The following is a 432,819-nucleotide window of genomic DNA, read 5'->3' as shown; positions in this document are numbered from 1 at the left end:
ATGTCAAACCCGCCGGACGTGTACTTTCGTGCCTTCCCCACGCCAGGCACAATAACCACCAAAAAAAGTTACATAATGGCACTGGGAATAGTTTTCCAGCCTTGGGATATGGAGCCAATATCTCAAGATCCTGCTTCAACCTGCAATCTTAGTCCGGAAAGGAAGCAGACAGGAGGAGAAAATGTATTTATTTTGCCGTATTTAAGTTCGCACGGGCTGGAAAAAGCTCTCAACTACAGGAAGACTCCCCTGTGTTGCCATAGATAATCACTGCGATTTTAACCACATAAAGCAAGCCCTGGGTAAGCCAGAGCCAGTCCACCCTCGCTACTGGGGGTGTCTTAAAGCACCGGCCCGTGAGATGCCCGGCTCCAGCTGCCAGGGGGAAAGGAAGCCCCTGCACAAGGACAGGGGCCGCGGGCAGCACGAAGCTGCAGCAGACGCTCTGCCATCACAGCACAGCGCGGGGTTGTGCACCACGGCCACAGGCAGCACCAGAGGCCTCGGAGCAGCGAGCTCACAGCCCAGGAGCAGCCCCTATTCAAAAGCTGTGAAATCTCCCTGATGCCCAGGAGTCAGACATCCTCTAAAACACACTATGTACATCGCTGCAAATGAAGCTGCCATGCGATTTGTTTTCCAAAACAACATCTCACTCTACTCTGCTGTGGAAGAAATGGAGTCCTTATCCCTCTTCAATATTCATCGGGTGCAGAGCTACATTAACAGCTAAGTTTTAATTTCATGAGCATTCTGACATTTACAAAGAACAGATTCCAGCCCTGGTTTCACACTAGTTTTTGGATTTGTTTTTTTTTTTTTTTTTTTTTTTTTTTTCTATTATCACTGTTATTACTAGTATTAGTATCACTGCAGAAGTGATTTAAAGGTCCTGGACATGTTATTAAAATAGTTCTACTTCTCTGTTCAGCATCAGGATGAATTCTGTTATTTTATAAACAAGAATAATCTTTTTTGAAAGGGACTTTGAAGTACTGCCTACTCCTCTCTTCATTCTGAAATAGAAGTACTTTTGCTAGGAAAATTCCAGGTAAGAACAAGTCCAAATACCTGAAGCAGAGGCCAAAAGATTTACTATACAATGCTGAACACTACCCAGATCTGCTCATAAAATCTGAAAACAATAAAAGGCCAATAGCAGCCCAATCTGCAAAATTCTCAGGGAAGGCAGGGAGAGAGAGACCTCATGGAAGCCTTCAGCATTAGTCCCCACGATTATTTTCAGGTGATCATTTCCTGAAGCACAGGCACCTGAGGCTTGTGATTTTACCTAAAGGGCTGCTTTAGCTGCAATTTTGGAAAATGCATTTGTGTTTACTGAGATAGTCCAGCAGTTCACCCATGCATGGTTGTACATCAAGCCTCTTTTCCATAGCATTCACTAAACAGAAACTCAAAAGAGTCTTAGGCGTAGATTAAATGCTTTCAAAAATCAATTCTAGGCTGGCATATAAGTTAACCAGTCTGACCTTGTGATTTACAGAGCAAACACTTCTTTAGGAAACAAAGTGTAGGAATATTTTATGTTTCAGTAATTATTTGAGACAGTTCCACATATAAAAATGAGAAATCCTGGCAATATTTAAGGAAGTTTATCCATGGATAATTCCATAAAATAGGGCTCATTCAGAGGTTTGGGACACTGTAATATTAAAATAGGTTAACAAAAGACAATATCCAGTATGCAGCCCAGTGAAACTCTAACAATCACTTTGAATTTCAGGTAGCATTGCGAAGAAGAGAAAAACACATAACCTGGTTCCTACCTGATTACTCCAAATGTTTAACTCTGGAAGCTTAATGTCAAGAAGTACAGTGCTCAGGAAAGCAGTAGCATGACACGCAGTTATTCTGCTGGCTAAAGAGGATCCTCCAAACTACCTTGGGAACGATGCAAAATAGTTATAAAACATACTTCTTCGGCTGCATATTCCTGAGGATGGAGTGCATATTTAATGCCCAAGTACTAATGTGCCTTGCAACGGCATTTTTTCATTCTTACTAGTGTCAACAGCAGTGTAACCCCAGAGCTTTCAAATAAACGTTTGCATTAGTTTGATCATATAAGTGTGCTACCCAGTAATTAAATCCAGTTTGTATTTTTAAAGTGCACACCGAGCAATACCCTGCGCAGAGCTAAAGCGCATCGTATTTGTATCCACCGCCTCTCAGTTCTGGGAAATCCATAAATTCATTTGTCAAAGGTAAAAATACTTACACCAAATTCCTGCTAAATCTTTTGAAATGGTTTGTTCAAACTCTTGACATAGCGTTTTGCTCTAAACAAATTTCTAGACAACCCTGTGATTTTCCATCTCTGAAAATATACTGTTTCCCCTCCATGAAACTAGAACAGAGGGTCTGAGAGAAAGGAAATTATTAAGCATTCTAGTGGGTTTTTTCCAACAAAAACTAAGATAGAGGTCAATGAATAAGTATGTGCAGGCTGGAACTTAAATCCTCTGGGGTGACTGTAGGCTAATTAATAATTAATGCCAGAGACATGGTGTTTGAAATGCAGATGTGATAACTGGAGGCCTGGCAAAGCTGTTCAGAGGAAGCAGATTTGGATGCTATAGGGAATAGGCACTCCCTTGCCGGCTGGCTCTGAAAGCAGACCTGGGTGCAAAGCAGGGCCTATGGTTTAGATTATATTCCCCTCAGCTGTTAATTACCTGAACCTACTTTGAAGTTTTTCTCTTTTTATCCTCTGCATGAAAAGAGATTGGTTCAGCCAAGGGACTTGAAAAAATGATCAAATACATGGAGTAGAGGAGGGGAATAGAACTTCAGATATAAAAAAGATAAGGAAGAAAAACACTCAGGGAAACACACAAGAACATATTAGGAAGTGTGCGAGTGCGGCTCGCTGTTTCGGGCGAGTTGTGCTGCTCTGAGTTATTTCAGCCATTAAGTAAACCCCTGCGCATTTTACGAACAGATTTGTTAAAAGGAACCTCTCGCTATATGTATATAGTTTACATTAATTATTTGATGAAAGGACCGTAGGTGATTTTCTATGCTATTTTTAATTCAATAAAGTCATTTAAACCTCCTTCTGTTTGGGGCTATTTAATGAGGTGTGCAACATTAACAGAATCACCAATGAGCTGTTCCTCCAAGTATTCAGATTTACGCAGAAATCGCTCGCTCCCCGAACGGAGAGGGACCCCGGGCCGCGGGGACCCCTCGCTGCCACCGGGGGGACCCGGGGGGAATCCGGGACACCCTCTGCGGAGGGGGAGCGGCCCCGGGCAGAGCCCCCCCGCCTGCCCCCGGCTCCTCGGGCACCGAGGCGGCCCGAGGGGCCCCGGCCGGTCCCCCCCGAGGGCTCCGGGCTCGGTGCGGGCCGGGGCAGCCGTGCGGGGCCGGGGCGCTCCCGTTTCCGAGCGGCTGCCCCCGCTCCTTGGGGCCGGTCGTTTCAAAGGCTTCCCCGAGCAAACTTCCCAGCAACTTCACTTAAAACCTTTCGAAAAGAAACGGGGAGGGGGGATTTGGGGGAAATACTGCCTTTTTTTTTTTTCTTTTTTTTTTTTTTTCCCTGAAGTACAGGAGGAGGACGTCGTGATCCCGGGGCTGGCTGTGCTTAGCGATGAACCCGGAGGAGCGGCCGCACCTCGGGCTGGCCCCGCGCACACACCTGCACGGCGGCCCCGCTCCTTCGTGGCACCGGGTCGCGGTGTCGCCGTGCCCACCTGCAGCTCAACCAAGCTCCGGGCAGAGCTGGCGGCTCGGCACGGCTCGGCACGGCTCGGCACGGCTTGGCACGGCTCGGCCCGGGGGCGCAGAGGCGCTCCCACCTTGCCCCAGGAGGACCCGGGGACCCCCCGCCCCTGATGGGAGGCGGCGGGGCAGGCGGGAGGGGGCTTTTAATGAAATCATAACATTAAAAGAGTTTTATATTAAATCCTGTTAATTTTCGAGGTGAAGGCTGTGAAGTGAATGCGAGGAAGCATTAAAAGGGAATTGAATTTGCATTCCTTATGCTACAGGCACATGTTTACATGACCTTTAAAACAGAATTAAAGCTGTATCATCAGCAGCTGTAGGCAATTCACATTACTAAGGCAATCAAATCAGAAGGCTAAACTAACTATAAAACATAAATTAAACCGATAGAGAATCATCCTAATTCACTAGGTTTACTTGCAATTTACTTAGCCACTACTAGTAATTTCTAGGCACTTGGCAGCAGAAGCCGAGCACGTGAAGGTGCCACTCGGGGAGGCCGGCAGCAAACAGCCGCGGAGCTGCGGGATCAGGGGCCGGACCCCCGCCCCCGGTGGCTCCCGGTGCAGCCTCCCCCGGTGGCTCTGCCTCCTCCCGGTGCAGCCTCCCCGGCGAGGCCGCGTTTCCAGGGCTGCACGAAGGGCCTAGAGCCGGTTGCTCCCCGTGGTTTCCGCACCCCCAGCGTGAGCGGGATGGCTCAGACCTCCCCGCAGCACCTCCCCGCTGAAAGGCGAAATAACCCCAAATCCGAGGGGCTCGGCGCGGCGCCGCTCCCCTCCGCCCTCCCGCCCCGTCCCCAGGGGATGCCCTCAGCCGCCCGCAGCGCAGAGAAACCAAAATCTTAATGATTTCAGAAAAAGTTTGCGGGGAGCGCATCCCCGGCCCCGCTGCCCCGTTGCGGGTAGCGGAGGTCACCGGGCAGCCTCCGCCCGCCCCGGGGAGGCCGGGCCCCGCCGCTTTGATTTATTTGTGTTTATTCCTGCCGGGCAGGCAGAGCCGGGGGGGCTGCGGCTCCCCTCTGATGGCTGTTCTCCCACGCGTGTCTCGGCCCGTCCCGGGCACTGCCCCGGTTTAGGGCCCGCACAGCCCCGCTGCCCACCCACCCCCCCCCCGCGCCCCCTGCCCGCGGGAAGGCGAGGGGCGGAAACGGGGGAAGGGGGCGGCGAAGCCTCCAGCGCCTTTAAGCAGGCTGCTCCTGGAAGAATAAATAAATAAATAAATAAATAAATAATAAAAAGAGGTGCCAGGAGATGCCAGGCGAAGCGGGGAGAGGAGGGCGGCTGGGGGAAGCCGCCCCCCCCCCTCCGCGGGGCCGAGGCAGGGCACAGCCTGGGGATGGGGCTCGACCCCTGGGGGCCGGGGGGCGGCAGGGGGCGGCGGCAGGGCCCGCAGGGCCGGGGGGAGGCCGGGCAGAGCCTTTGTGTGCCCTGCGCGCAGCCGGGCGCAAGTTGCGCCTCCCGCAGCCGGCCGGCACCGGGGTGCGCCAGGCATTCACCTGCCCCGGCCCCGTGCCGGTGTCCGAGCAGAGGCTGAGCTGCCTCGTGTCCCTCAGCGCTTTCTCGTCCCCCGAGAGCTGTTCCCGAAGGAAGAAGCATCCCTCAGCAGCCCAGCCTGGCCTGAAAGTTCGGCTTTTGTAACGGCTTCGATTTGTAACAGCGCGAGTGAAGCAGGGAGCAAAGTTTCCGCCAACCCAAAACCATTTCATCTGCGGGAAAACAAAGAATTAGCGGCACCACGGGCGTCTTTCTGAACGTGACCCTAGGAAGGACGAGGCACCTCGGAGTGCAAGGGACCTGCAGGTCCCTCTGCAGGACCACGGGCATCACCGAGCAATTCGCACGCTGACTGATAAAGCTGGAAAAAAACGTACAGTTTAAAAAAAAAAAAAAAAAATCATAGGCACGTTGAAATTATTCAGCAAACTAACAAACAGCAAGGCAGGTATTTGTCAGCCTAGGCACAGAGCGATTTGTCTTCGGTGTCTCGTTAGCCACCAGAGGTTAAGCAGCACGCCATTCGGCGCGGTTTCAAACCCAGTCCCCTTCCTTTAGATGTGTCTGAGCAGGATCCCGCACGCTCGGGACCTGTGTTTGGATTATTCCCGAGCCCCGCGCGTGGGGCGGCTCCGCGGGGAAGGTCCCAGCGCACAGGGGGGCGCCCCAGGGTGCTGCGCGGACCCAGCACCCCTGAGGTGCCCCGAGAGCCGCCGAGCCGCTCCGCGCCCTGCTCTGCAGCCACCCCCGACGTTTCACCGCCTGGATTTAAGGCACGGCAAGACGGACCGGTCCCACGGTTAAATAATAATCTTTTTTTTTTTTTTTTTTTTTTTTTTAAGTGCGCTTTGGAGAGACTTCCCGGAATATTTTTTGCTCTCGGCAGCAAACCAACCAAATGTTCGCTCCGGTACCTGCCACGCATCCGCCGAGCTACAGAGAGAGCAGTGACCTGCCCGTGACGTGGTAGCGCACAAACGAACGACATCTTTTTCTCCCCAGCAAGTACATTTTTCAGACATTAACAGCGTGGAAAAAAAAAAAATAATAATAATATAATACTCATAAATGGCGAATCGAGCAGAGCAGCGAGGAGGTGCACACAACGATTTGGAAACCGCAGCAGTTAGAACACGAATGCAATTTACCTTGCGATTTTCTCTGCCCGTGCCTGGCTTTATTGTCCCTGCCTAGCCCAGCTCCGGCGCAGGACCGGCCCCGCCGCAGCCCCGCTCGCTCCGTGCCGGGCTTAGCGCTACCGGGCTCTGCGCGCCGGGGGCTGCGGTCGTTCTGACATTGGGACTCTTTTAATTTGCAATCTGTCAGTCCATCTCCTGGCTGCGGCTCTGAGATGGCAGTGTGCTGGGGCTCTCCCTCTCCCTGCACGGCATTTACTCACGTTCGAGAACAGCCAACAGAGACCCAAAAAAAAAAAAAAAAAAAAAAAAAAAAAAAAAAAAAAGAACTAATTGAGCTTGTGTCGGCATTGGCTAATTTCTGCTAATACTCTGTAAATTCCTCTTTTCCTCCTAACCTTCCCCCACGCAGGCTAGGCTTTCACAAAGCATCTCCGGAGATCCAGGAGCCTGTTTCCCAGCTCTGCTTGCTGAGCGATGCGGGGCTGGGTTTCAGCGTTAGTATCAGCGCCTCGGCGTACACAATGCAAACCTTAACTCCTGGCTCCAGAAACGGTTAAATTGCCCTTTCCCAGCCCCCACCCCCGTTATGATTGACTCTGTTTTTAAATTTGCACTTGTTCCCACCAAGCGCAATCTAACTCGTCCTGTCTCCGAAGTGAACTTGTGTTGAAGGTGAAGTTTTCAATATAGAGGTCATGACACCGAGGCACAGCTTACCGCTCCGAGCTTCATGCCGTATTAAACACAATCAAAACGAACCCCTTTCTGGCCAGTTTTTTTTCTTTTTTTTTTTTTTTTTTTTTTTTTCTTCCCTCCCGCAGACGAACAATGAGAAAACTCTCCAAAATATAATGCCCCCAGCCCCGATGAAACCGTTCCCGGCGCTTCTCGGCTCGCTCCCCCCGAGCTCCCTACCCCGAGACAGGCACCTACGGAGCCGGCTGGGACCAGGCACCCCCGGGCCGGGGCTCGTAACGGGGCTGGGTGCGGGGGGCACCGGGGACCCCCCCCCTCCCCGCCTTCCTTCCCCCTCCGCAGCCGGGGCCGGCGCTGCCGCCGCCCCGCGGGCTGCGCTCGGAGGTGCCGCCGCCGCCAGCCCGGTGCCCACCACGGGGAAAAAGGGGACGGGGAAAAAAAAAAAAAAAAGGAGAAGGAAGGGGAAAAAAGGGGAAGAGGGAAAGGGGGGAGGCTGCGCCCGGCCCCCGGCTGCCCCGAGCCGCTCGCGGTGCCTCCGCCGGGCGAGGGGACTCGACACAATTACAGCTCCTCCACTTCAAAGCCGGGTTTTCTCTATAGCGACTTCTAGCTGCCCCAAGACGGTAGGCTGCCTTCAGCTATTGTGTGATCTTTTTTCGTGCCAAAGATTTAGCAGAAAAAGTAGGTAGGAAGGCAAGGCGCCCGCCGGGGAAACGTGGGTCCCCCGAGCGCGAAGGCACCCGGAGCCAAAGGGCTGCGGAGCACGGTCCGGACCCCGAAACTTTTTTTACTTTAATGGGTTTCAGTCTATGAAAAATAAGTTACAAATTCTTGCAACAGTAGCTTTGCATGTACTTATTTTTCTCCCATGTCCAGACGGGGTCGTCTATTGAATAAGGCTCTTTTATTCTGCATGGGGCAGGGGATTTGTGGCCATGGTCCCCCTTTTATTCCTCTCTCTATGGAAACCCAGATCATGGGGAGAAATATGCGAGGCTGAATAAAGAAAAGCAGCAGAAAGGACCGCTTGAGAGCGGCATCTGTTACACTTGGGAAGTTAGACTGACAGGAAAGAGCTAAAGAAACCCTCTCCAGCAGATTAGTTAGAACAGCAAGAAGATTTAACTATATGCAGATAAAAACACTTTAAAATACGGCGGGCTCGCCCACGGGCGAGGTGCGAGCCCCTCGGCCGGGAGCGGAGCGCTGCCTTGCCCCGGTACAGGGAGCCCTGCGGCTCCGTGCCCTGCCAGGCACCGCCGGGACCGAGCGGCGGCTCTGCGCAGCTCTTTCCACGGGCAACGGGATTTGAAAAATTGTTTCGCAAGTTCAAGTGCAAATTAATTTTAAATAATTTAGTTACGTTTTTATACAGCCTGGATTTTTTTTCTTTCCTTTCCTTTCTTTCCTTTTTTTTTTTTTTTTTTTTTTTTTTTCCTCCGCGGGCTCCGGTGATATTTATTTTGCGAAGCTCGTGCGGGCGGAGAGAGGGCGGGGGGGGGGGGGAGGGATGGAAAAAAAAAAAAAAAATATAAGAGATGAGCAGAAAGCCGCGGAGCGCCCATAGAGCCCCGTGGGTGCCCTCCCCGGTGTGCCCAGCGCCTCCGGCGGGCCGGGCTCGGCCGGGCTGGGCTCGGAGCCCCTCTCGCAGGGCCATTTGTCACCCCTGACCTCCCGGCTGACCCCTCCCGCAGCTCGCCGAGCGCCTCCCGGCTACCTGCAAACTTTTCTCCGAGCCGCCCCGGGCCCGCCGAGGGGACGCGGCCGGCAGCGGGCGGCCCGGGAGCGGCGGCGGAGACCCCCCCCCCGACCCCGGACCCCCTCCCCCGAGTCCCGGAGCCCACCCCCGGGCCCGGAGCCCCCCCCCCCCGGCCCCGGAGCTGCCCCGGCCGCGGCGTGCCCGAGCCCCGGGGCTCGCTGCCCGCTGCGGGGCCGGGAGCGGCGGTGCCCGGCTGCGGAGGAAACGGAGGAGCGCTCACCTTGGGTCTAGCTATTTTCTTGACTTTTTTTTTTTTTTTTTTTTTTTTTTTTTCTTCAGATCTGTCTTCCCAGAGAAACTAATGCCTTAATGACTTTCGGCTAGCTGCAAGCCTTCTTTTATTTCTGCTAAATATATGAAAATGTATGCAAATTTAAATCAAGCTTAACCTAGGAGCTCTTGCAATATATTTAATGGAATTTCAAACCAATAAGGGAACTCCGATGCAGCCCTCTGCAAGTGCAAACACAATTACGCAGCCAGGCTACCTCCGCAATTATGCAGGGAGAGGGCAGCCGCTAACTTCGGAGCCGGCCCGAGGTGCGGGGCTGGGGGGTGGGGGGGGTGCAGCGGGGCTCGGTGCCCCCCGGCGGCCCCGGGGTTGGGCAGGGGGCGCGGAGTTTCCCGGCCGCAGCGCCGGGGCAGCGCCTTTTGGGGCGATTTGGGGCTTTTTTCGTTGTTTGCGCTCCCCGGGAGCGCACGGCCCGGGGAGGGGGGCGCGGGGAGGCCCGGGGGCAGCGCGGGGCGGGCACGGAGCGGGCACGGGGCGGGCACCGGAGGGGTTGGGAGGGGGGTGGGGGGGGTACGGGGGGCACGGGGCCGGGCTTCTCCGGGGTGGTCCCGCCGTGCTGCCGCCGCTTAACCTGTGCGCCGCGCTGCCGGGCGCTAATGGCTCCGCATTTAAGCCGTGCCCCGCGCCCACCCCCCCTCCGCCCGGCTCCCCCCTTCCACCCTCCCCCCCCCCTTCCAGCCCGCCCGCGGGGCGCAGCGCGGAAGGAGTTAAGCGGCGGGGCCGCGCCGCGGCCGCCCCCCGCAGCACGGCGGAGTGATTCACTTCCTGGCCGCGGCCCGCGCGGCTCCCCCTTCGCCCCGCCCCTCGGCGCCTCGCCCCGCCCCTTCAGCGCCCCCATTGGCCCGCGCCGCGCGGGCCCGGCGGCGGCGCGCCCCCATTGGGCGGCGCGGCCGCCAGTCGCGGCGCGGCCGCTGCCCGGGCCGCCGTGCCGGTGGATGTCAAAGGCTGCGGCGGCGGCGGCGGCTCAGTATAACTCGTGGGGCTGCGCGGCGGCCATGGCCACAGCCGCCTCCAACCCCTACAGCCTGCTGGGCGCCGGCGCGCTCGGCCCCGCCGACGGCGCGGGCATGCAGCAGGGCGGCGCGTTCCGCGGCCCGCAGAAGCTGCTGCAGGGCGAGTACCTGCAGGGCGTCCCCGGCGGCGGCGGCGGCGGCGGCGGCGGCGGCGGCGGGGGGCACCCGCTGGGGCACCACTGGGTGACGGGCCTGGGAGACGCCGGGGCCTGGCCCGCCGCCGCGCTGGCCGGCGGCCCCCTGGAGCAGCCCGACGTGAAGCCGGGCCGCGAGGACCTGCAGCTGGGCGCCGTGGCGCACCACCGCTCGCCCCACGTCGCGCACCACTCGCCCCACGCCACGCACCCCGGCGCCTGGGGGGCCAGCCCCGCGCACAGCGCCGCGCTGGCCCCCGCCGCGCAGCCCCTGGGCGCCTACCCGCAGGCCGGCTTCGCGGTGGGCGGCATGCTGGAGCACGGCGGCCTCACCCCGCCGCCCGCCGCCGCCGCCGCCGCCGCCGCTGCGGCCGCCGCCGCCGCCGCCGCCGCAGCCGCCGCCGCGCAGGGCTTGCACCCGGGGCTGCGCGACGGCGGCGAGCACGGCGAGCTGGGCGGGCACCACTGCCAGGACCACTCGGACGAGGAGACGCCGACGTCGGACGAGCTGGAGCAGTTCGCCAAGCAGTTCAAGCAGCGCCGCATCAAGCTGGGCTTCACCCAGGCCGACGTGGGGCTGGCGCTGGGGACGCTGTACGGCAACGTCTTCTCGCAGACCACCATCTGCCGCTTCGAGGCCCTGCAGCTCAGCTTCAAGAACATGTGCAAGCTGAAGCCGCTGCTGAACAAGTGGCTGGAGGAGGCCGACTCCTCCACCGGCAGCCCCACCAGCATCGACAAGATCGCGGCGCAGGGCAGGAAGAGGAAGAAGCGCACCTCCATCGAGGTGAGTGTCAAGGGCGTGCTGGAGACGCACTTCCTCAAGTGCCCCAAGCCGGCCGCCCAGGAGATCTCCTCGCTGGCCGACAGCCTGCAGCTGGAGAAGGAGGTGGTGCGGGTCTGGTTCTGCAACCGGCGGCAGAAGGAGAAGCGCATGACGCCGCCGGGCGAGCAGCAGCAGCAGCAGCAGCAGCAGCACGACGTCTACTCGCACGGCGTCAAAACGGACACGGCCTGCCACGACCTCTGACCGGGGCTTAGCCGGGCGGCGGCCCCGCGGGCTCGGACCTGTGCACGCCGGGGGGAGCCGGCAGCGGCCCCCGCTGCCCTGCGGCCCCCCTCCTGCTCCCCCTGCCTTCCCCCCACCCCTCCTGCCCTCCTCGCCCCGTCCCTCCCCTCCTCGCCCCCCGCGGGCCGGAGCCGCGGCGGGGACCCGCGGACAAGGCTCGCTCTCGGTCCCCGCCGGGACGAAGGGGAACACGGGACGAAGGGGGAAAAATAAATAAATAATAATTAAAAACAAACAAACAAAACAAACAAACAAAAAAAACCAACGAACTGCAAACGGAAAGGAAAAGAACGCGAAAACCGGAGGAAAAAAAAAAAAAAAAAAAAGCGAAAACCCGACGACGAAAAAAGGAAAGACAGATGTGTGCCTATGAATAACCTTCCAGCGCCTTGGTTATATCAGCTGTATTTCAGGTGAATCTGTTTTACAATAGACTAGTTTTGCATTTTTAAAGACTTCTATAGCGTTTTTAAATGTCTGAGGTGTTTTACTACAAACTGTACACAATATTTGTGACCTAATTTCTATCGGATCGAGCAGCCCAACCTTCCTCCCTTCCCCGCGCGCTGCCAATGTCACCGGGCGGGGACGGGACGGGGCAGGGCGGCCGCGGCCCTTCCTCCCCCCCCGTGCCCGTGCCCGGGCCCCCCCCCGGCAGCCGGGGGCTCCTCTCGGCGCCCCGGGGGCAAGGACATCGCCTCCGCGCCCGCGGAGCCCCTCGGAGCCCCGAGACGGGGCTCGTTGGGTGCAGCTCTTCCTTCCCTGCCTTCCCGAGGACCTCCAGACGGGCGGGTCGCCATCCCGCCTCCCTCCCCCCCCCCCCTTTTCTCCCAGGGAACAAAACAAAACAAAACAAAACAAAATTAAACCAAACAAAACGATGCTAACGGTAATTTCCGAGGGAGCCGAAATTAAAGCAGCACAAACAAAATCGCGGCATTGGCCGGTCCTTTTCTCTCCGAAGATGAGCTGGGCTTTTTTGAGCGGCGCCAGGCTGAGAGGTCTGTAGTAAAACACCTTCGTAATTCTGCGCTTCGGCTTCGGAAATCAGTTTCTCTGTATTTTGTTTCGGTAGTGGAGAGGAATGAGGTGTCTCATCGATTTCGGGGGGGAGGAGGGAGGGAGGGAGGGAGGGGGACAGAAACCGCCCGCATTCGGTTCACGCTGAGCTTGTTTCCGCGTCACAGGGAGCTGCTGGATTTGCTGGAGAGCTTTCAGAAATATACCTAGAAAGAGAGAACAGGGAGAAAAACGAACGAACAAAGCAAAAGTCGACGCTAACGACCTAACCCGTTTTTTTTTTCGGCACAGGGAAGCGCGGAGCTGTACCCGTCCCCCGTCCCCCCCTCCCCCGTCCTTTCTCCCCCCTATCCCGGGTGCGCAGCGCTCCGCGCCACGGGCACGGCCGGGCCGGGCCCCGCGCAGCGGCTCCGCGGGGCTGCGCTGCGCTGCGCGGGGCCTGCGCGCCTCGCCCGGCCGGGGGCTGCCGGGCCGGGCCGGGCCCCCCTCCCTCACATAGCCCCCATTCCCCTTCCCCGGCTGTCAGATTTTTCCTTTCGACATTTATATTTTTCAAGTATTTTTCAGTAAGCGCTATAAAAAAAAAAAAAAAAAGAAAGAAAAAAAAGGAAAAAATGAAAGAAAGAAAAAAAAAAAAAACAACTCGACACTGAGGACCTGCCTATTTCTGCCAACTTTATAACTGTACAGTTTTGTATATTAAACGTTTTTTGGAAGTTATTAATTTAAAGAAAGATCATTTAGTTTATTCATTTAGTAACTGATGTATAATAAACGCTATTTTCATTAAAGGTTGCTTTTTTCAACTATTTTATCCAAAATTGCCTATTGCAGTTGCCAACAATTATTTATTTTCAATAAATTCCGCATTATGTTTAAAAAAAAAAAAAAAAAGAAAAAAAACGTTTCAGAAAGAAAAAAAAAATAATAAGTGGGTGTCGGAAAAAAATCACGGAACACTAAAAAAAATCACGGAGTCGCTGTAACGTTTGGTGGTCGACCAGTTTCAGTCAAGGGGTTTATATCGACGCAATATTTTATTGTTGTAAAACAAGAAATTAAGGAAAAAAAAAAAAAAAAGAAAAAAGAAAGAAAAAAAAAAAGGTTTAAATAAACATTTTTACAAAAGCCGATCGGACAGCTTCGTGCCGCCTTGTTTGAGCGCCGGGGGGCGGCGGGGGTCGCTCCGGCCTCGCCCTCCCCCCCCCCCCGGATCCCCCTGCCCCTCCCCGCACCTGCCGGGGCCGGGGGACCCCCCTGGGGACCCCCCCCCCGCTCCTCGCCATCCCTCGGCGGGGCTCGGGGGGGGACTTTTGCCTTTTGTTCCTCTCCCCCCCGCCGCCGGGGGCGGGTTACGGCGGGGCCGCGGCTGCTGCGCCCCCGGCCCCCCCCGGGCGGCCCGGAGGAACAATGAGCGGCACGGCCCGGCCGGGGCAGGGCGCACAATGCCCGGGGGGGCCGCCCCCGGCACAGCTCCCCCCGAGGAGGGGCAGCGGGGCCCCGAACAATGGGGCCGCGCTTTGGGGTTCGGCCCCGAGCAGCGGGGCCGGGCGAGCGCCGCAGCCGGCACCGCTGGGGGGGCTCGGGGGGCGGTGGGGCCGCGGGCAGCCCCCGGAGGTTGTGGCTGCTCCAAGCCGGCCCCGGTGCTGCCGGAGGGCACCTTTTGGCCGTGCTGCGCTCCGCTCCGCGAGGGGATGCTGCTGCTGCTCGCCCCTGCCTGGGACGCCAAGCTGCAGCTAGGGCAAAAAGGGTTAAAACGGGAGGAGAAGGAAATAGCAGCCCCCCAGCACCCCGTTCCTCAGCCGGCTCCAGAAACAAAACAAACGAGCCCCGAGCAGCGGGTGCCGCACCGCCAGCTCAGCGCCACCGGCTGCAAGCGCCACGGAGAGGAGGAAAATCTCCCCTAAAACACGGCCGCAGCGCCTACACGGCTCTGGGCATCCAGGGTCCTCAGAGGTAAAGCCCTTACAGCCAGCGTGGGCTCGGACAGCCAGCATTTCTCTGAAATTAGCCGATTTCAGAGCCGTTTGGTCGGTCTGTAAATACAACTACAGCAAGCTCGGGTTTTTTTTTTTGGTGATATTTTTCAACAAATTGCATCAAGAGACAAAAGAGACGCGAGGAACGAAGAAATAAAGTTTATCAGCAGAAGAAGTGCTCCAAAGACCACTCGAAAGCCAGAAAAATCGGGAAGGAGAACGGCATTGAAACGAAGAAAAGGAAATTCTCCCTTCATTATTCCCCCGCACTTCAGTATTCCTGCGAGCAAAAGGAAACTCTTTTGTGCCACCTAATGTTAAGTACAGATCACTGTTGTCTTCGCTGCCCACCGCACGCCATGTGCGCGGGAGGCCTGGGGGTGCTGCCCTCGCACAGCACCCAAGGCACAGCACCCAAGGCACAGCACCCAAGGCACAGCACCCAAGGCACCAGGAGCAGAAGAAGCCTTGGCTTCGCTCTCAAGGACCAGGAATTCTTCTGAATTCAGGAAATTATTCAAAATAAATAAATAAAGCGAGAGGGGGCAGAAGGAAGCCCAGGGGAATAATCATGAGAAGGACGGATTCCAAATTAGGTCTTAGTTATGATAGAGCAAATCCAGAACGAGCCCATCCAGGCTTTGGGAAGCTGCCCACCACCGCTGGAGCCCAGCTCTGGCTGGGAAGCCCTGGGCTTACAGCAGCTCCTCGGCCAGCTCCCCTCCAGGCCCTTGGTCGTGGCGTGCCCCTGGCACAGCCCTGGCACGGCCAGGATTTATGGCACGTGCCTGCAGCCATCCACACTAATGGAGATCCTGATTCTGTATTGAGACACCTCACACTCTCCTGCATGAAGAAAGGGCTGGAGGAATGCATTTCTCTGGTAGCAATGACTCTTGTGATTTCGGTGGTGGGTGTTAAGCATCTTTAACAAATTTTGAGGCTGAATCTCCTTTGCCTTTTAAGTTACTCCAACAGAAGAGAACCAGAGGCTTCCTTCGTATTTAATTTTCAAAAATTCTCAAGCTCTCCTCCCCTTTAGAGAAGACCAGGATGATACAAGGGTGTTCACCTGAAGGCAAAACTACTAAAAGCAAGCTCACCTCGTAGCAGTCTTTAACACCATGCATGCAGCTTAGGGACCAGTAAATCCATACCTAGACTGCACTTGACCAAGAGGCTTTCAAAATCCTTCAAAAGAAAGTAGTTGGAGTTTTTCCTTCTTTGTTTTTAAGCAGTAATTTTATAGCTTCAGGCAGAGCAGACCACAACAGCTGGCCACACTGGGTCCTGTACGGGCATGCCAAAACACGGCTGGTTTTTAGGGCGGCCCCACACCCAGATGGGGGTACAGTTCAAACCCGAATCCTTCCCCAGCAGCCGGGCAGCAACCCAACTCCAAGACCCCGTCCTAGAAAACAAGATCCTAGGCAGGTGAGCGATCCAGCCGAGTACCCCTGAAAGCAGAGGTCAGGCCCACGTTTGCACTTGCTTTCCCCTTTTCCTAAACCTGTCCTGTAACCAATAGACCAGAAAGGCTCCACAGCAATTACATATTTAGGATATGTGATAGCTGCAGTTAAGATCTTTATGACTGATTGCAGGATGAAATTTACTTCAAATGTGCAAGAGCCCATTTTTAAACCACAGTCTTTCAGCTGGTTTCCATTATATATATTCTGAAGAATCAAAAGCAATTACAATGTACAAAGAATAAATGGTAAATAATTTCCAAATCGGAACCATTATTAAAGCAATAAGCATCTATTTTTGTTAACACTGTAAGATACGGAGAGGGCCAAACTAAATAACTTTTGGTTTAATATGATGAAAAGGAAGCAAGACTTCTACTCCAACAGCGGATTCAAATGGGTTTTGGGGTGAGTTTTGAAGATTTTGGAAAGCAGGGCAAGCTACCCTCTTACATGGTGGTGATGTGAATGGTACCTTGATTTAGACGTGCCTGTAGCTGTGACCTGCAGGTGATGTTGCCGGCTGCTGGCCGTGGGTAGGACCAGGTCCTCAGTTACAGCGGTAACCCAGCGCTAAATCCTGGGAGAGCACGGGGGGAAGACAGCATCACTGATAAGAGCCTGCCAACAAGAAGTTAAAAAGCTAATGGTAAATATCATATCTGCCAGTTCACATTTGACTGTATTATCGATTGCTGGGTTCTGGCTCCGCAGCCTCGCGCTCTCCCTGATCAATTTGATGCCAGAAAGTGGCGGCACGGAGCAGCATTGAAACGGCACTGAGAAGTCTGCTTCTGCAAAAGGATTTTTAAAAACATGAATATTTCTAGCAGTGATTGTTCGAAGGCAGGCAGCAGCCTCTCTCGCCACTGTTGGTTACTATTAAAGGACCAAAAACGTGACTCCATTCTTTTGCCCCTGGATTTTTCTTTTTAAACGATGCCAGTCCTTGACTCTGCACCTCGAGTACAAATAATATTTACCCAGCGTAGAAGCGCCATTTTTGTGCTGAAGCTCTTTTCCTTCTTGGCAGAGGCATGAAGTTTTGTTTTGCATATTCATCTGCCGGCTTTGGGAAGACGAATAAATAAATAAATACAAATCAGCCTGCGGATCTGATTAACCATAAAGTGCAGTGGGGCGGATGGCAATGCCTGAACTCTTCCTGCCGTGTCAGCTGGAGTGCACGCGGAGGTAACACGAGCCGTGGGGCAGGCCTCCCCATTCAGGGCTTGTAGCTCTGTCCAGATTATGGGATTAGCCTCTGTTACATATATCTACAGTTAGGAACTTGTGATCTAGTTAAACCAGATTGAAAGCCTCCCAGCAGGTGCTGGGAGTCAGGCTCCGCAGCACAAATTCAGTGCAATTGCTGTGGCAAACCTGGGGCTTTCGTGGCACGGGGCTTCTGCAAGGCTCCATGCTGGGCTGGGGGGGGGGAAGGAGTAAAGTCAAAATCCCGACAAAAAACACACTTGCAGGTGGGGAAAGTTAGCCACTAGCTTTTTTTCTGGCTCCCGAAAATGGAGCTGCTATCACAGAATTACAAATGCCGTTGAAACGTTAGTTTGTTATACTTTGCTGCTCCTGGCTTCGCACACATTGTACGAACACAGCCGGTCTTTCAGAGCTAAGAAATGCTAATTCAGTGCTAGAATTTCCAGCTTGCAGAAACTGTCCTGTAAATGTCATGGGGGATTACTAAACCTACAGGAAGATTATAGCTCTGCATATGTTTAGACTCTATTGATTTAAAACTTTATTACCTTTGATATGGCATCTCAGGAAGGAAACAACCCAGCAGTGGGAGTTCAGTCCGAATGCAGATTTTGCAGGGGCGAATCCTGCTGTACAGATCTGCTTTTCACCAGCACCGCGGGTACTCCTGCAGCAACCCAACAAGGACACAGGACCAACACGGCACCTCGCAAATACGAACCCAGCTCCCAAACCCTGCCCTGCTCAGGCATCCAAACTTTCTCATAGCCACAGCAGAGAGAGAACACTACGTACCCCAAATTATACAGCCATGGTAACTTTTTAATTGAAAAAGTAGTGGCATAAGTTATACTACTACATAGCGTCCATACGATGGTAAGGCTATAGAACAGCCTAAGTAAATCTGTCTGTAACGGGATCTGGTGAGAAGTGAATACACACGCTCATGTGACTGCAAATGGTTTCTCACAGAAACATGCAAGTGCACAGAAAGCAATTTAAGCCCAACTCTGCAAAAGAGAGCGCCTGTTGCAGTCATCCTAAAGGCAGACTAAAAACTAAAGGCTGTGTTGCCTGCTATGTCGTAGCCGCTCACTGTGCCGCCCACAAATGTCAGATCGTTTCCAGTAACACCATGTCTGAAGTCACAATCTTGCCGTGGGACCAGCCGGGAAGCGGGGCGAGGAGGGCAGGCACCAGCCCGGCCAGACGGGAGATGGGTTCAGGAGGTGCTCGCCTCCAGCCACGCTACGCCGATTGTCCTCGGAACAGATTTACGGCAGGCCATTTCTCCCTCTTGCCCCAGCCCAAGCCCCAGAAACGCGGTATCAGGGTTGTAACGCCTCATATATCCTAAGGAAGATAATAGTAAACTGCGCCGCTCTGACCTTTCCGGGGTTTCTGCTGCTTGATTCACTCGCCATGGCCATCCCTCGTGCTCGCAGCAGTAACCTGTGGGGATGCAGTGCAGCGGGGGCCAATCAGACCGCCGAATATTGAAAAGGTTAAAGTCTGTGTTTATGAGTCTATTAAATGTTTATAGTCTTTCACAGGCTATACTGGGCATTAAAATTATGATATCTCATTCTCATAACAAACACTGTAACGAGAACAGAAAATGGCAAAGCATGAAGCCATTCTCAAGGCAAAATTTGTAACGAGACCACAACAACAGCACGGTGTTAATTCTCTCCTTTGAAGCAGCCAGAAAGGAAGAGATGACACCACCAACGTGACACAGATGATGCCACCAACGTGACACAGACGACGCCACCACCGACAAATGGTCCTGCACAACATCCCAGTGACCCGCCTCACCCAGCATCTACATCTACATCTCCAGCACGGCCCCGCAGCGCATGCTCCAGCAGAAACCCAATCAGAGACTTCAAGTTTCCTTCTGCTCTCAGAGTTTTTAAGCTAAAATGTGGAAGAAAAAAATAAAAATAAAAACCAACCTTTTTGGAGACTCCTGACACAGAGGAGGGAAACCACTCCTGTCCCCACAGCCAGCTCAGACCACTGCAGGAAATTCATTTCGCTTCTACACAACAGCAGAGTTTACAAGCCAATTAAACACTACACGTGTGGTTGTTTTTTTTTGTTTGTTTGTTTTGTTTTTTCTTTTCTTTGTATCTGTTCTAAATATATCACACCTTAATTTCACTCTGTGTGATAAGGTCCCGGGTCCTTGGTTGCACCAAGAGTGCTGGATCGGTGCTCCTTGGTGACTGCAGACTTCCCAGTGATGGACGGTTTCTGGAAAGGTGATGGAAACGTGGAAAAAGTGCAGTCAGAATGGGAGTGAGCTAGCAGTGAACAAATTCAAGTCTGAAATAACCAAAGCTGGGAGGAAAGGAACCACACCAAACTGCAGAGCGAGCAGTGGGGGACTGTGGACGCGTAGAAGAGCAGCAGAGTAAAGGGCAAAAGAGACCAACAGGGGGTTGTCAAATGAAAAGACAGTTGGCCAATAAGTTACACAAAGACATTTTTAGGATGGTCCCCAAAAGGGAAAGCAGTATTCTGCTTAACTAACCCTTCAGAAACTGCACAGTGTGCCTGGTGACTGAGAAAACAAATGAAGAACACCTACTGCTAATCCTCAGTCAAATAGGCTTACCAACGTTTGGATGTGTTACAGAACAAATAACAACCACCCCAGTGGTGCCCTGAACCCACATATAGGATGAAGGGGAAGGGGTTTACCCACCAAGCTGTGGGTCTTGAAAAACTCCAAGTAGTGGTATTGTTTAAGGCAACCATCAATATGAACCCAATCATGCTAGTTTATACCAGCTCTCCGTGTATCGAAACCATACATAGACAAAATCATACAAATGCAAGCGTCCTTTCCTCTAGAATTCAACTTTTTACTTGCTGGGCATCATGCTTAGTAAATCTCTTGCTAATGTTCAGCTTTCACAGTGGTGATCCTGCTGAATTCTTTAAGGACAGGAATATTGTGGTCAATGAACTTGCAAGAAAAGTTTGAGTGCATTAAGAAATGGTAAAACCTTGAAAAACAGTATTTCACTGAACGGGAACCAACCCCGACACCTCTTCCCTAAAGATGAAGCACACAGAACAGTAGGGTCATGATGCCTAAGGACCTGGAGATCCTAGCAGCCTCTTAAGGTCTCATCCCACACCCTGTAAAACTTCTGTCACCGTGAATTGCTGTATTTGCACATAAACTCTCCTGGGAAAAGAATAAAAACAATGTCTTTTTTTGCCAGTTGTAAATGATGAAGATATCATCCAGGAAGCAAAATACTGAAAAAAATATCTCGTGCTCTCCTGAGCTCCTCAAAGCATGAACTTCCCTGAAGTAGTTTCTGTTCAAAAGCAGCCATGAAAATAAAACATGCAAAATCAGTAAATGGATTATGTCCTAGTACTACCTCAAAGAGATTGCTCAGGAAAATTGAACTATTTTTCCATTTTAAAATCACTTTTGATCTCATAATTGGTAATGAAAACAACGGGTCATTTAAGTAGCAGTTATTACAAGTACACGAAAGGAGTAGAAACAAGACATCAAATATAATGAGGCCATTGCTATTTGTTCTCCGTTCTGCTGGAGCACTAACGCTTTTTTATTTGTTTTATAATAGAGTATTAAAAAACTACGCACATAAAGTATTCTATACGGCAGGGGATTAAAAAAATAGTGTCGGCACAACAGCAGGGTTAGCATTACTTACACAGAAATGCCTGATTTAAAGCTAAGCCCTCTGCCAGCCCCAGCAAGGACTGAGGTATCGAGATGCAGGAGCAGAGGGCACGGAACGAGGCGGCTGTGCGAGGAAAGGCGCGTGCCGAAACGGGCCATCGCAAGCCTTACGTCACGAGTGCTTTATGAAAACCAGACGTCCTGAGAAAGTCAGTCCCCCAAGACTTCACAGCCGTGTAAACCCGGTCGCAGGAATTCAACGTTATTTCTTGGCCCGCACCCGGCGTTTGCCTACTGTGTTGAAATGTCATGAAATTTCCAATTAGGGCCAGGTTCCCCGGTGCAGCAGCTCCATGGGTGGCAGCCCAGCCCCGTGATGACAAGCCCCGATTGCCCTTTGGGGCAGCAGAAATGCCTCGGGCTCTGCCAAACCCAGCGAGGAGGAAGAGGGGACCGAGAGGGAGGAAAACAGGAGCACCACAGCCTGCAAGACGGGAGATTTCCCAGAGGCAGCCTCCCCACAAGAAATAAAAGTAAGAAAAACCTTTAATTGGGGCAGGGGATGTTGCGGGAGGGTGGTGAGAATTTTAAAAGGGAAAATAAAATCCCAAAGTCGGAGTTTGTCCAAATGGTTTGTTGAAAACAAGCAAAATTACCACTCCTTCCTATGCTCAAAGGAGAGTATTTGTGCTCAGTTGTATAGAACAAATATTTTTTTCTGAAAACATGTTTTAGGGTCTCTGAGCTCCTTCCACAGAGAAATGCAGGCTGACCATTAATTTTTGCCATCCTTTTTGAGGCTGAAAGCATTAACGTAACGCGTTCCCATAGCAAATCTGCAAATATACTGGCATGAATCAAAGCAATAAAGAGAATACAGCGGGGTCCTAAAACGAAGAGCTGCCGAACTGAGCAGACAAGCTTATGATTAGACAAAAATTGTACTTTCTTAACGGTGCTTAACATCTATGCAATGCATCTGAGCAATATATTGTGCAAACATCTGGTGTTCCAGTGGCAAGATGGATCACGTGGATGTGTGATCAAATATTCCGAGTCTCAGAGCTCTTCCGTCGGAGACGCATGGTCACACAGCAAACGCGCATATTTCTCTTGCTCTCGCTGCTGATCTATTGATTTTGAACTGCTCTGATTCCCCCTGTGTCTGCCTGTAGATGCAGAAGAGATGAAGCAACTGGGAAATCAGCAAAGCAGCAAGCTGAGCAGTACAAATTGGTAAAAATTATTTAATACTGGGAAGCTGATCTACTCACCCCCTGGTAATACTGTCAATTAAGTGTATGAAATTAATATTAATTATCAATAATGAATTGTTTGCAAGTGTAATAATGAATAGAGAAAATAAGAAGAAACACAGCACATTTACGATGCAAAACTGTTGGCTGTCTGTGAATATATCCTCTGAAATCTGTTTTGGTTCCATTAAGAAGTACATTCATAATTATATTTTCTTAGTATTTGAGTTGCAAATCAGCCTAGGCAGATTAGTGAGTGCCATAACACAAACGTATACACTGAAATTCTGTCTGATCCACAAAGTTATATTCATTAAATAAAAAAAAAAAAATCAGAAAAAAACCCACAGGGATGCTCAGCAAGAGCAGTCATCTTTGGTAAAGAAGAAACCAGCAGCACTTGGAAAATATTTTAACAAGAGAAGCACACACTGGAATATCACTCCCAGCCCATGCTGATGTGCTGATGCCTATCAACAGATCGCAATAACTTTCTTCTTAAATCAGGGGAAAAAAAAAATAAAATCTAAAATGAAAAGGTAACCACATCTACAAGAACAGAAATCTTAATCTCTGATACATAATTTACAATTAGATTTTTTTTTTCCTTTTTTTTTTTTTTTTTAATCCTTTCCTAATTTAATTTCTGCACCCAAATTTGGGGACTTGAAGGTTTCTAGTACAAATTACTGGAGTTCTGCTCTGGGACCATGGGAAGCAGAGTGAGGGTTGGGGATTGCACCTTTTAAGCCCTCAGGCTCTTATTTGTGTAACGCCACGAGGGGCATTACAAGCCAGAGAGTAAAAGCGAGTTCCTGCCTGAAACATGAGTTCCCCAGCCCTTTGAGAGGATAAGCACACGGCAAACCTTGGCTTTATCAGTCTCCTCTGTCCCATGTACCGCAATTTCTGTGTTTCTCCAACAGCCTGCAGGAAATGCATTCCCCTTGGCATCATGTCTGCTAGAGGGAACTTTCTCCCTCGCCACTAAAGCTAGTTATATCATCAGATCAGATAGTGTATCCCATGCTTTTGTTTTGTTTAGATTCAACCTTTTAAAGAAACTATTACAGAGCATCAAAAGGCGAGCAAGTATTAAAACCAAAGGACATAATTTGTACCCCAAAAATAGGGATGCAAAATGGTTCGGAATGCAGCTGTTTGTAGGGAAGCAGCATGTGCTGGTTCGCACTGAAGCCACTTTGGGAAGCAGAAGCCTCAGACAGAACTCAGTTTGCACATGGAAAGCTGCCACCATCCTTTGAAATTGAGGAAAATAATTCTAAATAGCATAGGTCCTTGGACATTATTATTATTTTTTAATTAACTGATTGTAGTTTTATTTCTAAGCCCAAGCCTTCTGCAGCTCACATCACTCCTCAAGGGGGAGGAAAGTAGATATTCAGCTGGTGTAAATGGTGTAAACTGGAACTTACAGGAACTGGGACCATTTATGCTTAATGAAGGTCTGTTCCAGAGCACTGCTCCAGATCATCTGAATCCCTTCTCTTTCAGTAGAGGGGCTGTCTGAATGTCATTCACGTTGCCCTTTATTTTTATCCATTAGACAAACAAAATGAATGATCACATTTATGCTGCGGACAGAAAGCAGACCCCACAGGCTATATGTTGTGAAAAGAACTCTTTCTACAGAGCAAGATAATGCTTGAAAAGGTGAATGAAAAGATTTCAGTAAGGAGGAAAATGTCCCTGTAAGACCCTTCCTAATTCTGAGCTCTTCAGTAACGTCAGCCTCGCTAATCCATACCTAGCTGTGAGTTCGAATGAAAAATTCATTAACTTTGTGTCCTTTAATTTATTAGGTGTAGCAACACTCCTCATCAGTGGAAGGGCTGAAAGGAGGAGACAATCAGTGCTCTTTTATGCTTTTTTTGCAGATCTATGGGCTCACAAAGGGAAAGGACCCGTTTGTGAGAAATTACACTCGCCTAATTAGAATAGCTGCTGTTCGCTTCTCGCAGGCGTGCCGAAGCCATCCAAAGGAAAATGTAAAATCTGCCAGCACAGACCTGAATCGGCCATGGCTAAAACCATGCCAGGACCAGACAACAGCGGCGGCACCACGGTGACCATTTCACTCCGCGGTGCTACATGGAAAGGGAACACATTAGGCGCATAGAAAACAAAGTCTTTTATAGAGAAAATTAAAACTGAAATCTGGACTGGCTACGCCGCAGCAGGACTGGATGCTGGTTTGCTTCCACAATGCCAAAAACTGCTCAATGCCTCTTATACTCACACTATGGCCTTCTATAGAGTTTTTCACAGTAACTGCACAGGAAAGCTGAGTTTGGGTGGAGGAAGCAAGAGCAGGAAAGGCGAAGGATTTTTTCTCTCTGAGTGCTGCCTCGCTCCAGGGACTCAGGGCTCGCATCCTGGCCCCTCTGCTCAGGAACCTGGGGACAACAGACCGCTCCCACCTCTTTCATGGGGCTGGTGTTTCAGTTTTATTCACAGCAACACAATATTTTGTCCTTACATGACCCTCCCCAGTGTCCCTTTCCCTCCCTCTTTGGAAAAGGATAAATAATTATCCTTATTTTGTGCCAGGAAACACAGATAGCGAGTGGGGTGACATGGACTGCAGCCAGGGCAGCGCCAGAAGCAGCGCCCTGCCTCCAGCCTGCCAGAACCAGGACCCATTAACATTAATGCTTAATTAGTGTTTACATTTTCAAAGCAAAATGTAAACACGTATCTGCACCAGCCAATACCAGCTGTGACGGGATAGCGATGTTATCCAAAAGCAATTTCCTCTCCTTTCAAAGGGGGCATCTCCAGTAGGTAGGACCACAAAGCAGGATCTGAATCGCGACATCTCGTATTGTGCGTTCACAAAGCACAGCAGCAGGGTCGTATCACCAGCTACAAAGTATGACCAGCAACTACTTAGACTGACAAATAAAGGCTAAGTAATGTAGTAGGGGAAAAAAAAATACACAAAACAAAATCTCCAAAACCCTTTCAAGGATCCTGCAGCAGTCATATATGATTTCAATTATGGAAATATAAACTGTCTTGATAGCCATATGGATATACTTTTGAAGAAACAAATTATTAATACCAGAATTAATTGTTCTTTGGAACACCAGAAAACTCTGAACAGCTGTAAAAAATGTTCACAATGAAATCTGAGTCTCATTGAGGTTAATCTGGGTTTGAATTTCTTTACAGATATTAAAATGGAGTTCAGCTGAGCTAGAAATCCATGAAATCAGATTGTTTCTCATGCCTCTATCTTGCTCACAAAAGCAATACAGATTCTCTGGCTTTCAGCCCTCCACCCTCAAAACTCCTGCCCTCTTTACCAAAATGCCCAGGACTTCCCCCTTTTGCCACTGGTACCTCCTGGAGGCTGGCTGCCAACACGCCTCGCTCCTTGTGGTCCAAGTTCTCCCACTCCAGGGATCATGTAGATAAGCAGCTGAACGAGAAAGTCACACAGCCAAGGATTTTCTGCTGCAATTACTGAAAAAATAAATCTGCAAATATTCTCTGTCACTGATATTTCTGAAACCTCTGTCACGTGGGTGCTCGTATAGCAACTGTTCACGGCTTTGTGAGGGATGGATGTGATAGATAGGGAAAGGCTACCTTATATCCATCTTTCACCAAGTGCTTTTGTTGCTGTTTTGTTTGTTTTTAAATATTGAAAATTAGGGAAAGTTTAACATCACCAAAAGATGGAGGGGAAAAAAAACAAAAAACAAAAAACAAAAAACTCTCCCTTCTCCCAAGGACACTCCTGGAGGGAAACATTAGGGGCTGCAGGAGAGCAAATTTCTTGAGCAGCAGAGCTGAAGCAAGGCAATTCTTCTGGAGGGGGAGCTGCACGGTCACCTATACCTCACCAACCATGTGCCATGAGGAAAACCAAACGTACATGTTGATTTTGCCCCATGAACTGAGTCCCTCTGTGTGTGTGTGTAAAATCAGGATTGAGAACCAGGAGGGCCAATGCAGACAAAAAGATAGTCAGCAGTTAATTACTTACATATGGCCATCAGCGCTCACCTACAACATCCATACAGTGATAGGCTACATATATAAGGTGCAGTTTCTTCAAGGAGGGAGACTTAAAAATATCTGACATGGCATCATCTCTGAGGTCGAAGACAGCTATCCCATAGTGTTACCTAAATGGTGCATAACCTAAAACTGTAAAAACTAATCTGGTTGCTTGACAAGAACAAGAGATCATTCAGGCTCAAGTGAGCAGCACAGGAAGAAAACTGGCAAGAGACTATAAGCTATACTAAGAAAAGTAAATAACACAGTAATATCTTTATTCCTTCTTATTGTATGGTGGAATTCAAATTTTGGTACTGTGACAAGGAAACATCTGAAAGCAAAGGCACTGGGGAATACATACGTTGTCACCTCGGCTTACACAGTCAGCTATAGCGACTTTTCTTCAAATGCAGCGATAAAAATCTCTACTATGGAGGAATTTCCCATGCAGTTAAGAACATATTCACGACTCAAATCTATGCCCAGTCTTTCTTTGACTTCTTCCACAGCCTAAACCCTGCTGACCTCTTGGGGCAAGGAGTTCCACATGTTACGTGGCACATACATAATTATGTGTTAGCTTCAGAAAATGTCTTGCGATGCCTTCACATTCATCGCCTTTCACTTTCCCTGAGTTTCATCATTGTTAAACAAGAGACTAATTAAATAAAATCATTTTAGAAATTCTTACCAGTCATAAGCCTCCTTGGAAGTGAAACGATGGAGCTCAGTTATAGAAGATTTGCCTCCCAAAGACAAGAAACTGGCCACAGGGTCCCCACACCAGTCTGTATCCCCGAAAGCAGGACACTTGAGAGCGAAGGTGTAGAACTGTCTCCTCAGCCAGCGAGGTCACCCTTATCACCAGCTCATGTACCAGTATGTGCCATGGCTCCTGGTAAAGCATAAGTCATGGGACTCACTACGCAAATACCCTATGTATGATTTTCAACAGCACTTGCATTCTTCTCCAAAAAGCTTGTATTGGAATCCAGTTGTGTGATTGTACCCCAAGCGAGGGGACAATGTCTGACACGGAGCACGTTGCGTTCTGTCACTGACGTGTGGGAATAACCAGGCTGGCTAAAAAACACAAAGAAAGGATTTGCAAAGGTTTCCTCGGTGAAACACAAAAGAGGTAACAGCTTAGGAGAACGAGACGACACACAAATACAGTCATCTTCCGCCCGTGAGGAAAGCTTCTGAAAACCTACATAGCCGTAGCAAAGCTTTTTGGAGGTTTATTGCTCCTTGCAGATCTCACCAGATTACTGTGGGTCCGATGTCAGTCTTGCTTCCCTATAGAATTTAATCTTGTGGATGGCTTTCTCAAATATCATTTATTCTGCAGTGTCCCACAGCCCTGAGGCTGGGTGATAAGTGCGTTGCACAAAGCAGGTCTCACCCAGAGAGGCAGCACCCGCGCTGCTGTGAGGTGACACCACGGAAGCCGCTCAGTAACGTGGATGTTGTCCCTGCCAGGGACTCCGTGCTTTGGGCGTAACAGCTTCCAGTTACCGGGGGGTGGTGCCATCTGAAGCACTTATCTGCATGCCACATCGAGCTCCAGAGGCAGGTTGTACATTTGTGAGGGCACGAAGGTTGAAAATTATTTATTAAGAAACATAACTTTGCAAAGGCTTAGCTAGACACCTTTGATGTTTCTGAAGAGCACCGCCTAAGCTCATTTTTGGAATAAAGTAGCTAGCTCAATGATATCTTCATTTCTTGAAGACAGTTGTTCAGTCTCTTTTCTATACTGTATGTTCCACATTAAGTCATTATCTATGCTGTTCACTCCATTAATTCTGCTAGTTTTATTAGCAAAGTTCTGCTGCCTGGTCCTGTAGCAGTGACAAGCATTTCTAAAAGCTAATCTGACAGATAATGACTCCATTAAGTGTTGAATACTAATTGGTTTACATCAGGGGCCTGAAATTAATTGATGTAAATAAATTAGCACCTGAGCATGCATCACCCCAGCTTTGGATTTTCCTAAATACCAATGATTTTTAAAGCTTGTATCTTCAGCAAAACGCAACGGAATATAAACAGACAGGATGAGTAATTAAAATGTGGCAACAAAATAAGACTATCAAGATGAGCTTAACAAAGATTGTTTACCTATTGATGGAAAGGGTAGTGCCTGCCTGTACAGTCTGTTTACACTGCTCTGACTTGTACAAAAGATACTTTTCTGACAGCTTCCAAGAGATATAATTATCATTACTATTAATAACAGTGAAACTGACCCCACACCATTGCTAAGATTTAGGAAAGTTAGGTGAAGCACAGTGAATGCATGCTATTAATCACAACAAACACCTCCCACCCTTGAAAGTCAAGCCTTCGATTATTAATTCAGGGAATTAATAAAAGTTATTTTGTTTTAAAAGGATAAAAACTCATTATAGTGGAGATTTGTCACTGGAATGACACAAATAATGAGTAATTTCTAATGCTTCACTGTGCAGAGGCATCGGGGAGCAAGAATGTGTGCTAAGGGCATTTCTAGAGCAGCCAATAGGTTAAAAGACACCAACAAATACGCTCCGCTTTTATAGAGAGATTTACTACATTTATTTTCACCTCTATAAGGAAAATAAAATCCAATATGAAGCAATAAAAACCCGAGAAAATACGCATGTCTTGGGAACGCAGATGCGGTTTGGAGCAGGAAAGTGCATTAAGCTGAGGGTGACACCCGGGCAGTGCCGGGCACCGCGCGGGCACACGGCTCCGCCACCCCGGGGGGCTCTCCCCTGTGGTGCCGTCGTGGTGGGGAGCAGGGGGAGAGCCACTGAGGCTGATCGAGAGACACCCATTAACTTCGGCTTTGGATCAACTTTCTAATTACTCACACAGATTTCAGATTGGATACGCAGATTACTTTACATGCACCAAAGAGCACTTTGTTTCGACGGCTATCACCACTGCAAAAATATTAGCTGACTTCAAGTTCGCTTGTAAAGGATACAGTCAGAGCTTCTGGGGGCTGCCATCATCTTCCTAAGGGAATTAGCATACATGAGATTATCAGGAAGAAATCTGCTGAGAAAATTTGTGAGGAACCTGAAGAGAGATCTCTTCAGATATCCAAAAGGCTTTTCTATGATAAGCCACGGCATCCCCACTCCTGCACCTCCACCCCAGCCCCGCCACCCGCCCTCTCCCAAACCAGGAAACCCTCTGGGCAGAGTTTCACCAAGACATTAGGATGTTATCAAGTGCTATCTCACCTGTGCTAAGTGAAGCAGGGGGTGGCTGGCAGGCACGTGTGCTTGGGAAGGTCAAGCCAGAAGCGTTTGTGTCCCTGCGATGTGGCGTCACCATCAGAGCAGCACCGGGGATGTGGCTGGGGCTGGCATCCACTGCACAGCAGCCTACAGGCAAAAGGTTTGTAACAGGTTCCTCGCATGCTGACAGAGCCAGAATGCAAGGAGCAAGGGAAAAAAGATCTCTGGAGAGCAGCTGTAACAGAACCAGCCCTTCTCGACTGTGACACCCCTCAAGATTCCTTGTTTCAGAGCTATTAACCACTTTGAGTAATAAAGGTAAAAAATGAGAATGTTAATAACTGCAAAGAAATATAGGAATGAGTATCGCCTTTGCCACTTACAATAATACAACTAAAATATAGCTGCAAGTGATTAAGCAGCTTTTAAAAGTTGCCTGAAGCTAAATAATAAGTCAGAAACATTTAGTAATATCATGTTTTCTGGCACATGCCTCCTTTAGAAGTGTTCACCCGAGAGTGGTGGAAAGCTGCGCAAAGCATTATGCCTCCTGGACAGCACCAGACTCCTGTAAGCATCCAGATACTGGGCCCAAACCATTCCTTCAATTTACACTATTTACATAAACAATGAGCTTTTCCCCACATAATGAAGCAGCAAAGCCCTCTGGGTCTGAGGTGATTCCTTGGGCTGGGGAGAGGACAGCCTTGTGCAGGTGTGGGGATGCGCAATGGGGCCCATCCTCTTCTCAGAGCATCGCCAGAGCAGCCCTAACCTGTCCCAGGCAGATTCTGATTCAGCCACCACCGGAGCAGCGCTGGAAACTAGCCAGGAACCAAACAGTGACAATTAATTACAGAAATAAAACCTGCATGGCTTTCTCCTATTATCAGCATTTAAGCGCAACGGACAACAGAGCTTAAAGCGAGCCGTGTTCTAGAAGTCACCGTACATATGCTTAATGAGAATTCAAAAGACATAATGAATTAGGATTGCCCTGTTGGGCTCTGAGTATTTCTTCATTAAATTCTAATGAAGCAGGAAGAGCGTTACGTTTGCTCACTTGGTGTATTTTTCCCCTTTTTTGGTTATGTTTAGATGCTTTTAGTTGGTCCTCATCATCTTCCTGACAAAGATGCATGCTGAAAGAACATTTTGTTATGAATGGAAGAAATATGAATACTTAAAGACAGAAAAGTCAGCAGCAAAACTCTGTGCAATAATAGCTGAAGAATTTTTGCTGTACCATACAGAACCCATATTGACGGCAATTTGTTTTTGTCTTCAGAAATTATGGGATGAGATGAAATGTTGTCTAGCAATAAGATTATGGCAAATGATGATGTCATCTCACTCGATTACCATTTTTATGAAAGAAAGGACTAACTCCTGAAAAGAGAGCCAGCACACAGCAGAAGCCTTTTTCCCATCCCTCAATGAGAGGGCTTTGCAGGGACAATTCCAAATGGCTTGTTACAGAACCGATGGCAAGTGTGGTAGCACTGCCAAAAACAGCACAGGAGAAACAGTCCACCTTTCCCTACAGTCAGTAAAACCAATTTTCCCTATTGTTCTGTGCACATAAGCAATCACAAAGTAAGAAACACATTGTAGGTGGCTGGAGCAAAGGGTTTCCATCCATGAGGAAGGTGATTACGGGCTGCAGCTGCACAGGGCAGTGATGGGTCACTGTTTGTTGATGCCTTTAAACATTTGGAGTGTTCCTAAATGTCCTGTCTCCCTTAACAAAGGGCTTCAGAAGTGTTTTGCCAGAGATACAACACTAAAAAATAAAAATAAAAAAGGAGAAAGGAAAAAAAAAAAAAAAAAAAGGAAAGAAAAGAAAAAGAAAATCACTGATAAAATTTTCACTGCTGAGCACAGCTGGTGGATACCTTCCAGTCTTATACTAGCAGTCCTGCTGCTTATTTTCCTCGCTGGATGATAATGATAAAACATTAAAAGCACCAGCTCCTTCAAGAACTGCTTCAGGCGAGACTGTGGCGCCGCCCGAAGAGCAGCACAGGGCTTGGCCACGCAGAGCCCGCAGCAGGCAGCTCCACCTGAACCCCGCCGTCACCGAGCACCTCCCTGTTTGGTGCTCTTCCAAAGGAATTCAAGCAGCAGAGAGGAACAGATGCTCCTGCAGCTTTGGGAACTGTTATCTCTGCATCCCGAGTCACTGAGGACTCTAAGTGTGTGGTTATTATGAAGAGTAAGCAAGTGCAAAAAAAATCTGTGCCGCCGTTATGTTAAGAAATTATTTCAGGAAGGCAATACGAGGTAGGAGGGTTCGAAGGAAAGTGTGAAAGCAGCTGCAGTAAAACCACAACTTCTCCACATTTCTTCCAGAATTATAGCGCACTGGAAATCAACTGGGGGCAGCCGGCCAGGCAGCTGCGGGCCACCTCTGTGCCACCTGCAGCTGGGTTGGCAGCAGCTGCCCGCGCAGCCCCTGGCACCCCAGCACACCTCCCTTCATCACTGCCTCCCACACCGAAATAAAGGGGATTAGAACACTTTGTGTCCTCATTGGCTGCTGGCAAGGCAATTAGGCTGCTATGGCAATTTTATGGTGCTTATAAAATTCATTAGCAGCCAATTAATTAATTTTTGTCATTATTATTATTATCTTTTCTCTTAATGTCTTTTCTGCTCAGGTCTGTCTTTTTTTTTTGTCCTTTTGCTTTACCTTTTTTATTTGCTCCCTAACAGACACAGCCCCAACTTTGCACTCCAACCTGGCCGGGGAGAAACTGCTTTTAGGGTTCAGTTTTGCTACTCACAATGAGTGTGAAGCAGCAACTGCCAAAAAAGCAGAGTGGATCCAGAGAGCAGAGGTAGCCTAAGCAGAGCTGGCACAGCCATACCAGGGGAAGCATCACCTCCAGCATCAGAGCCAGGCACGTTGATTTGTGCCAGCAAGAGGAAAGCCCTCCTGGAGATGCTCACCTTCTGCAGAATGGGCCAAGCATACCCAAGGTCCTCCAAAACAGGTTTTTGAGCATCTTTCAGGCGTGATTTATCTCCAGCTGACCATTCTTGGCAACATACACTTGTCCAATTTCTGGAAGGAAAAACAAACTTTTTAAACAAAGCCTCTCTTGCATGTTCTAGGTCAAAGGACAAGTTCTTGTTTTTCTCAGATACCTGTGATGCTTCAAAGCAGTGCTTTTTTTTTTTTTTTTTTTTTTTTTTTTTTTTTTTAACTGACAAAACAGATAAAAACCTGTGAAGTGGAATCTTCCCAAAGAGGTGATTTTTGGAGAATTGTCGTCATTGAGAGGTTAGGAACCAGACCACTTGTTCTTTGTGGACACTGGCCAGCTTTTTTCCTTTTGTTTGCATGTTTGTATTTAAACTCCACATTGGGAATAATCTCTGAGAGACAGTTTCATAATATTTTACATTAATTTAAGACCAAAGTGTATTTTATTTGTACACTCGCCAGCATTTTGAAGTCTCCCTCCCAGGCTCCTGTCCTCTTTTCAAACATCTCCCGAGACTCCTTTGATGCTCCTAGCATGAGAGATCCCACACCCCACAACGCAAGAGATTGTCTGAATTGGAAACTTTCCCAGAACAAGTTTGCTGGTTAAAGGGCTCTGGTTGTGATGAAATATAGCTGAGTCCACAGGGCCTTACCTTCGGTGCTTTCAGGCCGTTGTCTCAGACAGTGTTAACCAGTGTCATGCCAGATGTGGTCCTCTCTCCTGCACAGAGGCCGGAGGACTTGCTCATGTCCAAGAGAGGCTGGAGAACTTTGCTCGTGTCCCACACCAGCTTTGATGTTACCCAGGGTTGCACAGCCCCGGTGCAGCATCGCCACCTGCAGCACGGCCGCCAGCACTGCAGCAATAAAATAATAATCACGTTAATAATGCTTGTTAAATCTGGTCACTGCGGACGTGTGGACGACGCACAAGCTCCGCATCAGCTGTATGTAACGATATTTAGGTTGGGTTTAGAGCTTTATGCCTCACTGCTTGCTCAAACTTTCATCGAGCCCCAAGGTTTGGTTTAGGTTTTGCCTTTCAATACTCCAGGCAGGCCAGTTGTCACTGCACAGTACCACTTGCTATAAATTCAGGCCACATCCCTCAGCACAGAAATCCAGTGAGCTTATAATGCATTTATTTTATTTTATTTTATTTTTTTGCTGTGCCCCCAAGCTGTGCAGAGCCCTGGAGAAACCCAATGGGATTTCCCCCAGGCTGCAGGAACCTCCAGCCTAACTCTCCTGCATGCACTTCCTACCAATCAAACCAAATATAAATTAGTTTTGGAAGTGCATCCCCAGGAGCTGAGGTTACATCTCACCTGTGCTGCAGCCATTGCATCACTGAAGCCAAGGAACGCAAAGTGGCCTCATATCGTGGCAGGGCAAAGCGTGAAACCAATCATTAAAATGGGCTAGGTGGAAAAAAAAAATGGTTCTATGGTGCCTTTTTCTCAGTAAGGAAACTTTATGAATCCTTCTCTGTTCTCTGCCAAACGCTGCTGCTGAGTCTCCTAGGGATGAGAACAGTGACACGAACAGCAACGCGTCCAGGAGGGGAAGGTGTCTGCGCAGGAGGGCAAGTGCTACCTTTAACTCAATATCGCTGTTGGTAACATCTGATAAATCGCTGTTATGTGTCATTTTAAGGGTGAGTTAAGGGGCCACGAGGCTGTTAAGGCATAAAGCACATAACTGTTGCTGCTTAATAACAAAGTCATCCTTTCGGCTGAAGTCATTTTAATATAGTGCGTTGTTAACTCAGAAAATCATTTGTCTTCGCAAGTGATGACCTTTCTTTTCTATTAAGTCTTCATTGTTTCTAACTTTCTTCAGGATTAAAGCTCCATCGGATTTAAATAGAAAAAAATTGCCCAAAGGTTATTGCCTTCACATTTGGCTGCTTTAGGTGACTGATAACATTTTAACCTATTGCTGCACACTCATTAGAACTTTATTGCCCTCCATTAGTTGAGAAATAAAATTTTTTAGGAACCCAAACCGAGCCCTGACTTATGTTAACTCTCCCCTGTACCAGCACAGTCGATTGGCAGTCGAATGCACCGGGAAGTTCATGGAAGGAAAAATCTGCCTGGTGGTCAGCAGCGCACCCACGGGACGGCTCCAGCATCCTGCACCCACCCCAGTCCTGGCCTGCTTCACCTTCAGGGAATGGCACAGCCACGATTGCCTTCATCCTTCATTTTGTGATACTGAACTGCACCAAAGGTGGTAATACAATAAGCCTTCGCTGTTATAGCGGAAAAATTAAATTTGCCGTTATTATGCCTTCACACAAATCCTCGTGGAAGAGTTAGCTTTTATTTGCATTAAGCAACTATATTTCATATTGCACTGCTTAATGCCAATGTCTTTAGAGGTCATCAAACCCAACAGTTAAAAAAAATTAATCTGAGAATTTACAGCAGTTAAATACAGCTAAATAATTAATGATGAGGAAATTGAACTTCCCGTTGAGATTGGATTAGGAGCCAATGTGGGACACCACTGCTGTAGAGCCCGTTTCCCCGGGGAACCTCCCAGCAAAAATCAGCTGCCTTATTGCTTTCCATATCACTAATAAAATATGAAAGCAGAGAATACAATAAGATTTTCATATCATATTAATGACCTTCAGAATGCAATCAGACTAGCAGCTCTCACTGAGCAATTTGCTAACATAATATAAAATCGTTAATATGATATGAAGGTCACTCAGACAGTATAAAAATTAGTGTAATGACAGCAACTAACCTAGGCCTTTCAGCAGCAAGAACAATTAACTTGCAACTTCAGTTCTGCAACTCATACCTTGTATGCACGTGGCAGGCACGATACCAGCGGGAAGCAACAGGGTCTTTGGGCTTCGAGAACTTCACCTCCGCGGGCTTTTAACCTGGCTGGCTCCGACCCAGGGCTCACAAGGCACCTCGCTCCTGTCCTCAGCCAGCTCAGAGCCAGGGCATAAAGACAGAATGAAAGAGGAGGAGGAGGGAGCAAATACAAGAGTTGAGATTGGCTTTGGCTCCCGTTTCTCCTTCTGCAAAACTGGAAAAATACTTCTAATAAGTCCTGTGACACGGACCAGGTGCCTCAAGCTCCTGGGAGGGACAGCGCTGCAGCAATGTAAGAGAGCTTTTGAAAGGAGGAGATGGACACCTCTCACTGGGGAAAGCTTTGATATAAGGGCGTTTATGGGAAATAAGAGAACAACGGTGTTTTTAATAGAACCACGTACTTAAAAACATTTCAAAATTATGTTAATAATTTTCCTCCTGAATAAACCGGTGTGTTTAGACTCCTTTTTTATTAGCCTAAACATAAGAACTTCCAACAAAAAGAGTTCTGAAGAACTTTAAACTTTTATAGCACTACTCTGAAGTAGGCTAACTTTGTTTTTCACCATGTACACACTGCTGAAGTATCACAGAGAGCAACGAGCCCCTAAAATCATTCTTATGAAGTCCTCTGAAGAAGTAAATCCAGTCAGAACAGAAACTCTGCGCTGATTCACTGTATAACCTTCACAAGCAGGAACTTCAGGCATCTTTCTGAAATGTTAGCATTAACATCCAGACATTCACTGCCACCACCAGCAAAACAGAGCCAGCCGTACCCTGCAAGACCAGCTGCAGAAGGTCAGACCGAGGTCCTACTGAGCCCTAGAACATCCTCAGGGGCCTGGGGAGGAACACAGGGCTGGGACAACCACACAGGGCTTCTCCCACATAGGGCTCCTCTTCCAGACCCTCCAAAACTCCTCTCTTCCCTGGAGCCCTCCTAAATTTCAGCATATGCAACAGCCTACGATAAAGCCTCCAGCAGTTTAACTACTTGTTTCATGAGAAGCCATCTCTTTCCATTAGTTTTGTAGAAGGTGGCTTCATTTAATGTTCCTCACAATACTGATTCTACAAGATTTGATTAGGGACTTTGTCAAAAATATTTGGAAAAAATTAACTACAGCACTTCAGAGTTACTATTTCCTAAATTAGAGTTTTGTGCAATTATACCATAACGAAGTAATGGTGATGACCTGATTGAAATCCCAGTGGTCAACGCAAAAGTTTCTGTGAATCTCTTCTGAACACATCAAATCAGAACTTTATTTCCACCAACAGAGCTTTTACACAGGTACTTTAGTATTTTGACACACAAATACAGTGGGAAGCCATTCTTCAGCTGCACAGCATGGAAGAGGGGTATCTCTTCTTGGAGACTCATTTTATGTTCTGAGTCAAAGCCCTTTTATATTTATTTTATACACGAATTGATTGGTATTTAATTAACCTACACTTTATGCCATAGTCAATCTTTAATTAAATGAATCCTTAAGCATAGAATTTAAAGCGTTACCAGAATGGCTTTAAGTGCAGAATGCGTTTTTATGTTTTCCTCATAAACAAGAAACCAGAAAAGCAGCAAATAGCTGTTCAAAAGCGTGAATCTCCCCAGTCAAGTGCAATATTTGTTGCAGGGAGACACCCACCTAAAGAAGGAGACATCTGAATGTTTCCCTTTGGAAATGTAGATTTATGGAGGGTGAACCTGAAGCAGAAGTAATGCTTTGAAGGAGGGAGACCCTTTAGCTCCCATGAGCTCTGAACTTCACAGTCTTGTGTAGCCTTTGAGAAAGGAACTTCAGTAAGTAAATAAATAAGTAGTTATTACCCAAAACTTTAAATAAATAATTAAGTAGATGTTACCAAAGTTTTCCTACAAACTAGTTATTAATTCTAATATCTTCAGTAGCTAAATACTGTCCAAAAGGTTGAGATGCTGATGGGCTCACGTGCATTTGCACGCTGGCTTCCCACCTCCAATACAAATGCCTATTTGTATTAACGAGACTTTCCCATGGACAAAGTAACACTCTTCCTCCCCAAAACAACAACTACATATCAATGAACACCTCAGCAACTATTACCAGTGGCCGTTTTCACATTTGTAACCTGCTGGCTACCTGTTGATAAGGGAGGGTGCCAGGCTGCCGCAGGGCTATGCATGTGGCCAAACCAGAGGGCAGGCAGTTCTGGAGGAGCCCCCACGCTTGTTCAGGTCCCTGGCCCCAGCAGTCCTCATAGCTGCTTCCCCAGCCTACACATTATGCTCCACACGTTGCAGCCGGAGCATCCCACCACCCGGGCAGGACAGGGCATGAGTTGTCCAAGGAGTAAAATGAAGGAGGTGATCCAGAAAATTCAGTCTACGTGGGAAAGCAACAGCAATCAGTTTTAATCAATTTTGAACAAGTGATCAAATGAATGATGTACAGATTTGGGCAAGCAAAGAGGGACACAAACAGGATAAAAACTACAGGAAAAGCCATTATTTAAATCTGTGTTGTTAACAAAATTTACAGTTACTCAGAAGGAGTCAGTCTCCAAATCTCGTTTGCTTTTCAGCATGAATATTGCTCATTGCACTGTACAATAAAAATAAATGAGCTAATCTGCTCCGTGATGCAGTGACGGGGTCCAAGGTTTCAAGGATTATCCTTTAAATATTTCTTCCCTTACCGTTTGTGTTTTCTGAATATAATCACCTCTTGCAATAAATTACGTCTAAAGAGAAATGTTTGTAGCTATATCAGAGGCCAGATATGAACACCTGATTTAGGAGGTTTGACATTAAAAGAAAGGCTGCCAGTAAGTACATAGATATGTGTATTTTTTGTGTCTGACCTGCATCAGTTGGGCTTAGCCTGTCTGAAGGTGATGCTGTGAACACTTGGGTGGCAAGCTGGGGGTGGGAGGAAGGGGCAGGAGGGAGCTGGGAGGTTTCGGGTGCATCTAGCTGCTCCCATGTCCTTTCATTCAATGAGTCACAATGCTGCCATCAGAGAATTGTTATTTTATTTATTTTATTTTTTTAAGAACTTTAAAAAACACCCAGCAACAAGAGACCTATTACAGTGTCATAACCACTGACGTATCAGTCTTGCTAACTACACTTACATACACTCAAACCACTTCAAAATGATGCCATCAAATGATCAAATTTTCATCCTTTCAGTCCTCTGCCCCATCTGGGGCATAAAACAATACACCACCTCTAACGCAAATACCTCATTCAACCTGAAGTTCTCGCACCTCTGAGACAAGGGTGCAATAAGAACAAGCAATGCCTACACTCCAGGTACCACACAGCAGAGCAATGTGGCTGCTGCCACAGGGCTGCCTTCCACTTTCCTGGCTCTCCTGCTATCCCAGCTGCCTAAAACCCAGAAAAGTTACACGTGATGTCGTTAAATCAATGCTTTATCATGTAATGATGCAATAATGCTGCACATGCCAATTGCACAGCCCTTGGTTTCAAGTCTGCTCACAGGAATGAATTTTGTTGACCGAAGAACAGCACCTATACAATGGAGATCCCTGAAAAGTAAGTCACAGAAGGGCAAAACCTTCCTCACTCGATTTGCTAGGAGTGCTTATAGATCAAAGTTTTCATTTAGGAAATTAAAACTTGATTTTTCTAACAGGAATGAAAGAAAATAGGTATGTTCACATGCTGTGCCTAGTCTTCCAGTAAATTAACTCCAATAGAAAATAAACAATTTATATTTGCATACAGCAGTATTATATTTCCCCAGTAAAGGGAGGAGATGGAGACATGAAAGGCCAAGACAATGCTAATGGGCTTTGGTCAGGTCCAAAAAACACTTATAATACGCTGTTATCTCACAGAAAGAGATGTGTGAGAGTTTTGGAAGACATTCGATAGCTTTTTGTCCATCTGAGGCTGCGTGCCTGTCTGCTAGGTCCTTCCTACTGTTCTGTTAACAAACTGAATCAGAGAATCCTAGAATGGCTTGGGTTGGAAGGGACCTTAAAGGCCAAAAAAAACCCCACAACATAACTCTTCTGAGCCCAAGAGCCAAGTTACAGTCCAATTCTTTTTTTTTTTTTTTTTTTTTTTTCCCCAGATATTATGAGGAGGTTTATGAATGGGACCCAGACAATGAGAACCTGGATGAAGCAGCAAAGGAAGAAGCAGATAGAAGCACAAAGAAGGAACCAGACTGCTTAGACACAGGCAGCAAGTCACCTCCCACAGCTGAGGGAGATTCTTCTGAAGGGCTAACCACGCAGCAGGGAACCACAGGAAAAAAATCATGTAATACATTAAATCTCTAAAATACTATAGTCTTGATTTAAAAAATATATTAATCTTAGAAATAGGAAGAATCCTGACTTTCTCAGAGACCAGAATAACTGTTGCAAAGCTCTGTGAACACAATATAGGTTTGGACCATGTAAGACAAAATATGTTGTGCATACACATTTCCTACAATAATCTGTATAAAATGCCACCTCCTTTCCCCATTTTATTTTATTTTACAATTACCCAATACAATACAAATCCCAGCATCTTCTCCCCCTGGGCTGCAGTTACCTTGGGGGTAAACTGACTCAAAACAACACAAATAAGAACCTTCTGAATTTATTTTGGCAGCAATGCTGAAATTTTATATAAACTTGGCATTTTTCCACTTTAGCTTTGTTAATAACCTGCTTTTTATTACCATTCTAATAGTTCAGAAAATAATGTAATAAGGAAATACAACTTGAAGCATGGAAGCAGAGAAATTAATGTAAATAAGGTGAAGCCATTCCAAATTTCCCTGTCTCAGTTTTCTCCCCTTCCCCACTCTGAAGCAACCACACCCAACCAAACACCTCTCTCAGCTGAATTACCGGGAAAACCTATGGTGAAGAAAAAATGTCAGAGGAGATGACAGAAGAGATACACTACAGAAAGTAGAGCTTAGGGATATGGTTTAGTGGAGGGCTGTTAGCGTTAGGTTGGAGGTTGGACTCGATGACCTTGAGGTCTCTTCCAACCTAGAAAATTCTGTGATTCTGTGATTCTGTGAAAGGGCCATTGATCAGTTCTGTTTTGCTCTATGTTTCTAATCCTTGGAGCAGTCATTTTTGCTTCAATTTTGCAACTGAACTTCCAAGAGTGAGAGCACAGCCACATGTGTCTGAGGGCTAGCCCAGTGGCCATCTCAGGACAGACTCAGCCCTCAGAGCAGCCCCTCTGCTATCGGATAAGTTCCTTCTCTATTTCCCTGGAGCTTTCAAATCCATTTTAAATGCTGCATTGAAATTTCTCTAATAAATAACATCAATAATATGTCTCTCAAATTGAGATGTATGCTATAAAATGGCAGTCAAGATGCAACTGTAAAAGAAACAGATGTTTCCTCTTCTCAAACTGTGACTCTTTTCTAGATCTAGATTCAATTTTTGGTGAGTTGCCACCAAAGTCACTGATCAAGACCAGCCTTCTCTTTGCGAAACCTCCACCTCCGAAGATGTCGTATAAGCCATCAAGCAGACTTTGTCCCCTTTCCATTAACAAACAGGTAAGCAGCTGATGTAGACCCGGTGTGCTATGCAGAAGAACAATAATTTCATTTGCTTGTTTTGTTTTCCTCTAAAGCCGATCATGACGTGCTTTCATCAGAAAGCAAATCAACGTAAGGACTTTAAGTAAAAGGTACGGAAAGTTTTAAAATTACCAATCAAGCTCCACCATGGAGACGGTAGTTTCTTCAGAACAGTCATCCTCATTCACAACACTCAAATTAGCATTGAAAACAGTCTGGAAAATTGCAATATCCTAAGAAACACCAAAGATGTAGTTTCAAGTATGCAACATAGTACTAAGACTTTGACATAATGTATTTCAATGCAAATATATAGAGAAAGCTATCCTCTTTTCCTGCAACAACAACAAACACATTTTCATAAACAGCAATGTCTTAACCAACCAAAAATTCTGATTGTTTAAAAAAAAAAAAAAAAAAAAAAAGAGAGAGAGAGAGAGAAACAAGAGAAACAGGTGGACAAAATTGTACTGGAAATTCTTGTAAAGTTGCTCGTTAAAGGTCACTGGAGGTAGAAAAGGAGGCATTCTGGGGAAAGGGGACAGCATCGGTGCCTGCCCGCAGACCCATTACCTGCTGCACAGGCTCCACGCTGTTCAAGGATGGTCACTGCTGCCGTGTCTGAAGCACAAACTCCCCCTGCTGTAGAAATTCCCTCCCTAGCAGCAGGCAATGGAGGTTTTGATCCATGAGTCTCGTTAGGCTCATCGTCATCGCAGACTTGTTTAGAGTCTGTGCTTTTGCAGTTGTGGTAAACATTTTGCAACTGTCAAATACCTGATGGCTAATGGTGAAAAGAGATGTATTAAATTGTCTTGAGGCACATACCTCAGCAGTCACCGTGCTCTTTAAATGAAAATAGTGTACTGGGAGCCTCCTGGATGCCATTGTGGTCCCATAATACACATGCATTCCTAGATATACTTTGCAATTTTCTTTGTATAACAGAAGGAAAATAATCGCTTGAATTTTAAACCCATGACAGCCTAGGTCTCAGTACTTTATTATATTCCTAATAGACTTCTATTTTCTGAAATTGAAGATCATTACAACTGATGAAAAAGGAAACCAGGGTGCGAAAACGGGAGTCCTGAAAACTCGCAACAAGAGGGAGTCTGCACCAAAACATTCAGTGCGTTGGTCGGACGCTCCTTTCTCCTGCACCCACCCCAGAGCTGCTCTTCACAAGTGAACAAACACAACTCACCACGTGTGATATGCTCACGGGCAGCAACAGCCAGGAGAAGGACGGTAACTTTAGCACGCTTTGTTTTATTGCTGCTTTCCCCCAGAACCACCACCCACTGGGAAATTCTGAGGAGACACCACCTAATTCCAACAGTGTCTGAATAAAACAAACAACCCGCCTCTGTGAATGATTTTTTTTTTTGGTGCTATGATGTGAAGTGTTAACCACATGCAGCTTTGTACATGGTACATACAATTTGCATACAACAGCAAACACTGGGCAGATAACCTGCAGGTAATCCCCTCCAGCTTGATGTTTGTTGGGAGGGATCGATGTTACCCACGTGGATTCGAGCTGCTTGACTACCAGAAGCCTCTACTTGTGCTCCCTGTGTGGACAACACTGGAGGAAGTGTAGCTGCCTGTGCCATGGACGAGCAGATCTGACCACAAGTCAGGCACAAAACTTTGATCGAAAACCCCACTCTGTTCACGTCACATCCTATTTTAAAACAACATGAAGACGGCACAGCTCATTTTCCTCTGAATGCTGCCTTACGTAGAGGTAGAGAGTAACCACATGGGCTTTGTGTCATTATTTGCCAACTTGCTAATATCAATGTGATTATTTAGGAGACGTTAACATCATGGATGTATGAATGAAACACGAGAAAATGATATTCTACCCTACAAATCCCAACAAGGCAATTTCTAAGCAGGCCCAGTCATTTCTGAAAAAAATCACATTATCTCGCACAGAAAAGAACCTTCTATATATGACAGCACGTCTCCTGCATTTTCATACTGATTTTCCTAAAAAGCCATTTCTCAGACATCCCATGGGCAACTGTTCAACGCTTTCCCTGGCTGCAGCCTCGCATACAAATTGCCTTGGTCCCAGCGCAGGGGATGCCCGAGCAGAGCTGCTTGGCATGCCTGGCAGCAGTGGGACCGCAGCACCACGCCAGGCCTAGCACACCAAAGCCCATCTCCCCTTCATTCATTTCTTTCAATGCAACACGAATATGAATTAATTGGTAGAAATTGAAAGCCTGGCATTAAGTCACAACGAAGCAAAGTGGTTATCTTCTCACGTTCTCCGTATTGATGTCAAACGAATAAACAAACTTTGCAAGTTAATCTTGCCAAATTAAATATTCCACTTGTTAGCGAAATACTGCATTATAGAACTTATTTTAATGCAGTTTTGTCTCTAAATACGTTTGACTCCCCCCAACATGCCCAGGAGCCCCGTGCTGCCTTCCTTATGATGTCACCTCCTGCAGCAAGGATGTCACAGACACCTGCGTGCGGGCAGTGCTGCAGGAGGGACCCCCACAAGGACAGTAAGTACCTGCGAGCACTCGGGGAGTGGGGGGCAGCTTGTGACACAGGGCTTTGAGATGGAGTTCCACTTTAGGGAAAAAAAAGGGAGAAAAAAAGGGGTTTGGGGCAAAACAGTAATTATGAAGTATTGCAAATGTCTAGGTGGAATCTCATGCGCCAGAAACATCCACTGCTCGCTGATGTTAGCACATGGTTCAGTGTATGGTAACACCCAAGTTAAAAATTAAAATGGTGAATATTTTCCTTATATGATCCCCAAAACTGAGCTAACACTACTTACTTCCAAGAGATCTATGCGTACCAGCAGATCTGTCCTACAATCTGGCCTCACTGTAGCTCCACATTAAGTTTTTTTTTTTCTGAGGAAAGCATCTCAAGTGCAACCATTTCTTTTCAAAGCGTTGACAAACATTTCTATGGTTCCTGACTTACAGTGGTGGAAGGTCACAGCTCAGCTCTCACCACTCACTCACTTTTCCATAGACGAAAGGTCTCACTGAGCAGCAGCTCAGTCTGGAGACAATGATCCATGAAGAGACTCATGGCTTTCCTAGAAAATAAAATCTGTCTAAATCATTTAAGCGGGATAACGCTTTCCTCCTTCGTGGAAAACAAGTGTCTTTCATGGCCTGTCTTATCTTTGTTATGAAAAAAAAAAATGCCTTTCATTCAAGCTGCAGCACAATGATCTCGTCCTACCAGCACTAGACATTCCCCCTCACTGAGCCCATGTTTCCTAGCATTGGGTCTCCAGCATGAATAATTGCTGTGCAGGGCCTGGCAATGGGCAGAGCACACATTTTCCTGCCATCTCTACAAGAACGACCAATTGCCCCTGGCTGGCTCAGCTCCTTCCCTGGCAGGGCTGGGCTGTCCACGTCTCCACGTGGCTGCCGGAGGAGGCTGCAGGGAGCTGCAGCATCGCTTTGACCCAACACAAGGCACAGGTGAAACCAAGGCCAGAATTCCTCTGGCTGTGGGTGGTGGAAACCATGCTGGGATTAAGTTAGCGGAGATGTGCGATCGGTAGCGCACAACACTACAGCAAGTCTTGCTGCCAGGGCTCTTCTGTCGATCAGTGGTGAAGCTCTGACAAAGGAAGTGTCTGGCTGGGCTTTTGCCACCTCTGTATGCTGGCAAAAAACTCAGTGAACATGACTGGACTCGGTGGCTGTCACTCTGTGGCTGCATCCATCCATCTCCACTTCAGTCCCCAAAATTATCTCCTGTGTTCCCCAAGGCTGGTTACAAAAAGAGGTCATTTTTGGCACAGCTAAGTAAAGGGAGGAGGAAAGCAGCTGCTTAAAGGTAAAAAAAATATAATTTAAAAAAAATATTTAAACAACAACAACTTTAAGTCAGCTTTAACAGATTATGCTCATTGACATACTTAACGTAATACAACCCAATATCAATGTTCACACTTCTAAAATGGAAGGTAATGTACCAACAAAGATGGGCATGCAGGATCCTTGGTATTTTTACATTTGAAAGAGATTTTCACCTGTAAAACAGTGAACCGCATGCCATCATGGCAAGTTTCAGGACAGCATTTTTTTGTGGACAGACTGCAGCACAACAAAAACTTCCTGGCTGCCTAAAACAAACCTCCCTGATCAGCAGCTGTCTCTGCCCATGTTCTCAGTCTCTGCAATATACTGTTATTTGCTTTGTTTTCATGATATTTAGGATTAAGTTATTACATTTCCAGATATTTCCCCACAGACATTTTCTTAAACAGCTTACGTTGAAATAGTAATAATCCCTTGGATGGTCCAGCTGATTGTTCACCTTATTTCTTTTCACTAGGGTAGGTCTGTAAATTAGATCTCTCTTCTCCAAAGTTTTCTTGGATGAATGGTTTCATTAATAAGAAAAGAAACAGAAATCGATTCAAGCATTCTAAAGGCTCTGAAGCAAAATAATTTCAAAGTAAAAAGAATTTAGGAAATTTCAAAACCCAGAGAATAAAAGGACTTTTTAAACTAGGATTTATAGAAAACAGGTAAAGTATGGGAAAAAATACAGCAGATTATAGAAATTTGCCAAGAAATGCAAGACTTCGCAGTTAGATATACTGAAATATATTTTTGCACTGCATTTTCTACTGTTTCTTTCCTGATGATACCTTTTTCTTCTCCTCTCAGCTTTATCTTCCAGGACATTAAAAAATTTTGTTTGATCTTCTAAATTAAATTTCCCTTTGCTAGTGTCATCCGAGTACTAAATTGCATGCAGCTTTTCATCTTCGCATCCCGAATAATAATTATCTCCCCCCGATGCTCACACCTTTGGAAAACTGTTAGCAGGGATACCTTCGTCAGACCTCTAGCCTTGTTGAGCATCTACGTTTATTGTTCTCAAAGTATTTTCTCTTCTGCTGAGAAGGAATAGCGCCTGTACCATGTAAAACCAATGCCCCCTTAACAAGGTAATGCCTTGTAGGAGAGATGCTGGGTTTGTATATGTACACGTGTGTATTTCTGCTCACTCAAGAAAGGGAACATTCGGAAGGAGTTTGTTTCATCGACCCCACTGATTATCAGGATATTCCTATAACAAGATCTGCAAGCAAACACTTTTGCTGAATGTACCACAAAGCGTCACTGGCAGCAAATCATCCTATTCTTAGCTCCATATAATTTGTAAGGACATTTGAAGGCATGTACTAGGGCATAAATCATTTACAGTACACAATTGATTCATGTGAAGTTTAAGTTAGTTCACTCTGAACTCAAAACAATTACCACTGTGGTGATTTTATAAAATGTCTCTTCCCTTGGGAAGAAAGCATCTAAATCAAGCTTGGTTTCAAGCCACAAAAATTAATGATAGGTATTCTCATCTCAACGTGCAGGAAGCCATACACATAAATCCCCACGTCAAGATGAGGTTCATATAATTTTAAGCATTCCACAAGCCCCACATTCAAACGTAAACTAGGAAACTTAAACTAGGAAAACCTCTCCATTCTAATCTTTTCACTTTTAAATGAAACAAACTAAATGGTCAGAAGAATATGTGCATACAAAATAATTTGTCTTTGAAGTAGCCCAGGAAAAATTTAGTTATGTCAAGTCTAGATTGGGTAAACTGTGGTCCTAAGAGCTGCCATGCACCCAGCTGGCTGGGATTCAGAACAAGGTTGTGCCTACTTCTGTATTGCTTTCTTCTGCCTCTTCTAAAGGATATGCCCAATGAATTTGGGGCTGAGAGAAGAAAATAGCAGAGAAAGCAGTGACGCCAGCCCCGACGCAGGGCAGAGGAGCGTCCCAGCAGCAGCGTGACCCCAAGGTGAGGCAGGATGGACGCGGGCACCCACTCACCTGTCCACAGTCCTGCAGGAGGTGGGGGTCTTCCCCCATGCTGCAGCTTTCTCCAGACTGGTGCAAAGAACTGTTGCGTGATGCTCCTCAAAGCACAACTGCGCTCTGTCGGGGCTATACCCTGGGTGTTTCTATCACAGATTAAATGAAATATGGCTTGGAGTGGAAGCGTGTGACAGCCTTTATTTAACCAAAAATGCAATTTTAATCCGACAACGTGTTTAAGTGTTTACTTTTATTTAAAATACCATACAAGCATTACTGTCATTAGCAGTGTATGACTTGCCACTTATTTAGATAGAGCATATTAGAAAAATTCAGTGAGAACGCCATTTTATCTCATTGATTTTAAAAGCAGCAAGGAACGTTTCATCGCCCCAAAATGCCTAGGCCTGATCATCACGTGTACAAGGTAAAGCTTTTTCTCTCCATGCTCCCCTCTCTCCTGTTTGAATTTCAGATACCAAGATGTCCAAGCCAATGCAACAGCCACGGATGAATTTTCCCCTGAAGTTTTCCAAACCGTGCCGACCAGGGTCAAAGCCCAGATCGAAGCCATCAGACTTACACGTGAGTATGCTCGAGGCTCGCATCTGACAATGTGCGGGGCCTGCAGGGACTGGAGCAGGTCCCTGCATCCACAGGAGGGATGGGGGGCAATGTGAGCAGCGTGGGGTGGTCAGTAACGTGCCAAATTTCCATCTTCCAGCACCAGAAGAACACAACAAGGCCTCCGGCTGGCCGAGCAGCCCCTGCCACAACAGTCGCCCCCTCCCAGCCCCGGGGGCAGCCCACAGGCTCCAGCTGCAAACCCAAGCCTTTGGTGGCGAACGCATGGCAGCCGGGGCCATCGAGCCCACCAGCAGCCCGGCCCAATGCTGGTTGGCAGCAGCCTCTGCTCTTCATCTTCGAGCAAAAAAAGGCACCCGTCGCTGCGGCTGCAGCCAGGACCTCTCCTGCACCAGCCTCAGCAGCTGCTTGGAGTCCTGCAGAGCCAAATCCTGCATTTTCTTTAGAAATAAAAACAACGCCGCAGTGGGGCCAGCCGGCATCCCCCCCCAGGCAGCAAAGCCCACAGTGGGGGCATGTTCAGCAGCGTGCAAGCCGCTCCCCTCAGCTGCTCTCACCCTGCAATGAAGCCAAGGGGCCTCCAGTCACCTGCCAGCCCCCTGCAGCAGTCCCCGAGGACAGCCCGGGGACAGTGAGGGCCAGCATCTCCCCTCCCTGCCTGGAGATCATCTCGCTGAAGAAAGGCTTCACCGTCAAGGCCTTCCCCGCCTTCAGCCAAAGTCGCTCGCCCCCAGGCACTGCCAGCCCCCACAAGACCTTCCCAGGGGCTGCTGCATCGAACAGGGCTGAGGCAGCGGCTGTCACCACAGGCATCCGAGCATCAAGATCTGCACCCTTGGTAAGGTTGAAGGGAAAAAAGCAGAATCTGGGTTGCCTTGTGGTGGCCCTCATCCATCGTGGTGGTAGCCGAGCGGGAGGGTTGCACATCACACGCCCCCCAGGGATCTCCAAATGCCATGAAATCATGGACACATACCTACCCAAGTGTTAACATCCTTAGAAAAGACTGACATCTCTTTTCTTTCACAGCCTGGAGCCAGGTGGGTCCGCAAATTCCTGTAAAGAGAAACCTGCCCCCTTCAGCACCCAGATCCTGTGAGGACACCACAGCTTGAAGCACACAGCAGCTCTTCCTGGCCAGTTCACCATTTAAGAGTGCTTTGATTTTTATTTTTTAAAGCTGTGTGCAAGACATTAGTGACATACTGCTTGTTAACATGCAAAGGCTAAAATGTCTGGGTATCACCTAGCTAAATCAATTCATACCTATAGTTAAATGACACCAATACTGGCAGTGCCTCCTTCCTGCATAAACCCACTCCAAAAGCAGCCTTCCTGTAGACTTTGCTTTTCACTCAGCTTGCCCAACATCGGAGCTGTACAGATAATAGAACAGTTCCCAACAGCAGCCATAAAACACACTCAAAAGCTAGTTACGTATCAAGCTAATAGAATTAGGAAGTAATTTAACACTGAAATTTCGCTGCTAACAAAGGTCACGTTCAACCAGTGAGCATTTTACAAGCGTTTCTAAAGCAACAGTTGTGAAAAGTGAGCATTCTCCTAAAAGCAGCTGCGGCAACTCTTGTGATGGTATGATCAGCAGCAACAGCCCTTAGTAGCAACAAAATATCTTTAAAATCCCTTACCATTAAGCTACGAATATGTGCAAAGCCCTGTAAGGCGAACCACCTTCCAGGCCCCACCACCTGGTTGGGACTCATTGCCGTGGCCCAAAAGCTGAGCCGCTCATCCTTCGGTAAGCTAATCAAAACTTCCATTGATCTACTCTGTTTTCTTTCTCTTCACTTTCCAATAATTTAGGGCAATTTTTTTTTTTTTTTTAATTAAATACAAAGGACTTTCCACGTTTCAGAAAATTAATCACTTTTGGCATTTATTAGTTATTCATTTCTGTTTAAAGCATGTTTTATAATTCATTAAACTACCTCAAAAATTAAATTCTTAACAGCCCAAGGCCCAAAATATGTTTAAGTAAGAAAATTAAGCACAGTAATAAATAGAGAAGAATTCTGAAATATTAATTTGGCCTGTAGCATTTCAAATGTTTATTTGTGGTAATTAATTTGAAACCAAGTTTACATTGCCTCTTCTCAGTAGTTTGCTAGGAACTTTCGGTTATGTTACTAATTTCCTCAGATTTGCCCTTCTGGTAGTTCGTTCCATCACTGACAACCATTCCCAATGCATTTAAATGAATTCTTTCAGCTGTTTCCAAATTTGATCATTTTCCATGAGACGCAGAAAATTAAGCAGACAGCCGAAGGATGCGTTCCCAGCTCGGTACAGGGGGAGTTCGTTACCTGAGGCCGATTATTAACGCTATGCGATGGTTCTGTGCCCCTCACTGACCTGCGAGGAAAGCACTTGTTTTACTGGGGCACAACTGGCACACAGAGGCAGCCTCTGCTACAAATAAATGTAAATTCAGGTATAAGAAATGACGTGAATCTGAGGGAAACCTCACCCAGAGGATTACTACAGCTTCCCCCTACGCTGGCCCTTCCAGGACATGGTGGTGCAGGTCAATGCCAGCCTGTCGCCATTCAGCAAACCAGCCAGCATGCTTCCTTAACTCTTAAAAAGCTCTTAAATAATTTTTATTCCTGAGGAGTGGTCTTATTCCCTCAAGTGTTGTCTTGTTGTCAGCAAGATTTAGTAAGAACTTTTCTACAGTAGAATCTACCCTGATGCTGAATCCTGCAGAGTCACGGAATATTCAAATTGCAGTAAATTCCCTAATCAAAATAGGAAACTAAAAAAAATTCCCTAATCAAAATATCAAAATAGAAAAATAATCAAAAAAGTTGTGTTACAGGCACCTAAGTACGCTTCTAAGCCAGTTCTGCCAAAGCAGAACCCAAAAGCTTTGAACAGTTCACTAAACGAAGCGATTTGACCTCTATTTTGTGGATTTTTATATTTTTGCTCCTCTGGATCAGAAGTGGGAGCTTCTGATATAAAATAAACCCTCGTGGGGCCGCCACCCCCCCCCGCTCCGTGCCCCCAGCCCAGGCCGTGCCGCGCGGGGCTGCCGCCATCTCCCGGCCGCCACAGCCCCGGCTCTGGGTACGGGGCGCCCCTGGTACTGGGGCACCGCCGTGAGGTGCTTAAGTCGCAAAAGCATGTTACACGTGAGGGAAGGCGAACTACGGTCCTCCTCTTCACTCACCTGTGTTTCTAGGTGCAGGGATCAAGGTGGTTCACCTGTGGTTCAAGGGCAGGGATCCCTGAACCCAGCCTAGGCCCTCCCTGGCCTCGCTGCCCATCGCTGTCACCTCCAGCACAGCACCACACTGTGCCGTCAGCAATGGCAGCTTGATTCAGTGGCTGCCTGAGGAAAGTTGCTCAGCTAAAGCACGCACCTATTTTAAGGTGAACATAAAAATGCTCACAAAACACATTTTTTAACATTTTCTATCCTGTTAAAACACAAAAGAAAGAAGTGGGAAGGTACCTCATAAAGCTTCAGAGATGAATCACAGGCAAAACTGAGCTCTTCTGCAGCCAAGATTTGCAAGAAAGCACAGCAATACAGAACATATGCTATTTAGTCTTGTTCCTAAATCTCCTCACTGGCACCTGAGGTTTTTTTGTTTGTTTGTTTTTTAAATCCTTACCTTGCCTCTTTTCCCAGCAGCAGTCAGTCTCAACCATACAAAGAATGCACTACTTGAGAGCTTGGGGTTGTTGGTAGTTTTTTGGAAGTTTTTAGTCCAATTTCGCCACTACCAACACCAAACGCAGCAAGCCACCCTCCTCTGCAAACCTGTTTCTTGCTACCTCCCCTACGGCTTCCACCACCCCTCCAGGCACCACCAGTGGCTTCAGCCCTCCACCAGCCCCCATAGCAGCTTTGGCAGCCCCTGGGGCACGGCCACCCTCTGGCACACTTCTGGCTGCCCGGGGAAAGGCAACAACCCCCTGCCACAAAGCACTTCGTCCTCATTTAGCTCCTGCTTCCCCCTTCCTACTTCAATTATCGACTTACTAATGAAAACATCACAAAATCTGGAGCACTTTGCGTTTGCCAGACTGCTCAGCAGTTATCTCAGGGCTCCTTCCCCAGCAGGCGATGCCAAGGGCCAGGCATCCTGCCCCCAGAAAGGCCTAAAGGAGCCTTTAAAAAGTGCAGGAGCTGGGAGATGGATTTACTTCAGGCAATTTTAGAAAAATCCTTTATCTGTATTTGGACCAATATGGTAACTGAAAAACAAGACTGCTGCACTAGTTACCAAATACCTTATTTTAAAACCACATATTGCACTTCAGTGCAATTACATTGACTTATCTCATACTCATTCTGTGATGGGATTAGCTACATAGCGAAGTGTGCTGCCACCTAGTAGTGATGTATCAACACTTGGCTTTGTAGTAATAGCTCAGATATAGGACAAAAGATTTCTATCAGCTGAAGCAATATATCTTAATTTCAAAACCAAACCAGTGTAGTAGAAAGAGCTTTTCACTACAACTTTTTATGACCTCACATGGCAAACACTGATGCAGATAGTTAACCATTTGTGCAGGTCACTGCTGTTAATGCGATTACTCTCATTTGCAATGTAAGTGCCTTTATTTCAAAGGACCAGACCTTTGCAGAAAAATTATTTCTTCTTGTATACATGAAGTCAAAGCTGAATACCTGAAAAATGTACAGAAGGTAGATTATCCCGCCCTAAAGTAATACATCAATCCTATCAGTGAATGTATGGTTTATTGAAAGTGGGGCATGAAACACTTTACTGTGAATATAAATTTATAAACAGCTCTTGATGTATGTGTTGTTTTTGGCAAGGCTTACCAAATAATGCAATTCACAGTACATTTAATTTAGGAATGTTTGCTCATTGATCTTTATATCAATTATTTTTTTTTTTAAAAAAAGAGTTGAACTTCCAAATCATAAATGACCTATTTTTGTCAATTATAAAATATTATGAATTTGCAACCTTTTTATTCTAGTACTCAAGGAACTGCCAGCTATTTAAAACTGTACCTTTATCATTATTCACAAAGTTTAACAAAAATAAATACAATTTTGAGGTTGTCTTTGGCATGTCGTATTCAAGGCAATAGTATCTTTTAGCAGCACAGTGCAAAGAAAGACAACATACCATACAATGCACTACTAGATTCAGCCTTACAAGGAGAAGAGAACGTAGTACAATGCAAACTTTAATGTCAATATATACAGAGCTTTAAAGAAAACATTTTTTAAAATTAAATGAAATAAATACAATATGATACAAAATCCACAATATGCTTAGAGAAAGAAATGACAGTTACAATATCTGATAACGGGGACCTTTTGTATAGTTTCATCTTTGAAGTACCTCAGAGAGCATGTGATTCATTGCACGCTGTTTTCAATTAATGCCCTTTTGTATATTGAGATTTATAGCCAGTCACGTGCCAGAATAGTTTTAGCTCTAATCAGAGTATCAGTGCAAGATGCCAAAGTGCTTGGGATATTATGACACTGCAATTACTTAGCAAATGCTGCTCATAAGCCTAATGCAAAACATACAAAATAGGAACACTTTGTCCTGCAAAGGAGATCCGCCTTGAGCATGTTTTCAGTCCTCACGCATATACACGCAAAAACAACAACCCCACAAACCCAGATCCAATGTTATTCAAACTCATTATAGGTAATAGGCTATCTCCCAAATCTTAATTATTAAGAGACATAATCAAAGATCATTTATCATTTAAAGCTTTCAAAGTAAAATTGCTTTCTTTATATAAGAAAATCTCAAGAAAGCCTGTCACCGATTAACGGGGAGGAGCAAGGGGGCAGGTGAGCAACTTCTATTTACATAAGATACCGTAATACTCAAATCAACTTTATACCTATACACTAGGGTGTTGGTTTTTGTTTTGCTTTGGATTTGTATTGTTCTATTCAAGTGAAAATACAAGCTTATCCACAAAATAATTTGGGGGAGTAAACGTTTAAGAAAATACACTGAAGTAGGGACAAAATTTATTCAGAGGGTACTTAACTAAAGAGAAGTTAATGCAGAAGGATGGTACATGGTGTATAACAGGGTATGCATGTTACCAATAGGTATACCAATACATACTCAAGAAAAAAAAAAAAAAAAAAAAACAAGTGAACTTTCAATGAGCAGCTTGAAAAAAACCTGTAGAGCTGTGATAGCATTACATAAGGACCCTATTATGGCTTAGGAAGCCTTCTGAAATCTGCTCCTCCCTTCCCTCCCACAAACATTAGGAAAGTTTCAACTCTGGTAGGATTTAAAAACTTAAGTGCTACAGAAGTACATAAAACCCCATAATTGCATTGATGCATGAGCCTTATTTCATTTATATGAATCAGGATAATTACTATATTACTATGTAATTCATTTAACTCAATCCTTATAAGCTCTCCTAACTTTTTAATTGCAACATTTGACAGCAGAGAGAACACTAGATGCAGCCATCTGTCACTGCAAATGACCAGTGTATACTGCAAGTAACTTCCAATTGTTGCTTTGCTAGATGTAATTTTAACTACTGGACATATTAATTTCTTCAATACATATATTAAGATTAGCTTTGGAAAATGAATTAAAACACGGAAGACAATTCAAGCTCAGTATGACTGACTTGGGTAAGGATTTGGATGCCTTCTCTGAATGCTAGCAGAACATTTAAAACCATGGAACATGGGCCTCAACTAGAAGTATGCTTAGACCACCTACACCTTAGGCTCTTTACAGGGTCAAGAAGAATTTACTAGTTTCAAGCATAATGGGAAAAATACACAACAACAGCATTTAGACAAGCCACAGAACAGCAGCTTAAGTGAATCTACCCACGCTAATGTTTGCTGGTATGGGCACTCTTCATTATGCACCACTGGCAGATGTTGATGCCACTGTGTAGCTTTTGAATAAAATACAGGAATACAATAGAGTTCTCTGGTTTTCAGCGAAAGAAAAACTGAAGATAGTAATTGCAATACCCAGCTAATGAAAAAGAAGCAGATACGTCAAGTACGGGCTCCAGCTACAGTTCAGGTCTGTAGGTATCTAATCCTTTCAGTGAGAACCATATCAGACTGCTAGTGAGAGCTAGCACTCACTTATAACTGCCATTATCAAAATAAGAGTAGATGTCATTTTGCTGGCAGTAACAGAGATCACACCCAAAATATCTGAGCAGTGAAGAAGAAAATGTTTGTATTATAGTATGATCATAACTAGTCTTGAACTGTGCAGAGAGGATATGAAAATGAAACATTACGCTAACCTTTCACTCCAACCAAGAGCATGTTCAAGTGTTCTTCCATTTCAAACACTGAACTGATAATGCATCATCTGTTCATGAGTATTAATAATTGATTGAACAAAATCTGAGCTTGAAAAAAATATGAGGTTACAACAGAAGTATCAAAGATAATCATTAAATACCATATTAGAAGTAAATGTGTAAGAACTCTTTTGTATCCCCGTATATCCAAAACGTTTCAAAACAGATATGCTGAAATATTCATAGCAAGTTAAGTTCTTTCCCTCGAGTGATTTAAGGATTAAAAATCGGCATACCAGAATACGCTGGTCTTGTCAGATATCAGAAAGATGTTTGTCCATATGTTTTCCTTGTGATAAGACAACTTGTTAATGTTGCAGTCACTGAAACCTTGCCTTTGCCCCGGGAGTACCATTTGCACTAAAGGCTAGTAATGATATAAAAACACACCAGGAATAAACTTATGTTTAAAATTCTTTGCTAAGAATCAGAATATCCATCTTGTTTGCGCATATTTCTTCTTACCACCTTTCTTTTGACAAGAACTTGAGTATCTTCAGCTGCTTACAACTGTATTTGTGCAAAATGCTTTTAAGGTGCTTATAATGTGGTGCTTCTAAGCAAGCTAAAAGAAAATACCAATATAAACACTGTTAAATGATTCATGAATAAAGCCATTAAAGACCAGCTGCTACCTTACGGGAAAGCTGAAGACAATTCAAATTTGACATTTTAGTTCTGTTCCATTCCTTGCATTACCCTCTACCAACGCAGTTTTTCCTAGTGCATTACAACCCACGTTACACCTTGACCTTGGTCAAGGTAGCTTATTTTTTTACATCTATTCTACCCCTCTCTACTCAGTGAATTCAAATTCTTCTGGTAGTTATTTATACGTTGACGAACAAAATTACAGACTGTAAATAAGAGGTTTACACACATACTTCTGGGCCAAGGTCTCTGATAATAAAAAGGATGAACCAACTGCGTAAGACGCAGATTTGGTACTAAACAATAAGCTTTCCAGGAAGCAGTCGTGTTCTTTGATAGCTTTCAAGCATTTCAAACAGGCACCTCAAAATCAGGCACAAATTGCCCCAGTATGCTTCCAACATCTATCAAACACTCAAGAAATTTAGTATGGGGTATGTTCTGCATGATACAAATAGCACACCTATGTTTGCTATATTCATTGAGTCTCAAATTTACATATATTCATACCTAACTATTTGGCCAGATAATTTCCATCTTCCCCCACCACAACAGAAGAAAGCAGCTCATCTAACAGTACTTTCAGTGACACCAAGTACTTCACAGGTATAAGCAAAAACCAGCCAGCACCCTCTGCATTTTAAGATCTGAGTTACTATTGCCATTCTTGGCAGTTAGGCCAGAATTCTTCGGAAAGTTTTTTCTTCCTTTTCTTTCTGTCTCAAAATGCAGAGTTCTGCCATCGTAGATGTCTTGTAATTTGCCAAAGCTATCAGGAACAGGAAATTCAATGACAGCAAATCAGTCAACTACAATTTTTGGTCACTTGCATTCCCCAACTGTTCACAGTCTAACTGTTGGTCACTAATATACTTACCTAATGTTTAAAATGCGTACCATCCTACTATGTCAATACAATTGTACAGTAATGCCTACAACTTGTGAAAATATTTTACTTTAAGCTTATTATCTCTGAATGTATTAGTTCCCAGTCTATGAGCAGATGCAAGTCAGCACTGGTTTTGAGTCAGAAAACTCAAAGGTGATTCTGGCCCTGAGATTTGTTTCCTGTCTATCACAGCACGTAGAAAGAGCTGAAGTCCTAACACCAAGACAGAGAGAACAAGTGAGTGCCGGCAACGGGATATTGTCAGTAACTTGCCCATAACTATGAAATTTCTTGGTCAAAATTCCCTTATCTGGGCACACTGCAAGGCTTATTTATTTTCCCAAGCTACCCCTACAGTTAGGCAAATAGAATTTTGCATTTATGTTCTGTAGTATTTGTACATGCGGCTAGAGATTCAGATAAAAGCAATGTTCTATAAAAATCAAATAAATAAAATTAAAATCCACATGCCAAGTTTGTTATAACAAAGTGTCAGTTTGTCTCATACACCAAACATACTTAATATTGGATATACATGTATTCAGTGGAAACATCTGCCAAGGAAACAGTAATACAGCCACTGTACAAATGGATAGACAATATAATTTTTTTTTTTTTTAAACAAAACTGGATTGCATGATGTTGTCTTAAAATAACAATGTTATTTCAATCCTTAATTTTGACTGTTTATACACATACGTACTTTCTCCAGCTCAGTGCAGGACACAGTACCATTCATGGTAATAATTTGAAGTGTTCATTTTCCTGTAAGAGGCCATTAGTTAACCAGCATTTCTTTCAGGTCACAAGTGATCAAGTTGATTTTACAGGTAAAGTGCAGGACCTTACACATTGCTTTTGTTTATATTTTCCACATAAAATTATCAGTTACTGGCACCATGCAAACACAGACCTGCCAAATTAGCATTAATGCATTTAATATTGGCACAATACATTAGTCAGTTTTTCATAAAAGTAATGAAAAAGTGAATTAAGTTGAATCAGTTAAGTGTCCAATTACAAAATTAAGAATTTGTCCTTCACAACAGGATTTAAATATGTGAAGAAATTAAAAAACCTTACACTGACACTTTTTTATGTACAACTTGGTCATTGACAACGGTCCCCTAAACCATTTTAAAATGAACCCAGCAAAACTATACAGAATGCGAAATAATATTTGCAACAGATCTCTTAAAGGACAGTGTAGAGAAATTCATTATGGTGTGTACCTGATGTTAAATTAATTTAACAGATACAGCCTGTAAAACAACACAGTATGAACCTGTGGATTTTTTTTTTTCTTTTTTAAAAAAGGACTTTTACAGAATTCAAGTAGTGTAGCAGGAAACCATAGATGCCTTTTGATCACAGGTCAGGCAAAGTAGAGCCACTTATTGGATTTTCCCCTTGCTTCTGTTTGCTAAGGTGTCCCAGTGGATCTATAAGTCTGTAGATGTTAGCTTTTTCATGCTCCGTCGTTGAGCTAAACTCGAGGCTGCAACAGGCTCTAACACTGGCTGAAATGTCTTGTGATTCAGTGCAGAATATGTAGCAGCCATGGCTCCCTAGAGAACAATGAATCATATAAAAGATTGTAAGTCTTTTTAAAAAAAAAATAAATAAAATAAAACAACTCAATATTAAATTCTTACAGAATTCTATAAAAATTGGGCTTACAGTAGGTCACATTTTATGAAGTTTGTTTCAAAAGAAAAAGATTTATTACTGAATCCTTCAGATTTCTAAGCATGGGTGTATGACATCTTTTTCTTTACCGTGTAGTTCTTCTACATACCTTAGATGTAGCAGTAACCTCTTAATGTGGGTCAGAATCAGGATCTTCCAAGCAATATTAGCATCGATTTATCAAATATAGCCACTTAAGTGGCTATTCAGGTCCTGACTTATGAACACAACATAATTAAGACTAGCTTTCACAGGTCTTTGCTTTTTAATTCTACAAAATTGATGGAGTCTTAAAAGCTGTTTGCATATATTAGAATTTGCTTGTGTATCACAGGTCAGAATCATAGATAAAAAACAAACAGATAAAAGTACAAAAATTGTAGCTAGATTGCTAATTTGTTGTTGTTGTCAGGAGACTGTAATAGAGTTAGAAACAAATCTCCAAAGGTTTCATAGAATCATAGACTAATAGACTATCCTGAGTCAGAAGGTACCCACAAGGATCATCGAATCCAACTCATGGCTCCACACACACACACAAAAAAAAAAATAATCAAAACATCTGAGAGTGCTGTGCACATGCTTCTTGAGCTCGCCAAAACCACTTCCCTGGGGAGCCTGTTTTAATGCCTGAATTTCTTGAATAAGCATGCTAGGGCACCTGTGGAAGTCTCAAATAACTGTCTGAGCTGGTTCGTGTATGGCCAAAGCTACCTTAAGCTTTGAAAGCACAAAAGGAACAAAAAGAGAAGTCGAAAAAAAAAAGTTAACTGATTATTTGTCTGCTTATATAACTTAAGTGAGGATGTACATACTAGCAAAGAGAAAAGAAAGCTAAGCACAAAAATCAGTATGCCTGTAGCTCCAGAGGTGACCCAAACCATTGCACATCCATCAGCTCAAGCAATATTCAGGTTTACCTTTACTAGATGTGGTGCATCTTGCCTGTTTAGTTGATAATGAGGCAACTGGTCCCTACACGCTATCCATGAATGTTTTAATACTTGCTCTGCTGTATACCTCTGATGCGGATCTACATGAAGCATATGTGATAACAAGTCCTAGATAAGAAACAACAAACACATACCATTCAGTTAAAATAACCTTAATACAGACTATAAGGCATTAATTATGGCAGTTTTTTAAAAAGGATCTTATATGGCAGGGATAAACAATGCAAACACACAAAGCAGCAGATAAATTGGATCATTTTGTGCCTTGACACTGTAGAAGTCTGAAAACAATGTGGTGTACTATAATCAGTTTAACAGAGCAGGCCTTTATTGTAAAGAAACTTACTGTTGCTTCCATGTTTCATATTTCATTTTGTTTATAACATGTCTAGAAGACCAAAAATAGTATTAAAATCTAACAGAAAGTGCTTATGGAAGAATATTATTGGCAAATACCTTTCCTCGTTCCTACTAGGCACTTGGGGTCTGCAGCATATTACATATGCTGCAGCATAATATATATTATTATATATATATATATATATATACACACACACATATTCGTTATATACTACCAAAGATTTTTTCCTTCAAGATATATAAAGAGTAAAACCAAACAAGAATGAACATTTGTTTTTGGCTGTTTAGAAGCATTAGTAACAAGCTAGGAATTGTAGTGCTGGTCAAAAGATGAGCTGGATGGGAAGTACACAGAAAGACAGGAATAGCTTGAAAGAAAACAAAATATGAACAAGCTGACAGAATGTTCCCTTTGTTTTAGGTACAAAATGTTAAATGTTCTTGACTATGCAGAATTGAATTACTTGTGCTAAGACAGAATCAGCCAACAAGTATTCTGAATCACTCCTATTGGGATGAACAAATAACAGTCCCAAAGGATTAGGTAAAAAAAAAAAAAAAATTAATACTAACACCAAGATTTATGAAAGGTAAAAATAGTGACTAAGATACCTACAGAGTAGGCCAACACGAAACCCTGAAAATGCATACAGCAATTGATATGTGGTGCATGACAGCATCTTTAAACAAAGGAGCATAATCAAGCTGACAGACTATTTGCAAAAATATCAAGATATATATCAAATAATTAGTTTAATTGCTGAAAGTAGTAACAAAAATACAAAAACCTGACAACTTCAGTGTCAAACAAGTCAAAAGAGTGAGCCTATACTACAGGAAAAAAACATTAATACAAAAACTAGTCAGCTACTATAACTAATGTAACAAGACATCCTTCCACTTAAGTAATACCACATTCATCTGGTTTTGGTCCAATATAAACAATGAATTAAATGATTAGGAAAGCTTATACAGGAACCCATCCTACCTAAAATGGGTATCAATGACCTGGGTGAAGCAACAGAGCACACCTGTCATGTTTGCAATGAGAACTGAACAAGAAGTACAGATTAAGAAGAAAGTAAACTGAGGGAGATGATTGCATTCTTTCAGCCAGCACAGCCAAAGAAATGGAGACAGAGGACAAAATAAAACAAGAGGTGTTACAGCTTTAAATCAGAAGAAGCTTCTTCCTCATTAAGGTAGTCAAGAGAAGGCTGCCTGGGCAGGTTGTATAGTCTTCACCCTTGGAGGTTTTTAAAATCAGACTGAATAAAACCCTGAGCTACCTATTCTGATCATGAGCTGACACTGTTTTGAGCAGGATGTTGGTGACCTTTATTGCAATAAACTGCAGACAAGACTAGCTAACTTGTGTGTTAGATTAGTCTGTTTCATGGCACTGAAGAGATGTTTGTTCGAATTCTACAAAATACCAGGAAAAAACACAACACACATTTATACCTTTGCTGCATCTGAAACAGTGTCCCAGTTGCCTCCACTTAAGGAGAATTTTCCACTGCCTATTCGTACCAGGATCTCCTCAGGAGTATCATTAGGACCATTTGCAAATGGAGTGTAACTATTGAAAGGGAAAAAAAATGTTAAAGAAGTTGTTAAAACCTCATAAATCATTCTGACAAGTACTGACAGTAACACACTCTATACTATCAAATAAAGCATACATTAATTAGCATTTCATCTTTGAAACTATTATTTTCTTTTTCCCCATAATTGTTACTCAATTGTTACTCAAATAGAATAAATAGTAATACAGATTAACAAGATGTTTTAAGTAAGTATCTTAATAATACATTCTAACTAGTGCAGACTTTCAAATCAAGTGAAAATGATTCATAAACAAAAATTATGTTAGACAGCCAGAGCAATTAGGTAATCCAAACCTAGAACAGTACCCCAACAGAACGGTCTAATGAAGCTGGAGTAATATAGAGTTTGGGGTATGTACATACATTTTCACAAAGAATGAGCAATATGTGAATACATCTACAATTTGTGGGAAAAGCTGCAAGACAAATCAATCAAGATTTGTTATTATTTATTTTTAAGTGAGTTTGGGAGGCTTAAACCACAAGATTATTGGTTTGGGAGGCTTTTAATAGTTTACTGGCTTTCCTGTAAATTCAGATTATTTTCCTTACAAATCCAACTGTGAAGAACAAAATAACTCACCTGGCAAGTCTGAAACCCCTATCTTAATGACTTTTTAGTCATTCACTTAGACATTCAAAAGTACACCTTTTAACAGGATCAGAAGTAGTACAATGTTTTGGCATCTCCCATGGTCATAGACCAGTACCAAGTTAGTTTTAATTAAAAAAAAATTAAAATCTCAATCAAATTAATTAACTCATAACACCCATCAGATATCAAATCAGTACTACACGTTAATGTGTTGTATCTTAGTACTTTGAAAGCTTTACATAGAAGTCAATCAACATCAAAGGTTTAGGAAGTATCCCAACCAGTTTAGTTGTAGTATTTCAGATGATGAGCTTAAGGGGAACAAAATGGAAAGCTAGAAAACCAAGTTGGACCAATCTTCTCCCTTACTTGTTACCTGCTGTGTCTTTTGTTCAGAAAACGTTTCTTACACACGCAGGCAGTGTAATGCCCAAGATCTGCATAACTGCATATAAATAATACAGAAAACTGAGTTTTGATGACAAAACTGTAGTGGCGATAGTTATTTTACAGGGAGAAGTACTGTATGATCAAGGTTTCCAAAAGACAGTATTTATAGATAAAAATGGAAAAAAATACTTAACCTGTCAGTACAGAAATTGATAAACGCTATTAATTTTTGAAGTACTTTCTAGTCCTTAATGAAAGCTTAGATGAAAGTTTAGAAGTTTAGAAAACTGGAGAGATTACAAGCCAGCTCATTCTGTAAAAGGGCCATGAATCAAGGCTGCGGAAAGAGATACAAGAGGATGGACTGCAAGGGTGGGGGGGAGAACAAGGGGCAGAAGAAAAAAAAGAAAACCAACACATGGTTTTAAGGATTAAGAGCTTTCCCCTAAGCTAGGGAGAGTCTTTAGCATCCTCTAGTCGTGTACTAGGGAAGAGAGAGAAGACCCGAAACTACCTGCAAGATAAGCCTTGTTTATGTTCAAATTTATAAACTCACAGCTTCCTGTTCCTCTTCAGAGTCTTTGTTATTCTGCATTCAAACCAGTGAGGTAATATCTTACAATTTTAATAGAAGCATGGATTTGTGCAGCATGCTGTAACTTTAGGTAAACAAAATAAGCTAATATTTCTCACCCTGCCAACATTGTGTAGAGAAGAACACCCAAGCTCCATATGTCACAAGCAGCATCATAACCTTGTCGCATGAGAACCTTTAAAAAAAAAAAAAGAAGTTGGAGACTTTTCATATATAAAAAAAAAAAAAAAGAAAAAAGCCACCCCCCAACCCCAAACCACTACACACACAGGCTGAGGAAGGATAAGCCAGTCCCAATATAGTTTCAGTTTCTTATAGTTTCTTGTTCAATATACAGGTTACAGTAACTATTGACAATATTTCTTGTTTCTTTCTTGTTCCCAGAAAGATCCTCAACATGCATCTATCTTATTTTTGAGGGTAGACTCTACTATTTTTAAAAAGCCTTATAATAAACACATATACACTAGTATTCATAGACACATCTAAGGAAAACTAGCAGGGTAGGTTTTTGTTTTGTTTTTAAAACTACTGAAAGGATTAAGTATTTGATACATCAAAACCAGTGTAGACAAAATGCATGGCAGCTTAAGATACCTCTGGTGCCACGAAATTTGCAGTGTAGCACGGAGTCAGAAGTAGTCCATTTTCTCCTCGAAGTTGTTTCGCAAATCCAAAATCACAAATCCTGATAGAATCAGCATTATTTGAATCATCCGTATATAAAATATTACTAGGTTTAAGGTCTCGATGCACTACCTTTAAAAAAGGACATTTTAAAATCTATTATTTCAAAGATGTAAAATTTGCATGTATGTATGTTTGTACAATTCATAACAAACAATAGGTATAGTAAGCCAGAGACTAACACTTCCATGCACTTATCTAACTTTCAAGTAACAAAAAATGTATTTCAGTAACCACATAAAAAAGCATACTGGCTCATAATGCAACTGGAACTAACATAACCAGCTCACAAACAAGCATAGAACAAGTATCTACCATTTCATAAGTAAAAGTGAAGTTAGAAGGACTTGCAGAATAATTACATGGGTCACTTATATCGTCTTTTATGAAAAATACTCAAATCTTCCTTTCTGCTGTTAAAAAAAAAAGCCACTCAAAGCACGTAACCAATAGCATTTGTTAACTCTAAGAGCTGTGAATAAAACAAATCACTCACTCCTTGGCAGTGCAGGTAATCCACAGTCTTAGTTATAGTGTACAAGACAGCACTAGCCTCTCGTTCCGAGAAGAACTTCTGTCTGAGAATTCGATCAAGCAGCTCTCCTCCTTTCATCAGCTCAGTGACAAGGTATATGAATCTACCATCATCATACACCTGAAGAAGTTTAACAAGCACACATATATACAGACATACATATTCATCCAGATCATCCATAATTATAGAACCTGAAAAATCTGAAAATTACAGACTAGATTGTTCACCCATTCACGTATATGAACATAAAGTGCAAACAGCAGGGGCTGTCAAATTTAATTCTGCAATTCAAGAGCCTTAAAGCATGAAGCCTAAAGAAAGCTTGTGTCATTCTGTGAGATGTTGAGATAATAGATTATTAAATCATGACTCAGAATGACATTTCTTCAGTCTAGGAACTTCTGTTTGTAAGAGGAGACTAGCTCTATCACTCCCTTATTCCTCTTCCCCTCCAGAGGATTTTAAGCTGCTGATACTTTGCACATACATGACACATGCAACTGCTTTTTCAGATTCAGATCACCAACACATTAACTGATTATTTGAAAAAGTCATATTTCTTCTAATTTAACATGTACATCATTTCTCACTTCAAGTTCATTAAGCAATCTTTATAAAATATTAGTACCAGGACACTTAATACTCTATACTTTACTATATATACTGCTGTCGATATATTTTGACATGCAAAGGAAATGTAAACCCCAATAAACTCCCCACGTCTATATTTATATATAAATATGTATTGACTCGTGTGTAATAAGAGGTAGCAGAGAGAGGTACATACATCCTTTAAAGTAATAATATTTGGATGCTGTCCATAACGCATGAGAATCTCAATTTCTTCTGAGGGATCCCTCTTACTTTTATCAATGATCTGCAAAATACAGTAACATGAAAACAAATTTTGCAACAGTTTCAAAAATGTCAAGAGTTCATTACTTCTTATTAATTGTGACTAATTCATCTTCCAGCTTCACATCCCTGTTTACTCAGTTCTTGTTCTATCCTTCCTACGGGTTAAATCTATCATTAACGCAGCCTAACCTGCTCCAGTGGACAATGGAATTCACTCAACAGCCTGAAGCACCACTTCCCTGCAGGCCAGTCCCAACCTACTGGGCTCTCATATTTATTTTACTTCAGGTGTGTTCATCATCATACAGTATTTTAAGGCTTCAAAACTGTAGTTTTGAAAATTAGTTCTTCAATGCCACAAGTTTACCCACAGAAACACGAACTACAGAAGCCAATATGCAATTTCAGTGAAAGAAGAAAACACTGTTTTCATTTCTCACTGCATATCAACAGCTACAGTAACCGTAGAATTCAAGCCTTTAAACATCTGCTATGCAATAAGTCAAAAGTAAATTTATTAAAAGTACCTTTACAGCAAACTCCATATTTGTAGCTATGTGTATACACCGCTTGCAGACAGAGTAGGAACCAACACCAATATCTTCCTTCAGTTCATATACATCAGTAAACTGCACACTGTTTCCATGAAGTTGCTTTAAAAAACAAACACATACAAGCTGTCATCTAAAACAACGAGAACCTATGCACTATTTCCAGCAGCAAAAGATTTTTTCCTGCTTGCCCATGATCTCTTTTGAATCCTCTCTCCAGAAAGGCAGCATCCTGCTTCCCTGCGCCCCCAGTTCTGGAGTTAAATACCCCGTGGATTGATTTAAATAATGTGTATTTTATAATAGCCTCCACAAAAAAAAAAAAAAGAACAAACTGCAAACACTACATACTGGTTAATCTTTGGAGTTTGAAAAATGGTTTACCGAATAAATAACTTTTACCTGTACTATTGGCAGTATATTGGTGAGTGGTGATATTTTATGATCTTCTACAGTAGTAGTTGCAACAAAACTAAATCCTTTGAAGAGCTGATGTGCATTGGCACTAGGTGGGACTCCTGGAGAATCTAGTTGAACACACATTTCATTAGCATGACTAAAGCTTAGCAGAGCTATTTTTTGAACATTCAGTACAGGTATGTTAGAAGAAACATTTTGAGGGAAGAGACAAAAGTAGCACTAGACATTGAATTAAGACTTCTATCCAGTGATCTGTCTTACAGTATTTCAGCGTCACACAACATAAGTAGTACTTCTATGTTTCACCTAAAACTGCAGAAATTAGTGTACAAATACATGTTTTTAGAAAGAAATTTACTGAAGCACAACACTATTTATGCAAAATAAATATCATAACCTTATGTTCAAGGACTGCCTAAGAGTGCCCATACATTTTGCTACCTCAGCAGTATATATGCAGATAAGGCAGAAATGAAGCAATACAAAAATATTCAATTAGTTAAAAAAAAAAAATAAATCAGAAAACCAAAAAACATTAAGCCAAATTTACCTCAGATTCTATTATGTGCACTTTTGAATTCACTGTTTGAAATTTCAAAATAAGCACAGCTTGATAATTCTGTATAGTCTATCAAAACCACAGACACTCTCCAAACAAATATGACAAGTGGTTTTAAAAGTTGGATGCAATAGTAGAGAAAAAAAATCACATAAGAAAATCTGAAGTGAATACACTAATCAATGAAAAACAGCACTTACTTTCTTCCAAAGTTCAGTTACTTAGATTATTGCACTAGGAAAATTTCTAAGAGACATGTTAAAAGTTAATTTTAAAGGCTTCTTGAAACTAGTTGAGATGTCTTTGAAAATAATTTAATAGTATAGGTCCTCAGTGCAGTGAGTGTGTTGCCCTGAACTTCTCAGGAGTTACTTGATACACATAAGAGAACCCAAATATTTGAGACTCACATTCAAACAAACTCCATTAGGTATTGACAATAAAAGAAAAGGGAAGCCTGGATAGATTTAAGACAAAATTAACAGGTATTCTCCTTATAGCAGAACAGGACTTGCCCTCTACCTTCCTTGTCATTACATCTAGGGAAACCATAATTAAAAGAAAAGAACAAGGTTGGTTGTACATTAATAATAAATGCTACAGTTACTTTATTAAGAAGGTATTGGGTTTACATATTTTATCTTTCACTACATATAAAATTCAAATCTGACCAGTTCCAGTCTTCTATTTCAGTCCACAAATACCAAATTAAAAAAAACATTTTACCCCTATAGTGCCATAAGCCTCACCAGCTAATAAGTGAAAGATGCACAATTACCTTTTGGTGTTTTTGCTGTGAATTCTGGATCAAAACAAAAGGTATCTTCTGGTTTTCCAGAAGCAGGTTTAAATGGGGGTTGAATTTCTCTTCTGAACAGTTTCTGAAGTAGAAGAACAAAGTTCATTTAATTAAGAGTGAATGAAGCTTCCATCATGTAATTTTGCCAAGCTAGAGGGTAAGGAACTCAAATGTCATTGTATTAAAAACAGTTTTCTGAAAAACTGCATAGTATACAGCAATTAGAGAGACTCAATTACATATGCAAAAACAGAGTTATATTTATTTCAAACGCTAAGTGAAATGGTACCAAGCAAGTCAAACACACAGCTCTTGCTCTTTTGAAATCTCCTCACCTACCAGATTTGTCCTTTTTAAGCTAGGGTAGCAGACTGCCATTTATCACCAGTTCATCTTGGGCTTATTCAGAGAACAGCTACCGTGCATCTTCTATCAGTCACCTCAGATCTGGTTCACTGCTATTTTGGACAGTGGTTACCACCCAGAAATACCCACTCCAAAGGGAAGGTATGCAATATAGTCTTTGCCTATGTCTGGGACCCAGAATAAAAATAACTCTCACAAGCAAAGGTTTCCCTCTTGGCAAGGAACTGCCAGTTCCCCAAACTACTCCAGGTTTTTCCTGACCTACTAAACTAAGTCAGAAGGAGGGAAGGAAAAGTAGAACAAAGGCTTCTCATTTTCTTCTCCTTTACTCGATATGCTTTAGAAAAACACTTTGCCAACTGTTATCAAAACAGCAATATAAGTCACATTTACAATGACGAGTCTCATTTTATGGAAAATTTCATGTCAAATTATGTCAAAGTCCCACACAAATTTCAGGAAGTTGAGAACATTTTTTTTTTTTTTTGGCATTTTTCTTGTCCTGTCAGACCTCGTACATGTAATAAAAAACAAAAAACACACAAAACCCCAAACCAAGAACACACAAGCAAGAGAGACCTGATTTCATCCCCAAAGAAAATGAAATAAAATACTGAAGCGTTCATTAGTACCACCATAGCTAAATAAAAATAAATAATAAAAAATAATTTTTTATAAATAATTTAAAAATAAATAAAGAACCAGTTAAGAACAGCAGTAACTAGCATTGCGTGTAGTAACATCAGCATAGCAACATCATTCCTTGAGTCTATCCTTCTCTAGGCATTACAGCAAAGGCATGTTTGCAGGGTAGATATATTTGATATAGAGCGCCTCATTTTTGCAAATGTTTCTGGGCAACACATCTCAAAAGGCCCCACATCAACATGCTTGTTAAAAATTAAGAAAGCAGCCATGGACTTGTACAGACTTCTGATCACCTCAAAGCATGAGAGTCAACACTTCAGCTGTTCATGGAATATGACTGATAAGAGAGGAATGCGCTACAGCTAACTACAGTTAAGTCAAAGAGAACTGTAGTCACAGCGAGGCTTTGTGACCTGCATGGAAGTTATGAGACATGCTTGTACAGGATGGACACCTACTCGAGAGAATGATTCTTGCACATCGGGAGTGCCAGCATGCTCTCCAACTACAGATGATGTAACTGACAATTTAAGCTTTAGAATGCTGCAACTCTAATTATTAAACAATTAAGTGTCCAATTTATAATTGATTACTCTTTACACCATAAATACAGTTCCAGATGCCAAGTAAGGTTGCAGTAGAGGCCAGAATCTAAGTCAGCAGTAGTGTAGTGTTTATTGCACCCTATTCAGAGGCAAATACCTATATGCTACAAGGTAGGCAAAAATAAGGAGTTTTATTCAGATCCTTTCCTACTTACATTCCAGTCAACAGTAGAAAAAAAAGGATGTCTCTTGATTTCTTCAACTCCATCTGAACCAGCTCCTGAACAAAGAAAACACTGAATTTTAAAACATTTTGAGGGCAAAGTCTTTGAACAAAACTGCAATACTGTGTGTTGCTTTTTTTTCCTTAATTTGTATATGCATGGTTATATGAGGCATATAAAATATTTGATTGAGTACATTTGCCTACCTGATGAGACATACAAGAATAAAAGAAGACCATAAATACAGTGTCAATACTCCTTTACTCTGACACTGTCACAGCTTTGTTCTCGCTGCTAATAGTAACTGGTTCAAGAAAGTAACCATCCATTAGCCAAACCCAGAAAGTCACGACCCACGCTAACATGAAACGGTATCAAAAGTCAAGTCTTACCAACCATCAACACTGGAGCTTGAAGAGTCTCCAGCAACTGCTTTCTTTAAATAAGAAATTCAGCCCACCTACTTTTATTTCAATGATCCAAAGAAGTGAACCCACCTAATCTATTTGATGGGTTCCTTTTAAATAACATTCTCAGAAGACTTTGAGCTTCAGGGCTGAGAAACTGAGGCATTCCAAGTTTTGCCCTAAATGAAAACAGAAAATGAGTAAGAGAAAGAAGAATTTTAGAAGAAATTTTAGTAAGCTAAGAAATTTAGCTTACTAAAAAAAGTGTACATAAGCATCACCGCATAATTTGGTGTATTAAGGACCTACTCTAAAGTCTTGTCTGGTGTATACATTTAACTCATTAGCTTTAAAGTTCCACATTCTACGTGAGTGGTTTTCAAAAGCAAATAAAAAACCCACACCACACAAAAGCCTCACTCCCTTCATGACCCCAAAACAAACTTCATGCTAAAACATAGTAAAGCAATTATCTCAAGAACACACAAGTATTTCAAAAATATCTTCATGTCACAAGTAAGTTAACACCAAAACGTCTACCAGAAGCAAGGCCCAAAGAGACTCACCAAATGCAGAATTATTTCCAACTTGCTATTATCCCCTAAAGTGATTGCTAACGTTTAACAGTTAGTATCTCTATAAATTCAAACTGCCATTTGTTAAGAAAGCTTTCTCTCTCATCCCTTCCTCGAATATCACCCCCTCAAAAGGCCCAAGGCTCTGCATGTGGTCCAAAGGAAAGTCTTTGTTAACTAAGCACAAATAAAGATGAGAGCATGTTTGCCTAACAACTTGCTTCAGAAGTCACCAGTTCACCCAGTTTGTCCTGTTGGACAGCTTGTGCTGCAACTGAGGTAATGTAATATGAAAATGTGAGCACGTAACTGCAGTCTCCATATATATGTTCATAAAGCAACACCTGATTAACTACTGCTTACAAAATAAGGTATGCTCTAACAGTAGCAAGAGTATATAACAACATGAATGGCAAGTAATGCTGTTCCAATTCACTGTAATGTTGTTATCTTTATTATACACCTGCAATGAAGATGCAAGTTTATCCCTATGATTTCAATTCCTGCAGATACTTAACAGAATTTCCATAGTCTGGGATCTAAACTGTATTTATTGTACATGTGCACAGAGGCAGTGCAATGGGGTGGCTTTTTTGTTTCTCTTCTAGTTTTAATGCTCTCAAGCACAAGGATTTGAAACAAGCTGTTAAACACATTTAAATTACGTTTTCTGATATTCTAAAGAGTAAGAAAAAATACTTACTTCAGTATCATATTCATAGTTTCATTGCGATCTTTACCTTGAAACGGTAGTGTACCAGTAAGCATTTCAAACTGAAAAGAACAAATGTTAATCTAAATCAACACTTTTCCCCCAGTTGCTCGAAGTGTTAAGTACTGTACTGTTTCCTATTGCTACATTAGGCAAACTGACTTGACTTTTAAGAGAGATTATCAAAAAAGTTCACAAATCTAACATTTTGTTTTTAATTGTTAGTTCACATTATAACAGTGGCAGTTGTGATGATGATTAGGAACATTTCACAGCCATGAGCTACTTTAGAGTAATAAAATCCCCTCCATGCCTTAATTTTAGGCTTTGCTGTACTATGAAGGGAGCAATAAGAGTAAGTTCTAAAACTGTATTTTACTTTTAATGCCACTATGTATATTTGTTTGATTCTCTAATGCATTACAGCAAAAGCATAAGTGCTAGCATTACTGACTCATTACCCTACTCCACTCCAGCAGTATTCAAACTTACTCTTACAAAAGCAATTGATTTTCCATTAAAACAAATCTTCATTTTTTTTTTGTCAATTATTTTTTGGAAAATAACTATACAAACTGAAGTTTCACACTATGACAACGACTATTCAAAACAACTAAACTGACCAGGTGCATGATTTTTCAGGTTCCTAGTAAGTACTCCTTACCTAAGCAGGTAAAAAGTAAAATTTTATTCAAACTACTTGTTATTTCAGTAGCACTTTGGTCATCAAATTCTACCCCCCGCCCCCCTCACCCAAGCATTGTTAATTAAATCTGGACAAGCCTATTCTAGACACATTATTTCACATTCACTTTAGACATATGCAGCATATCGTGACCTTTAAGCGAGGTAAGCAGCGAAGCATACAGTACCATAAGAACACCAAAGGACCACCAGTCAGCACTCTGGTTGTGCCCTCGCCTGTTTACTACTTCAGGTGCCATGTATTCTACAGTACCACAGAAAGAATAGGCCTTCTTCTCTTGATCTACTGATTCTTTGCTGAGTCCAAAGTCTACAACAACAGCATTACAAGAATATAGCCAGTAAAGAACTTCAGGAAAAAACAACACTGTATATGGCATTTCAAAATGAAAGCGTTGACAGCTTTTGTTTGCTTCTGTTCAGGAACATTATGTTGTTATCCTAATGCTTCATGAAACAAGAAGCTGCAGATATCTAGAGAGGCATCAAACATTTAACTTACTGTATGCCACCAAAGCCATTCTATAAGCTACAGATTAGCCATCAATAATACTACTCAAAATATTAATACTTCAATGTTTGAAGTGTTACATATTCCGAGCCTTAAGATAAGCAAAAGATCTTTTTCTGCTTGCTACCTGCTTTATCCATACAAAAGACTGCATGCAATTAAATGAGTTTCAAAGATCGTAGTCTGCATGCTCTGCTATTACTGAATGATGAATTAAAGTCAGACTAAAAATAATGTTGTTATATAAGACAATATAGTTCTGCAATGTGAATCACAAGTTCAGTAAAGAAGTCTTTAAATGCCAGAATACTTTTTTCCTTCCTTGTCTATTCAATGGCCTTGCTGAAACAAGTCCTTGATAAGACTTTCAACATTCCCTTTTATGAGAGGGGAAATGACTGCTAATCAACAATACCCTCAGTCTTCCCACTTTCAGAAGGAAGCGAAAGACTGAATTGGATTTAAGTGTACTGTTCAGAAGTTTTTAAAGCAGTGCACTTTATAAACAATTTCCAACATCATTCAACTCTCAAAGAGTTTAAACAATTTTTTTTCCCCACTCAGAATCTAATAGCAATATAAATTCGTTACCTATTTGGATCTATAGATAAGTTTCACCTTAAATGTAATTTCTTAGAAGACATATTTCAGTTGTTCCCTATAAACCATTTCCCTGCAATTTCATCTGCCTTTAAGAGTGATAATCCTGAAATACAATAATAATTTAGAAGAGGTCTTATTTTGCACTAAGAGCTTTCTATACCAAGAGAACCTCTGTTCCTTTTATATTCCCCTTATAAAAAAAGATGCAGGCTTAAACTTGCTGGCTGAGACTAACAACTTCTTGATCTTCAGCTAAAAGGCATTTCACAGTAAATCTTGACATAGCTTAGAAATTTTCTAAACTTTAGTTATTAAAACACTACCATTGGAACTGAAGTTCATTTAAAGTAAATCATATTCAATGGCTGTTTTTGTATTATCATCTATATTTCTTCTATTTTAACCACAGTAATTAGGTTCCGCATTTTACAGTGATATTACTGCTAATACTGGAACCTGATCAATACAAAGATCAGCCAAAGCGAAAAATAACCTCTGTGGAAAATGCATCAGGATATGGTAAAAGAAATCATCTGATACAGTCTCCTGTAATCTAAAAATGCTTCAACAGAAGTACTTAGTGGTACATAAAGAATTATTATAAATGGAAGTAATATTGCTCAGTTTTTATATGAATCAGAAAGAAATTCTCTAAGCAGCTAAGTACTGGCCTCACGCTACAACTATCACTATATGCGTCTTAGGTTTGTATCTATAAGCTTATACAGAGATATACACAGAAAGTGCTGTACTAATAAATATTACCTACCTGTTAACTTGATATGTCCTGCTTCATCAAGCAAAATGCTGAAAATTAAAATTCACATTCACCGATACACATAAACAGGAATGTTTGCATATAACATTTAAAATATAGTAGTTAATTTTGATCTCCGACTTCCATCATTAAATTAACAAACCAGTATTGCATTTTAGTCACAAATGCATTTTTATAAGATTATGTAAATAAACAATGTAAAAAATTAAAAATATTTTTACATCACTACAGTAGAAAATGCAAAGCAACAAGCAAAATACACGTAATAGTGGTAAAATACATTTTACTTTACTTTTCTGGCTTCAGGTCCCTGTATACAATTCCCAAGCTGTGAAGGTGATCCAAAGCAAGGGCCAGTTCTGCGAGGTAGAATTTCACATCTTCCTCTGTAAACATAACCTAATAAGAACTGTATAGATTTACCTTCTGATCTTGTCTTCAGTTTTTAAAACTGCAAACTAAAAAAAAATACTCCTGTCTGCCTTAATTTCAAAATAAGTTTTAAAAGTACACCATGAACTGGTAATTCATGAATTTACCTAACAGAAATGATACAATAATACATGCTAATTATCATGATAGTAAACATCAAGTAAAAGAACAATCTGCAACACTTAAGAACATCTGCAGTTACCAGAAGGCACTAACTTTTAAGATAATGAATTTAATTGTTGTGTTTGGTGTTACTGACCACCAGCATTTTCAGTTGCAATCCAACGTAAACTGCTGTCCACTGCATCACAAAATTTGACATATCAACAGCTATTTGTGTCACTCATTGTGCATCTCTGACCTCACATTATCGATATTTAGAAAAAATAGCAGAAGTATGCTAAATAAAATACTTTGTAAAAATAACTGCGATGAGAAAATTAGCAGTGAGTTAAACCAGGAACCTACTCTGTTCTTCTTAGGAAAAGAAATTTTAAAAAGCCTAAAATCCCTAGCAAGACACTGAAGAACCAAGCAACCTACACAGCATTTTATACAGATGCTTTCCCATCCTAAATACTCAACAGGTTGCTTCTAATTTTCCTATAAAGACTATCTACTTTGGCTCTTGCCGTGTTCTACAAATTACTGGATAAACTAGTAATCTTCAAATGTAAAGCCTCAAAAATTTAATTCCAAAACTCAACTCTTCCCTATTTGTTGAAAATACCAGGAATAAGAAGCACCCTCTCAACTGCACAGTAAACACATTTTAAAATTTTATACTACCATATTGGGGCTTCCTGATTTAGTAATACACTGATCAGTACTTGGTATTGCACACAAAATATGTAATTTGTTGTACCAGTACCAGAAATATTGCCAAATTTCACCATGTCAGTTATCAATAGGCAATGCACAATAAAGCTGTTACACGATAGAAACAGCACATGGAAGTTTCCCCTTAATTTTGTAAGGGCAAAGCTGATACAATCTTCCACCTCCATTCACAAGGGAAAAACATCACTATTCCTTGGGATAACCGAAATGCACATCTCAAAATACAGAAATGCTAAATGGTAACCTACAGCCTTGCAGTAACAATTTCACTTACAAGCTACTGTGTGTCAAATTAAACACAGTGCAAGTGAATTTCATTCAATTATACCGCAGAAGACTTCAATGAGTACCCATTTCATTTCCATAGCCGAAACTCTCATACCCGCATTAGAACTTAAACACTAGCAAGAGTGTTTTAATAACCTCATACTAAACCCTACTAACTTAAATAATCCTCGTGTATGCAAAGTATGAAGTACAATGGGTAATTTACACTCAGGTTATCCACTGTCTTTGTATTACCAGGAACTTTTGAAAGCATCTTTTCCTCCTATTAGGAATTTAAAAGGCCCATTTTTTTCCTATATATAGATATGGTAAATGTTTAAATGCCATCATAGAAGGTAAATGAAGTTCCAAAAATAACCACAACACACATGTGGAAACTTTAGAATAATCTCACAATTGTTAATTCTTTATTCTCAAGGAAAGTACATACTTCTTTCAGCTAGCTATTATTATTACACATAGACTTGCATCCCTTAATTTAAGGATTTTGCATAGTCAGTAATCTCAGCTGTGTTGGTGCAAAAAGAATGGTTCAGTTATACCAGAATTTCCCCTATAATCAGACAGCCCATGTGAGAGCAGAGTGACCTCATTCCTACCTAGTGTGTTCCAATAGCCCTTTACAAGCCTGCCCATTCTTTTAACAGTTTTTAGCCCCTGGTTTTACAACTCAAGTTTAATTAATTTTGATCTCAATTCTTAGAGATGATCACTGTTCTACCAAGGTAAGCTTTCTTAAAAATGAGAGAAAAAACCTTTTCAATTCTTTCTTCGCTTTTACCTGCTCCTGAAGTAAAACTAGATTGAACAAATCAGCTAGATTCTTTCTTAAATCAGAAAACTGGGTTATCTTTTCCTAAGCATTAGCAATAAACATTCACATTTGTGAAAGCACTGGAAAGCTCTCTAACTGAAGTCGTTGTGAAATCTGCCGTTAAAAATTTAGAGCTTTATGGAAGGTTTGCAAAAAGAAAATAAAATCTTAAGGATGGTCATGATATTTGCCATCAAATATTTATTATATTAAATTTAAGAAAAAACAAGGCCAGGCTGCATCATATTCCCTCCTCTGAAATTCTCTCCCAAGAAAACAGAAATGAAAAATTGTAGTTCCAGTTACACACTAAAATTAGATGGCAGAGGGGTGTCTTAAAAATGCTCATTCAGTTTGTGAGATTAAACATTAGGATTTATATTATAGCATTATCCAAGTTTGCAATGCAGCAAAAACCTCTTACAGATACAGGTTTCCAAGAGCACCTAAGCTAACTGTGAGCATAAGAACTATACATCTGCTTTAGTTTTGATGAATTTTAATTTACTTCAGTTGGGTTTCCAAGCAACAAAACATTTTTAGACAAAAGGACTGGCCTTTGTAGATAACAGAGAAAAGCTCAGGCTACTAACCAGTACACACTTAAGGTTACAGTTCATTATTCTACAATATGCAAGGAAAACCCAACTAAGTTCTTAAAAACTTCTCAAAGAATCACAGTGGAAATAGCTATAAAAAAAGAAACCTATACTGTCAAAGAAAACCTGCCAAATACTGAGTTGAGATAAAATTTTAGGTACTTACCTCTTTGGATAATCGTGTGAATACATCTCCTCCCCTGAGAAAATCCAATATTAAATATAGCTTCCCTTCAGTCTGAAAGGCTTTAAAAAAAAATCAATAGTTGTGCATGACAAAGATGATCTACAAAACAGATCTAAATGCTTTTACAACAGGGAGATGTTAGAGAAATGCAATATTTATGTTTTAGAACTGACATAGTTCAGCAGCCAATACGAAATGTACATGAGTTACTAATTTTAATGAATGATTACTTGCTTGCTTCTTCACAGAAGACAATCTTAGTCATAAAAGATCATTAAAATACTGTTCTTTTATTTCTCCTTTGCCAAACAGAGAAACTCCAAGTACATTAGCGACTGTGTTTCATTTTCACTCAATGAAAATTAAAAGACCCTGCAGAACTTCTATGAATTTTCCAGGAAATCTTTACTTTCAAAAGAACCCAATCTAAAAAAGAAATATGTTGTCCTGGTTTCAGCTGGGATACTTAATTTTCTTTCTAGTAGCTGGCATGGTGCTGTGTTTTCGATTTAGGATGAGAAAAATGCTGATAACACACCCATGTTTTAATTGTTGCAGAGCAGTGTTAATGCTGAATCAAGGACTTCTCAGCCTCTCATACTGCCTGCCAGCACAAGCAACTGGGAGGGGACAGAGCCAGGGCAGCTGACCCACACTGGCCAAAGGGATACCCCATAGCTCATGTCCTAATGCTGAACAACAAAACTGGGGGAAGTTGGCCAGGGGTGGGCTGCAGTTGCCTGGGGACTGATTGAGCTGAAGGGCTATTTAAAAAGTGTGACCAGCTTAACGTGTTACAGCTTAACAGTCCATCATCAGAAGGAAACCCTCATCTGAATTTAATCTGAATAAAATTGTATATATGCATGAGAAATATCAGATTTGCAATTACACACCATGTGCGTTTGCATGCTAAAGGCAAAATTCCATAGGCAACAACTGACACATCAAGCTACTACATCCACATGAAGAGAATCAGTATGAAAAGGAGTAGCAAGGAAGCCTAACACCAAGTCTAAAATACAATTATAAAAGAAAGAGGTATGCACATTTAAACTCCTCAGGCAATTCTGCAGAGGCTACTTTAGAAATGCTGCTAGATTTCTTTTACTTAAGGTTCTTTCTGAAGGTCCTTGAGCATCATCATGGCAGAACAATTCTTCCAGCCAGACCACATGCTTTCATGTAGCCAGACCATATGATTTCACGTATGAAACATCCCATGTTTCATATATTGGGACATGAGCAATATTGAGCAGGTCTTGTTTTCTTGTCCTTCTTACCAGTTAACTATATGCCATCATATTTTATCATACTTAAAAAGAAAACTGCGTTTTAAAGCACACCACTTCACTACCAAGAACAGCAATGTTTCAAGCAAAGAAAAGCTGTACCAACAAAAAAGTACCAACCATAGTGCAGTTTGACGATAAATGGATGATTTACTTCTACTAATATATCTCTCTCCATTTTTGTACGAACTCTATCCCGAACTGGTGAAAAAAAAAAGAATACTAGTATCAAAATATATTATAATATAAAAGGAACAAATTAGAATATGGGAAATTTTTAGTGTCCAAGGCAGTACTTTTACCTTTTTAGCAGTAAAAATTAGAAGAGGTTACAATATTTTGTAAGTCTTCCACAAAACACATTTTCAGACAGCAAAACTGTATTTTGTTTCTTGCCTCAACTTTTTTCTTTAACTAGAATTAACTATTTCACTGAATATAAACGTTCTGACTGTTAAGATCACTTTTTCCCTCCTCAACGCTCCCCATTTGTACAGAGTCAATTGCCTTCATTAAGGCATCTTCTGAAAGCCAGAACTAAGTTAGCTTTCTGTCACACCTATAACAAGAATGACTGACTTGAGTTTTAGCCACAGTAAAGTTCTAACTTAAAAGGCAAAATGAAAATTGTTTATTAAATTAATCTGCTCTGGTAGAATAAAAATAAACAGAAACAAATAATGCAATTTTAAACTCTGAAAAAGTAAATTTTACTACATAATTAAAGCTATCTGGCCAGATTTGATATCACTGAGAAAGTTTTAAGATGAAAATTATTCTCAAAAGAAATATTTAGACAACAACATTTAAGAGAGGTGCACTGAAAATCTATTTTCTGAAGTTTAAATAAAAAGATACACATACCTTTTAAAGAAGCTTTTTTCAATACTTTCATTGCATAAAGTTGCCCAGCATCAGGACCAATTATTTTCCGTACGAGGAAGACCTAGTAAGAAAAATGCCACCTTTAAAATTACTGCTAAAAATAAACAACTACCACAAAGTATTTGGAAACTTCACACTAGTTTCAGACACCTTTAGGTATTCTTTCCTAAGCATGTGCATCTTTTTTAAAAAGGACAGAATTCCCTTAATCAGATCAAAGGTATATACACTACCACATTCCCTTAAGTAGCCAGATAGAGTATACATTCTTTCCTATAGCCAACACCGTAAGTATTCATCAAATACATGTAGAGTGCTCTTATACCATGTGGGTTTTGCTTTACTTTCTTGAAGAACGACAGTAGCAGGACTGCCTGGTCTGCCACCTCTTACGCTAAGAGATTTTTGAGGTTTAAGACCTAACTCTCAAATATATAAGAGGCTATACTAATGAATTCTGTAAGGGTGGCAAGACGAAAGCTATGGAACACCACCATTTGTGATGAAAGTACACCTTCCCTCTGGAACAGCAACTCCAACAGGTTTTTCTGCTCTTTCCTTTCCAGAGTTTTAGAGATAGGTGGTAACTTGACATTAAGAAACGCTTAAATAGAATGATGCAGCATGAATACACATATCTCCATTGATTAATATTCTAACTACTAGGTCTTTCAGTGCATAGAATTGTTTAGTATGTGCTTCTGTTTCTAATAATGGCTGTTATAAGAACAACATTTTTTTTTTATGAGGGTTTTGTTTTAACTACAGTTTTTACATTCAAGAGCTACCTGAAATTGCATCTGGTCTTCCTTGTACTCACACTTTCCTTAATATTAGGTATATTTACACATAATTCTTTAGACGTGATTAAATATCTAGAACTAATTAAAAAAGTGAACCAGTAAGCTTTTTCATTCTAGAATCAGAAATTCATACTCTGCCAATGATGGGGCTGGGAGAGGGGTGGCTTTTGTTGTAAGCTCTGATCAGAAGTCGTGGTGTTTCCTGGTTAACAGGCTTTTATTGTTAAAGCTGTGACCAGCGGCTGACCTATTGTATCGCTCCCCTGTTATGTGATGTTGTTGCTCAAATAGGGAGGGCAGTAATTCAAACATGAGCAAATGAGAAGACATCTGTAGGTTAATATACTCACAATCTATTATACAAATAAAGCCTTAATAAGCACGTACTAATGCTTTAATGCTGAATAAATGCATGTATCAGCTACAAAAACAAACTACTAAGGACCTAAACAACCGCCATGGTGAAAACTCCTTTAGCACCCTCTACTTAAATTTGCAGCCAAATTCTCCACAACTCGACACCCTGTGGAGATGCAGTGGTTGGTTGTTCAGCTGTAAAGCATGCATTCAGACAGACACCTGCTCCACAAAGTGACTCACCTCAGCAAGGAGCAGCTTCAACAGACTGGGTGCTGAAGCCTTAGACCATTAGCAAAGGCTGAACTGAAAAGCTCAACAGCAGACATAAGGTTTAACCTTTTATTTCTGTGAAGTAGTGTTAAACCCTGCACAGATGCAGCAGTACTATACTGGGCCAGAGGAAACAAGCCCTGTGTTTGCTAAACCCAAAGGAAAAGGCCTGGGAGGTACAGAACTAGAGAGAGAAAACAAGGCTCATGAAGGCAACAGCTACTGATCTTCATTGTTTGTTTTCTCTTTTGAACAGCAAGCAGCAAACATTAGATAAAACCATCCCTGTTCAGAGATGTAACAGTTACCATCTGGTTCTTAAAGCTGGTTCTTGAACCAAGTTCTGCCAGGCTTTACAAGCTCTGCAACAGACGTCTTGCCAAGCTGGTGGGATTCTGAGCAACAGTGCTCCTATGGCTACCAGAAGCCTGAGCACTGTAAAGTGAGAAACAAACTGAGGCAGGGTGAAGATGTCCATACCAGGTGCGCTGAACCCCAAGACAGGGTGAGACAAAGTTTGAGGAATAAATGCATGGAGCATCTGAAGTCTCTATAGAGAAGCAGCACACAGGGAGTTGGCAGCCAACTTCACCAGATAAGGAAAAGTTTCTCAATCTAATGTCTAAATTATTTTTCCCTTCTCATTCAACTCTATACAGAGGTTTGTTCCTGCCACAAAACAGGAAAAGAAAAAAAAAATCAGCAAAAGAACAGGAAATTGGAAAAATATGTATAGGCGATTGCAAAGAAAAAAGGTACAAGTGTTGCAAAAATCTAGTTTAACAAACTAACTTAAAAAAATAAGTTGTCTACATATACACTAGGATTACTGTTTTAATAAATGTGTTTCAAATTAGTGCCTGAAACATTTTTAATTTCCTTTCTGCAATGTGACTGCAAGGGGCACATTACAAAAAATTACCACAACGTTGCCACAGTTCTTCTATAACCTATTTAAATAATTTTTCACTTAGTGTCTGGAGCTGTAGATCACCTGACAAATACAGCAAAATAAAAATTAAACATTTCCGAGGCTATTTACTTTATTGTTACTTCAGCTCAAGTTCTAAATTACCACAATCATAACTCTGTATCTCCATCAATAAAGCTTTCACATTTGGGAAAGCGGGGAGGCAGGGGCTGTGGAAGAATCAAACATTCACACTTGATCAAGTAGCATCATTAAAAGATGAACCATCATCTCCTCTGTTAATGTCTACCAGTATTTATTACACCACTGGCACCCCCAAGCATCAACCTAAACAGCAGAGGACGCACAAGTACTGAACAGAGAAATTCATTCCACTTCCTCACCAGACACTGCACAAAAGAGTCTTAAGGCAGCTGAAGACACCACGATTATATTTCAAATAGCCATGGCACTGAACAAACAGAACATGCCAGAGCTGTTGCATAAAAACCACACTTAATTCTACAACCCAAGTGGTAAAATCCTTTGCTGTTGGTGCCATTGTTTCCACAAAGCTGCAGATACCAGTTGAGATGAACCACAAACATGCCTCCCTGCTCAAAGCAAGGGGGAACTTTCCATAGCAGACCTCCTGCAGAGCTGCTACAGACTCACCCTCTTGCCTAGAGACTGATGCTGTTGCCTATCTGGGTCTGATACGATTTGGAGTCCTGCTATAAATAGTGTTCTCTTTGCACCAGCGCAAGACTGGAAAAAGGTTGCATCTGTCAATATCTTCTCAAATGTTCCTAGTGACTCAGCTATGGCACTTTCTTGCCCCAAAAACATACTTGAGCTAACCCTTCCCAGGCTGAATGCCTGGATAGGTCTAGAAAAAGATGTTGCTTTTCCAGTAACTGTCAATTCCTCCTAAAAAGGTAAAGCCAGAAAGGCTGTTATAGCAAAGTAAATAAATACAAATAAAAAATAAACAGTAAAATAGGGTAACTTCCTCCAAAACAGGGCAGTGCACATAAGCACATCTATTTGTACTCTGAATTATTGGCTTTATACCTAACTTGATTTCTGAAATGTCCTGGTAGTATTACAATGGAAGTAAAACATTAACATGTATTCCTATTAGTGTTAACATCAGTAAGACAAAGCAGGTTGAAAGCGGCCCTCGGATGAAAACAAGATGTGCTGTCTTACCTTTCCAAACGATCCCTGACCAAGAACCTTAAGTAGTTCAAACTGTGCTGGATCTGCTTTCTCGCATCCTTCTTTCACATGATGGGTAATGGGAATTTCTTTCACACTTCCTTCATCCTATTATTTCAAAGCAAACAAAATACAACAGTGAACAGTCCAGAATTAATCAACTCTTATTAGATTTGCATATAAATGCCTTTTAAAAAAAATTAAGTTTTAATGAGGCCTAAAAGAAAGCTATTCAAATGGAAAGTTTCCCATCCATACTTTCTGAAACAAATGCATGTTTTCAAACTCTAAGCTGAAGTCAAATTCTCACCCAATTGAATAATGCTTATTTTCTTTAGTCATGAATATTACAACTGAAACAAACATGAATTTTCTTACATGAAAGGAATTAATATACAGATTTTTAAACCAAGTCTGAGGTGATCTTTCTATGCTTTACCTTTGGTTTAGTTGCCTTTAGTTTTCCCAGTGATTGCTCTTCTCATCTTTCCCTTTCCTGAAATAGCCTTAATGAAAGCTAAATTGAATTTCATCATTTTAGATAATTACTGCTTTTCACAGCAGCAAATAATAAATATGGTCATCCACTACTGTCGCTAAAGGAACATGCGTTGTTTGAAGAGCATAAATAATACATGAGTCATCCTAATCACTCTGAGAATTCTTTCATCCAACAGAAGAAATGCAGCTCTGAGGTGCAAGGCTCAGGGAAACTCTCCTGTGTGGAGTCCTCCTTCAGAAAGCTGAGGGCAATTCTGAGGCAGGGAGAGATCTAGTTGCCTTTTTCCTGTTGGTCTAATCGTTTGTTGGGGACAGTTAGAACAGATGATCTTGGAGGTCGTTTCCAACCTTAATGATTCTATGATTAGCAAAGTAGGGCACAACAGCTAAATTGTGAAAAAACAACCATTCATGATGAAAACACATCAGATTACGTATTGCATGCCTATAAAACTTATGGTGTAAGAGAAACTTCTGTGAGGCAAAACAACCAAGGTGTCAAAATAAGCACTCTTGAAACTATGAACTGCATGCTAAGGCCTGCAACAGCAACCTGAGCTTGCCCATAGCAGAGGAACCGTACCCCTTCGCCCTGTCAAGAACACCAATGAATTTCTTGTGCTCAGCAAATAAAACCCAATGACAACAGAAAATCCCACCCAATTTGCAGTACTTTGTGGTCTTTAGGGTATCCAAATTATTAACTGTTCTCCTATCTTCTCGTCAGTTCTTCACCTCAAACTTTTCTTAGTGAAGACGGACCAGGAAAAATAAAAACAAAATCCTGCAGTGCATTCCTCTCCTTCAACAAGGAGTCTGACAGATAAAGACATCAGACAGACCACTTGATGAAATGGTTAGGTTTAACAGAAAACATCTTACTACAGTCATGGTCAGGGTGACTATACAAAGTCTCGCAGCCTAAGAGCCAGCATAGAAGTTTACAGTCAGCTTTATCAGACTTGATAGACACACTTCTAAATGCAATTCTCTAGCTCACATTACACAGAAGATCAGGAAGAAATCCGATCATCCAGATGTGGACGTACTTACTACACTAATGAAAAAATAACAGGCAACCATCACACTGCATTAACTGTCTATGCTTTAATTGCCTTTTGTTCATCCAGCAATGGAAGGAGCTCCAGCATCTCCATGTATTTACAGACTGTAGTGCAGCTGTTACTATGAGAGTCTCCCCTACATCTCCTATTTCATATTCTGGAAAAGGGCTGTTTGTTCTGCCTGCTTCCCATGCAAAGGTAGGTATTAACACAAGTCACTGCTGGATAACAAAGTCAATTCTTCAATTCACGCTATAGGCTACTTACTTCCCCTCTTTCTTCACAAAATCAGTTGACATACACTAATGATACAGCATATATGCATCCCAACTTCATTTCATCCATCCATCTTGCTGACTCTGTATATATGTATTTACATGAAAGATGCACTTTTTTTTTTTTGTAACACATGCTTCCCATGCTTGGAATTTAAGGCAGGTAAGAAGACCAGCATTTCAAGTCATCTGATGACAGAAAGCAGCAGTTCCTCTCCTTATATGCCATGGGGAAGAAGAATCTTAACTGCTCATTCTTTCTATGAAGTATGTAAATGCTGTATTTAGAAGCATTTTTACCTCAACATCTTAATTTGTGTTGCTTAACACCATGAACCTTTGCATGAGAAAAGATGTTTAGGAGTTCATCTGCTCTTCTATTTATCACCCACCTTGAGTCATTAGCCTGTGACATCACATTTGGTTGCTGCGGAGACAGTATTTCTAAATGTGACTGAGGAGAAAAATGTTTTCCATGCAAATAAAGAATAACTTCAGATGCATTAAATGAGTTAATTTTATAAGTAGCTTCGCCTTTACAAAAGATGTCTATATAATTTCAGCTACTTAACTATCATTAAAGCCCTAGAAATTGGTATGGCTGAAGTATAAAAAGATCTCTGCATCATCAGCAATGAATGAGCGGGTAAAAAGTTGCATGGATATGTAAGCCAGTTTCATTTTCCTTTCTAGTTTGGCCTCCATGAACTGCAAATTTGGTTATCTGATTTTACGTTCTGCTTTTGAGCAGCAAATCTACTGCAGGGTTCAGGTACCAGCTCTCAGTAATCCACCTTGCAAATGAGGTAACTCTTCCCAGCAGGTTAAACAGAAGGCAAAGCACTGAAAGAAACGCCACAATCAGTTATGGCTTTTTGCCATCTAACTTAGTTACAGCTTGAGTGGTATGTTGCTCCAAGCACCCAACAAACAAGCTCTGCAACATCCTTCTGGTTCGAGTACAGTGAAAGACCGAGGCACAACCCATTGCTCATCTTTCCTTGCTACCTGGAAGAGGATGACCAGGCTGAAGGTTTATTTACTTACTCCACACCAGGAAACAGACAACTATCACATCACATAAACTCACAAGAGTTTAGTCTCTAAATCACTTAATCAAAAGTTATTATTTCAATACAAAGCAGTAAGATCTACTCAATACCCTCTTCCACGATACTGTTGAAAAATACAGAGGTGTGCGCTGAAGAATGATAGCCAGTTTTTACCAAAGTCAGGCATTTCACCACAAAGTTAGCCTTTAGTTTATTGCAAGATTTAGCCAGCAAACAGAACACCGATCTTCAGAATTTCCTAAAAATGCAAGTTACCAAGGCACTGGACAAGTATTAAGTATCTTCTAGATGAATGTAAGCAACTATATGACAAGAAATAAGCTATCACCTCTGCTTTTGTAGAGAGAGAAACATTAAGCACACAAAATATAAGAGGTTTGAGGTTGACCTGAGCTAGAGAGATCTGTAAATGCTCTCTCCAGCACAGAGAATCTGTTCTCCTTAAAGCACTGCCTCATGTTGCAAACTTTCCCAAACAAGCCACTTCAGGCCCCTATCCAGGGGCCATTTTTCAAAGGCATCTTTGAGACAGAGCCTCTTCAGATCTGGTCAAATAAAGTGACAGGTTCGAAACTTAAATAGCAGGCAATGCCTTTTTTTTTTCCCCTTCATAAGGAAGTAAGGCTAATGAGTGTCTGAAGTGAACGTTTATCAGAGACTTACATGGTAGGAATATGGTTCTCCTTCTTCCATAGGCTCATCTGCCATTTTAAGGCCATTTAGCTGAAGAGGGGAAAGATGGAAAACGCATTAGACAAAACATTAAGACAATAATTTTGAAAAAGCAGAGTTCATAATTCAACCAATTTACATTGGAGCAAATAAATAGCACACTCTTACATGGGAATGCCACAACACACCCCACTTCATCCAACAGTATAAAGAAGATATCAACCCCATAGTCACAGTAAGAGAAGAGTTGGATTTATAGATGAAGTTCAATCTCTCCTTAAATAACAAATGATTCAATGCTGTTTAACAGATAAAAAAAAAAAAAAAGAATCAGAAAGGGCATGCTTTGTCCCAACATGCAAAACATTAATTATAAACTGGAAATACCTGATAAAATGGGTGAAGGCAATTACGGATTTTGCTAGTGATAATTGCTAATTTGTTTATACGTTAATTGCTCAGCATCACTACCTTCACGTGGCACGGATCCCACACAAGAACATACTAAATAAGATACGGAAACTCACAACTACATTTTCCCTGAAAACAGAAGCTAAAGCAAGCAAGTTCTCAGACTGGGTAACGACTTTCTTTCCTTGTACTTCCCTATTTACCTAAAATACGTGCTTAAGACACCGAAATACGGTACGGTTACCGGTACATGAATCGGTAAAACACAGGATTACAAAGACTTTCGAAATGCCTTACAGACCATGCCCCTATTTAAGGAGGGAAAACCAGACAAACTAGTAGGGCTGCAGGGACAGGTTTATGCCATCGTGGTTGCGTCATCTAAGCAAACCCTCAACCACTTGCACTGCTTCTTCTAGAAGGACTCTTGATTTCAAGTACACCATTTAAGAGCTGAGTCCTAAACGAATGATTTTCCTAACATAGCTCTCCAACTCCTGTATCAAGATGCTAGCGCTTATTTTTGGACTACATTCTCATCACTGACGAAAGTAACCGGAGGAACTAGTATGAGGCTTCGGTTACTTTCGCTCTTCTCTCACTTTCTATTTATTTTAACCACAGTCAGCACACACACTGTTCGCATTAACTGCAAGTCTGGATGAGCACGTAACAGAAGACCCATCCATCTAAACAAGAGCTGGCATATTTAGCACTTCCTTGTCATGCACACACATCATGCACTGCCACCTTAATCCCTCAAGGCCAAAATTCACTAACCTATTACCCTGGATTCAGAAACCTCACATGCACTACCGAAGCCAATGTACTACTTTTGCTGCACAACTTATTTCCTTTTCTGCATATTTTTTTTTCCAAGTTAGATAAGTGGGGAGGGACGCCCACTATACTTAGTATTGTACAAAATTAATTGAATACATCAAGGCACAATGCCAAAATTCACACCAGATATGAACTCCAGCCTCCTCCACCTGATCTCTTTTCACAACTTTGTAAGATTGCGTTCAAGCCTGAGCCAATGTGAAGCCCGCCAAAGCTGTCCAAAAACTAGTAAAGAAAAGGGTTCCCCCTCTAGGTGTTCAGAAATAAGATACAATTCTCCACTCGTGGACTTAAACTTGAAATTAATTTATTGTACATTTAGCCTTTTCTTTCTTTAAATGCTGTCAACATTTTCAAAGATTAGTTATTTGAATTTAAACTCTGGAGCCAACATCACTAGCCAAAAGAACTGCAGATACACCAAAACCAGCTCAACTCCAGACAATCAGATAAAGAACGCTATCATGGCTTAAATCAGTTTTTGAACAAAAAAATCAGTGTGCTATCTGATTTCTGCAGTTTCTGAGCACGCCATGCAAGCATACTTTCAGCTTTCTGGCAAATCAAATATACTAAGTTATGGGATATTTATGGCAGGTAATCAAATGTCATCTTAATTAACAATTTCCTATCATACACTTTCCCCCCCATTGTTGCTTGTTTTTTTCCTGTCCAGTCTCTCTACAATTACAAAAACTGGGATGTCTGCCAGTTGTTAGTCCAAAGAATTTTATGTTCAAGCACATAAATCTACTTTTATTGCCTGACAGACACAGACAGTTACACTTCTGGCTTATTTGTTTGCAAACCCTGGTCAGCAAGTCTGTTTAAGAAAGTAACACACCTGTCAGATCACAACCCAAAGGCTAGCAATTTTAAAAAATAAATATATAAAAATGTTAACTATTCAGTTAAAAAAGAATCAATGACAAAAAGCAAATCACTACTCTTCTGCCCAGTTACTTATATTGGCCAAGTTTCACTAACTAAAAGTTTCCACTCTCTCCCCTATACTATCAAATAAAAAAAAAAAACAACACCCTCAATTACCAGCTTTACGGGAAAAAGTACAAATTTCTGTTTCTGCAGCCAACTAGGACCTCCTTTAGTGATTTAATTATGAATATTTATACACAAACATATAAAGAACAGAACTGCTTTAATTTCTAAGTTATTACTTAGTGAATATTCACGAATCCAGAAAGTGAATTTATTACTGAGAATTAGAGAACACCTGCCTATAGCTAACAGGTGAAAGGAAACAAGTACCATTATTCTGAAGGAGACTTTCATCCTGGAATCATTCTGCTGTTCTGCACTTCTGCACTAAACTTTTATAATTAACTGAACATTTTCAATATTAACTTTCATTACGACACAAACTAAACTCAGACATTGAGGCAATGCTTTCCAAATAATTTTCAAAATTCAAGTGAGTATTCCGCACTGTTGATCGGTATAAAAGTTAACAGAAAACAATGCATAAAAAAAGATGAGAACAAAGTTGAGATCAGACAACCTGGAGTGTAAGAAACTTACTTTTCCAGAGGTGCAGGCTAAAAGTCCCACTCCTGCAATGGCAAGCTCTCTCTGAGGTAACACGGTGCAATCTGCCTTCTAATTTAAATAGCTGCAATGGGTCCCATGACTAGCTGGGCCTATACCATACTACCTTGGGAGAATATCTAAACAGCTTCTGTGGGCTAGTAAAAGGCTTAACTACTATTGCGCATGCTTTTCCTCAGATAATTACAGCAGAGCAGAGGAATCCCAGAATGACCAGAGATTAGAACCATCTAAATACAGGTATTTCTTCACATATTGATGATGTTTTAACTGTTTACACGGTAAATGCATTACAGTTTGATGGTCTATAGGTTTGACAAAAAAACAAACAAACAAACAAACAAAAAAAAAAAACAGACAAATGGTCAGTAAATGTGCCTCACTACAAGGAAAAACAGTAGAGAAAGTCAAGTGGGTTCGCTCTGTCCTGTTTTTAAACATCTTCATTTCAGCATTCAAACAGAGGTAAAAAGGAGGAAGAAAGCAGACCCAGGAATTTTATTAACAGAAGTAAGAATGTGTTACTCATCATGTATAACCTAGCCTGGCTTCAGACAGGTTCAGCTTTATGTATGGATCAACAGCAGTGTCTGCACCTCCCAGGTTTCTCCCTCACTGCCCTGATTTGCTGATACCGCAGCTACAGCCAGACCAACCCCTCTCGGTTCTCCCAAGCGAGCACAAGACAAACCAGTTTGCTTCCTATTTACAGAAGTATTTCTTCAAAAACCTATTTCAAAATGTTAAGAGCATGAGCTTACGTTAGGAGCCCCTTATTCCAAAGACTTTGAAAAATAACTTTGTGGGAAAAAAAGTGTGTTAAGATGCCCACGTTTGTTCCTCTTTTATTTCAAATCACATCTGCAGACAGTTTGCATCATTAATTTAATTAACCACACATTGGCCTACTGAATCGTGTTTCCTGAGACTGGACTAAGAAACTTTGGTTTTCTGTGCACACCTCAACAGGCAGAGATTTGATTTTAAAACAACGTCTAAAAGTCTCTGTGTCAGCTCCAGGCCCCACAGGTGCACAGGGCCCGGGCACTGCAGGACCTCCTGCCCAGCCCCTCGCTGCTCAGACCCCGCTGCTGAGCTCAGCTCCTCTCATGAGACCAGGCCAGGAAATTCCCTCACACCTACTTTAAATGGATCAGATAGGAGAGGGAGATAGAGACATCCACCTTTAGAAGAGTTCCTAAGGCCCTCATCAATTTCTAGGGAAAGTTACGAACTTGTTTTCCTGTGGCAAAGAAAATATACACTCAAATAGGCTAACAGACCTTCAGTAGCACTTAATTAGTGATTAAGCAAACATTTTGATCCTTTCCATTATCAGATGGAGAGCTACACATCTCCCATCAGTTACAGACAAGCCACAAACGTGGCCGTGAACACCGGGATCCATGAGGACCGAAGGTGCTGCCTGCCAGGGAGAGGCATGAAGCTCCACAACGAACGCACGTAAAGCAGCCTCAGAGTCCTCTTTTGTGACAGATAAGGCTGAAAACTGATGAAAACAATGTACTTCATCTTATTCCTAATGTAATAAAGAACTACATCCACACACATGTTGAACTTCTGTACATCAGGAGGTAAGAAACGACACACTTCTTCTAGAGTCACTGGGCAGTTTCTCCAAAGCAGCGAGATGAGCTGCCTCAGCAGAGCCCTGGCTCTTCCAGAGACTCAGAACTCCACAACTATCTTCAAAAGTGATATATCAAAACAGTTACTCTATTGCAGCACCTTCCAGTGCATAAAGACATCCATTTTTTTTCCATCTAAGAGAATTAATGTGCTTACTCCCCCATTTCATCCCCCCTTTTTAAGGCACCTTGTTCTTGTCTTTATGAAAAGTGAACATGGCTGCAATGGAAGAGGGCCCTCAATTCGCAAGTTCTGTGCAACTAGTACTTGTTTTTTTCTTGGCATAGCACTGCCTAATTGTGGAAATTTTCAGAGATGCACAGAACTAGGTAGCTGAGTCATCCACGTCACTGCCAGTAATTACTCACAAAGGAGTTATGCAACTCCTAACACTGACAAAATTCAGTGGCCTTTGACGGACCAGGATCATAACATGCTTGAAAGGATGGACCCAAATCAAAGATGTATTTACTTAAATTGGTGTGGACAGACTATGTACAACAACAGCAACGCTCCACTTAGGAGCACGTCTTTTTGAAGGCTGCAACTTTCAACACAGCTCAGCTTTCTAGCTGAATACTTCCATTTCCAGTCACTTTGCTGTTCCAGCCTTATCCTCCGTGTCACTTACAGCCAGTTAAGCAATCAGTTTCTGAAGTACTTATTTAACAAATAAATGAGTATGAAGTTGCATTTATGCAATTCACACTATTAATATTGTGAACAGCATACACTTGCTAAGGCAAGTGCAGTTCTTACTTTAAACGCGTGCAATACCACTTCTATTAAGTGAGCAGAAAACCCCAGAAGTCCTGTATTCTGCCCATTTCTGAGTATTTTGGCATTTTGTTAGCTTGGTGAATAAAGTGTTAACAAGTATTCTGTTTCTTTGTAGATTGCAGTCATTTTACTGATCTGCTACATTTGTTTATAATCAATACCTCTATTGTATCTATTTTTGACAATGAAACTACTTTTTAATCCTGTATTTCAAAGGAAAGAAGTTCACTGATATCTGAAGCTTAAACTGCATGACACTAAACCTTTTACATATGCTTAAGGAATTCCCATAGCCACAGAACTGTTTCAGAAGTGACACTGTCATAGGAACACAAGAATAGACAAAAAAACTTCGTGGCGCACAGTTCAAAATCAAATCCTCAGCACTTCAAAAGCAGCCCAACATGAAAAAGCACAAAATAATTCAATTCTAAACTTCCTCCAGAAGTTCATGTTGTTTTTATGCCTTCAAGCATGAAAGTTTGTTTCCTACCTTCAAGATTGCATTCTTCCTTTGCCAACTGCTTTAGTTCATCAAGTCGACACAAGTGCTACTTCACTGGAAATGCACTTATTTCTAATAATGTAATTCTAAATTTAGCCAACAAGCAGATTCCTCAGAGAGAATTGTTTCGCCAATTTTTCCTCCTGTGGTACAACTAATGGACAAGAGCTCTAGTAAGTGCAAATAATTTAGTCTTTAAAACAGAAGACCATCTCTTAGTCGACCATAGTTCCTGCAAGCGCAAGGTCACCTAGACCTATCAGATCGTAAACACAGGATTACATTAAGTATTATAAGCAATAATTCATTCTATAAATGTTAAGTGAAGAATCTAAACTAAACCACCCCCCTAGATCCCCTAAACCAACTGAATGTAAAATTCCCAATGAATACTACATCTCTCCTAACTCCACTTAGATGAAGTGTTACGACAATAGTATTTGCTAATGCAATTTGGGAACTTCACAGGCAACCTGAAGGAACTGTTTTTGGTATAAATGAAGTTTTAAAGGCTGCTAACCAAATGTAACAAGGACATAACAAATGTGATGTCTCATTTTAATCAGAGCACAACTGAAACAGGTTTATGCAGACACCATTAGGTAAGCAATTCCTGTAGGGGCTTGAGGAAAGCGCAATTTGAAGAGCAACTGTTGCTAACAGGGCTGTTCTGGACATCCATCCATTGCCCCACACCACCTTGGCTGGGTAAGCAGGACTGCGAAGCCAGGCTCCTACAGGAACGCATTGCCAAGCTCCCGGCTCTTCACAAACACCCACGGAGGCGTTGAAGATAACTCGGACGTCACCACAGTCAGCAGAACCACCTGTCTGAGCTTTGCAGTGCTGGAGCTATCACAGGTCCTCCTGCCAATCCTGCTGTCAATACAGTATTTATGGCAGAGACCGTACACGGGAGCAGCATGAACACAAGACACTGAAAGTAGCACGAGCCATTTGCAGAGGGGTGTTTGCCCAGCCAAAAAATACTGTGAGCTGTGCAGCAACCACAAAGTTTTACATTTCAACTGCAACACTTTAACTGTGTGTTTTAAACCCTACCATATCACAATACTCTTCAAGAATAGCTCAGTGGTGTCAAGAACATTCTCAGACATTCAGTAAGCCTCATACCTTAAGTACAGCGTGCTATTTTTACAAACCATAATAGCAACAAATAGGCTTTAATACTTCTGCTGACTTTTTAATCCTTACCTTTAGCTTCACTAACGTAATTAGGATTTCTCTATTATTAAGGTACATGAACTGCGTTAAGTATTAGACCATTAAGATACTTAAAGTGTAGCAGGCACGGTGTAGAAATGCATGTCCAGTAATTACAGGGCTTGGATGTGGCACTCTGTAGACCCAGCAGCAGAGAATAAAAATAAATACAGAGTTTGAAATCCCAGGGATTTATTCCTATTGTGAACTACTGTATGTTTCCTTTACGTGTACGCATCGACGTTATCAGGAGTAAACTTCACCAAGATCCTTCGCTGGCGATTATTTCCATTCATCCCCAAACGTGCAGGTAGGCCAACTGGGCGCACTTTGTACACGGAGACGAATCTGCTGCAGCCTTCTCCGCTCCCGATAAGCGAACCCCACCGCATCCCAGCAAGCGAGTCCGACCAGTTCCCAGCAGCTTTATTTCGATAACATCTCCTGCGCGTCTAAACGCACCGAGGTGCAGCCTCCCCCTTTTTGTCACACCTACCGGCACCGGCTTGCGATTCAGCCGGGGAAAAGTTTCGGTGCTCCTGCGGAGCTACAACCCGGCACCGCAGCACCAGCAGCCGCCTGCTCGGCACCGCCTTAGGGGCAGAGGCAGGCACCGAGCGGTGCCCCGGAGCCTTCACCCCGGTGCCCCCCGGGGCGTGCAGCGAGGAACCGGCTCCCGGTGCCTGCCGCCTGCCCGAGCTCCCGGCGGCACGGAGGCGATTTCGCACAAGTTCCCGCAACTTTGCCGGGGCGGCTCAAGAGCTCGGGGGCCGCATTTTCACCCCGGGACCACGCAGCCCCAACACTCCCCCCCCCTCCCCAGGCACCGTGCTGCGAGCACCCCCCCCCCACCCCCAGCTTCGCCCCCGCCGCCGGGGCCGCGAGGAAGTGGCGTCGGCCGCGGGCGCCGGAGGAAGCCGCGGGGCCGGGCTCTGCCCCGGCGCGGGGGGCGCGGCCGCCTGCCCTGCTCTGCTCTGCCCTACCCGAGGGGACCGGGGAGCGAGGAGGGGGCTCCCCGGGAGGCACCCTCCGTGGGCAGGCGGCTCCCGGTGTCCGGCGGGCAGGTGCCCTTGTAACGGGGGAGCCCCCGCGGCGCCGCCCCGCCCCGCACTGACCTCGCCGCCGCTCACGTACAGCTCCATTTTGTGGCGGGGCTCCGGCTCCTCCGCGTCCTCCAGCGGAGCGAACGGCACCATGGCCCGGCTCCGCGCCGCGCCGCCGCCGCCGCTCTGCTCCCTACCGGGGGAGCCGCCGCCGCCGCCACCGGCTGCTGCTGCTGGGGCTGCTGCTGCTGGTGGTGGTGGTGGTGGTAGTGGTAATGGTGGTGGTGGTGGCGGTGCCGCTGCGCATTCCGCGGGGGCCGGGAGGCGGCGGAGCCCCCTGCCGCCGCCCACGCAGCGCAGCGCGGCGGGGCTCGGGCTCGGGCTCACGGCTGCGGCTGCTGCCGGCCGGCGGGGGCGGCTCCGCGCTGCGCTCCCCCGCGCACACCCCCCAACATGGCGGCCGCCGGGGGCAGGGCCTGCGCCGCACGGGGGTGACGTCAGGGCGGGACGGAGAATCCCTGACACGGGGAGGGGAGAGGAGAGGAGGGAGGGGAGGTGACCGGGGAGGGGGGGTGTTCGTCTGCAGGGCGCCGTGGGCAGCGCATTGGGGGCTGTGTGAGGCTGGGGGAGGAAGGGTGAAATCCTGGGAGAGCGGCAGGAGGGTGTTTAAGGGATAATCAATAAATTAATAAAAAAATAAGCGCAAAGCTGCCGTCGCCTCAACGCAGCGAGGCTGCCCCCCGGCTGAGGGAGCCGCCGTCCCGCCTCATGGTGGGGGGCGGGCAGCACCTGAGGGGGCTGTGTGAGGCTGGGGGAGAAGGAGCGAAGGCCTCGGAGAGCAGGAGGGCATTTAAAAATAAATCAATAAATCAGTAAATCAATAAATCAAGCAATAAATCAATAAGCACAAAGGTGCCGTCACCTCAGCGAGGCTGCCCCCAGCTGAGGGAGCCGCCGTCCCCTCAGCCCGCCCGCACGACCCGGGGCGCCGTGAGCTCCCCTCACGAACGCCGCCGGAGCCTCCTGGGGCTCTGCTACCCGGTGAGGAGACTGAGGGAGAAAAGTTTTCCCTGCGTCTATTTTTTACTTTTTTTTTTTTTTTGCAAGTCGGGGGTGGCAGGATACGAAGGGGAGGCGGCTGCAAAGCAGGGAGCCGAGCAGCAGGACGAGCCGGGCCCGGGGGAGCCGCGCCGCCTCTCCCTGGTTACCGACCCGCGAGTGGGCGGCCGCCTTTGTTTCCAGGCATGGGCTTGGAGAGAAACGCCGCGGCATTTCCGAACCTGAGGGGGGAAATACAAGGCCAGGGATGAGAAAATAATGTTTTCCCAGCACTGTTTGATGCTGGGAGCTGGAAAACATTCGACGGTGCTACCGAAAATACGTAATTTTAAGGACAGAAAACTGCCTCACTGACACCGAGTATTTATTTAAGCGCCGCACGATCTGTCGGTGAGCCCTGCCCCTTAGATAAAGCTGGAAAAGGAAGTCTCAAACTGTTCTAAATTGCCAAATAATTTTGATGAAATTAGTATGATCGAGGGAGCAAAATGGTATGCTCCGTAGTCCAGAATGCTTTCCCCTTGCTGGTTTTTTAACTCAGAAGTCAGTCATCGGACAAACAGGTAGAAGAAGCCTGGCTGCTGCCATCCTTGGTTAAATTTGGGCAACCTGTTCCACAGCGCTCACCGGTACCGTCCCCTGCCACCCAGCCTGCTGAAGAGTTGCCTATTGTGGATGTGTCATTGCAGCAAGAGCCAGCTGGCATGTCAGCATTTCCATTGCAAACCTATTTTTAAAGGTCTGTAACTCAACCGTGGAAGACAAATGCTTTGGACTGAAACGGAGACTGTGTACCAGGAATGTTCTCCTTCAGAAAATAAAAAGTATACGAGAAAACACAGGACCAGAGTTACCACTTCTTAATATTGAGAGAGAATTTACATTCCAAATATAGAACTATTTAGGATAGGTCACTTGTAAACATTGTTTTTGTTGTAGTAGGATAATGTGTACCCAGAGCTCTTAGAGCAAACACGCAGCGGCAGAGCAGGTGACAAGCTCCAGCTTCGTGAGCCTCTGGTTCACACTCTGCCACCTACCCCAGTGCCTCTGCTCCTTAGTGTTACTGGTGTGTGTCCACAAGCAGCCAAAGGGGCAAAGCTTTTTATTTATTTATTTATATATTCTTTGAGATTAAATATTCATGTACTTGATCAGTGCCATGGAACAGATCTTAATTTACATACAAAGGAAATCAACTGAGAAGTGACTTTTTGAAAGTGCTTGAGTGCTCAGCAAGAACTAGTGTTTAAAACTTGTGTTGCAGATGGCTCTCTGCATCTGACTTTTTTTTAATGCTATTGAGGCTTTTCTTTAGTGTCTCAAACACTACGAGGATACAAATGATGGCCCTGCATCCCCAAAGTCCTAACACTATAATATTTGAGAAGTTCAGACTAAAGCAATGATTGAAGAAGTTGGCATTGTTACTCGTTTCTTGTCAAAGATTACAAGAGTGAAATTGTGATACAGGTAGATATAATAATGACTGATTCAGAAAAGTAATTTCAGAATTTCTTTTACTCTAGGTTTCACAACCAAAGAAACAAAAGATATTCATTTAAAAAGGCAGCAATATGTCACTGAAATTCAAAACTTGGCAAGATCCAAAAAGAAATGGGCTTTTATAGAGAAAGAAAACATCAACAATATCATAGCAAGTCAATAAGTTAGGAAGACCAAGGTCTTATGTCTTGGGTTTCAAACGAATATTTCAATTATATATATATAAATGTTTTTTATACCTGTTTTTCAGAGTATCTCATCTCACCCGTGTCCATGACTGTATGGATATCAGATCTCCTTTGGTGTGCAGTTTTCAGGTGAGGATATCAGATCTCATTTGGTGCGCAGTTCTCAGCTGAATATTTCTTGCATTCCAGAAGCTTAATTTGTTCAGCAAGTTCTGCTCATTATGTTCCACAGCATGTTGTTGTATGATCAGCATGACATTATAACCTTTTTTCCTTCTGCCAGGTACATTTATTAGATGAAGGTTTCAAAGTAACCAGTTTCTAAATATTTATTGATTTTAAAATTAATTCTATGACAAGGCAAAGTTGCTGAGAATACTCTTTTACCTACCCTAGTAGAAAAGGAATTATAATAATAATAAACAGGATCTGCAGCCCAAATTCAGCCTGTTCAGTGTCAGTAACATGAGCTCTAATCATTCAGTTGTCCTTTTTGTAGACTTCACAACTGTGGCCAACTCACAGCATCCATGCGTAGCTTGCTCATTCAGTTTCTCTGAAAGTATCAGTCATACACTTGAGAATATGAAGAACAGATTATTTATGAGATAAAAATATCTCTGCAAATTTTCTGTGGATGATTCCTAGCAGTACTAGGAATATGCCTTCTCAGAGAAGCATATTATAAAGCTGCATTCCCTCCTAAGTTTTCTGTCAATCTGTGTCAACCTTGTCCCTAAACAGGATTATTTCAGAAGGATCCCACAACCTTTGCACTCATTCATCCAGCGAGTTTTCCAACAAAGGAAAAGGAAGAATACTATGATCAGGCCAGTTTCTTCTGTTCCCCTCCTCCCGCCAGTTAGTGATACTGGAATCCGAACCATGCTAACCACGGCAAGTACAGCGCAGCTCCACCCTGGAAAGCAAAGCAGAAAAAGCAGTGTGGATATAGGAATACGTGAAGAGTATCTCATTCAGCAAGATCTCAGGAAGGAAACATATAAAAAGAAAAGTTTGAGCAAACTGCCCAAGTCAAGACTGAAGATTTATTTTGAATTTACTACAATGGTAAAGCCCCTGAAAGGGAAAAAATGCAAATTTAGTTCCTGTAGATTCCGTTCAAGGCAGGATGTGAGCTCTAGTATCGATTGTGGAGGTGGTCTAGGGGAGGATACAGTTAATTTCTTAGGGCAAGTTTATTCAAATTCTGAATTATTTCACCTTTAATCTTTTGTACGATACAATTCAACAACACTTGCACTGTCTGAGCAGTACAACTCTTTCCTATTGTGTGGCTGAATTTACGTGGGTACAAAGCATGCTTCTATTAGCAAGACTCGTTCTCATTCAAAAAGGAAAAAGAACTGTCCTGATGCACAGAAAATGTTTGGTTTTGTGCTTGTGTCTACATCAGAACTGTTCCAGAGCAGGAACTGATGTACACAAGGGTCAGGCAGTCAGGAGGGTGGGCTCTCACACTGATGTAAGACAGCACAGTGTTTTCATTCTCAGTCCAGGGTCACAGCTGTAGCTAGTAAGCTGTGCAGATACTTTACACACAGCACAAATCGATCTGGTCTTAATAAAGCAAATTTTACAGCAAGATTTTTGCAATTCTACAAACTAATATAAAAATAATAATCCAACTAAATAGAAATGGTTAAGTTATAGAAGAGTATCCTGAGAAAATCTTCAATCGATACTGAGTTAGTCTTAACATGAAATAGCGATGTGAGAGTCTGTATCCCATCCTGATTATACTGATATTTAAAAAATGTGAATAAAGGCAAACTCATGTATGCATTTAGAGAACTGTGGTATAAAATACATTATAAACAGCTTCATGTTGTTAAACAGTTCATTATGTAGTATGCCCCATCCTACTAAGGCAAGAGAAGTCAATTATGTGAAGAAACAGCAAGAAACGCTTTTGCATTCATTTATGATCATATGAAGGACAAGTGAAGAGGCCCTTATTGAATTCCTTCTTCAGCGTTATGATTATATTTTTCCATCTACATCTTTTGTACTTTTGTAGCAAGTTTTTAAAAAGCTTGTTTACGGATAAAAAAGCAGACCAATTTAAGAGATGATGCTCATAGGTCAATGCCTTGATAAAGATCCTTGATACTTGCTATTTCACTCTCACCATCAAAGCATCACTCTTTTCTCAGGCTATTACAGAATAGTAGCCAGCTAGCCCCAGAGGACAAATTTAGCAACAAGTTTTGCCACTTTCATCCGAAATGAGCTAAAGAAAGATCTCAGACAAGCAGAACACACAATGAATTTAATCTCTGCTGATCACGTTGCATCAAGAAAAGGGAGTAAAAATTATATAGGCACAGTGAGTGAAGCTCCTGCTAGATATTTTTATGCTTATCTCATTATTTTTTTTTTTCCACTTAAAACTTTGGACTTGTTCTTCATTTCAAAATGCATTTTGAATTCAAATATCCTACAACATAATATTTTTGCGGAACTGGATGAATGCTCCAGACCAGCCAACTTACACATCTCAGAAGTTGTATGCTATCAAACCAAAAACTGCTTACAGTGAAGTTAAAGACCCAGCGTCCTGTGTCTGGCCAAGAAAGTGGATCCCAGACAGAAAATACAAACAGGGTAAGCAGTACATAACCATACTTTTCCAGAATTTGTTTTCAGCCTCCAGCCATTCAGGTTTCCTGAGCCCTGGGTGGTGTCTTGTACTGAATAGTCTTGATGGATATTTCTTCCATGAATCTGCCCAAACACCCTTGAATCTCTAAATTTTTCAGCAGAGATAATATCTCACAAGTTCCACAACTACACCTTATTTCAGAGGCTCACTTTTAGCCTACCCCTTAGTTTTATCCAATGTTCCCCAGCTGCACTTTGTAATAGGGATTAAGCAGCCTTTCCACATCAGTTGTGATTGTGTGTGTGTGGTGTATTTCCCACCTGCACCATCCTGTCGTCCTCTTCTCTGTTTCCCAGGCTGAGATTCCTGGGCTGTTTAGTCAGTTGTGAATGAAGGGTGGAGAAATTCTAGTTTCTCTTTACATATTTTCACTAGCAATGTGGAAGTGAATATTAAATAGCTACCAATAGCGTGCATGAATTACAAAAGGAAAGGTAAGTAATGAGCAGTCATTAGCTATCGAAGTCCTTTGGGGAATGACAGGTGACTCAAAGCAAATTACAGGCTTACCACGAGAACTGGGTGGACAAGCAGCAATCTGGTAAGGAGGGAGTTTGTTTTGCATCCACAGGGGCCATTGCAGAGATGGAGACTGAGGCTTTGTGTACAGTTTTGGAATCTGAGCTTGGAAAAGCACAGCAGTGAACCACAGAAATACTCCAGCCTCCACCTAAAGTTTGCAGTGGAAAACCCAAAGGCCCAGCTTTATCAAACCTGGTTATAAGTGCTCATCAAACGAGAATTTCTTTGGTAGTCTAGTTCTGTTTCCAAAAGCTACAGAAGAAAAACAAAGCAACTATATTTCACATATAAACACCTCAGCTGAGCCGAGCCAAACACAGGTCAAAAAAGAATTTAAATACTACAATCAGTTACCACCGCAGTCTGAACACACCAAGAAATAGCAAATTTACCATAAGCAACTGATTTATTTTTTTTTTAAACTGAATCTCACATACAAATCTCATTTGCATTTTCCAAAACTTACTTCATTATTTTTCTTCAAACCTGTTTAATCCTTGAAACTGAAATGAAATCAGAGAAATCTGGCTAGAATTTGCTGTGAATTTTGCCTCAGAGCACAGAACAAACCACCATGATGTTCCAACATGCAAATGTATCAACAATGATGAATACTTAAGGAATTGATTGCATCTAAAATCATCATGATCTCAGTCTCCAGGGAAGTTTTTGTGACAGCAGGGGTGTTACTTTTGAAATGATACAGAGCCAAAGCTGTTGCCAGTCCCTAACTTTAGCTAGGAGCCCACATATCATGCCTCAAACTAGTATCCTAATCATCTCAGGTGAAAAATCTTCCCATTTTGGAAGATTATAATTAACTTCCTACTGAGCCATGCTTAGAAGAATGTCTCAACCTGCAAGATTAAATAGGGACTTAGTATCTGTCAGCAATCATTCAGCGGTAGCTGTTTGTGTCTTGCAGCATAAAGATACTGATTTAACATATTATATTTAGAAAATGTTTTCTCCTTATTGTGGAACAAAAGGACTTGACTGCATGAGTAATAGATGTATTACTGGGAATACAGAGTAGGTCGCTGAATACCACTTCTGCCATATTAGTTTATGCCTCCAGATAATTGCTGTAACAGCAGGACTTTCAGAATCCCCACTCATGGAGAAAGAGAAATCACCATGCCTTCCCAACCCACTGATATTCTCCGAATTTCTGTGGGTCAACATAACTCGGACTGATAGCTATTTTTTCTCTGCTGTTATCAAGGTTATTTCCAAGCCATCTTGACTTTGCTTCTGTTCCAATTAGGGCATGACTTGACTCATCAGTTCTTTATTTGGAACACACATCACATTTCTTCACTTCATCACTTTTCCTCCCAGTGAGGTCACTTGTTTGTGGCCATTCAATACTTCATTCAAGTACCAATTTCTCAATTTAATTCATTTTCATACAATCCTGTGCAGAGTCTTTCTTAAAGCCACAGTTCAGCCAAGTAGCTATTATGCAGAAGGATAACTTTGGGTTTAGCAGGATATAAACATATGGAAAAAGCTGAGGCCATTCTGAAATATGTTTCAGAACCAGTATCTGAAGCCCAAATTCTTTTTCCATTAAAAATGGTGCAAATTTTCATAATAATTTCAATGGGAACATGATCATTCTCTAAGTAATTGCTATCAGGAATTTAATTTAAACCTCATTTGACTGACATTTCTTGTTTGCAAGATAGCTATTTTAGGAACAATGTCTTGCTAGTATATCTCTCTTCATCTTAGTCATGACTGATAACAGAATAATCATCTCAACTACTTTCCTTTTCTTTTCCTGCATAATGGCTTCGCTGCATTTTCACATACCAAACACACAAGAATAGAAACAATTAGACAAATAACAGTATTATATGCAGATAAGCAGGTAAGTGAAGAGAAAGAACTTGCTTGAAACTATCCTGGCCTGGGTAACAGGCTGAGAACCCTTTGTAGTCACACATGGTTTGTTTAAAAGACTAAGGGTACATGCAAGGTTGTCTCTGAAGCGTGCCTGTAACTCACATTACTCTAAACTGACGTGACATCCACGTATTAAATACAGAATTTCTGTGTACCATAACTCCTCCCTGCTCTTTCCTTGTCTCTCTGATGTACCATGTTGTTCTGCAAGAGTTAACTGTTCGGTCCTGCCAATGCTATCTGATAACAGGACACCATCAGCAAAGTCAGAACTATTTATCCCAGTCACATTGAGCTTTCCCAGGACAAATCTGAAGCAGCTATCACAATTGTAATTTATTTTTAAACAGTATATTTCATACAGGGAAATGCCACAAAAGGCTTCACCGTTCATTTCATTATCTTGTTTCTTCTACTGCTTTAATAAAAGACAGTGGTCATAGGGCAGCTGAATGCCAAGTTAAAAAAGAACATTACTTGTGACTGTTTCCAGTTCTTTGTAATATTTTCTCATTTGCCATAAATCTATGAGGACAAGAGATTACAGAGAGTTTTCAGCGAGTTGACTTTGACACTGAAAGAGCTGCTTCTCCTTTTAATGATGAGCTGTCACAGGCATCGATCAGCAGCCATGGCAGAACAGATGAAAGCAGTAAAAAATGACAGACAAACAGACTTCTTAACGATAAGGAAAAAATACAGTCCAAACCATCTGAGAGACAGATTCTCGTTGGCTTTAATGGGAGGACTGTTTCCTTTTTTTTTTTTTTTTTTTTAGTAAGCCTTGTGTATTGGCTTCAGTGAGAAATGGGAGCACTTAACAAAGGAAGCATCTAATAGAATGAGGTCAGACTTTTAAAGAATGGCTATTACCCAACAAAGCAGAACATCAGCAGGTCACTACAGAGTAAACAATAAATAACTTTCTATTAACAGGAAGAATAATGCGAGGAGGAGGTACCCTGAAAATCCTAATGAAGCTACAAAAGATCAGCTCTGGCCTGCCTTAAGTTCACAGCATTTCACCAGCTAGTGGTGCTTCAATGAGAACAAGCAAATTAGAATTAAGCCCTGTGGCTGATATGACAAGGCTAAAAAAAAACAGCAGAAAGGAGCTGGATGTAGAGCCTTGCTGCCGAAGCACTGCTGTTACCCAGACAGTCTTAAAGGGAAAGGGGAAAAGGCAAAGGCTGCCTCAAAATTAAATTCTGTAGCAATGATCTGGCAACGTTATTTCTCTTTAAATTTCAGTAACTTCATAAACAGGCTTGCTCCTCTTCTAGCAGTGCAGGCGATATGTGATTACATTACTTTCTTGCAACAGTAAAACCCCTGGTTTAAGTCTCTGCTGCACCCCAGGGAAGTGCTCTGGGGCTGGTTTTGCACCTTCTCCTCTTTTGAGCTACATGGGTAGCTTGGCCGATCCTGACACCATCTCATAAACGGATGGATGCTTAAAACCCTAGAGTTTAGAAACATGAGTGTATCTTATAGCTGGGGAAATAAAATTGTATTTTTATTAAATGCTGGGCTTTTAAACTTGTAATTCTGAACATCAACATTTATCTAATAAAAGAAGAGCTGCTGGTATTTTTTCCTGTGACCAACACAACCTAGCACCAACGTTGGAAGGGCAGCGAAGGCAATGGAGCAGGACTCTTAGAAAGAGGAGGAACTGATTTCTTAATCCAAAAACTTAAAAAAAAAAAAAAAAAAGACACTTTTAAAATATGTTAACTGTAATATAAAGGAAAAAAAAAAAAGGAAAGAAAGAAAGAAAGAATGCTGGGTTTGTGTGGGAAGGAAGCATATTTAAATCTGCAATGAATGATGTACCTTGTAATTATAGGAACCATTGAAAGAGATAGTCAGAATTAAAATACTTTAAATATCCAGATTGAAATATTAATTTTAAAAAAATTATGTATGTATAAATGCACACAAACAGAGGTAGATGACAAAGGGCTGAAGTTCAAATCAACTCAGGGAATGAAATCGGCCCCGTTAAGTGAAAGCTGAAGTTGCTGAGCTCAGCAGGAAGGGCTTTAGGAAGGATGTGGCTGGGGCAGCAGTTCTGAAACTTGGGGTTTAATGGTAAATTAGGGTCTGTAGAGTACTGTAACTGCCTCCCAGCGATTCTTTTCTACAGCACATGAACTCTGAGAACTCTTAAAAATTAAACCAAAACACCCTTCTAAATTTTGAATTACCAAACAATGGGTGATTAAGCATAATTATTAAGCTTGCAGCAACAGAAGTAACATATTTCTTCTGTTATGACAAAGTTCTCACTGCTTAATGTGCTTTTATAAGACAGTTATAAAGTGTCTCATGGTATTACAGACATTTTACGTCCAGCTATCAATATTGCTTACTTAGCTCACGGGATGGTACATATTTTCACTCCGAGATTATTGTATCTGTTTTACCAGCTACAGATAAACCCATGTGCCCATTTAACACTGAGAAATGGCATTTTTCAAGCAAGGCGTATGCTTATCTGAGCGCAGAACCAGCACAAGGCACCTGCAGAGGCATTACAAAGTTAGATAGGCTTTCAGTGGGACAAACGTGCTGGATTCTCTTTCTGTAGAGGAGAATATTTTGCCATAAAGTTTTTTTTCATAAAAGACTTTTCTTTCATAAAGCATCACGCTGAGTGCTCAGAATTTCCTTCCGACTCCCCTCGAGTCACGCTGACAGAGCTGCATAACCCACAGATCGACACAGAAAGCCCAGGGGAAATGAAAATTGTCCTTCCTTGTTTGTTCAACTGTTTGTTGAACATTAATCCAGCACTCCTGGCTTTTTCCAAAGTTGTTCTGAGACTCTGGGAATGCTTGTTTTAATGCTATTGACACGTCAAAGCGACACCTACATCTCATTATACTCTATACAGCTGGAAAAAAGAGAGATCACCTGCAAAACGCCTTGGCTGCTGAACCAGCATTTTACCAAACACTGCCTCCAAAGAGGGTGATTCACTCGCACAGGTTGGTGGTTCAGTCTGAACAGCACCTGCCAAAACTGCTGCCAATGCATTTCACTTCAGAATCGTTTAGATATTTGCGAGGAGCAAGGGCTTCTCCATGGCATCAGCTTCTCCATGGCTTGGACACCTCCACCTCTCTCCTTTTCCCATCAGTGACACGAGGGACACCGGGCCAAATCCTGCCTGAGCAGCCCGCCGTGTTCACCACCTCAGTGGAGAGGTTTGAGAGACTTCATTTCGCTATCAAATCCTTCTCTCTTTGGGAAGGGTTAATTTGGAGAACATTGCAGCTTCTTGCTCTGCGTGTGGGTGAGTGTGGGGGTTTCTGTTTTGTTTTTGAGCAGGAAATCATATTTTGAGCTTTTACTGAGGGCCTTAACCCCCCAAACGGCAAGCATGTTGATTGGCCCTAATGCAGTCCCAAGCTCTTCTGTGTTTTTTTCTCCATCCCACTCTCTATGTAAATCATCTTTCTTCTGCTTTGTCTCCGTAGCCTGCAATCCCTCTCAATTTTTGTTTTAATTTCTTATCGAGTGTGCTGAAAATTATTAAGCACATTGAGTGCTACCGAGTCAGCTGTTTTGCCTCCAGACTGTCCATCTTTCAGCTGGCATCGATTTCACAGAGAGCTGCTAAAACCTTTTTGCATGGCCCTCCAGATTTCCTGAGAGATTCAAAGTCTTTAGGGACCTCGAGAGCTCCAGTCTGACACGTGGGTTATCATAATCCTGGGGTGATGTATCCAGAAAGCTCTCAGAAATAGCATCTGGGCAAGGGCTGCTTCAGCCAGGCTGTCCCTCTGCTGCAGTCAGCATCGCTCCCGACCAGCACCACACAACACTGCTCCACAGCTCCCAGCTGGTTCTTGCAAGAGCCCCTCAGAAGCTAAAATTCTGCCTTTTACTACAAATTTAAACACACATTTACAAGCTCTGATTATATTTGAATGACTAATACCTTGAAGGAGTCACCAAAGAGGCGTAAATTAGAGTTATCAGGTCAGATCTTGGACAGAGGCAGTTGGTACAACCCTGTTTATTTCCCAGCATGAGGTGAATCAGTTCAAGATCTCTTTCCTTGAACTAAGACATACTTTTAGAAAAAACACTCATCATTTTGAAATCGTTAGGATATGGAAAACAATATGTAACCCAACATCAGTACCATGTAAGTGTACAAACAGCCTGTAAAACTCCTCCTGGTCAGGAGTTTTACTAACTGATCTAATTTCTTCTTTTAATTACTATATTACTTTTAATACAAATGATTACTTTGTGCACACATTTTATTTTTACATGTAACACAATTCTAAAAGGTTTTATTTTTTTTTCCCCTTACTGAGCCCCAAATCAACTGTTATTATGCCCCCACTGATACACCTACAGGCCATGTCATCAAAGCAGCATGTACACAAACAGCACCAGGACTCGTACCGAGGATGCTGCACCTTCCTGGTGTGTGCCAGGCTGAATTTGTGCAGTCCTGGGTGACACGCTTATGTTCGGACGACTTCTCCAACCATATTTCTAATTTACAGTGTGAATTTCACTTCAGCATCAGAACTGACTTGTCCATGTTTTCAGCAGTGCATTGGAGCATTTTGGTGTTACTCAATAGTTTTTCTTACTCCATCTCAACAAGAAGTGCTGGTAAGGGACAGGCATCAGGTAATGGTTGTGCCACTTAGCCCTTAAATGCTGACTGCTGCCTCTTTTGAAGGCAGCAGTGAAGATGATGCCCCCTGATTCCCTGTGCACATCTCCCCCAGTTTCTTCCCTTGCCCCGCTGCCGTAGCCCTTTGGTGCCACCCCAGAAATGCAGATGGGAGAGGGAACAGCAGCAATGCCCAAGGTCAGCTCTGACTGAACCCCAGCAAGGAGGCTCCTGCAGTTTGGTTCCAAGTTCCTGCCACTCTTTCTTTCTCCTCCAAGGCCTGTACGTGTGTACTGCCATCTGGTACATCTGCAGCCTTTCTCCATTTACAATGAACACAAAAAAAAGTTTCGCCTCCTTCGTGGTGCTCCATCTTTGCTGTCAGTAAGCTGCTCTTCCTTCCACAGGTCCACTCGTGTACTCAAACCATTCCTTAGACCACATTTGCATTTCTCATGCAGTTGTCCTTTTTTTACAGGCTTCTCTTTCTCATTATGTATTTACACCGATGTCCATCGGTGAAATCTGGTTTTGTTACCCGCAGTTCCCAGCTGGTTTGGCTGTTTGCTTATGGGTCCTGCATGGTCTCCTGCCAGTGCTTACACCCAAGAGACAGATACAATGAGAATTTGGGTGATCTTGGAACCAGGCTTTAAATTCAAACCTAAATGACAATGGTCACAAGCCTTTGTTTTATCTCCATTCTTAATACACTTTACAACTTGTCTTTGCCTCAGAACAAGGGAGGAAAACTGCATTGCCTAAGCTTTGCTCATGCCAGATCTCAGGATTTCGACAAAGGCAGCTCCTGTTTGAGAATCACAAAGCCAGGAGGACAGGAAATCTCCCTTCCTCCAAACTTAACCTTGCTCCTGCACCAGCAGAGCCAGCTTGAGGAGTAACTGCATCCCCAAGACCAACAGCTACCACATCTAAACTGTGTTTGGCACCACATTTACGGAGGTGGGAGGCCATCCCATCACTGTTAGCAGCCCCTAGGAGAGCCGTGGTGGCCAGGCAGTGACAGGTGGGGAAGACGACAAAGGACCACAATGTTTCACCCAGAAACAGCAAATAATACGGATCTTGCCGAGCTGGTCACTGCCCCTGCGTTTTTAAGAAAAATCTGAAATTAATCTTTCGTAACTGCATGCGGTCAGGATGTTAATTTGAGCTCTACCCAAGAACCAGAGTGCAGGAGATAAAGCAGCAACTCGAAGGCTGTGCTGAGATGTTGACGGAGCCGTGACTCACAGAGGTGCCACCCACCGAACCTCCAGCAGCCTCCTTGGATGAGAAGCAGCAGCTACACACGCTTCCCTTCCCCTGTATCCAGCTTCAATTCACACAGAGACCTATGAGTCTGTATATATATATACACACACACACACACACACATTATACATCGACATTTAAATATAATATACTGCCAGAGTTATGATTTTTTAAATATCTGAAGGATGTGGTATCTTGGAAACCAATTGCTTCGAGCTGCCCAAATCAATTACAGAGTGAATCAACACATCGCCTCGGCGTGGGAGAAGCCAGCAGCCGGTGCTGCCGCCGGCCCCATCCCGGGGGCTGTGGGGCTCTGGCAGCCCCCGGTGCCCCCATTCCCCTGGTGCTGCGCCCAGGGCAGCAGCCACGGGGGCTGCGGGCACAGATCCAGCAGCTGCAGCAAGTTTTTGGGTGTCATCCTCGGTGGCTTCTCCAGCAGGAAGGTGTAAGGGCCTCACGGCGGGAGCAGACCACGTACACAGCCTACAAAGGTGGCTTTAACTCTTCATTGTGAGTGCCTGCACAAATTTGGATTCTTTCATTTCATTTTCAATCATTGTCTGTGCTTGATAGCTGAGCAATCAAACAAAAACAAACAAAAAGAGTGAGCAACATTTCCTTTTTATTTTCTTCTTCTTTTTTTATTTTTTTTCCCTACATATGCCATTTACACAAATAAACACTCTGAAAATTAAGTGGTGTGTTCATCCTGTTTCCCTATGAGGAAACAGACCATAGCAGGCGTGAGTGAGCTCATGGCCCACTGATGGCAGCCAGAAATGACATTTGGATATTTCTGGTGTGGCTGTGACGTGTGAGGTGCGACGCAGGAGCGGACCCATCCATTTCTTGTGGCTCTCAGCTCAGCAAGGAGGCAAAAGCCGTGCTCCGAAGGGGCTTGCCCTGTGCACAGTGACGGTCACCAGCACTTATTCTGATTCCCCAGGTTCTCAGAATTTAGCGTAAAGGAGCGCACTGAGCTGGTTATTGCAAATAAACTGGTCAGTGCTTGCTTTGGGAAGAGCGAGCAGGGGAGATCGCAGGGCTCCACTTCCCTGAGGGGTTACAAATCAGGGCCCTGTGCCAGGGGTCCGTGCACCCAGGGAGGGGAGAAAGAAAGGAGGAGGCTTGCCAGGGCTCGGGGCAGGTTAGCGGCGCACACAGGCTGCTTAAATTTATATTCAAACCCTGCTGCTTGCTCGTCCAAATTTCATGTGAGCAGTGAATACCATGATCTACAGATAAGAGCTGACCAAGTGCGTTCATTTTGTTCCTCTCAGATCACTTTCGCTGCTTTGGCCAGCTCTGTGAAAATGCTGAAATCTTAAATAATGGTCCAAAAATGGGCTTATGTAGCTAGGGGAGTGTGGGTTGCTGAGAGAAGAGATTGCTGAGCTAAATATTTGGCAGAATTAAGAAAAGCAGGAAAGACATGTGGGCATAAAGAAATAATTCAATATTAAATTTCTGGCAGGATTCATAAAATCTGTTTATAGTTGAGATCACAGTGAGCCACTTACTTACTATTATTGGAAAGAAGGCCCAGCATCGGAGGGATTTTGCTTGCAATGGTTTCGCAGATATTAAAGAACAAAAGTATTAAGAGAACATTTAAATACAGGCAAATTCCCCGGCGGTCTCTGCGGTGAGAAGCTGCTCACGGGTGCCGTGGCCGTTCGGGATGTGCCCTCCTGGTGTTGTTTGCTGCTCTCGTGCTGCAGGCTCAGGTCGTCTTTGACCAGGGGGGTATTGCTGGCTGGGGTTTTTAATTCCCTTTTAAGTGCCTCCATATGGTTTTGTTCTTGATCTCCACCTCCGCCAGCTTTTTCTTAAGTCTTTCATGATTTCCCACTTTGCTCAGTCTCTTTTCATCCCCTGTGAAGTAGGGAATAGCAAAAGGGGGATAGGGGAGCGCCTCTGCTCTCTGCGTGCTGTGTGGCACGTCTGGGCGATCTGCTGGGGATTTATTTAAGCAACAGAGGAGAAACAAGGAGGCAGCAGCCTGGGCAGGAGGATCACCTGCTGCTGGATTCACATGGATCCCACCGATGAAATCCCGGGGGTGATGCTGTGCTCTGGGATGGGGTTTCCACACAGCACCACTCGCCCTGAAACCCTGCTTCCCTTCAGGAAGAGGCAGATGACACAGCTGGCCTCCTGCCCGAATACTAACAGTGCATTTTTGTTCCCAAGGCCTCCCAGGCCAAGCGACGGGGCTGGTTCAAGCAAGTGCCAGTACAGGATCCTCCCCTCTCCCCCATCCCTGCTCTGTGAGGCCAGCTGGACCCAAAACCCTGCTGAAGAAAGAGACCAGGAACAGACCTTTAGCTGAAATTTCACACAAAACAGAGAAAACAGCTGCAGAAAGATAGGGACTAGGGAAAACTTTACTTTCAAAAATAAAATAAAATAAGATTTTCTCTGTTAGAAAAAAAAAATTGCAGTTCAAAATTATTCCAGATTTTCGGTGCAAGGGAAAAAAAATCTAAAAATTCAGATAAAATCACAGATAAGGTCAGGATATTTTCAGTTCTCTTTGGCAGGAATAACAGCCTCCCTTTCTTCCTTGCCTCTTCCCCACTAAAATGAAACAAACAACAGCAAATAAACAACCAGAAAACACTTTCTGATTATTATTTTTTTTTTCCCTTATCTGCTGCCTGTGTGCAAGGCCAGGGAAGAGCTGCTGGGGAATATTTTGGACGTGGCTGAAGCTGCTGCACAAGAAGAACAAACAATTGTGTACAAGCCCTTGTACGCTCTGCTTGGCCACATCAGAAAGAGCAAACCCAGCACTGCCCACACCCACGTGAGTATTTTGGTTTTCCAAGCATCACCTCCTTCCAGAGCAGCTCCCTGGGCACCCTACGCCTGCCTCTTTCCTGGTGAAAACCCATCCCTCTGCTGGATGCCAGCTTTTGTGGAAGTTTTCCAGACCTTTTTCTTGAACAGTACCTGCACTTTACACACTCAACTCCTCAGTACTCCTCAGATGACTGCAGCCAATATTTTATCTTCTTTCTGATAGCATTTCTTTTACAGGCGTTTGTTGCAGAAACACACTGTTCTGACAGGGAAGACTACAAACTAGCTGGAAGGCTCAGCATCACATTGCAAGTCCCTGGATGCTTTCTGGGAAGAGTTTCCTTCAGGCTGGGACAGAGCCAGGAAATTTGGTTTACCTGATACACACACGTTTGTTCTTAATGTGCTCAGCAAAAATACTGGTATCGAGACTTTAGATATTATCCTGAACGTCCTATGTAGTTACTACTTCTGTACTGCACTGGATTTCAAAACGTTGAAGTAGGACTGAGCTACACGCATGCAGTGCTGAGCAGAATGGCCACGGACAAACAGGGGGCAGAGCTAAGGCTGCACATTCAGCCTGGTCTCGGTCTCCTGATTTTTAAATGCTTCATTCCTCAGTTTAATACTGCATTTATTTTTCATTTACATTTTTAAGAGTTACTCGTGAAAAATACAGTTAGGACAGCTCAAGGCATTTTTTTCCCCAATTACTAGTTCTTCGCCACCAGGTGGCAATGCAGCCACAGCCATCGCACCTTTTCTTCCCCCCCAGACATTCAATTTCAATCACCTGCAAATCTGTTACTAAAGCTTTTGTGTCTGACATATTTGCTTCATCTCCATTTGTTGCTTTTCTCTCTCAAACTTTTTAAATCTCCTCCTCTGCATCCCTGCAGCCCCGTAACTGCGCTCCGGCTGCCACCAGGAGCACCAGGCTGTGATGCTCGTGACCTCCACAGCTTTTCTTGGGGGGGGGAAAGAACTGGAGCTGTGTGGCTGCCCGAGGCTGTGTGGGGACGTGGAGAGAGGAGAAATAATGACTGAAATACTTTTTCCCGAATGTCTAGAGCAGAACAAGTTAGTCCTTCTAAAGCATGACTTAGCCCCTCTGTGCTACTGACAGGGGCTTTTTTGCAGTTTTCAATGTAAAGTTTTATCCTTGCAAAGGCCAGCTTTGGTTGAACTCAGTTGATGTCAGAGGACTGAGAATTTTACTTACAAAGCCTCTGTAAATGAGCAGGGATCAGGCTCACACCTGCAGCTGCAGAGAGGTGAGCGTGTGCCCACCCAGCACAGTGCCCGCGTGTGCACGCAGCCACACTGCCACCTGGCAGCACTTCTGAACAGGAGCCCTCTCAAATAAAACTGTGATCAGCCTTGTCCCAAGTAGTGCCAGCAGAAACACCTCCTGGAGGGGTTGTGGGCTCGTGCCACGCGTGGAAGCCAGCTCCCAGGCACCGGAGCCCTTTTCCACAGCATTTCCTGCAGCTGGTTTTCTCTCTTGCTGGTCCTGGTCTTGAACTCATTTAAGTTCTTCCCCTTAGTCCTGTTGCTTGCAGCGCAGCACCACGTCAGCTCTCCAGGACTGCTGTAGTGTTTTATTATATTCATCACCCACACTTGCTCAGACAGCCAACAGCAATTGGCACCTCCAACTTTTGGCAGGTTTCTAGCACCGAGTCAAACCAATTATTTAGGTTCCCAGCTGAAGACAGAGGCAAGTGCATTTAGCTCCTGAGATGAAGTGCTAAGAGCTGGTATCATGATTAGCAGCAACTTAGAGCTGACATTTAGCTTCAAAATAAATAATTTAAAAAACGCTTTAAAACATTAATGGCTCACCTGAATTAGTGTGATTTTATTTATTTTTTTCTTTTATATGTTAATAACTAAGGCTGTAGCTCCCTACTAATTAATCTATAAACTGATAGTGGTTAACTAAATGGTTCACCACCCAACATTAACCCACAGGAAGGGCTGTACCTTTCCAGGCCCTACACACGGACATCCGGACTGAGTAAGGAATGAGGTTCCACAAACGCAACGTCCACTTTTATACACGTGAGTTTTTACAAGACAATAGGAAATATAGAAACTGAGAACTTCGTGTAGGAAAAGGAGTTAGTTAACCTTTATTTCATTTCTCCATAGTCCCAAACTTGACAGACGTAGAAAAATATCCTTGAGTCTAGTAGACAAATTTACCAATGCTAAATAGCCCTTTGCTCTGACCATTTGGGCCATCCTAGATACATTTGTACAAGCATTACTTCATTTTTTTTTTTCAGTGAAAGGTTTTGCTAAACTATAAACAATAAGCTACAGAGAAAAAGCTTGTTCTATCAAAGCATGCATATGAAGATATCTACCAAAACTTTACCAAAAAAAAAAAAAAAAAGAAAGAAAAAAGCATCTTGACACACACCTGGAGGATAAAACATAAAACAATTTAGAATAATTTTAGGAAAAAATAATAAAAATAAATCAAAGCAAATTCTGTAAACCAGCTGTGGATAAGTTTAAATATCTATGGCACAACTTTTCACAAAAAAAAATAAAAAATTAAAAAAAAAATAAGGCAAAGACCAACATTTTATATAAAAATAGCTGAGCAGGCTTCTAAAGAAGGAAATAAGCATTTCTTATGATGACTCTGTTAATACAGAATTATAAATACCCTTATATATACAGAACAAAAAATATATATAAATGAATGGAATATTTCACTAGGCATCCATCTCTCAAATAAGCCAAGATCATCCGTCCTGGACTATAGTGGAGGTACTTCAGTTTAGGATTTATAGTAGTTTCTTTGCTACACATACTGATACAAATAATAAAAACGCAATATAAATACTGATCTTTCACAGAGAGTCATTAATACACTCAGGTTACAAGGCTTGACAGATTGGCCCAGAAGGAAATCGTACTAGTTTTAAGCTGGTCAGTTATGTTATGCTTTGTAAGCTGATGAAAACATCCATGATACAGGATAACATTTAAACTCTGAGAAGACGTCAAACTAATACCTTTAGGGAAATTAAAACAGAACCTATCATAGCAGAAGATTCATTACCTCTTCATAAATACAGCAGTTTGTTTATATGCCAAGAGCACTTAGAAATACCATTATTAGGGGCATTTTAATGCATTTCCAAGCCTAAAGTTACCGGTTTTGCGGAGCTGAACTCTAATCAATATTTGTAGGGATGTATTTTACTCTTTTTTAACTTTTCAGAACTATGTAATCAATATAGTAAAACTTACAAAAATGAGAGCATATCAAGTATATTTTAGATGAATTACATTAGTATTTTAAGTATCTTTGTAGGTGCTAATAGGTCGATCGTGTTCATTCTATCTGTGCACATTATAATTATGCACACCTATATTCATATACACTCTCAGTAATTCCAAAAATTATAGAAATTACTTCCCATTAGAGAGCAAGATTTTCCGCAACATGATTTAGTGGAGTCTGACTCTATAAACTGTACTTCACAAAATCAGAGATAAAGTAGAAGCTCATATTATCCAAGGTGTTGAAATTTTTCTATTCTTATATATATATTTTAATAAAATCCCCAAGACCTTCATTGCTGCCATTCAGCTGAAATGCTTCCTTGTCTCATTCCCTCCCCAAAGCCACAGCTTGAAGAGGCTTGTTTGTTCTGTCCACCTCCCCCCATGTATTTTGTAGAGATAGATGGGATGGGGAAAATTATGGGGACTTTGTTACAAAACATGATCTACATTTACATATAAGCCTTAGCTTGCTACTGACTCATTTTAACTTAACACTTGCTTACAAGCAAATCAAAATAGTTTCTACAAGACCTTTACACATGTTGGTATGAAAAAAAAAAAAAAAAAAAAAAAAAAGATAATAGCTGGCACTAAAAGAGAACATTCTTATGAAATATTTTATCTCAGAAAATGTAAAATCTTATTCCTTCTCATTACATTGCTGAGATGTGTTATTTGACTGATCTCTCTGATAAATTAATCTACGACGTATTAAGAAACATTACGACAATCATTTAGTACCAGAGTATTTCTAAGTATAATATCCATTTCTTACAACAGCTATACCAAAAATTGTACAGCTACAAAAATTGACTGTATCATCCTTGAACTTTTATATAAATATTTACTACTGTTAACATATGCTAATCTTTTTTTCCCCAGTATCACATTTTTATTACTTCCCTGTCCATAGACTGTTTAAGACAAGTACATAAAATATACTAAAATTACAAAAAAAAAAAAAAAAAGGACATATCACACAACTAAAAAACAAGCACAAAATTGAAGAATGTGTGTTGGAAATAATTTATTGCCTATAAAAACTTTTTTTTAATTCACATTTTCTGTGTGGTTTTAAAGGTGGTGTTATGTTTCAGAGGTAGTGTGTGTAAAATGCAATACAGAGTTTGAAAAGGTTTACTTAGTTCCGTCATACAGTAAAATGTTCACCAGAACCCAAGCACTGACCTGAAACCATTTTCCTTACAGAAACATTCTTAAGCATCATTTATTGAAGAGGATTGCTTATTTGTCTAAAAACAATAACAAACAACCACCACGAGCCCAAGTTTCTGCCTCTGCTCTGTGTTGTCTTCTGACCAAAATGTCAGTCACTATCTTAGAGAGACAAATACTCTTTAGTCAAGAGTAAAAACCCTATTCTGCCGCAGAAAGCATTTTATAGTACCTTTTTTTCTTATTTTTTGCTCATAACTTTCCACATTTGGCCAATGTACTAACATATTAATTGGTCAGATAAATCAAACGCTGTAAACCAGCTCCTGTTTTCTCTAATAACTAGCTGGAGCTTTCTTACCACCCTCTAACTTTGGCCAGGCACCTCACAACTGATAACTTAAAGTGTTATGATTATTTTGGGGCAGAAAAGGCAGAGTCCTGAAATGCAAGTTGAGAGCTAGGCAGCTGCTAGCTCCTCCAACACGGAAAGCAGCCTTGTAATTCACGGGCTGACCTGAAGGATCTGGGCAGCAGGACTGGAGGTAGTAAATTACACTTTTGGTTGCAATATTACAAATTACTAATTCTTCACGTTTCAGATATTCTGTGTGCTATTCCATTTATGCATATTATTTTCTTATCTTATTCTATCAGTATCCTGAGACCAACAGTCAGCTACGACTATAGTACCTATGGAAAAGTTAGTGCTGTGCATTATCTTCTTTTTAATGTTACTAATACGGTAGTGCAATAGAGACCCCGAATCGGATAGCTGATGAATTTTAAGCAGGAATTTCCACAATAAAGGTGTGCATGATATGATCGATTTGTCCTATCATTTCAGCTCTATAACCACAACTGTACATATTACTGTCCCCGTTTGGTTCATAGACCTGACAAACTGCTTCCCAAATTTAGAAAATGAGAAACTCAGAGGACTGCAAAGCCCATGATCTGCTTGTCGTTTTCAGACTTTTTATTGCCTTAGCGAAAAAGAAATACTTGGAAAGATTAAAGTGCAGTGCTGCTTCAAGAGCCAAGTACTCAAGAAAATTGACACTTGTATGGTACATCTGTTCACGTACTTTTAAATCTGCCAAAATTAACCTATTAGAATATTTACTATTACTCCTGTTAGACCTATACACTTGACAGAAGCAACATCTGCAGGGAAATGAAAAGAGGCATAGCTTCAGGAAGCAGCTTTCTTAGGAATAAGTAAGCTTGCTAGCAAAGAAGTGCACTGCTCCTTAAGAAAGAGAGCGCCCTGGTTCTGTTGTCACGAGTCTGTTCTGAACTACCTTTTCCCACTTTGGTTTCTTCAGAAAGGTTGGCCATTCATATTCCAACAGACGCATTAGGAATAAACAACGCCTGCCAAGTCATCTTCCATGGACAAATGAGAGCCTTAGCAGCAAGACAACGAAAACATCAACACACAGCACTGCGGCTGCAGCAGTGATTCAACTTACAGATCCAAAGCAGGGAAACAGCAAGGGGGACTTCTTTCATCACGACACAACGCAACATTAGCTTTCTCTGTCATGGGAAGTCTGTGCTAATGCTGAACCAGCACTTAGTGTGTGCTTTTGTGCTCATCCTACGAGCAAATAAAAACAAACCAAAATCCTAAATATGTCATGGGCCCAGAGAGCCCTCACTATCATTTTCCATCACCTGAAGAACTCTCAGAATGGAAACGAATAACCTGATGACTCCACAGCAGAACCTGATGCTTCTCAGCACAACTGCTACGACAAAACTGGACAGGAATATGCATGGCAACAATTGCCAAATTCCATCATCCTGTTCTAAGGTCCAGCTGAACTGATACAAGTTACCAGGATCTGGACGTAATCTGCAAATTTGAGGGGCACATTAAGTCTGTCAGGGACACAAACAAACCAAAAAAAAAAAAACAAATCACAAAGCCATAAAGCATGCGTGGTGCTAGTCTGATCTGCAGTACTCCGGGATGTGCTTTCCGTAACCCTGAAGGATCGCTGAGCTCTGTGTTAGCCTCAGAAGCGAGCGTCTTGCTTTTCAGCCACTGAACTGCAAAACTACTGTTGCTGCAACATTTTAAATAACCAGCAAGGGTAATATAGCAGTAAGCTTTTTGTTTTACCTATGACAGGAAATACATACTGAGATTGGAAAAGGAGCACAGAACAGCTGTGCAGTATGATCTTGTCCAGTATTTCGTTACATAGGAACATAATTCATACCTCTTCCTCCTGAACAGCCTGTGTATTGCCACATGTTTGTGACTACTTCACTGTGTTTTGTCTCGTCACCCTACAGAAAAAAAGGACCAAAGAACAACTTGTCCAAAGGGATGACACGGGTGGTGACTGCAGCTTGTACTTTAGCTGCACATCCTAAAGACGATTCCCACTCCCTTGAGAAAAGGGGCTTGTGTAATTGCTTGAATCTGACAGTAGTTCATTCAGAATTAATTCCTTCAGTTTATTTGGCACATCAAATAAAAGCAAGACAGGGCAAATACCAGTTATTAGCAAGGAAAATTTTCTTGTATAAAGGTGGATAACTTAACTGACCACAAAATCGAGACTCTCAGTAAGAGTTTCCTGCCCTTTGTCATGGGAATTTAAGCAAAAGCAGCAGGAAAACAGAGTCCAAATAGTGGCAGATCTCAGTACTATTTTTTCATTATTTCAGCAAAGCTCACAGGAAACAAGAGGCTTTATTGTCAGTGGCACAAATTTCCTATCTCAAGAGAACAGTAATAGAGAGCATTGTTAACTCAGTATAAAAAAACCCTTTGTAAAAGATTTTTTCCACAGTGAGCAGAATCACAGTTGAGCTCTATCTCACATTTGAAGGGTAGCATTGTGGTCTTTGCTCACGAACCTTAATTAATTTTAGATTGGTGGTCATTTCAGCAGGGATGTAAAATATGGTTCCTCCTTCGAGCAAGGATATGAGGATGTTTCTGCCAGCCAGGATGGGATATTTCAGCTCAGGTAGTGAGAGGGTGAACAACGTGCCCCTTACACACTGCTTACGCAGAGTGCCTTCTCTCCCTCATGGGCTACTGCTTTGAGTTTTATTATCTCAACTCAAGTACAGGCCCAACAGCATCCTTTTTTGGGGTTACTCTGTATAATAGATGGCAAGAGGTCTTTTGAGGACCAAATACTAACTGAATTGTATAGTAATCAGAACTGTGAAACCTTTTCTGTTTTTTTTTTTTTTTTCCTCTAAAAACCTTTTAAAACTGCTACTATCCTTTATGCAACTGGCATTTAACAGTACAAACTCCCCATGTCCAAGGACAACATGGAAACAGAACAAAAGAAAAGAAAAAAAACAGATCTCACTACAGATACTAAGAAGAGAAAATCTGCCAAAGTAATTAGGGAGGACCAGGATCAGACTGAAAACAAAATGAAGCCGGTGAGTTGATCCCAGTATTAAATAAAAAAACTGTTTTTGTCCCCACTCCCACCCAGCCAACACTCTTGAATTTTCTGAGCTACACCTAGGACCTACCACTGAAATTAATGGGGTTACTTACTGTACTGCATGAATAGGGATTCATCAGACTAAATTATTACTTGATGTAAGGTATGTTTCAAAAATGCTTGCTGAGGAATATTCAGATTAGAAATTATAGAGCATTAATAATAGGAGCATGCACCTACATGCCCTGCTAAGTTTATCTGAATGTGTCTGCACATCCACTTGCAGATGAGTGAAGGGATTCAATGTGGATGACAGCTGGGAAAGGAAGAATTCATTTCAGTCACTGCCTGCAATCAAGCTCACATTTTAGAAATGGCAACGGTAACATGGCACTTGCCAAAAAATTCATCAGACAGGGACATTTCTTAAACAGGTCACATGAAGATCTGCAATGCTCAGTTCCAAATACTTAAATGCCTTTCAGGACACAATGACAGCTGTGGATTTAAGACACTCTCTTGAAAAACTGAGTAAAGTTTGTTGAAAAATAAGTAAACGATACTTAAAAACAATGAACATTACCATTCAGACCTGGACAAAGAAAATCTGTAAGTACATTCATAAACCCCAAGCAGTAGTGTAAACATATCTAAACCCATTGCTATTGTGGCAATATCAGAAAGTCACATTCCACAGCTCTCAGGTTTCCCACAATCTAATTTGTTACAACACGTATGGACTGCTTCTGTACATTAATAATTTATTGATGATAATTCAAATTATTCAGTTAGGCTTTCAAAGTGTTTTCAGCTATTTTGGTCAGAAAATAGAAGATTCAATAATCTGAAGTCATGTAATGAAGAACACTTTAGTTTAATTTCAGATTTTCAAAGGGTTCAAGCACAACTCAAAAAAAAAAAATCATTATTTTATTTGGATTCCCAATTTTTAGTCCGCCTACCTGAGTAAAAATGGAGAAAAATATAAAACTGGGACTGGTGAGCAACTCTGAAAAATTAGCTGTCTGTATAGTAGGATAGTTGTTTTCCATTCTTGGATCCCTGCTCAAAAGGACTTTGCTACAGAGCAAGTGTTATTCTGGAAAGTCAGAAGTTATCCTAATCAAGGCCAAACTGCTAAAAGTGAAACATTTCCTCACACGGTTCTTTCGTTTAGCACAAACAACACTTGAAATTTCTTGACACTGCAAAGTGCAGCCATTACGTACTACAGGCATCCTTCAGGCAGGTCTACTTCACCTTGGGCTTTCTGGTTTGGACTGAAGAACAGTGGATAGCAAAATGCTGTTCTCTTGAAACCTACATGTTACACGGGGTTTCTTTTTGTCAGTTAAAAATAATTGAAAAAAATAATCACAAACTGTCTGAGGCATTTTTCTCCGATAAAGACGACAAGCTGAATGAGGTATCATCAGGCTCTGGGGACGTGTGATTGAAATCCATTTCTTCTAATTCAGGAGGTAAGTCTGAGAGCAGTGCCTACAATTTAAGAAATATTACAATGCAGTATTAGGTATCTGTTTTATATCAGCAATTAAATATCTTTCAAACATATAGTGAAGAAGCTGTTGAGCTTTTTGGTCAGCGTTCATATTGGATGGGTTAAAAACAAACAAACAACCCCCCGCAAGGTCAGTACTGACAGATGTTGAAAAGAAGAACATTGTCCAAGATGAGCGTCTTAGAACAACAATCCCATAAGTTACTTCAGTTGTTCTCGAAACAAGTCAAAATATTTTTTCCCCCAAACTGGACAAAACCACATGATTTATATTCATTTATTTTATTCAGATATTTTGGACATGCAAAAGCCTTAATGTATCTACAATCATGCTATACTGTGAGCACACAAGGGATAGAAATGGTGTGTACAAGATCTTTACTGTTACATTATTTATCTCAAAAGACTTCAAGTTCACTTTTCTTTATATTCAGTTCACATTGGTTTATGAAAGAATTATAAAAACAACTAGAAGACAAATTTATTTTGGAGGTATTCTAAGTTTCTTTCTTGTCACTTATAGTTACTATTTTTACACCTGAAAAATTGCAGACTGTAGAGATGAAGAGAAAAAAAAAGACAACAAAATCCCTTTAAAAAAAGGAAAAAAGAAAAGTGAACATTAGTCATACAGGACATGATCCAACCAAATATAACAAGAAGTGCTATGTATGAAACACAGTGCAGTAAAACTGAAGAAGTCTGGCTTTTTTTTTCCTAGATCCATTTCCCAACAGATGAATCAAATTTGCTCAGTGTATGCTGTTGCACTGGTTGTCCCTTTGTAAAAGTAATACTTTCCCCATGTCATTGTTTGTGTAGATTGTGAGATGTTTCTTTTATATGTTCAACTTTTCTTTGTCTACAAGATGTTCAGCACAATGCTGCCCTAATCGTAATTGGAGCCTCTGGGCACGGAGGAATAAAACCAAGGAAATGACGGAACACAAAATGACAAATACCTCCTATTATTAAAATCTACTTTAAGACTCACCTGCTGCTGTTCTTTATCATCTGATTTAATAGCAAGTATCAAACTCCGAGTAAATGTCTGTAATTCAAAATACTTCTGTTTGTGATTCTCCAGCTCATTTTCAATGAATCTGACTTCTTCATTCTGTGGGGGAAAATTACATAAAGTTCTGGAAATAATAAACACTGAATAAATAAGTACTGCATCATTTTAATGACACCTAAACATATTTGTATTGAATTATTTTTAGTGGAAATAGGTAAAACTGCATGTTATGATTCCTGCAAAAATCAGTACTAAGTGACAAAATGGCACATGCCATTTCCCTTCTCACTACCCTCCAAAAGAGATGTGTGATGGCAAATCACATTACAAGCAGCCAAGGCATTTCAGAATTACTGCATTCATCACTAGCATTTTCTAATGCAGCCCAATTTTGTATCATGAAGCAGCAGCTTACCAACCTCCCCAGGAACTCTCAGGTTACAGAATGAATAGCAACATATGTACAAAAATGGGGTAATATTAGTAATCTCTATATAGTGTGGATGAAAAGACATTTTTCCCAACCTTCATATAAATAACGTCACTGTACATGCAAATCACTTCTTTTATACCGAAATAACAAACATCTTGATTAAAAATTCACATTTGATACGTACTTCAGTTTGTTACAAGTGTCTCTTTTCCTTCAAACTTATCAACTGATTGGTATGTAAGATTCAAATGCTAAATCTATCTGTTGATCAGAGTAAAGCTAAAATTAATTTTCTCCCTTTCAATACGGAAAGGAAGTAGGAAAAAAAAAAGCAGTCCTTTATTAGGCAGCCACATGACTAATTAGGTTGGCAGTGCTGCATATAAAATGTTCCTTGATGGCTGGTTTTGATGGCAGTAAATAGTTACATAAACAGATTCTAATACTCAACTTACAAGAGTTAGCATTTTGCTTTTATTAAAGTATTTTTGTCATAATACAGAACGATGCTCTGATAGTCCTGCTGCCATTTGCTAGACTGGCTGTAGTTCAACTTTAGGTGGTGAGAAAAGGTGAAAGTAGGTGATGAATGGGAAGCATGTAACAAGCCTTCAAATGTAGTTATTGTTTGTTGGATTTCGTACTGAAAATTCAGGTGTCATCAATCAAATCATTGCTCACCATAATGTTTCGGGTCATAACAGCTCTGAGAGTAAGGGATAAATATTTGGGCTATGATTTTAAGGCTTTCAAAAGGAAATCAGCTTAATGTCTTCCTTTTAGATAGAAACTTTTCTATTTTCTAGATAGAAACAAGTAGCAATAGATTTTGGCCAGCCAAAGATGGGATTCAGATTTATGCGCGAAACACGTCGCCACAAAGACTAATCACCAATGTCAAACACCAAAACAACAAGCAGGATTCTGTAGGGCATGCTGTCACAACAAGCCTTTCAGCCTGGTGACAGGTGACATTATGAAAAGGTCATTCCCTATCCATATTCATTCTGCATTGCCCTTACCAGGAAAATCATGCTTGAGGGAGTAATTTTTGTTCTGAACAGATGATCTATTCATTATCTTGGTAACCAATTATCATTAGTAGAGCATACCTGTACCTAATGGAAAAATTTAGCTAGATGCATAAAAACCCGCTCACTACACAGTACAGAACTGTGGCGACTCGTCTGAGAGCAGTAACACACACACACAACCTTTACCATTTGGCAGAAGACAGCAGCTGTCAGGTATCCAACTGATTTTCCTCCAACCCACAACTACCGCTTACAGACATGTCCCACACTACATTGTTAGGATGACTGATTTCTCTGTTCCCTCCATTTTATTAGAGGATTCCAGCTGTTATGTCCCTTTCCAGAGCTGGCAGCAACATGCTGCATTTAAAATCATGCCATAGCACTCCAAAGAACAATTCTGGCACAGGAAGACGAAGTTTTGTTTTAGACGCTAAGGAAATTGCTGCTTTGTTTTGGGACACGTGGCAGGAGCTGCAGATGGTACAGCTCTGGTAGCAGAGCTGTTCTGCACAAGCAGAATTTTTCCTGCCTCCCTCTGCACTAAAATTAGGGTAAGCTCCCTGTAAATGGGACAAGGAGACATGATTGTGGGGATGATGTGTGGTGCCATGGCTTCCTGACAGGGGAGCTGCAGGCTCTCACAAACCTCTGCAGAATTCCTCGCAGACCTGTCAGCACCTCCTGTGAAGGCCTAACCTGCTTAACATCTCACAGCCCGAATTACTCACCTTATAATCCAGAAGAGAACTCATTTGATCCACTTCAGAATTACTTATCATATCGCTTTCTTCATCATCTATAATTTCTATTTTCTGAAACAGAAGTAGAGGGTTCATTCCAAATATGCAACATATAAATCAGGCAAGCAACCTGCATCTCGAACTGACGGGACAGGACGAGGGGAAGAGGACCCGTTTGCTCATGAACAGTTCTGGATTGTGAAGCACCCATTAGGTGGCAATCATGCACCTCAGCCACAAGAAGAATCCGAGCTGAAACTGTGCTGAGAGCTGTGTGCAGAGGAGGCACTACGTGCCACCACGCTTTTGGCATTAAATCGCATACCGGCTCACTATGGCCTGTGTTTTATTCCATAAGCCGTTTGTTGAAGACTTCCTAGAGAGCAAAAACTATCAAAGATTATTCCTCTGAAGCAAAAGAGACATTACAGCAAGTGACAGGCAAGGCCTAGCTGACCTGCTTCTTGCCAAGGAAATAGAAGAGGTGCCCTTTTGGCCTACTTTGGTCACAGGCAAGTCAAACGCCCTGAAAAGTGTAAGGCATTGATCCAGAAGACAGTTCCAAATGCATAAACGTGGACATTTTCCCTTAATTCACAACAATTCTTGTGATAGTTTTATGTTGGGTTTTCTAAAGATATCTAAACTCAAATGTTAAAGGCCAACTTTATGTTATTTAAAATATAGAAATGCAACATAACTGTATCTGAAGTTTTAAGACATTCTCTCACTTCTACACATCACGCTTTTTCTCCCCAAAAGAAAGACTTCTTGCGTGAGAAAATTAAAAAGTTATTTCCATAGGAGTAAACACAACAATTATGTTTTTAGTGCACCTGTAAGATTTTCATTTTTATTCATATCTAAATTAGATCTCAAACAGATGGAACAAATTTGAATTAAATAGCAACAAGAGAGTAGCATTTTTAACCAAGAGCTCAGAAGGATCACTGCTCAGATAAAACTACAAATTTCACTGGATCAGAGGGGAAGCAATGGCAGTGTAAGAAGAAGGGATTTGGCTGTTTTGTTGTTTTCACTATTGTTCACTGTTTTGGTAGCTGTATGCTTATAATAGAGACTGCATGTAATAGGTTAAAGTAAGTTTATTACATTATTTAGTATGCTGCATAATACAATGTGGGTGAGGGCCCACACTGACACAATACCCTCTGATCATTAGTTCTTGAGGTATTATTTTAGAGATCTCGTCACTACAGCACAGATGTGTTTCTTCCATCTACCTACAGACCTGTCACTGGAAATTTCCTTCTCATCGCCCGTCAGAAATCCATAAAGAGAGGTTATCGCTCTCACTAGCAGATCCCACCAAGCTCACCAGCATGTGTTGAAGGAAATGAGGGAAAAACACTTTTTCTGTCCCTCAGCGTCTGACAACCCAGCTGAAGTGACAGCATTTCAAAGGCTTAATGTCACAAAGATCTGCTGCTGTATCATGCACTGAGTAACACTGTGATTTCAATATTTTTGGTTTTAGACTCAGCCTGAAGAAAAAGTTCCTAAATAAATGCCAAACAGTCACACTATCTTATAATTATACACTTTAAGATAGCAGGGGAAAGAATGGATTAGAATTTCAAATAAGAAATCTCTTAGCAATTCCAATTTCAATAGCAAACATTTAAAAAAAAAATTACTGTGTTTTCAAAATAGAGTATGAAAAAATTAGTCATCTTTTTTGCCCCTCTTATTGTGACAGATTATGTAATGCTGGAGTTTAGGTAGACTGGAGAACTGAATCTCTTGGACATCACCTTTGCAAACCTTTACCTTTGTCATTTTACATTCTGCATCTCCATGGCAAACGCAGCAGCCTGAGTGATTATATCTAAGGTCACAGCAGGCTGCTAAGGTAAACAGAAAGGAAAAAGGCTCCTGCTTCTATTCAGGTAAGCCACAGAAAATACAGCTGTGGCTTTTCAGTTTATCCAAAAGATGATCTTATAGTAACAGAAAATTAAACATTCTCCTTTACACGTATATATACATCCTATATATATATAAGCACATATGGAGGAAAGAGAAAGGAAAGAGAATCTCCTGTTCATTTCCCCATTTCAAGTTTTGTGTGATTAAAGTAAAACAAATGTTTTAGTCACTTTCTGAGCTAGTGTTGCCTCTGACTGCAATAAGAGTGTTACTGGGAACTGGAACCATCCCCTGTTCATTCTCTAGGTAACTTTTTAAGATAAAAAATACCCTACCACTTGGGGTCTTCTCTCCTCTTCCTCCTCTCCTTTCTTCTAATTTGAGAGAAGGCAGGCTAAACAAAGGGACATATTGCATTATTTGCCATGACTCCTCCCTCTGTCTTTCCTTCCTAGTCTCACTGCAGTCAATTAAAAACAGCAAGAACAACTGTGTTTGAATTAAGGTGAATGCAAGTGAGAAAACAACAATCATCTAAATAATGCCCTATCGAGATTATGGGAACAAAGAGTACATAGCACCCTGGTTTATCTCTCAGATGCAAGGTTAGGTATAGAGAGGAAGCAATAGCAATATCTGACTTTCTCAAAGCTACAGAAAAACATTTTCAATTTTTATTTTTATTTCATTCTTACTGTTTTACTATACTATATACTTACAGAACACTACTCAAGCATTGTGCTTTGCACTCCAGAAAAAGAACACCAGTCTGTTATAATACAGAAACATCTGTAGTATTCAATTTCTACTGAACGTGCAAAATTCTCTTCTAGTACTTTAAGTACAATTTCTTTTTGCACACAAGCAATAAGGAAGGATTCTCAGCACACCCAAATGAAGTTTTCACCTACTGAAAAACATTGGTGTTGGACAGCAACCTCAAAATTAGTGGAAAAGGAAAGGTATACGTACCACATTATCAGTAGATACTGGATTCTGATCATCTTCTTTGTGATGAATTTCTTCATTTTGAAGACCTTCATTTGCCTCTTCTGCAGAAATAAATCATTTTTCAGATTTCATTCAATTTAATGCTTAAGAAACATTAGTAGTCTTTACCACTAAATATGTCACATCTGCTAGATACAAAAAAAAAAAGTCATTATCAGTATCTACTCAAAAAAATACTGTATATCCCATTAAACAAGACATCCTATCATAAGTTTTTCAGGCTAGTCATGTCAATCTCTGATTGAAAAGACAGAAAGAGTACCAGTTACTCTCTTGCAACCTTCCAAACTGTTCTTAGCTTTAGGTTCACATTGGAATATTCAAAGTTGAAGTGTTTCACATCAGAGGTGCCCAGAACTTTAAAAAAAAATAAATTAATACATGAAAAATCCAGCATGCCCTGTGATGACAGGGTACATGTCAGAATCCCACCTCCTTCTTGCAGGCACTGACTACTTTTGTACAGAAAACCCATCATGCAGATTATTTCATTCTTGTATGGCAAACTGTTAGGTCCTAATAAATCTAAGCTTGTTTCTTATATGTAAGAGCAAGGTTCACACTTGAAAACAGCAAACCTTAACCTTCAGTCCCAGCCACAAGCTGAGATGATTCTATCAGCCCTGACTATGGCCAACAGGAGAAGTGAGAGAGAAGCATATTTGTTCCTACAATTAAGTATGTTTCTCAGATTTACTTCAATTCCTCTACATTTAATGTGCAGTCCAGAAGAAAGTGGTTCACAGAAACAGCAAATCGGGAAATAAACCAAAACACAGAAGTCAGAGTGCTCTGCTAAGAACCTTAAATGCCACCATTAACAGGAAGACTACTCAGGGGAAACGCACTGCAGAGCTGGCATTATAGGGCCAGTGGCCCAGCTAGCAGGGAGAGGCGGCGTGGAGGGCACCAACAATGCAACCAGAAGTTGTTTCAGCTAAATTTGATCTGCCACTGCTGTAACTTCAGAGCAAAACTGCTGCTAGAAACAAAAGCAAGTGGTGGCAAATGGGAGAAGCGTGAAGCAGGAGCCACACGCAGCCTCATCGCCAGCCTTGCAGGGGCTGCAGCAGCCCTAGCACCAGCAGCTCCGTCACCCTGCCTCACCCCTCACTCCATCTGGCTATCGAATCCAGCTCCCTACAGCACTTTAAAGTCTTTAAAAATTCATCCTCAGCTAATACAAACCGGCAGAGCTGTAATGGCCTCCACAGAGCTGTGTTCATTTACACAAACTATGGATTCAATTAACGTACCTTTAAAAAAGGCAAGGCATTATGAGAATCTTAGTGCTTAATTTTGCCTCCGAGTACAGCCTTTTTTTGTTGTTCTTCTTCTTCTCTTTTAATATTTACACACTACTCTTTAAAAGCTAATGCCACCAACACTTCTGCTCTAATTAGGCAACTAAAAATATCCTTTCTTTGAGAGTTGGGGGGGTTGTTTGTTTGTTTTGTTGTTTAATTAGGACCAAAAGTTATATTACAATCAATCACGCATCTGTGGCTGAATAGCATACAGGATTATTGCTGTAAGTATTTTCCAGGAAGTTCAAAACAAACTGAACTGCAGTAGGGAAACCTACTGGTTTCAGCTGCAGGAGCAAACAAACAATTCTTGTGGTAGAATTAAAGCAGGATTTCTGGATGCTATGGAAATCCTATCGGTTTCTTACACTTCTTTACGTCTTGTAGCCATCTATTTATTCATAGTCTTACAGCTCTGCCCTGTTTTAAGAAAGTCTTTCGATAAATTCGGCGTTATTTTTCACTTTAAGCTGCAAAATGCTCAGATTCTTCCCCCATTACCATTTTCTTCCAAACAGATCTGACTACATCAGCTCCTTCTACACCTCAGGCAAATCAAGGACTCAGATTCTGCATCTCACTTGGCGTTCAATCATTTGACCCATTTCTTTATCATATTATTCTCTTTACAGTGCAATATGACAAAGCTATCACGAATTCATTCCCAGCAGTTCTCCATTTTCTAGTTCTTTCCTTTAAATTGTTCAGCCAAAATGACAAGATCAAGTCTGGCGTATTAAGCTGAAATAGCATGCGCTCGATCAGACTTTCTTTCAGTTTAGAGAGCAAAGGCTTTATTGATCTCTTCTAATCAGAAGCACTGGGAGCAATTAGTTGAGCTTGTGAAGCTACTGAAACGTGCCGAGCAGCAGTTCATCCGCCCTAGGCCCAGAGCACAAGTGTACAGGAGGGGAAGGGAGAGGTTTATTCAACGTGGTCATGCGGTTCTGTGAGGTGGGGTAAAAAGGGAATTAAGTTCAAGACACTTATCAGTCGAGATCATGGAGTTTACTGTGAAGAAACACGCACCCTGCCTGTGCAGTTCTAAGGCTGCCTGAACGTCCCCTGCTACCGACTTTGATCTTTTCTGCAGGTTTGTGTTTGCTTGTCAGAGCCCATGCACACACCTCAGACAGCTTAATGACGCCTTCTGCCACGCTCTGACATAGTCTGAAGCTCCTTCAGTTCAACACCAAGTTTGAGGCAATGTATTTTCTGAGCATATCTCATCAGCAAGAGTTTATTATGGGAACTGTAATTACATAGTTCTGGTCACCTCAGAGCTCGCAGGTTCACACACATCAGTGCTTGTTAAGACAAGAACTGCTGATGTGGCTCACGCTAACACGAACGGATATTCAAGCTGGCAGAGTAGAACTGGCAAGTTAGCAGAGAGCATTTTTCTTAGAAACCAGCTCCTTAAGGAAGTGAGAGCTACATGTTTGTACTGTCTGTTCATCTCTCAGTTGCTCCAGCAAATTGCGAACTTGGTAATTAACTTCTGATGAATCTGGCAGAAACACAGGTCTTTTGAAAAAAGGTTTCTGCAAGCTTTGAGATAAAAATATCAACAAAACTCATACAGAAGTAAAAGAAGAGACCAAACGATACCCTTCGCATAGCCAAGGTACATAACTTGCAACTGTTAGACACTTGCAGACATATTTGAATGCGTACAACAGAGAATCCAAAGCATGCACACTGCATAAAATTAAAAATATATGCACAGTAGGAACTGCATTGTCAAATACCTTGTGAGCTTCCTTCAGATAAGCAGATTGATACTTCATCATTCCTATCATTATCATCCCCCACTTCAGTAGCAGTTTCCTCTCCTGGATTAAGTGCTGATTTAGAAACAAATTCAGATTGATCAGAGAAATCAGCAGGACCTCCTCTAGGGGGTGGGACCTCAATCCCCATTAAACGGTATTTCCGTCTTCGATTCCCAATCCACGTCTTGCAAGAGAAATAAACATGAATGATATCAGAAACTATAACAAAAGCAACAGGCCCACAACCAAGTGAAATTAGCACATCTGCACTCTAAGACCAAGAGCATAGCCAGCAATCCAAGGGAGGTGATTATTCCCCAAGTATTTGACCTTCATGAGGCTGCTTCCCGGAGTACTGCGTTCAGTTTTAGTCCTCCAGGGCAAGGGAAAAGGGAAAGTTGTGCAGAGCAAGAGGAAGAGAGGCAACAGCTGCAGGTCACACAAGGAAAATTCTGATTGGAATTAAGAAAAAAGAAAAAGTTTTACAGTGAGGGTAGTTCAGCACCGGAACACTTTGCCCACAGTTTTGGAATCGCCAACTTTGCAAGGACTCAACATCTTACTGGACAAGGTCCTGAAAAACCTGACCTCGCTCTGAAGTCAGTCGTGCTCTGAATAAAGAGTAGGATTAGGTGACCTTGTAAGGTCCATCCCTACCTAAATCACTGTATGAATTTAACATGTGATCTTTGATTCAGGCTCTCCCACTCTGCAGCTTCCAGTGGGACTAAAGCACCCAGTGACCCAAATGGTCCATCTATTCTAGGATTTCCTACAGCACAGAAGAAATTATCCAAGGTGGTAGCTCTACATCACTCCACTTTGGCAGAAGTAAGCCCAAAGCAGTATTATCTTTCACTTCTCTTTAATTGGAAGATGAGTCTTTAAGAAAATTTGCTTGCAGTAAGGGATAACAGTAGTGGGAGATGAAACAGGGCCAGGACCAGGGAACTTGGAAACCCCCATTCATGATCAGATAGGTATGGATGCTCTAAGTTCATTTTACATCAATAAATCTGACTTGCTTTCTCTGATAAATTCTAAAGAAAAATTATGCTAAAACTATTAAAGACTCAAAATAGAGTTTAGCATGATGCAGTAAGAATTGTCCGTACCTCTACCATTTAACTCCCTTCCTTTTGTTGCATTACTCAGGCTTTTGGTATCTCATCCAATTTCAACTCTACTTATCAGCTCCTGTTCCCAGACACTTTACTCCAAAGTCAATTCCTCACTGGCATCCAAAAGTCCTCTCACAGCCAGGAATCAACTTCTTTGCTTATTTTAACCTCTAGTCTTCTTGACCTGGCTCTCCTCACCTTCTACAGTGTCTGTGAGACGCCCGGAGCAGTGCTGACAGCACTACAGGCACCTTCCACATCGTCCCAGGGCCTGGCCACCTGCTGCTCCAGGACTGCCAACAGGGAGATTTGGCCTTGTAAGCTGTGTCTGTGCAGAGTCTGCTCCGTTACTGCGTGGTCATTAGTAGGTTTTGAGGAATACTTAGTGCTGGAACTTCTGGGTTACTAAAAACCAAACATACCTCCAGGAAGCATGCACAATTGCTATTTCCGAATAATTAAAAATTAAGCTGAATCTCTTTAGCTAAAAAATGACATGCTTAGGACTGGTTTTGATAAATCATTTTTGCTTTCCCAGCTCTAAATTTCCTCAATGATGAATGCAAAATAGGTACACAAAAAGCTAATTCTCATTATATCCCTAAAATATTACCTCCTTAAAAACTTCAAACATCTGAAAAATATATGTAATTAAACTGACTACACCTACCTAGAGCAGCCCATAATGAACTCAGCAGCAACTTCCCCTGCTTCATCTGAACAGATGAGCAGCAAAAATTGGGGAAGAAAGGGCAGAGTCCCAGCAGAAGAAGCCAGCAAATGCCCTGTGCATCTGTGAGTGATCAAATGCAGTGGAACTATGCATGGTGGCAAACTTTACCTTTCCAGTAATACTGATGTGTTCATAGTACTGGCAATCTTTAAAGCAAGCACAGGGTCATAAGGATCAATCATTTGTACTTCTGGAAAAGCAACATTTATCTGGACAAAAATAATGAATTTCCATTGAAAAAGCTATTGAAAGGGAAAAGGGGGGAAGTGCATTCAATTGAATTGAATCAAGCTTCAATATGTATATAAAACTATTGTACATAGTTATATAAATATAAAATGTGTAATATAAATTACATAAATGTATAAGAAGTATGTTTCTAATACATACCTTATATATATACTTGATTTGTTTATATATATATATTTATATTTATTACTATTTTACTTTTATTTTGTTATGTCACAAATGGAGAAACGGTTGCTAGTTGTACACTACCTACCCAGAATGTAAGGTACAGTAAAATACACCCAAAGGCAACAAGGCCTGTACCTTTACTGAAAATGGAGAGGTTTTTCCAGAAGAGTCTCTTAGTGCAACTCTTCTTAGCTGAGCAAGGAGTACAGAGCACAGACTTTAGGGCTCACTCAGGCCTCGCAATACATCACCGCTGCGTCCTGACTACGAGAAAGCAAGCACACTGCACTCTAATCTCCAGACATTCGTGTTTCCTCCTGAAGAAAACCCAGGCTGGCACATAAAGAAAGAGGCATAATACGTTGTGCCTACATAGAGCCCAAGACAAATTTAGGAGAGATTCCTCAGCACGTTATGGAAATTTCCTATCCACATCTGGGACACAGAGTGCCTTAGAGGACCGACAGGAGGAAGCACTGAAGATCACACATTCCCCATAGCACAAATTCAGCCCTTTGAAACAAACAAAAAAAAAGCGTAGCACGATGCAGGACCAACCTAAATCTCACTCTAACTTTTCCAGTCTGTTATACAGAGGAACCACAGGCAGAGGGAGGTCAGATACTGGCAACAACAATCAGCTACTATGAAGAAAATAAATCTTTTTCTTTGTTTATTCATTCATTCGTGTGCACAGCATAGAGTTTTATGGAGTTCATCTGAGCCTGGTACATCTGCCCTGAAGACAAAAGCATTGGAAGATGTGCACAAAACTTTGCCAGTAAGGATGTTCTTAAGGAAACGAAGTAATGGAAGCTAAGCAAGGGTGTCAACTCTCCTGTCCTATGAGTAAGGTACTGGAGAGCCGGGAGTCCATTTTGAGATGTTTTCAGTGGAAACACGTTCACCTTTCAAAAAACAAACTGAAGAGCCCGAAAAATATGCAGAAGCTTTGTTCTCTAGAGATAAAAAAATAATACTTCTAAACCTCCAAAAAATGCAATTTAATTTTTTCTTAATGCAGATTTGCTTAGGAAAACAAGCAAGTAAATAAGCAGATCAGTGTTCAATACTGAAACCAACTCTGGTCCCAGTTTGATATATCAATCCAACAGAGATGGCCACAAGGGAGGAGTTTCAAATAAGGGCTCCTACCTCATCTTTTGCTTTGGTAGGTGATTCGGAGTAGCATTTGACCTTTTATGTATGAAAGTTTTGTGTTCTATTAAATAAAATTACCATGCATTTTCCTTATATTCCTCCTATATTTCGGAGTAGTTTGATAGTTGTCATCCTGTCTTTCTCAAATAATGGCTCCTATCTCCTCTTCTGCTTTGATGTCAAAATTTTAAGGGAGAGGTGGAAAAAGAAGACAAAGGCTGAAAGGACTAGTCACAGTCGTCATGACCATTATGATGGGAAGGGAAGACTAATGACATTTTTGTACCAACTGCAAAGGCAGTCAGACTATTTTCTGAAGAATGGAAGCTCTGAGTGAGTAAGACAGTCACAGATTCAGAGCGGTGATGTCTGGTAATTGTGAATACAGTGGCAACAACTGACTCTTTAACAAACTTCCCCGCCTCTGGAGCAGATGATGTGGAGTGATTCTCAGAAAGCAGGTCACCTACACTAAGCCTGTAAATCCTAAAACAACCCTTTGTTCTTTTATATATGTTTATTTTTCCCTATAAGCATTAATGGAAAAATATTTTCTCTATATTTTTAGAGAGGCTTCTTTGAATCTTAATCACAATATAAATGATAATGCTTTTAATTCTTCTAGGATATCCCCAAAAACATTTATCACATTTACTCAAAATCTCACTTGAATCTAAAGAGAATGTCAAATGGTTCGTAGTGCTCCTCCCGCTGCTGATCGATAAGACTCTTACCTGAGGGCTTTTTTCTATATATAGACTGCAAAAAGAACAAGAGAGCACTTCCCAACATGGTCATTCATTATGTAATACATGAAATCTATTTCAAGCTTCCTCATGAAATTTTTAAAAGCTTTCATCTGTCCTATTTTTGCTTCTGCAACAAGATAGGGGAAGACTCTGGATTTCTTACCCGCACTATTTCACAGTCAACATTTAATTCTGCAGCAACAGCTTCAATTTTCTCTCTGCAGACTGAGCCCAGGCTGGTCATGCCATTATCCCAGTATTTCTTTAGGGTAGCTAAGTCTCGGTCACTAAATTGTGTGCGGTCCTGTAACTGTAAGATAAACAAAACAAACAAAAAAAAATACTGTTAGATTTAAAAGAAGTCCTTATACTGTTCATTTAATTTCCATAGGTCTCGCATACAGTAACACGTTACACTGCCTCCGTGGCTCTTCTCTTTTTACTCTCCCTTAAGGTTTTTTCTAAGTGCTGTTTCCCATCCAGGCTAGTAGAGTTCCCTGGGATTTGCCTGAAAGACAGTGCCAGTGCTAAAGCAAGTCCAAAGCACTTTAGCTTTGTTTCAAACTCCACCTGATTTTTTAATTTGTTTTATCTCACTCTATAAGGCCTTACTGAAAATAACTGTTTCCCCTCGTGCTGTTTACTCTCTCCACCCAATTTATGCAAATTATTCCTTAAGGCTTTTCAAGTTTCTCACCCTCCCCCCCTGAAGTTCTTTTATCTTACTGCAAACTACAATACATGCATAATTCAAAGGATTCTGGGTTCCTAAAGGGAAAACTTTAATGTTTATTTGGTAAGCTTCAGAGTTTAAATTGGTTCTACTGTTTATTTGCAAGTTCCCTAGCTCCGTGTGTATATTTGTCAAAATATGTGCTAGTAGATTACTGATAATAAGCAGTAGAAGTGAGAAACGAAGCTGGACTTCATACTATTTCTTCCTACCACTTCTAAGGGAATAGAGTACCATTCTGTTAATAGGACTTAAAAGCTTTATCAATAGCTTTTAGCCCAGAATTTTAATTAATACTTCCAGTTTCTGTATACCAACCCATCTTTGTCATCTTTCCTGCTATTAGGAGTACACAAATGCAACCATAAAACGCATCAGTAGTTGCTGCTCGTGCCAAATTTGTCATTATTTCAATGGTTGAACTTTGTAAGAAATGATTGTGATTTCAGGTCTGAAATCTAGGTTTGCTCATTGAATAGCTGTTAAAAGTTAGAATGAAGTAACCTTAAAGTGCAGCAAAAAGAAACTTTGCAGAACTAAAATAATCTGGATCACGTACATTACCAATTTTAATCTTTGTTAGTTCCCAGATATGGTAATCTTTACAATATTCTTCAAAAATTGCATTGTACATCTCAGCACATGAGAAGCACCTGAGCCTCCTAAATACACTGGTGTGGACCAGGGGTGGCAGAACCTTGGCTGCACTTTCACACAATGAAGTGAAGAAGTGTAGGAGCCGTCTCCATCCCGAATCACTGCGCCAATATCTCTTTTTATGGCTGTTGGCAAAACAGACTGCAAATTCTGAAAATGGCTGGGAGAGTTCTCCCTTGTTCTGCATGGAGCAGTCAGGGAGAGGCAGCCGAGCGCTGAGAAAAGGGAAGGCAGGAAGCAATGTGAAAGCAGTGCTAAACCTACAAGGAGAAACAAGTCACTCTGGCCTCTCCAGCTTCCCTGAACAGGTAGGTAGCTCAGGCCAACTCCACCTTCTAAAGCACACTGAGTGTTTTTCTAAAAATGAACAGCATGTGTTGCTGCTGCTGGAGAGGTCATTGATAACACTGCTGCATCACTCAAGCAGCATCATATGAGCTCTACTACGCGTAATATGCAAAGAGAACTTGGAATTTCTGCTTTACCTCACTCTCAGAAATATTCCCTAGTGTTTAAGCTGACAATACATATTTGTGCTGCTCTTGCAGAGACTGTCACATCAGGTACTTCACCTTTTCTCGGTGCTGAAGGACTCGTGCAGCAGCACATGCATCACGCTGATACTGATCATAGGTCACAGAAGGAAAGGGAGAACAAGCTTTTTCAGCCTACTGATATGAAAGAACAAACACAAAGCAAAACCAAAAGCCTACAGCACATACTGCCTGAGAGAGTCCAGACAGCAGAAACAAACTGAGAGGACAAAAACAAGTTCAAGTAAGCAGAAGATGATATTCGTCAAAAGTAGATAAATTAATAAAATTTGAAGTAGGGAACGGTTAAAAGCTATAATGAAGAGTCAGCTCCCTCTCAGGGCTGAAGTTAACAGCCTCACTGTGATGCAGGACTCAGTCTACCCCAGCAAACTCGGTGAATTCTCCAATTACGATCTCTCATCCCACTTCAACTTTCACCTCTTGAGTCCATATCTGATTTGTGCCATTTTTGCTCACCAAGCTCAGCACTGAATAACCTTCTACAAGCAGCCAAGCAGGTAGGAATCGAGCCTCCCCTGAACAGCTCCGAGTGCTGCCTTCAGAGAGCTACCTCCTGACAGCCGAAGTGACAACTTCTTACAGCTCGGCAGTCCGCAGCCACGAACAGCAGCATCCATCACCGGACCTGGAACATCACCAGTGCCCCAGCAGGAAGACTCTTGACATCTGGGGGCTCAGATTCGACGACAAGTCAGTGAGAGGCCAGCAGGTTACTGCATATTAAACAGAGCCCGGTAGCTGCCTGCCTGCACTGCTGCTCCCAGCACACGTGCACTGCGTTACGCAGAGTACAGAGTAAAGGAGGAGCGTCCTTACGCTGCTCTCCCGTGCTGCTGGGATCAGCCCCGACCCTTAGGCTCACCAGATGTAAATAACACTTTGGGTTGTCCACAGCTCTGATCCAGGCTAACTCCTCTAAGTGACCGCGCCATACACCTTTTCACGAATTTCTTAGAGGAGCTACATTCAGTTACACGATTACGCCCTTGACAAAGATGGTGCTTGGAGTCCTGCACTCTGTGCTGCTCAAACATGACATTATGCTCTCCAAACAATCAAGGTCTTCTGCAAGAAAACAAAGGGGAGAGTCCCTGCATCAAATATACAGCGGCACTTCCATCAGTTTAGTTAATATTAATACCTCTGCATGCTCAGTATCAGCAGAGGAACTGAGGAAACAAAAACCACAGTCCTACAAATCTCCTAACAGTGACGGTTATGCATCGGTTATCACATGGGAAAATATCAAAAGATAATACTGCAAAGCTTTGTGTTTAGGATAATACTTTTCATAGCTCAAGACAAGTCAGGAATTCAGTTCCTATTTTTACTTGGTTCTAACAAATATTATGAATGCAATTCTCATTTCCTCTCTTCAGATCCCCTACTTGCTGATTTGAGGCTCGGCTTTATCCTCGGGAGCGTTAACTGTCTGCAGAACACGTTACATTTATCACTTCTGTTGTCCACGTTTTGGAAAGCCGAGGGAAGCTCCTTCCAGCAGAGAACAGACCATCAACTCCCAATGAAAAGCAATCCTTGTGAGCAAATTGAATCAGCAGTTCTGCCAAGCTGAGGGTTAAACCCTGCTTATCCCCTGACCTCTCAAGTGTAATGACAACATTCTTCGAAGAGATGACCCAGTTTATTACGGGCACTCCTGGCCCTTGGCCAAGCCCCTCGTAATACCCACTGTGCACGCAGCATTTGTGGTGCAAATCTAGTGGCTGTAATTGGTAGGAATAATTACATTTCAGCAGAGTGCCCTTATCCTGTCTGTCATTAAAGCCTGCTTTTAGATCAGTTTTTTTTTGCATCGGTTGAAAGCGTTTGAGGCCACACGTGCAGAAGCTACCCAGAATCTTCAGATTATGTGGCATATTCCAAACTGAAAGAACTGGAGCTTTAAAATAGATGCAGTGACTGTTGCATTTATGCTGCAGCTGAGTTACATATGGTGTTACAGACAAAAAGATGTATTAAAATTCCACTGCAATTATATTAACGAAACCAACAGCTCAGTTGTGATGCTCCGCGATGAAGTATTCTAAGGTCAGAGTTATTTCTAGCAAACAAACTTCTCATGACAAATTTTAGTTGCTACCACTCAGAAGCTCTGTCATGGAGAAACAGCAGGAGAACTCACAGCATAATTCTCTCTCTCTTTTTTTTTTTTTTTTTTTTTTTGCATGCTTTCAAGGTTCTTCTCTGGCAGCCAAATCACGCAATATCTTTCAAATTCTTTATCTAAGCTAATCTAAACAGATCTGCTTTTGAGCCAAACTAACACTAGCTTCATTTGATGCCCGTTCTTCCACTGAAATAAATGAGTCTTGCATTTTCTTCTCCACACTTCTCATACTTTCAAAGATTTCCATCACGCTCCTCCACCCCCTCCTAGTCACCTATTTTCAGGTCTGAAGAGGTGCAGCCCATCTGGCTGTTCACGGTGTGGCTATTCCGTGCCTTTGATCACTGTCACTTTGATCACTGGTTTGATCGCTCTATTAAATTTTGGGAGGCACAGGATGATCAGAATCGCAAACAGCCTACAAGGTGTGACGAAATCCTAGATTTTCTCTACTCCTGACATTATTTTGCTTTGTTCCCCATTCCCAATGATGCCAGCGTTCAGCTCTTTGAACTCTGACACTTCTAATCGTCTAGTTGTTTTTTTTTTCCCAGAGAATTATCAATTCATTTGTAAAGATCTTATTTGTAAGTAGGAAGTTATTTTTGAGTTAACCATTCTGTACATATTCCTGCTTTCTCATCCATACCATTTAATATTATTCTTATACACAGTGCAGCCCAAAGCACCCTTGAAGAGCTGTATGTGCCGCAGACAGGCACACTACGTGCACTTCCACCCTCTAAGACTCCCAGGCCATACATATTTCTCCCTTGAGAACAAAAACAACAAAAAAAATTGAAGGCAGCTGATGGCCATAACTACCAGAACAATTCTGGTTGGTTTCTGGACACAGCCCTTCCCCAGGACGTGACAGTTCCTTTCTCCACATATGGGCAGACAACTACTCATCACAAGACACTTCCAATCTTCTTAGGATGCAGAAACATACCTGAAGGCCCCTAAAAACAGCTAGCAGAACGGTGTTACCACCAGCTTCATTCAGAGCATGACACCTGCAGAAGACTGCAAGCTGCACAGCCTGCAGACAAAATTGTGTTTGAAACAGATGACAAGGAAAGCAGCATCCAAAGGCACCCTTAAACTATTCCAGCTAATGTAGCACTAGCACACAAACTTAAGACTTCCAGAAAAGAGACTTTTTGCCTTTTTTCCACTATGTTGGTAAGCTTTCGGTGTGCTCCGGGTGAGGCAGGACTGATAAATATTTTAATACTGGCATGCAGTTATAAACTAAAAAGGTACAACTGAAGTGCACTTTGCTGCAAGTAGTTTTAATCCCTGTGGGTGCTTGTTTTACTTTAAAAGCTGCTCGAAGACATATTTTCTCCAGTGCATGTTGGCTTACTCTGGCAGTAGGAGTTTTCACGAGGCTTTCAGAGCAGAGCCCAACGAGGTCCTTTCTTCAGCAGCTGTAGTGATGTCCCTACCCCACTTAGTGCCCTCCACACATACCAGCTGTCAGCACCCTGTGCCCAGGCGTGCCAGTATAACTCCTGGCAGGTCTCACAGCGACCTGGAGTTAGATCCAGTCCTCCACTTGATTCAAAACACACTTACTGTGTTCCTTCTGTGACAGGCACAAGTCTGAGGGGAGCGTTGTACTGCTGCTATCTCCAGAATCTTATTGAAATAGTCTGTATTAAACCAGCAATTTAAAATCAAAACGCAAACGTTCAGGACAGGAGCCCTGGGGGACTCCCACGTTTTGGGGGAAAATATCCGCACAGCAGCCTGAGAGGTCAGTGAATGCCAGCTGAAGCTCTAGGCACACCCAGCTCACCAACCTTCAGAGGCCTCACCGACCTGAGAAGCACACTGTGCAAGGGATCAAAGCCGTCAGTACAATGCAATGTTATTCCAGGTGGAAGGGAAATACAAAAATCAGCTCCTTTTTGAGCTTTTTCTACTGAAGGCGATGTCCCCTTGAAACCCTGCATGAGCTAGCCCTGACATTAACATGAAAGGCACTAAATTTCACTGAAAATCCCAGCCAAAATACATACGTGCTGCATACTCTCTGATTTACTATGTCTGCTGCTCAAGGATGACGGGCTGAAATAATTCTAAAAGCTTAATCTGTTGTCTTAATATCAAGTCTGGAACACAAAGTCACTAATACCACTAGAACTATTTCTAAATAGAAATTGAGAAAAAAAAAACCCACCTCCTCCTCTCCCCCCAAAAAAATTCCATGGCCCTTGGCTGTCCTCCAGAAACAAAACTCCACAGCTAAGCCAGGCACAGCTTACCTAGAGTCAACACCTGTGAAAAATGGTTTCTGTTGTCAGCACACTAAGTTATAACATGCCTTCCACGTTTGATATATTACAAACACTAACCATTCCGTTAAGACATCAGATGACATGACTTAAGAACAGTTAGTACACTTAAGACTGAAGTGTAAGGAGAAGAAAAAGATAAAAGATATTTTCCTCTTTTTTATTTAACCAACTATCTTCATCGCTGTCTTTGAATCCTTGTCCTTCCACCACACTGTGGGGAAAAAAGAATAAATCAGAGTGTTCATAAAGGGCAATGCTCTGCACGCACCGTAACAGAATATGGAACTCCACATTTTCCAAGGACATTCTCATGAATAACTGAGTGATATTTCTGGACTAATATTCATTAACTGTCAGGATTACATCATTTTAGGGCATAGCTGAGCAGACTAGCAAGTTTCTGCAGACCTGCACAGATAGCTCTTATTTGTCTCTTGATGCAGTTGAAGGACAGGGCAAGGAAAACAAAATATCAAAGCAGAAGATTAAAAAAAAAAAATCAGATCATGTAAAAGCCAATCTTCTCCATTTTAGATAAAATACAGATCAGCCTTTTTGCTGTTTGAATGGCAGTAATTGCCGCAATCGCAACTCTATCCATTCTAATTCTGCTCCCTCATGCTCTTTCTTCAGAAGAATTTCACGTTTGAAAATAAAAGTTTCCTAGGAAGTAGGAGCTTGTTCTCCCTTCCCGTTTTCTTACACTCTTGTGAATATATCAGCTTTGGAGCGCCAACTCCTAAACTTTTCTCCTCAACATGACCAATTATGCATTCAAATTGGAAAAAGGCAAGCCACAGATCTGGAAACAGATGCTGTTGAATTGGATTATATTAATCAATAAACCGCAAAAGCTGTTGGTTAAAAAAAAGACACAGGAGAGAAGGTCTAAGGAAAAAGAAATCCCTAATAATCACCCTTAAAAACCAGCATTCCCAAATCCTCGAAGGCTCACCTTCTACATAGATTCATCCAAATGTATGTCAGATGAGGGTAAACACTGCCCTAAGATGTAACTTATCTGGAGTACCTGGTAGAAAGGTAGGAACCTTTCTGCCCTATGCAGCAAAGGAGATACACCATTTGCAATTCACTCTGTGCTGTGAAGACAGCTGCCTTGAAATTCTATCTGTTGCCTTCTCAGTCATAACAACCTCCCTGCAGCAGCCACAGCAATTGCTTACATCTGCATTTTCCAGTTGGGTGCATCCCCATATGGCAACGCAACCTTGGTAGAGCAAAAAGAGGAGAAAGAAATTGAACAAAACCATCCCCCCCCCCAAAAAAAAAAAGTTGCATACTAACTTTCTAAACAATCTAAGTCGGGTGTTGCAGTCTGGCTGGCAGAGGAACAGGAGAAGTAATGAGAAAAAGAAATGATTTCATTTACATAGGGACTTCGGAGCAAAATGGCTTGGAAAAAATAGTTTACACTGTTAAACGGGTGATTAAAGTTATGGTTTAGGGAGCTAATGCAGCTGCTGATGGTAATGGAAAAGTCTTCCCTTAAGTGTTCCAAGTATCTAAAGTTCAAGCTAGAGAAGTGTCAAGTTGTAATGCTTACCTCAAAGTAAGAGCGGGAGTACAGCATGCTGTGGGGAAAGGCAGCTATAATTGAAATGCCAGAAGAAAGTGGAACCACCAGCCCTTCCCCAGGAGACGCTGCCCCCGGAGAGATTCCACTTGTAAACAGAGAGCAGCCTGGCACAGTAACTTCCCTTACTACAGAAGGAATTAGTCAGCGAATCTGTGGTTCATCAGGAGGTAAAATGCCCCAATTCTCTGCAAAAAAATACGCCAGCTGCAGCACAGAGCAGATTACTCTGTTCAGAAACGTGAACTTCTAAACTACCAGTTTAAATACTGTTAAAAGCTCAAGATGTCCTGCCTAAGCATTATCCACTGATAATTAAAAAAAAATGGAGAAACAACAAGGAATTTGGTGTTATTCTTAACAGTCCTGCAGGGCTCTGCACTAGACCAGGACAGAATCTGCTGCAGACGGCCGCAGCCAGCACTGGGAGCTCTGCTTTTACCCACCAGGTCACTGCTCCCAGCCAGCAGCTCCTGCTGCCTACTTGGAGCTGGCTCTGGCACTCACCTGATCCCAAGTACGTTCGGCTCACTAAAAGCAGTGGAAATACAAGCTCAGCAGAAGAAAAATATATCTGACAGGTCAGGTGTTCGACCTGGAGTACCTTGCAATTAGATACCAGCACCAGTGCCATGGCCGGGGTGGTGGTGCACCCGTATGGAGTGTGGGTGGAGGGCAAACTTCCCCTTTGGGCAGTGAAGTGCTGTGAAATCAGCTCAGCCAACTAGTGAAGCTGTACCTTAGGACACTGACCAGCTTGATGTTTTAGATGGAAGTGGGAAGGTGCCTTCCAGAAAAAGGCTACATTTATAAAAGCTTACTCAAGAAAGGTTGTACTTGGAAGGGACAGGATAGATGGAACAAGCAACAGGATTGCTGTCACCTTCACCTCAATGAACAATTTTATACAGGATTTGTATAAAAGGAAGCGCATCTTCCTCTGGGAAGTGCTCTTCTGAAGTACTCTCTAATAAAGAGAAATAAAAATGAGACTATCGAAGTCTGAAGAAACTAGGAATGTGCCACTGTTGAAACCTAGCAAAAGTCTGAGAGAAAACAATTAACGTGAGCGAACAGCCATGGGTACACAGCGGGGAAGAGAAGGCAAGGCAAGGTTCTTCCATTACCCAGACATCATTACCAAAGCAATACACACGATGCAGCTCATTGGTTTGTAGTTTGGTTATCACGATAGTCATCTCCTGACTGTTGCTTCTGATATAGTTGGCCTAACACATAAACGCCTCTCGAGAGCTTAGTTTGTACCATCCAAGCTGCAGGTTTACAAGCAGATTCTCCATGCTCTTCAAAGAGAAGTTCACAAGCCACTCTTGAACAGTAACCAAACAGAAGAGTTGGATACAGATATTTTCCTTACAAAAGCTGTTTCATACCTTGTATCATGCTTGGAGTAATTTGTGAATTGAAGACACCAACCTGGCTGATTCTGCCTAATGTAAAATGACACATGGGTAAAATGAGATTTGAGAAAGTTACTACAGATAGCAGGGACTAATTCTGTGAATGTGCACAGAGTAACTGAAAAGAGAGTTACTCGCTGGGGCGTTTCATTCTCTCCCGAATAGAAACCATTCCATTTCAGCTAATAGCACAATCATATACCTGGGCATCACATTACTTGACTTGCTTTTGAAGATAAACATCAACTTCATGCTAACTGAAGCATTGTAGCTGTAGATTATGCTTTGACTAATACAAACATTAAGGGGAAAAAAAACACAAAACACACACCCAAATAAGAACACAACCTAAACCGAACTGAAATATTCAAAAATGCATTTACATGAAATTTTATTCCTCTACTCGATACATCATATGCTTGAATGGAAATATACTTACTGCTCTTTTTCTGGAACAACCTGTAATCCAAGGCACAGTAAGGTTTCCTGAAATCTGTAGAGAGGAAGGGGAAAACAGAACAGAAAACAACATCAGTTTAGGTTGCTACTAGAACAATAGACAGCAGCTTTCAAAAGACTTCAGTGTTGTGCATTTGGTTCTGATAGCAGTGCATTTAAAACAGTTTAAGATGTAGAATCAAAACAGACTCACACTTGCCTCACTGTTATAAGACTAAAAATCAACTGGTTCTTTGAGTGAGGGTGACAACACAACTGCACCTCAGACCCTTCTGTACTTTTGCTATCTCAAAACTTGCATTTTAAAAATTTAAGTTTTCATCTTCTATCTGTCGCAAAGCTCATAAGATTAAGCAAACCGGAGTTAGCAAAGGCCTAATGTTTGGCAGAAGGGCTGTAATGTATTTTTCAGTTACGTCAGTTGAGCTTTCAGAAGAGAAATACTAGGACATTAGTAACTGAAATATTTAACATTGAATGTTAAGAATTTGTAGACTATCAGAAAAAAACAGGGAGATTAGGCTGGAGAAGGATGAGGAATGGGTGTGAAGGCGAAGGTTAGCTTCCTTGATTCCTGCTGCTCCCCCATCATTCCTAGAGCCAGGCTTATCAAAAATAATCTTGTATTATTTTCCCTGGACATGGGCAATGTTTCATCACCGGGAATATTGGCGGCTTATTTAGGATTCCATGTTCAGCTTCTGCTGCAGACAAGCAATGCTTCAGACTAAACATAGCTTAAGAGATTAATCAATCTCAAGTTGTTACACACACTATGTACGAGGAAGAAAAATCTACTTGCTTCTGCTGACTCTATCAAGCTATGCTAATAGTTTCTGTATTTGGGAAGAGCTCTAATAATGCATCTTTCAGCATGAGTATAACCAAATATAGAATACCTGGTACAGTTTGTCTGCTGTACAAGCACATAAGATACTTTTATTCTTCTAGCTTTTAGCTGAAAGTGCTTGAGGGTTACCTCATGTCAGACACTTTCCCATTATAGCACAAGGAGGGCGGAGAGAGAGGGCTAGAAATGAACACCCTCCCCTCCTAAGAGCAAGTCTGCACCAGCTTCCTTGACTAAAATATCAATTTCTTACTTGCACACATTTTAGAAACCAAGTAGAAACAAGTTACGTCCATTACAATTTCCTACCCCACACAACAGCTTCACACAACAGAAAAGCAATGCGAGTATCCACATAATTCCTGTTTATTTTTATTTATTTATTTTTCCTGCTAAATTAACTGCGAGGTTAAACGGAATTACTTCAGCAGTGGATCAGATCCAACACTGCTTTATATTCTTATTCCTCAGAAGACCAACAAATTTAAAGAGGGGCTATGGAAAAAAAAAAAAAAAGTGCTTTTTTGTGTAAATAGAAGGATCGGTCTGGCAGAGCATGAACTAGCAGTTGGTTGGAACAGAGATGTACACCAGTTCTGACAGATATGATGCCAAATCCAATAAAGTTTAACTATTTGAAAGGCAATATACATGGAAATGTTCTCAACTGGCTCTATAAAGAGGCAGAAGGGTTTTTCTTCTTTGGTTGTCTTCCTGCAGCAGCTAGAGCCCAGACGCCCGCAGCCGTGCCCCCTAGTCCTGCTCCAACTGGAACAGCCACGGTGAGCTGCAAAAACGACCTAAAGCAGCTGTTAAAGAAAATATATTGTGTCTCAGAGGGAACAGAGCCCAAGGGGGAACTCTCGCAGACGCTACAGAAAGCCCCAAAGTACTGCAACACTGGCGTGCTACCATTTTGGTATCTTCAAGCCATCAGGCAATACAAGGTCCCCACACAACCTCTTCCCAGTTCACCTGGATGCCACCGTCCCAGACTCAATGCCCTGGGGCAAATCCAGAGCCCCAGGCAGCACCTGGGCCTGTTCCCTGGAGCCAGGGCAGGCCCCATGCAGTGCTTCAGCAGCCTGCTCCCTGCTGCTCTCCCCCCAAGCAGGCCCAGGGGTTCTCCCTGCTCGTGTGTCCCAGAAATAAAGGGCAGCCACCAGCTGTGCCAAACGCAGCTCTGCTTCTGTTACAAGAACCAGTGTCAGGAAACACGTTGCCCAAGACTCCAGAGAAAACCACGCTGCTTCCCCCACAAAACGCCGTGCTGCCCAAAATGAACAAGGAAGCTCTCCTCTCCTCTGCAAAAAACCTCCAAGGGAGTAAACAAACCCCTCTGACACATTTAATAACACAGAAGTGAATTTGATTTCCATTTCCTTAAATAAAGCAAACTCAGAGCTCATTCATACAAAGCAGTATCCTTAAAGTGGATCTCAGTAATAAATAAATCCAAATTACACATATCCTACTCTGCTGCACTGGCTGCAGTGTTCAGGACTTTCCCTAGAAGAAGATGGGACTAAATCAGATTAACTGTGCTTCAGTGTGTAGAACAAAGTAATTAAAAAAACACACATGTTTTCCACAGGATTTTTGCCCCTTAGGGTTGGGGGGGGAGTAAACTGCGACTAAATCTGCATTCAGCCTGAGGAGCAGCAAGGAGCCTCTCATTCGGGGAGCTGAAAGCCAAACTAAGCAAAGTAAGTGGGTTGAACAATTTGTTTAGCAAAACTGCTCAGGCATTAAAATTGATCATTTTATTAAATTTATTCTTAGGTTACACTAACATGGATTTGATTAATTGAACCAGTAAGGAAGCTATAACTAATTGCTAATTAGATGCCCCACCAATGTACAACAGTAATCACTTCATCAAAACACCAATCACGCGTTCCTGCCTTTAAAGAAGCATCTGCTTGGCTGCTTAACCACTCTAACAATCCTGCAAACTCGGGTTTAATCTATTTTTAAATTTAGGAAAATGTCCCTAAGCTTAAGGATCTTCATTCCTAGGCTGATAAATTGGCTAAGAAGGGCAATAACAGTAACTGGAACTGACTACACACAAAGGAAGTGTGATCCTATACATGTCTACAAGATGTTAGACAGCACCTGGGGAAGAAAAAAAAAAAAAGCTCTCAAGAAGAAAAAAAAAAATGAATTAATACAGTTATAAAATACACGTCTCTGGAAGTTTAATATATAGAGGTTATTAAGGTGTAAGGAAAGGGAGTGTCTATGAGAGATACCAGTCATACCAGACTCAGAGTTTTTTCTTTGGCTTCCCTTAAATTCTGGGAAGCAAATGAGTACTTAAAACACTCTGCCCAACCTGACCCAAGGACCACAGACAACCAAAACGCAGCCAAGGAGTGTGTTGGGTATGGAGAGCTGTATGGAGAGCTGTTCTTTCCCCTTTTCCCCTTCTACTTGGGCTGAGCAAGGACTGCTAAATTCAGCCAACAGAAAAGTCATTCCTCTGAATTCCAGCTTTCAGCCCCAAACTGGAACTACTCCTCAGTCCAGGTCTCAGGGGAATAATGCCTGTGCTCCACCACACAGCCTGGGGGCAAAAACAAGGCAGGAAAGGAAAGGGGAAGCAGTGGGCTTCTTAACTGAAGATCAGTATTAGATCGGAGCAAGCCACCCTACAGACCTAAGACGTTGAAAGGAGGGCTGATAACTCATAATTTTAGGAGGAGCACTTGGGGAGGGAGGGAGTGAAAGCAGTGCAGACCTGATGATTTTGGTAAAATGTGTTATCAGCCTATTGGGGTGTGCTACATTACAGACGATTTTGAAGGTGGCAGTGAACGTTTCTTGTAAAAGTGAGCTGAGTTTTGGAAGTGAGTCCCTGCCATACACTGACACGTCCTAAGATACAGACCTCAACGTTGCACTGTTCTGCAATACGCTAAAAACTCTTGTCAAGGAATGCAGTGATGTGGAGAAATCAGCACCACCAATTTCTGCATGGCTGTACGGATCTGCCCTCGTAAATTTTCTGATACTGATGAGTATCATCTCAGAGTTTCACAGCATGGATGCTTACAGCACCAAGTCAGCTAACAGCAACCTTCCCAGTTTTTCCAAGGCTTAAGACTGGGAAAGGCAAAGGATGCCACAAGAAACAGAATTTCCCCCAGCCCAAGCTGCATTCCAAAATTCCATAGAACAGAGCTTGTTAAAGACAGGCACGGAAGTCAAACGGAGTAAAGAAGAATTCCTTACTTACCAAACATCTTTATAATGGGGAAAAACAACAAAGAAACAACGACAACAAAGTAAGTTACAGAGATGTCCTTGTTCTGATCCACACCACATGGATAAAATGTCACCTGCCATGAACCATTCTATCTATAAAGAGCCTCAGTCCCTACCCCCAAAATATCCCCAATATGAGTTATTTCAAATTTCTAAAAGAATAAAAACAATAATAATAATTAAAAGCAAACAAATGAATAAATAAATAAATAAATAAAAACAGTAATACAGATAACTAATGCTTTTTCAAGAGTGAAATAAAGTACCATGAGCATACGGCTGGAGGTATCAATACTATATTTCACTATGTGAAACTTAAGAAAAGTTTCCTTAACTGTGCTGTATGCGCTTTCGCAGCTTTACCAACCCTTGATAGAACAGATGCACACATTTACAGCTTTTCCTCTCCCATGAAACTGAAATTTCAAAAGTAAACAGCATTTAATGAATTTTGTAATTCAAGAATAGTAATAGCAAACACTGACAGACCATCTGAGAGCAGATGGGAAAAAGGGGAAAAACAGCTTATCCAAGTTATTTGACTTAATAAAGGCCATAAATAAGAATTGGAGATATCCCCTCTACTGCACAGAATCTAGTCCAGAGAGCACATGTTCCTCAAACCTCAGGTTTGCCAAGAAAAGCAGTAATCCTGATGATTTCTGGTGAAAAGTGGTATGCACTTGGACTCAAAAACTTTCTTTCAAATCCTCACAAGATAGGAACATGTCAGAAAGAAGAGGAAAAAAAATAGAAAAACCACCACAAAGTATTGTTCCCTACACTAGTGAGCAATGCACAAGAAAAGATGGTATGTTTTTGTATGGTTCATTTTGGGGATAAATTTGAAAATGTAACAGAGAAAAGCACAGAAGTAACACAGGTAATATAGCATCCTGTCAGTTGTAAGACTTATCGCAGTGTCTATAGATTATGGCATGCCAGACTGCACAAAAATCCATTAAAAAATCAATTTGGATGTTTCCTGCATGATTATCTCTCCCCTGTTTATTAAATAAAATAAAAAAATAAAAAAGTAAGTGTATCAGTGTTACAGCTTCTTCTGAAGATCTTGTAGTTCTTCAATTATCTGCATTTAATTTTCCCCTCTCAATATTCGTTGAATGGGCTCTGTTGTAGGATGAGGAAATAACAGGACTGAATGTAAAACTGATATTTGAATTAGATGCTGTGGGAGAGGAAGAATATTTGCTTGCTTAGTGTCTTCCATCATCTTATCTAGCTTGTGTGAGATCTAATAACTAACAGAAAACCGGTCCACGGTATCAGCAATTCTATAGTGGGTAAAGGCAGTGCTGATGGAAGAGCTAATCCAAGCTGACATTAATAAGGGCAAGCAACTGTACAGCACACAAATGACAGTGTGATCCCGTGTTGTGCCCTCTGCCACGTGCAAAGGATGCCTGCAGAGGAACAACCAAGGGAAGAGCTGTGACATGCACTGGCAAGCCAAGTCAGGACAACACAGAGTAGCGTGCATCAGCAGTCACAGGTATGAGCCTCCTGTAAGCAAACTTTACCTAGTAAAACCATAAAGCCCAGACTGCTCCTCATTGTATGGCTGCCCACTACAGCCACAGGCTCAGCTACACAGCTAAGTGCTACCATATTTTAGTCATACCTTTGCTTCTATTTAAGAAGGAATCATCTCTCCTGAAGGATGTAAATCGAGCACAGCTTGCAGAAATATGAACCTACCCCTTACTAGCCACCAGCCTTCAAAGAACACATTACTCATCTATGACCTTGTCTTCAAGATTTGAAGACGAATAAATTGACAGATTACCTGGTAATTATTTTGGTTTTGTGACAGCCTCAGTTGACTTGAAGATGTAAAATGAGGAGAAAAAGTACTTCTTGATGGATTAGCACTGCTATATAATGTACTGGATGTTGTATGCAACGAGGTCCGTGCAGGCAAGTGGTAGTCTCTGTTATGATACAGAACATTGTCAGGCACGTCCCTGGCATTCACCAGCTGAGAACTACAGCTCACGTTTCTTCCTGGCCCCGACAAGGCTGCGCTTTGGTTCTCTACTCGAACAGAGCTGCTACTTTCACAGTATCTTGAATAGCTTTGTATTTGTGCTCCCATGGATGCTAGTTCTTCTTCTCTAGCATACTCGTCATCCACGTCGCCAGTTTCCATCGCAATGGACAGACAGCTGCCTTCCCCCGAGCAGTGCTTCTGTGCCGTGCTTCCTCCCACGATTCTTTGAGGTTGATCTGTAACCGCCAGAGAAAACACTTCACGAATTTCCAGGTTTTGCGTGCTACAAGAAGGGTCCCTAGTATTAGCCCTTTGTCCGGGGGGCACATGCGATGCAAGAGCTGCATGTTCCGGTTTTTGTAACCTTTGACATCCCACGGGTTCAGCTTTACAAGGTCTGTGGCATATCATCGGTTTCTGAGGTAACACCAACTCTGCGGTCTGCACTGAGGAGCCACCATAGCTCTTTTTAGTGTGGCTATAAATGGAGTTCGCAGAATTCAGTACGCTTGTTTGTCTAGATAAAATAATAGTCTTTTCCCCTACTAATAGGGAAGCATTTTTACAGTGTGGTACTTGTCGTCCTATAGGGATGTGCTGCTGCTGAAAGTCTGTGTCATTTTTTCCCGAGAGTCTTGGAATAGAGGTTTTGTGTATTTCTGCCATTGAAGCATTTGTCTGCTTGGTGGATCCTTGCCTACTGGATGAGCTAGCAGGACTGTATATACCAGTAACTATTACATCGTTATTAGAAGAGGTCCAAGAAGACTGCTGACTTTGGGATCGAGCAATATTTACCACATTTCTAACTGCTGCTTCTGGAGGTACTGAGGGAGTAGTAGGGGCAGTCCCTGGGGGAGTGCCTCCAGATTCTACAGCACTCTTGCTGCTCATCTTCCTTCTTTTATTGCCAACCCACGTCTGCAAACAACAAACAACAACGACAACAAACACAAAACAAAGCATTAAATAAGCAGAAAAAAATAGGCATTTTTTTAATCTTTAAGCAGATCTGATGAAATGTTAAGTGTTCAAGTTGAGACCTAAGTTTACAAGCCTGTAAGTCATTTACTGATTATGCAGAGTCTGAACAATGCAGGGTGGAAATCCATGTCTCTCATGCTTGGGATTCACACAGTAATACACATGAGAATCCCAGTCTCAATCCCAAATCCCTAGTTTCTCAAAAACCCTAATAGACTCTATCATGCCTCCTATCCCAAAGTTATCCTTAAGATTTATTTCATTGTGGAACCCCTGTGATGAGTTCCCCTGAATTTTAGTTTTTATATTTAGCACATTGGGATCCCAAACCATTGTTGAAATACATGGAAAAACTTCTAAAAGAAGTAAGATTCCTCAAACAAATAACTTGACAGACTCAATTTTCAATACTGCCTTGAACAGAATCTGCCAATTCTTTATTTTAGATGAGAGGAAGAAAACAAGAACAGGAACTACTCTTTCTGTTAGAAAATGATAAAACGATTTTGTGAAGTATTTAAACCTAAGGACTAATTCCTCTTCTGCCAGCTACATAAGTCAAGATCTGATGTCAAAAAGCTTTTGAGAGACAAGATTAGGACTACAGGGGTTAAATTCCAACAGAAATTTCCTATTAGGACATTTCTGAAAGTGACAATGACAATATATGGACTCGTGTAAAAGACAATATTCCTTTTTTCAGGTAGGTATTTTTCCCCCTGCTATGGGGGTTATACACACAACAAAATATGCTGCTGTTTATTTTAAATAGACAGGAAAGCCTGTCCTGCAAGTAATAAATTAAAATACAGCTAAAAGAACTTAAGGGGAAATATTAACTTCAGTGTTTCAAGATAAAGAGAATTAATCTGGTGGAAGTATCAGCTCTAGCACTGGAAGCATAAGCACTGCATAACTGCTCCTGGGAACTTACAGGATCAGTGAGACAAGACTTGCTAAATTCTGTCACCACACGACATTTGTACTGAATGTGACAGCAAAAGGGAATAAGACACAAGCACCAAAGAATTAAAAAATAAGCTTTTGCATCAGCTTATGTTGGTTACTGAAAAGAATCAGATATGCATATATAAATATGGTGAAACAGTTTTCTGTACCACTATGGATATCATCTGCTGCACATCTAAAACCAAACCAACACAAGATCTCAACACTGAGCAAGCCAAACCAGTTGATGTAATCAATAAACCACCTCACCCCACAAGAAGCAACTGCACCGAGTACCTATCTTGGATTTCCATCTCATCGCATGAAAGCAGGCGAGCTTTCTTCACATACTGACACCTACTAAGGAAGTAAATAGATTTTCTACAGCAAAATATGCACTCCTGTCATACAGAAATATCTTGAAGTCTCCAATCCATTCTACTCATTTTCATTGTCGAATTTTACAAAATGCCTAATCTGAGGCATGATTCATTGCATGCAAAAAACCCCTCAGTTACTAGTGATAGAATTTAGCTTCACAAAACCAAGTGTAAATATACAAAATTACAGCCACAGGTCTCAAGTTACTGTCTTTTGTTGCATAAAACAAATTTAAATGATCGAATTTGTTTTTCATTTTTTCTTCTCAGTCAGTAAATTTTCAAGATAGAAATTATAACTAGAGACACTGCAAATTTGGGGCCAGGAAGATCCCCCACCCCTAACTTCTTCAACTGTATTAAACTAAAACCTGAAGTTTTTCTCACAACTTTCCTAAAAAGGAATCAACAAAATAAAGAAATGCAAATAACTTACTAGTACTACTATTCACTTGGGATTGAAGTAAAGTTTCATAAGACATCCCAAGTCAGATGTCCCCCTGCTCAGAGTCCCATTCTACTGATTCTGTCCCCAGGTTCTAGGTTCTTGCTCGCACCATATAACCTAAAGCACCCACCTGAATGATCTGTGGGTGTAACTCCCCAAAAGGGTATAACACATGCTCCTCAGCATTCGGTGATAACTACGAAAAATCGTCAGAGAACTTCAACAAGACATACTGCTTATACTTACTGCAAACACAAAAAGCAACCAAGAGTAGAAGTATGCTAATATTAATGAACAAAAACATGCTATTCAAACCCTATACAGCTCAAATGCATCTCTATCAAATTTGAAGAGGGTTAAGTGATTTTCCCAGAACTAACATTTCCACATTTCCTAATTTTAAAAGGGAGAGGCATAGCTTATATATTGTGGTAAAAAAAACAAACAAAAATCTGTAGATGTTTACACCAAATCATAAATTGGACTCTTCAATCCATCTAAAGATTAGAAAGACTGGATGTAGTTCTATGGGATAAGGCTATAGAAATCCCATTTTGGGAAATTATTTATCCGTAGAGTTATGGCTTCTCAATTATAACACACATTTAGGTAATTCATGTTTCTATTACAGTCTTATCTACAAGTGTCAGGTGCAACCTACGCATCACTTTGTTAGACACTGTACAAACTACTAATCCCTGTCCAACAGTCCTACAAAAAAAGAGGGGGGTGGGAATTCAGAGGCAGAAATGAGAGGTATGAAGAAGAGAAAGGTAAGATCATTGAAAGTATGACAAGCGCAGGACAAATACTCAGTCTGTTTCCATTGCGTTTCACAAGCAGGAAGAGTATATGGGTTGCAAAGAAGGGCACAATAAAGGAAGAGAACTAAAGAAAAAAGCTATGACACATTATTGCAGTAAGGGAAAGAGAAGAGGGAAGAGTAATAAGGTGGATAATGAATGAGGACTGCAAGCAGAGCAGACTAGCTGCCTCCTCTAGGTCCTTCAATCAGAATAAAAATAGAAAAATAAGCCCGACTGCATCATCAGCATCCAGATTCCTGTTACAACTGTTTGTCCCAGGGAGTCTGAATTTCTGGCTGACTTTCAGAACTTCCTGAGCTGAGAAAGTTAAGTTTAGTATTTCCAGAGCCTTTTGAGAGATGGGAATGAAGAATTAAGAGGCAGGAGGAGTTGTCAGTTTCAGTATACCCCAGGCAGATATCTAAGAACTAGACTGGTCTTTCTTCTTGCTCCTTTATGCCCAGTGTCACAGTAACTCCTAGCTCCACTCCGACTGTTATTTTTTCAGTTAATGTTTCATGATTTCTATTTCTGCTCTAAGACAACAGCCATTTTATTGTCTAGAGTTTCATAAAGACATTATTCTTTCCCTTCGCATTGAATTCATAGACTTTGGAAGAGCTCATGCTAGCACTATTGGCATTCTTCTTCTCTAAGACAAGAATGTACTCACTGCAAATAACCATGCATGAGCATAATATTTATGATTGTGACATGGAATACAAATGTGGCAGTGTGTTAAAAAAAAAGACTTCCACATTTTTTCCCAAATACATAAGGTTACAGAAATTGGTTTAACTAAGAATAGTTTCTTAATAACATGACCTTTCTTTGATACAATACATTGCACAAAGCTTCTATAGGGCAATTCTATTTGCAGTTTAATTAAAAAAAAAAAAAAAAGAAAAAAAAAGAACACAGCAAAATACAAACACAACACCATTAACAAAAGACAAAGAAAAATAACAAAATAAAAAAGAAACAAAAACAAAACAAACACTCCTTGTGCAATCCAGGCTCCTGCTTAATACAGCAACCATGTGATGACATTTCAGAGCAAACAGACTATAAACAGGCTCACTGAATAAAAACGAACATTATACAAGCGTGAAGTCTGAGTTAGAGACACGTATGGAGTTAAAGACTTCAGCCCTCTGAAGATATTTTATGTAAAGAAATGAACGTGTACAACTTTAACATACAAATTTGGAAGGCCTCAGTACTTACCCTGACTACACTGAAGTCCAGTTTAGTTTCTTGTGCACACTGTAATATGAGCTGAAAGCAATTTTTACTTTGATTTGTCATTCCATTTTCATAATAACGCTGTAATATCCTTTGTTGTTCTACAGTAAATACAGAACGCAGATTCATCTAAAAATAAAAGAAGATACTCTGAAAGTTGGAATAAAAACTGTAATGCTCGTAGAATGCACAGGCTCTTATTTATGCTTGTGGTAATGCTAAGTGCTGACATCTTTAAGGAATCCTTTACCCATACTTTTACTTACTTTTACTTTCAAAAAAACTGAAAAGACAATACTGTTACAGTCAGCATTAGTGACTCCTTTGTGAGGGACTCAAGTTGAGCAGGTGAGCTACATGTTTGGAACAACACTGACAGCCTTTCATAAGCAAGTATTACATTGAAGCGCTAAGCCCAAGAGCCTCTGGTTTCAGACAAAGAAAAAAGTTTGTCACTTGAAAAAAGGAAAAAAAAGGCATTAGGCAAAACAGAGTAACACCAGCTGCTCCAACAATATTGGCAGATTTGCGTCCCCTCCCCTACCAAAAAAAGAGACAATCTGAGATAAAAGGAAGGTTACAGTCTGGCACGAGTAGTTTCCACCGTCTCTGACTTCAGCAAATCCTACACTCCATTATGGCTGCTCAATCCCACTCCTCCTGCTGCGTCAGCACGCGCACTTTGCAGCTGCAAGGTTGAAAAGATCAAGGACCAGGACTGAAGACCAACTCAAAAGACAAAAACAAAAAAGCAAACAGAAAGGCTTTGGGGGTTCAGTCCAGCCCACCGCAATGCTAACACAGTAATATTAACACAAAGGAGGGACCACACAAACCACAGCCTGCATTTGGAAAGGTGAAAGATACCATGAAACTGTACCCTAAAGTAATACTTTTTTATTATTTTTTTTTAAAAAAAGAATGCTTAAGGGTTGTTTTACAGTGGTATAAACCAGTGTTGGATGCTGAACAGAGCCCAGTGCCACAGCCCTCAGGAAGCCCTCCTGCTTCATGGCTTTATCCAAAGCGGCACCAAGTTTTCCAGCCCACTCAGCCAGAACCAAGAGACCCCCCCTGCTCCCTCCAGAGCTCATGGGGACCTGGCAGTGCTTTTGGCCCTTGCCTCCAGCACCGGGTCTCCCCATGAGAGACCCTGTGCAGCCGCACAGGGCCCAGGCCACCAGGGGCAGCTGCCCCAGGAGCGTGCCCACAGCCCCCAGGCTCCATGGTGAGGGTGCTGAGGCGGCCTCTTCGGCTGCGGCCTGGTGGAAGCATCAGGCCAGGCACAGCCTCCTTACGTGTGAAATTCACACCCGGGACTGCAAAAGGCAGGCAGCAGGCAGCTGGATGTTGCCAAGTGCGAGCAAATTACTACTGAAGGGACTCTGTACCAGCAAAGTTGGGTTTCACACTTGCTATGTGCTCTGCACAGGCAAATAACATACAATCCCTTGGCTATCTAGCTCCAATCAGCGTTACCAAAACTGGTAGGAAAAGCCCCATCACCACAAGGTTTCCAAAATGGGGCTTTATTTTGTCTCACACAGAAAGCTGCCAGCTGAGACAAATCAAGCCGCTGTCCAGGAACAGTCTGCATCTGACTCATTGCTTCAGAAAAGGGAAATGGCACCAGCCACAAGTTATGTTTAATATTTTCAGTATTTACATAAAAATAACGCAGAACAAACTGAAGAGTAAGAAACCATACTGTCACCTTGCAGGAAAATAAAGCTACGGGGGGAACCCTTTGTAGCTACCAACTTTTAATTGTTGATTTTGGAAATCTCAGATGGAAAGGAGGAGAAGGGAAATATACACAATCTTCGCAGAACATCTAACAGCAAATAAAGAAAATCATTAAGGGGTCACGAGCAAGAGCAGACACCCAACACCTTTCATGTTATTAAGATAATTATGGTAGTTAATGGTAATGGACACTTGAGTTCCACAGGCCTCTAAAAAAAACACTGAACATGACAGGACAAGACCCAGTTTCTGTCCCAGTACCAGTGGTCCTGTTTTATTTAGCTGAGATCAGCACCCAAGAATGACCTCATCAGAAATAGTTATGAACCTTCTGTCTTTCCTGATGCTGAAGATGAAGCCTGTCATCCAATATACATCCAAAATACACATTGCATGACAGACTTCGCCTACCTCAACTGAGAAGAGGTCACAGTCTGGTTTGTTAAACATCGCATTTTTGTGGTTACCTTTCAAGTGCTTGGAAGTTACACCTGCCAACTAAAACATTGGTAAGATTCCGTAGCAACTTTTGCCTTCGAGTCTGATCAAGTACAGCTCGGAGTATCTGTGCAGAGGCAATCAGGATTGGATTTAAATAAACAGATTGCAGGACACTACCGATACAGTTATGGAAGCTGAGTCATAACTTTATTGTTAGAATGTAAGCTCAACTTTCAAAGGAGCAAGTAAGAATTTATTAATGCTTTTTGCATTTTATACTGAACCCGAGGTCAACAAAGAGCTCTGTACTGCCTCCCACTGCCCAACCCATCCACACACATTTACCGAAACTCCAGAAAGGACAAGAAAATACTCTTATTTCCAGTTCCAACTGATAAAAAAACCTCGCTAGCTATCCTGCTCTGTAAGACAATCATATTCATTCTGTTCTGCCAATTAATTCATGGAATATCCTGAGCTGGAAGGGACCCACAAGGATCATTGAGTCCAACCCCTGGCCCCACACAGGACCACCCAAATCCCACGTGTCTGATAGTGGTGTCCAAACGCTCCTCGAATTCCAGCAGGCTTGGTGCTGTGACTGGGGGACAGGCAGCCTGTTCAAGGAAGTTTTTAAAAACTGTCTGTTATCAGGCACAACAAAAATGTAGGGCTAAATAGCAGAACAGTGGGCTTATGCCGGCAGCTGTTCCTGCCCAACAGAAAATGAGGTCCAACTTCTACCCAAAGCCAACTGACCAATTCTGTGGTGCTCCACTGCAGCATTTCTCTCACACCCCACAATACCATCACCTAAACTATAGTTGTTCAGCGTAACACCATCAATAACAAGAAGATGTTAAGTTCTAGAGTACACAAGGGATAGGAAACCTCAACGTACAGCACTACTGTCTGGGATGAAGCCCAAGAAACCCATCCTGCCCCCCAGGAAGCTGCAGTGGTTTTTGCTATTTGGATTGCAGATGTAGCAAACCTCACAAGATGTTCATAGCTGGGCAGGAAATGCAACTTCTCGTGAAGATCTCAGATTATAAAGAACAAGAGGAAGGAAATCAGGAATCACCTTAATTTCAGATGGTAAATTGTTGGGCTTTTTTTTTTTTTTTGGTTTGTTTGTTTCTTTGCTTGTTTTAATTGCCCACATAGTTTCTAATTAGGAATAAGAAATCACAAGGTTATTACTACTATTTCTACTACAACTAACAGTAAACTTCCAAGCATTCTACCTCAATAGCATAGGACAAAACTTGCATGCTGTCTTCACACAAGTGTGCAGGACATTTAGCAGTATTTCTTCTCTTGCATGCTTAAAAATACACCACCACACTGATAGCACATTATCTGTAAAGTCTAGATGGAAATCAGTTTGCTATCAGCAGTTCTTAAGCACATACTTAGAATATCCTGTGCTGAATAACCCAATTACTGAATGTTTGGACACTCCATTAGAAAGCCATATATACTCCCAAAGCACCAAACTGACAGCAAGGTGAGCGGTGCAGTTGATAAAGCAGAAGGGAGGTTTAGACTAGATAATGGGAAGAAATTCTTCACTCTGAGGGCGGTGAGGCCGTGGCTCAGGCTACCCAGAGGAGCTGTGGGTGCCCCATCCTAGGCAGTGCCCAAGGCCAGGCTGGGTGGGATTTGGGCAGCCTGGGCTGGCAGGAGGGGTCCCTGCTCATGGCGCTGGGGACTGGGTGGGCTATAAGGTTACTTCCAAACCAATCCGTGATGGTCATGTTAATTCACAAGGTGTTGCCTCGGCACATCCCATTTCACAGGCAGGTTTTGCTTATTCCCATACTTGTCAAACCTACCATTTACCTACACTGACTACATTGAGCATCCACAAAGGGGAAAACGTGACTTGGAGACTACAACCATACAAGGTATATTCATCAAAGTATTACACTGAGGCTTTTTAGAGAAGTGTTACTGATTTTGCATCGGTTTCCGTAGCTGTTCAGAACTGGGTATTAATTCTTGCACTTCGACACTGGAGATCCCCAGCTAACAGTGGAAATATCCACAGACTGGAGATAACTTACAAAGTGCTGACGTCGCTAAGCAGTAATGCAGCCCCATTAGTATCAAGGTAATCAGAAGTTGATACGCCTTCACAATGAACTCAGTATCATTCAGGGGAATCTCAGTAACTTCAAAGGCAATAATCTCCTTTTCCCAAATCGTGTATCCACAAAGCACTCCGGTTTCTTCAGATTTCTCACCTTTATCCTGAACCTCAGACTCCGAGTTAGAAATCCACGTGGATTCTTATCAGGATTTAATTTTTAATGTTTGACTTGCCAAGCTTAGAAAACACACACTGGAGCTTTTCAGAAAAACAGGTGTACTGCTGGTGGGCAATACATTGGAACTGAAGAGAGACTGTTACAGAATTCAGTAACATTTGTTAAATTCAGGCAAAGCAGTAAGTAAAGTGAAATTCCATGAACCTTCAGAAAAAGGTAGGGGTAACAAAGCAGTATTTTTGAAGACTCAACATCCACCTGCTCTGCTAATAAAATAAGGCAGCTTCGGCACGTATTTTGATGTCTAAGTGACAGTGCTGAGAACAACCTATGACAAGTTTAAAAACAGGTTTCCTCTAAGTATTTCCTTCACAATTGCTGTGTGTCCTAAGCCAACACACATCACTCAGCTTCCCAGGCTGGTTGTCTCCCACTCCTCAGTCTTTGGTGAACCCATCAAGATAAAGATGTTAACCCTCACTCCCCTTCTAAACTTCTAAACTGAAAGCTAATTGAAAAAAATAATAAAATAAAATAATAAAAAAAAAAAATATATATATATATATATATATACATATAATAGCACCAGAAGAACCCCTTCTCTATATGCAGCAGTTAGGCAGATGTAAACAGCCCAAGTGCTGAAGTCAGACCCTGGGGATCTCAGGCTCGTGAGAGGTAAGGACCACGATGGGAACTCCATGCCCTTCAGTTTCTCCAAGACTGCTGAATACGAGCCTCAGGAAGGACGATCCTACTAACACACTTCAGCCTGTCACACTGGCTCCTCGTCAGATGAGATCAAGGTTATTCTTACAGCTGAACTTCTTTAGACAGCATTTGAGCAACTTTTCCCAAAGTATCCTTCTTTTTTCCCTTTCTGTGGCAAGAGAGCACAAGGGAAGAAGGGAGAATTAAAGCCAAGCTGGCTCCTGAAGTTTGCTTCATGCAACTTTGCATTTGCTTTATGAAACACGTACTTAACGTAATGACGATCCCACAGTTTGCCACAACTGCCTAGTTCTTCCGCTCTAGCTGCTTTATTCAGCTTCCAGAATTAAAAATCTCTCCAGGGAGACCTGGTGAAGCCCAGAGATGTATTTTTAGAAACTACTGAAGACAACTTGGTGTCAAGGAGCATCACAAGAGAAGGAACAACCATAAGAAAAAGGGAATATTCCTGTACTGATGATTCCTTATTAAAAAAAAAAAAAAAAAGAAAAGTGCTCCACAATGACTACTTGAAAGGTCTGGGGGAAAAAGTAAATGGAAAAAGAGAAGCAGCAGCAGAGGGAAAAAAATAAATTTGTCTGTGGTCTAAAGTGAGTCTACGATGTGTAGCATTACAGACATCAAAAAGTCTGGGAATGTTAAGATTGCTGAGCCAAGTAAACTTACTTACAAGGTAAGTCTCTGTAAGATGCTGCGTTAAAAATACCCATACATTTGAAAGATGTGAAATAAAAATTTAAGGATATCCCTCTCATTCCAAGCTGTAACAGAAATCAGTCCTGGAGTTGAAATCACACATCACACTTAAGAAGATTTTTACACAGAGAACGAGCCACTGTAACTGTGTAAAATTATTTTACACTATAAACCATTATAAAACTGTCAGGGATTAACACAGGGGTAAAAGGGAACAAGCAGTGTTGTTTTGTTTTTTAACCTCAGCACCATACAAGAATTTGTTTGGTGAAAAAAAAAAAAAGTCCTCTTGTAAAAGCCTCTAAGCCTACTGCTCTTCTAGTCTGCCCATCCTCAACAGGCGCAGTAAGAAAATCAGCACGTTCCTCATTTCAATTTTTCTTTCCATCCACAGAACTCCAGTGGTACAAAATAACAAGACTCAGTGCCAATACAAACCCAAGACAAAACTGCGACTATAATAAGGAAGCTATTACATACATAAATAAAACAAGACCACGGCAGAGACACTATTAGCTACAGCTTTAGAAACCTGACCTGAACTAGCAATCAGTTCATTCACTTTCCATGTCTGGTAAAAACTGAGTTTTTTCACACATCCCAAGGGGAAAGTTAAGAAACAAAATAAAAACACAATAATGAATTCCCCCCAATCACACAGCGTGCATGAAGGTAGCAGACACCCAGCACCCATGGTTAATCCCCTGAAGGTGCAGGCTGCTGGTCCTTTCCCATGCAGGCTGTCAGCGCGGCAGATCACGCTGATCCATGGGTGAGTGTAATACGCTGCCTGTCCCATGAAGCTATTTCTAAGTCTCTGTGACTTACAGCACCAGGTACAGCATTTGCAATCTAGTATAATTAGAGTTCTGCTTATAAAACTCAGCCCTTGCTCAGGGACAAACGAGCTCTCAGAAACTTGGTAACAGCATGACCTATGGCATCTGCTCCGCAGGTTTATGCATCTCACCTAACTTTATGCATGCTGATGAGGCTTCTGGCCTCAGCTGCATCAGCCCCGTTTTAACTTAACCAGGTACAGCAGCATTTGTAAGGCCCTTGTCAGCAAAAAGGAGTCAGTTTTACCCTGGGGACATCAACTGCTTCAGTACTCCAGTTTGGAGGGTGTTGGGACTACTTTTGGCTGCCACTTAGTAAAAACTTTGTAAGGTGCGGGGCTTTTTGGGGAGACCTCATGGATTATTATTTGCACACTCCAGTATTATTTGTGTAGGTTTAGGTGGGTTATTTCTAGTAAGCCTACGAACGGGAGCACGAAAGGCCCTTGCAGCACTAACTTGGAAAACTGCACTAAACCCAGGGCACAATCAAAGACGGTTTTATTCCAAGCTTTATTATTCCCAGTCTGAAGGACACCACACTCGATGCGGGGCACCGATCCCCTCAGTGCTTGCCCAAATCCAACATCCCCGCCAGCCGAGGCCCCCCCTCAGGCCGGGCCCGCGAAGCCCTAGCAACGCGCCCGGGCGGCGGGGAGGGGGAGACGCGCTCTGTGCGCATGCGCCCAGCCCGCCCCGAGGCCGCGCCGCGCACGCCCGCCCGCCCTCCCTCCCCCCGCTCACGCGGCGCATGCGCACGCGGCCCCCTCCCGGCGGCGCGGCGGCTGCGGGCCCGCCGGGAGGGAGGCGCAGCGCGCGTGCGCGCCCGAGGCGGCTCCGCGCGCGCCAGCCCGCGCGGCGCCCCCCCGCGCGCGCTCCCCCCCCCCCCCCCCCCTCTTCTCCCGCCGGCCCCGCGCCGCCTCCCGCCCGCCCGCCCCGGCCGCGGAGCCCCCGGCGGGTCCCGGGCCGCCCCCCTCCCCTCATCGCCCGCCGCCCCCCCCGGGGCGTTGCCCGGCCGCCGGCCCCTCGGCGGGCTCACCGTGCTGCGCGGGGCTGCGGCTGCAGGCGGCCGGGGCTGGGCGGGTCCCGGCGTCACACAATGAAATCAGCGGCCCCGATCAGCCATTCTCAGCATGATCGTGACGTCAGCGCAGACAGCGGCCAATGGCGGCGCGAGATCAGCGCCGGCCGGGACAGCGCGCGCCCGCCCCCCGCCCCGGGGTGGGGGGGGTGGGGGGGGGCGCACGGCGGCCGGGGCGGGCTGCGCGGGCACGGCGCGGTGCGCGGGCACGGCGCGCGCGCACGGCGCCTGCGGCCTCGCCGCGGGCACGGCGGTGCCGGGTGCGTGAGGGGAGAGCCGGGCCCGGGGAGCTCGCAGAGCCCGCACCTGGCGCGGAGTCGCCTCACAGCCGGGCGGGCTCTGGGTGTCTCCAGAGATGGAGGCTCTCCCCCGGCAGCCCGTCCCAGCGCTCTGTCGCCTCACAGTGAAGTCTGAGGTGGATGTGAGGCCCCGGTGTGTGCGGCACAAAACCTCCTGGCACGCCGTGTGCCCGTCCTGAACAGTTCACACCACAAGTCCCTTCATGATCAGACACAGTTAATGTTGTGCCATGGTGTTGGGCCATCTGGGCTCATCCAACATCACTGTAGGGCTGAAACACAAGAATGTCACTGGAAGGCACAAGAAAAGCAGTCACTATTTCTGTATACTCAACTGATAATAAGTTATTAGTAATGTTGAAAGACCTTAAAACCAATTTTTGACGTGCTCAACTTTCACCATCTCGCCTATGGGTTCCCACATAGCAGCAGGATGCGCTGCGTGCTCGCTCACTCACGGCTAAACCATGCCTTTCACGAGCAGCCTTTAGTAGGTGAATAGTAGTTTGTGTTCTGTCCGCATTTTAATTACATTTCCTCCGCCACATCGGAAAATCGATCAATCAATTAATAAAGCTTAATTTAGCTAAAGATTTTATGTTACTGATACTGTTTTCAGCCAAGTGCCAGACTTCACTTAGCTTTACCGCTTTATACAGCAGAAGATGGACCAAGGCAGCTGATGAGCCCCCAGGAATTCCCCCCGGTACAGCACATCTCCCCTGGGGCAGCTGCTGCCGACTGCTCTGTGCTTCCCACAGAAAGCCCATCCAAAAGCTGTGCTTTTTGGGAGCCCACCAGGAGGACCATGAACGGGCTGAGGCACGAAGGGGAGGTCCCCCAAGGCCTGTGCGCTGGCTCTCATTTTCTTCTCACGTTGTCTGGGGTTTGGGAAAAAAAATGGTTAAGACAGTCTCTCAAAAACCCTTTGAAAGAGCTAGCGATATTTGATAAAATGCAGCTTATTAAACTTTTTAAATGCTGAATAATAGAAAATAATACTTCAAGGGCTCTTGTCTGACTAACAATGGGCTCACAGGTGCTCTTTCTACAGCTTATATCAAAAAGCCATAGAACTGTTCTTGAAGGAGACATCAGCTGTGTACTTACCTTATCAAAGAATCTCATATGCAGACATGGGACCACATAAAAGATTTATGGATCACAGTAACAGGAATTTGTCTCAGTACAAAAGGTAAGACTGAGCTTAAGCAGAAAAGTCTATATTCAGCAAGGAGAAGAGGAAAGGAAAAAAGGATAGTTGAAAAAACACTGCAATGGTAGTGGTAGGAGTGGGGTAGAGGAGGTGCGCTCCATAATAACCAGGAATTACTTTAAAATATAGAGGAGTAAACTGAACATACAGGCTAAAAAAAGGCAGGAGACAGACAAGCAAGTCAAAGGGCTCCTGCTCTGAAAGTGCTGTATCTTGGGGATTTTGGCTCAGAACGTCACATCAATGCTTTTAGCAGAAAGCTTTAAAACCATGCGGTGCCTGCGGTGGCTGTTTACAGCAGCCTAGTGACAAGCTCCAAAAGAACTTCACGCTAGCTACTTCCTTCCCTGGTAGCGCCTCTCAGTGAGCCAAACCTTGAGGGAAAAGCTGTGACAGGATGAAATAAAACAAATATTCTGCTATTGCAACCAGATCCACATGCTTTCTCTTTCATTAATAACAGATTTAAATTAACAGAGGCTGGCAAATTGGTCCAGTGGTTTAAACATTAGCCCGGGACATAAAAGGACTCCGTACATGAGGGAATTAGCATCAAAGAGAGACTCTCTGATGTAGCTACTTTGTATTAGCTCATTAAACTAATTAGCTCAGCTTACTATTAGTTACTTGGCTCAATATGGGTTGCTACTTCCACATGGTGGAGAAAGAATTCCTCAGAAGGACGGCACCGGGCTGAGTCTCCAGGCGCTGTGGCTGCACGTTCCCTGCCTTTGGGGCAGCCGCTGGGCGCGACTCTCATGCTGTTCCCATACGGGGTACGGAAGAGGTCAAAAGCCCCATTTTGTATTCCACAGCCAGGAACCAAACTGTAAAATCACACCAGTCTCCCCATTTTTCCAGCAGCTCATGCCACGGGCAGATTCGTAGCAGATCGTGCAGGTCTCTGTAGGGATGCACAAGAAGAATCCCACATGGAGGGGCTGATGTGTGGCCCCAGCAGCTGCACCAGCTGCTCCACACCTGGACACGTTTGGCCCCGCACTGTAGAACAACTGCTACCACCATTTCTTGGCTTTCTGTTGAATCTGGAAAAGAACAGGAAAGCCAAATGAAAAGGAACAGTAAAATGTACCACCACTAGTTTGGGCTGCAGTTTGGTATAATGATTCCTGATTGCAAATGAGTAATTTGCCTATTACCTTGAAGTAAGGCATAAAATCTTGCAGTTACATGGCATCAGCCCAAAAAGGACCTGATCTTGTCAGTAATTTTGTCCTCTTGTCCCCCATATAGTGTCAAACTTGTGCTTGGGAAACTGTATCAAAGAATCAACATTGAAAAGTGCAGTTATCCCAGTGCTTGACAGTCCTTCCCATTAGAAAAAAAAAATGCTAACATTCATCCTGAATTTTCGATTAAGTTAAATTAAACCCACGGTGCAGATTTAGTAAACTTCAGACTCAAGACTGAGCACAGTAAAAAAACTCATTCACGCCTTTCATTTTGTCAAAAAAAACTATACTAAAAGAGTTTTCTGAGCAGTCCTTCAACCAGTTTGGAGGCTTTGTTTCCCAGCTTCACTGTAAGAACACTGACAATGCCAAAAGCCTGGCTAAAGTCAAGATAGATGACATTTACTGCTCCATGTCTCCACAAGGCTCATTACTCTGTCAAAGAGGAGACTTAGATTGTTTTGACATGATTTATTTTGGAGAAATCCAAGTTGCCTGCTATTTATTTACTTGTTTCCATCAAAATGTGCGTGCTGTTCTTTTTGTAGCAATGCAATCAGCTTTGCACAGGTAGGAGCTGCTCAGAAAAACAGGCCTTGGGGGTTAGTTGCCTGCTCTCTCACGGATTTCCTTCTTGATGAGCAGTCACTTGAAATGACAACAACGGTAGCTGTCTGTTTTACAGATAAGTTGTAAAGACACACTATAAATCGGGGGGCATAGGGGTGTAATTAAAGAACTGCTAAATCAGGGGGTTCCTCGTGAAACAGTGATGGAGAAATGATTACAGTGTGTAAAACTTTGTGGAAAATTCCATACAGCACCTTGTCTTGCATCTACAAACACAGCCAGAAGTAGGGGGTCTACTGAGATTTACAAATTTTCCGTCTTCTTTGAACTTGCTTTTGCCACATTAATTAAAATTAACTGTTAATCCTCAGCCAGTGCATAAACAAAGCTCCCATAAACTGAATCTGCAAATATGTCCCTTATGCTCGTATGCAAAAACCAGCTGGTGCTTGAGGAAAAAAAACACAGAAGAGCCTGTCTGTGTACATACTTTACAGATTTGTTCCACTTTTTTACTACTTGGGATATTTGTTAAGAAGATCAGGAATGAGGCTTCTTTTTATTTTTATTACCTTTAAGTATTTATCTTGCGATGAGCCATACAAATTATCACTTGTGGAACACATAAAAATGCTATGCACCAAAAATGATGAGAGAGAGAATTAGTGAATACTGGCTTTCCACCTATTAGTACTAATAGCATAGACTGTTTCACAGCACAAAATTAGAGAAAAAAAAAAAAAAGTAAAAATAAAAATAAAAATGAAAACAAAATAAGTAGAAGCAGGGGGAAGAGAAGACCTGGAGAGGGACACTATAATTTTTTTCCCTGCCTTTGATTCCTATGCAGTTGACCTGTTTTTAAAATCCTTTATAAACGAATCCCATATTCTTCTGGACTGTGTGGCACAGAGTCCACCAGTCTGCATTTCAGACTTCAGTACTACAGACTTCCTGAAAAGATGGGCATTTGTCTTCCAAAGTAATAATAATAATAATAATAAAAAAGTATACTCCACAACCAGTAAATCTTTTTGAAGCCATTCACTCTCCTTCGGATGCCTCCATTTCTTGGCTTTCCAGGCCAGGATGCAGCTGTACGTTTCCCATTTAAATGAACTCTTCAGAGTCTCGCTGCTTTTCAGAACATTACAGAAACTTGCTCCATTCCAGGTTAACCACATTCCCACTCTCACAATTTTTCCTTCCCGTACGTAAAGTATCATAAGTCCAATCTACTGATGCATGGAACAAAATGAAATGAGTTCTTCTCCTATCTCGCTCACACAGAAGTTTATTTGTGATATCAATAACAGCGAATGTCAATCCATACAGTCCCCCCTGGCGATCCATACGTTCCCCCTTTTTGATAATTTAACACCTCACCGCGATCCCCTGCTCAGCTGGGAAGTTGGATCATCTAAAAGCAAAGCAGAAGAAATTCTTATTACCCATGATTTTTGAAAAAATGAACTGAGGAAATTTTGAGATGCATTCTTCAGAGCATTTATTATGTTAAGCAGCAGTTTAGTTTTCTTTGAATTCTATTTCTCCAGAAATTAAGAAGGTTTTCCTTAATTCAGTTTTTCTGAATTTTATATTTTTTTAAATTCATTTTTTTTTCAGTCTCCCACACCCATGTGTTCCTCTCTTGCTTCTTTTCTAACTGTGGACCCACACTTTTGTGTGTCCACAAAAGCTCACAGCTATCCCCGTTGTCACTAGCTCCTCACCTTTATTCTGTATCCCTGACCAGCCTGAAAGGGTCTGAGGGATTCAGAGGAAATTCTTTGAAGCAGAAATGGTGAACATGTCTACCATAGGCATGGAAAGCATGGAAATACTAAAACAATATAAACACCACTCCTGCTAAACCCACAGCCTTCACATGACCTTCCTGGGTTTCCAAAAGGAAGAGACCAACTAAACATCCTAATTCTGTCACTACAGAATCCAAGAAGCTAAAGAAATCATAGACACAGCTTCCATCCTTGTTCAATTGATCCAGCTATCAATTTGCAGGTGGAAGTTCAGGAGAAGTCAAAGAGTTGCAATCTTTACTGAATAATCCTGTGATTCTTAGTGCACTTGAAGCAAAACCATCCTACACAGTGGATATTCTGCACTAAGAAGGAGTGCTACTGTCTAAAAACTTTTAGGCTGCAAAGTGTTTAAATTTGTCCTCACCTTTCATTCAGTATCTTTACAAACTCCACCACATGCCATTTTCAAAAGGCTGGCTGTGTGTCACACTGATACACCTCCTGACATTTTTGGAAGTGGAAAATCAGCTGCATTCCTGAACTGTTCCTCAGTTTACTGTCTTATCTTCTTTCTTTTATTTAATGTGAGAGTAGAAGTGGTTTTTTGTTTGTTTGTTTGCTTGTTTCCTGGTCTACAGTAAAACAGATTTTCACCCTTAACTATTTCATAAAAAAATATTTCCTCATGTATATTTCTAGGAGCACGGGCTGGTTCCTGTTCCCAAATGTTAAAGTTTGGTGAGACCAAGTATACCTGGTGAAATGTCCTCCTTGGGAGAGAACCCTTGTCTTTTGTAGATAAAGTATCCTACTTTGTTTAATCCCATAGCATCACATACATTTTGCAAAAAGACTGAAGATTAAATCTTATCACAAACTGCTATCACTCATTAGAAACTTACCTTCATAAGAAATATGTTTACAAAATAATCTTCTGTTTCTGTCTTCAAGATAACAATGACATTGAAGTATTGATGGTTTGATGGCTAATAGTTTTCTCCCTTCTACTAACCCTGTGATTTTACTTTATCTGGGAAAGCTTTGCAGGCACTTTCATATGAATCACTATTTGTTTAAGCAATGTCTTTAAAAGAAGTCCCACTTGTGGTAGGACTACATTCTTGATTCCAATCTGTTTTACTTCATACGTATAATCTTGTTTAATCTCGGTCCAGATAAAATAGAATGATGGAACACTAAAGGGAAGATTTTTAAGAGGAGGAGACGGTTATACTTCTCCCAATCGCTGCAGCTATCTACTGGCAATAGAGTTTGTACTCTTGGGTTCCTAGTAGATGCTTCTTCTTGAACAACCCTATCTAGAAAATGCCCTTTTATCTCTCTTTAGTCAAGACAGGATGCCAAATCTTTTTTAGATACCGGCTTAGCCGCTGTCACCAACGCTTGTTATCATAAGGCAATGCTGCTCTGGTGATGCACTTGAAAGCAGCATTTGGTGCAGAAAGAGAGTTGTCTCCTTTTAAAAGCAAGATAAGAATACATGAGCACAGGACAAATGTGTTGGATAATATCAAATGCCTTTTTAGCCTAATATCCTGTCTCTGACAATGGCTGACCGTAGATGCTTTGGGTTAAAGAACATGAGTAAGTCACACAGAGTGATCCACTTATTTGTAATTCAAGCAATCAGTGTTTTAGATAATAGAAATACAGTTTTTATCATATTTTAATGCACCAAAGATGAGCCATGGGAATTTGAATTTCCTGACAGTATAAACATATTGCTATTTGCTACATGCCTGCTGGCACAGCGGGAACTTCCAGCTATGAAACCTGGGATATTTATGAAACAGGGTTCCTGTTGCTACTTTAGGCTTGTAAAGTGCATCAGTTTCATGCTGTTGGGTCACTTACAGTTTTCTTAATTAATATTAATCATCGATGTTCATCAGCATCAGTAACTAATTTTGATCCTTCTATTTCCAAAGAGAAATTGGTATTTTATATGCTGTCATTTAAAAATAGTAATATACTATACACTCACATGGACATTTTGATCCATTTTGTCTCCAACGTCTTCTGTTGTAGGAATCCTGTTGCTTCATCCAGTACAATATTTCATCACTCCTCTTTATTCCACCTTATTTTTATCATGTACTAAATAGAATCAAAGATCAAAACAGCATTGTTAGACTTTAAAAGTAAGTCCCTATTTAAAGGTTCATATTTCAATAATCTCATTCACATGCCCTTTTTATTATGAGATATATTTTAGGAGTATATTTTATATTACTTGGAATGACTGAAGGTAAAAACAAGCAGCATTACATTAATGGATATATCATTTTCAGCAATGGTATGAGTTATTCTCTTTTATTCTGTAGGGAATAAAATCAGGGAAGCTCTACATTGCATTAGACTCTTATTTACTATTGTTCTGAAAGCTGGCTTCTCCTAAAAAGATGCAAAACTGGAAAAACAAACAAACAAAAAAAAAAAAAAAAAAAAAAAAACCACCTCTACACTAAATTATAAAGATAATAATACCTGGTGAATGATGTGTAAACTGCTTGCTCTGTAGTGGCATACAGAGTGACGCATACAGCCATGCTACTGTTAAAAATGCAACTGAGACTTGTGGTTTGGAGCACGTTGCCCTTCCAGCATACAATCAAATGCAACAATTTTGAGTCAGAGTAAGGTCTGCACCACCAACACATGATCTGCTTTTTAGTCAGCTTGTCACTTGGTTTCCTCTAAAAATCCTAGTAGAAAACTCAAATTTATGTGTATTTATAGGTAACCAGCCAACAACTTAGGCTCCGTTTAAGCAGGTACAGTAAGAGCACATGTACGGGTAGCTGGACAGTGCTGATTCACAAGAGAGTCTTACCTCATCTGGAATGACTCAAAAAAATCATTTAAATTAAAAATTTGAACTGGAAAAGGTGCAATCAGTGGCATCTGGAAGGACAGCCAGACATGCTTGTGTCTTTTTAACGGGGTGGTTAAGATACCAGTGGCCCAGAGCAGCCTCATCAGGGGCTCTGCATACCCTATGTCAGCTCCCCTGCACACCTCGGTCTTGGTGTAAGACTGTGCCCCATGGGAGCAGCCACCCCTGCTGTGCCCTACAATTACATGAAGAGTAAAACAATCTTTTTTTTTTTTTTTTTTTTTTTGGTATATATTAAAAAAAAAAAAAAAAAAAGAAAGCTATTAGTAGTCTATTTCAATAAATACCCCAAAGGAAAACCAGCAGCAACCTGTCACGCTACGCAGTTGATGGATTTGCTTGGCCGACTTAAATCACAGTGATTATCTTGGATTCACAGCTAACAAGAAGGGTGCAGCGTGCTGCAACACATCAAGCTTAAGCTTCCATTAACTAATCAATTTCTAACTCTGGGAATTAAAAAAATGGAGAGTCAAGCAGTGGTCAACACGTTATTTTGTACAATTTCAGAGGAAGCATTGCTTCAAAGCTCGGGTTTTTAACAGCCTACTGGAAACGGGACTACAAAGGAGATGCCAAATGCCACTTTGCTTGCTAAGGGAAAACAGCTCCATGCAACAGGCCCGTGAACAGGCCATGAAAAACTAATGTGCTTTTGTAAGCATAAAGTATGGAAATAAATAAATGAATAATATTTGTCATCCCTCCGATATTGTAGGTACAGCACAGCAAACTGCATGTCTCTGATGCGTTGCGGTAGGAGAGATATCCTTTGTGTGTCTTAGAGAGGGGAGAGAAAGGTGGCTTTGTGCCATACCACAAACATATTTTTCCCTGAGCTACTTGATACATCTACAGACACGGTTCAGTGTTACGCAGGTATGTCATTGTAGTTTGCAGCAGCACAGCACTGTTCCCAGGTTAATTAGCTATGCCCTTCAGCAAGGATTAGAAAAGATTTGAAAGCATCCAAAGCCAGGGAGGATTCAAGAAAAGCAAACAGCCCAACTTCTGTGGCAGACTCTGTTGCCTGAGATTGTATGTAAGCAGGATCTGTGTCAGCTGCACCGGCAGGACTTAATGCAAGTCATTTTATTTTAAGTAAACATTTTGCAAATTAACTTTTTGTATTTGTCGCGTCATTTGGGAAAGGAAAAAAAAGGAGTATCTTACCAGCAGTGTTGTTATCTGAACCGCACAGAAACATTTAGACCTTTCAAACTAAATGTCAAGTTGTTCCTATTGAGTCAAATCCCTGCAAATTTAAGATAATTAGCATAACTGCTTTCCAACTGAAACCAGGCCCTCACACTTTGCTTAAGTGGTATTAATACATGAATGAATTCTGATTGACACAACCCGTTGTTTTTATTCCTGTAGGAAGGAAAAGGGAACTTATAAACCCAAAGGACTTTTTACTCTAGGCAACAAAATTCCTCATGGACATAAACATGTCAGAGAAATTCTGGTGAATGTTTCTTTCATAGGAATTTCTGAGTTTAACCAAGAAAATTCAATTCAGAAGAAATTCTGATGAAAGCCGTCAAATATCCACGAGACTGCTACAACAGACCCACCAAGGAGCAGACCCAAGTTCTAGAAAATGGAAATTTAATTCGGTGGTGTTTTGTGTACAAACTTCAATCCTCTCACTGTCAGATCTGCATGTTGCAGAAATGGCCCTGTGAAATGTTCACCTCAGTGCTCTGGATAAAATATTTGCATTTTAGCCAATGGTCACTGAATGGAAAGCTCCCAGAGTTACTAACCCAGGCAGAGGATCAAGCTGAGGCTCTGGGTAAGCAGATGTGTTGCCAGGAAAGCTTGCCCCAAATTTGCATCAGCATCACTGGCTCAGTGCTACTCAGTAGCAAAGCATGAAACGTAAGATTAAAATCAAATAATATTTGAGAGCTATTAACTTGATACTGCTAAAATTGTACAAAGGGGAATGCTTATAAAAAGCATGAAAAAATGATTTGCCTGGGGAGCATTTTATTGTCAAAGACATACATTTGTGGTAAGTTAAGGAAAGAATTTGAAAATGCTGTCTCAACAAAGCACGTCACAGCCTATGCCTGCAGTGCCACATCCTAAATTTAATCAACAATAAAAATCGGGATTTGGTATTAAAAAAAAAATAATAATAATAATCTATCCTTTAGCAATATGAATGAATGCTAAAAGAACCCTCCAATTCAGGAAAGATCCTCTAAGACACTTCTTAAAGGTTAAAAAATGTAGAGAGAACACCATGCTTCCAGCTCCCCAATTATCTGTTTAAAATACTTGGACAGCACGTCCACTACAAGATATAAGACATAGATAAAATGAAGTGCAATTATTTATAAAAAATATTTATAAAATTAATTGCCACATGAAGTTGTGCTTTTCATAAGGCAATAATTTCCCCCTAGGAAATTATGAATATCTGTGTATATGGGCATAACATTCAATTAACATGAAAAATGTTAAGTTTGATGATGATGTAGTGTGAGAAGCAGCAATCCAACAAAATTAGTGAGCTCTGAAAAGGTGCAAGAACTTTCTTAGGAAGATACATGATTGTAGAAATGTAGACGTTTATTAGAAAGATCTGATGCAGAAGTGCCAAGAATGTGGCACTCCATCAGTAGCACGCAGCCAGTATCAAGCAAAGGCAACGGTGTTGGGTTTTAGTAAAGAATGCAAAATGGATTTGTAAATAATAGATGTGCTCATAGTTTCATAGACAGAGGAATGGATCAATATTGCTCCTAACTCTTTCACATGAATTTAGGTCAGGTGCACGGATGCTCCCCTTCACCAAAGAGGTGAGAAAAAGTTACATGGGGAGTTTATAGGATGAAAAGTTATTAACCCGAGATTAGCCTTAGAGGAACTATTACAAAGAGTTAAATAATATTGGAATATATGGCTTAAGGTTTTGTTTAAACTTGAGCTAGGTGCTGCCTGTGTGAGTGACCATGCCTTTAGCCAGTACCTGTTGCTCCTCTGTGCTTGCAAACTGCAGCACCGTACCCATCCCAAATAAAAGAGGAAATTGGCACCGAGGTCAAAGTGAGGGAGGAGGGAGAAATGAGCTGAGGAATCGAGCAGGAGCAGCCCTCCTCTCAGCTAAACCCAGGGAGAAGTTTTCAGCTACGCTTTTGGATGTCCTATTTTAATTCCCTACTAATGAAAAGCAGACCCAAGAAGGCATGAGGACTGGAATCTGAATCTGGACTGAAAGGAGGGTGAAATCATCACAAAAATCATTGAGCTCTTCCAGACAGAAAGGCCTTCTCTACGGGGACCAATAACTAAGGTCAAGTTCTTACCAGGATTTTTGTTTGTCTCACCTTTTCACAGCACTGGCTCACGGTGCTAAGCACCTACAGAGAGGTTTTATAGCCAAAAATTGCTGCTGCTGCTGCTGCTACTGCACTGAACTAAAAAACAACAACAAGAAAACAACCCCAATGGCAGGAGATGTTTTCCTTCAGAGAAAACCTTTGTTCTGCAGCTGCTGGACTGAATGCTACTGGGAAATGAACACAAGCCTGAGGAATAAAAATAGCAAAAGTCAGTGACACGGGAAATTGCTGATGGACATGTAGCAGGACTCCAAGGACAAGGCCAAGTCTCACGCATATCTGTGTTCAAAGTGTCCTGGCTCCTTTTGCAGGATCAGGTATTTCGATACTTGCTGCCATTAGGGTGCATTTCTGATTATTCTTGTATGCCAGGGACAATCTCCGTTAAAAGCAGAGTTTAAAAGAGAGGTTTCTATCACTATGAAGAGTCTGAGAGAGAGAGGACAGACTCCTCGTGCAGACCTGAAAAGAAAGTAGGCCTTGCAAGGACGTGGAGGACGCAGGTCCTAAGGAAACACTCAGCAGTTGGCTATCATCAGAAGCCAGAGAGCATTTCAAGGATTGCTGTAACTATTGGAAGCTCCTGAAACAAAGAAAGATGAAAAACACTGTTCCCAGATTTTAACGCCAGGGCTGTGGTTGCCCTTTGTTGGCCAAAGAACACGTCACCAGGACGGTCGCTCTCCGCCAGGGCACACAAGGACTGCTTCGGGCTGGCAAGCTGCCGAGACGCTCGGCAGAAGGGAGGAATTGGCACAGGTCGGGAGGAGGAAGGGCGAAGAGGAGCTGCAGACGGCCGGGGTCTCAGACTATTTGTACAACCAGGGCTTCTGGAGGGCAGGCCTTCATTGTGGAGCTGAGCTCGTGCGTTTGTGGCTACAGGAGAGTGAGAGAGAAATGCAGGCTGACTGAACCACAGCCACCAGCCTCTCAGGTCTCGATAATTAGTTTAAATCCACCTCCACTTGATCGGAGCACGTATTGTCACCATCTCAAGGGCTTAAGGTTGTCCAAGTGAATTTTTAAGAGAGAAGGAAAACAAGATGTTGTTTGCTCCCCAAGCTCTTTAAAAACAAAGCTACCATTGCACGTAAGGCAGAGCAGAGCTGTGTGAAATGAAAAGAGCAAAGGAAGAGTCCTGACAAATGAATTACGAGGGGAAAAACAAGTTGCTAATGCGAAGGCTCCTGGTAAAGAGCAAAGAGCAGGCTGCTGGGATGCACTAGAAACCACAGCAGGAAATATCACCGTCATCTTCTTGGGCTCTTTCAGCGTTAAAGGAATATAATTTGGGAAGACAGGTTGAAGGGGAAAGAGCTTTTCATTCTGTAGCCTTCTTTTGTGCCCGTGTTACTTGTGTTACTACAGAGAGGTCCAAGAAATTGTAGCTCTGCATTTAAACCTGATGTTTTGTCCACATCATTCACAGACATGGGAAGACCAGGATAGGAAGTTTTATACATTAAATTCTCTGAAGTACACATGGTGAAAGCTGAAGGGAACATCTGATGTTCGGCTAGTCTGGGAGGCAGCAGCAGCCTGCATGAATTTTCTTTTCTTTTTTCTTTTTCTTTTTTTTTTTTTTTTTTTTTTTTTTTAAGCTTCCAGATTATTGTATCTCTTTTTTCTGTTCACAGTACTAAGGCAACAAAAAATTGGCTCAAGTCATGTGCTGGGAATATCTCGGTAGTTGCTGCACAGCCAGTCCTCCAGGCAAATATTTAGTCTAACTAAACATCATGAATGAAGAGGCTATTGGAGTATAAAGTAGGAGCATAATCTCTGAGGTTTTAACTGAGGCATTAGAAAGACCTAATAATAGCAGGGCTTTGCAGAGATGCTAAGATAAAGCAAAAGCCATCTTGAGAATGCCTTCGAGAAAAGCTTTGCCCGTCACCAGTCACTTGGCAACATGAAAGACAAGCTCGGATCGAGAATCACACAGGAAAATGAAGATGACCTAATAATAATTGTTATAATTTTATGAATCTGACATCCTGCTTGCGAGCACATCCTGAGTGACCCCGTCAGATATCTCTGCAAGGCAAAAATGACTCTTTTACTATTTAAGCCCATGTTCAAATATTTCTTTAAGGCAAATTCTACCAGAGAATGACAGAGAAGAAGATGATGCTGAAGAGCAAAAGAATCAAGTGTGTTTTCTCAGGGCAATACTTCTCCACATCTTTGCCTTGCTTGCGCTCCAGTGCTCTCCTGTTCTCTTCAGCTGGAGCTTTTCTCTCCTCTACCACCAGAGCAAGTGGCCCTCAATGGCAAGTAAGGCCCATGTGCAGCGCTGCTGGACTGTTTTCTTCTAACCACAAATAGTGCAGAAAATATACAGAACGTGTTCCCTGAAGGCATTAGGAAAATCTTCGGGCAATTTTATTTCAAAGCCCGCTTTCCAGCTAACAAATAATAAATAACAAGGGAAACTGATATCAATAGTTTGGAAGTTTTATTACTGTTGTCAACTTTCCTGTTATTGCTGTTTTTTTCCAAAGTAATACGGTTTACCTAATGTAGTGAGAGGCAGATGTTTTATTGCTTATAAATGGTTCTGTGATTCTTGCAAAGGAAGTACAATAAACACTTTTCTGTTTCTAGCAAAGAAATATTTTCCATTTATTTCCTAGAAGAAGGGGAAAGGCAAAAAATGTATACAAATGAATAAGGATATATTGATAGGAAATAAAAAAATACCTTAGTAATAAATATTCTAATACTTTGTTTTCTTAAAATAAGCTGAGGTTAAAGGCCATTCAATTTAAAAATTCATACATGCAAAGGCTTTAGGAGCTATGTAGTCTGATCTAAATAATACCCATGTAGTAAAGGCTACTGACCATATGTAATAATTTTGGCATCACGCTGTTACTTTGCGTTGAGCTGGAACATTTTTGGAAAGAGATTGTCCAGTTTGACTTCAGAAATTCTCATGTTGACCCTGTGACTTTGGTGCTACAAGCCCTATGTCTTGGAAAACTTAGGAGAGAGAATCCATTCTGAGCTTAGAACGGCAGAAAACAGCGGTGGGAGGAACCCTGAGAGGTCCCTTTTCCTACTGCAAGGTACAGGGAGGCTGCCTTTGGAGATTAAGCATTAGCTGACACAGAAGAGGACTTCCATTGCCTACCCCCTTTGTCAATGTAATGCTTCAGACAGGCTGGCAACAAAGCTGGGTTCAGTCCATCAGGGGTCCTTCAGGAAGTTTACAAACACTTTACAATCTATATTTTCATTTGAAAAAGCAAATTCCCTATTGCTACATCCCTTCCCTCCTTGCATGCCGCTGCACCCCGCTCACTATTGTGCCTTGAGGGGTAGCACAGCACCAGATCCCTGACGTGCAGGTCCTGAGGCTCTGCCATATAATTGAGGCATCATAATGTCGGATTTAGTAAGAAACATCTGTACGGGATGGATCTTAACCAGCTCTGCTGCTGCCCTCTGCATCATCTACCCTGTGCCTCCCTAATGCAACTGGATCCCTTCTGAAGGAACAAGTTGTGTGAGACTCACATAGACCTTGCCTCAAGATATTCCTGTTTAGTACTTTAGTTACACTACCCAGACCATTCTGAATTTAGCAAAACTTCGCAGTTCTTTCCTGAGGAATTCTGTGCAGAAGCACGACAAGAAAGGCTCTTTCTCCACTTGTTCCCTCTTTATGCAACACGACAGAAAACTGAAGAGATTAATTACGCAGGCTGAAGAGAGAAATTATGCAGATGAGGTACCTGCATAACCAATCCTCTCTGTTTTCCAGCAGCTGAAAGATTTCCCAAATACCTGTATCCTCATGAAGTTTACTCTTCTACAGGAAGAAATGAGTAGTTCCAGTGGTACAAGTCTCTGTATAAAAGCCTCGTCTTCCCCAGCTAGGTAGATGCAGATTTGACAAACGCACTTCTTCAAGGTACCTTCCTTTTGTGTCTGTGCTTTGAAGACTGTCGCAGTGATTCACAGGTTTGAGTGCCCACTTAGAGGAGCTGTTTAGAAGACTGTAAACATGTTGATGATATTATCAAGAAGACTAAAAATAAATCAGACGATCCTGTTTCCTTTAATATGAAAATATTTCAGTATTCTCTGCTCAGAAAACCATTCACAATCTTAGTCAAAGCAGCAGCTAGTTCATCTTCTATGGGAAAAATGTATTCCTGCTGTAACTTCACAGTGTCTTCACCAAGATCAAGGTATTTACATTAGCAAAGAAATATATTATTTCTGTTAATATTTTTGGGGTGTATGGTTTCAGATACCTTTGCCATTAACATACTCAGAGTATGTTCAAAACCCTGAATATGCCTGCAAAAAGTGTTTTTTTTTTTTTCTTTTTCTTTTTTTTTTTTTTCCCAGAAATGTATAATCTAGGAAATCCATCTTATATAAACCATGACTGATGTCAAGGCATCGTAACATACCTAAAGGGCAAGTTCTGAAAAAAACAGATGATGATAAAAGTGATGGCAAGACAGGATGAAGTTTGCACTGCCTCTGTCCATACAATATACCTGTTTGTGGCTAAATAGAGGAGTTCAGTCTCAGGAGATGTCAGAGTGGGAGCTTTCATGAACTCTAAAATATATGAAGAAGAAGCACTGCACGAAAACATCAGAAATATCAAGACGTATTTTAGCGAGTGACTATAAAATAGTTTTTCTATAATGCTGAAAAACTGAGCATTTCTTGCTTTTTTTGCAAGAAATACTCCTGATTTCCAAGCCATTTTAAGGGTGTTTTAATACCAAGTTAATGCAAGGTATCGTTTATTATCACTAACACACATGAATAAAAGAGTTATACCATCTAATGGAGCATGAAAAATATAAATTTCTAATGAAGCTCCATGTAAAATCTGGAATGCTAATACCGTACCTCCAACTGAGTATCAGAGGCTGGAGTGGGTTCCTATAAAACTCGTGGAAAATGTTTGAGCAATGAACATTCGCAGTCAACAGTAACTGCTTGCATCCCATTTCAGAAGGCAAAAAGATTCCTTGCTGCCAGAGTTTGCAGGAACTTTGCACTGGTGGTGCCAAAATGTGGGGAAGGGGAAGGGGAAGGGGAAGGGGAAGGGGAAGGGGAAGGGGAAGGGGAAGGGGAAGGGGAAGGGGAAGGGGAAGGGGAAGGGGAAGGGGAAGGGGAAGGGGAAGGGGAAGGGGAAGGGGAAGGGGAAGGGGAAGGGGAAGGGGAGGGCTGGGCCAGCAGAGGGCGCGGCGGAGCAGGCGGCCCAGGCCCGAAACGCCTCCGGGGCGGATGCGGGGGGGGGGGGGAGGCGCCGTGCGGTGAGCGGGGGGGCCCGGGCCGAGGCTCGGCCGCCCCCGGGGGGCTGCGGGGCTGTGTCCTCACGCACCCGGGGCCCTTTTCTTGCCCGTCTTCAAAACGCGAGAGCCTCCAGAGCTGGGGTGCGGAGATTTGTGAAAGCGGCATCAGGGAGAGCTGGGCTAAACGAGTCGTTTGGCTGTGTTCTGCCTAGCTCTGGTTGGGCTCTATAAAAACGTTCATTTCTGCAAAAAGAAGCTGTGCGGTACCTGAGTGGTACACGAGGAGGAACTGCGATGACAGCCAGGAGTTCAACAGGCATTTCCATGGAGATTTTGCGATGTATTTCCATTGATAATACAACTTACAAATGTCCTAAGCTATAAAGTTGCACACCACTTTTTCAGGGCGTTCGTGACTTGTTTAACCTGAAACGGCTCACTTAGGTTTTCCGCAATAGCTATCAAATGCTGTGCCAAGGTTTTCTTAAGCTTACTTAGTTATAAGGAACTTATTTCACAATGTACGGGGTACTCCAGAAAAATAAATAAATAAATAAATAATAGGAATATAAGAAGAATAGTTACCAAACGAAAGATGTAAGGAATACAAATGACCAGGAGGATGCAGAGGACGAGGGTTTAATTAGGGCTCCCGGAGATGCCAGGCAATGCTCAAAAGCTCCAGAATGACCGGCGTTACTGTGGTGAAGGTGGAGCGACCTGAAAGCTTTCAGCCAGCCCATTCGGTCTGAGGCCGTGGCTGTCAGAGCCGAGAGCAGTGCCAGTGACCCGAGATGACCAGATGACTTTATGTAGGCCTCCGACAACAACTGTGCGCCACGCAGGGAGAGGTCTGTCTCCTTCCCCGTTTCAAATGCTGTACTTTGCTCCAGTGCCTATGCAGACTTCAGTCACCAAGTATTTCTCATTTACATGACCTAGATAGAAAGAAGCATAGCGAGAAAGATGTTCCTTGAGCTTTTTTTCTGTTGGCTTGCTGTACTCAGCCTGGAAGAAAAACACAGTCGCAGGAGCACATTGTTTCTCCTACGCTGCTATTAGGAAGCAACACAGGAGCGCCTGGGGGAGAGGTCCAGGCAGAAGCCTGGCAATAAATGGATAGCAAAACACTGGGAACAACTTCAGGGACTTTACAGATCTTGACAAGGCCTTCCCATGTTCCTGTGACATTCCCATTTGGCAGGGTGTCAGAAATAAATGTTTCTGGAATAAGAAAACAAGAAGCAGAGGAAGTACCCAGATACAATCTTCCATGGACTACCATGATGGACATATCCATGAGATAAGTTGGAGGAGCCTTTTTCTGGGCTTAGAATGGTTACTGACAAGCTACAGCTCCGCATAATGATCTGTGCAACAGATAATGAAGCTAAATGTATGAATAAATCATCTGCTTAGGTAGTTACTACTTTTCACAACTTTAAATATTTCATTCCAGTAAGTAGTACCAAAACTAGATGGTTGCACAAAAGTTTGCAGAATCCCCAGATATGAAGAAACCGTGACTAGTAATAAGAAGGAAAAACACAGGAGATGAATTAGCAACACAGTGGTGAATAACACTGCAAGTAAATGAAAATGCACATCGTCTTTGTGGTGGGGGGCCTCAGGAACAGGACATGAAAAAGTTAAAAAAAAAATCATTCTGAAAATGGAAGTAATGATTCTAAAATAATAGTTCTTGAGCTTCTTTTGTCATCCAAACACAATTAAAATGAATGGAAGTATGCCCACTGACACTGATGAGCTTTGAATTCAGGCTCCATCCTCTTGCAAAACTATGTCAAAATATACAAAAAAAGTCTGCTCAGTCAAGTATGGGTGGGAAATGTGAGACAAAAGGACATTGACAGAGTGTCTGTCAAATTACAGGAATTAGGGAAATAGCCCAAGCAATCATGAATGAAGATATTTTCCTGTAATTATGCCCAAATACCAAATTCATACACAACATAGTTTATCCCAAACTCTTCCATGCTTGTACTAAACTCAAAAGAATTCAAGGGATATGATCATTCTGTAAAAATAATTTTAAGAAAGAATAGCCCTAAACCAAACAGCTTGCACTGTTTCCAATAGCTTACAAATATTTATTCTGCATATCTCAATTCCAGTCTACTATTACCTAAAAAGAGAAGTATTGTGTGTTTGAAATCTTTGTCATTATTATGTCCATTGTAAACAGCTATTTAGACAGAACTAAAGCTACTGAAAGTGGTCTCCTAAAACTCATAGAGGAAGCTGACATGCTGTTCAGCTGGAAACAGCAAACAGCCTTCTTGAAGGAGAATTGATGTGAATCCTTTTGAATAGGAGATCTGTGCTCTGAGCACTCAAAATACATCACAGAATACTAATCACACTACTTCCCAAAGCAAAAGAAAAACAAAAAAGGACAGAGCGCATCACTGAACTGAGATTGGTACATCTCTGGAGACATTTCGGGGGGGGGGGGGGAGAATGATGCCTGTCTGCATCCTTGTCTATGTAGACTTAAAGAAGATCCCTGAAACAGCACAGCATAAATATTCCATTTGTATTTTATGTTCCCCCAAACGAGAAAGAGAGGAGAGGTCTCAGCCTGGGTAAATTAACACAGTCCTAGTGGAGTGAGGGAGACATGGTAACAACATCATTTTCTTATTCCAATATGCTGGTGGAACTTGAAACAGTACAGGAAGAAACAGCTCGGATGAAAGATTGCTGGAAAAAAAGGTGGAACTGCTTTGTTCTGACTTTTTTTTATGGAGTCTGAGTTTTCCCCCCTTAGATAAAATAGGGGGGCTGCATATCTCAGACAATGGGTTGACCAGAACGCACGCACCTCTCCAACCACATGATGCAGAACACATGCTGCGGGGGGTGCAAGGAATCACCAAAGGGTCCAGAAAGTGCTGCTCAGCATAGCTCATTAAAATGCTTCACCTTCATCTTTTGGAAGGGTAGTCAACTTCAGTATTAGGATTACTTACAATGTTTTTGTCCCTAAAAAAAGGGGGAGATTTTCTAATAGTCCCAGTGCTTTGAATCAAAACACTTGCTACACTTGTCTGTGTTAGGGTCTTGTAGCAGGAAAAATTGACTCCAACCTTCTACATGGTCATTTTTCACCACAAAATGAGAAGCTCATAGGAGGAAATATACTGACTCTGAATGTGGCCAGGAGGAAAAAAAAAAAAAAAAAAAAAAGAGTTTCCTTCCAATAGTTTTATCTTGGGTGAGACTTTTTATCCTGTGTTTGACATTCTGATTACATGATTATATAGGCTAAGACTCCAGCAACATTTTGCATTGTAAAGATGGAGATGCTCAGCATTTTGCCAGATGCCAAGTGATATTCTGATATTTCTATCTTCTCTTTACATTGAGTGACAGTCAGCATATTCACAATGAAGCCGAGACAATCTGCTATCAAGTTACAGTAGTGATATTTTCCCCGATGAAGATCCCAGAGCTTGTTGGAATAAAGCTCCTTAAAACTCAGTGCCTGGAATAGCTCCAGCTCGAATTGCTCTCTGTGTAATATAATTTTATATTTGTGCCAGTCTAATAAGTAGATCACTGGGTAGAGGCTTTTGTAAGTAAGTCTATACGTACTGCACCATTTCCTGGCTCCGTGTGCTCCAGTGTGTTGCAGGCTGTGTGCAGTGGGGGAGGTGCCAGAGCTGATCAAGCAGTGTAATTTTATACATTACTGAATCAGTGCAGGAGAAACCTGGAGGGACAAAGCATCATCTTGTCTTTGGACTGCACTGTAAAATCCTCCAGCTCTCTTATCCCAGCCATGCTCTGATACGTTTTTTGCTCTCCTTTTTCTGATTTTGGTGTGAATGATAAAGTGATCCGATGATGGCTCTCGTTATGGAACCTATTAGCAAGTGGACGCCCAAGCAAGTAGTGGATTGGATGAAAGGTACGATCCTTTATTACCATGTATTGTCTGTACTTTGGGTCCTTGCAATTTACATGTCTGCTCCTGTGTTCTTTGTTTTGGGACGAGTTTATGCAGTTCTAATCACCCATATGCTGCTTTGCACAGTAGTTTTCAGAGGCACGACTGAGGAGCGAGGTGGTTTAAGCCGTACAGCATGTTGGCGGAATTTCTGCCCAGCCCTGAGCAGGGCTCTGATGCATTTGTTGGGAAACGCAGACATAAAGTGTTTGTGTCTCATGACTCCATCATGCCTTGCACAGCGTGATGTTATTATGTTTGGCTGCTTTAAATTTGCCCTGATTAGCTCTGTTTTGCTCATATCAGGTGATCTGATGCAGTGGCTGTGCAGCACTCGTGTGTAGTTTAGGGTGACGCCGGGAGCATGAAGTGCCGGTGGCTGGACGGAGGAATTCTGATCCTTCAGTGACAGGTCCCGCTTTGCTCGGGCTTCCCAGCGCCTCCTGCCCGTGCTGCTGCTCTGCCCAACACCCTGCGGTCCCCAGCCGTGTGTGGGGCGTGCGAGGGGGAACGCACGGGGCTGAGCACAGCCTCGCTGGGGAAACTCTCCCGGATAACTTGGCAGAACGACGATTTCCCGGCACATTTGCAGTTTCACAACACAGCCATAAGCTGTGACATGTTTTGCTTTATAACGCTCAGCTGTGCTACACACTGCTTGCTTCAGAGGGGAGGGTGAGGAATCGCTCACGATGTTAAGTGCTTTAAATTTCTCCTGAGTGGGGGAAAATGTATTGACACGGTAGAAAGCACTGCTGTTATATACTGCTTCTGATGAGCTGTCTGTCTCGGAGACAAATGATTTCTGCTGTAAGGGATCTCCATTATATAAGGAAAAGAGGTGCAAATTTGGCTTGTACGTTACTCACAGAAATGATTTCTTTAAATGTGATTACTGAACTTACTGGAGGGATGAGCTGGATGCCCACTATAATGTCCTTAAAGGTTTTGGTGCGTTGTCATTCACCAGGGAATGGCTCACATTTCCTTCTGCTGGGGTACAGCTCCATACTTAACTGGAATTGGGCTGCTCGTCAGAAATACCACATTTACAAGCAAACTATTCTTCTACAAGCACGCAGTATTGGGAAGTGAATGCTATCTGAGGGACTGTATGTAGCTTGTAGCTCAGGTGTTTGTCAGCTTGGGTTAATTGGGAGGTCTAAAGCAGGTCGTCAGGATGGATCTGAAAGCCATTAGATGTAGGATTGATTCCCATACTCCAATGCCATTACTTGAAATCAATACCTAATGTATGGGCAGAGCAGAGTTTGCTGATCCACACCTTTATTAGTAGACAGATTGTTATGGTATTTTAGCATATAAGTTAAATTATAATGTAAATTAAATGTCGAAGTGTGTGCAATACTTGTTGCTAAGTTTAAAAATACTCCCTGCTACTTTTTTATCCTTTATGGTATAAACTAATTTCATCTTGGGTAACACTGGCCATAGCATGTGTAGTACATACCAGAGGAAGCAAGAAGATCATACAAACTAAAGGGTTTTAATTATTTTACATATTATATATTTTAAATATTGACTTGTCTGACAGTTACATTTCTATACAAAGACGGCATCCTGCACCTATAAGGAAGTCAGCAGCAGACAGCATTGTCAGTTTTTTGCCTCTGGGCTTACGCATAAATATAATGCAATGAACACATTTAAGTAGTCACAAGATAGGGATTTTCCTTGGTAACATGAGTGCTACAAATCCACAACCAGGAAAGTTGCACATCTACCCATTTTCACTGTGCCAGTATTAGAAGCCTCAGTTTTATCCCAATGGTTACTTTTAAACCCATACTTCAATTGTACGCAAAGAAACGACCTAACAAGCCCAAATGGAAGCATGCCTAAATTAGTTTAAAACTATGTGGAAATCCCTAACTTCACAAAAATTGCCTAACTGTGGCCACTGTTTCCCTGTAATTGCTGTATATTCTGTAGGTCAGCTCCATTTGTATTCTGTATGCCAGCTCCATTAGCTGTAGTCATTCCTCTAAATAGCTTCGAATGCATCAGAGAGGTCGAAGTCCTGCCCAGGTAGTAATATCCAAGTGATAACGTTGCTTTTGCATATGTCATCTATACTGAAAGGTACACTTCTTCAGCAGGACTAAAAGGTACAGTGAAGACATTTCAGGCAAATTGCCACATTATAAATGTGGCATATTATCTTTACTATAGAAAGCAACATGTTAATAAACAATGCATCTAATATGGCAAGCATAATGTACCTTTTTGTTCCTTAAAAATAGGTAGTGAGTTACCTTTATAGGTAAAGGTTGCAAAATATACTGTATTTCACAGTGAAATAATCTTTTTTTTTACTTGCATTTATCAGAATTATTTTAGCTATTATAACTTAGCTTTAAAAGCTGTAGTACAGTACACAGCTTGAAATTAACTGGTAGTGAGTACCAGCAGCATCTAGTAGTTGGAGAGAAGATGGGAGAAAGACACAGCAATGATGTTAATAGCTTGAGACCTGGCTACCCACCGTGTGTCCTGGTCACGGGGTGCTGTTATCAGCCCAAGCTCCAACCAAGAGGAGACACCCTTCTGTTCTTTTCCCTACGGAAATGTTACTTGCCAAAAAAAGTAAAACTTACTAGGCTCTAAGAAACATTATTATGACAAGTTGGCATCTTGTATTTACCCATGGTTCCTATCTCAAGAAAGCGCTCATCTGGGATTAAACTTGGGCACCGCATCGGATGTGGTGGACAACCTGAAAAGGCCATGCAAGTCTTCAGAAATTGATTCGTGAGGATTAGAGAGGATCTGGAAACTAAGGGTTGGGGTACCTTTGTACTAAAGAAATTAGTACAAAAATATTTTGTAAAGATTAGTAAATACACAGCAGAAAGCATTGTGGTAAAAAGGAAGTTTTCAAAGGGGTGATAACATGAATAGTGAAGTTACTTTTAACAGACACTTTCAGTCTATTCCTTTTTTTTTTTTTTTTCCCCAAAATTTTAAATTTCTGTAAACAGTTTTCACTTCAGAAAATGTGCCAGTATATCTCCTGGTATATATCCATTTTTGTACATAACTCAAATGTTTTCCTGGGGGTATATACTATGGCCTCAAAAATTACTTTAGGAGAAAGAACTTTACATTGCCTTGCTCAACTTCCATTTTGGCACAGCTAGGAAAACAAATATTACCTGTAAAACTTGCAAGTGTATTAATAATCCCAATATTTTTCAAGCTGGCTCTGTTTTTCCTCTGATTAGCATGTGAGCGTGATTAAATGACAAAAACCACATCAATATTTACATCTGTAATGCTTTGACCTGCAGACTTGGAATACTTGTTGGCCTATGAACCCCTGCACTTGCTCTGAAACTCAAAGACACTCTGCAGTTGCTAGCATGTTATCAGTGAGCACTCCTGAACCAGAAGCCATCTATTTTAATATGTATGTGCACACTATGGAATGTAATCCTTCCAAATCTGGGGGGTTAGAGGGGGAGAGGGGAGCTATGCTGCCTTGCTCCTGGCTCTCTCTTGCACCTACAGTTACTAGGTGCATGCTGCTTTGTGTTTTCATTGTAAGCAGAACCTACACGGCTTGCTCTGTACTTTTACAAATAACAGCATTTACAGATTTTGTACTTCCTAAATGAAGCAGTTTACAAGTAGGGCATTTAATGCATGAACTCTTTTACAGGGAAGTGACACCTGTGCACAGATAAACACTAACTTTCCAAAACAATCCAATGAAACACAATGAAATACAACGCAATGAAATACAGCTGTGACTTTCAGAGAGTAGAATATTATTAAACAGCTAAAAATTAAAACAGGAAGCCAGTTATTTCTCAAGTACCTGTCAGTAACAATTCCACATGGAGTCCTTTATTCAAAGTCTTGGGGACTGGCTCTGAGGTTTGCCTGCCCAAGCCTCCAAGCCTGCAGTGGAGGTTTCTCTCACAATGCTTCAGATGCTCATTTCACAACTGCAACCAGTTTTTTTCTCCTTAAACCTAGAATTTCTCCACTCTCAACAGGAGATGCAGACATGTAAAAAATAAAAATTAATTCAGTTGGTAAACTGATTAACTGTGCTGCACTGATCCTGTGCGGAATAATTATATGTTTAGCTGAAGGGTTTTCCTTAGCATGTAATTCCCTGATTTCAAGCTGGCTCATAAAAGAGAAAGGAAGGGAGGGAGGGGGAGCTGAAAGCAGGGAAGCTGATGACGTGAGAGGACTTGTTAGCATTCACATCACACAGGGCTCCGGCAAACCCCTTCGCAGTCTCCTTTGCTTTTCATTAGATCACTACCTGTTCTGTAGCAGTATGTCATGAACAGGGAGTCTCCTCTATTTGCAGAGTGTAATATATAAAATCTTAGATTGTACTGGAGGCACAGCTAAATATTATGATCTACTGCAAAGGCAGCCTTGCAGGAACTGAGCTGGATGATGCTTAGCTGCCTTCATCCCCCTTCGTGACCTTAGAATCCCGTAATGCAAGAACTCGGCTTCACAAGATACAATTTGAAACTTGAGCAGATAACCCAGGTCATACCTTATTTAGAAAAATGTAGGTTTGATAGCATCCTTTTGGTTCTTTCTATAGACAAATAGGATCGGAGGAGAACTGACTGAGAGCCACAAATAGAGATGTCCTCAGAATTAGCACTGAATTTTCAAGCACTGCTAAGGCAAAGGTTTCATCATTTTCCTCCTACTCACCAGCTTCAAAACTGAAACAAACAATCCACTGCTGTGGCTCCCCCGTGGATTTCTGTGTTCTACTAGTACCACGTTTCCAGTTGTCACTAGGAAGTCATCGAATCAGAGTTGTCTGCACTTCTCCAATTCCTCTTGAAAGTTTCAAACCGTAATACTTTTAGCAATAAAATTTGGCAACAACTATGATGAATGTTGTTTTTTGCCAATGAAAAATCAGGGTATCTTAAAAAACCAAGTTGAACAGGCAGAGTTGGTGCTAATAAATACCTGACTGACGAGTCGAGCTCCAGGATTCTCAATAATTTGCCACAAAAGCTAACTTCTCCTGCAGTGATGAGGGAGTGGCACAGAAATGGAGAGAAAGAAAGAAAGACAAGAACGAGGCTGGAAGGCTGGATAGCTGGGGCCCTAGGGAGTTGGGGTTTCTGCTCCAGCTGCCGCCCTACTTCCAGCAGCAGCTCCTGCACCACACGTTTTGGCCCCTCTCTAGGGCAGCACCAACACCGTGGGTTTCCAGAGCTTTGCCGTGGGCAGTGCCCGAAGTGGGGACCTACCTGCCTGCTGCCTGCAGCAGCTTGCTGCCAAAGCCACTGGCTTGTTCCCTCTGCTCGGTCTTAATCCTTGCTCATCTGTGATCTGTGCAGCTAAAATCTCAGGTCTCTAGGACCAGTTATATTTCTGAATGAACATTACATTAATCATCACTGCTTTCTCTTTTTTAACAGTTCCCTCAGACTGTTAACTGCAGATCTGTTCTTACATACACGTATGGATCTGTACGAACAGCAAGTATGAGAATGAACTTGGTCTCTCAGCTTTGTATTGCGTGAACTGTCACAGAAATGTAACACCGAGCGAGAGGAAATACCCATTATTTCATGCTGGTATCGTAGCACCTGGTTCAGCCTATTGTACCTTTAGTTTCTGCTATTAACCTGAGTCAATTACCTCATCCAAAAGTGAAATAGAACAGGAGTAGCAAATGAGAAGGAACTTCAGAGAAGCTGGGATAAGGTCTGCAGTCTATAACACAGACACAAAGGGTAATCAACAGCTAGAGTCAGTGAGTACAGTGTTAAAACAATGCTTCTACCCACGTCGAAAAGACAGCTACGTGCTAAGCTATTTGATCTAAAAGGCCAGCAGAGCACACCTCTGTTTGACCACTTTGTAATGTGAGTGATTAAGATCAGATTTCAAGAATCAGTTTCCTAACATAGGTATGGTTAAGCATTGGAATAAGCTGCTGAGTGGGTTTGGGCATTTCCTTTACACGAGGGTTTGAACACAGCTAAGAGCACTGAGACAAATATCCCTCTGCAATGGTTTCTGTACCCGGCTGTCTGCAGAACAGCCTAACGCCTTCTCAAGGCTTCTGCCAGGTCAGACAAGAGCTTGTGATGGTTTCTTACATATGTATGACTCTCATCTTTGAAACGTGAAGTGCTCTCAGAGAGACTACAGTTCTAGCTTCCTTCTGGATATTCCATGGTCTGTACTTTCCAGAATACCTGTGTAAGAAGAGTATCCTACCTGCAGACATAGGTAGGTGCCTGGGATGGGTCTGCATTTCAAATATTCTGAGAGGGATTGTCAATGGGAAGGTTGGGTCAGGGAGCAGCTGCACATTGCTTAGGAAAGAACATGAAAAAAGTCATACAGCAACTGCCATCTAAAGTTCAGGGTCTCAGCTCACTATATCTCAGAAAGGAAGCGTGGCCAGGTGAGTTCATGATGAACAAGGATGGTATGAGAACGCATCGGTGTTACCTTCAGTATCTTTAATTTTTAAATTTCTCTTTCATCGCCTTGATTTTCTTTAAATTCACTTTAATTCTAATTTTCTTCTAAAACATTTGCATAGCACTAAGTATTTATAAAAGTCCCTGGCAAAAAGACCTGGCAGGCATGGCATGGCTCTATCATCACAAACTGCCTACGTGGAATCTGAAGAAAGCTGCGGTCAATACTGACCGTACATTGCAACTAAGCAGTCAGTCCATCCGTCTGGTTTTGACAGGTTTAATCTTTTTTACATTTCTATTTATAATGAAGGAAAAAATGCATGAGGCACAATAAATATTACAACACTTTCAAATGCCAGGAAAGCAAAAAGTATGTTACAATTTGTCCTGAGGTGTTTTGAGCAATAGTTTTAACACCTAGAAGGGTTTAAAAGCAAAAAAAAAAAAAAGGAGAGAAGTTCTGCTGGTGAAGTAAGCGACATTGATGATACTAAATGAAGCACTGCACTACTAAACTGTTAAGTTTAGTGGTTTATGGTATGGAATATTGCTGAACAATGATGTACATTCATTGTCTCCATCCAGCTTAATTTTGTGGATATCTTCTAAATGCTGCTTCTGCAGTTTACCTTTCCAAATAAATCTGAAGCGTTCCAGTGATACCCTGATGCTATGTACTGATGACAGGAGTTGGAAAGATGGAGCGCAGTGAGTTATCATTATAGGAATCAGATAGAGGAAAAAATTGTAAGGTTGTATTTGTGAAGAGCTCTAGTGATGATTCAAAATTAAATTATTCCTGATTAACTAATACTCAAATGGCTCCCAACAAGTATCCTTGTTGACCTTCTATAGTGATGCACTCAGAAAAATTCAAGGCCAATGCAAATTTGGTTTTCCCTACTCGAATTCTTCAGCAGCTGTTTTCCAGTAAACATGAATTATAAAAAGACTGTGGTGCATTTTAGTTATTGCGTGGGTGAGGTTTAAGATAAAAATGTAACAGATGCTAATTTTACAAAATACACTCAGCTCTATACCCTAGAAACATATCCACCATTTTCATTCTAAGCATCATGCAAAGGCTACAGCAAATCTACAGATTTTAGGAGGCACTAATTGTGTCTTCTGTAACTGAACTGAAACTACTACAACTACAGAAAGGATTAATTTGACACATCTGCTTTTTAGTTTATATGGAAAACTACCTGTTTGAGTTCAGACAGACAGTAGTGTCATCAGCCTGACAACTCAGACATAGCAATTATCACTTGAATGAAAAGCATGTTACAGCTCTCTCTCTTCACCAGCTTCCTCTGCTCTCTTTTCTTCTCCCTCCCCCTGTTTATTCATATTATTCCCTAGCAGTATGTTTCTTGCCTCTTTCATAATCAGATGGAGAGTAAGCATCAGACTGTGAAGTACTTCATTCATTTAATACTGAAAAATACTGGCTCTGGGCTTATGTATTTTAGGGAGTAGGGGGTTGCAGTGATCTAGAAGTGAAAAATCCAGAAGAGAGTAATGAAGGGAGAACAAGAGGAAAAACAGAATGGAAAAAACAATGTGGCAATGGTAAAATCCTTTTCTCCCCTCTCCCCAGTATTCACCAGCCAGTGCCTGGACCTGCACAGGAGTTTTTACGGTCCTGTAGGGCAGAGTTCTGGCAGTTCACTAAAAACCACAAAGCTCAGCTGCTGCGCCGTGCTGCCTGTCCTGAAATGCAAATACTCTTCCAAAACAACAGAGACGTGTCCATACTAAGCATTAGCAGATAACAAAAACCAAATGACATCAGCAAGTTTTGATCTCAGGCTTGGCAAAGCAAAGACGGATCTGTCTATTGCAAATGTGTGCAATTCCATCCAAGTATTCTTTTATAACCAGAGGTCTACCACTATGACAGCCTCATATTGCTTACAGAAAGTTAAAAACTTCCTACTTGGGTAAGAAAAACCTGCCTAAAGAGCCCTAGCACAACTTCTGGTAGCCTTAAGGTGGAGCTGAAAGAAATCCTATGTTAATGTTTCAGTAGCTGTACATTAAAATCCACAGTGAATGTTAAGGATCTTCTCACTTCTCTTTCAGACTGAAATTTTGCTTCCCTGAGAGGTGGTTCAACAACAATACCAACTTCCCAACTTCTCTGCAATGGGCAGAGACATCTCTTGTACAAAGCAGGGATGTGCTGCAGTGGGCACATTCCTAACACCAGGAAGGACACACGTAGGCAGCTGTTATTGATCACTCAGCACGAACAACGAGCTCATATTGAAAATGTCCTAAATTATAGAACACTAAGGAGAGCTTTTAATTGCCCATTGTCAAGAGATTTTAATTGTTCATTGCCAAGCCACACTGAGAATTTTCCTTAGTTATGCAGAAAACAACTTCATAATTTACAGAGGAAAAAGGCATTCAAAGCAGAGAAGAAACACTTTGAACCCTGCATTTGAACCATATAATTGGAAGAAACTAGTAGACAAATGTACGAGAAATTCAGAACTAATAGAGAAGTTTAGACTATTTGCTAATTGAATTTCCTATAAAAAGAAATGGATCCACTTAGTGCAGTAGTCAGAGATGATGCATTTCCAGAAAGAAATTTTGGAGACTGAAGAGAATTAGCGAATAATGCATCAAAAATACAACAAAAAATGCACTGAAATAATAAAACAGAGAAATTATAACCATAAATAGAGAAAGAAGAAATTTTCATATAGGTAATAAAAAGACACTTAAGGGATTAGTTTAGATAATTTCAAATTTCTTATAAAAATGGAGGAAAACACTTACTGAGACTTTCAACAGTGGACTTAAAAACACTAGGAAATGTGCTGAGGAAACCATCATTCACTGAAAGAAAGATGGGCTGGGATATCTTATCTGCTATTTCTTGTTTCTCTGATAATCCTTGGGAAAAATTATCAATAGCTTTTGTGGTGACAGCAGAAGTAATGATGTGCATACCAGCAATGAGGAAGTGTTTTAACCAGAAAAGAAATTGCTCAAATGATTATTAAAAAAAAAAAAAAGTGGTTTAATTCAGCCTCTGAATCATTCCAAAAAGCCATCAAGATTACTTAAAACATGGAAAAAAGAGTTTTCCTAACCCCTGTCATTGTCAGTTCCTCTTAGGTCATTCTCTCCACTGCTAAGTTCCACAAATTTTATGTATTTAAAGGTAGTTCTGTAGTTCTTTCTTTAGTAAGGCTTCCTTTATGAGTTCCTTTAGTAGAAAAATATTTAGCAGCTTTATTCTTAAAATATTTTGTACTGTTACATTGTCTTTTATGAACAACTTTTGCAATAAAAGGATGTTGATATATGAGGAAACTTGGCACTCCTTATAAATTAATTCAGTATAAACCTTGGCATTTTTGAAAGCATTTTTGAAGGTATTTAAGTACCTCCTGTATGTTTTTGACAGGTCTCCAGTTTTCATGACATATGTCCAGACAGAAATTCAATGTGAACCAAAACTGTTTGGTTCTTCTGTGTTATGTCAGTCTGTCCTGCTGATTGCAGGGCATATGAAATTATTCACTCCAGTGCCTTGTTTTTTCCCCCCTCATCTAATGCCATACTTAATTTGAATTGCTGGAATTCTCATAAAATTTGTTCTTTCAAATCTCATTAATATCCCGTATTTGAGGTGAAACGATGGACAATATTTCAAATTTTTGTTTGCAGACCGGTAAGCTGTCACATAAAAGGACAATGTCACCAGCAAAATTAAACCTCACAGAATGCCGTTAAGCTATGTAATGCCATCCTGGAACAGTCTGCTCTTGTTCTTATAATGAAGCCATGACAATGGTGAAAGAGCAGAGGCAAATAATCTGCATCTATGGTTAAGCTTAGTAGGCATTCATGCAAGCTTGAGTTAAGTTTATCTGTGCAAGCCACATCCTGGATTACTGTCTTAATGCTGTTGAAAATGTTTAATGAAAATGATTAAGAGCAGGCCACGATTATATACAAAATTCATAAATTACATGAAATACCGGAATATGCATTATAACTTCGCAGCTGTTCAAGAAACACCAGAATGAATCATGATGGACTAATCAGACCATCACTAATAAATAGGGAACCGATGGATTTCTGTACTCCACAGCTACTATCTCCAAAACAGGGTACTGAAGCTCCATATCTAAGCATTGCCTAAATGGTATCTGAATCCGCATTTATGAGTTTTGTGCAGATAAAGAACAGAGAAGGTTTCTCAGAAACCAAACCAAAACAAAAAAACAGCAAATAAACAAAACCAGTGAATATGCTAAAATATTGGCCAACTTATTCTAAATAAGTACGTTTTGAAAAGGGAACTGTGATTCATCGCAGAGTGGAAAATGAAAAAGGCTTCCAAACTACATCCAAAAAGTACAGAGGAGATTGAAGGTAAACTTATTTTGTGTTGTTTTGGTCTGAAGGTCATTTCACCACTTTCTGTAGGCAAGATTATTCAATAAACTTGATTTACACGTCTAGATAGCCAGTTGAGCTCTGTGATAAATTCACATGACGCCTCAAAATTACTGCAAGCTGCCTATGTGTACTTAAAAAAAGCATGTGGTCTTCCTTAAGGTCCATCCCACAGTCTTTTTATCTGTACAAATCTCAGGAAAGGGGCATTATCTGAGATTTTTACTGAAAACTTAGAAATTCAGTTGTATTCATAGACTACTGATGCACTATCGTCTGTGCTGCTTTCAGTCCAAATGACTGTCAATAGCACTTGACCACTAAAGTGGCATAAGAAGAGCAAGTTTTGTTATTAAGTTTTCTGTAGTAGATCATCCTAAAGCTAACTGCCATTGAGTTCATGTTAGGGAAACTTGCATACAGTGAGACATGGCCCACAAAAATCAGGCTAGTAAATGAGAGACAACTATGTACAATGAAATCAATTATTACAGCGTAGCGTTCTTTTTACAGTAACGTCAGTATATCCTGCACACCGGCTGCTCTGGGTAAGGTGATAAAACTGATCAAGCAATATAATTAAGAAATGCTCTCAAGGGACACTTTAGTTCACAGTACCATCATGCACTGGTGTATTCTCTTTTCTTATTTAAAAGGTATAGTGATCTGTCAAGAATTCTTGTGATATATCCAACTAGCGACCAGTAAAGAAGCAATGCTCATTAAAGCCATACCTACTTCCAGTGTTCCTTGTCTTCTATTTTGCTCCTGCGCAATTTCCGTTTCCACCTCCTGTGTTTTAACTCATTGGTTTGACTCTAAAAATCAATAAATGCTAACAGACAAGGAGTATAATGACAAGAGCTGAAAAAAGCCTGCGTAGAAAACCATTTAAAGAAGGTGTAGTAGTCTAGTGCAGCTATGGGCAAGTGCACATACAACTTTCAATAAAGCAAACATCCGCAATTGCACAATTACATGGGTTAATGAAAGTCCAAAGTATTGCTTGAGTACAGATGCACTTGCTCTGGTTTGTAGATATATCAGACTGGAAATGAATGTACTGGCCTAATAAAGATGATGTTTATGATTCAGAAAATGATCATTTTTCTCAATCCGTATTAACCGAAGTCATCACGGTGGCTTTTTCATATCTACGCTGATGAAAGTACATGCTCATGTGATCTAAACTGAGATTCCAGCAGCCTGAGCTATTAGAAAGCAGTCAAAATGCTTTTAAAAATGGTGTTAAAATGTGAACCTTTAACTACTTCTGTTAAAAGCTAGAAGGTAGATTGCGGTGTCTCTTCTTACTGTCTGTATTGCATGGTTCACTTCTGTCCTAAACAGCTATCACAGGTTGGTCCACAGCTGGCATTTCAGTTAAGGATAAAATTGTCCTTGTGCAGCTTTTACAACAGTGCTTAACGCTTTTGAGATGAGAGGCCCTATGCAAATGTAGGATCATTATTAGCATCCTACTGCTTGTTAGGTTCTTCTCTTTTCCAGATCAAGTAACCTAGGTCAAGGCAGGATTTACTATCAAAGAGTAATGGTAGCATTATATACAGTTTGGGGACTACTAGAGCTTTTTTGGGCTCTGGTGTATCCCTTATAGCAGTATTTCACCACAGAACTCTGCTTTTGCATGGTTTGAGACATTTTTGGATTGCTAAAAAGTGCCCGCAATGACAGGTAGGGTTGGTAGGGACTGAAAGAGGACTTAGTTCAAACAAAATATGAGGCAGATAAAGGTTCTGAGCTTGACGGGTAATAAGTATTTCAAGAGCAACAATTCTAAATAATGACAGGGAGAAATGGTGAAATGCAAGGAAATGGCAGGTATTACCGTTAGCCTCTGTAGCATGAGAAAGTTATAACATTTCATTTTGGGTGCTTGTACTTCAGAGCCACGATCATTGCTCCATAGTGCAGGGAAACTGCTTCAGGAGGTAAGACCTGGCCAGCAACTGCTTTGCTGGGGAAAGCACAGCTTCGAGACTGACATGGATTTCTGCACACACACAGCCCATTAATCAAGGGAAAAATCTGAAGCATATTATTCATCATATATATGTTTGGGCTGTGTTTGGACTCCAAGTGATGAGAATTAAAATAACGATCTTGACTATTATTATTAAGTAATATGAAATGGTTTCTCTGAAGGAAAAAATATGATTGGGTCTGTGAAGGTTCAGACAGCTGGTACAAGCATATGGGTTGGGAATCATTAGCTAATTGTTACAAAAATAAAACAAAAATGTCTTTTTAATGATAGAATCAAGGCTTTCTGGAAGCTGCAAGTGCTTTCTTCTTGAATGAAAGCTCCTTACTATCCCTGCTATGCCTTGCAGCCCTCTGAAAGCATATGAACAATTCAACTACCGTGCTTGTCAAGTTAGAGGTTACTTATTTTGAAACATATTCAAAGTAGAAAATAACTTCCATATCTGTTGTCAAAACTAATTTTCAAAAAAACGTTTTATGCTGCCCTGATTTTTGTATGGTGAATTTTCTAAGTGTCGGTATGTTCTGGGTTTGTATTGCATGGCAGCGTGAAGTCCTGGTACAAATGTGCTTCGTGTCAATGTAGTTAATATAGTACGTGTGTTAATATGTGTAATTAATATTAGTTCGTGTGTTAATATAAGACGTGTTACAAATGCTCAGGTGAGTTATTAGAAGAAATAAATTAAGAAGTACGTGTCTTAAGGTAAGCCAGGGAAAGCACAATAGTTATATTTTGTATGGCCCAACAAGAAGCCTGGTGAACTAGGGAAAAGGAGAACAAGGAGACAGCTCTGGCACAGCTCCTGAGTGTCTCTGCTACCTGGAGAGAGTCTCTCCTGTGGCCATTCTTTCCTGTCTTGTGCTAAAGGGACGGACGACCTCTCATTACAGATGCATGCAGCATGAGCATAAGGAACCTTGATTCAGTAATATCTGCTGATTCTTCACCTAGTGATACTGTGCTGAGCTACCTCTAAGTCATGACGGAGAACCTTTTTCTTGCTAAAGCCCAAAGAACCCTTCCAGACATCTCTGATAGGTCACACACTAATCCATGCCTCAGCATTGAACAGGAATCATACAGAGAAACAAAATCACATAGTCTGGTCATCATAAGCCAAGTACTTCGTGGACCACAGCCTCTGGGAAAATATATTATTTCTCTGTTCCTTTTTTAATGCCTTTTGATTTCATCTTTGATTCCGTTAAGCTAAAACATCTTCACAATTTATTCAACAAATATGACTTGCTGCTATCTTCTATATTCTAGTAATTTAAGAAAAAAAGCCTTGGGCTGCATAGCATTATTAACATTGAGAATGCCTGCTGTTTCTCAGGTATCTGTCAGCTCAGCATAAGGAAAAAGCTAATTATGTTAAGCAGGTCAGTCAGGAAGAAATCTGAAATTCTACATAGCAGTTACAAATCAGTGTCCACTGACTTCACCTGAAATTTGCCACTGAAGAGATACACGGCCAAAACAAGAATACAGTGGTTAAAAAAAAAGTTCTATTTAACAATGTAATCTCATCAGACTTGAAATTAAAGCATTGCATGCAAATCAAGGAGTTGATTTGCATAGGATGAGAAGGATGGTGAGGGAAAAAAGATGTGAATAAGAGAAAATAAATGGAAAGTACATGGGTAGGTAACCTCTTTCTTGGTACAAGGGTTTTCTCCTTAAAAGGTGGACAAGAATTAAAGAAAAATTTCCAGACACCGGACAAGAAATCTTAAGTAATTATACTATGATATATTCTGTATTTTTATGAAATATTTATTAATTTTAAAAGGCTTAAGTTACACTTCGGGTTGTCAAATCCCTTGGAATTCAAAAGCATTTAAATACTACAGTCAAATTACTTTAAAAATTTTCAGAAAATTCTATAAAAGTATTAATTTCCTGTGTCATGTGGTACCAACACAAATTTTAATGAAGTGAAATGTTAGTATCCATTTATTACCATTTTATTTCTTTTGAAAGATTCAGCAGGTTAGGTGATTTTACTTTGCAGCACTGCTTAGTTTAGAAATGACATAGGATGAATACTTGAATGCAAAACAAGTTTTCCTGTTTGAAATAAAAAACAGAAGCCTTGTTTCAATGCACTGAAATGACCTGAGAGTAACAGAAACTTTTGTTTACGTATTTGAGTAGGTTATACGAAGAGTGTTCCTAATAGGCTTATATGGTTACTATTTGCATTGCAGATTAGTCCAAAAGACAAAAGTCTGTTTACAGCAACTTCCTCCTGTATTAGTATTTGGGATCCACTTATCCCATTAGTAAATGGCTGCAAGACAGCAAGAGGTTTCCAGAAGCTCACATAGGAACCAACTGATTTCTGCATGACCATTTAGTAGTGAATTTGGTTTTGGACCATCCCTAAATGCATGCAGATAGAAATAGAGATGCAACCTTCCATTTCAGTAGTCACTGGAGGAAACAGCAAAGTTACTAGCAAAACAAAGCAGAGCCTCAGATAAAATGTGTAATAAAGAGAAAACTCTACTACAGTCTATGGCAAAGTGCAGCATCAAATTAAATCAGCAGTTAGAATAATATTTCTAGATGTTAATAAGTATATTGCAATGGACTATTTAGTAATGAGAGTACATGTTTATGAAAAAGCACTTACAGGGAAAGGATGCCTCATTGTCCTACCACTTCTATCACTGGAAATCACCAGTGTATTTTCACTGTAAATCATTGCATCAAGCTGCCAATGGATTTCTGCACTGTTTACAAAAACTGCTTACAAAAATCTTTGGTTTAGAAACAGAAGGAATCCTTTCTCGTTCTATGTAAAGGAAATTCCACTTCAGTTTTTCATGTCAGATAATGGAAACTGCTTTAATCAACAACATCAACATCACCTGTACTGGATGGTCCATTGAAATCAGCGGGACCACCTGCAGAATGTGGTACTATTGAGGATATTACTGTGTCTATGAAGAAGCACACTCAACAAATGGACAGTTTGCTGGAGGTGAGGTGCCCCAATGGCGAAGGCACTTTTTATCTTTTGAAAGAAGACTTAATGTAAAATTTGTAAACTTACTGAGCCAAGAAAATATTGGCTCCGTGAACCTATAAAGCTCTTGTGGTGATCATTTGTCTGTTCCTGTGTACCTTCAGACACCTATAGGCTTAGCTTGGCTGTAATCCCATAACTAATTCGAGCAGAAATTCTTTGACTCCGGCAAATTCACTTAATAGTGGTTTTACAGTATTAGTTTTTGTTTGTTTGTTTTTTTCAGCTGCATTAGTTCACATTTTCAATGCTTGAAGAGAAGAATCAGATCTTCAGAGCTAAACTCGCACGCTAAATGATGCATTAGACATACACTTTTTTATTTAAATATATTTTACCTGAACATTTCTATTAGGCAAAACAACCTTGTGTTTATTTTTGGGTGCAAGCAAAGTTTTCCAAAAGCAACAATATTCTAAATATGCCTTACAGCCCCAAAAAAAGATGCAGAAACAGCAAAAAAAAAAAAAAAAAAAAAAAAAAAAAAAAAAAAAAAAAGAAAAGCTAATTCAGTTAATAAAAATGATTAACTGTGCTGCATTGATCGTGGCCAGGCTCATTATACATTTAGTTTCAGGTTTTCCCTAGCAGGCAGTCCCCGTATTCAAGCTGCCTTGAAAAAGGAGGGAGAATAGAAAGTGCAGCAGGGAAGCTGATGACGCCAATGGGCTTCTTAACATTCACATCACACAGGGCTCCGGCAAACCCCTTTCAATCTCCGTGCTTTTCATTAAATCACTACCTGCTTTGTAGCCGCTTCTCTCAAGCAGCGATTCTCTTCCATTTACATAACATAAACGCTAGCAATGTGCTAAGTATCTGTGGGATTGACATGCATACGGGCTCCTTTGATGTTATCCTTAAAAAAAATTCATGGCAGGAAATTCAGAAAGGAGGAGGAGCAGGCTGAGGAAGACATCAAAAAAGACAGACAATTCTGGAACATTGTGTTTGGACAGCCAACTCTTTTGGAAAGATGTAGCTGGGTATTTGCAATATACTTTGTTACCCTGTGGAAAGCATTGGCCCAGAATGCTGATAATTTTCAAAAGGAGAAGATGCAAAGATCAAACAAACATCAAAACAAACAAAGAAAATCTCTCCTCAAGCAGTATGTACACTAAGCCAATAATGTAGGCACCACAAAGGAGAACTACAGCAAAATGAAAAATCCCCTGCAACAGAGGGCTATACGAAAGTTCTGACTGTCCTCATCTCCAGGAAAACGCTTCAGTCTTCTCTTTTCATATATCCTTTTTGCCAGGAAAGATGGATTTTTTTAGACAGAAAGTTATTCTAACAGCAGAGCACACAAACACACAGAAGAGGAGAATTATATCTTCATAACCAGTCCTAGGCGCAAAAATATTTGTTTTAGTAATTTAATAGAGTAAGAAAAAAAAAACAGTGCTTACTTTCCTGCCAATTATGCACTGCATAGGCCTTTAAGAGATAAATACAAGTATACTCAGTGTAGGACATGAACCAAGTATGTAAAGTCTGTCGTATCTATCTTGGTACTCTCTGCATTACAGATTTTAATTCGTTTATGAATCTGGAGGAGGCACTCTTTGCATTTCAGTTCAAAACAGGCCACTCAGCCTAACTCTTTTTATTGAAGAAGCATGTATAGTACTTTTTTCCTGAATTCAGTCTCCTATGGAATTCAGCTGAAGCCAAATTAGCTCTTGTAATCGCAAAGTTCATACAGGCCTTCAGAAGTACAAAAGGCTGGAGTAAATTCTGCTCAAAATCATAGTTTTTTCCATTTTCTTGGACCATGGCAAGAATCTCATCCAAGGCAAGGTTTGCATGAGAACAGACCCTAATAAACACATGTGATTGCTCTAAATATACAAAATATAAACAGGATCTACACTTTGCAAAAGAGGATTGCTATTACAAACATAAAAGTGATACCACAAAGCTATAGGGAACAACTAGAGCAGAAATCAATATATGCAGCAAGTAGGCTTTTAGGAACCAAGCTGCTAAAAGAAATGACAGAAGGGTCATGAGGGGAAGCACAGATGAACAACTGCTATACAAAATAACTCATCTGTATTGAGAATCACAAAACTGATTCAAAATATCAGAGATCAACACCCCTCAGAATTGTACGGTATCTGGGATCCCAGTGTATGATTTCTCTGATGGTTCCTCCAGGCACTGATGCAGACACCTGTGGTTGTCCCTTACAGATGACAACTACATGGAGGCTCAGTTCAGAAAAGATGACAGAATGCACTTTTCTGTATAGGTTTGATAGATACATCTTTTCCTAGATCTTACAGGCTCCCGACTGACCACATCATTTATCAATTCCAGAAAAAAAAAAGAACAGATTTAAAGGCAACCTTCTGTACAATTATAATCCAGCTGTACGATTTTCTGTGAAATGCTGGCTTGGAAAACAGTATTGTTTACTTCAGACACATCTGTTGCACCGTTGTGGTCAGTCGCTCTTACTGTGTATCTACATTGTCTTCACTGTGGTGCTAGTTCAAAGCCAGGCTCATTTAGGAACATTTACAATTCAAAAGAGGACTCTAGTAGCACAGAGGAACTGTGTTACCAGAACTCACTGCGTTACTAACGTGACTGTCAGCAACTTTCCAGTGCCAAACCTAGTACCAAACTGGGAGCATCTGGTTATCACAGTTTTTTCAGCAACTATGGAGTAAGCACAGTTCTTATTTAGTAATACACTTACAACTAAATTTGAATGGTGAGATCCTCAAATAAATCTAGGATCATTTAAGAGAACACTTTGCAGAAGGTTTTACAGCTGCAGTCATAATGTAAACTGGATATTTAGTTGCTTCCCTTTTTGATATTTGGTCAAGAATGGCACGAGAATTTGTGGAACCGAGGACTTTCATATATTGTGCAGAGGAATCTATGCTAAATTGACCCATAACTAACAAAAATCAAACTTTTTTCTCCCTAACAGTTAACTTTTAGCATTTTACAGACTCAATATTTCTTGTTTAATTTAACAAGTACAATTTGAACAATTTTCAGAATACAGACTCAATCTTTTGGATCAAAAATTACCTTTTCCATGAAGAGGACTTCAGTCTGAAGAAATACCTGTGATACAATGCTCCCTGGTGGCATTTGGCTCATCTGCCTGGAAAATTAAAATTGATTTTGCTTACAATTTAAATTACCACAGTCATCACATTACCAGTTTGGCAGTTATGATAACTTTTACTGAATTCATTTTAATCTCAAAAAGAGTATTTTTTCTTTATTTCCTAACCAGGTTCCTTAGAAAGACTTTTGAATCAGGCTGCTGGCAAAAATGAAGTAATGCTTCAGCCATCAGTATTTATTTTTTAGTTAAATTTATCCTTTAGGGAAAAAAAATGAAGGTACAGCTCACTGCTTAAACACTGTAGGTCTAAATGTTAAGTATGAAAGCTGAAAGACCTCCTTTTCAGTTTTACTCACTTTAAATTTCAAACTTGTTTAGATGGTTCTTGACCAGTTAATTTGTCTTGACAGATCCAAGGGTCACGTTTAGTTTATCCCCATAGGTGCCTTGTTCTTTAGGAGAAAAAAAAGCATTTTTCTCATCCACTTCCCTTATTTGTGTAAATAACTTCAAAATCATAGAAATAGCAAGAAATAGTCTTAAATAAAATAAAATGCTTGTACCTCCCTAAGTGTTGCCTCAAAGATCCCCTGATGGTCAAAAAGACCATTGAGTATATACATAATTATGTTTGACCACAAAAAGTGAGACTAAGTTAAGGGCACGGTGAAAGTCTGAGTCAATGATATTTCTATCCACTCTGATAAATGGATTTATGGAAATCACTAAAAGAAATTAGTCCTAAAAAGTCATATTCAATTTAAAAATAATAGAATAATTAATAATCCTCTAACATTACATTCATTTTCTGAATTCTTTTTTTCTTTACAACGAGCTATTTATTCCTACAGTGTTCAGATATTTTTTTTTGGTCTTTAAACTAGGCCGATGCAATTACAGACATGCTAGCACAATATGAATTGACCCAAAAGCAAATACGTTTGTATTTGTCCACCGTGGTCTTCAGCATGCAAGAATAATAATTATTTTCAGTTTTTAATTCTCTCTTTCCAGTACAATTCTTCCACTTCAGAGGTGGGATGCTACTGTCTTTTCCTTTTTTTATTACATGTTTAATAAATTCCTTTCTCCAGAGCTTCCTTTTCCCCAAATAATCTGAAACCAAATGAAATCAAAGCAAGCAAAATATGATAACAGTGTTTATGTCTCTATCTTATTTGCCTAGCTTTATTTTCTACCTTGTATTATACGTTCTTATGTGCTTAAACTGTATTCCAGAAGTCTAGGAAAAAGAAACTCCATTTCAAGGGTCTGATAACTTTTCTGCACCGGGCTGAGGTAGGTTGCTGAATGGTATTTGCCTATCAGCCATTAAACTTCCATAAATCTATCTATAGTATCTACCTAGTTTGTTGCAATTGTTAGCATTGCACAAAATGTAATTATAAAGGCCTGCTTATTTCATTGGTATTTACTTTTTTTCTCAGAAACAGATTTTGATTTGCTCCTTTCAGGTATTTGAATGGGATATATCTTTATGCAAATAGCACTATTTTAAATATACAACCAAAATTACCTGGCTCTAATAAACTATATCTTAATGATTATGTTTGCAAAATAGGTCCCAAACTAACACTGAACTACACTCAGGAAATACAAGCGATCTGCTGTTGAGATATAAATACAATATCCTGAGTGTATAGAAACATTTCTGCTGTAAGAGCAGAGGAGATCCTGATGGTTACAAACCAGTGCTCCCTGTAGCCTCCAGAAAGCTGCTCTGAAAAGATTCAGCCTTCCTTTTACTCTCCAATAAACTGAGAAATCTGTGAGGGGACAGTTCAATAAAACTCTTCTTTTCACTGCCATCTCAAGCTTGTTTTACCAAAGCAACAGCTGTCATCACTGATGATCTTAATGGTATAATTAGCTTACCTGGTGCATATATAAATGAGACTTCAGGAAACCAACCCTGGTTTCAGGTAAGTGCTGTATGTATCAATGAAAACTATACCACCTTGTACTACTTTCTTTTTAGATTTTTTACAACCTCTGTTTAACAGAAGATGTATTTTGTTCTCAGATAAAGTACATGTTCTGATGCAACCTGCTGCACTTGAAATTACAGATCAATTTCTGTACTTGAAAATGGAAGGAACGGAGATTTCAGCAAAACGGGGACACGAACAAGCAATATAAAGCTGTAGTGCATTATGTTTGCTTCTTTTGTGCCATTTGTACTTATTTATGCCATATAAAAATAACAGACGGTGGGCATGAGACCTGTGGAAGAGCACGGAAATTGCTGCAGCAGGCTTCTCCCTACCAATTGTCCCCAGTGCCTGGCTGTGATGGGATGCTGGGACCACAGCCCCAGGGTCTGCTGGAACACTGGCACCACCAGGATGCCTGAGGCTTCTGTGAGATTACTTCTAGACCCAGAAAAATGTATATGTGAATTCAGCAGAAATCACCTGTTTATTTCACCCTATATGCTTCTCCATTATCACATTCATTTTTAATAATTATGTAATAAAATCATTGAAGTATGCATGAGTGTTGAGTAACTGGGACTAAACTTTTCTGTCATGCCTGAAGGTGGAAGGGCCTGGAAATTTTGTAAAACACATTTCACAGAAGACACACGGATATGTGTTATAAAACACACATGGACATTCAGTTAATTGCCTAGATCTCCAAGACAAACAAAAGCTCTTAGGTAAAACTTGGTCCTTATTTTCATATGGACATCAGGTGCATAACATACTGGACATTTTTGATGGATGCAAAAGCTTATTCTCATTAAATAATTTACAATCTTTATATATAAAGATAGTATTGCACACTAAATAATGCTAATGTATTACATTTACAGCAACAAGATCATGCCAGGAAAAGACACTTTGACTAAATGAAACTCATATGAAACCATATGGCCTGAGCACAATTTTCCTTAAGATTTCTGTTCCTGTGTAATCTATTAATGTGCACAACCTCTGCATATTTTGTTGTGCTAAGGTATACTGTATTGGATATGGAAAATACAATAGAAAGTATAGCTAAAACATAACATGGTTTAGAAATTGGATCGCTCAGTAAGCAATTCCTGCCTCTACAGTTAATTTCATTTTCCCTATTTGGAGAGAAGGGACTAATGAAGCAATTCCACAGCCAAACACACAGCAATATTTCTGTATTTTGTCCAGTTTGGGATGGGGAAAACCAAGGCCACAGCTTTACCAGCCAGATCGCAGGCAGGGGGAGACAGAGGTGAAATTCAGGGCTCCCTCACCTCAGAGCTGTCCCTGAGGGTGTGACATGGATGTCCCCAGCCACCAAGGCATCACAGACACCCAGCAAAGAGCATCGCAGCCAAATTTCATTACCTCAAAGGGCACGTTGGGAGCCCAGCAGCGCTTCCCTCCATGAGGCAGACGAAGGCAGGACTTCCCCTCAGACCTTCCCCTGAGGTACCCCACCACAGGCACCCCCTCAGAAGATGGCTGCTCAACATTAGGGTCAAACTGGCTGCCAAAGGTAGGCCCAAGGGGATGCAGGTGGGGAGGTGGCAGGGCAGGATGGAGAAGTGTGGCTGGGCTTTGGGGGGACTGGTTTTGGGTGGGGAAGGTGAAGGGTGCTGCAGTGGTGGAGTAGAAATGGAGGGCTGATGCTGTGGAAGGCTGGCATGTTTTTGGTGATGACGTGGGCCTACTGGGCAATAAATCTAGGATAAATGGTAGTGGGATGGTAAAGGAAAACAGGAATGTGAGCAAGAATGAGCCTGGAGAGCTTTGGCGTGAGTGGATAGGGGACTCCCGTGCTTCTCCAGAGCTTACCTGTGGCTTTCCCCCCTGTGGTTTGAGGTGTAGGGGAAGAAATTCAGGCTTGTGTCTGAGGAAGAGGATGATAGGTATATACTTTAACAGAAAGAATGGCCATAAAGTGTAAGGGCACAAACTGTGTGCAAAATGAAGGGGGAGAGCAGCGTAATGAGCAGCTGCGTGGAGAGGGTTTGGGCCTGGAGTGAGAGGATGAGCCACCGCTGTGAGCAATTTGTCCATACGCGCCCAGGTACCTGGACACTGTGCTAAACAGATTGGTGGCAGAGCTGCTTAGGATGAAACAATTCCAGCAAGTGGTTGTGTGCTATGAATGCTCGCTGAAGGGAGTGGGTGGGAGTAGGACAAACAGGCAACGTGGTGAGACTAAACAGGCACTTGTGCAACTATGTGTGAACTAGATACTGTTGTTGTTTTCCAAATATTGATGAGGAGCTACTAAAAACATCGCAGTCAATCACATCTTTTTGTCTGTTTTGTTTCTTATATTGAACAAAGAATAGACATTGAGTAAATACCAGTTGTTAAACAAAAATAAACCCACGCAAACTTCTAACCTTGTGTGCACCTTAATTTCCTGCTATCATCTTCTTCCAAGCAGCTTTATACTTCTAAAAGGCACAGCTCACTGAAGTACTTGTGATTTCTCCATTGGATATTATTGACTTTAAAAATACCTACACTTAGCAGTGGTCTAGTCAGTATGTGTCTGTCTGCTCATATGTAAAGCACCAATAACTCCATAATTATCTAATGTCCTAAGAGAATGCAATGCAATAAAAACCCAAATCACATTTTAAATTCAGTATTTGTTGTTAATTTGTGTGTATATAATTTTCTAGAAAATGATGAGGTATATTCAAGTTAAAATTATATTATTTTTAGCTGTTGAGGAAAGCACTAGTCCATTATTTTCCCTTCCTTTTCTAGTTTCTTACAATCTATATGCACTGCAGTTAGGCTTTTGTGATAAATAGCTCTGCAGAGAGTAAAAGCTTGCTCATTTTCTTTGATTTCATCAGCAATCACCTCACAGTTATTCAGGCTGCAGGTGCAGAAACATGGAGCTGGTTCCCCTTGAGCTGCGTGGGTGTGAAAGCGGCGGAGCTGTACTCGATGCAGTGCTGCGATACATGGCTTTCGTGACTTAGGTCAGCGCTCACTGCAGGATCTCTGCCTTCACAGCCCGCCACGTTCCTGATTCTTCTGTGCTCTCCGCAGCTTAATATGCATGTGTTTGTGTAATTAATGAGTTTTTGCTTCATTTATGTTACCAGAACTCTCAATTACTTTGGGTAATTGAAAGGTGATTGTTTTTGGTGTTCTGGCAACTTGGTGTGATTTTTGGAACAGATTTTACAGTCATGGAAAACTAATGACAGCTCTTGCAAATGTATGAACTATTGTAGGTTTGAGGAAATTGAGCTAGAACCTATATCAGAAGCAGGTCAGCAGTTGTTTCAACGTATATTTCAGTTTCATTGTTTAGCTCAGATGAATTTTAATCACATTCAGTCAATGTATGTTATCAGTTTTGCTTCACAAATAGGTTCTTGCTTCCAAGACAGTATTTTTTTTTCCTTAAAAAGAAATTAAATATACATTGAACATCAGAATTTAGGAAATAGTCATGTAGAAAAACAAATATTTTAAAAAGTGTTTTGGGTATTAATAGTCAGACATGAATCTCATTTTAACTGTAACAAGTAGTGTAAATGTTCCAGGACTGACTCATACTTTGTACGTGTGCCAAGAATGACGTGAGTAAATACATCCCAAAGCCAACTCATTTTCAGCAGACTATTGTTTACTGGCATTTGATATATTATAGCAGAATTTGTCACAACTCTTCAGATAAGGTTCAGTCAGAAGGCCAGTTATGTTTGTTATTTTTCATTTTTTTTCATTTTTTTTTCAGACTGTCTCATTCAGGTTTGTTTACAAACTGGAACACTTGACATGAAATAAATTAGTGCCACAAAATTTCAGGAGAAAATGCTTATTATAGGTATCCACTTAAAGTGTATAGGTTTTAAAATTTTCCAGTCTCAGGGGTGGTGAGGTTATGAAGCTCTGAATAAAGGTTGAATGTAAGTCCTATTCATATTTAAGATCCAGAATATAATTGAGGAGCACTTGTACTACTGTTCTTACATGCATTTGGTTTCCAGGAGCTAATTCTGGGGTGGGATTTAAAACAAGGTCTGGGTAAGATGTCAGGCTACTGCATCACAGAGACTTTTGGAGGAAAATGAAGTTGTCTATTTTACGTTCTGGTCATCACATGGAATTAAAATCAAAGCAACACACCTGAATTTTTAAGTGTTAGTTAAAATGTTTTTAATGTTAGTTAAACACAGTTTCTAAAAGACTTCAGTTACAGCTTCAACATTCCTAGCATATTATAAATAACAAAATTCTCCAGTAATTTTTTTTGAATTTTACAGTATCACTAACAAGCATTTGATAACAAAGTAAAATCAAGTCCCTTTTAATTCAGGATTGTAATTTTTTTTTGCATGTTTAATTTGAAATTAGGCAGTGTTTTTATTTTAAGCAATCAGTAATTGAAACAAAAAAAAAAAAAAAAAAAAAAAAAAAAAAAAAGGCAGCAGAATTCCAATGTGAAAATGGAATGTTTGAGTATTATATAAAATTATTTTAAATTTCTGTTATTTTTTTCATAAGAGAATGAGACGGTAAATCCTACTGAGCCCTGCAAACCATGATGTCAGTTTCTGACTCCCACAGTTACTACAGCAGGTTTTCAGATCTCCGGGCACCAGACAAGGAGCTCTTCTTTGAATCTCAGTCGAGAGAGCTTTACAACAGAGATGTGCCTTGAAGCTGGAACATTTATTCATGGATCAATGGGTGGCATTGCTTGAGAGAAGCTAGCAGCCTTGCAGTCTTATTCCTGTCAGTATGTTTTGATGTTAGACTGGAGGAGATTTGTCTAACACTTGAAAGGAGTCTTGGGATGGGGAAAAAAAAAAATAGAGAAAGGAGATCAAACAAAGGCCTGATTATATATTGTTTAAATAGGAGCTTCCAGGGCATAAATAAGTCAATTTTTAAATATTAATCTTATACTGGTTATCTCTCTTTGTAAGTAAAAAGATGATACTTCTGTAAGTAAACAGACACACGAGGGTCAAACTGAGTTAAGGTGGAGAGGCCTGCTAGGCCAGCTGTTAATCTGATCTGCAGGTGGGTTACAAAAGGGGCTGGTTTACCAAATGCCTTGGGCTTCAAAGAGACATCGGCCCCGTTTACAGGGCCTGTTAGATCGGTTAGTTCCTGGTTAGACCGCTAAGTGTTCCTTTTTGGAGGGACAATGTTATCAGGATGTCATTTTTTGTTGTTGTTGTTATTTTGCTATGAAGAGAGGAATATGGAAATCAAGTGTGAGCACTTTTATAGGAAAATAACCCACTTCAAGGGCTTGTACCATCAGAAATGGTTCCAGCATAAAATCATGCTCTTAGCTGAAATTGGTACATTAAAGCAAAAACTGTGCCTTTATCAGAGCCCGTGTCAGCAGTCTTGCCAAGATTTATTTGGGGATTTTTTTATTTTTATTTTTTTTTAATTGGAGAGAGTGTGTAATATTTAGCTGGTCAGATTTTGTTTGTAAATATTCACTGATATTTGGTCTAAATGAGTGTTAAATGGGATTAAATATTGCCCAGAATGTACTTCCAAATTTTGCTGTGGTAAAAATCTTCCAAATGTAACATAAGGCAGTACTCGTACTGAATCCTTAACCATGCTGCTCAAACTGCTCTTACAAAATCATTCTAAAAGGGAGTACAAACTCTACAACTAAGCCAGGCAAATTTAACATTTTTAAAATGCTATAAAGAGTGTTGTTAACTGTATCTACTTCTGGTCAGTTTAGTTTTGAATGCACATTTTTTTCTGAGAGCAGTGTTGGCATCTTCTTTTAGTTATTTAATTTTTTTAATTGATTTTTTTTTTAGCATTCAGAAAGGAGTCGGTGTATTGCAAATGAGTGAAAAGTCTGTACTGAAAACCGTAGCATAGTGAACACAAATCCAGAATAACTTCAGATAAACAGGCAGCCAGCAGAGTTAACTGACCCACAACAGCTAAGTTGGTTCTGTTCTTCTACTTGGTGTTTTGTTTTTAAGCTCTCATTGTATTTCTAGGCTACATTGAAGACATCAGTGCAACAGTTTCCACAAATGCATTAACTGTGGATGTACAGAGGTAGGGAATGAAGACTGAAGCCTTGATTTCTTTAGTCCTAAGTACAGTTCTCTACCACCTAGCGTAAAGGAAAGCTTCCTTACCCTACAGTGGTAGAACTTTTATATCTTCCCTATGGATCGATCCCTTGGGAGCAGTTTCAGTTCTTATGCTCAGAAAGACATTGCATCCCTCCTTGGCCACTCTTCATCTCAGCTCTGAGGAATGACAACCAGCACAGGGAGACCTGGGAGTAATGTTGTTCCAGTCTTGCCTCTGTAAAAAATGCCTGTATACGGTCTCTCATGTGGAATGAAAACCTGGTTCAAACAGCATGTTGGTACCACGCTTCTCTTTCTTATTTGCTTGGCATGTTGTGCTTACATTTTTGTAGTTGTATCTAACAGTACAAAAAGCAACTTATTCAGAGGTTCAGTGAATGCTAAGAGACTCAAATTCAGGTTTGGAAGCCTGAAATTTATTATTATTATTATTATTATTATTATTAAGAACCAAATGCATACAGTGATTAGCATTCAGTTATTAACACTTCCGTAAAACTTCCTATTTTTATAGAGTAAGCAGTTACATCCAATTTATTCCTTCACAATAAATAAGGATCACCACCTTGGCTCAGAAATCAAATACATAGAGCTGAGCAAAACTCCTTCCCAAATAGCAAACAAAACTGTATTCCTGCTGACTGATTTTCGTGTTGTTTAGGGAGGGTGGGAAGGAGGGGGGAAAGTCTGCAATGCTTGAGAGTGAAGGGTGATTTACCTGCCTGTAAATACAGGCTTCATGCTGCTTGATCCATAGAGCACCAGGCCCAGATGACAGACCAGTTTTAAAACATGAACTGATAGAAACTTCATCAAGTAGGACTCCGAATGACAGCTGCTGACCTATATATTTTCTAAAAGATCTCTAAAACTTGCTCCCAGTTAGTAGACGGTGGTAATGCCTTAATGGCTTTGTGATTCTAGGAGTTATTCATGCTCCAGTTTTTTCCTCTGTGTTCATGCCAGCAGTGTGGCACTAGTATTCTCTGAAGGGGGGTTTGAACAACAAAATGTGTATAAATGTAGGTTTGAAGCAGAGCTCTACTGCAAGACCTTAAACAGGAGGAACTATGTAGTCTTTATAGAATTTTTTGGTTTCTCAATAGCTATAAACAAAGTCATCCTGAAATTTAAATTCATTTTTCATGGGTTATGGTATTTTCTCTATAAATATATTAAACTAACAAGGGAAAGGGTTGAGCTTTGAGTAGTTACGCAATTGTTCTATTTGGTATATTTATAGAGATAATTACAGAGACATTCTACATTAAATGCAACTTTTCTCTAATCTTTTTTTTTTTTTTTAGCTTCTTATTTGACAATATTTTCAAGCTATGTTAAATTCTGTGATCTGGTTGAGGAAAAACTAGATTTTAAAGTATATTGTAAGACACTTCAAATACTTGTTGACTTGAATCTGAAAGGCTAGAAAGGGGAGTGAGTGGTGCTCATTTGAATGCATTTTCTGAATGTGGATTTATCCAGAACATAAAACATGAATACAATTTTATTATTATTTTTATTGAAATGTCCAGAATATGAAATAGAATGGATCTACCACTTTATGAATTAAAGTAATTCAAGCAATTTCTGGCAAGAGCATGGAAGACTACTGAGTTTTTTTGAATAAAGCAAAGTACTTGAGTAGTTGTTGAAAGCAAACTAAACAAGTAGTACTTCCGCTTAAATGCTGAAAGTACTATGGGCATAGTAAGACTTTCTTATATTTTAGCTATGATAGCTCCACATATTTTCAACATTATATGAGTTCTTCAATAATATGTAAACAGTATAAGGGAAAATTAACTGAGCACCCATTGTATATTTTTGCCCCCAAAAGAAAAATTATTCCTGAACTACATTTATTTGCTTCATTTTTTCTATATGCCTACAGTGTACTTTTACCAACATGAACAAGTATTCATCCTGTGTATTACTCGTTTCTCCTGCCTATTGATACAGTATTTAAATATTTTTCAGAGTATAGACTGTTTGTCAGGGCTGAATGGAGGACTGTGTATTTATTACAGCTGGAAATAAAGATAGATTTCTTTTTCTGGTAATAGTTTTAATTCTAGCTATTTGTGAGTGTCTGCTCCCAATTTGGAAGTGTTGCTAGTTAAGAATGTATGGTTAAAGATCTCCTGCCTACTTTCATTTTAGAAGCAGGGCCAGAAACCTTCTTGCTCTGTAAATATGAGTCTTGAGTCTTGCAAGTAGACTCATTTACTATACCTCTTCATATTTTAAATAAAATTTCAGGATACAAGATTGATTTTGCACATTTTTATATTGGGGCTGATATAGTTGGAGAACTCTGGTCAGCTAGAATGAATGGATTTAAGAACAAATGGCTTTTTACAAGGCAAATGGGAAGTTATGAGTGAAAATAACAAAATAGTGTAGGGAACCCGGCCATCTTTTAAAAAGCAGAGAAACACAGGGGTCCTGTGTAATTGATTTTTCATGACTGCATTAAATACCATTTTGGTGCTGACTTACTGCCTGATTGCATGGCCAGCAGACATCTGCAGACAATTTGGGCAAATTCTACTGACATTTATGTCCTATATCTGAGGAATTCTGCTGGACATTAGTTTTAATGCACGCGCTGTAAAGCATTATACTTTGGAGAATTATATGATTGTGTTTATGCAACATTTCCCTCCAAAATGGGGAGCACTATGTATAATTTACCAAGTGCCCCATTAGGTATTATATTACTCTTTTCTGTGCTCGTTCAGACATGGAACTGAGCCTTGATTTGTTTTGAACACTGCAAACTCTCTTTCATGTTCCTGCTGAGCTAGTGACTATTTTTGTTTTTTTAAGAAAAAGCTGACATGAAGTTACCTTTGAGGATGTGGCTATGAGCATTGCAGATGACGAATGCAGAGAGCTGGTTTTAGATCTCCTTGTTAACAGGAAAATGTATTCAGGAAGTGTCAATAATGAGCTTGCTAATAATGTAACGGGAAGCTGATGCGCAGGTTGATGTACCCACTTCTATTAAAAGTTTCAATATAATTTTTGAAATCCTGTTTAATTATGAAAGATGAAATGCTAATGATAACATCTTCCTATCAGATACGCTGGAGAAATCTTAGATGGAAGAGAAATTAAGGCTTGACCTTGCTCAGGTGCAGACTTTTGTCTCCATTATGTGGTTCTGCCTGATCTCTCTTTTTTTTTTTTTTTTTTTTTTGAGAGAGAGGAAAAATTCAGACAACTCCGCTCCGAAGGTGTGAGAAGTATGGTCATTGGTGACCACTGGAGCTGCCCAGCTGTTATCTGCTCAACTACAAGGATACTTAGTTGGAATTAGACCAGAGTATGCAGGGACTTGGAGTATCAAGTGCTGAATGCTTATGTTATAGCAATTTTTATTTTTAAGTTGGTTTAAGCACAAAGCTACCTTAGGTACCAAAAAAAGCTATTTTGTAAAGCAGTTCAAGAGTTATTTTTTTAAGGAATGCTTTATCAAAATTACCCGTTTCATTTACAGTGGAGTATTACATTGCATACATGACTATAAGGATAGCACTGTTTAGTTTTAGGGCTATGGTGAATTAATTTTATTTTCAGTGGATACTACAATGAGCTCATAAACAGGACACCTACGCTACATTTTCTCTGAATAGAAGCACATAGCTCTTGTGATGTTTAAAAGAAGAAAAGTGGTATGTCTTAGTCTTATGAGGTATTCACTAAAATTGTCCCTTTCAAAGGCTTTCAGGTATGTTTGAGAGTCCCAGCTTATGAATAGAGCAGAGAAATTCCAACAAATATTTTGGAAAAACTATGAAAATACCAGTTTAATTTTGGTTGATCAAAACATCAGAGTCAAGTATTTTTACAGCCAGGATGGATTTTGGTCATTTTAATGCAGGGAAAAATACATAATTCTCTGTAATTGTTTTGTATCTCTTCAGTGGTTTTGACTAACAACTTTTAGAAGTGCTTTTTCAATATATATAACTTCACATATTTCTGCCACAGTATATATTATTTTGGAAATAAAAAAGTTCTATAATTTTAGAGATGTGAAGGGGGTAATTGCTCTTGATAACTGTGTTTTAGGCTTCTGTATGTTACTGTATATCCACCATCTAGTAGTATCCTTAAGTAAAATCTAGCCTTAATAAATATAGAAGATCATTGTGTTGACATTCAAAAACCTCCTAAACTTCCAGTTTTCCATTTAAAAACTGTTCCCTGCTGCTTTGTACGTCAGTGACAGCAAAACATTAATTAACTTTAACTCATCGCTGCTAAGTATGGGCTGGTAAGATCTGTTCTTTTGATCATATATGATAACGCTTTGATGTTACTGAAACTTCAGTGTTTGCAGGGAAGATATGTTAAATAACAACGTATCTTTCTAAGTTCCATTGAAAACATCAGTTTCCAGACCAGAGTGACTGCTGGTTTAATTGGAAATGGAGGCTTCAGAGCACCCTGAGCTATGTGCCACTTGCATCAGAATGCCCCTTCGAGCTCAGAAACCTATAGAGCATCCAGCTCTACGCAGAGGCCTTCTGCTTCTGTGTGTTATGTTATGTTTGTCCTGTAGGAAGATGTAGAGAGGAGGTAAGAGTCACCTTACAGCCACCTGCCATGGGAGCCTGTGGTTTCATGCCCCAGTTAGTGGAAGCAAAGAAGTCGGCTGTGGCTGAAACATTAAACGCCCAGCTACTGCCCTTCTCGGTATTTCTCTGTCCTTTCAGAGTGTGTGACAGAAGTTTTGTTGTAACTTTGGTTTAAAGTTTTGGATGGAGCTCGTTTTGTGTGTGTGTGGATGAAAGGGGATTAAAGCTCTGCCTGGTGGTGCTGACAAAAGGCCATCTGAATATCTCGCTGGTCTACCACAGCCTTCTAGTTGTGTATGTTCTCTCTGGAGGGCCACAGCTTTTTAATGCATTTTGTTATTTGGGAAGTCCCTCTGCAGATCTGGAACCCAATGCTAACTTCGCTGTAGTGTGTGCAGAGCATACTTGTCCATGTGTAGCTCCTGCTGAAGCCTTGCACATCTCACTTCGGAGGTTTAAGGAAGCTGAGGGCTGGGGGTTTAAGTGTCGCTGTGACATTGGTGCAACCTGTCCCCCTGGGGTCACTTTGTAAAACCTTTTCCTACTGTGAGCCACTTGAGGAAAAAATTGAAAATCATTGCCTCAAAATAAACTGTTAATTATACGAAAAGCAAAGCAGTCCGATAGAGAGAACATAAACCTGAGGAGGAGGAATCGCTGTGTGGAATGGTAATAGCAAGCACAGGCACAGAAATTCCTTCTTATAGGCCACGTGTCTATATTTGGAGTTTCATAGCTGTGACAGGTCAGTTGGTTTCATTTCTTCCACTGTTTTGTTTTTAGGGCTCGATCTTATGCTTGTTTCACTCACTGGCAAATCTTTCTGATCTCAGTGGGGCCAAATTCAGGATATAATATAAAAAGATAAAAGATACTATATTTGATCCCAAACAAAACTGCCTGCAAATATTTACCTTTTTTTTTTTCTTTTTTTTTTTTCACAGTGCTTTCCCATTTTTTATTGCATTTTTATCTTGTTAGCAAATACATATGATTTATTTCTAGCGCCAAAGCTATGCACTTGAACTTAGATGACAGAATAAAGAAGATATAACAGTTAGGTTGTAGGAATACCAAGGTTATAACTGGAGAGAATTCAGCTTGAGAGAATGACAGTGGGACTTTTCCTGCTTTTTGTCTTTCACTTAGACAATTTTAATTGATTTTAAATGTTTTCCAGTAAAATTTGCTTTTGTATTTTCAGTTCTACAACCTAGATAATTGTAGCACTGCTTGTTTTTCCAGCCTTTTCCTGCATCTTACTCCTGACATAATGGGGACTTTCACTGACAGTATTTCAGATAATGTTACTCATGCTTCAAGTAGGCAGCTCACATAGTACATGATTTTATCACATACAAAACATCAGTCAGCCATGTTTTCACACAATATTAATAGGCATTATGTAGTTAAATGGAATAGTTAGTCCCATAATTCAAAACAAAAAGTTCAGCTGTTGAACAAAAATCGTCTCATTCAGTCACAAAGGTGTTGCCATGTTCCGTTTTCTCAAATTTACTACTTACTGTAATGCATTGATTTTACCATGTCCATAAGTGAATCTCTGCACAAGAGTAAAGATCGTTATTTTACTGCTCAGTGAACACATAAAATACATTTTCTCATATGATTAGGTGAATTAAAATTTAGGTTACATGAATTAAATTCAGATTAATTGAATTCAGAAGGTCTCCATCTCCCTGATTGCACTGGTAACAAGTGTATGTAGGGTTTGCTGTGCATGGAATCATTGAAATTCTGTGCTAAAAATGCCTCTCTGTCCTCCTTTTCTTTCTTCAGGGTTGATTTTAAGCTAGATCATGTCATTAAGCCTGCTTACAGCATGGCTCCACACACACTCTTACAAGCTCAACAGATGGGGCACGGATCCTGCAAGGAGGGCATGGACCCTTCTGCATGGTTCCCCTGATGGAGCAGGGGAGGAAGCTATGTGCAGTCTCACGTTGGAGGAGATGTACCGTGAAACGAAATGCTCTGAAAGATGATAATAGCTGTTGAAAAAGAAAGAAAGAAAACAAAACAAAACAACAACAACAACAACAACAAAAAAAAAACGCTTTGTTTTGTTTTGTTCTGCATTTGAGTTGTGGGACTATAAGCAGCTATGTGCAACTCTGCAACTCTGGCTCTCATACAGATTCCCAGCTGTTGGGGCAAATGGATAGCATAGATTAAAGCTATCAGACAGTCAAGGTAACTGACTCAAATAATAAAATACCCATCAACTTTTGTAAATCCTAAATTTCTTGTATGGATAAGTTGGTATGATCAAATAGAAATGTTTGCCGTGGAGAAGAATTTGCTCTGATCCCATACCACTGTAATGTTTGCTTCTTTTTGCCAATGATGTGAATTGCCTTGCATAGTTCTGCTTGTCAGCTTGATTTCTGCAGAATACCTGCAGCCTTAATTAGAGCAAAGTCAACACATTTTAAGAACTCTGAATTCTGTAAAATCTTGTGCTTCATCAGCAAATGAAAATTCAAGCCACAGTCTGTTTTTAAAAATCAAGCCACTGTCTTCACCTGATGGAAAATTCGCTCTGGAAGTGTTGTGGCCTTGCATCAGTCTAAGCAATGACTGGATTTACAGTGATCCCTTCTTGATTAAAAAAGAAAAAGAAAATTAATGAAAACAACAACAAAAACCTGTTTTCCTCATTCTAGATTCTTGAAACAATTGTTTTTCACTTCAGTGACAGGGAAATGTATTTTAAATGGGAGAAACAATATTCCTAAAATCATAGAATAATCCAGATAGTATTGGAAAGCAATGATGAGAGTAGTATTTTTGTAATACTAGGAGAATCTTACACACGCATACACACACCAGAGTTTAACATTATGATGTTCTATAAAAATTCATTATTGTTATTTTTCCTTTTTCTACTCTTTCTTTTTTTTTTTTTTTCTCCAAAAGCAAATGACAGATGGAGTATATCGAGTTGAAGCTGGATTGTCCTGATTCTTTAGCTAATCTTATAAAACATGCTACCCTGGAATCACATGTACATGGACACAAAAACCCCATAGTTTGTGTGTGAACAGCATAAACACAGAGTCCAAATACTTGTTCTGGCATTTGAAAATAACCTGAGCTGGTAGTGATGGATACGGTGGAGTTCTCCAGTCCCTCCCATGCTCCGCTTTTCAAGCCAGGGAGCTGCCTTTTGACATTCAGGGCTCCCGTGGGATTTACCTGACTACCTGACCATGATGTGTGCTTTGCACAGCTCAGAGCCTACTACCCACGGCGAGATTTCGTTTATGTGGAATGGCGTTGCTGGAAGTGCAGATCGGAATCAACAAAAAGATTGCATAGTAAGTCAGGGAAGAAAAAGTAAATGGTCTTGATTGAGTTAGGTAGCATTCAGAAAAATAAAAGCAGAACCCCCCAGAACCTCTACAGTGCTAGTGAGAGTACAGCAACTGCTCTTTGGCTCTAATATGCCTGGTAAAATCTCCTTTTTTTTTTTTTTCTTTTTTTTTTCCCCCACTCAATATCTTCTAAGGATTTTTTCCTGAGGCTTTCAATAGCTGTCGTCTTCTTCTTGCAGGTCTGCCGTGAGTAAAACTGATAACTACACATATTATTTAAAAATAGTAATGGTGGTAATGAAATTATAATTATGTGATCAATAAATTATGAAAAGAAGAGCTGATGAAATAAGAGCTAGAGTAAAAGTATTCCGAGATGACTGGCAAGGCTCGTGTGCTACATAAAATCTCGTACTCATTTCCAAAGCACTGTGTGTAGTACCTTACTGTACCAAAGCAGAATTTTTCAGAAAGGTACATTTAAAAATATTGACAAACAGAATATCCATCATTTTTTTAGGGCACCTGCTCTTATCTTTAATGAGGGGGTTTCTGCATTCTGCTGGGGTTTTTGTTGGTTTGTTTTTTAATGAACTTAATTTCCATCTTTTTGTCTGGCTTTAAATTTCAACCAATTTTTCTCTGCAAAATGAAAGTCCTTCAGTTGCTGATATTTCCTTTCTTTGGACACGTACCCATAAATTGCAGGTGTATCACCTCAGTCTTGTTTTTGACAAGTTAAATAAAGTGAGGAGATTATCTCATGATGTTCCTCTAACTTCTGGACCATTGTTGCCTGTTTTCTGCATCCTTTTGGACTTTTAAAAATGTCCTATTGTTATAAGCATCAAATTTGGAGGCAGTACCACTTTACTAGTTGTACCTTATCTAAGGTTCACGTTATATCTTTCCCCATAGGATTGTATCCTGGGGCTCCTATTAAGTTACTGGACCATCTCAAGTCTTGTTCAGAGTATCTGATCTGCCTGATGTGTGCCCCCATTCTGCAGCTATGCCCTACAGTCTTCAGTCCCCAATGTGTAAAACGTAGTTGGCCGTTTAAAAAATGCACTTCTTTGAATAGGTCAAACATGTTACATATAGATTGTGCTGTAAATTGCCCAAACTTCAACAATATTTACAGTTGTACTGACCTTCCTGCAGTCTGTCCATCCTATTTGCAGAGTTCTTATACTTAGTGCCAGCTGAGATTTTTAATGAAGGACGGAATGAAATTGTGATAATTGCACGTCAAAAATAAACCACCTGCCAATGGATGGGAATAATGAAGATATATAAAAACCTGCTTCAAAAGAAGCAATGAAAAAAATAAAAAAGATTAATGATATAATGATGCAAGAAAGGAATTAAATGTGGTTCAAGAATGGCTTGCAAGGTGAAAATGAGGCTTTTTACTCTGTTGCAAAAGCAGACAAGGTGTAAATACAGGGTGTTGGAACTGGATAGGAGAGGTAGAAGGAACTCCAGAGTTTCTTATGTAGTTAAGAGATCAAAAACCTAAGAAAGAAATAATAACTGAACTTAGACATCCTTTGGCCTGCTTCTCTCTTAATTTCAATACCACTTCTGTACGTATTTAATGAATTAAAAAAATACACAAAAAATGTTCTTCAGGGATCAGAGTTTGGATGTTTAGTTTAGTTTTGTTTTCTTTTCCCAGTGCTGTGTACTATTTCCATGCCCTTGTGCAATATAACTATTGTGAGAGACTTCTTCCCCCCCATTAGCAGAAGCAGACTCTCGGTGACTGCAGCCTCAGCAGCGCCAGGTTTCAGGGGCTTACAGTCACTGGCTTCCTCTTTTGGTAACTGAATATATGGTTTGTAGGTTCAAAGCATTCAACATAGGATCCAGTTTTATCTATGGTATTTTGCCAATCATTTTTCTGGATATATTTTCATTTTAAAAAGAAAAAATAATCTTCCCTGACTCTTGCTAACAGATTGATTATATTCTCCTCATGACCAAATTAGAAAGCTTTCTGCTTTGCTGGTGAGATGCAATCACAGTTAGACAAGATCGTTTCCTAGAGGTGAAGTTTTGCATAATGTCTCAAAAGCATTATTACTCTAACAGGAATCCCCTGGCTTTCCTTCGGAAGTTAATTAGAGGCTGTGCAGGGAATGAGTCAGACTGAATTGTGTGGCTGAGACTGCGTGGTGATTACAGAACTGAAATCATACTAATGGCTTCTCTTAGTCTGCTGGTAAAAGCAATTACTGGGGGGTATTTTTACAATAAATCTGAAGCTGTGTAATGTGATTTTAAGAAATACTTTGTCTAAAATAGCATTAAGAAAACAGCATACACCAAGAAAGGGTTGCCTTCCTGCTCTTCCATATTCAGCTGCACGTGTTTTGGAGACAACGACTTCAGGACCTGCACTTGGGCAAGGTTTAAAGAATTCTTCACATGGGAAGTGGTGAATGTGCTTTCTAATATTATAGATCACAGAAATCAGTTTAAAGTACTTGTAAAACAGAAGGACACGCTTCTTAGAGATCCTGACATGAAGTTGTTTGTGTCCTCCCCTATTGAGGTAGGCATTGCATTTCGATTCATGTTTTTTAACTCCCATAAAAAAAGCAAATTTGGGGATGATATGAACCATGAATGAAAGAAAAGGATTTTTGTGATTTCCTTTCTTTCCATCTAAGAAAAGCCAAGCAAAAGAAAGACTTTATAGACTCCTGTGTGGCTTTGACTTGCAAAAGTTACCCATAGAGGTGGTGATGGAAAGCTGAGTATAGAGGACTTTGTAGCTTTGCTTATGGTGTGCAGCTTATGTTGCAAGAAGATGAAGATAATCTCCCTGTGAAGGTTTTGCTCACATTACTAATACTTTGAATAACGGTGTGATGGCTTCAGGGTTCTCTGAGATGCTCTCAGGGCATTTATTATTCCATCGATACCTGAGTATTTTACTTCCCACTGTGTGGTGACTTTTTCAATTTGTCAGCTCCTTCCTTTTATATACCCGTTGTCAGCTGTGGTTCAACAACACGGTGCTTATGACAGCTCAGACACTGTGCAGTTTTGAGTGCTAAACTTGGGCTGTGCTTCAGACAGACAATATTCCTCGTTTCCCAGAGAACATAGCCCTTGTGCTTAATGACTGATTAAATCTGTATTAGGGGAGAACCAAGACTTAGCCTTCCTGTTTTAAAAGTGGAATACTTGACGTAGCACCAGCTCTAACCACTGCCTCCTCACAGAGGGCTCTGAGGGTGCTGATAAGCTCTCATTGCCCTGACCAGCTCACCTGGGGCTTCCACCTCCTACCCACTGCCCAAGAGCCCCACGTGAGCCCAGCCTGGGCCTTCAGCCCTCCTACACGTAGGTGTGCAGGATTGCTGCTCTCTAGCCTGGCTCCGTGGATGGGCCTTGGACCTGGGACAGAGGTAGGCTGTGCTCTGGCTGGAGCTGCTCTGGCTGACGTACATTGGATGATGTTGGATCTCGTCCCCAGTTCTGGCTCTGGCCTTGGCTCTGTTCCTGCCCAGCCTCCCAGTGCCCATTCCCTGACTCTCCCCATCTGTGGCTGCTGGACCCTGCTCCTGGAGCCTTGCTGAGGTCTGCGCCCAGCCACGAGATCTGTGGTACACATCTGGGGGAGGAAGCAGCTCGAGTTTTGTAGCACTCATGCAGTTTTGGTTTAAAGGCACGAAGATTACCGAATGGTATTTCAGACAGGCTGCTGAAAGTCATCACAACATAGCAGAAGAGAAATGAACACAGCTGACATCCGTGTTTTCTTCACAGTGTCGTGATTCATATAAATGTCAGTCAAAGAGGAAAAGGGCACTTTAGGTGCTTTCTCCTTTTCAGAAAAGCATTCTTTTTTTAAACCCGCACTTCCAGGATTGTCACAGACTCACGTCGGTGGCAGACCGCTCCCTCTGAAGTTAAACTTTCCTAGTCCCTGTGCTCTGTGATGTTGCTGCTGCCTAATCTTCCCGTTTCCTTTAAGAAAGGGAGGATCTCAGCGTAGGGATTTCTTGAAAGTTCTTTCAAAGCACCACGCACTGCGGTGTGCCTTAGCGTCTGCTGTGGTTGTTCTTGCAGCGAGCGGTGCGGCGCGGTTACGCAGTCACCGTACACCCCACTGCCTACGCCACCCTTTTCTGCATCGTGGAGATGCCGAGTCTCTAGGAAAAGTTGAGTAACCCGTATAGAGGTTATATGAATGAAGTATCTGAGAGAGTTGATTTTTAAATCATTTTCATGATTCTGCAATGACTGCATCTTCATACACAGGCAGAATTGGAGGTGTTTCTCTGGCTGCCTTTGCCACTGACGCGTTAGCTGGGGTAACGGAGATGCAGAGCCTCAAACCTCCAATGCCTTTGGGCTGCACGTGTCCCACGTTTCCCCCTTTGACTCACGGGTTCCACCCTCTCTTGCATTTCATATCTCTTCAGAATATTACATGCAAAACCTCTGAGGACCAAGAAAGCTTTGTACTTACAAAGCTTTACTTTTTACAAAGCTGTACTTACTGATTTTGGAGTCACTAAATTTTGAAAAGTTTTGAAAGTTTTGCAAACTTTCAGATCAAAAGTAGGATTCTCTCCTTGCTTGTTGGAAAGCCCAGATTTCAAGAGGCTGCTGAAATAGCAAGTTGAACACAGTGCTAGATGGGTTTGCTGCAGGTTGACTTGCTCCTTACCAGGTGATGGATACGAGGCATACATGTCTCAATAGTTAAAGTAAAGCATAACAACTTTCTAACAGCTGAGCTCTTTGAAGGAAATTGGTGATGTGGAGAAGCTGTGTGTCACCGCTTTGGTCCATCTGTCTCCTTGGCCATTCTTGGTTCTGTCATTAGGACAGAATTTATAATAAGCTCAGCATAGATGGGAGAACTTCTTGTTTGGTTTCAGACTCTCCTTCTTTTCCTCTATCTTTTCATGTTCAAACCTTGTAAGCACCTGCCTTGTGCTTGGCCAAGAAGGTTCCCAGCTTCCTTCTTCCCCTGTTTTCTACAGTCTTTTGCTGTGACAGCACACTCTCTGCAAGCCACTAATTCAGAAATATCCCTGAACCACTAATTCAGAAATTAAGTTGCATAGCTTAATCCTGAAATTACTTTAAGATACAAAAATACAAGCAGGTACAAAATAATTGGTGAGTATCTGTTACCCTGAATTAAGCGCTGTGGCAGGAGCTGACAGGTCACAGATGAGCTGTTATTAGATTTTCCTGCTGCCGTCATTTGATCTACTCATTTTTCATCTGCTAACAATAGAGTTGCATTTTGATAACAAGTTTAATTTATCTGCTAATGATTCATTTCGCTGCTTGGATATCTACATCCATTTAGAAAGCTTTGGCCTGCACACGGTGCAGGAAAAAAAAAAAAAAAAAAGAAAAAAGAGCATGATTGAGTTTAAGTGCAGTATTCATCACAACTATTTTACAAGTAATTGCCTAATTTGAGCATTATAACCTCCTCTGTTAAACTGTATTTTACATAACATCATTTGTCTTTTGTCTGCTGAGTTGAAAATATAATGTAAAATAACTCCATCACTGGAGGAGATCAGAGCTGTTCTTTACAGGGAGCATGTCTGGAGCACTGTGTGAAATGGAAGCAGGCAATTTATATAATAAATTGCTAGGTGACAATACGAAATTGTTGCAAGCTGTTATTATACTGAAATAATTCTAAAAAGCCTACCTGAAAACAAACCAAAACAAAACCAACAAAGCCACCACATAACTTCAAATGTGAGGCGACTGCTATACAACCTTTTATTGAAATCAGCCCCAGCATGAGAAGGGTAGGAGACTGCAAATAAGGTTGTCAACCTTTAAAAGGTCGACAAGGCAGACAGCCCTTGTGCTGTTGCAGTGGCTGTGCTGTTAGAGCAGGAACGATATTTAAAATGAAGATTTTTGCTTCTTGGACGTCTCTAAAGACCTCCAATTTGGTTTGCTGTTAGAGGGTTGTTGCATGCCGCCTATGAATGACTTCAGAAAGCTTTAGAAAAAATGGAATGATGCACGACATGTTTAGTAAAGTGCCTCTTACCCATATCTGATAGGAGATTGCTATAAAGATGGTATTTTGGATGAAATCAATCTGAAGTGGCTGCCATAAAATCAGAGGAGTGTTTATGAACATTCCCTTTTTGTCCAGCAGGATGTCTTTGCTGCATGATGGTCTCTGCAAGTAGTGCTTTGCAGGCTTCTCAACACATAGTCCTTTGCTTTGCTTCTTCCAGACTTCCTCTAGGCATTCTGTCTTAATCTTACAGCTCTAAATACTAATAAATTAATTAATTGCATATAGGGAGAAAAAAACAAGCAACCAAAGTTGCTTGTTCCAGGAGCCAAATCGACAAATGTTTGTGGGGCGACTGCTTTTTAATGTGTAAGACCTGCTGATTTTGGAGTCACTAAATTTTGAAATCACTTTTCCATAGCTTCTAATATTTGTTTTCATAAAAGAAGCATTTCTCATCCAACTATTAGCATAAACACTCGGTTACTTTCCCAATTCTTGTTCTTTACATGTTGGAGACAGAGATGTTTTTCCTTGCGTGACAGAACTGCGTGCCTGAGCGAGTGGTTTTGCACTTCCACACCTCCTTCTGTCAATGCCTTTGTGGTATTTATAGTCTTAATTGTTTTGCACGAAGTTTCACAAAGTATTAAAGCTAACTACAGCATGAGGCAACAGCAGACAGTTTTGTGCATCTAACAGACATTGCAAGTTTGCTGGGGAAATGTGATAACTTTGTTACATTTAACAAATCTCTCAGATTGCCTCTGCTCAATTTTCATGTCACGTTATAATAATGCAGTGTAAAAAAGCCTGGTTAACCCAGAATTTCTGCTAGCAGCTTAAACTAGGAGTTGCATATATGCTAAATTCAGTGGCAGGGAATTGAATATTTCCTAAGGCGCTTGAAACTCGACAAAGCAAGGGATAATTCCTATGAAAGCTTGTAGGAGCAGATGTAGCTGGAGAAGAGCACTGTCCCTGTGGGCTACCTCACTTGTTCTATGTAACTCCACTTTATTATTTTCTTATGTGTAGGTCTGTCATAAAGGAAAGCCTGTTGATCAGGAACGCTTGAGATTCTGTCATCGCCTCCTCACTGCTACTATTTCACCTTTTTTTTTTTTTTTTTTTTTTTCCTCTGAAAGAAGCTTCTTGGATGTAAAGCCAGCACTTTCTAATCAGCCTTGAAAGCCTTGAATTGGAGTTACAGGGAGCTGAGCAGAAAATGAGAGCACCCCAAAACGCTCATGTAAATTTTGTGAAGTTTTCTCTCTGAAAAGTCCTCACAGAGCACGGCATAAAGCACCTGGAAACTGTCCGTGCAATTTCTGAGCGGTGCTGTGATAAAGAAAAAGTTGTTCTATGGATTTGATTTTGAATTTCAAGATCTTCTTTGTCAAAAAGAGAATAGAATTTTGTAGTATTTCAGCAAAATCAGTTAGGCAGCGTGGTTCTGTGGCAGTCTTCTCTGGCCCTGGGTGGGAGAGTGAGACCCGTTCCTCTCTCTGCTCTGGCCACCAGGACTGTCTTGGGAAAGCAGCTACAGAATAAGCAGACAAAATGGGGAAGTGGGCTTGGAGGCTTTGGGGTTTGAGAAAATCCAATGTGGCATCCCAGGCTTTTAAAACAAAAAGAGAAAATATAAAATATTGGAGAAAACCAGCTTTTAGAGTGTACTGCAAGTTATTTATATTTGTGGTAAAAACTAAGAACCAGGGTCGTGCTTAGCAGTAATAAAGCTTGTCAGTAAGGAGACTTTGACAGATTTACAACAGAAAAGGAGGAATTACCACATCCTTGACTAATTTTAGTATGAGTAAGTTAAAATGGTGAAAATACATCTCCCACTGCACTGGAGATTTATATTTGCCTTCCTCCCAGCCCCACCGCGTTGCTGTCTGGAAGTCTCCCGGCCACTGGAGTGCTCGGCTCCTTCCCTTTCGTCCTTTCTTTCCCATTACTGATGACTTTCCTCACAGTAGCAGTAATCTGTTAATAGTCCCAGACGGTGTGACCTTTTGTATTACTATATTTCATTCAATTTCCAGTGGTCTCGTTCGCAGTCATACAGTTCTTTTCAGACAATATTTCAGTCTTTATTGACACAGCCTTTTAAGTTTATTGTTAATCATGAGCACGCCGACTGCCATGACTATGGAAATGAAAGGAGCAGTTTGGACGGAGTGTGAAAGAAGCCAGCTTAAAAAGGCAGCAGAAAGGAAATGTGTGCGGGAAGAAGAGAAACTACACCGCGAGACTCGGGAGGTGCCGTGGTGGAGGATCTACAAAGAGTTTGGAGGTGGATTCCCAGAGAGACTGGATGCTTTGCAAAAGAGGGAAGCAAGAGCACTTAAGATCAAAAAAAGAACAGAGTAATTAAAGGATAATGAGAGTAAGAGCGAGAGAAAAAAGGTGCTTGTGTGTCTGAGAGATAACTAGACTCTACAAAATGGAACTGGGAGATACAGGTAAACTTGAGAGCTACCATATGTTCATGGAATTTATTATTTTTATTTTATTAACTTGCTAATAAACTTTTGAAGGGGATGAATTTTGACCTAGCAAAGTATGCGGATTCCTGGGGGAGACGACCAGAATGCCAAACTTGCCGAGCTGAATTCAGGTTGTTTAGGAGGGAATACAGTGGACTACAAAAAGAGATGGACTGCAAATTGTAATATGTCTGCACCATTACTGTGCTCTCAGCACCACTCAGCTGCACATTACTAGGAGTGGTGAGAGAAATTGCAGGCTAGGAAATAGCAGGGAGCGCTGACACTGCAGGGTGAAATAAACAGGGGAAGGGGAGTCTAAAACCAGAGGTACTGAGATTAAGAAACAGGAGGCACAGACAACTAAACCAAGGCAGGGTTGCTCAGGCAGCATTTGCAAAATGAACAAGAGCTGTGTGGGAAAACAAGCAGAGTTAAAGAGCAAGCGCCAGAATGTGTGAAGACGTGATGCAGTCATTGGGTTTGTTGGCATCGAGAATGTGGTGAAGATGTGATAGACCAAGAGGATGTAACTTCCCGTCTCATTCACAATACTTGGCTGAATTTATTTTGCTTATGAACACTTGTGAATTGAAATGCATTAGAGGAAAATGTAGTTTGAGCAGCGCTTATAGCAAATATTGACATGTTTTCAGAAAACAAAGGGCAAAGTGTACGTTACAAGCTTTCCTTTGCTCCGAGACAACAAAGATTTGGGTGGCTGGTGAAGTCGTCTGCCTGCTCCCTCTCACTTCTGCTTAGAGAAGATTCGAATTTTTCCCAGCTAATCAAGCCCTTGCATGAAAGCTGTGAGGAGGCACGGTGCCTATTTCTAGTTCTCCCGCTGCTCTTCAGTGTGATCTCATGGAAATTGCTTTACGTCTCCTCGGTTCGCTTTTCCAACCTGTGAAATAGGGAATCATAATGAGCTGTGAGCTTTGCTACCACGAAGTGCCACAGAAGGATAAGGTGTTATTATTTTAATAAAACATATAATATGTGTAATAATAATCCTGCAGCTAACGGGTTGATACACCTGTGCTCTTGGTGGGTTGCTGTGCTGGGAGGGCAGAGCCGACCTTGGAGCACCTCCGGGAAGCATCCTGCAGCTCCGCACCAGCGGTGTAGGCTCCCCATCAGCTGAAGCTGATCTTGCACCGTGCTGTCACTGATAGCCGTGCTCTTGTCGTTATCCTCACAATCTGCTGTCCTGTAAGGGGGTGGAAAAAAATATTTTCGTTCCCGTCGGTGAGCTGTTCCAAGCCAATGCACAGCTCCACAGGTGTGAGCACAGATGCAAGAGCTGGGGCCCTTAGCGCCTGTCGGAGGAAGGTGCCTGGCACTGGGGAAGTGCCTTCCACTCAAGGAGCTGAGTTGTCCTGCTCTCTTAAGGTGAATTTGAACTCTCCCATTGCTTTTTGCCTGTTGGACAGACTTCAAAGAAGAGAGTTGTTTCTGCTGGCTCTGACAAGATTAACAGAAGAGCTATCTGCTAGCAGTGCTTCTGCCTGTCACTGACTTACCAGGAGTTTGGTCAGAGCTGTCTTGAAGAGGTTCTGAACTATTGGGAATACCTCGGTTACTGTTAAACAATGAATAGAAACGTCTTCATGCACTTTTTAAACTAAAATTCTAATATGTTCTGTAAAATAAATCGATGTGTTCTCAAACAGTACTGCAGTCTGACAACACTCCCCACGGCACGCTTAGATGTCTCCGCGTAGGAGCAGCTGATGGTTTAGTGTAGCTTTGGAACATGTATTTGGCCACAGGAGCTGATATTAAATCCCCCAAACTCGAGCAAACTCAGAGATTTTTTTTTTTTCCTTTTTCCTTCATAGCAATTGCTAAATTCAGCTCTTTGGGTTAAAAATGACTAGTGGGAGAACGTGGCATATGGCCGTTTGCCTAAGAAACTCTGGCTTGTGTTTACTGAAAGAAATCACAGTGTGTTGGCGTTCGCTGTAATTCAGCTGAACTGGGAGCCTGCCAGAACCGAAGCAAAATGTGTTCGCAGTACACCCAAAATACAGCCGAAGTGCCAAGTCTGTAGTAGCAAGTGTAACGACCTGCTTCAGAACGAAACATGAAAATTTCCCAATATGCAAAATAAACTCAGTACACACTGATTTTGGTCTCCTTATTGCACCCTTTTATTTTAATAAATTATTTGAGAAGACCTTAAGTGACGCAGTGGTAGTCCTCAGATGATCACTTCAGAAGAATTGAGAAACGCGTTAGGGATTTATAGCTGGAAAGGGGACAAGTTAGGGCATTTTTTTCCTCTGGTAGGCTACAGCACTGGAGAGTTTGTTCAAATGTGTGGTTGCCACTTCCATGGATCTCCCAGGTGACTTTTAAGAGATGAAAATTCCTGATGCCATAAAGCTGATGTTAGAAGATTGTGCGTGTGCATGCATTTTTGGTGGCAATAACCACTGGTGTTCACAAAAAGGGTGTTTTCCTGGCTCTTGAAGGAGAGGGGTGCAGCTCAACACCTCTGTTGGGAAGTCAAAATGGGCTTAGTGATAAAACAGATGAAAATGTCCATTTAAGTCCCATCATTTATCACACTGATCTCCAAAGATCTTTCCTCCAGTCATCGAGAAGACAGCTTCAGTTTGACCTTTGCATTTTCCCACATGTAGACCCACATCTCCTTAACCTTGGTGCGGGCTCGGTGTATGTACCAGCCTCACCTTGGAACAAGAGCCATGTCCAGGGAAAAGGCAAACACTCATTTCTTAAAGCCCTGGATCTCACACTCCTTTCCCCTGGTAGAGCTTTGGAAACTGCCAAGCGAGCCACTGCTGCTTCTCTTGGCTCCTCGCAGGCCATGGTTCTTCAGGACTGACTTGCCCCCACACTCAGGCTGGAGGAATATTTTGCTTCTCTTGGGATCAGCATCTTCACTTTGGTGAAGGCCACCGGTATTCTATTCTTATCTTTCTTTTGTCTCCTAAATTTTTCTTAGTCAACTGAAAAGCTGTGAGCTGGGGTTTCTGAAAGGTTACATGGCATTTTCTTGATCAAACTAGCATTTATACATGACTTTAAAGGGCTTTATAATTAAGTTCTCAAAGTCTTATTAAAAGGCTAAGACAAGGGAAGACAACTTCTAAATGATGAGAAAACTTGTTTAGTGCTTATTTATTTTTCTGAAAGCCAAACCTATTGGTATATGAAGGAATGTGACCTTCTGCCAGCAGGCATTGTTCAGCTCTGCCACTGCTGGTCCTGGAGTGGAGAACACCTTAAGTGGTGCATTGCAAGCACTGGAAAATGTAGTTACACTACTCAAATCCATCTTTACTGAGGAAATCAGGGCACATACCAGAAGTATCATGGGAAAAGATAATTCCCGCAGAGGATTTTTCAAGCTGGAGGAGGATTTAAGTGAGGTATAAATTTTCTGTGCGATGTCCTTCCACAGAGACGTGGATTTCGATCCGTGAAGTTGAATGGGACAATCTGCGAACCTTTGGCCATTGTGGGCTCAATCATGCAATGTTCGGTGCTCTCTGGCTCTGCTCCAGCAATGCACTTAAGTTTAATTTGAATCATGTGAATATTTCTGCACAAATCAATTGGAGGATTAGCAATATATATGGAAGGGAGGCAGGCACTTAAAATCTTAGTTGGATCGAGGCCAGACTCGCGAAATAATCTCTGAAGTGCTTCCTATATTAAATAATAACTGGTAGCAAGAATAGGGCCCTCCAAGATCAGACCAGAATTTTTTTTAAAAAGAGTTTTTCAAATAGCCGTGTGTGCCCAGTGATGCCGGGGGGAAACTTCTACTGGGAAAGTCAGTACTACAATTTCCATAGACCTCAAACATCTATCAAGCACCAAACTAAAGCTAAGTCCAGTTAATTAGATTGATATTTTAAAAGGCAATGTGCTTAATTTTGTCAAGCTACGTAGTCTAACTGCGGTTGCAATTATTAAATTAAACATGAGATGCATCTTAAGATTTCCTGTAATTGTCAAGGACTTAATTGATCTCTTAGGACAACATATCAAAATTAACTCCCTACCATCTTACTGTTTTGTTGACCTCTTCTTCAGTTTCCTCCTTGCTATATTTATATAAATTGACCACCAGCTCTATCAGATGATGGGTTGGGCTAAAACCAGCCGTGCCTGGTAGAAAAGGGCCCATTTGTTGCACTCTGTATTGCTCACACATTTTTAAAATTTGCTGCCATAACTTGTAGCAGCTTTGCGTATCGTAATCATCTTTCAAAAGCTTGCTCACAAGGGGGTGGTCGATCAAGGAGCACTCTTTGGGGCTGTCCTGCTGTACGCAGGGGCTGTTCCTGCCCCTTGCTCTACCTCCGTGCTGCTTGTGCCCCTCAAGCTCTTCTTGCCCTGTCCCCTGCCGAGGCTGAGTGTCTGTACTGTAAACTGGGTTGGAGCACATTCACCTGCCAAACAACCACCTTTTCTGCTTGGATTTTTTCCGGGCTATTGTTCAGATGGAGCAGTTCCCCTGTTCAGCTCAACATGCAGCCACCGGGACATCTGGAGGTGGCAGCAAGTGGCAAGAGGCAAAGCGCAGAAAACACTGGTGTTAGCTGCTCAGTCACATGCTGGCAACAAAAATGAGAAAGGAAGAGGAAAAAAAAATAGGTTGAGCTTTGATTCACCGTTTGCATGCTTCACCTTTAGTTTGCTGAAACAGGCTGAGCTGATCCCCTGTGCTGTCAGAAAATGCCAAATGCCAGCATGGGGGGAGAGAACAAGGTTGTGAAGAAGGTTGTTTCCTCGCTTGGCAGCAGCACCATCTGAAATTGGCTTAAGTCCATTATGGGGTTGCACCTTTAGTGGCATTTTTATACCTGAAAAGATAAGAAATATATAATCGCTAGAAGTGTAGTTGACACATCAGATGCTTGAAAAGTGAAAGCTGCCGAGAGGCAGTGGATGAGGTGGTGGCTGAGGGGTGAGGCAGGCATACCGAGTACGAGCCTTGCAGAAGAACAGAGGAACAAGGACTGAACACAACACGAAACTATCTTGGCTGATCAGGCATGGCATTTCTGGTGGAATCAGGAACTTGTTTGGCAAGATTATCACAATGCTTAGTTAGAGAAAAATGAAAATAGTAGTTTTAGCATATGGGTTTAGTGTATTTTGGTTTAGAATGTCTTATTAAATTATGAGTTGCTATTAGTATAGTGTTAGCAGAAAGTTTAAAGAAAAGACTAGTCCTGTATGGGGAAGAATAGTCCAAGAAAGTATAAAATAAATTGCATTAACTTCAGCATTTCTAGTTAAAGCAATCATATAGCTGGTTCCTGTCCCATTTTTTTGGTTACTCATATTGGAAAGGGAGGCACTGCTTACAATACCATCCTTGTTATCTTCTCACTCAACTAATTGTGATTTCTTTCAAAGCAGGAGCAGTCAGAACAGCAGTAAGCCTCTCTGACCCTCAGAAATACAGGCACTCAGTGAAATATAACTGAAACAGCTTGTGCAATCATGGAGATCCTGAAGCCCTCTAGAGGAAATACTTTTTTTTTTTTTTTTTTTGGTCCAATCTCTGAAAATGACTAAAGTAAATCAAGGACATTTAATTTTTGTAAACCATTTTTAATGTGATTACAGGTACCCCTGGTTTGAGTTTTAAGTTAGAATTTGAAAATTGATAGTAGTGAGAAATAACATCACTAGTTGGGCTTTAAAGGACATCATAAATTGAGTTTTCCTGGTTCCAATTATACATTTTAGGGAAAAGAACCACTGTGAACAGCACTGTCAATTAATCTACATTATCAAGTTACTTATAAACTACATTTAAGAATGTAACTTTATCTTACTAAAGAACTGCCAGGGAAAAATCCTGATTCAGTCATTTACAGCTGCTGTGTTTGAGATCAAAATGGCATTAGCCTTTAGTTACTGAAAGGTTTTAAATTATTTCTTACAGAGATTGTGAAATAGGGGATGTGATGGTAGAGATGTCTTATGTAGAAAGTTGGTAACTTTAAAGCATTTAAAAGCAAGAATCACATCGTGCATGTAGAACAAAATAATTAAATGCATTTTCAAACCAAAAATTACCAATAGTTCATGTTTGTTTCAGTGAAATTATGTATTTAGTATTTAATTTCTAAAAGCTAAAAAATAATATATATTTTTTTAAGTAGTGGAAATGAAATAGTACAATTTGAAATGGTTTCACACTACTGAATCCATTTCCATCATTTTTTTATGTACTTGTTTTACTCTTTGGACTGAGCTAAGGTTCAGGTTACAAGAATAGTTTCTGCTGGTGTATTTTTTTTTTTTTTAATCCATGATGATCCAAATATCTATGGCACCTGGAAGAGCATACAGTTCTAGCACAACTGTAACTAAAACTACTAATCAAATCCTCTTATCCCATAAAAATGCGTCTCCTTCTGGCAGAAATGAAGGCAGAAGTTGCCACCTTTCCCCATGCAATCCACTTACGCAGGTGTTCTGGGCTTCCACTTCCAGCTGGGTAGGGAGCAAATTGTAACTCGCTGTTTGCTAAATCCTCTTACTGATTAAGCAGCCTGAAATTCTGCTGTGGTCTGTAGAATCAGCAACCAAGTTGCATTTGCTCTTTGCCTTCTTTTAACCGAGCATGCCGTGGGCCCCTGGTGGCATGAACCCCCTGAGGAGCCCCGCTCAGCCAGTGCTGGCAGCCTGCAGCAGCTCTGCCCATTTGTAAGCAGCTCTACACCAGCTGGGGGCTGAAATCTGCTGTTATAAGTGGTGTTATAACTCGTGTAAAAGCTTATCAAGTTGATTTTTTTTTTTTTACTATTGCATAAGATAAGGCAAGAGACCGCCCCTTGGAGCCTGGATGGCCCAAGCTGTAGCCAGCTGGCTGCGAGCAGCCACCTTGCCCTGAGAAACTGCTGGGCGGCAGCACCAGAAACACTGATGGCAGTGACGGGTGGCACAAGGATCCGTCATGTACTATGAATTGAAGCTACAGTTGTTTCAGACCATATTTCTAGAAGGTCAGAAAAAATGTTTTAGAAAACACTAATTACATAATTTAGAGAAAAACACACTATGTAAATATAAAAATCGTGTCTTGTTCACTTTTGTCACCTTTCTAGGTCATCTCAGGCTTGCTTCCCTGCTTTTTTTCTTGTCATACCTATTTTATTTTCTACAGAAAGCTCCAATTCTTTAATTTATTTGTATACTCTCTTCCCAGTAACTGTTTCTGTGTTATCTTTGCATAGCTTGGTCCTGCGTGAGTTTCCCGGCCACATGTTGGGGTTTGCTCCAAGACACCTCAAGGAGATCAAAGCCTGTCTGTCTGTCAGCCTCCTGCCTGTGGCAGGGAAAGCGTGGTGACAAGAGCAGGCCTTTTGCTAAGAGTGACTTAAGGAGCTGCCTAACCTCAGTCGAGCTCCATTAATCCTCTAATGGCTTTCCCTCTTAGCTTCTCTGGCAGAGGTGGAAAATAGCACGGTGAGCCAGAGGAGGCTGTTTGAGGATGTCCCTGGGAAATGACTGCTGGAGTACTCCAGCAGGCTGCTCCCTAAGAAGCCACGAGGAATGTCCCCAGAAATGTTATTTTATGTTGTGCTGCTTTTGCTTACATTAGAATTAATTTCTCCTGCTCTGTTAATGCAGCACATTGCTCTGGGTTGTTGGTTTAGTGTTCCTAGCAAGGTAAACATTTGCCTTTTCACCGGCAGCTGGTTAGAGGTTTTACAGGCAGCTCTTGCTACTTACATTGCTATTACAGATCTACTCCTTGCCTGATGTTTTAAGTCAGTAGCTGTAACTGTTCCCATGAAAAACACAAAAATAACCAGAAATGGCTTGGAATCTGTCTGAGTTCGTTTGCTCTTTTTTGGCAGCCATGGCCTGTAGAGTTGCAGCAGTAGTTAGCTCTAGATGGGAATTTTGCAATACTTCCACTCTGATGCTGCTTTGTCAGGTGCCGGTCCTGTTGGTCCTGTCCTGAGTCCCTTTTTTTTGCATGCTGCCATATAAAAAAAATAATTTAAAAGAAAATAAACATCCAAAGCATTTGAAAAAATAGTAGTTAGAATATCTCTGTGTGTGATCTCCTGTGGTTTTTAGCTTTTCTGTAATCACTTGATTTTGCTTTTTTTTTTTTTTTTTTCTTTTGGTACTGAATTACCAATAACTTCACTCTTTCAGTGAGCAGATGAGATTTTTTTGCGTGTTGATATGTTGAGCTGTAATCATATTTTATTCATGGCCTTTTGGCAAAATATTTCTTTCAAGATATGATAAAATTATTGCCAGTTTCATGTTCACAGACATATTTTATTTTGAACAACCCATGGCCAGATCAAATAGCAAAATATTTAGAATGCAGAGTTAAAATACAAAATAACTGATTTAAAATGTAGTAATATTTTTCATCATGTAGTTGAAGCCAGAGACTTAATCTGTCTTAATCTGGTACTGCATGAAAAGTGGTAGTAAATAAAAATGCCCAGCCCTCATTCTATTCAAAACCAACCATAATACATTTATCTGGCACTGTCATATAACATAAATAAGTAGAATAAAAATAAGTAAATGCAGGGAAAGAGAAAACCTTTTCTTTCGTAGGATTTATAGTTTGATTTTGTGTGTGTGTGTGTGATTTGTTCCCATTTGGCTAGTGTTACACCATGTGTAACAATAATAGTAATTTCTAGTTTGGGAATTTCCTGACAATTAATTGACAGTTCCTGCCAATTACCTGACTCCTAGCTGAGCTAGTCACTGATTGCTGGAGCTAATTCCTCCAAAGCGCTTATGAGCCTGATTTCAGGTCACCCAGATCTTCACTGCCACCAGGATGGCACAACCGAGAGGTGCTGTGCCTTGAGGTGGAGGATGAGAGGTGTGTGTGAAACCACGGCTCCCAAGCAGCTGACCAAGAGATGCTGCCAACAAAGCTGCCGAACATCCCTGAGAAACCCTCAAGTCCCAGCCTTCTCTTTACCGCCTGCAACCATCTGAAAGCAGCTTCCCCATGCTTTTGGCAACTACAGGAAGAGCTTTGGGAGGAATTACCAAGCCCATGTTATGCTTCTAGGATTTGTGTCTTGCAGGTGTTTGAACGACTGCTTGTGAATTGGGGCCTAGAGTCATAGATGCTGGAGAAATTATGCTGAGCAGAAACCTTATTTCATTGTGATTCTTACCATAAATACACATGCTGGGATTGCCTTTCTTTTGGTATCTAGAAGTTTTAGTGAAATGTGTCTGTGAAGTCAAACCAAGGATGAATGTATTTTGGCACTGAGACATCTGTAGCACATTTGATTCTTCCGTGTCAGCTCTCTTACCACCACTCAGCTCTGCAAGTGTTAGCATTTGCTGACAAAAAGTGATTTGGGGCTTCTGGCTATCCTGTTACAAGTTTACTTTGCTTTGTTAGGAGAGTTTTGCAGTGGTATACAGGCCTCAAATTTCCAGTTTGTTTTTCCATGCTTTGTCCAAAGTTGTTCTGGAGTTTCCATGACATTATGCCCGGATGTTTTTGGATATGAACTGAACTTAATGTAGAGCCCTATTGCAGGCTTATTGGAGATGCTTTTAGAGCAAGATTCATCTCACCCAACTTTAAATGTCTGCCCTATCTACTTATGGCCCTCTCAGTTAAGAACTACATAAAAAGACTACATAAAATTAGTTTTTATAGTTTCAATACGGCTGGAATGGTGATCCTACATTTGCCGTCTCATCAGATAGGGATGACAGCAAAGTAAAGAATTGTCAGATGGGGCTTTCTTACCAAGCAGCTTCTGAAAAGCCCAGGTTTTGGCAGTGGTACCAGCTTTAGCAGCTGCCCTTTCACCCAGTGATGTTTGCCACCCCCTTTGAGGCAGCTCACTAGCTGCTGAGGACACGGGGCGAGGTTCCCAGGGGACAGACTGACCCAGCTCCCTGCACAGCCCCCATGGGGCTGGGTGAGATGCAAGGAGCGGCGAGGACGAGTGGCACCACGCTCTCTGCAGAGCTCTGCGCTTCTGCCAGAGGTGGTCAGCAAACCCTGCCCCTTGAAAGCAAAGCCATGTGTTACATGAGTCCAATGCTGGAAAGAGATGCAACGTCTTGCCTTGCATTTGGCCAACACATTTCTCTTTAAAATAAATGTAATGCGACAGGTTCAGCATCGAAGTGTCCTCGGCTTGGACTGCAATCTGGAGGCATGCAATCAAGCAAAGAGGAGGTTTGGATGCAAAGCTGCTGCAGCCTTGCTGGCTCTTCCCAGTCCTTCTTCAGCCATGCTGCTTCAAAAATGACCAGAGGCTGCTGTTGCGTCTGTGTCAAGGAGAAAAAGCAAAGGCAAACTTGTATTAGCACAGAGTTAGCAAAACTGCTTGGGTATTTTATCACTTTTATGGGAAGTTCATCAGCGACAGCATTAGTGACATTTCTCGGGTTTAATGTTGCTGTGAAGGAGTGTGCTCTTGCTTTGAAAATGTGATACATTCTCTGAGCGTGACACTTTTCTTCCAGAAACATCTTTAAGGTCAGGTCTAGTTCCAGCAAGCTGATTGAAAATGCCGTTTATTACTCCTGCGATTATACCGCGGCTCAGCAATGGCTGTCACTTTGTGGGGAAGAAGTAGAATGTCTTCACTTGCTCTTTTCCCTCATAGGTAATGAAGGCAGAACTATATTAAGTCATTTACTTCATATATACAGATGTCAATTTAAGGGTGACGGCATAACGTTAAATCAAATTTTGTAAGTGGAGCAGTTTGTTCCTTTGTTATTAGTACTGCCTGACACCTCTGCTTATAAAACCCTCTTTTCAGGTGCTCTGAACTCTTAAAATATTAATATTTCAGCACTGCTTTTGTCTTGATACTATAGTTATCTTGGGAAATTGCTGCCAAAAGGAGCAGGCAATTAGAGATTACGGGAAAGCCTGTTGCTTTGGCCAGGCTAGAAAGAAAAAAAGTGACAGTGGTGATGTATTCCCTGGGATTTGCATATGGGATAGGATTTATGAGGATGGCTTGTATTGCAGACTGGTGCCATGTGTGCTCGTAGTGACAGTGGGGGATGTGGAGGGACCAGTCGGTCCCTGGGAGGCACACACCCTTTCCAAGTGCCTGTCCTGTTGTGGTTCCTGCTTGTGGCACTCAGGCAGCAGAAGGCTGCCTGGATTTGCACCAAAAGCACCCGTCTGTGTGAATGGTGCCGTAATGGCACGGAGGAAACCTACCCTGGAAGCACCATTTCAGCATGTTACACGTGCACAGTCAAGCATCTAGAGGTCATATAATCCAAAACTGAGATTTTTTTAAAGAATATTCATAATTTTCTTTTATGTCTATTCCTGCATTCATGTGTTGTGATGTTTAATGCAGTTTTTGTGTACAATTTTGTGATCTAAATACTATGTTATAGCTCAGGCTTGTAACAAGTAGGTTTGACGGTGCAAAAGACATGAGACTCTAATTTGTAGATTGGCTCTAAAGTTTAGGACTGAAATATTCCAGGGCTGATGTTTCAGGGTGTCTCAAAGATGTCCCCTTTGTTTGTTTTTGAATTGTGGGGTCATAAATATAATTTTTCAAGGCACTCTAAACCATTTTTTTTCCTCCTGGTACGGCTTAAGAACAAGCAGCCTGTGTTTGGGAGTGAGCTTAGCATCAACGTGGTCCTGAGGATTATGCCTTTCCTTTTATTTGGACCAAATAATTTTTACAGAGCTTGTAATGTCACGGACAGAAAATACCCACCTGATGGTCTGCATTGTCAGAAGTTACGTAAGGACTGGAAAACATGCACTGTGCCTGAGCCCAATGTAATAAATCCCAGGTATTTCTGCTCAAGAACCCCCACAAATTGCTGCTAACCAGGCCATTTCTTCCAAATCTTTCTAGTTAGCTGCTAAAATTTGCTTTATGTAGAAAATATCAAATGATTTCAGAAAACCTATTTGTTTTCTGTAACTGCTGCTGCTTGGACTGGGCCGTTAGCTGCTCTTGGGCCCTGGCTAAAATGAAGCAGATCTGCATATGCTCTCTGCAGTTTGTGAAAGGAGAAGTGTGTGATGCCTTCCCCTGCCAATTAGCTAACTTTCAGCACAGAAATCATGGTTTCCTTTCTTCCAAATAAAGAACAGCTAATTTTCTGGACCCGTGAGCTGTTTTGCCTTGGAAGAGAAGCCTTTAATGGCAGCAGGCGGGTGGTCCTGGTGCAGTCCTGTTTATCTGAGACGTCTGAGGTCACTCGCAAAAGCAGGGAATTGAAAACATGTTTTTTTCCTTATAGCTTCCAACCTGCCCCAGCAGGATCCTCTCAAAGCATTTCTCAAAGCATGTGCTCCTTCTGGTCCTCTGCCTTTTCCTCCTTTCTTTGCAGTTTGTCCTTTTCTGATCCATGTCACCCAAGGAGGCTGAGTCCAGCCCATGCTTGGTGGAAGGCCAGGATGACCCCGCTGGCGCACAGCTGGCTCTGCAGCCCACTGGGGGTTGCTGTCCTCTTACAGAAGGGGCCACCTTTATAGATGAGCCCGGTCACCATTTGCATTTGCCTCGACTGAAGGACACAGCAGCTTGAACGGATTCCTTCCAGTACCTAGCACAAGAGTACTTTAAAGTTGAATCTGTCCCTGTTTCCCTTTCTGTTGATTTTTTTTCATAAGACACCATCACGTAATGATGGATATGACTGTTTAGTTTTATTAGCCTAGTGAGATACCTCCATAGGAATATTAATTTGCTCTTTCCAGGTCAAAGGCAGAGCAGAGTGCAATCCCTCTGAAGAAACTGAGATCGTTCCATCGACTCCCAGGCTCTGTCCTTTAGAGCCTGATTCCACAGACAGCAGCGTCTGTACTTCATGTCTGCTGTCGTATGTAAGCATTTGTGCAGACATGGTTTCAGTGCTCTGCTATGTGCTTTTCACATGATTATTATTATTTATTTATTTTAATTGGGAAAAGTGTTAAATATTTTCAGAGCTTTATTCAAAATATTTCTGATTTCTTTGCCAAACTGGCAGTAACCATACTTCATTTCATCGCACAAACTGGTCACAGAGCTGTTCTCCTGCTCTTTCATGCTAGACCCGAAAAGCAGAATGAGCAACCTTGCATTTTTGTGAGAGAGCGTATTGTTTTGTGTACCCTCTTCTGTCAGAAGAATCAGCTCATGAGAGCAGTCACGTCTGTGACAGGCTGAACTGGCAGGGACCTCTCCTGTGTGCCCTGCCTGTAACCCCACGTTTCACAGCCAGCGTTTTGTCGTGCCAGCCAGCTGTCTTACATTCTCCCCTGGGAATAATGGTGTTGTATGAACAAAACCATCATTCGGTCAGGAATTTTTAGGATAGATGGGAAGAACAACATAATCCGTGGTAAGTAACAAAAATCCATTAGCATATATGAAAAGGAGAGGAGAATAAATGTAATTTGCGGAGACACTTATGAAAAATTGAAATCCCACATTTTTAACTTAGAAATGACTTTTCTTTTGTGATGGCTCACACTCGACTAGGTTATTTTTACCACATTTCTCCCTCATGAGAGCTGCCCTGTCTCTGTAATTTGACTCCCTACACAGAAGACAACAATTTGTGCTTGTCCTCTGCTCAGTTTTGTACTGTTTTCTTCATTGTCTCTCTCTAATGCCAGAGACGAAGGGACAGACCTTTACATAACATGCAAACTATGTTTGTGCTTTTAATGTAAAACAACCCTGATGTTTGCTGACATCAATGGGAAGATTCATTTTAATCTCGCTGGGCCTTGATGCCCGTAATATGCAGCATCTCTTTTGTAACGTTGGCTTGGAGTTAATACCTAAATCTGATTTGAGCTAGCTCTATGCAGAACTTTTTTTTTTTCTTTTAATACATGCTGCCTTGCATTGTTGTTTTAATGATTTTTTTTTTTTTTTTAATTGTGCGGATCAGGAAATAAATCTTTTAAAGCTAACAGGGTGTTTCTTTTCCCCAGCCCTTTCTCCCTACTTTTTCCCCTCCTTTCTCTTGATGTTTCCTTGAATTAGGCCCTCTGCTCGCCTAATTTTCAAGATCACAGTTTGCAGTAAACATGTCAAAGTTTTTCCTTTATTTCTTGGATCCAGAGATCAAGTTTTCCTAGTCCATCTGGATGAAATAAGTTGTCTTTTAATTAGAAATGCAAAGAGGCAATGTAACAAATTTCCATTCATGGAGGTTAAATTTCAGCCTTAAATTAAACATGCATGTTTAAGCCATTTCCCTTGAATTATTGTACTGCGCTGTGAAGGGTATGTTGGGTATTTACATTTTTGGGTGAGGTTTGTAAGAACACTCAGAGCTGCAAGCCTGCCGAACTCTGATGCTATGTAACTTGGGAATAGAGATTTAATTTTATTTGCCTACATATAAAACAGGGTTAATGCCCCTTACCACTTTGTAGTTATGAATATTAACTAATGTAAGTCTTATTTGTAAACAGAAATTACACTGAGAAAATTGCATAAAGAGCACTAATGAGGCCTAAGTAGCTTGAGGAAGTAAATATTCCGTTTGGCTCTGGTGAGTCAAAGTGAGCTTATTTTATACTCTTTCTAATTGAATCTTTGATATTTTCATGCTAAAAATAATCACAACCATGATCAGGAAGGATGAAAGTACTCTTAGCCAAGTTCTTCCTTTGTAAGCCTCACCCCGAGCGCGAAGCTTTGGATCGCGAGGCGAGGAGCGATGGGGTCCAACGCATGGCTCCGGGCAGGGCCGGGCGCAGCAGGGCTGGTGTCTCCTGGTGTGGGTGTTCCTGAGGTGCTGTCACACTACGAGGTGGTTGTGTCCTTTAAGGATGTATTTCTGGATTCTGCTGTCAGCTGCCATACTGCTTGCACCATTGAGGCAACGCCTCTGGAAGGTGCCCTGGGGAGCTATTACAGAGCGGTCTGCCTAACACAATTTTCATATTTTGCTTCTGTCATACGTTGTCTCTGGCATAAAGGCACGCTTCATACGTCTGGCTACACACTTTTCATAGGATGTCACATTCATCTGGTATTGTTTAAATCTTTCCGACTGCTACAAATGCTTATTGGTAGCCAAGGACACTTTATACATTAATGTGCTTCATTTCTGTTCAAAATAGTCACTGAAAGTGCTATCAGAAATTAAACTTTTTCTGATGAGTTTGTTCACAGAAAGGAGTTTTAGGCAAGTGTTGACTAAAAGCAAGCCTGGAATACGTGGCTTTGGGGATTTACTGTGAAACTTTCTGGGGACAGAACCGCGTAACAACTGAGTTTCAGATGTTACATGATGAATGCAGAAGTCACAGTGACCAATTTGCAATCAATGCAAATTGAAATACTCTTTCATAAAACCATCCATTAAATCATTTACAACCATGAGCAGATGCGGAGAAGTCATCTCCCATTTGCAGGCTGTTCTGCAATAGCCCGAAGGCTTGGGTGCCTGTTAGAAAGAGGCTGCTGGTTTGGGTGCTAAGGTCAGCAACAGCATAACGAGGAAACAGTTCCTTTTTCTGGACAAAAGACAGCTAGATAATCCAAGTCTTATTCATGACCACTGAACAATGATCTCCTGGTTTCCAAAAGCTTTCACTCCCCTAGAAAGTGGTTTGGTTATTCTAAGTCATCCTATAACTTTCTTTTTAGAAATTTATTACTGGATGCTAACTATTCCTAGCATTCAATAAGGCTGTGGTGTCGCATATTAGTAACATGTTTAGCTCATATTTTCTATTACAATGAAATAGGCTAATTGTATTATATCTAATTAAATCACTTTATTAGCTAAGGAATATACCTCTAAATAGAATAATGGATAGCAGTGCATTTCTCAGATATTTTTGGTGAACTTTTTTTTCATCCTCTTAATTCATTTAGCATTCTTGTACTACTTGAGATGAATATATTTCTGGTTATCATTAGCAATATGTATCATCTAGTTATCCCTAATACCTACCACACAGGCTTTAAATTAGTGTTAAAATGTTTAAGGATGTTGAAAATAATGTGAGTAGCACAAATTTTGGGGTTTAGAAGTCTGAGGTGTGCTACTATGTAAGTTGAATTATATTTTTCTCTTTTCCATAATAGATCCAAACAAGGAGTTATACTTGTGTTCGGCAGAAATTTCTGTATTTGTAGATTAAAGTATTATTATTGTTTGTCTTCATTCTCTGAATATGCATTGTTGGCGTTGTTTTTTTTCAATAGGCCTTGATGATTGCCTCCAACAATACATAAAAAATTTTGAAAGGGAAAAGATCAATGGTGAACAGCTGCTACACATCACTCACCAAGAGCTTGAGGAACTGGGAGTCACTCGCATTGGCCACCAAGAACTGATACTGGAAGCTGTTGATCTGCTATGTGCATTGGTAAGTGATTTTTTCCATCACTCATCTTAATGACCTGGGTTTATAAATTTCCAAGCCAAAATCAAAATAATGTATACTAAACTCTATTGCTATATCCTTGGACAGACAGGGGCTGTGCTAGATTAAAAGGCAGACCTTAAAGGCTTCTTTCAGCTATAAAGAAACCATACGTATCCATTTTATGATTACGTATGATGGTGTTTTATTGCTCTTCCTCTAACTTCTCAGGTCCTGTATTCAAATGCTGTTGACTATTACTACTGGCATCCATATGGTTCTGTAATTATATGCCATATGCCCTTGTATTCCGCTGACATTTGCCACACTATCCTAAACCAAGTAGACTTGAATGTTTTAACCATGCCAACATTCAAAAAGATTGTATTAAAGAGCCAGAAAGTAATTTTAATTAGGCAGGAAGATTGTTACAAGATAGGAATGGTAACATTGACTTTATCCAAAGTACAGACAGGTGTCAGTGTTAAAAATTTTTTTAACAACCTGAAAGCATCCAGATTTTGAAGAAAACTGTTTTTGTTTGTTTGTTTGCTTGTTTTGTTTTGTTTTTCATGTAACAGGTTATTTTATTATTTGTTAGCCTCTGAACAAAATATTTGATATCAGTAAGTGATCTTTTTTCCTTTTATTTAACTCCTGCCAGCTAATGAAATAGACTTAACCAAATTCTATGGAGAAAAAAAAAAAGCTTGCCTTTGTTATAGTGAACAGGTTATTGAAAATATAATTTAAAAAAAAAAAAAAAAAAAAGGTAAAATTAAGTAGGTAAATTATATGTGACAGTTCCAGTATTTTACTTCTTTCTCAGGAGTCCTGTTTTTGCACAAAGTAGCTTATCTTGTGGAATTTTGATAAGATAAATTGTCTCCAGCAGGGAAACTGTCACTTAGCAATAAAATAGAGAACAATTGCCTCAACAATGCACTTGATGTTATAGAATTAAAACCAGTATGAAGTACCTTTTATTATATGATGTATGCTTCTTGCAAGTACCTCTAATTACAATATATACTTAATGTAACTTGACATGAAATTCTATGAATTAAATAATTTGTATGTCATAATACATTAAAAAATAACACATAATATCAAAACCAGAAAAATGCTTATGGCCCTGATGCAGACATACCCCTAAACTGATGTGCATTGCATAGCCCAACATTATTTTTTTTTTTTGTTTTGGAAGCCTTTAGAATCAAACTTAGAACTTTTTCATCTAAATCATTGCTTTCCACATAAAATGAACATAAATATCCCACAGTGTTACATTATTTTATCTAAAGAACAATGCAGTGCTCTTGCCTGTCAGACATAGCAAACCCAAGAAATTTCCTCTGGAAAAAGAAAATTTCAGCCAAATGTACCCATTAGGAGGACCCTTGCTGATTTCTTCCCCCCCTCCCTTTTTTTTTTCTTTAAATAACAACAACAACAAAACCACCCCATACCTCCTAAATGCTGGCCCCATTGCAGGTCAGCAGGGCAGCTCTTCTCTTACTGTGCCACCTCATGACCTTGTTATTTTTCCTTTTAAAGCAGGGATGGGGATTTTCCAGCTCCTGGTATCATTTATTTAGCCTCCTGCCTTTAAGCCCTCATCCTTCCTTCCTTTTTACTCTCTAGAACTCCTACTTTTTTTTTTTCTTCTGCTTCTAAATTTTTATCTTCCTGCCCATTCTGTGTCTTTCTGCTGAGTGAATCGAAGCTGCCTGCGGCTCTGCTCTTGGGGCTATTCTCTTGCCTCTGACATCTCTTCCTTGCTGCTATGCACAACACGCTCTTCAGTCCTTGCAGCTTCCTACTGAACAAGGATCACAAGTAAAAGTTTTACAAGATCAAGTAATATGTCTATTTTTATTCTAGAATCACTTATAAGAGTTTAAATCTTAAAAGCACGATGAAAAGAAACCTTTTAATTCTTTTAAATGATAGCAATAATTGAATGGCAGGATATGTGATGCTGCCTTTATTACCACCTGAAATACATGTCTAAAATATTGCTGTAGTGTGTTCCATCTTGAAACGTTCATGCGTTATTGTACTAGAGTTTGATTGCTGGCTGAGGTGATCAATTAGAATCATGGATCGGAGTTTGTCACTGTAATGGATATTTAATATGCTGGGTAGTCTTGGGGAAAAAAAAAAAAAAAAAAAAAAAAGCAAAACTTATAAAAACTTATAAATAATACAGGGAGCTGTGTCTTGCTAATGGAACAAGCACCATACAGGAATGAGCATAATTTCTGGAAATTTTATGACGTTATTGGAATCAAAATGTCTTAAGGAGCCCTAATTTTCTGAGTTACATGGTAAGCAAACTTAAGGTAGCTTAAGTGCAGCCAGGGAACAGCCCCAGCCAGTGAGATATTAGGGCATTAATGAACTGTGTGTCTGTTTTTATATTTGGGCAGTACCCAAGTGTATTTGCAGATTCATATATCCACATCTTTAAAAACTTATTTTTTCAAAACTTATTATGAAAAAAAAAAAAGAAAGGAAATGTCAGTTTAAGCCATCTGGTGTAAAACACCACGTGTGGAGGGGCGGTTGCAGCAGGAACAGTAAGCAGCTCGCTCTCTCTCCTCTCCTCACTGCCTTGGCCAGCACCACCCAGCAGGGCAGGCGCTGCCAGCTGCATGCTGGCCGAGCATCCGCAAGGCTCTGCACACTGCCTGGCTCACCCACAGATAGCTGCACTCCTGGCTACATCAATACTTGTCAGTACTGCTTTGTGCGCTGCGGATCATCCACTCGCTGGGCCATGTCAATGAGCATTGATTTTTATTTTTTTTCTCTACATGGAATTCTAAATTGATTTCTAGTTGGCAATTGGCAGTGTCCAAGTTACGTGACCTATTTCTTACAGGCAGTAATAGCAGGATGTTCCACTCCATCTTAGCTAGATGGGTTGCATAATGCTTCAAACAGAAGCTACATGTACTGTAGAAATCTCTCAGGTAAGCTTAGGCTCAGCGATGCATCAGAACTTCAGCTGCACCTTGGTCATGAGTTCAGGTGCAGAACAGCTATGTTGCTTCAGGAAGCCAAGAGAAATTTGACTGTCTTGTCTCAGGCTCTTGGAACACGCTGAAAGTGCGTGTTGTGAAGCCGTGCTCCCATATGCACTCCCTAAGGGTCTGGCTGTCAGCCCACTGGCTTTTGGGGAAAGGGAGGGAGTACTTGTTTGGCTGGGGTTACACATTAAAGAGCAGTACCTCTGCTTCTGTCTGTGTGATGCAAACCATTACACAGCATATACACAACTAAACGCTCATCAGAGCAGGCTCAGCAATAATGAGGGCTTCTAAGAGCAAAAGTAAAACAAAAAAATAAAGAAGGCACCTCTGTTTTTCTTCCCTGTCCTAAACACATATTAATTAGACTCAAATGCAAGCTATTGATGGCAAATAAAATATAGTAAAAATATAAACTAATATTATTTCTTTATTAATTGATTCAAACCATATTACTATTTCTGAATAAAATCAGAAGAGAGGTTAGTAATATATACTAAGTAATATATCAAGGATTGTAATTTTTCTTCTGAAAGCTGAATTCAGAGCTTTCTCTATTCAGACTTATGAGAATCCTGCACAGAGAAAATTCTCTTTTGGAAGATGAGCTGCAGTGTGAAAGAAGGCAATGCAAGAAATGTAAACAGGGAAAAATACGAGTATTTGATGCACCCAAACATAGCAGAAGTAGCAATATGATGATATCGAAGTACACGTATTTACGTTAAAAATTAAATAATTCGAAAGGTTAGAATCCGTTATTTTTTTGAAAAGGTAACATTATGGGGCAAAAGATGAGAGCATCTTTCACTATAGGACAAAGTATTGGCATTTTCTGGGGATTACTCAGGGTTGAATTTATGTATTATGGAGAAAAAGTCATAGGTAAGCCATATTTTGTTTCAATTACTTGACCATTCTAGAAAGATGATTTTGAGTACTGTTTTAATTATGAAGATAATTGGAAATGATGGATGTGGTGAAAAAATCATCTTGAAGTCCTTTCACATTATTGTGGTCAGAAGCTGCTCTGCAATTATTTATTTGAAGTGCCCTAAATAACATCTGTGAACTGAAACATGCACGCCATTTAGGATTGGGATTTTGATGGTATTAACACTGAAATGCTAATCAGGCTGTGTATGGGAGGACTAGTCACACAAAGGCATTGGCTACCTGAAGGAGTAGTAGTAGGGCCTGGGGAAAATAATTATTTTAGAGACAGTAAAATATATTGGAAAGAAGAAAAAGGAGTAATGTGGGGGGTCTACATGGGCTGGTTTTTTTTCAAATCTATGCATTTAAATTTAACTAGGACGGTTGGAGTCACTACGTTGTAAAAGGCCATGCAAATTAAAGTATAAACAGTCTGGTAGGAAGAAATACTTTGATAATGAATGGAAGCAAGATGAATGTGAAGAAGAGGAAAAGCATGCTCAAAGTTAGATTGTATCTAAAGTAATTAAAAATGATGTTAATTCATAGGCATTCAGCTAGTGAAATTCTGTGCTGTGGTAACGTTTAAGGAGAAATAAAGATTAGAAAAATTCTCTCTGCAGTTCCAGCAAAGGCTAGCAGCCCAAGCATGACAGTTTTTCTGCTAGAAGGCAAAACACTCACCTGTGCATCAACATGGCTGGAACAGCTGGTGTGCCTTTAATTTGCTCATATATTTACTGCTCTTCTAAAACTATGTATGGGAGGGATGTAGCTACCAAATCAATATGATTTTTTTCTGACAGATGATTAGGCTTATCTCTGACAAAGTAACAGCAACACTAGTATTTTATGTTGGTCAGAATGAAAGCAGTTGGCAGGAGTTTATTGTGAGATACACCACGCTGAAGGTGACACAGCCAGCCTTTCATAGCTGTCTCTGCATCTAGCAATGAGGTTTCTTCTGTATTAAAATTACATATAAAATTAAAGTTTTGCACTTTTCAGTGGCCATACCTACAGCAATCTCTCCTTACATCCTTTTCATCTTTTCTTCAGCTGATTTTTTTTTTTTTTAATAGTTTGTCAATGCTGTGAGAGTACTGGGAAGCATTTTTTCTTCCTTTATCTAATGTGTAATCAAATTTCATCTTTAAGTCATTGGATGTGTCAGATACTCATTCTCCCCTCTACCCACCCCCCAATATTTCAAAGGTTAATACAATTATTCTAGAGTGAATTCTTCATTTTATATATTGATGCTTAAATAGATGGAAATAAGTCATCTTTCTTCTTCCAAAAGAGATGGAGATATTCTCTCTCCTCAGTATAATGAGGAAAATGGCACATACATTATTTCTGTCTATACACACACATACGCATCCAGAAAGCTTTATTAATTTCACTTGGAAGAGAAGTTCAACTTCTGGCAGCACTGTGGTGTTTGCTATGCTGTGCCAAACTATTGAATTAAGCTATTGAATAAGTTAGCTAAGTATTCCACATATTAGAAAGGATGTATCATCTTTTGCTTAGTCTAATTAGCTGCTTCATTCTTCTTTAGGCTTTCAAGTCAAGCAGTTTGGGTGATTTTAAGGATTGCATGTTGATTTGTAATTTTTTTTGTCATTTCAAAGTGTGTTGCCAATTCTTGCGTTTCTAAAAAATCTATTATGATCAAGACACTGACAAAAGATAATTAAGTTTCTACAGACAGTTCGCAGCAGGCTAAAAATATCTTTGCTCATAGGTATTTTACACATGCACACACGTGCATGCATAGTAGCTTTGTCTTACTGGCAAGAAGAAGGAAAATCAGGGTTTTGCTATCCTGGTGTGCTGGAAAAGGAAAAACCCTGAGTGCAATTATGTTACTTGTGTTGAATGCTCAGTCCAACCATACCCTTTAATTTGAAAATCACCCAGTGTTCCCTTACCAGGGGTAAATGCAGCTATGTGAATTATCTAAACAGAGGACAAGGGGAGAGAGTAGTCTTCTTTGTGACTACTCTGTGCTTTTAAGACTACATCTACACCAGTTGTTCCAGAACAGAAACTAGTTGTGCATGGTTTCCAAGACTATCACTTGCACAGAAAGAATATTTTGGAGTACTGGAGCAGTACCACCAGCAATATCAAATTTTAGTAAGTAAAATTTTCAAGTCCAAACTGAATTAAAATGAGGCCCTTGTAATATTTGTGTCCTGTGTCATTTCTTGTCGCATGCTAAAACACTTTGCAAAATTTCTACAGTGCTTTTAACAATGTTAGAGTGTATTTGATTAAAGCTTTCCACAAAAAGAAATCTTGTAAGAGATTGCATCAATGCTGCCACAAACATTAATCTGAGATAAAACAGTGCTTTACACCTTTCTTTTTCCATTTATGCATATTTATGGGGGACTTCTTGCTGAGAATGCATTTATGTATTTACACAAGGGTCCGAGGAAATTGTGCATTTGATTTTTTATAAATACAGACTGAGTACAGGAATAAGAGCCAAGTGTGGACCAGCTTGAAGGGATGAAGCTCCATTTCAAGTTGCAGTGACAGAGTTTGCTGGGCTATCCTTTTTAGGTCTCTTGGGCTTTGTTATGTCATTTTTTATGTTATAATACAAGTAGCAATCCTGTCATATGAAACTGGTCAGCTGTCATAGGATCTATTTTTTACGAGTTCCTGCTTTTATATAGAACTCCCTAGACTACAGAATATAATTTCTTTAGTAAATGTGCTTTTCACAACAGCGTTGTGTTGTTACATGGTATTTAACACTTAGCAACCGTTTCTTTCATTTGTGTATGTGAGGGCGTTGATTTGGCAATTTTAGAGCTCTAGTACACAACATGTACTGATTCATATAAACGCGTATAGATAGAAAAGGCAAGTAATGTTAAATTTTTCATAAAAGTGGCATAGTGAACTGAATCTTGGCCAAGTATACTTTGGTGAGTACTCCGGCTCTGGAGAGCAGTGGAAATGCCATTGGTTCTGGACAGCACAGAAACACTGACAGAATACGGAACTGGAACTCTAGTCAGACGTTTTGTTTTGATATTGGCTGTGGACTGTATTTAAGGCTTGTTTCTTTTTGGTAGGTGTACTAAATTTTAGACTAATAAAAACTTTTCTGTAGTTGAATATAGCGCAGCCTTGACAGTGGGAGCCCATCATTCTTCTGCTCTTTATTGGCTGATGTAAAACATAATTATTGTTTGGTGATGTGTGTCCACGTTAATTTACTGAGCTCAGATGTCCATATGTGCACTGGCTTATAAAACCAAGACTCATGTCCCTGGCTTCAGATGGTCTTTATCCTTCATATTTCATTTCGTGTGTGAGAAGGAGAAAACTAGCAATAACAAAGGGTCGTTTCAGAACCGGTAACTTCAGTTTCATGTTCCATTGGCTTCTGTGCTGTGCATACCTATTTGACCCTTACAGATATATGCTGAAGATTAAATAATGCTTGCTACTGACATCATTGTTGCAATAAAAATGGCTGGAAATTGTTGGCCTGTTGCCACTGCAAGACTTTGAAAAGTTCATGCTCCCTTTAGTGAAGTATGAAAGGATGGATCTTGCTGTGATTTCATGAAAACGCCACTGAAACTCCCTCCTTATGTACAAAAGAGTTATCCCCTAATTAAAGGGATCAGCTGCTGCAGATATTGGCGAGGCAATCACAGAAACCTCATCTGCTTTGACAATTATGTGCTCTTGGGTGTTTCCCACTCTCAACCTTTGGTAAAGTCTTTCAATACAATGTGCTAAGTTCACAATTTCAGCAGGATAATGGACTTAAGTTATTTATCAGAATGTGTTATGAAATAGCATACAGTTGTTATGCAGCAATACCAAGAAACATATGCAAATTTCTGACAGAAAACATGAAAGCCCTCTATTCTAGAATTGATGATTTTTGAAAAGCCATTAATTTCCTTCAGTACAAGCTATTTAAAAAGAGCATTTCTGTGTTTGCAGTGAAGTTCATAATAGAAGAGATACCGTCATTGAGCACTCCAGAACCAAGAACTTTAATTAGAGTTTAACTCCTTTGTACGTATGCGATTGCAGTAGCTTATATTTGTGGTGTGCCAGCACTGAAAACCTGAGAGCTAGAATATGCAGGTGGTGAAAGTCAGTTCATTGACTGAATCCAGCTAATGGAATATCGATTCAGACCTAGGAAATTACATTAAATAGTTGGGGAAAAGTATATTGGATTAAGGGGGTACAGGGTGCTATTTTGGGATCATAAAGCGAGGATAACACAGAGTGTTGCAGGAAGAGATAAACTCTTTCCCATTAAATGAAAAGGATACTATTCCACTAACATAAAATTTAATTTAATTTTCTTTAAAATAACATAAAAGCCTAGTGATGTGTTCAGTCTTAAATGTCAAATAAATTGTTGTCTCAGTATTGGTCTACATGAAACACATAAATTGGTAATTCTTAGTCTTTTAATGAAAAATAACTGAGCAAGACTTATGTGATGCTTAAAATAATTATTTAAAATTATTTATTATTATATTCATTATGAATTTTTAAAGTTATTTTTTTTCTAAGGCTGTAGCTTTCTTCATGGGGAAGGATTAGTTCTTATTTATTGCTTATGTATCTCAATTGCAAAATTTTCTTTCCGTTGCAAAAAGCAATGGATTTATTTTTTTTTTCTCCTTAAGGTCCTGATTTGAAAGCTATACTGAATGATGCAATGCATGTTACATTGTACAGGTAGAAATATACCACAGATTTGCAGTGGGAAGAAAGTACAGGGAATACACTGATGTAAGTCAAGAATGATTGTTTTCCATGATGGGGAAAAAAATGAAAAAGTGTTTTTCTCACTCACAAGAAGTAATCTGTTTCATAAATACCATTTCACAATATTTTTGTTACTAGTCTGTTATAATATCATTTGCAATAATCTGCCTGAATATTTGACTAATTTTTTGATCAGTTATGCATAAATTTATATACATATGTGTATATATACATATCCATGAAGTTGTAGGGTGGACTTGCTCAAATGGCATTCACCAAATTCATGACTAAAAATTAATTTTATATCATACTGTCATTGTTGTTAGTTCAAAGGAATCTTGTTACTAATTTAATTTATTGTATGATTCTCTCTGAATTGTCATGGATAAAATCTTTACATGGGACTACCAGTTTTGCAAGAACCTAAGATAAAATCTTTGAAAATACCAAGTGAAATGTTCAGTTCTGACATTATGTTTCCAAAAGACAAGCCTATCATTTGTTCTTTGAACTTTGAACGTTTCAGGGCTGTTCAGAATTGTAAATTTGTGTGATGTACTGCATCTCTTATTCTCTGTAGTCTTGCACTTGTCTTATAATTCATTTTAAGAGATACTTAAAGAATCTTAAGAAACCCAATAACTTCCTGTTATTGGGTGGTTGATTCTTCCACAAGACTATGATTATTGTTAAATAAATACCTTAAGTTAATTGGTCACAAGATTTTAGTGAAAAAATAATAACGGTTTGTGGTTATTGAATAGCATGCTCCACATTTGTGCCTTCAGTAGGTTTTGCTGAGAGGAATGGTGAACACATATAAGGGTCAGGGAGTGCTGGAAAGGTAGGTACAGGCTTGAAACATTATGTCGGAGAAATAAAGCCAGTGGAGTTTCATGGATTTGCAACAGAAAATTTAAAGAAGGATTTGGGTATAGTTTAGATATCCCTAAAAAAAGATGTAACGTCTTGGCAGGAACACGCATCATGGCACATGCTGGGAAACAGCAATTGCAAGCATGGTAACCACTAACGCAGGCAATACTTAGTTCTCAGTTCTAAAATCCTTTGGTCTTGTTTATTTACCACTGTATCCCCAGTCAGCTTATTGTGCATAGCACATATGGAAGAGGTCAAGCCATCACAGAGCTCTGGCCTACTTATGGCTTTTAATTGAAACCATATGCAGATCAGGCCTTACCTAATACTGAAGTAAAGTAATTGGAATCAATTTATCTTGTGACGTGAAAAGAAACCACAAAATAGACTAACTTTCCTTCATCTTCTTTGGTTTTGATTTTGTGCAGATCAGAAAAGAAATGTTGTGACAGATTTACTTTCTTGCAGGTATATTTTCTGAAAGTCATCATTAAGCTGTTAAATATGCACAAATATCAGGTTGACATGGAACAATGATGTATGGATGGTGAAGAACAGTCAGTTTTATGTCAGTGTGTTTATGAGAAAGCTTCATTGTACTGTTGTAACACCATTTTGCTCAGGAAAAAAAAAAAAAAAAAAAGGCATTTTAAAATAGATAATTTTTTTTTAAATGCAAATTCACTTCCTGGGAGTTTAGATCCCAGCCCTTTGTGAAGTTGGAGCAGAGCAGAAAGTGTGAATTAAAGTACAGCAGAAGAGCAGTGAAGAACTGCTCAGAGGCATGCTGCTGAAGTTCAAAGTAAAAGTAGTAAAAGCATCCTCTCTTTGAGATAAACTAAAGTACTATTTTAAGCATAGGTGAGGTTCAGTCTCTTCTGGTCCTGAAAGTGAAGGTTCATTGCCTGCAGAGGAATAACGCTACTGATGGTTCAGAAGGGAATGTCCATGCCCCGCTTCTCAACTGAAATGAGAACCTTATCTCAAGAAGCTTTCTTTTTCAAAGTTTTTGTGAAGGTGTACATTATAGATAAGTAGCCATTTCAACGTTTTAGAAGATGATTCCAAGCAAGTGATATAATGCAACTGACACTTAATATATCTTTAGTCCTATCCTCTTGTTCCATTTGTAATGTCAAACCATTTCATTGTAACAAATATCAAAGATTTTTTAATCTAGAAATTAAAAAGTTGTGTTTAACAAAATCTTCAAAAACCATTCTTTCCTACTATTGTTCTACAGTCCCTGCTACATACCTCCAGTGAAGGTAATATTTTTAAATATTTATTAAACAAATATATACATTTATGATAAATAGCAAGGCATAGGTCTTTAATTATTGCTAAAGAGAAAAAAATAATCAAGTTCTTGCTAAATGTATAATCGAAAGATGCAAATAAAAATATAATATAATAATAAAATGTATACTTTTCATACTGATTAGTCTGGCGTACTTGTGTATTTTATTTGTATAATGTAGGTTATTTTTAAATCTAATATAACAAACTTCATTTTCTAATGCTTTTCTGTTTCAGATATTTGTACCATAGTAATATATTCTTACCCTCTCCCTGTAGATATGTATATGGATATAAACAGAAAAATTAAGATGTTCCAGTTTATTCAAGCTTATCCAAGTAGAGAGAGTATTTGGATATTACAGAATTAAAATCATGTTGTCTTCATTAGGATTAAGCAGAGCAAGAAGGCTTTATGCAGTTCAGAGATCTGCAGCAAGAGCTACAATGTAAAAGCCACTTAAAAATGTTTAGGCAAGAGATTAGATAAGAACACTGGTTAATTCTTGATCATCCTAACCAGTCCACAATAGAAACAAGTATACTGTGCAGTTTTAACCTGGTATACAGTGAGCCGAGTCTGGGCACAATCAGTGGCCCTTCTGAGATCCATAAAGAACATATTTGTGTACTGGGTCAGTGCTCTTGTCTTGACCATCTCTTTTCCCTTCTCATAGCAAGGCCCGTTCCAGCTGTACCCTCTTCATGTCTTCAGAGGAGGTATCCACAGCAATGCACCCTCATCTGTTTTTCTCACGCTTGGTTCCTCTGAGCAGGTGTCCAGCCATTTAACTGTCTTAGCACTCAGATAAAACTTTTTCAACTTTATTTAAATTCTGTGTTCTGAATGAATCTGCTTCAGGGGCTGGTCTTAGGGTCTTTTTCCAGACAGATTGTTAAAGGAATGACTATCATGTGTTCTAATTCTGGAATCAGCAGTGCGTGGCGCTCCCCATAAAACGACTTTTTAAAAGTACCTTAATTACGGTTGATTACATTATACATATCAATGACAATGGAGATGCTAAAGCTTCCTCTGGAAGTTAAAAATATAATGCAAACATTGCATTTTTAAATAAGGTTAAAATATGCATATCAATGACAATGGAAATGCTAAAGCTTCCTCTGGAAGTTAAAAATATAATGCAAACATTGCATTTTTAAATAGGGTTAAAATATTTAATCTTAATTAATGTATCTATTACAAGATAATAGGAAGGTACATGAAGTGCTTAGAAGCACTGTGACAAGCTCCAAATTATAGGCTTAGGAGGCAAGAAAGAACTGTGACACAATTTGCTTCGGAAAGGTAGGATAATTATAATGGAAGGGAGCACAAGGGGGAGGAAAGCTTTGCACAGGAAAGAATTGAGGGGTTTCGGATAATATGCTCTAATTTGTATTATGCTGTTGCATATTTGCATCTTATTACCATAGTTAAATTAATAAATTCCATACTTTTATGAAATATCTTTGTGTTCTATGTTCATAAACTAGGCTATAATACTGGAGTTTAACGGCCATAATAAACTGATAGTCAAATATTATTAAAGAAGGTGATAAGGATTGTTTTTATTATATTGTTGTTAATTTACTGATTTAGAATGAGATCTTTCAAAGAAAATGCTGAAGCATATTCAGGCAATATTCTTGAACTGCTGTCCCCAGACATGAATTTTTTGAATAGGGGAATTTATTTCTAGTTTGCAAAACAGCAGGTGCTAGAATTTTATGTATTTTCAAAAATACATAAAATTATTGAATATTTTAGTTTAAGTAGCACATATCCAGAGGTGACCTATATTTTTGCTTGCCATAACTCAGAGCAAAGCACACTTTATTTAGTAAGCTAGGTATCTTTTGTAATCCAGGAAAATGATCCAAATGTAATTTCAGAATAGGTATCATTTTGTGTGCTAATACATTTAGGTGTGCAGTATGGCATCTCCTTGCTATAAAGTAACAGGAAAAGCTATTATAACAGTAACTCCACTAGACATTACTACAGACAGAGAAGTTAAACTGTGCAGAAATGGAGGTTTGTGATAAGACATTCTGAGAATTAGGTCATATTGGGTTCAATTGCCTATTATTCAGAAGTCTCATTCCTTTGCTCACCAAGTGTGTGATCATGATCATTACCTAATTAAAATACTACTGTGCAGTGACAAGTCTGACACTGTGTGAACGACATCTGACACAGATTTGCTAACAGGGTGTTTCTTTTATATAAATGTGTATATTTAACTTTTACTAACTTCCATATTATATATATATATTTATTGTAAGCATTGTCCCATTTTTGCCATTCAGGAAATGTGTTAAGTTTTAGGTTCCAGTCTCTAGATGTGAATTTGTATCCTGGCTGACATGGTCACTAATGGATTTTGCTGGCTGGTTTTAGACAGAGGAGTTCTTAGGCCTCATGCTAGAAGCTGCCAGGCAGGCGACTCTGCTCAGGTCTGAGCCTTCAGGCACAAGTGATCACTGGCAATGCAACTCTTGGTTTTCCCCAGATCCCCAGGATCAGGTATACAAGATATTTAGTACAGCATGTCAAAAATGGAGTGGTGGGCTCCAGTATGCCCTAAGAACTGGTGATGCCAAATGAGTAGCAGTCAGTGGGCTGCAAATCACGTAGCTTTTTTTTTCTATCTGCATACCGCTCCAGCAGAATTTTAACACTACCAAGTTTAATATGCTAATTACAGGGTATAATTTATTCTTCCCTTCAGCTCAATTTACGTCACCTCTGTTCACATAAAACACCAATCTAGATCTTTTAGCACTTTATCTGAAATTATAATAAATACTTAAAGTAGGCCACATTCTGGGGAACCGAGGTTTTATACATACTTTTTAATTTAGTGTTTTAATGCAATAGTAAAAGTTGTTTATTTGTTCAGATAATTTTAAGATAATGTCCTCAGTGATTTACATGAAAAATTTATTTTACCTCCTTCGATTTCCTATTTACATAAAGATTTCCTATTTAACATTGGGTCTACCTGATGACATCACAGAACTTTTTACAAATACAAGTATTTTAGAATAAGCTTGTGTTGTGTTTTTAACCTTTCAAATATACAACCAGAGAGGAAATGGAAAAACAAAACAAAACCACTACGCAAACCCACCTAGTTTTTCATTGTTTTCAACTGTCAGAACTTTATGCTAAAATTACAACATGTGGGTTTGGATTTATGTTTTTTATGAGGCTTTTTTTTTGCCTGTTTTCCGTAGGCGCTAACTGCATACATGCTCTCGTGGGCGCTGCAGTTTCCATTGCGCGGATGCAGCACGTCGCGCACTGCAGCCCGCAGGGAGCCGTGGCATCCCATCTGACGCGTTGTGCCTTCCCAAAGGGCTCCAGAAGCCCAGAGCTGCCTTTGGGGACTTCAGTTCCTCGCCAGGTCCGAGCCCCATGTGCTGCTACGTGCCCTGGGGAGGCAGGTGGGGCCGGGGCTCATAGTGGCGGCCGCAGAGCCCCCGAGGAGCAGGGGGCTGGTGGGGGCCAGCAGGCAGCGGGGATGGGACCAGGGCATCCCCGCAGAGCTGCTTCAGAGGTTGCAAGTCCACGGCATTTTTAAGTCGATTGTGTAATCTGAGAATGGGTCTGCTTTTTTGCTACCAAAAATAGCACTATTTTATCTTAGTAGCAAAAATCCTCACAGATCGTGTTATTAGCATTACATGCTAATTTATCCTGTTATTCCATATATGCCATAAGATCTGCAAACACCTGAAGTGTAGCTGAAGATTTTTTTCTGTTTCGTTCTACTTTAATATGTAAACAAATGAGTCACATTGTCAGACGGATGAAGAAAAATCAATTTTCCACTGTTAAAACTGGAACTTTCATACCAAAATCTGTGTACACAACAAGCAGGTTTCAGCTGTAATTGTGCTATGGACACAGAGCAGGAGGGTTCCTCGTCACAGTGTCCTTAGTTAGCCATTTATTCATTTGGAATTTTTAAGGTAAAAAGGAAGAAATATCTGTTTGGATGCAGATTTCCTATTTTTCCGTATAGTTAAAAGGGCATATCGGAAACTGAATATTCACCAACTTAGATCTTATTCCTTCCACTCTGCTTTAAAAGGAAATAAAAATCAAATCTCACTGGTAAAAACAACAGTTTATTTTGGGCTGTTCAAATAAACTGGTGTTCTCTCCTGTCTTCTGGTATAGTATGGCTTCTGACAACAGCCACCTGTTTTTGTTTTTATTATTATTATTATGGACTTCAAACAGAAAAAAAAAAAAATCAACTGCAAAAGCCCTGGAGGCTATCTGTCCTGTCTCCTTCCTCTTCCCACCCTCCAGTAACCCCAGTCACCGGGAGTAACACTGGAGCAAGCGTCTGGGACTGAACAGGAGTGGGGGGATGGTGAGAAATCCTCATGAACGGTTCAAAAATCAGAGAATTTTCTTAGAGGGTGTAATAGCTAAAACTGAAAAATATTTTACACACAGCAAGCAGACTTAAGTTTCAGTTGTACAGCTCACTGTCAAGCATCACTTTAAGCACAGTTTCATCTTGGCATCATTACTAATTATATTCTTCCATAATAAGCCCGTCTGGCTCTGATCTCACATTTGCATTTAATTTCTACTTCTTGAAATCCTTCTCTCCAACTCCGATCATTGAATTTGGCACCAGGAATTGCTGAGCTCTGATGTAAAATATACTACTGAGTCAGTCTGTCACTGAGCAAACCAGATCATCTTCACATAAGGTAATCATCATCTTATGTGAAGGTATTCATGCTGCCATATACTATATTCAGTAGATGTAAAAAATCTTACTGTTTGAACCGTGCTTTTACTTGAAAAACATGAAGTAAACCTCTAGTAGATTTGCCAGTCACACCTCTGTGTTCCAGAATTGCTCTTATTTTAATCCTTTTTTAGAGGCTGTCCTTTCTGCAACACACCTGCTTTGCCTGCTTTGCTGCCGTGGGCCCAAGTTTTTAGGGTAATTTGACAAAGTACATGGCATTCTAGTCAGACAGTGTTTGGGGTCACTTTAATAGTCAGTATTTGCTATCTAAACCTGTATGTCCATTGCCACTAATAAAGTAAACTGACCAAAAAAAAAAAAAAAAAAAAAAAAAAGGCAATGTAACAACCTTAAGTGGCATGAAATAGAAACAGGGAACCAAGCAAACGTTGATTGGTTGTTTTTTTCCGACTTGATATTAGGAATAATCCTAGTTATGCTGATGGCACTCTCCTGAACCCATTTAGAGGTTGTGTATCTGTTTTTCTGTTGCTGTTTTCTTTTGTCTGGTTGTTTGTTGTTGTTTTTGTTTGTTTGTTTGTTGTTTCGTTTTGTTTTTTAAGCAGGATTTACATCTAGGATTTACATGCAAGAAGGAAATCACCTGCAAGAGATAGAATTTTACAAGCTCAAGAACAAAATTTCTATTTTGTCTTTCTATATTTTGTATTTCTATTGTGTCTTTCACAATAACAGTACGTATTTAACACTGAAAGAAGAATATAAAGCTGTGAAAACTGAGGTCTGATATCTGAGCCATGATAATGATTTAGTTTGGCAGGTCTGAGACTATCTCTGAGCATCATGCAGATGAGATGCCTATGGGAATTAGAAGAGATCTGAATACTTGCGGTGTCATATATAGAGAACAGGGCTAGCCACCTCCTTATTCATTATCATAAACTGCAACTTCTCCATCCTTGTTTTTAAGTACCTTCACCGAATCATAATGGATACGGTTCAAATTCTGTGTGTAACCACCTGTTTGTTCTTGTCTCCTCTGAGACAATCTCTTTTATATCCCTTCACCTTGGTTAGTGGCTAGGGCAGGTTGAAAGGAGCCCTAGCTTCTTTTGATGGTTTCCTAACACAATGCCACAGTGGGGCTTGTAGGGCTTCACGACATTAGGCCTGCAGCCAGCCAAACTTGTCACAAAGGAGGCTGGCAGTGGGGAGAGAAATGTGCAGGTGGCACGAGGTGAGCTGTGATGCAGTAAAGGAGGAGGATGTGCTTTGGGAAGATACTTTCAAGGATTATTTTTAACCCTTCTTTTTCTAATTTTATAGTTGTTTATGGTTGTTTCATTTATTTGAACATCTTGGGCATTCAATCTTAAATTTAGTGCAATTTACTTTGTCTTCTACAGAGATGTTGAGTCATTGTCAATTTTGTAATATTTTATCTTTTTCCCTTTATTGTATCTAAATCTCAGCTAAATCACTGCTTTGCATCAGCACTCTTACTTTGCTGAAAAATTTCCTGTAACCTTCTCATTATCTTTATGGACATATTTTATCTATGCTTCACTATATTTACAATTTTATATTGATGTTAATTAAGGCTGCTATTGGTATGCTAATTAATAAACTTAAGATACAACAACCTGCTTATTAGGTGGATTTCCTCAAACACATTTTGTGTTTTCTGGTGACTTGAGCAAATCTATAAAATTCAGTCCAGCTGACTGCACTGGTAGTATCTAGCCCTCTTTCTTCAAGATTTGTACTTCAGTGAAAGCATACTGGCTTTTTGGAGATTCACTAGTCAAGCTTTTTCCTTTCCTACATGGCCTTCCTTGAAAGCAAACTGTCAGGTTCCCTGAGCTTTTAAGTAATAATGCATTACTTAAGTAATAATGAATTATTGGGAGAAACATTTTGTGTTTGTTACCACAGGGATAACCAAGGTTGGACTGAGAAATAAAACCGGGAGGATCTGGTTTATCATCCTTATAAAATGCTGTTGAGTATGCAAAATCAAAATTTTCCCAAGGGGAAACGGGACTCTGCTTAGTTTGCTAGCTGGTGAAGACGTTGCAATACACCCACTTACTCATCATCTTGGCATGAGAAGTGACAGAAAAAGGAGAGGGAAATAGCAGAGGGAATTCAGTGTTTTAACAAAAGAAAGATTAGTTGCAAATATCAAACAGATTGTATGCCAATACTAACATCAAATACAGTATTCTTTTTAACTATAAACTTTTCTAAAATAGCAGCTTTACTTCAGTGAAGCTGTAGTTAACTGTACAATGTTTGTTTTGGAAAAAAGATTAAGAGAATTGTTCTTGTCTGTAACTAAGCCAATGTAATTTTCATTTGCTTCACTGTTCAGTCTTAAATGTGATGCTTCCAAACCCCATTGACTGACTGGGATGCTTTAGGCATGATATCTATATAATACTGAAATTAATTCTGTCCCTAGCATTTAAATTTATTTTTAAAAGTAAGCTCTTTGTAGTGAATTAACTTAGAAGGCACCAAAGTGTTTCCATGCCTGGTAGGTTTCCTCAGAGCTGAGGTGGAAGGTTTCCTTCATTTTTCAGAGTGAACTTTGAGAGGAAGAGTGGTTGGCATAGAAGGCAAGGGCCTATGCACCGGCCAGAACTGGTCCAAACTCAGAAAACAACTTTACCTACTGTTCGTTTGTGTTTTGTTTGACTTCCATACAATTTTCCCTTTTTGGCGTTGGAAATATTTAATCTTTTTTGTACATATATCCACATCAGCATTCAGCAAGATAGCATATTTGTTTGTTGTTCGTTATCCTCAGTTTTGAGGAAGAAGTTGAGGCAGAAAAATTAATATGCAGTATTGATGAACAGTCATCCTCTATAACATATGCATAGTTGAAATTAATAGTGGGCAATCAATTCATACTGTGAAAGTTGATTTTGTTTAAGTGCTCATTAAAATCTTTCCCATGCTACATCCTGTTGTGGCAGCAAGAGATCCTGTTTCAGTTCAGCCTGAGACTTTCTGTGTGAATCCGAGTTAATTAGTTACTCTATTTGAGCTGAAGTCCCTTCATAAAGGGAAAAAAAAAATAAAAATGCGAAAAGTTGTAAATTAAAAACAAACAAAAACAAAACAAAAACAGTCAGAATGATAACAGTGGAAGAAGATCCATTAAGAACTATTAAGTATGAAGGCGCTATCTTGCCTGAAGTCTCTGAACCACTCGCACGTTGACTACACGCCTGCTCTTTTCTCAGATTTGTCCCTAGGCATTCACTGGCGACAGGAGTACCACATCTTTGGTCTGATGTGACCTGACCGTTTGCATGTTATGTTGCGTGTGGTGTGACAGCTGTTCAGCAACAGCAGCAGAGTTCAGCAAGGAATTACCCCATAAAAGCCTGTCGCTAGGACTCCCTAAGGTTTTTAAGGTTTTTAACCTTATTCACAGTATAAGTAGTAGCAGAGCACTGCTAAGGTGAAGTCATTACAAGTTAGTAGGGGGAATAATGCTAATCTGAGTGGGACCCTGTGTGGTGGGACCAAGAGGCTTGGGTGGGCTTTAAACAAAGCGACCTGTTGCTGGTCTGACACCAGGCATCCACAGATCTGTGATCCTTTCAGCCACGTGCCGGTTTCACCTCACGGTTCCCTTCACATAGTTTACAACACCCTGTTTCATTTGATTGTCTGTTTTCTTCTTTCCCCTCAGAACTATGGTTTGGAGACTGAAAACCTGAGAACTCTCTCTCACAAGCTGAATGCCTCAGCCAAAAATCTTCAGAACTTTATAACGGGTAGAAGGAGGAGTGGCCATTATGATGGCAGGGCCTCCAGACGACTGCCAAATGATTTTCTTACCTCTGTAGTTGACCTGATTGGTGCTGCCAAGAACTTACTAGCCTGGCTGGACAGGTAATTTACTCTGCCTTGATCCTCTACCCATGACAATAATTCCTCTTTTTGATTTTGATTTTGATTTTGATTTTTTAGTTTGTTCTTGTACCCTTTTGTTCTAATATTAAAATGTCAGTTCTGCTAATTCTAGCTGTGAATTTTGATGTGCAAATTTCAAAAATATCAGAGGCAAAATGTAGAACCCTTTTCTCTTAGGAGGGTGATAAATTATTCTCTATTTATTTGTTCATACTCCTTTCAGTTTGATAGTATTTTCTGCAAAAATTGACATCTTACTGTTGTAAATGGTTGCCCATTATTGGTAATTTCAGAAAGGAGGATGAGGAAGAAAAGATCATAGAATTTGAACAGTCTTTCTTTCATCAAAAGGACACAAAATAAGCTGGAGTTAAGTTAATCAATTAAGAATATTAAAAGTATATTATCTTACTTGCTTAGTCAGGAAAGAAAAAAATTCTTATTGGAGTTTCTAGCAAGAATTTGAGAATTTGAATTGATGACGAGTAATGCTCCAGATAAATGTAGTTAAAATTTTGGCTGTAGGAAGACAGAAACCAAAACATAAAATGACATCATGAAATTTATGTTTTGTTTCAGTTTTGTAGAGTTATAGCAATGGAGAGATTTATCTGGAATCTGACTGCTCTTGAATGTATAAATGGCACCTTAGAAATCATAGTGAGAGTGAATCACCCTCCTTCACAGGATTTATATAATCCTGGTGACATCTTCCTAACCTAATGCCAGCAGTCATATTCTCTTGGGCTATGACCTTGTCAGTTCTTGTAAATTCAAATGAGGTCAGATTCAGCTAGAATTTGGAAAGCCTACAGAAAATCCTAGTGTGAAGGAAGCTGTTAATGACTAAGTATGCATTACTTTGCTCTCAGAATTAAGGTGCTAACTGCTGCTGAAGAGTGATGTCATTCTATGTCATTCTAGAAATGTCGTCTTTTTAATGAACAATACATGAGAAATCTCAACTTTTTTTTTTTTTTTTTTTTTTTTTTTTTTTTTTTTTTTTGGAAGCTCATATCTCACCATCCTTAAGAATGATAACTTCTGGTGTTCTGGCCAAAATCCACTTTACATCCTTCCTGTCAACACTGTTTCTTGTTTCAAAGGCATATTTTTAAAAAGTTGTGTGATTTGCTGCTGGAGATTGTCGTGGTTAGGTGATTCACACTTCTGTGGTGTAGACCTGATCTCAGTATTACATATATCTTCTAAATGCCCACAGAGACTCCAAAAACCATAGACTGTATTACTGAAAAATATATTCATGATTTCAAGACTTTTTTGGACTAAGCCATAGAACAATTAACTGACCTGATCACATTTGCCTTTATGAAAATGAATTTACTAACCATTAATCTGTTATACTATTTACCATTGCTTATACTGTAAACATGATTTATCCTTAACGCTATGTAAAGCTATTCTTTTCTTCTCACAGGTCTCCATTTGTCAGTGTGACAGAATACTCACTGCTGAAAAACAACATTGTTCAACTGTGCCTGGAATTAACAACCATTGTGCAACAGGTAGGAGTGGTTATCTTCCACTGTTTCTGAGTCCCCTTGCTTAAAATCGACATAGTAAAAGCATTGTTAAGCTTTTACTTCAGTAGAAAAAAATATGTTTTAGCCTTATCTTTCTGTTCCTTGTATATTCTCTCTTTTTGTGGGAGTGATGGGAAGATTTTAGACTTGGCTATCCTCATCTGTCTGGATAGATTGATACAGTATGTAAATAATATTAGTCTCTGACAGTGTCTGCTGAAGTAAGAAAAGTACATAAAAATAGGTACATATTCTTGAAGTAAGAATAGGTACATAAAGGCTGAGTGTAAATTCATTTTGCAGTGTTTTACACTCAACGTCCCTTCTTGTGAGTTGTTAAAAAAAAATGATGAGACAAAATAGTGTTACTGGGATATGTGGAGAGGTTAGAGAACAGATAAGGACTGTCTTAGAATGAAGCAAAGGGGAAGATGAAGAGTGTAGGAGGGGAAGCAAGAAGAAAGAAGGGCTTCATTGCCTCCCTCTGTTGTATGCTGGCAAACTTTTCCATGTAGCCTCATTGTAGACTAGTCATAGAACTTGTTTAGTTACAAAGGCTTCCAGAGGTAGTGGCATACTGCAGACTACTTTTTCTGTTTTGTTTTAGTTCTTAAGGAAAACAAAAACAAAACAAACAAACAAACAACAACAACAACAACAACAACAAAAAACAGTATATTTTGAATTTGTATTTTCTAACTAAGGCTAAGAAAAAAATAGCAGTCTTTGTCTTTTACAATATTATCCTTAATTTCTAATATTTAGCTTTCTTTCCTTTTAAGAATTTTTGTCCTTTATGCATTTTTGCAGTGGAAAACAAAGATCCTTCTTCTCTTTTCCTGGTTTACAAATTCCTATGTAGACATTTAATTATTTATGTATCTTTATTAAGCTTTCCCTTACAAGGTGTTTATAACACTATACTATTTTTGATTTACAGACTAAGCAAAATGAACTTCTCTACAATACAAAAAGTTTGGATTCTGATTTCATCCTTCAGCTGATACTGCGTTTTGTTTGAGTTTGATTTTTCCCTATGGACTTGGTGGAAATCATATAATTTTGAATTGCTGTCTTCATTTCTGCCATTCATTTGATTGGTTTTGGCAGATGAAATTCAGTTTTCTGCTAGCAATAGTTTGAGGTTTGTTTTTTCCTTCAATTCTACTCCACTGCAAAAGCTGTCCTTCTTTTGACAACTTAAAAACAATCTGTCTTTTACTGTAAACTCCAATACATTCCAAAATGAAAAATGTTTAGTTACTTCTTCAGATCAGTTACAAGTCAAGTCAAGTTTTATCTTTTCCTTATCTTATTTTCAGATCTTTATTTTTTAATAGCCATCTATTAACTTGTTTTTATAAAGCAGCATCATTCTTATGGAGACGGTTTTGTTGTTACTAAATTTGAGGAAAATTTATTTTAATGTGTGAAAACAAATGTGTCTCACCTAAACCAAAACTGTGGTCTTAACTGTAGGATAAAATATGAATAAATATGAATTCAAAGGCATAACTAATAGAAAGACATAACTAGTAGAAACCTAGATCTCAGATCCTTTGTGATACTTTTTTTTTTTTTTTAATGAATAAGTTTTAGATATCTAATCAGTGTGAAAGCAGCAGCAAAGGCCATGCATTTAGCACATTAGGTGAGTGAGGAATGTTTTCAACCTGAAGATATATTTTGTGCAAAATTAACATGCTTTGTGTGTATTATTTACAGCTGCCATTCAAGGTGAACTTCCCGTTAAGTAGTGAACATAACTGTGTAATCTGAGTTTAATACAGACAATCCTTATGTATTTTCTTGCTAGGATGTACTGTACATATCTTAGTGTCATAATCTTGGATGTAAGGAGGAAATAAATTTTCTAGATGTTAGGTCATAATTTTTGTGTAAGTGTGAAATAAGATTTTCATTCAAAGTTTAAACAAAAAACAAGCATTGCAACATTGGGTATTATTATTTACATGCCATGTAAGTGCTATGATGAGTCATCAGCCATTTGTTCATCTGTAAATAGTATCTTCTCACACTGGCTATAAGAAAATGGATCTTCTCTAGTTTTACACCTGTTCAGTTTTCTTATCCCTCACAATCCCCCTTTCACTAAAATAAGTAGGAAAAAGAATAGCATTATGTAAAAAACTACATAAACTTTGAGGCACTGATTTTGAGGTCCAATGATCCATTAAAATGTGTTGATGATAATGTTCATAAAAGTATGATGAGTATTTTAAAATTTCAGCTCTCTGTAGACTAAGTTTTTAAGTATAACTTTAGTGTTAAAGCAGAATAACTCTTATTTTTGTTCTGAAAATGAATTCATCAGATTAATTTAACAGAGTTTGGATTTGGTTTTGATACAGAATTGTGGCTATGTTGGAGGAACTGGGAGATAACAGGTTAGGGATTTTGTTATTAAAATGTAGCCAGTGGTTAATTTTTCCTTGAATAGAAAGTGTTCACTTGTTCTACTGGAAGCTGTTTTCAGACTATTTTTTCCTGATAATTTCAAAGATGTGATAAATAGATTTGCTTCTATTGAAGAATCTGTGATAGATTCTTCAATAGAAGCAAACATTCTCTAAACAAAAAAGTTCTTACCAAAGAACGTCAGCACAACTTGAGCTATTTTTTTTCAATAACAGACAAATACTTTTTGTTTGTTTTCCACATGTCATGTTTAATCAACCTCTCTGAGATAAAGATATCATATCACAGATTTTTTCCCTGCTTTTAGTCAAATACTTTATGTTTAGGATGATGCGTATGTTTTTAAAGCTATCTAGTTCACATTGCAATTGATGGAAAAATGGTTTTTAGAAGTTTCCTGTACCTGGTCTAACTTTGAAATTAGCTCTTCTTTGAGCAGGTGGTTGGACTAGATAACCTTCAGAGTCCCTTCCACCTGAATTATTCTGTGATTCAGCAACTGCCCTTAAAAACATGAGTGTTATTTTCAGTTTGAACTTCACAGATTTGAGATTTCAGCCCCTCAATCTTGTTATGCTCTTGCTTGCAGAAGAACATTCTGTTATCAAACATCTGTTCACTGTTGTCTAAATGCAGATTATGATCAAATCTTTACTAATTAAACCAGGTAAAATGAGTTACTCTAGTGTCTTTACCAGGCTGTATTTACCTAATTTAAGACAGTCTCATTCTTTTTAATGTGTGAATTCCAGAAGTGTTCAATGCTATGTATGCAAGCAACATATTTTAAATATCATTTTGTCAGACTGCAGTAGGTCTCTACTGAAGTGTAATATTGGGAAGTGGCATTCAACTGGCAAATACAAAGTTTTAAGTTCTTTTCAGACCTGCTCCATCATAAGGTTTCTTTTGTGTTTTTTTTTTTTTGAGTTAACTCATGCTGCTTTATTGTGCTAACATAATGAACTAAATATTTTACATGTGTAAGTACTTCTGTGTGTTAATTGTCCTCAAGACATGTCCTAAAATATACTTTACAGTATCTGGAAATTTCAGCAGTACTTGCAATCACTTTCAGAATTGTAAACTAAAATTATGAATGTTGTATCTGAGTCTTATTATTTTTTTTTTTCTTTATCAGTATTCAGAAACATGCTCTTTTACCTTATCAGAGTTGTGAAGGTGTCCTGTACCTTTGAAAGATAGGATGTTCTGGACAGTGCAGAAGCTGGCTTTTATGTAATACTGTTGCTGTGACTATTTTGCAGTTCCTTTATTTTGCTGTTTTACAGTAAAGAAATAGAATGCAGCTATTAGAGAAATAGAATGCAACTACTATTTTTAAAAAGTTTTTAAACACTAAATAAAATTAAAAAATAATTTTATAAAAAACACAATTTTTTAACCTCCTCTTGTTTATGCAGGACAGAGAAAGAATATCACAAGAAGTGATATTTATTTTCTAAATATATATATATATATATATATATATATATATATATAAAAAAAAAAACACACACACAAAAAACCACAGTAGAATATTGTCCTACATATCATAATATTTTTAGTATAATATCACAAGTGCTTTTAACCTCTCAGTTAAAATAGTCTGATGTATATTAAAAAAAAAAAAAAAAACGTCAATATGCATAGAATTTGGAAGGAATCCCAAAACCATTAACATTTTTAATGCTAATTTAATCTTGAATGTGCAACCTAAGTATAGCTAACATTAATTCTGCTCTACAAAACAGTAAAATTTCAGTTTTACTATGCAAGTCTTTGACCTGAACTAATTAAGCCTGTTCAGAATTAAGCTCATATTGTGTTTCTAGCACAGAAATTAAAGGAATAATTTAGATAGGACCATTAGCTCTGAAGTCAAGCTATAAGCTGTCCTGTGATCATTTGTTTCTCTTGGTACTTGAGGGGTTAAAGGAGATGGTGGATATGCTGTTTGAAGTGTGTACAAGTTGTAGGGAAAACTGCCTTGGGCAATGCCAACTGAACTGACTAATTGAAATCTTTTTTTGTGCTGAAGAAAATAACAGTATGAATACAGAAGAAACATCAAAGGGATGCTTGACCATTAAATGCTAATATAAATTCTGTGTTTCTTGGCACTCATGATCTGGTTTTAACTTTTATTCCGTGACAATATTTTGAAAACAGTCTTCACTTAGAAATTAATTTCTCTTCAGATGTGCCCATCCTCGAAGATGAACTTGATGCTTTGATTTGAGGCTGAGGCAGTTGGTTGTGCTCTGGGTCTGTGCGCTGGGCTGTGGGTTTTGCTCAGCCTGAAGCTGCCCTGCAGCAGCCTCGGGTGCACTGAGGGAGTCCTTCCTTGATGCAGTGCCCCACAGGAGCAGGCTCACAAGCTGGACGTGGCCTCTGCACTTAACTGTGTTAATTTTGTTACATAAAAGCACCCCATTGACACGGCAGGTAGGCATCACAGGCGGGCGCCCACCATGTAGGAGCCTGGTGGGCTGCGTGCCTCAGGCAAGCAGTGGAAGGTTCTGGAGCTGGGGCTGCCAGGGCCATGGGCTTGGCTGCGGCTGCCCTCAGAGGTGACGAGGTTTGGGGGGAGTTCCAGGAATTTCTATTTTCTCCTCACACTGCCTGGCCAACTTGTGTTTTCTTTATGCTCCTTTTAATTTTTTACTAAAACACATCTTGAGGGCTGGGGTGGCTTTTCAGGGTGCCGACGGGCAGGAGAAAGGTGAATTAGAGCTGCCTCAGAGCATTTGGGCCCACTTCTGTAGCAAAGGGTTCAATACTGTCTTGCCGTGACTCTGTCTTGCAATACAGGATCTTTTTGAAAAAATCATCAAACATTAAATAACAGTAGAGGTGGTAGATCTCTTAGGAAAAAGCTTCAAAAAAGCAAGTAATGTTCTAGCCACCTGAAATTCTGTTAAATAAAAATGTGAGTTAAGGGACTAATGACTGAATTTATGGTGTGCTAGGATTTATTATCCTTAAGAAAACTTGCAAAGTGGACACACTATGTTGTAATTTACAATATATTCATTTACTCTTCCTTCCCATGCCTTATAACACAGCCTACCTAGTTGTAGTTTTGACATGGTTGCACCCTACACAACCTGTACAACCACTAGCTGGTGTTCCGCCTGGCAAGGCCAGGCAATGTCTCTCTCGCTCTGATTATCAGTGAATTTCCAGCATGCCAGATAAATTATATTCAGTTATTTTTTTCTTGCTGTCACAAATCCGTCCCCCTGGTTTACATGTATATTATTGTTGGTATTGAGCACAGGATTTTCCTTACTATAAATGGAAAAATAGATCCTGGAGCTTAGCCACAAGAGAAGTATGGTTACTTTTGTGAAATAATCATTTGGACACAACTAAAGAGCTTGTTTGTCTTTACAGGTAAATCTGTAAGAGAGAGCTATAAGCATAAAGCATGTTTTTCTTAATAGATTTTAAATAAAGTTAATTAATTGTTGCTTTAATTATTTATTTTTTATGTTATTTTATTTTACCACAGGATTGTACAGTGTATGAAACAGAAAATAAAATTCTTCATGTGGTAAGTAATCTCTGTATTCTACTTTGGTATTCTCTAGTCCTACTATCCTACTGGATATCCTCTTAGCCCCCCTTCACACAGTTCCCCGGAGGAATGCTCTCTGTCATACCTGCAGTTAATTGCAAATTATTGTTCTCAGGTTGTTTTAGAAGCTTCATGGTACTCTGAGATGGTGCATTCTTAGAAGTGTAGTAGTCTTACTAGGATTGCTGATGTGGAACTCCATCAATGGATCCATCACCTATTGCATTACTAATTTCATTGGTTGTCAGACTGAGAACACTGTAAGAGCCTTCAGCACTCTAAAAATCTAATGACTCAAGAGAAATTGAAGTATCTCATGCAAAGTTATTGATTGGATATTGGCCTTTAAGTGCAAATACTTTATATTTTCATAGTACCAGCACAGAAAGCTTATACTGACAGTGAGATAGAGTTAAAATGTATTGTTAAAGGGAAATCTCAAAGGATTTACAAGTTCAGATAAGCTTTTGACAAGCTCTAACCAAGTGCCTGACTCTTTTTTTTTTTTTTTTTTTAAACCCTTTTACACATACTCTGCTTCCAGCAGGGATTAAAATTTGTCATAAAACATTGATGTGCTGTTAAATTCTGAAAGCATGCAGTGACTTTCAGGAAAAAAAAAGCTTACTATTGCAAACCTGATTCTGAAAAGAACTTCTAAAAGCACCTGAAACCTTCTGGGATTTGGAGTGTATATTTATATACATACAAACATCTTTTAACCCATGACTTGTAATTCTAACTGTATACAACAGCTAGAACTCCATTTTTATCAGGAATGTTACTTTTGACTTTACCTGTTCTGGATAGAAGCATGAAAAGGTAGAAAAGGAGAGAAAAGTTTCAGTTATAAGTCTTTTCTAGGCTTAGCAATGAAAGTGTGATGAGCCCTAAGGAGCCTGGATCCCAAGGCAGTAGAACTCACTGTAGCCTGAGCAAAATTACCTGGAGCTACCCAATACAGAGCATCCAGGCTCTGAAAATCAGCCTGTTCATTATAACTCTGAAGTGGAGTGAGAAGAATCACCATATTTCTCACAGGATCTTAAAAAAATAAAATAAAAATTAAGAATACTGAATTAGAGAATGAGCTTTGTAAATTGTTGATTCCCTTTATGGTTTTATTTTATTTCTTAAAAATAATCAGCAAAATTAAATAAAAGAAAATGCTCCAGAAAAATAATTGTGATACTCTGAAGTAAAATTTTACATTTATAGGACAAAGGATCTGTAACTCCACACCACGTGTAACTTTGGTTTAATTCTGAAAGATATTATGACAGATAGAGTAGAGTAGTGAAGGCAGATGTATAAACCAATGATCCAGGACTGACTTTCTTCATCAGTCACCAGAAAGCTTCACTGAAGTGTAGATTTTTTTGGAGGAGCTCCACACTAGGCATGTGTATGCTCAGATGATGTGATTGCACAAGTCATATGAGTAGACTGTGTCTGCTCTGCAGCTCGGGTATTATGGGAAAAGATAAATTATGAAGGAGTAGTTTTCAGGATCAATTAACAAGCAACAGCGTATGTCTGAGAGTCAGGTTTCTTTTGTCTGGATGTCTGCCCAGCAAAATAGGTTTTATAGGACTCTGTCAGTTCTATATATATATATATACAGTACACCTATGATAATTAAAAATGCCAACCTGCTAGGTGCTCTTTCTCTCTGCAGTAAATGCAGGTCATGAACTTAAATTCTTTGTACAAACCTAGCAGTAGCTGCCATAGTTAAATATTTTTGTGACATACAAGTTTCTGTGGTTTGTTTAAGACTTAGTGCTGTCTTAGAGATTCTGCTCTTGTCATGGCACATTGCAGGAGTGTAATAAATAGTTTTAGACAGCCTGTAAAAATGTACGTAGAGTTCTACTGCATCAAGTACTGAGCTTCATGAAGCACCCATTTTTGTTTGAGATTTTCTTAAGTTCAGTGGTATTGCACAATCTGGAGAGTATGAACATGGTTTCGTGGTGTTTTTGGAACTAGTACATAGGATTTCAGTGCTTGCTATTCTTTTACACTAAAAATACTTTAACATATGCTAATGTGTCTCCTCACATTGACAGTGTTAGATCAAATGTTAGTTCCAGTCCCTGTGCTGTTATTCATGAATTCTCCTCAGTTGTTTCCATCAAGACTGTCTCAGCCTTTACATTATTTGTAACTGATGTCAGGTCTGTCTTGTATCTGCTGTACTACTTTTACAGCAAACTGGTATTTTTAATTATTCCAATATATTATTATTGAGTATTTCGCTGCTGCTAATCTCCTACATCAGCTTTCAATAACTTTCTGAATAGTGGTGAGATGTTAAAGATCCATAAGATTAAACTTTTTTATTTAGTTCCAAAGTTTATTTACTGAGAAAGTATTTGCCGGTGACAACTGTAAAATTATAAAACATGAGAAAGTAGATTGCGTTGTCTGTGGATTTAGTCTGCATCACATCTGTGTGTATGATGTTAAAAAGATGTCAAAGCCTAAGAGATTGCCTTAGTTTGAAATCAAAATAATCTTTGGATATGATAGTAATTCGAAAGGAGGCTGAAAGTATATCCACACAGCCAGACCAGCCGTCAGGCGGTATGTAGCAGTAAAATATATTTTTGAGCCGGCCAGTTTCCATATCTGTGGTGGGAGAAGACAAGACCTAAAGTTTCGTTTACAGTTTCTGGCCCAGAGCTGAAACTGCTAGAAATGTTCCTGTTATTTTGGTGACCTTTAGCTGCAGTCATGCATACCTGAATGTGAGGCTTTGCTACTTGCATCTGGTACAAAATGCAAATGCCACATCCAGTACTCCAGAGCTGTACTTAACTTTCCAGATGAGTAACTATACAGTGAGTTGAAATATTATGTATAAATTCAGTCAGTTAATTTATTCATTGTGACAACTTTATTTGTTTAACTTATATGTATAGTGTCAAATGAGATATTAGAAATCCTCATGGTTTTGCAAATGCCTGAAACAAAACTTCCCTTAAGGGATTTCACTACCATTTGCAATAATTAGTGAAAACGAGAGTATAGCCCTCGAAGGAAAATAGATGCATACAGTGTAACTTTGACGGGAAGACCATTCTAGAATTCATCTAAATTAATGCTTTCAGATTAGTTTCAAATATTTTTAGGTATATTCTTTTTGAAGGAGCACTTTAAGAAACACATGCAGACATGGGAATAAATCTTTACACATGAAAATTCTCTGAGAGTCCAGATGAATTTCTTTCTGATCCACAGCCTTGTTGTTTGGCTTTGATGAATAGGTTTAATCTGTCACTATCACTGTTACCATTGATGCACTACAGTTGCTACTTGGAAGGTGTTTATGTGGATTCACATTAAGGTTTTGAGATCTTTAGCTGGAAGGCATCGTAGCATAAAATTATTACGTTGTTACATTGACCTAGAATATCAGTTAAAGGATGTGTTTGAAGATGCGTAAGAATACTATTTCAGGCACTGTTTCTGCCAGTATTATTTTAAACAAAGGAAAGACCTAAGTTGTAAAATGCAAAATTCATTGAGTTACCATTGTTCATGGAATTTCTCTGATTATTTGGTAACCAAAATAGCTTATTAAGTTGGTGTATAAGGCATTTATTTTGTCTGTTTCACTCTACTTCCATTTTATTTGTAGTGGTACATCATGACAACAGATGAGTTGAAGTTCATCAGGCTTTTTTTTTTTTTTTTTTTTTTTTTTTTTTTTTAACTGCATACAGTCAGGGTGGAGAAGTTAATTCAGGTTAATTCAGATGTTCTCAGTGCATAATAAAATATTTTGGTCAAAAGAGCTGCACATGCATGTATATTTTATTGACATGGATGTTTTCTGTTCACTTAAGCTCTCATCCTTGACTTTCCAGCTCCTTGACAACCTGTAGGTTTCTCAATGCTAAGAAATAAATGATCTGTTTATTCTCAGATAGTTCTCAGAAGAAGAACTTCTTTGCCAGTAGTTGCAGTTGAACATAAGTAACTATATTGACTTGTTTTTCTTCATAGTGTAAAACCTTGTCTGGAATTTGTGACCACATCATTTCACTCTCATCTGATTCTCTGGTGTCACAGTCAGCACATCTTGAGGTAGTTCATCTCACCAGCATTATGCCCAGTGAGGGTCTGGTAAGTAGCAAAGCAGTTTAACTGTTAGAATACAGAATACAAGCATCAGTTATTGAAAATTATTTCTTTTTTTAATTTGTCAAGAAATCAAAATGTATTTTCATGCAGAGTCCTATTTCTTTTTGTAAGCTGCATCTGATTTCTGAAAGTGCTTTCATTAGCATTAATGTAAATAAAAGGACTGTAATAAATAATAATAATAAAAAAAAGCCTGTTTTACCTAGGGCTTCATGTGCAAGTGGCAAACATATGAGCATATGATTAATTACCATTAGTTAATGTGCTTTGAAAATGATTAGTGGACGGTATGTTTCTTGGTCTTGCACTGAAGTTATATGACTCCCTTATGATTCAGTTCAAATAAAACTTTAATTAATATCATCCAAGAAACAAAACACATCCCTTACGTTCATAAGTTATTGTTCACTGAGCAGACTAGGTAGGTATCTTCTGAACATCCTGGCTGCCTTGCAGTAGCAATTGATCATACCATTAAGATTTTCTCTTGAGTTGATAATGTAATAATTATTTGTCTACCCTTTGTTAGTGTTAATGTACTGTTATATTTGGACAAGGGTTTTTTATGAGGTTCTAAGTGTCAATGGGCAAAGGCTTCTATCTCCTCTCCCTAGTCCCCCACTTCACAATCATTCTGACATCAGTAGGCTGTAAAATTCATAGGGATTGTGCCTGGGAACCTAACATCCTGCTAAAACTAGAACTTTGGAACGAGATGATCTTTAAGATCCCTTTCAACTCAAACCATTCAATAAAATCTAGAGTATATGGTAGCACTTCAGGCATTTGGATGTTCTTGCACGGGCTCAACTGCAGAAAGTTCCGGTATTGACAACTTAAAACATGTTTTAATGTCATTATATGCATTGTGATGTGTTTCTTGTTTGTAACTGAGTGTGATTTACAGATTTGTTCTAATTCCTGTTAGCTGAGATGTTTTGTATTATTTCACCATGTTAATCTTTGCTCTGACACTGAATAGTAATGAACATCATGTGCAAGTTCCATCAAAGTTACAAGAGCATAATTATTGATGTATGCATATTAATTTGAGACTGCTGTATTTTAATGAGTAATTTTTTGTATGACTAGATACATTATTTTAGTCTTTATAGTTAACAAAGAACACCACAGCATCATAAAGTGCATTTAATTTTAATTCTGTGGCATCGTAGACACGTAGCCCAGTACATAATCCTAAAGACAGACAAATTGCTTGCTGTGCTGCTGCATCCTAATTGCCAGATCTTCTCTACTTGTGGTTTAGTTTCCTCTCTTGGACCAAGTTCTGGGTTAGTGCAGGGATATCTAGGAAATGCCAGATCAGTGTCATTTACAGCTTGTCCAATACATATATTGTAAAACAGACAGTGCTTTTGACTTGCATTAAGACTACTACATCCTGCCCACGAGCAGTCTGGATCTCTGTGACTTTCCTTTCTATCCAGAAATGTGCACTATTAAGCAGGTGGCTTTCAGGAGTTCTTGGTTATGAATGGTATACTCTCTAAACAGACTACCATGCAACCTCAGAGTATGATTTAATCCTTTAAGGCATAGGTGGCGGAGGTAAGACTTGTTGGCTGCATTGTCGTGGTCAGTCATGTGGCCTGCAGTTTCTTCCAGACTGCCCTCTTTTCCAGCAGAACGTCAAGCAGACAGGGCCTGTGCTGTACCACTGCTGCAGGCTGGGCTCCATCACTAAGTGGAAGAACTGTGGTGTACTTCTCCATCTGCAGTGTACCGATAAGTTTGTAGCCAACACAACTGCAGTAAGTGGGTACTGCTGACAGAGGACATGAGACAAATACTGCAATCAAAATTGCCCATTTAAATTTTTTTTTTAGATGAAGTGAAATCACCGTGAATGACTGAGTTTTCTATGCCTAATTGTGAAGGCACTATAACATGGTAGGTTGGAAAGTTCTTTATAATCAATTTTGCTGACATTATGTTCTGCTTAGGAAAAAAAAAAAAACACATGTGAAAAAAGGACTATAAATGGGAATAAAAGAAAAATCATGTGACTAGGAAAAGAAAACATTAATCAGAATCAAATATAGAACAGAGTAATGAATTACAAATGGCTTTCTCATGATTGTATAGCGGTTTTTTTCCACAGGATCTCTGCTCCATTCAAGAGAAAAATGAATGCTATTCACTGAATGGAAAGTATTCAGAGTTCCATTTTTATCCTTATCATTCAGTGTAGGGTTTGATGTCTTATTTACCACTCTTCAGCTAAGCTCTGTGTTCCTTTGAGATACTAATTTCATCATGAGATTTTTTTATGGCCTTACTGGGTGCTTCACAGACACTAATTAATTTATCCTCAAAACACACTTGTGAAAATGATGCTGCAATTCTAGTTGTATAGATAAGAATCTAATGTACAGAGAAATTTGGGCCAAAATCACCGAAAATCTATTTTTTGGAACTCAACTGGAAGTACTTATGGTGTGATTTTTCAGAATGCTTGTTACTTTTATAGACTCGGTTTAAAACAGTCTCCCTTGATTTTAAGTATAGCTAAGGTTTTCAGAGCTATTGAGAACTCTAGCTACAGCTTCATACGGGGCTGGCACCTAGAAAATGAACACAATTGTTTGCCTTTGGTGAAAAATCTATTGTAAATTATTTGCTCAGATTTATATTAGAATTCAGTTATCTGGAATAATATTCAGTTGCCTTAATTATGAGTTTTTCTCTATTTGCAGAACTTCATTTGCAAAATTGCTTTTATTATATATCTTCTAATTTCTTCAGCAAATGAGCCAGAAATCCTACAGATACTGCATAAACTTAAACATAAACTGAATTAATTTCCAGGTCCAAGCCCATGCAGTTACTACACTGAGTCAGTATTCCTGCGGGGGTGTGTCTTTTTATTTAATTGTTCGTATAAATTCTGTACCCTTACATTTTCACAAAGAGATTATTCAATTTGAATGTGTACCTTGAGTTCTAGCATCTTCAAGCTTTCTATACATGCATTTATGAGCTTAATACTCTTTCTTCTTGGCCTCTGAAGTGTCTTCTTTTTCAGTCTGCTTTGTCAAAAAAAATAGTCTAATCTCATGCATTCCTCAGAAGACACTCTCTGCTGATAGTTTCATGGCTGTTTGCTGGACAAAATAATTTCCATTGGGAAGCACACCTTAGAAACATACTACTTTTTTTTTTTTTGTCTCTTTCTATTCCTTCCCAAGCTCTACCAGTCAAATGCCAAAACACTCTCCATATATTCTCTATTACATTTTAAAGTAACTTTCAACATTGTCAAACTCTGTCTCTCTTACTAGACATGGAAATCCAATCTACCATTCTTTCTGTTTAGACAATGACATGTTTCCATTCATTTGCACGATAAACTTTTTGAAGTTACAATAACTTGCGGTGAATTTTAACGTGTGATTTTAATTTCTAAACACTGCACACAACTCAGTACAAGATCAGCATGATCTCTCAGATCAGCATGATTTTTCAGAATATCATATCTGACTGTTACATCAGAATATATGGTATCTGATGTGATATCATATATGTAGAGAGAGAATATCTGATCTGATACTATCTGATCATATCAGAATATCGTAATCAGTTATGAAAGAGCAACTGTTTACTTCTATCCCAGAAAAGGCAAAAAAGCCACTTCCCACTGCAAGTCTCCCATCCAGAGGCTAGGATGTGTTTCAGGATTTACAAGCTCCCTCCTCTGAGTGTTTTTCTGACTGTGTCTTTTCTTACTGAAGGATAAATCATCCTTTAAAAACCTTCATGCCACAGAAGGCAGTTGAGAGCTGGATTCAACTTACACACTGCATTGTCTGTTACGAAGGGTAGGCAAGTGCTGACAGGTGGCATATCAAGGACATGCCTTTTAGGGAAAAACGTTTACAGTGTTGGAAAGAGGGATTTGAAGTGTTGTCTTTCAAGCATGGAACGTATCTGGCCTCTAGAACATACAGCACAGACTAAAGAAAGAAATTTTCAGAATTGGTATGTGTTTCTCAGGGGGTGCTTTTTAAGAATATTTTTAGTCTTATTTTCAGAATTATACTCAAAGCTTTCTCCTCTGTGGAAAAATATTTTTGAGCTATTCCTCTATATATGATGGGAATGTGTATATAAATATTTATGTTATTGTTTATGTTTAATATATAAATATTTATGTTATTGTTTATGTTTAATATATAAATATTTGATAAATAGCTTGCATTCTGAACTATATAGAGGAATAACTGAATATAACTTTTTTATTATTATTTTTTAGATAAAATACAATCTTTCAGGGTTCTCAGGTAATGTATCTCTTCCTGTAAAGGAGGTACAGTGCTACTGTAGTGGTCAACAAAAAACAACTGTCATTTTTCTTTAAGGGGATACAAGGATGAAAGCTCTATCTAGACCAATTTGAATCATTCACAAAAATACTTTATTTTAATGTATTTTGTTCTTAAACTCTAATAGCTGAAGTGAAAGAGCAAACTGTAGGATAATTCTTAGTTGATTAGTCAGTTTTTCTGTCTCTCAGATGGCATATGTTAAAAGATAGAATCATAGTGTGTGATTTTTTTTCCAAAAAATACATATAACTTAACAAGAGGCTAGGAATTTTATGAAGAAATATATGGTAAAACTTAGTGAAAAGTTACCACTGTGTTTTGTTTTCACCCTAAAAATCTATTAATCTATTGATCCATTAGGTGAGGAATTAATCTTGTCAACAAGTGTTAGAATTGCGATGTTAAATTTGATAATAAAAGTGTGGCTGGAAATGTGACTGAAATCTACAATGTGCTAAAGTAACAGACCTCTGTGATGGATGTGGTGCTGTTTAAAATTCTGGTGAAAAGTTCATTGTGGAAATGCAGCATACTAGATGGATTTTAATCTCTGTGTAAGTTTCTTAATGGAGACTCAGTATCCCATTTCTAATGAGGACATTCAGGGTTTTTCATGATCTCTTGTGTATGTCTTCTAGTTGGGAAAGAGTGAATCAGACGTTTGTCAATAACAGTTGAAGGTACTGTAGAGACAGTAAAATAGCAAACAATGATAAAATTAAGCCAGCTGTAGAGAAGGAAATAGTGGAAGACTCACTAGTAAACTTTCTTCCAACTAACTGTATTTTATGAAAATGATCTCAAAACTGCCAAGACTTAACTTGAGCATCTCTGTTATGAACAAATTAAAAAACTTATAAAGCAGTCTTTTACAAGAACAAGTAGTTAGAGTGTGTAATATATATAGTGGAGTTTCCTAAGAAGCAGAGTTAAGCAATATGATCAGTTTTAGCTAGTCTTTATTTTTAAGATTTAAATAAAGTTTAAATTTGCTGAAATTGAATTAGTTTGCACAAAGGTAGAAGCCACATTTTGTCATGATGAAAAGTCAAAACAGATACAGTTAGAGCATGTATTTTGGGGCTTCATCCAGTTAATTTTGGTCATCTGCAATATCAGAGATTCCACAACCTGACCAGGCAACTAAATCCAGCGTTTTATCACCATCATGATTTTAAAAAATAATAGTACAAAATAAATAAACAAATAAAGGTCTGTCAAGTTCCATCTTGTGTCTGTTGCTTCTCTCGTTCCCACTGTGTTCTTCCAAGAGTTTGGGTCTGTCTTCTCTACACACTTACAATTAAGGTAGTTGTATAAAGCAATAGGATCTTACCTTCATAGAATTTATTTATTTATTTACTTACTTACTTATTTTAGGTTAGCAACTAGCCTGCAAATCTTCATTAATGTTCAGGATTCTTGAAGTTGGTTTCTGTGAACAAAATGTTCTTTCTTATTTGCTGGGGGCTCTAAACTTCCATTATGACAGTACACAGTGACGCAGAATTATTGGAAGGCTAATGAATCAGCAGTGCAATGTATCAATTAGATTAATTAGATTTCAAAATTTGATGGATAGCCATACTATATGGAGAGATGACCTTACTCCTGAAGAAGAATGCAGCAATTGAGTCTCACTGACATTCAAGGCTCTGTGTGTTTGTGTGTGTGTATACATAGATACCCACGTAGGTTGTCTCTCTGTATCTCATCAATCACCTCCTTCAAGCACAATTCATGCTGGACTAATTATAAAGCTCCTGTTAGTTCACCAAGATCATTTTTCTCTATAAATTGGCAATATGAGCACTGGCTTACGTACTTTCCAAGTTAGAACATGAACCAGTAACTCTCTGAAGATGTGGCATATAATTTTAAAGACTATTCTTGTTCATTGTTTCAGTTTTGTTGATTCTTTTATGACACTGGTAATAAAAAGAAATTAAGTTAAATATTACAAATACTGCATTTTAACAAGCTTTTATGCTGATGCTTGGTGTTGAATTCTTTCAAAAAATGTATATTGGAATTATAAATGCAATAAGTGAGAAAACTGTTCTGTTTATCATGGGTCTTGGTACACATTTGTTTAACTTTTAACAATGTTATTCAAGCATTGTTTATGTCAGTTTGTTGAAATAGTATTGTCCTTAAACTGGAATATGTGTACTTATTTTATCATCATGCAAACATCACTTGTTTGTTTTCTGCAAGAATTAATTACCCTTCTTGGTCTTTTTTCAGGGGATGTATATCAAATCAACATATGATGGGTTGCATGTAATCACAGGAACAACTGAAAATGTAAGCTTCCTTATCCTAAAAGACTTCTATCGTGCATTCAAATATCTTTGTTAGATCTGCAGTTTATTTTGTAGTGTCAAAACTTGCTATGAAACAAGCTACTTTTTATCTTTTTTTTTTTTTTTACATATATCATGTTACCTTAAAAATTTAGAACCATTAAAAATAGATATAGAAAAATATCTTTGATGAAGTGACCAAAAGTTATAATAAAATGAAAATCTTGAACTTCTATCTTCCAGTAAACCTTTGTAATTATGTGTTTTCTCTGTCACAAAGGTATTTTGGTTTATATTTAGTTGTTTTTGTTTGTTTGTTTATTTGTTTGTTTTATACAAGAGCATCATCATTAGTCTTAAATAAAATCTGCTGTATTTAATTTTATCTCCTTCAGATAAACCTCTCAAAACATAGGACAATTCAAGTTCATATTTAAAAAAAAATAAAGCTTTCAACAGATCAGTAATATAACAGAAAACAATCTGCCTCATACGGTTATAACCAGACTAGTTAAAGCATTGCAGAGTTGATGATAAGTGTGGATGTAATTTGACCAACCTTTAATATGTACTTTAGGTTACTTTTTGCAGTGAGTACATTATCATACAATGATGAATACTTTTCTGCTGTTTTTGTGTTTGTTGTTGTTGTTGTTGTTTTCTTTTTAAAATGGACAGTATTTTTTTAAATTCTTTTCCTAATTAGTAAATGAAATTTCTTGAAAAGTAGAATGCTAGGAAAATTAAACTTGTGGAGATGATACCTGTCCTAAGATTGCCTCATAGGAAACGAATAGGTTCTGTGGGTCTAAGCAATTCTGTAAAACAGACTGTAAAATAAGAAATTCTAAAGCATTTACAGTATCAGCAGCATTGGCTGATAAAAATAAATGGATAACACAGAAAAATAACTTAAAATATTATATTCAGGTTGTAGAATAATCTGTAATAAACCAGAAGGTTTTCAGGCTAGCAGTAATCACTGACAAGACTATCAGTAAGAAGGGAGAAATTGTGAAAAGGAGCAAATGAAAGAGAAGGGAGTGACTTGACAATGTTAGGGGAAAAAAGAAAAGTTAAGAATCTGAATGATTTTTGTGTGAGGACATATGAAAAATTCTTTTATAAAAATAATTATTCCTGAATTGTATTAGGAGGAGTTAACCACCACTAAGTTTTCATAGTTTCCAGTACCTGTAGCAAGTAGAAGATATCAAGAATGTATTAACCATCCTTTTCATTGTAGTCCCAGAAATGAGGCAATACCTGGATTGAAAGTACACAGAAACGCTGTAGCATGTAAATCAGTATGACTGATTGTTATTCTTGTCACATTGTTTGGTTTTTCTGTGAAGCAGCTTCTTGTTACTTAACTTGCAATTCATAATTACAAATTTGAAAAAAAAAATAATTTTACTTCAACTGCTGCAATGTAATTATTATGACAGACTTTAAAATAGGACCTATCCCTTCTGTTTTTCAAATAGTCCATGTTTTAGTCACATTGTTTTCATTCTTTCTAAGAGTGTATAGCTGCATAAATTACAAGTTCAAATTTTATACAGCTAATATTGAAACTGTGCAATGCTGACACCCAAGAAACATGAAATTTCCACTGTGCAGCTAGCCAAAAATGTACACACTTACCTGCATACATCAGTGGTATTCTGCACCGTATGGGTGAGCTTCATGTGTGATATTTTGTTCTGCTTGGTTTGTATGTATTGAGATAATTTTGATCATTTTCATCATCCATTTTTAGATACTACAGACCCAGGGAAAGCCTTATGTTTTGTGTGCAAAAATTTGTGAATCATAAGACAAGTCTAATGGAAGTTAAGCTTAAAATTTGTGTGCTTACTTATATTAACACTACTGGCAACATTTAGAAGTACTAATATACTTTTTCACTGTAATTTTAATTTATTTTAGAAATATAATACAATTTGCAGGGAAATATATATTTATAACTGAAATTCATGTGAAAAGATACAAAGTTCACCAGCCATTAAAACTTGCATTTTTATTTTGACTTTTTGATAAGACTAAGTTCCTTTGTTTTTTGTCTTTTTTTTTCTTTTTTTTTTTCTTTTTTCTAAAAGTGTAATCATATGTGCAGATAAAAAAGCTTCAAAGATGTTTAATTTCTGGCATTTCAGCAAATTGATTTTTCATTCCTTTTGAAGGTATAATTGACCTCAGAGCCAGTGTTTAATTTTGAAAGATAATAATTAGCTCAGCCTCATCAAAGTCAGGAAAGGAGCTAAAAAGAGAAAGCGCCAGGCCTGTGCTTTTTCAGCTAATATCAACTGAAGTTAAACCCATTACGAATAGTGGCGCTTACTTCAGCTTCCTGCTTACCTTTCATTCACTGTTTAAAGCAACCAACTTTATATTCGCATTGTGTTCCACAAAAGGAAACAGAATATCTTTCTGGCTTATGTTTAATCCTGTGCATAGGTAAAATCATGTCCTTATCTCAGCCCATGAGCATTTTCATCATATTTTCTCCCACTTCTGCTGAGGAGGAGGAGGAAGCAACCACCTGTGTGATTGCCTACCTATTGAGGTTAATTTGGCATTTTTTTAGAGGCAATTGCAGCCATTTTTTGCCCAGTGGCTGTTTGGGCTTTTGTTGCATTGTTTCCTGTTGTCTTTACTCCTTCTATTTGTTTATAGTATGCATCCACATAATAGATGGGATTTGTGATTGGAGAAGTCTGTCCAGCAAAAGAGCTATTGACAGTTTCCTGGAAGTTTTGATTGGTACTCAGTGAATGAATATAAGCTGCAAGTCACCTTTAGCTCCGGTAAATCTTGTATTCTGACACATTTGTTGACATGCAGTTGACTGTGTACAAGTGGCTTGCAAGGCAACGGGGTTTGATCAGAAGCAGCTATATTTAGAATAAGGTAGGTTTTTGGCTCAGAGTTCCCCAAATTATGGTGGTGGAGTAGTATGTGTGCGTATGTATGTATGTTCAGTATATTCTATACAGAATACCCAGACTGTCGAGGACTTTATCCTTTTTTAAATTACCACTTTGCATTCACATGGTTAATCTAGTGCTGTCTTGGAAGTGCTGGAGCTGTAGTATATTTGCAGGGTATCTGCCATGAACTTAAGCAGTAAACCTGCTATGTAAAGGACTGCATTAGGCCTACTTTTCTGTTATATGCATTTTTTTCCAGCCCTGACCCTGCACATGTAGTAAATTCAGTATTTGTTGGCTTAGCAGCTTTACTGCTATGTGATGTTAATTCACTCAGTGAATTCCCAGCAAGATTGTGACAGTTCACGGCCCAGTACTCCCCTCCAAAAGGTAAAGAAACTAAAATAGCTCAACCAGTCAAAAAGGTTGATCATCACCATGGGAAGAAGGATTTGAATTCATCTTTGAATTGTCATTGGTTACCAGAAAAACATTGTTCTGTATAAATGTGTTTTTTTTTTTTCTTGTAAATATAGTAAGTTATAGTTATTTGATAATAATGCTTCTTTGAGCAGAGCTTTTTTGCCTCTTTTCTCATTCATAGTTTTCATTCCTGCTCTTTCCTTGTGGTCCCCCCTGAAATGTAAAGTTAATTGTTATCTCCTGTCCTTAGTCTCCTGCTGACCAGTGTAAGAAAATCCATGCTGGCGATGAGGTGATCCAGGTCAACCATCAAACTGTGGTAAGTACTTTAGAAGTTCTGGTCTGCAGGCTTTGACTGTTCCCACTGCTAAAAAGACAATAATTCTTACTAGGTAACTGTAGCAAACTAGATCACTCTTTATGCCTTTTAAAATATTATAATCATTGCTTACATTTAATTTGTGCATTTTTATTTTTTTAAATTGTCATTAATTAACCCAGAAGGATTAAGCCAAACATATTTTCTCTAGCTGCCGTTCAAGATTATGGTCCCAGAATCAACATTGACAATTTACAGTGATTGCACTGGTTGTAGTTCTTAGATTTCCTGTTATGGATATGCCAGCAAGTTTAACTTTTTCCCTTAAACAGAAATATGCATTTTCTTTAATCTGTGATTCAGACTCAAAATGCAGGAATTCTGTAACAGCCATATATTTCTTTTCATATTTATTTTTAAGGTGATGAGCAGTTTTATAAAGTTGGTGAAACTGTTAATCCATTTCATATTGCATAAGCATATGTATGGGGAAGCGTGTGCTAAGTCTAAGATACTGTGGTACCTGATCTGTGTACATTTAAGTGTGCCTACTATTGTATTTTTCACAGTGTATGCAGTTATTGTTTATGTGTACCAACCTACATTTCATTTTATTTACAAAACCAGAAAAATTAAGAAACCTCTTTGGCATTTGTGGGAGGTGAAAATGATTAGAGAGCAAATATTTTCTTTTCAAAAGAAGTATAACTTCCTCATTTTTACTTACAATTTTAATGCAACATGAAACTCTTACTTACATTACAGAGGATCTGTGAGTTGTCACAGTACAAGTTGAAATATGCATTAGACTGGCTTTCTCCATCAGACATACTCTTCAAGTGACAAACCTGATTTAATCTTTACTCCCAGAGGTGAAAATCCACTCATTCAACTACTCAAGAATTGGCTTTCTGGGTAGCAACTTCCCATGTGTGTTATAACGAGCCCAAAGTGTTTGATGCTTGTAATCCCTCTCTATCTAAGGGCAGGCACGCTGCCAACAGCTGAGTCAAGTGGCAGAGAATACTTTTTCAAAAAAACAAACCTCACTGCTAATTATTCATTCTGAAGTCTGTAACAAGCTACGAAAAGGGATAAATGGCAAGCAGTTTCTTTCAGAAATGTATTCTTCCTTTGCAAATGCTGAGCATGCTTTATTCTGTCTTCCTTGTGACTGTTTAAAGTCAGCCAGTAATTTTTAGTGTTTGTGTTTCAGAGGTATGTGTCCAACTGCAAACTATACTTTGCTTCTTCACCCAAGCTATCACAAGTTGTGACAATTGATATCATACTTATAAATACCATTATTTCCACTAGTGGGATAGAATAATTCAGAGGTTTCTTTAGGTTCATTAGGTTCATTAAATTCCCATATAGTCAATATCTTTATACTAGTAAGGCCAGCTCACAGAATGCACTTGAGATGAACAGTCCATTTCAACCCACTTGAAATGAACAGTCCTGGGGGCAGTTGGCAAACTGTACAAAACAAGTCTTGCATATCTGTGGTGGTCTTGCACGTTTTCCAGAGCTACAGACAGTCTTGTTCACCCGGCATTGGAACATGTAGGCACAAAGCACTCCATGCTTTCACAAAATGTATACACAGGACAAAAAGGCCAAAAAAAATATATAAAAATGGAGAAATACACTTTCCTCTGAAATTTCTGTGTTTCAGAGGATTTGTATCACATAAAGTTTCTCTTAACTGTTTTGAAAAGATCTGCTCTGAAGATGGTTAGATATAGTCATTTTGTTTTACCATTAGTGAAAATTCTTTCCTGATTAAAGAAAGTGTAGGTTTCTTTCATTAGGTGCTAATCCTGTAGCTGACTATTGGCATCATCTCATCTGATTTAGACTAAAATAGGCCAGTGTATTTTCTGGATAAATTGATGTTTGCTCATTTACTAAGATAATTAGATTTTTTCAAAACACTCAGTGACGTTCCCACAACCTGTAATATACTGTTCTGTTAGTTAATTATTCTCGTTGGAGGGGAGTGGGGGGGGTGTCTTTTTGTTTGTAGTATGCATTTGATCTTGATCTATTTTTATCTATTACACTGGAGATCCAGTTTCTCATTTAGGCATTCTCAGGATGTAATCAAACTACCTCTTCACCTTTTCTTTGGTAACCTAAATAATTGGAGCACTCTCAGTTTTTCATCCTAATGCATGACCCTCCTTGACAACCTTTTCATATTCCCAACTGTGATACTTTGCATATTTAACATCGAGCTACAGAGCTGTACAGTAAAAACATATTCATTCATAGCTAAAGCAGTACTCCTGTGCTAATATAGTACAAATAAGTCTGTACTTTTTAAAAAGCTAATGTTCATTTTCATCCTACATAGGCAAAACTTAATCTAATAGGATACTGATTTTTTTCCTTAAGTAATAAAAAATAATTTCAATTTCAATTTGAAATTCATCAGGAGGTCCATTTTAAGAGAAGAATCATTACCCATTTCATAGCTGAGCAAGGAGTAAGCTCTTAAACAGGTTTAAGATGTAGAGTTGAAAACAGTTGTACTGTCCCTGCATTCCAGTGGAGTCAGCACAGATAACAGCACTTTTAATCTTGGAGGCACTTCTCTGGGGTTGTAAAGCTATAGCAGAGGATTACGTATGCTGACAATGTTAGTCCATTGGATTGCTGATGTGTGGAGTTAAGTATTTTGGTATTGATGAGGCTAGAATATTTTGGCTGTATGTCTTCAAAATAATTGAATTTTACTTAAAATTCATATGCTACTTTTATATAAAGCATTATCTGAATTAAGTAAGAAATGATCAGATTGCTAAAGATAGCTGTATTCGTACTCTTACTGAAATCATTTATATTAACAAAAATATTAACATTATTAACACAAAAAAGAACACTTATTTTAATTCTTCAGTGTAGTTGAAAGTTTTTAAAAAATGAGTTCCAAAAGGGAAACAGCTTAAAACTTACATAATGCAACAGTTGAAGGAGTTAGAAATAAAAGATTTACTACGTCAAAACTGGTCAAGCCAATGAACCCCAATGAACCCCTGTTATATAATTATGAACATCAAAGTAAAAATAATAGTACTTTAGGCAAGAAATTAATTAAATCAGTTGATTCACCACTAGCTGTTAAGATCATTTAATCATTATCCAATGTCCTTATTTGCTTTTTTTTTTTTTTTTTAATAAAACAGCACAAGAAACTTGGTAAATAAGTTACACGTTCTAAAATCCAATGACATTAGCTCTTTTTCTTTTACCCTACTAGTAACAACAGGCACTAGTTCTTGCCTGTTGGCAAAAAATGGAATGCCTTGTGGAGTTTTTCTTTCCTCTCCTATGAAATTAAACAGAAGTGCTGAATATACCACTGTGCATTTATTTGCTTACAAAAATAATAATTACACCTCAAGTTCTGTGAATAGTATTTTCTGCTGCTTAGTTGAAATAAAAGGAAAGTAAATTTCATTTTGTCTTAACTTTAACTAACGTAGTTTTATGGATGGGATGTGATTCTTTAGTCAGAGAATTGGGACTGTCGTGCAGTGAAAATAGGGTGAAATTAAAGATAAGTTTGTCTGTGGCCAAGAAATATTTGTTTCTTTCAAATTTCCATAATAAGAATAGTAGAGAATATAAGACAAAGAGAAGAAACCCAGTCATAACAAATATATATATACGTACATCCGTTCTCAGGATGGAAGCAAAGCTGATAAATTAAAGCCAAATCATCTGCATATGTTTACTGAAGGGACTGACACTTTCAATTGCAACTCGCTAAGCAAGGATTTTTAATGAGTTGTCTGCTTTAGGATAACATTGTATGCTGTGGAAGCATAAGGAGGCAAACTTACTAGTCAATACTACGCAAGGTTTTACAGGTGATTTGGAGGATTATAAAGGATAACTAAAGACTAAGAAAATGGAATGTTAGATGAATTACAGTATAAGTTTATGAAAAATAATTTTTTTTTAATGTTCTACCTTTGATAATTTTTTCAAACAGAAATCTTACAGATCCAAACAAGTATTGATCTAGCTGTCTGAACAGATATAGATGTTAGATCTACTTTTGTATACAAAAAGGTAAACTAGGGAAAATAGTTCAGAAAAATGAAAACCTTTTTCTTTTTCTTTTTTAGGATTAGAATTTGAAGGTCATTTGATAGGACAGAGAGCAATAATAATGCTTTTAGTAATTCATGTTGAAAGCTAAATGTTACTCAGGAGCAGCTGGCAAGAATCCTGAAGTCAGAATGTAGTAATTAATCCCAAATCAACTCATCACCACAGAGGTGATGTGACTGAAAATGGCAAAGATGAACTTGGAATTAATCAGGAACATGTTTCCAGGAGAAACAGAGTTTTAATACCATTGTCTTGACATTGGTAATATCTTGTCTGAAATACTGTGTGATGTTCAGGTCATTTGCAGTCTTCAAAAGTGAATTTGCGTAAGAACATTTGCAAATGTAACGGGGTAAAAAGGAAAATGTATTGAAGGATTTTTTTATTTTTTTTAAAAGGATTTAAATTTTGGTTACCCAGCCAGCTAGGTCTATAGGCTATACAGACCAGGAAAGGAAATAACTGTTTAAGGAAGAGAACAACACTGTAGAAGAGCAAGCATCCATGTGAACATCTGTAAGAAAATTTGTGGTGAAATTTGAGAGGTCTGATTAAGATGGTGACTGAAGAACTGATGAATATGATTAAGTTACAGCTGCCTACAACTATGTAAAAGGGATAACAAAAGGATGTAGTAGCCTAGAACAGCTCTTTCCGTTCAAACACATGTGCTTTGTTGTGTAAGGTGTTTGTTATGTTACGTCTAAATAGCCGGTATTTTAAAATAATGGGGATGCATTTTCATAGTTGATAGGTTCATTCTTTGGAATGGAGGATGCTCTGTAAATACATGAGCCACAGCCTAATGCCCTTTCATACTGCTCATTGTCTGTCAAATTTTGTACTTTGAAATTAGCATGAACACTGTTTGGATTTATAAAAATGTCTAAATCCCTGTTGCTGGTAGGTTGTATTCTGAATCCCATTCATAGAAATCTGAGTCTTCTAAAAGAGAAGATACCAAGTCAAGAGCCCTGCAACAATTAATGATTTCCAGCACTAATTTATTTATGTTAAGATATTTATTGAATTAATATTCCAGATTTATGTGTGTTGAATTGGAAATTTGAGTCTTAATGGGTGCTCACTTTAGATGGAGGTAAATCTGTAGCCGTGGTGATAGGTCATATGATCTGTGTTTCAGCACACTGTGTTGTGAAATGCAAGTAGGAAAAGGAGAGATAAAAACTGAACAAGAGATGTCATGACAATTACAACTTCTTCCCCCCCAAAAAGTCATTTGGTTTGCAAAGAAATTTCCATGTATCACTGAATCTCAGGATTCTGCCTTTCAAAAGGGCTTAGTAACAGTGTCTTCCAGTAGCACATTTTGCATCATCTTGGAATCTTGCTGCATTTCTCTGTTATTTAATGAAAATAACTGTAAGATAATAGATAAACATTGGTATTTCCATCATCAATTATTTTTAGTAACACTAAGGATATTAATGAGGAGAGTGAATCAGCTACAGGTGTTAATGATGAGCTTTCCAATCAGTGACAGAAAGTCTTATGATCTCGCAGCACATTTTTGTTTAATAATAATTTCTGATTTCCATGTTAATGAAACTAATTCCCTTGATAAATTCCCTAGCCTGGGCAGTATTGTAAGGCAAAGTGAATTACCAACAGACTTAACATACAAAAGATGACTGTTTCTTTAACAACAAGTTGAGTTTGCTCATCTCTCCCTCCTCTCTCCAGCCCCCCCCCCCCCTTTTTTTTTTTTTAATGAAAATATGAAGAAAGGTCATACAGTTAAGATTCAAATAAATATCCAGATGGGTTTGCTTATGTATTGAAAGAGCCTTGAGGGGAAACATCTGTCCTGGTTCATGTAGGGGTTAGGTCCTACTGGAGTCAAAGCAAAATTACTTGTTTGCAGGTGGTGTGCAATATCATATGTTCTAGTTATTTAGTAAATACCATTCTGTACAATTGATTTCCAGATCAAATGCCCAGCAATGCAGTTCTTAAACTCATTTTTAGTTTACTCTCTGTCTTTTTGCATCCTAGGTAAGATTAAAGCTGGGCAAATGATACAGTGAGTTTAATGTGCATAACTCTCAGAAACACATGGAGGTTTAGCCTACCTTCCTTCTGGCAGGTGCACTGTGTATTTTTGTATTTCTTGGAAGTTTTTCTTTTTTTTTTTTTTTCAGAGTCCCAGTCAGTACTTAGAGGTTGACAAAACAGTGAAGGAATTGAAGGATCACATTTATGCTTTATCCCCAGAATTTTCAGGAAAAACAGAGAAATGAATATAGATATTCTGTCCACTAAGCACTCAGAGTTCCACTCTGAGTTGTTTTCTAAATTTGTACCATGACAAATACACATAATGAGTTTTGAGGAAATCAGCATGGAGGTAAATAACTGTGGTGGTGGTTTTAACCACTGGAATCCTTTGATAAGCCTCAATGTGTTCAACAGTCCTGCTGTTTTTTCAGTTCCTTTTATAGGTGAGTATGTCATGGACTTAATGCCTATGCACTCATCCACAAATGCAGTGTTTAGTGTTTTCTTCAGATTTTTTGTTGTTGTTGTTGTCTATCATGTTAGGAATTTTTAATGTTAGTTTATTTTTCATACAGATCATCCATCAATCATCATCAGCCAGATAGCCTTTATTTTAAAAAAGGAGAAAAGGTGCTTGTCCAGTATGAACATGGTTTGGATGTATAAAAATGCCCAAATCCCTACTGCTGGTGGGATGTGTTCTGAATCACATTCAGACAAATCTAGATCTTCTAAATGAGAAGGAAAAAGCCATTACTGGGGAACTCTAAAGAAGATATTGAAGAACAAGAAGACAAACTAGTTTACTGTGGGTTAATGAGCAAGCTTTGTTTTTCTGCATATACTACTTATGCAGTCCCAACTACAAAATCATCAGTTTTAGGTATACAAAATTACTATAGCATTCTGGATATTTATATCATTATAATTTTATGGTAAAGAAATTTAGCACCATAGGGACTAAAATTTTTTAGTTATTGTTTTCGAAGTTACCATATATTGCACTTTCCACTAATTAACTTACTTGTACTTTCTATGAGAAAATTAATCCTTTAAAATAGACTATAGCAATACATTTTTTCCCCTGGAGCCGTTTTTTCTGCACTGCTGATGTACAAAGCAATAAAAATTATCGATTGAACAATCCTAAATGTAAACTACCAAAGAAAATTAAACTTCTGCCTGCCTCTTACCTTATTCAGTGAGTTATATTCATCTCTGTTTCTTCTATGTTTAACATCTAAATTAAAGAGTATTTTCTTTGGACTAACATTAAGTCAATTGTACTTTTAGCCAGTGAGTATCAAATTTCCTGCGATTCTCATCTTTTCTCTTTACAAACTGTATGTTACTGTGGTGGCAATTTTCATTGCTGGCATCTGACAGTATTTTGCACATTCTTTGGGTTATGAACAAGGAGTACAGCAGTTGTATGACTTTCCACACTCTACTTTGTAGGTCTGATTTACAAAGAGAACAAATATATGGAAATAGCGTGTTGTATTACAATATGCAAATCTGTTTAGCAGAGAACATGCACCATGACTAGACCTTTACTGTGCTGTGCAAAGAGAACATAACAATGCCCTGAATTTGTTGATTTGAGTGTAATGGCTATCCTAATTACTCCAATTTCATTTATTCAGGAAAATAAATCATCATGCTAGTCTTTTTTTCCTTCATTAATCTAATTTACATGTTAACTTTTATTACCGAGTGAAATATCTTAACCCGTACTGTAGAACCTGATTAACTGAATGGTAAAAAACTTTAAAGGAGCAAAAAAACGTTTTGCTGAACACATCTCACCACAGCTAGAAGCCAGTAATTGCAATTAAAGACTGTTTAAGAATAAATGTCAAAATCTGTCTGAAGGACTGGTTTTCAACTAAGATTTTTAATCCACTGTAATGACTTCTATTTTCACAAAGATATTTTTAGTAATACAATTTATAATAACATGTCCAAATTCCTATGAGCATTTTATCATAGCCTAGTAGTAATGATTGCAGACTTCTCTTTAATAGATCATGCTATTTAATGGTTTTGTCATTAAGGTTCTCATTGGAATAATTTATCATTAGCTTAATTATTTATCATTCTTATCTAAAAGGAGCACACAAAACTCCAAAGGCTTCAGCATTCTGAAAATTACAGCAATCTATAAAAATCAAAAATAGTCCATCCACTTTTAAATTTAAAATTCAGCAAAATATATGTGTGTGTTTCTACATAAATATCCTGTCATGTTATAAGCAAAGTGCAAACCAGAAGCATTTGTATGGAATGGAAGTTGAGATATTTTTGTTTAGTTGTGGTCTGTTTGTGACCAGTGCATTTTTAGAAAGTTTTCAGTAAACCAGCAACGTTAAAAATAGAATAGAACTGTAAAGAGCTATTAAAATGCTTTTTAGCACTATGAGACATACAGTGCTTTCCAAGCCAAATGTTCACACTTGGGATCCGGGCTTCGGCCCACTGTAGAAATCAGGTATAAACCGTGAAGTTCTAGCTAAACTTCTCTCAGGCCTTTGTGAGAGGATTTGAACCTCCACCTTCATGTATAATCAATTATCTTCCTCTAAAAGGAAGTAATTATAAATGGTACTTGATATAATATGCTGATACATGTAGACTGCACTGATTCTGAACACTTAAATCTATTTTTTTAATATTTTATTTTTAATAGTAGTGGGAATACACATTTTGGTCATGTTACCATGAACTTGCCAGTTAAGCATAGTCAAGGGGCATAGCAAATATAATGGCACCAAAGGCTCGCATACACTTGTACAGCTCCAGCTCTTGGATTCCCTAAAGCATTTTATTCGTAATAGCTCACTTCAAGGCTGCCACAGTTCAGTCTCAGTAAGGTTGTCGTTGCAGAAATGCTGTTCACGCACAGTGCTCTGATTCCTAAGAGCTGTGGTCATTTTTTTCTAATCATGAGTAACCTACAACAGGCCTTTACTATGGTCCTTTATTAACACAATAAAAATCTGCTGTGTTTGGAATAGAAAATGATGGGAAGAATTTAATACAGGATACTTTTAGAGCTGCTGAGAGCTCAGCTTTTCTGTAAAAGAAAATTACTTTTGCAGGACATATTCCGTGCAGGATTGGATCCATACTGCTTTGTTTAGCAGAACTGGGGGAGAAGGTGACCATCAGTGTTCAAGTTAAAGCCTGATTCACTTCAGTAACATCCTGCACCTATTCACTTTTCTTCAGTAGCAAATCTAGGAATCTAATCTGAATTGGAGAAAATGTGATTTAAAAAAGGCTAGGAAAGTCCTCCAGAGTCCTCCCTATAAATATTTCTGCAGGCCTTGCTGTTTCACACAGCTAAATGTGAACCAGTAACCTCATTGTCACTTACAAGAGGTCATTCTTTCTAGTAACTCCTTTCTATATAGGCTTGCTCTTGTAATTTGAGTTATTTCCCAGTAATAACAAGGTGAGACTAAGTGGAGGAGATAGCTGTGCTATAGAAGACAAATAAGGATAATTTTTCAGAAGCTTTTTTTCTGGGTTTTGTGTGTGTGTGTGTGTTTGTTGGCGTGTCCCCTATAGTAAATCCTTTAGGAAAGGAGGGATTATACTTTTGGTCTTTGTCCATTGGCTCATCATTGGCTTCCTGTAAAATACCTGCCTCCTCTTATTCCTTATCCTATCTCCCTGCCCTCTTTTTCAGTAATGCTTTCACTACCTGGGGAAAATACTAATACTAATACTAATATCGTGTCTGTTCAGAAGCAACATGCACATGGAATGGCTATCCAGTCAACCATTTTGTATAAAAGGGGAGTTTTGCTTGTCTTTCTCTGAGGGGTATTAATTTGGGCCTTTACAAAATCACTTACTGAAATCTGTGTGGCACTTGTTATGCCCTAACTATTTTTGAAACATCAGTTCTACTTGCAAACTTGATTTAAAATGTACGGTGACCTCGCAGATTATCTAAAGGGAGACAGTGTTCACTTATGCCTTATTTTGTTGAGAAACCTAGCAAAAAGAAATAACAAAAATAACCCAGATTCAGCAGCAGCATTTCAGTCCAATAGAATTAATCACAAACTCTTTATAAAAACTGCTTATGTTCAGAAAGAGCGGGCTGTAATACACCTTCCCAGCTAATAGAAGAGTTCCTTCACATGTAAAGTTAAATGGAAAGCTTTCAAAATTCAATTATGGAATTTTTTCTTAGGTTGGCTGGCAGCTGAAGAACCTAGTAAATGCACTGCGGGAAGACCCAAATGGAGTGATTTTAACCTTGAAAAAACGTCCTCAGAATACTCTAGTTTCTGCTCCTGCCCTTCTGAAAAATGTGAGGTGGAAGCCTCTTGCGCTTCAGGTAAGAAGGCTGCTGCAACTCTGGTGTCATGGCAAATTCTTTCCACTAATAAAGGAAATCTCTAGAATTGTTCCTTCTGATGGGATGAACAGGAACCTCTTTCAAAAGCCCTATTTCCTTTGAAATACAGTGCTAAGCTTGTGTGGCAATATGTGTCAATAAGGTTGTTTTCCTCTGTTTTTCCCTGAATTTGGGAACCACAGGAATTCACAAAAGGAAAGAATATCTATGAATAATACTGCTAAGAAAGTAAGCAGCCAAAGATTCAGTAGTTTTCTTTGGCTAGCAAAGGCCTCCCCTTGCCTCTCCTTCTTTCCATTATTTCACAACCTATCACAACTACTTGTTTTCACCAAGAGTGGTAGTCCTTTTGAATTTCAGGAAAAGTCTGCTTCTATCCTACATTTCTCCTCTACTTGTTTTTGGTAGCAATGCTAATAGACCCTCTGATATTTCTGCATAAATATGCCTTGAAAACCTGTTGACATTTAAAGAAAAATAAATAAATAAATAAAAAGCATCACAGCTGGTTCTTCCTACAACATCAACATATGTTGTAGAAACAACAATAAAAAAGACTGACCTTAAACATGCATAGTCACTAACTTAAAAGCTTGCCTTCAGTAGTGACATTTTGTCTTTAATACTGTATAACATTCTGTAATAAGTGTATACACTTTCGTAACATGGAAACTGTTGTTTTGCTTGATTCGCAAGATATGTGGATGTGTTTCTAAATGAATGGAACAAAGCAAACCCTACAACCCTATGCAGACAAATTTTCTTACTGCCTGCCACTTCCTGAATCTTTCATTCCCCAAAGTGCCTGCATCCTACACAGCTGCTTCACTTAAGCAGTTTGTGCAATTCCTGCAGCTCAGGAGTGCTGACACTTTGTTTCACTGCCATCTTTCCTTTCTCTGTGCTACCTTTTCTGGGTGAACTTCATACGAAGTCTCCAGAGCTAGCAAAATGGAAATTGCACTTGTAACAGTGCTTCCATAGAGATCCTCTCCTTATATTATTATATTAAAGAATTTGAATTCACAAGAATCACAAATTCAGGAAGCTTTATGATGCCAATATCTGTTCTATAAATGACTTGATATTTTCAACAAAACTTGTCATCCTTTGTCATGGTAGTCAGATAAATGAAAGTGCACCAAGCTATTTTTGTGGATTTATCAACAATTTCTATTTTTGTGATGTGTTCTCTTCTGATGGCCTAGAGCCCCTGAGGAACAAAGGGTGCTTTAAGTGTGATTCTCACTAGGATGTTTCTTCTATGCCAGAAAACAGTAGTGAGGGATTTCAATAAACATATAAATTATCTCAGGAAATAAAAAGAGCACTGCCAATATTATTTCTTAAGGGTAGATTTTGTAATAAGTTGTAAACTAACTTCAGGGTTTTGGCATCTTGTGGTCTTCTTTAGTCTTCATGCCACAGAAGTGAGCTCAAGTGATAGGACCTAGAAAAAAAAAAAAATCCAAATGCAGTTCTCAGTTTTACCAGTTTCTTACCTCTATCTGGAATTATTTATTATTGTCATTAATGGCTTGGAACTAGCATGATTAGATTTCAAGATGACACCAAAGCTTGTATTTCCTGGACAGCTGACCTAACAGCTTGATACTGCTGAAAAACAGTGATCTCACTTCCCTTGCCCTGTTCTTGGCTGCCAAATGTCCTTGCCTTTGTCTGACTTTGGCATTGTTTAGATCATCCAGATCAGTTTAATTCATTGAATTGGTAGGGAGGCTTCTGGTTTTGTTTATTTGTTTTTCTGGAGCTTTTTATCACTAATGGATTAAATTGGCACTCAGAGCATCAGAGGCTGACAGACTCTCAAAAAATAAGTGGAATACACTCCGCATAGACAGAAAGTTTTTTTTACTTTAGACAAAAGTAACCAGCTGCATGAATGTAGGATATGGAATGACTGGCTAAGTAGCAATCTGTCAAAAAAGTCTGAGTTAAAGTAGATAAAAAACTGAAAATAATTCAGCAAATGTCAGACTGTCACAAAAAAGGGTAACGTAATACACCATGAAATAGAACACATGCAAAGCAATTCTTCCATCCTGATTTAGGATTGGTAAGGTTTAAACAGCAAATCTCTGAACAGTTTTTGACTACAAGCTTTCTTTTCTTACTAGCAGTTGTCTGATTTTCTTCTGTATTTTCCTTTTTACTTTATTGCTTAAGATGTAAGAAAAGAAATATAGATATATCAAGATGAAACAAACCTAAATCTTCTAGAAAAAAACAGAGAGAAACATTTGCTTTTCTTTGCTTCCCTCCCCTGATATACTGTAGAAAGCAGGATCCTAGAGGAATCAGGCTATTAGCTCCATTACCTAGGAAGTGACAGTCCTTTTTCTGAAGTCCCAGATATTGCATAGTCATTGATGGGAGATGTATAAAGTTCTTCTTTAGAATAATTAAAAATAGAATAATTTTAGAATAAATTTATTTAGAAGAAATCATGCAAACACTTTTGTACATAGCTACGTGAAGTATTGTATGTGTACTATTTACAAATACGATGATTCTTTCACTAAATGCTAAAATGTAACTTATTTCTCATGCAAAACCACTACATAGTTTGGGAAGGAATACAGACAGTAGGATCTCAGAACTTGAAATTCAGAGGCCTGAAATACTTGTTAGCTCTGGCTGGTATTCAGCAGGAAGTTGTTATGTTTTTTATTATTGCCTAAGGTTCTTATAAGCATTGTGATTTATTTTTTTTTTCACAATATTTATGTTAAAAAGCATACCAAGTAGTTAATTTTTGAATTACTAGAGATACAGAATTTGTGAATGTATTTTTTTGGTCTAATTGTAGTATTTCTGTGCTGTATATAGTTTCCCTTGATGGATAAGTAACATCAGCAGACTATTAAAATAGGCTGACATTCTGTTACAGTTATCTTTCAGTGAGACATTTCAGTCGTTTTCTCATTTTGTCTCTAGCTGACATTATGTTATAATAGAAATCTATTTTCATTTTTAAACTCCGATTGTCTTCCCACTCAACACTTACTTTATCTTCAATGGCGAATAGTACTCTTGTGTTTTGCTTTGTTTAAAAAAAAATAAAAATAAGCACACCAGAAACTTCATTCAATGAAAGTACATTTATTGTATTTTTTATTTCTATAAATATTTAATGAGAATATTTCTTCCTGTTACAAGTACTTGACCTGGACCATTAAACTTTTTACTGTTTTGCTTGAACTATAGAATCTGCTCTGTAGTGACATGAGTAGTAAAACTAGTCAAACAGTGACAGTTTTCTAATAATTTTTGCATAACAGAAAATGCATGTTATGCCCTGAAACTTTTTAAGTAACTTTAGAATAATTCTACTCAAGTAGCTCATTTCAGATTTTGAAAACTATATGCATTTGGAGAGATGTCGCTTTATACAATGTAAATATTTATAAATTCTATGACATTATGAGAAAGAAAATAACAAATATGTTTAGATTAACTTGGAAATTAGGGTTCTGCCGATATACTTTCATGTCTCAGTGAGAAATGTCTTGGGCAAGGAAACTCTTGAAACACCTCATGCAAAGAAAATGTGGCAAATAGTTGTGTTTTGTTCTCCTAAATCTCTTCTTTTAGAGGAAATGATGAACAGTGAATCCCTTTTCTTCTTAGTGCCACTCATTATTTTTCCATCGTATTTATGTGTATCATTGTATTCTCTTACTCTGAGGACAAAAATTATTTACACACTTTAAAATGTGTATATTTCAAGTTTCAAAAATTTATAATCCAGAAGACTTGAACACACCGTGAATGTACCAGTTCTTTTAGAGCACAGCTGTAGCAATTTGCCAGTATGTGAGAAATACTCATGTATTGTGAGTAATAATATTAAAGTTTCTGTTTCTTAGTTGTGAGTAGAAGTATTTTTATTGTTGAACATTCAGCCTTTCTTAATAGCAGCTTGTCCAATAGGCAATTAGCTGTCTGTATCACTAGCATGAATGAATCTGTTCCGACAAAAATGCCACACTGTAGGAATTCATAGGGTGATACGCAGTTACAAAGCCCCATTTTCCCTTACCGCAGGCAATCCATGTAGAAGAGTGACGCCTGTGTATTTTCTGTGAATTCACCCATCAGGGGAATTCTGGGGATTGAGTTTATTCCTTCAAAGGAGAAAGCAGAGACTCAGTACCCCATCCTTAATCTTCATATTCCCTCAGAAGGTAAGGGATGTCAATGTTCAAGCCTATTGTTGCTGTATTAATGGGCTTTAGCAGCTTCCTGTATCTTGTCCTGCTGTTTTTTGCAGGATGGACTGGGGCAAAATATGTTTGTTGTTTTGAACAGCACTTTTAAATAGATACACTATTTAATTATCCCCAATATTTGCAAAACACACTCAGGATCATAGCAATATATTTTGTTTCCAAAACAGTTGTTTGTTTTTTTTTCCATTTGGCAAACAATTGTTTATTTCTGGTGAGGGTTGATTTTACCATTTATGTTTCAATTTTATTCTGGTATTGAAGCATTGCTTAATTATTTTCAAGTTTTTCAAACTTGCTAGCCAAAATAAGGGGAAACAGATAGTATTTAGAACGTAAAAAGTAACTAAAGTGATAAAGAAGAGTGGAAAGGAAAGATCTTATTTTCTGGGAATTATTCACAAGAGACTTGGTATAGGTAATTTCTCTGTGAAATTGGGTTTCTGATTGTCTGTTGGTGACAGTGATAATTTATGTTTTGACCCATGGATAAATTGGGTATCCAACTGCAGGTAAGTTGGAGGTTTACTAGAATATGTTCTGTTTAGTCTTTTTACTGTTATTGTCACTAGAAAATTGTTGAAATAGTGATTGTATGCTAAATGCAGTGGTTAATACTGTGTATAATGTAGTAGGTCTTAATTTCCAGACGAGGTATGAGAAAGACAGTCATGAATGATACTTGTCATGGGCAGTGACTTTTTATCTATTTGTACTGATGAAAGAAACCCAAAACACTTGATCAGAGTAAGAGAGGTTTAACAGTAAAGCAGGGAAGACTCTAATTTGGACCCCTATGCAGACTGATGTTCTCAAGGAAAAATATCCTTAGCCGCTATTTAAAATTGCTTGTACTCGAAACACATAAAAGTATTCTCAAAGTTTATCTCTAGAAGACAGAAAGCCTTGCATTTCAAAAAAGATTACAATTGGTCTTTGTAGTCTTCATCCAAAAATGGCTAATCCAAAAAGAGGTCATGATTTGTAAAATGGTGCTTGTTGATCTAAGTGTTGTTTGTAGCACTGAAAACATTAATTTGTTCTTCATGTGTTTGGGTTTTGTTTGTTTTACAGCCTGTAATTCCAACCAGTCCAACAAGCAGTTCTACAACACCAACAAGTACAATGGGCATGTCCTCCAAAATGGAGAACTCAGCACTCCAAGATGTTTACATTCTTTCTCCTATGTCAGGACTTTATGGCCCCAGGTATTTACTTCCTAGTGAATGTGAGCTTTTGACAAAATAATAATAATAATAATAATAATAATAATAGCATTTTAATTTTACTAGACCAATAAAAGTAAACAAAATAAAAATGCCCAAACCCATATATTTAGTAAAATTAAGAGTTAGAATTGCATTAAGTAACGTATCTTTGTTTTGAGATGTTTTTACCTTTGATTTAGCTAGATATAGGTTGAGCAAAACCTGGTTTGGGTCCTAAACTAGAAAACCACTTAAAGAAGTCTTTAATCATTTATTTTGACTTATGCTTTTGTGACCACATGTAGCTTATTCTCAAGCATGCATTTTGCAACAGAAATCCTTGCCATCTCATGTTACACCAATTACTTATGCTTCCTTTCAAATAGTAGAAAACTTCCGAATAGCTATGCTTGTCTTTCAGTTAAAATAAAATCTAATGATGATTTCTTTAACTTATATTTGTTGAAATTGAAACTCTTAAAAAGTTCTCATATTTAGCAATTCAATTACATTACTTTTTTCATTTGTAGTGCTTAGGTTAGATAGTTGGTACACTTTAGTTTTTTCATAAAATGCTTAATTTCCCTGCAATCTTCTGGCTTACAATTTTTAGGGATGAAATTGGAATAATGTCTTGTGATGACATCAGCAAATTTGGGAAATCTGGAATGAAAGGCTCTGAGTCTCCAAGTTATTTTCTGGAACACGAGAGTGGTAAATACTACACCTTAATTGAAGGTGAAGGCCATCCTTTGGGCTCTGAGTATGAGAGAAGCAGAGCTACAGGAGTGCGGAGAAGAGAAAAAACACCCACTCATGGTAGGCCTGGTTTCTTTAACATTTTTTGATTGACTGGATTTAGAAATTGTACTATGAATGCTACAGCACCCCCAAATATCTGTCATTTTTTGTTAGATCATGACCTGTTGGCTCTGAATTTCAGACAAAAGTTTATGTGAAGGAATAATTAATATAAATACAATCTAATGTTCAGGATCAGGATTATAGAAGTTATAAATAATTTTATTGTGCAGTTCTTAATTAAAATTTGGAATAATATTTGAGTTCACATTACTTGGATAGATAGCATTTTGATTTACCAGCTTTTATTCTGAAGCTCTTGGAGATTATTCTGGTTGTAACAGTCTTGGATATTATTCTTTAATGAAGGGCCTGAAAAGACGTGGTATTAAAGTATCTATAAGACATAAGGTCTACCAAATTCAGCACTGTATTAAATAGACTTACCAGTGTATTCTCCATGTATTTGAGTGGTGTTATTTTTGAGGCAGTAAGTTATTTTTGTAAAGTTTACAGAATTTTAAGATAAAAGATTTATTATAAATCTGTAGTAGCATGTGATTTTGGTGGTGCAAATGGCATTTCCATGCCTCAGAGAAAGGCATGACAACTCCTTTTGGTCATAATGTTCCCTGAGACTAGGTTCTGTCTTTTGATCAATTTATATGTTGCCATCAATAAGTACTTCATTCACCTACTCTGAAGCTAAAGGTTTTTTCCTTTCTCTAGTTTTGTTAAAAAATGTATATATATATATTTTTGGTGGGGTCTTTGATAGCTGGAAAAGGGAAAATATTTCACAAGCTCACAGTAGTAAAGAAAAAAGTGTCTGTGAAGAACACAGGTAATGAAAACATGCTGCAGTTCAAAGGAGAGAACACCAGAGGCAGTTAATAGTGGAAGATTCAGTAACAGGTGAAACGGAACAGCTGGGGAGGGGATTTTTAAGCACTCTGGACACTGATGCTGTTGGTCTGTCTTAAAACTGGTTTAGTCTGGTGTAGGATTTGATACCATGATGTTATTAAATGTGGGTTCCCTGCTCTTTCAATTGTTGGCACTTAGAGACTCTGTGGCTTTTTCTTCCTGTTCTCAGACTGAGGTGTTCTTTCCACCATAAATGTTAGAAGAGGGTGCAACTGAGGGCCACAGGTGCCAGAACACATTTTAATAGTTAAGATGTACAAGCATGTTGTTCCACTGTCAATAAATCTGTTTGCTAAGGTTTTCTTATTACTTTCATATGTATTTTGAATGTATTACATACATACATCTGTGGCATAGTTTACTTAATCTATCTGGCTAATCTAATCTAAACTCTAAACTACATTACCTTTTGGCTAAGATCAACATATGAGTGATGCTTACGTCATTTCACCTGCTGTTTTCAGAGTTGAGAGGGTAGATTCCAGTCTAAAAATGTGGCAGCTACAAGTATACATAAAATTACGTCAAGTGCAATGATTAATCACTGTAGAGTTCCCTAGCAAATGACATCCAGTTTCCTAAGTGTTGCACTGTTCTTTTCATTCTAATAGTTTGAAAGCAATCCTGGCTTAGGTGTGGCCAGGATCATGTTTATGTACATGATCATGTTTATATATAAGACTATATTTCTTCAGAATAGAGAAATTTTAACAGATTTTTGTTACAAGTAAAATATTTTTAGTAAGTTGTACAGCCATATACTTGATGCTTATATGAGCTGTAACCAGGTTAACACCAAAGAGTAGGACTCCATCTTAAGTACAGTAACATTGTCTTTATCTCCCTGATATGCAGCATGGTTCTAGAATAAAATTAGAATGAAAGAGAAATATTAACAGTGATGGAAATTGGAGCCAGATGGATGTATTTGGCTTGCTTAAAATCATGCTGCATAATGATTTCAAATTTAAGACATTGGGCTCTGCAACTAATCCCAATAATATGCCAGAGTCTTGTGTTTATGATAGAGAGTTCTGTGTGATTTTCCCTAACTATGTGACATTGAAAATCTAGAAGGAATCTGATTTACAAATCTCAGGAATACATTTTAGTAGCTTTTAAAAGAATAGTTAAACCAGATATTTTTTTTCTTAACTACAGATTATATTGATCTGATAATTAACAGATTTCCAAATCCAAATTCTGTTCTTCTATAGTGTACATTTTAAATTTTTGACTTTAAAATGTACATTTGAATCATGAAAGTGACTGTATGTCTCTGGAAAGACATGATTTCTGGCGGGTCTAAGAAACATGCATCTGATGCTGGAGCCGGGTAGCCATGGGCTAAGTAGGAAAAATTAGAGTTCTGAAGTCTTTCATGGTTGAACAGATGCTTTCATTATTGCTAGGACTCACACAAACTGCAGCTCAAAAATTCCTGCCAGGGATTTTCCAGAATTAAAGTGATTATTACAAACCAGTTTCTGTTGCAGCTGGTGGTAAGTGGAAGAATACTCAGGAAAATGAGACCCTCAGTACTGATAATATATGCAAAATCAGTGGAGGCAAATAAGCCCATTTTTTCCAAACATTTGTCAAAATTAAGTCTTTATTTATCATGGCTGCAGTGCATTTTGTTTTTTTTTTTTTCCAAGGCTTATCATCTTATATTAGTCTTGATTCCAACATGCTCTGGTATTTAGAGTTCTTGTGGCAATGCATATCAAATCTCCTCTGTTTGTGTTACAGGCAAAAACATCATAAATCAGTATTTTTCCTTTCAATTTCTACTATTATACACAAAGATTTTCCAGTTCTCTGATTAATATTCAAGTTGCACTGTTAAAAACAGTTTATATATAGGCTACAGGTATTTGGGAAAGAACTTGCAATTAAAAATAATATGCAAAATCTCTTTTTTTCTTTGTTCAACTGTATGTTTCTCATCCAAAATTCATATCTTTAAGGTTGATCATGCTGCAGCATCTCAGATTTATGTGTAACAAATCTCATCAGGGTTTCAGACTTTCCTCCTCTTGAACAGATATACTGCTAAGCTTTTTTGTTGATCTCCACTTGTTATGTGCATTTCTAGTTTCATATTGTTTGTTGTTGCTTTTTCTAAAATTTGAAATCCTTACTTGTTCTCATTCTTTTCTATATTACTGGGTCTTACTTTTGTTTGATTTGTTGTTTTTTAATTATTTTTCCTTGTCAATATTGTTCTTCTAAAACCAGCTTTTAGATTAGGAGTCGAGTAATAAATTTGCATTTAAAGGTTGTATCGACTTTTAGGCACATAGGAAAACTACATATATATCCATACACTGAAAATCTCAGTACTCTAGGAATATGTTATCCCCTCAATTTTCAGAAAATCATCTTATCTGAAAACATACTTGTTTTCAACAGTATGACTGTTTCCTTCTTAAATCCTCCTGTTATTTTAGTAGCTGAAAATGTTGTTTTGGGGAGATAGATGAATTAAAACCCGTATTAGCACAGGAATAACCCACAAAAAATACTTAGTCATTCTAAGCAACCTGAAGAAACTGACAGTGAGAAAGAAACAGTTGTTGACATTTAAATTCTATAATTATCTCAGAAACAAACCAGTGGCAAGCTACTTGAGGAATCAAGCGATTTTTATTATTATTTTAAAGAAGTATTTAGTCAGCTGGCATATGAAAAAAGGCTTTATGGTTCAAAAAGACCTTAACCTGTAATTGAGAGGTTGTGTGTCTTTGTTTTGTGATACTAATGCACACAGACAAGGACAAAGTACTTATGCTTTATAGCCATTTTTGCAGTGTGCCGAGTTTAATGGCCTGCTCTCACTGTTCTGCGGATACAATAGTAGGGAATGAATAATGCACAAGAATACCTCACAACTGCAGTGCCATAAAATCACATTAATTAAAACCCTAATGACTGAATCTTTATTTCGTTGTTGTTGTTAGCAAACTGTACTCCATCTTTTGTTTTTAAGGCAATCAATAACCTTCCTTGAAACTGTAAGATCCCCTTGTTACTCACCATGTGCTTTTCCAGATCAGATAGGTTCTACTGGATAGCTAATAGATATGTAATGTAGCTGTAGTAATAATCCTTCTAGTTTTACTAAAGCATGTTAGTTTCTTTATTCCAAAACATCTATTTAATAAGCGAGCAAGTTTGTTTTTGTTTTTGTTTTCTTCCAGAAAAGACTTAAAAACTTCTTTATATTTACAAAAAATTTCACTGAAGCCAGTTCCTTCAGGTTGGTATAATGAAGAGGAGAATCTGGCATATGTGGTGTTCAATTAATTCTGAATGCTGCAGCTTTCATAATGTATAGGTGCTAATAAAGAGGATTGCTTTGAAGGGTTATGTCATGCCTCTAATTTACATGCATTACTTACTCTACAGTCTTCTATTTTTAATCTTCAAAAATTTTATTTTTTCATCTTGAATTGTTTCCAGGTGATTTAAGACCTGTTTCAATGCCTACTGACTACAGTTGGATAGGGGAGTCAAAAGAACAAAACATGTACAAGAGGGGAAGCCGAGGTGAGTTTTGTTTTGTTTTTTTCCCTCTGCTGTTCTCCAAGATTTCTTTCTTTGTTTCTTAAGAACCATGAAAATATCATCACAAGGACCAAATCAAGTTTTCTTGACTGTCACAAAAAAATATAAAAGGCTCTTTTTAGTATCTGGGTTGTTTGTATTTCTGAAAATTTGAGTTTGTATCAGTAGAAGGGTTTTACTTTGATTCTAGTATGGAGACAGATAAACACCAAAGGGAAAAGAAAAAAGACTAAAAGATTTAGACATCATATGCTAATAACAACAGTTCTTGATCCTTGCAGTTCTGTAAAATAATAAGTGGTGTTATAAGTACAAGGTATCAATCAAACTTTTTTTACACAGAATGGTATTATTTCAGTCCTAAACTTTTTGCAACTGTAAAATTAATTTCAGAAAGAGATTGAAATATTAACAACGGATATTTTCTAATTAATTGTCTTGATTATCTTTGAATTTAACTGTCTTCTTCTAGAAAGGTTCAAAGAATTTCATTGTAAAGCAGCTTTGATTTGAACACTTTTTTAATTATATTGTGGAATCCACCTTTGAGACTTCAAAATCCAAGATAACCATTTAGGTGATTAAGAGCTAATTTTCAGTTAAGGCTTCCTCTGTAAAGTTTGCTTAGATTAAAGAAGTCGCCTTCACAAATGGCATTGTTGTGGCTGACAGCTGAACATAAATCATGAACAATACATTGAAAAAGTCCATTCAAATTTTAACACCATGTTAAAGGAAACACAAAGTATTTATGCAAGTGTGCTAAAACCACCACAGCAAGTAACCTGTAGAAGATGAAAATAATAGGATTTCTAGAAAGATTAAAAAGATGCGAGAATTAGTTTATTAAAAATAATAATAATAGTAAATTCAAGTAAATGTTAAAATATTAGAAGTACAATCTCCATCTGGTGTTACCAGGAGATTGACACTTCATTCTGCTTTGTGGCTGAATAGCTGGGATATATTTAAGAACACTGCAGTGGAAACATTGCAAAAGTTTTGTGGAATTTGTCGAGTACAGGAGACACTTACTTTTAAATGCAAAACTTTAATTGGAAATGGCACATAAAATTCTGTAAAGATGCACTGACTCAGGAATTAGGTATATAAAGATTAGAAGTGTGTGTGCTTATAAATTAATAAAAGGAATATGCAACATGCATATGATGTGTCCTGGAAAATATTCCCAATATTCACACTGAGTGTTTTAAAGATTGCAAAGCATGTAAAAGTACTGTCGTTTTATTAACAAAGAGTTGAGGATGGCATACATAATTCTATTATAACTCAACTCCACTTGTTATATGTGTAAATATCTCTAACTGAATGGGACATTAAACATGCTGTAAATCTCATTGTCTGTTTAAGTACTGTTGAAGGTTTTAATAATAATGGTAAGTTAGATGTTACTTCTGTCTGTGAGTACCAGCCCACATGTACATTCTAAATTTGGGTGATTAAATACCACGTGCAATAAAGACTGGAAATTTTGTTTGCCTTTTCCAAATTTAAATGTAAATGGCTCCCCTGTAAACTGTTCCATAATCCTGAATTCACAGTGTTGTTTAGCAACTGTATCACTGAGATGAGAGAATGATGTAAAATTTGAGGAAGCATGCACCAACTGGTCTGTTGGGCAGATTTAAATTTGAATTCCTAGACTCCAAGATTCTGTTAACAAATTAAAAATAATTTTGTTTTCAAGGTTCATTTGATTGTCTCATCTCTATCTGTATTGTTGGAAAAAAAAAAAAAAAAAAAAAAAAGAAAAGAAAAGTATTATACATTTGTGTTTCTTATTATTGTTTTGTTTTATAGTGTTGGTGGACCACCATATATTTAATAAGAATGGTTTTTCATGGCAGCCAGTACTTTCTATATATGTAAAACTGAAAAATCATCTATGCTGTATTTCCCTTGTGTTCAAGCACACTTCAGATAATATTCAGTCGAAGCAAGCTGTATGTTTCAAATATCATACCACATAGTTATCATAAACTTACATGAGATTAAAGTAAACTTGTAATAAAAGAAAATGAGGTTTTCTTTTTAGCTGGTAGTAAGCATTAACATTTATGATTGTAGGAATGAAACACAGATTCTCTGTTTTGTCTTACTGATGTTTCTTTTTTCTTTTTGTTCCATCCAACCACTGACTCTGAGAATTCCCTCCTGCGGTATCTGAGTGATGACAAGATATTGGTTATCCAAGAAGAACCTCTGACACAGAAAGACAGCAAAAGGGACACAGGTTATAGGTCAAGGAAAAAGGGCAAAAATGCAAGCAGTCCAAACTACCCCATTAGTTCATCTATGTTGACATCAACTGTTAACGTTAGGCTTGAACCTGGACAGCAAGATATCTTGAATTTCTCACTCCCAGAAAACAATACAGTTCCACTTTATCATGTAAGTATATAACAAAAGATATTACTACATTTTTATTTATTATGTTGTTACATGGAAAGAACATTAAAATCATTTCCTTTTAGGAATGATACAGGTACTAAGGCATATTTTGAACTTTACATTTTAATATTGTATTTTATGGTCCAAGAAATATTCTTAATGTTCCTTTAAAAATAGCTTTCACATAAGAATAGTCTACACGGATGAAAAAATGCAGGGCAAGCACCATTTGGTATGAGATACTTTAAGTCCAGTAGTGTTGTTAATTACTCTCACCGAGTTTAGTCAAATTCAACCATATTTTTTTCAAAGGTTTATAAGGCTCTCTTGCTCTGATAATAATTAATTATAGATTCTTTTTAAATTTACTATATATCCAATTTAGTCACTGTGTCTTCTAAAAATGTACTTAAGCTTAATGGAGTTACTGCTTATTTATATTGCAGTACCATGGTCACTGTCCAGTAATGTGAATTTGTTCATTCTGATAATGCAGGAAATATTTTGGAGTGAAAACTGTGGAGAAAGTAAAATTCAGTGGATTATAACTAACATAGAAGTAAAAAATCTCTAATAATTGTAACTGCCATAGGAACAGGCAGTTCGTGTAACTACCATGAAAAATCACTAGGTTCTCATGACTGTCAGCTAGTACAGAATTTTGTTGTATTGATTTGGACACCCTGAAATAATGAATAGCCTTCCAGAGATCGATTTTCACTGTTCATGCTTTGTATGTGTATCTTGTCCTCTGTAGAGGCCTTCTTAAGTTTTGCTCATGGTCCTACAGCTAGGAGCAGACTGTTCCATTCTCACGATGGGGAGTAGTATCTTCAAAGTGTTTGGGGCTCAAACATTAGTATCTTCATTATTCCTCCCTGCAGTCAGTAAGGAAGCTTTTCAATGTGTATTTATTTTCTAATCATGCTGAGATTCCTCTTAGAAGTAAAATGTAAATGGCTCCCAGTTCCATAACAGTTCCGTAGAAGATGTAAGAGGAAAAAGCAGGACTTGTAGCAAGTTTCTTCATACTCTTGCATTTGGGGCTTCTACTGAGTGTTTCTCTCCCTGAGCAAAAGCTTCGGAGATGATTGTATTTGCATCAAGTGTGAGAGCTGAGTAAGGTCTGCCTAAGGGGATACATTCAGAACATAGCCTGCCATTCATCTCTGTTTCCTGCAATCTGCCAGCATTTGGTAGTCTGAAGATCAGATACTTCTGTCTTCAGGAAAATTTAAATTTCCCTTTCCTATGCCACCAGGACTTAGTATTTTTGGAAAACATGGAAGGTCTTTTTCCCCAGCCTCAGAAAATGTCAAGTACTTTATCAGTCAAGTTGTGTGACTGCTTAGTTGCAGGTGTTTCTTCCATCCGTAAACTCTTACACGGATTGTCAGGATCACAAAGTCAAAGAAAAGGATTTCAAATCCAGAGTAAAAACTACTAGCTACCTTGCTAGGGTGAGTGAAAAAGTCATTATGCAAGTCTGAAGAAAAAATAAATAAAATCATAACTGTGTAGATAAATCAACTGGTTTTCATGAGGTTTTGGTTGAGTGGTGATTGTTGACTCTCCTGACTTCTGAAGAAGGGGAAATGGCTCATAAATGATAAAGTGTTAATTGTGCCTTTTTGATAATGAGTTGGTTGAGTTCCCAGATGCAGGGCTGTTGTCACCAGCGTTCTACAGACTGACATACAGTGGTGTTAATTCTTCTATCAGCAGAAGTGTTCCAAACAGCATTTGAGACAGAACTTTGCAGTCCTTCAAGAGAGAGTCAAAGGAATCAAAATACCTCAAGCACACAGTCTACTGCCTTATAAATAAATATACAAGAGGAACTGAGTTGACAAATACACAGGAGTTGCTGACACAGGTTTTCTGGGTTCCTGCCAGTATAGGATCATTTGTATTAACAACATATTTCTACTTTGAATACTGAAAGAATTCTGAAAAGCAAAGCAAAAAAAATGTGAAAAATAGCTAGTCAGAATGAAACTTTTAAATATCAAAGAGCATTTTATGTCATTTTGACATCAAAAAGAAAAATTATTTATATTTTTATATAGAAATTTTGGTTTTAAGTAGATCATCTCATTTCCTTAAGACATATATTATGTATATTTGTAAGGAAATACAGCATGATAAAAGGAGAAACTGAGACATGGTGTCATTTAGCCATTGCCTTCTTTTTTAAGCAATGTATTTCTTACATAAATACATATTTAAAAGAAGAAAAAAAAAAAAGTTTAGATTTACCAGACATGGATATAAGAAGTTTTACAAAATTGGTAATTGCATAGCTTCAGTACTAGATTAATGCTTTGGAAGGAATGTGGATTTGGAACCTAGAATTAAACAATTAGACTGATTTCATAAGTTGAAGTGAGGATGCAGAGTTACTATATAAAATGGATATTTAGGTAGTGCAGTATTGGCAGTTTGCCCAGCATATAAAATGATCCACAACACCATGATGCAATAAAATATTTCATATAAGAAACACTGCCCATTCAGTATATATTTATGATTAATTTAGTTGATAGGCAATTTTGTGATGCTTGTCACTGAATCTGACACAGAGTGAATTGCAATTAAAAATTCTGTTATCATTAATAAATTGTTTCTTAGAATATAGCTGTGTATGTATACTAATCCTTCGCTTCTGTAGTGACATTTTTAGCCTAAGCCTAAGTATTGAGACATATCTAAATATCACAAAAATATATACATACCTTGCTGAAATATACTATTGAAGTAGACTATGGACTTAAAAGAACAAAGGTAAAATCTTTATTTTGCATTTTTTATAATAATGAAAATAATTTTATTTTGTTTGTATTATCGGATCTCTTTCTGAATAAAATTGATTTATCAAGTAGGACCCCTACACAATAGACCAAATATACTTGAATAAATTTTCCTTCAGTATTTTAAATAGTTAAAAAAAAAAAAAAAGTCTTGAATGGAAAACACTTTCCATCTTTAAAGTGCTGTTCAGGATTTTAAAAATCTCTAGCAAATTGTAGATTTTCTGCTGCTCAGTTTCATTTTGCACCATGTGAACCACCTTTTGTCTATATTGGAGTTCTTATTCCAGAATCAACTTGAAAATCGACAAAATGTTCAACATCATGGTTTTAACATCTCAAATTCAGCTTCTGAAGCTCAAATTCAGTTAAGTGGTTACTACATTAAATTCTCAAATAAGGTAATGGTTGCTCATCTGGTGTTACTTGATGGTTGATCTTCTGGATTATTATCTACAAAGTAACTGTTGGCTTTTTTGTTGTTGTTTGTTTTTTTGTTTTTTTGTTTTTTTTTTGTAGCGTCATATATTAAGAAATAGGATTATGAAAATGTTAGATCACCTAAATTTTCTGTGAATTAAAATTCAGTATGTAAAAGAGGCTTAATTTTTAATACATATTAAGATGTATTTGTGTCATAAACCAAACAGTGGCTGCTGCAGGGCAGTCAGTGAAAATGTTACAGCAGTAGACCTGTTTGTTTTATTTTAAAGATAATTTGAAGCATTATATTGGTTTAGGGCTAGTCATTGTTTCACAGCAATTGCTTAACTTGCTATTTATTTTCTTGCTGCTGATCACACAAGTTGGTAATACATGCCTGTCAGCACTGAATGATGTAAATGCTATCTAACAGTTCATGGAGCTGCAGAAGGCAGCTCAACAAATGACACACAGTTTAGTGATACATGCTGAGAACTAAAATGTATTCAGGAACAATGTTTTTGTCTTTTTCTATAATGTATGCATGCTGGGATGTGCCAGATGTTCCAGATGCTTTTTTTAGATGATGATCAATCTAAGTACTACTATGATAAGTACAATAATCGAGCGAATCTGGGAGAATCATATGTATTCAGTTCCATATAACTGAAGGAGGTGTTTTTTATTGCCAGTTTTGTAGGAAAAGTGCTTATATTTTATTTCTTGCTTTCTGTTATTGCAAGAAGAAGAAGAAAAAAAAAAAAAAAAAAAAAAAGCTTAAATGTCAAGCAGAGTTCCATCAGTTTTGTTTCTTTTCTGAATTACTGGATAACTTCTATCTTTTCTTTTTATTTATTTTATTCCCATCTGTAACATGGAAAACATTCTTTCCCTACCTCCTAGGTATGTTGAGCAATCACTGTGAGAGTGATTATGAGAAACCTAGTAGCTCAGAGTAGCTACAATGAGTTTTTCTAGGTTCTGTAGCTTTGAACTGATTCTGTCTAGTCTTATTGATTGCAAGATAAGATTTTGCATTTGTACTGTACCTTAACTGGGTACATCAAAACTTGAGCTGACAAGTATCTGGCTGTGACCTTACAGCACAAATGTCCAAAAATATATTTCTTTACAGTTTTCTCCAGACATAATTCTGTAAACGACACTGTATCTATAAACACAGCTCAGAAGAGTATATCTAGGAAGATAAGGGAAATAAATTCTGTCACGTGGGCTGAAAAGTTTTGCCTTTAAGTTCCACTGCACTAAAGAAGTGAAATTGTCAACCATCACTGAATCTGAATTTTTGGTACCCTTTATATTCTATCTGTGCTGCAATGTGAGAAGTGTGTAGAATTCTCTAAGACCAAATTTAGCTGATGTATCTGCACAATGTAAACCAGCATGTGTTTCAGAGATACTTTTCAGTTCCAGAAGTAGCTTAGAAAAATGGTTGAAGTTGCCCCTGAAATAGTACACTACATCTGCATCCAAGCTCAGTATCTCCATCTGTCTCCATAGAGCAACATACAGTTGTGAAGCTCAGGTGAGGTATGGGCACCTCCATCATTTGGTGTAGACCTGCCTTGGGACCCAGCCGTGCAGTATTTCACAAGAGATGTCCTGAAATTTTGCTTTGAACACAACTGCAGTGGTTGTAACTGATATACTTGCAGTGGCCTGTGATACCTGCTTCACCAATTCTACCATAATGCAGGCTATGTGTTACTGCTTGCTTCCAAATGGTTATGCTTCCTTTTTTGTTTTGAACTCTGATAGTTATATTATGACACTTCACAGCAAACCAAATACAATGATATGCACAAACATACACCATGCTTTCATAAATAATTTTACTGTATTGGCACATATTTAAATTGTTCTTCAATTGTTGTTTCTCCGAATGAGCTAGTACTAAGTATCAATAAAAGGTCGCAAATGAAGCATTCATTAACTTTATGCTCATATGTAAACTGCAATTTGTAAAGCATTCTGGAGTCTTCTGACTCCAAAAAATCACAACAGAGATAAGATTTACTGTATTGTATTATTCTAGAAAATGAATTTAAAGCTTATTTTTATTAATTTTTTTGTAGCCTGAAGAACTATTTCTGATTTTGTTGATACACTCTAAAGATAACTTAAGAGCCATTTGGATTGATCTGATTCAGCATTTGTTCATAAATATTAACAACAACTGATATTACTGCTACCAGAATTGCAATATTTATCATCCAGAAGAATGCACCAAATACAAATACACAACTCATCTCCCTTGTAGTACAGATACCATCTCCTGCTGTTACCGACCACAGGATCAGTGTGCAGAAAGCCAGCTGTAGTACTCTGAAGACAGTCCTCATCGTCTTCCTCGCTACACACTGTCTTGGGTTTTGGCCCCCATCCTTTCCCTCTTTTCCTTCTTAGCAGGCTTCCTAGGGAGAGAATGAGCAAGGGGGTTGGGAGGCTGAGAGAAAGCACTGTTGGCATTATAGCAAAGGAGGTCAGTCCTATAGGGCAGGGTCTTGGGTAGCCTCTAATGGGAAAGATGTGAAAAAGGAAGAGAAAATAATTGTCTCTTTTCTTGACCTGTATAACTTCTTGAAGCTGCACTGCACCTTTCCCACCTGAGCCGCTCTCCTTCTTCACTTCCCTTACGTTTTCCATAGAATCCTGTGCAGCAAAATCACTGCTGAATTGTGGGCTTTAAGTACATTTATTTTTTTTTGTTTCTCTCTCTCTCTTTTTTTTTTTTTTTCTTTATTACATAAGAAATTATTAGCCACAGGGCAGTCTTCTTTTAGATGGTCTTTTAGAACACTTTTTTAAATCTCATGTATGATCTGGAATGTGTTCCCTTCCCCTCTCCCCCCAAATAGTTAAAAAAATGCTCTGCTATTACTTACTATTCACCGACTTAATATTGATGATGTAGAAAATAATTAAAAATTCTGAGTGGATATTTTCCTTCTATCCTTAGCTAATTTTGTCACCTGTCACAGTTTTTTCAGCTTAAAAATTGAGTATGATTTGGAATTGTACATGCATGTAGCTTGCATAAGATTATTTCCTGTGTCTATTATCTCTCCCCTAAACGAGAGTGGAAGAAAAACCTCAAAGGCAGCTTTCATTTTTAGCAGAGCATAATAATTTTGCAAGCGTTACATCTTGAATGGCTTAGGCTTCAGCTCATTGAGCTAGAGAGATAAATAAAGCCCCTGGCAGCAAGGCTACTGTTTCACTTCTGATCAAGCATAGTGTAAAGAAATGCTTAGGATAAGGAATATGTGAGTTAAGGAAGCAGCTGAAGAAATAATTTTTGTCGAGCATTAAATATCTAAGTACAGGAAAACAGTATGTATAATAAAAATAAAAGAAGATCTATTTTGCATCTGAATAAATGACATATCCAGATGCAATATAGTTCATTTGATCATTGCAATTAGTGACTCTCATTATCAAACTGTTCTAGTCTCCCACTTTTAACAAGTAAACAATGACTTTTAAATATCTTTATACTCTCTCTGTGATTCAGAGGTTTTTCGTTTTCTGTGATTTTTAATGATTTATTTAGTTATCGATTATTTATAAAATCTTCAGGTAAATAAGAGTTTCTCCTGATGGGAGAAGATCATCAGATCTGCTTGGTAGAATGTATGAGCTTTATTCTCCTTCTGAATTTCATGAGTAGAAATGGAAATAGATCCAGTGAAATTGCTGGTGCTACATAAATGTGAAGTTAGTTGAAAGAAGGCTGATAGGTGTCAGTGACCTGAATTCACTGAATTTGTGCTTTATGGTCTGTGGCAGCATAGCAAGACTTGTGCTTCATGAGCCTCCCACGTGTCTACTCGTCATGAATGTGGCATTTAGTAAGATGAAGTAAAATTTTAGTTTGAGAACTAGGATAAGGCAATTTGTTCTCTACATATCAGGAGCATAACAGTGTAAGAAGCAACTGTTCATAAAACTGACATGCAAGGTTACTGAAAGAAGCCTGCTAAATCCTTCAGTTAATTAGATTACATTATTCAATAATTTTGAAAATTAGAGGTCATTAATGCACTATTAAAATAGTGGTGTTGAAAGACAAGACTATTAGAAAAATATGTTTTATGAGCAGAAGCATATTTCACTTATTTCTTTTTCAGTCTAATATATGTGAGTTCACAACATCCAAACAAGCATTTCCAGTTGCACTAATGGAATCTGTTTGATCAAAAGGAATTTTGGAACACTGATCTGAGATGGTCACGTATGGTACAGGTGTTCTGTGTAAATAAGTTCTGTAGTGACACTGAAAGTTTGTAATATAGGTGATGAGAAGATGGCTAGCAGAGTGTGAACAGGGGGAAGTATATTATCTTTGTCAGGGAAGGAGAGTATGGGATGCATCCCATTTGGAGAGAAAGTGAATAAACCTTGGTCTGGAACTACTTCAATTTGGGAGCAGTGCTAGAAAAGCCAGACCTCTATCTGTTAAGAATTAGTACACTGAAACTGATGAAATTGCTTTCCTAGTCACTAGAGTTAGTAACATGAGAAAGCAGAGGGACGTGAGAAGAAAATCTTTGAGCCTTTTAGTATGAACAAAGTTTACTTCGGTAACAATAACATGGGTAGTTCTGCTGTCAAAGCTTTTTTACTTGGTTGGCCACACAATATTTACTGGGCTGTCCATGGTATTTTCAGGGACAATCAGTTCGTTCACGTTTAATAGTGTGTTAACAGCAGCAGAAATCTGACATTTATTATGCAGGATTTTCCTGAAGCTCTTCAAACAGATATTTTGCTGTAGGTGTATGCTGTTATCTCTCAGGCTCTTTCAAGAAAATTTGATGAATATTTCTGGATGGTATATTTTCATTTTTGTATGTTTTTTATGCTTTAGATTTCAAGTGTACTCTAAGGGTTAAGTCATTTATAGCACTCAGGTTAAACAGGAAAGCCTGTTAGAGCTCAGTTACTCTATAGGAATCTCCTATCATCACCTGGATTCAAAAAGAAATATGGGAGAACTCCCTGCTTCTAAGCGTGAAGGCACCATTTCAATACTCTTCCTCAGCTGCCTTATTTGAATGGGCTTCCATATTGTTTATAATAAATACTTAACTCAGTAAGATCAACTGCTGTAGCTGCCCCTACATCCTGTAGCAAACTTAGGTTTGGGCTGTTGTAAGGCCTATCATAAATTTATTTGTTTATTTTTTTATATAATTACAGAGAGAGCAGGAACATGAGGGGTATCATAGGTAACTGGGATACTAGCATGCCCTGATGATTGGCACATGGACTGTCATACTTTAAGGTTTTCTGTCTGCTTCCAGTGGCAAACCACCTACTGTCCACAGTAGAAATGGCATGGTAAAAGATGATAAATGATTCTTTGCATGGATACACCAGGGGGATATGTGAAGGAGGGAGGTGGAAAAATTAATGCTTTTCCCCTGAACATTTTAAAACTTTATTAGAAATCCTTACGTATTGGAATATACGTTTTATGGTCTATGTAGTTAAATACAGAACAGGCAGGCTTAAAAATAGAACCAGCAGACTTCCTGTCTTTCACGTATGAAGTATACAGTTATGTTTCATGAGTGATTACTGAGGTCATGTGTGATTAAATATCTTTACAGTATACTTAAAGTAATGATGTTAAAACAGAAGCACTAGAATTCCCAAAATAAATCTGTTTCCTATTTGGTTATTCAGAAAGGATTTAAAGTCTAAGATATTTCAAGAGTCAGTTTCTGTATTTCATGATGAGAAACTGCTTTTTAGCTGTGGGAAAATTCCTCCATCAGAAAGTTTAGTTTTAAATAATGAAAGCAGTCTGAAGATTTTATTTTTAATGCTGAATCACTTACTCCTAAAAGGCATGTTCATCTCCAAACCTTAGATGAAAAACTTCAGTGTAGGAAATCAAGTTACGTAAATCTAGGTAAGCATGCGATTGAAGAAAGTTTTGATGACAGGTTCCTCATTGTTCTTAAAATCCTCTACAGTTTTCTTCTGGTATTTATATTGCAATATTCATCCTTTACATCTAACACATTCTATAGCTCTCTCACATTTTAACATTTTTGCAATCATTGACACGCTAACATTTTAGCTTCCTTTCTTATTTTGAAGAGCTTCGGTTACAATGCTACAGCAGCTGAGATTATTTGAAAGTGCAGATGTAAGTTGCTTTATACATGATCTTCATTGTGAAATAACATTTAGTTTGAAATTCAAATTTTCCATTTCCTTTTCCTTAGAGTTACAGAATGAGTACTGTGGTTTGCTTCTGTGTCTTCGCTGCAGTTGAAGTTACCACAAAGTTGAGTGCACCAAGGAAGTGTACTTTTTAGTCTTGCTTAATTCTATTTGTTTTTCTCTACAGAGAGCAGGGGACACAGTCAGTGGAGATACTGAAAGGTAATTTCTTCTGTTAATTTTGTATTTAAATAGATACATAATCTATCTATGAATTACATGTATTTATTGTAGAATTTTAGCTGCAATATTTGAGGAATAAATTTTCAGGTCTTAGTGAGAAAAGCATTAATAACATTTAGAAAATGATGCAATTGTTTCGCCTGCTAACTACATCAAATATGAAGATAGATTACAAAGGTGGATTTACTTCAAAACACATCAGATGTAAAATTATTAAAAATTACAAGGGTAAAAAAATGATCCTACTACAAAGTACCAAATGTCTCCCCCCCAGCTTTTTTTTTTTTTCTAAACTTATCTTTTCAGAATCAGTTTGAGGATGAAAATGCATGATTAGCCTAATTTTTGAAATAACAGGCAGAATTTTCCAATGAACATGTAATTCAGTATGTACAAAATTTACTGTTTATAATTGTCTCATAGTTGATATCTGATAAGAATGAGGATTTAAGTTTCTCTTACATTTGAATTTAATCAACTAATACTAATGAATACTATAGTAATTTTGTCTTCATTTCCTTTGCTGTTACCTGATAAAGTATGTACCAAATATTTCAATTGCATCCAATATATCATATTTAAAGAAAAGGTTTGAAATAACAGATACTTGGGTATCATGGAATGCCATAATTAAGGTTTATTGCAGTGTGTTCACGTGGAGAATTTTTTTTATCTTTTCATCATATATGGCCTAAACTTGTTTACAAAGCTAAGCCATGCACTGAATACCAAAAATAAAATAAAATTCTTTACAATGCTTTTATCGGTTGAAAGGATCTACAACTGGCAGTTTTATTCAAAATTATAAATTTTACTACATTACAATCAAAACCCTTAGGTAGAGCAAACGCAATTGTTCATCCCTAAACACAAGTGTCCTGGTGCCTGATTTTTCAGGATTGTCAGAATTTTTATGTCTGTGTATTAAACATCGTAGTTTGCATGTTTAAAACAGCATTCAACTCAACTGAGTAGTAGTGTTATCTAAGAAGAAGGTGATGTAAAGATCGAGTTCAAATGAGTTTATCTAGGGTAAAATTCTATTTTGTCTTATAAGGGCAGTCTTCTCTCTATTGACACCATGTAGTAGTCCATTATCTCAACATCTAAATATAGGTTCTTATTTTTGCAATAAATTAAGTATAGTCTGACTTGGTATTTAGACCCAATTCAGAGCCAAAGCAGCATCCATCTTGTAAAATAGGAATTACTGTATAAGAAGAAAAAATGTGTCTTTCTTAGTCTTTTTTTTTTTTTTTTTTTTTTAATAGCAATTAGATTACACCTTTTGCCCTTCTTCCATTCAAATTTTCAGAAGAATACGATTATATCCTATTCTTCCCTCACATTTGTTTCTTGTTGCTTTTTGCTACTCCCTTTTACTTCCTTCCTCATCACAGTATGGCTGCTCAGGTGCCTCCCACCTGACTTTCTGCAGCCTTTTTTTGTTTTTCTTGTCCACTCCCATAGTTTCTTGCAGTCACAAGGAAGGGTTGCAAAGAAGAGTTGTTCTTCCTAGAGCAAAACATGCCTAATTTGAAAGGATCACACATGCTTAGTTTGGCAGATGGAGCATCTTTGGTGAACAGGACACAAATCTCTACTGGACTTCTGCCATATTTTCCACAGACGTATGGCTTAATGCAATTTTGGAAAACTTACATGAGCCTAGTAAATCATGTTCTTTTATAGAGTGGCTCTCCCTTTTCTAATCTTTCTCCCCCACGTTTTATATTTTAGATCCAAAACATGATTCCTTTGTATCTTAAAATTTTGAATAATATTTTAAAAGAAAAATAGAAATAAAAGAAAAATAGAAATAAAAGAAAAATATCTTCTTGCTCCTAATCACCTTCTTTTAAGGGCTCAAATAATTTTAAATGGAAATATTTCAGCTTAAAATCAGCTGAGATAAATATGCATAATAATGTTTTGGGATGCTGGAGACAAACACTGGGTAGCTTCACATATATGGATAAAATAACTGTACAGTCAATGAAAGTAAGACTATTTATGCAGTTTTCATGATATAATTGCATTATTTGTCTAAAAAGAAAATGCCAAAAGCTGTGAGAAAGATGCTTTTTGCTTGTAGTAGAATATACATCATTCTGCAGGGAATATTTACCATAAACCTTAGCCAAAACCAAACACTAGCCAAACATCAAAAAACAGATGAGTGAGAAATATGAGACTACAGAATGTTTCTATGAATATCTAGCTTAAAAGAAATACAGAGTAGTAGAATGTAAAGCTGATGTAGTAGCTTTTCTTAGACTTGAGCAGAAAAAAAAAAAAAAGAGATATTTGTACATTAAAACTCTCTTTGGAACTTTTCTGGATGTGTTTGGCCCTGCCCTATGCGTAGAGCTAGCTGAATTTCCCCTGCCCATGCTAAGTATCCACATTCCTCCTTGTAAGATATTGGCTATTCACACACTAAGCTCTACCTCTTTCTGACCAATGTAGAAAATTTGAGCTGTACTTATAAGCAATATTGTGTATAGAAAAGTAGGTCACCCCTGGAGAATTTGGGACTCACTTCTGAGCAGGTGTCATGATTTAGGAAATTACCCTCTGCAATTGCAGGTAGAATCACTAAATGTGTGAGTGCTCCTAGGTTTTAAGAAGACAAGCCGAATTAAAGGTTCCCAAAGAAGCAGCTAATTTGTTTTCCTTTCTACCAGAAGCAGTTCACCCCATTTATTGTTGTTTCAGGGCTGAAAAAGTGATAATAGGCATCTAACACGTAGCTGCTGCTGCAGCTGTTCTGCGCACAGACCTCCGACTGCGCTTAGTGTTCATTGTGTTCTTTGATCTTAATTTTACTTTAGGGAAAAAAAATCTAGTAATAGGAAGCCTTGACATCTGTGAATTCTAGACGTGCGTCTGTAACGTAACTGTGACATCATTACAGGGACCTTGGGTTTTGAAGATCTTACAGAGGCCTGCTAGGAAAAGAAGGCAAAAAGAATGGTATCATTCATGCATTGCCCAACTGCTGCTGAATAATTGGTTTTAAAACTATTACTTTATGACTGCTTGTATGTAGAAGTACTACTCAGCTCCTTTTTCATAATAGGCTAAGTCTTTGTAAATATTAATACCTAAAAATGTTTATCATCTCAGTGGCTGTGATATGCCATTTGCTGGTTCTCAGCTGCTGTGGATTAATGGAGGAGTTACTAAAACTCTTGGGGTTTGGATCCCCATATGCTTCTAGATATCCAGCTGACAGCAGGAAGTATCTTCAAATGCTGGCTTCACTGTAGTCTGTAATGCGTAAGCAGCAGATTCAAAATTCTCTCTTGAATCTTCTTTGCAAGGATCTTAAGATCCTACATTCAGGTAACTTTATGAAACAGGGACTGTCTTACAGGAGACTCACAACAAAAGCTCTCAAAGTAGTCTGTGCATAAAGTGGGACATTCCAGATAGGTCCCCACTCAGAATGTTCAGAGAAGGTTATATCACTGCAGTAGTAAAATGCACTATTATATAATTTATACCCTGTTAAGTTATTTCTGTCCCAGGAGTTAGCTCTGCTAAATGCTTGTCTTTTTTTTTTTTTTTTTTTTTTTTTTTTTTTTTTTTTTTTTTAATTTAAGCATACTGGAAATTTTCACAGATTACAAAATTCTTAAAAATTTGTATAATCAGAAGACAAATTTGGGTTGCTCTGTTTGGTCAAATATTAAATACAAATCGAAGAAGTGATTAGTATCTAAAATGATTTTCAAATCAATGGAAAATATTATTAGCAGCTTATTATAATTAGAATCATTTTATATTGCTTCTAGTTTATAATCCCTTACTGCCAGAGCTCCCTTAATCAGGGGCTTAAGAAAGTAAACAGTATAGATTGTAACTATTCTAGATACCAAAGACTAGGTCAAAGGTAAGGAATATTTAAAATAATTATTCTTGCTTCTAGACTGTATTCATGGCCATCATTTGAGAATTTTTTATCTGTATCCTATCACCTGTGGAGAAGCCAAAATGATAGCAATCTAGCAAGATACATCAGTTTGTTCAGATAGAGTTATAACTTTCATTTAACGGTGGATTTAGTGACCCTGAAGGTAATACAAAGAGAATTGGGATATTATAATTAAGAGGACTGATAATGCATAAGAGTGATTTTATCTGATCTTTTTGAGCATTGCTTATGTGATCAAGGGATACTTCATTTATATGCAGCTGATTTAATCAGCCTTTGCTTTCAGTAGATATTCTATGAATTTTACAAGCTGAAATGTTATTCCTTGCTCGAGATTATGGGACACTTGAAGTTGTGTTGTTATCTTCATATGGTAGAAAAAGAAAACATGCTCCTGGAAGGGAAAATAGGAATGAGTGTCACAGTTGCACTTTGTTTAGTAATGCTTAATAAATGAAGAAATAGCAAGTCACTTCTGTTTTCTAAAAGAAACAGCTTTTTAAAAATAAAAAATGCAAAAAATTTTGGTGATGCTTTTAAATGGCTATAACTGCTCTGATAGCAAATCTGCAGAGAGGTGTACATCTATTCTGTTGATTTCATGTATTCAGTGTTTGGTAGGTGACAATTCTCAGCATTTATTGCAAATAGTTCAACAGGCATGCCTGTACTTTCAGATTCTTACAACTTTTATCAAATAGTACTGCTATCCCTCATCCTTTTACTTTTTCTATTCTAATTCACTATCCCTCTTTTCTAACCATATAGCACTATTTCTCATTTGAAATCCTGATTACTAATCTTATCAATAGACTGCGCTTTGATTTGTATGTCCTTTAATATGCTAGTCAAAAGTCACAATACTTGAGTCCTCTAAATTCGGTGTTTTGGATCCAACTATGTTAGTTATTTCAATCTTTTCTTAGCTCATTCTTAGCCTTTCTACTTTAGCTCTATGTTCAGCACCATTCTGATTGAATACTGAGTCAATATGCAGGTAACACTGAGACTGGAGATAGACTGCATTTAACCTTGAGTTTTATGTCATATTATGCAATGATTGATTTTGCAAATACCCTAAAATAATTTGTTTGATTTGTTGCTCTTTTATTAGACTGGTACAAGTTACTCATAAGTGATTGAGCCTCCTTTTTCTAGCTTCTGGAATTTGTTTCAAAAATAGTATTATACATGGACATGAAACAAGCATTTAGAAGATCAACTGTCTTAATTTATTTGGGAAATATCAGTCTAGGCCATTATAGCCATAAAACTCCATATGCCTTTTTCCCCCTCTTCATTCTTTTCCCTTTCACTTCTGTAACAACTGCTTACACAAAAGGAAAGGTGAGGAATAACTCAACCAAGTATGATACAGACAAATTAACAGATGACATCCTAGGGTTCCTTTATGTATAAATTAATCAGTTCTGTCACTACCATGTAGAGAATTTGCTTGTCTGAAGAGAAGGAAAGGTCAGCATTTCTTCTATTATCCATGGATCTGAATATCTGAGGAATCATTTAATTTTGGAAGCAGTATTTGAGAGACATAAAACCTTTTAAAAAAATCTCTTCTAGACTGTTGAAAATGTACCCAAATGAAAAGTTACGCTCATTGTACATTAGACCACATATTCCTGACCTTTCATAAGATAACTTTTGAACAGTTTTCAGAATGCTGATTGCAGGCTATTTCTGTAACTACAAGATTTTTGCTGGTAAGAGTCTGTGATTACTGTAAGGAGACACATTGTTGGGTTTGCATGGAAGCAAATAAAACTTGACTAAGGACTTTTCAGATAAAAAAGCAGATGTATTATTCATATTGTATATTGGCTGAGAGAAAGAATGGAAGCATTGAAACTGACACTTTCCAGATGGGTCAAAGCTGTGATTAAAGAAACAGACCAGAAATCAGGGGGAAAATGCCCAGCAGGATTGAAGTGCATTTATGGCATTCTCATGGGTAGACAGAAATGGAGCATTAATGACAAAATCTGCCTTGCAGCGGTTTGGGCTTCTGTCCATTCCTTTACCAAATGTTGTAAGTTGAACATTTTTGTTTTTTAGTTGTTTCTTTTAATCCGTGTAATCTACGGGCAGCTCAGAACTTCTAAGACTTACCTATTAACTTTTATAATTTTAATTCAGTGCCAATGTTACGCATCTTTTTATCCATCTATCGGTGTCATCCCATCTTTTCACTGCAGTCTAGAAATTTCCTTTGATTCAGGACTGATAGATGCTTTTAGCTGACAATGCAGTAGTTGTTTATACTGGTAAATTTAATTTCTCTTAATAATGGAAACTATTATATGAAAAAATACCATTTCCTGTCTTGCTGACTGAAGCCAGCCTATTGTTTACTGTCAATTGGCTGACAGATTTTTGGGAATCTGTTAAAATGTCCATAGTCCTTTTAATTCTTTTAAAAAAGATTTCTTTCAGTTTCTTTTCCATTCTTGCACTCTTTTTCTATTTATATGACATATGGAAAAGCATTTGCATTTTTAAGGCTTTCCCACCTCTGTTTTTTCTTACTTTTTAAAGCATGAGGGGAAAAGAAGAGTGTAATAAATTCTGTGATGGGTCAGACAAAGTTGACTCAGACTCAGCACCATGTTTCCATCAGTGCCCAATACTTGTAATTATATATGGGTAGCTTCTGGTGATGCTTTCCTGCTTTGTTAGCCTTTAGAGAACTCCAGGAGAAAGCTAATAGATAATATTTTAATAATAATAAATAATAAATAATTTTAATTTAAATTAATAAATTTAATTTTAATGATAGGATTAATAATAAATAATACAAGTTAATAGATAATAATTTTGCATCTAACATCCATATGAATTTTTGGTATCCACGGCATCCTGTAGCAAAATGATATGGAACATAGCTGCAGGATGCCGTGGATACCAAAAATGTTAATTGTGTTAATGAATGAAGGTTCAAAACAAAAGGAGCTAACTGCAGATTTTCTATATCTTAGGGGCTTATATACCCCCTTTATTGAAGGAGACATTGGCTATCTGCTTCCTCAGAAATCTCTTGAGTTCATAAACCTCCATAACATTCCCGTTAGTTGCCTTGGGAGACAAATGAGTTCCTTTTCAGCTTTCCTCTATCCTTATTGATATTGAGGAACCAGAACTGAATGCTATTAAAAGTGTTGGTGCACCACTGCTGTATCTGTACTGACCTAACAGCCTTCACTATTGCAGTGTATCAAAGGGATTTATGAATACAACTGCTGCTAAATATCTAGAGAGAGATTTTTGTGCACATAGTATTTATACGAGAAACTTATGCAGAACATGTCCCCTTTTCTTAACAAGAGAAAAATTCACAAACAGGGCTGCTGAACTGGGGCTGTCTCAGGCATTTCCTTTTCTACCCTGACATGGTGTGCACTGCTGTTTTGTCAGGATGCTAATCATTCATCCTCAGAAAACTGAAATTTTCCTGGACCTTCTCTGGGGATAAAGAACTCAAACTGCACTCTGCGGTTCCCTTTCTGAGAAGTAAGCAGCACACCAGTTTCTCTACTATAGGGAAATTGTTATTAACAAGCACAATGACTCTTACTAAGAATCGGTTTCTATTCTTTACATCCAGATTGCTTCTGGGCGCACAAAAAGTGATCACTAGACTTCCTTCCAGCAGCAAATGGAACTGTTGCATCCCATGTTTGCCAGCCAAGAAGGCAGTGTTAGGATATCACTACTGCAAAAATATTACTGTTTTTCTGATTATGTAAATAATCTTTCTTTAGTTAACTGTTAAATCGCTGTGGTCTTCATGAATTTCCTGTTTTGAAGTGCTTCCAGAGCATCAAAGAGAAGGTAGCAGGGAAAGAACTGTATAGACTTTCTTTAGGTGCAAACATCTGACAATCACATCAGATCTGGCCCAACAGTTACATGCTCGTTAATGTTGTAGTGCTTATAAATCTGCTTACGTATTGCTAAAGTTAAGATACCCAGAAAATAACACAAAGGAAGATACATATTTATCAAACAGAGAAGCAAATTCAAATTGCTTCTGTAATGACAAGGGAAGGAACCAAATCTGCAGTATATGGAACATGTGTAGGTCTTTCCTAAATGTCAGAGTATCAGTTCAAATGCCTTTCCATAAGCTGTTACATTTTAAAACATAAATAACTCCTAAGATGACAGTCCTACATTATTTATTTATTTTGCATTTCTATTTTTTCCTGTTTAAAAATATTTATTCCTTCCTAGTTTATTACCAACTCTAGGAGTCCATTATTTATACCTGTGGTAGATGTTGTTGCTGCTATATGAAACGCACAGCTAGCCCTGAAACTAAAAACCTATGATTTATTTCTCCTCTTCTCTGTCCCAGATATGCTAGTTCTGCCATTGACCGTCAAGGAAGCACATCCATGAGGAAGGTAATGATTTATAAAATACTTTTTTAAAAAAATCAATTCAATTGGCATACTTTAGAAGATACTAGAGATATTCAATTTTTTCTGTATTATGAAAAAGCTGTAAACAAACACCTAGCAATAATTTCCGTATTCAGAAAAGTATCTACTGCAACCACGGCATGTTGGTGTGTATGCAGTACTTTTAGTTAAATTTAGTTAGACCCTTATTATGTGTTCTAAGGTGTGTACTAGTTTGAGGAGGAGGAACATCTGGGGAGAATGTTGCCCGAAGGGAAGAGAAAATTTTAAAAACTCTTAAAATATTTAAATGGTGATCATACTATGACAGAGATACATATAGGATCTAGATTTTCAGTGATACTGGATTTTGATTTTCAAAGAGTTTTATAGTGCCAATTTTAAAGGTCTTTAATGCCAAATATATAGACATTTTTATCATTTCATATTTTGGCAATTACTTCAAAGAAAGGACAAGCAGTGGAAACTTCATTTATAGAACACCTGTTTCTTCAATATGACTTAGTACTTGGTTTGCCTAAGTAGCCACTAAGTAACTTTTGAAAGCTACCAGATGTTGTTCTGCCTCCCAGGGATTTATGCAGTGATGCTGAAGACCAGTGACAGCAGTGGAAGGTGTATGGCTGTATTTTCTGAAGTTTGTGAAAAGCTGTGGTTGTGTTTGTTGATATATTGACTCTACCTGCCAATCCCTGCCTTGCCTGCTGCCTCCCCGGGCAAGCACTTGAACCTGGTGCTGTTCCTCAGGATCGTGGTACTGCAAATAATCTGCTGCGTGTAATCTGAGGAGATCAGCACTGTGTACCCTCTGATTTGTGTACTTTACTAGCGGATGCACTGATTGCCATGTTTTGAACATGTTTATGTTCTTCGCTAAAAATCCCTGTCTAAAACCAGCAGAGGTATGTGCAAGCAGCCTTGCATTAATAGGCTTGGTTCCCTTCATCCTGACAGGTAACTGAACCTCTAGTCTCCAGGGCATTTCTTAAACGAAGCCTAACTTTTCATGTGGTGGTTCTGTGACACCTAAACAGCACTCCTACTGCTTCACTGTGATTACGTTGATGTCTCGTTAATTTAGCTTCATGTAGCACAGATTCAGTTCTATCACTTCTTTTTTTTTTTCCTGTGGTGTGCTTCTGTTGGGGGTGAGGTGGGGGTGGGGACGTGCGTTTTGTTTAATACTCTGCTTTGTGTTGTGGTTTTAAGATGAGAACTTAAATGCTGACAACCACAGTATGTTCTCCTATCATCAATCTGTTTCCCATAGCAACTCTGACTTGTTTTAAGTTGCAAGTTCTGACTGTTTTCCTACAGTTTTTACCACAACATTAATTATATGTTAGTTGCTTTATCTCTCAGAATATGAAGCTTGAATTCTCTAAGTTAGCAGTGCTAATTAAGCTTTTGTTCCCAAGACATAGCAAACCTTTCACTTCCTCTAGTTTTCTTGCTTTGAATGCATTCTGTGTATGCATAAACAAAGCATAGTAGGATTATTTAACTTATGTTTTTGGAATAGCTGGTATTTTCAGCTCTCGTTGATTTGTTGTACTTGCATTTTCGTTACTTTAAAAACTGCTATTCTGAATGATCCATACCGGTTTCTGGTGAGTGTCCTAATGCACATATCCTCCAGCTGTTCATTTTCTTGCAGCTCTTTAATTAAATTACAGTTTTCAGATGTGATTAAATGTACAGGGTTCTATTTCATTACTGGATTTTTTAGCCTAAATTGTGTAAAAATGTAGTGATCTCTTATTCACAGACACATGCTCTGTCCTAACACATTTCTATGCAGAAAGAGGAGCACTGACCAGGTTCTTTCAGCCACGGTCACCACAGAACTCCTCTTGGCACACTATGGCCAGTTCTGCTGCTGCAGCTTACAGTACATCAGTGAAACATCAGTGTTGCTGTACAACTGTTAACTTTCTCATAGCTTTTGTTTTGTTCTTTCATTTTCTGACTTTTTTTTTTTTTTTTTACGGTAGCAGAGGAACAAACATTAATCTTTGCCTTCTTTGATGCTCAAAACAAGGAGATAAATTCGCAGCTATCAAGTCAATGGAGAATATGTACTATCTTAGCAACACAATGCATGTACACTTACAGAGCTTGTCACCTGTCAGAATTACAGTATTTTTTGTGTGAAGCATTCATCCTGTGACTGACTGGGAGAACAACCTGAGATAAACAGAACACAGGATGGAGCTGAGACAGTTTGTCTGTGGATGTGCAAGCTGGTGTTCTCTGAGCCAGCTCTCTCCAGAATAAATTACTGATCTCTGCAAGACAGTAGAAAATGTCCATGATGTTCAATACTGTAAACTGGTGATTGTTACAGAAAGGTTAAAAATAGGCCTGAGAATGTGCAAAACCACTCCTTCCTCCTCCACCTTTATTTTAAACTAAACTTTGCCTCAGCCTCTCAGGTAGCTTGGGTCCTCTTTTCTGGCTTTTAGTTGTGCTTAAAGTTGCTTAAGTTGGAATCCTCCATTATCCTAAATATAAATGTTAAAAAAAAATAAATCTTAATGTTATTTTTTCTTTGAGTAATATGGTATTTACACTCTTACGTAATATATGGTTTCACAGTTGCTTCTGTGGCATGCATTTGCTTTCTGGGCATGGTGGTTCATGAGTTTATATCCTCAGTTTTCAAATTACTGCATGCCCATTCTTAATGATTTGATTGCAAGAAGTGTAAATAGTAGATGAAAAATTAGATTTTAATTTGTAGGTTTAACACTGTGTTGTTTTCTTTATGATGTTTATAATAGTAAAAAGAGAAAAACAACAAAAGTTATCCCATGATAACTAACCCTAGGATAACCATGGAGATGGCAGTGAAAACTAACTGTTTCTTGTTTCTACTACTACCTGCATTGTTTTTTCATAGTTCCTTTTTGTTTGTTTGTTTCTTACAGTCATTCCATTACGCTTCCCTCAGGGTAAAATCCAGAAAATGGTCAAAAGGTAACTTATTTGAGTTAACATTTTGAAAGCAAAAAATGAGAGTTCTTTACTGATGGTGGTGGTCAGGATCAAATGACAATTCTTCAATTAAATTCAGTATAGGAGAAATGTACACGTGCATTTTAATGGAAATGGATTATTTTTCTTTTTTATTGACTTTAAATATTGACTTTTAAAACTCCCAGAATTTGACAGGCCTACTAGTGATAAAAGTAGCAACAGAAGATATATGGAAGAAGTGCTGTTTACATCAATACACAGATTATGTTTATGTCATTCTCTGAGTTTCAAATTGAAGGCTAAATGAAATATGTTTTTACTTTGGAATGATGATACAAATCTTAATCAGATAAAAATGCGACCCTAAAAGAAGTGATCCCTCTAGAGACTAACTAAGCCTTTACATAAGGCCCTTTTGTTTCGTATTCATCCAGAAAGCAAAGCTGCAAAGCATTTGGAATTTAGAAACTGTACGTTCAATCTCCTCTCTGAAATTGGAGAAGATTTGGCTTGAAAGATTTTAAATTGATTTATCAGTAAAAATTAGTAACATGCTCATATTGAGAAGATACTATATTAGAAGAATTAGAGAAGATATTATATTAGAAGATACTATATATTGAGAAGAATAGCATTCACACATCTTACACTATCATCACATTCTCAGGGAGCTCTCTAACGGGTGGGAGCAGAAGACGGATTTCCTGCAAAGACTTGGGGCATGGAGATTGTGAAGGCTGGCTGTGGAAGAAAAAAGATGCCAAAGGTTATTTCACACAGAAATGGAAGAAGTACTGGTTTATTTTGAAGGACTCTTCCTTGTACTGGTACACAAACCAGAATGTAAGTATATTCTGTGTTTGGAGAAAGACAAAATTAAACATTAAGCTTTAGCATTCTTTTAAATAAAGTCTATTTTTAATATTTGATAAAATATTAGAGAACTTTAATTACCATGTCTGAGTCACTCAAGCTGGAAGTACTTCCCTTGGAAATATTTTTGAAGTCTCCAAAGTTGATGTCTAAGCCTAATAAAATAAAAGAAGTTCATGGTACTCTTAAAGTAATAAATATGTCAATAGTTAATATTTTTCCACAGATAATATTTGTTTGGAATAATAGAGTGTTCGCATTCAGCTGTCCTTTGTTTCAGTTGTATGGAAAGATGTATAAAGTTTTGCCATTCATGTTAATTAACCATTAAAACAGGTATGAAAATTGGAATTAGCCAATCTTTCTCTGAAAGTTGTTCTTATGTAGATGTTCTTCTTGCTTTTTGCTGAATTATTCTGGAGTTTGAAACTTCTCATGTGTAACACCTTGTGCTCGGTGACATGTTATTAAAAACCAGTGGACCTACACTTGTGCAATCTGGATATCTGTGGGAACGAAATAATTGAGGGAAGGCAGGGCAAAGATCATTAGACGGCTATTCCCCCTTTTGTTTGCATTGAGCCTCACTGCCTGTTCTAAGCTGTCTGTGTACGGCCTGCTTTGATTTACTGGTATTTGGTCTATATTTTCAATTTTCTTCAAGAGGACAATTTGAATAGCATTGTTATCCTCAGTTTTAGTATTTCCTCTGCAGCTCAAAAGAGGATTGTTGCAGGCTGTGAATGAGAAAGGCATTCAGGGTTAGGGTTGTAAGTTTTGTTTGATACTGTTACATGCAAGGTGGTATTTATATGTCCCCCTGATTTTCAGTCCATTTATGGCCAAGCCATAATTCTTAGTACACTTACTAAAACTTTTCCAAAATCTGACTCGTGTTACTGTGTCTCCTTGCTTTTTCTGGAAATTTACATCAAAAGAAGTAAAAAGTGACAAGAAATATTTTCTAGTTATTACTTTTCCATTTAAACAGTGGTGAGTTCATTGTAGGAACCTCCTCATGGTCTGCATAATCATGGCTTTAAAAGGAGACATCCAGAAGACCGTTTTAAAGTGTAGACTATATGATGAAAAAACTGGCAGTTTTCTTCTGTAGCTGTTAATGACCTGAATGCTATATTAGGTACTGGAAAGTTTTGTGTAACCTTCTGCAAAAGGAATTAGGATAACTTCAACACCTTTAAGGAACTTAAATCTTAGAAGTTTCTGACCTTCCGTGATCGAGTAAACTGAATGCTTAAGTAAAAACATTATGTAGAAAATATACTCAGTATTTTAATTAATTGGATAGTTGTTCTTAGTGTAAGACCTAAATGGCTACTGCTTATTTCTCTCTTGAACTGTATGTTCTTCTTCACCATCAATTCTTCTTCTCTTTTGATAGGATGAAAAAGCAGAAGGATTCATTAGCTTACCTGAGTTCAGGATCGATAGAGCAATTGAATGCAGAAAAAAACAGTAAGTAATGTGTCAATTATATTTATAAATCAAATGATCATTCTTGGAAGTATATTATACATATAGCACTGAAGACTTGCAGAGAAAATCTTGAAATTTGTAAATAACACATTACAAGACTACTTAGGTTTTAATGTTTCTCTTTACTTCGAAAGATGCAACTTAATGTAAATTCCATAAGCTGTCTTCCAAAGAATTGGATAACCCCTTGGTCAGTTTTTCCGATAGACTAGTTCCAAATTCAGTTAAATAAGTAAAGCAAACAAATACAACTCTCAGGTACCTTGTTGTCGTCTAGATAAGAATCAAATGTGCAAGAAACAATTACCGGAGGAAATATCTTAAATATCATAACAAGGGATGGTGAATATAATTTCCATTTTCGCATTTATGGAGGAAGTTTATATACCCAATATTGAGTTACTCTCAACTGCTGAAATATTTAGGTTCCAAATACAAAGCCAACATTGTGTTTTTAAGTCTGGTTCTTGTGCGCATATTGCTGCTACTGCATTACGCACCCAGTAAAAAGCATATGTTAAGCTTTGCTACATATTTAATAACAGACACTCATTGGAAATTGTTTGCAGGCAGTGTTGGAATTGGAAGTCATAGTCGTCAAACAGTAGGTTTAACAATTCTAATGCTTTGAGCCTAGCAATTCACCATTATCTCCTGAATTATTTGCAGGCTTCATCTAGATTTTTAAAACTTGCTGCCATCAGGAGCTATATAGAACAGCATATAAGATACTGTTACTAAAGCTTTCCTAGTTTTAACTAGCATCCTGAATTTTTGTCATGATTTTCCAAGGACTAAACATGGTTTTGCTCTGAGGAATACATTCCACAACTATGAATGTACATACAAGAAAATACTGAAGGTGTGAATTACAGTAGAGACTGCTGATTAGAAAATAAAACCTCTTCAATTGCTTGTTCTTGTCTGAAGGTGTTATTACTGTCTGCCTGAGAAAAAGACAGTGCAATTTATACTTCCATTACTCCTTTCAACTGAGGGTATCACTGCAGAAATTAAACATGAACTGAGCACTATAAATTCCTCTGTGGAACAAGTAGATATTAATAATGATATTGAACAAAAATACAGGAGAAAATAATATCCTTTTGTTAGAATATAAAACACTTAGCAAATTTCAGTGAATTAACAAAGATCAAACAGCAGGTCATTGTGCACAGCTAGAAATATCTTCCAGAGCTTTGCTCTAAGCATTAGAACACATTTTCTCAGAACACTTCTCACAGGACAATTTCTGCAGGGTATATGCAAAGAAAAACTCTGATTAACTAAAACTTTGCACACTACTGAAAGCTTCAGGCTTTGAATACTTTCAAAAAGAGGTAGGTCCAGGGGTAAAAGTATAATGAAGATGTTAATAGTGTTCCCTTTTTTCGCTGACCAGAATTTCCCTTTGATTTCTTCCTTCATGGACTATTACATATTTCCCACACAATAAAAACTCCGCTTTACATTTGCTGCTATTTTACCTCCTCCTCCAAAAACTGCAGAGAAAGTAAACCCAGTGTTACATTCATTTACATTTCAGTATATCAAGCATATGTGAATGGAGGGCCCTGCTTGTGTTACAGCTCTACTCTACAGCCTCTATAAGTGTGCATATTGATCCTCTTCTACGTTGTCTTACCAAGGACAGGACTGAGTGTGACTGATATTGCCTGATTCCACTAAAAGGCTAACAGTCCTTGTGAGCCTAGCAACAACTTTCCATGGTCTGATTCTTCTGCATTCCTTTTACAAATAAGGTGGTGGTGACCCATTCTGAACAAACATAGTCTGGAAAAGCTCTAACTCACACTTCATTCTTCTCTCTGCTAGACTACAAGAAATATTTCAGCTAGGATTTTCTTGCCTCCTTTTAAAGAGGACTAGTGAAAGACAGATTTTACGGGATCTGTTCTCACTTTGTTCCACTTTAGGATATATTTGCCATTTAATAGTGGGTTTTCCGTAGGTGTTGGAAGTCATGCAAGCTTGAAATCTGAAAATATTAGTCTGATTGGGTTCTTACTTCTATATGATTGAGTCCATTTTAGCACCAGTGCAAAAGTTAGTAAAGCGGTTATCTTGACAGTTAATAAGGATGGGGAAAGACACCTTTTTTTTTCTTTCTTTTTGGTAGGTCCATATGTTTTTACAAAAATTAAAATTGTCTGAAACAGTACTTAGTATCTTAATGCATAAAAGAAGTCCAGAAAAATCACATTAGGTTTCTTATTTTCAGAGCCATCAATGTGAAATGTTCCAAACAGGATACCTACCTTATTGAACAAAGGAATTTGAAGTCTTACTAAAATAATGGCTTTTATTTTTTAAGTTTAGACTTGTGTTTTCCAATCAGATAGGAAATGTTGTTTTATAGTGTGGCTATTACTGATGTTCATAGGATACATTGAATGAAATAGCATTAAGAAAGCTTTGACAAGAATATATAGTCATTGAATGCATTATTCTGTACGGTTTGATGATTTGCCTCATTAATGCATTTAATGAAGGTACCCTGATTATTAAATGAATCATGGCATTATCTCAGTCTGGTTTAACTCTCCAGGCTATATTTGGATGTAGAATGACCTTGTCCCTGCTAGAGGCAGTTTCTTGCTTTCACACTGCAAAACTTTCCATTTCTTTTAGGGAACACCTTAATCTTCATGATTAAGAATGATCACATAATATTAGAAATCTTAGTTGATGAAGTTTTTATGTGACATAACATGAATATCACATTATTTTCAAAGATAATTATCATTATAATGTCCTGTGATGAAGCTGATGCACAAAGTTAATGGAAGTATGGATGTAATTAATCACTAACTATTGTATTGCCTGAACTTTCAAAATCTTCAACAATGTTGAAAATTTAGGTCTTAAGTTCATTAGAGCATCTGCCATACTGTTGACATTCGATATTGAAACTGTGCAGTCAGAATTCTTTATGAAATGTCATTGTTATATTATAGATAGACATGAGATTATCTTGAGAGTTGCTACAGTTTCAGTAATTTTTATTTCCTCATAACTTTGCAAAAAGAATTATGTGCTACTGTGCCTTAAATAGCAGGGAACTTGATTTATTAGGAGTAGCATTCCTAAAAATTGAAATACACTCCTGGTCCCACGTTAGCGGCTTAAATGACAGCAAACTGAGGACACTCTCAAGGGCAGGGCTGTCATTCAGGAGGACTTACACAGTCTGGGTGTATGGGCTGACCAAGGGCCTTTTGAAGTTCATCAAGGACAATGCAAAATTCTGCACTTGTGAATGAGCCAAGCCCCTGCTGGCAGCTGACTGGCTGTGGAGCAGCTCTTCTGAAATGGGCCTGACAGACTTTGTAGACAGCAAACCAAACAGCATCCAGTTTGGAATGCTCCAAAACAAGTCAAAGGTAAAATTATATGTATCTTCCTTCCACATTATTCATTTTTATTTACACATATGGAATTATTTCCCTGGAGACTTCTTTGCAGTTCTTAATGCTATTGTATCTAAAAGCTTCTCTAATAATAATCTTTGTGACACTTCAGGAAAGTGAAGATGGATTTATTGTTGCATTTTTCAGCTCAGAAACAGAACTGCAAAATACTTAAAAGTATCCACAGATCTAGGATACCCATCCCATAAAAATAAAGACCTGTTTTTCTTCAGAGTACATAAATAAATAACAGTACAATATACATGTATTATTGCACATATACTCACCATGTAAGTAAATTTCAGTACATCAAGCAAAAAGACATTAAGAAACATTTATATAGTGACTGATTATTAAGTCTGCTGCTGTGACTTGGAGTACATGAGAATTCCTTTACATAAGCAGGAAGAACTACAGCATGTAGCTGATTTATCCTTGAAACAATTCTTGTTCTGTCTCTATTTTGACACATTCATGAATTCTGTAGCAACTAAAACAGGAGTCCTACAGAAAGTAGACTTACCTGTTGTATAAACATGATTTATCTCACAAGCAAGTTCATTCTGCACCTTGACTGAGGAAGGGTTCCTGTGAGAATGTAACATTCAAATATATAATTACAGATTGTATCACAATACATGAGAATAGTGGAGCCCAAATTTAAGGTCTGCTTATCAGACATATTCTGCCTATTAAAAGGTGAAGTTTGAAACTCTATTATTAGCATCCTAATGCTTTAATGTATGTAAATTTCCTGTCTAAAAAAATAATCCTGTTTACAAGCAGAAACTCCATCATGTGATATCCTAACAGGATTGATCAACAGGATTAGAATCTCTAGATCTACTACATAGTCCTCTCCAGTTCAAGCCAATTCTTAAATCTCAGGGCTGGGAGACTGTTGGTCAAATGGAAGACTAGCAGGTGGAGACGTTGCATAGTTTCCAAACAACTGAAAAGAGTACTGACATCAGGGAAAAGAATATACCCATCAAAGAAGATACGATGCTTAGATCAAAATCTCTTGCATTAAAATCTTAAAATTCAGTACATATAATTAGCAAGTGTATGCCATCTAGTGGGCAACAGAAAAAATTCCTTCCTATTCAGGGATTTCTCCTGTATTCGCTATTTTCATTTGCCAACATACAAACTGTTGTTTCAAAATTCTGTATTAGTATTTACAGTGCATGCAAGAACATCCAGACAATTTTTCTTGCTTATTTCTTGCCAGCTGGTATTAACTAGTAAAGACTGTCTGTTTTGATGACCTTTTTACATCAATAGAAAATCATATTCTTATAATAAAGGTCTTATGACATGCTCTTAGTCAGAAGATGCAGCTAGTAAGATTAAGATCTGCAATCTTAATTGAAGTTTAATTAAGTTGAAATTACCAGTTTCCAGATTCTAAAACAATACTTAAATATTTCTTACGTCTTCTTTTTATGGATGTAAGATGTTTTATGGTGATCTTCAGTGCAAAGGTAAACTTACCCTTTTAATATATGTCTAATTTCATGGAAGCTACAGAGGAACACAACCCTGCTATCTCATTCTTCTGTCGAACTTTTGTTAGGAAAGTCTGTTACTGGATGCATTTGTATTACCAATATGCATAACAAAGTAGGTGTGCCCAAGTGAAGCTTCTTCAGCCTTCATTTCTTGTCTGTGGAAACTGGAATATATCATAGTCATTAAAAAAACATTCATTTGCATTTAAGCTATTAATAGTGGAAAACATGTGTTACAGGTTTTTCTTAATGCCACATGTAATGATTCTTAATCTAATTCTAACATCTAGTAATTACAGTATAAATGTCAGTATTTTAACCTAAATTCTACAAATGATAGTTGTTGTTTTTTAACAGTTGCCAACTAATAAAAATAGTACTCTTTATTGGTCTGAGTCTGTATTTTTTTGATACTTCTTTTAATTATATTCAAACAAACAAACAAAAAAATCATAAGAACTATGATTACCTTTGTTAGTAGTTTCCAAATAAATGCTCAGCTGAGGGGAGAGAGCTTAGGAATTACACAATATCAAAATGCTTTTCATTAATGCTTTTCTATGAACTGCAATCACTCATGCTGTGACATGTGAGCTTGATTATCTCGTGCATGTACTCTGTAATGGTTTCTGTATATAGCCAGCCTAAAGTGAAAATCAGAATTTATCTCATGAAATCACTTGTATGGAATTGAATTGCACTGACCAGAGGAGTGGTGAAGGAATTGACCTTTGAGAAAGGAGAAGGTATGTTAGCTCTGCAGAGAATAATGTCAGTCTAACAGCTACCTTCTATCATGCTACTATTCAGTACCACAGGTCAGTGCTGTCAGCTATATTACTACTAATATTGTGCTAGTTACACAAGTAAAAGAGTGCATAAATTAATTTAAACCTGTTGTGATATGCTTTTGGAACTACTTCAGTGATTTATAATTTAACTAGCACTTTTCAAAGAACTTCACTCTAAATTAACCTCTGCATATACTGGAAATCAGCAAATGGGGAAAAAAAAAAAAAATCCATCTTTTTGAACCCAAAACTAGCTGTGAGAACAGACTGTATTACACAAAATCGTGAGATACATATAAATGACCATAAATTATAATGCAACAATAAAGATAAAGGTTTAGTCTAAATAATGTCAACTCTGTTGCTAGATGTCAGATGAAGAACTGTTAACTATTATTGACTCATGTTGATCAGAGAAAAAATACAGTAGAGATGAATAGATTAAGATGAAAAGTACCTGGAATATGGTTGATTTTAGAGTAACTTGACAAAGCAATTGCTGGAGTTAGAAGCTACTACTTAGATGAAGGCTCTTTAAGGAACATTTTTATTATTATCAGCTTCCAAACAAAGTAAACCTGCCACTAATATTCCCTACAACTTTCTGTTAAGCATAGTTTGTAGGAAGACTGTAGTTAGGAATTTTTAAAAATACATCTAAATTGGGAAACATTAATTTAAGAGGTCCTAGAGTCATATGACTCAGTAAAGAAAATTTGAAGACAAGCTGTTTGAAATAAAGGTTGTTATTTCATCTTTGTGTTTATTTTCTAGTGCCTTCAAAGCATGTCACCCCAAAATAAAGAGTTTCTACTTTGCAACAGACTGTCTAGAAGAAATGAATAGGTGAGTTACATGTTCTTTATCCTGGTACTCCAATAATATAAACTAATATTCAGTCTCATATAGAAATATGCTCCTAAGCATGATGTAATGCTGACAGTGATCTCAGTACGGTTCACTCTAGTTCTCTACCGACTTTAGTACATACAGCATTACATTGCATGGTTTATTTTGTTTGCTGGAATTTTTTTGTCATGCCACATGGCATAATTCCACGAAGGCATGTTAGGAAAGTTAGTGGTGTTGGTAACATCTATGTTCATTAAAACTTTTGTTAATCACATTTCTGATTTTTTTCATCAAAGCTGGTAATATTCTTATTAATGTTATGGGCTAAGTGTTTCTGGTATATAAAAACAATACAGGCATACCAAAGCTCATACTGCGAATATACCCACATGATGGGATTAGATAGTTTTAAATTGGCTGTAATGGTAATCCACGAGAACATAACACCTAAAGCCGAAGAAAAGCAATTTGAAATATTTTTTAAACTTACATAAGACTGAACTAATGAGATGCTGTTGTTATTCATGACAGAATACTTTTAAATAAATACATAAATGTGATCCATTCTACCACTCTCCTATCAAGGCTAGCAAAGTTCTGCTGGTGGTGGTGCTGTGCATTGTTAAATGTCCTTGGTTGCGCTGGGAGGGCATTCAGGGCCCTGAACAACCTGATCCAAAATTAAAGTTGGCCCTGCAGTGGGTAGGCTGTGGGAACAGATGACCTCCTGAGATCTCTTCCAACCTAAATTACTCTGTGCTTCTATTCTGTGGTTCAGTGATGAAGACAGAGGTTAGATAAAGGTGGGAAGGTGCCTTTGAGGATCAAAGGCGGAGTCAAATGTTCTATCTCCTCCTGCTACTTCAGGAATTTGTTTATTCAAAGCTGTGGTAAAAACCAAGGACACATGGGACAATGTTGCCCTACTTTGAAGACTTAAATCTTTCATAGACCACCGAAACTTTGAGATTTAGTTAGTTCTTTCTGTTTGAAAACTTAGATTGAATCATCTTCAGGATACAGCTGGATTTTTTTCTTTGGAACAATAATGTTGAGAGGCTATTTTTAAACTGTATTGATGTATAAGATTAGCTGTATTGAAACAGTTCACACCAGTTCATCATCCACTGATGATGACGAGGAGGAGGTTCAGTTCTCAGGGGTATCTCACTGTATCACTGCTAGCTATATCATTTTTAGGATGAAAATTTGCAAAGTTTTTTTTTTTTGTGTGTGTGTGTTTTTGTTTTTTTTTTTCCCAATGTCAACACTGTTTCATTGTTCAGTTACGTAATCTAGCTGAGATTTGTTTTGCCCAAAACTGAAGTAAGGATCTTCAGCTATTTTTAAATATGCATGGTTTCTACATTAATTCTAGCTACTTTGATAGCTATGATTTGTTGAAGTGCCATTGATCCTCTCTCTCTGTTATACCATAAAATGTTCTGACTCAGGGAAAACCAGGAAGTCTTGATGTACATTCAATAAAACATCCATTGATTTTCTTACACTAGGGAGACAAGGAAACTGTCTTTATGACAGTTTACAGTTGTTGTGGAGAGTAACAGTTGAAAAGGTGCCAGGATGTGTTTTCATATCATACTGCCACATTAGTTTGGAATTCACTAGAGCATTTTTTCTGACTTTTTGTCTCTGTTTCCCATGAGAGAGGACAAAGAAGGGTAAAGTTCCCCTTGAACTATTTTCTGCAGTATTTTTTCATCAGAAGTGTTTTTCCTATGGAGTAATTGTAATTCACTCAGCAACCCAAATGATGGATTACAATGCTACCTCTGTAAAATCCCTCTGCATCCCCTGCAGCCTTCACATACTTCCTGGAATTCCTTGTCCCAGATATATCCTGTCTGAAATTTGAAATGAGTAAGCAAGATTCATCAATGAAAAATGCACCTAAAATACTAATTTCACAAATCACTAAATCCCTACCTTTCCACCAAATTGCTAACCATGTAATCTAAGGAACTATGGCAAATGCTCTCTCTCTGTTGTATCTTATTCCTCTGCTGTCACCAAAAAAATTAACTGGATTTTCCACGGTTACACTGAAAAGTAAAGGCAATTTAATATAAAGTTGAGAAACAGTATTTCTTCATTTATGGTGTGGAGAATATTTACCCTTTCTTCAACTGTATTTACCACCACCTTTTGTTTTAACAGTTGTTTCTATTTAATTTCTGACTTAAGATTCACTGTTTACTAGATTGTTTTTTTTTTACACTCCAGAATATTGTAATGTCTTGAATACTTTAATACATTGCTTTTGAAAGTGCTAGCCACCAATGAGTAGTAATTGATTTGTGTGTAGCAGATAGTGTTATTCTGTTGCAGCTGAATTTTGCCTGCTGTGTAGCATGTTGCAGACAGACTTTGCTTTGCAAAATTAATGCTCATGCTGTTTTCTCAGGTCTACATGAGCATAGCTGTGTTCTTAGAAATGAATTAATAATGAAATTGATGAACTCATATTTTGCTTGTCATGGTCATGTAGTATTCCAAGCTTGTTAAATGCCTTATTTAACAGAAGTGTTTCATCTATTACCAGACCATGTATTACCTGTTTATGGTTTTAATACTTCTAAGGAAATTAGCATTGAATTGAATATTCAGTTGTTTTACAATATCAACTTTATTTAAAAATTTCTTGTGATTGAAGTGTGCGGTTCATTTGCAATCTGATCATAAACTCCAAATGTTAAATAAATAAAAAGCTCCTGTTATAGGCTGAATAATTTGATCACACTTGATTTGAATAACTAGGTTAACTTCATGATTTTAATAATTCCCATAAATCTTTGGCATTCATTCAAATATATAACCAATATCTCCTACCCACTGAAACATAAAATGATGATAGATTGATTTTGTAGAGGTTGTTTCCAGTATTTTTCCAGGTAAAGATATGAAAGTTTCTAAGACCATTTTTCTCTTAAAAAGACACTGCTTGAAGGTTGGAGTATTTTGAATTCAAATGCTGTTGAATATAAGCAAATTTAAGGGTTCATATCCTGTTTATTTTTATGTTATGTATGTAACAAGCAAGTCAGTTAAGGCTTTCCTAAACTATCCTGTTTATTACTGAAGTTCATTCATCTATCTTACTTAAATTTGGGGCACGTTAGTCTCCTTGACAGATCTTTGCCAGCTGAGATGGTAGGTTAGTATTACAGTTTTAAATTACTTTTAATCTTCCCTTATGAGTAAAGTAAAACCTAAGAAAAGATCTTGGCAAGTAAAAAACTCAGACATATGCCCCTGTTAGATGCTGCCTTTCTTAAACAAGAGTTGCCAGACAAGTGAGCAGAAGACTAACCCTGTCAGATCTGCCTGTCCTAATTTGACAGTTCTTCAAGAAACTGCACTAAGTTATTAAAGAGTTTTTACTCTCCAGACTCTAACCGAATGAAAAGCAATAAGAAAGCAAGCCTGGGGAATGTGAAAGGTACTTTTCAAGCAGAAATCCCTGAATTTAAGCCTACAACTATACAATTATAAGTTAACAGGAACAGCAGCTCTTCCCCTTCTTTTTTAACGTTCCTGTAAACTATTTTCAAACTCAGGGAAGATACAGTCACTCCTAAGGCCACTGCAATCCTCTAAGCTATTGTGCTCACATAGAAGCACATAAATTGCAGCACAAGTAAAACATTTTTCTGATGAGAATTAGCTGCAGGCCCCAGGGGCTGGATGAAATGCATGTGGGAGTGAGCAGTTAGAGCTATAGTGGTCAGGGAGTGCTAGGACAGAGCTGCAAGTCTTCAAAGTCTCCTATTTCTTGGCTAGCCACGTAACTCCTCCTTTCAACCATCTATGGACTACCTTCCATAGATTTGTGAACTACCATTTCCCCCTAATACAGTTAGAAAACCATTGGCTTATAGCATTACATTAGAGGATTTAAAGTAAGTTTGCAATACACAACTGCAATTATCCAATACACAATCCAAATTAGCATTCAGGTGTGAATTTATGCCTAATGCACAGGAGCTAGGATTTACATTGGCTTTCTGTACTAGCTTAAATTACAGAATTAACTTAATCAAATTCTGCTGGAAATAATACCACTGTGAAATAATACAGCTGTTCAGGGAGTCAAACAGATCGTCTGCATTTAAAAGAGCAGATTTTTTGAAAACAGCGCTGTACCTCTCAGTGATGAATGAAGATGCATTACAGTCACATTGTAATCTTATACTGGACATACTAAAGTCAACACTGCACAAAATGTTTTTTTCAATAATAGAAATTGTGTTTATAAATATATAAATCAGGCCTTTAACTCTATTGTGTAGCCTGTTCCATCTGATTTCTCTAAGAGTGTGTAGAAATGAAATTACACAATTTCAGAAGTAAATCGTCTTTAAAAACAAAACTCCACCCTCACCTCCAAACCCTCAGACTCCACCCATACTTTTTCAGGCCATAAGAAACTCAGTTCTCTTGCTTATAAAGAGTCATAGAATGGTTTGGATTGGCAGGGACCTTACAGATCATGTAGTGCCAACCCCCTAGCCGTGGGCAGGGATGCCTCCCACTAGACCAGGTCGCTCAAAACCCCATCCCTGGCCTTGAAGAATCTTTCCTAAGGAGTGCTCTTCCACTGAGACTCTCCAAAGCTTTTCTGGCCAGTCATTATTACTAGGATAAAAGCTTCAATAACTGAGTAAAATGACATAACATATTAAAAGTTAAAAAATCATGGCTTGGATTTTACAGATTTCCATTCCTTACCTGTACTATGGCAAAAATAGAAAGAATTGAACACAACGTGGCTGTGCATGCTGGAGCGTAATCCAATGCCATAGTTAGTAAAGGAAGTGGCAGATGCAGGCAGCTAATAGTATCTGCCTGTGCATGGATAGCCAGAAACTCTGGTGAATTAGCCAGAGTAATTTGGTAAGTCTATAGGACAAGGCTGCATTATGTAGTTGCATTTCACTAATGAAGAAAACATCTTACTGTCTTCTTAATTAATTCCTGTAAGTATCAGTGTGGCAGTCCAACCCTGACTTAGCAATGACGACTACTTTTGTTTTGTCGAGGCAGTGGTAGAGCTGCTACAAATATGTTTGGAAACGTATTTGCAATTTAGCTAAAGGAGTTCCACTTGAGTGAGTTTCTGTGACAGTTCTGGTAGATTTCTTTAGGGTTTTATTTGAAATTGTAGTTTGTCATAAAGTTATTGTGTGTATATTCTCTGTGTTACACAATTATATTTGTATAATAAGATGCTATTTCATTTATTACTGGAAGCATAATTTATTTTCTACAGGGGTTGTGAACTTTATTGTCTATCATCCACCAGGAAAACGACAGCAACAAAACCACCAAAGTTCCTCCCTCCCCCAAACAAAACAAAACAAAACCCAAGCAAATCAAACAACACACACTTCAGACTACAAAGGCCTAGTTGTGCATTCAGTTGACAGAGTGAAGGTTACAAAAAATAAAAAAAAATAAAACAAATTCCTATTAAGTGCATGAAGTATGTGCACACGCATTGAGGACATAAATTGCTATGGTTCACTTGTCAAGTCTTAGAGTGTCTAGGGCTTTTTTCATATTTTTTCCAGCCTGACAAATCTAAGAAGACAATGCATGAAACAAGATCAACAGAGTCATGTCAAATTATCAAATAAGGAGAGTGCTTACAGTTTATCCCTTCAATGATTTTACCTAACAAATTCCAGCAACTGTGACAAATAAAATACATGTAGTAAAAATATAGGCTGTTGAGATTGGACATATTTGGAGAGATGAGCTCATTGAGAAGACTGTTCACCATTATATTTTGAAGTGAGGCATTGGTTATGTGTTTGGGCTTCATTTTTGTTGAGAAAAAAAAAAAAGGAATCATTTTAGCTATACCTATTACAGGAACTTTTAGTCTGTTAAATGACTGCATTACCCACACAGCCTTAGCAATAGTGAAAATAATGTACCCCATGAACCTAAAAGGGAAACATATTGATTTTTCAGATGTCAATTAAGAAAGGCTGGTCAGGAAGAAGCCAGAAAATGAAATACAAAATTGATTTTAAAATATAATTCTATATTGAAAAGAATTTTGCAGCGAACTCTGGAATCCAATTATCTCAGTGATGTAAGAGGTTATAATACAAAGTTTATAACCTGAAATTAAATACAAATTGCACTAAATAAATTGTATGTATGAAATAGATGGTTCAAGGGAATCTATATTTTAATAAACTTAAAGATAACTTGATTAAGTCACATTTAACTTCCACTTCAGTTCTGTTTTTTCTTTTAGCCAAATAACCTGTAGTGTAGATGCAGTCTCAAAAACAAAGATATATTCCTACTCTGAAACATTTGCAATACAAACCTGGGATGTCTTACAAGTATTAATTGATGAAAGAGGTGAGAAAGTTAGGAAGTGGGTTTTAAATATAAAACTGTGTATTTATTTATTGTGTGCATTAATGTCTTGATGTTTCATTGGTTTCATTTTAAGGGAATATATAATAGAAAGAAATAGTTAAAGTGAAGGGACTATTTCTTGAATTTAAACGTTTTCAGGATATACCCATTATTTACTTTTTCACCTGAATTAGTTTCTTGCATTTGCAAAAAGTTTATACAACATTGAGGGTATTAGTAAATAAATTTATTTGAATCACAGCAACTCACTACTTCCTGACCTGTTCTCCATGGAATTATGGAGCAGTTTTAACTATAACCCTAAAATTAACTGCCTTGTACACATTTATTAAAAAAAAAAAAAAAAAAAAAAAAAAAAACAGAGAGGAATTATCAAAGGACTTTTTTTCACTTGTGTCATTTTTTTTCTGGACTGTTAGACGGAAATAGCCAAGTGGTTGAAGAGTGATTCAAAAACCAGATAATTACTCTCCTTTATCGTAAATATAGGCATTAGCATTTTGTGCAACTGCGTCATACTGATAGCTCTTTCAGCTTTTTTTAGGAATCTACAAGATCCCTAACTGCATTTGTACAATGAGTGATGGCATGTTGTTGGTTTTTTAATATAGTATTCTAAATGCTGAAGCTGTATGAAAACGTTTCCCTGCTTGTTTGGCCCATTTTTTCTAGTGTTTTTATTAAATGATCAGTAAGAGAACATGTTCCTGACTCCTGACAATTCAGGACATTTCAAGCATGACTCACTCTTAAGTATCAAGTTTTGATCATTGTCACAGCTAATTAGTTCAAGTCTGCCCTCAGTAAACATCCCTTTCCAAGCCTTGGGGTAGAATCAGACTCGCAGAACAGACCTTGGGCTGTAATCCCCTGGTACTAACCAGAATTATCTCAGTAAATTTAACTTAGCTTCCTACCATGCAGCTCTATTTTATCCTCAATGAATGACAACAGTGCCTATTTGTAATCAACAGAATTAATTAAAACAAAATCTGATTTATTTAGAATTTAAGCCATCGAGACAAAATACAAAACTTAACCATGTATTTACGTGACTTCTCCTGAGGCTTACAATTCCCTCCATTTGGTTTGCTAAGGTAAAAAATAAAAATTAAATAAATAAATAAATAAATAAATAAAAATAAATAATAGCTCCTTCTTTGTTGTAGGTGCTTGGCAGGTGTAGCACATTGTCTTGCATTGCATGGCCTTCCATTAAAACATTGTTATCTATCCCTTAAAGAGTCTACTTTTGCCACACAGCTCCCTTTGCCTTCCTGAAAGCTGATGTTAGCCTACAAGGCATTCAATGCAAAGCTCTGAACCAAGAGGCTGAGTTCCAAGCTTTCCAGAGAGAACTTTTTTGTAACTTTGCCAGTCTGTTTTCTTAATAAAAAAGAAAGTAGTTTGCTCATCAGGCAAATTCATCAGGTTTACACAGCTTTCCTTTTGATTTGAGTTTGCATTTCCTCCTGTGTTAACTGTAAGAAAAGGACCTGTAATCTCAGCACTTCTATAACTCCTGATTAACCTCAAAAACATTCACCATGCTTTTCTTAAAAAATACAAAACCTAAGATTGAGATTCTTTTCTTTTATCAGAAGAGATTTTATCATTATAAGCTAGTGAATGTCATCAGATATCCTTTTCATTGGCTTGACAAAGAGCTAACTCTAAATTGTGGTAAATGAGGTAAGAATGTACTTGTAACTATACTGGGGATATTCTTGCTTTCTGGAAAAAAAAAAAAAAAAAAAAAATGAGCAGTGTTGCAGAAGGCAGATTACCTTCTGCTAAATCAGATTTGGACACTGAGGCCATATGAGTAAAGCTGATACTCTAAGAAAATCCATGTTCTTTTGAAGGTTATATCAACAAAGAGCAACAATTAACAATGAGAAGCAACATAAAATAGGCAAGAAATTTAAGACAACATAAATTTCAGTGCACTGGCCACCAAAATGGCTGAGTTTGTGTTGAGTCTGAAGATGGTAGAGTCCTACTTTATCACTGGTGCTGAAGCAGAACTGTAGTTAAAGTCACTGAGGTATTCTGCTTAATTGCCAAAGGCATATGGCAAAGTATGACTAAAACTATTTTCTCCAATGCTAATGAGTTTAGAAATTCAGGAATAACTGTTGAGAAGTAGTAAATATCAGTGCTTAATAATGAGCAAAGGTATGATGTCGTTTCAATTACTGCAATAAATAACATGCCTTTAAAAAGAAGCAAATGTCAAGTGATCAGTGCGCCCTTTCTTGAACAAAATTATGCTGGTGAGCACTGTAGAAAATTAGCTTCTCAGTAAACCTGTTATTAAGAAGTAAATGTTGTTATCCTCTTTGGATACTTATGTAAGGCATAAGATTTGTAGAATGATTTGCTGAAGGCCATACAATGAGTCAGTGTTATATCCAATGTTACAGGTGAAGACCATTGCTCCGAGCAGTGGCATAGCATTGCTTAGACCAGTAGATGAATCCATCTTTTTTGTTTTTTCTTTGTTGTTGTTGTTGTTTTTTCATCCTTTTCCACAGTTTATTGTATAAACATCAAGTCATGTTAGGTAAAGAAAAAGTTTAAAATAATTTTCCTAAAAATAAGCTGTAATACTCTCCTACTGGAAAAACAAACAAACAAACAATAAAACTTATTTTTGAACAAACTAATTTATTTGGGGACAAAACAGAAACTAGAACATCTAATGTAAAATACCAAAATACCAATATTGAAGCATCTTCACTTTACCAAGTCTTGTTTCAGAAATCTAAGATTGTGTATTGAAAAAAAAAAATCAAAGTAAAAGATATTGATTTTGCATGACAAGCCTTAATATTTATATCACCATTATCATAAATTTAGATTAGCAAATAGCTAGTGGTATACCGTCATAGTTTCTTTCAGCTTTTTAAGCATGTAAACTTAATACAACTTATTTCCTAGCATAGGTTTTCATACAGTTACCATCATCATTCTAGTTGATTTTATAGTATTCTGTCAGCATTTTCAGGAAACTTTTTGAAGTAGCTATCAGAATAAATGTAGTATATTCATTTCCACAATGTCTCAGGAAACTATTCCACACAAATAGGTTGCAGATGCAGATTTAGAGAGGATTTTATTCTGCTTAAGATGGAGACAGAGTTGGACATTCTCTGTATTACACAGAAGATTATATGTAAATGCTCACGTTAAGCCATTAACGTGAGCAAGCATATTAGCATGTATGTTTCACATTTTCCTTATGACTTAATTCCTCAGTTTTCTAGGCAGCAGAATAAAATGTAATGGGTCTGATACTCCACTAGGCAAATTGCTCCAGCAGATATGAACAGAAGTCTACATCTGCACTGTACGTGAACTGTAACAACCTTCACTTGGAATGATTAACCCCTGAATACAACTGAATCATGATTTTAACAGCCTGAACAGTATTCAGTTTTTGGACTAACAGTTACTTCTGACTTTTCTACAGAATAAGAAATCTGTGTGACTTCATGTTTACACTAGATGTTGCTTTTAAGTATTCCTCTTCCTCATTTTCTTTTATTCTATTAGGTGGATGAATCGTCTGGGTCTTGCAGCAATTGGTTACACACCTGATGACAAGGACATTCATCCAGATGAAGGTAATGTTTCAGAGATGATAAGCAGAAGAAAGCAGAGTAGACCTGTTCACTATTTGGATGAAGCTGGAGATGTCATAACTGACTTCTTTATTAGCATGAGTGCTATGTCTTTTAAAACATAGATTGTCATAAGAAGATCTATCCTTGAAGAACTAGATTTAGTAGTGCCACCAACAAATAAAATCCAGAATAGTAAGAAATATTAAAAACAAATGATATATAGAATTCCAAGTCCAGGCTGACGTATGACCTCCCAGAGCAGAGCCATCAGGTATGCCTGTCACTCTAGAGACATCACAGTCACAGGTCAGCAAGTGTTTTAGATCCATTCTTCATCTGCTGAGCTCAGGTGCCAGCCTTGCCTTTTTTGTGATGGCCAGGATTATGGTCTATTAATGGTCTATTAAGTGTTTAGTCTCAGCTGTAGTTTGGCACCTAGAAGGAAATTCTCCTCTGTGACCAGAAGCTGCTTTTTTATTGTACGCTGGGAGCTAGGTACCTCATCTGCTTTCCATAACACTATACTAAAACATTCAAAGGTTCTTCATACCTGTGTATCTAAGTACCAGACGTTTTCACAAAGTCTGCTCTTTAATAACTGCCAAGCCACCCAGGTGACTGAAATGTTTACCCTTGTAAGTTAGTAATGTTTTGAAAACGTGGGAACCGCTTTCTTGTGGAAAAGCACATGACTGAAACCCAGAATGCTTTGTTAGCAGATTACTGGAGTGAAAGCGACCAGGATGATGTTGATGGCTCTTTAACCCTGAAGCAGGAAGGTTCTTCAACACTGTGTGAATCCTATCACCGAACACCCTCAGTGAGTTATAAATGCTGCATTTGACAGTAGGTCACCAAACAATGTGTGCCTTGATTTGCATTTTGCTTAGTTTAGAAAATGTAGTTATTATGAAGACAGAACAAAGACGGATCTCATTGTAAGAATGAAATTAGTGGTGTTCCTTGTGATCTAAGAACTGAATGTTTTCTGGTAGTGTCATAAGATGTTAAGAAGCTGATAAAAACAATAAAATACTTCTACTATATTGTATAGGGAAAAGTTTTGATAAATGAGTTAAAAATATTTTGTATGCAAACAGGTTCTAATATCAAATACCATTTCTAACATACAGAACATAGGCTGTGATATTTAATCTGTTTCTAAGCACAGATAGGACTGTTCTCTATTTTTCTTTCAGATTTTTCTTCAGCGTGAATGACACGATCCTCATACAACCAGAACCAAAGAAAGAGTGACTGAGGCAACAGCATCACATGGGTGAAGTTCAGACTGATTTTCACCCATGTGATGCTGTTTTATCAACCAGGATACAGGTTAAGCCTCTCCCTTTCTGTTTTTTCACTTTTTTGCCTTTCTCTTTTTTTTCGAATTAAAATGATACACAGACCCAGCAGAATTAAAATGATTTGATAAGCTCAGCAGTCCCCCCAAATTCAAAAATCTTCCTGGGTGCTGAAGTTTTTTTCTTGTTTGGCTGATGTTTATCGCAAAAAAAAAAAAAAAAAAATCCAATTATGGTTTCTTTCGGGGGCTTTCATGTCTTCACAGCACACTGCTGGACTGAGCGTAAACTGGGCTTATCTTCAGGAAACCTTTGTTTTCCAACAGTTCTTTCCAGCAGTAGTTGCTTATGGGCAGAGAATGTGCAAAACAAGAATAGGGAGTGGTTAAAACATAGCATTTGCATAAAAGATTTCACTGCTAATTATATTGTTTACAAAGGTTCATATTATGACATATCAAAACACATATATAAGTCCATTTTATTAATATATATTGTGTAATGTTATACATTATAGTGATTTTCTTGGGTCTGTTTTAACATTGTCTTATAGTCAGATATTTTTGTTTCTTTTCAGGTGACTTCTACAAGTCCATTCCCTGAAACCAAACATGGACGACACTTTTCAAGTGAATCCACATATTCTCATTCTTCTGCTGAAGATTCTCGACAAGATGTAGCAGGAAGCACACACTCGTCAGGATGCAGACCTCCCTACCGAGAAAGACGCTCATGGCAGGATCTGATAGAGACTCCATTAACTAGTTCAGGGCTCCATTTTCTTCAAACTGTTCCTCCTGATGCAGAATACATGAGTGGCCGGCCTGGAATGTCACCAGACAGACGAAAACAAGCAACATTACCAGTACAAAGACGTCATAATTATGAACAGGATGGGCCTTTCCCCTTGGCGGAATGTCAGAGAGGACACAGCTCTCACAGCAGGCCACAGAAGCAACGTAGTCAAAGCCTTCCACGAAACAGAGATGTCAGGGGTAAGGGGCGTCTGAAGTCCATAGAAGGAGCAGATGACAAGCTGGAAGAGAAAATTCCTATTAGAAGGCATAATAGTTTTTGCGTAGAAGGTAAGCTTTCAGAGATATTCTGATTCTCCTTACTGCATTGAAAACCAAAGCAATACTGCCATTATTCTCAGCAAGATTTTTGCTTAGCAAAATTATATTTTGATAAATTCTTCAGTTGCTACTCAGGACTTTGCATTTAAATGCTTGGATGTAGTGCTTAAGAATATAGTTTTATGGCTGATCAAAATGTTATTGTTTCATCAAAATGAAAATGGAAAGACAGTGTTAAAAGTTATTTTATGCAGTAATTTGCAGTATTGTTTGCTGTTTTTAGAAACTTTGTCTGAATTGCTGGATTTGTTCTTAGATTTCTTTATTTTCTCTCAGAAAACTTAAAAGAAACTGGAGAAAATTCAGATGGTCTTCAAGAGCTGTACAAGTCTCTGGAACAAGCTAGTTTGTCAGCTTTTGGAGAGCAGCGCCCCTCCACCAAGCAGGAGTTCCGCAAGTCTTTTGTAAAGCGATGTAATGATCCAGTTATCAATGAAAAGCTTCACCACATCAGAGCACTCAAGAGCACTTTAAAAGTAAGGCTTTATCATTCATATTGTGTATGAGCAATATAAACGTGTAAATGTATAATCTCTTAGTGTTCCCCCACTGATGAGGCTTTCTTTGTAGCTTTAGAACAAACACTTCTTGAGAGCAAAGGTGTTCTGGCCTCAAAACAAAACAAAGCCAAAACAAACCAACCGAACATTACTTGTTGCTCTTTCTAGGCCTGTTATAGAAAGTGCCAAGGAATGAGCTGTCAGACAGTTTAAGCTGTAGTGGTTCCTGAGTATAGGTAAAAAATTGAAGTGCAGTTTGAATACTAGTTTGCCTAGCACTTTGCATTAAAATGAAAGCAGAAATAAAATGCCAAGATACAAAGTGTGGCATACATTTCATTTTGACATGTACTGTGTCTTTCTGGAATTTGATAGGCAAAGGAAGGGGACCTCACAGTTATCAACAACCTGCTGGATGATCCCAACTTAACGTCAAAGAAGTTTAAAGATTGGAAACTAAAGAACTATGAGTTTTTCCTGGACATTTGTGAGTACAGTGCTGCTTTGAAATCACAAAATGGAGCCTCTGAACTTGCAACCTCAGCACCAATGCTGACACATACACATTCATTCATTGAAACTCACGTGTGACAGGACTTGTACCGTGAATAACTGCTGGGTGCCATGAAAAATCCATAAGACAAACACTGTAATATTTATAAATAATGTACTCAGCAGTACTGTAAATAAGTTGGATAAGAGAATAGTGCCACAGGATGCCTACTACATTGCATGATGAGACAATAATATTCTTTACAAATTTTTTGTTTGCTATTATCAACCGATGTCCGTATCAAGCTCTGCATTAGAAAGAAGCAGTGCAGAAGTGTAACTGAAAACAAACACCAGTGTATTTAAAGTACTGTACTGAAACTAAGCTTCTAGTATGAGCTCCCACAGTCATTTTATATATTTAGATATACATAAACATATATCTATGTATATAAAATAACACAGTAGTTGATATTTACTTTCTAAATGCCCTAAAGTTAACATTTTCACACATTTTTCTTGAGAAAAATACAAAATAAAAACACAAATACATTGGATGCTCTTAGAGATGAACGATTATTTTTCTACATTTCCAGGTAGTGACCATCTTTGCAAATAAAAGGACAGAGTTATCAAAATGTAAACTCAATCCCTATAGTGTGCCTTAAAATGTACACTGTACATCTAGCAAATAGATCCCAATCTGGCCCTATGGGCATACTGTACATGCCATTAGATACTGTGTTTGTAAAGTACTGTGCCTGCCTTTAAAATGAATGAAAATAAGTGAGCAGGTGTGGCACAGAAGTTAAGATATGAGTAGAACAATGTCAGTTGTTCACTAATGCTGCAACTTATGGTGATTTTAACATTATTTGAAATATTTCATGGTGGAAGAAAAATGTCTGCACTGAATATGGCACATACTGCAGGTTTTCATAGTTTCTTCACTGTGAATTTAAGTGACACATGTGAGTCACAAAATTCAAGAAAGCTCTGATGCTTCAAGGGTGAGAATTAAGTAAAAAAAAATCCTGAACTAATCAATTAAGTTCTGTAATAGACTGGCATATAGAGCTAAGTAAATTATTCAAAATTATATCATGTCCGGCAATAATTTTTAGCTGTTAGTGGTACATCAGCAAGTGAGTGAAGTTATTCAGTACATCACTAGAAAACCAATCTGTATTGATTGGATTTGAGAAGACACGCACGTCACGTCACGTATTTCACTTCCTTGACTGGATGAGAATGATTTCTAAGAATGAGATTTTGGAGAAAATACTTGTATTCTTGAGAAAAAAGAAAAAAAAGAAGAAAGAAAGAAAAAAAAAAAAAGATTGCTCTGAATGTTACTGAACTTAAATTTCCAACACACATTCACAATTTCCTTTGACTATGCTTGCTAGAATATTTCTAGAAAGCACAAGAAAGGAGTTGTGAATTCAGTTAATATCATTTGATTTAAACACAGGCATTCACTGATAATTTTTCACAATATAAACCTAATTGTCTCTCATATGTCAAGAACTGAAAAATTCATACAATTCATTACAATACTGGCAAAACTATTATCTCAAAGAAGTCCTAGTATCCAGGAAGAGATTTAAGTATTCACAAAGCTTGTGGGAAACTAATTTATTTTTTGTTGTTGTTGCTGATTAAAAATAGAGAAGGCTAATGAGAAACAAAGACAAAGCTAAAATCACCCATGCTGACTTCCTTCTACCTAGGCTCAATTTCACTCCTTCCTTCCTTCCTGACTCTTGCATCTCTTCCTATGCTGTGCAGCACGGGGATATGGTCAGTCCATAACACTTCATCTATGCCACTCCTTCCTCCTCACACTATATTCCCCTGCTCCAGCATGGTGTAACTCCCACAGGATACAGTCCTTAATGAGCTTCCAGTGTGGGTCCTTCCCACAGGCCACAGTTCTTCCAGAACTCCTCCAGCACGGGTCCTTTCTATGGGGTGCAGTCCTTCAGGAGGACACTGCTCCAGCACAGGTCCCTCACAGGCCCCAGTTCCTGCCAGACCTCCTGCTCCTGCGTGGGCTCCCCTCAGGCTGAAGCCTCCTTCAGGGCATATCCACCTGCTGCTCCAGCGCAGCCCTCTGTGGGCTGCAGAGGGACAGGCTGCTTCACCAGGGTCCAATTTCCATGGGCTGCAGGGAAATCTCGGCTCTGGCACCTTGGGAACATCCCCATCCTCCTCCTCCTCTTGCACTGGTGTCTGCAGAGCTGTTTCTCTTCTATTTTTCTCACTTCTCTCTCTCACAGCTGCTGCACAGCAATTTCATCCTTTCTTAAATACTAATGACAGAGGCAGCATCAGCTTCACTGATGGGTTCATCTTTGCTCAAGGGAGGGTCTGTTTCTGAGCAGACTAGAAAGGGCTCGCTCTGTCTGACGTGAGGGCAGCCCCTGCTCTGTTCACATAAAGGCCACCTATGCAGTTTGTCTGCTGCCAAACTTTGTAAGGTAGACCCAATACAGCAGCTGGAGAAACACAACTCAGATTTGGTTTTGTTTCTCATTTCCACTGGCATTTATTGGAACCACGGTGGATGCAGTAGTAGCCTATAATAGTCAAAGGTATTAGAGTAAGGATGTATAACTTTACAGCTGTTTTGAGTTCTTTACATCACACAAGCAGTTAAGTCACAGCATGATTGTAATAAATACATCACAACATTTGGATAGAATATACAACATGAAGGCATATTTTACCTGCTTTAGCAAATTAACTGTGTACTTAAGAATCACTGAAGACAATGGCTCCTTAAATGCACGCATCGGAGTGGACAAGGATCACACTGTACCTGTTTTGCTTGAATATTAAACATACACTTAATCTTCTAAGCACCTGAGATAATAAAAAACATACAGGAAATAGAGGACAATTTGTCACCACAGGTTTCACCAAAATTGGAGTTGAGTATTCATGCAAAATGTGAAACTCAATTTCAATGTATTTACTATGTGAACATTGTAGTTATTGGACAACTGAATAGCAGAAGCATTAATAGAGGGAATTTGTCTAAATTTTTTCCCTAGAAGATCTCTAAAAGATGTATTTCACTATTTGTAATGTGGGAGAAATATGCTGCAGTGAAACAAGCAGAAGGGTAAATTATAGAATCCATTTATAAACCAGATCATATTGTAAGTGCAAGCAGTGATAGATAGACACAGAATTAAATGGATTAAATTTCATATATTCATAAAGAAATTTAAACTTCCCTTTCATTTCAAACCTAAAAGATGATCTGTGCTTTCATATTAAACAGATTTATATGATTTTAAAATAGTTTTCACAAAGAATTTCAAATGTTACTGTATAGTAACTTAAGAGAAATGGCAATTGTTCACTGAGCATATTCAGTAGTCCTTAGTAAACCATGAAAACAGCTATTCCTTTTCTAAAATGCTACTTATAGATACAGCTGAAAATGACAAACATCATTAGGAAGATGTTTTTCAAAAATAATACAAATAATAAGGAAAACAGATGGAATCTCAATATTAATTTCTCAGTATTCACTAAAAAAAATAATACTTCTGAAATAGGAGTAAATGACAAAAAAAAATGAGATATCATACTCCTGGTTAGATTATTTTTTAAGTCTTTCAGTGTCATGGGTTCATCTGCGTTGAAATTCTCATAGCCATTAATTAGGATTTTGCTCTTCTTTGTTGAAGTAACTGACATGCACAGTGCAATATAGATATTGTATTTAAAATCCATGCACAAAATTCAAATAAGTCAAATTCTCCTGGTGCAAAAGGTACTCTAACACTGTACAATGCAGCTGAAACTATTAAGGTATATTATATTAAAGTATATATCAGGTATATAAAACTGATTTAATGCTCCCCCTAAACTACTGATCCCCCTCCTTTTTTAATACACTCTTCCGTATTCACTGAATTCTTTGATCATTAAAAAATACCTTAGTAGCTATCTCTGTATCACTTCCTCAGAAAGCTAAGGCTTTTTTCTTGTTTTCATAGATTTTAGGTGACAACTTCCCTGAACTTACTCTAATTGTTATGAACAAGAAGTAGTCAAAGGAGGAGGAGGAGGTTCTCATGAGTCTGTATGTACAAATCCTCTAATAAAAATAAAGCTGAGAGAATACTGGCTCCATGCTTGAGGGCAGCACAGGTAGGAGTACATTTCCGCTCACAGAAACCAGCCTGCATTAGACCTGGGGTCTTTACCCTCCCCAAAGCAAGTTGCTTTACTTCATTGGCAAAAATTACCCTACTGTTCCATCAGCTTCTGATATAGCTCTGCTTTCTCAAACACGCCACAAGCACTTTACATTTTAGGACCATAAGGAGAAACTAATCAATTGCTACTAAAAGATACTGGAGAATGAGATTTGATACCTTTTCCAAGAAGGGAATTTTGAATATGATCTCTTAGTTAATGTTCAGATACAGACTGCTATCTTTTAAGCTAGAAATGTGCTGCACCACTTGCTTTTTCCAAGGAAAAAAAATGAGTGTCGCAGAGAATTGCTAGATGTATGTGGCAACTTAGCTTTATTTTTACTGTCATCAGCAATTATAGCTTTCCAGGCCAAATTAATTATTCTTCAATTCAAAGTTTGGTGAAGGCTACAGCAAAGGTACCTTCCAAAGGGTTACTTCACAGAGGGAATTGCTAAGCTTCACTAAAATTTGTAGAATTTCACTGTTGACCCTTACTGAGGCTTTACTTTGACTATTAATAGAACAGGCACCTCAGGCACTTTTTTTTTAATACATTTTTTTTTGAGAGAGAGCTGATATACTACTGGGACCTAGTCTTAATAAAAGTACAGATTTTTTCAGGAAGATACTGCCCACCATTGTTTTCGAGAACCATATTCATCTTACTGCAGGCCAGACAAATTAACATGTTTGTTTTTATCACACTTACAAGCGTTTAATGTGACAATTAGGGATTTTACTGTATGCATTAATGCCACTGTATGAGCAGTATTTGAAAGAAAGCAATGCTGAAGAAATATGTCAACAAACTGCTGTTTGACCAGAAAGGTCAGACCTGATGGCTTCTGTCCTCACATTTCTAGAATATTACTCATTCTCAGGCATTGGTGAGGGTATCAATACAGATCTTTTTACTAACTGTAAATGCATCTGTCTGAATGCTGCAGATTAAACAAGGATGCCACATTATACATATTTACTCTATTGCATTTTTTCACTAGCAACCACAAAGCAAATGTCTTAACAAATCTTGTTCACTGGCTAAACTAACAGTAAGACCTTACCAGTTAAGTTACCAGTTAAGACTTCTGTTTTATTGAGAAACAAGGATTTCAACTTAAAAATCTGAAATGGGAACAGGTTAGGATATAGGAGAAATGCACTAGTATTAATAAACTTTTTACATTTGACACATACTGTATTACAAAGAAAATATCCTTGCAAGACCATTAATTGCTGGGCCATAGGTGACTTCTGTCTAGTTTACTAAAGTAGCTAATAAAACTTGTATAGAGAGCCTTTTTTAGATAATGCTTACATGTATGAAAATGTATGACACCCTTGTACTATGGCTTGCACTTTACTTGCATTAAACTGTGAAGTAGGCTGTAGTAATGTCTTTGTATATTCAGGGGTTGAAATACCAAAGCAGTAGATGGTGTTCAACCTGTACTGTTAATTAAATCTGAACTTGCTGATAATGTGTATTTTGAAAACCCCGCTAACTTAAAGTCTTTAGCAAATAATGATATGGGGTCTCCATGGTCTTTGTTTCTTTGTAAATATAAACATTCTTACTGTTTCTGTAGCAATAGGAGGTTATAAACCAAACTTTCACTAGGACTGTTTTCAATAACAAAAAAAATCTATAGCGCCTTGTATAAAAATCATGGAGACTCCATGACCTGTGGGCATTTTTTGTTTACAAGCAGTATGTATATATGTATTAGAGGCAGAACTGTTATTTATCACAAAATTATGTTGTGGTTGATTCTTTCTAAAGTAAATATATGTTTTATGTCATTATGAAAAATAAGTATTTTTAGTAAGAGCCATCTTGAAAAGTTTGAAGTGTCAAAGCTTCAAATACTAGTAATCTTCCATGTTTCAGCCTTGTTTTTCTAATCAACTGTGAGATGAACTGAGAGGTCACGGTGAACCATCTGTCTATGCCAGGGAAAATGCCTGAGTTATATCACAGTTTCCGACATTCTGCAACTTTTCTCCAATTACCATCTTGCTTAAGCGCTTTCATGAGCAGATGCTCTACCGGTACTGTGGTAAAGTCCCTCAGCTCACTGATGCTACAGAGATAGAAAAGTAACTGCTCTAACTGGACTAATACAGGTAAACTAGGTTTCAACCCCTGGATAATACAGTATTTCTTCAGTTTCACAACAGTATTTTTAATTTTATACTCGTCTACGCTGAGAGATGATCCAATAGTTTATATAGGCAGTGAATGTTAGGTTTCTTTTTTTCCTCTTTTCAGATGAGTTCTGTGTGAATTACTGTAACTGGCTGCGTTTTTTCTATCACAGAATTAACTTGTTAACTTTTTGTGTGTCTACAATGAAAATTTATGAATGGAAAACTTCACTGTGTGTTGCTCACTGGGCATATACCTCATGGTACATTGCACAGACGTGTAAGTTGTAAGTTGCACTGCAACATTAAAAAAGGAACATATTGCTCTTTTTTCAAAGATATTAACTTATTTAAGAGATATAGTCTGTACATTATTAAAAAGAACATTTATTCTTCCTAAATTCAAACAAAGCTTTTGTTTTGGGGAAAAAAAAGTTGTAAACTTCAGTTGTAAATTTGGACTTCAATAAACTGAATTATCTGCACTTAAAAAAATTGTGTTTGCGGTGTTTTAGTGTGTGTGTTCTGTAATAACTGTAATTAGAAAAGGAGTAATAAAAGTCAGGCCTCAGGCCTGGGTCCAACGCGGGCAGCAGCTGATGCACTCCCTCGCTTGGGCTGAGGTCTTCCAGCTGTTTGAACAACAAACCGTGGCTGCTTCACCTGAACAGTCCTGAGAAAACTTTTTATGTTTCCTTGGTTAAAGCAAATGCGGTTTACACGTTTTGTTTCTCTCATGTTTTAAAATGGGGACACTTGGGATTTGTGCTTTGTGACTGCAGCAGTATCAGTGACCATATACCCTGACCCAAAACGTTTCTACACCGAACGTTTCCCACAGCCAGGAGAGGTAACGCTGACCAGAGCCACAGATTTTAAGGTTAATTTAAGGTTATCAGCTCGCCACAGACCCGACGCGGCCGCTGCGCCCCGCCCGGCGCGGGAGGAGCCCGGGGCCGCGTCCGAGAGCCCGGCCCGCCCCGCGGCCGCCAGGGGCTGTCGCTAAGATGGCGACCAAGGTGAGTGCCGCCTGGCGGGGGGAGGGCGCTGCCGCGGCGGCTCCCCCGGCCCAGGGCTCCCCGCAGGGAGGCACCCGCGGCCCGGGGGGAGGCTTGAGGGCACCCCGGGGCCTCCTGCGCCGGAGGCTGCCCGGGTCGGGCGCCGCTTGGCTGGGGAAGCGCAGGGGGGAGGCCGCGGAGCGTGCTGCGGACCGGCCGCCCTGCGGCTCCTGTGGCCCCGGCGCTGCCCCTGCGCGGCTTCTCCTCTCCGGGGCTGGGAGCGGGAGGCTGGGGCGCGGGGCAGCGGAGCTGGAGGCGCAGTGGGAGTTCGGAGGCCTCGGCACCGCGCCCCTCCGTCACGGAACGGGTGCCCCAAGGAGCTGGCTGCAGAGCTGCTGCGTTGTGCCCGGGGAATACAAGGAGTGTTTCTTTTCGGGCCGTTCTCCGTCTAACTAAGGCTTTCTGAAATGCCTTCTGCTCCTTATAGGAGAGTTGAAATACCGTCAGGATACTTGCTTGGTACTAGAATTGTAAGGGTAGCACATCACTGAAGCACGCTGTTACAAACTAACCTGGTCACAAGTACCTAAAAGGTCTTTAACTGGAGATAATGCAGTGTGTTTAAACGGGGCAAAACGTGCCTGTAGAGATCAAGGCTTTCTCTCGAATATGTACGTGGGTTTTCCAGTCCTCACAGTCCAACTGAGGAATAGGTTGCTCACACATGAATCTTTATACTTTTACGAAGTATTTACAATGCATGTGCATCTGCAGGGAAAGACACGATGCAAATGAGGACAGCCGACAGAATGGAAATGAAGCCTTTTACCTCAGGCTGTACCTGAAAAAGGAAACCATTTGGCTTCACCATATGCTTGGTGACCCTGAAGTAATATTGTCGAGTACATAGATTTGAATGATTCAGTACCTTTGGATAAGTGACATGAATTTGTGTGGTGTTATTTACTATGAAAAATTAATAGATTTCCATTGTCGTTAAGTTTACCCTCTCTGTTGGTTACCATCTGGCAGACAAAGATCAACTCAACTTAAACTCTGTGGATTTGTTTTTGAAGTGGAAGGACACTTTGTTGCACCTATGTGCATGTTTTGTAAATGTCTCTAGAGACTTGTAAATAAACATGTGTGAACCAAAGCTTCTAATGATCTTCCTGTCTCATGTAACTTGTGGGAAAAATAAAGGATCAGAGACAGTTTTCTGCTCCAAATCAAGACATCTAAGTGATAATAGAAAATTATAAGCCCATGCCTATCATTCATTTAATAACACCTCTCCAATGAAAATGTGGCATGAAGCAGCTGCTAAAATTTTAATCTCATTTTAATCTGGCTAGTAGATTCTGGTTTTGGGACAGAGAAGGGGTATGTAAGATAGACACGTGCGTCAGGTCTTTGCATATAGGCCACTTCTTTCATTTCCTCTGGTCATTTGGAAGTTTGTTTTGACCTTCTGGAGAAGTTTCCTTGTTTGTGCACCAGTTCTTGAAGCAGAATTGTGCATTTGTGGAGTTTCCTTTTTTTCCTAACTAGGGCATGAAGGCATGCAACTGGTGATATCTGTAATTCTGGTGATGTTTAGATCTATATTCATGTTGACTTTATCTCCAGAAAGTGTCATCTGGGCTCCTGGTTTTTATAACTTCTGGTGTTTAGATCTGTTGCCATTAGAGACAGAGTGATTTTCTTCTGTTATTTTCATAGGCTTAGGTCAGAGCGTTAATTCAGATAACAGAACTATCATTAAAATGCAGAGCAGATGTTGAGCTAACCTCATTCAGTTTTGTTTTTTTTTAAAGGCAAATTCAAATATTTCCCAACTTTATTAGCAAGAGGGTTTTTTTTGTTGTTTTGGATCTGTAATTGACTGAAATTCTGGAGTTGTTTTACTGACTGACTTTGCAATTCCAGCATTTTTACAGCCTGCAGATGTTTTTCTCTGTATTTCTTTCTTAGCCTTTGATAGGACTACATGATCCTGAAGTTTCTTAGTTCTCTAAGTCTTGAAGATATCATAGGTAAATTATCTTATTTTAATCAAATATTTTTCAGAAATCCATAATAATAAAGTAAAAATATCTTGGCTAATTTACATGTTTTTAATATACATAGTCACTCGACAAAGCGGATAACTCACTGTAGTGAAGCCCACTGAATGTAGGCAAGGTGATGTTGCTTTCCTTTCTCCTCAGCTCTTTGTGATTTCCATGGAAAAGAGTGAAACCTTCTTGCAGTGGTTGTGCTAACAGAAGCGTTAGGTAGTAGAGCTGATTTTTAAACATTTATGCATTAGTCTTCAGGCACCCAAAAGCAAAGCAATTAGTGTCAGTCAGGAATTGGACTGCTTTCAGCATTCACATTTCAGTTTCCTTTGTTACACTTAGAAAGTCACAGCAGAGTTTGTAGTGCTCAAACAACTTAATCAGGTGTAAGCGAACAACGTAACTTTTTTGTGCTTTCTCACTTCTAAATTTTAGTTTGCTTCTAGTATCTACTGCAGATTGGTATTCTGGCTTGGTAGGCACCTTGTACTGAAATAGGTTATCTGAATTAAAGGACATCTGAAGTAGGTTTTTTTTTAATAATATAAAAGCCAGGCCTTTCCTTGAGGACTGCTTTATCTTCGTGGACCATCTTCTGTAGCTCAGGCTGTGCTGTTTTGCTCTCTGCAATATTATCTCAAGGACAGTTATTGTGTGAATTGGTTCATACTGGGACTATTGCTATCCTCCTCCACCGATTTGCTGCATCCTGGGGGTTTCCAGTGCTAGGAAAGATCCTGAGCACCCACAGAGCCTCCTGGGGACGTTCTTGGGTTGCCTGGGGTGTGGTGAGATGGCAATGGTGAGTGCTCAGCTATTAGCGTATGCCAGCATGCTTAGTGTACCTCCAGTTGGAATGCTAAGGCAGTGAGGTTAAAAAAAAAAAAAAAAAAAAAAAAAGTTCATATGAAGCTGTATTTGAATTTAAGCTTTGTGTAACATAAACTATTTTTTTCCGACTTCGATATTCTAAGTAGGCTTGAAGCTATCATGACCAAGCTTAATGTTGGTAAATTGCATTGCAGGTGACATCATTTGAAAGGTTAAGCAGACAGTTCTTTATTCCAGTTATTGCATTGGGGTTTTGCTTGTTGTTGACATGCAGCTTTTCCAAACAGACAATAGTTGAACCATTCTCTGAACTGGAAAGGAGATGACTTTGGCTGACATTATGGGGAATTCCTGTAAATAAAATTGAGGTGCTTTTTTTTTTTTTTTTCTGAAATAAAAAGGTCATTCATTGACTTGGACTACTTATACTTTGACTAGATTAGTTTATCATAATGGGTGATGATTAAAGTGGCACTGATCATAAAATCCTCCCACGTATTTTAGATAGAACTTGGTGATTCCTAGCTTTTTCTTTACCATTGGTATTTCAGAAAGTGTTTGTAATATGGGGAGGTTTTTGAAAGTATGCTATTTTAAAAAGATTTTGAAAGTGACTAATTTAATCCCATATTTGATCAAGCACAATCCTATAGTAAAATTCAGACTGTATTGCAGTGAAGTTTTTATTTCTACTTTAACTCCCTTTTTTCATCTGTCTCAGGTGGTAAAGCTGGCAGCTGTTTCTTCTGGTCTACCATTTGCATGTACTGTATACGCAGCAACAGAAAAGGAATCCAAAAGTCAGCTGGTGAAGCCAAATCAAGTAAGAGCTTGTCATTCTTGAAAAGAATGCTAGAAAAATCTACAGATATCTTTCCACTGATTTTTATTACCCAGTAAATAAAATACATACTTGAGTATTATGTGATAATTTACATTACCTCCTAAATAATTGGCCTCTACAGCACAAATAAAACATGAAGAGTGTATGCTAGTGAGGTTTTATCTCGTTTTGATTATTACATTATTTCCAGACTTAAGCCAGGTAAAGTAAAAGAGTATAATCCTTGCTCGTAAGTCTTTTTCTATCGTACAGTTTCTAGCAATAAATTATGTGTATCTTACAGCTCTTCTGGCTTATGCTTACGATGAATAAAATATATTTTTATCATACTCAGTAATTCTACTTCTTGGAACTTGCACAATACTTTCTGGTTTTATTTCTGAAGAATTAACCTGTAGTCACACTTGTGTAATGCAATTTTCTAAATGTAAAAGAGCGCGTTTTAATCTGCAGACATTGCTGTAATTGGAAGACTAAAGATTTGTGGTCTTGAAAAACATTATTCAGTGTAGATAAATACTACTCGGTATACAAAACATTTTCTCTGCAGTCCAGTTATGCTTTTCTTTCCAGCTTCCAATTTACAGCTCACCACTTCTGAAATTGAAATACATTGAAGAACAGCCTGGTCACTTGCAGAAGCAATTCTCTTCAGTAAGACAGGCAACTGGCCGCTACATTGGATGGTGTAAGGTAAGAAGTACCTCTATCCGAGGTTTCCTATAATTCACTAGACTAAAACCTTCAAACAACATCATACTTATTTATTTATTTATTTATTTTCAGTTTCTTGTATTAGGAGAGACCTGTAATTTAAGACACAAAAATGAACCATTCTCTCATAGTCCTCTACTGTTCTTTTAATAGGGAACCTGTGCATTCTCCCTGTTTTCCAAATCAAAAGACAGGAAGATCAAATAGGTCCCTTTCAGTCAATACTCAAGTGGATCTAGGCCAGCCCACAGTGTCAAGTTTGCTCAACTTCTGCAGCAAGAATTACGTAGTTTACTTCTTGCCAGCATAACTCTATTGCATTTGGGATTCTGAAATCCCAGGTACAGTCTCCATAGAGAGAGAGAGCTGCTTTCAAATGACTGGTTAAAAGACCTGATTCAGGTACTTTAGGAAAGACAAACTGAGTGAATCCAGTATTACAGCTAAAGCAGGATATTACTAGCTGTTTGTCAAAAATATGTCACAACTCTATTACTGACTATTCTAGTCACGGAAGAAGATGTGATACCTGTCACCATTCTGATTGCTAGTCAATGGCAGCCTCTTACGCTGACTGCTGTTAATACATGAAATGTTATGCTTCTATTTTCCTATTACAAACAAAATAGACCTGAGCAGAAAAAGACAGAAATCAAAATGTGTACATGTATTTTCTGTCAATTCCACTTCCAATGGTCTCTGAAAATTCTATTAATGACTACATAACTGAAACCAGTTAGTTATAAGTCTGTGTCAAACTTTTCCATGCCCTTAATTGGGAAGTGTCAGGGGCTGACTAGCAGGGACCTCTGGTGGCACAAATTCAGTGTTACTACGAATACTTTTTCAGTGATAAAATTCATGATTCTTTTTTATTAATCTCTTAAAGAACGTGTATTTACTTGATTTGTGTAGCAATCTGAGGACAAATATACTAATAATAGGATAAAGAACAACTTGTAATTAAATTGACTGATTTGAAAGGAGTAATGCAAACTAGTTGAGTGCATCTCTTAAACCAAATGAGCATTGCATATCTTCAGCGAAACTGAGCACCATTATTTGGTGGTCAAACAGAATAGTCTCAACATAGCAACTGTAAAGTTCACTAATCTGTTGTGTTGTGGGGTTGTTTGTTTTTGAAAAGTTATGTTATATTTGTTTATCTCACTGTTTTGATCCTTATGTACCTACTGGCTAGTTCTGTACTGAAAGCATCTACTTTTGCAAAGTATTTACATTTATTTTATTTTACTTTTCTATAGGATGCTTTTTTGTTTGTTAAAAATGGAATAATGGATTCAATTCAGTTTGGGAAAGGTAGGCAAGTCAAGAATTTCTTAACTGAACATTTTCTGTTGATTCTCCTAGCAACTTAGAAAACTGGTCAAAACAGTAAATTGTACTTAAAGAGGGAAAAAAAAAAGATGGAAGGAGACTGCACTGGGATATTTTTGGGAGATGTAAAAAAAGGTTACTAGAGCCACTGCTAATTCATTATATAGTGTAGTTTCACTTCTGTTCTCAAGTGAGAGAAATGACCAACTAAGTAGTATTTCTTATTCCTTTGAATTTTTTCTTATTCCTTTGTTTTTTTCTCCATGTTTTGAGATCTTGTGATATATTCTGTTTTTGCAGATTTAGAATTTTCTGTGGACTGTCAAAACATTAGATTTTATTGTGATTGTGATGAGAGAATGTACAGAGAACATCTCCCTTGCCTTGCATTCTGCAAAATGTTTTTTGAAGTTTGAGGAAGGGAGTGACTCTTGAGTAGGTAGCACATAGGCAGTGCTAACTCTTATTTTAATTTGTAAACTTTTGAGTATAGAGTTAAATAATTGCTCAAGTCTGAAACTAAAGATAAGAGTAATTTTCTATCCCAGTAATATACTGGGAAATTCAAAAATATGTATTAATAAATCTATATTAACTCACAGTAAAATCACAACTTAAAGCTATGTTTTTCTTTTTGTTTCTTAAGGATTAGCATTTTATAAAACATACATAAGTATCTAAGGAGAAAATTTCTTAGTTTACTGCTGTGCTTCGAGGACTGGAATTCTGGTCCCGGCTAACAAAGGCTTCAGATTGTGCACCTGGAAAATAAGGCATCTTCATTTGTTAACACAAACTCCAGTGTTGGACTGTTTTCAGTTTTGGATATTTATAATTTTATTTCTGCCTTTATTTCCTAAGTTGGAAATAAAAGATAAAGAGTAGTGTTGAATTACTATACTTTTTTTTTTTTTTTTTTTTTTTTATTAAGATGCTTATGTCTACCTGAAGAATCCACCACCAGAATTTCTTCCCAAAGTTGGCATGATTACAATATCAGGCCTAGCTGGTGTAGTGCTGGCGAGAAAAGGTAGGGTTGCTATTTTTTTTGCTTATTTTCATCATTGATGTGTTGAATATTTAGCATGTACTACTTTTGTCAAAAGATTTTTCTGAAATTGAGGAAAAAAAAACTAACTATTACTTAAATAAAATCCTTCCTGATCAATTCAAAGGACATCATGAAATGTTTCTTTAAGATGATGACTAAGACCCACTAGAGCAGGACTATGTAGCCATTTTTGATGGTGGAATTGACAGCAATTCACTTGATCTGAGTTTGTTCATTATTAGTTTTCAACATGTGTGTATATGGGAAGGAATTTGGAGACAAATTGATAAGATTGTTTAGTATTGTGAAAACAAAGAGAATCTAGAGAAAAGTACCTACTACAGATTGTTGGCATTTAGCTACCAGGTATGAGAGAATATACATCAGATGGCATGACTTCAGCAACTTTGAAATCAAAAGGGGAATTTCAGGCTTACATCATCCTCTTTTCTCAAGATAAATATTAAAGGAATAATACTTATCCTGCTAGAAAATACTGTTCAGAAAATGTTCATCTGTAATACCTGAGTGCACACATGTTTTCTGAGAATTTTGCAAAGCAAATGAGTTCATCGTGATTTTAGTAAATTACTAAAAGGATTTTTATTGTATTCCTATTGCTTTTCAGTGGACAGTCATTAAAAAAATAATAATTAAGAATCTGCTATCAGGGCTTCTTGACAGCAAACAGTAACTCCTGAGAATGGCCCAGCCATTCTTACATTGGAATAAAAAAGGCCTAAGTTTCCAGCTTCCTACCTTCTCCAAATTCTACATACAGTCTGTGTCCTTGAAAGTGTGCATGGAACTAGTGAAGAATCACTGCAGCTCCTAACTGACACAGACATTATTCTCATTTTTTGGAGTTTTGGAAAATCTGGTCTGGGATTGCTTCTCATTCAGGAAACCAACTTTGAGAATACCAGTTCTCTCTTACAAACCTGGCTGTTTACTGAATACTAATCGTTTTCTGCATTCCCTCCTTCAGCCATAGTGGGGATAAATTGGATATAAACAATTGTTAGGGGTTAAACAATTGTGTTTAATTGATACTACCACTTAGATTTATGTTACCTTAGTGTCTAATTATTTGGAATATTTGTCTTTGTACAGGTTCTAGATTTAAGAAAATTGCTTATCCATTGGGACTTACTACTTTAGGAATTTCAGTTTGCTACCCAGCTCAGTCAGTACTAATTGCTAAGGTAAGTTTCCTCATGTTTTAGTACTGAATTAACAGAGAATTCAGTCACAACATTGCAGTTTCACTTGATTTAAGTGTCAATTTTTGGGCACCCTTATATTACTAAACTTCTAAGAGTTTTTATTTGTTTTTGTTTTTCTTATGTACAAATCAATGAGGATTACAGTTTCTCAGGAGTCATTGGGGGACTTCCTTGACTCGTTTTAAAACTTTTATGTCAGGGTTGGAAGAATCAGAAATGAATAGGAATGCTACACTGTACATCAATCATAACCTAGCTCGGGAAGCTAAGTCCTTGTTTCCTGTCTGCTTACATTATGCTTCAACACAATTTTTTGTGGTTGCAGCTGTGAAATACTATGTGTCTACAGAGCACTTATAACATTTCTCCTTATTCAATGCAGTATTATAAAATTACTTTTCTAAAATATGAAAGACTGAAGGATTTGGACATTTTAAAGCAAAGAATTGCTTGCTTCCGTGGGCCAGGTCATCTTTTGAAGTTTTTTTTCCCTTTTGTGTTACTGTCTTGGATCATTTCCAAAATAATGAGGCAAGTCTGGATTCCTGTAAAGCTGGTGTTGCAGTCTATTTTGCTAACATTTACAAAACACTATCCTGACAGGGTTTTGATTTTATTTTGAATAGATGTATATATTTTGATTTTATTTGTATATATATGTGTGAATATATATATATGTATATGAATGCTTCCTGTGGATTTCTAATAACAATGTCCTAAAAAATCCTAAATCAAGCTATTTAGGATTTGCTTGACGTAAGAGAAGTATGCACTAGATTTTGAAAAGCAGATGATTACAATATGTCTTAACACAGTATGGTGTTGATCACGTTCTCATCAAAATAAGATGTGTTGCATTTTGAATGGTTATAGTTATTTTTAAATTGTGGGTTGTTTGTTTTTTTTTTTTGTTTGTTTGTTTGTTTTTAAATAGGTAACAGGGAAAAAGGTATCTTCTGCAAGCCATCGAATCTATGAGGCGGTACGATCACTGTGGGCAAAAAAGGAGGATGTCTCCAAGGTAGGCTTTCTGAAATAATGACCATAACTCATAAATGCAAAGGAAGAAAAAAGTAAATGAGAAGGTCAAGTACCATTCTGCTGATAAGTATAATCAGTAAGATTACTGATAGCATTAAGGGAGGCGCAAAAACCTTTCTGATATTTTTGTAATTTCATTGTTTAGTTAATGTAAGGTTTGTTACACCTCTCAAACCAATAGACACTCAGATCCTCTGTATGCTTCGACAAGCACAAAAATGCAAAAGAGAAGAGTGAGTTTCTCTTGGAGCTTCTTTTTAGCTCGGCAAAAGTTAACCCATTGTGATTCAAGGTTTGGTCCTGAGGAGATCACTGAATTTAAGATAGAGAAGATATATAGAATTAGCACAGATATAACTAACTTGTCTTTAAACATATCAGTGAAGGTAATTCCACAGTCCTTTCAGGACGTCTGTTTAAATTACTCTGTGATTTAAATTGTGTTCATCTCAGATTGAGCTTATTTTTTTCTTGTCCTGTTCTTGTTGCAGCTATAGTGAAGAGGTCGTTAACCTCTTTATATTGACCTATTGCATATGGAAAATTTATCTATTTTTGCTTGCCATTATCTTCTGCATAGAATAACCTATTACTTTATATTACTAGGGAGATGTGTCTTTTTAGCTTCTGTTAACTAAAGGCAGTAAGTGTTCTGTAAGATCTAAATATTTTTTGTCTTGTGTAAGACTATAGATTCCTCATGTGTAAAGAACAGTGACTTTGTGAAGTAATTTGAGGGTCTCAAGTATAAACAAGATCAGACTGAAGTATGCATTCATGAAATTGCTTACATGTGAATTTGAAGTTAGGCTATCTGAACGAGGGGGAGGTTTTATGCAGGTTTGTTTGTGTTTTTGTTTTACAGCTATGTCCACTGCATGCAACTGGCTAATATTACAAGTGAATGTCATTGTATGATCTCATATCTGAAAATAATTTAATAAAAGATAAGCTTTCAGATAACCTTATTTTGCAGTAATGTATTAAGCATTTTATTCATGTTTGGTTCACAGCTGCAGCAAGAGTTGAAATCAGTTACACAAGAAGATAAGAAGAAGAAAGAAATTTCTAATACAAAACCTGAATCTGCTTTTGAGTCAAGATCATTTAATAGAACAGAATCTTCTCCAATAGAGTCTTGGAGTACTAAAGACCCAGTGCCTTCATCAGGTGAATTAAAAATTCAAACTGTAATCTCAGTTACAACATGCAAATCTAAGGCAGGTTCTGAATTCCTTGGATTCATTTTGTAGTTACCCTTGCTTTAAAATGGAACAGGCTGTCATAGTGTATTATTCTTGAAAATATATTGAAGACAGAATCATTTAATAACTATATCACAGCCTCAGGGAGATAATTTTCTCACTGTGGAACCTGTCAGATTTTGAAAATTATTATATATTTTTTGTTCTTCCTCAGTAATGTTTTCTTTCACTCCATGCGGTTTGTACCGTATTGCATATTGCTAGCAATGAGATCATGTCATCAAGTACTTCTGTAAAATACCTACTTTACATTGTCTTTCTATGCCAGAATTTAAGGATTATTGCTGGATTTTTATTTGTGAAAACAGCTAATTTGAATTAATGTTCATTTTTCTCTATGTGTTCTTTATCTTCAGATGTTGGTAAAAGAGGAATAAGTAAATGACAGATAAAGCACTGGATTTTATTTTGCTAGTTTTCTGCAGTGGTGCTCCCCATGCATTAGTTCCCCATGGAATTTCCCATGGAATTAGTTCACATCCCTAATACAGATGTTCCCTAAATTAATCTGGTTTGCCAGCGAGCTTTATTTTCATTTGTCCAAACAAAGCAAAGTTTTTAGGGGAACACAGCGCCGTTTATTAAACCAACTGATGATGTAGCTGGAAAAGATATGGAGCAGTATTAGGAGGCACAGTCCTAGATAAACCTGGCATCATATTCACAAAGGTCCTCCATAATGACAGTATCAGTAAATGTGTCAGTGTTTGTGCCTTGACGTGCAGGTTGAGCGTGAGGGCTACACATTTTACTAATCTTAGTCTTTTTGAAGTCATAAAGTGAAACGATGTAAGTGTGTTTTTCTCCATTTGGAATCCTTACCATATGGCTGTGAGTGGCTGTGCAGCAGCTTCAAGGAAGATTCAGCTGTGCCAGGGGGTCAGCTGTGCTCCTGGGAGTAGCGTGGGCAGAAAGAATCAAGACTTCTTCCACATCCTAAGCTTTCCCTTCCTTTCCAACTGTAGGGCAAAGCATCGCTAATTCTTCTCTCACCCTGTGGTGTTCAGGAACTCCATCTGCTGTTGTATGCTAATAATTACAACATTACAGAATCACAGAAAGGCTGAGGTTGGAAGGGACCTCTGAAGATCATCTAGTCCAACAGCCCTGACAACCATTACTTCGTCGGTCTGTGACACTTACAGTTTTAACTAGAACGTGTATTTTTGGTCATTTGTAACAGCTTAATAATTCAGTAATTCTCAAAATGCATCAATAAACTTTTTTTTAGAGCTCAAAAATATATTAAGTATATTTTGTTAATGCTTCTTTCATGTTTTTAACAGGAACAGGGAAGATGACAAAATTTAAACCTGACCCAAAACTTATGGACCATGGTCAGTCCAACCCAGAAGATGTGGATATGTACAGTACAAGAAGCTAAGATGTCTGCTTATAAATCTTCACGAAGTATTACAGATAAGGGGGAGGGAAGAAGGGAAGGAATGATCCTTGTGACTCATGCTCTGTGAGGTATAATTTAATCAGGTATTTTCATATATCCCAGTTTGTATTATTGCCTCGCATGATTCTGTTTAATGAATATTTAGTTTCTCACTACCAATGAGCAGTGAGAATTCACTCGTATTCAGTGTTACTAGTGCGACACTGAGAAAATGAGATTTGTCAGTGTCTTCTCACAGTGAGGTTTCTCTGTGCCAAACATGTTAATAAATGACATTTCACAAAGGAGATTGGAAAATATAAACGTATTTCTATACTTGAGCTCAGATTTTCACTATAGAAGAATGTGATTGATGGGATTAGAGAGGCTTCTTTGTTTCTTTTTCACTTTCAGCTCTGGAATAAAGTGCAACTTCTTATTGTTCTGAGTAGCCTTAAAAAATTAGTTGTTTTATCATATGATTAGCATTATCTGTAATGCTTGTATAAACAAGTCAGTTCTTTTCATTGCAAAGTCATTTGTTGTTGTTTACCTCTTTCACAAAGGTAAATGGTAACTGAACTTCTTGTCTTGCTTGCTTGCTTTGTGTTCAAATGTCACTTAAGTTGGGAAACACACAACTGATCTCTAAAACATCCATTATGGATTATGCATTAGCTTCTACCTACTTCTAATACTTAGAAGAACTATATGCAAATTGCTTAATACATGAGAATGATACTGCTTCGATTTACATAGAGTGAATTAGAAATGTTTAGGAAATGGAAACCTGCTATAGTTTGCAGGGTTAAAGTAAGAAATGCATAAATGGTTAAAAGTGCTGACAAATCTGTAAAAACGCTGAAGTAGTAGGCAGTGAGAACAGAAAGTGAGAACACCACTATGCAGACAGATGGTTTGCTTGGGAGTCTTAAACCCCAAAGAAGCACTGCCTCAAACGAGCATATTTTCAGTGCTGGGGTGTGAAGGGATATTTGTTCCTGTTCTCAATAAGAATAGGTTTCACAACCTGATTCCTTCTTCTCAGGCTGCTTCTGCAAAGACAGAAGATTTAATACAGGCAAACAGTGTTCCTTGTGTTACTGTGGAACTAGCAAAAGTAGTGAGGGGATATTGCATGATGGGATGTGCACAAAGCAGAAATGCTGAATAAAAGCAAATCACAAGTAAGGCTTTTACGGTGGCTCAAACACAGATCTGATATTTTGGTATCCAAATTTGGGCCTATACAGAGTCCAACACAAAGTCAGTAAATGTGAGATACAAAAAACGATTTCAGTTAGTTAAACTTGCTTGGGCCGCCTGAGTTAGTCATGTTTTGTTTCTTTAATCACTTCTTAAGGCCCAGGAAACTGTCAGAGTTCAGGCAGCAATCAGAGGATATTAAGTCAGTCTTCACAGAATCGGACAAGATGCATAGAGTTCCATCACAGAGAGAGCAGTAGAAAAATTAGATGGCTGGTTGCATGTGCCATTTTCAGGGAAACATTTGAAGACATAAGGCAGGAAATGAAAGTGATGAAGCAATGATCATTTTCAAGTGCAAGACTGGATGGCCAGTATAGTCTGTCTCTGTCTCTGGCCCCTTGGTCAGATTCTGGATTAAAATAAAAGGCAAAACCATCTCCTCTACACATAGATTCTATTTAAATTCTAACTTACGTCCTTCAAGTGATGTGCTAACACAAGAAGTCAACAAGAAAGGTAAGAGGCGATGCAGATTTGCATTGTTTACTGTGGTGACATTTTTCAGGATGCAGAGGGAAACTGTGCATAGCAATTACTTTTCTGGGAGCAGGGGAAGAAGCTCCCTTGGATAGCTGTTAAGGAACAGGCATAGGCAGCCCTGTACTAGAGTGCAAAAAGCTTCTCTGATTTTTTTGTAACTTAACCTTACAGCTTAACCTAAAAGTCTGATAGAGTTCCTTTCATATTAGAATTACACAGTACCACAACAGAAGTAAGAATATATATTGTATTTTTTATATGATGTAAAATATATATTTTTGAAAAGTCTAATAAAGAACTGAGTCACAAGATAATATTTTATAAATATTTTTAAATTAATGCATGCTCTTTTATTTAAGATTTATTTTATTGCTTACACAGAGATTTGGAGTTTGTTGATTCTTTTTTTTCTTTATTTACGTAAAACCAATTGTGGTACTTTACTTTGTGCTATTATTGTGAAGCACCTGAAAATAAAAGGTGATAAGATGCTTTTAAACATTAAGTTTAACTTCCATGTGTTTCCTCAATTGTAGAGCAAATATTCTGTTCCTTTTCTTTAAAGTACATAGCAAATGTTAATCGGTAAACATGACAAAGTCACACCCATGTCACCAATGCTCGGAAGAAAATAACTTCATCTGAGAAGTGCTGAAACATGCATTCCTGGGACAAATCATCAAAGCAACATGCAGGACATATTAATACACACCATTCAGTTGTTTGTGCTTGTGTGTTAAATTTTGAGAAGTGCTTCCATCATCTTGATAATTTCTTTTCAAGAATGCTGAAGCTCAGAACTGACAAAAAATGGCTTTTATCCATATTGGAGGAGTGGCACATATTGTTTAAGGAATGAGCCAGATAGCAAAAGTATTTACCTCCGTATGGCTCCATGATAATATTCCAGGTAAAGTAATTTGCCAATCCAGGGGTTATGAATAATGTTATACATGGTGTAAACAAGAATGTAACTACCTAGACAAATGAAAAACATGTAAATCAGTAATGTACCTATTTTAAATGGCAGATTGTCATTATGATTCTTGAATAACTTAGTAGATATTTTACAGATTAATTAATCAGTGCACCTATCTTGTAGTGACGGAGTATTTCTGAATAACATTAAAATATATAAATGTATATTCTAAATCTAAAAAGAAAGTCCAGTACTAAAAAGTCTGTGCTTTTAAAGAGGAGCATTACTGTGCACTAGATTGCATGTAGCTTTTATTTTAAATTGCAGGGATTCTAGGAATAAAAGCTCAGATAGGTGCTGATAGGAAGCTACAGTCAAGCAGATAGAATATAACCAAAACCATTTGAGAAGTTACCATAATATTTATATTGCCACGGTACTGATGAGCTCTTCCTGTAGACCAGAAGAAACGTACAAACCAAACAGAAATGCTAAGGAGAAGGAAATCTCAAAGGTGGAAAATCCTGTTGGTGTACTCATTTTTTTACTTGAAGAAACTTCTTTATGTTTTCAAGTCTAATAGCTACATCTACTTCATCCTACAAGAAAGAGTGTCTCAGTACATACTAACAACTTGTAGAAGGAAAAAAGAAAGAGGAATAAAAGTTGTAGCACTGACTTGAAAAGGGTGAAAGGGATGTTCATTTGGGCGTTTGGAGTTTGAGGGGCAGAGTCAGAATACCGCTATTCCAGATGCAATTCACTCTTTGACTTTTCAGTTATGGGTTGTAAGAAATTGTTTTTACTGCTTAGAACAACTCACCTGTGTAAAAATCACAAATCAAAAAATTCCTTTATCTTCTGCTTTAATCAAATTTGAAAGCCCTGGTGGAGGTGGAGGTGTTTCTTTATCCCACAACATGAAGGACCTGTGCTTAGTGTTTAGCACTCAGAAGTTGTGAACTGGAGCCAGAGGGAAAATTTTGTGTCAGCTGGAAGAGCAAAGTATGTGAACTAACAGGTACTTATGCTTTTGTGTTATGTCAAAGGAAAGATGACACATTTTTTCTTACTGAGGTATATGTTAATTTCTCTTTTCTTGTTTCAGAAAACAGTATGATTCTGGTATCTGTTGTGAAACAGTCTTCTGACAGGGTTGAGAATCGGTCTTATCCCCTGCTATAAAACTGTTGGCATTACAGTCAAAGCAGTATTGTTCTAAGAATTTACAATATGACAGGCATTGATTTTTACAGATAATTATTTATCCTTTGAAAAATAAAGGTTAAAGTGTACCTTTCTGTTACGTAACTGCATTTGGCATGTGTTCATAAGCAACTATTTCCTGTTAAACAAAGAAATCTGTGTTGGGATCTTGAGTTAGAGAGCAATGTCAAGAGCATCATCATAAAAACTGTAATTTGTACTAACAAATTTCTAAACAGCTTGTATTTTACAAACTTTGGGTGTATCTCCATTTATTCGTGTGTGTTCACACAGAAGCCTTTACAAATTGAGGATATTATTGTGCAGTGAATTTTTTTTCAGGGAACATTTGATGTGAAGGTAGACCAAAATTGTCCTTTTGTGTGTCTGTTTCAGCCTACTGTGGAAACTGCAAGAGTAATACTGCATAAACTGAGTATAATGTGACCAAAGTAATCTTTTTCATGAACGTAGCACTTTTTCAGAAGTAAAGGTACTAAACAGACGGTGTGATTTTGAAATTGAACTACTTCAAAAATATTTTCTTGTGTAGTTTGGGGGAGAAATGCCCTTCTAAATCATCCTTAGTTAATTTTAGTCTCAGAAGAATGGATAAACACTTTCCCATTCTCTCCTTTGTAACTTCGTTTGTAACCTGACTCAGGCTGTAGCTCAGGGCCCATAAAGTGACTGAGGTTATTTCCTCACCCAGGAAGTAATAATTGGAGTTTCTGTTCCTCCAGTGGCCGTTAACCACATTTTTCCAGGGTTTAAAGCTTCCTGCTCATACCAGTTTCTTGAAGACTGCTAAAGCACTTGAAAAACAAAGCATTCATTGTGCAAAGTGCATCTTATCAAACCATAGCATCATAGAAATCACATAGAAAATAAATAATATAAACTGTTGCAATAATGAAAGAGATTAAATACTAGAGATTTGTTGTTTAGCGCTTTTTTCAGATCTTAATTTCTCCCTCCTCTCTTCTCCTGTAGTTTTCCAGTTTCTGGAGATGTTGGCATTGGTAGTACTTCAAAGGAGTCAACTTCGATTAAGTAAGGCACTCAGTGGGCTGTTGAAATCCACTGACACCAGTGCAAAATCTTTGTAGCGCACTACAAATCTTTGTAGCGCACTAAGATTTCTAGCATGAGCTAGTGAGTTGGGTGTCACTACTGTGTATTGTAATTGGGACTCTTGCTAAGATTAGTTTCAGTAAAGCAGATTTTAAGTCAGTTACTCTTATTCAGTTATTATTTTCAAGACTAAAATAATAGAATGTGCATGTAAGCATCATGTATAAATCGTTTTTGGCAGCTAAAAAAAAAAAAACAACACAAGACAGCCTAAAAGAGTGCTTAACTAATTTTAGGTAACAGTTACATGCAATGTGTTTCTAATGCTGGGATTGCTCAAATGCAGCCCCCCAAAACTGAAAAAAGCTGCCTGAAAAATGCTAAACATTATACTATATAGAGTGGCTGCCTGTAAAGGTGCATGCTTGTGCTCTCTGTCCCAGGAGAGCAGTCCTCACAGCTCTGTCTTGTCACGGGGACCTACCTGTCTTCTACGATTTCTTTTGGTAGCACTCAAATTCTTTAGATTTAACTACCCAGTTTCTGTCAAAGAAAATAGACTGCAGAGATTACCAGGAAGTTGTATCTGGCATAAGTTAATTAGTAATTTTTATAGAGAAGGATGCTGTAAAACAAGCTCAAAATCCGTGATCCTTGACTTGCGACAGTCAATAACAGTAGCAGAAAGTGCATTCTGCTGTTAGCAAAATGTGGAAGAAACCATCTGTTACCACGCTCGGCTTCAGGATGTCCGTTCCTAACGTCTTGCTTTTCATTCTGTTGCTGGCCGGTGTTTCGCTGGGTCAACAAGCCTCAGAACGTAAGAAATGGTCGCATTTTTGCTCTATAGCTTGTTAGAAGAGTGATGCTTTTATCAAATAGCTGGCCAGACTTTGGCAGTGCTTCTATGGTATTGTGATTCCAATGGTACTGTTTCCGAGTAAATTCTCCTTACTGGTTAGGTAGAGATAATTTTTATTTATGGGCAAACAATGAAAATGTTAAAACCTTTGTGTGATAGCTGCTTAACCATGTTTGCTGAAGTTTTTCATAGTTTTGGGGTTCTATACTGCTAAGAGTGTAGTGATACTTTATTGAGACATAGAAGACAAAAATGCTTTCACTTACACCTGTCATCGTGTATTCTATACATTATGAAGATCACAACCATATGAAATGCAACAGATATATTATGTTGTCTGGTAGTTTTGAACCATTTTAAGTTACCCTGTCAAATGGGAAGTATGTTAAACAAATAAGGCATTTGTGTTCTTTTTCAGTAGGAAGTAGTATTCACTACATGGATTTTAAAAATTTGTACATTAATTTTATAGGAAGTATTTTTCAAAATTTTTTGAGATGAAAAGAGAGAAAATGATCATTAACTAAGCATGATAGCCAGAATGCATTGAAAAAAGGTTATTTTAAATAAGTTTTATGGAAGTATCTGATTCTGTTGATGTGTGTAGGATTGGTCAGGATTTTTTTAATTGGAGGATTTTCTATATATATTTTTTTTTTTTACATTTTTAAAGTTAGTATTATGAGGGGCTCAGTGGTGTATTCCTTAATGAAATAGAATATTACGGCCTTAATGTCAAAGGGCACACTCTAAAAGCACATCTTTTCATTGTGAAAAGCTATGCAAAATAATACTCAGCCATATTGTTGGTTGTTTGGTTTTTTTTAAGAGTATCATAGTGGTGCTTGGCCTTGCAATGTACAGCCTACCAGTTGTCATTCTCTCCCTCAGCCTCTCCAGTGGTGTCTATCAGTTGATCACTTGGTTGTACTTTACAGGTTAAGTTTTCAGATACATCTCCATAAATCCTAGACTTCACTGGCTTTTCACCAGAACCTCTGAGTCATCTTGTACCTTCCTGGTATGAGTGATGAGTACAGCATTTAGTCTGAATCATAGGGAAGAAACAGGTAGCAAAGACTGCAGGGTGTGAGTTCCAAATGCGGTAACTTCTGGTGTCTGATTAAGGTTTGCTAATGAGGAAATTATTTTTAGACAGCCATATGTTTCTGTAGTATTGTAAGCAGTCAACTTCTGGAACATAATTTACAGCCCACAATGTTACACAGAAGAAGAGTTGGAGGAGAACCCGTATTCATGCAAAACAAATCCTTTTGTGTAGGAAAATAAGGAATAATCATAATGCAAAACACACAAAAAGGTTTCGCTTGGTATTATAATTAGAGGGTTTGAGTCTCAAATGGGTTTCATTATTTCTAGTCTTTGCCAACAATTCAGAGATGATGCATAGTGCAATTTACATATAGCCACACATAAATGATGCCATAGAAATTATAGTAATGTCAGCCATACATTTCCTGGCTAATTGGAAGGTTGAGTACAAATTCAAAGTAACTTGAGCAGGTAAGCCTTCATTTCTCAAATCGTTTCAAAAGTTTAAAGGGGCAAGTCACTGGAAAGTAAGATTTAGTACTCTGTGAAGAGTACTCCATATGAAGCTTATGTTTCTGATGTAATTAGAAATACAGCCCACTAACAGTATGTTACTGTATAAATGCATTAAAATATTTGTTTTCTTTTGACTTACAGCCAACTGCACTGCAGTTGAGGACTTTAAAGCCTGCCTGGGTTATACAAACGACTTCTGTCCTACGAATATCTCTTGTCAATGTAAAAATGAAAAACCTTTTTGCAGGTAGGATGTGGTTTTCTCTTACATGTTTTTTATTTTTTTAATTATATGCCATGTAAATGCAGCTTGTCAAATGCATTGTTAATGAAGAGCTAAATTTAGACCCTGCAGTGGTGATCCACAACAGTAGATGTAGTTCTTGGTTCACATTCTGAATAAGATTATAAATCTGCTACAAAGCATCGCATCTGGGATATGAGTGTAACATTTTCTTGTTTAGATTTTTTTTAGAACTATTTCATAGTTTAGATAAGTACTACAATCCTCGAATTTCACATGCTTGCTATTGTCTCAGATACTGTACTTTAGAACTGAAATAAGTCATGACAGTTTTTTCGAGGTAAATCAAAATTTCTTTAAAGTTTAAAAAAAAAAATCAGATATATAAACATCCTACTCTCCTTTCTGTGTTTGCTTTTTTCCTTTAAAAAAATCATCATATGAACAGAAGATCTTGTTCACATATTTGGCATAATTTTTTTATACATACAGTTTGACCCTTACACTTGTTGCAGGAAATCAACAAGAAAATAACAGGGCAGAATTGTGAAGCTCGTCTGATTACCTGGTTGAGTCAAAGAAATATATTCATAATATTTGGTTGTTTATTTGTATGCAGCTGACCTCCAGTTTTAGCCAACATATACCAGATCAGATAACTGAGTGTTCTGTCTAAATGTTAGTGCAACCCCAACAAGTACAATGCTACGTTCTTGAAACTATAAATATGTATTTTAAATCATATCCAGGTCAATATATGCATCACATATTAATTATGGTAAGATATCTGTGAATCTGTTCAGGAGATACTGAAGGTTTTACTTGCTTACTGTTGGCAAAAAGATCTTTGACTGGAATCATGCTGTGACTGGAGAAATACACCCAGTTCTGAGCAAAGCTTATCATCTTGGTTTTACTGCAATGCTAGCCTGGATTTGCAGTTATTGGTTGACCCAGAGACTGGCAGAGTGCATTTACATCAGATCTAGAATACGAAGGGTAGACGTTTTCTCAGATAAGAAACATCTGTAGATGAACAGAGAAAAATACTGAATCCTTTGACCCATGCTGTATTCAATAATTAATAATTAAATAGTAATATATTTCCATTTTTTATTACTTATTTTTAAACTAAAATGATGTTTCTAAAATGTTTTTGTTTACAGATGTGATTACTACAAAGAGGGCTGGAAGGATTATTGGTACATGGGCCCTAAATGCAACCAGCTTTGGAGCACAGTGGATTTAATTTTAGTAGCCATTCTTCCTGCAGTAGCACTGGTTTTCCTAGTTATTGTAATATTCCAGTGTGTGCACTACTGTACAAGCAAAACAGAAGGGTAAGTTATTCTGTATGCAGTGAAAAGGGCTTTTATAATCAAAATGGAAGTACAGCAAAAGAAGTCTGGCATTCTAGTTAATTTTTAACCTCTTGATATTTAAATCAAACTTGCCATCTAGCATCCTCTACCAAAGTATTCTTATTCTTTGTGTAGTCTAAACCTAAATCAAAGCACCTTAACAGTTATTCAACTCTTTACCACTGTGTGCACAAACTCACTCAAAGTCATTGTTTCTCTTGTTTAAGACTAAACAGGCAAGCTTTAAAGATTACTATGTCCATTTACTACTTTAACTCAAGACTGGCGAATCTTTCTTGTTGATATATTTGCTAGTAAGGCTTGACTTTCTTTCCACAAATTTTAAAATGAAAAGGATATAAGACCATTAAATATTGGCAAGAGCCTTGCAGATTAAACGCTATTCCACTCATTCTTTGGTCCTAAGTATTGGCAATTTGACCTGCTCTTTGCTTTCAACACTTCTGTGCTTTTTTTCTTTGGAATCTGACCCAAGTACATATTGAAAATATATATATATTTTTTCCCCTCCTTTCCTTCTTTCTGTCATTGAAGAATGCAATAATATATAGCTCTCACATAGTCATTCCACAGTAAATCTAAACTTATGATAGGGTTTTTGAACAAATCTGCAGCACAAAAAGATTCAGTGTGACCTGCAAAACTTGCTAATGTTCTAAATGCACGTTCCCCCCCCACTGCCAGGAAACAGACAAATTCTCCATACCGTGAAGCACAGCATAACCCTGCATTTACTCATGAGCTGTCTGGTAACCTGGGACATCAGCAGCCACCAAGGGTAAGAGATGTTGTGTGGTGTGTATCACCTGTTCCTCATTCTAGTGGAAGTTGGAGATGATTTTGTGGTTCAGCAGAGTGGTATATTAATAGCATAAAATTGTCATCTGGGCAAACTAAAAATTAATCTGAGTTCAACATCTTCATTTTATTTGCCCAGTACTTGATTTCCAGGATGTGTGGAATAAATCTAGTTTGCATAAGAGAAAGCAAAGAACTAGGGATTATTTTAAAACCATACCAAATAAATGTTTCCTAGGCTAGTTAGAATACCTGCATTATAAAGAGAGAGAATTTGAATATAAGCTCAAGCTACATGCTCTAGCCTCTTCCCTTGTGTCATCACTGTGCTCTACCAGCTGCCTAGCAAGCTAGCTTCAGCCTTACCAGCTCATGAACTGGGTCAGTGCATGTGGTTTACTGGTGCTAGTGCCAGTGCAATGAAAGGGCCAGGAATGCATTGTCAGAGAGAGAGAATTTGGTACTCTCTAGACTTGAACCGGTTTAAACTGCTTGAAGAGCCACACCTGCAGTTTTATTTGACTGTTTATTCATTGTACTTCACCGGAGGAAAGATCTATTCAGTTTCAAATTCTTTTGCTTGAATGAGAGTCATCAGTAATGTCCCACAGCTATTTGTGACTTAAAACTTTGAGAATTAGATATATTTCTTTCAAATACATTTCATTCCACTTCCAGTAGATTAAGAATTCACAGGCTGGATTAATTGCAATATTGTGACCCTTCTTTTCTTTTCAGGTTGTGAGCAATGCTTCTCAATGACATTTTTGAAGGCTGGGGGGGGTCGGTTTAGATGATCAGAAAGATGTGGCTGTAACAAATATGTTGTTGATCTTTATCCTTTCTCAGCTGCATAATCTATGAATACATAGTATTCAGTAAACAGTATGTAACTACCTAATTTATAAGCCCCACTGGCACAGATCTCACTATATCTATTTAAAATTCACTGCCTACAGCTGTGTTAGGTTTGGGGCTAGAATATTTAACCGTTTCCTGGTGTCTGTATTAGAAAGGAAAAACTCCCTTAAACAAATCTGAGATTAAATTACCTGCACCACCTTTGTAACAAAGTATTTCACTGGGACCTTTGCAACATTCCTAGATAGAGCAGACAGTCATTTACAAGATTACCACTATTATCTGTGACTGAGCTGGGATTTGGCCTTTGGTCCATGAAGGGATGGATGCTGACTGAGGACTAGGCTAAAACTGGCATGCAAGGTTTTTCCATTAGGCAAGGTGATCATCATTTGAACTAGTGGTTAGTGCAAAGAAAAGGTGGATAAATACTTTCCAAGATCAGAACAGGAAATCTGAAATAAAAAGAAAGATGAAAGGGAGTATGTTTTTGTGTGTCTATTTGCTTCCTCATTCTGTACTTCAAGTGATTATACATAAGAGTGTATACTCGCTGAGAATAAGACCTTATAGGCTGTATGAGAAAAGATAATCTTGTATGATAGATTATTTTCTGTGAAATGTAATTGTGAAGTATCGATATCTTGGAAATGTTCTGGGGAAAAACTAAGACATGAGCCTACCTTCACCAGCAGATGGTGCTGTTTATTTTTTAAATAATTCTGGATTTCATGTAACTAATGGTGTCACTTTCAAAGTGTAAATCAGATGAAATCCTGCACATTTTGTTCAGGGAAGAAGTACTACTGTAAAACAACTGTGTTGAGTAAGGCTGCAGTACTTCCTACTTCCTCATGCTCCGGACAGCAAGCTGTAGCCCAGAGGCACATGGTGTGTTTCTGCCTGCCTCATCTCCTTGCTAGATGTGGTGGTCAGGAAAAAGTGAGCTGCTGACAAGGCAGGCAAGTGCACGTATTGTTATGTAGTCTGAGGAGCCTTTGCCAAAGCTGCCTGAGGGAGGCCCGAGAATAAGCTGAAATCTGTATCTGACAGCTTCAGCTCTTGCAGATGAAGTACCCTGAATGTTGCTCCCTCTCCTGAGGGTATCATGTTTTGAAAATTACCTCAGGTCATTGTATTTCTAAACAAAGATACCTTTAGCAAATTAATATATTTTACTAGTTTTATGAACAGTATAGAATAGATATTTTGTTTCTTCATGTTTTCCTTCTTCCTCTAGCAATATGTCTTCGAAGACAGAAGCCAGTTTAAATTAAACAGCAATATTGAATTGATTTTAATTATCAGTCATTGTATTCAGTTTAATTTTGGACTCTGTGTTGCATAAATATGAAGTAAATCCACTGCTATTTTTGGAATGGTGTTTTTTTTTTAATATCTTTAATCATAAGAGACTCAACAAAAAATTGCAGGCCTCAATCAGACCCTTAATACCTAGTTCACTTAACTTGCGCAGAGACTTACCTGGGTATCTCTCAGTTATGTCTCAGAGGTACGTTTTCCACATGACCAAAATATTTAAAGGTTTTTCTTCTACTGAGTCTTTTTAGATAAATTGAATTTATACATATTAAAATGTGTCTATAACAAACAATGTATTTTGTAACTGACAAACAAATAGGTTTATACATTTTTTCCACCAAAAACAATTGCTAACATACTGTACCTGGTGAGCTATTTTTATTATTTATTGCCTTTTTTCAATTTGTAACCACCTAATCCCTTACAAACAGGACGCCTGGATTGGAAAAATGCCAAAAGCTGTACTGAGAAGACAAGATTTTGATGATTTCCCGACCTCAAGTCAACCAGATAATTATACGTATGCTGTTATTTTTCCTTTTTGTTGTTGTTGTTCATTTTCCGTTATACTTTGGTTTGAAGACTGCGAATTACTTTGTAGTTTTGCCAGTAGCACACAACTGACAAAGATCCAGTAAAATGGCTAAGTGTTTGACTAGGTTATTCATGTTATTTTGTAGCTAGAGTCTGCTACAGAAAGAAGTTATTTTTCCTGAATTTTTTTTCTTTATTCTCTTATACCTTGTATCATTCAAACAGCGTTGCTGCAAGATTTTTAGGACTGTTTCATATATCACTACTAAATGTGTACTGGCACACCTGAGTAAATTTATCAGCTTGGAGTGTAAGACTTCAACTTACCTTCATTTTACGTAATGTTTTTAAAGTATGCTGCCTAAAGTCTGTTTTCCTAATGTAACACCAAAATGAAAAAGTGTGAATTTCTCTTCTTTCTGAAGCTAAATTCTAAAATACTGATTGATGCAAAGGCTTGTATGGTTTTCCTCTAACAATTACAAATGTATTCATTTTCGTTATTTTTTAGGAAGCAGTTTCCTTAGCTTTGCTTCTTTGCTTTACTCCCCCACAATAACACCAGTCAACAACCCACAACTTTTGCAGTGAACTTGTTTACCATGGAGCAGCTATACGAGAGCAGAACATTCTTCTCATAAGTAGCAGGGTCCTACTGTAGAAACAGACTGGAGCTTTCTGATATTTGGTCCATAAGGCCTATTTTTTTTTTTAATTTATTTTTTAATATAAACATTGAAAATTTGGAAGGTCTACCTCTCACGATTAGCTGATTACATATTATGGCGCTGTTCAGTACAAGTGTTTTTTAAAAACAAAACAGAGAATATGTTGCATTGTTTAACTCACTTTTATCAGTGTTTGTGAGGTAAATGGTCTGAGGGTAAAAGGAACTTAAAAGACAGAACAATTAGATTGTTGTGATTGCCTTGGTATGTCATGCATATAGTTACTAGGCAGTATTATTTTTATTTTCATATTACACAAATACTTTATCTAATTGCCCTTATCATTACACCTGTTTTACAACCTCTTTTTCTTTTGCGTAGTCGTGTGTATCCTCAGCCATCAAGGACACCAGAGTATGTGTCCAACCAGCGACCTCAACAATATGACAGATTTGCCTATCCAGACAACAGTACGCATTATGCAGACGTGAGACAGTATCAGGTACGTACAGAAAGTATACTTACATGTCATATAATCTTCTGTGTTGGTACTGAGAACAAATCCTCATAACTAAAATTGTTAGTGTTTGTGTCACCAAGTAAAGATGTGAGCTAATAAAAGTCCTAAAAATGCCTTTCTCTATACGGGTATTTTCCTCTGGGATACATGTCTGCTAATTCCATTCTAGACTGGCTAAATTTTACAATAGAATAGCACAGTTTTGTTAGAAGGCATCTTCAAAGATCACTGAATCCAACTGCCTGACCGCTTCAGGGCTACCCAAAAGGTAGAACCCATTACTGAGGGCATTACCCACATGCCTCTCAGACACTGCCTGGCACAGGGCATCAGCCAGCTCTCTGGGAAGCCTCTGCCAGTGTCTGACCACCCTCATGGTGAAGAAATTTTTCTTAATGTCCAGTCTTGAACCTCCTTCGGTGCAGCTTTGTGCTGTTACCTTGTCCTCTCTCATCAGATATCAAAGAGTTGATAATTTTCTGAGTCATTTACATCTAGGTGTTACTACTCATATATAGAGGTTTTTCGCCAAACTGAGAGATGGTTTCCCAAGACAGCCCCTAGAGAATAGAGAGTAGTCAAGATATCCCTGCAGCTCTGACAAAGGAACTATTGGAATTCTGTGTTATAACTCACTGTACAGTAAAGGAAATGTAAATGTCTGACATGAAAAATAAGTGCCTAAAAGCTGTGTGCCCATTTTACCGATCCTGTTCCTTTTTCATGCCAGCATGTCTTGTGATTTCATGGAAATACTGTGAAAGAGCAAGCTGTTCGTTTCCAGGTGTGCTGAAAACTTCTGTAATGGTAATATAGGCGTTAACTGTCTTGTAACAACTGTGTTGTTACTGATAGTGTAAACATTTTAAAATTTAAAAGGTTTCCTGAACTCTGTACTAAATAAAGTTGTAACTAAATTTCCACTGATGTGTGAAAGATACAAGCGAGTAATTCTATTAGTACTTTTCTCTTACAAAGCACCTTTCCTTTGAAACTTCAAAGTTCCTGATCCCATCCTCCCACCACCAGTAAATAATTCAAACTTACTGAAGCTTCATGAAAAGTTGCTATTATATGTTTCATGTAAAAGCAGTATGATGTACAGAGAAATGGAGTTCTTTATTCTGGAACTTATGAACTCATTTATATAAGTAAGTGTTCTACTGGGCTTTTTTCCCTAAAAATTGAATGATTGGTAGACAGATTCATTTATTGTAAGTCATTTCCATGCCAAAAAAAAATCACCTTATCAAAATTGCTAAAAGCATTAGTCAGCTACCGACCTCTTTCTGGCATGGATCTTGATAAAATTTGTTTGTGATTAGAATTGATTTATGTAAATAAATCTTCGAGGTTATTTCTGTACAGGAGGTGTACATATAATTGAACTTATATATCAATAAAAAAATAGGTAGTTTTCTTCCAAAAGGAGTTTAAAAAAAAACAGTTGGTAAAGGAAAAGCTTCTCATAAAAAGAAAAATGTAAACGTTTTATAAAAAGAAAACTCAGTTCTGAAAAGCATCTGTTACAGCAGCAGAAGAGGGCCTTTAGAGTCAGTGGAAAATGAATTAAAAGGAGATGTCATGTCCTTTACTATCCTTAATTAAGGTGAGAATATTACCTGTGTATCTTATTGTACATGTAAATCAGTAGCCAGTCGTGCATTATATCAGAGTCTGTAACCTTGTTTACCCCTCTTGGAATACCCATCTGTGATGTACCTTTTTTTTCTCCTGTGAAAGTCATGTAATATCTACATAATTTTTCTACCCAAAAATTTATTTTTGTAAGTGTTCCAAGAAGTGTGTGTGTGTACGTGTATTTTAGAGTCCTGTATTCCTCATAGTTTGCAGTTAACTCAATGGAAAAATGAGAAAGGAAAGAAAATGCAGGACTTTCTTGTTAGAATAGTAGTATGAGGCTATGGATTATTTGCAATGGGTCAGTAGAGGGTCAGAAGAAATTAAAGTGGCCATGTCTGTCCACATTTTGTCTTCCACAATATTCCTGAGACTTCTTTGGCCCTCGTAAATGTTGAAGAAGCCTTCTTTAGTTTAAAAACAAAATCCAGCCACAACAGTAACAAAATGTGTTGCTGCTGCTTTTCTGCCTGCTGAAATGTTTTTAAATATTTCAAAAACCTCTTTCAGTTTGTGCACACAAAGTGTTTGTGTGCACAAATATATTGTTATTTGCATAAAAATAATCTTCCAAAGCTATTGGTAAATACACATTTGTGAAAACTGCGTATGTTCAGATACTAGTAAAAGGAATGTAGGTTGACTAGATACACTTTCTATTATGTTTGATATTAAAAATTTTGTATGTCATGCTAACAGTTGAATTTTAATCTCTTTCCAGAGATACTGATAGCAGTGCTCCCTACTTCTGAAGTGTCTCAGCGTGCTGTGTGATCAATGAATGGACAATCCAAATGCTGAGAGATCAGTAAGACTTTGTGTGCTCTGTTACACAGAGAAAGTAATAGCTGTTAGAAAGCACTAGAAGTTATTGTGAAAAAAAAGTATAGAAGACAATTACAAAACAAAACGTATTTCAGAAATTACCATCCCATTTGTTTGCTTTATATTTGATGACAGTTTAGCTTTTTGAATACCTGATTTTACAGTTTATACAGCTGTTTCTACATATTGCTTAAATTGTTGCACATCTGTCTGGACCCATGTTCTTATGTGATTAATTGTGTTCTGTGCCTAAATGACAAGAAGTACCAATCACCTTTCTTCAGAAGAAATTCACGGGAAAGAAGGAAGACTCAAAAATTCAATATGAGAAATGACAAATATGTATGCTAATCATCATTCTTCCTTTATTGCTTCCCAGGAGGGTTTAAATCTGTATCAAAAGGAAAGTGGGGGGAGCTGCATCTTTTTTTGACTTCTCAAGACGGTTTGTCAAAGACAGCTTCTACTGGGTACAGGTTTTGCTTCTTGGTGTATGTTTGGCTTATCCATTTATTTGTGATGTTTGCCCCCTTCTTGCATTATCTCTGCCCGTATGCTGGTGGACAGTGGTTTCTAGTCTAATGCTTTTACTAGGACCATGAATGTGTCTGACTAAAATTAGGAAGATTCTCCAGGGCACTGTAGCACATAGAGCCTGCTGTTCCCTGACAGGTATTTCTTTGTTTTTCCCCAGAGGAGCCAATATGTAAGGAATTTAAACAACTAATTACATACAAGTTTGAACTGTGTAGTAAAGTCTGTATTCTTGTGTACTCCAACAACCCAAGGAATTAGGTAGAAGGGAGGGCTCTGTTCTCAGACATAGCTACCAAGTCCCACTGACACGGCAGCATTGTGCAAGCACAACCAAGGCACTTTTCTTCCCAGTGTCTCAAGATGCATCAGATTGGCTAACTATTGACTGACGCAGCAAACTGAGCCTGTGAACCCATTCCGTTCTCCCTTGTTTCTTCGTAATTTTGTCTTCCTTAGTCCTCTTGTCAATCCAGACAGCTCAAATGTTTTGCCTTGAAAAATGCAGTTTGTCTTTGTAACTTGCTTTGTTAATAATGAAAATAAATGAAGCTATGGAAAATTGACTACCTTACCACTAACTAACAAATAAAAGATACAGAAGTTCTGGATATTTTTCCCATTTCCCAAAAAGTCTCAATCATATTATAATGAATGATTCTTTTCCATAATGTTAATTGATATGTGAAACTGCAAGACAAAAATAGAATCTTAAGGTGTTCAGGAACATGAAAATACTGGCATTTTGTATTTATAAATCAGAATTCCTTCTCTGCAAGCAGTTTTGTGGCTTAACTGCATCCTGGCACTTTCCATGCTCTCCACAACTCTCAGCAATTGCCCAGACTGTATTGGCTTTTCTATGCAAGTATGCTCATGAAGTCTGAATAGGTTTCTGGCTTCTCTATCATTTTGCATTCTGTTAATTGCAAGAATTTAGTGAGTAGGTACAGCTTCCTACTGGGGGGAAAAAAAAAGAAAAAAAAAAAGGTGTCTGAAGCTGAAAGTTTAGCTTGGCTCTGTAAGTTAGCTGCCATCCTGGCTGGTATTCTTTAAATCTCCAGCCACAATTGCTTTTTCTTATTTTCTTTTTAAGTTTCTGTTTCTTCCCCAGTGCAACAGCTGTCTGAAGTGGGTAAGTTTCACCAATGTTACTTTTGCTACTGCAAGAAACTGGTAGGCATTTAAGTCTGGACCTAAAATGTATTGAGGGCAGATTTGCCAACTGTTAAATCCTCTAATGATAGGGTCATTTTTCATGGTGAGCTGAAAACATGCACCAAAATTCATTGAAAAGAAACCAGAGATTTTCTGAATGTGATCTGCTTGTAAGATCCTGCATTATGGTTGCAGGATATCAGGACAGGCACTTCTCCTGATATACTTAACCACTTGTGGTCAGATCATCAATCTTAACATCAGGCAGTGGTATGTGAAAGAAAAGTGTGAAGCAACTGCTTGAAAGCCTCTGGTGTCACTAATAGTAACAATTATAATCTTAAGGAATACCTTTATGGTTATGTCATCTGTAAAGCATTATGCTTTGGATGATTGTCTCTTATCTGGAGAGCAGAGAAGCTCTGCAAATCCTTAAAACCTTCATGTTTGAGCTGAAGGGCAAAGAGCAGTTCTGGTCTTCTGCTAGTTGGCATGGTTATGATGTGCTACTTCCCTGTCAGGTATAAATATTTTAAATTAATGTATAATGTGGTGTTCTGGCGTCTGCGCATTCTTTCTGATTCAGTGCAGTGACTTTTGTTATTTGGACACCTGAAGTCCTGGTATCTCGGGTTGGGTTGGGTTGGGTTTGGTGATGTTGGTTTTATTTTATTTCATTCTGGACTTCTGACCACTGCTTTGGATTGCTTTTCCTTGTAACTGCTACCTTGCTCTGCACATTCACATGTTGGGTCTGGTGTTGAGTGCAGTGTCACACTGTTAGCGGTGGCCTTGTTGTTGCTACTTTATGTTCATTTTACTTTTGAGATTTCCCTTGATATTATTCCAGAAGAGAAAATACAGCACAGATGGGATTTTGTTGAAGAAAGATAATTATCTCTCTTTTTCTGCTCTTCTGATTGAATCACCTTGTAAGATTCACTCAATTCCACAAGCATTCAGTCTTGCAAGTACCCATTCATTTTTCCCCTCATTCCTAATTGTGCTGATCAGTTTAAAATAATTTTCTCATCATAATGTCTACCTTTTGCTAGAGCATCTATAACATCTATAGCATCTATAACATCTACAGTAATTCTTAATTATTGTATTTATTCGCTGTGTGGAATGTTGTGGTCAGCGGCTTTATTCCATGACTCTGCTGCTTATGTCTTAAAAGAAAGAAAATGTGGGGGGGGGAGGAAGAGGGGTGTGTGAAACACAGCAAAAGTCTCTTTTTTGAATACTTGATTAAGAGACAAAGTATGAGGGTTGAGCATGTACCTTGTAGATGTAGGTAACAACTACATCAATCATTTCATCAATTTAATTGTTAATAGAGAGCTGCAAATGGTAAATACTTAGGACCTGCACTTTGTTAGGGATCACTGTTACCTCCCTAGAACATTTTTTTTCCATCTTTGCTGGACCTACCACTTGTATTGAGTACTATGGGGTCGTGGTGGAGGTGATGGTATTGACGCAGACACACCCGAAGCAATGAGAAAAGCTGCCTTCAGTGCCACACCTGTGCCAACAGTTCCTTTCAATATAATGCCAGCGTTTTCTTTTGTTACGTGTATTTTTGGTAGCAGTGGTACTGGCCTTTACTGCCTTAATGCTGTGCACGAATGAAGGCCCTGAGGGCTGCCTTGGCTACCTCTGGTTGCTGGGGGTGAGGGCAGCGAGGCTGCAGCACTGCCAGGCTTTCCCTGTGCCCTTTTGGGTCTGTGCCCTCTGGGACAACCGGGAATAATAGGGACAGGAGCACGGCTGGGCCTCTCTGAACACCCTTGGGTTGGGATTTTGGGAAGGCCTGGGCAGAAGGAAGGACTCCAAGCGGGCCCTGAGCCCTGGCCCTACCGGAGCACCCAGGGGGGAGCCCGGGGCGATGCCCCCCGGCACGGAGCCGTGTGTGTGTGGGGTGGGGGGCGGCCATTCCCCTGCCTCCCCCACCCCGCAGCAGGTGCCCGTTGCCCCCCCCCCCCGCCCCCCCCACGGAGGCGCGGAGCCGGCTCGGGCCTCTCGGGCCGGCAGCGTGCGGGCCGCGGGGGGCCTCCGAGGGCCGCCCCGCGCCCCCCCCTCCCCGCCCCGCCCGCGGGGCCGTTGCCCCCCTCCCCGCTCCCCCCGCCGCGCACAGGCGCGCTCGGCGGCGCGGGCAGCGTGAGGGCAGCGGCCTCGGCGCGGCGGGTGCGCCTGCTCGGCGCGCGGGGCCCGCAGCGGCGCGCAGTGACGTGCGGCGGCCGCGGCGAGGCCGGCGGCGAGCGGGCGGGCGGGAGGGCGGGCGGCGGGGGGGGGGAGGGGAGCAGGCCGCGAGCGCTCGCGCCCCGCCGCCGCCCGGCCCGGCCCGGCCCGGCCCAGCCCAGCCCGGCTCGGTTTGGCCCGGCTCGGCCCGGCTCGGAGGCCCCCAGCGGCGGTCCCGCGGCGAGGCGACGCCCGCACAGGTGAGCGAGGCCGGGGTGGGGGGGGGGGGGGTACGGAGAAGGGGAGGCCGCGCTCGGGGCCCGCCGCCGCCCCTCAGCTCGGCCTCGGCCGCTTGGGGCCGCGGCGGGAGGGCGGCGGCGGCCGGGCCCCGCGGCTGAGGGGCCTCCGCGGGCGGCCAGAAAATGGCGGAAAACAAAATGTCGGCCGGGGAGGGAGGGAGGGAGGGCAGGAGGGCCGCGGATCGCCCGGGCCCGGCGGGACGGGGCCTGGCCCCCGCCTCTCGGAGCCGCCGGGTGAGGGAGGAGGAGCGGCGGGGCCCTGCGGCGGGCGGCCCCGCGGCCCCTTTGTCCCCGCGCCGCGCCCCACCCCGCGGCCGCCTCTCCCCGCCCTCCGCCGCGCACGGCCCCGGTTCGGCCCCGCGGGTGGGGCGCTCCCGGGCTTTGTCCCTCGGTGAGGCCCCGAGCCCCGGCCCCGCGTTCCTCAGCCTCGGCTTGTGGGAACCGGGGCCTCTCCGCGGTTGCTGCCCCGTGGCGTTCCCGTTGGGCGCCGGGCTAAAAAATTGGGGAAAACCGCAACCCCTGACGGAGATGTCTTCAAGGAGGACGGCTCGCTGATGTTCCTATTGAACTCCAGTTGTAGGAGATAAAAATGCAGCTCTGAGTGTCTGCGCTTGTTACATTGCAACCCTTCTGAGTGTGGTTCTTTCAATTTAATCAAAATGTCACATACAGCCTAAAAATACCTGCAGCTCTGGGCTAAGTATGGTGCTGTGGTCTATTGTACGTAAACAAGGCCTACGTATTGATTAGAAGAATTGCACCGTTTCAAATGAGTACCCAAGGGCTGACCACAGAAATTACTTCACAGGACAGCGTCGCACCTGAGCAGTGATTGTTCATTGGAACCATGGAGAGATTTCGTATTTGCATGGCCCTCTGTTTGGGGCATATCAAGGCTTATTAAATACATACTTTGTACGTGGATTTATTAAGTTATATTTTTTTTTTTGTAGAAATGTCTTGCACACTATAAAATTCCAAATTTATTTCAAACATGACAGCGGTGCCTGGAAGCCACCATTGATGGGAGCATCATTGTGCCTCTGGGTACAGGGGAGCCACCCTTTTATCCCTGGGAAGTGTGGAATTGCTGAGGCCTTCCTTTTTTCCCCCTCCTTAAAACACTTCGCCGTCAATTTGGGGGTGCTTGCTGAAAGCTTTCTCGAAGAAAACTAAAATGTTAATGCATATTTTATGTTATGGGAAGAGTAAACTCGCAATAAATCAATGTATACGCACAGAGCAATGTTTCTAATGGCCTGGGCCTTTACCACTTTTTCAGTTGAGCGTTAGGAGTTGAAGTGTGGTCATCCCAAACTGCCAGGCATTATCTTTGATTTATAAAATGCTGTTTACATGGTGTTCCAGCCTCCAGACAGAGAGGTCGTATATTCTCTTTTTCATTGTACAATTTATTGCCTGGTCTCAACTGAGCCCAGTCTGAAGAAGAGCTTGGTACAAAGTACTGAAATATTTCTGCAGGTGGAAACCAACCTTCTCCCTAAGCTAGTTAGAAAGGGAACTCTAGCCTTCAAAAAAGCAAAACAACATCAAATCCATGCACATTTTAGCAATTTAGTCTCAGTTTAGGTTTCATTATTTTTTTTTATTTTGGAATCTGATGGTAATATACTCCTTTTTGTTGTAAGACAACATCCTATAATTAATGAAAACGTTAGCAAAATATTCTAATGTGAAATTATGTTATTGGCTAATGCTAATAAAGCATTTTCACAGCATTTTCTTATAAATGCATAAATGAGAAGGGTCAATAGCAATAACTTGAGGTCTTAATAGTTTGATGGAAGAGGATTATGAGAGTGTACGGACTTGTGCCTTTCTGGCATATTTCTCAATGTCCCTTTTCAAAAGCTTTGTGTGGAACCCATCTGTAATTGTGTGGGTGTATAACAGTGTACTACAGAAGAAAGCACAGTTAATGGCTGCTACCTTTTTGTGCTGCTTAGAAGAATGAAATTTGCATGTATATGTAGTGTGCGAGATTAAATCATCTGCACTGCTGAACTTTACGAGGAAAAATAACCAATTGCAGCGGAATTGCAGGCCTTCTCCGTTGTTAATTGTTCCAGCATGAGCAACAAAGGGGTTGGTTTCCTGCTGTCATTGCATTCTTCTTAAGATCCCAAATTAGACACACAAAAAAAAAAATCTGATATAATAGTTGATGCTATTTTGTCCTTTGCCTGCACTGAGGGTTTTTAAGAGTGCACTTAACAGTGGCTGGAGACCGCTTGCGTCAACCAGAGCACACCTTCAGTGGGTTTGTTGCTAGCACGTCATCATCCTTCTCTCCTGTTAGGGAAAATTGGAGACACTCACAGTATGTGCCCAAGAGGTGCTGTCTTTGGGAATTTCCATAGTCTTGTTAGTTACTGGGAAAATAGTCTTCTTGGCAATGGTTCCCTTTCCTAGCAGAAATTTTAATTTTAATTAAAACAGCAGTCTCACTTTGTACTGAATTTTCTACATAGCACAGTATGTAGTATGCTTATATTTGAGTATCTAATTTATAATCTGGAAATAAATAGTTTGTTAAAAAGGAAGAAAACCCTGGCGTATTCTTCCAGTAGTCTTGAGACTGATATAATTTAAGATCGTCTTCCATGGTAGTTTATGTTTAGAAAAGGATTATATAAGGCTGAAGGCTGTGACTGGAAATTGTAGAGCACTGCATTAGTTCTGAAATTGCTGTGCTGAATTAACCATTGGTTAGCCGGTGATTGAGCGTTGCGTTAAGGTTCCAAAGTTGCTTTGTTATTACAGTGGTGAACGAATTTTATCTTGAAACAAAAATTTTAAAACAATGTGAAATCTGAGTGACATTTACAGGGAGAAAGTGTTGCAAGGCTGATGGTGACAAGAGGTGATGAAATTTTTTCTTTTGTATCCTCAGTTCAGTTGGAACATCCTTGGGGTGGAACGGTGACTTGTGCCTGAAACTGCCATCACTGCAGACTGCTTGCTGCTTCCTTCACTTGAGGATTTCCAGTTCCTTCCTTGATAACAAAGATGCAGTAAGCATGGATTGTTTTCCACTCTTTTTTTTCCACGTTTTTTCTATCAAAAGCTTTAAAGGGTCAGTTTCCTATTAGGGGGTACTGCAGATAGCTGTGTAGGACCCGGTTTGTCCTGGCAGCAGAAGTGAGGTGGCACAGAAGGAACAGTGTTGGAAGATCAGATTTCTAGAATAACCTGACTGTTCTGAAATAAAATGTCAACCAGCATGGATCGTACGCCCCTAGCACTGGGGTGGTGCACGGAGGTGTCAGCACAGCCGTCTGTTAAGCGCTGCCGTTCTTCTGGAAGTTTCAGGCAGTGGGGACGTTGAAATAAGTTGGTCTTACTAATGCTTAGCTGCTGCCTGCTGCAGCGGGTAACTGCGCTGTGCCTGCAAATCTGCGTGCCAATGCAATTTTCTGCTAAGTCTTTTGGTCAGAAATTTTTAATGATACAGAGGGCTTCATACAGAGCTCCTGAAAATCACCTTCAGCGCTATTGTTCTCAGAAATCCAGAGCACTGTGCAGTTCTTCAGAACTTACCTGCAATTAAACAGCAATGAAATTTACACATGGAAAATTTGTTTTGAAATGGATATTTTTTTTGATGGATACAAAGTTGTGAAACAATCTGAAACATTGCTACTTTGTATGCAGCTCTCTGCTTTCCTCAATGCAGTGTGCTCTACGCATCTAGGATTGCCTGCCACAATAGATGATTAGGTGAAAGGGTATATGCAGGTTATATATGGAAGTATTTGCAGGAGTTTAGGTCAAAAATTATAAAAGCATGAGAAGAAAGCAAAGTGGGCTGTATGAAGTACTGCATGCTTTTTTCTTGACCTTGTGGATAAATGTTTTTCTGTGTCTGTCAGTGTGACAAGTGAATCCAGCAAAGTTGGTCAACGCAATAGTGCTGTGCTTAACACAAATTTGGATTTTGTTTTTTGCAGGTATTCGTGAATGAATCTATCTGAATATGGATCCAGGTGGTGGAAGTCTTGGGCTGCAAGCGCAAGAATCCAAAATGCCTCACACTATGATTATGCAGGACTTCGGTAAACATTTTATCTATTAAACATTATGTTTGTAAGCTGTTTCTAGATGTTAAGCTGACAGATAAAACTGGTATTTGCATGGCTTTTTGGAGTAATTTCAAATGATGATGTATATATATGTGATGTACATATATAATAAGGCTTTGTATACTTTGGTTGCTGATCTTGAAATGGTCAGCTATTCCAAAAAATTGAAGTAACTTCAAAAAAAAAAAAAAAAGTCATCATCTGTGGACCAAAGCACTCAAGCTGAGACAAGAGATGTTATAGGGAGTTCAGTGGCTTTGTGGTGTGTGTGCCTCAGCTTGAGATAACACTGGTGGGCTGTTACATCCCTGTGTACCAGTACAGGTATCAGGTATTTACGTCTGAGTTTTTGTGCGGTTGCCTTATCACTGTCTCCAGTTTAGGAGATGTAAATAAGGTGGGAAATAATGTCTTTGTGTGGTAGCAGATAACTTTATACGTAGGAAACAATTTACAGATTTAACTAAATCTTCATGTTCTGTGTGTACTTAGAAGTCTTCACTTAAGAACATCAGTCCAGGGGTTGTACTGTTGTAACAGAACTTATCTGGAAATTATTTTTTTTAGTTAGCAGTTTCTTTTGATGACAATGATAAATAACTAGAATAATTTTGAAGGTTTAGAGAAAAGACAGCAAGAAGTCTCCACTCTCTTCCTTGTGGGTCTCCTTTTCTTGCATTGTGGCAGGAGAAGACCTTCTCAAACACCGAGCTTGTGTCTTTGCTCTGACGTGAATGTCTTTTAGAGTGTGCTGAAATAATTGTATTTGCTGTACCATGTTAAATAATTTTAATATTTTTTTCATTGCTATAGGAACCGTGTTCTTGAATGTTTTATCCATTAAGATTAAATCTGCTGTTTCTGGTTGCATTGAAATAAATGACTCTGTGGCCCCTTTTTATGGATTGCAAGCAGGGCTGACCAGTCAAGTCTGTTAATGAAAAACTGGTTTCTGCTTCTAGCTATTCCTTGCAAAGAAATTGCAAACTGATAACAGTTTTTAACATATGAGCATTGTACAACCTGAATTTGGCAAACTCTGCAAGATGTCTTAAAGAAGAGTCAGGTTTTATTTTTCTTAAAGAATACAGACTACTTTGAATAGTCTTTTTCTGGTGAAATGTCAAATGTGGATTGCTGACAAGAAGCAGCAGTTTTGCACATCTGTGTTTACCTTATCTGTACAATTATTCTATTCCTTAGATAAACTCTGCTAATGCAATAATCTTAACATTTCTATTGTTTTGTAGTGGCTGGAATGGCTGGCACTGCTCATATTGATGGAGACCATATTGTTGTGTCAGTCCCCGAAGCTGTGCTAGTGTCTGATGTTGTTACTGATGATGGAATAACCCTGGATCATGGCTTAGCAGCTGAAGTTGTCCAAGGACCTGACATCATCACTGAAACTGATGTTGTGACAGAAGGTGTAATTGTTCCCGACTCTGTTTTGGAAACTGATGTTGCTATCGAAGAAGCTTTAGATACCAGCGATCATGTTTTGACTTCTGATCTAATAACAGAAACTGTTAGAGTTCCTGATCAGGTGTTTGTGGCTGATCTTGTCACGGGTCCTGATGGACACTTGGAGCACGTGGTGCAAGACTCTGTGTCAGGAGCCAACTCACCTACGATGGTTTCAGAAGAAGTCCTTGTAACGAACTCAGATTCTGAGGCAGTCATTCAAGCAGCTGGTACTGTTCCTGGCTCCACGGTGACTATAAAAACGGAAGATGATGATGATGGCAAGAGCACATCTGAAGACTACTTAATGATATCTTGTAAGTTAAACAAAGGTAGATAATGAATAGGAGGTTATCTAAAGCAGAAGTGGTGTAGTGGGGAGAAATTACTGTAACTGGACTCTCGATCCACTCCGTGCTGGAACTCCCAAAACATATTTAATTTTGTAGTTAATTCTTGTCTAGATTTGGGTTTGTGTAATGAAAAATCCATTATCATTGATACAGCAAGAAAAATAGTAACATTCATGCTGTTGAGTATGTATGCTTCTGCTTCCGAAACCAGATATTCCTGAAAATTAAGAAAAACAACATTGCAAAGTTAAATATTCCATATACTTCCAGTATGCAACTTTTTTAAAATACAGAGTCATATTTACTATATTATGGAGGTTCACGTAAAAATAACATGTTGGGTTTCATTGGTAGAATACAGCAAAGGAAAAGGCCTTTTAAAGATACCAAAAATACTTTTTGTTAGCTGAATTGAAAATTATAGTAGCCATGTTATCTTATGTTACGCTGTTGTGGACTGAATTTGATGTTAGGGGGTTGTGTGCATTAACTGATCAGCTTTCCAAAAGTGCAAAGTGGCTGCCTGGTTCAGTTTCCACACAGCATTCAGACCCTGTACAAAGTTGGTGAGAAAGCCATATGGCCATACGCTATTTGTTGAGCAAGAACTACCAAAAGCATTAGCAAAATTATACCTTAGGTATATGAAGTTTCTTCAGGGGTTAAACTGTACTCTTAAGATAACAATTTGTATTGTTGTGCACACAAATTTGATGAAATGTTTCTTTTAAATTTTTGACTTCTCTGAGTTAGCTATTGAAATGTGAGTAGGTCAAAACAGATTTTTAGTCAGAACCAATATGTCTTTAAAAAAAAAAAAAAAAAAAAAGACAAAAGTGCCAAGTGTGTTGAAGTGTCAGTCTCTTCACAGTAAGCACCATTTGTTAAAAATTTCAGGGTGTGACTGATCAGTGATTATAATGATTTCAGTATTTCATACATGAAATACAGCACTCTTCATAGCACTTCCACACAACATATTTTTAGTATTTATTTTTCATTCAGTACAGGGTGGACAGCAATGATTTTTTTAATCATTCTGTCATTACAATATTACCATGTATCAGCCATAGAAGTTACAAAGTTCTCTGGAAAAAGAAGCAAAAAAAAAAAACAAAAAAACCTCAGTCTAAACCAAATTAGACATACAACAGAAAAACCCCTGTGTGTTTGTAAATAAAGGAACGCCACTTTTACAGTCAGTTGTTTCATTGAAAACATTCCTCCTTTCTGACAGAGTACTTACGATGAGTTGTATTCTGTAACTGCGGTATTTCCAACTGCACCTTTGTAATTGTAAGTAAAGTCATCTTTGGAATTCCTTCTTAGATAGATGTGTGATTTGATGATAATGATCGCTGTGCTTAGACCAGAGCATCGTAACCTTCAGTAACCTGTGGGCTCAGCTGTGCCCCGTCCATACCTAGTGTTGGCAGGTGTTCTCAAGCCTGGTGATGACTTTTGCAACGTTTCAAAGCCAGTTTGAGACCCAGTGTTAAGCAAATCACATCTGCATGTACTTATAACCATGATTTATGTTTGAGTAAACACAGTTGGAAGTTACACTATTGGTCTGGAATTCTGTTCTAAAGTAACCATTTTTAGGTATACATGAAGGCAGTCTCTTGCCTTTTTTTTTGAGGCTGTGTTGTGCTGTGTGGGCCAGCTTAACCCAACAAAGCATGTGGACTGAAAAATCTTGGTTTTCATGCACACATAAGATGTGCCATAGGCTATGCATAATCCTCTTTTTTAAATCTCTGGAATACCCATCAAAAAGGTACTTGTAAAAAGCAAATTAATACAAAATAAGCACATACGGTATGGTCACGTACCCACCCATCTCCTACTGAGAAGTGAAAATTATAACTAGTGTATCCCATTTAGCCCGAGAGGGGTTAGCACGCTTGTAGCTTAAAGCATACCCTTTTTTGTTTTTCAGGTTTGCGATATTCAGACCCACAGGGGATTGCCAGCTCCCGATCCGTGTGTTGGCCCTGCATGCACTATGTTGGTGACCTCATACCCACCAAAGAACAACACTGGAGCTGGCCTTTAGGGGTAAGGTACTGTTCCGCCACCGCCGCCTTTGTAGTGTATGACAATACAGTGTTATGTAGTATGCTGAACATTTTAGTTTTAATACTCCTATATTGTAACCTATGGGATATAGAGTAAGTATATCAGACATCAGAAAGATAAGAAAAAATGTAAAACCATGGGACTTATCTTGCCCTCCTGTTAACCCTGTGGGCTCCTATGGTGGGTGTGATATCACCAGCATAGTGCATGCTGAGGCATCACATGAATTGGGAGCTGGCAATCCACGGTGAATCTGGACATCACACACCTGAAAACAGCTAAGGTAAGTTTAACATTAGAAGTGTGCTGAGTTTTCCTTTAAACCTTGGTACTCAGGAGGATTCAGCATATATTTATAAAGGTTCTCTGTTGTGTTTTTTCAGTTAATTTTAAATGACAAGATAATAATATATAGTGCTTCTGGTGGATGAGTCAGATGTGGAAGACACTTTCTTATTCTTCCCTTGACATAAAGTAAGCATTCCTGTTCCTGGGCAATATCACAGGGAAAAGGCATGAGATGACGTTGTTGAGTTAGCAGTGAGTAATTGAAATCATATTACTTAAACAGTAGGATGTTTTCATGATCTTTTCTTTTAAAAAGAGTCCTAATATTTTGGAACTTTTCAAAGATTACATGTCCTGCTGTGTTGTTTTATCGCTTACCTAAATGTGTTTTAAAAAATAAATGGAAACCATCACATTTACTTTGTATAAGATGGCAATTTAATCAGTAGCAGTTGCTGAGCCAATGGCTTTTGTTGCTGATATATTTCAAACAAACAGCAATATCTTACAGTAGGTGGTCCATATCAGTAACGTTTTCTCAGTCTACTTAATATTTTTCAAATTTTGTTATATTTCACTTTGGTTTCCTAAAAGAAGTGATTTCAGAGGCCCTTGATACACAGGCTTCCTGATCTGGTTCCACAACTTCATCTTGAATTGTAGAGACTGAAGATCTTTGAAAATACACATGCTGGTTGATGGTGTGGGAGTAACCACTAATTTTAAAAATACTGCTATGAGTCTGCAGTAGCTTTACTGGATTTTTACTGTTTTGTTGCTTTGTTTTTAAAGGGCATTACAAATTTGAGGGCTTTACTTAAAATGGTAAAATACAGCATTTGAGCGTATATACTATATTCATGTAATTTACTTTAATTTTCTTGGCTGAAAATATTTATTTTTGTTTAAAAACTGAAAAAATCCTCTTTTTTTCTCTATGTAGTCATTATTGAATTGGTATTCATGTCCTGGTAAGGCAGATAATCTAAAATTCTGTGTTTATTCTTATACTGTTTCACCAGATACGTAATGATGTCCAGTCACTGTCATACAACATAAGTTAAATTGTTGGGAAATTCGTCTCTAAAGGACACATTATCACATATAACTGATTGTTCCCCTGTTCAGTAGGAAGTTGCTGTACTGCTTCCAGTACTGAAATACTTATTTTCTGTGTTAAAATGATAATGAGTTCATAAAACTTTGCAGTTTAGAGAAGGTTGATGTTGCTTGAGTTGCAGATTTGAAAATAACTCTGCTACCACCTGCCAATTCTAAAGTTACAATAACAGCACACAATTAGTAATTTCTGTCACCCAACCTTTCACTTTTCTTTCTGTGTTTTGGCAGCGTATCTAGTCATACAGCTACACATATGTATATATATGTAATCGCTTCTGCCTTGTATTATTAGTTACTTTTGATACTTTAAAGACTCGTGTATGCAGTGGGACCATCCATCGTGCTAAAATTAAACGTGTGTATCATATTGAAGAATTTGGATAAATTGTGGCTTGCTTGCTTGTGGTGTTGGTACTCTTACATTGCCCTGCAAGGTAATTTGAATGTAATGTACTGCATGTCAGATTTGAACAGATTAAGATACTGATGTTCCTGACATTGATTTTAATAGAGATACAGTTTTTAATTAAAACCATTCTAAAAACTTTTTTCCAGAGGAAATTTTTATTTATTTCCCCTGATTGGTGTCTCATTCTTTTTGGCTATTCAATTAAACTGTTGCTCACAAAGAGAAACAGGTCAACCATAGGATTTTTTTGCATTCCCTTTAAATTTTATCAAAACATATGATTTAATTTTCAGAGGTTCTAAAATTAAATACTACTTCATGCCTAGTTCTGTTGTCAATAACTTCTGTACTTTTCTGATGCAGTCCAGGATTTCTGAAATAAGGTTCCTCAGTGTGTAGGTGATAAATGGTGGATACCTACTTGGATGGGTTTATCTGCGGAGCCCTGTCTGTGTGTGGGAAGGGCTTAGTTTGGGATTGCTGTGGTGGATTCCAGCCCTGCTGCAGGAAAGGCATCTGCTCTTTTTCTAGCAGGTTCTGAACCACCTCACGTGAATGCCTGGAGTTTTAAGAAAAGCTTAAGCTTGTACCTCACTACGCCGGGCTGTAGCCTGAGGTAGTTAAAAGCAGCTCTTCAAGAGCAGTCATTGCTGCACGGGGAGCAGGAAGCTTAGAGGGGGATTGGGAACCACCGCAGCCATCCCGAGGTAAGCCACCCCTCAGCAATCAGAGCCTCAGTGGCCCCGTTGAGCAGGCTCAGGCCTTAGTCCTGGAACACTGCTGCTTAAATATTAATATAAATGATTGGTGTTAAACCTTGTTTGCACATATTTTAGTGTTACATATGCAATAAACTGCCATTCATGAACTGTATTCAGTTCAGGTTTTATTTACAGTTTGTGGAATTCTTCCGTTTAGAGAGTGCATTCAGTGTGTGGTACGCAGGCGTGGCTGGGCCATCTGCAGAGAAGCCACCGTTGGCCACTGAGAGAAGTGTGTTGTCAGTACCTGTGTCAGAAAGGTGCTTGGTTCGGCGGCCTGTTAGCAATTTGGGACATAGATCTGCATAAACAGATACTTGTGTGCGTACTTTTTTTTAAACAAAATAGTTTTCCTTGTAAGCTTTTAATGGTTTGAATGTGTTTTTGTTGAAAAAATTAGATGAGTATTTTGAAAACGCATCAGAGTTGGTAAGACAGGTATATAAGGAACAAGAAGTCTCTTTCAGATTGTATTATTTGGATTTATTTTCACCTCATCTTTTAACTGGCTATATATTATGCAATAATTTTGTTAATTTTAATGTTTTCAAATGATAACATGGATAAAATCATAATTTCGTTTAGGGTGAAGAGGTAGTCCAATTTTTGATGCACACTGCTATCACTGGAAATGTAGTCAGGAGTCATCACTCGTGATAAGAGTATCTACTACTAAGTGTTGGTCACCAGTATTTTAGAGTAGGGAAGAAGTTTCTTGGAACTCTTAGGCTGTAACAGGCAATTTTGGGCTTGTTTATAACATTTTTGGATGTGTATGTTTAATTTTACTATCTGATACATTTTTGCTTTCTAAGTGCGATAGTTTCAGAAAAAACACACTGTGGTGACAAACTCTCTAGTGTTCTTAACTCTGTAATTCATTAAATGTTTCCAGAGTTGCAACAAAAAAATGAGTACTGACCTTTCAGAATCTCTTTCACGTTCCTTAAGATGAACTATTTGGTGAAGTCCATATATGGCAACAAAACTTTCCTATGCATGGGGATAATAGTGGAGAAAATGATGCTACTGATTACTGTGACTTTTAAAAAATGTATTTGAGCCTCATTGTTACTCTCTTACCTTTACAGTGGATGATGTTGGAGAAAAACTGGATCATATAGGAAGCACTCCCTTGAAAATCAGTACAGAGGTGGCAAATGATGAAGTTGCTAAAGATGATGGGTTTGGTTCAGAAGTTATCAAAGTGTACATATTTAAAGCTGAAGCTGAAGATGATGTCGAAATAGGTACCTTTGGAATTTTGTATTTTTCCAGTAGTAAAAAAGTGTTTTGTGGTCTTTCTGTTTGTTAATGTCATGTAATACACTGATCAGAATGTTCTGTGGAGTGTGACATTTGTGGAGATTGCTCATATACAATTGATGCTTCAGGTGTTATTTTCAGGTTCAGGTCAACAAAGTAACTACGTATTTTGCTGTCCCATTTTGAATGGATAGCAGCTGATTCTGTTGAAGGCCAGTGGTTATTTCTGTAAGGTTCCTGCGATTTTACTATTTGGTCCTTCATTTCTTTAAAGTATAAGAAAGGTTGTGAAGACTATGTGCTTCTGAAGGCCATGGGGAAAGAAGATGGAAGTAGCATGTTAACATCCCTTATCTGTTGTAGCATCTGTTTCATCTGCTATTTCCTACATGATTATTGGGGCCTGGTCTTAAAGTATGGTTCCTTCCTCTGGGGATGGGTTGTCAGTCTTGAGGAACAGACTGCTAATGCAGCAGCAGGAAGAACCACAATTTCTTATGGCTGAAAGCTAATTTACAGCAGGGACATTCTTGTGTGGCACTCTCACTGCTTCTGATTACCATTCTTAAAGAAAGACATGAATACTAAAACATTTAATTGGAGTTTTATAAAATAGCTTTATCGTAAATAAAAAAAACCAAACTTCAGTCTGAAATTAATCTTGAACGTGGTTTTGTTTACATTCACTTAATGTGTTTAACTTTTTTTTTGTTAAAGGTGGGACAGAAATTGTCACAGAGAGTGATTTTCACAATGGACATTCAGTAGCTGGAGTAATTGAACAAGGAGGTGTTGGTAGAATGCAGCGAGAAAAAATGGTTTACATGGCTGTTAAGGACTCTTCTCAGGAAGATGAAGATATTAGTAAGCATAATAAGAAACATTTTTGTTTCTCATGCTGTTTTGTACAACAATATAAGCATCATTCTCAAGGACTTTTTTAATTTTTCTGAAGGATTCTTCAGCCTGAAGTAGTAGAAAACTAAGCTCATCTTCCCTAAAAATAAAGAGCAGGCTATAATTGTTTTAAAGTGATGTGGATAAAATGCACTTTGTGCATACTGTATGCAATCATTTCATTATTTATATTAAATTTAACATTTCCATGGATGAAGTTAATGAGGTTAGTCAAATTTCTCATTTTTCTGTTTTCCTACTGTGAATTACCTTGTTTAATCAGCTTTCTGGCAAAGTGGCAAATAAATGTCATCATTTACAAGTTTATAATTTTATAATTTTGAATTTGTATTGGTATTTATTTTGTATTCATTTTTATCGATATGTTTTCTCTCTTTAAGGAATGTCTGAATAAACAATGATCCCCTAAGAGAAGGGGTGGTTCTAAATGCCAAAGGAAGAAAAGTAATTTATAATGGGTATCAATCAGAGTGAGAGCAAATTAAGTGAAAGAAAATTAAGGATGAGTAGAGTGAAATTTAAGAAACATTCTTCTCCTTTAATCCAGGCTGTGCCGAAATAGCAGATGAAGTTTATATGGAAGTTATTGTAGGTGAGGAAGAAGCTACGTCACTTCCAGACACACAGCTTGAAGACTCTGGTGTGAATAAAACTTTTGTCCCTGTTGCTTGGGCTGCTGCTTACGGTAGGAATCAGTATGCTTATTTTCTGAAAATCCCTTGCATTGTTTTTTTCCCAACCTAGCTTCCAGAATCTCTGTGCAATTGTCATAATCTTTCACCTTTCCTTAGGGGTTTGGAAACCCTATTAGCACTGTCAGTTAGTGGAGTTGATAAAATGCTGTGAAAAATTCTTTTCCACATAATTCACAACCTTTTACACATAAGGTTCTTGGCTTTTTTGCAGTTCAGATACAAAGAAAATGATCCCATTTTTACAGTGGTGTGTTTTCTTTCTTAATGCTGGCTTGTCAAACAGTTGTCAGATTACTTTAGTAGTTGGTTATCTTGAATATAACGAATGGGTTCCTATATGTTTAGTTTTACAAAGTAGAAAGGAAAGCTGTTTGGAGGATTTTGGTACTCTTGCTCTAATTTACCATCTCAGATGTACAGAATTCATGGTTTTTTGATGGTTGAAGTCAGCTGTTGAAGGTCTTACAAAAACAAGAATAGGTTTAAGTATTTTATATTAACTAGAAGGAAAGGAGAATAACTTCAAAAATAGTAAGAAGAGATGTGTGAAGCTGTTCCTGATAACTTTATTTTATGTAGCATGTTTTAAACCTGTTACTCCTTTAAATTATGAAAGAAAAAATAAATATTTTTTTTTTCTGCAGCAATGTTTCAAATTGTAGAAGTATCTTATCAGGACATGACAAATTCTGAATATTCTCTTATTTCATACTTATTTTTTTCCAGGATTTTGGCATATTAAGTGTATATTAAGAGAGTATCAGATCAGCATCAGTAGTTGGGCTTATGAAGTGGTTTTGAACCGCAGAGCCTTGGCACTTAGCAGTAAACACTTCCAATCCAAAATGAGGAACATACTCTTGAAGTGTTACTTCTCCATCTGGTAGAACTTTGTAGTGTCTCATAGATGAGTGCTGAATGGCTGATAAGGCAGAAGTCTTACTAGCTGCCTAGTTCTACTCTGGAAAGATAAAGTACTTTCATCTCAAAAACAAATTGTGGACTTTGGGTATCCTCATTTCTGGATTGGTATCCAAGGTTATTTATAAGGGTGAAAGTTTTCAGAAACGAGCTTATTAACAGAGAGAAGCAGAAAAGACAGCGTGGTAAGCATGCAAACACAGCTTCAGTGGATATTGACTACTGAGAAAGATGTGATTTTTATTTCTTGGTGCACATAATTATGGAATACTGAACTGATGTGAACTGCATATCTCAGTTTGGACAGATTGAGCTATTACTTTTTAGTTAAGTTGGTTTTCTCTCATTCTCAGATTTTCAAAGCCGTCATCTTTAAAAAGAACTTTAATTTTAATGACTAAAATACCGTTTTCTGCAGGAGATGAAAGAAGACTACCCAGAAGATATGAAGATGGTCAAGCGGCAGGTAAGAACATGCAAATGTGCTGTGTAGAACTCTAAAACTTAGGCTTTTAAAAATCTCTATGCTTGCGTGATAGACTCCTGATCAGTGAGTGCAAAAATTGTCTGTGAAGTATATGTTGAAGGAGTAGTCCTTCTCTAGTATTTAGAAATGAAAATAATTTTAGATGTGTTGTTGGCCTTCAGGGTGGGTGGGGAAGCTGGGAGGATCTGCAACTTGGGTTTTATATACAGTTCTGTAGTCAGAACAGAGAATGCAGTTGGTGAGAAGTTCAAGTTAGATAAAAGGAAACAACCAGCATAACTTGTAAGAATTAATGTCTTGAGAAATATGAGGTATCAATGAATATAGTTGAGAATTAATCAATGTTTAAAGAAATGCGTTCTTTTGCCAACAACAAAGGTAGTGCTTTACATTGGCACTCTGTTTTTTGTATATGTTCGTTGTAGAGGAATGGGTGATGCTTATTTTAATAAGTAGTAGATCTGTTGCTGTGCAATTCCAGTCATCAGTCCCAAAGAAAAAAGTTGTTTAAGGTTTTTTATGGTGTTTAATTTTTGTTTCTAGGGAATAACTTGGATACACGATTAGAAAACAAAAACGGTAATGCAACACAATACCTGCAGATTTGTGATAGCATTAGCACTAATAGAGTGCTAAAACAAAAAAACAAGAAAAGGAGGAGAGGAGAGGCCAGGCAATGGCAAACAGGTAAACACTGTATGGTTATGTGTATTCTCATGGAGTGGTATTTACTCCATTACTATTCCTTTTTTTTTTTTGTTCCCCAAACCGGTGCAGAATTAAAAAATATAAAAGGTGATTTGCAGATTTCCTGTGTCCTTCCCCCCTCCAATTCTGTGCATAGAAAATGTGTTAATTTCTGCTACTGAAGTCAGTACGCTTTGGGCTGATGTAATTCATTTGAACTTTGCAAGCTATTAAAAAGTAATTGTGGATATCCTCACTGTACATCTGATACCACTTACCTATTTGAGCAGTTTCTAAAACAAAATACATAAACTGTAGGTGCTGTGGATTGGTTGTTTTTAAACTACTGAACTCTGTCTGCTGCAAGTGTAAGTGCATGAATCTGAACAGCAGTTGGCTGATTTTAAACTTCTTAATCCGTGAATTTATTTCCTTCATAACTTGTTTTTGTTTGTTTAAAAACAGCTGTTATAATAGGTCCTGATGGACAGCCCTTAACAGTTTACCCTTGTCATATATGTGGGAAAAAATTTAAATCCAGAGGATTCTTGAAAAGGCATATGAAGAATCATCCAGATCATATGATTAAGAAGAAATACCAGTGTACAGACTGTGACTTTACAACCAACAAAAAAGTAAGTTTCCACAATCATCTGGAAAGCCATAAACTTATAAATAAAGTTGATAAAACCCATGAGTTTACAGAATATACGAGAAGATACAGAGAAGCAAGCCCATTGAGTTCTAATAAGCTAATACTGAGGGACAAGGAGCCTAAACTGCACAAGTGCAAATATTGTGACTATGAATCTGCAGAGCAGGGACTACTCAATAGACATCTACTTGCAGTTCACAGTAAGAACTTCCCTCATGTTTGTGTGGAGTGTGGGAAAGGATTCCGTCATCCGTCAGAGCTGAAAAAGCACATGAGGACCCACACTGGGGAAAAGCCATACCAGTGTCAGCACTGTGTCTTCAGATGTGCTGATCAGTCCAATCTGAAAACTCACATCAAAACCAAACATGGGACTGATTTGCCATTTAAATGTGAGCACTGTCCCCAGGCTTTCACAGATGAAAAAGAACTGCAGCAGCACACAGAATTATTTCAAGGGCATAAGACTCATCAGTGTCCACATTGTGACCATAAGAGCACCAATTCAAGTGACCTGAAGCGACACATTATTTCAGTTCATACAAAGGATTTTCCCCACAAATGTGAGGTATGTGAAAAAGGCTTCCATCGTCCATCCGAGCTCAAAAAGCATAGTGAAACCCATAAAGGTAAAAAGATACATCAGTGTAGACACTGTGACTTTAAAACATCAGATCCTTTTGTACTGAGTGGGCATATCCTCTCAGTTCACACCAAGGACCTGCCTTTTAAATGCAAAAGATGTAAAAGAGGATTTAGGCTGCAAACTGAACTTAAGAAGCACATGAAGACCCACAGTGGAAGAAAAGTTTATCAGTGCCAGTATTGTGAATATAGCACTACGGATGCATCAGGCTTTAAGCGGCATGTAATATCAATACACACAAAAGACTATCCACATAGGTGTGAGTATTGCAAAAAGGGGTTCCGTAGACCATCAGAAAAAAATCAGCATATAATGAGGCACCACAAAGAGGCCATAATGTAATATATGATGTCAAGAAGGAAGCAATTTAGAAACTGTGATATGCTAATTGAGGAAAAAAAATCTCATGAACTGTTTCTCCTGGTTTCAAAGCTTGATATTAAATCATAACTTTACATTCTTTGTATTAAAAGTCTTAAAAGTATTAGGGTTGACAGGGGATCTCATAGCCCTATGATTGTTGCTTATCAGAACCTGAAGAGCACTATAGAATGCAGAAAGATGGATGAATGTCTTAAATTTGCAGAAAGATGGATGAATGTCTTCAAATTAATGGTATTACACATTGTTAAGCTATAGAAGACAAAAAGATGATTGTGTTATCCATTTTGTCAGTAAGAGCATTTGTCTCCAATATGAAAACAGTTCAGATATATGGTGGGGTTATTTACAAATTGTTTGCTAAGGCAACTGAGTCTAGCTTCTTGTGCAGTTTTGAAAGAAGAGTATTAGTCAGTCACTTGATCATAACGTTTTTAAATTGTGCCTGGAAATTATATTCTAGAAATGGTGAGATTTAGGGGTTGTCCCTCTTTTTTTTTTTTTTTTTTTTTTTCCTAAAAAAAAAAAAAGGACACATTTCATTGGGAAACTTTTTTGTTTCCTTTATTAGTTAGGTCCAACACGTAATTTTTTAAAAGGTTTTCAAAGCTGCTAACCTATTTTATTGCAGGATATGATGTTTAAAATATAGCATTATGTTATGATCTCAAAGGTGGTGTTCTGGTGCTAGGGTTAAAGATGTGTATGTATATAATTTCCCTTTTTTATCTGAATCTACAGTTGAATGTTGTTCAGTATGGCACATAACAAAATTAACTTTGAGTCTGACTTTTTTTTAAGGATAAAATGGATGCAGCTGATAGTGTTGTGACTCAACACTAATTTTTTCTCAATACCTTCAGATCTCAAAAAAATATTAAAAAGAAAGTTGAAAAAATTATAGTTTACTTTTTTTTTTAATTAAAATTCAGAGTACTTAGAAGTTCTGTAGGGCAGTGTTCTTTACAGGTATGACTATTACTGTCCTACCTCCTGATAGGAAATTTTCAGTATAAACATAAAATTGCACCTTTTAATCAATTCTTAAAAAGAAAAGTCTATACCGTGCTATAAACATGCATTTTCAATCTGTAAGAAAGTATATATGCAGTATTTAACCAGAGAAATATGCTGCCACTAGAGTTTGGAGGTGGATCTTCAGTTTACAGTGTATACATTTAAAATATGCATCCCTTTAAACAATGCTTTGTGTTAGCATGCTGCAAATCAAATGGCGCTTAATATAACAAGCTGGTCTAGGGCTATTTAATGAAAAACCTGTTCATAAATGTTACGCATATAATGTGTATTTTTTATTCTTTTTAGTTGCTTCATGTTTGCACACAGCTGTTTACATGATAAATTGTAACTTCATGCTATATTGTGGCTTTGTGTTTCAGATAATGTTCATATTTTGTTTTTGCACCAGATGAGAATCAGTTCCTTGAGAAAAAATTTTTTTTATATTTCTAAACTTCAGAAAGTTAAATTTGGGAAATCTCTTAGAAAAATATGTGTTTTATGTGGCTGTAAAAAATGATGTACACGCTGTAAAATAAGATTGTCACTGTTATGTGGGATTATTATTTCTAAATGTGTTACTCATCGTAACGGGCATACAATAAAACGCATCTCTTGCACTCCAAATTTTTTGGAGTATACTTTTCATTTATGGTGATTTAGGAAAGTCTCATTCTGTGGAAATTTGCTTAACATTTCAGTACATTATTATTCCCTAATTTAAAATGCAATAACATCTCAAATTAAGGGCTTACTTGAGGTATGTTTATCGGACTACTGACGGGGGAATATTGGGGTTTTAACTGACCCTTTAAATTTACAGGTGTAATGTACTTAAGTTTATTTCTAAAATAATTATCAAATGTGATATTGACATGCCTTTGAAATTCTTTCTTTTAAGTGAAGAGCGCATTAGATTTCTCATATTTTGGGAAAAGACAGGTAGGTACTGCCTTAACTGTGTAATAAGAACAGTCGGCAAAATGCTAAAAATTCTGTCTTAATTTTCTTCATTTTAGAATACTTGAATTATGACATCAATAATTAAAAACTTTAAGAAAAGAGTGCAATGTTAAATGAACTCTTCCTCAAGGATTTGCAACGGACTTTTAGCCAGTGAAGTCTTAGGTTTGTACTAACAAACAGACATTGTGAATTTATTAATCTGGTTTGTTTATAATACTTTATTTTTGTATGTCCAGCATTCAGAGGAGGAGGAGGAGGCAGTAGCATTCAAAAAGTCTTAGAAATTGAACTTGTGTTTTGCTGACAATTTTAATGTGTTATTCCTGAAAATTATATTGAATGCGTAGACAGAAGGAGATTCTTCATAGCAGACTGAAGATGATCATTGTGACTCTGTGACCAAGCACAGATCCGTGCTGGCTCATTTTTCCAGCTTAAGGATGGAGACAATAACCAGGTACTTAAGTATTTGTAACATCATCTTTAGCAAACCTTGTAAAAACGCTCAGTCCTCATTGCTTAAGGATCTATCACGTTTCTTGTGGTACAGAACAGTCCATGGGGGCTACATACAAAAGAAATTAAGCTTCTGGAAAGCCAGCATTTTAGATGGTGATAGAAATGTAGATATAATGCCTGTGAGCATTACATTCATTACATTTATTACATTGATACCTCTTACTATTCATGCTTGGTATTTGGTAGTGAACTGTATTAACATTTACCATTTGCAGTGTATGTTTGAGGATAACTGTAGTGTTTCTTCCAACATACCTTCCTGGAACATAAAAATCTGTGAGGAATGTTTTCCAAGATATGAGGGCAGAAATAGTGGTTGGAAAAGCTACAGCTTTAGTTGGTTATTATCAACTAAAGTACAAATATGGGGAAGTAAGGAGGACTTGAAGAAAGGTGCAGGCTGGTACAATCTCCTGTGTATGAGCCCTGCTCTTTGTGACAGCTAGATGGAGAAGCTGAGTTAAGTTTAACATGATGGTTATAGGCAGCCTTGTCCCATACGAAGTCTCAAGACAAGTCGCCACTTTCATTTGGTTGGCTTATTGCTTTAGAATTTTGAATGTTTTTTATTTATATTAATTGTTTGTTTCTTCTTTTGGCAGTGGAATGGTGAAATGGACAGTGAAACCTAACTGGGCAGAAACATTGTGGGGACAAGGTCTGTTGAAGAGAGAAAAATAACTCACACAGCAGTAAGGTTAATGTATTGCTATCCACATTCTATCCATGTTGGACTTTAAACAGTATCAAAAAATAATTGTCAGACTTTTTGCTTGAGCAGTGGCTTTAGAACTCAGTAGCTAATGTTGTCACTGGGAGAGTGAATGCTTCTGCTTGACCCTTTGCTGGCTCTGTCCAGTGCTGGTTAGGTAGATGTTGATGACTGAGCCTGGACTTGGTATTTTCCTGTAGGTTGAAATCCCCATCAGTGCTTCTGCTTCTTCTAGAACTGTTGTCTTTGTAGCTGCAGATGTTGAAACTTCTTGTAACTGTAACAGATCCCTGCTCTGCCTAGTCTGTACCTCTGCCCTGACTGGCTCCCTCCCCTGAGCTGGCAGCAAGCCGCCTTCCGTTTACCCAGACCAACACAACCTTAGGATGGGATGAAGTGCAGACAGGCCCTGCCTGTTCATTTTCAAAGCAGATGAGTTCCTAAGTGGTGGCAGGGAGTGAAGGAGAGACACTACCACCTGTGAGCTTCGTAAGTCTTGTGACTGAATGTTTCATTCAATGGTAGAGTTGGTGGTATCGTATTCTATTACTTCTCCTGCAAACCCTGAATGAAGTCTCCCATCACTGCTGTCACGTTGCACGGTCTCTGCTCTTTTAGAGGTAATTTTCAGTAGACATGATCATCTTCCGTGCATACGTGCTTTCCTTATTGAAGTTCACCTGTCTTGCCTTTTGCCATGTTTTCAGTAAGGGCTGTGCGCTGTCTTGGAAAGAGGAAAGGTTTGTGCTTTTCAAATAGTTGCAAATCTCCTGTGCAGTGACACTAACAAATAGGAGGAAGTACCTTGCCAAGCAGTTGTGGTAGGATGACACCCAAAACACGATGAGTAGGGAAGGTGACCTGTGCCATAAAGCTGCTTGCTGCCTAGGAGCACAGCACCGAGGTAGTTCAGCTGTTCTCAACTGTGTATGGATTTCTTCGCTGCTTGTTTCCTGTGGTGATGTACGTGATGTACAAACACGTCATGTTTTCTTGAGCAAGCAGCAGGTTTTAATACATGTGGAAGGGTTGCTCTGAGTGTCAGAGTTGTTTACTGCAGTTCTTTGACAGACTAAGAACTAAAAGGCGGAAACACTTAAAATTAATTCTTGTCTGATTCATCGTCTGTATTGTTTTTCTTCAGGTTTCAAATAACCACAATTAAAGGCAATGAAATTGAGAGAGTGAGAATACGGAAGAACACCAGCAGCGTAGTCTCGAGGTAAAGGTCAAGGTAAAGGTATGTTACCTTGATGTAGTATTCAAAGCCTATGTTGACTTTTCAGGCAGAATGCTAGAGGTGTCATTAACTTTTAAACTAGGACTGTATTTGGCTTTTGTTTCACAGCTGAGGCAGAAGAAACCATTCTGCATTACATAGTTGGGTGGAAAAGACAGTAGCAGAAACCAGAAGACAGCTTTTTTTCTCCTACTTTTCAATGTAAGAACAAGAAATTGTGTGCTGTTACATCACTTCAGGCAGGGAGGGTTTAGTTAATACTGTTGGTAATTTAACAGGGCAGTACATGCATTGCTGTAAACACATGAAGTAAATGCTGTCTTTGGTTTTTCTAATTTGCTTCTGTAAAAATGTAGAAGTCTCAGTGGACATACCTGAAATGGAGGTGAAAAATTTTTTGAAGTGTACCGGTTGTAGTTTGAGTGTTAACTAGAATGTACAGAGATGAGTAAGTGAGAAAAGTGCATTGCTGTAAACTCCAGGAGAAATGTTAGGTCAGTCAGGCAGTGGGTGAGACTACAGCAAATGTATTTTTATAATAAAAAATAAAAATTTTGCTTTTTAAATAAATCTGGTTTTAAAACAAAACCAGCTCCAAATGGCCACTATGCTTCACCTTCTAGTCTAGCTCAGCTTTTTGACAAGTATCTATTGCTTTGTGTTATCTGGGAGTAAGGTATGTTGTTACAGCAATCAGTGCTGTAGCATGTGCAGTATAGGAAGGTTTTAAAATAGCCTTATAAGCCTTAGAGCAGCTGATCCTTGCTACACAATACAATATTGACATCTGTCTTTCCTGGTTAGCAAAGTAGGCTTTTTAAAAATAGGATGTTAGCCACTAGCATGGGGAACAATTAGGGTGTTTCCAAATTTGTCTTAATGCCAGGTGTATACGGAAGACAGTTCACTTGCTAAACATGGCATTTGTCATCAGATTACGACGCCCAACCAGCTCTGACTGTATTGAGAGCCCGTACTTTTTCCTGTCTTTTAAGGGCGTTTACTGCTTTGCCTATGCTATTACACGGTCTTAAGTCATACAGAGCTAAAGAAACGGTTTAATATTATTTATTTGCTAGAAAGGTTAGTAAGTACACTGAAAAGAGTGTAAAGCATGTCCATTAATAACTGATGCTTCTGCTGTTTACAGCTTCTTTCTTTGGAACTGGTTGCATCATGCTTCCAGCCAGTCAAGCCCAGCTGCAATCATGGCAAAGAGCACAGTAAGTAAGAAAGTTGATTTGTGTCTCTTTTTATTGGGATAACAGCACCAATCACTATGATAGCATTAAAAAAATGCTTATTTTTCTTTTGGTGGTTTAGGTCACCAAAGGTGGTAAGTCGTTAGTGTCAGTAAAATTATTCATTGGAATAGAATACAGTACTCTCTGTCATCGGATAGTTAAACACACGTTTATTTCGTAATTACACATAGCCTACAGGGTTCTTTCACCATTTAACATCGTATATGATCTATATTATTTGTAAACAGAAATATGTAAGTCTGCAGAAATAGAGCAAAGCAAGAACCCTGTGATAGAGAGCTAGCACCTTTTAATGGCATGAAGTTTTACCTATGATGCTTAATACTTTCCCGCTCACCAAATGCACTGTCTTGCTTAGACAACTACTTAATTATTTATACCAAATCAGTTGAGAGAATTTCCATGGTCCTGCCTGGAGCAAAAAACTGTAAATAGTCAGTTAGTCTGATAGTAAAATTTATGAGCTATTTCATACTAGGTTCTTCAATATAAAAATAGACCATGTTCTTGGTATCTTCAAAATAAATAATTATGACTGGTTTGGGGGCTTGTAAAGGTTCAGCTGAAATATGTTAACTTTAACGCCAGTAATGTTATAAAGTCAGCATCATCCCAAACTAAGTATCTGCCAATTTAATAGGTACGTTTAAATTGTTGTATAGCTGGAGCAAGTTCAATATTTTGCCTTTGTCTCTTAGTTTCCCGTAGGCAGATGTAAGGTAAGTAAAGCTATTTCTGGGTTTTGCTTCACCTTGAAGAGGCAGCAATATAAAGTGATGATTGCTGAATCTGTCTGTATTGAAACCAGCCATTCAGTATGTGACTTAAATTTGTGTAAGTGGATAGAAGACAAGAACATGGATAATGCTATGAAGAGGAAACAGAAAAGGTTTCAGAGTTCTTCCTTTTGTTTCTTAGATTGCTGCAAGTGTGACTGAAGAATAGAGACTGAGGATGCAGACGCTAGTCCTGTCAAGAACAATAAGGCCACGACAGCACGGCATACCCTTCTCTTCTGAGAAAAGTAAGTGCATTTATATAAAATAGTAAAACAGGAACATTTACACACACGTGAGCGGCAGCTTATGGACACAGGTTCACAACAGTGCAGACAAGAGATTGTCTTCCATCATCTTCATGCTTCCGTGTTCTTCATTTGTTCTCTGGCCTTTCTCTCACTATCAGACTGACCCTTTTACTGATGCAAAAATAGCAGGAAGTAAAGCAACTTCAGTTGGTTATTGTGACCTCCTTTGAGCAGCTGTGATGGCCAAGGTATTTCTTTCATTCCTGAGAGAAAAAAGCAGCTTGTTAGAAGATAATACGCATACTTACAAAGCTGTCCTGGTATATAAAGCATGCATCCTTTATTTATTTTCTTTAATGCTCTGACTTTTTAAGCATCTGAAATGGCAGTGGGCCATTCCCCTTTAACAAATGCTATGCATATCAGTGCTTACAGCATCTAGTACTGGAAAGATGAAAGCTGTATCACTACATGTAAGCAGTTCTGTTCAGCAACTGACAGATGTCAGATCTGCTATGATTCACTGTCTTCAGTAAGCACAAAAACATAGACAATGATTTATGGTTGGTTGTTTTGTGTTTTGTATTTATGAAAACAACCAAGAGCAGGAAATTATCAGATACTAACATAGTAGATATTACAGAATTTCTACCTTAAAAGTTTTCTGTAATATAACTTGGATCAAAGTTACCAAAAAGATTCAAGTACCTTCATCTGGGTATCCTAAAGGATATTATTAACATACGTTAATCATATATTAATAATATATATTATTACTTGAAAGGCAGTACCATGTACATGCTATGTGCAGTATAAAACTACACTATTCAATACCTATCAATCAGCATCACTATTAAGTAATGAATGCAGATACAAAGATGTGGCTGACAGAACATAAACACAGAACAAATAGTGGTGAATCTCCAAGGAAATTGGCACTTCTTAAACTGTATTTATCAAGTTTATCTTACAACAAAACAATTCTGTTCCAGATGAAACTGCCACTAGTGATAAAGAACTAGCGATAAAGACCTTGGGAAACTTAAAACACAAACAGTTCTCATTTATTTAATGATACTGATCTCTTCAAATGCAGCATACGCTCATTGTTTCCATTTTTATAATGGAAACTATGACAAACAAGTAAGCTAGGAAAGGATTTTAGCTTTTCCTTTATTACTGTTACTTATTATTTTAATTCATTCACATTTCATTAGGATGAATTTTGGAGGTCAGTAATAAAATTCTTCTGTTTGTCAATGACCTTTCATTTTTTAATCCTACTCCAGTTAGCATCTCAGGTATCCTTTCAGAACATGCCAGATGTTTTACCCTTAGTCTACTGAAGCTGCTCATATGATTACTTTTTCTTGGTTGTGTCCTCCACAAAAATGCTCTTATATTTCTTTAAATATGCTCCTCTGCTATACTCTATCCACATACAACTTCTTCAAACTCCATTGTTCAGAACACATGCTGATCTTTCTCAAGACTCTACTTTTTTCATATTTGACACTATCCTGTGTGCTGTAACATAAATAGCTTCTGCAGTCTTACTTTCTCCTTTAACATTAAACCACTCCTTAAAAAGTCACCACTCTTTTGCATTTCCTGGATTAGTCACTGCTCTGTCTCTGTGTAAGTTTCAGGAATATGGTGCTTAATATGTTTTAATAATAGTGCAGAGTAATTAACACTCGTGATTCAGAAGAACACTGCGCACCCAAAACAGACCGTATGTGCACTTTACCTAAGAGCAGAACACTGAGGAACTTCCCAACTCCCCAGTACAGGCAATGATGCCCAGAAGACTGCCTTATGCATGAGGGCGAAAGCTGTTGTTAGAGCAACACCACTTCTTTTGTTAAAGGTAATTATGTGCCAGAGAAAAGAATGACAGGTTGTTTTATTTATACTCCACCTAGCAATTACTGCCTTCTTGAAATAGCCAGCACAGTTCCTTGACTTCAGTCAGTCTCTTTGCTTTCTGCAGCCTGGCTAAATTAACCCTACTCCTTTTTCTCTGAAGTCAGTTTTGGCTAATATTTTCTTTGAAGTTAAATCAAATATTTAGGAATTTCAGGGACTACATAGGCAACCTCTAGGTGAACTTACGTGTTTCCATATCTCTCCACTCCTCTCGATTACAATAGTTTGTGATTTATTGACAGGTGATGTAACTTTGTAGTCATCAGACAAAAGGCCCAGAATAGGATACTGGTTCCTGTACCTGTATTAAAAAGAGTTGCAAACCAGTTAACTATAAAACTGAAATCTGCATATCTGTATCCAAGTCACTAACTGATTTTATCACATAATCCTGTCAATTAACAACCCCCAAATATTTTTAGTAGTAACTAAAATGCTAATGTTGTAATTTTAATGCCACTTTAACATGTTCATTTGCTATTACAATGTTTAGTATTGAAACCTGTGTAGGTTTTTATTAGCTGAAGTATTTTTGCCTTTAAGTTGAACAGACATTTGACATTAAGACATTTGCAGGAGGTAAGGACTTAGTTTATAAGAGCTACACAATGGAAAATCAAAAGGATGTATTTTTAAGAAAGGTGAATAAGTACATTACTTCTTAGTGATGACAGTTGTTACACCAGGGGACTGACTGTTTGATAATCTCTCATGCTTGAGTCTGAAGAGGTCCTGAGAAAACCAACAGTAAATATTCAAGTGAAATAAATCATGTTTCCTCAGGTATTAGTTCACTAAATCCACGAAAAATTCTTGCAGAAATTCCTATCAAATAGAATATATTATACTATATATATTACATAATACTATAGTTATTTAATTTATACCATATATTTTTATATATATAATAATAATCCTAACCCTGATGTCTTATCCAGAAGGGTACAAGTGCCCTCTAGCTTCCAACAAGTAATAAGCAACTAGTTAAGTTGCTACATTCATAGTAAGTGGAGGCTCAAGCATAAAATATTCTTAGACAAAAAATAAGCTATCCTGTTGTACCTCTTGCTGTTGTTTAATGCAAGCGTCTTTCTCCTCGAGCATCGATGTCAATTCATGCAACTTTATTTGCAAGTCACTGTTGTTCCCTTCTCTTCTTGATATATCTTGCTGGAATTGGCATAACTGAGACTACAAAACACAGGTTAAGAAACAATCAGGTGCTAGGTGCTCCTTGCAGTATGCATCTAGAAGTCCATATGTATTTTGTTCATTAAAATCATCAACAGTAAAACTTGAATTAGTATAATTTACAAAATGCTGCGGACATAGGGACACACAGGAAACCCAGTCATTTTCAAATATAAACCTTGAACTTCACAATAAATTCAGAAAGCGATGATTAGGCTGAATTCTGCTAATATCAGTTTAACAGGTTTATAAGTGGAACTGGTTCCAGGGCAGTAAAATACTACTAAAATTCTTCAAATGAGAGATTTCCTATGTGCAGTTTTGATTGGGATTTATATTTATTTTCTGTTGGGTATCTTCTGGCAGTTTCTTACTTCATCAGGACAAAACGTCCCATTAGGAGTTAATGAGATTAGCAGTAGTTCTTAATTTCTACATCTAAAGAATTTTTATTTTTTTAATGACACTTTAGTAGGTTTTAGAGCTATCACTGGTGCTGCATAAACAAACTACAGAGCCAGAAAGTAACTAAAAAGCACATGATATTTTTTTTTCTGTTTCCTAATCAAAACATAATTTTAAAAATATATATTAAACAAAAAAAATGGTTACCTCCAGTCATACAAGGTGAGGAATACACATAAGGCAAAAGTTAATCTACATACCCTAAGACTGCGGATCTCACGATCTTTATCCTCTCTCAAGTTATTGATCATCTCTACATAACGGCTGGAGAGTTCATCTGTGGTGGTCTGAAGTGTTGGATTAGAGCAGATCTACAGGAAAAAAAAAAAAGTATTTAACAAAGATAGAAGATAAAAATATCTTATAATTTTATTTTCTTAATTATCTGTGAATAACAGCTATTGAATACAGAAGTAGTGAAGGCCTCATTACTACCTGTAGTCTGAGGTTCTGGATCTCCTGCTCCAAGGCACGCTTGCAGTATTCCACTTCTTTCAACTGACAATCCTTCTCTCCCTCACTGAGCCGTAGAGAAAGGAGCTGTTCTTCCAGAGAGCGACACTTCACAGTACTCTCTCTGAGTCCTTGCTGGAAAGCACAGAAGTGGAACGAATGCATGGTGTTCCTTAGGGAAGTAACAGGCTCACACACACACAAACATACACCAGGCAGTAATCACTGAGAATACTCAAAAAGCCATCACACTGGCTAGTTTTTGCCAGACTGTAGAAATACTGAAATTATGTTCTTAGCTTTACCTGCTGCTGACGATTGTTCTCTCGCAGCGATGTCAACATAGTTTCATATTCTTTCACTTGAGATTCTTTAAAAGCCAAATCCTTCTTAAGTAAGACATTGTCAGTTTCTAACTTCTGTAAGACAAAAGCATGAACTGTCAATAGTTGCCATTTTTCAGTAAACAGCCCTTCAAATTCAAATATACTAAGTGATATTTTAGAACAGAAAATTACCCAATTTTCATTTAACTGCAAATAGCTCAGATTTGCTCATTATTGCAGTTATCTGTGGCTTCATGCTGTGTAGTAAGCACCATTATCTTGGACACTGCTCTTTCAGTCTGTCCCAGAAAGACTTATTTGTAGTTATTAAACAGAAACCAACAGAAAAATCCAAACCAAAGACCACTTCACTGCACAGACTCCAGCAGGGAGGAGTACACCTTAGGTAGGAATGGAACAGAGGTCTCCTGCTTCCTGGCAGAATGCTATTTAAGTAAGCACTTGGCATTTATGCCCTGTCCATGTTAAAAGCAAAAACACAGTTCCCATACATCTCCCCCACTGTAGACATACATAGCTGGTGTATGCCAGTTCAGAGCTCTAAGTCTAAGTCCACTCAAAGGCCTTTTCTGCATTTGAAAGTATTTGGTTATTAGGCTTCAACAAACTGAACGCTTGAAAACCACTTCTAGGAAGAAATCCAACCTCGTGTGCTGTTCAAGTCTTGCAAGGCCATTAATAAACCATCCATTTCTGTTAAAGCACCTGAAATCTGGACTTCCCAAGTTAAGCTTCATCATAATGGAGTTCTTACTGACAGGTAGCAACAAATGGATGAGGCCCAGGAAATGGAAAAATAACAACTTACCCCCAGGTCATCATGTAAGTGGCAAAGCTCTTCACGTAAATTTTTGAAAGTGGAAAGCACAAGTCTCAAAGATTTATCTGATGTTACTCTCATCTAGGAAAGGGAAAAAAAATGAAAAATATTATTATAAAATATATTAGTGAGCTTTGTTTACAATGTGCTTAACTATGTGTAAAAGAACAGAACTGCTATACAGCTGAAAATAACTCCTGGCAGTACTGTGCATGTCATTCTTGATGATTTCTACAAAGAAAGAGACACATTTTCAAGTACTTCATTCTACAGACAACACAATCTTTGAATGATTGCCTTTTAACACACAGGACAATATTTTTTAAAGAATGCAGGAACAAGAGAGTAAATGAGAATTGCACTTGGACACCAATAAAAATAAATGCATTAATAGTGCACAATCATTTTTTTGAGAGCTTTGTGAGTTACACTGATAAGGTAACCACCCTACCTGGAAAGCCACAGAGGAAGAAGTCATCATCTTTGAGACCTGAGAAAGCCCCTTTCAGCCCAAGTGCAAGGGAATGTATTAAACTACAAAAAGCAAAAACACCACAAAAACAGTTCCTCACTTTAAGAGTTCCCTAAAATTTAAAGGAGTCAACTGGATGAGAAAGAAGGGCAATAATGCATGATAGCCTAACACTGTTCTCTTTTTTTCTTTTAATACATGCTAACAACTGTGTATGGATTCATGGGAAATCACAAACTGTTGCATTTCGTGATGCATTTCTAATATTCAAAAGAAAAAATGACTTTGAAAGAAAACGTGAATTCGTCAAATTTTTGACTCATCTAGATAGGCTGAACATTTTTGCAAAAGATGTATTTCTTACATTCTGAAGAAAGTGAAATTCTGTCTGTTCCTCTTCCTCTAATACTTTCCCTCATCTTTCTTTATGAAAGAAATTTGTCGATTATTCAAATCTAAAAGAACTATTAAGCCCTTGTCATATTTGTCATTTCTACTGGTAATGTATTGAGACTGAGGCTTCACAAAAGAGCATTCTTTTGTAATTAAAGTGGAATTTCAGTTCTTTCAGTTGCTGACAATCTGTTTCACCAAAAGACACTTTAATTGTGTATTTTTAAAGCATTTTTGTAAGAATGTAAAACTAGATAGACTTAGAGAACATGGAAGATACATGTTCCAGTTCTTTCACAAAAGGGTGAGCTGAAACTGTTTCAGGGCATGGTGTTCTAACATGAGATCATGAAATATTTTGGTGTCAGTGTCCTTCATTCTAAAAGAATCACAGAATAATTGAGGTTGAAAGAGACTTGAGAGGTCACTCTGTCCAACCTCATGCTTAAAAACCAGGATCAGCTGTGAAGTCAGAGCAGGTTGCTCACTCACATACGTTTTCTTTACCAGGAGGTGTTCTGCAGCCCTCAGATGGCATCACCTGACCCCTACCCCAGGGAGACAGATCAGTGCAGGCTGCTGTGGATCCTGTTCTGACAAACCTACAGGTCAAGTCCACCATTCTGGAGCCAACCTTGAGATTCACACACTAGCTAGTGCTATTCACAGTACCACTGCTTTTAGTGTTTTATCAAAGGAAGGGGTCTTCCAAGCACTTCATAAAGAAGTCAGTGGTTTTTGGAAAAACACATACAGAGACTGCTAGAATGTTAGGAAGCAACAGAATGCATAACCATTCTCAGAAGCTGACGTTGATTGAAAAAGCAGGTAGGGATAACTAAGTAGCTAAAGAATATGATGAGAAAAAACACAAAAGCCATTTATAAATGGAGCCAAACCAGAAGGGGTTTATGTTTTGTTACTGGGTGCCACAGAGATACTGCTATAGTACAGCTGTTTGCCAGACCATTCATAAAAGGTGAGACCTCAGTTTCAAGCAGTGGATGTAATAAGCAGTAATCAATACTCAATTCAAAATTCAGTAAAATGCCTACTATGCACTTTTAGCTTTTAAAATAAAGCATTAATATACAACACAAACAAATAAAAAGATGAAAAATCAGTGTTCTCCTACTTGTCAAAAGCCAAAATGGTTTCCAGTGGAACTGGAAGAAAGCTGCAGTAAAGCTCCGTTTATAACACAGCTAATCTGTGGAGTGAACTACCACAACATGTGACTTGAAGCCACCTGTATGATTCCATACCCTTCATATAGAATAAATGGAGAAAGCAGAATACAGAGCAATTTATGTTTTGTACCAGTTCCCGGGTACGTGTTGAGCCAACTTCTACTGTTTTGAGTTACCATAGGCTTCTGTACATCCCCCTCCATGCTATGTACATACCTGGAGGAGATAACGAATCTGCTGCTTTGTTGCCTCAGAGAGTCCTTTGGGAATTAAATCTTCTATATCTTCAGTCTAAGCAAAGGGAGAAAAGAGGAGACATCTTGATTAAGAATTTTGCCTGGTTGATCATAATGTGGTTTCTTCATTAATTACATAGCTCTACTATGAAAAACATGTTTAGTGCAAGGCAAATAAGAAGGAAAATAGATCAAAGTATATCCAGAAGTTTTCAAAAGCCTTATATGTGGCATATAGAAACTGAGATGAAGTGATAAATGAAGCATATATCAAAATATGCATTAAGCTTAACATTTCGTTAAAACGCAGCATTCAAAACAATTTCCTCTCAAGAAATAGCAATTAACACTAAAACAGAACTCCCAGCAGTTAATGATTATGAGCAAACCTCATTTTTCTAAATAATGAATAGACTGTCAACAAACAAATGACCAACACGTTACAGGAGATACTGCCAGTGATTAAGCAACACTGCTTCATGCAATTCATTCCTAGACAAATATTTCTACCATATAAATAATAACTTCAAAAATAACAAAGGTCCCAGTGATTGCATCAGGGCTGGATTCCCAGAAGAGAGCTGTCTGTAAATCTAAAAGCGTCTGTTCTGCTAACTTTACTTCCCCTCACTTCTGCGAGAGGCGGCGTTCTTCCCTTCTCGCAGTGCCCAGCAGTGTATGTTGCTGAACAAACGCTTTGTTGGCAAGAGTGAAAGATCCTACGCACAAAGCGCACAGAGAAAACAATGTATGTGTTTAAGTCTGTCTTACAATGAAGCCACCACTGGCATAACAGGAAAGACTTAAAAAATTTGACTCTCATGCTGGAATGCAAATTGTTCAACTTCCCTTCTTTCAGTATTACCACATTTGCAAATACATAGCTAGCAGTAGGTTTCAGGCTCTGAATGTTCCTAAGCAGAAGTTGTTAGCTAACAGACCGGTACCCTTCAGCTAAACTGGCTTGGCTTAATTTGTTCCAAGATCCACACCATTCTTATTAAGACTAACTTTTAGGGAACAGCTTTGTAAGAGCATGCATGATGCTTACCTGACTCGTAAATTCAATGTCATGGTTCCTGTAAAACAGACAAAATGCAAGGGACTGATTAACAGAAAACCTGACAATGCCAAGTTCATGACCACAATTACAAAAGGATTATCTTTAAAATATTAAAAAAAAAAAATAAAATAAAAATCCTCAGACTAAGAGTCGTTACCTTCCCTTTAAGCTGATAGGGAACGTGTTGTTCAAAGGAGACCAGAATACTGACAGCAGTGCAGTCAGCACAGGCAGTTTCTTCGGGCAGTTATCCCAATTATGGCTGGTTAACCCAATTACATTCTTAATTGGCTTGGGTAATGTTTTTGCCCAGAACTACACTGCAGTGTATTGACACACCTGAAGTGTTTACTTAGCAGTGGCAGAGGTTCTGTGATGGACTGCTTTGCTTAAGCTTATTTCAGTGAACTCTGAAAGCACGGAGAACGAGAGGGGAACAACGAAGTACTGGTGATTGTGTGGGAAGGGTAAGAACATTATAAAGACTCAAAAAGAAAAAAAAACTTGCAAACAGTACTGTGCTCTTAACTGTGCACTGCTAGAATTTCTGGAACACCAAACTGACATAGCAGACATAAGGCCAATACCTTCCTCCTATCTTTTCCACATGCTGTAGTAAACAACTGTACAGGTCATTGGTCTTGCGGTTCAGTTCGGCAAGGAGCTCGCCAAAGTAGCGGCAGTCCAGCTGGTCATTATTCTCCTGAGAGCAATTCACCTAACAGAAGATAAGCAACAAGATCATAATTGAGTTCCCCTCTTCAGGATGAAAGCTGAACATGAAAATGCTGCAAGTATGATGGATTTGTTTTCATTTGCTCTTACTAATTTGCAGCTTGTTTACACAGTTCTTTTCTTAGGTATTGAGTCTTCTGTGTCTTCCGTTTTTCAGAAAATGGTACAGAAATAAATGACTTTCCTTACAGCAACAAGCAACAGGCAAAGTACTATCTGTTACAGTAATATCATCATCATTCTAATATGGAAAGTGTAGGTAATTAGGAAATCTTTCTTTAATATTCTTTAATGTTTCTATAGCTGTAGTGGGTAAACCACACGTGGACAGCACCCAGACAATCCCAGCCGGGTGCAGAATTCCCCACTGCAAAAATGATAATTGCATCCCCACATTCTCACTGCTTTTGCATACATACACGTGCCGGAGTATTTCTGATGGATGAGTTGAGAAGCTCTGACATAAGCCACCTCCTTTTTTTAAACCCAACAAAACCTAAAGGCACCTCCCAGCAAAGACCAAACGTTGCCGTATGTGAATAACAAACGTAAAAACAGCAGCCGAGGCTGAATTTACCTAAGGTGTGTTTTTTTGTTGTTGTTGTTGTTTTGTTTTTTTTAAATGAGAGTCTCTAGCTATGGAAGATTCCACATAGGTCCAGTACTGAAGACACCCAGTATGTTATCACCACCTATATATGGAACAGATGCACAGGAAGGGACTGCTACATTCCCACCCCCAACCGAAATGGTAGTACACACATATAGGTGTCCTCTGGCAGCTTGTAGAAACTCAGGAACATGCAAACTATTCTAAAGGAAGCTAGTTTTGCGCTTCCAGTGAAGTAATATTCAATTCGTCAAGTAATTCTACATTGGGTTGAAATCTATTTCAAATCCTTACTGATCGGTTGAGAAGGAAAGCAATGCTGAATGGGTGTATGTCCATTTTACAAAGCAGTGTAAGCTTTTACCAAAACTGGAAGTATGAGTCTTGTATTACACAGCCTTTGCTGTACAAAAAGTGACAGATGAAACCTGACTGAATCAATGGGTAGCACTCCCAGGTACAGAAAAACAAAACAAACAAAAAAAACCCACAACACAATAAAACAGCCAGACTTGACAGATTAAAATGACAGTAAAATAGCATACTATGATTTTGAACAAGGCTTGACTGTTGAGACCAGAGATCAGTAATTTTGTGTGTCTGTGAAGTTTTATACTCCACACAGAAAAATGTACTGTGAATAGTAAAACATTAAACAAAGGATTCTTACCGGTTCACATGTCTGAACTGTTACCCTCCTCACTGTATTTCCTCTGCAGTCATCGGTCACAGAAACTGGAATTATTTCACAAGGGCTGCTGGTCTGTGTCTGTTGGCACTGGTGAGTGACTTGGGACTGCTCAGACGGCTGGCAGGGCTGGATAACGTGGCACTGGTTGGATTGTTGGGGAATCTGACACTGGTGGGAAAACTGATACTGCTTCTCCTAAGACAGAAACACATTTTTTAAGCTTCTGAACACATCTTAGTGAGATGGAAGCATCATATGAATACATAAATGAAAGAAATATGTTTTTGCATGGAAAGACTGATGACAGTTTCAAATGTCTTTTAATAATTTCAATAAAATTGTTTTCCTAATTGAATACAAGTTTGTCTCATACTGTCACACTTCAGCACTGTAATTCACCAACTCCTCATATTTTAGCAGCTGCAAATGAACGCACAGAAGACACACTTCTCCTAATTGAGTTGTTTCATTATATTGCTCCACTTAACATATTCACTGAGGCAATAGGGACCTCCATTATTTAATTTAAAACGTCTATATCCTGTTCTCACAAGTATTTTAGAGATTAAAGAGTTCCAGTTGAACTACTTACTGAGTTTTTGTTACTTAAATTTAAAAAAAAAAATGTACAGGAAATGGCTGAAGACATTTTCCTCTATAAATGCTTTCAGCAATTCCAGGTTAAGTGTGTGCCATGTATCAGGGAGACACACATCTTGGTTTTATAATCCAAGAAAACTGCTGTTGACAAAACCACTGACCAGAACAACAAGCTAGGAACTAGTTTATGTTCCAGTCTTTGAGAATGTGTACTGTACCTCGACAATGCAGTGCTCTGGTGGGTGCAAGTTCACAAAAACAAACAAACAAACAACAAAACCACGAACATTACTGTCTCAATTTCCTTTTGCAGTAGGTTATATAAACAACCAACTTACTTGGTGGGGATTTAACAGCTCGTACTTTCTTATTGTCTTTTCATAGATGACATTATTTCCAGGGCAGAAATTCCCCCCTCTAAGAAACGGGGATAATGGCTCCTGTAACATTTTAATAAAAAGCATTCGTAAGTGTTGTCACATAGTGAATTCAGAGTTAGCATAATTTGGACTAAGAAAATGAGGAGGAATATTTGTAACGTGAAGATGCATGTGCTTTGGAAGAGTTTTCTGAGTTACCCACATTTGATCGTGCATTCATTTCATCTTGAACCCAGAATTATTTATTTTGCAATATCCGTGCAATGTGCTTATAGATTCTCATCTCGTATCTCTATTTCCCTTCACCCCCGTGGTGTAATGCCAAGTGTACCATTTTCTCACAACTACAGAATCCAACCAGGCAGAAGAAAACGAGTGGGCTGTGTAACAAAGGTGCACGTCATGCCATGTCAGATAGAGCTCATCAGGCTATGAAGCTCGCTCACCTTAGTTGTTCACCCAAGCAGTTTACCTACCTGCTCAGGATTCTCTATAATAATCCTTCGAACGGTGCCCTGCAAGGAAGAAAAGAAGTAAAGATTCACTGATTACTGTACTTTAAAACCTTTTATGTTCAGAATTCAGGCTTACATGCATTTCCAAATTAGTCTGAGTATTGTAATCAGCTATAAATGTACTGAGAGCCATTGGCTGAAATCACTGAGAAGTGTTACACCCACGGCCTTTCCACCCAAAAGGAAATAACCCGTACACAGCACAGCAGCGCGCAATCTGGACTCTCAGTAAGAAGAGTTTGTTTTTCCTCAGCCACCTATTTGTAAGTCAGAGGAGGTGAGTCCTTGCTGTCTGTAAGTGCCAGTGGACCAGGACACAGAGCTAGCACCGGACAGGATCTTCACAGATCACGTGTCCCACAAAACACTGTCCTAACTGCAGCCTTTCAGATTAAGATCAGCTTGTGTAGTGATGCATCTCTAAAACACCTAAAAAAAAACAGGGAAAGAAAATCTGTATTTTGCTTAAAAGCCAAAATAAGAGGGACCGGGGAACTGCCAACAAACCAAACAACTACCCAATGCACCAAACTGCAGCAATTATTTCAAAAAGCGGTACAAAACTCCATAACTGACGTGGAACATTGACTCATTCTTGAAGGAAAAATGAAATATACTGCTTTGAATTGCAAAAATCCATGAATTACACCAGTTTTGCTCTTGTTCAAATGCAGATTCTTTCGCTCCTCCCCTCGCCCCCCACTGTCTACAAGCAATTCAAGCAACCGTGGGCAGTTTTCCATTTTGTGGACCCACAACAGTTGTTACAGCGCATGCACGTTGCTTGAAGCCTCCGTGCCCAGCTCTTTACCCAAGTAAGCACAATTCCCACTGAATCTCATCTAAGGATTAGGTAATTTGTTAGTTTACAACATCCTACTTATTCCTCCTTACTGTGCATGCTTTGAATTTTCCTAACAAATCATTTACCCCTTTAACCCGTGGGCTTGGGAAGTTTATATTGCTGTAGTTAAGCCTCAGAGACGTTCTTAACTGGGTAAGAGCAACTCTGAAGTAGGTCAAATTTCCAGCTGTGAAGTGTTGCACAAGTTTAGGAAGCCTGAAGCAGTTTTCCAAATCTCCCAAGAGTGAATCATAACAGCACCACGGAGGAGAAATCAAAGTAGAGAAGAAACTGCTTTAGCATCAGCCACAGTAATTAAGAAATCTCAAAATGATAACTGCTGCAGAAAACTTCGAAAGCTGCTTGCTCGTCCTCCCACACCCATGGGTCCTTCAGGGCTCAGCTGGGAGGGAACCCCCGCAGCCGGTGAGGCTCCGTACCGGGACCTAGCTCTGAGAGGAGCCAGCCTGCGAGTCGGGAGCGTACAGCCTGGTTTCTGTGTCACTGACACCTACACAGTGTGAGCTGAGAAGTGAAATACCGAAACAAGGAACGCTGCTATTCCCCGCACACAAGTTAGCCAGAACGCTCCCTTGGAGCGCAGTGAGGCAACCGAGGGTTTCGGTGTGCCTGGCAGGACCAACCCCACGTCCAGTACAAGTGACAGGGCAGAGATCTCTTCTTTTTCAGCACTGACTGCTATTGTGTGGCACATTAAAGCCAGGTGAGCATCATCCACAAAATTAAGAGGCACAGTTTCAATGCACTGAAAAGCTGTACGAACACACCTGATCTCAATGACGCTGCCACAGGCCTTTGGAGCACGCAGCTCATGCCTCGGGAAGGACAGCGGGTGACAAAATTCACAGCAGAGGCGAGCCCTCGGCACTCATAGCACAGGCCTGGTCACGAGCAGCTCTTACAGGGCTTCCCCTGAGAGGACACCTCACAGAGGCTTTCAGGATTTTACCCCACACTGAAAACAGATGTCTCGTGCATACCATTTCCTGCCGTATTTTTTCATGGCCATGGTACGAGTGTTCACATGTGTAAATCACACAGAGAATTTATTCTAAGCAATATTCGTCATTTGGTTCTGGCAGGTGAGGTGCCTTCAGTCCCTCCATATGAAACCTGCTGTGGCTGGGAGTAGCATTTGGCTTCTACACCAAGAATAAAACAAAGTTAAAAAAAAAAAAAAAAAAAAAAAAAAAAAAAGAAAACTGAATCCTGAACAATCTGCAACCACAAGAAGCACAATCACACATGCTATACACATGCCACTATCACATTTTCCCTCCCTCTAGTTTATTAAAAATGTACGTGAACACAACAGAAGACACCAACCATAAGACTTAATATCAGCGTGCTAATAGTGATGGAGGTGTTCATTATCACTAATCTATAAAAGCTCTGCAGAAGTAAATTAAATATTGCTCAAAGAAAGCCCTTCGCCTTATCAACAGTAATAAGCTTAAACTACAGCTCCAGGCTGCCACTAACTGAGAATTCGCGTTCAGGTAAAACGTCTCTGTGAGTCAGAGATCATTGCAGTGCTTCATTTACGCAGCCAAATGGCAATTTCTCACGCAGAGCACTGCCCTTCTGGCAGCTCCCTGGAAACCTTTGTGGGTCCCCAGACCGCCTCTCGGGCCACCCCTCCCAGCACTCCTCTGACCGCTCCCATTCAGCGCCAAGCCAGCAGCAACTCCTGCCAACTCCCCGCTGACTTCCCTATCTGTTGCTCTCTTCTTCCTGAAAAACCTCCTAATAACGTTTATTAACCACCTTCGCTCTCCACCACTGAAATTGCAACCCACACAAAACCCAATTTAAACTACACCCTCTTTTGTCTTTAATCCAGCAAAACACTTCCAGAAATTATTTTTCCATCAGCACAACTTACTGGACTTGGTGACTAAAACAGATGCTGAAAATCAAACATACTTCCCAGAGCTGGGACAGAATTTGGGTCTGTAACCAAACTGTTCATCAATCTGGGGATAGAGGCGAAGTCTGGGCCTCCAGCGTTCATTCTCTTGAACATCAACGTAACTGAAGACAATTCAGCCTACCTTCGAGCCCAGCCAAGCAGATCACAAACCTGTGAGGGGAGCCCCGTGTTTACACTCCTGCTCCACATCTTGCCAAGGAGGGATTAACAACCTGGGTGCAGCAGGTATCTGTGGCTGCCACAGCCACATCACACACCGTGCCAGGGAAGCAGCTCGCGTTACAGAACCAACAGAAGCCACCCTATCCTCCAGAGCAAGGCAGCCTTTAAACTAGGCAAAGCGGCTTTGGAAGAGGATCAGGTTTCATATTTGCCTTAATCCCTGTTCTTTTTCATAGTCAAATATTTTTACACCACAGGAAAGAAAGTTAAATAAGAGTTGAGGAACTTGGAACAAATGCATGTTCCTGTATTGAATGTATTATGTCAGTCCTGTTTCTATTGATATTAATGACGGTCTGACGTATGAGAATGGTATAAGAACAAATTCTGATGTTTTCTGTTCTTATATAGTCAAAGCTGTTCTCAATTTATTGATCTCTACTTTTAAGATGTATCTATTAAACTATTAAATTCCATCAACCGCTTCAAGCTGTACATTCCCTGAACACAGACACCGCAGCCGACCAGCTGAACTACTTTGCGGGGACCTTTACACCAAGCTGAGCAGGGACCGTGCCCCCTCTACCTGCCCGGCTTCACGGCCCCCTGAGCCTGCTGTCGCTCACAAGGCAGCGCACCCAGAGATAACACACGAGCAAGGGGCCTGGTGGGTGGACGTGGGGCAAACCTGGAGCTGCAGCAGCAGCAGCACGCGGCTCCCCATTGACTTCCAGTTTTGCTGATGGCAAAACAGGCAAAAATGTTTCAGTAGACTAAGAGGTTCAGAAGTTTTTTTTAAAAAGTGAACTGGGGTTGTCCAAGGGGACCAAATGCAGGACTACTGGATTTACTCAGAATCAAACGAAAAGGGGACTTCAACGGGGAATTCACGAGTTGCGGGCGAGGAGCAGCCAGGGGAAGGCAGCCGGGTGCTCGGGGCAGCACCTGCGGCCCGGCGCCTCTCCCTCTCGGCTCCTGGGCCTCGGCCCCGGCCCTGCCCGGCCCCGCCGCCTCCTCTCCTCTCCTCTCCTCTCCCCTCCCCGGGCCGGGCCGTACCTGTGGCGGCGTCTCGCAGGCGGGGGGCAGCGGCTGGCAGCCGTGCGGGCACTCGAGCGGCGAGGCGGCTCGGGACGAGCAGGAGGCGCTGGGCCGGCGGCAGCCGGGGCCGTATGTCCGCACTCTGTCGAGAGCGGGGCCGCCGTCGTGGCGCTGGAAAGGCGCCGGCTCGAAGCAGGGCAGCGGCCGCGGCGGCTCGGGGCAGGGCAGCGGCTCCCGGCACTGAGGCGGCTCCGGGCAGGGCGGCGGCGGCGGCGGCGGCTCCCGGCACGGCGGGGGCCGGGGCAGCGGCTCCGGGCAGGGCGCGGGGCGGCGGGCGGCGGGCAGCGTGCTGTAGTGCTGCTGCCGCCGGTAGTAGTGGTGCTGCTGCTGCTGCTGCTGCTGCTGCAGGTGAGGGGGCAGCCCGAGGGGCTGCAGCTGCTGCTGGGGCCCCAACATCGCGGCCGCCCCCCTTCCCCCGCCGATGGAGCAGCGGGGCGGCGACTGCGGCGGGGAGCCGGGGCAGGGCGGTGATTAGTACCCGCCGGGGAGCCGCGCCTAGCCCAGGACACACCTTCGGGTGGCCGGGGCCGCCGCCGCCTCCCCGCCCGGCAGCGCGGCCCGGGACCGCTGCGCCCCGGGGGCTGGGGCTGGGGCCGGGGTCCCGGCGGGCAGGCAGCGGGCACCGTCCTGAAACCGAAAAAATTGGGCGTGTGTGTGTGCGGTTGGGTACAGGGGGAGGTCGGTTGTGTGCTCGGCAAGGCAGCGGGCACCTGTCCCGAGCCCGGCGCTGTCGGTGCTGTGCTGAGGGTTGGGTTCCTGCAGCGCGCTGCCCCTAGCAGGCAAGCCCTAACCGAGAGCACGGCGCTGTTCCGCGTGTTGCTGTAGTAATAACATCATTATAGAATGTTGTGTAAGAAATATAATCCTCAATAATAAACCTCAGATTCTTAATTTTGCCAGTTTGTTTCCTCCACGTGTTTACTATTCTTTCAGGTCACGCGGTGCAGTCACACGCAAGAAAATAATTTCTGTAGTATCGCATAATGCCAAGGTACCTTGAGAATGGAGCAACGCTGGCTGCAGTAGTCCCTGTGACGTTACATTGCCCATTCACTGAAAGCTTTGTCTCAAATTAAAAAGTGCTCACACGAAACCTGCTCAGCAGGCGGTTGGGAAGCTAAGAGGTGTAGGACCAGGACGATACAACAGTTCTGTATTTTAAGGTACTGTGACAGCTGGAGATATTCATCAAAAATAAAAAGTTTCACTTTACCCTCAGGCATTAAACCCAAACAGACACGGGGGTATAAAACAACAACAAAATGCATTTGAAGTTCTAGCCCACTGGTTTCAAAGGCACTATATGCATAGACAAAGGATGTACCTGAACATAAGAGAAATACATACATTTTTACTTAAAACCTCATTCCTGGTTCACCAGCTGAGAAAAGCTATTGATGGCTTCTGACAAAAACAATTAAAAAAATCCCTTGGAAAGCAACAACCTATGGTTACAACAGCCCAGTCTCTATTTTTACACAAACCATTAGAAATTGCTTGACGCTTCAGTAGGAAACCACAGAAACTACAGTAATACTCCTCAGGGAAAAACAAGTGCTGTAATGCTACACGTAGAAAAGACCATTAGTTAGCCAGCTCACAAAATCTTACCAGTCTGCAGGATACTGCCCTGCTTAATGAAGAGTGCCCTGGAAATTTCTTACAAGGGTCAGCAGAAAGAAAGGCCTAAGTCATCCTATTGTAATGGAAATACGAAATAACTTCCGTGAAAGTCTGTGGATGTGGTAAGGCTTATTGGTGTCATAAATAATCACAGTAAGTAATGTACGCACAGGGATCTGTACCAGGTAATGAAAACCGCCTCAAACAAAGCGCTTGAATTTCAATGTGACCTACGTTCTCTATACGTCTAAAACCGAAAGTGATTATTTCCTTCTGTGTCTTACAGTGCTACCTGGTGAAGGAGTTCGTGCTGTGATAACTGGCTGGGAGGAATAAACCTGTGTTTTGATACAAAATAGCAGAGAAAAATACTTGTTTGGGAAGACCACTACAAAACACACATTGTATCCTGGTGTCTACACTTAAATTATTGAAATTATTTGTCATGTTGAGGAACAGATACCTACACAATACCAGGCTGAGAAACTTCTGAAGGGGTTGAGGAAGAAAGGGTTAAGAAGCCAGCAAAATGGCAGGGAGCTGCACAGCCATAACTTGATGAGGCAGAGATAAAAATCTGCTTTCGGCTGTAAGGAAAGCATTAGAGATTGAAGGGGAAGTCAGAACCAACTGGTAAGTAGAGGCTTCGGTTTTCTGATCCTCCCTTTGAAGGAAGTGCAATAATGCACTTGAGGTTTGGTGGAAGGTGCCTGTCTGCAGACACCTATGCAGTGCAGCCACTTTGTTCCTCTTAACCTCTTTACCTTGGGCTACCTGGATCACGCTGTGCTGACAGTGGGAACACACCTGGCAGAGAAAAGCATGTGGGCAGCAAGATGTCTCTCCCCATTCCAAATGGCCAGCACTGCCTGGCTACAGCCTCTTTTCTCATCAACCAACAAAAGCTTAATGTGCTGAATTCCCTCTAAAGGTGCTTTCAGACAAGACAGTGAGTGTAGCGCTCCAGCAGTTTACCAGTGACACGGTGACTGTCCAGAACGTGCTGCTTAAAGCACAAGGAGATCACTGTCTTTTTAAAAGACCAGCTTTGTTAAATCAGAAATCATGTTTTTATGGCAAAAATTACTTGGTCATGGTGACAGCCTATTTTATGCAGGTCAGGCTTGTATGAGCAGACTGCACTTTCTGACTTGAGAGTCCTTTT

The 432,819-nt window shown here is 39.3% G+C and overlaps 8 protein-coding genes and 1 long non-coding RNA gene across 16 annotated transcripts; 6 read left to right on the top strand and 3 right to left on the bottom strand.

Annotated features, from left to right (window-relative positions):
• Positions 1 to 10,124: 10,124 nt before the first annotated feature.
• POU3F4 (POU class 3 homeobox 4) lies at positions 10,125 to 11,416 on the top strand. Its single transcript, XM_032196456.1, has one exon. The coding sequence runs from the start codon at positions 10,125 to 10,127 to the stop codon at positions 11,304 to 11,306; it is 1,182 nt and encodes a 393-aa protein (XP_032052347.1). The 3' UTR covers positions 11,307 to 11,416.
• Positions 11,417 to 52,242: 40,826 nt separating this feature from the next.
• Positions 52,243 to 93,315, bottom strand: RPS6KA6 (ribosomal protein S6 kinase A6). The gene is made up of 22 exons (XM_032196034.1): positions 93,201 to 93,315; positions 85,098 to 85,157; positions 81,513 to 81,629; positions 77,937 to 78,018; positions 77,193 to 77,273; positions 75,760 to 75,839; positions 72,913 to 73,019; positions 72,612 to 72,649; positions 70,896 to 71,038; positions 70,015 to 70,085; positions 68,827 to 68,915; positions 68,321 to 68,385; positions 66,526 to 66,628; positions 65,171 to 65,295; positions 64,745 to 64,870; positions 64,147 to 64,236; positions 63,321 to 63,479; positions 62,735 to 62,896; positions 62,236 to 62,312; positions 60,412 to 60,529; positions 58,555 to 58,695; positions 52,243 to 57,513 (listed from the first exon to the last, which is right to left on the bottom strand). The coding sequence occupies exons 1-22, from the start codon at positions 93,279 to 93,281 to the stop codon at positions 57,388 to 57,390; spliced, it is 2,241 nt and encodes a 746-aa protein (XP_032051925.1). The 5' UTR covers positions 93,282 to 93,315; the 3' UTR covers positions 52,243 to 57,387.
• A 24,125-nt stretch (positions 93,316 to 117,440) lies between these two features.
• HDX (highly divergent homeobox) lies at positions 117,441 to 161,206 on the bottom strand. Of its 4 annotated transcripts, XM_032196198.1 has the most exons (11): positions 161,128 to 161,206; positions 153,344 to 153,490; positions 151,441 to 151,506; positions 148,347 to 149,471; positions 142,400 to 142,453; positions 132,725 to 132,871; positions 128,357 to 128,564; positions 125,260 to 125,339; positions 122,386 to 122,469; positions 120,164 to 120,286; positions 117,441 to 119,147 (listed from the first exon to the last, which is right to left on the bottom strand). In XM_032196198.1, exons 2-11 carry the CDS (start codon positions 153,488 to 153,490, stop codon positions 119,022 to 119,024), a joined length of 2,160 nt encoding a protein of 719 aa, XP_032052089.1. In that variant the 5' UTR covers positions 161,128 to 161,206; the 3' UTR covers positions 117,441 to 119,021. The 4 variants fall into 4 exon arrangements, with proteins under 4 accessions (XP_032052089.1, XP_032052090.1, XP_032052093.1 ...); XM_032196199.1 differs by lacking the exon at positions 151,441 to 151,506; XM_032196202.1 differs by lacking the exons at positions 117,441 to 119,147; positions 120,164 to 120,286; positions 122,386 to 122,469 and adding an exon at positions 124,462 to 124,681 and having other exon boundaries at positions 128,357 to 128,452.
• A 20,225-nt stretch (positions 161,207 to 181,431) lies between these two features.
• LOC116494402 (connector enhancer of kinase suppressor of ras 2-like) lies at positions 181,432 to 352,672 on the top strand. Of its 2 annotated transcripts, none has more exons than XM_032196282.1 (24): positions 181,432 to 181,687; positions 241,463 to 241,626; positions 260,997 to 261,199; positions 262,659 to 262,746; positions 268,721 to 268,762; positions 272,801 to 272,920; positions 279,532 to 279,591; positions 283,197 to 283,265; positions 293,617 to 293,763; positions 299,109 to 299,242; positions 299,856 to 300,061; positions 304,436 to 304,522; positions 306,699 to 306,952; positions 316,571 to 316,605; positions 324,939 to 324,987; positions 327,936 to 327,984; positions 328,652 to 328,827; positions 330,260 to 330,333; positions 336,865 to 336,936; positions 346,921 to 346,991; positions 347,711 to 347,811; positions 348,873 to 349,380; positions 349,708 to 349,907; positions 350,307 to 352,672. In XM_032196282.1, exons 1-24 carry the CDS (start codon positions 181,621 to 181,623, stop codon positions 350,520 to 350,522), a joined length of 3,192 nt encoding a protein of 1,063 aa, XP_032052173.1. In that variant the 5' UTR covers positions 181,432 to 181,620; the 3' UTR covers positions 350,523 to 352,672. The 2 variants fall into 2 exon arrangements, with proteins under 2 accessions (XP_032052173.1, XP_032052172.1); XM_032196281.1 differs by having other exon boundaries at positions 347,708 to 347,811.
• A 5,106-nt stretch (positions 352,673 to 357,778) lies between these two features.
• On the top strand, positions 357,779 to 371,609 carry APOOL (apolipoprotein O like). The gene is made up of 9 exons (XM_032196497.1): positions 357,779 to 357,813; positions 361,405 to 361,506; positions 362,101 to 362,220; positions 363,507 to 363,561; positions 364,511 to 364,609; positions 365,744 to 365,835; positions 366,791 to 366,877; positions 367,911 to 368,067; positions 369,449 to 371,609. The coding sequence occupies exons 1-9, from the start codon at positions 357,802 to 357,804 to the stop codon at positions 369,544 to 369,546; spliced, it is 822 nt and encodes a 273-aa protein (XP_032052388.1). The 5' UTR covers positions 357,779 to 357,801; the 3' UTR covers positions 369,547 to 371,609.
• Positions 371,610 to 371,686: 77 nt separating this feature from the next.
• LOC116494462 (meprin A subunit beta-like) lies at positions 371,687 to 386,851 on the top strand. The gene is made up of 8 exons (XM_032196377.1): positions 371,687 to 372,205; positions 373,098 to 374,473; positions 377,067 to 377,172; positions 378,336 to 378,509; positions 379,236 to 379,329; positions 381,965 to 382,053; positions 383,117 to 383,237; positions 385,618 to 386,851. Exons 2-8 carry the CDS (start codon positions 374,431 to 374,433, stop codon positions 385,624 to 385,626), a joined length of 636 nt encoding a protein of 211 aa, XP_032052268.1. The 5' UTR covers positions 371,687 to 372,205; positions 373,098 to 374,430; the 3' UTR covers positions 385,627 to 386,851.
• A 2,942-nt stretch (positions 386,852 to 389,793) lies between these two features.
• ZNF711 (zinc finger protein 711) lies at positions 389,794 to 407,611 on the top strand. Of its 4 annotated transcripts, none has more exons than XM_032196373.1 (10): positions 389,794 to 389,857; positions 392,811 to 392,931; positions 393,868 to 393,972; positions 395,250 to 395,780; positions 401,570 to 401,728; positions 402,462 to 402,608; positions 403,210 to 403,347; positions 404,697 to 404,744; positions 405,309 to 405,344; positions 405,918 to 407,611. In XM_032196373.1, the coding sequence occupies exons 3-10, from the start codon at positions 393,894 to 393,896 to the stop codon at positions 407,093 to 407,095; spliced, it is 2,316 nt and encodes a 771-aa protein (XP_032052264.1). In that variant the 5' UTR covers positions 389,794 to 389,857; positions 392,811 to 392,931; positions 393,868 to 393,893; the 3' UTR covers positions 407,096 to 407,611. The 4 variants fall into 4 exon arrangements, with proteins under 4 accessions (XP_032052264.1, XP_032052263.1, XP_032052265.1 ...); XM_032196372.1 differs by having other exon boundaries at positions 405,309 to 405,452; XM_032196374.1 differs by lacking the exons at positions 389,794 to 389,857; positions 392,811 to 392,931; positions 393,868 to 393,972; positions 395,250 to 395,780 and adding exons at positions 397,892 to 398,181; positions 398,282 to 398,372 and having other exon boundaries at positions 405,309 to 405,452.
• A 79-nt stretch (positions 407,612 to 407,690) lies between these two features.
• On the top strand, positions 407,691 to 424,559 carry LOC116494463. Its single transcript, XR_004253879.1, has 6 exons — positions 407,691 to 409,577; positions 410,242 to 410,297; positions 411,496 to 412,814; positions 413,775 to 413,880; positions 420,464 to 423,236; positions 424,507 to 424,559. It is a non-coding gene; the product is annotated as an uncharacterized LOC116494463 (long non-coding RNA).
• On the bottom strand, positions 413,875 to 430,427 carry POF1B (POF1B actin binding protein). Its single transcript, XM_032196376.1, has 15 exons — positions 429,990 to 430,427; positions 425,935 to 425,973; positions 425,417 to 425,518; positions 424,458 to 424,673; positions 423,030 to 423,160; positions 422,431 to 422,458; positions 421,360 to 421,434; positions 419,077 to 419,169; positions 418,227 to 418,340; positions 417,904 to 418,056; positions 417,669 to 417,779; positions 416,875 to 417,003; positions 416,471 to 416,544; positions 415,999 to 416,113; positions 413,875 to 414,146 (listed from the first exon to the last, which is right to left on the bottom strand). The coding sequence occupies exons 1-15, from the start codon at positions 430,425 to 430,427 to the stop codon at positions 414,141 to 414,143; spliced, it is 1,824 nt and encodes a 607-aa protein (XP_032052267.1). The 3' UTR covers positions 413,875 to 414,140.
• Positions 430,428 to 432,819: the final 2,392 nt, after the last annotated feature.

Source organism: Aythya fuligula, chromosome 13 (assembly GCF_009819795.1).
Source record: "Aythya fuligula isolate bAytFul2 chromosome 13, bAytFul2.pri, whole genome shotgun sequence".
Lineage (NCBI taxonomy): Eukaryota > Metazoa > Chordata > Aves > Anseriformes > Anatidae > Aythya > Aythya fuligula.
Note: the sequence above shows the minus strand (reverse complement) of the source record. Positions and strands in the feature narration are given on the sequence as shown.

Excerpts from the sequence above, each read along its gene's own strand:
- POU3F4 (XM_032196456.1), top strand. The coding sequence starts at position 10,125 with ATGGCCACAGCCGCCTCCAACCCCTACAGCCTGCTGGGCGCCGGCGCG.
- RPS6KA6 (XM_032196034.1), bottom strand. The coding sequence starts at position 93,281 with ATGGTGCCGTTCGCTCCGCTGGAGGACGCGGAGGAGCCGGAGCCCCGC. Across the intron at positions 64,237-64,744 it reads ATATGGAGTTTGCTGTAAAG|ATCATTGATAAAAGTAAGAG; the intron begins GTACTTTTAATA and ends TGTATTTTGCAG. Across the intron at positions 63,480-64,146 it reads ATATTATTACTTTAAAGGAT|GTGTATGATGATGGTAGATT; the intron begins GTATGTACCTCT and ends AAACTTCTTCAG.
- HDX (XM_032196198.1), bottom strand. The coding sequence starts at position 153,490 with ATGAATCTGCGTTCTGTATTTACTGTAGAACAACAAAGGATATTACAG. Across the intron at positions 132,872-142,399 it reads GTTGTTCCAGAAAAAGAGCA|TTACAGGACCGCACACAATT; the intron begins GTAAGTATATTT and ends TTTATCTTACAG. Across the intron at positions 119,148-120,163 it reads ATGATAAAGAACAGCAGCAG|GCACTGCTCTCAGACTTACC; the intron begins GTGAGTCTTAAA and ends CTTAAATTGTAG.
- LOC116494402 (XM_032196281.1), top strand. The coding sequence starts at position 181,621 with ATGATGGCTCTCGTTATGGAACCTATTAGCAAGTGGACGCCCAAGCAA. Across the intron at positions 241,627-260,996 it reads TTGATCTGCTATGTGCATTG|AACTATGGTTTGGAGACTGA; the intron begins GTAAGTGATTTT and ends CTTTCCCCTCAG. Across the intron at positions 272,921-279,531 it reads TTATGCCCAGTGAGGGTCTG|GGGATGTATATCAAATCAAC; the intron begins GTAAGTAGCAAA and ends GTCTTTTTTCAG.
- APOOL (XM_032196497.1), top strand. Across the intron at positions 361,507-362,100 it reads AGCTGGTGAAGCCAAATCAA|CTTCCAATTTACAGCTCACC; the intron begins GTAAGAGCTTGT and ends TTTTCTTTCCAG. Across the intron at positions 366,878-367,910 it reads AAAAGGAGGATGTCTCCAAG|CTGCAGCAAGAGTTGAAATC; the intron begins GTAGGCTTTCTG and ends TTTGGTTCACAG.
- LOC116494462 (XM_032196377.1), top strand. The coding sequence starts at position 374,431 with ATGTTGGCATTGGTAGTACTTCAAAGGAGTCAACTTCGATTAA. Across the intron at positions 379,330-381,964 it reads GACATCAGCAGCCACCAAGG|GACGCCTGGATTGGAAAAAT; the intron begins GTAAGAGATGTT and ends CCTTACAAACAG. Across the intron at positions 382,054-383,116 it reads AGTCAACCAGATAATTATAC|TCGTGTGTATCCTCAGCCAT; the intron begins GTATGCTGTTAT and ends TCTTTTGCGTAG.
- ZNF711 (XM_032196372.1), top strand. The coding sequence starts at position 393,894 with ATGGATCCAGGTGGTGGAAGTCTTGGGCTGCAAGCGCAAGAATCCAAA. Across the intron at positions 401,729-402,461 it reads TGAAGATGATGTCGAAATAG|GTGGGACAGAAATTGTCACA; the intron begins GTACCTTTGGAA and ends TTTTTGTTAAAG. Across the intron at positions 403,348-404,696 it reads TGCTTGGGCTGCTGCTTACG|GAGATGAAAGAAGACTACCC; the intron begins GTAGGAATCAGT and ends CGTTTTCTGCAG.
- POF1B (XM_032196376.1), bottom strand. The coding sequence starts at position 430,427 with ATGTTGGGGCCCCAGCAGCAGCTGCAGCCCCTCGGGCTGCCCCCTCAC. Across the intron at positions 419,170-421,359 it reads AGATTCGTTATCTCCTCCAG|ATGAGAGTAACATCAGATAA; the intron begins GTATGTACATAG and ends TCCCTTTCCTAG. Across the intron at positions 418,057-418,226 it reads AGAACAATCGTCAGCAGCAG|CAAGGACTCAGAGAGAGTAC; the intron begins GTAAAGCTAAGA and ends TGTGCTTTCCAG.